The sequence below is a fragment of the Balaenoptera ricei genome, chromosome 6, assembly GCF_028023285.1.
Source record: "Balaenoptera ricei isolate mBalRic1 chromosome 6, mBalRic1.hap2, whole genome shotgun sequence".
NCBI classification, from domain to species: domain Eukaryota; kingdom Metazoa; phylum Chordata; class Mammalia; order Artiodactyla; family Balaenopteridae; genus Balaenoptera; species Balaenoptera ricei.
The window spans coordinates 115,722,962-116,193,460 of NC_082644.1; the positions used below are offsets into that span (position 1 = coordinate 115,722,962).

The 470,499-nt window shown below is 51.2% G+C and overlaps 20 protein-coding genes and 1 pseudogene across 48 annotated transcripts; 12 read left to right on the forward strand and 9 right to left on the reverse strand.

The window, feature by feature from the left end:
- The first annotated feature begins 10,579 nt into the window (after positions 1 to 10,579).
- SPTAN1 (spectrin alpha, non-erythrocytic 1) lies at positions 10,580 to 70,802 on the forward strand. Of its 7 annotated transcripts, XM_059925766.1 has the most exons (59): positions 10,580 to 10,733; positions 13,411 to 13,461; positions 21,288 to 21,527; positions 22,509 to 22,634; positions 26,735 to 26,875; positions 27,104 to 27,250; positions 28,605 to 28,738; positions 28,906 to 29,050; positions 29,126 to 29,280; positions 29,965 to 30,100; positions 31,984 to 32,085; positions 32,965 to 33,102; positions 33,606 to 33,716; positions 34,285 to 34,362; positions 34,473 to 34,628; positions 34,856 to 35,060; positions 35,604 to 35,785; positions 36,143 to 36,386; positions 36,587 to 36,709; positions 37,276 to 37,493; positions 38,689 to 38,781; positions 39,081 to 39,215; positions 40,285 to 40,433; positions 41,524 to 41,583; positions 42,700 to 42,898; positions 44,383 to 44,487; positions 44,932 to 44,955; positions 45,508 to 45,543; positions 47,681 to 47,728; positions 48,482 to 48,573; positions 48,852 to 48,996; positions 49,088 to 49,269; positions 49,836 to 49,935; positions 50,057 to 50,254; positions 50,356 to 50,502; positions 51,530 to 51,633; positions 51,739 to 51,901; positions 52,297 to 52,311; positions 53,952 to 54,083; positions 54,356 to 54,493; positions 55,313 to 55,417; positions 57,305 to 57,513; positions 58,354 to 58,474; positions 58,650 to 58,771; positions 59,371 to 59,503; positions 61,232 to 61,330; positions 62,838 to 62,997; positions 63,669 to 63,745; positions 64,384 to 64,593; positions 64,979 to 65,275; positions 65,658 to 65,770; positions 66,141 to 66,158; positions 67,334 to 67,396; positions 68,641 to 68,695; positions 69,161 to 69,357; positions 69,499 to 69,552; positions 69,638 to 69,784; positions 69,869 to 70,016; positions 70,327 to 70,802. In XM_059925766.1, exons 2-59 carry the CDS (start codon positions 13,429 to 13,431, stop codon positions 70,450 to 70,452), a joined length of 7,533 nt encoding a protein of 2,510 aa, XP_059781749.1. In that variant the 5' UTR covers positions 10,580 to 10,733; positions 13,411 to 13,428; the 3' UTR covers positions 70,453 to 70,802. The 7 variants fall into 7 exon arrangements, with proteins under 7 accessions (XP_059781749.1, XP_059781742.1, XP_059781743.1 ...); XM_059925759.1 differs by lacking the exon at positions 67,334 to 67,396 and having other exon boundaries at positions 10,581 to 10,733; XM_059925760.1 differs by lacking the exons at positions 52,297 to 52,311; positions 67,334 to 67,396 and having other exon boundaries at positions 10,581 to 10,733.
- On the reverse strand, positions 70,801 to 108,392 carry DYNC2I2 (dynein 2 intermediate chain 2). Its single transcript, XM_059926692.1, has 11 exons — positions 108,381 to 108,392; positions 105,015 to 105,073; positions 97,580 to 97,829; positions 86,235 to 86,483; positions 74,197 to 74,306; positions 73,545 to 73,702; positions 72,855 to 72,964; positions 72,270 to 72,437; positions 71,840 to 72,072; positions 71,352 to 71,509; positions 70,801 to 71,136 (listed from the first exon to the last, which is right to left on the reverse strand). The coding sequence occupies exons 1-11, from the start codon at positions 108,390 to 108,392 to the stop codon at positions 70,898 to 70,900; spliced, it is 1,746 nt and encodes a 581-aa protein (XP_059782675.1). The 3' UTR covers positions 70,801 to 70,897.
- Positions 81,885 to 82,510, forward strand: LOC132367985 (large ribosomal subunit protein uL22-like). Its single transcript, XM_059926587.1, has one exon. It carries the CDS (start codon positions 81,918 to 81,920, stop codon positions 82,470 to 82,472), a length of 555 nt encoding a protein of 184 aa, XP_059782570.1. The 5' UTR covers positions 81,885 to 81,917; the 3' UTR covers positions 82,473 to 82,510.
- Positions 108,393 to 111,265: 2,873 nt separating the features above from the next.
- On the reverse strand, positions 111,266 to 112,929 carry LOC132368114 (cold shock domain-containing protein E1-like; annotated as a pseudogene).
- Positions 112,930 to 121,387: 8,458 nt separating this feature from the next.
- On the forward strand, positions 121,388 to 129,215 carry SET (SET nuclear proto-oncogene). Its single transcript, XM_059925767.1, has 8 exons — positions 121,388 to 121,789; positions 123,345 to 123,402; positions 124,067 to 124,209; positions 124,548 to 124,651; positions 124,749 to 124,862; positions 125,704 to 125,874; positions 125,978 to 126,124; positions 127,401 to 129,215. Exons 1-8 carry the CDS (start codon positions 121,717 to 121,719, stop codon positions 127,422 to 127,424), a joined length of 834 nt encoding a protein of 277 aa, XP_059781750.1. The 5' UTR covers positions 121,388 to 121,716; the 3' UTR covers positions 127,425 to 129,215.
- A 3,052-nt stretch (positions 129,216 to 132,267) lies between these two features.
- On the forward strand, positions 132,268 to 143,959 carry PKN3 (protein kinase N3). 4 transcript variants are annotated; one of them, XM_059925771.1, is made up of 22 exons: positions 132,268 to 132,671; positions 134,664 to 134,904; positions 135,101 to 135,246; positions 135,890 to 136,001; positions 136,075 to 136,202; positions 136,408 to 136,591; positions 138,034 to 138,180; positions 138,264 to 138,373; positions 138,483 to 138,626; positions 139,043 to 139,118; positions 139,202 to 139,370; positions 139,570 to 139,672; positions 139,784 to 139,851; positions 140,181 to 140,244; positions 140,390 to 140,481; positions 141,044 to 141,220; positions 141,923 to 141,985; positions 142,125 to 142,201; positions 142,636 to 142,778; positions 142,866 to 142,973; positions 143,265 to 143,298; positions 143,452 to 143,543. In XM_059925771.1, exons 1-22 carry the CDS (start codon positions 132,648 to 132,650, stop codon positions 143,541 to 143,543), a joined length of 2,502 nt encoding a protein of 833 aa, XP_059781754.1. In that variant the 5' UTR covers positions 132,268 to 132,647. The 4 variants fall into 4 exon arrangements, with proteins under 4 accessions (XP_059781754.1, XP_059781753.1, XP_059781751.1 ...); XM_059925768.1 differs by having other exon boundaries at positions 132,273 to 132,671; positions 143,265 to 143,345; positions 143,455 to 143,959; XM_059925769.1 differs by lacking the exon at positions 132,268 to 132,671 and adding an exon at positions 133,343 to 133,824 and having other exon boundaries at positions 143,265 to 143,345; positions 143,455 to 143,959.
- On the reverse strand, positions 143,896 to 147,250 carry ZDHHC12 (zinc finger DHHC-type palmitoyltransferase 12). The gene is given in 7 exon segments (XM_059925772.1): positions 143,896 to 144,532; positions 144,724 to 144,890; positions 145,057 to 145,134; positions 145,496 to 145,660; positions 146,685 to 146,849; positions 146,852 to 146,886; positions 147,121 to 147,250. Coding segments are annotated over 7 exon segments (1,029 nt in total). The 5' UTR covers positions 147,221 to 147,250; the 3' UTR covers positions 143,896 to 144,213.
- A 2,321-nt stretch (positions 147,251 to 149,571) lies between these two features.
- Positions 149,572 to 180,078, reverse strand: ZER1 (zyg-11 related cell cycle regulator). Of its 2 annotated transcripts, none has more exons than XM_059925774.1 (16): positions 179,957 to 180,078; positions 168,565 to 168,816; positions 167,095 to 167,245; positions 166,434 to 166,870; positions 165,945 to 166,121; positions 164,001 to 164,115; positions 163,710 to 163,856; positions 163,210 to 163,377; positions 159,356 to 159,571; positions 158,402 to 158,443; positions 158,117 to 158,236; positions 157,320 to 157,435; positions 156,784 to 156,972; positions 155,519 to 155,616; positions 153,781 to 153,883; positions 149,572 to 151,270 (listed from the first exon to the last, which is right to left on the reverse strand). In XM_059925774.1, the coding sequence occupies exons 2-16, from the start codon at positions 168,720 to 168,722 to the stop codon at positions 151,213 to 151,215; spliced, it is 2,295 nt and encodes a 764-aa protein (XP_059781757.1). In that variant the 5' UTR covers positions 168,723 to 168,816; positions 179,957 to 180,078; the 3' UTR covers positions 149,572 to 151,212. The 2 variants fall into 2 exon arrangements, with proteins under 2 accessions (XP_059781757.1, XP_059781756.1); XM_059925773.1 differs by having other exon boundaries at positions 163,204 to 163,377.
- A 10,990-nt stretch (positions 180,079 to 191,068) lies between these two features.
- On the forward strand, positions 191,069 to 206,382 carry TBC1D13 (TBC1 domain family member 13). 2 transcript variants are annotated; one of them, XM_059925775.1, is made up of 12 exons: positions 191,069 to 191,227; positions 192,334 to 192,407; positions 194,041 to 194,081; positions 194,686 to 194,747; positions 194,902 to 195,001; positions 195,869 to 195,951; positions 197,713 to 197,872; positions 200,772 to 200,982; positions 201,494 to 201,657; positions 202,419 to 202,579; positions 202,775 to 202,832; positions 203,746 to 206,382. In XM_059925775.1, exons 1-12 carry the CDS (start codon positions 191,205 to 191,207, stop codon positions 203,809 to 203,811), a joined length of 1,203 nt encoding a protein of 400 aa, XP_059781758.1. In that variant the 5' UTR covers positions 191,069 to 191,204; the 3' UTR covers positions 203,812 to 206,382. The 2 variants fall into 2 exon arrangements, with proteins under 2 accessions (XP_059781758.1, XP_059781759.1); XM_059925776.1 differs by lacking the exons at positions 191,069 to 191,227; positions 194,041 to 194,081.
- A 616-nt stretch (positions 206,383 to 206,998) lies between these two features.
- ENDOG (endonuclease G) lies at positions 206,999 to 210,743 on the forward strand. The gene is made up of 3 exons (XM_059925788.1): positions 206,999 to 207,913; positions 209,071 to 209,180; positions 210,391 to 210,743. Exons 1-3 carry the CDS (start codon positions 207,398 to 207,400, stop codon positions 210,671 to 210,673), a joined length of 909 nt encoding a protein of 302 aa, XP_059781771.1. The 5' UTR covers positions 206,999 to 207,397; the 3' UTR covers positions 210,674 to 210,743.
- Positions 210,097 to 218,558, reverse strand: SPOUT1 (SPOUT domain containing methyltransferase 1). Its single transcript, XM_059925787.1, has 12 exons — positions 218,498 to 218,558; positions 217,830 to 217,875; positions 217,055 to 217,180; positions 215,624 to 215,783; positions 215,300 to 215,389; positions 215,149 to 215,198; positions 214,789 to 214,919; positions 212,912 to 212,984; positions 212,706 to 212,804; positions 212,118 to 212,220; positions 211,808 to 211,955; positions 210,097 to 210,897 (listed from the first exon to the last, which is right to left on the reverse strand). The coding sequence occupies exons 1-12, from the start codon at positions 218,531 to 218,533 to the stop codon at positions 210,829 to 210,831; spliced, it is 1,131 nt and encodes a 376-aa protein (XP_059781770.1). The 5' UTR covers positions 218,534 to 218,558; the 3' UTR covers positions 210,097 to 210,828.
- Positions 218,559 to 223,417: 4,859 nt separating this feature from the next.
- On the reverse strand, positions 223,418 to 257,461 carry KYAT1 (kynurenine aminotransferase 1). 4 transcript variants are annotated; one of them, XM_059925783.1, is made up of 15 exons: positions 257,436 to 257,461; positions 256,728 to 256,843; positions 236,413 to 236,626; positions 233,920 to 233,978; positions 231,594 to 231,741; positions 228,716 to 228,865; positions 228,549 to 228,635; positions 228,176 to 228,304; positions 225,981 to 226,101; positions 225,561 to 225,637; positions 225,343 to 225,432; positions 225,039 to 225,225; positions 224,880 to 224,959; positions 224,076 to 224,162; positions 223,418 to 223,978 (listed from the first exon to the last, which is right to left on the reverse strand). In XM_059925783.1, the coding sequence occupies exons 3-15, from the start codon at positions 236,521 to 236,523 to the stop codon at positions 223,913 to 223,915; spliced, it is 1,392 nt and encodes a 463-aa protein (XP_059781766.1). In that variant the 5' UTR covers positions 236,524 to 236,626; positions 256,728 to 256,843; positions 257,436 to 257,461; the 3' UTR covers positions 223,418 to 223,912. The 4 variants fall into 4 exon arrangements, with proteins under 4 accessions (XP_059781766.1, XP_059781765.1, XP_059781768.1 ...); XM_059925782.1 differs by lacking the exon at positions 257,436 to 257,461 and having other exon boundaries at positions 256,728 to 256,874; XM_059925785.1 differs by lacking the exons at positions 236,413 to 236,626; positions 257,436 to 257,461 and adding an exon at positions 234,182 to 234,374 and having other exon boundaries at positions 256,728 to 256,873.
- LRRC8A (leucine rich repeat containing 8 VRAC subunit A) lies at positions 257,024 to 283,221 on the forward strand. 5 transcript variants are annotated; one of them, XM_059925779.1, is made up of 4 exons: positions 260,230 to 260,315; positions 269,166 to 269,383; positions 274,150 to 276,314; positions 281,356 to 283,221. In XM_059925779.1, the coding sequence occupies exons 3-4, from the start codon at positions 274,158 to 274,160 to the stop codon at positions 281,629 to 281,631; spliced, it is 2,433 nt and encodes an 810-aa protein (XP_059781762.1). In that variant the 5' UTR covers positions 260,230 to 260,315; positions 269,166 to 269,383; positions 274,150 to 274,157; the 3' UTR covers positions 281,632 to 283,221. The 5 variants fall into 5 exon arrangements, 4 of the variants coding, with proteins under 4 accessions (XP_059781763.1, XP_059781761.1, XP_059781762.1 ...); XR_009503780.1 differs by lacking the exon at positions 260,230 to 260,315 and adding an exon at positions 278,791 to 278,957 and having other exon boundaries at positions 281,356 to 281,436; XM_059925780.1 differs by lacking the exons at positions 260,230 to 260,315; positions 269,166 to 269,383 and adding an exon at positions 257,024 to 257,070.
- Positions 283,222 to 286,043: 2,822 nt separating this feature from the next.
- Positions 286,044 to 295,998, forward strand: PHYHD1 (phytanoyl-CoA dioxygenase domain containing 1). 3 transcript variants are annotated; one of them, XM_059925789.1, is made up of 11 exons: positions 286,045 to 286,178; positions 287,595 to 287,753; positions 290,764 to 290,839; positions 290,916 to 290,963; positions 292,146 to 292,201; positions 292,286 to 292,348; positions 292,995 to 293,016; positions 294,339 to 294,467; positions 294,565 to 294,681; positions 295,366 to 295,492; positions 295,645 to 295,998. In XM_059925789.1, the coding sequence occupies exons 1-11, from the start codon at positions 286,146 to 286,148 to the stop codon at positions 295,889 to 295,891; spliced, it is 1,077 nt and encodes a 358-aa protein (XP_059781772.1). In that variant the 5' UTR covers positions 286,045 to 286,145; the 3' UTR covers positions 295,892 to 295,998. The 3 variants fall into 3 exon arrangements, with proteins under 3 accessions (XP_059781773.1, XP_059781772.1, XP_059781774.1); XM_059925791.1 differs by having other exon boundaries at positions 295,597 to 295,735; XM_059925790.1 differs by lacking the exon at positions 290,916 to 290,963 and having other exon boundaries at positions 286,044 to 286,178.
- A 2,253-nt stretch (positions 295,999 to 298,251) lies between these two features.
- Positions 298,252 to 300,322, reverse strand: DOLK (dolichol kinase). The gene has a single exon (XM_059926588.1). The coding sequence runs from the start codon at positions 300,015 to 300,017 to the stop codon at positions 298,401 to 298,403; it is 1,617 nt and encodes a 538-aa protein (XP_059782571.1). The 5' UTR covers positions 300,018 to 300,322; the 3' UTR covers positions 298,252 to 298,400.
- An 88-nt stretch (positions 300,323 to 300,410) lies between these two features.
- On the forward strand, positions 300,411 to 345,701 carry NUP188 (nucleoporin 188). The gene is made up of 44 exons (XM_059925792.1): positions 300,411 to 300,455; positions 307,037 to 307,091; positions 308,083 to 308,156; positions 310,788 to 310,872; positions 311,439 to 311,519; positions 312,316 to 312,360; positions 315,710 to 315,802; positions 315,939 to 316,058; positions 318,224 to 318,435; positions 319,818 to 319,932; positions 320,575 to 320,775; positions 321,671 to 321,760; positions 323,908 to 323,973; positions 324,955 to 325,074; positions 325,653 to 325,779; positions 327,248 to 327,400; positions 327,946 to 328,072; positions 328,282 to 328,369; positions 328,464 to 328,540; positions 329,241 to 329,355; positions 330,499 to 330,619; positions 330,742 to 330,808; positions 331,480 to 331,608; positions 331,916 to 332,055; positions 333,610 to 333,716; positions 334,739 to 334,945; positions 335,065 to 335,234; positions 335,747 to 335,816; positions 336,223 to 336,290; positions 336,722 to 336,917; positions 338,898 to 338,975; positions 339,293 to 339,378; positions 339,621 to 339,766; positions 339,984 to 340,165; positions 341,608 to 341,808; positions 341,958 to 342,050; positions 342,414 to 342,572; positions 342,921 to 343,058; positions 343,702 to 343,776; positions 343,864 to 344,088; positions 344,216 to 344,347; positions 344,590 to 344,663; positions 344,800 to 344,929; positions 345,068 to 345,701. The coding sequence occupies exons 1-44, from the start codon at positions 300,424 to 300,426 to the stop codon at positions 345,242 to 345,244; spliced, it is 5,247 nt and encodes a 1,748-aa protein (XP_059781775.1). The 5' UTR covers positions 300,411 to 300,423; the 3' UTR covers positions 345,245 to 345,701.
- A 1,126-nt stretch (positions 345,702 to 346,827) lies between these two features.
- SH3GLB2 (SH3 domain containing GRB2 like, endophilin B2) lies at positions 346,828 to 373,073 on the reverse strand. 2 transcript variants are annotated; one of them, XM_059925793.1, is made up of 12 exons: positions 372,853 to 373,073; positions 368,493 to 368,634; positions 367,525 to 367,653; positions 353,900 to 354,033; positions 353,527 to 353,619; positions 351,335 to 351,397; positions 349,680 to 349,703; positions 349,058 to 349,147; positions 348,615 to 348,715; positions 348,329 to 348,343; positions 347,962 to 348,202; positions 346,828 to 347,624 (listed from the first exon to the last, which is right to left on the reverse strand). In XM_059925793.1, exons 1-12 carry the CDS (start codon positions 372,913 to 372,915, stop codon positions 347,517 to 347,519), a joined length of 1,203 nt encoding a protein of 400 aa, XP_059781776.1. In that variant the 5' UTR covers positions 372,916 to 373,073; the 3' UTR covers positions 346,828 to 347,516. The 2 variants fall into 2 exon arrangements, with proteins under 2 accessions (XP_059781776.1, XP_059781777.1); XM_059925794.1 differs by lacking the exon at positions 348,329 to 348,343 and having other exon boundaries at positions 372,853 to 373,071.
- Positions 373,074 to 376,481: 3,408 nt separating this feature from the next.
- On the forward strand, positions 376,482 to 403,510 carry MIGA2 (mitoguardin 2). 2 transcript variants are annotated; one of them, XM_059925796.1, is made up of 16 exons: positions 376,482 to 376,557; positions 379,079 to 379,318; positions 380,191 to 380,401; positions 382,419 to 382,531; positions 383,469 to 383,586; positions 384,012 to 384,121; positions 388,315 to 388,432; positions 389,438 to 389,538; positions 390,141 to 390,256; positions 391,183 to 391,282; positions 391,436 to 391,522; positions 399,501 to 399,599; positions 399,862 to 399,996; positions 400,774 to 400,827; positions 401,795 to 401,911; positions 402,132 to 403,510. In XM_059925796.1, the coding sequence occupies exons 2-16, from the start codon at positions 379,223 to 379,225 to the stop codon at positions 402,336 to 402,338; spliced, it is 1,782 nt and encodes a 593-aa protein (XP_059781779.1). In that variant the 5' UTR covers positions 376,482 to 376,557; positions 379,079 to 379,222; the 3' UTR covers positions 402,339 to 403,510. The 2 variants fall into 2 exon arrangements, with proteins under 2 accessions (XP_059781779.1, XP_059781780.1); XM_059925797.1 differs by having other exon boundaries at positions 391,210 to 391,282.
- A 9,045-nt stretch (positions 403,511 to 412,555) lies between these two features.
- Positions 412,556 to 422,038, forward strand: DOLPP1 (dolichyldiphosphatase 1). 4 transcript variants are annotated; one of them, XM_059926589.1, is made up of 9 exons: positions 412,556 to 412,633; positions 416,197 to 416,297; positions 416,516 to 416,603; positions 416,702 to 416,801; positions 417,033 to 417,131; positions 418,014 to 418,142; positions 418,628 to 418,717; positions 420,006 to 420,105; positions 420,582 to 422,038. In XM_059926589.1, the coding sequence occupies exons 1-9, from the start codon at positions 412,558 to 412,560 to the stop codon at positions 420,789 to 420,791; spliced, it is 993 nt and encodes a 330-aa protein (XP_059782572.1). In that variant the 5' UTR covers positions 412,556 to 412,557; the 3' UTR covers positions 420,792 to 422,038. The 4 variants fall into 4 exon arrangements, with proteins under 4 accessions (XP_059782572.1, XP_059782573.1, XP_059782574.1 ...); XM_059926590.1 differs by having other exon boundaries at positions 416,519 to 416,603; XM_059926591.1 differs by lacking the exon at positions 420,006 to 420,105 and having other exon boundaries at positions 420,582 to 420,714.
- A 2,330-nt stretch (positions 422,039 to 424,368) lies between these two features.
- CRAT (carnitine O-acetyltransferase) lies at positions 424,369 to 440,042 on the reverse strand. Of its 2 annotated transcripts, XM_059925799.1 has the most exons (15): positions 439,506 to 440,042; positions 437,610 to 437,748; positions 436,647 to 436,910; positions 433,990 to 434,108; positions 432,842 to 432,895; positions 432,086 to 432,251; positions 431,554 to 431,728; positions 430,916 to 431,094; positions 430,265 to 430,365; positions 429,735 to 429,854; positions 429,449 to 429,571; positions 429,222 to 429,357; positions 428,597 to 428,659; positions 427,703 to 427,840; positions 424,369 to 427,130 (listed from the first exon to the last, which is right to left on the reverse strand). In XM_059925799.1, the coding sequence occupies exons 2-15, from the start codon at positions 437,634 to 437,636 to the stop codon at positions 426,915 to 426,917; spliced, it is 1,881 nt and encodes a 626-aa protein (XP_059781782.1). In that variant the 5' UTR covers positions 437,637 to 437,748; positions 439,506 to 440,042; the 3' UTR covers positions 424,369 to 426,914. The 2 variants fall into 2 exon arrangements, with proteins under 2 accessions (XP_059781782.1, XP_059781781.1); XM_059925798.1 differs by lacking the exon at positions 437,610 to 437,748.
- Positions 440,043 to 440,175: 133 nt separating this feature from the next.
- On the forward strand, positions 440,176 to 468,618 carry PTPA (protein phosphatase 2 phosphatase activator). 3 transcript variants are annotated; one of them, XR_009503781.1, is made up of 11 exons: positions 440,176 to 440,469; positions 444,600 to 444,697; positions 447,142 to 447,228; positions 452,029 to 452,154; positions 454,458 to 454,575; positions 456,473 to 456,572; positions 457,480 to 457,604; positions 458,501 to 458,601; positions 462,985 to 463,092; positions 464,600 to 464,847; positions 467,110 to 467,197. XR_009503781.1 is itself a non-coding variant. In XM_059925801.1 (10 exons), the coding sequence occupies exons 1-10, from the start codon at positions 440,439 to 440,441 to the stop codon at positions 464,424 to 464,426; spliced, it is 906 nt and encodes a 301-aa protein (XP_059781784.1). In that variant the 5' UTR covers positions 440,178 to 440,438; the 3' UTR covers positions 464,427 to 464,593. The 3 variants fall into 3 exon arrangements, 2 of the variants coding, with proteins under 2 accessions (XP_059781784.1, XP_059781783.1); XM_059925801.1 differs by lacking the exons at positions 464,600 to 464,847; positions 467,110 to 467,197 and adding an exon at positions 464,415 to 464,593 and having other exon boundaries at positions 440,178 to 440,469; XM_059925800.1 differs by lacking the exon at positions 464,600 to 464,847 and having other exon boundaries at positions 440,183 to 440,469; positions 467,110 to 468,618.
- The last annotated feature ends 1,881 nt before the right edge of the window (positions 468,619 to 470,499 follow it).

The following is a 470,499-nucleotide window of genomic DNA, read 5'->3' on the forward strand; positions in this document are numbered from 1 at the left end:
ACAAAGCATCGAGTTGATCTCCTTGTGCTATGCAGCAGCTTCCCACTAGCCATCCATTTTACCTTTGGTACTGTATATACGTCAGTGCTACTCTCTGACTTCATCCCAGCTTCCCCTTCCCCCCCTGCCCCCGTGCCCTCAAGTCCGTTCTCTATGTCTGCGTCTTTATTCCTGCCCTGCCACTAGGTTCATCACTTCCACTTTTTTAAATTCCATATATATGTGTTAGCATACAGTATTTGTTTTTCTCTTTCTGACTTACTTCACTCTGTATGACAGATTCTAGGTCCATCCACCTCACTACAAATAACTCAATTTTCTTCCTTTTTATGGCTGAGTAATATTGCATTGTATATATGCGCTACATCTTCTTTATCCATTCATCTGTTGGTGGACATTTAGGTTGCTTCCATGTCCTGGCTTTTGTAAATAGTGCTGCAGTGAACATTGTGGTACATGACTCTTTTTAAATTATGGTTTTCTCAGGGTATATGCCCAGTAGTGGGATTGCTGGGTCATATGGTAGTTCTATTTTAGTTTTTTAAGGAACCTCCATACTGTTCTCCATAGTGGCTGTATCAATTTACATTCCCACCAACAGTGCAGGAAGGTTCCCTTTTCTCCACACCCTCTCCAGCATTTATTGTTCCTAAATTTTTTGAGATGGCCATTCTGCCCAATGTGAGTTAATACCTCATTGTGGTTTTGATTTGCATTTCTCAGTAATTAGTGATGTTGAGCATCTTTGCATGTATTTGTTGGCCATCTGTATATCTTCTTTGGAGAAATGTCTATTTAGGTCTTCCGCCCATTTTTGGATTGGTTGTTTGTTTTTTGTTGTTGTTGACCTTTATGAGCGCTTATATATTTTGGAGATTAATCCTTTGTCTGTTGATTCGTTTGCAAATATTTTCTCCCATTCTGAGGGTTGTCTTTTCATCTTGTTTATGGTTTCCTTTGCTGTGCAAAAGCTTTTAAGTTTCATTATGTCCCATTTGTTTATTTTTGTTTTTATTTCCATTTCTCTAGGAGATGGGTCAAAAAGGATCTTGCTGTGATTTATGTCATAGAGTGTTCTTCCTATGTTTTCCTCTAAGAGTTTTATAGTGTCTGGCCTTTACATTTAGGTCTTTAATCCATTTTGAGTTTATTTTTGTGTATGGTGTTAGGGTGTGTTCTAATTTCATTCTTTTACATGTAGCTGTCCATTTTTCCCAGCACCGCTTATTGAAGAGGCTGTCTTTTCTCCATTGTATTTTCTTGCCTCCTTTGTCAAAGATAAGGTGACCGTATGTGCGTGGGTTTATCTCTGGGCTTTCTGTCCTGTTCCATTGATCTATATTTCTGTTTTTGTGCCAGTACCATACTGTCTTGATTACTGTAGCTTTGTAGTATAGTCTGAAGTCCAGGAGCCTGATTCCTCCAGCTCCATTTTTCTTTCTTAAGATTGCTTTGGCTATTCAGGGTCTTTTGTGTTTCCATACAAATTGTAAAATTTCTTGTTCTAGTTCTGTGAAAAATGCCATTGGTAATTTGATAGGGATTGCATTGAACCTGTAGATTGCCTTGGGTAGTATAGTCATATTCACAATATTGATTCTTCTAATCCAGGAGCATGGTATATGTCTCCATCTGTTCATGTTATCTTTGATTTCTTTCATCAGTGTTTTATAGTTCTCTAAGTACAGGACTTTTGCCTCCTTAGGTAGGTTTATTCCTAGATATTTTATTCTTTTTGTTGCGATGGTAAATGGAATTGTTTCCTTAATTTCTCTTTCTTATCTTTCATTGTTAGTGTATAGGAATGCCAGAGATTTCTGTGCATTAGTTTTGTATCCTGCAACCTTACCAAATTCATTGATTAGTTCTACTAGTTTTCTGGTGGCATCTTTCAGATTTTCAATTCACTTTTAGGTTTGTGACCTTGAGTGGGTCATCCACTCTCTGAACCTCAGTATCCCCACCTGCGAAACGCAAGAATTGGACCAGTCACCAGATGAGTAGTTTTCAAATTGTGCTCAGTAGCAGTGCCTTAGGGCAGAGCTTCCCTGCTGTGTGTCATAGCCCACTGATCTCTGTAGCCCATGGGGCCCGTGGCCATTTGCACTTCCTCTCTCTACCTGTGCTTTACAAATGGCATTTTCTGTGCATCATGACGGAACAACTTGGGAAGCACTGACTTCAGGGTGTTGAGTGGATGGGGCTCAGCTGTATAGTCAGTCAGCATATGGAGGCTTTGTGCAAATTTTTAAAAGGCTTCCCTTCCTACTACTGCCATCTGCTGGAAAGCTGTTCTATTAGTAATTATGAAAATGGAACCAGGAGGTGAGCACTGCCTCTTACTGGAGTTAAGCAGCTCACATTTGCACAGCCTTTAATAGGACTAATGGGCCTGCATGGAACGCTGGGATTCTCTCTGCCACAGCCTTTTTGCTTTATGTGCTGTATATATTGGAGTTCTTTGTAAGATTATATATGGGAAAGTTCTGCCAAAAATGAAATATAAAAAAATCACTGGACAAGATGATCTCTAAGGTCTCCTCCACTTTGAATTTGTACCACTCCATAGCAAACACCTCTTAGAATATTTGAATCTTCTTTCTCTAGACATGTTTAACAAGTGTTGCACATGTCATTTAATGCTTGGTATTCCTATTGGGTTCTTGATGGTAAACCAAGAAAGGAGAGCATCAGGGAGGCCAGGTTTTCGATAACTCACGGATAGCGTTGCCTCCAGAGGTAGAGATTGCTGGCCGATAGTGGTGACTCCTGGTGGTTACTAGCGTCAGATTTCTAAGAGTAGAATACCAAGGACTGCATCTGTCTTTAAATTCAAGCGCTCACTTGCCTGCTTGCCTCCTTTCAAGTTTGACCTCATTTCTTAGTCTGAGTGCCCATATTTTTGTCTTATCATTGTCCTACATCATTTATTTATTTATTTATTTATTTTTGGCTGCGTTGGGTCTTCATTGCTGCACGTGGGCTTTCTGTAGTTGCAACGAACAGGGGCTACTCTTCATTGTCATGCGTGGGCTTCTCACTGCGGTGGCTTCTCTTGTTGCAGAGCATGGGCTTCAGTAGTTGTAGCTCACGGGCTCCAGAGCGCAGGCTCAGTAGTTGTGGCGCATGGGCTTAGTTGCTCCGCGGCATGTGTGATCTTCTCAGACCAGGGCTTGAACCAGTGTCCCCTGCATTGACAGGCGGATTCTCAACCACTGCGCCACCAGGGAAATCCTGTCCTACATCATTTTAAAGCAAATTTGATGATGAATTGGAAATTCCAATGGGAGAGAAACCCAACACATCCCTTGGATAGAAGAATGGAGTTGTTCTGGAGGTTTCCCACCCACATGCTAGGAGCTTTCCCCCACTTCTCAAGCTTCCTGTGGTGATAGCAGTGACGTAATTAGGTTTGGATGTCTTCTATCTCAGTGCCAGGAAAAAAGAGCTACAGAGCTTCCCACAGGTGCCTTATCAGGCTTGGCCATTCACTTCCCTTTTCTCTGTGCCGTTAATGAATCCCTGATACTAGGTCCTGTGGACCTGCAGAAAGCAGATGAGAGCTATGGTCTCCCAGCTATGTGATGGATTTACAGAAACACCCATTATAGAGGAATTTATAATATCATCTAGTTTACAGCCAGGCTCCATTTACTGTAAATATCAGTCTACACAGATGATGTATTCAAGAAACATTTTTCTTTTAGCTCCTTCAGGATGTTTACACTAAATGTAGTACATGATGCTGGATTGGAACCTGGTCCAGGAAAAAAAAGATCTTTCTGTGTGTTTGTCTTGTAAAGGATGTTGGGACAATTAGCAAAACTTGAATAAGATCTGTATGTTAGATAGCAGTATTATGTCAACATTAATTTCCTGACTTTGATCATTGTATTGTGGTTATAAAAATAAAAGTATTTGTTCTTAAAGTACTTAGGGGTGACTGGGCATGCAACTTATTCTCAAATGATTCAGGGGGAAAATATCTACACGTGTGTGTGTATGTGTAAGTATATACCATCAGAATAATAGAGCAAACGTGGTCAATTGTTAACAAATTGGGGAATCCGGATGAAGGGTGTATGGGATTTCTTTCTATTACTCTTGTAATTTTTTACAAATTTGAAATTATTTCAAAATTAAAAGATAATCCTCTCCCCCACTTAAAAAACAAACAAACAACAGCAACAAAATCAGGCCTACAATTCTGATGAGGTGACAAATTCAAGCTCTAGAACCCACAACCCTGCAAACAGGACGGTGATGCCAAAGGTGACCTTGAAGCCATCAACCTGTAGCAGGGATGGAAAGTTGACTCTAAACAGGTTTTGCTGGGACTTCCCTGGTGGCGCAGTGGTTGGGAATCCACCTGCCAATGCAGGAGACATGGGTTCGAGCCCTGGCCCGGGAAGATCCCACATGCCGCAGAGCAACTAAGCCCATGCGCCACAACTACTGAGCCTGAGCTCTAGAGCCCGCAAGCCACAACTACTGAGCCCACATGCCACTACTACTGAAGCCTGCACGCCTAGAGCCCATGCTCCGCAACAAGAGAAGCCACCGCAATGAGAAGCCTGCACACCGCAAGGAAGAGTAGCCCCCGCTCACCGCAACTAAAGAAAAAAGCCCATGTGCAGCAACGAAGACCCAACACAGACAAAAATAAATAAATAAACATATTAAAAAAAAAAGATAATCCTCTCCCCCACTTAAAAAAACAAACAACAACAACAAAATCAGGCCTACAATTCTGATGAGGTGACAAATTCAAGCTCTAGAACCTACGACCCTGAAAACAGGACGGTGATGCCAAGGTGACCTTGAAGCCATCAACCTGTAGCAGGGATGGAAAGTTGACTCTAAACAGGTTTTGCTGGACTTCCCTGGTGGTCCAGTGGTTAAGAATCCCCCTTCAATGCAGGGGATGCAGTTTCAATCCCTGGTCGGGGAACTAAGATCGCACATGCCACAGAGCAACTAAGCCCACGTGCCGCAACTACTGAGCCTGCACACTCTGGAGCCTGCGTGCCACAACAAAAGATCCCGTGTGCTGCATCAAAGATCCTGTGTGCCGCAACTAAGACCCGATGGCAGCCAAATAAATAAATAAATATTTAAAAAAATAAACAGGTTTTGCAAAATGCTTCCTACTTAACGTAAAGTGGGTGACTGGGGGGTAGAATTTTAATTCAATGGAGAATGTGATTTACAAACTTGGAGTGCTTGATGGTTTGAACTAAAAGTTACCATAGTGCAGAAGATAGCTCCATTTCATTTAGGTCAGCTTTGTCCAGGAAGTTTTTCTGCAGGATCCTAAAAAAGAATTCAGCAAAGAAGTTTGGCAGCTACTGTGTTAAAGGTAAACTAGGTGAAGTACTATATGAAATAAGAATGGCAGGGTGTTGACAATTGTTGAAGTAATGAGCAGATGGAGGTTCATTGTACTATTCCATTTTCTAGGTTTATCTTTGAAATCTTCCATAATAAAATGTTTAGATTATAAAGAAAAGAAAAAGGACTTTTCTTGCAGGACTTTTTGGTGCCTTAACTATGATACTTTGAATTAACCTCCAAGAGTTTATATTGTTTCCCGAGCTTACCACGGAACTCTTGAGCTTCTCTTGGGACTAGTATTTCTGAGAATATACTTTTTGAAATGCTTTAGTTGGAGGTTAGGATGGTCAAGAAAGTATCTTGAGATAGTACTTGATCCAGATACTTAAAACTATCTGTAAATTTTTTAAAAGGAGATAAAAAAGTCCAAAAAGCCTTTGATTCTAGGTACCCACTGTGAACATCTCTTTAATCATCTCTGTGCATATATACATGGATATACAAATATAGCTCTTAAGTAAATAGCTCTTAAGTAACTGCCACTGTTCAGTAACATCTTAGATATTTTTCAAGTCAATCAGTATGAACTATATCACCAATATAGTCTTGAATTAATGAATCTTAACCATTTTTCAGTTGGTGACTAGCTGCTTCTAATTCTTTTTTTTACAGTTATTAACATTCTTAAATATATTTTCTACCTTCTTAGGTTATATTCCTAAATATAATGTTGTGTCAAGTGGCATGCAAATTTCATATGCTGATCCATATTGCCAAACTGCTCTTCCAGAAAGGTTCTACTTACATAAACTCAAAATGGGTGAGATTTGTCAGAAATGAGGAGTGGGTGTTAGGAAAGAAGGACATTCTAATTTAGGGGGAAAGTATGAGCAAAAGCATGATGTTGGAAGAATAAATAACCTGTTTAGGAAGTGGCTAAGCTCAGACCTAGAGAAGAGCAGTAGGAAATAATGCTGTGGAAAGTTTGTGGAGGCTTCGGAATCTCTATTAAAATAGTTTGGGTGGGGACTTCCCTGGTGGCACAGTGGTTAAGAATCCTCCTGTCAATGCAGGGGACACGGGTTCGATCCCTGGTCAGGGAAGATCCCACATGCCGAGGAGCAACTAAGCCCGTGCACTGCAACTACTGAGCTTGCACTCTAGAGCTCGCGAGCCACAACTACTGAGCCCGTGTGCCACAACTACTGAGCCCACGTGCCACAACTACTGAAGCCTGTGTGCCTAGAGCCTGTGCTCCGCAACAAGAGAAGCCACTGCAATGAGAAGCCCACGCACTGCAATGAAGTGTAGCCCCTGCTTGCCGCAACTAGAGAAAGCCCACATGCAGCAAAGGAAGACCCAATGCAGACAAAAATAAATTAATTAATTAAAATATTTATATAAAAAAATAATCAATAAAATCGTTTGGGTGATTCGGTAGGCAGTGGGAAGCTACTAGAATTTTATTTATTTATTTATGGCTGCGTTGGGTCTTCATTGCTGCACGGGCTTTCTCTAGTTGCAGTGAACGGGGGCTACTCTTGGCTGCGGTGCGTGGGCTTCTCATTGCAGTGGCTTCTCGTTGCAGAGCATGGGCTCTAGGCACGGGGGCTCCAGTAGTTGTGGCACATGGGCTTCAGTAGTTGTGGCTCGTGGGCTCAGTAGTTGTGGCTCACGGGCTCTAGAGCACAGGCTCAGTAGTTGTGGCGCACGGGCTTAGTTGCTCCGCAGCATGTGGGATCTTCCCGGACCAGGGTTCAAACCCGTGTCCCCTGCGTTGGCAGGCGGATTCTTAACCACTGCACCACCAGGGAAGTTTGCTACTAGAATTTTTTGAGAAGGTTTCACATGGTTTATGAAACTAATTCTGTGTGTTCAGGATGAATAGGAAGGAGAGAGACTGATGGGGCTTAAAAGGTGGTCCCGCGAGAGTACATACAGGAAATAAGCCAGCTGGATTAGGAAGATGTGCCAGGGGAGTGAGGGGCTCACATTTCTGCTGTCACTTACGGTCCTCTTAGGCAAACTAGCCTGTCAAGTCCATGCTCCCAGCAGCTATCAGGCCTCTTCTCTAATGTGGCCCCTGATTTCAGAGGCAGTCATTGTAAAGTAATGTAACATTTACAGTTTAAAATTTAACATAAAATTTACAGTTTAAACCATTTTTAAGTGTACAGTTAGTTGTCTGGCATCAAGCACACTCACACTGTTGTGTTAACCATCAACACCATCCATCTCCAGAACTTTCTCATCTTGCAAAACTGCCACTCTGTACCCCTTAAATACTAGCTCCCCATTTTCCCATCCCCACAGGCCCTGGCAACCCCAGCTCCACTTTCTCTCTGTGAATATGACTATTCTAGGGTTCTCCTGTAAGTGGCATCATACAATATTTGTCCTTTTGTGTCTGGTTTATTCCACTTAGCAGAATGTCTTCAAGGTTCTTCCAGTCACTGTTTTGAAGATCTGTGCTATTCCTTGCCAGCTCTGACACTGCAGAATCTCATCTGGGAAGAAGTACAGTGCACCTGCCAGGGTGACTTCCCAATCGGCTCCCTTCTTGGGAGGGGATAAAAGAGTGGTGCTTGCCTGTTAACTTTCCTGTGTGTGTGTGTGTGTGTGTGTGTGTGTGTGTGTGTGTGTGTGTGCGTGTGTGTGTTTGTGTGTGTTAGAGAAAGAGAGAGATTCTCCCAATGGTTGACCTCTCGAATGACTCGGAAAGGTATTGGGACTACCTAAATGCCTAAGCTTAGGGCACATATCAAACCTTCCTAGAACTGCAAGAATAGAAAAAGGAGCTTGGGGGAGCTCCCTGGTGGCCTAGTGATTAGGATTCCAGGCTTTCACTGCCATGGCCCAGGTTCAGTCCCTGGTCAGGGAACTGAGATGCCACAAGCCGCAAAGCACAGCCAAAAACAGAAGAAAGAAAAAGGAGCTCGGAATTCAGTCCTAACTGTGTCCCCGCCTTTGCAAGAGGATGGGATGGACATGACTAGATTGGTTACAGAGCCGCTGTGCTGCCCTTTTTTGTTTTTGTTCTGAATGAGTGGCTCTCAGAAAACAAAGAAAGCCAGTATCTGCTTTATCATCTCCTTCCCCACACCTAGCAGAGTGTCAGGCATATGGTGAAATTGGTGGGAGGTGAGGTAGGCAGACAGTAGAACACAGGAAGAAGGGCTTTCTAAATGTCTCATTTCCAGTGCCAAATGCGGATGGGGTGGGTGAGTGGGTGGGCACTACACAGGGCTGGAGGCACTGGGTTTTGGCCATGTCTCAGATCAGACAAAGGATCGACAAATAAGACTTTCATTTCTGTATCAATACAGAAGCTGTCTCTAAGATCTCAAATCTGTTTTGCGCCTGGTAAAAGCAAAACCCCCATTTCACTAGGAGGCCAGATTGATATAAAAGAAAAATACTTCCTTTTTTGCAGCTCCTGTCCACAGCCTTGAGCCCGGTTCTTTGCTGGAGCAGACGGTCTTGGAAATTTTGGAGAGCTATGATTGTGTTAGCCATTTTGTACCCAGAGCTGAGTATTTGGTTAAACATTTTGCTGCTACCCACTGGAGAAGACGCCATCAGCTGTTCCCAGAAATGCACACCCCAGGCAGGAGTTACCCGGTCCTGTTTTCTCTACATGGAGGATTGCAGGAAATGCCTCTCAGCTCCTGTGTCTTTCCTCCAGATTCTGTAAAGCCGCTTCTGGGGTGTGGCCACTCCTTTTCTTTCTCTGCACTCTGGTAGAGTAAGGGAATAGGGGAGTTTTTCCTCATTATCAGGGCTCCAGCCGGAGCAGCTCAGAAACCCGATTACAGATCCCAGGCACAGGGAAGAAGCCAAACTACTGAGGACCAAGAAGCTCAGGGCTGGGCCCGGGCCCAAGTTCTGGTGCAGTGCCTAGTGCCTTTATATTTATTTAAAGGGGAGAGTGCTTGGTAACCAGGAGGCTGAGGCCTTCCTGAGCTGCAGAGCTCCTGGTCTGCCTGACTGCACAGGAATGATCCGGATGCTACTCTCTATGGCTGTCACCCAGCTGTCATGGGGGTGGGGAAAGGGCGTCCTACTTGAGGGCTTCTAGCTACAGAGCCAGGCCCTTAAACTGCTAAGACTGTAAGGAACAGAAATTCCAGAAATCCTCTGTTTTTCTTTTCTCAGCATTCCAGCATCCACCATCACAATGCCTCCCTTTCCTACGGCAAGGCAGTATAGCACACTGTTTAAGAGAAGGTTCTGACTGCCTGGATTCAAATCCTTGCTTTTCCTCTTGCTAGCTGCCTGATCCAGGGCAAGAGACCTAGCTTCCATGTCAGGGCTCTTTTGTAAAATGAGGAAATAATACCTAAATCATAAAATTATTGCAAAAAGATTTTTTAAAAAGGTAACACACATAGCATAGTGCTTGGTACAAAAGGAAAGGTCAATTAATAATGGCGAGTAGAATCAATGTCTCATTTATAAAATACGACGAATGCATCCTATTCCACTGCTGAGCTGTCCGAAAGCTATTGATGTAAGAATATAAGAAATTATTAACTCTTCAAATCTCGGAATGACAGACATAAACACCGAATTAGTCGACTTTATTTTTTAGGATCGGATTCGGCCTTTTCTTACCACCTTCTCAAACCCGGAGTCCCAAATCATCCTCGGTTTCTTGACCCCAACTCCCACCCGAGAAGGCTGACTTGGGGCCCCGGCACCAGCCTTCTCCTAGGGAAAGGGGGAAGGAGGAAGAAAAACACACGGGTGATCTCACCCTTTGGGACTGGGCGTTTTTCCGGCTGGGACGCGCAGCATCCCCTGCCAGACTGCGGCGATGGCCCTGCCCCGCCCTTCGCTGCAGTCCTGGAAGGGCTCCCAGGGGCGGAGGGGTGGCTGGCGAAGATTCTCTGCAGGGCGGGGAGGGGCAAGATTGGAGGATGCCAGCTGCGGGGAGGGCGGTGCGGCCGGAGCATCTCTGCCCGCCTGGGCGGAGGCAGCGACTCCACTGCACCATCAACCCCCACCCCTGGCGCGCGCACTCTTCCTTCCCCACCCTCCCGCGGCCCTCCCGCGGCCCTCCCGGGGCTCGACTCTTCCGCCGCATCGCCGCTTCGGCTCTTTCCGGGAACGCTCGGCCCTTTCCGCCGGGTGATCGGGCAGCGAGCAGGCGGGAGCTCCGCCCCCTTTGGTTGGCCGGCGCTCGCCCCCGCCCCTCGCGCCGCGCTGCGGCGCTTCCCCCGAGCTCGCGACCGCCCGCCGCCGGAACGCGCGTGGCCGCCTATAAAAGAGGCGGGGCGCGCGCGCCGCCGTCACTACCCGCTGCGGAGCGAACGGGGAGGAACGGAGGCCGCTGAGCCCCGTCGGTTCCTCCAGCACCCCCGGCCCGACGCACCCACTGCCCTCACCCCCAGGAGCCGGTGAGAGGGGGAGCGGGCGAACTCAGGGCGGGAGCGAGGCCCGAGGGCGGCCGACCCCTGGGCGGGGAGCCGACGGCCCCTGGGGCAGGGCGGGGCCAGCGCGCGGACAGGTGAGCCCGGCCGGCCTCGCCGCTCCCTTCGTCGGGCGGGGAACCGGGCGAGCCGGCCGCGACCGGCTTGTGGTGCGTGGGCTGCGGAGGAGCAGCCGGGCCGAGCCTGGGCGCCGGCCGCTGGAATGTCATTGACTGGGCGGAGGGGGCGGCGAGGCCGCCGGGTCCTTCCCCGCCGCCCAGCCTGGCTCCGGCCCCGCCCTGCTCCATCCGGCTGCGGCAGGTGGGGCGGGGGCTTCCTGGTCCGGATCGTTTCTCCATCCCCCTCTCCGCAGAGCGCTCCCCCCACCGCCCCCAATCCCTTCCCTCAGTGGGGAGCGACTTGTGCAGCTCCTTTTCTCAAATCCCCATCAGCAATGCCGGCCCAGCCCTTGAAGGAGAAAAAGCCGGGAGTAAAGGGCTCTTTGACCTTAATTTCATCCTGTGTGGCGGTTCTTGGTCTTCTCTGGACGGAAAGGTCCGAGACCGGCCATCTCCGTTTCTTATCTGTAATAAACATATTTTTCTTACCCAACTGTGATTTGCTTGTAAATAGCAGGTAGGTGCGGCGCTTGCTTTGTATGAGACCCAAACCAAATAACTTAATAGCTTAGAGTTCTTTTTTTTTTTTTTTTCTTGCCCCGAGACCGGGTCTTTCGAGTCGAGGACATAATTATTATTTGTCAGAAATTCTACAGCCATGCCGGTGTTGAATGATAGAGCAGCCTTTTGTTTGAAAGCAGTCCCTGCGAATTTCATTAGATGCTTCCCAAAGAAAATTGCTTTTAAAAGTCTCTGAGGTACTGGGTTATAATGTATTTTAAACAAAGGGCTTGTCAAGGTTAAGGGTTGAATATGTTTTAAATTAAAAGCTTGAATAGCTCAGGAAGCTGGGTTGAGATGATGCTTGAACTGGCCGACACCTTGTCAAATCTCTTTTGTATAATAGATCCTAGACTATGTAGGCCCTTTGTTCTGTCTTCATCATGGTATTTTAGAAGAACTTACCATGATGGCTGTTAGGGAAGAAGAGAAGAGAGACCATATGAAATATTTTCAGAATGTGTTGAGAAATTGCGTCGTCATAGCAATTGGACTTAACTAAAACAGAATGTGTCAAAGATGGAAGGGTGGGAGTGTCTGCAGCCAGGAAACAGAAAACCTGAAGAACAGCGGTGGGAACACTCAGCTGTATGAAGCCATCCAGCCAAGGTTCCAACTCATCTGACTAGTCATGTATTTTCCCTTTTGTCTGCAGCTAATGTCAGCTTTCGAAAGGTCAAATTGAAGTCCGAGTTTTAAAAATGTGCTGCAGGAAAATAAAAACGTGCTGCAGTAAGGGCCTCTGTGCAGGAAATTAACAGTAAGCCTTTTTTAGTAACTGGGCCAGTATTACTCAAAGGGACCCTGAAAGTGTGTTAGCTGTTATCCAGGGACCTAGATGGAGAGCCGAGACTCAGAAGGTGGATTTCCTCTCTGCTGGACAGGTGTGAGGCAGACTTGCAGTAAACGGTCAGCTGGGTAACATTCTCCGATATGCTTTTGGTCTTTGGCAGGGCGTTTGTAGGAATCGAATAATTAGCAACCTGATATGTCACAGGCTCACAATATGAGCTTGTCAAGCAATCTCATGAACAGGTTTAGGTGGGGAGAGCTGTTTTTAAGTATATCTTTTGGTTCCCTGGGTTAGAATTTCCTCTGCTTTTCCTTTACCTGCCTTCTTCCATTGGGCGTGGGGGCGGCGGGGGCGGGGGGCGACTGCAGATGCTGAGACGTGGGTGTCAGGAGTAGTCCACAGTCCTGTCATTGCTGAACCTGCACTAAGGACAGTGGGCACGAATCCGGCCTTGTAATCAATCCTCCATGGGCTATGCGAGGACTCTGCTAGTCGTGCGGTGGGTCTGCTGCAGCCCATCAGCTGTGGTCGGAGTAGGTAGAAGAATGCAGCGCCCTGATGGCAAATGCCGACTCCAGGAATGCAGAGGAGGCCCACAGAACTGATCGCTTGGGGCCAGTGGGCAGGAGCAGCTGCGCTTGTACTTCCCTCCACCTCTTCTGCATACTCCTCTTGTATGGGTTTTGAACAGGAAATAGTATTTTGTGAAGGAAATGTCCCAGTAAACTAGGCCCAAATTCGATCTTTGTAGCTTGAGTTCGTTCTTGTTTCTGATGACTTCACGAAATTATGCTATTTTATTACTGAATGGAAGGGGGTACAGAAATCATCTAGTACTGGGAATCTCAGCTAATTTATCGGAACGTGGATTGGGGGAGTGCACGTCTAGTGTTAAAAGGGATATTTAGTATTATTCAGGATTATTTGAAAATTGGGAAACTGAGACCCAGAAGAGGATATGACGTGGCCAAGGCAGCACATCTGCTCAGACCAGAGAACCTTGGTTCTTTCTGCATTTTAAATTCCTGGTTTAGAAGCTCTGTAGAATGAGAAGGGCGCTGGGAAAATAGCTGAAATTTGATTTTTACCTGTATTCATATATTTTTAAAGATCTGTTTTCTTCATTGTGAAATTATTGTGTTCAGTTTGCCCTTAGAAGCTTGTTATCTTGCTCTTCCCCCTCCCTCTTCAGACGCCACATTTTTCCATCATGTTGTCATCGTTTCGTAAACGCAGAGTCCAGGTATTTGACCAGCATGCAGGAAATGTGTTACCTTTTCGGTTTTGCCTGGTTTGCAGTGAAGGCACATATGTGTCAAAGAGGTTGAATGATGCAAAGAGAGGGGGAAAAAACCCTGCCTGCATGACCTGTTAAGCAAATTGGTTAGGGTTTGGGCTTTTGTTTGTTTTCTTTGGTGTTACATGAACAAAAGTCTTAGTAGATTTATTCTAAAATTTCCAAAGCCTTTGTTTTTTTACCTTCCTCTCTTTAAGGCATGAATGTATTAATTTCTTATCACCCTACTGGTGTCTGCATGTACTGTTTGCTAATTTTTTTTATTGATGGTTACTTGGTTCTTAAAAACCAAGGGACTAAACACATTATCTTAGATATTTAGAAAAAATAATCTGAAAACATGTAAAAATAGTGTTTTTCAATTTGACAAATATTGTAAACTTGGGTTTGTTTCCTGTTTCCATTGGTTTACGTTTTTTGCCACAATCCTTATAATGAAATGGAACTTGCATTTCCTTGTTTATAAAAAAGCTCACTACCCATGTTTTTATTTGTATACAGTTTTTGAGTGTTTGCTAAATTGGACCTTTTTCAGAAAGAAAAATGCTTAAAATTAATGTCTTGATATCCCATAAGCAGAAATATAAGCTCTGCAAATTTCTAGTGATTATGGGTGATAAATCCAAGGCAAGCCCTTTTATAAATCAGACGGATTAATTGTTTAAACAAGGTTTATAAAAATGGGCACGTTATACCTTTTTCCTGTTTTGAATCTCAGTAACAATATTTTGCACTTAAACACCTCTCATCTGGATTTTACAGGTTATAAAAGGTAAGTAGCAGCAAGGTAGTGTTTGGGAGGCATTCAGAAGTAAGTTTTCTCAACCTTGCTTGGCGTTTCTGGATTTTGATGTAGTGCAGTATGAATCTTTTGCTTCTTTAAGCTAAATCCCTGCTCACCTCTGCAGAATCCTGCTAACAAGTTGAAATGAATTAATCAATTTGAAGGCTGACGTGCAGATCTACAATCCTGATTGGAATGTGGTTTAAGCAAAAATATTTCTGGTTTTTCCATGGTTAAAATTCTTAATTTATATATTATTTACCCCTTTGCTTACCCTCAGGTCTCCCACTAAAATCTGCAGCCGAGCTGGTTTTGACTTAATTCACTTAATCTGAGAATCAGTTGGCATCACATTTTATGGTGCTCACCAATTCTTTGGTGCTTTGTTCTCAGGGAGCCCTTGCGCATCCGTGGATGTAGTTCTCCTGCTTTGGAAATGTAAAATATGCTGGCTTTCTAAGCCAGGGAAAAAGGGCATTGTTGGTTCTGCACCTTTGGGCTCTGACTAAGCAACAAAAACAGAACTGATGGATGGTTCCTCTGACATTTTGCTCTGGGTGATGTTTATGAATTTTTCCATAGAGCCAAATGCACTCTTCATCCTGAAAATCCCTTTCCCTGCGAAACAATATATCTGATGTCCTGCCTGAGGTCTGAATTCATCTTGCAGTGTTCCAAACGCCCCTGTCTGCCACATTCAGCTCGCTAAGATGTCGGCACTCCCAGACCTTTGTTTCCAAATAGACACTCCTCTTGTCTTCACGACAGTTTTACTCTCTTCTGAGGTTCCAGAGGGAAGCTCTGACTAGTGAATTCTTCCAGTCTCCAAGATCTGCGTGAGGGTATCCTAAGCTACTCACTCACTGCAGGTGCCAAGTGAGCAGAGTTGGAAGCGTTTGACCTTTGGTTTGAAAGTGTGTGTCTCCACAGTCTTTTCTGTTGCTTAACAGTGTCCTTCCCACCCACTGCCTCTCCCCGCCCTCCAGAGACAGACACCTCCCCTTGCACAGTGGCCTTATAGCTTCTGTGGATGAGGGTAAGGCTTTAAAAACTTCCCTAAGTACATACCAAGAACTGCCTCGAACAGCTGTCTGTTGGCAGTTGTCAAGAAGACAAAGATATTAATTAATGGCTAGCTTCTTTTGTAGGAATCATTTTCCGTTGATAATGTGTATAAGTTGGTGTTGGTTATGAGGAGTCATTCTCATGCATGACTTTGGATTAAACCAGAACTTTCTAGCCAAGATTCATATCTTGGCTTTCTTCTCAGAGATGTAGCTGTATTGTAAGAATGCTGACAAGTTCTTTTTATTTATTACAATAGAGGACATAGTTGTAATTCCTGTTTTATCCTCTGTGCTCAATTCACATTACTTGCTGAATGATGCAGCTAACATTTTGACTGCTGCATTGCAGCAGCATTTAAAAATAGCCAGTCTTCTCTAATAATTATTTGCCAAAATATGACCTTTTTTCTTCAGTTCCCTTAAATGGGAAGCTGTCCTTAAACAGAGAGTACGTTTAGCCCTTCGTCTCCCCTCCTTCGTTAGCCGCAAACATAGACCTGATTGACAAAATCAGAGTTGAGATAAGCAGTCAGTTGATTGCTGTCCTGGAATTTGGCTCCTTTGCGGTTTTTAGGCAGTTAGTGGAATAGATAGATAGGCTGGTATAGTTGGAGATTTTTTTTTTTTTAATGGCACATTTCCCAAAGTCTTCCTTTCTAGCTCTCAAAAGGTGTTAATCCCATTATTAAGGCTGGGAACAGCCCAGGGCATTCTCTGTGGAGTCCGCCTTATCAGTCAGCTGCACATTTCTGGCCTGGGGTGGAGTTCTTGCCGTGTGCGGCAGCCTCAGGGAACACGGTGCACACAGGCAGAGTCCAGAAAATTCCACTAACTCTCACAGAGTTTTGGGTGAGAGGTCGTAGCACCTTTGGGTGGCAATAGTTCTTTAGAGATAGGAGATTTTTTCCTGTGTTTAATGTAGTCTGTGGAAATGAGCCATTTAGGAGCAAAGAGAAACTGGAACTTGCATAGAGACAGCTCCCTATCAGGAGAAGGGGTTGGGGGGGAACTGCCGTTAACCTGTCATCCTTGGCTCCTGTAATCATGCAAATGAAAACTCTGAGTGCCCACAGCAGTGGGAGAGCACTGCTGACTTTCAGATGCCCAGCTCCCTGGAAACAGCCAGTTGTGACTTGGCCAAGCTCCCACCTACTGGCGTCAGCTGATCTACTGCAGGAAAGAAAAGTCCATTATTGCCTGACCAAAGCACTTGGTATAGAATTGACTTGTTCTACTTCACTGGGGTGACAAAGAGGGCCTTTTAGGTTGGTTAATTTCAGCAGGGCCTCGCTGGACTGTCTCCCTGGATTGGTAGGGTCAGATCAGCAAGCGGAACCCAGGCCGAGGGGCTTGCTCAGGGGGAACCTTTTCAGTATTATGTTGGGAATTCTTTTTTCATCAGAAAGGGCTGCTTCCGAATGTGACCGTTTAGAGATTTCCGTGGCAGCTAAAGGAAATGCAGTGAATCCTGTCATCTGGGGAGGCAGGACAAACTCCATAGACATTAATCTAAAGACTGAGGCATCTTGTAGAAAGGCACATACAGTGGAGCTTTTGTTACATGCATAACTAGCTATACATTCTTTGGAGATTTTATAAGCAAGCAAATTAGACACACAGTTTCCTACTGTTTCTCCACCTAACTGTTTCCGGAGAGATGAGAACAAAGGAAGTATATAAATTATTCTTTTTTTTTTTTTTATTAATTTATTTTATGGCTGTGTTGGGTCTTCGTCGCTGCACGCGGGCTTTCTCTACTTGCGGCGAGCGGGGGCTACTCTTTGTTGTAGTGCGTGGGCTTCTCATTGTCATGGCTTCTCTTGTTGCGGAGCACGGGCTCTAGGCGCACGGGCTTCAGTAGTTGTGGCACGCGGGCTCAGTAGTTGCGGCTCGCGGGCTCTAGAGCACAGGCTCAGTAGTCGTGGCACACGGGCTTAGTTGCTCCGCGGCATGTGGAATCTTCCCGGATCAGGGCTCGAACCCATGTCCCCTGCATTGGCAGGTGGACTCTCAACCACTGCGCCACCAGGGAAGTCCCTATAAATTATTCTTAACACTAATTGTTTACTAACTTTAAGAAGACTCAATCTTAAAAAAATTAATTTTGATTTTTTTTAATGACTCATGTATGCTCCTTCCCCCTATTTTTCCCCCCTTAAGTGGGGATGGAAAAGATATAAGGTAGTAAAAGGAATTAATAAATAACTGAACAGCCTTTAATAAAGAGTGTGTCAGCTCCGATCATGTTAAGAATCACTGGTTCTAGCATGCTGGTCTGGGAACCGGAGCATCCTGGGTCACCCTAGCTCTACAACTTGCTTATTAGATGATCTTTTGTCTCCTGACCACTTAATAATGAAGTGACAGCAGTTTCTCTGTTTCTAAGCTCAGAGTGTAATTGACTCTCTAAATGTGTGCTGAGTTCTGTGGTCAGAGAGTAAGATAAGGTCTCCTTTATAGTCCCTTAGGAACTCTAAATTCCCTAAAGAACTTACAAAAACGCAGGGAAAAGACAGTAATCATGTGGCAGAATGTGACGTGATGGTACTCTAAGGGGGCCAGAGAGGGAGTGAGGGCTTCTGATTCAGGGCTGCAGAGAGGACAGCGTAGTTGCTTTAGACTTGGAGGGGTTTGAATGGTATTAATGGTCGAGTTGGGAGTGGGGGAGAAGAGAACATTTCGGCCAGAGGGAACTTTCTGGTTTGGGAAGTGAACCTGCCCTGGGCCTGTAACTTGGGGTTGATGAGGGAGTTTGATGTAAGGTATGCCTGGAGCAGGTCATGCAGGTGAATGAGTGAATCGTAAATGTGGCCGGACCCGGTAGTGATTCTTGTCAAGATCCCAAAGAGGCTGATGTCCTAGGGCGGCAGCGTAAACCAGAACTGCCCTGTTCCTAACAGACGTTTCCTTTGTCAAGGTTACCCTCAGTTTTTGGTTTTAAGGACTCTTCTTGAAGCCCATTTTAAGAATAGAAACTACTTTTTTCAGACGCAGCTATCTATTGATGATACAAAACTGTGCCTCCTTGAACTTGATTTCCCCAAGGTCCCACCCTGCCAGCGTGAAAAGAGCAGTTACCGGGTGTGGGCCACCCAAGCTCAGTAATTCAGGTCTGGTCATTAGGTTGACACCCCGTTGTGTAGCTTCAGTCAGCACATTCCAGCTGTTCATTCAGCCCCCAAATCTAGCTGTTACCTGGCCAGAATTCCAGTTTGACGATACAGAAATGAAACTGGGGTGGGCTACGGAGCTCTCTTCACCCTTCACAGAGGAGCTCAGGGCTGCTTCTCCAGCACTCAAACAAACATTTGTTACTGACATCTGTCTGCTAGAAATCGGGACACAATTGGGACTTCCCTGGTGGTCCAGTGGTTAAGACTCCTCCTTCCAATGTGGGGCATCAGGGAGCTAAGATCTCGTGGCCAAAAACCAAAATGGAGAACAGAAGCAACATTGTAACAAATTCAATAAAGACTTTAAAAATGGTCCACATCAAAAAAAAATCTTTACAAAAAAAAGAAAGAAAGAAACTGGGACACAACAACAAAGATTACATTGCTCAGTCTCATCATACCGTGAGAAGTATGTGCAAGTGCTTTGTAAATCTACAGAAAAATGTGATTAAATCAGAGAAGGAGGGAGGGAAGGAGCCTTCAGTACAGCTTGGTAAGGAGGCCAGATCCCTGCAGCTTCCTCATTTCAGCTCCTCTTGAGACATTAATGGGAGTTATCCGGACAGAGAAGAGACAGAACATTCTGGGCAAAGGAAGCCTGAACAACTGACTTGGAGTCTTTAGAGAGAATCATGTGTTTGGGAAGAGAATATTTCTCTGTGCCAAGAGGGTGTGGGGCATGGGTGAGACATATCAGTCAGGTGTGCTGGGTCAGATTGGAAGGTTCAACTGAAGAGGTGGATTCTTTCCTCTCTCAGAAGGGAGTGATGAACGGTTTTAAAGCATGGGAATGACGTGGCAAAGAATATGTTTCTTGTTATAGTCAAATAAGTACATTGGACTTTGTGGGAGAAAAACAATAAAGATAACTGGTTAATATGTGGAGAGTAATTTGGAAGGAATGGTGATAGGGCTAAAATCCCCTCACGTTCTCTCCCTAGGAAGCTAGGTGTCTTCATAGAAAAGATAGGCCTCAGAGTTGGTTAGGTGCAGTCGATACTTTTCTTGACACCTCTTAAAGCTGCTTTTCTCTCTGAAGAGCTGGAAACTTTGCCCCAAGCTTAGCAGTGTTGTTTATCTCACAGCTGGATGGGGGCAGGGAGTAGGGGGCACACAGGGGCCTCCAGACCTAATCCTTAGCCAGCTTATCCTTTCCCATCGGCTGGGCCAGGCGAACAGGGTAACGGGAAGAGCTGTCAAATATGTTTCCTGGGCAGCACAGTTTTTATATCTTGTATAAATTATGGAACAAGAGCTGGAAAGACCATAAAGCTTATCTGGTCTGCTTTTTTACCAGGTCACAGACTCTTCTCTGTAGAATGTAATTTTAAAGTTAGAAGAAGGGTCTTGGGACCATCTCATTTTCAACTGGTGTTTTTAGTCATTCTGGGAAATTGAGACACAGAGAGGGAAGGCAGCTCGTACAAGGTCACATGTTACTGACAAATTTACATGCTGTTTGTCATTAGTGTGTACCTGTTTCCTTCTGTGGGTCCTTCCTTGGTTAGAGGATAAAATGGCTTATTCCTGAGAGAAGAGCAGGTAGCATATTCTGGGTTTGTCCCATAAATAGGTCAGATTTTCTTTTTGACATTAAAGGCTGGTGAAACTGTCCAGATCTGAGAGTTTAAAGTTGGGGTAGATTGAGTGCTATGGGGAAGTACCACCTACTCAATTAGCCTGTGTTTGTGGTTAACTGGAGCAGGTAAGAGTCAGGTAGGATAAATCTTTCACCACACCTTTTTTTTAAAAGATGTGCTGTGATTTTCTTTTAATTTTGTGCATTCAGATGAAGCAAAGCCTGTTCATTGCCCAGCCTGAAGGAGATTGTAGGATTGACTTTTTGGGGTGACTGAGAAATCCACTACTTTAGGTAAATTCTGTTGGATTTTGATGCTAAAGACTCAGTTACTGGGCTTCCCTGGTGGTGCAGTGGTTAGGAATCCGCCCGCCAATGCAGGGGACACGGGTTCGAGCCCTGGTCTGGGAAGATCCCACATGCCGCGGAGCAGCTAAGCCCGTGCGCCACAACTACTGAGCCCGCGTTCTAGAGCCCGGGAGCCACAACTACTGAAGCTCACGTGCCGCAACTACTGAAGCCCGCGCACCTAGAGCCCGTGCTCTGCATCAAGAGAAGCTACAGCAATGAGAAGCCCGCACACCGCAACGAAGAGTAGTCCCCGCTCACTACAACTAGAGAAAGCCCTCACGCAACAGGGAAAACCCAACGCAGCCCAAAAAAATAAATTAATTAAAAAAAAAAAAAAAGACTCAAGTTACTTGATAATCATTCCCTTTTCTTCAATGAATAACAGGCTGAGATCTAGAAAGATAGAAAAGCTGAATTAACAGTAAATGTTATCTAATCTCCACACCATGAAATGCACAGACCAGATGAGAGGACTGTTGAATGGATTTCTCAGTAATTCTTTGAGCTCCAAAGTTGGTGTTTCCTTTGAATTCTCAAGGCTCTGTAGAAGTGACAGTGTAAACCATAGTTCTCCCCTTCACATTTCTCGCCTGGTCTCATTGCAGTGTTGGTGAGGCATCCTCTGAGGGGCCCACTTGGGCAGCCATTTTTTACGAGGGAATGGGGCCTGGGCTTCACTGTTAGCTCCTGAGAAGGGACCACTTTCAATTCATTTGTCTGCTCGGGCTCTCGTAATTCTTTATTTCCTTCCAAGAGGCTAATGCCATTAAGTCTATTTTGGTGTCATGTGCTTACTTCAGGACTTTCTGTCTTTTCAGAAAATGGACCCAAGCGGGGTCAAAGTGCTGGAGACAGCAGAGGACATCCAGGAGAGGAGGCAGCAGGTCCTGGACAGATACCACCGCTTCAAGGAGCTTTCGACGCTTAGGCGCCAGAAGCTTGAAGATTCGTACCGGTTCCAGTTTTTCCAAAGAGATGCTGAGGAGCTGGAGAAATGGATTCAGGAGAAACTTCAGATCGCATCTGATGAGAACTATAAAGACCCAACCAACCTGCAGGTGTGTCTGAGGTGCTGCCAGAACTCTAGAGCTCAGATGTCTTTGCCCAAAATTTATACAGACCTAATTATGACCTTGAGAGACTGAATGTAGATCAGACATAAGGAAGGACTAACTCACTATTCTGAAAAGCCCTTAGTGATTGTATTAGTGAGCATGAATGTGGAATCCTGCAGGTTTTAATTTATCTTTTGCGGATGCTCTAAGCTGATGGTTCTCAATCCACTGCCTTACAACCATCGGTGATCCTTCATCATTTTTCAGGGAAGGTCTAGTTTGATCTCTTGGAATATGTGTTTTTGAGAAAGGTATGCTAACAGTGTTGTTGCTGGTGAAAATTTGTATAGCTGTTTTTTTTTTTTTTTTAAAAAAAGCCTTTCTTCTTGTTGATTTTGGTGAAAGACTTTTTTTTAGCAAGTGGAACAGTGGTTGTACCCATGGTTCTCTTACTATGCCAAAGTCGTCTGAGAAGAGAAAATGATGAACGCTGGTTTAGGTGCAGGCCCTGCCCAGCTCAGCATGTGAGTAAAGAGAGGTATTGAGAAATGGAATGTATCAAATCAATCAAAGAGTATGGCTTCTAAAGCAAGCTAAAAAAAAGTCATATCATGAATGAATGTGAATGGATTAGTCAAAGATAAACACTACATGCTAAGAAGGCTCTCCGTGTGGTTCTGTATTTCTAAAAGGGATTGGATGTCCATAAAGGCTAATTTCCTGATACACAAGAAAATTATGATACTTTGTAGCATCTTGCTGTCTGCAAAGTTGTGGTCCTCAATGGCCAAGCTTTCAGAGGGCAAGTATAGATGCAGGCAGAGCATTTGAGTAATTGAACCAGCAGGGGGATGGTTGGGAGGCTGAGTGAGGCGTCCATAGAGAGAGGGAGTGGGATGCAGGAGGGGGGGAATAATAGGGAGCTGGGGGCAGAATGACGCGTGCCAAGGAGCACGTGTGGCTCATTTCACGGTCCACTGACAGGGCAAGCTGCAGAAGCATCAAGCCTTTGAAGCTGAGGTGCAGGCCAACTCGGGAGCCATTGTGAAGCTGGATGAAACTGGCAACCTCATGATCTCAGAAGGGCACTTTGCATCTGAAACCATCAGGGTGAGTAAGAGCAGTGCCTGGTATGGATGGCCTTCCTCTGTCTGGTTGGTAGAGGAATGTGGATTAATGCTTACATGTAAATTTGGGTTCCTAAAAAGATAGATTTTTCTAGCTTTTTAAAGGAATTTGTGAAGTATCCTGATGGAGTTACCCAACTCCTGCTTTTGTAATATGATGATTCAGTATGTCTATAAACAAGCGTTTGTGTACTCAGTGAGGAAATTAATTTTCTTTTTGTAGAACAAATTAGGATGCAATTAGACTTTAAAGAAGATTGCATATATTAAACTTTTAACATTTTCAGATGGTAATTGGATGGGAGAGCATATTAGTGAAATTGGTGAATTTAGGGATTAGGACACAAAGATAAATAGGATTAATCACAGACACTATAAAGTTCTCTGTCGGAAAGCTTGCTCTCTGGATCTTGGTGCCTTGCCCCAGGAGGGGTTTACTGAGGTCTGGTCAGCAAGCCTGTTAAAGGTCCAGCTGCGAGGAATGACGTGTGGTACCTGTTGGTCGGTGACTGTGGCGATGTAGCTTACTTTGAAGCAGGAGTCCTCAAACTTGGTCTGGCTTGTTTGGGTGCCATTTGTCGAGGCTGGGGCAATAATTGGTCTTTCTCTGTTTTGTTTAACATTTCCAATACCAAGGTATTAAGGGCTAACAAGCCTCTTCAGGATGAAGTGTGCATGCTTAGTTTCTCATAACTGGATGCTCTCATCTGTCTTTGATTTCCTTCTTATCTGTCTTTGTGTTTTGTTCTTTGTCATCCAAAGTCTCGTTCCATTGAGGGACCAGCCTTTTCAGTCCTTGACCTGTCGAGGCAGTCCCAAAGACTAAGATGAAAGCCACGTTCTTAAGCCCCAGCTAGAAATGTTTCATCCTCTGCTGTTCCCTGAGCTCCACAGTGGAACATCCACAGGGATTTCATTCCCTTAGGTTCTGGTCTAGTAAATACTTACTGTGTCTCTTTTGCTCTAATATACTCTGCAGTCTTATACTGAAGACTTGCAATTAGCCTTAAGCTTATTATTAATAATAAACTATTACTAGTAATGATTGTAAACAGGCAATAAAAGTAAATTCTAAATGCTATATGCCATTTAATTACTACATTCAACCCATGCAGGCAATATAATACGTGTCTCTGCAGTTGAATACAAAGACGTGGGACTTCCCTGGTGGTCCGGTGGTTAAGACTTCGTGCTTCCACTGCAGGGGGCGTGGGTTTGATCCCTGGTTGGGGAACTAAGATCCCGCATGCCGCGTGGCGCAGCCAAGAAAGTACAAAGATGCATCTGCTCATTTCCCCACTCTTTTGTATATAGTCTTAATGTAAATGAAATCCGCCAGAGTGCCGATTTGCTGATTCAGCTGCTCTGTATTAGTTTAACCAGGTTACAGATGGGGAATATGAGAAATAGATCAAGTGTTTGTCTTTAGTAATTAGTGTGGGAAAGGGAGACCCAAAGCTCTCTTCATTCCCCTCTTCCCTGTTTAGAGATCTTATGAAAGCAGCATTTGAGGGACTTCCCTGGTGGCGCAGTGGTTAAGAATCCACCTGCCAATGCAGGGGACACGGGTTCAAGCCCTGGTCCAGGAAGATGCCACGGAGCAACTAAGCCCGTGCGCCACAACTACTGAGCCTGCGCTCTAGAGCCCGTGAGCCACAACTACTGAAGCCCACGCGCTCTAGGGCCTGTGCTTCGCAACGAGAAGCCACTGCAATGAGAAGCCCGCACACCACAACGAACAGTAGCCCCCGCTCGCCACAACTAGAGAAAGCCCACGTGCAGCAACAAAGACCCAACGCAGCCAAAAATAAATAAATTTATTAAAAAAAAAAATTTCAAACTACTGTTAGCTACTGTTTGTTGAGAAGCTGTTAGGAGCTGTTTATGTGCGAACACTTCGCTAGGACTTTTCCATACGTTATCTCTCATCTTCACAAGAAGCTTGCGAGGTAGCCATAGTATAGAAGGGTAGAAGCTGAGGCTCAGAGAATTGTGAGCAACTTGCTCAGGTCCCCACGGCTAATAGGTGACAGAACCAGTGCTTCGGTCTACTCCTTTCTTTGGTTACAGTTATTCACTTTATTTTCCCAGCCCGAGTTTCACTCCTATCAGCTTTCCTTTCTTTTCCCGCAACTGCTTCTCTGAAAGCTGCTGCTGCTTGCTCGGGCCCCTGTTGAGAGCTCTGCCTGAGCCGGCCAGGATTCTCCTCCACCCTGCCAGCTGTCCACGCGTTCCCTAAGCACACCTGCCTCCCTGCCCTCTCACGCTCTCTCAGACACCAGCAAGCTTGTGAAACTGGCCTCTGTCAAAACTGCAGTATTGACAAGAGGAGACATACTGGGAAAGTTGTTCCAGTCCTGGAACAGGCCTGGCCCCGGTTCTTCCCTCGAGGGTATGGAAATGAGATTTGTGAGAGACTGACGGCTGACTTGTAGGTGAGGATTTTCTTGAGCCTTCTGTGGCCTCATTTTAATTTGAGCAAAAGGGGGACTTCCCTGGCGGTCCAGCGGTTAAGACTCTGCGCTTCCACTGCAGGGGGCGTGGGTTCGATCCCTGGTCAGGGAACCAAGATCCCGTATGCAGCGCGGTACGGCCAAAAAATTAAAAAAAAAAAAAAAAAAAAAAGCAAAGGGTTCTCATTTAATCCCTGCGTTCGTGCTCCCAGGTCCCACGGTCATCCTGGCTTGGCAATTGACCTGGTCCAGTAACTCAGTAGCTTAGTTTGGCAGGCAACGTTAACGTAGAGGAAGGTGGGTGGGGTGTGAAGACTGTTTGTGTCCTGGATAACCTGTCTGTCACTGGTTTAGACTTTCACACCGTACCGGACGGCGTGGCGCCCCATAGTGACCGCCACCCACATTGGCTCCCACATCCGAGTAGGTGGAGTATTGACTTGCTGTTGGTTGCCTTTTCCCCCTTGCCTGGGAATGCCTTTCACTTCCTTCTCAGTGGTGGACTCCGGTTTGAACCATCAGCGATGGAAGTGATTGTAGTGGTGGAAGTGAATTGTGTGAGCCTTTATTTTCCTCCCAGTGCTTTCTCCTTTCAAATGAACCACCAGTACTTGCTCCTAAGAGAATCCACCCATGTTGACTATCCCGTGGCTTTCAACTTTTCAGTTTGTGGGGAGTGGCATCTCAACGATGGGTGGATCCCAGGTTTCTCTTCTGGTACTGTTTGTGTTTGTGTCACTTGTTTCTGTCTGTGTTATACAGAAACTCCCAGTATCTTGGGTAGGCGTAATCAACACCTAGAGATTGGGTTAGAATGCCAGACTGCATCGCCTAAGCTTGAATTGATGAGAATCCCCCTAGTTCTTGACGAGTCCTTACTAGGACTGTGCTATGAGAACCCAAAATGCTGGGAAGTGACTGTTTGGGCCTGTGGCTGCCACCTGGGCGCAGCTTGATGTAAACCTCACTTGGGATGCACTGTATGTACCACAAGCTGCATCTTTTCACGGAAGCACCAAAACAGCTTCTGTCAGGAATCCTCTTTGATAGCTGATTGTGTTTCAGGACCCCATCTTTTTACCTTTATACTAAGGTTTTCCTCTTTACTTGTGCCTCATAGTTATTTCTTTACATGTATGATGCCTGTGGGACCTCTTGTTTTCTCCCCTTTACCTCCGTGAATTCAGAACACACGTTCCAGTGATTCCTGCTGCGGTTGCACGATCACACCTCATCTTTCCTTCCCCAATAGTCTTCTGACCTAGAAATCCCATTGTAATAATTTAACAGTTAATATAACTAAAAACATTACCTAAATACTTACCAAATAATGTGATATCAATAATAATTGATAATTATAAAATAATAGTAAATTCCTTGGCGTAAACTAGAATACATCTACCTACTAAAGGTCAGTTATTTTGTACTTTAAGACCTACCAAACCACTGTGAAGTGTATGCATTTTCCTCTTCTCAGTTAACTTTACAATTTCCCCTCAGTGTAGGGATTATCTTTTTAAAAAGACTTGTTCAGAGCTGTGCGAGGTTTCTAACCTGTTGGAACTCTGTGGAGGAGCCAGATCCCACAGAAATGATTGTAATCTGTGGGGTTGGGCTCTTTAACCTCCAGACTCGTTTGATGGAGCTGCACCGCCAATGGGAATTACTTCTGGAGAAGATGCGGGAGAAAGGAATCAAGCTCCTCCAGGCCCAGAAGCTGGTGCAGTTCCTACGAGAATGTGAGGACGTGATGGACTGGATCAACGACAAGGTGCGTTTGAGAAGGAAGGTGTGCTGGGGAGGCCTTGAGGAAAGAAGGGGACGAGACCCCTCCACGTCTGCAGCTGAGAGCCGGCAGAGCGGCAGCGCAGCACACAGAAAACTGCGTCTGCCGAGGCTGCCGCGGCCCCTTCCGGAGCCCATTTCATGATGGGGTTCTGGAAGCCATTGTTCCCAAGTGTTTTTTGGTGACTCTGGTTCCGTTGTGGTCCCTGAATAGGAAGCAATTGTGACTTCTGAGGAGCTGGGCCAGGACCTGGAGCACGTGGAGGTTTTACAGAAGAAATTTGAAGAGTTTCAAACAGACATGGCTGCCCACGAAGAAAGAGTTAATGAAGTGAACCAGTTTGCCGCCAAGCTCATTCAGGTAAATGGGGAAGTGCTGTGTGCTTCTCACAACATCGTCACGTTAACTTCCTTTACTTTAATATTAATGTAATGTACCGTCATTACATTAACTTTTCCAGAAGAGAAGTTTTGATCGGGTCCCTGATTTCTGAGTGAGCAGGTTTTGGTAAGCATGTCTAAGAGTTCTGTTTAGGTCTAAGTAAGGCGGCAATACTGATCACTCCTAAATTGGAAACTGCTTTTTAACTTGTGGCCGTGGGCAGGAAGGGCAGAGTTCCTTTGATCTATTTCCTTCACCCACTTTCAGGTAGGGCTGAAGCTTTTATTGGGCTGCTGACACTGGGTGTCGGGGTTTCTCAGACTAGGGTGTGGTGGTGAAAGCGTCGTAGGGTTGGCAGACGTCCACCACTGCCGGATTGCTCTTCCCTTCCTTTCTGAGTCGGAGCTTCCCTGGGCTCCCGGGAGCCTGGGGAGCCCCGTGATGAATGGCTCTCCACCGGGAGCTCAGGAGCCATTAAGAGGGGAGTGGGGCAGCCTCTCCCAGTTGCGTGCATGTGCGGTCCTGTCACTGCCGCTTTATTCTCACCTGCTGCCACAGGGCTCCGGAGACATCGAGTAGGATGAACTCGGGAGTTTCTGCTTTAGGGAAAACTTGATTTAGGGGGCGGGGTACACATTTTATGTATGTAGATCCTTCGGGACCGGTACTTGTTCCCTTTTGGATCCAGAGCCAGCATTCCTCAGATGTAATCTCACCCTTCCAAGTGGCGGGTGAGCTGCCCCCGGAATCCTGGGCCGTCCCAGGGTTGTGCTGAGGAGAGCAGGCGGGCCAAGCCCGAGGTCTCACAGGTGGATCCCGCAACCCGGAAGGGCTTCACCTTATTACTTTACATGTTATTTTTATTTAAACAAGACAGAATGTGGTTAGTGGGGAAGGATACTTTCAAAGGAATATCTCCAGTCTGAAGTCAGGAACAGACCTGGAAAACCATGTGTCTGGGCAGGAATGCTTATTAATAGCCTCGTGACGTTTGAAACAGTGAACTTTGGAGCAGCTGGGGCGAGCGGTGCGTTGACGAGGCCGCCAACTGAGGTGCAGCTGAAGGGCCTTAACGCAGGGGGTTTGGTGCTGATGCACAGAAAGAGACTCGCCCCACGGCTCCAGGGCGCAGAGAGTGGCTCTCGCCTTTTTATAGAGCAAGAAATGGAAGCTCCTTTTGAATGAGCTCCCCTTCATTCCACACAAAAAGCCAGTGTTTCTTTAGAACAGTAAGGTTTGCCGAGGCGGACGCGTCAGGGAGCCAAGGCCAGGCGGGCAGCTGGTGGGGCCGGAGGTGCTGGTCTGAGCGCAGTCTCTGCCCTTCCTGGCTCAGGAGCAGCACCCCGAGGAGGAGCTCATCAAGATGAAGCAGGATGAGGTGAACGCAGGCTGGCAGCGGCTGAAGGGACTGGCCCTCCAGAGGCAGGGGAAGCTGTTCGGGGCCGCCGAGGTTCAGCGCTTCAACAGGTACCGAGCTGAGTGAGGGGCTTGCGGGAAGGGGTCCCCCGGGGGGCGTGCTGAGGCCCAGGGCGAGTCTAGGAAGATGTGGGGCTGACTGGGTCTTGGCCCCGCGTGGCGTCCCAGTCCCAGATGGACGTCGTAACCGTGGATTAACAGGTGCCTCTGTGCTGTAGGGATGTGGACGAGACCATCAGCTGGATTAAGGAGAAGGAACAGTTAATGGCCTCTGATGATTTTGGCCGGGACCTGGCCAGCGTCCAGGCTCTGCTTCGGAAACACGAGGGTTTGGAGAGAGATCTCGCTGCGTTGGAGGACAAGGTGGGTTTTGAAAGCAGCTGACTATAAATGAGTTAGCCCGGTCAGGAGAGCAGCCCTGACAGAGTGTGTCTGCAGGTCAAAGCCCTGTGCGCCGAGGCCGACCGCCTGCAGCAGTCCCACCCTCTGAGCGCCACCCAGATCCAAGTGAAGCGAGAGGAGCTGATCACCAACTGGGAGCAGATCCGCACCCTGGCCGCAGAGAGACACGCACGTCTCGACGATTCCTACAGGTAGAAATGCTCCTCCACGGCCCCGCAGCCCGTACCAGGGGGCTTTTGTTTTAGAGGCGAGAGGAAGGCAGAGTTGACGGTCAGTTCTCTCTGCTGAGAAGCCTTCTGTATAGCTTGACAGCTTTCCTCTAGTAAGAAAAGGCAGATGACTTTTTCTTACTGTATTTGTTATATATTTTTATATTGTATATTTTAATACATTTCTGTGTTATATTTGGAGACTGGAAACTTTGTAGTGTTTGCATATACACACATAATATTTATAACTTTATAAATCCCATCCCATATCACTGTGTTAGAACCAATAGAAATGGAAATAATCTCTTTAGCAATCTGAGCATCATGTGAAATACTCTGTTAAAATTGAGTAAATCAAGGATTGAAAGTGAGAGAATGCTTCTTACTAATAACTAAGGATTGAACTGGGGAGTGACAAGGAAGTTGAAAATAAGGGACAAGCTTGGGGAATTATAGTGATGGACAGAACCTAAATTTTAAAGGCTTGATTTCAGCCTTCTTTTGCTTTCCTTTATAGTCTAGATTTGAAAGAGTCCCATGTTTCCAAGGGCTAGAGTTTGTATGGTTCATTAGACATCTGAGGACATGAATTCAGAGCTCTAGGGCGGTATCTTCCATCTGGGGCCTCCCCTGGAGACCTCGCCTCACTGACCTTTGGTTTCCCAGGCTTCAGCGCTTCCTTGCCGACTTCAGAGACCTTACCAGCTGGGTCACTGAGATGAAAGCCCTCATCAATGCAGATGAACTTGCCAACGATGTGGCTGGGGCCGAAGCCCTGCTGGATAGGCATCAGGAGCACAAGGTAAGGTCTCCAGGGTCTTCCAAAAGCAAAGCCATGAGCTAAACAATGCATCACTGTAGCTCTGTCACTTATAGCCGGAAGTGGCTGAAACCTTGCTCACAGGTAGCTCTCACCATAGGGATTGTGGCTGGTTTTTCCTTTGGAGACTTGCTTTACCTGCTTCTAATAGATGGTTAAGGGAGTTACATGTCAGGAGAATAACTGTGGTTCGTAAAAGCAAAGGGCCAAGCTCTGGCAAGGTGGACGTGCTACTGTTTTGCATGTGTGTCCTGTGCCACCTTAAACAATGTCTTTGTTTAAATGCTGAATTTCATAGTTGGTTTGAGTGAATTTAAATTTCATGATTTGCTGTTTGCCCAGAGAGCATCCATGGGAAGCTAGTTTTATGAGATCTTAATAGGCTTTACCTGAAGAAGAAGGGGTTTCTATGGCTAAGAAATTCTGGAAAACACTGTTAAACAAGATTTTAAAAATTATTATTACCATAGGTCTTCTGAGAGGTGCTAGATATAAAAAATTAATATACAAAAGTCAGATATGCCCCTCTGCACTAGCAGCAGTTAGAACCGTAATTTTTAAAAATACTACTTATAATCGCATCGGAAAATATAAGATACTTGGGAATAAATCTAACAAAAGTTGTATAAGACATCTGTGGAGAAAGCTGTAAAGTTTTGATGAAAGAAAAGAAACACTGCATAAAGGGATGGGCAGGGATGGAATGATCTCTTATAAAGGTACAAATCCTCCCCAAGATTTATACATTCAGTGCAATTCCAGGGGAAAGCCTTTATTTCTGGAATGAGACAAGATGATTTTAAAATTAATTTGGAAGAAAAAAAATCAAAACCAGCTGAGACAATTATGAAGAAAGGGGACGGACTCACCCTACCAGGTATTACAAAATCATAAACAAATCCATCTGGCAGGACTTCCCTGGTGGCGCAGTGGTTAAGCATCCGCCTGCCAGGCTTCCCTGGTGGCGCAGTGGTTAAGAATCTGCCTGCCAATGCAGGAGACATGGGTTCGAGCCCTGATCCGGGAAGATCCCATATGCCATGGAGCAACTAAGCCCGTGCGCCACAGCTACTGAGCCTGCGCTCTAGAGCCCGCGAGCCACAGCTACTGAGCCCGTGTGCCACAACTACTGAAGCCCACGCACCTAGAGCCCATGCTCCCAACAAGAGAAGCCACCACAATGAGAAGCCTGCGCACCACAACGAAGAGTAGCCCCCGCTCGCCACAACCAGAGAAAAGCCCATGTGCAGCAACGAAGACCCAATGCAGCCAAAAATAAAATAAAATAAATTTATTAAGAAAAAGAATCCGCCTGCCAATGCAGGGGACACGGGTTCGAGCCCTGGTCCGGGAAGATCCCACATGCTGTGGAGCTACTGAGCCCGTGCGCCACAACTACCAAGCCTGCGTACCACAACTGCTGAAGCCCGCGCGCCTACAGCCCGTGCTCCACAATAAGAGGAGCCACCATAATGAGAAGGCCGTGCGCAGCAACGAAGACCCAGTGCAGCCAAAAATAAATAAATTAATTAATTTTTTTAAATGTTAAAAAAAATCCATCCGGCGCAAGGAAGACCCGAAATAGACCAATGGAACAGAAGACAGAGAGCTCAGACCCTATAGATGTGTGGAAACTTGACAGTTTGACAGGTGGCATGAAAAGCCAGTAGGAAACAGACTTCTTAATAAATGATGCTCTCCTGTTTGATGACCTAGGCTGTTATTAGGAAACCTGGCCTTATCTTTGATTTTTTCCTCATTCTAGATGTGATATTCCTGATATGTAATGATTATGTGAAATTCAGTAACTTCCTCTTCTTTTACAAGATGCTGGGCATAAATTGTCCTTTTTTTCCCCCCATTAGGGTGAAATTGATGCTCATGAAGATAGCTTTAAATCTGCAGATGAGTCTGGACAGGCCCTGCTTGCTGCTGGTCATTATGCCTCAGATGAAGTGAGGGAGAAGGTAAGAGAGGAGAAAGGCTCTTTTACTAAGTCTCCGAAAGCTGTTATCCAGCCTTAAATATCCAGACGTTGCATTCACCCTGGTGTGTGAGAAAACTTACACAAGAGATTCCGCCTGGAAGCAGCAACTCCAGAGATTTAAAAAGAAGATGTGTGGTGATTGATCAGGGAGAGAAAGTTCCATTTGTTTGGGATACATGCAACACATTTCCTACTTAAAGGGGGCTTTGCAGGGAGCTGAGTCCTGCATTAGTAGTTGGAGCCAAGAGGAAACAAATTTGTATTAAATTATTTGTATGTGTGTGTATAATTCCAGAGTTTCAAAGTATCTTTATGAAGACGCTTGAGGAACATTAGATAATGATATATATTTTTAATATTATAGAGACCAAGAAGAGACATTTCAAAGACACACTTTATTGTCATTAACTTCAGAGCCTAAAAATTAAGCCTAGGGCATTCATGGGTCTAGTCAGCGTATTCTGGGGAGTACCCACTCAATTGACATCTCTCACCTAAGAGCCCCTACTCCATTTATGCTGCCTCACTTTTACATAGATGCCCTTTTTCTTCTACCTAGGGGTTTATTTGCCATTTTTGCCTAACATTATTTGTGATAATGTGGCAATAAATTAATTCTAGATTCATTCGAGCAGGGCCACCCCTCTTAGGTTTAACATAAACTTTCCGCAAGCCACTCAGGATCTGTGGTTTCTTGTGGCTTGGCTGACACGTGCAAGGAAATGTTCTCCTTCCCTTATGCCAATCGGAGCAGAGGCCTGAAGGTCGGCAGAGGGTTGGAAATGCCAGGGCAGCCTCTGTGTCTGCCCAGCGGCCGTGGGCACTGAGGTTCCCTCCGCCTGCCCCCTCTCCCCCGCAGCTGACCATCCTCTCCGAGGAGCGGGCCGCGCTGCTGGAGCTGTGGGAGCTGCGGCGGCAGCAGTACGAGCAGTGCATGGACCTGCAGCTCTTCTACCGTGACACTGAGCAGGTGGACAACTGGATGAGCAAACAGGAGGTGATTGGGGACGGGAACCGGCCGCCTGCGCCGTCCGCTGCTCAGCGCGTTCTGTACGGGGCCACCACTGGTTCAGTTCTGCGACAAGTGGAGGGGGTGCCAGCTTCTGTGGGCTCTGCCAGCATGGTCCTTGCTGCCGAGATTGAAAGGCCCTCAGAAAAGGCCCCAGTTTTTCCGGGGAGTGTGATGATGTGAAGTTTTTTGTTAAAGAGATTTTGTTTCTTTAGAACATAGCATTATGCGCAATTTAAATCTAACAGAAGCAACAAAAGCTATTGGAAAAAAGTTTCAGTGGAATGTGGAATAAGGATTTCATGCTCTTGTTGGATTAGTTTTAAGGGAATCTGAAGAGACTTCTGGCTTTCTGGGGGAGATCTGAAGGTTTAATAGCCATAGAACTTCTTTCCTTCTTTTTGTCCTTCTGCCAGAATAGCCTTTGCTTTCCAGCCTTAGGAGGTGAAAGGAATCAGACAATATCTCAACACTTTGTTTCCTCTTGTAAGGCGTTCCTGTTGAATGAAGACCTGGGAGATTCCTTGGATAGCGTGGAAGCACTTCTCAAGAAGCACGAGGACTTCGAGAAATCCCTCAGTGCCCAGGAGGAGAAGATTACAGTAAGATCCCTCCTTGCTGTCAGTGCCTTCAAATGATCGTTAGCGTCAGCAGAGATCTCGTCTCGTTCCAAAAGGTTTCTGAGCAGATTCAGTGAAGGCTCCTGGTGCTTAAAGTCTCACGGTGATGATTGACCACCTTGTTGGAGACACAGCACGACTTCTAGAATGAAGTCATTTTCTTGATGTAAACCTCCAAGTTGAGATTACCTTCCTCTAAAAGTCATTAAGAATTAATGTAAGAGATATTTTCCCATTGAACACAGACCTTAGAAGTAGGAATTGAAAGGCTCTTGATCCATATCTGACTCCGTCAGTTCCTGCTGTGACGTTAGCTGCAGCTAATGTCTCCAGTCCTGAGTGAAGCTAGCGTAACTCTGTGCCCTCTGACTAAGAACATCAAGCAAAAACTCAACAGTTGAGGGATAAAGGTAGTCATAGCAAACCTCAGAGTGAAAACCTTGACCTGTGTTCAGGTCTAGAGCATTCCGTGCCCTGTTCTGCACTTTCCTCTGGGGGCCAAGCTGTGGAAGAGTCGCTCACCAGTGAAGAACCTTATTCTTCTTCCTAGGCCTTAGACGAGTTTGCCACCAAGCTAATTCAGAACAACCACTATGCGATGGAAGATGTGGCTACTCGCCGAGATGCGGTGAGTGTGCAGCCTCTTTACACGCCTCCTTTCTGTCCGTGGGTGGCCCTTCTGAGCCTGATCTGCTGGGGGGTAAGAGCTGGAGATTCACAGGGGGCCTTGCCTTCCAGCTGTTGAGCCGCCGCAACGCCCTTCACGAGAGAGCCATGTATCGCCGGGCCCAGCTGGCTGATTCCTTCCACTTGCAGCAGTTTTTCCGTGACTCTGATGAGCTCAAGAGTTGGGTCAATGAGAAGATGAAAACCGCCACAGATGAAGCTTATAAAGTAATGTCCTGTTAGCATTGCCATGTAGCACTTGGTTAGTAAGCTAAACACAGCACTCACAGATAAATTGTAGCTAAAGAAAGAAGTCGGAAATTTCAAAATACACACTATTTAATGTAATCTGGCCATTTTATACGTGCCCCTATAAAGATAAATGTGAGGGTAATGCAGTGTAACTTGATGTCCTTAGGTTCAAGATAGAACCCCCTTCTTCCTTTTCTTGGCAGGACCCATCCAACCTGCAAGGGAAAGTACAGAAGCATCAGGCTTTTGAGGCTGAGCTCTCGGCAAACCAGAGCCGCATTGACGCCCTGGAGAAAGCCGGGCAAAAGCTGATTGACGTCAACCACTATGCCAAGGACGAGGTGGCAGCTCGAATGAATGAGGTCATCAGTTTGTGGAAGAAACTGCTGGAGGCCACGGAACTAAAAGGTGAGAGGAGGTGTGCACGGGGTTACAGGAGGCCGTTTAGGGAGTTAAATCTTCCTCCCTCATTCCGTGTTTTGGGGACATGTGCCACCCAGGCAAGCTGAGCTGGGTGACCTGGGCACTCGGGCTCACTTCCTGGGTAGGGGTCACCTGCCGTGGGTTCCTGATGCTTTGCTGATTTGGTGAATGTGGTTGAGCGTGCTGGTTGGGGAGGGCAGGGAGCCTGAGTGAGAAGAGGATGATTTGGTCGTTGGGCCTGACTGACTTGGGCCTCATCACTGAAAGTCAGAGCTCAGCCGTGAGCCAAGGGCACTTAACCATTCGCCAGCCCCTATCCCATGGGGGTTAGAAGGCTTCTTAAACGACTTCCAATTCAGCATCTAAAAGGTAGAGCAGAGGCTGCGGTTTTTCGTTATCCTCTTGATAGCAGTGAAGCTGTAGCTGAAACCCTGCCCCGTGGTCCTTCTGTGAGGTGCCGTCGTTTGAGAGCAGCGCTGGCAGAAGGATAGTGTTAACTAATGAAATCAAACTTGCCTCCTTGACTAGGAATAAAGCTCCGCGAGGCTAACCAGCAGCAGCAGTTTAATCGCAACGTTGAGGACATCGAGCTGTGGCTGTACGAAGTGGAGGGTCACCTGGCTTCGGACGATTACGGCAAAGACCTTACCAATGTCCAGAACCTCCAGAAGAAGCACGCCCTGCTGGAGGCCGATGTGGCAGCACACCAGGTACGGTGACCTGGGCGTGGCTTTTGGGCCAGTGAGCACAGGAGTGAGAGTGGCCAGTCAGTCAAGACCAGTTGGTGTGGGGAGGGATGAAGTGTGTTGATTTTCTTAGAGAACCATGTATGCGCCATATGTTTCAGTTCAAATTAGACTGCCTTCCCTCGGACCTTTCTGGGATCCCAGAATGAGGGGAAACAATGGCAGAAAGAATGCTCTCGGGTATGGGAAAAGAACCGTGTTATACTTTCTCGGTATGTGAGCAAACCACACCTGAAGTAATCAAGTCAGCCTAGAAATGTCCAGGACGTAGTTGCCCCACACTGGGCCAGGCTTTCAAGACTCTGTCCTACCCGTTCCCAGGATCGAATCGATGGCATCACCATCCAGGCCCGCCAGTTCCAGGATGCTGGCCACTTCGATGCTGAAAACATCAAGAAGAAGCAGGAAGCCCTGGTGGCTCGCTATGAGGCTCTCAAGGAGCCCATGATTGCCCGGAAGCAGAAGCTGGCTGACTCTCTGCGTTTGCAGCAGCTCTTCCGTGATGTCGAGGATGAGGAGACATGGATTCGAGAGAAAGAACCCATTGCTGCATCCACCAACAGAGGTCAGCCTCCCGCCATCAGATAGGAATCCAGTTGGGAAAGGGCTCTACCCTTATGGCAGGAAGGGGACCAGTGTCAGAATGAGCAAGGTCAAGTTTAAGTTGAACTGGGAGTTTAGGTAAACCGTGGTGGAAGCTACGTGACAGTAGTGCGGCCTCTTCTCTTGATGGCTTGGGTGACTTGGGAGTGGTTTCTCTTTCAGGCAAAGATTTAATTGGAGTCCAGAATCTGCTAAAGAAACACCAAGCCCTACAAGCAGAGATTGCCGGACACGAGCCCCGCATCAAAGCAGTTACACAGAAGGGGAACGCCATGGTGGATGAAGGTGAGTGTCGTCAGAAAAGTGGCTTCACTCTCATTCATCACGACGCTCTTCTTAGAAGGCTGAGTGCGTGGACCCAAGTCAGGCTGGGCTGTAGGGTTGAAGACTGTCCCCACTCTCTCCTGAGTATGACTTTGACTTGCCCATAACCTCTCTGAGCCGAACTTGTTACTTGTGAGGTGGGGATGATACCACCTGCTCCCACAGTTGTGCGGATTAAACGAGGTCAGATACTGAGGAGCCTGAGACAGTGCCCGGCAAGGGTGAGGCTCCGTGACTGAGAGTTGGGGGAGTGGGGGCTGTTATTTTTATTGTTTCTTTATGATAACATCACTGATGCCAACTAGGGATACCTGCTTCGTAGAGTCTAGGTAGACTTCATGGTTTGAGGAGGCAGAAGACAAGCAGATCTGTTGGGCTGGAACCTGGGCCTCTCATAAAAGTGAAAATATGAAGGGGCCCGGCTCCCCAGGGTGTGGTGTCGCAGGTGCACTGAGCACGCAGAGGACGTTTGTCCTGCTGCAGCGTGTCCGCGTGCTCTCGTCCTTCCTCCCCTGCCCGCCTCGCAGGCCATTTTGCTGCAGAGGACGTGAAGGCCAAGCTCCACGAGCTGAACCAGAAGTGGGAGTCGCTGAAATCCAAGGCCTCCCAGCGGCGGCAGGACCTGGAGGACTCGCTGCAGGCCCAGCAGTACTTCGCCGACGCCAACGAGGCCGAGTCGTGGATGCGGGAGAAGGAGCCCATCGTAGGCAGCACCGACTACGGGAAGGACGAGGACTCGGCTGAGGTGATGCGAGCTGGGGGCTGCGGGGCTTGGGCTGGGGGCCGGTTAGGAGAACGACCACGTGGAAGGTGCAGCCCCACGGTGGTCGCTCTTCAAAGTGTTTCAGCATCTTCTTTCCCTTTTTACTGTGGAAATTCAGTCATACTTAAGAGAGGAGACGGCCTTTCACCATCAGCCATGACCATTTCTCCATTCTTATTTCCTCTCTTCTCCCCCATCTGCGTACACATACGTACATAAACACAGTTCTTTGTTAGTCATCTTTTTTCAGTGGATCCCTTAAATTTTATTCATAAAGGTCTAGATGTAGCCGTGTGCCTACCTCTTCTCTTGCCAGTCTTCACAAAAACCACAGTGAGCTGAATATTGACACGACCTGAGATGATTTTTGGAAGTGGCGGTAGAGGAAAATGGAGAAGCACCGAGTGTGGTGGGGAACGAGGTTCCCTGGAGGAGGGAGCTGCCACTTGTTGGGAATGTTTGTTTCTTAGGATGGGGGTGGATCTGCTGTACATGTGATGTTGTTCTTTATGTCCCTTCATGTGCTTCAGGGGTTGCATAGTTAAGCATGTAAAGGCAGGCTGAAAAGATTATAATAGAAATCACAGTATTTCCTCCAAATTAAATGTTTATCAAAAAGGGGAAAGAGAAAAACAGATACAGTATGCTAACACATATATATGGAATCTAAGGGAAAATAAAGGTCATGGAGAACCTAGTGGCAAGATGGGAATAAAGACACAGACCTACTAGAGAATGGACTTGAGGATAGGGAGAGGGGGAGGGGTAAGATGTGACAGGGTGAGAGAGTGGCATAGACATACATACACTACCAAATGTAAAATAGCTAGCTAGTGGGAAGCAGCCGCATAGCACAGGGAGATCAGCTCGGTGCTTTGTGACCACCTAGAGGGGTGGGATAGGGAGGGTGGGAGGGAGGGAGATGCAAGAGGGAAGAGATATGGGAACATATGTAAATGTATAACTGATTCACTTTGTTATAAAGCAGAAACTAACACACCATTGTAAAGCAATTATACTCTAATAAAGATGTTTAAAAAACAAAAAAAAAGAGAGTGGAGGACTGATGAGGTCGCCAGGTAACTAAACAGATTTCAGAGGCAGGTGGCGTGTGGGAGAGGCAGCGGGGCGGCTCTGGCTTCTTGCTCAGGGTCGCCGTGTGTTATTTTGGTTCCAGGCTCTGCTAAAGAAACACGAGGCTTTGATGTCGGATCTCAGCGCTTACGGCAGCAGCATCCAGGCTCTGCGAGAGCAGGCCCAGTCGTGCCGGGTGAGTGTGGCTTCCATTCAGCAGCTGCGAGTTCCCTGGGGGCTGGGGGGGCCAGGGAAGATGAAGGACCCGGATGCGGTGAGCAAGTGTCACGGTCATAGGTGATGTTCTTGTGACCTTAAAGATCCCAGACAGCTGAACTTTCTGGATCAGATTTTGTTGGTAACTTCAGAGAAGAACTCTCACAAAGGTGTGTTTGGTAAATTTGGGACAGCTGTGGAAGTTGGAATCCGCCATGGGCTTAGGTGGCACACCGGGGACATCCTATAACTTTGTTTGCCCTTCCTCTGGATTTTTAGCAACAAGTGGCCCCCATGGATGACGAGACCGGGAAGGAGCTGGTCTTGGCGCTCTACGACTATCAGGAGAAGAGTCCTCGAGAGGTCACCATGAAGAAAGGAGATATCCTCACCTTACTCAACAGCACCAACAAGGCAAGCGCAGAAAGAGGCCGTGTGTTGGTCTCCATCAGCACCGCCAGTTTCGCTCAGTTGGGTGTCTTGGGAGTGTGTCTTTCCAGGATGAGGCTGGTTTCGAGTTTGAAGACTTTAGTTCCCTGGTCCACCTCCCACTTCATACAGGTTTATCCTGTTTTGCCTGTGATCAGGATGACCAGTCTTGTTTCCTTGAATACCCGGAAGCTAGTGTAATGACCCACCCTCTCAAGGGTAGCTTTTTTCACCACTGAAAAAAATTCCACGTGGAATTTTTTTCTCTCTTGAACCAAAGTCTGCTTCTCTGTAGCTTGTACCTGTTGGTTCTAGACTGTACGACTACAGCAGACAGTTGAAGACAGTGCCAACGTCACCCCATAGGCTCTGTCTTCTCAGAGTTAAATGCCGCCTGGTTCATCAACGTTTCTCGCCTGACATGTTCTGGTTTGGCAGTGTCCTTGGAGTGAGGCCATGGTCCTCCACGTGTCATAGGACTGATACCCAAAGAGCCTGCCTCCCCTCTTGATCTAGGCTGGGCAAGTGTCCCCGGCCCGGCCGTCGTCAAGAACCTCCTATTCCCACACCCTCAGCTTACCCCAGTCGTGGGAGTTTGAGAAAACCTGACTGGTGTCTTTATGTTGACTCTCACCCTCAACTAACCATCCGGGCTGACTGATTTACTCAACAGCAGCCTCATCCAGTAGAACCTTCTGCGGTGGTGGATGTTTTATGTCTGTGTTGGCCCCACAGTAGCTGCTAACCGCGGGTGGTTGGGAAGTACTTCACAGGTGGCAAGTGCAGCTGCGTTTTTATTTAATTTCACTGAACTTACTTAAGCGTGGCTCATGGCTGCAGTATCAGCACAGTTGCAGGGCGTCTACACGAAGAGAAGGCTGGCCTTCCTGCCCCGAGTCATCGGGGCTGCACTCGTGACCCTCTGCATACTTGGCACGTCACGGGATTCTCTTGACTTGATGAGAGCTTTCTTTTGTATGCACACAGGCCTCCTTGGATCCTTCCTTCCTCAGGCGAGGAATTGGCTTTCAAGTCTCTCTTTTTTTCCCCTTAGGACTGGTGGAAAGTGGAGGTGAACGATCGTCAGGGTTTCGTGCCGGCCGCGTACGTGAAGAAGCTGGACCCCGCGCAGTCGGCCTCCCGGGAGAACCTCCTGGAGGAGCAGGGCAGCATCGCGCTGCGGCAGGAGCAGATCGACAACCAGTAAGGGCCTCGCCGTCGGGCACGAAGGGCCCAGCGCCGCTTGGGGCTTAGTCTGCGTCACGCATGGGCTGAGGTTTAGGCAGCGTCCCAAGGCTCCAGAGCAAAGGCTCTTACGATGCCTGTGTGCACTCGAGAACACACTCTTCCTGCCCTTCCCAAGTCACTTCCAACCCACACAGCTCTGCTGGAACCTAAAGTCCCTGACCCGTACCTTTATTTTCCTTTGTTTTGTTGTCTTCCCCTGCATTGGCAAGTTTCTTTTCCTAGACATTTGCTAATTATTACCATCTCAGTCTTTGTCCTCCGGGTCAGGAGATGCTCTTGAAATTGGGTTTTTAGCTGTTCCACACCCCTCCTGCTCTGCCCTTTGTAAAAGGCCGCGTAGAGAGCGTCTCTGTCTATCATGACTTTGTGCTCTGAGAATGGAGTGTATTTTTTATGAAACGGCTCTGTCCTCTTTTCTGTAGCTAAGCCCCCATAAAGAGCTATGTTCTTCCTTTACGGCATATGTTACTCTGCTAATGAAATCAAAAGCTTCAGACACTTGGGAGAGATGCAGAAAATACATCCTCACTAGAGTTTAGAATAATAGAACTTTTCTGACCCTGATGATCCCCGCGAAGATCGGTTATTTGTACACTTAATTAGACGTTTTCTGTTACTGTTAAGACAAGAATGAGAGGTTTTGGCCTGGATCATAAATACGAGAGCAAAAAAGTGGACCAGATATCTGACTACAGTTGCATGTTAGCCCTCAGGAAAATCTCTTCCTCGGGGTGGTCACTGTATCCCCTGGCCTGGCTCTGCGAAGTGACCAGTGTTTCTAGCACAGGAACATTTACTGCCTTAAGCGTGGCAGACGTCAGGAAAACGAAGGTGAACTAACCCTCTAATTTAATTTGATTTTCCTGCTCTTTTCTTAACTGTGATTTTACTCCCGGCCTGGCCTGCTTCCAGGAGCTCTTGAGTGACTCCCTAATTTTCCCCACTCAAAGCATCCGCCGTCACAGCACCCATTGGAGCCGCCGCCTTCCGTCCCCGTGGATTAACCCCTAATCCATGCGTGCTTTTGCTGTGCCCCTCTGTGCAGGACGCGCGTAACTAAGGAGGCCGGCAGCGTGTCTCTGCGTATGAAACAGGTGGAAGAACTGTGAGTAGGCCGGAAGCTCTGCCGAGCACCGCCCTTGGCTCCCCGTCCATCCTCCCGCTGCCGCTTCTCTTGAAGGCGCTCGTGGGTCCAGGAAGGCGAGGTGGCGGGAGGGGCCCGTCTCTGGCAGCAGCTTTCGCTCACAAGGGAAGGGGTTTGGGTGAAGCTGTGTCAGCTGTGGCCGCTTCTCTCGTTGGTTGCTTCTGTGCAGCTGTGCGTTCAGAGTGTTGTTGGTTCCCCTGCTGGTGGCTTTTGTGCTGGGCCAGCCACTCTCAGCAGACCTGGAGGCCGGTGATGCCGTCGTCCTCCTCAGTAGGCAGGAAACCACATGCCTCGTAAAGTGCTCTGGTACTTGGTAATTCGTTCCTTTTTTATTTCACTTTTGGAAGCTTAGACTGGATTCTAGATTTTTTTTTTTTTGACTTTTAACTCAGTTGTACTAAGTTTGTCATTTTCACATCTCTAAAGATACTAGGAGTTCAGTCTTTTGTATTTTAGTTCCCAAGGGTGAGAGTGTCATTTGAGTCTTCTTCATAAGAAACGTTCAGCTAATGAAATGTGATTTATGTGATTTCTCCTTCTGAAGTGGCCAAAACTTTCTGAGAAATAAATGTATTATTTTAGAAACAGTAGAAATTTCCTACTGTTCCGGAGATAACTAAAATCCTGTATGAGGCTATTTAAGATAGCTCAGCATACCTTCCCCCGCCACCTGGGGGCTGCTGGCAGAATCATACGACAGGAGAACAAGCCCTCTGTATACATTATGCACAGCAAGTTCATCTCATCTCGCAGCTGTAGTCGCATGGAGCCTGTGGTGGTGTGCCAAACGCTTGGTTTCGGTCCTTTGTGGTTGTGATGTCAGTGTGCACGTGGCTGGGCATGAGTGTGCCGGGCCACCCAGCCACCCAGTTGTGAACAGTGCAGTGTGTGCTTGTCCCTGAGGCTGTCTGTGGGTGCTCGGGGTCTTCGTCTGCCTTCCGATACTTTGTCACCAGGGCATCATCGTTACCGACTCACAGCCTGGGACCCACATCTTGGAGACAGCTGGTAGTTTGCCACCGTCGGAAGCTAACTGTGTCCCCTGCTCCCTCTTGTCACCCTCTCGAATTACATCAGGTACCATTCTTTGCTGGAACTGGGGGAGAAGCGTAAAGGCATGTTGGAGAAGAGTTGTAAGAAGTTTATGCTGTTCCGTGAAGCGAACGAGCTACAGCAGTGGATCAACGAGAAGGAAGCGGCCCTGACGAACGAGGAGGTCGGCGCAGACTTGGAGCAGGTCGAAGTGCTGCAGAAGAAGTTCGATGACTTCCAGAAGGTACGGAAAGTTGTTCAGAGACTTGGTTCTCTTGATTTTTGACTGCGGATTACCAGAATGAAAATTCAGAGATTATATTTCTTCATCTCTGTAGCCATTTTTAAACGAGTTTAATCGAAACTTTTCTCACACCAGTTTAGTTTTGAGGAAATACATGCAGTTTTTTCTACATGTTGTTTTAAGAACTTTCCTAAACCTAACATACAAACATGTGTAAAAGTAGTTTTTCTAATTGGGGTTAAATTCACGTAACATAGAGTTAACCATTTTAAAGGGTACAATTCAGAAACATTTAGCTCATTCACAGTGTTGCACTACCATCCCCTCTGTCTAAAACATTTTTCATCACTTTAAAGGAGACCACAGACCCATTAAGCAGCCACTCCTTATCCCCCCTCCCGTCCCCCCCAGCACCTGGCAGCCACCGAGCTGCTTCTTGTCTCTGGATTTATGTATTCTGGACATTTCCTATAAATGGAATCATAGATTATGTATTTTATGACTAACAGCTTTCACAGAGCATAACGTTGTCAAGATTCATCCTTGTAGATGGATCAGTGATCTGTTAACTGTTTATGGCTAATGCTCCATGGTGTGTATATACCACATCTTGTTTATCCATTCCTCAGTTTAAAAGTATTCTTGGGACTTCCCTGGTGGTCCAGTGGTTAAGACTCTGCACTCCCAATGCAGGGGGTGTGGGTTCAATCCCCAGTCAGGGAACTAAGACCCCCGCATGTCGCACGGTATGGCCAAATAAAAAAGTATTCTTATAACCAATTCACATGGGTGGGGGGCTTTTCTCCCAGAGTGGCTAGCATTAAAATTTCATCACAGTTTGAACATGTGTCCTGTCCCCCACAAAGAAAGGTTTTTAAAAAATCTCCAACCAGAATAATGGACTTTTAAAAAATATTTATTTATTTATTAATTTATTTATGGCTGCGTTGGGTCTTCGTTGTTGCGCGTGGGCTTTTCTCTAGTTGCGGCGAACGGGGGCTACTCTTCGTTGTGGTGCGTGGGCTTCTCATTGCGGTGGCTTCTCCTGTTGCGGAGCATGGGCTCTAGGTGTGTGGGCTTCAGTAGGTGTGCCACACGGGCTCAGTAGTTACGGCTTGGGGGCTTAGTTGCTCTGTGACATGTGGGATCTTCCCGGACCAGGGCTTCAACCCGTGTCCCCTGCATTGGCAGGCGGATTCTTAACCACTGCACCATCAGGGAAGTCCCAGTAATGGATTATTATTAACTACAGGTAGTTCAGTAAACATGAGACAGACCGTCTCCAATGCCGTGCTCTTTTCTTACTTCCTTGATAGTGACAATCAGGATTTTCTGATTTAGGTGACCGTCAAGGAGTAGAAAAACTATTTATAAGATACCTATTGGACAGAAATTTATATATTCAATCCATAGTTTATGAGTATCTGTTGCTCTTCTTTGAATTGCTGTTGTGGGTTTTAGTTATTATGTCTTTTTCTTTGAAGGATCTCAAGGCCAATGAGTCACGGCTGAAGGACATTAACAAGGTGGCTGAAGACCTGGAGTCCGAAGGTCTGATGGCGGAGGAGGTGCAGGCAGTGCAGCAGCAGGTGGGGGTCTGGCCCCTGCACGGTGTCTGTTAAGGAAGCAGCTTGGCTCCCCCTTCATCCTACGTAGCCCAGCACGCGTGCTCCGTAGCACAGAGTGTGGCCAGGGCACAGGTTCTCTGTGTGACCTGCACTGTCTTGGTTACCTTTGACGGGAGGGAAAAACAGCTCTCCTCCTTATGCCCATTAAATATTGTGGAAGTTGTTGAATGTTTCTTTAGCCCTTAACTAGTAATAAATTCATGCAGTTCCATAAATAAAAAAAAAGGTATTACATAGAAACACTTGGTCTCTCTATAGACTTTAAGAAGTTCCTCTGGCCGGTCAGGCTGCCTGTCTTTTTGTAATTCTCTCCCGTGTCTCCAGGTTTGACATGACAGTGATGAGTGTAACTTAGAAGTGTGTATTTCCTCTAATAATCGAACTGGTTTTCTTCTCTGCTTGTAGGAGGTGTATGGCGCGATGCCCAGGGTAAGTGTCCAGTGCCCCATGTGGGACTTGAACTTGAGAAGGATTAGATCCTGGGAAGAGTATAAAGTCAAGAACCTCATAAGGATTGCTGTTCTTGAACCTCAAGAGATGCCTTTTGTGTGTAAAAATCTGTGGAAAAGAAATAGAAGTTGGTCTCTATTTGCCATCCTCCAAAGATCAAAAGAGTTTTTCTCTGTTCAGTGACCTAGAACTTTTTCCACAGCAGTTCTTTAGGTTTGTTTATGCCTCTTCAAAGAATCCTCTGAATATGACATAAAGAAAAGCTGGACATTTTATTAAATTTCCTCATTGTCTCCATTTCTCCTACTGCATTAAAAAAGGAAGAATTTTTCTCTGCTATTTGTTCGCTTCGTGTCCCTCGAGCAGCCTTGCAGTTCGCTGTCAGCCAGTGTTGAGTTCTGAGTCACAGAGGGAATTGCTGTTCCAGCTGATTCCTCTGTGAACTTCCTGTCGTCCAGAGGGAAGGCTGGGGCTGCTTTGTTTTGTGCACAGTTGCCTGGCTGCCTAAATGCCTCCTTTTTCTTTGAATAGGATGAAACTGATTCCAAGACGGCCTCCCCGTGGAAGGTAAGAGCTTCTTTGCAAATTATTATTTCCAAAGGTTTTCCAGGAACAGAAATACTTTACGTCCTTTTCTGGCGTGCCTGTTTTCTGAGTATTTAGGCTTGTCTGAGCCTGTGGTTGTTTCTGGACTTGTTTGGCCTGGTGTCGTTCTGACCCTGGTGTTGTATTCTTGGAATCTGTCATGCCTTGAAATGTGATGCTTAATACACAGAAGCAAAATGTCTCCCTGCAGATGCTCAGCACAAATTCAGTTAGGTCGAGTTTATCATGCACCGTCGCTGCCAGGGTATACAGTTGGCCCTCCACATCCGTGGGTCCACATCCTCGGACTCAACCAACCAACAATTGAAAATACTAGCATCCGATCCATGGTTGGTCGAATCCAAGGATGCAGAACCCGCCCATACAGGGCGCCGGCTCCAAGGGTCTTGAGCATCTGTGGATTTTAGTACCTCGGGGGGTCCTGGGATCATTCCCTCTCGGGTACCAAGGTTACAGGGGTGACTGCAGTTCACAGAGGTCACACTGCATCGTCAGGCATGGTCCCACCAATAGGACTACAGCCCAAAAGGACACATGAAGTGAGGATGAAAAGGAGCGTAAACTCCACTCATCGTCTGCCTGACCGCTTTCTCCCATGGCCTAAGAAAGGCTTGAGAGAAGGTCCACATCCTGACGAGACACATAAAGGGGGGACACCAGATGTTTACCAGCTTCAGTGGACATTATTCCAGAGAGATCCAGGGGTGGTGCTTGACCAGGGTGGGCATAACTTCCAGGAGGACAGGGGATAAGCTTTTTCATGTGAAGCGTTTATAGCCATGATTATGGAACTAGTTGACTAAATGCCAATTCTAGCATCTTTCCTCCTGACCCAGATCTTCAGGAATATGCCACTTGAGTTATAGGCAAGCTAGAAAGAGCAGATTTCTACTTTATGAAAGTACACCTTCCTAAAATCTGAAGAAAGCATGAAAATCTAAAAACAAAAAGGCTCCCCGCACCGGTCCCTAGGTTGGTACTTCTCAGCCCTGTCATGAGGTCTGACCTGTTGTGAGAACCTAGGCTGCAAGGGGTTTGTTTCTTTGGCCTCCTTATCGCTCCAGGCTCTGACCATTCTGCTTATTAAATAGGCTCCAAATTGGCAGGGAGGGTGCATTTTTCCTTGGATTCCGCTTTCTCCCCTTTTCTCAATCTTAATTTTCGTTGCGTGGCAAAAATCAGTCATTGGTGACGCGAATGAGCAGCAGCCTTACCTACCTGATCTCCTGCCAGAGTTCTTCTGGTAACAGGTGTTTTTTCAGAAATGTATTTCAGATGACTTTACAAACACCAGTCAGTACCTCCTGTTTCTGAAAAGGATTGGAAACAATGCGTGTCTGCTTTCCGAGCCCTGTACGCACCCACACTGGTTGAACATGCCATTGGGTGTGTCACAGGAACATCCTAGGAGCCTAACTTCGCTGCGTCCAAGCTCAGCTCCTCCTTCTCTTTACATACTTGAAGGTTACGAGCATCACAGTGCCTGCCAAGTAGGGTTTCTTTCTCATAAAACTAGGTGGGCTCTGAGATCCCAAAGGGCGTTTGATTTTTGGAAGTGACTACATTGATGAGAAGGAAGCGAAGTCGCCAGTGTATTTTCTTTTTCATCTAGTAAGGCTCTTGCCCTCAGTTCAAGGGGGATACTGTTAGAAGGAACCACAGTCCAGTAACCATAAACAGAAATGAAGTTAGTGATGTCCTTGACTATTTAAATAGTCCCAGCTGCCAGCATTTGTTCAACTAAGTGTGTTTTCTGGACTGTTCTCCTGTAGTAGGGACAAGAAAAAGACACCAATCAGTAGTCTTTGAGCCTTTTTTTTCCTGTCCAACCAGCCATTTTAATTGTGGTTTTCACCACTCTTTTCACTCTTCGAGTAAAATGAATCATTGAGTTGGGTGTGATTGTGCACTTGGGTTTCTGCCTGACTTTCTAGTTGTTGATACTCTCATTGCTGCTCTGCTCAGAAATTTGATGGTATCCTTTTACAATCATTTTGGTGGACATTTGGGACGTAATTAATGGCACTTGCATCTCAGATTTCTCTCTTAATCAGCAGACACTTGATTAGTTTGCTCTTCTGCTTTCCTCCCCACATAGTCTGCTCGCCTGATGGTTCACACCGTGGCCACCTTTAATTCCATCAAGGTAAGAAACCATGGCAGCTTTCCTTGTCTTCCCCGGTCTCCTTCATTGTCTCCTTCTCCTGTCTTCAGCAAGGCTCTTGTCCTAATTAGTTGTATGAACTGTAGCACTTGTCACTCTCCTGGGCCCGAGGGTGTCCTGGCCAGTATTACTCTCTTTGTGCAGCAGGAGGCTGTGCTCAGCTTGCCTGGTCCTGGCGGTGAGCCTGGTGAGCTTCTTCCCTCACCCCCAGGAGGGCCCGGAGCTGCGAGGAGCGTATTGTTGGAAGGCAGTCACTGCCTTTCTTGCCTCCTTTCTGGACCCCGAGCTGGTTTGTCTCCCCAGTACGAGGTCCTGTAGCTGTGCTGCGCTCCTTGGGCTGCTGCTGCCCGGCGATACAGCCGTGCGGGGTGTCGGGGAGCAGTAGACTTGGGGACTTGTCCACTCGGTGGTTGTTAGGAAGCAGTTGCTCTGAGGCAGGCACCAGGCTAGGCGCTGAGAGTGAAGATAAGTCAGCTGCGTCTCTCCTACTGCTTCCACGGTGATTCCAAGTCAGGTGTTGGTGGAGTGTTTGCGCCGTGGCGTCCAGCGAGCTGTGGCAGGGTCTGGCTTTCTGGACTTTTGCTGTCGTGGTGTGCTCAACGACTGAACTAGGAAGCTTGGAAACAGGAAATCATCTGTGCCCCAGCCTTTCCTTTCACGTTAAGCCACCAGTCCTCTGGTTCTGGCCCTTCTCCCAGAGCCTGGTGTGGCTGACGCTTTGCTGCCCTCCCCCAGGAGCTGAACGAACGCTGGCGGTCCCTGCAGCAGCTGGCCGAGGAGCGGAGCCAGCTCCTGGGCAGCGCCCACGAAGTGCAGAGGTTCCACAGGTGAGGGTCGGCCGGGGCTGGCAGGGGAGGAGCAGGCGACAGTTGGGTTCCCGCCGACGGTAACGGCTGGGTCTTGTCGATGGTTGTGCTCTGGCACCTGGTGGACGCTCTCAGTCAGTAATGCTAAGCGGATCAATTTGTGTTCCTTGCTGTTTAGAGCTGTTGGTGGGCCACTGACACATGTGCTGGTGCCAGTGAAATGAAGTTTCCCTACTTGACCTGAGGTTAAGGCAGCCGTACTCAGCACTCATTAACTTGAACGTGTGTCTCACCTACAGAGATGCTGACGAAACCAAAGAGTGGATCGAAGAGAAGAATCAGGCTCTAAACACAGACAATTATGGCCACGACCTGGCCAGTGTCCAAGCCCTGCAGCGCAAGCACGAGGGCTTTGAGAGGGACCTCGCGGCGCTCGGCGACAAGGTGAGAGCATGGGGATGGGGAGCCGCCTCCCCCCGATTCCGCCCGAGGCTGAGCCCCCTCCTTTCCTGCTGCTCACCGCTTTCTTCCCCAGGTGAATTCCCTTGGGGAAACAGCCGAGCGCCTGATCCAGTCCCACCCCGAGTCGGCAGAGGACCTGCAGGAGAAGTGCACCGAGTTGAACCAGGCGTGGAGCAGCCTGGGCAAGCGCGCCGACCAGCGCAAGGCCAAGCTGGGCGATTCCCACGACCTGCAGCGCTTCCTCAGCGACTTCCGGTGAGAAGCCGGCTCGCTGGCTCTGGGCCAGGGGCCTTTCTAGCTGGATTAAATGCATGCCTGGATCTAGCACTTACAAGGCTTAATCCTGGGAATTCCCTGGCGGCCCAGTGGTTAGGACTCGGTACTTTCACTGCTGGGAGTCCGGGTTCAATCACTGGTTGGGGAACTGAGATCCCACGAGCCACACAGCAAAAAAAAAAAAAAAAAAAAAACAAAAGAACTTAATCCTAAAGAAAGGCATTTGCGTTTGAAGCTGTAGAAAACTTAACCACAGCTACTGTCTGTAAGAACCTGTTATTCTATAGGGTGAGAAGATCTTAGTTATAAACCTGTTCATTTTTCCTCTGAGGAATTCTTGATTTTTTCTTTTCTTATTATTTCAATAAGACAAACAAGAAGCTTTGAAATACTTTGCCTGGAGTTCTAGCCCCATTCAATAGATTAACTAGATTAACCCTAAATAACCCTCTGAGATAAGAATTATGTAGTTCTCTCTTTTCCTGGGCAGAAGTCCTGCTTGCCAGGTAGCGTAATAGCCATTCCTCTGTGGATCTGGTTTCCAGGGACCTCATGTCTTGGATCAATGGAATCCGAGGGTTGGTGTCCTCAGACGAGCTAGCCAAGGATGTCACCGGAGCCGAGGCCCTGCTGGAACGGCACCAGGTAGGTGGGCCTGCTGAGCAGCAGAGACGTGGTGGCCCTGCCAGGCCAGGAGGACCTTTGCAGCTGACGTGAGAGTGCGCAGCTCCTGCCAGTTACCTAATCCCTTCCCTCCTCTTGGCAGGAACACCGGACGGAAATTGACGCCAGGGCTGGCACTTTCCAGGCCTTCGAGCAGTTTGGGCAGCAGCTGTTGGCTCATGGGCACTACGCCAGCCCCGAGATCAAGGAGAAACTACAGATTCTAGATCAGGAGCGTGCAGACCTGGAGAAGGCCTGGGTGCAGCGCAGGGTGATGTTGGATCAGTGCCTTGAGCTGCAGGTGCCCGTGCTGGCCAGTAACTCCCTGTTTGCCGCGGGGTTTCTGGCCGGGTGTCCGGTCGCCGCAGGCTCTGTCTCCTCACTGGCCTCTCCCCTTCTCAGCTCTTCCATCGGGACTGCGAGCAGGCCGAGAGCTGGATGGCCGCCCGGGAGGCCTTCCTGAGCACCGAGGACAGGGGCGACTCGCTGGACGGCGTGGAGGCGCTGATCAAGAAGCACGAGGACTTCGACAAAGCCATCAACGTCCAGGTGAGGCCTTGTGCCTTTCCAGGTGGACAGCTTCTGTCTCTCTGTTGGCGTATTCTCCTTTCCCTTCCCAGTGACTAGAGAAAAAAATAGTTACTGTGTGCTTAACTCAGCTGCAGAGCTCTGGTAGCGTCCTCAAATGAAAATACTTGGTGTTGACTACGGAGGAGGCAGCGTGGTCCCCACTGGGTCCAGTGTAGAGCTCTGCAGTCTAGGAAAAGTGACATGCGTTAATCGTTTTTTAAACTTTATATATAAATTCTGGCATTTCTGAGGTTTTGTTTGTTTGTTTGAGGCATGCTTTTAAAAATGTTCATATTATCCAATTTGTGTCTTTTTCTATGTTATTTATTTAATTTTGGCTGCGTTGGGTCTTCGTGGCTGCGTGCGGGCTTTCTCTAGTTGCGGAGAGTGGGGGGCTGCTCTTCGTTGCAATGCGCGGGCTTCTCACTGCGGTGGCTTCTCTTGTTGTGGCACACGGGCTTAGTTGCTCCGCAGCATGTGGGATCTTCCCGGACCAGAGTTCAAACCTGTGTCCCCTGCATTGGTAGGCGGATTCTTAACCACTGCGCCACCAGGGAAGTCCCATTTCTGAGGTTTTAATAACAGAGATGCCACAGGGAAAAAATTTTATACCGAAAGTGAAGAAAAACAAACTTATGGGTAGGTAAGTGAATCCATGAACGTAAACCCAGAAAGATGCAAAACTCTTAGGCTTATAAACCATTTTGTTGAAAATCGGACAATGTTTTCGTATGAAACCTAATTTTGTACGTGACGTCTGCTGGTGCTCAAGCCCCGACCCCACCCCAGCGTGACCTGGAATCTTCTTGAGTTAAACTCTACTCTAATAATGATTGAAATCAAGCTTTCCTCTGGCTTTTTACACTCCTGCTTCTAGAGTGTCAGTGTATTCTGATCCCGTCACCAGCTAGTCACCCAAAATAACCATTCTCTTCTCGAGACCTGCAGTCCAGGCAAGGCAGAGTCGTCTTGCCCGCCTTGACCTCACGCCTCTGTTTGCTGACAGGAGGAGAAGATCGCCGCCCTGCAGTCCTTTGCCGACCAGCTCATCGCCGGCGGCCACTACGCCAAAGGCGACATCTCCAGCCGGCGCAATGAGGTTCTGGACAGGTGGGTGGTCTGTGCAGCCGACGGGTCTTGCCGCCCTTGTGTGAGCGGCCCGGCCTGTCTAGTTCTGTGGGGTGCTCACCTTTGCTCTCGGTTTCACTTTCTCAGGTGGCGACGTCTTAAAGCCCAGATGATTGAGAAAAGGTCAAAGCTGGGAGAATCGCAGACTCTCCAGCAGTTCAGCCGGGATGTGGATGAGATTGAAGCTTGGATCAGCGAAAAATTACAGACTGCAAGTGACGAGTCATATAAGGATCCTACCAACATCCAGGTGAGCTGAACAGATTAGCTGTTTATCTCCGAAGTAGCCTGTGTTATTGAGTTGATCTTGTTAAAATAAGGTATCTTTAAAAGAGGGAGATACCTCTAAGACAACTTCCTCGTACCCCCAGTGATGCCAAGAAAAAGTATTTTAATAAGATGAACCGGTGGGAAAGCCTCACTTAAATGATGAGAGCCATTTCAGAAGCCTCTTTTTTCATTTGCCTCTGTTGAAACCATGTCTGCTATTAAAGAGTCTGCAGAAAAGGCCCCCTTGTATTTGCTGTTCCTGAATGCTCACCTTCCCAGGGGAAGTATGACAGCAAAATGAGTTTCTGTTGAATAGCTGATATGCATATTCACATAAGTGTACTGAACTCTTGTTATTTTAATCTATTTTTGTAGCTTTCCAAGCTGCTGGTAAGTTTTATGTTTTTTTTTTTAAGAGTTGTAGTTAAACGAGCTCCAGTGTTTGTGCTCTTGTGTGTAGATTCTCGTAATTGTAGATTCTGCCGGTGTCTCCTCATCCACGCTTTTCATTTCTAATCATCCATCAGCCTCCATTCAAGTGTCCCCGTGGGATGTGGCTTTCTCTGTTGTAATTAGCCTGCAACCTTTCATTCCCCCTCTCCCCTCCCAATTTATCACTTAGGCAAGTTCTGTACAGTGTTTGATTTGGGGGGCAGTAGTTGACTGCTTTCTTTTAAGAGGTGTGCTTCTTTTAAAAAATGAAATAGCTTTTTCTGTGTAAACTTGGGTTCCTCTTGCTCTGGGCTCGTGGCTCTCGGTGGACTAGGGCAGGGCCAGGTGTGAGAGTTTCGTTGCCCACGCAGTCTGGCATCCAGAAGTGCTGGTCACTGGAAAGGGACAGCTAGAGATCCACAGAGAGGCAGGTGATCTGCTTCCTAAGTCTAAGAGGAACTGGGGGTGAGAAGTTAAGATAAAAGTGAACATTACCCAAGGGGCAGTGAAAGAGACTTTCCAGTCAAAATGTAGCTTAGAAGTTGCCTAAATGGATGGAAGAAATGAAGAAATAGAATGGATGGGAATTGAGCCAAAGAACGATCAGAACAAGAAACAGAAGAAGAGGGGCTTTTGTCAGGGTGCGTGGGCATTTGAGACTCTTTTTGTTTCTGTAGTTGGGCTTGGGCACAGAGTTGGTGCAAGGACGCTTCATGTTGGTGCTGCATTTCGCCAGCCACATGGCTCCATCTTTTGACAGTTGCTGCCCCTGAAATGAAACATTTGATGCAGAATCCTTCCCCAGTTGTACTGCTTTTTTCCTTTTAGTTCTTTTTTCCCCAGATCACATTCTTGCCTGCAACCCTGCATTTTTCACCCAGAACTGCCCCACAGCTGCATCCTCCCACTTGTCTCCCGTGGTGCCCCCCAGCCTCAGATGCCCATCATCCTCCCAGCCCTCTCTTCTAGCAAAAAGAAATTCTTACCTACAGTCAAGCCTGGATTTTGACAAATCCAGCAGTTTTGATTGATTGCAGCTGCCAGATGAGAAGCCGGCAAAGCCAGGGTTTGCGGCAGCTGTAGCCTTCTCTGTCGACGGAGGGGAGGCTGGCCCTCGGATACCTTATTTCATAGTGCCTGCCACCTTAGGTGATGAGAGGGCCATATGTGTGTTATTAGTTAGAGCTGTTTTCCACTAAGGAGAAAGCCGTGGATGGAAATTGATGCGCAAGTAGATTCAAAACTACAGTTGGCCGTTACCAGCTCCTGCAAAATGTTAGAAAGTGTATAATTCTAGGATTTCACTCACAGATAGCTAGTCCAGCTGATTTAGGAGTTGACTCAATTCACCTACTCCTGAGCTGGTGCATTTCCTGTCTCCCAGCTCGGACCTTCTGCTGAACTTCCATCAGACTGACCCCTGAAGTATTTTGCACAGATTCTGTGATCACCTTCTATAAAAATGTTGACACTTGCCCCTAGTTCCTCAAGTCTGCTACCACTCCCTCCCTTCTGAGAACCCCTTCTCCCTGAAAGGACAGAGCCTAGCAGGACCTGGTTTCGAAAGGTTTGTGGCAGGGTTTCTTTGGTGTTTTCAGAGCAAGCACCAGAAGCATCAGGCCTTCGAAGCAGAACTGCACGCCAATGCGGACCGGATTCGAGGGGTTATCGACATGGGCAACTCCCTCATTGACCGCGGGGCCTGTGCCGGCAGCGAGGACGCCGTCAAGGTACGCCGTCCCCCAGCTCCCCTCCTCCTGGCCCGGGAAGAAGAGGGGGCTGGATTTGACTTTCAGCATCACCGTCAGCTTGATGATGACCCTGGAATGCAGTCTTAGGAAAATAAACAGAAGACTTCTGGCTGTGTTGCTGAGGGGATGCTAGTGAGAGTGGCTCCTGGGAGCATCTTCCATCCTCCTCTGTGAGGGGCATCAGGTCGGCTTCCAGAGAGGGCGCGGACCGTGGAGTTGGCCATCTCCAACGGCTCCCTTCTCTTGCCCAGGCCCGGCTGGCTGCCTTAGCTGACCAGTGGCAGTTCCTGGTGCAGAAGTCGGCTGAGAAGAGCCAGAAGCTGAAAGAAGCCAACAAGCAGCAGAACTTCAACACTGGGATCAAGGACTTTGACTTCTGGCTCTCTGAGGTGAGGCCACGGGGCTTCCCTTCCCCACTGGAGGGTTCCGTGGAAAGGCAGGGCTCTCCCGACGTCCCTTTTAACAGAAATCATCATCAAGTGTGAGCTGTGTACTCTGAGGGGTTTGTAGTCAGGGGGAGGGAATGTTTACAGAAGAGAGAGCTTATCTCTTGTTGGACGTGGGTCACTTGTTTCCACAGGAAAACGCAAACAGGAGTGGGTGGTGGGGTCTGTGTGCAGGCCGCTCTCACGGTACCCAGGTAGAAACCAGAAGAGCAAAGAGCCCGGAGGCCAGAGTTAGTCCTGCGGTCTCTGTAGACTGTTCAGAGAGTACAGAAAGTAAAAAGAAATAAAAAAATTTTAAAGACCACTATTCTGTATCTATCTGGTCTACACCTATTTCCGTGACTTTTTGTGTAGCTGTACTTTCATGTGTTTGAGCTCATAACGTAATTTTTCATCAGTACGTATTGGTGGTGTTATTTCAAGTCATGAAAAAGTCTTCCTGAAAATTTGAATAACTGCCTTAGACCATCACAGAGTTAGGCCATAATTTGACCATTCCCATACTGTGGGCCACGCTGATGCTCCCAGCTTTGGGGGATACGTTTTGCTGCAGTGAACATCTCTGTACATTAGTCTTTGCCCGAGCTGCCGCCTCTCTGCCCAGGGGAGGGTCCACGCCGAGCCGGCACAACAGCAGCGTGTGGTGGGGAAGTTTGCAGCTGTCCAGACAGGGGCGCCTGGGGGACGAGTGGGCATCCTGGGTTCGCCAGGACATGGAATGTGCTCCAGACAGTAGCCTTCCCGTTCATGTTTCATTGCCAGGTGGAAGCCCTGCTGGCCTCTGAGGATTACGGCAAAGACCTGGCTTCTGTGAACAACCTGCTAAAAAAACATCAACTGCTGGAGGCGGACATCTCTGCCCATGAGGTAAGCGGAGGGGGCGCCAGGCCGGGCTCTGGGACACGGCCGTGCGTGACTCTAAGGAGACCTGGCGCATTTGGGGACGGACAGTGATGTTCATCCCTTAAAGCCAAGGTGCTCAAACGTTGTGGTCTCGGGGCCATTTTGTGCTCTGAACTATTATTGAGAGCCCCTAGGAGAGTTAGTTATGTAGGTTTTATCTATTGGTATTTGCCATTATTAAAACTTAAATTTTTAGAGCTAAATTTTTTAAAAATAATTTCGAAAAAATTTAAAAATAATTTCAAAAGGTTACCTACTGTATGATTTCATTTACATGATATTCTCAAAATGACAGATTATAGAGATGGAGAACAGATTAGTGGTTGCCAGGAGTTAGGGACAGGGTAGGGGTACAACTGTAAAGACTATAAGGAAGTTCCTTTGTGCTCTCAGAACAAGGTCCATACCTTGATCTTGGCGGTAGTTGCGTAAATCTACACATATGATAAAACTGCATGGAACTACATGCACATACTCACAGAGACACACAAATGCATATAAAAACTGGTGAAATCTGAATAAGGTCTATGAATTGTAGCAATGTAAGAAAACTGAGAAAAATGTATTAATTCGTTTAAAATAATAAACCCATCACAAGTTAACGTAAGTAACATTTTTTTATGTATAATGTCTCTGTTTTTCCAAAAACAAAAATATAGCAAGAAGAGTCACACTGGTTACATTTTTTGCAAACCTCTTTGATGTCCAGCTTGATAGAAGACAGCTGGGTTCTTACAGCTGCTTCTGAATTCAGTTTTTTGTGTGTGATGAAAATAGAGCCTCACACAGGTAGAGGAGGGAGTAGTATCTTAATTCAGATAACTGTGGGTACTTTTTGATACTACATCCAACTCAGTAAGTGGTAGTTTCTAAAGGTTAGTTGGAAAGTGGACTCTGAAACACTGTCAGCTTTTCATACTGTTTATATTTAGATCCACTGGTCCATCTTGGACTTGGAATGGATCATTTACTCAGGCCTGAGGTTACAGAATCATTTGGGAAATATTGATTTGCAGAGTTTAGATCTTCTAAATGTTGACGCATGTCTGTATATGGTATCAAACATCACGTTCGTTAACATCACAGCCAGTCTCAATGGAAAAATCTACACGTATCGGGAAGCTGTCAGGCTCGCGGAGGTGGATGCCAATTTTCCAAAATTCTAACTTCCTCATGAAAGTTTGAATTTTATCATTAGCAGCAAACTCAGTTTTCCTTAAAGTGACAGGTTCACTTTATTCATTCTCGACAAAGTATTTGTCAGCTCTCAAAGTCAGAATGACCATAGTTTGTCTGTTGGCTGTTCTCCCAAGTGAAACTGACGGTCCATGGAAGAAGTGGCCAGTTCAGCTCGGAACACGTGCTTCTCCTCAGCACAGTCATTGAACTTCGGCACTTGGCGGAAGTGCTTTGTGTGGGTTCCCTGTTTTATCAGATAGGATATTAAAACGACACGTACTCAAAGATGGAGACTTAATAAAATTAACAACTTTGCTGCTTTTTTAAGGATGTTCTTAAGTGAAACAGCGATTTCTACTGGGAGTGCATGGCAGTGAAGAGCTGGAATTCTGCTCGTAGTTTGCCACTGCCTTGAGCAGCACCACCCCTACCGTGGATTTTGCACCATCAGTGCAAATGTTCACACAGTAAAAAAGGCAGATCATGTTTTTGTATTGTTATGAAAGTAGTTTTGATCTCTTAGAACTCTAGGGGTCCACATACCACACTTTGAGAGAAACCTGAATAAATCTTAAACCAACCCATCAGTGAAGAAGTCCTGAGTTCTGGTTTACAAGCAGATATTCGTGGGTGACCCAGATCTCTGACCCCTCCGTCGTGTCCCCTGCCCAGGATCGCCTGAAGGACCTGAACAGCCAGGCCGACAGCCTGATGACCAGCAGTGCCTTCGACACCTCCCAAGTGAAGGACAAGCGGGACACCATCAACGGCCGTTTCCAGAAGATCAAGAGCATGGCGGCCTCCCGGCGAGCCAGGCTGAACGAGTCCCACCGCCTGCACCAGTTCTTCCGGGACATGGACGACGAGGAGTCCTGGATCAAGTACGCGCCCCGCTCCGGGTCCCCTCGGTGCCCTCGGAGCCTTTCACGGAGGACGTTAGGAACCCCGGGCTAATCCTCTCCTGGACCGTGGTGGTGAGATGGGAAGTGGGTCAGAAATGGCACGGACTCGGCAGCTGTGCCCGGCTGGTCCCAGCCTCACCGCACAGCCGCGGTGAGACGCCCCGGCTTCCCCTCCTGGTGTCTGGGCATGCGGTGATAGTGGTCAGCCATGGCCTCCACGTGGCGGTGTGTGTGGTGGCGTCCAGGGCTTGTCTAGTCCCTGCCCTTAGGTCACTGGCGACATTAGTGAGTTCCCATCTGGGAAAGATGGTCTGATCTCCTGGGGAAGATTGCTGCTTGCAGGAAGAAAAGTCCGTCTTGTTTGTTTTTAATCTCCCCTCCCCCAGAATTTCAGTCTGCCTTTTCCAGATGATGTAGCCTATAAACAGACCATTTTTAAGGACAGGATCCTCGCAATTCACTGCCTTAAAACGCTGTTTATATTAGCATTTTCATATGTTACCGCGTGTGATACGTGTGTATTTGATCAGGTAGGATTGATAGGGTGACAGCAGTGGCACCTCCTTGTTCTCCAGTGCACCCCGACCCTTTGCAGAGTCGGACACAGGAGGTGCTCCTGGAGATGTACGTGGACCCCGTTCATTGGGGAAGTAGAGGCTTTTTTCCCCAGAAGCCTGGCTTCTGAAGGACTTTCCCGGAGAGATGGGTAGATGCAGGTGAAGGACATCACGGGGTCCGTGAGCTTCACGCTCTTTGACTGCACGTCTGCAGCTGAAGACACGCAGGTGCAGAGGCTGACCGCCCGCCTGTGCTGCCCAGGGAGAAGAAGCTGCTGGTGAGCTCAGAGGACTATGGCCGCGACCTGACGGGCGTTCAGAACCTGAGGAAGAAGCACAAACGTTTGGAGGCAGAACTGGCTGCCCACGAGCCGGCGATTCAGGTGAGGAGGGCCTCTCCTGGCCAAGCGGGCAGCGGGGCTTGAATGGGTCCAGTCTCACCGAGGTCTCTACCGTGGTTATGGCCTCTCATCCCACAGCGGGGTGGAGAAGGCCTGAATTTGATGTCGGGGCCCTCTCCTGGAAGCATCTGTTGACCCAGTCGTTCTTGCCTGTCAGGGTGTCCTGGACACCGGAAAGAAGCTGTCCGATGACAACACCATCGGGAAGGAGGAGATTGAGCAGCGCCTGGCGCAGTTCGTGGAGCACTGGAAGGAGCTGAAGCAGCTGGCGGCTGCCCGGTGAGCGGCCGGGGCACGGGCAGCGGGCGGGGCGTGGGCAGCGGGCGGGCCCGCCTCTTGGCTGTGCCAGCACCACGCCTGGGTTGCTCTGACAGGCCCACGCCGAGCTGGTCCCGTTATGTGAATCCGGACTGAGCAGATGGTTCCAGAATTGCGTGTTGGACCAGCACTCTCTGCTTTGTATTAGGAAGAGGGCTCGAATGAACCGTTTACATCCCACACTCATCATTCGTGGTTTTTTTTTTTTTAATTTATTTATTTATTTTTGCTGTGTTGGGTCTTCGTTTCTGTGCGAGGGCTTTCTCTAGTTGCGGCAAGCAGGGGCCACTCTTCATCACGGTACGCGGGCCTCCCACCGTCGCGGCCTCTCCCGCTGCGGAGCACAGGCTCCAGACACGCAGGCTCAGTAGTTGTGGCTCACGGGCCCAGCCGCTCCGCGGCATGTGGGATCCTCCCAGACCAGGGCTCGAACCCATGTCCCCTGCATTGGCAGGCAGACTCCCAACCACTGCGCCACCAGGGAAGCCCCATCATTCGTGTTTTTAAGCATCCAGGTTAGAGGAGATTATGGCTGATTTTATACTGTCCCCTGTGATTAGGGGCCAGCGGCTAGAAGAGTCCTTGGAATATCAGCAGTTTGTAGCCAACGTGGAGGAGGAGGAAGCCTGGATCAATGAGAAGATGACCCTGGTGGCCAGTGAAGATTATGGAGACACTCTTGCTGCCATCCAGGTCAGAGAAACCGGAGATGCTGCCTGCTTCTTCCCTCCTAGCCGCTGCCCGCTCCACCCTTTTCCTGCCAGCTTGCTCGGTGGCCGTGCTCTTACCAGGAGAGCCCTCGGAGCCGGCAGCCAGCGTCTCGTTGGCTGGTCTCAGTCCTCAAGATCCCACGCGAGAGACGCTGCCCCTCTGTAGACAAAATTGGGGTGACTTTGTCAGCCCCAGTTCATGGAGTCCCGCTGTCAGCCCGGCAGTGTGGCTGGTATTGTTAACCACAGCTTACTAGTACCCTGTTAGTTTCCTGTGGCTGCCTTAGCAAAGTACCGCAAACCCAGTGGCTTTGAAACAATAGAAACTTGTTTTGTCCTAGTTTGGAGAGCTAGAGGTCTGTGATCAAGGTGTCGACAGGGCCTTGCTCTCTCCGAAGCTTCTGGGAGAGGACGCTTTCTTGCCTCTTCCAGCTTCTGGTAGCTGGGCTTGTGGCAGCGTAACTCGAACCTCTGCCTGTGCTTTCACATGGCTGTCTTCCCTCTGTGTCTTTGTGTTCCCGTGGCATTCTGTCTGGGTGTGTCTGTGTCCAGATTTCCCTCTTGTTATATATGTAGGACACCAGTCATATTGGATTAGGACCCACCCTGATGACCTGTCTTAACTTGATTGCATCTGCAGAGAACTCATTTCCACATTCCTAGGTGCTGAGGTTTGAACCCATATCTTTGGGGGGGGACACAGTTCAACCCGTAACATATTTCTTAAATACATAGGTTACCTATTGCTGTGTCACAACCCTAAAAACAACAGTCTATTTCCCACGATTCTGTGCATTGATGGGCATTGCCTCTGCTGCTCTCACTGGGACCCTCTCACACAGCTGCACTGAGGCAGAAGGCAGCTGGGCTGAGAGGTGCACGGTGATGTCACTCAGGTGGCTCCAGCTGGGACGTCTCAGTCCCCTCCACGTGGCCTCTCACCATCCGGCAGCTTAGATCAGCTTCTTCAGGCAGCGTTCAAAGAGGCAAAGGCAAGGCTGCAGGGATCCTAAGGCGTAGCCTGTGGGACAGAGCAGCCCCAGGTCTCGGGGGTGAGGCGACTCCCCTCTTCATAGGAGGAACTGCACGTTGTGGTCGGGTGTTCCTCCGTCCGTGCCGCCAGCTGTGGAGGCAGAGTTAGCATTCCTGAGAGTCAGGGTAGCCCCAGAGCTGGGCTCCTCCCGCTGGAAATCCTGTTCAGCTCGTTGGGGGACGCAGGTAGGAGGCAGATGCAGTCAGTGGTTTCCTGTTCTCTGCATCGCTGTGTTCCCTGGAAGCCGACACAAGGGGTGTTGTCTCCAGCACTTCAACTGTACGGAGGAAAGGACAAGATTTGGGAGGTCCCTCAGGAGGTGTGCTCGGGTTAAACCTTCGGGTGGGTGTCGCTGTTCGGTTGGTGCTTATTTTAAGGTTGCTCGGTATCCATTCTGGGGCCTCCGACAGGGCAAGAGGGGCCTGTGCTGGTTGACGGGCAGGAGCCTCACCGCTTCAGAAAGGCCTTCCCGAGCCCCCGCACCCCTGGTTATGCGCGCGGTGTCCTCATTTTACTGTTTTAGGATTTCCTATTTATTCTGTGTCTGTCTGTTGTCTGAGCCCCAGCTGGACTGGGGTGCATGTGCGGGCACTTTCCAGCCCTGCTCCTCTGTGCCCGGGACCTGGCTCACCGCACATACCAGGCTCTCAGTAGCGAGCCTTGCTGTTTCCCCTCCAGGGCTTACTGAAGAAACATGAAGCCTTCGAGACGGACTTCACTGTCCACAAGGACCGGGTGAATGACGTCTGCACTAACGGACAAGACCTCATTAAGAAGGTGAGCCCGGCCCGCTGGTAAGACCCTCATTTCCCGCTCCGGGACACCGCGTGCTGGTACCACAACTGCCCGCAAAGCTCCTCCCCTGGGACACTCACTAAACAGAGGTCTGCGTGGAGACCAGTGGCGGCTCCATTCCTGCATTCCGTGTTTAACTGGATATTCACCCCCTTCTTGAAGCCAGTTAGTAAAGCCATTCTGCAGCAGTTGTTTTTCTCTGCTTTAATTAAGCAAAGAAGCATCCCTACTGTGACACTGGCACTCCCACGTGGTTGCTCTTCCAGTTTACTTCTCCGGGAATACAAGCTCTTCATAGAGGTGGTAGAAAATACAAGTGGGCAGATCAAAACAGTCACCCATAGAACCACCACCAGAGATGACCCCAGTGAGACCTCCGTGCCTGACCCTCCAGACTCTCCTCATGCTGAGCCATCCACCAGGTTAAACGGCAGCTGTTCAGTGGGTGCACATCGCTGTGTAAAAGCTGGCTGCTATCCAGGATGTTTTATAAATCTGTCTGTCAGAATCACAAGGTTCATTTCATTCAAACAGCTTTCTAGGGAGAAAGCAAAAAATAAGGGGTCTTGGTGCTTTCTCAGCAGCAGTGAAGTCGAGTCACTCCCCAGTTGAAATCCAGACTAGACGGGGTGCCGCCATCTGTCACAAGTTCCACAAGACATGTAGTTGCACAAGACAAATGACTTCTATCGACTCTGATTTCCTGTCACAAACACATAATGAGTAAAATTCCTCATCACAGAATTTGCACTGTTGATCAGGCCTTACTTAAGACTAGGGATTTGGTCCACAGGAGGTAACTGTAGTTAAAATCCATGTTCACTGGGGAGCTTTTCTCCTCACTCTTGTGGGCAAATAACCTTACGGAGACTAATTTCAGATACAGACCATGTCCACGTAGATGAGGCCTGTGTACGACTCAGCACACACAAGTGCGCCCCACCTGTGAGATGACGGCGTGTGACTGTCCTTCGGCCTTGTGGCAGAGAGCCTGGTGCTCTGTTTCCAGCAGCAGTCTTTGTTTCCTCCCTGAGTTTCTTTCTAAATTTTATGCGGACTTATGGTTTGTGTTTTCACGTACAGTTTTAACCAAGACTGCATCGGAGTGTTTGGGGCTTAATAATTTTTAATATCCACAGGGTGAAAATATTGTTCCAAGCCATTGATTTTATTGCATACGTATAGTAGCCATTGAGTCATAATTATTTAGGCTTTTTCTAATTTTTTGCTGTCAAAAATGACACTAATGAATACATCATTGTGACTTAACATTTTATCACATTCCTCATTATTACTTGTAGGAGTAGAATTGCCAGTGTTCATCTCTTTAAGGCTCTTAGAAAAGCCTTCCCCCATTCTCCTGGCGGTGGGCAGGGGAGCACGGCCTGTCACAGAGGTTGCAAGCCTGCCTGCGCCCTGCAGGGAGGGTGCAGATCAGGTAACCGCAGCAGGGGCGAGGCTGACACAGTGTGCCTTTTCCACGGCCTAGAACAATCACCATGAGGAGAACATCTCTTCAAAGATGAAGGGCCTGAACGGGAAAGTATCAGACTTGGAGAAAGCTGCTGCCCAGAGGAAGGCAAAGCTTGATGAGAACTCGGCCTTCCTTCAGTTCAACTGGAAGGCTGACGTGGTGGAGTCCTGGATTGGTAAGCACGGCCTCGGCGCTGCCCAAGCCTCTTACCCTCCCGGGCCGGGAAGATTGTTCCGAACCACAGCCTGTCTGCTTCCTACGCAGCTGGTTTTCTTCTGCGGAGAAGAAACTGCTGGAATGTGAGCATATCAGAGACCCCTGCCGCCGGGCAGACCACTGGTGGCAGCGGGAGACAGGGTCCTGAGGCAGAGAGCCGAGCCTCAGCGGTGCCCCTGGGCCGGCACGAGGGTTAACAAAACAAAGGTCCTGTAACGCTGAAAGAAGCAGTGGGCACCACAACACAAACAAGGGCCACACGAGCTGGACCAGCCTGCACCGGCACTGTCCCCCGAGCTACACGGGTCCAGGGTGTCATCCAGCCCCCAGGCGAGGAGGAACTGCACTGATTTCAGGACCCACGTGACCTTGGTAGTTGCTGTCGCATAAGTAGCGACTGAACAGCATCTAGGACAGGCTGGAGGGCCCTCTTCAGGACACAGACGTAGACGGGGGCCCGGGTGCAGGGAGGAGCCAGCTCACTGGGGTTCAGAGACTGCTGTCAGTAGTACTGGAATTCAAATGTAAGCAAAATAATAGATGCCTCGCTCTTCTTTTTTCTTCTTTTCTTTTTTTTAAAATTTGTTACATTGAGAAGGGATGGTTGATTTCCCATGCTTGGTTTTCTAGGTGAAAAGGAGAACAGCTTGAAGACAGATGATTATGGTCGAGATCTATCTTCTGTCCAAACTCTCCTTACCAAACAGGTCAGTCGTGGCTACTTTGTTGATTGATTGAAATATTCTCACATAGTATTTCCTGGTGGATGAATGACGGTCAGCATCTTTCATTGAGACATTTGACTATTTATATTAGGCCCTAGGGGCCAGCAGTAAACAAGATACAGTCCTGGTCCTCAGGAAGCTCTCAGACTAGGCCTCTGAGCTGTAGCCTGATGGGTGCTAACAGGGCTGAGCACAGCAGGATGTGGACTTCACTCAAGAGGTGTCTGACTCAGTTTCCAGCAGGCAGGCGTTGACGGGAAAGTCTTCCCAGAGGAGGTGACATCCAAGCTAGATCACGGAGGGTAAACTGAAAGTGGTTGGGGAAGAGCTGGGCGGGTATTCTTGGCAGAGATGGTGGGGAGAGCCCGGGTGCCTCAGCCCGAGGCTGAAAGCAGGGTCTGGGAGGAGCTGCCTCAGTGACCTGAGGCCTGGAGGAGATGCAGAAAAGTGGTGACCAAGGTGTGACCAAGCGTCAGGAGGAGGTGGGGACTCGAGGCTGACAGTCTGGCCTGGGCAGCTGGCTGGACAGATGCGGGTGCCGTCCGAGCTGAGGCACCGGAAGGTGTACGATCTCATCTCAGTGCGGTCCCTGCATGTTGCCTTCTCACTCCTTGTTCCAGGAAACCTTCGATGCTGGCCTGCAGGCCTTCCAGCAGGAGGGCATCGCCAACATCACTGCCCTCAAAGATCAGCTGCTGGCCGCCAAGCACATCCAGTCAAAGGCCATCGAGGCCCGGCACGCTGCCCTCATGAAAAGGTGGAGCCAGCTTCTGGCCAATTCAGCCACCCGGAAGAAGAAGCTGCTGGAGGCTCAGAGTCACTTCCGCAAGGTAAGCTTGGCCCCAGCCGAGCTCAACCAGCTCAACGCATAGGGAAAGCAAACCCCTCTCCCGGGACAGAGGTTCTGCACGGGGGTGTGGAGTCAACGTAAACCAAGGGAAATGGGACCCTTGCCTTCATGAGGCTGCTGCTCGGAGGCTTCCAGGAAGACTGAGCTTGCATGTCCCAGGGAAGGGGGAGCAAGGGGAGAAAGAGGGAGGACTTTGGAGCAGTGGGAGAAGGGCGGCAGAGAGCCGAGCCGAGCCAAGCCGAGCAAGCCCGACGCCCTGGGAACTACCCCTGCCTTTCTGGTGCCCACACCGCCGCCCACCCGCCCACCAAGGATGGTCCATACAGCCCCTGCAGCTGTGCTGACTCAGTCTCCTCTGCTTTCAGGTGGAGGACCTCTTCCTGACCTTTGCCAAAAAGGCTTCTGCCTTCAACAGCTGGTTTGAAAACGCAGAGGAGGACTTAACAGACCCGGTGCGCTGCAACTCCCTGGAAGAGATCAAGGCCTTGCGCGAGGCCCACGACGCCTTCCGCTCCTCGCTCAGCTCGGCCCAGGCCGACTTCAACCAGCTGGCCGAGCTGGACCGCCAGATCAAGAGCTTCCGCGTGGCCTCCAACCCCTACACCTGGTTCACCATGGAGGCCCTGGAGGAGACCTGGAGGAACCTGCAGAAGATCATCAAGGTGCCCTTCTCCGCTGGGCCGGGTGGGGCCCTGGGCAGGGAAGCCCTTCCTGGCTGAAGCGTGAGATCGGGGAGGAAGCACAGTTTCATTCATCACAAGTCACCCTGTATGGGTCCCACAGGCCCGCATGGCTGTGATTGGCCCTCCCCTGCCCCGCATCTTGCAAGGTCTCTGGGGAAGCGGGCTGGCGAATGCCTCCCAGACGCCTTCCGTGTTGTCTGTGGGTTGAGATGAACAGCTCGTCCTCCCTGACCCCCGAGTAGCTTCAGAAAACTACTCCTGTTCCTCTCAAATGTTGAGACCAGCCGGTCAGTGGCTGAGCCTCGAGCCTGTCCTTGAAGGGAGGCGGGGATGACACGCCTCGTCCTCCCTCGGTCCTTAGGAAAGGGAGCTGGAACTGCAGAAGGAGCAGCGCCGGCAGGAGGAGAACGACAAGCTGCGCCAGGAATTCGCCCAGCATGCCAACGCCTTCCACCAGTGGATCCAGGAGACCAGGTGCGGCCCCGGGAGTGCTTGGTCCTGGGGGCTGAATGCCCAGGCCTCGGGCTCCAGAGTGTGGGAAGAAGGGTTAGGAGCGCAGCCTGGTCTGGCTGGAGCCAGAGGGGTGGGCAGAGTTGGGAGGGTTCTCGAAGGAACTTCTCCAGAGATGGAGTCACCGGATGTCCTGGATTGGGTGGGACTGAGCGTGGCCCGTGGTTACCCTGCACAGCGACGGTGACAGGGGTACAGGATTGAGCGCAGCATGGGTACTGATGACCTTGGTTTTGTTTTTTTTCTTTCTTGTGTCTGCCTCTGTCCCCCACCTCGCGATGCTGCTGTCCGGACACCACCTTGTCTTGTGGCTGCTTGGATCCCATCTCCACAGAACGTATCTCCTCGATGGGTTAATATTGACTTCTTATTTCTCCGGGCTTTGTGGTGGTGTGATGGTGTCTCGTGTGCTTGTCCCTCTGCCCTTTGTCCCCTTGTGGCCTGGCTTGCAGAGGATCCCAGAATGGACCTTCCTGCCTGGGGCAGGCTGCACGTCCCCCGCCCTACCCTTGCCCCCTTCCCTGGCACCCATGGCCCACTGTCCCTGACGGCCTGCAATCTGCGGAGGGGAGCCGCTCCCACCTTCCTGTTCAGATTCCAAGGGTTCTCTTAGGGAATAAGATGGGGCCAGAAGGCCAGAGCTGGAGTCCAAAGCCTCTGAGAATCCCCATGCTTATTCAGCCATTGGGATTATACTGGACTTCTTTTCTGCCTTGTTCCCCCCACGTGTCTGTTGGGATCATGTTTAGTGCCTAGGAGGTCATGGGCATGAAATAGGATGACATTGTTGAGGGGCTCCAGCTGGTGCATTAAGTCCCCGTCTGTGCACTGACCCCCTCCTCCCCCAGCGCCCCCACGGAGGGCTGAGGCTGTCTTTTGCCTCAAGAGGAAGCCCAAGTGCTCAGGGTTTCTGGGTAATGGAGAGACACAGGACTTGGGAGGAGCCCCGAGAGGAGCAGGGCCGTCCTGCCCGGTGCCAGTGGGGCCTCCCCACGAGGCCTTGGCCTCTGCCCGGATCGGGCACCCTTGCATTCTCTCCCGGGACCATGGTGGCTTAGACTAGTGCTCCCGAGGCCCTGCAGGCAGGCACGTCAGGCGTTAAGAGGCGGCAGCGGGAGGAGCGTACCCACACTCAGGCGAGCACGTGCTGAAGGCAGAGCAGGGTGTGGGATCCAGGGATCGCAGGTTCAGCTCGAGCTCATAAGCTGCCCTGGGGTCTGTTCTCCTCCCCGGTGCCCATGGCCATGTCTGCTGGCATTGGACTTGTCTCCATGAGGTGCCATGCTCCCCTTACCACGTGGCTCCTCCCAGCCCTGTCCCGTCTTGCCCGGTCCCCGTGCGAGCCGCCCAAGGCTGCCTGCCCACCCAGGCTGGCTGTCGGCTCGGCCTCCACCACGTCCCTGCCTGGGCGCCAGGAGGCCCTGTCTGTGCACTGTCCAGCTTGGGCCTTGTGGTGTGTGTCTGTCTCGGTATGCTCTTGCCTCCCCCTCCTCTGGTGTATTCATTTGGTTTCTTTTCTTTGAATAGCATAGCGTATCGTCGGGTCATTCGTGTCTATCAGTATGAAGTTGGGGATGATCTGTCTGGAAGGTTTTTCTCCTGTTTCTTTTCTTACCTCGCTGTGGTTTTACCCATGCACTCTTGACTTCCCCAGGCGGCTCTGCTTTCTGACTAACCCACCGCCCGTGGCCGTGTGGGAAGGAGGGGTCTGTCCTCCTCCCACTGCACCAGCACCCGGCCTCCTGCCCCCAGGTCCTGGGGGTGTGCTTTTCCTGGGGGGACGTGGCGTGACTGTGAGTCTGACCTGCTGGGGTAGGAGAAAGCCTGGTGCCTTGCCTTGCTAGAGCACTTTGAACCTGGGGAGATTGCACAGCTAATGCTGGCTCGCTGGGTGTTGAAAGGGTAGGTTGGGGCAAAGGTGGGTACAGGGGAGGCCGGGCTAAAACCCCACCCAGGACACGCACACAGTGTGACTCATCCCTGCACGTAACCTCATTTGTCTTCATTCACTGGTAGCCTCTGTGACCTCACACTGTTCTGTCGGGAAGCCTCTGTCGGCTCCCCAGAGGCCCCCTGCTCCTCAGAACTTAGCCCTGGCAGGAGCCTCTGGCGCTGTGTCTGTAGATGATAGAACCTGAATCTGGGGCTTAGTCACAGCCACCTCTCCTTTGGGCAGGACCAAACCCCAATCTGGTCGTGATCTTCACACCCCAGTGCCCACGTCAAGGGGTCATCTGACTGCATCTCCTCCCACTGCTGTCACTTACCCTAGAGTGTGGCTCCCCTCCTCAGGAGCCTGCAGGAGACCCCAGGACTTCTGGGGGTGGCCGCCAGCCTCCCCTCACCTTCGGGTCTCCTGCCTGAAGGGTTGCGCAGGCGTCCTTCTCCCCCTGGTTGTGGAGGAAGCATGCTGCCAGGCCTGCAGCCCCCCTCTGTTCCCATGGAGGAACGTGAAATCAGTTCCTGAGGTACCCCTTCAAGGGCCTAGCTTGGATCAGGTACCATGCCACAGCCTGGGTGGCCCTAAGGAGCCAGCCACATGACAAGGGGTCCCAGCTGGGGAGCAGGGAGCAGGCTGGATGGGGGCTCAGCCCTGGCTTATCTGTTGGCCTTACCAGGTGGCAACCACATCAGGCAGCAGCTTCCCAGAAGTATACTGGAGAAGTATTACCTGCCCTCCCTGGCTCCCAGAGCTGCTTAAGAAAAGATAGCCAATAGCAGATAGGTTTCATACCCTAATAAGAGGAATTTGAGACTGCAGGCACTTTTATCTGAGGGAAGTTAATTTCGAGCTGGCGATCGGGCCTCTTGCCTCACTGTGCTTCTGTGTTTAGGTCCTGCATGGTGGAAGAATCCGGGACCCTCGAATCCCAGCTTGAAGCTACCAAAGTAAGTGCCCTTAGTGTTTCTGGCCCGGCTAAAACCCTTCACCCCACCACTGCCAGCAGGCCTACTTGGCTTCAGGTCGGGTACAAGGTGGGCTGGCCAGGTACCCCCTTTTCCCTTGGCTTCAAGCAGCCCAGAACCTCCGTTATTTTAAAGAGTTTTTTGTCTTTGACAATTGCTACCAGGAGCCCTACTGGGAGAGGAGGCGGCTCCTTTGGTCCTCAGTATATACTGTTTCCCTGGCAGGTCAACCCACTGATTTGTGACTGTCACACTGACGCCTCTTCCTCTGTTGAGGCTGCTGGATGTCTTCAACTTCACCCCATCCCCACTTTGCCCTTGCAGGCAGCCCTGCAGGTCTCAGGCTGGGGGTGCGGAGACCGAGGAGGGCTGTTAAGCAGGCTCTCGGGCCCGGTAACCGAGGCGAGAGCCCCTGTCCCACGCATCTTTGCTCCCTCACCCCCGCAGCGCAAGCACCAGGAGATTCGAGCCATGAGAAGTCAGCTCAAGAAGATTGAGGACCTGGGGGCGGCCATGGAGGAAGCCCTGATCCTGGACAACAAGTACACGGAGCACAGCACCGTGGGCCTGGCCCAGCAGTGGGACCAGCTCGACCAGCTGGGCATGCGCATGCAGCACAACCTGGAGCAGCAGATCCAGGCCAGGTAGCGGCAGCTTCCCCGGGTGGGCACAGCAGCAGCAGGCCCGCCCCCACGTCCAGCAGTCAGTTTACTGGGAGAGGACAGAATGTGTCACCAGCTGCATGGGGTGGAGGATCCGGTCCCTAATTCTGTTCTTTCTTCCAGGAACACGACCGGGGTGACCGAGGAGGCCCTCAAAGAATTCAGCATGATGTTTAAGTGAGTATGCGTTGCGCCCTTCCTGGCGGGGGAGGCGGGCTCAGCAGCAGGGCCTCTGTGCTGAGCCCTCGGCCTTGTGCCACAGACACTTTGACAAGGACAAGTCTGGCCGGCTGAACCACCAGGAGTTCAAGTCCTGCCTGCGCTCCCTGGGCTACGACCTGCCCATGGTGGAGGAAGGGGAGCCCGACCCCGAGTTCGAGGCCATCCTGGACACTGTGGATCCAAACAGGTGAGCATCAGGGAACGTGGTAGAAGCAGCTCTGCACGCGGCTCCTACTGCACCCTCCCTGCTCACTGCACCTTGGCCCCCCAGGGACGGCCACGTCTCCCTGCAAGAGTACATGGCCTTCATGATCAGCCGTGAGACCGAGAACGTCAAGTCTAGTGAGGAGATCGAGAGCGCCTTCCGGGCCCTGAGCTCCGAAGGGAAGCCTTACGTGACCAAGGAGGAGCTGTACCAGGTCTGGGGCTCTGCTTCCCTAGCGTGGGGTGGGGGTGAGGGGCTCCTTTGAAGAGTGAAGCCCAGGCAAGGTTGCCCCCTGGGTTAGGGGCAGAGCTGAGTCTAGAGTAACACACCCGAGTTTTGAGCGTTAGCTGCTGGGTGCAGGCATTTTATCCCCATTTTCAAATGAAACTCAGTCCAGGCTAAAGGCCGTAGCAGCAAAGGTCCTGAAGCTTGGGCATTAACGTTCTTGAAGTTGGCCTCGTCCCCCGGCCTCAGTGGGCATGGCTGGTGGGGGCTTGGCTGACAGGTGCCGCCTTGCCCTCCAGAACCTGACTCGGGAACAAGCCGACTACTGCGTCTCCCACATGAAGCCCTACGTGGACGGCAAGGGCCGCGAACTCCCCACTGCTTTTGACTACGTTGAATTTACCCGCTCGCTCTTCGTGAATTGATCCTCTGCTCCTAGGTTAGCCTGGCCCACGCCGCTTGCCCTGCCATCGCCTTGCTGCATGTCAACTCATCTCTGTGCTCTTAAGAAAGATACTCCAGACAGACAGTGTTGCTTTCCATTGTAACCTTAACTTGCTTAGCTTGGGGTAAGAATTAGTAGAAAATGGTGCTTCAGTAAACTGCTCCTGGTCCAGTCGCTGGTGCCATGTTGCTGTGGGGACCCCTTCCTGTCTTGAAGCCAGCTGCCCCATTCCGACTGCAGAAATATCTAAGCAGCTGGCTACTTCCCCTTTTGTTCTCCCTCCCAATTTTCTGTTTCCATGTAAAAGACAAATAAATGACTCCCCCCAAAGCTTGTCGTGTCTTCTTCATTCAGCTTCCATCAGAAACGTACAGCACAGACGTAGCCTCACCCCACCTGCCTCTGACCTTGGGACTCCCCCCACCTCAGGTGGCCACCTCGGCTGCCAGTTGGTCCAAGTCCTCTGTTTCCCGGGGTCCTTGTTCAGTGAACTCGCTGCTTAGCTGCCACACCTTTACCGTGCCCTTGGCATCGCCAGCAGCCAGGAGCTGAGTCTGCTGATGATTGAATTCAAGACAGTAGACTGGGCTTTCATCCTGGGTTTGCTTGATCGAAACTGTGGGTTTCTGGGAGCTTTTCTGGAGATCAAACAGCTGCACATCACCTTCAAGGAGAGATTCGTGGGGTAAGAGAGGCCCAGAGCAGCAGCCTCTTCACAGTTTCCTGTGCACAACATCAGGCCGTTACTCAGTTCAGCTCTCCACCCAACACGAGGAAAGTCATCCTCACCCCACGTACAATCTCCCCAACCCAGAGTTCCAGGTACAGGCTGGGCTCATGTCAACTTCAACGGATCCAAGCCTGGTGTCCATTTCCTACCTTCCCCAGAAGCAGCCGCAAACACCAAAGGGCGCACTGGGGACCAGCGCACAGCGAACAGGTACTTGTGGGACAGCTGCAGGGAGGTCAGGGGCTGGGCCTGCAGCATGGAGTACAGGTGGACGTGGCCGTCGGTCCCTGCGCTCAGGAAGAGATTCCTAGACAGGATGCAGGGCGGACAGCCAGGCAGGGGATGAGTGCTGGGGATTCAGGTGCGGCTGGGGGCTTCCTGCCAGACTCCTCATGGGCTGTCAGGCTCATGAGAGGCCTCCCTAGGCCCCCAAACCTGGGTCCTCCTCGAAAGTAAGGGGCCGATTCCCTGGCGCCAACCCCAGGAGCTCCGGATACTGGGGCTCAAATGGGGAAGACCTGGCCCAGGGCAGACCGCGGGTCCTTTAAGCAGTGCTAGGTGTGGCCTGGTGGGACTCCCTCACCCTCCCTGTGCCAGAGGCCCTGTGGCTGACGGAGGAGGCTCAGGCCCTCCCTACCTGTGGAAAGGGGAGCAGCTCACAGAGTAAACAGGACCGCCGTGGGGAGAGAAGGTGAACTGTGCCGGGGCCCGCAGGGGCACAGAGCTGGGCATCCGCGTGAGGGCGGGCTCCTCTGCTGCCAGGGAGCACTTAAGTGGGAAGCCGCCTTCCGTGCCCAGCACGAAAAGGCTTGGGTCAAAGCTGGAGAAAGCCACTGCTGTGGCACCCACCTCGGTCTCCCCCCGGGGAGGCTGTGGAGAAAAGAACAGCAGGGCAGAGCCGAGGGAATCCGCTCACGGTGTCCCCAAGGAGCCCAGGCACATGCGTGGACGCTGTGGCCCTCAGTGGCTCCCACCTGCCTGCCCCCAGGCTCACTGGCTCAGGGGTCCCACAGCCTGGGGCTGCCTCGGGGGCCCGTTTCCAGGGCAGCAGCCTCGCCCCTGCGTACCTTCTTCAGCTTGGTGCTCCTGGGGAGCTGCTGCACGGCCAGGGCGAAGCCCGCGCTGAGCTGCAGCCGGCCAGCCCCGACCGCCAGCCAGAGCAGCACCTTCCCATCCGCGGCCACGCTCAGCACCTGGAAGCGGTGGCCGTGCTGGGGCCCCGGGAGCCAAACCACCTGGACAACAGGGTGCGGGGCCGAGCTGAGAAAGGACGCCTGCCCCACCTCCCAGCAAGACCAGGTGTCACTCTCCCCCCTCCCCCCCCTCCCCTTCTCTTCCAGGGAGACTTCTGCGGGGAGGCCTGGGAGCCGCCTCGCCCACCAGAGGGTTCCAAGGTCCCCCCAGTCCCAGCAGAAAACCAGGACAGTGGGGACTGCAGCTCTGATGGAAGGGGCGGGTGTGACTCATGGCCTGGGAGCTCCGAGAATGCCAGAGGCAGCTGTTCAACTGCCAACTCCCTGGTGACCTTCTTCCTTGGCTGTGGCGAGCAGGCGCCCCCTCTCCTGCCCCGCGTCATGGAGCAGGCCCGCGACATCAAGGCGCAGCCCGGGAGGACGTGCTTCCCCACCCGCCAGGCAGGCCGCTGCTCTGACCTGGTACACGGGGTCCGTGTGCGTGTCGTCCGTCAGGCCCGTGCGCCAGAGGAGTGGGTCCTCAGGATGGCTCATGTCCCACACCAGCACCTCGCCATTGTACAGCCCACCTGCGGGACCAAGGGGGCCTGGGCGGGAGCCGACCCACACGCAGCAGCCCAGCTTCCTGGCCAAGCCCCCACCCCTCCCAGCCACTGAGCCAAGACGTGGGGCCACTTTCTCGAAAACAGTCCTGAGGAAGAAACGTCCTGGTCCCCAGGCCTCACACTCCAGCCCGCTGTACCCCACCCCAGGAAGCTTCTCCCACTGCCAGGCTACCATCCCCCGCCCAGCACCCCCCATTCCCTCCAGCTTCACCTGCCCCCTTTCCCCAAGGGTGGGGAGGCTCATCACCTCTGTCATCCCCAAGGGTGCCTGCTCCGTCCTGCCTCTTGTCCCGACCAGGCCGCACCTCTGCACGGCCCACACCCCCTCAAGACTCAGCTAAGGACCTGCCGCCTCTTCCAAGCTCTGCACCCAGCACGGGCACCCCCAGCATCCTCACCTGAGCCCAGGGGTCAGGGCCACCTGTGGTCTCTGCTTCCCCCACAGACCTGCCCTGGCCGTGACCAGGGGCTGAGGGCCCAAGGGAGGGCTTTGGCCACCCTCTGCAGGGTGGGAAGCAGAGGCAACTTAGGCTGGTCGGCTCACCTGCAACGTGGGATGGCTGCGTGGGGTGGAAGGCCAGGCACATGACAGCGCTGGGCGCCTCCACCACCGCCGACGGCTGCTGCGGGTTCAGGCCTCGCCGGTCCAGATTCCAGGCGCACACAAAGGACTTCAGCGTGCTCCAGTCCCCATCATCCAGCCTGCACGGACGTGCCCGAGCTAGCTCTGCCCCTCGGCTCGGGCTTCACCCCAACCCACCCTGCTCCCACCGTGCTCTTATCACCTGACCCACCTTCACCCCCTGCTCCCCCAAACAGGTGAGCCTCTATAGCCCCATCACACACAGACACTGTGCTGGGTATCAAAGCGGCAGAGGCTCCTCTGAGGCACCCCGAGGGCATGAGTTTCTCTGGAAAAGGGTCTCCAGGTGGGCAAACCTGGGCATATCAGGAGACGGCTCTTGGAGCAGGTGAGGCAGGCCCAGGGCTCACTGCCCAGTGCTGGCAGGTGGGCAAAGGGAGTCCCTTCCCTGCTCTTTTCCTGCCAACCTGATGCCCAGGCAGCCTTGAGAAGGAAGACTCCCAGAAAGGCCATGCTCTGGGCCAACCCCTTACTGCACAGACGGGGAGACAGAGGCTCAGAAGAGGGTCTGAGGGCCTTCTATTGCCCCACACCCAGCCCTGCTGCCACTCACCGGCCATAGGCACAGGCCACCACAGAGCCAGTGGTGCTCCAGGAGACACCAGTCACATGCAGACCCTGTCCTTGGGCTGGGGGGTAGCCCAGGGTGTGGAGGCAGGTCACCTGCAAGAGACAAACCATCCCCAACACTGAGCCCCAAAGCCGCCCAGCAGTGTAACGAAAAGCACACACAGCCTTGGGCCTCCCAATCCCTATAAGTGATTCAAGTCCACCGTCCAGCCCTAGGGGAAAGTGTGGAGCCTTCATCCCAACATCTCCCCTAACAGGATGCTTCCAGAAACCCAGAAGGAAGGGCCTTGGGAACTGAGACAGACGCCAGGCTCCAGGTCAGAGCTGGACCCTGTACTCACATCTGTTTCAAAAGCTTTGGCTTCTGAAGCTGGATGGTGGTGATGATTGCACAACAATGTGAATATACTCAATGCCACAGGATTGTACGGTTAAAAATGGTTTAAATGGTAAATTTTATGTTATGTGTATTTAAACACACACACACATTTTTTTTAAAACTCTGGCACCTTGTTTCTCAGCCCATAGGTGGCCCGCAGCAGCTAATGAGAAGGCCGGCGATGCTGGCCACAGCGAGGGATTTTGCACCACAGACACACTTTCCAGGAGGTATTTGCACCATAGACCAAAACTCCTGTGAATAGTTTCACACTTCTTGACCTCATAACCCCATATAAAGAAGCTATCCAATGGAAAGAATCCAAAATCTGTAAGAAGCTGCACTGTGCACTGCTAGTGAGAACGCAGAACAGTGCAGCCGCTGTGGAAAACAGTCTAGCAACTCCTCAGATGTTAGAGTTACCATATGGACCAGCAATTCCACTCCTAAGTATATACACAAGAGAACTGGAAACACACACTTGTACACAAATGCTCACAGCACGATCCGTAATAGCAGAGTGTGGTACATCCCTACGATAGAGTGTGATTCAGCCATAAAAGGAATGATGCACTGATAGACGCTACAACACAAGGACCCTTGATAACACTCTGCTAAGCAGAAGCAGCCAGTCACAAAGACCACTTGTTATATGATTCCATTTATAGGAAATGTCCAGAAGAGACAAATCTACAGAGACAGAAAGTGGAGCAGTTGCCAGGAGGTGCGGGGGAAATGGGGAGTGACTGCTAATGGATATGGAGTTTCTGTTTTGGGGAGGTGATGAAAATGTTCTAAAACTGACTGTGGCAATGGTTACATACCTCTGGAAATATATTAAAACTCACTGGGGCTTCCCTGGTGGCGCAGTGGTTGAGAATCTGCCTGCCGATGCAGGGGACACGGGTTCGAGCCCTGGTCTGGGAAGATCCCACATGCCGCGGAGCAACGAAGCCTGTGCACCACAACTACTGAGCCTGCGCTCTAGAGCCCGCAAGCCACAACTACTGAAGCCCGCGTACCACAACTACTGAGCCCACACGCCACAACTACTGAAGCCTGCGTGCTCTAGGGCCCGCATGCCACAACTACTGAGCCCGAGTGCTGCAGCTACTGAAGCTCGCGCGCCTAGAGCCCGTGCCCCGCAACAAGAGAAGCCACCGCAATGAGAAGCCCGCGCACTGCAACAAAGAGTAGCCCCCACTCGCCGCAACTAGAGAAAGCCCCTGGGCAGCAACAAAGACCCAACGCAGCCAAAAATAAATAAAAATTAAAAAAAAAAAAAAAAAAAAAGATAGACAGGCTGTTCTATACCTTCACTGATGGGTATGTGTTTGCCAAGATTCAAAATATACCGCAACAAACCTGACTCCAGAGAAAAAAGTTTATGGTGAAACATCATGTAGCATTTAAAAAGGAAATAAGTCTATAATGGAAAAGAATCTGAAAAAGAATATATATATATATATATATATATATATATATATATAGAACTGAATCACTTTGCTGTACACCTGAAGCTAACACAACATTGTAAATTATACTTCAATTTAAAAAATGGTAATAGGGAATTCCCTGGAGGTCCAGTGGTTAGGACTCCACGTTTCCACTGCTGGGGGCCGGGATTCGATCCCTGGTCAGGGAACTAAGATCCCGCAAGCCTCACGGCACGGCCAAAAATAAATAAATAAAATAAAAAATGGTAATAAAAAATAAATAAACAGGGGCTTCCCTGGTGGTCCAGTGGCTAAGACCCCGCACTCCCAATGCAGGGGGCCCAGGTTCGATCCCTGGTCAGGGAACTAGATCCCACATGCCTAAACTAAGAGTTCACATGCCACAACTAAAGATCCTGCACATGGCAACGAAGATCCTGCATGCCACAACTAAGAGCCGGTGCAGCCAAATAAATAAATAAATGGATAGAGAAATAGAGAGATAGACAGATGGATGACATCTGTAGCAACCTGACAACACAGAACGGGCTTTGCTTCTGAAGAGAGAAGACCCCAAGATTGGTCACAGTGCCTCACAGCAGTCAGCCGCACCCACATGGAAACAAGAGGCAGGACACGACACAGCAAAAAAGTCAAAGGTTTCAGGGGGCGCCCCGGTCACCTCTTCCTCATCTTTAATTCTGAAGTGTTCAGCCATGTTGTCACTGATTTTAGAATTGTGAAGTTACAGTCCTTCATTAAGAGTGGCATCTCAGGGCTTCCCTGGTGGCGCAGTGCTTAAGAATCCGCCTGCCAATGCAGGGGACACAGGTTCAAGCCCTGGTCTGGGAAGATCCCACATGGCTGTGGAGCAACTAAGCCCGTGCACCACAACTACTGAGCCTGAGCTCTAGAGCCCACGAGCCACAGCTACTGAAGCCCGCATGCCTAGAGCCCGTGCTCCGCAACAAGAGAAGCCACGGCAATGAGAAGCCCGCACACCACAATGAAGAGTAGCCCCCGCTCACCGCAACTAGAGAAAGCCCGCAGGCAGCAACAAAGACCCAACGCAGCCAAAAATGATAAATAAATAAAAGAAAAGAAAAAAAGAGTGGCATCTCAGGCTTTCCGGGGCTACTAGAGCCAAGGACGGCAGTGAAACGTCAAGGCCAACACCTAGACAGCTGGAGTAGAGACAGAACAACCAGACATGTCAGCCAAAATAGTAATTCCACCAGGAAGAACTAATCAAAATATTGATGCAAAAGAAAAACAAAGTGAGAGAGAGATTCGCTTCAGTTCTGTCATATAACAGCAAAATTTGAAAGCACTACTCCTCTGCCCAACATTCAGAAAAGCAAGAAACTTCAGGGCCATGAGGGGACCGCACGCCACACGGCCACCCAGAGGGTGCTGCCCAACCCCCCGCCCATTCACGTGTTTCCGGAGGATACGTGTCTAGAAGTGAAGCTGCTGCTGGGATGTCCAACAACAGGGGACTCAAGAAAGGCTGGTGTATCTGTGCAGTGGGACGTGAAGCAGGTTACAGGGGGACTGGGGCCCCTCTACAGGAACTGACATGGAAAGCTCTGGTGAGTGAGAAAGGTCACAAACAAAAGGTACAGTGCTTTCCATTTGTGTTTAAAATGCTCTTAATGACAACCGTAGTAGCACTCATGCTATGTGTCAGTGTAGCACGGGAAAGGCCTCGGAACCAGTGCTCCCACTCACTGTCTACGTATTACACGTTCCGTATTTCTGCGATGACTCAATTTATTATAATGAACATGTATTGCTTTTGTAATCAGAAAACAATAGTTTTTAAAGGGGGAGAAAGTAATACACAGGTGGACCAAACTAACGCACAGAAGGGTGGAAAAGCCTCAACAATTAAAAACAAAAGCTTAACCTCTCTGAATGCAACTGTAAAAGGGGGCAGGCTGAGCTGAGCTTTTTTTTTTTTTTTTTTTTAAAGTTATACAATTTTTATTTATTTATTTATTTATTTATTTATTTATGGCTGTGTTGGGTCTTCGTTTCTGTGCGAGGGCTTTCTCTAGTTGCGGCAAGTGGGGGCCACTCTTCATCGCGGTGCACGGGCCTTTCATTATTGCGGCCTCTCCTGTTGCGGACTCTCTTGTTGCGGCCTCTCTTGTTGCGGAGCACAGGCTCCAGACGCGCAGGCTCAGTAATTGTGGCTCACGGGCCTAGTTGCTCCAAGGCATGTGGGATCTTCCCAGACCAGGGCTCGAACCCGTGTCCCCTGCATTGGCAGGCAGATTCTCAACCACTGCGCCACCAGGGAAGCCCTGAGCTGAGCTTTTAACATTCATTACCTTCTTCTTGTGCTCTGCTTAAAAAGATACAATGACTCCACACTTTGGTGTGGACTTGGCAACAATTTTTCAGAGGGATTTTGAGGATTTCTCTCAAATAAACCGACTTTCCCATACCTATCAACAATTTGGTGGGAACAGGGCAGCTATGTATCTGGAAATAGATAGAAGGAAGATACAAGAAGAGGAGGGGAGGAGAGAAGGGCTTATGACCTCTGAATACAGAATTATCTCCATTTCTAAAGGAAGAAAACGTTGTATAAGAAAAGTTTTTACTGCTTGCTCAGCAGCCTGTCCACAGCCAACACCAGGGCTGAGCAAAAGCCACCAAGGGGCCCTCCTTCATTCAGAGGTTACCTGATCTCAAAGCAGAGGCTGTGTATCCAACTGGACATTTGAGTTGACAGGGTGACACCTCTGAGCTGTGCCTCGAGACCAGAAAGACTTGGCGATGCTGAAGTCACTAGAGCATGGACTCAAATTCCAGCTCAGCCACTTACAGCTGTATGACTGTGGACAAGTCCCTTAGCCTCTCTGACTCTCATCTATAAAATGGAGATCATGGGAATTCCCTGGCAGTCCAGTGGTTAGGATTCTGCCAGGGGCCCAGGTCTGATCCCTGGTCGGGGAACTAAGATCTCACAAACTGTTTGGTGCGGCCAAGAAAAAATAAAAAATAAAAATAAATATAGAGCTCTACCCACCACCAGAGCCTCCCATCAAGCCTCTTAGATAGCCTCAACCACCAGAGGGCAGACAGCAGAAGCAAGAAAAACTACAATCCTGCAGCCTGTGGAAGTAAAACCACATTCACAGAAAGATAGACAAGATGAAAAGGCAGAGGGCTATATTCCAGATGAAGCAACAAGATAAAACCCCAGAAAAACAACTAAATGAAGTGGAGATAGGCAACCTTCCAGAAAAAGAATTCAGAATAATTATAGTGAAGATAATCCAGGACCTCAGAATAAGAATGGAGGCAAAGATCGAGAAGATGCAAGAAATGCTTAACAAAGACCTAGAAGAATTAAAGAACAAACAAACAGAGATGAACAATACAATAACTGAAATGAAAACTACACTAGAAGGACTCAATAGCAGAATAACTGAGGCAGAAGAACGGATAAGTGACCTGGAAGACAGAATGGTGGAATTCACTGCTGCAGAACAGACTAAAGAAAAGAGAATGAAAAGAAATGAAGACAGCCTAAGAGACCTCTGGGACAACATTAAACACAACAACATTCGCATTATAGGGGACCCAGAAGGAGAAGAGAGAAAGAAAGGACCCGAGAAAATATTTGAAGAGATTATAGTCGAAAACTTCCTTAACATGGGAAAGGAAACAGCCACCCAAGTCCAGGAAGCGCAGAGAGTCCCATACAGGATAAACCCCAGGAGAAACACGCCAAGACACACAGTAATCAAATTGGCAAAAATTAAAGACAAAGAAAAATTATTGAAAGCAGCAAGGGAAAAATGAAAAATAACACACAAGGGAACTCCCATAAGGTTAACAGCTGATTTCTCAGCAGAAACTCTACAAGCCAGAAGGGAGTGGCATGATATACTTAAAGTGATGAAAGGGAAGAACCTACAACCAAGATTACTCTACCCAGCAAGGATCTCATTCAGATTCGATGGAGAAATCAAAAGCTTTACAGACAAGCAAAAGCTAAGAGAATTCAGCACCGCTAAACCAGCTCTACAACAAATGCTAAAGGAACTTCTCTAAGTGGGAAACACAAGAGAAGAAAAGGACCTACAAAAACAAACCCAAAACAATTAAGAAAATGGTCATAGGAACATACATATCGATAATTACCTTAAACGTGAATGGATTAAATGCTCCAACCAAAAGACACAGGCTTGCTGAATGGATTCAAAAACAAGACGCATATATATATGCTGTCTACAAGAGACCCACTTCAGACCTAGGGACACATACAGACTGAAAGTGAGGGGATGGAAAAAGATATTCCAGCAAAGGGAAATCAAAAGAAAGCTGGAGTAGCTATACTCATATCAGATAAAATAGACTTTAAAATAAAGAATGTTACAAGAGACAAGGAAGGACTCTACATAATGATCAAGGGATCAATCCAAGAAGAAGATGTAACAATTATAAATATATATGCACCCAACATAGGAGCACCTCAATACATAAGGCAACTGCTAACAGCTATAAAAGAGGAAATCGACAGTAACACAATAATAGTGGGGGACTTTAACACCTCACTTACACCAATGGACAGATCATCCAAAATGAAAATAAATAAGGAAACAGAAGCTTTAAATGACACAACAGACCAGATAGATTTAATTGATATTTATAGGACATTCCATCCAAAAACAGCAGATTACACTTTCTTCTCAAGTGCTCACAGAACATTCTCCAGGATAGATCACATCTTGGGTCACAAATCAAGCCTCAGTAAATTTAAGAAAATTGAAATCACATCAAGCATCTTTTCTGACCACAACGCTATGAGATTAGAAATGAATTACAGGGAAAAAGATGTTAAAAGCACAAACGGGCTTCTCTGGTGGCGCAGTGGTTGAGAATCTGCCTGCCAATGCAGGGGACACGGGTTCGAGCCCTGGTCTGGGAAGATCCCACACGCCACGGAGCAGCTGGGCCCGTGAGCCACAATTACTGAGCCTGCGCGTCTGGAGCCTGTGCACCACAACAAGAGAGGCCGCAGTGAGAGGCCCGCGCACCGCGATGAGGAGTGACCCCCGCTTACCGCAATTAAAGAAGGCCCTCCCTCGCACAGAAACGAAGACCCAACACAGCCATAAATAAATAAAAATAAATAAAAATAAATAAAATTAAAAAAAAAAAAAAAGCACAAACACATGGAGGCTAAACAATACGTTACTAAATAACCAAGAGATCACTGAAGAAATCAAAGAGGACATCAAAAAACACCGAGAGACAAATGACAATGAAAACACGACGATCCAAAACCTATGGGATGCAGCAAAAGCAGTTCTAAGAGGGAAGTTTATAGCTATACAAGCCTACCTCAAGAAACAAGAAAAATCTCAAGTAAACAATCTAACCTTACACCTAAAGGAACTAGAGAAAGAAGAACAAACAAAACCCAAAGTTAGCAGAAGGAAAGAAATCATAAAGATCAGAGTGGAAATAAATGAAATAGAAACAAAGAAAACAATAGCAAAGATCAATAAAACTAAAAGCTAGTTCTTTGACAAGATAAACAAAATTGATAAGCCATTAGCCAGACTCATCAAGAAAAAGAGGGAGAGGACTCAAATCAATAAAATTAGAAATGAAAAAGGAGACATTACAACAGACACCATAGAAATACAAAGCATCCTAAGAGACTACTGCAAGCAACTCTATGCCAATAAAATGGACAACCTGGAAGAAATGGACAAATTCTTAGAAAGGTATAACCTTCCAAGACTGAAACAGGAAGAAACAGAAAATATGAACAGACCAATCACAAGTAATGAAATTGAAACTGTGATTAAAAATCTTCCAACACTTCCTTTTCCGGTCAGCGGCCTGAGGTGACCTCTCAAAATGGTTCGCTATTCACTTGACCCAGAAAACCCCACAAAATCATGCAAGTCGAGAGGTTCAAATCTTCGTGTTCACTTTAAGAACACTCGTGAAACAGCCCAGGCCATTAAGGGTATGCATATCCGAAAAGCCACCAAGTATCTGAAGGATGTCACTTTAAAGAAGCAGTGTGTGCCATTCCGTCGTTACAATGGTGGAGTTGGTAGGTGTGCCCAGGCCAAACAATGGGGCTGGACGCAGGGTCGCTGGCCCAAAAAGAGTGCTGAATTTTTACTGCACATGCTCAAAAATGCAGAGAGTAATGCTGAACTTAAGGGCTTAGATGTAGATTCTCTGGTCATTGAGCATATCCAGGTGAACAAAGCCCCCAAGATGCGGCGCAGGACATACAGAGCTCATGGTCGGATCAACCCATACATGACCTCTCCCTGCCACATTGAGATGATCCTTACTGAAAAAGAACAGATTGTTCCTAAACCGGAAGAGGAGGTTGCCCAGAAGAAAAAGATATCCCAGAAGAAATTGAAGAAACAAAAACTTATGGCCCAGGAATAAATGCTGCAAAAAATAAATGCAAATAAAAGTAAAAAAAAAAAAAAAAAAATCTTCCAACAGGGCTTCCCTGGTGGCGCAGCGGTTGAGAATCTGCCTGCCAATGCAGGGGACACGGGTTCGAGCCCTGGTCTGGGAAGATCCCACATGCCATGGAGCGACTAGGCCCATGTGCCACAATTGCTGAGCCTGCGCGTCTGGAGCCTGTGCTCCGCAACAAGAGAGGCCGCGATAGTGAGAGGCCTGCGCACCGTGATGAGGAGTGGCCCCCACTCGCCGCAACTGGAGAAAGCCCTCGCACAGACATGAAGACCCAACACAGCCATAAATAAATAAATAAATTAAATTAAAAAAAAAAAAAATCTTCCAACAAACAAAAGTCCAGGACCAGATGGCTTCACAGGTGAATTCAATCAAACATTTAGAGAAGACCTAACATCCATCCTTCTCAAACTCTTCCAAAAAATTGCAGAGGAAGGAACACTCCCAAACTCACTCTATGAGGCCACCATCACCCTGATACCAAAACCAGACAAAGATACTACAAAACAAGAAAATTACAGACCAATATCACTGATGAATATTGATGCAAAAATCCTCAACAAAATACTAGCAAACAGAATCCAACAACACATTAAAAGGATCATACACCACGATCAAGTGGGATGTATCCCAGGGATGCAAGGATTCTTCAATATACACAAATCAATCAATGTGATACACCATATTAACAAATTGAAGAATAAAAAGCATATGATCATCTCAATAGATGCAGAAAAAGCTTTTGACAAAATTCAACACCCATTTATGATAAAAACTCTCCAGAAAGTGGGCATAGAGGGAACCTACCTCAACATAATAAAGGCCATATATGACAAACCCACAGCAAACATCATTCTCAATGGTGAAAAACTGAAAGCATTTCCTCTAAGATCAGGAACAAGACAAGGATGTCCACTCTCACCACTGTTGTTCAACATAGTTTTGGAAGTCCTAGCCACGGCAATCAGAGAAGAAAAAGAAATAAAAGGAATACAAATTGGAAAAGAAGAAGTAAAACTGTCACTGTTTGCAGATGACATGATACTATACATAGAGAATCCTAAAAACGCCACCAGAAAACTACTAGAGCTAATCAATGAATTTGGTAAGTTGCAGGATACAAAATTAATGCACAGAAATCTCTTGCATTCCTATACACTAATGATGAAAAATCTGAAAGAGAAATTAAGGAAACACTCCCATTTACCAATGCAACAAAAAGAATAAAATGCCTAGGAATAAACCTACCTAGGGAGACAAAAGACCTGTATGCAGAAAACTATAAGACACTGATGAAAGAAATTAAAGATGATACCAACAGATGGAGAGATATACCATGTTCTTGGATTGGAAGAATCAATATTGTGAAAATGACTACACTATCCAAAGCAATCTACAGATTCAATGCAATCCCTATCAAATTACCAATGACATTTTTTACGGAACTAGAACAAATCATCTTAAAATTTGTATGGAGACACAAAAGACCCCGAATAGCCAAAGCAATCTTGAGGGAAAAAAACGGAGCTGGAGGAATCAGACTCCCTGACTTCAGACTATACTACAAAGCTACAGTAATCAAGACAATATGGTACTGGCACAAAAACAGAAACATAGATCAATGGAACAAGATAGAAAGCCCAGAGATAAACCCACGCACCTTTGGCCAACTCATCTATGACAAAGGAGGCAAAGATATACAATGGAGAAAAGACAGTCTCTTCAATAAGTGGTGCTGGGAAAACTGGACAGCTACATGTAAAAGAATGAAATTAGAACACTCCCTAACACCATACACAAAAATAAACTCAAAATGGATTCGAGACCTAAATGTAAGACTGGACACTATAAAACTCTTAGAGGAAAACATAGGAAGAACACTCTTTGACATAAATCACAGCAAGATCTTTTTTGATCCACCTCCTAGAGTAATGGAAATAAAAACAAAAATAAACAAATGGGACCTAATGAAACTTCAAAGCTTTTGCACAGCAAAGGAAACCATAAACAAGACGAAAAGACAACCCTCAGAATGGGAGAAAATATTTGCAAACGAATCAACGGACAAAGGATTAATCTCCAAAATATATATGAACAGCTCATTCAACTCAATATTAAAGAAACAAACAACCCAATCCAAAAATGGGCAGAAGACCTAAATAGACATTTCTCCAAAGAAGACATACAGATGGCCACGAAGCACATGAAAAGATGCTCAACATCACTGATTATTAGAGAAATGCAAATCAAAACTACAATGAGGTATCACCTCACACCAGTTAGAATGGGCATCATCAGAAAATCTACAAACAACAAATGCTGGAGAGGGTGTGGAGAAAAGGGAACCCTCTTGCACTGTTGGTGGGAATGTGAATTGATACAGCCACTATGGAGAACAATATGGAGGTTCCTCAAAAAACTAAAAATAGAATTACCATATGATCCAGCAATCCCACTACTGGGCATATACCCAGAGAAAACTGTAATTCAAAAAGACACATGCACCCCAATGTTCATTGCAGCACTATTTACAATAGCCAGGTCATGGAAGCAACCTAAATGCCCATCGAAAGATGAATGGATAAAGAAGATGTGGTACATATATACAATGGAATATTACTCAGCCATAAAAAGGAACGAAATTGAGTCATTTGTTGAGAAGTGGATGGATCTAGAGACTGTCATACAGAGTGAAGTAAGTCAGAAAGAGAAAAACAAATATCGTATATTAACGCATGTATGTGGAACCTAGAAAAATGGTACAGATGAACCAGTTTGCAGGGCAGAAGTTGAGACACAGATGTAGAGAACAAACGTATGGACACCAAGGGGGGAAAACCGCGGTGGGGTGGGGATGGTGGTGTGCTGAACTGGGCGATTGGGATTGACATGTATACACTGATGTGTATAAAATTTATGACTGATTAAAAAAAAAAAGACATGGAGCTCTTCCTAGGAGCGAAACAAACAAACAAACAAATAAATAAATATATATATATATGTATATACATATATATGTATATATATATAAAATGGAGATCAGGATAGCACTACCTCATACAGTTGTCCTGAGGGATAGATGAGTTGGCACAGAGAGTGCCGGGGGAAACACAGCTGAGTGGTTAAGAAAATAAGATCCTGGGCTTCCCTGGTGGCGCAGTGGTTAAGAATCTGCCTGCCAATGCAGGGGACACGGGTTCGAGCCCTGGTCTGGGAAGATCCCACATGCCGCGGAGCAACTAGGCCCGTGAGCCACAACTACTGAGCCTGCGCGTCTGGAGCCTGTGCTCCGCAACGAGAGGCCGCAATAGTGAGAGGCCCGCGCACCGCGATGAAGAGTGGCCCCCACTCGCCGCAACTAGAGAAAGCCCTCGCACAGAAACGAAGACCCAACACAGCCAAAAATAAATAAATAAATTAAAAGGAAAAAAAAAAAGAAAAGAAAATAAGATCCAGAGTCAGACTGTCCAGGTTCAAATCCTGCCTCTACCGCTTACCAGCGGTGAAATGGAGATAACAAGGGCACCTACTTCAAGGGCAGCAGGGAAGGCCCAATGACTTCTTCTTAACTTAGCTTAGTACCTGGCAAAACGTAAGAGCTCGGTGAATGCTGTTATTATTATTGTTGGTGTTACTATTGCTTGCATGGCACAAAAGAAGGACTTAAAAATGGGGTAGAGCCTCAACCTGAGGCAGCCCAGGCCCACACCAGCCCATCCCTACCGTCTGCTGCTGCTCGGACCAGTTCACCTCGAAGCCGTCAAACGCATGGCTCTGCCAATTCTTGTTCAGCTCTCGGGTAACCATGGCCTCCACTCTCCGGAGAAAGGCCGCAAGCCGGGGGCCATCATACTGGGGCACAGATGGCAGACTGACCGGCTCAGGGGCCTCGGTCTGCACCTCAGCATCTGCATGCTTCCGGGTCTGGGCGGACGCTTCAGCAGTGGCAATGCTGGCCGTCTGGCAACTTTTCTGGAGAAGGAGATCGAAACACAGTCACCAGCCAGATGTACACCCAGCATCACCTGCCCAGGGCACTCACCCTCCCCCAAGGATAAATACCAATGGACTGCAGTTCATTCTGTCTGTCCCCTTCCTCTAGTAACTAGCCCATCTTTCTTTGTGGCGGGGGTGAAGACGACCCACTGAGAGGGATACATGACCTCCAGCTAGCCAATCGGAGCACTCGGTCCCTCCCCAGCCACAGTGATTGGTTTGGGGTGACCCAGTAAGGGCCTGACCCAGGACTTTCGGTGACACTATTTGGAGGGAACATGGGAGGGCCCTTTTTGAAAATACGGACAGCAAGAAGAATCAGGTCATCTTAGAGCCAGCAGCGGCTGTCTTAGCCAGTGCTGAAGAACCTCAGACCTGGCCACCAACAGAACACCCCTCTTCTCCCCCAACTTGGCAGCCAGCCCTCTCCAGTAGGGTACCTTCCAAGGTGCCACCGTGATCAAAGGACACATGTGTGTGCGTGATGAGCTAGTTGGGAGAAGACAGACTACTCCCCAGCTGCCACTCCTCTCCACCCTGCCACCTGTCTCCAGTTCCTTGTCCCCTGTTTATCTGGGCAGAAGGACAGACATCAGATCAGGGAAGGAGATGCAGCCTCCCTTTCTTGAAGACATGACCAATCTTTACCAAGCGAGGGCCCCTATACCACTGAGATTACTGTCATCCACAAGAGGCTCTCCTCATGTGGCCACTTACCAGGCACCTGCAGCTACAGGACAGTGACGAGGCCTGGACCCCTGTGCTCTCTGCTCAGACTTGGGCACCAGGCCAGTGTTAGTAAGCCTGAAGGAAGGGGGCTGGCCGCACACAGGCGTAGCTCTTGTTAGAATGTGGAGAACTCAGCACTTGTCTCCATGCTCCTCTTCACATTCAACTTAATCCTCTCTTTGCTTGTCCATCCCCCATTAAACTCTGAGCCCCTCCAGCATAAGAACTTCCCTGGTGGCGCAGTGGTTAAGAACGCACCTGCCAATGCAGGGGACATGGGTTCAAGCCCTGGTCTGGGAAGATCCCACATGCTGCGGAGCAACTAAGCCCGTACGCCACAACTACTGAGCCTGTGCTCCAGAGCCCATGAGCCACAACTACTGAGCCCACGTGCCACAACTACTGAAGCCCACGTGCCTAGAGCCCGTGCTCCGCAATAAGAGAAGCCACCACAATGAGAAACCCGCACACCACAGTGAAGAGTAGCCCCGGGCTCCCCTGGTGGTGCAGTGGTTGAGAATCCGCCTGCCAATGCAGGGGACATGGGTTCAAGCCCTGGTCCGGGAAGATCCCACATGCCATGGAGCAACTAAGCCCATGTGCCACAACTACTGAGCCTGTGCTCTAGAGCCTGCGAGCCACAACTACTGAGCCCGCCTGCTGCAACTACTGAAGTCCACGTGCCTAGAGCCCGTGCTCCACAAGAGAAGCCACCACAATGAGAAGCCCGTGCACCACAACAAAGAGTAGCCCCCGCTCACCGCAACTAGAGAAAGCCTGCACACAGCAACGAAGACCCAGCACAGCCAAAAATTAATTAATTAATTAATTTTAAAAAAAGAAAGAAAGAACCCTGTCTATCTTTACATCCCCAGCACTTTGCATGGGATTTGACAGATAGTACAAGTTCATTCATACTATACACACACACATTTTATTTCTCTATTTAACATCTACTTGCCAGGTGCTGTCAGGCTATTATGGACATAGCAGAAAAACAAACATGCAAGATTCCTGTGCCCGAGGAGCTTACGTAGGGGTTGGGGGCAGGCAAATAAACACACAAGAAAAACATGATGGAACACAAGTGGCGCTAGGTGGACGCAGAGGTGTGGGAGAGAAGGGAACAGCTGGGGAGGCGACTGGGATGGGATGGCGAGGAAGCCTCTGGGGAGATGGCATTTGAGCTAAGGTGTGAAGGACAAGTGGAAAGCTGCAGGAAATAGGGTCCCAGGAAGGGGTGGGGGAGAGAACAGAACAAAACCTTACGAAGAGAAGGCCCCATACTTAGAGGCTGGACGGCAGGCAGCATACCTGGGAGCAGAGGGTGAGGGAGGGCAGCCCATGGGCAAGGTCCAGGCAACAGAAAGTCTGTGAGCCAGGACAAAGGGCTAGGGATTCCTTCGCAGTATAAGCCACAGGACCATGATGAGAACCAGTGGATGGGGTGTCCCTGAACTGAAAGTGAGGGCAAATTCCAGGAGAAGAGAACACAGAAGGCTTTCTGTTAGACCCCCTTTAGACAGATGCCCCTCAGACATCCCCATGGAGGCGTCAAGGATTTCTGAGACTGGTCACGAGGCATGAGGCTCCGGAAAGCATCCAACCACAGATGTGACTTGAAGCCACAAGACGAGGAGTCCACTGAGGGAGCGTGAACACTGAGCAATCAATGGATGGGCACAGGAATCAGAAAGTAAACACGCCGATGGGATTTCCCTGGTGGCACAGTGGTTAAGACTCCGAGCTCCCAATGCAGGGGGCCCAGGTTCGATCCCTGGTCAGGGAACTAGATCCCACATGCATGTCGCAACCAAGAGTTTGCATGCCACAACTAAGGAGCCCACGTACCGCAATTAAGGAGCCAGCACAACCACATAAATAAATATTTTTTTTAAAAAAAGAAAAAAAGAAAGTAAACATGCTGAGCCAAAATGTTACAAGACTGTGGGTGAATCTCAAACTTCCTGGAAGCCTCGAAGATTGTAACAGTACCAGTTATTAAATGTTAATTGAGGCACTGTCCCCATAGCTTTACCTGTATCATCTTTTTTTTTTTTTTTTAATTTATTTATTTATTTTTGGCTGTGTTGGGTCTTCGTTGCTGCCCGTGGGCTTTCTCTAGTTGTGGTGAGCGGGGGCCACTCTTCACTGTGGTGCGCGGGGTTCTCATCGCAGTGGCTTCTCTTGTTGCGGAGCATGGGTTCTAGGAGCACGGGCTTCAGTAGTTGTGGCATGTGGGCTCAGTAGTTGTGGCTCATGGGCTCTAGAGCACAGGCTCAGTAGTTGTGGTGCACGGGCTTAGTTGTTCTGCGGCATGTGGGATCTTCCCAGACCAGGGCTCGAACCCGTTTCCCCTGCATTGGCAGGCGAATTCTTAACCACTGCGCCACCAGGGAAGCCCCTACCTGTATCATCTTATGCATGCTCACGACCACCCTATAAAGTAAATCCTATTTTTGCGTTTCTAAGGTTGGCACTGAGGCACAGAGAAGTTAAGTAACTCACCCAAGGTCACACAGCAAAGAGGCAATCACAATAGAGCTTGAATCCAGGCATTCTGACACGCGACACTAAATTATCTCTCAGTTAAGGTGTTTTCTCTCAGTCTAAAATCCTGGCCACTAATCACATCAGATGAACTCAAAACAATGTTTCTAAGAGAATGTTACATGAATGTCTTAATGTAAAAATTAATGTAAAGTCACAACCACAAACAAAAATGTCCAAAGAGACAACAAGCTCTTAACTTTTCAGGTATTGCTATTCGTGTTCCTTTGCTGTTTGCTTATTCAGGCAAATAACAGATGCCAAAACACTAAGGAAAATTTAAGGAGGGAAACTTAACTAAAACTTAATTAAAAAACTTAAAACCAATGACACTGCACCCATAATTTTTTTCTGTTAACTGGTAAGAAGCCACTGTTATTCTCTCTTCACTCTGGGACACCTAAGTCAGTTCCCATGGTTCGAGATACACATAACTCATCCGACCCTGACCCATCTAGGGATGAGGCCCGGAGGCTCCCGGGGGAAGGGCTTGCCCACGGCCGCCACACACAGGGTGGTGCCTTCCATGCCAGGCAGCACGTGGCTGTCGCCAGGGCGTGGCTCCCATAATAAGCCCTCTAAGAGGTGAGCGGAAGAATTCGGGGTGAGCAGGGTCCTTGCTCCCTGGGCAGGTGACCACAGTGGATGCTGGGCCTGCCGCCTGCCTTCTGCACCTCAGAGGCATTGCAGGGGAAAACAGGTGGGACCCAGCCAGACTTTGATCACACTGGGACATGTGGCCAAGAAACAGGAGAACCATTCCCAAACCAAGATCCTCAAACTCTGTGCAGCCTTAAGCGGAGCAGGAAGCCGGTGGGACTCAGGGAGCAGAGTCCAGGTGGCAGTCCTGCCCTCCGGTCCCTAGAGAGCCTACAGACACCCAGAATGTCAGGGCTCCTGCATCTTGCTGACGAAGGAAACTGAGGCCCAGAATGGTGAGGAAATACCTTCTAGAGAATCTGCCCTCCCCACAAGGGCCAGTTTTTCCAAAAACTTCCTACCCATGACGCAGGCTGGGCCCAAACACCAGGCCTGTAGCTACTGACTGGATGAGAAGCAGAGATTAACCAGGCCAGGCCAATTGGGTTCTCTCAGGGAAATTCAGACCTGAGACAAAGACTCAACAAGATAAACGGCACATGCCTGGAACTGAAACACAGTGCCAACAATCAGCCAGCGCCACAGTGCAGACAGGAGACGCGCAGAGATAGGCCTCAGGGGGTGCGCGGCAACAGGAGAGCTGAGAGGTGGAGGGAGGGTCCCAAAGCCGCCTAGCTTCTGGTTCCTGCCCCTTCCTCAGGACCAGCTGCATCTCCATGCCAAGCCCAGGAGATACCTCCGCATCCTAAAGAAAAGCGTCCGACGGGAGCTGGTTTGGCTGGTTTCTGTTACTTGCTGCCAGAGCCCTAACCCATACCCAGGAGGGCTCCACCTCCCAAACCACCACCCCACAAAGCCCCACTTCGGAAATAAGATGCCTCTGCTGGTCTCAAGGACTGGTCAATCAATTTCAGGAACACTTCTCATGACTGAGGAAATGGCCCTCATGAGCCAGGCGACCAGCCACTCTCCAGCAACAGGTGGCAACAGTGGCCCAGAGGGGTGTTCCGTGAGAGAACTGGACTCTTCCCCACCTTCAGCCCCAAAGGTTAAAGGAATCCCATGTCGACAGTGCCTACGCATGATTCATTCATTCAGAAACTGTCCAGCCAGGGGCTTCCCTGGTGGCGCAGTGGTTAAGAATCCTCCTGCCAATGCAGGGGACACGGGTTCGAGCCCTGGTCCGGGAAGATCCCACATGCCGCAGAGCAACTAAGCCCGTGCACCACAACTACTGAGCCTGCGCTCTAGAGCCCGCGAGCCACAACTACTGAGCCCACGTGCCACAACTACTGAAGCCCACGCGCCTAGAGCCCACGTTCCACAACAAGAGAAGCCACTGCAATGAGAAGCCCGCGCACCGCAAGGAAGAGTAGCCCCCGCTCCCCGCCAACTCGAGAAAGCCCATGTGCAGCAACGAAGACCCAACACAGCCAAAAATTTAAAAATAAATAAATAAAATAAATAAATTTTTTAAAAAAGAAACAAGAGTATTTAAAAAAGAAAAAAGAAACCCATTCACACGGTGTCAACATGAAGTGGACAAACATCAAGGTCGTAAGTAGAATACAGTCACTTTCTTATTAAAAACATACCTTCTAGATCTCCCTGACTATTGATTATAAAACACACCAATTGGGACTTCCCTGGTGGCGCAGTAGTTAAGAATCCCCCTGCCAATGCAGGGAACACGGGTTTGAGCCCTGGTCCGGGAAGATCCCACATGCCGCGGAGCAGCTAAGCTCGTGTGCCACAGCTACTGAGTCTGCACTCTAGAGCCCTCGAGCCACAACTACTGAAGCCTGCGTGCCTAGAGCCTGTGCTCCGCAACAAGAGAAGCCACCGCGATGAGAAGCCCGCGCACCCAACTAGAGAAGGCTCGTGTGCAGCAACGAAGACCCAACGCAGCCAAAAATAAAAAATATATATAAATAAATAAATTTAATAAATAAATAAATAAAACATACCAATTATTTAGTAATAGCTCTTCAGGAGGAAACTATATTAAATATACACATCAGTTGTGAGACACACTCCTTTGTAATATCTGTTAAAATGGGGGTTGGGAGGATGACGAAATACAGAAACACACAGAGAATAGGCAGAGGTCTGGGACGCTGTGCAGCTGAAGGCCGAGCCCCCTCACTCCCCTCGGCAGTAACCACCACCCGCAAATACGGAGCACACAGCCCATCATTTCACCCCCAAAACCCACCTGAGCCGCACACCTGACTCCAGAGTAGAAGAGGACCTCAGAGACCATTCTAGACTAGCGTCGTCAATGAGCAGGGCCCCAGAATCACCGGGAGGCTCCTAACAGACAAACTGCTGCTTCCTCCCTGTACAGTTTCTGGTTCAGTAGGTCTAGGATGGGGCCCTAGAATTTGCTCTGCTAACAAGCCCCCAGGTGATGCCATGGGGAGGGCACTCAGACCCCAGATGTGGGCCTAGCCCCTCAGCTGTATACTTCCCATGGCCACACCCCAGGCCCCAGAGCCCTCATCTCTGCCCTTGAGGTGCAGACAGTGCTCATATCGCCCCCCCTTCCCCTTCTCTGGGGACCCAGGTTTCACCTGGGGTAGGATGGGGTGAGACAGGGCTCCTCCCCAGGGGCTGAGAAATGCTGCCAATGTGCTCATGGCTCGGCACTGTCACTGCCACATCCATCCATTCAGGCTCACTCCTGCTCCCCCTCCCTCCCTCCCAGAATTTCCCTTTCCCTCAGGTTCTCTTCCCAGCCCTCCCTTCCATGTCCTTTCCTTTGAGTCTTATACACACAGCTGATGATACTCAGGTGTGATGGGAGCTGAGATGACTCCTGACCTAATTCAGCGGCTCTTTATCAGCATACCAACAAAATTTGACCCTGGTGTGAAATACATTTTGATGTTACCTAGCAGAAGCTGTATGATGGGACTATCTTGGATATAAAGTTGATGGGAATTCCCTGGCAATCCAGTGCTTAGGACTTGGCACTTTCACTGCTGGGGCCGGGGTTCAATCTCTGGTCAGGAAACTTAAGATCCTGCAAGCCTCACAGCACAGCCAAAAAAAAAAAAAAAAAACCAAGTTGAGCTGAGTGGATTTTGTGATGCAACATAGACAATTACACTGTCTCTTGTCTCGCTGGTGTGAGACCTCCAAGAGTGTGGGGGTAACTGAACCCAGAACCAACATCAAGGTACTTCAAGGTATGACCGCCTGTTCTTTTTGTTGTTGTTTTTGGGGGGATTTTTTTTTTAATATTTATTTATTTATTTATTTATGGCTGCGTCAGGTCTTAGTTGCAGCGTGGGCTCTTCATCGTGGCTCATGGGCTTCTTTCTAGCTGTGGCGCGTGGCCTCCAAAGCACGTGGGCTCTGTAGTTTGTGGCATGCGGGCTCTCTAGTTGAGGCGTACGGGCTCAGTAGCCCCGCGGCATGTAAGATCTTAGTTCCCTGACCAGGGATCGAACCTGCAACCCCTGCACTGGAAGGCGGATTCTTAACCACTGGACCACCAGGGAAGTCCGTGACCTCCTGTTTACTTGAACTTGCCTCTTGAGTATATCAGGGTAGCAAACAGTTACTCAAAAGATGACTTGGAGCTGAGAGTCAACCAATAAAGACAGTGATGATCAACATTTTCATAGAAGCTGGGAGACCATGTTATGCCACACCACCTTTGAGTTATAACTATTGTAGGCTACTCTGGTGTTGTCTTCGCATGTGTCTTGGAAAAAAAACACAAAAAACCCTAGTATCAAAACTATTAGCAAACTCCAAAAGGTTGAGAACCACAAATCTAATTCTTGAAAACATGTAAAAGGCCAAACCCCAGGTTAAAAACAAACACCCTCCAGCAGGGGGTTCCATATGCTACAGAACCCACCAAGGGGAGGAAGCAGCAGCAGGCCCAGAAAGAGGGAGGAGCGGACAGGTAGGCAACTAAGTTTAATTCAAACCAGGAGGGGAGAAATGCATCAGAATCATGCCCATGGATGACAGGACACAAGAAAAGTATCCAATTCAGTATTTCCTGGGGGCCTTTGGGACATGCAAAAGTACACAAGGCCCACACCCTGCCCTCTGGGAGCTCAGAGTCCAAAGGAGACAGACTGGAATGCCCAAAATGCAACTGCTGATAAAAAAGTTCTAGAACTAGATGGTAGTGATGGTTGCACATTGTGAATGTACTTCATATCACTGAATTTACACTTTAATACAGTACATTTTATAGGTATCTCACCACAAAAAACAGAAAAATGCACCCTACTTTCTGATAGGATCAGAATGGGCTTCAGAAAGGTAAATCTGCTGGAAAGTAGGGTGGATGAAATTAGTGGTTCTGAAGTTTTGCCACACATTAGAATAACCTGGGGAGCTTTTATAAAACCAGATTACTAGGTCACACCATACCGATTAAACCAGAATCACTGGAGGTAAGGACCAGACATTCATATTTTTCAAGACTTCCAGGGCATTCCAGGGTCGGCCAAGTTTGAGAAAGCAGATGAGTAAGGTCAAGGCGATCAGGAGCCCTTCATCTCAAACAGCTGACTGGTTGACTGACCATGAGACTCATGATCGCCCCCACCTGAACAGAACTGGGATCTCAAACTGTTTTCCCAGGAGCATCTCATTTAATCCCAAAGAAGTATTCTACCAAGACCTACTTTGCAAAGAGATCACATGACTGGCCCAAGGCCAAGCCCCCAAAGAGTCTGTGCACTCAAACCCACAGACTGGTCCCAAAGTCCAGGACCCTGTCCCTCTGTGAACCAATCGAAACAGGACAAGAAAAGTCAAATCAAGCCAAAGATCATTAATACTTAAAAAAAAAAAAAAAATCCATCACCGGGACGTAAAAGTACATTCCAATATTGCACCACTACGTGGGCCAAGCAAAGAACAATTTTCGGCTTTTCCAAAGTAACTTAAAAAAATTAAGAAAAAAAAATAAAAAATAAATTAAAAAAAAAATTAAGAAGCTGCATACAAATTTAGCTAAAACACTCATCACAGGGTTTATCGATAAGAGAAAAATTGGAAACAGTCCTTCAAAAGGGACTGATTAAATAAAATGAAGTTATAAAAAAAATTTTAAACACAAAGGATGTTCAGGGTGTACTGAGTGAAAAAAGTGGGTCTACAAAATATTATGTACAGTGTGATTTCATTTTTGCAAAAAAAAATGGGAGAAAACAGACAAAACAAAAAAGGAGCAGGTATAAACCAAATGCCTGGGGAATGAGACTGTGGGGTGGTTTTTATTTCCAGTTTTTGCTTATCCAGATTTTTTTCTAAATTTTGGACACAGAAACTTTTATAAAGAGAAACAAGTTAATTTGGAAAAAGCAACTTACCACTTTCCTCTGACCCCTGCAACAGTCTTACAACTTAATAAAGAATCTCCTTCAATAAGACAGGAGAGACTGATTCAAGTGAACCACCTGAGATGAAAGCCTTTACCCCTCAAGTATTAGAATCAGTTCTTAGAGCCCTACGGGTTAAAACTATAGCTACAAGAAAATCAACAAGCCTCAATCTCATTCTTTGTTTAAAAAAAAAAAAAAGTAAAAAGTTAGACTGAATCAGTGGTTCCCAACCTGGAATCTTTTAAAATCTGTATCTTGGACTTCCCCAGTGGCCCAGTGGTTAAGAATCCGCCTGTCAATACAGGGGACACAGGTTTGATCCCTGGTTCGGGAAGATCCTACATGCCGCGGAGCAACTAAGCCCGTGCACCACAACTCGTGAGCCTGCGCTCTAGAGCCTGTGTGCTGCAAGGACTGAAGCCCGCGCACCTAGAGCCCGCGCCCTGCAACGAGAAGCCCCTGCAGTGAGAAGCCTGCGCACCAGCAACAAACAGTAGCCCTGGCTCGCCGCAACTAGAAAGCCCGCGTGCAGCAACAAAGACCTAACGCAGCCAAAAAAAAAAAAAATTAAATTAAATATGAATCTCAGCAAACAAGAGCTATTTCAAGTATTTTTTCAAAGCCAGTGAATGTGAATTACACATTTACCTTCAGTAAAGATGGACAGATATAACTAAACTATCCGCTGCCTTTAACTAGAACCATTTCTATCCAGCATGGTGAAGTGTGAAGTGCTTTGAAGCCAGATGAAATCTGGCTTGAGACCTGCAGACTGCTGGCCTGAGGCAAGAAACCTGTCCTCAAGAGTACGACATCATAGAAACCTCATTGGTATTGGTGTTGTGAGGACATGGTCTCTGCAGGTTCTAACACCTGTGTGGCAAGCTAAGCCTGAGTTTCCTCTGCTGGGAAATATGCAGCCCCCTTGCAATGCTCATTTTCACCGAGGAAAAGCCAACATCCTTACAATGATGCGCAAGCCCTCTACTTGACCTGCCTCTCCTTACCCTCTCTGACCTCACCTGGAACTATTCTGCCCTTCTCTTTCCTCTCCAGCCCCACCTGCCTCCTCACACACACCAGATTGGCTCCAACCCCAGGGCCTTTGCACTTGAAGTTTGTTCTCCCTGGGCTGTTCTACCTCAGGTATCCACTTGGCGGACTCTCTCACTCCAAGTCCTTGCTCCAACATCACTCTCTCCATGAGGCCCGCGCGGCAGCCCACCCTCTCACTCCCCACCTCAGTCTTTCTAATCCCTCGCCCTTTTTCTTTTGTCCATGTCCACTGTTCACCTCTAACACACAGTATACTTATTTATTACGTACACTGTTTATTTCCTGTCCGCTGCAGACAAGCGCCCCGTGTAAGCTCCGGGAGGGAGCTCACCCACTGGTGACGGAGGAACCGCCACCGACGCAGCAGGGGCTCCAGGTCTACACACAGATCCCTCAGAAGCCCTGGCCCCCTGCAGCCCTGCCCTCATCTCAGACCACCTCGTCTGTGTGCTTTGGCTTAAACTACGTACTAGAAAACGGGTGTATCTCGACCTGAAGATGCAGTTTGGTCGTGTTTTTTAAGTGAAAGTTAGTCTGAAATGCCTAAAAACCGCAGTTCACACGAAATCCTTCAAAACGTCGGGGTTTTAGAGGTTTTAAAGAAACTTTTTGTTGCTATTCAAAGACTGGGGAAACTGAGACGAGGGTATCCCAAATGGTTAGTTTCTGCGAGTTAAAATATAAAAATAAAACGGTGGGACCTCAGAACCTGGCCCGGCAGCCGCGCGAGGCCCCTCGCCCTCCCGCCCACGTCGCCCCTCGCCAGGCCCGCGCCCTCACCGTCTCCCCGCGGATGCCCTGGACGCCCCTCCACTGCGAGGGCACGGACGCCACGCCCAGGGTCTCGTCCTGCAGCGGCCCGGGCCGCTCGGGCCGCTCGGTGCCCGCAGCCCCGCCTGAAGCCAGCGCCTCAGCACCCGCGCTTCCCGCGCGGCAGAGCTGCCCCGGCTGCGCGCGGGTTGCCGTGGAGACGGCTCCGCCCCCCCCCCCCCTCCGGCGCCGGCGCACTCCGACACAACCTTCGCCCCCGCTCGTTCAGAGCGGAAGGCTGGGAAGGTGAGGCTATCGGCGCCATTTTTGAATTTGTCAGCGCGCCCACCGCTCCAAGACGCAAGAAGAGATAAATTATTCTTTTCCGACGGTGCGACAAGCAATACCAGTCTGGATTCTCCAAACGCAGAGGGAGCCCGCTTAGGGCATGCGCGGCTACTCTGGGTGGGGAGGGAAGTGCGGAAGCGACGCACTCGTGCCAAGTTCAAAGATGGCGCTGAGCCTCCAGGCGCAGAGGCGAGGGCGGGAGGCTGTGGCCGCGGCGGGCTGGAGTTATGGGGCTTCGGGGCGCAGAGCTGGCGCAGCAGCGGAGTGCTCCAGCAGAGCTCCAATTGGCGACCACCTCGAAGCCAAGTGCTCGCCGTCTGATCCTCAGTTTTTGCCACAATAGAATGGCGATTTTAAATATCCATATGCGGATCCAGTGTGGTTGCGTAGTTGGAAGGCCCAAATGAGGTCGAATGTAGAAAAACGCTTGTTAAACCGAAGTTAAAGGCCCGAACAACTACCAATTACTGAGTATCTACCGTGTGTCAGGTAGAACCCAGAGCTTTCTGTATGTTGATCTTAATAATCCTTAAAATAACTCTATGAGGAATCAACTGTTACATGTCGCTTGGGGATGCTGACTGTATGAAAAATAACTGCCCCAGATCACCCATAAAGCCTGCAGCCCATTTGCCCAAGACCCCCCGGAAAGCTGCTTGGCCCCAAGGCCCTGTTCTGAGCCTCTTGGCAAGAATCCTCTGGCCATGTCCTCTGGGCCGCTTTCCTCCTATCCCTGAATTCTCAGAAGGATGGAAACCTGCCCAGTCAGAGACCCCTCTGTACCCACGACTGAGTCCTCATTGGGACCCTGTTCCAGCCAAGGCCATGAGGACCGATTAGATTAGCAACACTGGAAAGAATGGAATGCAATAGAAATTTCTTCCTAGAAAGTAGAACCAAACAAAATTCTCCTGGTGAGGCCCTCTTAACACTAGAAACATTTGCAAACATCACCAAGGATTCCAAAAATCACATTCAAAAAGAAGCTCAATGGGCCTTCCCTGGTGGTGCAGCGGTTAAGGCTCCACACTCCCAATGCAGGGGGCCCGGGTTTGATCCCTGGCCAGGGAACTAGATCCCACATGCATGCTGCAACTAAGAGTTCGCATGCCACAACTAAAGAGCCGGTGAGCTGCAACTAAGGAGCCTGCCTGCTGCAGCTAAGACCCAGCACAACCAAATAAATAAATAAATGAAAACATCTTCCCAGCAATCAATAAAAAACGTTAAAAAAAAAAAAAAAAGAAGAAGCTCAAGGCTGTGGGAATCAGGAGGCCTGGATATGAAGCCTGAACAGTGCTATGTCCTCTTTAATAGACTTGGTACTGCTCTGGGCCTTGGTTTCCTAGCTGAAAAAATGAGGCTAATAAGACCTGCTTCACCTGAGTAAGGAAGGAGAATATTTCAAGAAGAGAAGGGTGGGGCTTCCCTGGTGGCACAGTGGTTAAGAATCCGCCTTCCAATGCAAGGGACACGGGTTCGAGCCCTGGCCCGGGAAGATCCCACATGCTGCGGAGCAACTAAGCCCATGCACCACAACTACTGAGCCTGAGCTCTAGAGCCCATGAGCCACAACTACTGAGCCCACGTGCCACAACTACTGAAGCCTGCGTGCCTAGAGCCCATGCTCTGCAACAAGAGAAGCCACGACAATGGGAAGCCTGCACACCGCAACGAAGAGTAGCCCCGGCTCACCGCAACTAGAGAAAGCCCGCGCACAGCAACGGAAACCCAACACAGCCAAAAATAAAAAATAAAATAAAATAAATAAATAAATTTTTTAAAAAAGAAGAGGAAGAGAAGGGTGGCCCACAGTATTAAATGTCCCAAACAATTGCACAAGAGTAGTGGAAACAAAAGCCAGCCTGCAGAGGGTTTAGGAGGGAAAGGAGGAAGTAGAGAAAGTAATGGATAGTATTGGGAAGCTCAACATAGGAAGTAAGTGTTGAGTGTAAATTGGTTAAAACTAATTGGAGGGTAATTTGACCTTAAAGTGTGCCTCCTCTTTAATCCAGAAATCCTACTTCTGGGAATTTTTCCTGAATCAACATCTGATTCACACAGACACTGAGACCCAAGGATATTCAGCAACTATTCATTTACGGTAGTATTACTATGATAATAGCAAGATCCTGCAGTCAGCCTAAATTTCCAAGCAAAGTCGTGGCACACAACAGGTATTCACTAAATATTTGAGAAAGAATGGACAGTAAGCCTTTGGTTGAGTAATTATGATACATGGTATAGAATCTCAGGTGGCCATTAAGAGTGTTGTTATTTGCTATTTATTTATTTATTTATTAAAATTTATTTAATTTTATTTATTTTTGGCTGTGTTGGGTCTTCGTTGCTGCACGCGGGCTTTTCTCTGGTTGCGGCGAGTTGGGGGGCTACTCTTTGTTGTGGTACGTGGGCTTCTCATTGTGGTGGCTTCTCTTGTTGGGAGCATGGGCTCTAGGTGAGCAGGCTCAGTAGTTGTGTCTCGCAGGCTCTAGAGCGCAGGCTCAGTAGCTGTGGCGCACAGGCTTAGTTGCTCCACGGCATGTGGAATCTTCCCGGACCAGGGCTCGAACCCGTGTCTCTTGCATGGGCGGGAGGATTCTTAACCACTGTGCCACCAGGGAAGCCTGTTATTTGCTATTTAAATGTGGCAAAATGTTTGCAGGATATTAAAGTTTTTATAAAATGCAATTTATATACATTGTATCCTGTTTTTATAACAATATATGTTTCTAACAAAACCTAGGGGTATAGATCCAAATACGGATAACAGATGCCTCTGGGTAATTTAAGTTTTTCTCTCTTTGTAGGGTTCAAGTTTTATGTGGTTTATTTATGAAAAGAAAGGAGGGAATGAATGAACAGACAAATGCTTAGCGAGCTGGAGAGAGTATTATACCTTGGGTGGGCAGGACAGTTGGGGAAACATTTCCAGGGTAGGAGAGTCTTGAGCAGGCAGATGTGCCAGAAAGGAGAAGGCTGAAAGGGTGAGCAGGACTCACTAGAGGAGGAAGGGGAGGAGGAGGAGGAGCAGTTGGGCAGCAAGTGGCCCTGTGGTGTTTCTCCAGCCCTCTTTTTCCCATCCTGAAGCCTCAGGCACTCTGGCCATTCCCTGTTACCCTGACAGCAATTCAAACGCCTCCACCTGACCTCTGGCTTCCATGTACTTTCCCTCTACCTGGAGCACTCCTCCCTGCTCTCCTATTTACTACGAAACCAGATCCCAAGCCCATTGTTGGCTCTCAGGGGACTGAGTTTCTCTTCTCTAGAGCACTCCTCAAAATTGTAATTTAGTAACAAGGTAGTATTGCCTGTCTTTGCCCCAGTGAGTCAGCTCCTCCAACATGGGGAACGTAGCTGTCCCCAGAGCCCAGCACTGTGCCTGGCACACAGTAAAGACTAATTGAATGGGGCTTCCCTGGTGGCGCAGTGGTTGAGAATCTGCCTGCCAATGCAGGGGACACGGGTTCGAGCCCTGGTCTGGGAAGATCCCACATGCCGCAGAGCAACTAGGCCCGTGAGCCACAACTACTGAGCCTGCGTGTCTGGAGCCTGTGCTCCGCAACAAGAGAGGCCGCGATAGTGAGAGGCCTGCGCACCTCAATGAAGAGTGGCCCCCACTTGCCTCAACTAGAGAAAGCCCTTGCATAGAAACGAAGACCCAACACAGCTAAAAATAAATAAATAATAAAAATAAAGGAATTTAAAAAAAAAAAAAAGACTAATTGAATGAATGTCTAGCCATCAGTAAGAACAGTTTCCAGCCTTATACGTAGGACAGAGCCCCACTCACTTTTTTTTCTGGCTTCGCCATGAGCTTGTGGAATCTTAGTTCCCCAACCAGGGATCGAACCCGGGCCCTCGGCAGCAAAAACGTGGAGTCTTAACAACTGGACTGCCAGGGAATTCCTGAGGACAGAGCCCCTTTTAAATCTCAACTGGGCCTCACCCCAGGTCATTTCCAGGAAGACTCCTGCTTCCTACCTCTACTTCTTGCTGCAAAAAAGTTCAGTCAATGTGTGTTCAGAGAATGTTCAAATGCATTCAAGGAGACAAAAGAGTCAAAAAAGAAGACATCCCCATTTTAAAACCCTGGTGGCAATTCTTTCAGGAACATTCAGTTCTATTTAGTAAAACAACTCAACTTCTGAATGTCTCTACCACGCTCCAAGGACGAAACAATTATATAATAATAACACCTCCTAGAGTATGGAGTTCTCAATATGTGCTAAGCACTTTGCATGAATTCTCACAACATCCTGATAGGTCAGGTATTATTACAACTCACATTTCACTGATGTGGGAAAGAACGAAGGCTAAGAGACCTTTGTGACTTGCCCATGGTCATGCATAGCTGGTGAGGTGGAGGTTGGACTAAACCCCAGAACTGCCTGATTCCAAAGACCATTCTCCTTTCTTTAAATCATTCCATGCTTCAATTTTCTTATTTATAAAATTAGATTGCTAGGCCTATCCCATTGGGTTGAAATAGGACTGAATGAGTTAATACTTGGAAAGCAAGCCCACAAAGCAGTACATAGTATGTTATCAGTACTTATCAGTACTTCTTAATTATTAACATTATTATTACCACCAAGCCATAAGGGATCAGAGAGACCACACAAAGGGAGGCTGGGCCTTAAAGGATGGGAAAGATTAGTCCTAAATTACAGGGTAGGTTCTCAGCACACACACACACACACACACACACACACACACACACACACACACACACGACTGGCCATCTAAATAAGTGCCTTCCCCCAGGTTGACACCAATTATGAGCTAGGCATTGTGATAGGTTCTGGGAACTATGATGGTTCCCGCCCTCAACAAGCTTACAGTTGCACAAGAGAGAGTCAGTCACAAAACCCTGCCTCAGCTCTCAGTGATGGCCAGGGATGTGTGGCCAGCAGAGGGCCCTCTGCAGTTGCGGATCAGGCCTCAGGGAGGAGAGGGCTTCTAGGCTGAGGTCTGAAGAAAAAAAAGTCAGCCTGGCAAGGACAACTTGAAGATGAAAAATAGGAGTAGGAAGAGGGGGAGAGTCTTCCAAGTAGAAGGAAGAACTCTGCGAAGAAGTCCCCAAAGCAACAGAGAACCTGGTGCCTTGATGCTGCATGTGAACAGGGGCCAGATCATGAAGATGCTAAAGGGACATGGAGCTTGGACTTTATCACTAGATCACCAGGAAACCAGTGATGGGTTTTCAGCAAGGGAGTGACTTGATTGGATTTATGTATTTTAAGAAGATGCCTGGATGTAGAGTGGAGAATGGATTGTGAACAGCTAGATTCCCTTAGCCCAGGACAGCCGTGCTAATTCATTATCTCTAAGGTGGGCTCTGGGATTTCCCTGGTCATTCTTTTGTGCTCTGAGGTTTAAGAGACACTTACTCAAGAGGAATCCCAGAACTATTTAGAGTAAAGGCAGTATCAGTGAAATAAGAGAGCCGCTCAGAAGAGGAAAATCCCTTGGAGTTCTGGGCAGTAGGCATTACCTCACAGTCACATAGGCAGGCTTCCCAGCTCAGCCCTGGGAAGCCTTTACCAGCCCAGGTAAGGGCTTCAGTCATTCATTCACTCATTCATTCATTTATTCAGCAAATGATTATCCTACACCCCCTACGTGTCAGACACTGCTCAGGAGCAGCCGACACCACCAAGCAGTTCTGCTCTCTTGGAATTTACACTCTGAGCGTTGACACATAAGTAATTATAGGGTAAAAAGGGCTTGGAAGAAGCCTAGGGTCATTACTACTGGGGAGATGGAGGGTGGGGTGGGAAGGATGTGGTGATAAAAGGCCCAACCCCATGCCTCTCACATGGAAGAGCACAAATAACTATTTTATTCAACAAATACTAATGGAATGCCTACTATAAGTCAAAGACTAGAAGAAAAACAAAGCAGAGGAAGGGAACAGAGAAGGATAAGGGTACATCTGGGAAAAACTATTTTATCTAGGGCAGACAAGGAAGACCTCTAGGAGGAGGTGACATTTGAGAAGTCAGTTCAATCCCTCCAGGCCTCAAGATTCCCTCTTGGCCTGCCTGCTTTCTGCCTCTCTCGGCCTTTGCTTCCACCCAGCACAGGCCCCATCCCTCCCCCACCCGGAAAGGCCCCTGCTCAAAGGTGGACTAAGACAAAGGCTTAATAAACTTATTAAAACAGCTTTGTCAGAGCTGGAGTCTGAGAGCGGGAAGGAAGGGAAGGACAATGGGGTACAACTCCCGCCCCTTCCCCAACCGGGAGCCCAGGATGATAAATCCTCCCCGCACTCACAAGCATTGCTGTAGCTTCAGCCCCAGCCTTGAGCAGCCATCCGTCCACTCAGGGTCAAACGAGGCCTTGATTTTTCTTTGGACCTCCTGTGTGTGAGTCCCCACACTTAGCTGGGTTAACGACGGTTACTAGAATGTCATGGAGGGGAGTTTGGCATCTGGCATTAGGGTTTCAAATCTTGGCTTATTCTGTAGTCCCTGTGTGACTTTGTGCCCTTCCTGTCCCTCTCTGAGCCTCACTTTCCTTGGCCTGAAATGTTTCTCTCCCAGCCCTGCAAGGTGCTGGCTCCTTTTTTTTTTTTAATTTTTTTTTTTTAATTTCGCGGTGCCGCATGGCTTGCGGGCTCTTAGTTCCCCCACCAGGGATCAAACCCAGGCCCACGGCAGAGAAAGCACTGAGTCCTAACCACTGGACCGCCAGGGAATTCCCTCCTTTTTATTTTTTAAGTCTGAGACAAGATTTTTCTTCTTAGACCAACCTTCCCTGAAGACTTGATTGAAAGAGGCTTTCCTTGTTATTCTCCATTGCAACCCTGTTTGGCTGCCTTCTTGGCAGCCTTCTTAATTTGGTATTACACATTCACTGCTTGTTTCCTGCTGGGCAGTGTGTGTCTCCTCACTCTACCATGTGCTGGGACCACTGTCTCCTTGGCTTCAAGTTTACCTGTGCCAGGCCAGTGCTCACCCACAGTAGGTAGGTCATCAATAAATATGTGCCCACCTTGAGTGAACACATAAAGTGGGATGATTACAACACTTGCCACACCTGGTCATTGTGAAAAATTCAGTGCATCTGGCACCTGAAAGAGCTTAATAAAATGTAGCCATAATTAACGTACCTGTTCTGCGCATGCTTTTGTGTGGCCTCTGTAGGGCCACACCAGGGGCTGGTGTGGCCCTACAGAGGGAGAGCGGAGGTAAAGCAAGTGGATATTCACGATTCCAAGTGTTACAGTCCCCATTATACAGATTACGAACAAACAACTGAGGTTCAGAAAGGAAGAATGATTTGCCACACAGCTGAGTGTATATATGTCTTTTGTTTTTAGGAAGCAGACTGGCTTAATACACGAAGAGAACCTTCAATCAGTTACCTTGTAAGGTTATGACGTATATAATTATTCTGGGGCTATAGTTTATTTATTTGTATCCTTTTTAAAATAAATTTATTTATTTTGTTTATTTATTTTTGGCTGTGTTGGGTCTTCATTGCTGCGCACAGGCTTTCTCTAGTTGTGGTGAGTGGGGGCTACTCTTTGATGCAGTGTGCAGACTTCTCATTGCCGTGGCTTCTCGTTGCAGAGCACGGGCTCTAGGCATGCGGGCTTCAGCAGTTGTGGTTCGCGGGCTCAGTAGTTGTGGTGCACGGGCTTAGTTGCTCCACGGCATGTGGGATCTTCCTGGACCAGGGCTCGAACCCGTGTCCCCTGCACTGGCAGGTGGATTCTTAACCACTGTGCCACCAGGGAAGTCCCTATTTGTATTCTTTTTTTTTTTTAATTATTTTATTTATTTATTTATTTATTTATTTTTGGCTGTGTTGGGTCTTCGTTTCTGTGCGAGGGCTTTCTCTAGTTGCGGCAAGTGGGGGCCACTCTTCATCGCGGTGCGCAGGCCTCTCACTATCGCGGCCTCTCGTTGCGGAGCACAGGCTCCAGACGCACAGGCTCAGTAGTTGTGGCTCACGGGCCCATTTGCTCCGCGGCATGTGGGATCTTCCCAGACCAGGGCTTGAACCCATGTCCCCCGCATTGGCAGGCAGGTTCTCAACCACTGCGCCACCAGGGAAGCCCTATTTGTATTCTTTTTAACTTTTATTTTATTTTATTTTTTGGCCGCACTGCAAGGTATGCGGGATCTTAGTCCCCTGACCACGGATTGAACCCAGGCCCCCTACAGTGGAAGCATGGAGTCTTAACCACTGGACAGCCAGGGAAGTCCTGGGGCTATAGTTTAATTCTGTGTGATAACAACTTCTTCTGGAACAATCATTTTAGTCTGAGAAATGCCTGAGAAATTTCCTAAAATTGAAGAACAATGAAAGAAGTCAGGCTCACTAAATATTAAGAAACAGATAAAGTAAAGCCAGATATAAAAGATGACATATTGTATGATTCCATTTATATGAAATGTCCAGAAAAGAAAAATTTATAGAGACACAAAGTAGATTAGTGGTTGCCTGGGGCTGGGGGTGGGAATGAGCATAAAGTTTCTTTTTGGGGTGATGGAAATGTTCTAAAATCAGATTGTGGTGATGGTTATACAGCTTTGTAAATTTACCAAGAATCATTGAATCTTATGCTTCAAATGAGTGAAATATATGGCATGTAAATTACACCTAAATGAAGCTGTTAAAAAAAAGAGAGAGATGGGCTTCCCTGGTGGTGCAGTGGTTAAGAATCCGCCTGCCAATGCAGGGGACACGGGTTCGAGCCCTTGTCTGGGAAGATCCCACATGCCGCAGAGCTACTAAGCCCATGCGCCACAACTACTGAGCCCGCCCGCCTAGAGCCCATGCTCCGCAACAAGAGAAGCCACCGCAATGAGAAGCCTGCGCACCGCAGTGAAGAGTAGCCCCTGCTCTCCGCAACTAGAGAAAGTCCGCGTGCAGCAACAAAGACCCAATGCAGTCAAAAATAAAAATAAATAAATTAAAAAAAAAAAAGTTGAAGTCTTAAAAAAAAAGAGAAATAGTCCAAGTAAAATAATAATATAGAATGTGGAATTGACACTGGGATAATCATAGATATCAATTCAGCTGAACAGCAAGTCCAGAAACAGACTTAAGTATATATATATATTTTTAAATAAATTTATTTATTTATTTTTGGCTGAGTTGGGTCTTTCTTGCTGCGTGCGGGCTTTCTTTAGTTGCGGTGAGCGGGGGCTACTCTTCGTTGCGGTGCGTGGGCTTCTGATTGCAGTGGCCTCTCTTGTTGCGGAGCACGGGCTCTAGGCATGCCGGCTTCAGCAGCTGAGGCTCACGGGCTCTAGAGCACAGGCTCAGTAGTTGTGGCGCACAGGCTTAGTTGCTCCATGGCATGTGGTATCTTCCTGGACCAGGGCTCGAACCCGTGTCCCCTGCATTGGCAGGCGGATTCTTCACCGCTGCGCCACCAGGGAAGCCCAAGTATATATTTTAATGTTTGTCAAAGGTGACATTTCAGAGCGGAATAGAATACTTAAATTGCTCAGTAAACGGTGTTGCCCTCAAAATCCCTGCAAGCACACACACTCCATTAGTCTATGAGATTTGAATGATGGAGCCATATCGTTTTCATTTCTGCAACCATAAGACCTAGCTCAGTGCCTGACAACATATAATATCCACTCCACAAAAGGCTGAGCTGTCAATTCCTTGTAATTTTCAAAGTCTCAGACAAGGGAATTCTCATCTTTTAAAGAGAAAATTCTGGGACTTCCTTGGTGGTCCAGTGCCTAAGACTCTGTACTCCCAGTGCAGGGGGTCTGGGTTCGATCCCTGGTCAGGGAACTAGATCCCACATGCCGCAACTAAAAGGTCCTACGTGCTGCAACTAAGACCCGGCTCAGCCAAATATATAAATAAATAAATAATTTTTTTAAAACAAATTAATTAATTAATTAATTTATGGCTGTGTTGGGTCTTCGTTTCTGCGCAAGGGCTTTCTCTAGTTGCGGCAAGTGGGGGCCACTCTTCACCACAGTGCGCGGGCCTCTCACTATCGCGGCCTCTCTTGTTGCGGAGCACAGGCTCCAGACGCGCAGGCTCAGTAGTTGTGGCTCACGGGCCTAGTTGCTCCGCGGCATGTGGGATCTTCCCAGACCAGGGCTCGAACCCGTGTCCCCTGCATTGGCAGGCAGATTCTCAACCACTGCGCCACCAGGGAAGCCCTAAATTTTTTTTTAAAAAAGAAAAGATCGAGAGCCTTGCTTACATCAAAATAAAATACTTTAGTAAGTCTCAAAAAAAATTTAAAACCACTAAAAATACAATGCAAAGCAAATAACCTAGGGAAAATATTTTGTAATATGTAAAAAAGAGGCTTATATGCCTAATATATAAAATACACTTATAAATTAACGAAGAAAAGAGATACATCATAACAGGAAATTGGGCAAATTGATATGAATGGACTATTTATAAAAGAAGAAATGCCATTGTCAAGAAGCATAAGAAAAATTGTTCTGATGCAAATCAAAACTACAATGAGGTACCACCTCACTTTAATGGCCATCATTGAAGTCTACAAATAACGGGACTTCTCTGGTGGTCCAGTGGCTAAGACTCGGCGCTCCCAGTGCAGGGGGCCTGGGTTCGATCCCTGGTCAGGGAACTAGATCCCACATGCCGCAACTAAAGATCCCGCACGCCCCATATGCCGCAAATAAGACCTGCGCTGTCAACCCAACTTAAAAAAAAAAGTCTACAAATAACAAATGCTGGAGAGGGTGTGGAGAAAAAGGAACCCTCCTACACTGTTAGTGGGAATGTAGATTGGTGCAGCCACTGTGGAAAGCAGTATGGAGAGTCCTCAAAAAACTAAAAGTAGAGTTGCCATATGATCCAGCAATCCCACTCCTGGGCATGTATCTGGACAAAACTATAACTTGAAAAGATATATGCACCCCGATGTTCACAGCAGCACTGTTTACAATAGCCAAGATACAGAAGCAACTTAAATGTCCATCGATAGATGAATGGATAAAGAAGATGTGGTATATATATATACAATGGAATACTACCCAGCCATAAAAAAAGAATGGAATAATGCCATTTGTATCAACCTAGATGGATGGACCTAGAGATTATCATACTAAGTGAAGTAAGTCAGAAAGAGAAAGACAGATATCATATAATATCACTTATATGTGGAATCTAAAACATGACACAGGAAATTTCCCGGCAGTCCCAGTGGTTAGGACTTGGCGATTTCACTGCCAGGGTGTGGGGGTGCGTGTGTGCAGGGCCAGGTTCGATCCCTGGTCAGGAAAATAAGATCCTGTAAGCCATTCAGCAAGGCAAAAAGTAAAAACTAATTAATTAATAATTAAAAATAAATAAAATAAAATATGACACAAATGAACTTATTTATGAAACAGACTCACAGACATACAGAACAGACTTGTGGTTGCCAAGGGGGAGGGAGGGTGGAGGAGGAATGGAATGGGAATTTGGGATTAGAGATGCAAACTATTACATACAGAATGGATAAACAGCAGGGTCCTACTGCATAACACAGGGAACTATATTCAATATCCTGTAATAAACCATAATAAAAAAGAATATAGGACTTCCCTAGTGGGGCAGTGGTTAAGAATCCGCCTGCCAATGCAGGGGAGGGACACGGTGTCAAGCCTTGGTCCGGAAAGATCCCACATGCTGCGGAGCAACTAAGCCCGCAAGCCACAACTACTGAGCCCGTGTGCCACAACTACCAAAGCCCACAAGCCTACAGCCCGTGCTCTGCAACAAGAGCAGCCACTGCGATGAGAAGCCCGCGCACTGTAACAAAGAGTAGCCCCCACTCGCCGCAACTAGAGAAAGCCTGCGTGCAGCAACGAAGACCCAATGCAGCCAAAAATAAAATAAATAAATTTATATTAAAAAAAAAGAATATATAGGGACTTCCTTGGAGGTCCAGTGGTTAAGACTCCACGCTTCCACTGAAGGGGGCACAGGTTCGATCCTGATCCCACATGCCACGCGATGCAGCCAAAAAAATCCCCCCAAAACGAGTATATATACATACATATATATGTATGTATATATATATGTATGTATATATATATGTATGTATATATATGTATATGTATATGTATAACTGAATCACTTTGCTGTATATCAGAAATTAATACAACATTGTAAATCAACTGTACTTCAATAAAGAACAAATCAAAAAAAAAAAGAAAAGAAAAACTGTTTTTCTGAGATAAAATTTTCCACCTACTGAATATGAACTTCAGAGAATGAGGCAGGGTTCAGTGAAATATACACAAACACTGCAGGAGAGCAGCTGGACAATTGGGCAACATGTTACAAACCCTTAATATTTTACATACTTTCCCACTCAACAATTGCAGTTCTAGGAATGTATTCTAAGGAAATAATCATATGTGTCAAGATTTAGTTGCCAGGATGTTTATCACAACGTTGCTTATAATAACAAAATAGTAGGAACATCTTAAATTTCTATTGTCAAGTTTTGGTTAAATAAATTATAGCACATTTACCCAACAGAAAACAATATAGTAATGAAAAATGTTGTCACAGGAGTATATATAATGGCATGAAAAGATGTTAAAGAAAAATCGTTAATGGAAAAAATTAGACTAAAAACCAGCTTTGTACAATAATCCTGTTTAAACTGCACACAAATACATATTATAGGACATATATGTTTTGTTAGTAGTTCCTATCTCTTTTTTTTTTTTTTTCAGGCACAGCTTTTTTATTATTTTTTGTTTGTTTTGTTTTGAAATCAGTAGAAGAAACTGGGTCCTAGAAGCTGCAGTGATCTAAGCAGCAGCAAGTTTGTGCATTCATCCTCTTGTTTTTGTTTAAATACGTTTAAATTATCACACTGCTGACACACCTCATTTGCATGAAATTCTGCACCATATATACTGATTGTGATCAAGTTACCTCCCCTCATCCCGGGGCAGGGGGGAAACTACCCTGGAAGATAATTTTCACTGAAATCTAACCAAACTTCATTAAATAGACTGTGAGAAGATTATAAATGATATGAAAAATAACATTTGGCCATCAACTTAAAGAATTGGTTTACCTATACAAATTTTTGTAATTTTTAATATATTCTACCATCATATGGTCCTCAGAATTAAAGCATAATGAACAGAAAAGAAAAGGAAAAAGAATGCAACTGAGTGCTAAGGCAGAACATCTTGCCAGAAGTAATGAAGGTAGAGTATATACTAAGTATCAAGTGCAGAATTTCATAGGGCCAACAAGGTAACAGTCTATATTTTTCACTTACACAGGCAAAGTGGATTTTGCAATTACCAGTTGCCTTAAATGCACCAAATAAAGCTCCTAAAATTGATACTACAAGGCGCCACCTTAAGTTTTCCAGGCTGCAACTGTGCATAATTTTAAAATGGTTTTCTTAAATTTATTTATTTTTTTAAACATAACACGAGGAAGGTGTTAAAACTGGTGTAATAGCTCAATAGAATAAGTATTCCAGATTTTGGGAGGGATGAAGAGGGAGATATTCAGAACCCTTCACCAGAATCCCCCCAACTTGATCATAGTGGATTAATGATGTGCTTTGTGGATGTGGTTAGTCAATGACACCAGCTTGATGGACCTTTCTTTCGGCACCAAATCCCACTGAGTTATCTGGTCCCCTTGGCTGACGAAGAACCACTAGGCGAGGGGCACTGGCATCATCCAGGGTGATGTTCTTCAAGCGATTGACCAACCTATCAGGTCGTGGAGCTGCAACAGCCTTGGGGCCCTTGCAGACTCGCCAAACATTGCAAGCACTGCACTTGCCAGTGTGCTGATTAAAAATACTGAGAATTCCACCTCCTCTCCTGCCTGTAGCTCAATGCCATCCTGAACTTCTTTCACATGGAAAAAGAGCTTCTTGCTATCTCCTACTTCATAGTTAATGAAGCCAAACTGATCTTTCACACACTCCACTGTGGCCCTACGCAGGGGTGTGATGTTGTAGGCCATAGTCTGTGCATTTTGGCCCAGGACACACAATTGGAACTTGATGCTCTCCCCTTTCTGTAGGCAATCCCCTTTGTTGGCCATCCCAACTATGCCAAATGGATAGACCTCACCTTTCATATCTCCTTCGTCCATGATCGCAATCATTCCTTGGTACTCAGTCTGTGTTGGATCAACACTCCTCAAGGGGCGAAGAGTAGTTCCTATCTCTTGATGGTGGGATACTGGTGTAACTTTTTTTAAAGACTATTATTAATTTTTTTTTTGTTTTTTGGCCGTGCCACGCAGCTTGCAGGATCTTAGTTCCCTGACCAGGGATCGAACCGGCCCCCCACCTTCCCCCTCCCCCCCGCCCCCCATCCTCCCCTTCCCCTAGTCCCCGCCCCAGACAGTGAAAGTGCTGAGTCCTAACCATTGGACCACCAGGGAATTCCTTATTATTAACTTTTTAATAAGTACCAAGGAGCCAGAGAACAGTGTGAGGGCCATGAAAGAGGTACCAAATGACCCTCAGGCCCTGGCACCCATTTAAGACAAGAAATGCAGAATGTGGGATCTTAGTTCCCTGACCAGGGATCGAACCCGTGCCCCCTGCATTGGAAGCACAGTCTTAACCACTGGACAGCCAAGGAAGTCCAGAAAGACACTGGTTTGAATCCTGAGTCTTCTATTCCTATCCTTTTGATTTTTGGACAAGATTCTTTGGCTGTGAATTTTTCATTTGATTTGATTCTCTCATCTGTAAAATAAGGACATAATACTGTCCTGGAAAGGTTGATGGGAGCGTTTAAAAGGATAATGCTATTGAAATCCTCTCATACAGCTATGGGTGTTTGGGATGTTTTGGAAAATTCTGGTTCCCAGAGAGAGCCTGGCCTCAGGGTTATAGAACGTCATGATCCTGTCAACTTTTGGGTGGGGTGGAGGGAGGCCATTTGCCTTGCCTCCACCTTGTCTGCAGCCAGTTCTGGAATGGAGCAGAGTTGCACAGTTGCCTGGTAACACCTCTGGGAATCCAGGAAGTTCAAGTTTTGGAAGCTGTGGAGGAAAGGAAAGGTGGGGTCTTGCATGTTTGAATTTAAGCTGACGTGTACCAAGTGGTGCTGTTCTTATGTGATGTAAGTGATTCTAAGTACTAGAGCTCAGGTAATCTTTGTTTTGTTTTAATGTAATAGATACACAGGTTCAAAATTCAAAATGTACAACACGGCGAAGAGTGAAAGATCTCCCTGTATCCCTGTCCTTTCATTTCTCACAACCCAGTCCCCTCCCCAGGGATGGCTGAGTTATCACCTTCACAGGAGTCCTTTAATAGCTGTGTTACAAGTATACAGGCAAATAAGTGAACATGTATTTTTTTTCTACCCTCCCTTTTACACAAATGGTAACATACTACCTGCTTGGTAGGATCTTGCTTATTTCGCTTCACCATGGCTCTTGTTCCCTATTTGATTTAATGGTTGCAGCTCATTCTACTGTATAGGTTATACCCTTTAGTCACCCAAAGCCCAAAGAAGTTGTTAGGTTGTTTCCAATCTTTCACTTTTATGATGTTGCAGTGAATTGCCTTGCATAGGTGCCACCTCATTTATCTGTAGGATAAAAAATAGAAGGAGAATTTCTGGGTCAAGGGTATGTACTTTTGCACTTTTGATAGATACTCTGATGGTTAAACTGCCCTCCAAAGGGGCTGTATCCATTTCAGGTGCCTTCTCCCAGGTAGGCTGTTTTTAACTTTTGGATCTCAGGTTGGTGGGTAATAAAAGGGAATCTCAAGGTAATTGGAATTTGTATGGGTCTCATGAAGCTGCTTTTGCTACTCCTCACTGACCCCCTTGTCCTTTGTTTCTAGGAACTGAGCTGGTGCAGCATCCTGTCAGTACAATCCCTTCCGGCTGCTACAAGCAAGGGATTTGGGGTTTGCCCCTCAGCTTCCATAAGTGTCCTTTGCTGATACACCCAGAAATCTGTAGCTAGGGCATCTGTCCTCTCTTCCTGCATACATCCTGTTCCTTTTCCACTGCTTTGGCCATCCAGCCACCTATTCTGTGCTTTGGGGTTTAGCTGACTCCCAGTTTCATCAAAAGAGAGTTTTTGTTTTTGTTTTCCATGCTGTTGTTTTGGACAGTTTCTTTGGTAAAAACAGGAGAAAGATGACTCTTTGTCCTTAACTGAAAATCCTAAAACAAAGAGGCATGTATTATTATCATCCATTTTACAGGTGTAAACACTGACACTTAGGCTGGTTAGAAAGTGCATCCCTGTGATAAAATGACCCCAGAACTGGGGTTCCAGTTTTAACTGTTATTCTCCTCATGACCTTAGGTAAATCACTTCTTTCAGGTCTCAGCTTGACTAGCTGTGAAACCAAAATGTCTTAGAAGAAGCCCAAAGTCCCTCAGAAGCTGTCAGAGAACGGAGGGATGGGAGGGAGTAAGAGATGTTGGTGGTGCTCGGTCTTCCTCTGGAAAGAGCCCAGCTTTTTATCAGTATTGACATCACTGACTTATGCCTTAGATTTATTTTAAGAGGGTAATTAATGGGAAAAAAACAAACAGAAAAAAAAAAGGAAAATCATTGCACTATCTCAGAGGTTGTAAACTCATGGCTCATAGGCTGAAAGTGGCCTGATGACATGCTTTACTTCGTCCACAAAGTATGTTTTAAAATGTTTAATTAGTTGTTAACTTTCTTTTTTTTTTGGCTGCGTTGGGTCTTCATTGCTGCGCGCGGGCTTTCTCTAGTTGCAGTGAGCGGGCTTTTCATTGCGGTGGCTTCTCTTGTTGCAGAGCATGGGCTCTAGGCACACGGGCTTCAGTAAGTTGTGGCACGCAGGCTCAGTAGTTGTGGCTTGCAGGTTCTAGAGTGCAGGCTCAGTAGTTGTGGCGCACGGGCTTAGTTGCTCTGCGGCACGTGGGATCTTCCCGGCCCAGGGCTCAAACCCATGTCCCCTGCATTGCCAGGCGGATTCCTAACCACTGCGCCACCAGGGAAGCCCGAGTTGCTAACTTTTAAAAATCCAGAGATTTCATATAAAAATGTGTATCTCTGGGACTTCCCTGGTGGTCCAGTGTGTAGGACTCCACGCTCCCAATGCAGGGGCTCTGGGTTCAATCCTTGGTCGGGGAAGTAGATCCCACATGCATGTCACAACTAAGAGTTTGCATGCCGCAGCTAAGAAGTCCGCCTGCCGCAACTAGCATGCCGCAACTAAGACCTGGTGCAGCCAAAAAAAAAAAAAAAAGATTGAAAACAAAATGTATATCTCTGGCTGTTCTTTAGAAGAATCAAAGATATGGCAGCTTGGGGTTCACAAACCAAACACACTGGTGTAGCAAACCCCAGATCCAGAAACTGGGCATCACCAGAAAGGATTAAGGCCCTTAATCCCACCTCAGATGATGTCCCTCCCCAGGGCAAAGGTAACCACACTCCAGACTTCTAACAGCATAGATCAGTTTTGTCTGTTTTTGTAATTTATATAAGTGCAATCACACAGCCTGTCCTATTTTGTGTCTTGTGTCTTTCACTCAACATTATGTTTGTAGGCTGCATTCACATGATGGCACATAGCTGTAGTTCATTTGTTTTCATCGTTTTATCATGTTCCGTTGTATAAATATCTCACAACCTATTTATTCGGCTGTTGGTAGAAATCTGTATTGTTTCCAGATTTTGGCTAGTATGAATCTCACTGCTATGGACATTCTTGTACACATTTATCACACATATTGGTGCACACAGGTACGCATTTCTGTTGAGCATGTAGGCGGGAGTAGAACTGCTGGGTAAGAGTAACTCAGCCCAGGCTCTGCTTTGATAGAGCCGGCACATGTTTTCCAGAGTGGTTATACCAACCTACCTTCCTCCAGTTGTTGTGAATTCCAGTTGCTTGCCTTACTCATAGTTGTTACCTGACAGGCATTAGGTTTTGGGACCCCCAGACAACATGCCTTCTACAGGTTCTTCAAACTCTTAACCTTCTAATCGTACCTGAAATGAGAGAAGAATGAACGGCTGTCCCAAGTCCTCTCAAGGGTACCTGTTTTTCTTCTTGCTTTCTAATACTTGACTGGGATTCCTTTATTTTATTTTAAAATATTTATTTATTTATTTGGCTGCGCTGGGTCTTAGTTTCAGGATCTTCATTGCAGCACGCGGGATCTTTAGTTGCGGCATGCGGGATCTTTTAGTTGCGGCATGTGGGATCTAGTTCCCTGACCAAGGATCGAACCCAGGCCCCCTGCATTGGGAGCGCGGAATCTTAGCCCCTGGACCACCAGGGAAGTCCCAGATTCCTTTATTTTAACATTCATTTATCCCTCCAAACTGAGACGTGGAGGTTGGGAAGGAGTTAGCCAGGCAAGGCGGTGGGAGTGGGGAGACTGAAGAATGTTCCAGGCTGAGGTGAGACAAGAGCACGTTTAAATCTTCTAAGAGGCCAGAGGAAAAAAAGAAGAGTACAGTTCTCAATGTGGGCAGTGCTGCCTACAGAGAATATTTGAGACAGGACTGGGGGATGGGCCACTGGTGCTTCAAGTCAAGACCAGGAGGGTCCCGGAAAGCACAGAACAGCTCCCTGCCCAAGGAAAACACCTCCCTCCCGCACCCCCACCCCACCCCCCCCACTGCTGAGAAAGCCCTTAGAGAGAAAAGCAAAGAGAAAGTAAAAGAAGTTGATCTTGATTGGAGGGTGGGTAGGAGGTTGAGGCTGGGGGAGGGGGAATGGGGTGTGTCCCACTGTCACGTAAATATCCCCTCCAGGCGGCTCCAGAGCATATTTAAACCTCTGTCACCTGGGGCAGCCTTAGTTCTCTGAGCTCCTGGTACGAGCTTCTTCCCTTGGGTGGATTCTTGGCTTTTCTCCCAGCATGGCCCCCAAACACCAGTCTTCACTTCCACCCCAAGTAAAGAAACCGAAGAAACCAAGACGGACTCCTGCCTCCAGGCCAGAGGAAACGTCTGCTACTCCGAACTTGCCGAAGGAAGGTACGTCCGGACACTACGTTTTATTGGAGATTTAAAGGATTTGCAAGGATTGACTTCTAGGTGATTTTTTCTTTTTTTTTTTTTTTTGCCCCACACTTTTTGAGATGACTGCAAATTCCCCTGAAGGATTTTAAGCATGGGGTGCATGGATTAGGTGTATGTGAAGGAAGAACCAGAAGGGGTGAAAGTGGAAGGCCTGGAGCACGCGTGAGGCTCAGTCCTGGCTCCAACCCCACACCTACGCTCCCAGCCCCCAGACTCATTCCTTTTGTCTTGGTCAAGTGACACCAGTAGCCAGCTTGAGGCTGGGGGAAACATAGGTGACCCCTCTCCTCTCCTCCACTCCTCCACGTGCCATCAGGTCCCTGAGTCCTGGTAGTTCCTCAACACCTCATATCCGTCCACCTCTTTCCTGCTGTTGCCGCCCGCCCATAACTCTGGCCCGGATTACTGCCCCCTCCTCCTCCTCTTGCTTCCGGCTTCCTCCTCCCTTCCAGCCAGAGCAAAGCCAATCATGTGACTCCCTGGCTTAAAACCCTTCCTAGCCTTCCCATTGCCCTCGAGGTACAGACTAAGAGACTTCCGGGGCACTGCCCACCTGGTCCTTGCCGACCTCTCCAGGTTCAGGCTCCCTCTGGCACCTTTAACCTCTCTTCACCTCCTGGGGCTCCATTCTTTCACCTCGGGGCCTGGAAGCCTGTCTGTCCTCTGCCTGGATCGCTCTCCTCTCCCTACCTGTGCATGCCTAGTCGTTCTGCAGTTTCCTGCTGAAAAGTCACTCCTTGCAGGTATTCTCCTTTGAGCGACAGCTGCTGTGTGTTAGGAGCCCCCTTCTGCCCTTGCAGCACCCAGAGCCACCCCAGCCTGGCCTGTACATTCTAATTGTTGGTTTCATGTCTGCCCCACCCCCCATTAACACTTAACTTGGAGGTGAGGGCTGTGCTTTGCACACACACAGCTTGGAGTTAAGCACAAAGTGCATTGTTCTGGTGATTAGGCCTCCCGGATAGATTGCGGGTGTGGTGGGGCCTTCGCGGCAGGGGGGCAGCTGGAGGGGGTGAGGGTGAGTTTGGATAGGTCCTGGAAGGCAGGACAGCATTGCCCCAGGAAGTGACAGTGGGCTGCCTCAGCACAGAGGGGAGGGGCTTGGAGTCCACGAATCTTCCTAATTTGCTCACTTGGCTGAGGTCCACATTTGCTCATGGAAGGAGCACTGGATGAGGAGCCCTCATTGCAGAGCTCCTGTGGATCTGATGGGTGATGTGGAAAGTTTACATTTAATGGGTCTCAGTCCATCCCCTTCCAAATGAGATGCAAAGACCTCCTGCCCAGCTGATATCCCGATGTGGTAAAGCTGGACAGGGCTCGAAACCTGGCTGCATCCAGCTGTGTGACCTTGTTGGGCAAGTGACATAACCTGTGCTTCTTTCCTCTTCTGTAAAATGGGCTCAATAGTATCTGTTAGGCTTGCTGTGAGGCTTAAGTGGAAGTGAAACACAAGACAGCAATTGGCTCATAATCAGTGCTCTTGAGACGGATAGTAAACTCTTTCCCACTTGTGAGCAGCAAAATGTGGATGAGTCCTTCTGGTCGCCTCCTGTTTAGCTTCTTGGGAGAATTAACAGGACCAGAAGGGACGGCAAGGTGCAACCACAGTCCCTCCAAGGTGGTTCATCCTGGGACACTGCTGCATTTTAGGGAATGCCAGCATCTCTGTTCCAATCTTTAAGCTGTGGGATTCTCCTCCTTCAAAGGAAGCTGGGAAGGAAAAGAGAGAGGAATTCTGAGAGTGAGGTGAGAGGCCAAGGAGAGAATGCAGAGCTCCTAATGTTGGAGGGGAGAGAGACCACAGAGAATAATTCAGTGGGTGAATTCTCTCTTAGTGTGTCCATGCCACTCCCTTGTTTGCTGAAACTTGGCTTTTTGCTTTCTCTTTCTCTTCCACTTCCTAGTGTGTGCTCCTTGAATTCATCTTGAGAAGTGCTGTGGGAAAGGTCTGGAAGAACAGGATGGTCCTAAGGGCAGGGGTGGGAGCCTTGAAGCCCATTGCCTAATCAGAAGGCATTAGAAGGCTCCCTGGAGCCCCTGCAGATACATGGGAAACACTGGTAGATCAGGCACTTAGGAGATGCTCTGGGTCACTGGTACCAACCGGTGAGCAGGCTTTGTTTTGTGTATGAAAGCAGCCTTCAGCACAGTGTTTTTCAGACCGTTTCATCCCATTTGTGGGTCATGAAATCATTTTAGTGGAGGGTGACCTGCATTTAAAGAAAATAGAAGATTAATAGTCATCACACTCAGTGAGGGTAAGCATTGTTTTGTGTGTAGGTGTGTACTGGGTCCTAATATCAAATGTACCTCTTACTGTAATTCATGTCAAAAAAATGGAAAAACTCTGTCCTTAGGGCAGGAGCTTTGTTATCCATTAGCCTTGGCCCTGCCACCTGTATCAAAAAAAGTTGAGTTTATCTGTGAAATGAGGATATTAATACCTGTCTCGTATTTTGTGAGGACTGAAAGAGAAGGAAATGCGTGTATTTATCACAGCCTGTGGCCCATGCTACATGCTTCAGCAGTGCACTGGAGCCTGCTATTTTTGTTTGTTTGTTTTAATTTTTTAAAAATTTTATTTGTTTATTTTTGGCTGCACTGGATCTTCGTTGCTGCGCACAGGCTTTTCTCTAGTTGCGGCGAGTGGGAGCTACTCTTTGTTGCAGTGCACGGGCTTCTCATTGCGGTGGCTTCTCTTGTTGCGGAGCACGGGTTCTAGGCACACGGGCTTCAGTAGTTGTGGCACACAGGCTCAGTAGTTGTGGCACACAGGCCTAGTTGCTCCATAGCATGTGGGATCTTCCCGGACCAGGGCTGGAACCAGTGTCCCCTGCATTGGCAGGCGGATCCTTAACCACTGTGCCACCAGGGAAGTTGGAGCCTGGTATTTCTTTCCATCTCTGTTCAGTGACATCAAAGTGGTAGCAGGAAATTTGCCATGGTGGGAGTATTTATACACCACTGAAATCAGCAAATGCTACAAATCAAGGTTTTTGGTGTGTTTTTTTCTCTTCTGGGAGCTGGTTGTCAAACATTTCCCAGCTTCTCATTGGTGCTAATAATTCTTCCCTTAAAAATCCTGTCCAATTGGGATGGGTATGGATTGAGCTGGACTCAATTGAGAATAATAAGGTTTGGAGGAGAAAGATTAATTTCTGGGTTTTGGGGAAAGCCCCAAGAAGACATTTGTATTCTCTTCCCATGGACTGTCAGCCGCTTAACATTTATCGATCACCCACCAATGGATTATCTTGAACATGAAAGACACTGCTTGAACTTTAAGAGCTGATAGTAAAATGTGAGTCCTGGAAGGCAAATAATCCAACCCCTGGTTTTGGTTATAAACACCCAAGGAGAGATTTCAGACTTTTTGTGTCCATGTCTTGGGGCCCTGCAGGAAAGAGTAGAGCAGTGAGTGGTACATTTGCATTACCTGGAAAGCACAGTTTAAACAGAAATGCCTTGGCCTTCCTGTTTCAAGACTTGGCCTCTAAAGCAGGCCTTGTTGGTCCTCTCTGACATAGCGAAATGAAATTAACACAGCCGACTCCATCTTCGCAGTTGTGCGATGCAGGCGCAGTTGCTGGGACTGGCGCTTAGCACTCTGTACGGATTTTTGCAAGCTCCTTGAATTAGGCACTGAATTGGGTCAAAAGCACCCGCGGATGAACGTGGCACCTCCTTGCCTTCAGAGGACTTCCACTTTAGCGTGGCCCTGCTTAAACATCACCACTGACACAACGTTCCGTTTGTCAGCCTTTCTTGAATTTTGTAATTTCATAACAAATATGCCAATAGAGGGAAAATGACTTGCCCAAGTGCACACAGCCTGCTGGGCAGAGCTTGGACTAAGAGCCAGGAAAAGGCCCTCCCTGTGAGTGGACTGGGCAGCTTCGGGCTTTGCAAACAAGCCTGACTCCGAAGGCAGCTTCCCTCTCTGGGAAATAGGATGGAGGTGCCGCCTTCCTTCCCTCACGAGGAGGGGCGCCCCAGTAGTGTCCCAGAGTGCAGAACCCAGGGTGGATATATTTCTGGGCTCCAGTGTCCTGAAGCCAGGCTACTACGAGGCCTGCGCCGTCAGGGGGCTGCAGACACCCCTCTCCCCCACGCCACCCGGCCGACAGGGGAAACCGCTCCGCCACCACGTGACGCACCCGCCTGGGAGCCTGCGCGCAGCCTGGCGAGGCCCCGCCCCTCGGGCCGCCGCGCGCCCGTAGCGCGCAAAAGTCCCGGGTCGGGCTGGAGAAGGGGAAAGCGGGGGAGGGGAGCGCGGCGCGGGGGGCAGTCCCCGTACGTCGCGGCGTTCCTTCCTCCCGCCTCTTCGCCAGGTCCTGTGTCTCCTCGCCGCGGCTCCGCCCCCTGGTCCTGGCGCCCCAGCCAATGGTGAGGCGGCGCGAGCCTCTCTGGCCGGAGGCGGGGCGTGCGCGCGGGGCCTGGCGCGCCTGCGCCCTGCCGCCCGCCCCTCGCCGCGAGGAGGAGGTGGAGGAGGAGGCGGCTCGGGGAGATCGAGCAGCGAGCTGGAGCGCGGAGCGTGAGTGAGGGAGCAGAGCTGCCTGCCCGCCCGCCGCCGCCTCCCCTCCGTAAGCAGGAGCCCGGGCCGGGGCCCGGCACGCAGCCCCAGCCCCTCCGTCGTCGTCAGGCCGCGAGGGCAGCGCGCGCGAGCCAGGGGGAGGGAAAGCGAGCGAGCGAGCGCCGGGAGGAGGCGGCCGGACCGAGCGAGCGCCCGCGCGTGTGGCGTGAGGGGAAGCCGCTGCCCGCCCCCTTCGCCTTCCCTTCTCTCCCCCTCCCCGCTCCCCCCCCGACCGCGGAGCAGCACCATGTCGGCGCCGGCGGCCAAAGTCAGTAAAAAGGAGCTCAACTCCAACCACGACGGGGCCGACGAGACCTCAGGTGAGGAGCAGGCGAGGCAGGGGCCGGCCCGCGCCGCCATCTTCGCCTCCTGCCCGGCCGCAGGCCGCCGGCGGGGCCCGGGGCGCGCGGGGGGCGCGGGGCGCCGGGCGGACGGGCCGGCGCGCGCCTCGGCGCCCTTTTTTGTGCGCGCGGGGCCGGGGCCGGGTGGCGCCGCGGCGGCGGACGGCGCTGCGAGGCGGGGGCGCTGCGGCCTGCTCGGCGCGGGCGGAGGAGACCCCCCCTTCCTCTCCCCCCTCCCTCGCTCTCCTCCCCCTCCCTCCCTCCCGAGAAGCCTCTCTTTATTGTGCTCCGCCATGATGCCTCGCTCCCATCAGCCGCCGTCGCCGCCACATGGTGCGGCCGGACGCGGCCCCGCGCCCGGGCCTCCGCGCGGCTCCCCCTTCGCGCCCGGCCCGCGGGCGGCGCCCCCGCACTCCCACCCGGAGGCCGGCCCCGGCGCGGCCCTTTGCCTCGAGCTGGGGCGGGGTGGGGGCGCGGGGAAGCACGCGGCCGCGCCGCGGCCCGGGCTGCTCGGAGGATGCTCTGGCTGGCCCCGGGCAGCCCCCACGTGGGGTGGCCACCTCGTCGCGGCAGGGCGCTGAGAAACCTGGCGCGGCGATCGGGGTGTCGGAGGGTCTTTACAATGGCTCGGAGCAAACCTACTGGCCTTTTCCGTAAAGGTTTTCTCGGCAGGGGGGCTGCACCACCCGGGCTGGTTGCCGGAAATGAACCGCGCGATCCGGCCCCTTCACGCCCCTTAGCTTTGTAGGTTTTGCGGTCTTTACCGGACAAAAGGGTACCTTTCCCGTAGCACACCCCCTTTTCCTGCTTTCCGTTCTTTGGCCCATCGTTTCTGAGTGCATGCTTGCTCCCTGTAAGTGTGCTCCAAAGTCGTGTGGGGCCGCCTCTGAGATCATCCCGCCTGAAATTGGGTTGGAGGGGCGAGAAAGGTCGGATTCGAATCCGGGGGTTCATATTCTTAGAAGGTAAAGTCGAGTGTTTACGGTGGTGAGGTAGTTCCCAGGGCCTTCCCTGTCTTTGTAGGCGTGTCTGATGTCTTAAGAGTAATCGATACTGAGCAATATTTTCAATTTCGTGTAAAAGGTGATTCCACCATGGAGATAGGTGGTGTCCTAATTTTTGTTATTGTCATGGGTTAGTTTCCGTATTTTAGTTAATAGCTGGTGCTACTCTATTGCGGGCATATAATGTGGTTTTTTTTTTTTAAGAGAACTTAAGGATTTTTGAATAGCGTTTATTACTTATCTCATTATAGAAACTTTAATTGGTCTTGTAATGGAACTCGTAAAAGCGTTACAGTCAAACATTTTGACGAGTCTAACAGCATGGTTTGTGAATAGTCTTTTAATTGAAAAGTAATATGTCAACTATACACATGAACACGTGGAAAGCATGCCTTGTAGTAGGAGGCAAGTTTTTTTTTTAAACAGCTTTATTGATATAACTCACATCACAGACTGTTAACATCAGGAAGGAAAACCAGTTAAATTTATTTTCAAATTAGTATTGAGTCTCATGCACCTTTTTTTTGCAGAAAAAGAACAGCAAGAAGCAATTGAACATATTGATGAAGTACAAAATGAAATAGACAGGTAAAGTTTTTCTCAATTTGCTTTGAGGTTTTCTGACATGCATCTTATGGTTTGGTAATCATTGAAACTATGGCCAAATACATCTGTATCTACTGGCCAAGTGGAGATGATTATAACTTAGTTGGAAGTATCAATATGAGGATTCAGTGTTACTTTTCTGTGAAACATTTTACTGTCACCAAAAAGTTTCTGATTAAAGTACATTGACCTTGTAAAGACAGGGTTTGCTTTCATAGGCTACAAGTTGTCTGAGTTGCATTGTGTGGACTTGTGATAGTTTAGTATTATGGCATCAGTGTTGCTCTGACTTGCCTTATAACTCTGTTACTTGATTCGCAGCTTTTTTTTTTTCTTCTTCTTGATCTGCCTGAGGGAAACAATTGAAGTTGGCCTGGTAACTGGAGTAGATAGATATACAATGTTACCAAAATGCTGTTTGGGCACTTGAAGAACTGTCAATTATCTAGTGCCTATTGGTAAAGCTGATCAAATTGCCATCTCAATTTTGACTTGGGTCTCTGGCTACAAAAATCTAGGTGATTTGGTTATTATAAATACGTACTTTGCATTGTTCTAAAGCTAACGAGTAAATATTCTGTAATCTCAGCAATTTTTGTATTTGTTAAGTATCGTCCTTGTCAACGTGTCTTTTCATTTGCTTCAGACTTAATGAACAAGCCAGTGAGGAGATTTTGAAAGTAGAACAGAAATATAACAAACTCCGCCAACCATTTTTTCAGAAGAGGTCGGAATTGATCGCCAAAATCCCAAATTTTTGGGTCACAACATTTGTTAACCATCCACAAGGTATGTTGCGGCAAAGCATTATTAAAGGGTGTGGGATGTCCACTTGTTAAAGAGGGGAGGGACCTTGGTTGAGGACTTGGTCCACCATGTTGATTACATGCAGAGGTTGAAACAGGGAGAGGCTTGCAATTCATGCTTTCTATTTAGAAGAGATCCTATTCTAGCTTGGGATTCTGTTTAATTACTTGATAAAAGAAAGTGACAGCTTTGACACTGAGCCATTTGGTTTTCAGTTTATAATGGATTTATGAAACCAAATTTGGGAAATTTTAAAAGGGATTGCTTGAGTTGTTTGTTAATGTTTGTTTAATAATCGTTTGGCCTATTTGCTGATCTAGTGTCTGCATTGCTTGGGGAGGAGGATGAAGAGGCGCTGCATTATTTGACAAGAGTCGAAGTGACAGAATTTGAAGATATTAAATCAGGTTACAGAATAGATTTTGTAAGTATCAATAACTTGTTTGTCACTATGGAAATTAACTTGAGTATTGGTTAGAAGGGCTGTTTTGTATTGATTTCTAATTCTCTGTTTATTGTAGTATTTTGATGAAAACCCCTACTTTGAAAATAAAGTTCTCTCCAAAGAATTTCATCTGAATGAGAGTGGTGATCCATCTTCAAAGTCCACTGAAATCAAATGGAAATCCGGAAAGGTATCTGAGGGATTGTTGGGCATTGATATTTTCTATAGTTTGATCTAGTTGAACTATTAATTAAATATTTGGTGTTTTTGTGACATGTTAAACGCAGTTCCTTAAAATATAAAAATGTCTATTTTGTTAAAGCCAAATACGATAGCTTGTGGTCTTATAAATTGTAGAGCAAGTTTTTGTTGAGATGGACTAAATCATTTTGGTTTCTACATTGGTGACTTATGGTTTCCCAAAACCTATTTCTGTCTGCGTTGGGTCTTCGTTGCTGCGCGCGGGCTTTCTCTGGTTGCGACTAGTGGGGGCTACTCTTCGTTGCGGTGCGCGGGCTTCTCATTGTGGTGGCTTCTCTTGTTGCAGAGCGCGGGCTCAGTAGTTGTGGCGCATGGGCTTAGTTGCTCCGCAGCCTGTGGGATCTTCCCGGCCCAGGGCTCGAACCCGTGTCCCCTGCATTGGCAGGTGGATTCTTAACCACTGCGCCACCAGGGAAGCCCTCTTTTTATGTTTAAGTAGTAAATATATTTTAAATTATATTGTGTTAAGATAGTGGTTGTTTAAGTGGAACTAATTTTATTTAAAATAAAAAAAGAAAGCCAAGTCTAGATGGTAACTTTCAAGAAAAGCTTGACATACAAATTTGATGGCGTTCTTTGTAGACCTAAAATTCTTGGGCTTCTCTTTCTCTTTATTAGCTGTACTTTTTGTAACTTTTTTTAGATAAGAATAATAGTGTAGATAATGGAATGTCCATTTTTTGTTCTGCTTTTGGGTTAAAACCTTATTTAAATTATAGGGATTTAAGGTGTAGTGAGCCTATGTCAAAAGTTCTTCCATCTTCATTTAGGATTTGACAAAACGTTCAAGTCAAACGCAGAATAAAGCCAGCAGGAAGAGACAGCATGAGGAACCAGAAAGCTTCTTCACCTGGTTTACTGATCATTCTGATGCAGGTGCAGATGAGTTAGGAGAGGTCATCAAAGATGATATTTGGCCAAATCCATTACAGTACTACTTGGTGAGTTGAGAGTGTTCTTTTATTCAAGGTTGCACTTGTTTCATTTGTTTGAAAATGAGTTCTTAAGGTAACTCTTGGTTTTTGTGTGTGTTTTTTTCCCTAGGTTCCGGACATGGATGATGAGGAAGGGGAAGGAGAAGAAGATGATGATGATGATGAAGAGGAAGAAGGATTGGAAGATATTGATGAAGAAGGGGATGAGGATGAAGGTGAAGAAGATGAAGATGATGATGAGGGGGAGGAAGGAGAGGTAAAAAGATTTGGTTAAATCCAAAAAGAAAATCTTCAAAGAATTCACCATGTTACTTTGGAGATTATTTATATTGTATAGTGGAACTGACTCAACAAATTGTGGGAAGACTTGTAGAAAAGATAGGCTGTTTCGTCCAAGGTTGAAGAAAATTTTGATAAGCTCATTGTATTAATGATGCAATTAGTTCTGCTTTTGTGGTTAGCTCTTAAAACTGTTCAATTATGTCATTCCCTAGCCAGTACTTAATGAAAGTGCTGTGGACAGTGCAGCTGCTCAAATTCTGAGAAATCTCCCAAATAACAAAAATACGCATGTTTTGGACAAACTATAAAATTCTTACGATCATATTGGGATAGAGTGGGTTTTGGTTTGTATTACTTGGTCTGAAAGATGTCTGATTTGGTTACTTCTGAAAAGTTAATTTGTCTGAAACATCACTGGGTCTTACAGTCAAGAATCAGATTGGGATACAGATTGGGGAACTCCCTGGTGGTCCAGTGGTTAGGACTCGGGCGCTTTCCCTGCTGGGTCCCAGGTCCTGTCCTTGGTCGGGGAACTAAAATCCCATAAGCTGCGTGGCCCGGGGTAAAAAAAAAAAAAAAGGAATTGATGAAGACTGATGTATAGTTCGACCTTCGTATCTGTGGGTTCCCATTTTTCAGATTCAACCAACAGCAGATTTTTTTCTTTTAATTCCAGAAAGTTCCAAAAAGCAGAATTTGAATTTTCCAAGTGCTGGCAACTATTTACATTGTATTCACAACTATTTACATTGTATTGGTTATTATAAGTAATCTGAGACAATTTTAAAAGTATATGGGAGGAAGTGGGTAGGTTGCATGCAAGTACTGTGCTATTTTATTTAAGGGACTTGAGCATCCTGAGCATTTTTTTTAATTTTTAAAAATTTATATATCTTTATCTGTTCATTGGCCATGCTGAGCGGCATGCGGGATCTTAGTTCCCCCACCGGGGATCAAACCTGTACTCCCTACAGTGGGCATGGAGTCTTAACCACTGGACTGCCAAGGAAGTTCCTCCCCCCCACCCCCCCGAGGATTTTTGTATGTGGAGGGGGTTCTGAACCATCCCTCGCACATACCAAGGGACCACGGTGGAGATTCATAAAATTAATTTCCCTTGGCATGTCATGTTCTGTGCAGTCCGTCATGGTCCGTATGAATATTGGGGACTGACCTTAGAATTATGAATACTGGGGACTGACCTTAGAATTAACCCTAAAGATTAACTGCCTGCTTTTTTTTTCTTACAGGAAGATGAAGGAGAAGATGACTAATGGAACACTGATGGATTCCAACCTTCCTTTTTTAATTTTCTCCAGTCCCTGGGAGCAAGTTGCAGTCTTTCTTTTTTTTTTTTTCTCCTTCTCCTCTTGTGCTCAGTTGCCCTGTTTTTGAGGTCTCTTTTCTCCTTTATACCATGGCTCACAACTTATTTTGGAGGGAAATACCTTGAGCAGAATTCAGTGGGAAAAGAATCTCTACCCCTTTCTGTTCCAGATTCATTTTTATCCCTTCCTGTCTCAACAAAAACTTTATGGAATCAACACCACCATGCTCTGTGGGAAAAAAGAAAAACCTTCTGCTCCCTTAGCTCTGCTGGAAGCTGGAGGGTGCTAGGCCCCTGTGTAGTAGTGCATAGAATTCTAGCTTTTTTCCTCCTTTCTCTGTATATTGGGCTCAGAGATTACACTGTGTCTCTATGTGAATATGGACAGTTAGCATTTACCAACATGTATCTGTCTACTTTCTCTTGTTTAAAAAAAGAAAAAAAAAACTTAAAAAAATGGGGTTATAGAAGGTCAGCAAAGGGTGGGTTTGAGATGTTTGGGTGGGTTAAGTGGGCATTTTGACAACATGGCTTCTCCTTTGGCATGTTTAATTGTGATGTTTAACGGACATCCTTGCAGTTTAAGATGACACTTTTAAAATAAAATTCTCTCCTAATGATGACTTGAGCCCTGCCACTCGATGGGAGAATCAGCAGAACCTGTAGGATCTTATTTGCAATTGACATTCTCTATTGTAATTTTGTTCCTGTTTATTTTTAAATTTTTCTTTTTGTTTCACTGGAAAGGAAAGATGATGCTCAGTTTTAAACGTTAAAAGTGTACAAGTTGCTTTGTTACAATAAAACTAAATGTGTACACAAAGGATTTGATGCTTTTCTCTCAGAACAGATATACTTAATATGACTTCCCAAGTTTGACTTGTATAATGTTACTGTCAAACTTTGTCACCTTAACTTCGTATTTTTTGATATGCACTTTGCAGGGTGACCTCAGGGCTATGTTGATTGAGTAAAGGGATTTGAATCAATGTATTAATGTCTCCATAGCTGGGAACCCATCATGGGTACAGTTTGACATCAGTTTCTGAAATTTTTCACATCATTTGGGGTATCAGATTGCTGAAAACTCAGTTCTGAATATGTTGTACCCTTGATTTGTATCTCAAATTGGCATTTCAAAATATGGGCTTTTATTTACCTGGATATAATAGTGCCTGCCACCACCATCAGACAGACCTGGTGCTCTACTGCCGAGTTAATACACAGGGCGATTGTTGGCATGTCTTCACTGGCACTGTAAAATGTGGTCGAGAAGACAGGCTTTCAGAGTAAGAAGTCCGTATTGGTGGTAAGAAACTCAGGTTAGGAGTACTTTTGTCTCAAAGTACCAGCTCTTTTAGCATATAGCTCTCAAATGAGACCTGTCTGTGTGAATCTGGGGGAGATGATGGACTCTGCTCTGTCTGCTAAATGCCATTGTGCATAAATCACATTTTGAGAAGCTACCTAATGCATAAGCTTTTTAATGCTGTAAAATATAGTAGCTAACATTAAATGCCACTTAGCTTTTTCAGAGATGAATTAATGGACCGCCTGGTCAAATTCAAAGCTTTTTGATGTATAAAAACTTTATAAATGGAACTATTCCATCAATAGGCAAAGTGTAACGAAAACCTGTCTAGATGGATAGTATGTAATTTCTGCACAGGTCTCTGTAGCAAATACATCACTGTATACTGGTCAGGAATCTTGCTCCAATAAAGGAACATAAAGATTTTTTTGGCTGGGGTCATTCTCCTTGTTTTACAGAGAAATGTTACTACTTGCTTTTGGATTTAGATGATAAGCTAGTTTTTTTTGCTTTGTTTTTGTTTTTTGGTCTTGTTATTTCCGTTCGTAGTGACTGGGAAATGGGGAGAGCTGCGCTTCAGATCATAGGTACATCTACGTGGAAAGGTACGTTTGGAAGTCATGGACAAGTTACTGTTAACTTGGAATGTAGTAGATTCGTGAGGGGATTCTGTATTTTGATTTTGAACTCTCAGCATTTAAGGGACTTTTCACTACAGAAAAAAAAGTCACTTGAAGTAATACTCATGAAGTAAACCTGTGATTTTTGTTTCACACAGTGACAGCTTACCAAAACTGGTTTTTAATGTGCTGGTGAGGTCATGGCACTGTTAGGTTATTTAATCAAACTACAATGTTTATTTTGGGGAATGTGGTCAAAAAATAGGAGCCCCTAAAGGTAATTTCTTCCCAGTTATTGAGACAACCCTTTAGCTTCTGCTGTGCCCATAAGTCTGAAGGAGTGCTAGGCTGTGAGAAGGCACAAGGGGCAAACTTAGTGTACTGGAAGATGGCTACAAAGTAGTGTGCTTTGTTTCCAGCTGCAAGAGTTCTTGGGCTGGCCCTTAGGCAAGTATATTTTGGGAAGTGCCAGGTGAATGGCTCAAAGCGCCTTTGGTACAAGGACATCTAAAAAGAAAAGAGCAAATAGTGGCTGTTTAGGTCGTTTCTCTTGGGACATCCTCTTCCAAAGGTATGCCATACTCTGCTTACAAGGGGAACTTAACTGCATGAATTGGGGCAGAGAGGACAGTAGCTTGTAATGTGTCTACATTTAATTTCAAAACTTTTACGGAATGCTCTGCAATCGAGGTTGTCTCTCCAGAGATGTACTGATATTTTAAGACTTTAGTCTGTGCTCTCTGACCTCCATGACAGGCCCTTATATTTCAACCAATGCTGGATCTAAAATGTAGAGTTTAAATGACAGTGGAGTACCTGAATGTCTTGTTGGGCTGACAGATTTGCTTGACATCTGGCCTGCTTCACCTGTGTTAGCTGTTTGGGTGCTGAAAAGTAGGAGCCTTTTACTTGATGGATTCTTGGGAGTTTGGGGGCTTCAGAGGACTGTATAATTGTGTTTGTGTATTAATTTGGTAATCTTTATCATTACTGCTTTATAACACAACTGGTTTCATGGTTTCACTTGGTCCCATAAACACAAATTTGTTTTTTCTGCCTTTTTTGTTATATTTTGCTATAAACCCTTTCTGGCTATTGTAAGAATGGGATTCTGTTGCAAAAAATGAAGACTTTCAGGATTTCATTTAATGAAGACTTACAAGTTTTATTTTTAATGGGTCTGAGGGGAAAGGAACTGCAGTTTTGGGATGAGAACAAGAACAGGGAGGACTTTTAAAGTGGAGGGTGTGTTACAACTTGATTAGTTAAGTGACATCGCATACTCAGATACTACCCAAGGGAGGCAAATCTAAATGTAGATGGATTGATGTCTGCAGTACCAAGAAGGGGGAAAAAAGTACAGAAAGGGGTAAATGTTTCTTTATGTAGCCTGTTGGGACAGTTCCTTTCAGGTTGATGTTACACAACTTTAATAGCTCGTTAGCCAGAGTTCGTTTGGGCTGTCACTACCCACTGGGTGTTAAATGTGAACTTCAATTTTCCTAAGAATTACAATTTTATGAAGCACCATCACCATCAGACATGTAAGATGCAGCTATCTTGTCAGACTCATCCATCAGCCCAGGGCTATAGGTTTGTCCAGCCTGGGGTTCATTAGGAAAGGTGGATGTATTCTATTTCTGAACCCCTTTCCCTTAGTGGCCACTGAGACAGTGAAACACTTCACAGCAAACTTAAAAATTATTGTTCTTCCACATAATTCAGCTTTCTGGCTGGAGGAGTGGATAAATGAGCCTCAAGATGGGAACTAGATACCCTCCTGAAAGGCAGAGCTTTGCTCGTTTGATGTTTTTTTTCTGAAACCCATGACCTACAGTCAGAAGCTGGTAGTCTTTTTACCTCTCAATTATTTGTTAACATTAACATTCAGTTAAGGGCACCTCGATAACCCCCACTTAAAGGAGCCTACCATGTGCCTGGCTAGCTTGCTTACTAGCTGTTAAATGTCTAACCTTCAATAATTCTGATTTGTATATATGTAAAAGTGTCGCACTTGGCTCTGATTATGAAGTCGGCATGTCCCCCAGTGAACCAAGTCTCCTTTGCATATGTTCACGTCACTTGGTTGATTTCCCATTGCAGGACAATCCCAGGATTGCCCATGTTTTGCCGATTTCACTTTCCAGTCCACTGTGAAGGAGGTGATAGAGCAAAGTGGAACTGACATGGTTTCCTCCTATAAAAGCACTGGAGGGCACCTCTTCCAAGTCAGCAAATAAGCCACCTTCAGTATTTGAGCCTTACTCACTTCCGGCCCCTTGGACGAGGCTCTTTCCAGTAAAGTCCTGGCACAAAGTGCTGGTGAGCACAGGATAACAGGAATTGCCTAAACAACCCTAGACTAGGCAGTAAAGAACCAGGGTCCCCTACGTACCTAAGCCATTGCAAGAACCGCCTAGCGCAGGCTAGTTTCCTGAAATGGTGGCTTTTTCTCAAGGTTTAAATGTGTATTCTGTTTAGATGAGCCCTTTAGGGCAAAGGCTGAGCAGCTCTGGCTGAACCAGAAAGCTCCAGTCTAGTCAAGTGATGGGGCAGGGGTCCTGAGGGATTTTGGATTCGTTTGTAATTTGGTGTAATTTGGGTAAGGCTTTATTGTTTTCCCACGCATACATTCTTACAGTGATTACAGACAGGGCCAAGGCTCCTTGGCGGGCGACAGGTATGGGATTAGCCCATTTTACACCAATGACATGGGAGAGGAAGAGAGACTCCGGGCGGGAGCCAGGTCTCGGCGGGGTTCCGAGGAAGAGGCTGACCCGGCCCAGAGAGGACAGGCCACACAGGCATTGCCCCGCGGCCGGCAGGCGGCGCTGTCCCCACCCGGGCCCGCCCCTCTGGGCGCGCGACCCGACAACGAGAACGCCGGCCCGGGAAATGTCCTTTTCTGCCCTTGTATCGCGGGGCGGGGGTCAGTGTCTCAAGGAGCAGGAACCGCGGCCTCAGATGAGGGGCACTGGGCTCCAAATCCCTCGGAACATCGGATCCGGGGGAGGCTCCGGGGCCTCTGGGTCAGGAGCCAGGCTCGATCCCGCGCGGCCGAGAGGCGGCGCTGATCCCAGGTCCCGCGAGGGCCAGCGGACCTCGGGAGGGGGCGCCCGATCCCGCGACTCCGGCGCCGCTTCCCGGGAAGTTTCAAGTTTGAAAGCCCTGGCGGAGGGGCCGGGGCTTCCGGAACCGGAGTGGTCGAGAGGAGGGGCCGAGCTGCCCGAGCGGCGCCATGGAAGAGGGGGCGCCGCAGCAGGTGAACGGCGCCCGGAGGGGACGGGCCGCGGGCGCGGGCCGGGGGGTGGGGGGAGCCTCATTCACCGCCCCGGGCTCCGGCCGCATCCCCAGCCCCTCCCCGTGTCCCTTCCCAGCCCTTGCCCTGCGCCCCCCTACACCTTCGCAGGGCAGACCTGAGCACTGGGGGTAAGTCGTTCCTGCCTCCTGGAGACGTCCCCAAATCACCTCCAAGTGAATCAGAGCCTCCAGTCAGGCCTGCCCATGAGCACGTCTGAGTCCGCAGTCAGGGCCACCAGGGTGGGCCCCAAAGTTTCCTTAAATCTGTTCTTCCAGGTAGCACTCTAAGGCCGATGTGCATCCGCTGCGAAAGCAAAGGGGGGCCGTGCAGGCACCTAGGGACGGGTTCTGGGAGGGGAGAAGAACCCTCCTCCGCCTGGAGGGTGCCACTCCCTCGCGGTCGTGGGGTCCTTCCCAGAGCACACAGGCAGGCGGGGAGTGGGGACCCCAGAGGGAGGGGCCTACCCAGTTCCCGGGGGAACCCTCGGGTACACAGGGTTCCAGACCAAATGGCGAGGGGGCGGGGTTCCTGCCGGAGCTGGCAATAGGTTCGCATGGGACCGAGGCTGTGTGTCTTTTTGGGGGGTGGGGAGAGGTGGGGTACTAGCCCAGAACAAATGGGGGTGGAGACGTTTGTGTACAAGATAGCGCCCCAGCCGCGGAGCAGAAAGGGAGAGGTGTGTGCGCACTTGGCAGGATTCCAGCCCGGAGCAGGCAGGACCATGGGCTCTGGTCAAGGGTGAAGTGTTCTCCACAAGACTCCTAGAGTGCCCCCACCCCTTGGGCAACTTTCAGGGCTGCGTCTGTCCCCTCCCTCCCCCTTCCTCCGGAGGTCCCTCTGCCTGTTCCAGCCGTGGCTTGTACACATTTTCCGATTTCCTGTTAACCTCCGCCCAGCAGCGGCAGCTGGGTGACTCAGGACCCCGGTGCCGGGCCCCCAGCTCCGTGGGATCTTTGTTTGCTCAGGCCTTTGGCGCTGGCCCTCTGGCCTAGGGCCCTCAAAGGATTTCCTGAGCCCCGCCCCTGCCCTCTGACAGACGGGCCAGAGGGCCAGCGGAGGCCTGGGGTGGGGGTCCCTGAGGCTCCACTGGGCTCAGGAGATGGAGAGCCGAGAGGTAAGGTGAGGGCTCTGAGGCAGTCCTGGGTTGGGGGCGTCATGGGTTACCCTGGGCTGAGGTCAGCATCGGCACCGGTTGGTTTGAAATGGTCTCTGGGAAAGAGTTTTTCCTCTTTCTTGCTCCCACTTGGGGTGAAGCAGTGAGAGAGCCTTCTAATTCCTCCCAGGAGCTGAGCTGGGAGTGGGCCCCCGGAGACCTCCTCAACCCCTCTGTGCCTCTGCTTTGCCAGCTGGGGTGTCGGAAGGTCAGGGGAACAGCCCTAGCTTCTCCTCAGGCCACAGGCTGCCCTGTCTGCGTGACATTGGGGGGGCCCTTCTCAGTGCCGAGCCTCTTTTCTGGTCCCCAGACCTTAGCCTGGATCCCAGACTGAGAGCAGCCTGATGTAAGCATGACCGGCAGGGAGAGGCTGGGGCCCAAGAGATGATGGTGCATCTCCTTCCCTGTGTTGTGGCCTTGGGCAAATTACTTAACCTCTCTGTGTCTCAGTTTCCTCATCTATAAAATGGGGATAATAACTAAACCTACCTCATGGGGTTGCTGTCAGGATCAACAAGTGAATGTCTGCACAGCTCTTAGAACAGAACACCATGTAAACACTGACAATTTTTTTCCCCTTACTCTTCTCTCTGATGGCAGAGGACAGGAGCACGGGCTGGATAAATAGCCTTGGGATTTCCATCTGGCTTAGGGATACTAGCTCTAAGCTCATAAATGCTTCCCAAACCGCGGGTGTCAGTCCTGGGTGCCGACCACGCCTGCCTCCCTCCCCCTCCGCCTGTGATGAGCTGAGGCCGTGGAGGTGGGGTCTGAGGGGACTAATGCCTCTGCCTTTCCAGCCTGGGGCGGGCCAGTGGCCCCCAGGGGATGAGAAAGAGGCGATCCGCCGGGCCATCCAGAAGGAGCTGAAAATCAAGGAGGGTGTGGAGAACCTGCGGCGGGTAGCCACCGACCGCCGCCACCTGGGCCACGTGCAGCAGCTGCTGCGGTCCTCCAACCGCCGCCTGGAGCAGCTGCACGGGGAGCTGCGGGAGCTGCATGCCCGCATCCTGCTGCCCGGCCCCGGGCCTGGCCCGGCTGGTGAGTGAGGAGTCTGAGCAGGCCCCTCGGGACAGCAGGCGGCAGGCTGACCCAGCTCCTTGGCCTTGGCCCTGACCTCTCTCAGAGCCTCCTCATGTAGCCCCTGCCCGGGAGGGGCGGGGAGGAGAGAGCTAGGCCATGGGGGGCTCTCGGCTCTGGGGGAGGGGTTCATGAGCCCCACACTCTTTGCACACAGAACCTGCGGCCTCAGGACCTTGGCCGCTGGCAGAGCAGCCAAGGGCCCGACACCTGGAGGCTCTACAGAGGCAGCTGCAGGTAGAGCTGAAGGTCAAGCAGGGAGCCGAGAATATGACCCACACGTATGCCAGTGGCACTCCCAAGGTAAGGCCCCTGGGATCTGAGGGGAAGAGATTTGGCTCTCAGATTATTAGAGAAGGTGGTGATCCAGACCCTGTTCTTTTTTTTTTTGAATTTTTGAATTTTTTTTTATACAGCAGTTTCTTATTAGTTATCTATCTTATACATATTAGTGTGTATATGTCAATCCCAATCTCCCAATCCATCCCACCACCAGCCCCTATTCTGATAGGGAAATGCAACCCAGCCATTGACCCTGGAAAGGAGACAGTCTCACCCTTAGTCTGACAGGGGAGGCAGAACCCTAAATCTCAGCTTGGTGGGAAAGGCATGGCTCGAACCCCTCGTCTAACAGAGAAGGCAAAACACCAGTCTAATGGGGAATCTCAGCCCAACTCCCAACCTGTCCCAATTCCCAGCATGATGTGGAGGCTCACCCTGATCTAATAAGGGAGGCTTGACCTTAGCCCTCCCTTGTCTAGTCTGATGGGGGAGGTCTGCTCCAGACCTAGTCTAAAAATGGAGGCTTTGCTCTAGTATCTGGCCTACCGAGACAGGCTTAGCTTCAATCCTAGACTGATGGGGGAGGCTTGCTCCAGTCCCTGGTCTGACCAGGGAGGCTCTGGCCTAGTCCTGGCCTGAGGGGGCATATGTCACAACCCCATAGGAGAGGAAGCTTCTGGCAGCTGCCCAGCAGATGCTACAGGACAGCCAGCTGAAGGTGGCCCTTCTACGAATGAAGATCAGCAGCCTGGAGGCCAGCGGGTCCCCTGAGCCAGGTGAGGCCTTGAGAAGTGGGGATGGGCAGAGCGGAGCAGGGCGTGGGCTTGAGGGCTGACCCCCTCCTCCTAGGACCGGAGCTGCTGGTGGAGGAGCTGCGGCACCGGCTACGCATCGAGGCTGCCGTGGCCGAGGGCGCCAAGAACGTGGTGAAGCTGCTTGGTAGCCGGCGAACGCAGGACCGCAAGGTGCTAGCCGAGGTCAGATCATGGTCCCCTCCCATTGCTGCGCCTCTCTGAGTGGTACCACCCTCTGCAGTGGCGGGAGACACCGCTGGACTGGCTGTGAGGGGTGGCAATGAGGAAACAGGAGGCACATTCTTGTCTAGACCTCATCCAGGGTGTCTCCAGGTGGCCTGAGCCACTGCCCCTGCCGTTACCCCATGGCCCTGTATCCCTTCTGCAGGCTCAGGCCCAGCTCCAGGAGTCCTCCCAGAAACTGGACCTCCTGCGGCTGGCCTTGGAGCAGCTGCTGGAGGGACTGCCTCCTGCCCACCCTCTGCGTGGCAGAGTGGCCCGGGAGCTGCGGACTGCTGTGTCTGGGAACGCCCAGCCTTCAGGGACACTCGTGAAGCCCACTGCCATGACAGGTACCCGGGAGTCCCTCCTACTTCAGAGCTCTCCTTCCCTTCCAGGGAGGAGCCTGAAACACAGTGGGGAAGAATCTTGGAGAAGACTTCCAATCCTGGCTTCACCATCCCCTAGCTGTGTGACCTTGTGCAACTGACATCCCCTCTCCAGACCTCAGTTTTTCACTCTGTCAAATGGGGGTGATAACAGCACCTATTTCATAGGGTTGCTGCGAAAATTCAGTGAGTTGTTGCATGTGAAGTGCTCAGCACCGTGCGGGCGCAGAGATCGCTCAGTCGGTGAAGCTATTATTTAAGTGAGGAACCATGAGAGTGCTTAAAGTGCCAGTGTTAGGGAGCTCATAGCCCTGGAGGCCTTGATACCCAGTCCTGGGCAGTTTGGACCGTTGGAAAGTTCTTCCTTATCCCAAGCTGGATCTGCCTCCAAATAATCTACCAGCGTCAACTCTGGAAGCCCTGAGCTTCCCACCTGGGACACGGTGCCAACTAGAGAGCCCAGCCCCTGCCAACACAGAGCTGATGCAGGGTAGACAGGCCACATCTCACTGTGAGCAGAGCTGAGAAGGGGAAGTACAGCGGCTGGATGGGCCCCCTCACCTGGCCCTTAGGGAATCAAGGAATGCTTCCTGGAGGGGGTGGTGTCTGAGCTTGGCCTTGAAGGGCTTATGTGAGTTAGCCAAGTAGACAGGTTGGGGAAGGTGGGGGTAAGGGCTTGTTAAATGGCCTAAAATTCAGGTACTTGGGGCCACCCCACATCCTGTCTTCTGGCTGAATACCCATATTCCTCCAATCATTCTTCCTAAGGTGATCTTCCCACCCTGGGCACTGCCTTGGTTTATGAGGTCTCTCAGAGTGTAAACGCCAGACCCAGACTCCCTAAATGGCGCTCTTAGTCCCAGTGTATGTCCTCAAGGGCGGCCAGAGTCCCACTGCTTCCTCTACCCTTTGAGGGACAAATCTCTAATGACCCTAAGACGAATCTGCTTGGTTGGCAAAACACGCTTGTACCCATTGCAGGAGGCGGGGCTGAGCTGGCGCTCCTTTCCGCTGTACCGATGGGGAAACAGGCCCAGGGAGGAGGTGGGACAGGTCAGCCCGCCAGGCGTCCTGCTCCTCCCCGGGCTCTCATCCCTGCCATGGCGCTATTCCTAGGCCCTGAGCCCTGAGCAGTGTGTCGCCGTGCGCTGTGGTCCCGTGCAACCTGGCTGAGGTCTGAGTCTCACTCCTCTGCCTGTGTGTCCCTGCTTCTCCCAACACGTAGAGAGTGTGCAGGAGGGGAGGACCAGTTGGCCGGCCCCAAGGGTGGCAGGTGGCTGCCGAGGCCTAATGTGGGCAAGGTCTGGATTTAGCTATACCTCCAGGAGAAGGCAGCATTCCTGGGGTCCCAGGGGCCCATTGGAGGATGGCACCTGATGACGGCCCCCCACCACACTCCCTGACAGGGACGCTGCAGGTCCACCTCCTGGGCTGTGAGCAGCTGCTGACAGCTGTGCCGGGACGTTCCCCCGTGGCCGCACTGGCCGGGAGCCCCTCCCAGGGCTGGCTTCGGAGCAGGGCCAAGCAGCAGCGTGGCGGAGGCGAGCTGACCAGTGAGTAGGGGGCATGGGAAGCTGGGGAACAGCGAAGGACCCCCGCTCCCAGCCTGCCCTGAACCCCGGCTCTGACCCCACAGGTGAGGTGTTGGCCGTGCTGAAGGTGGACAATCGCATTGTGGGCCAGACGGGCTGGGGGCCTGTGGCCAAGCAGTCCTGGGACCAGACCTTTGTCGTCCCCCTGGAGCGGGTGAGGCTGCCTTGTGTGAACAGGGGTGACCGTGGGCCGTGCGGTGGAAGGCCGGCCAGGTAGTGGCTGGTGCCACGCTCCACCCCTCAACCTGGCCTCCCCACTGTAGGCCCGAGAGCTGGAGATCGGGGTGCGCTGGCGGGACTGGAGGCAGCTGTGCGGCGTGGCCTTCCTGAGGCTGGAGGACTTCCTGGACAATGCCTGTCACCAGCTCTCCCTCAGCCTGGTGCCGCAGGGGCTGCTCTTTGCCCAGGTGCCCACTGGCCCCTGCCCTCTGACCTCGTGGGCCCCTGGGTCCGTTAGAGCAAAGAAGGGCCTTTGAGACTGTGCTCCGCACCCACACGTAGGAGTGGAAATTGAGGCCCAGAGGGAGGAGATCTAGAGGAAGGAAGGATTCCCAGCCCCTCTCTGAGGACTTCATGGGGGCCTAGCGGCCTGCATCCTTGTCCTGACTGCCCTGCCGCGTGTGTGACCCTGGACCGCCTCTCTTCTCCGGGCCTCGGTTTCCCCGCTGGTACCAATGAGGATGTTGGATCCATCTCTCTGAGTCCTTCTGGCTCTTGCGTCTGTTGACATGGGCTCAGGCTGGGAGCCTGGAGGCTGAGGAGGTGCCCGTGGCAGGTGGGGTGGGAGGGGACTGGTCTTCAGCCCTGTCCCCTGCCCCCACAGGTGACCTTCTGTGACCCTGTCATTGAGAGAAGGCCCCGGCTGCAGAGGCAGAAACGCATTTTCTCAAAACGCAGAGGTGTGGAGTGGAGAAGGCTGGCTAGTAGGGGGCAGGGCTGGGACCCTTAGGACACCCCGGGACTGAGCCCCCTTTTGCCCCAGGTCAGGACTTCCTGAGGGCTTCCCAGATGAACCTCAGCATGGCGGCCTGGGGGCGCTTGGTCATGAGCCTGCTGCCCCCCTGCAGCTCCCCAAGCACCATCAGCCCCCCGAAAGGGTGCTCCCAGACCCCAGCCACACCCCGGGGGGCCGCCGCCCCTGCCTCGCCCAGGTGAGGAGCCTCGCCCCAGGCTGCCCGCTTCTCTGTGGAGTCACCTCACTACACGTGCAGACAATGCCTGTCCCCGTTGCTCGCCCTCTGACCTGTCTCTCTGTCTCTCTGTCTCACACGGCTGTGGGTCCACCGCCCCCCAGCCCCGCCACTATTCCATCCGCCTGTGCCTGGTCGTGTGTCTGCTTCCTCCCCACAGTAATTTCCCGCCCAAGAAGACCCCCTTGCGAGAAGAGATCCAATGCCCACCCAAGCCACCGCGCCTCTACCTGCCCCAGGAGCCGACCCCCGAGGAGATGCCGGTGAGCGGCGGCAGGGCTGGTCATGCTGGGGGCTGTCTGGGTGGGGACGGCAGGGCTGGAGGGAAAAGGGAGAGGAAGCCCCCTCTGCCCTGAGCCCCTCTGCCCTCACAGAGCACCAAACGCCCCCACATGGAGCCCAGGACTCGACTCGAGCCATCTCTGCCAGCCTCAGCCACCAGGTACCCCTGGCAGGCTCACCTTGGCGTTTGGGAGAGACATCTGTCCACTCACTTGGGTGTTTGCCTGTCAGGCGTTCTCACATCGCCCCGAGCTCCTTGGCTTGCTCTCAGGTTCTCACTTGCGGAGCCCACGTTAGTGAGCTCCGCCTGCGTGCCAGACCCCAGGAAATGGCAGTCCTAGGAGCCCTGACCCGGCCTCTCCAGCCCCTGCCCCTCCTGCCCCACAGGTGGGGACAGCCCAGGACCAGGCGTGGAGGGAGGGTTTGGAGCGGCCCTTGGCGGAGCCCCAGCCCTTGTCCCAGGGGCTTCCTGTACCCTCTCTCTTGCAGGAAACCTCCCCGGCTTCAGGACTTCCGCTGCTTGGCCGTGCTGGGCCGGGGCCACTTCGGGAAGGTAGTGGGCTGAGGGGGTGCAGTGGAGGGGGGTGGGCAGGCCCCGACACGTTAGCTAGGGGGACTCTGAGGTCTGCGGGGCGGTGGGTGGGGGAAGTAGACTCCTGTACTGCCCACCTGGAGCCCAATCTCTCTCTGGTCCCCAGGTTCTCCTGGTCCAGTTCAAGGGGACAGGCCAATACTATGCCATCAAAGCGCTGAAGAAGCAGGAGGTGCTGAGCCGGGACGAGATAGAGAGGTGTGTGCTGAGGCCAGGGGGTTCCCGGCATCCGGGCACGTGGAGGGTACCCAGGATGGCAGGCCTGGGCTGGTGGCCCAGGAAGGCAGCTGAATGCTACTGGGGCTTGTAAGAGGTGACCCTGTGGGGCCAGCCAGGCCTGGGCTCTCTTGTTAGCAACTGCAGTTGTTAACTGTGTGCCGTTGGGCAGGTCCCCTCTTCTATGCACCTCAGTTTCCTCATCTGTGAAATGGGAACAGGGTGGTGGTACAGGTTCAAGACCTACGTGAGGAACTTCCCTGGTGGTCCAGTGGTTAAGACTCCGCGCTTCCACTGCAGGGGGTGCTGGTTCCATCCCTGGTCGGGGAACTGAGATCCCGCATGCCACACAGCGTGGCCAAAAAAAAAAAAAAGACCTATGTGAGCTCCTGATACATATGAACCATCCCTCTAGTTGCCTGGCACTTTGACAAGAGCCAGTGACCCAGGGGTGTTGTGTGGGTGACAGGGCATAGTCAGGGGAGGTTTTCTTTCCCTTTTGGGTTCCCTCCTTCCCTCTAAAACCCACACCCTCCTCTTGCAGCCTGTACTGCGAGAAGCGAATCCTGGAGGCTGTGGGCCGCATGGGGCACCCCTTCCTACTCTCCCTCCTTGCCTGCTTCCACACCTCCAGCCACGCCTGCTTCGTGACTGAGTTCGTGCCCGGTGGCGACCTCATGATGCAGATCCATGAGGACGTCTTCCCTGAGCCCCAGGCCCGGTGGGTTCCCATCTCTCCTGTCTGCCTCTTCCAGCGAGCCTTCCCTGCTTCCCTGTACCTGGCAACGCCTTCATCCTGCTTCCTCCAGGGTGCCCATCAGCAGAAGAGCATGGAGTCAGGGAGGCCTTGGTTCAAATCCTGGTTATCAACCCTCACAGCATTTGTGACCTCAGACCTCAGTTTATATAGCTGTGAATTGGGCTAATGATAACTATTTCATAGGCTTGTTGCATGGATGAACGTAACATTTAGAAATTGCCGAGCACGGGGACTAGTGAGCAGTAAGTGACCGACAGCTGGTGTTGTTATTTCTTGCCCAGCAGAGTGTGGGCTCTGGAGCCTGGATTCACATATCAGCTCGGCCACTAGCTGTGCGACCCTGGGTGGGTCATTTACCAGGAGTCTCAGATCCTCATTTGAAAAGTAGGCATGATGGGTATCCACAGCAGGCTGCTGGGAGGATGCCAGGATAGGCGTGAGGTTACTCGGTGTCATCCCTGGCACAATCTAAGAGCCCAGGAAGGGCAGGCTGTTATCTGGAGGAGCCCCGCCCCTGCTACACATGAGGCTCCTCCCAGTCTCTCGCCCACATCTGACTCTGGCAGGGACATCTGGGGTCCCCAGGCCATGGCCATCCTGGTGCCTCCCTGCCCTGTCCCCCACAGTCCTGGGCCTGAACTCCCCCCTACACCAACCCTCCAGGTTCTATCTGGCCTGTGTGGTCCTGGGCCTGCAATTCTTACATGAGCAGAAGATCATTTACAGGTAACTTGCCCCCGAGATGCTGGGGGAGTGGGCGAGGGGGCAGATGCTACCCTTCTCCTGGGCTGCTCTGGGGTGGGGCCGCTGTTCCCTGGGCCTCAGCGCTTCTTAGCCCCTTTGATCTGCCCCGCCTTGCCCTCAGAGACCTTAAGTTGGATAATCTTCTGCTGGATGCCCAGGGTTTCCTGAAGATCGCAGACTTTGGGCTCTGTAAGGAAGGTGGGTGCCTCCTGTCCAGGATCCCGTGTCTTTCAGCCGTGCTCACTCAGCCCAGGCCAGCAGGGTGGTGGGAAAGTGGCAGCTCCCAGGAAATCTGCCTCTCAGCCCTCATTCCAGGGACTAGCTGGACACATTGGCTCGTCCTTTCAGCCCTAAAAGCTCTGAAAGAGCCCCTTGCCCTTGGCCAGAGGGAGATCCTGGGCTGGGAGAGGGCACTGGGTTCTGCTTTCTGCGTGACCCTGGCACATGAGCTTGGCTGAGACTCAGATTCCTCATCAATCAAGTGGCGTAAAAACCGTTTCCACCTCCAAGGGTATGGGGCAGGGCTCGGCACAGGTTCAGTACATGGGGTCATAAGGGTGGGTGCTTGATTCTTACAGAGGTTCTTGTGGATGACACACCATGCTGGCATCAGTGTGGATGTTGGTTTGCAGGGATCGGCTTTGGGGACCGGACGAGCACCTTCTGTGGCACCCCGGAGTTCCTGGCCCCTGAGGTGCTGACCCAGGAGGCCTATACGCGGGCTGTGGACTGGTGGGGGCTGGGCGTGCTGCTCTACGAGATGCTGGTGGGCGAGGTGAGCGCTGGATGGGGTGCTGCTGGGGCCTCCAGGTCAGGTGGGGGTGGGGTGGCCCACATACCCTGCTGAGCCCCATCCCTGCAGTGCCCGTTTCCAGGGGACACCGAGGAGGAGGTGTTTGACTGCATCGTCAATGCGGAAGCCGCATACCCGCGCTTTCTGTCGGTGCAAGGGCTTGAGCTCATTCAGAAGGTAATCGCAGGGACTTCCCCGGTGGTCCAGTGGTTAAGACTCTGCACTTCCACTGCAGGGGGCGCGGGTTCGATCCCTGGTCGGGGAAACTAAAATCCCGCAAGCTGCGTGGTGCGTCCCCCCAAAAACAAAACAAACTCTTTAAAAAAAAAAAGAAGGTAATCACCGCAGGGTCCAGGGCTGCTCGTGGCTTGGGGATCCCTACCTGAGAGGCTGGAGAGGGGGAGGCGGGCAGTGCCTGGGGCCCGAGCGCCCTGAGCGCCCTGAACGAGCACCTGTCCTCTCCCCCAGCTCCTCCAGAAGTGCCCCGAGAAGCGCCTGGGGGCGGGGGAGCGGGATGCTGAGGAGATCAAGACACAGCCTTTCTTCAGGGTGAGTGGCCAGGGCCGCAGTGGTCCAGGAGCCTGGCGCAGTGGGAGGCATCAAGGGCCCGCGGGGCTGCCGCTCCCCTCGTCTGAGGCACCTCTACCCTTGCCCCCAGACCACCGACTGGCAGGCCCTGCTCGCCCGAGCCGTCCGGCCCCCGTTTGTGCCCACCCTCTGCGGCCCCACAGACCTGCGCTACTTTGAGGGCGAGTTCACGGGGCTGCCGCCTGCCCTGACGCCGCCTGATGCCCGCAGCCCCCTCACCGCCCGCCAACAGGCTGCCTTCCGGGACTTCGACTTTGTGTCCCAGCGCTTCCTGGAGCCCTGAGGGCCCCCCGGGCTCTCTACCCCCTGCCCCTCAGACGGCTGGAGCCCCTGCTTGCCGGCCTGGGCGCCCTGGTATTGATGAGCCCTTGGGACTCAAGGTGATGGCCACGGGCTGCTGTTGTGGGCTTTGCCGAGTCACCGGGCAAAGTGCTGCCTCCCCTCCCTTCTCCCGACCACCTCTCCCCTGCCCACTGCGAGACCTGGACCCGAAAGTGTGGCACAGCGAGGAGCAGTTTGGTTTGTTTTTTGAGTACTTGACTTGCTTTATGAATTATTAAATTTACAAAACTGTGCATTGGACGCAGCCTGGCTTGGGGGGCGGGGAGGGTGGAAGTCTCCGCAGCCCAGGTCCTTTGTGCCCGAGCCCCACCATGGGTCCTCTTCCTCCTCTTCTGCCTTTGAGGCAGGGTTCTGTCCTTCAGCTCCACTCTGAGGCCTGGGAGGAGTGGGCAGGAGTGAGGAGCCCCAGGCCCTCGGAGGGCTGACGACCCCGGGTGCAGCCCCTCTGGTTTTCAGGCACAAGATGGTGGCCCGGCCTCTGGCAACCCTAAACATCCTGGCTACTGCCTTCCTCCTCCTCAGCCCAGAGGGTCTCCCAGGACCCCGAGGGCCATCCACAGAAGAAGTGGGCCAGGTTGCGGGTCAGGCCGCGGTCGAAGGGGTTGCCGGGGCGCTGGCGGAGGTAGGCGATGCGGTGTGAGGAGATGAACTCCCAGGTGGTGGTGTTGCTGGCCACCAGGTAGAGGTGCGAGGCCAAGAGCAGGCTGGCCACTAGGGAGAAGAGCGACAGCAGCAGGAAGGTGGCAAACAGGAGCCCACTGGACCGCAGCCAGAGCCCCCAAGGCCGGAAGAAGCGGAGGCCAGACCTGCAGGGAAGGAGGGCGACAGGGACCCAGAGCTGGCGGGTGTGTGTGTGGTGGCTTTGCCCCAGGGACCCCCATTGGGCCGGCCATTTGGGAGAGGGTCCGAGGCCCCTGAAGAGGGAGCCTGGCTCTCTCCACACTTGGTGGGTGCCTGCTGCCTGGCCCCCCACACCCAGGGCGCTGGGGGAACCCACCATGCCATGTACAGGCCCCACAGAAGCACCACCAGCTGCAGCGCCAGGTAGGCCACGAAGAGTGGGTGATTGCGCTCCCCCACGCAGTTCTCCATCCAGGGGCAGTGGTGGTCATATCGGCGGACACAACGACGGCACTCACGGCAGTGACGGGCCCGCAGGGGTTGCTGTGGGCACACAGGGAGTCAGGCCTCAACACCGGCTCCCTTCTGGACCCAACAATGTGGGCGGGAGGTCAGGGCTGGCATCTGGGAGGACTTCCAGGAGGAGGGATGAGGCCAAGGAGTCTCAATCTTGCCCGACCCCTCCCACGGAGGTCCCTGCATCACCCACCAGCACCATGCAGTATCTGCAGCGCCGAAGGGGGATGGCCTGAGGAACCATGGCTGTCTGCTCTTCCTTGGCCTCCTCCTGAAAATGGGGGGACACAGTATGAGATGGGGTTCCCTTGGGAGGCAGAGGGCACTGGTGGGTAGCTCCCTTGGGGGCCAGCTTAACTCTGAGTGTGCACGTTTGGGGATCCATCCCCTGTGTAATGGAGGTGGTAGAGTGGGGCAGAGTGCCCTGGACTGCGAGGCTGTGTGACCTCTGCCAGTTACTTCCCCTCTCTGGGTCTTGGCAATTTCCTCATTGTAGGATGGGGCTCTAGGTCTGGCAAGACGATTCCCTGGGATTCCCTAGAAAAGCCCTCAGCACAGGGTCTAGCATGAGATTGTTACTGGGGCCTTGAGTTCCCTGTTGGGGGGAGGAGATGTTTGGGACCCCTGGTTACCTGGGGCTGGAGCAGGACATTCACGTATCCCGGGTCCATGAGTGACACAGCCAGGTAAAGCAGCAGGGAGCCCAGTACCAAGAGCAGGAAGGTGAGGGGCAGGAGCAGCTCCCCCTGCTCTTCCCACTGCCGCAGTGCTGGAGAGGCCAGAGGGGGAGAGTGAGGCTGCGGCGATAGAATAGGAGGGTGCAGGTGAGGGGTGCAGTTGGAGGTGGGAAGTGTGTCCCTGGCTGAGGGAAGGCCTGGAGATGGAGTTTGATGAATGGTCAGGTGTGGCCACTGCATAGGGTGCAGGAGGGAGAAGTTCACGTTCAGCGAAAAAAAAAAAAAAGCAGTTCATCTACACTCTCTCTGGAGGGCAATAGGGAACCATGGAAGGTTATAGGGTCAGATATGTTTCTGAAAGCCCTCTTACTGCTGGAGTAAAGATGGATCAGAGGGGAGGCTTATTTGGGACACGGAGAGGAGTGTGTCTGGACAAGGGCACTGGCAGGAAGGGTGGAGAAGAGGGGATGGACAGAGGGGGGTAAGGGGGCTGATGGGGCCACACTTGGCTGAATGTGGGGGAGAGGGAGGAAGGGTCTGGCTGAGGGGTCTGGCTCTGAGATGAGGAGAGGCTGGCCAGGTCCAAGATGCCCAAGAGACAGAGGAGGGCAGGGTCGGCAGGCTGGCTGGCATGCTGCAGAGGGACAACAGGGGAGCCCAGGCCAGGAAGGGTCCAGCCCATGGAGGTGACTGAAGGATTTTGGGAGGCGGGGGGCTGAAGAGCGAGGGGCAGGAGACAGCCAGACAGCAGAGTGTGGCCAACTCTGGTGCCCCTTGACTGTAAAAGGGAGTGGAGAAGGAAGGGGGGTTGCACTGGGGGGGTTCTTTCTAATGGGGAGACTGAGCAGGATTTAGGCTAAGGGGCAGAGGCAGTGGAGGAGACTTGAGATCTTGGGAGGAAAGTGAGAACGCTCCCGGTCCAGGGGTTTATGCTGGAGCAAGGAGGGATGATGAGTGGGGGCTGTGATGGTGGTAGTGAGGGAGGGTGAAAACTTGTGCTGGAGGTGGCCACGGAGGTGGCCTGTGGTGGGTAAAGAGGGGGAAGGGTGGAAGGGGGTTGATGGGATGAGTAAATGCTACCAGGGCGAGAATCAAGGATGAGGACGTGAGGGACAGCCTGCTCCCCTATGCCGTGTTCTCTTGCCTGAGGCTGGGGAGCCTGGACTTGGGCAGCTAGTGGCCACAGGGCTGGGCGGGATGCCAGTCCTTCATCTAGTTGATCCTCGGAATCTTGGGAGTCAATTCCTGGGAAGGGTCGGGCGGGTCCCAGGATCAGGGGAGATGGGGGCTCGAGTCGGTCGTCGGATCTGGTGGGCACCGGGTGGGTCCTGGGACAGACAGGGTATCTGGCAGGGATCAGGAAGATTCTGGAATTAATTAGGGATCAACTGGGTATTAGGCAGAAAGCAGGTGGCTCTTGGAATGAGAGATGGGGAGGGGGCCTTAGGAGCTGGAGGAGATAGGGTGAATCCCAGGATCTCTCGGGCTTCGGCAAGGGACTCAGTGAGACCCAAACATCTAGGGAATCACGCGGGATCGGGGGGGGGGGGGGGTCCAGGGTCGCGCGGGGTCAGGCTCACCGGTATCATGCAGGAAGAGCACCAGCGTGATCCCCCAGGTCAGCACGGTGTGCCCGGTCCGCACCAGGACCCCAGGCCTGAGGAGCGCCCAGGGCGCCATCGCCTCTGCCCGGGGCCCCACCCGGAAGAAGCGCTCAGAGGGGCGGGCCCTCCGAGGGAGAGGGCCCGCCGCCACCCGGGGATTGGAGGATGCAGGCTGTGGGCGGGGCCTAATTGGGTCAGGGAGGCTGCCTATTGGACGGCAGCTGCGGCCGAGTAGGCCCTCGAGCCCACAGGTGCCTGAAGAGGCTGAGGGCGGGGCCGGCGCGCGCGCAGCCGGTAACTCCCCCAACCCCACCCCCAACCAGCCAGGTAACTTTCGAAAGCCGGGGAGCCGTCGGGAGCCTCGACCCAGCCCCAATGGGGTTCCACCACCAGCCCCAGGGCCACAGCCTCACGCATGCGTACAGCTTCCTGAACGCTTCAAAGATCCAGGTGTTGTGACTTCAGGTTGCAGAATTGTGCGCGGTTCGGAGATGTGATGCCTGAGGCCTCGAGAGGGCAGGACTCGCCCAAGGTTGCTCCATGGTGATACCCTTACCTCCTTCTATTCATTTTCAGATATTGCAGATGGGATGAGAGCAGAGTGGAGGTACGTGGTGCAGATTCTGGTTATGAGGGGCCCAACTTGGGTCAGAGTCAGAAATCCCAGCGCTGCCTCTTCCTACCTGTATGAGTTTGGGCAAGTTACTGAACCACTGCGAGCTCTGTTTTCTGTCTATGTAATGGAGATGATAATAGTACCCCCCTGCTGAGGTGGTTGGAGGACTGAATAATGGAAATAGAGTGTCTAGCACAGGACTGTCTTGTCTCCCCAGCTCTAAGCCAGCACCTACACCCTTCAGACTTGCCCAACCCAGGGCTTCAGGCCAGGAAAGTCCCAGTGCAACTTTGATTTGTATAGAGGTGACTGGGTATTTTAAAGGGAGAATGAGGGAGTTGAGATGGGGAAGGGCAGGGGCTTGAAGAGACTCAGAGAAGTGAAAAATTACAAAGAGTGGGTCAGGGTAAATGCTGATTAGGCCAGCTGTGTCTGCTATCTGGCAATAATTGAAGTTCAGCTTCTATCCTCCCACAGAGACTGGGAGACAGAGGCCTGATCCTTCCTGATGATTACATTTTAAAGGGATGGCTATCAGGTCCTTGAGAAAGACACCCCTGAGTTGTAGGAGGTACAAATACACCTCAAAGGGACAGAGAAAGCATTCACAATTGTAAGCCCTTTTTAGTAAATGCTCTAAGAAAGGGTGGTCAGGGGCCTGTGGTCAGGTGTTGGTTAAAAACAGTAAATTCTTTTGGCAGTCTGGAGCTTTCTCAGGCAGGCACTTTAAGGGGGGGGGGGCTAGGGTCATCCTAGGGATGTGACCTTGAGCTGTTAGAAGCTATGTTAGTGTTTAAGTCTTTTAACGTCAGAGGTGGGAGTGAACGAAATCACTTGCGCTGAAGTCTATAGTTTTTACAGGCCAAGGTTGAGGCCTAGCGGAGAAGAGGGCTTGGAGCCTGGCTACAGTTTGGTCTAGGAGAGAACCTTTGTCATTGGGCACTGGGGACACACCACCTGGCACGTTTGGGAATGGTTGCACGTGATATGGGACCAGCACCTAGACTGTTCTTTGGGGAAGAGCTCCCCCTCATTGGGTGCAGCCTCAGTAGTACTTCAGGGGCACGGAAGTCACTGCTGATAGTTACACTAGGACAACAGGTGTAAACCAGGACCATCCTGGGCCAAAGCAGTCATCTCAGGATTTGGCCTCGGCTCCTTCATCCCCTCCTGCTGGCTCCCTCGCCCTCCACTCTGCTGCAGCCACGTGGGCTGCTTCATGGTTCTCCCTGCGAGGTCTTCTCCTGGCAGGGCCCTCTGCCTAGGACACCCTTTCCCTGGACCCCTACAGCCAGGGCTGGCAGCCTGGTCTTTTTGCTGGATTCAGCTCGCATGTCTCCCCTTGTGAGGAGCCTCTCCTGCCCGCAGCAGGGTACCACGCTGTCCCTTATCTGCACATATGCTCTTCCCTCTCCCTGAAGGGCTGTGGCCCAGCTAACTCCAGTCTGTCCTGCGCACTCCCACCGGCCCACAGGAGGGGCCTGCTCTGTGCTCCCTTCTCCCTGCTCCTCGCACACTGGGTCATAAACTCGTATTTAATATTTGTCTCTACCATCAGATGGCCATTCTGGGCAGGGCCCCTGTTGGTCTGTTGCCAGCTGTACCCTCAGTGTCTGGGCACAGGGGTGTGGAGAGACTGCAGAGGAAAAACAGGTGCTCCAGCCCGATCTGCCACCTGTCCCCAGTCTGCAGTTGACCCTTTGGGCTGGGCACACAAACCGACCCGACGCACCCTCACTCAAGGCCCACTGCCTGAGCCAGCCCAGGGCCCTCCCCAGACCCCGTCCCTTCCACAAAAAAAGACACTCTGCTCCACTTTGCACAAAAATGTATTTCTGTGACATCCCGAAGTACAGACATTTACCCAGGCCCCAGGTGGTAAAGCAATGCAATGTGAGCTCTGCCCGGGGCCTGGCTCAGGCCACGTGAGCATGGAAGGGAGGGGCAGATGTGGCCCATCTGCTAAGCTGAGGGACACAGGGCAGCTGGCCCTTCCCACGGCTGGGAGGGAAAGACCCCAGGGGAGAAAGGCCAGGTGCCTCTCCCCTGGGCTGCTCATCCAGACTGCTCTGTCTGCAGGCAGAAACGCCAGGAGAATCCAAAAACAGGCCCAGGGAAGGAGGAGGGAAGAAAAGCCACCCCCCAAGGGCAGAGTCAGCTCTGCTCCCCAGCCCCTTGTTCCAGAGGGGCCTCCTCACCGCCGTCTGTGCCATGAGAAGCAATTCGGAGTGACATCAAGGGAGGAGCACAAGATATTTCAAGATACGTTTGTGTCTCACACTTCTCTGAAACACAGCACGGAGGTTTCCAAGGGAAAGCCTGGGGTCAGAATGGGAGGGGCGCGGGAAGGGCCCGGGAGGGCCAGGCAGGGCCGCTGCAGGACGTGCCAAATGCTGGTCTGGAGATGTCTGCCTGTTGCCACCGGGAAAGGCTGGCTTGGGGACCTCCTGCCTGTGAGAGAGGTGTGGGGTCCTCTGGGCAGCGGGGCAGGCAGGGGCGAGTGAGGCAGGCTCAGTTCTGCTGGTGGGGTGCCTGGGCACCGTGGGTGCTGCGGGCAGATGAGGGGTAGGGGGTGAGGGGGAAAAAGCCCCTGGCCCCAGGAGGTGCTGGCTTCCAGGGTGGGGGGCAGGTTCTGGATATATTTGGCAGAAGGGGCAGTGGAATCTGCCCGAATTCTGACCAGCCCTGGGCTGGGGCCTTCGACAGCCTGGGACCTGGTGGGAGACTAGGAGGCAGCCTCCATAGCAGCGTGGCCTCAGGCAGGCCTGGCCAGAGGGCAGCAGAGCCACTGTGAGCTCCACTCCTCGAGGGCCCTCTGGGGCTGGGACTGCCTGGACCTAGGCAGGTACGGCTTACTTGCTCGCCCCAGAGGCCCAAGCCGGGAGCACCAAGGCATTTGGGAGACCCAGTGGGGTTAGTTTTAAGCTCCAAACCCCATCAGCTGCACCCAGGAACCTAGAGGGCGTTCTCAGGCTTTGGTGGGTGGGTTAGGGTGCTGGAGTGGGCTATCAAAAGCCCATTGCCTCTCCTAACAGGAAGGGAGGCCAAGGTCAGAGATTACAGGGCGAGGGCCAGACACTCACAATGTTAGAGGCATTTAGTCTGGCAGGGGTAGGAGTGAGTGTGGCAGCGATGAAGGCTTTGAGTTGGGGCTTGAGAATGGCCAAGGAAGCTGCGAGGACTCAGGGAGTGTTTCTTTTGTTTTTGTACAGAAATCATACACACAAAACTTCACACTTCCTAACCAAAAAAAAATAATATATATATATATATATATAATATATATATATCTCACTAATGTTAAGGAAAAGCGTCGGTTGTGCAAAAGTCCCCCTGTGTCCCTTCATCCAGTGGGAGGCTCCCCGGTTGGGGATCTGCCAGCTGGGCTGCTTGAGAGCGCTTCCTCCCGGCCTCGTGGTCCAGAGCAGTGGCGGCCATGGGGGCAGAGGCCTCTATCTGGACGTGTCCATGTTCTCCTCTTTAAAGTTACTGCAGTGCTCAATCACCTTGCTGGAGACAATGGGAGAAAGAGGATTGGAGGGTGGGCTTGGGTTGGGGTGGGCCCAGCCCCTCCCAGCTGATCAGGCTGCTGAATTTGTTAGCCAGTGTTAACCATGATGCTGACGCTGAATGAGATGAAGTGTACAAAGTGGTGGGCAGAGTGCAGCATGTGCGGGGTACCCAGGAAACGGTACTTGTGGCCACGAATACCATCAGCCCCGCGTGCTCCCCTCCTACTTCCCCAGGCCCCCTTTCCCACCTCTCAGTGCCTGGGCATCTGCGGTTAGGGGCTTCCCTGAATCAGCTCAGGCCTAACCTCCAAAACCTTCTGGTCTTTTTTTCAGCAACATCTTCCTTCTTCACCTTTTCCCTGTACACCCAGGCCTTTTTCTTCCCAAAAGTCTACTGGTGGTCCCCAAACTGGCCGCGCATCAGATTCACCCAGAGATCCTGATCCAGCGGCAGGTCCGTGTAGGGCTAGGGCAGCTGTGCTTGCACAAGTATAAGGGCCCGACACCCTGCAGCGGCCCAGTCCCCGTGCAGCGTTTGGGAATCACCCCTCATGCTCAGATCTCCCACTCTAGTCTGGCCCTTGGGAACCACCATCAGGTGTCACCCTGAACCCTGCATGGCCTTCCCATTCACACTAAGCCTCTGGGTTGGTGGCGGGTGTGTGTGTGTGTGTGTATGTGTTCACTGCAGCCTCCATGTGCTAAAGAGGTGCCTCAATGCCTTTTAGGAAGTAAGGGATGCCTGGGGTGGGACAGGACTGGTGAACAGGCAGAGAGATTTCTTCTAAGCACCCTGCCATCAGGCTGGCCAGCATGGGTACACATCTCAGGTCTTACAGAGATGTTCAAAGTGACTGGGGTAGGTTATGGGTCAGTCTTACCCAGTGCTTCTCAAATCTCCTGGGAACCCTGTTGACAATGGACATTCCCAGGCCCACCGGCAAAGAAAATCTAGGGTGGGGCCAAACATTTTTTGTTTTTTTTTTAAGAAATGATTTTTTTTTTACTACTACTTTTAAATTTATTTATTTATTTATTTATGGCTGTGTTGGGTCTTCGTTTCTGTGTGAGGGCTTTCTCTAGTTGTGGCAAGCGGGGGCCACTCTTCGTCGCGGTGCGCGGGCCTCTCACTATCGCGGCCTCTCTTGTTGTGGAGCACAGGCTCCAGACGCGCAGGCTCAGTAGTTGTGGCTCACGGGCCTAGTTGCTCCGCGGCATGTGGGATCTTCCCAGACCAGGGCTCGAACCTGGGTCCCCTGCATTGGCAGGCAGATTCTCAACCATTGCGCTACCAGGGAAGCCCCGGGCCGAACGTCTTTAACAATCTTTTTAGGTGATTCTTTAGGGAGATTAAGTTGGAGAACCACTCATTTTACCATTCTCAAACTCAGACCAATCTGTCAATTAAATGTTTAAGCAGTGGGTTTCCCTGTTGGTGTAGTGGTTAAGAATCCGCCTGTCAATGCAGGGGACACAGGTTCGAGCCCTGATCCGGGAAGATCCCACATGCCGTGGAGCAACTAAGCCCGTGTGCCACCACTACTGAGCCTGCGCTCTAGAGCCCACGAGCCACAACGACTGAGCCTGCAAGCCACAGCTACTGAAGCCTCTGCGCCTAGAGCCCGTGCTCCGCAACAAGAGAAACCACCGCAATGAGAAGCCCGCCCACGGCAACAAAGAGTAGCCCCCGCTCGCCACAACTAGAGAAAGCCCACGCACAGCAACAAAGACCCAACTTAGCCAAAAATAAATAAATTAAAAACGAAAAAAACGTTTAAGCAGTGCCTTTTGCCGACAATAACTGCAGAAACAGCCAGTGACTAGTTGTCTGGGGAGCCTCTGAGCTCCAGGCCCCTCCCCCACGATACTCTTTATTCTGCGCTGTGTTTAGAACTGTGGTAAACTTAACTCCGTTCTCTTCTAGAATGGATCCTGGAGAAAGCAAGGTCGTTACTGCTGATTGCGACACGTAGCATCTCTGAGGGTCTCTCCTGTGCATTGATGGGTGTGAGATCCCGGTAGATGATATTTTAGACCCGGTAGTGAAAACCACACAGCAGCGGAAGGCCTTGATGGCTCTGCCGTGTCCGGGACCTTCACATTATTCAGAAACTCATATGCATTCTGCCTGATCCCTAGAATGTATTTTACCATACGTGTCCTCTCTTTAGTTGGAATGTCTTTGGCCAAAAATAATGACAAGTTCTGACCTGACTTGCTAATGCCCAGGGATGAGAGGATGGGATTTTCTGGGAATAAAAGAAAATCAAGCTTACAAATGAGGGCAATGATGCTCCGTTCGGAGCTTGATCATCCGGTTTCCAGCCACACTGTGGCCAAAATGACACTCAGGGAGGCCCCAGCTGGACGTCAGTATGCTGTCCACCTCCACACTCAGCCCCGAGTTGCCCCTGGGAATTGCAGCCATTCCTAACCACGAGAGGGCCTGGCTGTGTCCCTCGCTCCCCCAAGTCTAGGCTTCAAGCAGAAACACTGCCAGTCTCTCACCGGGCCATTTCCTTGGTCTCCTGCCGCGCAGTTGCCATCTTGATCATGTCCCTCAGGAGGGGCATCCCACCTTCTTTGATCAGCAGGGGGCAGTACTTGTCCGCTGTGGATAGGGACAGACAGCAGGTGATCAGGGTGGGATTTCTATCAGCCTGTTGCCCAGAAACCCACCCTTGCTGCAAGAACTGCCCTCCCAGAAGGCGGGATGAAGACTTGGCCCTGAGTGAGGGCACTGCTGCAACCGGCCATGAGCCATGTTTGCCCAGCCCTGGGGCCCAAGTTCCTGAGGCCACCTGGGGGAAGCAAGGGGTGAACCCCTTGGAAAAGGCTCTTCCCTTCTTTGCCGCACAGTGGCATTCCCCCCCCCCACCACAAATGTCACCCAAACCAGCACCTTCTACTCTCTGAGAAGTTTTTGTAAAAATAGAGCTTCCTAAGCACTGCCCTTGGGTATCCTGATTCAACAGATCCAGGAACCTGTTTATTTGTACTTTTAACAAAATATGTCCAGCCAGGATGGAACCACCAGGCCTACCTATTGGGTGGCTTCATGGTTCACTCCAACAAAGAACATTCTAGGGCTCGGTATCCAGGGCTATACACTCCACGGAGAACACAGGCATTTCAATGGCCCTCCAGCAGCTCTATGTCGTAGGAGCTATTTTTATCATCTCCATTTAATGATGAAAGAGCTGAGCTTCAGAGAGATGAAGTTATCCACTCAAAGTCACTCTAGAGGCTTGTCTGAGGGAGTCCGGGCTCAGGGCTCTTCCTCTGTGCTACACTGCCTCTTTGAGGTAAGGTGCTACTTTTTAGTAAGACTAACCTCAAGGAGTAATAAAAAATTGGCAAATGCTTACTGAACAGCTGGGATGTGCCAAAGCACTCTTCCAAACACTTTACATGTCTTATTTCACAGCAATCCTATGCAGAAAGTACTATTACTATCCCAGTTTAAAGATGAGGCAAATGAGGCACAGAGAGGTTGAGAAACCTGCTCAAAGTAACACAGGCAGTCTCCCCCCAGGGCCTGCACTCTTATTCACTCTGCCAGTAGCAGGACTGAGCAGTATCCAGGCACCAGGGCTCAGCACTTTCCGCTGGTTCTCTTTTCACATCAATCTTATGAGGTAAGTGTTATTATCCCCATTTTACAGAGGAGAAAACTGAGGCCCAGAGAGGTTAAATAACCTGCATGAGATCACATAACCAGTAAAAGAGAGAACTAGGGGTCAAACCTGGTCTGCAATCAAAGTCTCTTGGTGCTGCACCCTCTTTTTCCTCTCCCCCAAAGCCACTGAGCAGAGGACAGTTCAGGCTCTTCTAAGAGAGGGTGGGAGTCTCTCTGAGGAAATGAGTGAGACTTGTTTTCAAGTTCTCTCCTGTTCTCTCGGACGTCTGTTTCCTCGGGGGTTAGTTCTTGGTTTGGGTTGGTCTTACCCTGCCTTACGGAAGGCATGGAGATTTTTGACTATTCACTTGTATGGAAGCAGGAAACATTAAGAAAGCTGTCTGGGATCTCTGGATGGGCTGGCTCATCTGCCAGACCTGCTTCTGCCAATGAGGCAGGGGCCAGCCATTATGCTGGGTGTCCCACCAATGCCAGAAAGCGGAGGGCTGGGTGCTGAGGCGCAGACACTGACACCAGCTCTCATAGTACTTCCACCTGGATTATCACCTCCTGAGGGCAAGTCTGCTTTTCAGCCGATGAGTGAACAAAGGGTGAGTGGGTACTCACGGTAGACAGACACCAGGTTGTACAGGGCCCAGGTGGCCCAATGCTGGCTGACAGGTGAGATGCCCTGGGGAAGGAGGCGAAGAATTGGCTCAAATGACCTATAGGAAGAAAAATCAAGGTCACTTTTTTTTTTTTTTTGCCACTCCGTGTGGCTTGAGGGATCTCGGTTCCCTGACCAGGGACTGAAGCCAGGACATGGCAGTCAAAGCCTGGAATCCTAACCACTAGGCCACCAGGGAACTCCCCCAAGGTCACTTTTGATGCCGGGCATTGTGGGGGGAGGTGCATTGTCTCTTGTTGGGGGTTTGTCCTCACTGAAGGGTCCCGTGGACAAATGATGAGCAGGCCAGTAGGATGGAGGGGACAGGGGGGTACCTGGCCCTTCAGGCTCCACAAAGAGAGCGCCCTGGTGAGAGAGGTCATGAGCATTAGGGAGGCAGGAGGAACACAGATCAGGTGGTGCAGAAACTGGGGACCATGGCAGGGAGGGGAGCCCCAGCCTGGGAGGTGGGGGACGAAGGACCCTGGGAAGCAGAAGAGATTGGCTGCACTTCCCATAATGGCCTTCTACTACGTGTCATCTGGAGTCAAGGTCCAAAAGCCTGAAAAATGCATGTGCAACCTCCACCCCCTCCCCAGGCCAGTGATTCCACTTCAGCTCTCCTCTGAAATGACAGTAATTGGAGTGTCGGCAAAGCCACGAGCATGAGCCTGCTCCTCCCAACATGGGTTTTCAACTCCAATGTCCATCAATACAAGATGGCCCAGGTGCACATAGAAAGTGACTCAGTCATAAAACGATGAGGGAGACCCATAGCTGCGGCTGGAAATTCACTCACGAGATAGTAAGACTTGATGCCAGCTGGACTGGAGGTAATTAAATCTGTGCATAGAAAACTGCTGGGAAGGGAGATGCCAGAATGTTAGGGGGGGATGCTCTCTTAGGGAACGAATGGTTTCCGTTTTGTTTCCTGTTGCGTGTCTGTATATTCTTTTTTTTTTTTCACAACTGGACATGTATCAAATGTTTGTAAACGGTAGGCTTTGGGTACACACAGGTGTCGATGTGAGGAAACAGGCACCAAACTGTAGAGGTGAGATGTGCGCGTTTACATGCTGTGCTCTACGTGGACTACACCTCGGTTAGTAACATCTGACACAGGACTAGGAGAAGGGCAAGTAGCTCTCACCAGACCTTGTTGGGAAGGAGCATCCTGTCGTAGCACTGACCCCACATCCATGTCCCACCCCTTCCCACTCCGCACCTGTAATTGATATTTCTCCGTGAGTTGATGTCCCAGCTCTGGATGGCTGCCCACATGCGCTCCTCCACCTCCTCCCGCTGGGGTTCACAGATGCCCCAGGCCTCAGGGCCATCAAACATGATGTGGGAGAGGACGCCACAGGCATTGTAGGAAACCTCAATCCCATCGGCCTTGCTCTCCAGCAGGTTGCTGCCAAGAAGAGAGAAAAATGGAGTCCTGATCCCTAAGTCCCTCTTCAGATACCAGCTGCTGGACCCCAACTAACAGGCCAGATGCCAGAGGTACTACTGATTTCTTTATCACTTATCATCCATACCCAGATGACTTCTAAAGGGGATATAAGATCGCTTAAGATAAGATATAGCTACAACAGGACCATTTATGGAGGGTTGAAAGAATAAGAAACTGCATCATAGAGTGAAGGCGGCATTCCTAACAGAAACCTAGGCTAACAGCGATTGCTGCAACTGAGCACTGACTAGAGCTCTGAGCATCCTGGCAGCCAAGGCAAAAAGGGAAAGAAGAGAAGTACCAACCTGAAGACACTGATGAATTGGGAAGTCATTAGCTGGGGCCGTAGCTCCTTCACCTCTGCCACATTCCCCAAGAGTCCTAGCATATTCCGATGCAGCTCCTGCTTCTCTGGGAACTCCTGGAAAAATGAGAGCCATTGGGGGTCATATCAATGAGTACTTAATTAGTGTCTGATATTGGTAACCTAGAAGCTTTATGAGCATCTGTCTGGCCATTTCAACTAGACAAAGTTGGGGGGGGGGTGCAATCTGCTGCCCTCCTACCTTCCGGTACACCTAGGACAGTGCTGGGTACACACTACAAGGGATTAAAATGGTAGAGCTCCCTGCCACAAAATCAAAGGCTGAGTGGAGATCTGACCTATAAAATTATGAATGGGACAAACATGATTCTATTTACCAAAGCTCAAAATATTAGTCTAAGGGAATCCTTTTGGAAACTAGAGCAAGACAATCAAGAATGAGTTTTAGGATGAACAGACCATCTTACTGGACAGAATTCTGTCTGGCTGATATCTCAGTGGACCCCAGCCAGACCTGGAGAGTCTGAGAAATCATGCTGAGAAGGACGGGGCTGGGTTCTCCCTTGGAGGGAGGGCTCTAAGAGAGGGCCCAGCCAGGCCATCTGGGTCAGGGAAGACCTCTGGAGCTCCTGTTAGCAGCAAATCCTGGGCTGGCGGGCCTGTGAGTTGGTCCTCACTGCCCTTCCATGGGAACCATGGGGAGAGGGGTTGCTGGGGGACCTGGGGACAGAAGAGCGGCCAAGTGGGGGTCAAGGAGGCTTCTGGAGAGGGCGCTACCTTCAGGCAGTCCAGGAAGAGCTTCATGCCGTTGAAGTTAAGGAACATCTCGCAGTTGTCGGGAGTCTCGTCCGTGATGTTCCACAGGGCGCTCCAGGAGAACTCCATCACCTGATCACACTGAAGCGGGGAGAGGGCTCAGCACAGGTTCGCCTGGATGGGCCCGCAGGCTCCTGGCACCCGGTGACAGGGTCCCCTGACACAATGTGGACACCCCCCACGGGCAAGCCAGTCCCTTCTCAGGCTAGGGGAGGAGCAGGGTGGCTCCATGAAGACTCAACTTACGATCTTGTCCAGCAGCTTCTTCTGAATCAGCTTCAGCATGGTCTGTGGGCAGAGAAGAGAACTTGCCGGGGGGGCCAGGGCTTCAAGAGCTACCATGTCCCCCAAGAACCAAAATGGAGGCGAGAGTCAGCAATTCTATTCCTGTTAATACATCCTGACGAGACCAAATCTGCCTCTCTATTTGGGAGACTGTTGGGAGAAGTGCCACCCACGGACCTGATACTTGGCATCAGGATGCCTGGGTGCTAGTCGTGGCTCGACCCTGACCCCACGTGGCTGTGGGCATGGCCCTCCTGCTCTGGGTTTCAGCCTCCCCAGCGCTGAATGAAAGGAGGAGACTGGATGTGCCTTCCTTTCTTCAGCAAATACTTATTAACTTCCCACTGTGCACCAGGCCCTGTGCTAGGAAGTGCTGGGGACGGGATGATGGCAGGAACAAGCATGGCGTCTCTCCCTACGGAGCTCACACCCAGTGGGGAGGCTGATGTTAAACAGATAGGCCCTCAGATATTTATTTAATCCCAGTTGGCAAGACATAAGAGGGGCACCTGGTCTGAGGAGGCAGGAGTGACTTGTACAGTGGGACCCAACAGGAGAGTGGAGGGGCTGGGAGACGATGACAGAGTTCTCTAGGTGGTGGAGGAAATCTACGGGCCATCAGCAACTTTCACCGTTAGGAAATTCTTCCTTTGGAAGTAGTTTTTTTTTTTTTTTTTTTTTTTTTGGCCGTTCCACGCGGCACGTGGGATCTCAGTTCCCCGGACCAGGGATCGAACCCGCAGCCCCTGCATTGGAAGCTCGGAGTCTCAACCACTGGACTGCCAGGGAAGTCGCAGGAAATTCTTCCTTTGGTGCGGCCTAAATCCTCCCTTGTGGCAGTGGGGCTGCGGGAGCGAGAGGGAGGGAGGGAAGGAGGCGCAGCCCCGCCCCGCCCCGCCCCGCCCCCGCACGCACCACAACAAAGCCCATCTTGCCCACGGCCTCCTTGTGGTCGTTGTCCACCTGGCAGACCAGGGCGTTGCACAGGTGCACGGCGATGCGCTGGATCGACTCGTCCTGCCGTGTGGGGTTGAGGATGCTGAGCAGGAGCTCGTTGACTCGGCGGTACTGGAACTCCAGCTCCTCAGGGATGCTGAAGTTGCAGAGGGTCAGGCAGCAGTTCCGCTGGACCTGGGCGGGGCCGGGAGACAAGCGGAGCACAGTCAGGGTCAGACTTGGGAGCTGGACTTGAGGGGCTCTCTAGAGGTGTGAGATCATCCAGCGCTGTGGGGGTCCACGAAGGCTGTCTGGAAGAGGAGACTACGAGGCTTTTTTTTTTCTTCAATATTTTTTAAAAATGTGAACTGTAATATACAGAAGAGTGCATAAAACACAAATGTATAGTTTTGCAAATAATTATAAAGCAAGCAAGCTTTTCAACAACCATGTAAGCACCATCTGGGTCAAGAAACAGCACTGCCAGCACCCAGAAGTCCCCATATGTCCCTTCCTGATCATAAGTCCCTCTCCCTACAAGAGAGCCCCATCCCTGCCTTTCACTTGAAAGATTCTCTAGGATCTTGTGGCTCTTTGTTCAACCACAGGTTTGCAAGATCAACCATCTTGTTATAAGTAGCTGAAATGCTTTTTTTTTTTTTTCATTTGCAGTATAGAATTCTAATTTATTTATGCAGTCCACTGCTAGCGGACGTTCGGGTAGACTTAAGTGTTTGGCTACTTCAAACAATGTCCTGTATGTGCATCCTGGTGTCCATGTGTGTGGGCTCCTCTAGGGCACCCACGCGTGGGGTGGAGCTTCTAGGTCACAAGGTGTGCACGTCTTCAGCTTTACCAGGTAACACCAGACTGTTTCCAAGGTGGCTGTACCAGTTTATACTCCCACCAGAAGCACAGAAAAGTTCCAGTTGCTCCACATCCTCAATTACTCTTTGTCTTGTCTGTGGGTTTATTTATTTATTTATTTTACAGTATTCTCAGTGCATTTTCCTCATAATTTCCTTCCATCCTTTCTCATTAGATACTGGAAGTTCACCACACTTCATTACTTATATAAATTAGAGGATATCCTAATCCTCTAATTAACTTGTTAGCCCTTGTTAACTCTCTTTTTTTTCCCCCACAATATACATATATTTTGTAATTTGAGAAAAAAATTTATTTTAAGTCATAAAAGCAATACTTACTATAAAATGTTCAAAAAATACTATCTGAGCAGAAACTTAAAGTCCCCCACTTAATTCTTCAGAAGTAATTGCCGTTAGAAGTTTGATGCGGGACTTCCCTGGTGGCGCAGTGGTTAAGGATCCGCCTGCCAATGCAGGGGACACGGGTTCGAGCCCTGGTCCGGGAAGATCCCACATGCTGCGGAGCAACTAAGCCCCTGCGCCACAACTGCTGAGCCTGTGCTCTAGAGCCTGAGAGTCACAACTACTGAGCCTGTGCTCTAGAGCCCGCAAGCCACAACTGCTGACCCCACGTGCCACAACTACAGAAGCCTGCACACCTAGAGCCCGTGTTCCGCAACAAGAGAAGCCACCGCAATGAGAAGCCCACGCACCAGAATGAAGAGTCGCCCCCGCTCGCCGCAACTAGAGAAAGCCCGTGCACAGCAACGAAGACCCAACGCAGCCAAAAATATTAAAAAAAAAAAAAAGTTTGATGCACAACCTTAGATTTTTCTACCATGGAAATACAAATGTATACTTGGGGGAGGGGAGAGGCAAAAGAAGGTTTTATCCATATTGGTCCAAAACTTCTCTTCACTTATCAACATGCAGGGCCATCCATCTTTCCATGTTAGGATGTACAGATTTACCATCATATCCCATGATGTGGGCAGATCTTACGTTACTCTTTCAGGACCAGGCCCCTATTACTAAAACATTTTGGTTGCCTCTGACTTCTTATTTAATCAAAAAGGGAGGATGTACATGTATCTTTTTCCTCTAAGAACATTTCTAACTGTGGAATTTACGCCAAAAGATAAATGCATTCACAGTTTTGGCAGGTTCTGCAAGTTGCCCTGTGAAGAGGTGGTTCAGGTCACACCTCACCAGTGGAAAGTGCAAGTGTGTTCTTCCCCTGACCTTTGTCAACGGACATCATCAATCTCTCGAGTCAAAAAGTGATTATCTTGTTACCTGAATTTCTATTTCTTTGAAAGAGTTTATGAATTTGTGAGTCTTCAACTAGCATTCTTTTCTCGTTAAAAAAAAAAAGAAAAACGACACGCCTTTTACCTGATTATAAAATCAATCTCAATGCAGGAAGAACTGTTGCTCTAAAGTCTGGAGTTGGCAGGCAGTGGGAAAGGGGGCCTTCTCATCCCTGCAGAGGCTATATCCCCACCAGAGCCTTTCTGGAGGACAATGCAAGAACACGTACCAAATGCTTTTTTTTTTTTTTTTTTTTTAAGGAGATTGGGTTGCTGAGGGCAGTATTCACATTTCTTTTGTAAATTTATTTATTATTTATTTATTTTTTTGGCTGTGTTGGGTCTTCGTTTCTGTGCGAGGGCTTTCTCCAGTTGTGGCGAGTGGGGGCCACTCCTCATCGCGGTACGCGGGCCTCTCACTATCGCGGCCTCTCTTGTTGCGGAGCACAGGCTCCAGATGCGCAGGCTCAGTAGTTGTGGCTCATGGGCCCAGTTGCTCCGCGGCACGTGGGATCTTCCCAGACCAGGGCTCGAACCCGCGTCCCCTGTACTGGCAGGCAGATTCTCAACCACTGCGCCACCAGGGAAGCCCCCCAAATGCTTTAAAAATACACAAACCCACTGCTCCAGCCATTCTCCTTTTAGACGTGTCTCATGAGGAGCATCAATTACTTGTATTCTGCAAAGCCTTATTTGAAATAGCAAAACATGAAAAGCAACCTAAGTGTTCAACCGTGGGGCTGACTCAGTAAGTGCAGCCCGTGTATTCGGGGAGCCCTGTCCTGCTACCCCCTGGGGATGGGGCGTGACCACTGCCTCTGAGCCCCAGCACAGAGTCAGCACCAGGGCAGCCTCTCCTTGGATGAGAACGCTTCACACTATGCTGACACCAACAATTATGAAGCCGACTGTTCAAACCGGCTGCCCCGGGGGGAGGAGAGCTGGGATTGGAACTTTCACTTTCTAGTTAGTGCATTTTCTATTACTTGAATTTATTTTCTAAGCATTAGGTATCTCACTTTTGTAATCAGAAAAGAAACAATGCTTTTAAAATTTTGTTGTAAAATGTTGTGTTGATATGGGATATGTTCACATTTACAAGACACTGTTGAAATGAAAATCCAGGTTACACGGTATACACAGAATGGTCCCATTTACTAAATAAATATGCACAGACTAAAAGCCAGAACAATAGATATCCAGTGTTAATCTTGGCTCTCTGTGTGCTGGGATTACGGGTGTTGTTATTTTTTTTCTTTTATACCTGTAATTTTTCTCCAGTAAAAATTTTGATTACTTTTATAATAAAAGCAGTTATTGAAAAAAATACCCACCTCAGCAGAGTGTCACTGGGCAGAAGGGCTAAGGAGTTAGCACGAGCAAAGGCCCAGAGTCAGGAGGACAGGGTCCCTGGGGGAGGGTGGCAGTGGGCGATGGACTGGCCGGGTGGGGCCAGGTCCCAGAGTCTGGCAGTGATGCCGCGGGAAAGGGGGGTTGGGGGCGGGGGGCGGTACAGAGCCAGGAGAGAAAGGGTGAGAGCAAGCATGGCACTGGGAGGGCTCTGCGAGCCTGCTGGCGAGGCTGGGACACACAGGGTGAGCAGGAAGTGGGGTGGCTGGGTCAGAGCAGGCAGCGGGTAGGGGCTCACCGTCACCTCCTGGTAGGATTCCATGCCATTCAGCACCACCTGGATGACCTGCCGGCGCAGCTTGATGCTCTGCTCTGAGCGATACTCGGAATTGGTCAGGTAGAAGAGGGCAGCGCTGCCTGTCACTTGAATGTTCTTGTCATACTTGTGGCACTTGAGGGCCGTGATGACCAGCTGTATGAAGACAGAGTATGGGCTGGGGTTGGCCAGGCCTGTCGAAGTTGCGCGGGGACAGGCCTGGGGCTGTGAGAGGGGGCTCGGACGGTCCTCTGGGGCAGGGCTCAGCCTGATCCTGCTTCCTGAGGGCAGAAGTAGGGGTTGGGGAGCAGAAACTGGGGCAGGCCAAGGTGCTGGGACAAGGCCAGTGCCGGGGCAAGTTAAGCACCGCGAGGCAGGGCTGGGGTTTGGGAGGCGGGACGGCCGGTGTCCTGGGGAACAGGAGGGGTGTAGAGGAGGGAGTGGTGGGAATGGACCGGAGCCCGAGGGCCCCAAGGGTCGGGACTGACCTTCAGGGCCCGCAGAAGCTGGTTGCAGCGTTCAATGCGTGCGATGTCGAAAAGCAGGTTGATGGCCCGTGAGGTGATCTCCGGCCTGTGCTCTGTGTAGGCCTCGATGGCGTTCAGCACCTGTTCCTCATTTTTGTCACCACTCACCTGGAGACGGAACATGATCAGAACATCCCAGAAGAGGCCAAGCGGTGGGATGCCCGATCCCAGCGCCATCTCTAGGCCGGGGGCAGACCCCTCCTTCCCTTCTCCCGGGGGGCCCTGGTCCTCCCCTCCCCCTCCCCCTCTCACTTTGTAGGCCGGAATATGCGTGAGGCGGCACAGGGAGGTCTCGAAGAGCCCAAGGAACTGCAGTGGCCTTTTCAGAGCCCGGAAAGGCATGATGCTGCTCTTGGAAGGCTCGATGCTGAGGGAAGAGGGTATTGGGGTGAGTGGCCTGGGGCCCGGGGCTGCCCTGGGTCAGCATAAACGGGGGCCTCTCCCTGGGGGGTGGCGAGGCATTTCCTTGGGGCCCTCTGATAGGCCCTCCGGCCTTGTCTCTTTTTTTTTTTTTTTTTTTTTTGGCTGTGTTGGGTCTTTGTTGCTGAGCACGGGCTTTCTCCAGTTGTGGCGAGCAGGGGTTACTCTCTGTTGCGGTGCACGGGCTTCTCACTGGGGTGGCTTCTCCTGTTGTGGAGCATGGGCTCCAGGCATGTGGGCTTCAGTAGTTGCGGCACACAGGCTCAGTAGTTGTGACACGCGGGCTCTAGAGCGCAGGCCCAGCAGTTGTGGCGCACAGGCTTAGTTGCTCCGCGGCACGTGGGGTCTTCCCGGACCAGGGCTCGAACCCATGTCCCCTGCATTGGCAGGTGGATTCTTATCCACTGCGCCACCAGGGAAGCAGAGAAGTCCCATTTTTTTTTTTTTTTCTTTTTAAAGGCAGGGGATAGGGCTTCCCTGGTGGCGCAGTGGTTGAGAATCTGCCTGCTAATGCAGGGGACACGGGTTCGAGCCCTGGTCCGGGAAGATCCCACATGCCGTGGAGCAACTAGGCCCATGAGCCACAACTACTGAGCCTGCGCGTCTGGAGCCTGTGCTCCGCAACAAGAGAGGCCACGATAGTGAGAGGCCCGCGCACCGTGATGAAGAGTGGCCCCCGCTTGCCGCAACTAGAGAAAGCCCTAGCACAGAAACAAAGACCCAACATAGCAATCAATCAATCAATCAATCAATAAATCTTTAAAAAAAAGGCAGGGGATGGACATAGACCCCACCTCTTTCTTTCTTTCTTTCTTTCTTTCTTTCTTTATTTATTTATTTATTCATGACTGTGTTGGGACTTGGTTTTTGTGCGAGAGCTTTCTCTAGTTGCAGCAAGCGGGGGCCACTCTTCATCGCGGTGCGCAGGCCTCTCACTATCGCGGCTTCTCTTGTTGCGGAGCACAGGCTCCAGACGCGCAGGCTCAGTAATTGTGGCTCACGGGCCCAGTTGCTCCGTGGCATGTGGGATCTTCCCAGACCACGGCTTGAACCCGTGTCCCCTGCATTGGCAGGCAGATTCTCAACCACTGCGCCACCAGGGAAGCCCCAGACCCCACCTCTTGATGGGAGGATGACAAGGTCACACTGTAGAGAACACGTGGGACAGGAGATACTGTTGCAGCCATCTTTGGAGAATCCTATCTGCCATTCTAGTGAGGATGTGTCACCTTTAGGTTCCCCCAACAGTCATGAAGGCACATGCCCGTCAACCAAACCCCACTCCATTCCGGTCGGGGAGAGGGCTTACGGCCAGTGACAGCTGGATGGGTTTGAATCAGCTCTCTCCTCCAAACAACGAACCTGGGGACCAGCCTGTCTGCTGCAACACCTAATGAGTGGTGGGTATGCTGGCCTTACCTTAATACCACCACACCAGCTCCGGCCAGTCTGAGTGCCATAATCTCCCAGTCACTCCCCATGCGGTACCTCCAGCCTTTGCACATGCTGTTTCCTCTGCTAGAACACCCTGCCTCTGGCAAACTCAGAATGAGCTTTCTGCACAGCCTGGGTGCCATTCCTCCTCCTCCCTCCTTCCTGACCCTCAGGGCAACCCCAGAGCTCTGTGCAGCCCTAATAATGACCCGTCTGTCCCCACGAGCTCACACAGACTCGGGGGGGCCTAATTTGTTTCTTTCTGTCCAGCATCCAGGACAGCACTTGGTCAATGCCTGTTGAATGATACCCTGCTAGCAAACATGGCAGGTGGGTCCCCACCTGGTCTGTCCTGCATCCTCGTCCATCTTGGAGATGCTGCAGTTCTCCAGGATCATGTGGCCAGAGATGTCCAGGGACATCAGGTTCCCCAGCTTCTGCACAAAGAGGCTCAGCACCTTGCGAGTCAGCTTGAACTTGTAGTAGCTGGAGAGGCGGTCTCGGGAGATGTCCAGGTGTCTGGAGATTGGAGTTGGGGGCACAGGTCAGGAGCTGGACACAGACTGGGGCTGCCTCGTAGACCCCTGCTGTTTCAGTCCATGGCAGGGGAGGGCCCATCCCTGTTACAACCACTCCAGGGCGTTCTGGGAAAAAACGTGCTGGGACCCAGGTGCCCTTAACAGCCCCGATCAGACCAAAACAGTGGGTTTAAGGAATGGGACTGTCTCTTCTATCCCCACCTTCTGCCTGGCCGGGGGCTCAGGAATCTTCTGGGACTGATAATCCCCACCTCCCCACCCCCACCCGGCGAGCTCTGGGCTCGCAGCTCACCGCAGCTTGTGCAACTGGACAATGACACGGATGTGGTCGTCCGACAGGTCCATGTTGTAGAGCACGAGGGACACCAGGCTGTCTTTCCACTGGGTTAGGAAGGCCGCGTCGCTCGTCTGGATGCCCGAGAGGTCCAAGGCGGCCAGCGAGTTGAGCGGCCGCAGCAGGGACTCCACGGGGACCCCATCGATCATGCGGCCCAGGTTGAGGAAGCGCAGGCGGCTAAAGCCCTCGAAGGTGAAGTCCTTGACCAGCACCTGACAGGTGGGGTTGACGAGGCACTCGTCTTCACAGCCCCCCGGGTTCTCCTCCTCGTAGAAGATGTTCGCGCAGCCGAACAGGCTCAGGGACACCAGGGTGTGGCTGAAGCTCCTCAGCGTCTGCAGGCTCTTGGCGGACAGCTTCTCGCAGTTGGTCAGGTACAGCTCCACCAGGTCCTGGCGGCGGGCACAGCCCCGTTATCACCTCTGCACCCACACCCCAGCCTAGGCCTGGCCCTGGGCCACACGTGGGGCTTGGGGAGGGGTCTGCACAAGGGGGAGAGCCCTGGCGGCGCCTCAGGATTCCTGGGCTGGAGGTGACCGGTCCTGCCCCAACTCCGCCTGACCGTCTCAGGGTGGCCTCCCCTGGCCATCCCCGGTGCCTGGTGACCAGGTCTCACCTGCTTGCGAATGGCTTCCAGGTCCTGGTCCTGCACCAGGTCCTCGCGGAGGTGGATTCGGGTGAGGCGGGTGCTGCGGGGGTCCGAGAAGAGGCTGAAGAAGCTATCGTGCGGCTCAAAGTTGCAGGCGGCATTGACCAGCTCCACATACCTGGGAGGGAAGGAAGCCTGGCTCAGGGCAGGGACCCTCATCCTCCCTTCAAGGCCCAGCACAAGCCCTCCCCTTCCTCTGAAGCCTTCCCTGATCACCCCGGCAGCAACCTCCATCTCCTCCTCCTCCTCCTCCTCCTCTTCCTCACAGCACCTGGTTGGATCCTGACTACCCTACAGATGAGATTAAGGGTGGCCCCAGGAACCAGGAGTCCAAAGGCAGACCAAATGGTGATAAAGGGGCCTCTATCGATGGCGAATCCCAAGCTCTTACCCGCCAAACTGTAGACGCTTCTATAACAAACATACACGTCCACACTCCCCATCTTCTTTAAGCCAGCTTCTGACTCCTTGATCAGCCCTTCCCAGAACCCTGTCCAACAGGAAGACTGAGCCGAGGGGTTTGGAGTTCCCAGCTGGGTACAGAGCAAGCGCTCGGTAAAGCTCTCTTGAGATACCAGCAGATGCAAGGATCCTGGTCTGGTGGAAAAGGCTGTGGAGTCAAACACCATCCTGGCTTGGCTGTTCACTACCTGGGCAACTTCACACGAGTAACTGAAATTCCCCAGACCTCAGTTCCTTCACCTGTAAAATGGACACAACTCTGCTCTGCAGTGTCCAATCTAGTGCCTGACCCACATTAGATGCTCAGAACATTTTTACAAGTTGGGCTCTCAGGTCACACCCAGGTTCCCACTTTTATATGTGACTGTCTGGTCTAACAATTTCCCTCTGGGCATCTGGACCGAACCCCCAGCAGTCAGGCCTGTATATCATCCTTCTAGGAGCCTCTATTAGTGGGGAGTCCCTCGGAGAAGCCACATAGAGATTTTCTGAATGATCTGATCCCTGCTCAGGAGTCCATTATTCTGGCATTGGTGCATAAATATGTATGTATTCAGGTTCACACACAGACACGTGTTCACAGGCATAGGTGCATCGTGTGTGTACGCACACGCGTGTGCACACACACAAACACACACACAGGACAGCATATAACTCCTTCATTTATATTATATGAGAGGTTTCTACACCCTCTCATAGGTGTAATGCATACCTGCAGTTTCACACTCAAACCTACCCTGTGCTGCAGAAGCCCACGTGTGTGCAAACACATTCCTTCACGTGCGCCCCCCTCCACACACATACCAACATGCACAATTACAACTTTACGGTTATGGAGGGGCCAGTGTTCTCTTGCACCCACGGATACCCACGTGTGTGCACATCCCCACGGGGGGGCACACACAATGCTCCCAATCTCTCCACACACACTCATGCTGAGGCTCAGGCCCCTGCCCCAGCCCCACGCCTGCTCACTCGTTGACGAGCCGGTCACAGATCTCACTGGGCAGGAAGATGTCTGGATGGAGCCGCAGAGTCTCCTTGTCCAGCAGGTAGCCCAAGGTGCCATCCAGGTTGCGCAGGCAGAAGTCGGTGCAGAGGGCCATCAGGGACTCAGGGGTGTCTGACGCCATGCTGGGAGCAGACAGGTGGGCCACTCTGGGACAGGGGCCCCCAGGGGCAATGGTGACTCCCTGACACTCACAGGATCATTGGCTGAGCCACGGCCTGGGGAACGGGAAAGAAGCTAAGTGAGCCACGCATAAGGGCCAGAACTACCAGCTGCCCTACGTCCGCTCTCCAGCAGAAAAGCTGAGGCCCCTGGATGGCACATACAAATTAGCAGCTTAGCAGGGTCAGGGCCCAGGACTCCTGATTCCTCCCTTCCCTGCCCTGCTGTGCTACCACCTACGTGTGATTTGACCTGCAAAGAGCAGGTGGCGTTGTCTGAGCATTTCGATGACCTCCCAATGTCTGTGGGCAGATGTGTGTGTTGGGGACCCCAGTGCTTGGGTGGGGATTACAGGGGCTTTCTTTTTTTTTTTTGGCCGCACCTCACGGCTTGTGGGATCTTAGTTCCCTGACCAGGGATTGAACCCGGGCTACGGCAGTGAAAGCGCCGAGTCCTAACCACTGGACCGCCAGGGAACTCCCTACAGGGTCTTTCGTTAACAGCTAAATTGTGGTGTCCATTGCTGTGTGTGTGTGTGTGTATATATATATATAAAACCTGTATATAGCTGTCACTGTTTGAACGCTTAGTACGCTTAGTATGTGCCAGTGCTTTAAAGACATGTCATCACTGAATCTCATTGTATATGATTAAGAATGAAGGCTCCTCACGAGAGCAATGAAAATATACTTCCACATAAAAGTTGTACATAGTGGTATTATCCATAATAGTCAAAATGGAAACAATTCAAATGCCCATCAACTGATAAACGGATAGACACAAAAACATGGTATAGCCATGTAATGGAATCTTATTTAGCAATAACAGGAATGAAGTACTGACACACGCTACAACACTGCACCTTAAAAACATTATGCTAAGTGAAAGAAACCAGTCACAAAAGGCCACATATTTTATGATTCCATTTGTATGAAATGTTTAGCCAGAACAGGCAAACCTACAGAGACAGAAGTAGATTAGTGGTTGCCTGGGGCTAAGAGGTTGTGGGGGGCGGGGATGGGGAGTGACTGCTAATGGCTGTGGGTTTCTTTTTTGGGGGAAGAAAATGTTCTAAAATTGACTGTGGTGATGGTTGCACAACTCTGTGAATATCCCCGAAACCCACTGAATTGTCTACTTTAAATAGATGAACTGTATGGCATAGGAATTACAGCTCAATAAAACTGTTATTTAAAAAGTAAGGTCTTGGGACTTCCCTGGTGGTCCAGTGGTTAAGACTCCGTGCTCCCAATGCTGGGGGCCTGGGTTCGATCCCTGGTCAGGGAACTAGATCCTGCATGCTGCAACTAAAGATCCCACATGAGGCAATGAAGATCCCGTGCGCTGCAAATCAGACCCAGCACAGCCAAATAAATAAATAAATATTAAAAAAAAAAGTAAGTTCTCATCAGATAGAGAAACACAAATACTGTATGATATCACTTACATGTGGAATCTAAAAAATAGAACAAACTAGTGAATATAACAAAAAAGAAACAGACTCACAGAAATAGAGAACAAACTAGTGGTTACCAGTGGGGAGAGGGAAAGGGGAGGGGCAAGACAGGGGTAGGGGAGTAAAAGGTACAAACTATCATATATAAAATAAATAGTCTATAAGGATATATTGTACAACATAGGGAATATAGCCAATATTTTATAGTAACTATAAATGAAGTGTAACCTTTAAAATTGTGAATCAGTATGTTGTACACCTGTAACATATAATATTGTACATGAACTATACCTCAATAAAAAAAAAGTGAAGTCTCCTACTACCTTCATGACCTTGAGATAGGTAAAGCTTTCTTAAGTAGGACTCATAAGGGAAAAATGATAAACTGATATGTACTGAAGTGCAGAACCTTCGTTCATACACACACAAAAATTAATTTGACATGGACCACAGACCTGTACGTGAAAGGTAAAATGATAGGTTTCTAGAAGAAAACATAGGAGTATATCTTTATGATTTTAGAGTAGGCAATAATTTCTTAAATAGGTCACAAAAAAACCATAGAGAGAAAATGATAAATTGGACTGCCTCAAAATTTAGTATTCTTTTCATCAAAAGGTACCATTAAGAAAGAGAAAAGGCAAGGGACTTCCCCGGTGGCGCAGTGGTTAAGAATCCACCTGCCAGTGCAGGGGACACGGGTTCGAGCCCTGGTCTGGGAAGATCCCACATGCCGTGGAGCAACTAAGCCTGTGCACCACAACTACTGAGCCTGTGCTCTAGAGCCCGCGAGCCACAACTACTGAACCCACGTGCCACAACTACTGAAGCCCATGCACCTAGAGCCCAGGCTCCGCAACAAGAGAAGCCACCGCAATGAGAAGGCCACACACTGCAACGAAGAGTAGCCCCCGCTCGCCGCAACTGGGCAACAAAGACCCAACGCAGCCATAAATAAATAAATAAATAAATTTATAAAAATAGGGAAAAAAAAGAAAGAGAAAAGGCAAGCCGTTTATTATTGGAAGACGTTTCCAATAATATATCCAACAAAAGGCTTGTATTCAGAATATATAAACAACTTCTACAGATCAGGACATAGCATCCAGTTAAAAAATAGGCAAAGGACTTGAACAGGCATTTCATAAAGGATAAAGAAATGCACAATAAGCGTAAAGGAAAGGAAAACCATAATGAGATACCATTTTGCAGCCACCAGAAAGGCTCCATTGGAAACAACAGTAATACAGGCAACACCCAGCTTGTGTTATAGTGAAGCTATGGCACGAGGGGAAGTTACCCACACTGCTGGTGGGAGTGTGGATTGGTGTAAACTGGGAGTGTAACTGGAATACTGTGTGACACTATCTACTAAAGCTGTACAAACACATATGTTCAGTGTTCAGCAGCTCCACTACCAGATGTACACCCACCAGCAATGCATATAAACGTTCACGAAAAGACACAGACAAAATGTCCACAGCAGCACTATTCCTAATAGAACAGAACCTAAATGTCCACTGACGTGAGAATAAATATTACGGTCCACTCACCAATGGAACACTACACAGCAATGAGAATGTACCACCTCACAACAGCTCGGATGAACCTCACAATGTTTAGTGAAAGAAGCCAGACGCAAAAGAGTGTATACTCATATACTGAATGAATCCATTTATGTTTTACTCCCTTAAGTTAAAAAACAGGAAAATCTGGGACTTCCCAGTGGTCCAGTGGTTAGGACTGCACGCTTCCACTGCAGGGGGCATGGGTTCGATCCCTGGTTAAGGAACGAAGATCCTGTATGCCGGCTGGCACGGCAAAAAAACTAACAAACAAACAAAAACCAGGAAAATCTAATCTGTGGTGGCAGAAGTCAGGACTGTGGTTACTTTGGGGGTTTGGTTCGGAGCTAAGAAGCTTCTAGTCCCTTATCTGAGTGCTGGGCGTACAGGCATGTGCACTCTGTGTATATTCAGGGAGCTGTATATTATGACGTGTGCACTTTTTAAAATGTATATTGCGATCCAACAAAAAGTTAAGAAAATGGCCTGGACACCAAAGAGGTCCACGTTTAAAAGGAATTCGGGGTTCAGCTAAGTAACGATCTAACTGACTATGCATCCTCAGCTACAATAAGTGGCTAGGAGAGAATGAAAACTGAACCTTCACATTCAAGTTGAGTGAACAAGATAGAAAACAATCCACCATTTATAGACCTGAGGACAGTCAGGAATTAGTCCCAAACCATTTTCCTATGAGAGTTTACATCAGAAAGGGGAAAAAATAGGCAAAATGAATCTATGGTGTTAGAAGTAAGGGTGGTGATTACCTTTGCAGGGAGGCAGTAATTAGAAAGTGGCAGGGGGGCCTCTGGAAGGGCTGGGACAGGTGTGTACACCTGTGGAAATTCAACAAACTGTCTGCTCATGCTTTGTGGTCCTTTCCTTATCTATATTATCCTTCAATAGCTATTGCTTTTTTTTCTTTTAAGTGAAGGCTCTAGGTTAGACAGATCTATGTTTCAATCCAGTTCCACAATTCACAGGTATATTACTTAACCTCTCTGGACCTCAGTTTCCTCATCTGGAAAATGGGGACAACAATCCCCACTTCACAGGGCTGTTGGGAAAATGCCTCATCTCAAGCTTGAGATGACTCAGTGCACAACAAATGGTGGTTATGAGCCCAGCTTACAGATGAGGAAACTCAAGCTCAGAGAGAGGGGCTACTCTGTCCAAACCGGCATGTGAACCTCATCTCTTGGAGGGTTATGCAGGAGTTCAGTTTGCCCCTGGCTTCTTGGAGCCTCCTAGTCCACATGTGAGCCTTCCAGGCTGTTCAGGAAACCGAGTGGGCGGCCACAGAACGCTGTGCCCTTTGCAATGGCCAGTTCTAAATTCTGGCAGCACCGCTCATGGGTGACCGTGCTCTAAGAGCTCTGGAGCCCGGCCAACCCAGCTCCAAGTCTCAGCCCTGCTGCTTAAGAGCTGGTGAACTTGGGCAAGCGTCTTCACCTCTGTGCCTCAGTTTCTTCTCTAAAACAGAGAACACTGTGTGCAGATAACACGGAACAATACAGAAAGGGCTTAGCGTGGTGCCTGGCACATAGTAACTGCTCACTAAAAGGCAGCTTTCATCATCATCATCCCTTTCTCCTACCTCACCTGCCCTGGGCCCTAGAGCAAGGTCTGTTCCTGCCCAGCTCCAGGCCCTTGCTTCTCAGGCCTGGGTCTCCTGCCACGAGGCCCACTGTGCCAGCTGTCCCAGTGGTGCCGTGACACCCTCGAGGAAAAGCACAAGAAACAGGCTGCCTGGACCCTGGGCATGGCCTTCCTTTGCCTGCACTCACTTTCAGATCTTGACCCAGAAGGAGCACCGCTGGCAGGGAGACGCACCCTGCTGGAAACTGCCAAGTCCAATCTCTTCAAGCAGTCATTCAGGGCTTCCAGAAGTGGAACCAGCTCTGCGGCCTACTCACCACCCCCTGACTCCCTACTCCAGCTGAACTGGCCTCCTTCGTTGTACTGGCAATACGCCAGAGGCACAAGGTCACCTTCGGACCTTTGGTCATCCACTTTCTGTTCTAAATACTGCCCCCAACCCCCCAAACACATTCATGTCCCTCTTCCAGGAAGCATCTCCCAACCACTCCAGCCCACACTACCTTTGAACTCTCCTCTTGACTCAGCTGATGTCTATGCACCCTCAGGCCTTAGTGTCACTTCCTCCAGGAAGCCTTCCCTGACCCGCCAGGGTGCTCTTGCTGTGTGCCCCCATAGGCCCTACCATAACAACTAACATTTGGGACTGATGCTGTTTTAATTATCCAGCTTCCCTGCCAGACGGCCAGCTGCACGAGGGCAGGAACCGGGCTGTCTCCTCTGACATCATCCCTGTACTTAGCCCAGGGTTACTGTCTATTGAGCACTGTAGGTCCAAGGGTGAGCGAAACCAGACAAGGTCTTTGTCCTCGTGGAGCACACTGGCTCTGGAGCGAGACAGATCTCCACCTAAGAAGCACACAAACCCACGCCACGTAACTGGGCCCAGTGCTCTGAAGGAGAGGGTGGGACCTGCCCTGGACTGGGGAGTCAGAGCAGGAGTCCTTGGAAGTGACATTTCAGCAGCGACCCAAAAGATGAGTCATAGTTCACTCCAGTGGCGGGGAGAGAAGGGAAAGGCGTTCCAGGAAGAAGGATAAGATGCTCACAGGCTGAAAGGGCAGAGGGTGTGGGACACTGGCACCATGGGCCCAATACCACGACTATTGGCTGAACAAGGGGCTGCACACCCCATGTGGGCCTGACACGTTGTAGGGTTGCAGCACATGCAGGGAACCTGGGAGGCAAGGCACGCTCTCAGATTCCCCCTGCCCACCATGCCCAGGACAGTGCTGGGCACCCAGTGGCCACAGTGGAACCCTCACCACTCTGGATGAGAGAGCCGCCAGGGGCTTTGCCCTTTCTGCAGGATGAGCCCAGTCACCCAGGTAGCCACTCTGCCCTAACCCTGCTCCGCAGGTGGAAGAAACACCACCTTGTCAGCTGCCAAGATCACCAAAAGCCTCCAAAAGATACTGGGCAGGTGGCACAGATCTGCTAACCACGTTTTCGCGGTCCTGACCCCGTTGCAGGGGGCTGGCGTGAGCTGGAGGAGGAAGGAGCCATCTGTCTTGGCACCAAGGCTGGAGGCCTGGGGGCTGGAGCACCCTGCCACTTGGGCCCCTTCCAGCTGCAGCCTGGCACCGGCCAGAGGTGGCCATCTCTACCCACCCCATGCCCAGCCCCTAGGGTTTCTCATTCTCGTGGCAGGCACCAGCCATCTGGGATTCTGGCAACGGGAGATGGAGGGAACTCTGATTATGACAGAAGAGCACACGGTAAGAAGAACCCTGTGTCTTTCTCCATCCCGTCTCTTGCCTGGATCCACCAGGAGCTATGACATCCTGGGGGTGGGCAGCAGTGGAGAGCGAATAGCAGCAGACACCTCCAAGTTGGCTGCTTCCAGTCTGAGCTCCTTAAGGGGTTTATTTCATGTAGTCTCTAACTTAACCAACAGACGACATTCCCTAGGATCCTGTGCTTGCGGCTAATTCATCATTTATATAACAATCTGTCTAATGACCCCTCCCCCAGCCCACAAGCTCCAGGAAGACAAGAACACTTTCCGCTTCCACACTCCTGGATCCTCAGGGCCCGGCCTGTGCGTGGCATGTAACAGAATAAAGGTTTGTTCTTGCCTGAGTTATCACACTAAAAAACCGTGAGGTAGAGATTGTTACCCCGTTTTCTGACGAAGACACTGAGGATTGTCTAAAATCACACAACTAGGGACTTCCCTGGTGGCTCAGTGGTTAAGAATCCACCTGCCAACGCAGGGGACACGGGTTCGAGACCTGGTCTGGGAAGATCCCACATGCCGCGGAGCAACTAAGCCCGTGCGCCACAACTGCTGAGCCTGTGCTCTAGAGCCCACGAGCCACAACTACTGAGCCTGCGTGCCACAACTACTGAAGCCCGCGTGCCTAGAGCCCGTGCTCCGCAACAAGAGAAGCCACCGCAATGAGAAGCCTACACACCGCAACGAAAAGTAGCCCTTACTCGCCGCAACTAGAGAAAGCCCACGCTCAGCAGTGAAGACCCAACACAGCCAAAAATAAATAAATAAATAAAATCACACAACTAACAAGAGTGGGACACAATCCAAACCTAAACCAAACCCATGCTTCTCACCAAACCATCCAGTCTTCTGTCTATCCAATGTAGGGGGAAGAGAATGTGAGGTCCAGAGAAGGGAACATGGGACGCCACGAGTGTCCTGACCCCCAGCCTCTCTGTTGGCTGGGGGAGCCAGAAGCTCTGAGCCTTGGAGCGGCACCCACCCTGTGAAATATTAACCCAGGAGCTGGGGGGAAAACCCAAACAAATATCCTATTTACAGAGGCTGGAAGCTTTCCAGGAGGGAGCGGATCACAGGCCAGATATTGGGGGTGGAAGGCTGATGTGAAGGGAGCCAGGGCAAGTGCCAGGGGCCCCCTGGGGGCAGGGGTGCAGTTGAGGATCTGAGGGCATCCCAGGGGGTCACTGACCTGCACAGACTAATCTGCAGGGTGGGTTACATTAGGAAGATATGAGGGGGGAATGCGCATTGCCCCTCACTGGTGTCACTTGGAGGCAGAGGGCCTTGGGGATACCTGGGTTCCAGGCCGGCAGTCAAACAGTGATCACAGCCATACTGAGCACCGTATTCCAAGGACTCTGCTAAGTACTCCACATGCATTAACTCACTTAATTCTCCCAACAACTACACGAGGCAGGAATTATAATCGACAACTTACAGATGAGGCAGCTGAGACTCAGGGGTGACGTAACTGGCCACAGACTATGTATATGTACAAGGGTCTATATGTACATATCAGTATGTATACATGTATTCATTAGTTTGAGACCCAGGATTTTGAGCTTTCCATGCATGTTTTCATTGAAGCCACAAATAACCTATAAGGACATACTCTTTTGTTTTCCAGATGAAGAAACTATGGTTCAAAGATGTGCAATGATATGCCCAAGTCCTCCAGTAAGTGCCTGGCTCTCCACCATTATGCTATGGGCAGGAACTGTTTCTCCAAGCCTCAGGTCTCCCTTCTGCGGCATGAGCCTTTGCCTGCTTACAACCTGGAGGGTCCTGGGCACTGAGCATAGATGATCGGGCATCACCGGTAACTATTCTACAGGCATATATCATTTTTTGACCACAGGGCTAGAAGCTTCCTGAGGACAAGACCTAGTGTGACCCATGGGGTCTCCATGACACAGTGAGTGCATGACTGGTTGGTTGCAGGTGAAGGAGCCTCAGCTCCATGAGGTCCCCAGGCAATATTTACCAGCCTCAATATTCATCAGGGTCCTTATCTGTCAATGGGTTGCAAACCTACCACATGGGGTTGCTGAGCAGATGCCATGAAATAATGGCAAGAAGGTGGTAACCAATAATTATGGAGTGATTTCCTAAGAATAATGCTTGGAGAGATCCTTCTGTTCATTTCTGAAGCTGGAAAATCAGCTTCAGTGATTGAACCAGATATAGGATGTTGGTCTCAAAGTAAATGATCCAACAGGGGTCTCTGAACTCGCATTTCGGGGGTCAAGAACAGCTGAGGTACTGAAGCCCTCTGCCCAAAAATAAGTCGCAGAATCCTGGTGGTGCTAATGATAACAAGAACTGTTTTTAACCTTTGTAGAGAGCTTTAGAATGCACCGAACTCTTTCATCCTCCCAGTAGCCTTCAGTTAGTGTAGAGATAGGAAAACTGAGGCGCAGACAGGGGATAGGACTTGCCCAAGTTCACACAGTGAACCAGAGCAGAGCTGGGCTTGAACCCAGCTCCCCAGATGACTAGTCCGCGCTTCTACCCCCAACAACCGGCTCCAGCACCCTGGCTCTCAGCGTTGGTGTGCTCTGACTTTTCATTTTCAAATCCTCTGGCCCAGCTGCCCTGCTCAGCTTATGACCCAGGCCTGATGACATAGTCCAGGCTTGGGGGTTGAGGAGAGAGAGCAACCATTGTTCCACTCCCTATAAGGCAGGCTGCAAAATCTCAGCCTCTGCTGGGCACATCTAGGATCAACAGTCTCCAGCAAATCCGCCACACACAACCCAACCACACAAACAGAGCCAACATATACTGCCCTTCCCAACCCGTCTCCATGTCATATTTATTTCAACACCATCATTTAGCCTATATTATATGGCAGAATAGGGATTTGCTTGCTCTTTAAAAAAAAAAAAAAGCCCCCATAACCTTCCACTGGTGTGAAAAAAGACAGGACCAAGCCACCATGACAGTGATGTGCAACCACTGTTCCCACTGAGGGGTGACAGCAAGTTTCCACTTTGTCTCTCCACTGTTCTCCAAAATTCTACTAGTTCAGGGAGGCAGCCAACAGCTGGTGACATCATCAGCTGGTGCTAAAAAGAAAGGCTTTGAGGTAGACACATGCAAATATTTCCTCACCATTGTCATTGCCATCAGCATACCTGCAATGTCCTGAGGATTTAATATGTGCTAAATAATGCACTAAGCGCTTCAGTGCATGACCTCTCATTTAGCCCAACAATCCTATTTTTACAGATGAGGACGTTGAGGTGGGAAAAGGTGAGTTGAAAGTGAAACTGACTGCTGGCTGCTATAGCTCTGTGGGTGGTACTTGACTTGGCTGCTTGACTTGCCCAAGTTCTCACAACCAAAAAGCAAGTGGCATGACCAGATTTAACTACAGTGTTCTATGGCTGTCCTTTTAAAATTTATTCCATCAGTGGCCATTATAAAGGTGGAGAAAGGGGACTTACAATGCCAGGCCAGAGCACAATGTCCATTTATCATCTAGAACAAATCTGTATTTTCTCTGACCACCAGATACTTCAAATTAATACAGTTCTGAAAGGGTGCCCCATTAGACACCCTGTGACCCTACATCACATGAACAGCCCCTGATATCCTCCCCACCAATATCTGGCCCCTACTCTTCTCTGACTTCCTTGTCAACCACTCTTCCTCTCCTTCACTCTGCTCCAGCCCTACTGTCCTCCTGCTGTTTTTAAAAATCATCAGATATACTACCTCAGGACCTTTGCGCTTGCTGCATGGCTTGCTCCCTCCCTCCCTTCAGGGCTTTGCTCAGATATCACCTTATTAGAACCCTTCTCTGACCACCCTCTATAAAAAGGGCAACCCCACTCTCTGGCACTTACCGTGGCCCATCCTGCTCTATTTTTCTCCACCCTACGCATATTTTTCTCCACCTTACATATATTTCTGATTTGCTGAATGAACTAGTGAACTGAAACAGAGAGACCCCCTCACCACCGGCAACCACCTCCTGCCCTAAGTACACTCTCCTGTGACCCTTTTCAAAGCTGTCATCAATGCTCATTCTAACCAGTTTGAACCCTGAAGAGAAACATTCTGTGGGAAAGATCATAGGGGGTGATTTTTCCATGGGGGCATCAAGCATTCCCCCTCTAATTTAAAAATCAAATGTGCTGACAGGCACAAAGACTGGAAGTCTTGGACTCCTTGGGCCAAAAAGCAGCCAAGTCAAGTTCCACCCACAGAGCTATAGCAGCCAGCAGTCAGTTTCACTTTCAACTCACCTATCAGGCTCCCTTGGCCCTTAGGTTTGCTACCATCCCATCCCTTTGCCACCCTGTTGGATTTCCCCGCGCCTTGTCATCCCTGAGCTTTCAAGCACTGCTTTGGGGAAACTTAAGCTCATCCAACAGGTAGGAGGGGCAGAGGCTGCCTCTTTGAGCCCTGCATCTATCCCCCATTGTGTAGGGGCATGCGACAGGGCGTCATTTTCTTTCTGGAGGAAGGGTGCTCACTTTTAAAGGCATGTTTCTCAGACCTGGCAGCAGGGGTAGAGAAGGGAGTCCTCCCACCACTGGCCGAGATGGACCTTTGCAAATGGTTGCAGCGGCGATAGTGAGGCACCGGAGGCAAGAAGGGAAGGGGGGAGGACGCAGAGATATCCCTTGGCCCCGGGAGCGGACGGGATGCTTCCTCGGCGAGGAGGAGCGGAGGATGCGGCCCGGGAGATGCTGGGGAGGCATGGGATCTCATCAGGCTAGGGCCGGGGTCTGCGGAAGACGGGGGTCGGAGGGGCGGAGCTTGGGATCCCAGGGACCGGAGCCCGATGCGGGATGGGGGTCGCGCCGGGGGGACTCCGTGGCCATTACCTTGCCCTTAGGGCGGCGGGCGGGGCTGAGGGACGCCGGGTGCTGGCTCCGGGGCCCGGCCCCTCCCCCGATCCGGCTCCTACGGCTCGCAGCCTGCAGCCGCCGCCGCCTCCGCTGTCAACAAACCCGGGGCGCGTCACTTCCGGGGCCGCCCCTTAGCAACAGCTAACGGGTTCCCCCGATGGGTCCCGCGGCGAACGCGGGCGGCGGCGCCCGAAGGTTCCGGAGCCCCGCGGCGGCTCCCCTCCCGGACACCGGCTGGGTCTGCGGTTGGAGGAGGGAGCGGTTGGTCCCCACCCCAGTCCTCAGCGCGCTTCTCACGGGCTCTCGCTGGGCTGGGGGTGCTGGGGAGGATCCGCTCGGTGACACCGGCTTCCGGGCCCGTTCTGGCTTGCGGTTTCCCGGAGTCCAGGGAATGGTTAAGGGCGGACTGACTCCACCTTCCTCGTCAGCATGGACTTGCCTCCAGCGCCAGCCCCTACATCCAGCACCCTATTGAACATCTATCCCTGGCTTATCTGCAGGTAGCTCGCACCCACGCGTCCAAAAGCGGTCACCATCTTCCCCCCAAACGCGCTGCTACTTCTCCAGCTATTTAATGCGCCCTCCAGGCAACACGGCTGTCACCTGGGAAATGGGGAGTCGGCCTTGGCCCCTGCGTTTCCCTCAGCTCCTCTTCCAGTCGCCAAGTCCTAAGGATCTCTCAAACCAGCCCCTCCCCTCCTCCGCCAGTAGTGCCCGACTCTGTCCACCATCATTTCTCCTCTGGATTTCTGCAACAGCCTCCTAACAGAACTCCCTGCTCCCTCCCCTCATTCTCTCCACAGTTCGACAGTGAATTTTCCAAAACCAATAAATCTGACCAGGGCACCCCGCTGCTTATAACCCTTAAGGTAGACAAGGATGATCTGTCCCCTGTCTCTCTCCCCACCCTCTACCTTTATTTGCACCCCCCCCCACGCTTTCATTCTCCAATCCAGACAGTTTAAAGCATTTTTGGTTCTTTTAATGATCCTCTTCTCTTCCATAGGCTGAAATAATTTCTTCCCTACTAAACACTTTTCTTGCTCCCATCTATATCCAGCACACACTCCTCGTCGTTCTGGTCTAATGCTATTTTCTTGAGGAACCCTTTCTTGACACGACCCTCCTCCTAATTCTAATAACTAGTTCTGTGGATGTTTTTGTTCTGCACAGTATCTTTTAGTCTTTGACTATGTGTAAGCATGTTTGTACAATTTTGAATCCTTTAAAAAGTCTTTTGATTTTGGATTCTCAAAATAAGATGTGCTTGTTTAAATAAAAAATCCAAACAATACAGAAATATATGGTGGAAAAAATGAAAAGTCCCATTCAAACCCTAACCCAACCCCAATTTCATGCCCTTCCCCAGAGGGGACCACTCTTTAACAGTTTGGTGAATATCCATCCCCTTAGTTCTTTAAAAATATGCATGCATATGTAAGAGCTAAAACTATAAAATTCTTAGGAGAAAATAAAGGCATAAGTCTTTGTGATTTAGGGTTAGGCAATGGTTTCTTAGATATGACACCAAAAGCATAAGCACAAGAGAAAAAAATAGACAAACTGGATTTCATCAAAATTAAAAACTTTTGTGCTTCAAAGGGCACCATCAAAGAAAGTGAAAACACAACTCACAGAATGGGAGAAGATATTTGCAAATCACATATCTGGTAAAGAACTAGTAATCCAGACTATATAAAGAATTTATGACTAAATAATAAAAAGACAAGTAACCAAATGTAAAATAGGCAAAAGAGCTGACTAGACATTTCTCCAAAGAAGATATGCAAATGGCCAAGAAACACAGGAAAAGATACTCAACATCATTAGTCATCAGGGAAATGTAAATCAAAACCTCAAAGAGATACAACTTCATATCCTAGGATGGATACGATCAAAGAGATAGACAATAACAAGTATTGGCCAGGATGTGGAGAAATGGGAACCCTCCTACGTTGCCGATGGGAATTTAAAATGGTGCAGCAGCTTTGGAAAACAGTTTGGCAGTTCTTCAAAAAAGTTAAACATAGACTTATCATATAACCTTGCAATTCCACTTCTTTTTTTTTTTTTTTTTTAAACTTGGGGTTTATTTATTTATTTATGGCTGTGTTGGGTCTTCGTTTCTGTGCGAGGGCTTTCTCTAGTTGTGGCAGGTGGGGGCCACTCTTCATCGCGGTGCGCGGGCCTCTCATTATCGCGCCCTCTGTTGTTGCCGAGCACAGGCTCCAGACGCGCAGGCTCAGTAATTGTGGCTCACGGGCCTAGTTGCTCCGTGGCATGTGGGATCCTCCCAGACCAGGGCTCGAACCCGTGTCCCCTGCATTGGCAGGCAGATTCTCAACCACTGTGCCACCAGGGAAGCCCCCTGCAATTCCACTTCTAAGTATATACCCAAGAGAAAATTTTCACAGCACCATTATTCATAATAGACAAGAAGTGGAAATAACCCAAATGTCCTTCAACTGGTGAATGAATATGATATGGAATAATATAGTCATACAATGGAATATTATTTGGCGAGAAAAAGGAATGAAGTAGTGATACATGCTACAATATGCATGGAACTCGAAAACATGCTAAATGAAAGATACCAGTCACAAAAGATGATACATTTATGATTATATTCCTATGTCCAGAATACACAAATCTATAGAGACAGAAAGTAGATTAGTGGTTGCCTAGGGCTGAGGGGGTGGGGAAAAAGGAATTACTGCTAATGGGTACAGAGTTTCTTTCTGGGGTAATGAAAATGATCTAAAATTAGATGGTGATGATCATTGCATGGTTGATGGATGATAGTTGTATATGTACAGCTCTGTGGATATTCTGAGAAACAGTGAATTGTTCACTTTAAATGTATGCTCTAAATGTATTGTATGTGCGGGGCTTCCCTGGTGGCGCAGTGGTTAAGAATCCTCCTGCCAATGCAGGGGACACAGGTTTGAGCCCTGGTCCGGGAAGATCCCACATTCTGCGGAGCAACTAAGCCCGTGCGCCACAACTACTGAGCCTGCGCTCTAGAGCCTGCGAGCCACAACTACTGAGCCCACATGCCTAGAGCCCGTGCTCCCCAACAAGAGAAGCCACTGCAATGAAAAGCCCGCGCATCACAACAAAGAGTAGCCCCCGCTCGGCACAACTAGAGAAAGCCCGCACACAGCAATGAAGACCAAAAAAAAAAAAAAAAAGAAAAAAAACGGTATGTGAATTATATCCCAATAAAGGTGTTAAAAATACATTTATAGACGTGTATATGTAAACTCATAATGCAGGATGGATTTAACAACATAAATAGGATCATACTGTACAAATTGTTCTGTGACATATTTTTATCACTTTTTATGTCAGATCATATAATCCTGTTTAATTCTTTTGAATGGTTGCATTGTATTCCAGTAATTGCACAATCTTCTTATTGGTGGAATTTGGTTGACAAATTTAGGCAGAAGACCTAAATAGACATTCCTCCAAAGAAGACATACAGATGGCCAAGAAGCACATGAAAAGATGCTCAACATCACTAATTACTAGAGAAATACAAATCAAAACTACAATGAGGTATCACCTCACACCAGTTAGAATGGGCATCATCAGAAAATCTACAAGCAACAAATGCTGGAGAGGGTGTGGAGAAAAGGGAACCCTCTTGCACTGTTGGTGGGAATGTAAATTGATACAGCCTCTATGGAGAAGTGTATGGAGGTTCCCTAAAAAACTAAAAATAGAACTACCATATGACCCAGCAATCCTACTACTGGGCATATACCCAGAGAAAACGATAATTCAAAAAGACACATGCACCCCAATGTTCATTGCAGCACTATTTACAATAGCCAGGTCATGGAAGCAACCTAAGTGCCCATCGACAGACAAATGGATAAAGAAGTTGTGGTACATATATACAATGGAATATTACTCAGCCATAAAAAGGAACGAAATTGGGTCATTTGTTGAGACGTGGATGGATCTAGAGACTGTCATACAGAGTGAAGTAAGGCAGAAAGAGAAAAACAAATATCGTATATTAACGCATATATGTGGAACCTAGAAAAATGGTACAGATGAACCGGTTTGCAGGGCAGAAATTGAGGCACAGATGTAGAGGACAATCATATGGACACCAAGGGGGGAAAGCGGCGGGTGGTGGGGTGGTGGTGTGATGAACTGGGTGATTGGGATTGACATGTATACACTGATGTGTATAAAATGAATGACTAATAAGAAAAAATAAATAAAAAATAAACGTTAAAAAAAGAATATGAAAAAGAATGTATATATATATGTGTGTAACTGAATCACTTTGCTGTACAGCAGAAATTAACACAACCTTGTAAATCAACTACACCAATAAAATAAATTTATTAAAAATTAAAAAAAAATCTCTCATAAATTCTACCACTTAAGGGGTAAATATACCAAATAATACCAGTTCTACACAACTTCCATAAAATTGAAGGGGAGGGGGCTTCCCTGGTGGCGCAGTGGTTAAGAATCCACCTGCCAGTGCAGGGGACACGGGTTCGTGCCCTGGTCCGGGAAGATCCCACATGCCGCGGAGCAGCTACGCCCGTGAGCCACAACTACTGAGTCTGCGCGTCTGGAGCCTGTGCACCGCAACAAGAGAGGCCGCGACAGTGAGAGGCCCGCGCACCGCGATGAAGAGTGGCTCCCGCTCGCCGCAACTGGAGAAAGCCCTCGCACAGAAACGAAGACCCAACACAGCCAAAAATAAATTAAAAAAAAAAAAAATTGAAGGGGAGGGAAGACATTCCTACTCATTTTATGAGGCCATCACTACCCTGATACCAAAGATAGACAAAGACATGACAAGAATATAAAACTATAGACCAATATCCCTTGTGAATATAGATGCAAAAATTTTAACAATTTTCAACAGAATAAATACAGAATAAACTGAATTCTTTTTTTTTAAATAAATTTGCGGTGCGCAGGCTTCTCACTGCGGTGGCTTCTCTTTATTGCAGAGCATAGGCTCTAGGTGCACGGGCTTCAGTAGTTGTGGCCTGCGGACTCTAGAGCGCAGGCTCAGCAGTTGTGGTGCACAGGCTTAGTTGCTCCGCGGCAGGGAAGTCCTCAAACTAATGATTGAGTTTAGCAAGATTTCTGGATACGAGATCAAGAAAAGCAATTAAAAATAAATAATAGGGATTTCCCTGGTAGTCCACTGGTAAAGAATCTGCCTTCCACTGCAGGGGACACGGGTTTGATCCCTAGTCAGGGAACTAAGATCCCACATGCTGCGGGGCAACTAAGCCCACCAGCCGCAACTACTGAGCTCGCGCACCTCAACATGAGAGGCCGCGTCCCGCAAGCTACAGAGCCCATGCACCCTGGAGCCCATGTGCCACAACTAAAGAGAGAAAACCCGCACGCCACAACTAGAGAGAAGCCCACACGCCACAACGCAGAGCCCGCGCCACAATGAAAGATCCTGCATGCCGCAACTAAGCCCCGATTCACCCCCAAAAATAAAGAAAATAAATTAATAAATAAAATATGTAAAAATAAATAAATAATGTATTATTAGAAATTAATTTTATCATTATAAGTAATAACAAAAACAAATAAAAAGCAATTTTATTTCTGTATTCCAGTAATAAATAGTTAGATATTGAAATTTTTAAAAATACCGTTTACGATAGCATCAAAAAATGTGCGTTACTTGGGAATAAATATGACCAATTATGTGTAAGGCCTGTACACTGAAGACTACAAAACACAGCTAAGAGAAATTAAAGACCTAAATAAATGGAGCCATATATTATGTTCATGGGTCAGATGATTCAATAATGTTAGGATATCAATTCTTTCCAAATTGATTTGTAGTTTCAAAGCAGTCCCAACCAAAATCCCAGCAAATTTTGTTTCCTAGAAATTGAGAAGCGGATTCTGAAGTTCATATACAATGCAGATTATCAAGAGCAAAAGCCAAAGTAACCATCAAAAGAGTTGATGGACTTACACTATTTAACTTAAAGACATTATAGAGCTACAGAATTATAGAGTTACAGCATGGAGCTTCAAGGCTTACAGAGCTACTTAAGTAGTGTTGTGAGGCCAAAAGAATAGACAAGGAGATCAGTGTGATGCAACAGAGAGTCCAGAAATAGATCCTGCGTGTTTATGATTCGTTTTGCCAAAGTTGCAAAGGCAATTCAGTTGGAGAAAGGATTACTTTTTCAACAAATGGTGCTGGGACAATTAGATATTCATATGAAAATAAATGAACTTTGATACATAACTCACACTATTTATCAAAATTAACTCAAGATGGATTGTAAACATTTTAAAGTGGATCATAGATCTAAATGTAGAACCTAAAACTATAAAACATGTAGGAGAAAATCTTTGTGATATCAGAGTATGTAAAAGTTTGAGGGATATGACATCAAAGGGAGTGCAGACTTTATCAAAATTAGGAACTAATGCTCTTTGGAAAAAAAAAACTGTTAAGAGTTATAAAGGCAAACCACAAACCACAAGAAAATATCTGCAAATCACATATTTTAAAAAGACATACCACATCATACCCATTAAGATGACTATGATCATAAAAATAGAAAATAACAAGTGTTGGTGAGGATGTGGAGAAATTGAAACACTATGCACTGTTGGTGAAAATGTAAATGGGTATAGCCATTATGGAAAATAGTATGGCAGTTTCTCAAAAAATTAAGAATAGGATTACCATATGGTCCAGCAATTTACCTTCTGGATATATACCCCAAAGCATTGAAAACAGGGTCTTGAAGAGAGATATTTGTATACCCATGTTCATAGCAGCATTATTTGCAATAGCCCAAAAGTGGAAGCAACCCAAGTGTCCATTGATGGATGAATGGATAAACAAAACATTAAGTATTATTCAGTCTTAAAAAAGAAGGAAATTCTGACTCATGCAGAAACATGGATGAACCTTGAGGACATTATACTAAATGAAATAAGCCAGTCACAAAAAAAAGATAAATACTGTACTATCTCATTTATGTGAGATACCTAGAGTAGTCAAATTCATAGGGACAGAAAGTAGAATGGAGGTTGCTAGAGGCTTGGGGAGGGAGAATGGGGAGCTGTTTAGTGGGTGTAGAGTTTCAATTTTGCAGGATGAAAAGAGTTCTGGATATTAGATGCACAACAATGTGAGTGTACTTAACACTACTGAATTGTATACCTAGAAGTGGTTAGGATGGTAAATTTTGTGTTATGTTCATTTTGCCACAGTTAAAAATAAAAGAGATGTGCGTCCAGAAAATCTAAAGAATTCCCAAAACTCAATTTCAATAAGCAAATAAGCAATTCAATTAAAAAAAGGGAAATAGATTTGAACAGATAACCTCCCCAAAGAAGATATATAGATGGCAAACACATGAAAAGATGCTTAATGTGATTAGTCTTTTTGTTTGTTTGTTTTTTTTGGCTGTGTAGGGTGTCTTAGTAGCGGTGCCTGGGCTCCTCTCTAGTTGCGGTATGCGGGCTTCTTTCTAGTTGCGGCGTGTGGGCTCAGTTGCCCCATGGCATGTAGGATCCTAGTTCCGCGACCTGGTATTGAACCCGTGTCCCCTGCATTGGAAGGCGGATTCTTTACCCCTGGACCACCGGGGAAGTCCCTGTGATTAGTCTTTAAGGAAACACATATTACAACAACAATAAAATACCATTACATACCTACTAGAATGTGTAAAATAAAAAAGACCGACCACACTAAGTGTTGGTGAGGGCATAGTACAACAGAAACTTTCATACACTTCTGGTGTGGGTGTAAAATGATACAACCATTTTGGAAAATGGTTTAGCAGTTTAAAATTTTAAAATTCATCCAGCCATTCCACTCCAAGAGAGAAGAAAATATATGTACATATAAAGACTTGCGCATGAATGTTCATAGCAGCTTTAGGTGTTCAAAAAATGGAAACAACCCAAATGTTCAACTTAGATGAGTGGATAAACTATGGTTGATTCATCTAGTAATGGAATCTACGGCCATAAAAAGGAATGAAGTGCTGATACATTATACAACATGTACAAATCTCAGAATAATTATGCTTAGCGAAAGGAGCCAGATAAAAAATATCAACAATTCTAGAAAACGCAAACTAATCTATAGCAACAGAAAGCAGGCCAGTGGTTGCCTGGGTATGGAGGTGGGGCAGGATGGACAAAAAGAGGAAGAAGGGAGGAGATACAAAAGGGCAGGAGGAATTTTGGGGGCGATGGATGTGTTTATTATTTTAATTGTGGTTTCACAGCTACATACATGTCTAAACCTATAAAAGTGTACACTTTAAATATGTGTAGTCTACGGAACATCAGTTATATCCGGAAGTTGGTAAAATTGTATTAAAATGAAACCAGAGGAATTCCCTGGCGGTCCAGGGGTTAGGACTCCATGCTTCCACTGCTGAGGGCCCGAGTTCGATCCTTGATTGGGGAACTAAGATCCCGCAAGCCGCGCAGCGCAGCCAAAAAAAAAAAAAGAAAAAGAAAAAAGAAACCACTGGGGAGAACCTATAATATTTCAATATAAAAAGTTAAAAAAATTGTATTAGTGCTTGTCAAATTGCTCTGTGAAAACTCTGTACAGGTTAACTCTCTTTAAAGCTGTTTGAGAGAGGTCTGTTTCTCTACAACCAAGTGATGGTGGGTACAATAAATACTGATGACTTTTCCCAGACCAAGAGGCACAATATGGTTGTTCAATTCATATTCCTCTGAGTATTAGTCCAATTTATTGTTATTTCAGGTTCTAGTGAGACATTTTTATTTCTTCTTTGAAGTGCCTGCTTATAAGCTTTGTTGTCTTACCTCCTTCAGGTGTTTGCTTAGACATTACCTCAGAGCAGTTTTCCTGACCCCCTATGTAAAATTGCAGCCCCTCCCACTGCCCACTCCTGTTTTATTTTCCCCTGTCGGAATTTATCACCATCTGATGTACAATTTAGTTTACTTATTTACCTTATTTAGCGTCTAACTCCCCTCACTAAAACGTCAATGCTTCGAAGGCAGAGATTTTTGTCTTTTATTCACTCCTAAATTCCCAATACCTAGGACATACCTGGCACATTGTAGGCACTCAATACATTTCTTGAATGACTGAATGCTTTTTTTTTTTTCTTCTTGGGGTGTTTGTCTTTTTCTTGTTGATTTAAGAACTCTCTATACATTAGGGAGATTAACCCTTTATCATAAAGGGTACACATATTTTCCCCTGTTGATGCTTGTCTTTTCCTTTACCATTTAGAGACTGAAAATTTTAGGTAGTTATATATCTGTCTTATATTTCATGGCTTCTGGGCCTTATGTCTTCCTTCTCCAAGATTCAAAACATTTTTCTATATAGTTTTCTTCTAATCCCATAGGTTTTTTCCCTTGCAGAGCTTTAATTCATTCCGAATTTACTTTCCTGTCAGATGTGAGGTAAGAACAGACCTTTATTTTTTTCCAAATGATAGCCAACTGTCTTTTTTTCTTAACACGTTGTGTTTTTCCCTGTCTTCCTAATCAATCTTTCAAAGGGCTGGTGGTATTTTTTTTTTAACCTGGAAAAAATTCCTGTCCTGTTGTGCAATTAAGTCAACATTTATTCATTTCTTATATTTCATGCAAAGGAACATAATCTTTGTATTCTGAAGAAACATTTAGCACAGTACCTAGCACATAGTGGGAGCAGAAATTGTGGGATGAGTGAATAAAGGAACAGGTGTCCCTGTGCTTGCTCCATGGAGTAGTGAAATCCTGATGGGCAGCAGCTGAGAGCTGGAGGGGGTTTCGAGATTATACAGTCCAGTGACAAACTTTTCACTGATCTGTGGAGAAATTAAAAAAAATAAGGACAGGAGTTCCCTGGTGGTGCAGTGGTTGAGAATCCGCCTGCCACTGCAGGGGACACAGGTTCGAGCCCTGGTCCGGGAAGATCCCACGTGCTGCGGAGCAACTAAGCCCGTGCGCCACAACTACTGAGTCTGCACTCCAGAGCCCATGAACCACAACTACTGAGCCTGCGTACTGCAACTACTGAAGCCCGCACTCCTAAAGCCCGTGCTCTGCAACAAAAGAAAGCACTGCAATGAAGAGTAGCCCCCGCTTGCTGCAGCTAAAAAGCCCGTGCACAGCAACAAAGACCCAACACAGCCAAAAATAAATAAATAAATTTATTAAAAGAAAAAAAAATCTGCCTGCCAATGCAGGGGACAAGGGTTTGATCCCCGATCTAGGAAGATCCCACATGCCGCGGAGCAACTAAGCCCGTGCGCCACAACTACTGAGCCTGCACTCTAGAGCCCACGAGCAACAACTACTGAAGCCTGCACGCCACAACTACTGAGGCAGAGCACCTAGAGCATGTGCTCCACGACAGGAGAAGCCACTGCAAGGAGAAGCCTGGGCACTGCAACACAGAGCAGCCCAGCTGGCTGAGTGCAGCAATGAAGACCCAACGCAGCTAAAAATAAAATAAATAAAATAAAATTTCCCTTCTAAAAAAAAAAAAGACAATTATGCACATATAGGTGTAGAGAAAAAACATTGTGAGGCTGCCAACTGTTTTTTCTTGGGAAGGATCCTGAAATTTTGGCTTTCCTTTTCTATTGTCCTGATATTATGATAAATTTCACGTTCATGAAATCCAAAAGTCAAGGAAACCCTGAACTGTAGTCCTGCTCTTCCATCCAATGTTTACTGAACCATCTGCTCTGTGCAGTCACTGCTATAGGCGTCGAGGGTTCAGTAGTGAAAAGACCAGCCGGGAGGCCTTGTATAGTTTAGCAGGGAAGGTCTACATCCCTGAAACGATAACTCAATAGCTTATTGCAGGTGAGGAACGTGTAAGGAAGAGGACAAGGTGACAGGTATACTGCCTAGTTGGAAGCTGAGGCCCAGGAAAGGGCAAGGAATAGCCTTGGGGCGCACAGATTGCGCGGTCACCTGTGCGACCTCAAACTTTGCGCACTAGGTCCACGAGCCTCGTAGGTGGGGGAGCGGAGGCGGGGCCGTGTTCCCGGCGTTCTCTTGCCCCGCCCACCCCGCCGCGCCGCCAGACGGCAGAGCGGAGAAGCGGTGGCACGTGAACGGGGCGGGGCGGAGCAGAACGCGCGCGCCTGAGGCTGAGTTTCCGGTCGGAGGCCTTTGCCCAGCGCCCCGCGGCCCTGAGGGGCGGCGGCGCTGGCGGCGGCGGAGGCAGCGGGGGGATCCGGAAGTCAACACCATGTCGAGTCTGCACAAGAGCCGGTAAGGGGCCACTGGGGTAGACCAGCCAGGCCACTCCTGGCCAGGTTGCCTCTTCTGACCTACGGAGGGGGCGCGCGGATGCGGCCATGAACCGAGACACCCCCGCCCCCGGCAGAAGGTTTTGGGCGCCCACTTTCCAACCTCTTTGCTGTGGGCCTGAGGGGGGCACGGAGCGTGGACACCTGCCCCTCGGTGTCGCCCCTTTTCTCACTGTCTCTCTCTCTGTCTCTTCCTCACCCTGGATCCCTTCCCCTGGTGTCTTCCTCTTCCAGGGCCTCGATGCCCGATCTCACCCCCACCTCCTGTCCTTTTTTCCCTTGTTAACCCTTTGCCCCAGTACCCTAGTCTCTCCAGATGCTCCCCATCCCACGTGTCCTTTTCTTACTAGAAATGTTAGAAAACCTGGATTCTCCAGTTTGTTCTCCCCTCAGGCCAAATCCTGCAGCGTTGGCTAATTTTGCTCACTCTTTAGTTTTCCTCCAGGACTTTTTTTTTTTTTTAATTTAATTTATTTTTTATACATCAGGTTCTTATTAGTTATCTGTTTTATATATTAGTGTATATATGTCAATCCCAATTTCCCAATTCATCCCCCTCCCCCCACTTTCCCCCCTTGGTGCAGGACTTGTTTTTTAAACCTTTTGTCCTTGCCTGCGGGCAGGCCCAGAGGTCTTTTAATGGTTATATATTTGAGCTTGGAACGCCGATTACACAGGTCCTTGTCTACAGATCAAATTACTCCTGATGGCTAGGGTTTTTTGAGTTCAGATAGCAGCAGTGTGTTGGGCCTGGCCAGCAGGAAGTGCCCCATAAATGCCAGCTCACTAAATATTAGAATGTGTCTAATTTCATGGTGCTCATTTGAGAACCTCTAGACAAGAATATCTCTACATTTCTGGGCTTAGAGGAAAAAGTGATCTCTAATTCTCCAAAGCTGCCTTTGGCCAGGTTTTGCTTGAGCTTTGCCATCTTTATGTCCCGAAGGGGAGGGAGGAACAGGCTGGAGACTGGTGGTGTAAGGGAGCTGTGGGCTTTTGGAGTGGTCGCTAAGCCTGTCATCTTGGGGTTTGGTTGTGCTTCATTTGCCTCCCCCTCCCTCCTTCTAGGATTGCAGATTTCCAGGATGTCCTGAAGGAGCCCACGATTGCCTTGGAAAAGCTTCAGGAACTCAGTTTCAGTGGTAAGAGGCAACTCTCCATTTTCAGGGTTTTCCTAGAGCAACGTTGTGACTAAGATGGAGGGGAGGGTGCCCAAGGCCACACCTGGCCAGTTCTGGGGGCCAGCCTGCCTTTCGGGGCCATCTCCAGCTTCTGTGGAGCTGAACAACCAGTGACTACCCTGAGCTTGGAGGGGGTTCCTGGAGCAGTGGCGGCCACAATTAGCATGCCTGTAGGCCTTAGACAGGGTGCTTATTGGCCTATGAGTGATGCTGATTGCTTCCTGAGAGTAACTGGAGGGCAGAGGGGAGACTTCGTGAGCGGAGGTCAGGTCTTTCCTCATTCCTCAGCAAGCTTCCTGTCTTGTAGAATTTGGTTAGCTGCAGAGTGGTTCCTGGTTCTATCCCTGGCTTAGGATCAAAGCCAACTCAGGCAACAGTGAACTTTGGTTAATGGTAAAATTCCAGCCTTGAGACACCCACTTTAAGGAGCTGAACCCCAGCAGTTTTTGACTTTGCCCTCCATGGCCTAGTTAACTTTTCAGCACAGAGACTTCTGCTTGTCTTTAAAAATACCCCAAGGTGTTCTGGGTAGCTTCTTGTGACTGCACTGCCCTTGTAACTTTGTCAGCAAGTAGTGCTTGAGTTGCCCCCTTCATCCCCATGCAGATTCTGAGGTGGGGGCATTAGCTCCTGTTCACGGTACTGGGGAGACGGTAGCAACAGCTGCTTTAGCGAGGTTCATGACAGTATTTCAGGAGAAGTTTGTCTTTCTGTTCCGGAGTGATATTTAGGCCCTGAAGATCTTTTTTTTATTTTTTTTAAAATTTATTTATTTTTTAACCTCTTTATTGGAGTATAATTGCTTTACAGTGGTGTGTTAGTTTCTACTTTATAACATGGCCCTGAAGATCTTGAGGGGTTTTGGCATCTGTGCTGAGCTGAAGAATCTGCCAGGCCCCAGGGGATGCAGCCTGCTGAGTTGGGCTGTAGAGTCAGACAGACCTGTGTGTGAGTCCTTGATTTCTCTGTCTTTCCAGATGAGTTTATTTATCTGTAAGATGGAGACAATGATGCTGATCTTCCCTACTTACTAGGGCTGTAATGAGGATTAAGTGAAACATGTCCGTAAAGCCCAAAACACTCAGCATTCATAGCTTTGTTTATATTCCACAGATACTTACGGACTACCTGTTGTGGGCCATGCCCTGGACTAGGTACTGGGACTGTAAGACAAATTTGGTCCTCTGTCTTTCTGGCGCTTACTCAGTAGTAGGAGTTAAAGATGTTAAATAGATATACAAATTACATTATACGATCCCATTTGTGGTGGATGTTGTGAAGAATTGATGGAGCTATTATCATTTATGTCAAGGGACCTGACTTTGTTTGGGAAGAGGTGGTGGTTGGTAAAGGCTGCTCTGAGGAAGAAATATCAAGGGTGAGAAGGTGTTATCCTCAAAAGAACATTCCAGATGGGCCACGGAGAGAGAGTACACACAGGATTAGCATCTAGTCTAGTGATCTTTCTGGCAGAAAACGATCCTGGAAGAAGTACTTCTTGCCCACTCCATTCCCTGCCGACTGGCTCCGAGGTGGAGGACTGGGGGGTTCTGGGACTCTGCGGGGGCGTGACCTTTGCCTGCTATGTCCACAGGCATCCCCTGTGAGGGCGGACTGCGGTGCCTCTGCTGGAAGGTGGGTGTGCCTGGGGTGGAGCTTCTGCTCTGCTGAGACTCCCTGGTTTCCTGCATGGGCTGCCCCTACCCCTGGCCCCTTCTTCCTGCTCTCTGTCTTTCCTTGCTTGTCCCAGGAGGCTTTTCTGGGAAGTTCTGGGTTTTCTGTTTCTCTTGGCGTCCCCTCCAGGATCCCCTTGGGGATGGAACACTTTGTAATGCCAGCGAAGCCCTCTGCTTCCTGGTCCAGACAGCTCAGTGGAAGTGATGCTTACTGGGACAAAAAAAAAGGCTGCGCTTCACCTAAAGCCTTTCGCTGAGGTGGGAGCAGAACCCCGGTGTCCTGGTTTCCAACCCCTTTGAGCACAGAGTTTTATTATCGTTTGGAAGAGTCTGTGTGAGGAAATGCAGTAGAAAGGGCTGGTTCAGGATGAAGGTGGGGGAAGCCAGTGGGGAGAAAATGGGAGGCTGCCCCCAGCCCATGCCTGTGTTCCTGGGTTTTATTTAGCCCATCTTGCTGTCTCCGGGCTTTACCAGACATTTTCTTTGAGGCCTCTCAGCCTCCATCTACTTCCAGGGTTGGGCTGGGGGAGTCGCCAGAGCTTTGCTCTTCTCTCTCTCTGCAGATTCTCTTGAACTACCTCCCCTTGGAGAGAGCATCATGGACCTCCATCCTGGCGAAGCAGAGGTGAGACCTTGACAAAGGGGAGTGATGGGAGGCCCTTTGTATCAAACAGAGCAGGTGGTGTGAGCCCGGCCCACTTCCTATTGCTGCTGCTCTGCGCCGGGCTCCCTGGGGGAGACCTTTGGGGATCATCCCTCTCTCCTCTTCTCTCCTACAGGGAGCTGTATTCTCAGTTCCTGAGGGAAATGATCATCCAGCCTGGCATCGCCAAGGCCAACATGGGTGTATCCAGGGAGGATGTGACCTTTGAGGACCATGTGAGTAGGGGTCAGCAGTGGGGACCGAGGCTGCAGAGCGGGGAGAGGTGTGGGCTTTGGAGTGGACTAGGTCCCTCGTGCCAGAGGCCAGGTGCAGCTGGTCTTGGTCCCCTCTGGCCCTCCCAGTACCTCATTTCTGCATTTAGCTCCTCAGCCCCCGAAGGCTGTTGTCTCTCCCTGTTCTCCGCAGGCTCTGGGCCCAGTCGGGACTGTAAGCGATGACTGGGGTCATGGGAGCGTGCGTGTGCAGCGCTGAGCCAGGTCTTCCACGTGCATTGTCTCCTTTCCTCCTCAGTCCCCTTCCTCGAGGAAGGTTCTGTGATATTATAGTTGAAGGGAGTCAGAGCAGGGCTGGTGGGAGGATAAACTGCCTTCGTGCGGCCTGGAGGAAGCCTCGTTCCAGCCACAAATACCGAGCTCCTCCCTGGTGCTTTGCAGTCGGGAAGTGGAGATGGGTTGGACCCAGGCCGATCCTCCAAGGACTGGAATTGGCAACTCAAAGTAGTAATGAGTTAGATTCGAAGAGACCTAATGATACAATATTCATTCATTCAGCAGGCAAGCATTTAGTGAGCACCTGTTACATGCAGCATTCTAGAGCTACAGACAGGAAAGACAGAGTCCTTGCTGCGCAGGGAAGTACTCAGAGCGGACTGCGGGGCTCGGCCGCCGGGTGTGGAGTGTGATGGTGCTTCGGGAGGCCGTGCGAGGCCTGTGCTGCCCCCCAGCTAGCTCACAGGCTGTCTCAGCCACAGCTGGGTCTCTGGTGGGAATGCTGGTTCGGAGCCGCTGCTCAGGCGCCCAGGCTGGTATCTGTCCCTGGGCTCCTAGCCGACCGAGGACAGAGCAGCTCGTTTTCCCTGACAGCCACTCAACCCTAACCCCGACAGCCGATGGAACACGTACTTCAAGGACAACGAGGTGCTGCTGCAGATCGACAAAGATGTCCGGTGAGCAGGGCGCTGGGCGCTGGCAGCCGGCCCCTGGGGCTTCTGTGGGATTCCCAGTTCTTCTGCCCTGTCCCTTCCCAGCCCAGGCCCACAGGGGCATGTTTGAGGAACTGCTGGTGAGTTGTCCTGCTAGCTGAGTCCAGGCCCTAGTGATAGCAGGCCTGGGGTGGGGCTGGCGGTGCGGTGAGCGCCCGGCTCTCCTCTCTCCCTGCCTTAGTTTCAGTTGTAGCCCTGGCGTCTGTGGATTCATCTCTTCCTTCCTTCAGCAAATACTGAGGCCCCGCCACATGGCAGGCTCAGAGCCAGGCTGGGCGTTGAACACGGAATAGACAGACATGGCCTCTCTCCTTAAGGAACCTAGAAGCTGGCAGGGAGGACAGGAAGACGGATGTTCAACAAAACAGATCTTCCGTGTCACTAAAGTTTGTGGAGAACGCTCTGAAGGCAGAGTTCAGGGTGCTTCAGGGTGATTGGGAAGCCTGGCCGGAGGCAGCAGCTGAGATGGGAGGAGCGGGCACCTTGGGGCAGGGGGAGGGGAGCGGAGGGCCGTGTGCTGCTGGGCGAGGAGCTGCCGTGGGAGGCCCTGCGAGCCTGCAGAGCTTGGCTGTCCGAGGAGCAGCGCGAAGGCCTGTGTGCCTGCGGCCACACTGGAGGCAAGCAGGGGTCGGACCATCGCTCCATCCCAGGGATGTGGGGCAGACGCGCAAAGGTTTTAAGCACAGGAGCGACAGGGTCAGAAGTGTGTTTTTTTTTAAACTGTGAGCTACGCTGTGTGCATGTGCGTGCCGTTCCTCTTGGTAGAGAAGTGTGGAGACGCCAGCTGTGCTGTCCTGTTGGGTGGGCGAGTCTGGCAGCGGGTGACTCTCCCACAGGGCTGGGTGAGGAGCCGGCAGGCCTGTCCGCAGTGGACCCAGTGGTTAGAGCTTGGGTTCTGAGTCTGCCCGCCTGCTTTCAGTTCTGCCTTCACCGTTTGTAGCTGTGTTTCCAGCCCCTTGCCACCTGGGGCTGCTCCTCTCCTGTGCTCATTCTGCCCGCAGTGGGACCCCAACCCTGGGCGGCTCAGCCAGGGGGCAGAACGGGCTCTTGCCTCCTTCCTTCTCAGGCTGGAGCCTCTACTCACCAGGTGTTTAATAGCCCCATTTAAGTCAGGAACCACGTCTTGAACCCAGTTCTGGGGAAACAGGTTCTTGCCCTGGTAGTGATTGTAGCACGTTGTTCAGTGTTTCTAGAGGGCAAGTTTGCAATGTGCTCTGTATAAGATCTTTGGAAAATGCGCGTGTACTGCAGTACATATATTTTAAAAACTTGATCACGATCTAGAGCCTGTCTCCCAACTTGCTTTTTTCTCTTGCTCTGTCTTGAGCATCTCCCATGTCAGCTGTGTAATATTCTATTGTATAATGTGTAACTTAACTAAACTTCTTTTACCATTTTAAGCCACAATGCAGTTAATACGTTTGTACATATGAGGTATTTTTGACATGGAAAGACGTTTGTTTTAGGAGAAGAGTTAAGACCCTAAGGACACTTAAAAATATATATGCGTGTGTATGTGTCTATTTGCAAATACACGTTAAGATATGTGGGTATGTATACATATACCATGACTATATTGCTTTTGAAATAAAATGTTATTAATTAAAAAACAGACACACACATACAGAGGCTTTGGGGATGCTGGGGCATCTGGCAGCAGGGTGCTGGTGGGATGCCTAAAAATTCCACGCTGAGTAACAGTCCTCCCCTGTTCCCTCTTGACAGAAGGCTGTGCCCAGACATATCCTTCTTCCAGAGGGCCACCGAGTACCCCTGCCTCCTCATCCTGGATCCGCAGAATGAGTTCGAGACCCTTCGTAAGCGGGTGGAACAGACGACACTGAAATCCCAGACGGTGGCCCGGAACCGGAGCGGGGTCACAAATGTGAGAGGCAGCCTGGCAGCCCCAGGGACGCCCCGTGATGGCCTTTTCCTTCCTGCTTCTCTTGGACTAGTGGCCACGGGCCATCAGACCCCTGACCGTCTGCCCTGAGAGTTACCCAAAGCAGCCTTGGTCCTGCCCGGTCCCCCTCCAGGCTCTCTCTGAAAGTCAGGCATCAAAGGCTGGTGTCATGGGTGTGGGGGAGGGCCCTGCTGTGCAGTGAAGGAGCCACACTTCTGGTCTGTGGTGTAGACGGCGCTTGGAAAAGTAACTACCAGTGTGATGAGGAAGTGCGGTGGGAACAGTGATGGGGGGAGCCGACCTGGTCTGGGCATCAGGGAAGACTTCCCTGAGGAAGTGACATTTAAGCTGAGGCTCCAAGGATGAAGAGGAAAGAGACTTCAGGTGGAGCGAATGGCATGTGTGGACGTCCTCAGGCCGGAGAGAGCGGGGTGTGTTCAAGGAAGGGAGTCCAGCATGAGGTGGGGCGGGGCGGGGTCGGGGGGTGGGGGGAGGTCTGCTGGAGGATGCTGGAGAGGTGAGTGGTGGTGAGGCCACGCGGGGCCTTTATCCTGAGGGCTGGGGACCCTTGCACCATTCTAAGAGCAGGGATGTGATTTAAGTCTGCCTTTATACAAGATTTGACTGGCGGGGGCAGGAATGGAGGTGGAGAGGCCACCTGGGAGGCAGCTGAGGTGTCCAGGCAAGAGTGGGTGGGGGTGGGGGCTGGGGTGGAGTGGGGAGGGGTGTGAGAGGCCTAGGAGAAAAGAATGATAGGTCTTGTGCTGGCCAGGTGATGCTGAGTGTTTGAACCTCAGCCTTCTAGCAGATTCCTGTGATTCTGAGAAGCTGCTTATAGCTAAACAAGTATGTTGTCTTGTTTCTTAATTTACACCTACTGCTTTGGCACCTGGAGCTTTGACTTGTTCCTCAAAATTTTTCGCTGTCTTCCAACAATGGAAAAATCCTCTGTAACCTCCAACAAGCTAAGCTCGTTTCCCCCAAGTGGAGTGACCGATCAGGGCTTTGTGTTTCTAGGAGAGCAGCCGTTTTCCACCACAGGGGTGATGGGGCCGTTCTGGCTGATCCCTGGGTTCCACGTGCTCACGACAGAGCTGGGTGTGTCAGGAGGTGCCAAATGCTTGGCTAAATGGCCCCGTGGCTGGCTGGGTTGGTGGCCCTCCTGCTTGGCTGCTGATGTTCTGGCTGCGTGGCAAGATGGGGACCTGGCTTCTGTCATTCATTTTACTGCAGTAATTGGTGGCTGAGAACTGACTTTAGGTTTGGACCTGGTCCTGGTGATAGAGCTCCATCACTAGACCTCTGGACCAGTGGCTGGGCAGTTTGAGTTGAAGCGGACTGTTTGACCCTGGGCAACTAACACCAGACTCACCTTCCTGGGCCTCCGCCTCTTCTTCTGTAAACTGGGTGTAATCATTTCTGCCCTGTCTGGATTTTGAATTGCCCAGAGGGTGAAATGAGGTCATGGCTGTGCAGATTCTTGGAAAGCAGTGGGCACTCTCTGAGGCCTGGACCTCGGGTTCTAGAGTGAGCTGGTCTGGGCTCACTGTAATGCGAGATGTCTGATGAGTGGCCTAACATTTCTGAGCCTCAGTTTCCTCGTCTTGAAAATGATGTTGAGAGAGTATTCTATGCTGTTCAGGGCATTAAACAGGAAGGCTTGTGGAGCTCTGTTTTGCAGTAGAACACTCTGGGTAAACATTAGTGATGTGTGTGTCTGTGTGTGTGCACATGTACATGCATGTATATGTGTATACACGTGTATATATAGTGGAAAAGGGAGTTTCCTGTTTCCAGGACCCTGGGCTTCCAGGACAGCTTCATACTCTGTCCCTGCATGGGTGTGCCTGTGGCTCTCATACAGTTAACCACAGGCACCCGAACCTTTATGAAGCTCCCAGGGGATCCTGATGTTGGGGACCTCTGCTCTATTGCATGAGTTTTCAGTGGGGATCATCATCTCTTCATTCATCTCCCAACTTTTTCTTATAAAAATTTTGAAACATTCAGAAAAGTTGAAAGAAGAGTACAACGCACACCTGTATACTTTCCACCTAAATTCAACAGTTGTTAACCTTTGGCCATGTTTGTGTGTGTGTCATATATAGACAGACGTCCTGACCCTTCACCTCCAAGTACTTCAGCAGGCATCACGTGAGAATAAGGACATCCTCCTTACCATTGTCTCATCTACGGAGATTAACCATAGTCCGTAATAAGACCTCACATCCAGTCCGGGATCGGGTGTCCTCAGTCGGGATCGGGTGTCCTCAGTCGTACTAAGAATGTTTTTGTTGTTTTAAATCCAGACCAGCACCTCTTCAGGGTTTATGCGTTGCATTAGGATGTTATGTTTCTTTAGTGTCTTCATCTGGAGCACGCCTCCACTTCCCCCTCCTCAACATCTGACTTTTTGAAGAGTCTTAACCAGTTGTCTGTTTTTGATATATTTTTATATTTTTAAGTTTTTTTTTTAATTGAAGTATAACTTACACACAATAAATGCACAAATCTTAGGTATACAACTAGATGACCTTTTTCTTATGTATACACCCGTGTAACTGCCGACCAGATCAAGACACGGAACATTCCCATCATCCAGAAAGTCCCCTCATGCCCCTTCCTGGTCAGTACGCCTTCCCTCAGAGGTAAGCACTATCCTGACCTTTATCACCATAAATTAGATTGCAGTCCAGCTGGCTTGTAGAATGTCATACATTCTGGATTTGTCCACTTGTTCCCGGTGGTGCTGGACTCGTTCCTCTGTGCCCTGGGCTGCCCATGAGATGGAAGTTAGGTTTCGGCTTGTGGGTGAACATACCCAGTGAGAACATACTGTCGGTAGTGCCACCCACCTTAACGAGCTCCTCTTCTCCCCCAGATGAGTTCCCCGCAGAAGAATGCGGCGCCCTCATCCCTGAACGAGTATGAGGTGCTGCCCAACGGCTGCGAGGCCCACTGGGAGGTCGTGGAGCGGATTCTGTTCATCTACGCCAAGCTCAACCCTGGCATCGCTTACGTGCAGGGCATGAATGAGATCGTGGGGCCCCTGTACTACACCTTTGCCACCGACCCCAACAGCGAGTGGAAAGGTAGATACACGGGCTCCAGGCTAATGGGCTTTATTTTATCAAGCTGTGCAGCTCACTTCCCTCTTTTGGGCCTCCATTTTCTGTCGGATAAGCGGGTTGGCCTGGATCATCTCTGAGATCTTTTCTGGCTTGAACTTTCTAGAATGTTAGGTGTTTACTGATTTCTTGCTATCTGTAACTGAATTTCTGATAGAGGAGATGAGCTGTATATATAGGAAGCTGAACGATAGAAAGGATTTAAGTAAATAATGATTTGAAAAAGTGTCAGCAGAAGAGCATGTAGTCAGTCGCTGAGCTGGTGTACAGCATTGTCAGAGGTGCGAGAAGAAAGAAGTGATGTCCTTAGTCTGGGGGTGGAGAGTGGCCACGGACAGAGGAGGGGCGCAGCCTGACCAAGGCGGGGTGACTTGGTGAGGCTCAGGGGAGGGGGTCTCACATAGCTGAGCGGTGGGGTGGGACATGGGAGGGCGCCAGTTCTCTCATGGCTGCCCTCACCCTGCCCGTCTCCCAGAGCACGCCGAGGCGGACACCTTTTTCTGCTTCACCAACCTCATGGCTGAGATCCGGGACAACTTCATCAAGAGCCTTGACGACTCACAGTGTGGCATCACCTACAAGATGGAAAAGGTGTATTCCACCCTGAAGGATAAGGACATGGAACTCTACCTGAAACTGGTGAGGACCCCCAGCACCACACGGGCCAGGGCAGACAGAAGCGGGCGGAGGACGGCAGGCTCCTGAGCACCCCAGGCCCAGGATGAGGACTGGCTTGCGTCTGGGGATTGGAAGTGGCTGCTGCTGCCAGGGAGTGCTGAGCCGGGTGCCGAGGCGGGGCTGGGGGACCTGGGCAGCAGGTGGTGGGAGCCTGGCGGGCTGGGGGTGGGGGAGGTGGATACAGTGCCCCGTGTGCCAGGCGTGGCGCAGGGCGTTTACTGTGTGCTCTTAGTTCAGCCTGTTAGTCCTCCAAGAAAGGAAGTATGAACTTCATTTTTAAAAATTAGTGGAGTGGCATTCCATGTTTATTTCAGGAAACAGTTCAGTAAAAAGGATATTTATTTACAAACAAAACAAGTTTCGTGAACAAGAAGATATATATAAACATATCTTTTTAAACAAATATGGAATCATGTCTTGCTGTTTTGTAACACGCTTTTTCGGTCAATAGTATTCACTGTGGCTGACCAGAGGGCTCGTCTCCGTTGGGAATAATTGAAAACATCAGACGATCTGACAGCATTGGCTGGCAGCAAGCAGGAGCTTCCCCTTTCACTGAGCGAGGCTCCCTAGGCAGCCCCGTGCCACCCGCGCCTCAGCGTGCCTGGCGCTCACGCCTGGCCTGCTGCTTATATGAATTCATGTCTAATAGGTTGCATGGTGTTCCGTGGCAACCAGCCAACACGGATTCTTGCACCCACCCTGCACCTCTGTCTCCCCAGCAAGAGCAGAATATCAAGCCCCAGTTCTTCGCCTTCCGCTGGCTGACACTGCTGCTGTCCCAGGAGTTCTTGCTGCCTGATGTCATCCGGATCTGGGACTCCCTGTTTGCCGACAACAGCCGCTTTGATTTCCTCCTTCTGGTCTGCTGCGCCATGCTCATGTGAGTGTGGCCGCGAGCAGGGGGCGGGCAGGGCCTGCTCTCGAGAGGCTGGTGAGAGCTTCTGGGATTCTCAGGCGAGCATCAAACCAGACTTGCTGCGGGTGCGGTGGGGCCGGCAGGAGCGGGAAGGGGCCTGGTGGGCCTGCACTCAGAGTGGCCCAGGGGCCCAGTGCTTTTGTTGCTCGTTTTTCTTAGACTGATCCGGGAGCAGTTGCTGGAAGGGGACTTTACCGTAAACATGCGGCTCCTGCAGGTAATGGAATTCGGAGGGGCAGGCTCAGTCTTTAGCCATGAGACAGACACTTAGCAGGCGGCCGCCCCATGCCAGCTGCTGTGATAGTCTGCGTCAGGATCAGGAGAGGGTAGCAGGGCTTAAGAGTCCAGACCCCTGAGGCAGATCTGTGTTTGGATCTGGGTTGAATCTGGCTTTGCCACTGACCTTGAGTGTGGTGTGGCCTTGAGTGAATGACTTGGCTTCTCTAAACCAAGCTGGTTCAGAGAAGCCAAGTCATTCACTCAAGGCTGTGACTTATTACCCAGTACGTGCTAATAATGTCCGTTGGTAATCGTGCTCAGACCGGGGGAAGGAAAGTGTGGGCCTTAGTGGTTAAGAACATGGACTTGAGAGTCAGACGATTTTGGGTTCACATCTTTGTTCTCCCATGCTAGTCATGTGACCTAAGCTAAGTGGCAACCTCTCTAGGCCTTAATTTCTTTGCCAACGCCTGGCCTGCGGTTGGTTTTCAATAACTTCATTGACTAGATGTGTAAAATGGGCAGGTTCACAGTAAGCCCTCATCGGGCTGTTGAGGTGACCCAGTGAGCTAGTACATGGACAGCATCCGGCCCTGTTCCAGGCTCATTGTCAGTGGAGGTCAGGGTCCGACGGCAGGAGTGGGGAGAGGTGAAGCAGGTGGTCCTTGTCCTAGGGAAGGGGCTGTGAGACCTTTTGGGTGGTGACTGGTTGGGTTGGTTAAGTTACTGCTGCAGTGGGTGTAGTATAGCTCCGTGCAAGGTCTGGGCAGAGTGGGGGTATCCTGTGCTCCCTATCCCTTAGGCCCGGGGTCCAGCATGGTGACAGGTCTACTGGAGAGGGCCGGGAGCAGCAGAGGTGGTGAAGGGTGAGCTGACTTCTCAAGCATACTGTTGGCCTTTCCCCTGCCCAGGATTACCCCATCACAGACATCTGCCAGATCCTACAGAAAGCCAAGGAACTCCAAGACTCACAGTAGCCTGGCGGCAAGAGGCCCAGGTTTGGGAGAGAAGCCACCGCCGACCGCTGTGCCCTGGCTTCTGGGACGTGCAGGAGCCCGTGGGGTCCCAGCCAGAGGGGCCGCTGCAGGATCAGCCTGCTCCAGGCCTCTCACCCTGGCCGCTCCCACTGGAGGCCCGCTGTGCCGTGCTCCTTCCTAACCACCGAGCCCTGGCTCCTCCCCCCACTCCACCCCTTCCACCCTGGACCCTTCGCCCAGGCTGCTGAGCGAGGCAGGAGCTTGTGAGGTGGTTTCCTGGGGCTGGGGCAGATTGCGGGCCCTGGGGGCAGGCAAGGGCCCCTCCCTGCCTCTGCTCTGCTGCTCTCTTCCTGCTCTCTTGCTCCATCTTCTGGGCGCTGGTCGGGGAGGTGCTTGGCAGATGAGCCAGAAACCACTTCTGGAGGTTGGTGCTTGGGCTTCTCCACAGGGAAGGTGACACCGTGAAGGAGCTAAGAGGCTGCCAGGCCCAGGTCTCACCCTCTGTCTCTTTCCCACGGAGTGTGTGTGTGAGTGTGTGTGTGTGTGTGTGTGTGTGTGTGTGTGTGTAGTTGTGGGTTGCTGTGTCTGTTTTTTAATCCCCCTCGCGTGTGCTTCTGTCTGTGTGTTTCCATGTGTCTGGAGGGAGGTGACTCCCTCTTGGTCTTTGCTTCTCCTTGTCTGTCTCTGCCTCCGTCTCCCTCTCTCTCCTTCCGCCTCTTTCACTGCGGGGGTGTGGCTCTCACTCTGTCCGCCCCTCTCTCCGTTGCTCGCTCTCTCCCCTCTCTTTGGATTGCCTTATCCCCAGCCTCTCCCCCACCCTCCTCTCTATGCCCAAGAACCCTGGAGACAGGATGAAGGGTCTGGCTCAGCCAGGCTCCTGGAGGTCAGCCTTGACCTCTGCAGCCTGTTCCCATCTCCCAGCTCTAGGCTCCCAGGGCTCCCAGTCCACAGTGCCTCACTCGAGGGCCCTGAACCCTTGCCCCACTGCAGGATTCTTGGAAACCCAGAGTTGCTGAGAATTAATAGCCCATGAAGCTTTGCGCCTCACCCACCTGCCCAGGGAGGGAGGGGGGAGGAGAGGGAGAGCTGGGTCTTCCAGAGGTTCCCCCAAAGGTCCTTCTCTCCCAAAAGAAAAAGGACATTAAGGTTGGGATCCAGGTGCCTCTGAGGTGTAGTCGTTCCCATGGCTTCCAGGTGCCGGCCCAGGGCAGGCGAACCCCATAATGGGCAGTGGGACCGAAGGGAGCCTCTCTGGGTCAGGCGTGGCCGAGCTCAAAGGCCTGGGTCCTGTCAGGGCCAGAAGAGCCATGTCTCCCTCAGGCAGGGGAGCTGAAGGAGGTTGCAGGCCCTTCTCCAGTCACCTGCTCGGGCTGCTCCCATGATGTGGGGCACATGCGTACCGAGTAGGAGCAGCCGGCTCCTCCCACGCTGGGCTGTGGGAGTTGTGGGCCTATTCTGACCAAGGCCCTCCCTCCTTTTGTGAGGAGGCAGCTGGTTTGCATCTGGAAGGCTGGGTGACGTAGCATGGGCCCTCTTCATCTCCCCAGACTGGCCAGCAGGGACCCTCAGGCCCCCCGGAAACTTCCTTAGCCTGACAGCCAGGACTTATGGCTATGGGCCGGGAACAGCTTCCCCAAGGAGGCGCCTTTCTAGGCTGTCCCTTGGATGCTTCTAGGACTCCATGCACTTGCCTTTTTCCTCCTCCTCTCCCAACACAGTATTTGGGAGATTTTTACTATTTATTCAGACTCCTGGTTATTTATTGCAGATTGGCAAGTGCTTGATTTGGGGATGAAGGGTAGGGCTGGAATGGTGGAAACCAGCTGGATCCATGGTCTTCCTGACCTTCCAAGGTCAGTCAACATCCTCTCCCCCTGCCTCTAGGACCTTTCTGGTTTTCCAGCAGGTCCTGGCTGGGAGGGCCCTGAGCTCTGTAATAGAACTGGGTGTAAGGGAGACGAGAGAGTTGGTATCCTTGCCAGCCTCCAAGACCCCGGCACGGGGTAGAAACGCTGCTTCCCAGCAGCCTGGCTCACCCTCTTCCCAGAACTTGTCAGCTGGTGGTTCAGTCACAACTTGATCCCTTCACAGCCTGTCGCTTGGACCACAGCCTGGGTCCCAGCAGGCACTGCCCAGGACACCTGATGCATTGCCTCTTGCCTGTCCCTCTGCCTTCCCTCCTGGTACCATACTACTTGAATCACTGCATCTCATTTGCCTCAGTGGCAGACCTGGGTCCAGTGCCCTCTCCTTGACCTTGTGATGAAGGTCAAAAGAGCACAGGAACCACGTCCAGGTTAGACTGAGCTTGCCAATGGGAGGACCTGCCCTTGGCAATTCTCCCTCCCCAGACTCTCAAGGGAGGTCCCCAGAGAGCTAGAGACCCCGAGGCTTCCTGCTTGGGAAGCTGCCCCCAGGACTTTGGACACTTAGAGAATGGGCTGTATGAATTCAGCAGGTCTCATTCCAAGGGTCAGAATGTTAGTCTGCTTTTGTTTTTTCGTCTGTTTTGTTCTTTGAATCAATGCTGTTGATGATAAGTTGTCTTTAATAAATCATGTGTTCTTTGCAGTGGGCATTGGTTCTGTGATGGGCTGAAACCTTCAAGACCTCGGAGCAGGAAGCTCTTAGAATGGTCAAAGGAAAAGGTTAGGAAATTGTTGGAAGGGCCTATTCAACTCTTCTTTAACAACTGCAATTTGCAGTTGTAGGGAGGAGAGAGTGTACACTGGGCCAGAAGGTATTATTACATTATGATTTCATAGCAAGTTATTTTTTAGATTGAAAAAATTTTGAAATTCAACAAGTCGTTCACAGCCCACAATCTGGAGAAAATCACCGGTAACATGTTGGTCTTTTCTTCGTCGATGTAATTACTATTATATAATTGTCATTTTCTTGATACGGAGTTTTGTGTATTGTCTCTCCCTTCACGTTAGGTGGTGAGCAAGTTGCTGTATGATTTAAAAATATTTTTATGGTCTAGATACTATTCTATCTAATGTGCTAAAAATGTCCGGAACCAGTGCCTATTTCCGAATATTTTGCTTATTCCCCGGCCTCTATTATAAGTAATACGGTGGGGAATCCTTGCATTCCTGATTTATTTCCCCAGCTCATTCCTCTAAGTGATTTAGAAGGTATGAACCTTTTTAAGGCTTTTTTTTTTGGCCGCTGTGGGGCTTGCGGGATCTTAGTTGGCAGAGCGGGAAGATCCCTCGGTGGAGACCAAGGCGACCTGGCGGGGCGGAGCCGGTTCTGGGGGCAGCCAATCATAAACCGCGGCGGCGATGCCACGCCCTCGGCGCCCAGTCTTACAAGGGCGAAGAAAGGGCGTCGGGAGGTCCAGTTGGGCCGGTCCTGACCCCTGTTGTTGGCCTCCTGAGTATAATATTAATACTTTGGAGCGTTCGGGAGTGGAAGGGACCCGCGCTCCGCTGTCTTACGCCTCCACTCGGCGCTATCCTCGCGGTGGGTCCCGCAGGCCTGTGCGGCCCCTTTCAGAGCCTCCCGGGTCGCACGCGTGAGGGCGAGGCTTTCCTTCGTCTCCGCAGACCGCTCTCCATCCGCACTCCGGCCACAATCCATGGCCAAGCAGTTGCTTCGGGCCGGCTTGACCCTGGCGCTGGGCGCAGGGCTGGGTGCAGCCGCCGAGGGCTGGCGGTGGCGGCGGCGGGCGGACGCATGGGCGGCGCCGGGGCTGCTGAGCCGGCTGCCCGTGCTGCCTGTGGCGGCGGCGGCCGGGCTTCCCGCCGTGCCCGGGGCTCCGACGGGCGGCAGCACCGGCGAGTTGGCGAAGTACGGGCTGCCCGGGGTGGCGCAGCTCAAGAGCCGCGAGTCGTACATGCTGTGTTACGACCCGCGCACCCGCGGCGCGCTCTGGGTGGTCGAGCAGCTGCGGCCTGAGAGTCTCCGCGGCGACGGCGACCGCCGCTCCTGCGACTTCCACGAGGACGACTCGGTGCATGCGTATCACCGTGCCACCAACGCCGACTACGGGGGCAGCGGCTTCGACCGCGGCCATCTCGCCGCCGCCGCCAACCACCGCTGGAGCCAGAAGGCCATGGACGACACCTTCTACCTGAGCAACATCGCACCCCAGGTATCGCCTGCGTCCCCTGCCCCGGCGGCGGAAGGCGAGGCCACCGCTCGCCTCTGAGCCTCGATTTGCTCCCCTGCAGATGGGAAAGCTGCCGAGTGCGCACTCTATGCCAGAGGCCTGGCTAAACACACCGCGCGCCGCAGGCGGAAGGGACGGAGCGGTGGAGCGCTGAGCACCCACTCTGCACTCTGATCTTAACCGAGGGCCCCCGGGCGCCTCTCTGATCTTCAGTTTCCTTGTCTGTAAAATGGGGATAAAACTGTTATTCACCTACCTCGTGCAGAGGCGCTGAGGAACTCGGGATACCATGCACGTAAAAGTACTGAGCACGCTTTCTGGCCCACGGCAAGCATTCAATACATACCAGCTATAATGAGGGAAGTGATTCTCGGAGAGACAAAGTGACTGGCACAGTGTCAGTGGGTGGAGACCCAGGCAGTCTGCCTAGAGGACCCTGAGCTTTCAGCCATTGTCCTACCCTGCCTTCCTTCCGGGAGTAAAAGGAAAGATAGCTGCACGCAGTGGGTGTTAGTAGCAGTCGCTATGCGCCTGGACTAGCCTCTAGCCCTGTTCCCACCAGGGCCTGACACCCACGTGGAGACGGATGTCAGGCTCTGAGTGAGGCTTGTGAGGTCCCAGCCTCTCTGACCTGACTGTGCTACCCATTTGACTAGACGCTGTGCTGAGGACTGGAGAGCTCAAGTGGTGGAGTCAGGAGCAGATTCCTGACCTTCCCCGCTTAGCTCTGCATGCGGTTCAGACTAGGAAAAGGAAAGGAGAGATGGTTGGGAGAGCTGGTCTTCCCATGAGCCCCTGGGGGCAGGGGGCAGGCCTGTTTCTCTCTGGGAGATTTGCTCCTTTCCTTCATATGGCTCTTTGGAGCTGAGAAACAGCTTTGAGACCTGGGATGCTAGTTCTCCCAGTCTAGCTGGACGAAAGTAGCACCTCCTTGAGCTCTATCTGGGCCCCACCCTCGTGACTATGTGCGCTAAGTGACTCTCCTTCCATGAATCTGTTTCCTCCGCATGCTTGTTCCCACCCCCCACCCCCGCTGGAACCTTCTGGCTCCATGCCAGTGCCAGCCCCTCAGGGCCTGGGGCAGCCCTCTGACTGCAAGTGTCCCAGCCAGCCTCACTGAAGCCCACTTCTCCTGCCAGGTGCCCCACCTCAACCAGAATGCCTGGAACAACCTGGAAAAGTACAGCCGCAGCCTGACCCGCACCTACCAAAATGTCTATGTCTGCACGGGGCCTCTCTTCCTGCCCAGGTAAGGCTAGAGCTGGGGGGCACCTCCCAGTCATCCCGTCCAGTCTCCCCCTAGGCTCTGTGTCAACACCGCCAGGTCCCCACTCATCTGGTTTCTTGGCGAGTCTGTCCATTCCCTGTCTCGGGCCCCCCAGTTCTACTCCACAGAGACCTTTGGGGTACCCACCTAGACATCTCCTCTGCCCGTGGGCACCAGGCCCTGAATCTGCCCTGTTCCTCTCTCCTGTGTCATCTCTTTTCACATCCACCTAACTCTGTGTTCTGCACGGGTAGAAACCCTTGCACTAGGCTCTCGTCTTCGGTCTCCCCTGCTTGGAGCAGCCTTCCCCTATGCTTCCCCTGGAGCCAGGTTTGAACTCCATCTCCCTGACCCTGAGCCTTTACTCTTGTCCCTCTGCAGCCTGGCCTCCCAGGTAGAAGGGACTGAGCTCTTCTGAGCTTGCTTGGTGATTTTTCTAGCCTGCTGAGGACTGGGATGAGTGAGGCTAGAGGTTGTGGCCAAACAGCTGGCTCTGCCTGGGATGGAATCCAGGCCCTGTCACCTCGTTTCTGGGTGCCGTGGGCAAATGAACTCAACATCCTCTCCTGTAAAATGGGGATAATACCCATTAGCTACCACGTGGTTGTTTAAGGGACAAAGCAGGATGGTGGATGTCACCGTAGTAAGGGCTCAGCACGGGCCTGCTGAGGCGGTGGCTGGGACACTGATGTACTTTAATTAGCAAGTGCCTCCTCTGGCCTGCTGAAATGGAGCGGACGCCGTGGAGGCTTAGCCTGAAGTCACCCATCCAGTGCTCTGGGCACCTGCTCTGCCCTAGGCCCTGTGCTGGTGCTGGGAATTCTGCTGCCACAGCCCTGCCCATTTGGTGCCCACCCTCCACAGGAAGAGACAGACAATAATCAAGGGTCCACACGGATGAATGTGAATGAAGGCCTGATTCTTTCTGCAGCGTTTATTGCCACCACCCACTCTGCCTGACCCAGTGTTGGACATGGAGAAAACAGGGGAAGAGTGAGTCTCTACCCTGCAGGGAGCTCCCAGCCTCCTGGGGGAGCCGAGCAGGGCAAAGAAGCTCACGCTGAGGGGTGGTCCTGCAGGTTGACACAAGCTGGAGGTCGGGTCAAGGAAGGCTTCCTGGAGGCGGTGGCCTTGGGTCTGACCAAGCCCCCAGGAGCCCTAAAGGGCCATGTGTGCCTGGGTCTGCCCACAGGACGGAGGCTGATGGGAAGTCCTATGTGAAGTACCAGGTAATTGGCAAGAACCACGTGGCGGTGCCCACCCACTTCTTCAAAGTGCTGATCCTGGAGGCAGCAGGCGGGCAGATCGAACTCCGCTCCTATGTGATGCCCAACGCGCCTGTGGATGAGACAGTCCCACTGGAGCGCTTCCTGGTGCCCATCGAGAGCATTGAGCGGGCCTCGGGGCTGCTCTTTGTGCCAAATATCCTGGCACGGACAGGCAGCCTTAAGGCCATCACTGCAGGCAGCAAGTAAAGGCAGCCCCAGCCAGACTGTGGGGTCGGGGGGACTGGGTCGAATTAAAGGTGTTTATTTTTGGAGACAAGTCTTAGGTGTGTCTGTCCCAGGTGACCCATGGAAACCTCTGGCTTCACCAGCGCTTCTGTGCCATCTTGGGCCCGACAGAACCTTCAGCTGGGCCGGGCACCCGCCTGGGTGAGGCCAGGCTGCAGGGCAGCCAGGGAGATCAGGACGGCTTCCTGGAAGAGAAGCGCAGCAACAGGCTGGGGCCTGGGAGGCTAGCGGGTGCCCCACTGCCCAGGGCCCAGCCCCTTGGGGTATGCTGCCCTCAGCAGGGCCTGGGGTAGGGGGGCGTGAAGCACAGGCCCAGCCTCATCCTGCAGATCTGTCACTGGCCAGGAAAGGGCCTCACCTCTCTGCTTCTCAGTATCCTCCTCTGTAAAATGGGGGTGATCGTAATAGCTGCTTCCCAGGGTGGGGGAGGGGGAGGTGATGGGCAGCAGGGCCCTCTGTGCAGGTGTCAGAAGGGTGCGAGCAGGGATTCCTGCTGGGACGCTGTGGCTGGCAAGCGTGTGACACCTGGCCCTGGCAGGGCTCTCAGGGATAGGTAGACTGAGGCTGTCCACCTGTTTGGTCACCACCCTTTGAGACCAGTGGAAGCAGTGGCACCTTCCCCCAGGAAGTGCCCACAGGTACAGCGTTCTGTGCTGCCCTCAGAAGTGGCTGCCCAGGTGGAAAGCTCTCAGAGCTGGTCGCATCCTGTCCCCCGTGGGACAGAGGTGCCAGAGAGGAGGGCTGCCCTGCCCACCAGGGTCAGACACGGGGAAGTGGAACACGGAGCGTATAGCTAAGGGAACAGGCCTAGAGCAGGGATGGGTGGGGTCTCCTGGGTCAGCCAGCCTGGGAGCAGCTGGATGGGCACCAGCACCCAGGATTCCCAACTCCCAGCTCACTCTTAACTTGTCCCTGTTGCAGTTCTGCTGTGGTGAGAGGCCAAAGGGGGCGAGGAGGCCTAGAGGAGGCTGGCTCAGGGCAGCCCTGGGCGGGGTGGGGGACGGGGAGAGGGTTGCAACGCCCCCCTCTGGATGGACCCCAAGGCTCCGTCCAAAGCAGGCTGGGCCTGGAGGTCGGGGAGGAGGGCGGGCTCACCTCGGTGCGGATGGTGCGGCTGCCCTGGTTGGGGCAGGTGTTGACGTACCGATCGAAGAGGACACTGGGCTCAGCCACCTCCAGGTTGGGGTCAGCATCCACTCCAGCTTCCAGCCCTTGGAGGCCCCCAAACACCACGAGAGCGTGCCTGGTGCCCACAGGAGGGGGGTCACTGACTGCCCATCAAGGCCCACTGAGTGCAGCCCCCAGGGCTCTCAGCCCCCCCATACGTGCAGGGGCCCGGTCCGTACAGCTCTGACCCCACCAGTCCTGTCCCCTGCTCCATTCCTCCTCCCCTGGCTGGACCCACCTGAAGTTGGGAAGCTGGGCGGAGGCCACGTCTGAGCCTCGCTCTGATGTCCCAATGGTCAGGTCATAGCCATCCTGGAAGGGGGCCTCAGCAAACACAGCACCTGGTGGGGAGGCCAGCTCACTGGGGGCTCTGTTCTCCACAAGCCACTGCCACTTGGCTGCGCGTGCGCGTTGGGGGGCGTGGTTTAGGTAAGAGAGCCACAGCCAGGACCCTCACTCTTGCTGGGAAGTCAGCGATGGAACAGGCAGAGACCGTGCGTGTACCGGCTTGGGGAGACAAAGCAGAGGGTGGGCAGCAAGGAGCCTCAGAAGCAAGTAGTGGACCCCTGACTTATCTGGCCCTTTTGCCCCCATTCCGGACCCCGTGGCAGACATCGTTAAAGACGCTTTTCCTCAGAAGTCCTTAAAAGCATTCCAGGCAGTGCACTCAAGGAGACCAAGGCCCAGAGAAGGAAAGGCACTTGCCCAAGTCGCACGGCAAGTGAGTAGGGTTAGGACCCCGGTCTGACTTTTGGGTCAAGCAAGGCTCTCTGTGGCCTCCCAGAGAGAGAGGATGGATATTCACAGGAGGAAGCTCTGTCCTTACTAAGGCAGGAGGCCAGGCGGACCGTGTAGCCCCAGTAGAGACCAGCTTTGGTGCGAGGGTCCTGTGACGACACGACTTTTCCACGGTAGGTCTTGCTTTCTGGAGGGGAAGCAGACAGGCTGTGAAGACGGGGCGAGGGGACAAGGAAGTGGAAGGAGGTGGCTCCGAGCCCGCAGGCTAGCCAGGCTGGGGACGCTTTAGGGTACCTGGGAGCTGCTGCTGGTTCAGCCGCACTGTCACCCGGAGTCCAGGCTCCAAGTGCTTGTCGATCTTCACCTCCTGGGAAGAAGCCAGAAGAAACTGGTGCTGTTCCCCACAGGAGAGCGGGGGTCACTGCTCTCCCAGGCACGGGGGCACCTCAGGGGTCCAGGTCACCCTTCGAGCCCTGCTCCCCGGCACCTGGGCCAGATCTGCTCACAGAGACCATTCTTTTTAAAAAATTATTAATTAATTAATTAATTTTGGCTGCCTTGGGTCTTCGTTGCTGCGCACGGGCTTTCTCTAATTGCAGCGAGCAGGGGCTACTCTTCATTGAGGTGCGCGGGCTTCTCATTGCAGTGGCTTCTTTTGTTGCAGAGCACAGGCTCTAGGCGCATGGGCTTCAGTAGTTGTGGCGCTCAGGCTCAGTAGCTGTGGCTCTTGGGCGTCTAGAGCTCAGGCTCAGCAGTTGTGGCACACAGGCTTAGTTGCTCCGCGGCATGTAGGATCTTCCTGGAGCAGGGCTCGAACCCGTGTCTCCTGCATTGACAGGCAGATTCTTAACCAGTGCGCCACCAGGGAAGTCCAAGAGACCATTCTTGCAAAACGACTACTGCAAGGCACTGGTCCATGGACTTCCCTGGTGGCGCAGTGGTTAAGAATCCGCCTGCCAATGCAGGGGACACGGGTTCGATCCCTGGTCTGGGAAGATCCCACGTGCCGCAGAGCAATTAAGCCCGTGCGCCACAACTACTGAGCCCGTGAGCCACAACTACTGAAGCCCGTGCACCACAACTACTGAAGCCTGTGTGCCTAGAGCCCGTGCTCCACAAAAAGAGAAGCCACCACAATGAGAAGCCCGTGCACCGCAATGAAGAGTAGGCCCTGCTCACCGCAACTAGAGAAAGCCCATGCACAGCAACGAAGACCCAACGCAGCCAAAAATAAATTAAATAAATCAATAGATAAATTTATAAAAAAAAAAAAGACACTGGTCCAGGCCTGGCACAGAGTAGGAAGTATTTCATGAGTAGATGAAATCCCAGTTTCCTACATTTTGGTGGCTATGCCACTTACTAGCTATAGCGGTTTGAGTAGTCACTTAACCCCTCTGAGCCTTAGTGTCCTAATCTGTCAAACAGAAGATGTTCCATAAACAATAGCTATTGTTACACTGCACAGGGCCTGGCATGAAGTAAATGCTGACTACGTGGGAGCCTGTGAGGAAGGACACTTGATGTTTGTGTTTTGTCCCAATTTTAGTTTTTTTTTTTTTCCCCTGTGCTGCATGGCTTGTGGAATCTCAGTTCCCTGACCAGGGATTGAACCCACGCCCTCGGCAGTGAAAGCGCGGAGTCCTAATCACTGGACTGCGAGGGAATTCCCTTGTACCAGTTTTGAATTCAGGATGGGACACTTTCTCTTTTGAGGGTTGCACATTCATTTCTCTCTTCATCTGGGTCTGGGTCATCCTGGTCTGTTTTTAGCCAGTTATCTCAGATCTGTGATCCTCATCCATTTAAATGTTTCTGCCTCCTTCTCTAGGAGACTTAGGATTAACAGGCAGCAAATGAATGCTCCGATCCCTGGCTTGGCAGCGCCCTGGAGCAGCCCCAGAGGCATTGTGAACTTGATTTTCCCAGGTTTTGTCTTGGTTTGTTTTTCGTATAAGGACTATCTTCTGTTGATTTGATTTTTCTAAAACAGTAAATTTTGCTCCTGGCTTTATCTGTTGAGCCCCATTTTAGGCACTTCTCTGGCCCAAATCTGCATCAATGGGGGACTGGCAGGCAGAGATGCCTGGGGCCAGGGCTCCCCACCCATGTGCCCTCCGTAGCCAGGGTGTGTCTGGGAAACGTGTCTCGACCCACCCTCCAATTCCTACCTTCTTCATGCCACAGTTGACAAAGGAGCCCTGGCCCGGCCGGGTGGGCCGGTCCACCACGATGCCCTCTCGGAACTCAGATTCCTCATCCTGACGCATGTGGTGAGGGCTGTCCAAGGGGTTCAGGAGCCCTGTGGTTGGGGAGGGCCAGGAAGATTCTGGGAGGTGCAGAGGCACCACGGAGGCGTGGAAGGTAAGGCTGGGAACCCTGGTTCAGGTTCCAGCTCTGCCACAGATCTGCTGCTTACCACCAGCCACAGGCCTTGCCCTGCCTGGTCTTGCTTTCCCAACTGTATCATGATTTCTCAGGGTCTGGGGGATGATCCATGGGAAATGGGGGTCAGACCCTCCCAGCCTTACCTGCAAACTGTAGATCCTGATGCTTGGGAAAGAATGCTTTTCTTAGGTACCTAGGAAAGGACGCAGATCTCAGGGAGGCCACCTCCCATCCGACCTGCACTGTGCCCACCCCTCCCACATGCTCTGGCAAGTCTGTCCTTCATGCCCTTACTGTGGACACTCCAGGTACTGCAGGATCCGGGCCAGCTGCACGCACGCCTGCCCCTTCTTGCCGACTCCCCTGAATTCCCCCTCCACAGTCCTGGAGAGAGAAAGATAGGGCTCAAGCCCACCGGGTTTCCTTCAAGAGCTCCTCCCCTCAGTATGACCTCTGCAGTGCCCCTGCTTTGCAACTCGACCCACCAGGGTTACAATGTAGGCATTCAGACAGGATTCTCAGCCCAAGCAAGTAGGCAGGGAAAAAAGGGAAGCCCAGCCAATCCTGGCAGCCCCTCCCTTCTCCCTAAGCCCTGGGACCCGCTGGATGGCCCCTCACTTGGCATCTTGGCCCTCTTCATCAAACACCACAATCTCATCCACGCAGAAGATGGTGCAGGCTCTAGCAATCTGGCCGGCCAGGTAGGTGCGAAGCTCGGGCGACTGGGCGTTGTCCAGGATGGAGCCCGGAAGGGCCACGCTCAGGGTGTAGTGCCGCCCTGGGCAGGACAGGGGTGTTCATGGTCAGCCAGAGAGGCCAGGGCCATCCCTCCCCTCCCTTGCTCTAATCCCAGGGCCCAGAGTTAGAGAATTTTCCTACTGTGAGGAATTTTGAGCTAAGCAGCATAGATCCAACTCCCCTCTCTGGGCCTCAATCTCCCCAGGAAGAAAATGGACTCAGAGGTCTCCAGGACTCCCATAAGAAGGGCATACCACTGGGCAAGGCAAGGGAGCGGTTAGAAGAACTGACCTATATTCACATCCTCTGCCCCCTACTGCCTCAGTTCTCCAGGCGTCAAATAGGGATGATAATGAGTTAATATTTATTCTTAGTGCCTTTTATAGGTGCACATTTAACCAATAACCCTAGGAAGTAGGTACTACCATGATCCTGATTGAGAGGTGGGGAACCTTCAGCCCACAGAGGTCAAATATGTGACCCAAGGTCACACAAAAGGCAGGACAGCTGGCTTCAGAGGGACCACCACACTTTCCCTCCCAGAGTTGTCCAAAGGGAGCCACAGGAGATAAAGGGCTTTCCCGGTGTCTGAGACAGCTGACATGCTCAGTTTCTGTCCCCACTGTCACCATCATCACTGGTAACCACTGGGCTTACAGGGTACAATATGGCCCCCTGACCCTCCAGACCTTTGGGTCTGGCCGAGGAGGAAAGATACAACTTGTTAGGGTAGATCCAGATGTACGAACACGGAAGGACATCCAGGACACAATGTGGGATGAGAAAAAACAGCTCCAGAAGTGCGTGGATAAAGCAGTCTCACTTTTGTAAAACTGTATCTATATACCTCTCTACCTGTATATAAGTGGGTGTTAACATAGCTGGAGAAACGTTAACTGCAATGTTTGCTGGGATTTTTCCTTTCTTTATCGTTTTCTGTACTGTTTGGGGAGTTTTGTTTTGAGCATGTATTATTTAATGAGAAAAAAGAGACATTCTTATTATGAAATCAAAATAATTAAATGAAAAGTGAAAGTACAGTTAAAGTACACAAAGTGATCAATAAAAAAGTAAAAAATTAACTATCATTACAATGATGAGGTTCTAGAGGCATAAAGTGATGATATATGATGCGTACCCTCCACAGAATCGAAATCTACCTAGGTAGGAAGTTAGGACTCAGTCTTCTGGGTCCCTCCCATTCTCTGAGCCTCATTTTCTCCATCAGGACAAGATGTCTGGACCCACTGGCCCCTAAGGGCCCTTCCAGCTATAACATTCTCTGCCCTGCGCAGGACCCAGCTTGCTCACCCCGATCCTCCCTCTGGGCAGCTGCCTCCTCCTCCTGCTGTCGCTTTGCCTGTTCCTCCTGCACTCGCTGCCGCTCCAGTTTTTTCATCATCTTGAGATCCTTCCACTTCTTTTTCTCCTCTTTTTCTAGAAATTTATTTATTTATTTATTTATTTATTTATTTATTTATTTATTTATTTATTTCTGGCTGTGTTGGGTCTTCGTTTCTGTGCGAGGGCCCCCTCCAGCTGTGGCGAGCGTGGGCCACTCCCCATCGCGGTGCGCGGGCCTCTCACTGCTGCGGCCTCTCCCGTTGCGGAGCACAGGCTCCAGACGTGCAGGCTCAGCAGTTGTGGCGCACGGGCTTAGCTGCTCCGTGGCATGTGGGATCCTCCCAGACCAGGGCCCGAACCCGTGTCCCCTGCATTGGCAGGCAGATTCCCAACCACTGCGCCACCAGGGAAGCCCTCTCCTCTTTTTCTGGATGAGAGGACATCCCGATTGGTGGAGGGAAGAGGGACTTGGAGGGGAGGAGGACTTGGAGCAGTCCAGGAGGTGATGTCCTCTTAGTAGGGTCAGCCTGGGCTCTCCAATGCTGCTGAGAGAGCAGCCAAAGGAGCCTCCCAGGGCTTCTGGCCCCTTCTTCTCCATTTTGGGTACTGTGGGACCTAGAGGGGACAAATCTGGTGGCTTTTCCCCAAGATTCAGCTGTGCACTGATGGAGTGGCCTCAGGGAGAGGTAAGCACAGACGCTCAGCTCCCCATCTGAGCCCACTGCCCCGGTCCCTTACTTACTCTGTTGCTTCCATTTTCGCCATTCCACCCTCTGGCCATGTTCACCCTGGAGTAGGAGTGGGAGGAGATATAGGAGTGAGGCTGAATGGTCACACCTGAGAGGAGGTCCCACTTGCTGCTCCACAGCTGTCCCCTCTCTTTAAATGCGGGTGGTGAGGAAACGAGGGAATCCTCCCCCCAACACACACACTCCTGCTGCCCAGAGACAGCATCAGGAGGGCAGGGACCTGTCGTACCCCCAGTGCCTGAGACCACACCTGGCACACAGTAAGCGTTCAATAAATTGTTTAATGCGTTCCCACTGGAGAGAAGAGGAAACAGGTTCAGGGGAACAGGACCTGCCCACTGTCGCCTTGGTGTCAGAAGAGATACGCCACGAAAGGGCTCGGGATTCCGAGCCGGGTCCGGTCTTCTGAATCCGGGCCCCGGGCAATGAGTTACCCAACGCAATCTCGGCTCTGACTCGAACCCCGGCTCCCACCTCCGGTTCTCACCCGGACAGGGGTGCTTGAGGCCATGAGCATGCGGCACCTCGGGGACTCGGGCCGCGGAGCAGCGACGAGCAGGGAGCTAGAGGTTCGGCCAGGCCCCGCCACGGGCCCCCAAGCGGCTCTTTCTCTTGCCTCCACCCCGCGCCCTGCCGCGGGATCCCACATCCCTCCACCTACCGGGCCGCAGGGCCGCTTCCTCCCGCGTTCCGCCATGTTCGTCGCACACCGTCGGCCCCGCCCAGCCAATCAGACTCACCCCTTCCGCCAACACCTCCTCCGAGCCGTCCAATCGGAGAGCCAATGGCGTGCGGGGGCGCGGCCTATGAGCCGGGCTGCGGGAGCGTGTGGGCCTGGGACTGGCTCCCGGGGGCGGGCTCCCGGGGGCGGGCGGGGCTCATCGCAGGCCTGGGTGTCCAAATGCGCACGGTATCGGGTTCTCTCCTGAACCCTTGCACAATAGGAGAGCTACCCTCTCCTCCCGTCGGGCGCGAAACTCAAACCTCAGCTTGGTTTTACACATGGGGACCCTGAGGCACAGAGCTGGAGTGTGATTCAGAGGTGGCAATAATTTAATCCAATTATTTTATAGATTCGCTCATCTACTCTCTCTTTTAATTATCAGACTTTACTTTTTTAGAGCAGATTTAGGTTTACCGAAAATTGAACAGATAGTACAGAGTTTCCACATAACCCCCACTCAGTTTCTGTTGTTAACATGTGTTAATGTGTACATTTGTTATAGTTGATGAACCAATATTGATGCATTGTTCACAGTTTACATTAGGGTTCACTCTTTGTGTTGTACATTCTAAGAGTTTTGACAAATGCATAATGTCATATATCTACCATTACAGTATCATACAAAATTGATTCACTGCCCTAAAAATCCTCTGTGCTCCACCTACCTCCCCCACCCCTCGAGCCCCTGGTAACCACAGGGACTCTGATCTTTTTTACTGTCCCTAAAGTTTTGCCTTTTCCAGAATGTCATATAGTTGGAATCAGACAGCATGCAGCCTTTTCAGACTCCCTTCTTTCACTAAGCAACATGCATTTAAAGTTCCTCTATAGTAGGAGATAGATGGGCCCCTGGGCTGGACAGCTGGGGTTTGTCAAGTGGAGTAACACTGAAGCTCTGTTCTCACCCAGACGCTCCAAGGACAGAGCTAGTGGCAGAAGCTGAGCTCTGCTGAAGTAAAGAGATAAGATGACCACTCCTGAGGTCAAGGAAAACTTCCCTGTCTGGACATGTGCAGGAAGGCTCCTTGGGGGTCAAAAAGGGAGGGGGCACCACCCCATAATAAGTGTGGACATATACCCACAGGCCTCTGCGGTGGAATCCATCTTAGCAAAAAGTTGCACACACAGCTTGGGGAGGGTCCTAGGACCAGTCATGTGTGAAAAAAGAAAAGAGATAATTGGCCAAAGGTAAACAAAGACCAGGAAGAACTGTCCTATATAAGTGATTTAAATCACCTCTTTACTCCCCTCCTCATTATAAAGGATGCCTACACCCTTTCTCTCTGAGTGTGTATTTCTGCCTAGCTTCGACTTAAATAAATAAACTGTTTCTCTGTGTGCTCTCCCATACTGCTGTGTCTCTAATAATAAAGTTTGTACCAGTTTTTTACAGTTTTTGCCTCCTTGAAACATTCTTGCTCTCAAATGGGGGAAAGAGGGCTTCCCCAGTGGCGCAGTGGTTGAGAATCTGCCTGCTAATGCAGGGGACATGGGTTCGAGCCCTAGTCTGGGAAGATCCCACATGCCGCAGAGCAGCTGGGCCCGTGAGCCACAATTACTGAGCCTGCGCGTCTGGAGCCTGTGCTCCGCAACAAGAGAGGCCGCGATAGTGAGAGGCCCGCGCACCGCGATGAAGAGTGGCCCCCGCTTGCCACAACTAGAGAAAGCCCTCGCACAGAAACGAAGACACAACACAGCCATAAATAAATAAATAAATAAATAAATTTTAAAAATGGGGGAAAGAGCCAGGGCCACTTTGCTTCTAGCCTCTAGCCCCTGGTGCTCTAGCGGCTAGGACTCCTGGTTTTCATCTGGGCTACCCAGGTTCAATTCCTGGGCAGGGAACTAAGACCTCACTGCTGTCACTCCAAGATCACCTCCATATCTTCTAATGGCTTGATAGCTCATTTCTTTTTCTTTTTCTCTTTTTTTTTATAGTAGATTGAAGATATAATTTTTTAAAATTTATTTATGTTTATTCATTTATTTGGTTGCGCCAGGTCTAGTTGCGGCTCGCCGGCTCCTTAGCTGTGGCATGCGAACTCTTAGTTGCAACATGCATGTGGGATCTAGTTCCCTGAGGAGGGATTGAATCCCCACCCCCTGCATTGGGAGTACGGAGTCTTAACCACTCCACCACCAGGGAAGTCCCCGATAGCTCATTTCTTTTTACTGCCGGATACTATTCGTTGTATGGATATGCCACTGTGTGTCTATCCATTCACCTTTTGAAGGACATTTGGTTGCTTCCAGTATTTGGCAATTATGAATAAAACTGCTGTAAATATTCATGTGTAGGTTTTTGTGTGGACATGAATTTTCAGCTCATTTGGGTAAATAGCTGGAAGTCTGATTGCTGGATCCAACAGCAAGACTATGTTTAGCTTTGTAAGAAATTGCCAAACTGGGAATTCCCTGGTGGTCCAGTGGCTAAGACTCCTCGCTCCCAATGCAGGGGGCCCGGGTTCAATTCCTGGTCAGGGAACTAGATCCCACATGCTGCAACTAAGAGTTCGCATGCCGCAACTAAAAGATCCCACACGTGGCAACGAAGATCCTGTGTGCTGTGACTAACACCCGGCGCATCCAAATAAATAAATAAATAAATAAAAAAGAAGTTGCCAAACTGTCTTCCAAAGTGGTTATACCATTTTGCATTCCTACCAGCAAGGAATGAGATACACTTTCTTTTTTAAATAATAAATTTGAGTCAATATTCATTCAACCAACGAATATTTATCAAGCAGATCCTATTTTGAGGCTGGAACTCCCTGTGCTAACTGCCAGGGACACAATGGTAGGGAAAGCAGATACTGATCTGGAGTTTACAACCTAGTAGAGGAGAGATTAATTTCTAATTCAAAGTGTGTGTTAACATTACAGGGGTTGTGTTTATTTCACCATTCCCTGCTCTCCCCTATCTGAATGAAAGGCAAAGTCATTTATGCATCTCAGGTTGGCTGAGGTTACTCAGTCTAAGATCTGGAACCTCTGTAGAGTCACAGGTTTGAGTTAGGGGCAGATTCTGGATTGATTCATGAGACATGAAACCTTTGGTCAGGGTGGTTCTATCCAAGAAATCTGTGGGTTTACCCCATTGAGGACTTTCTTATCATCAGGCTATGTGTAGTATGGTAAAGGGGCTCCAACCCTGAGCCTCTGAGTTGTTATTTTGTTTCACACAATCTTGACTTTGGAACAGTGATAGTATTACAAAGTCATAGTTTGGAAAGGAAGAAAGTAAAGTGTCCTGGGACTTCCCTGGTGGTCCAGTGGTTAAGACTCTGCACTTCCAATGCAGGGGGCACAGGTTTGATCCCTGGTCTGGGAACTAAGATCCCATATGCCGCCTGGCCAAAAAATAAATAAATAAATAAGTTTAAAAATTAGAAAAAAAAAAAAAAAAGGAAAGTGTCCTGTCATAACACAAGTATGTTCCAAACAGCAATTCTCTGACACCAAGTGGGTGTCCTACACTTCAGTTAAATTCTGACAAGTTGGCACAGACCTCATAGGTTAAGGGATCAGTCCCACAAGACTGTCTCCCACTTCAGGTGTCAGCAGCAAGTGGGGTCACCAGCCACCCACACTTCTGCCTGGCTGACTACGAATTCCGGCATTTCCGTGACCACCCCCCAGATTCAATAATTTGCTGAAACAATTCACAGCCCTCAGGAAAGTGCTATACTTACAATTACAGTTTCATTATAGAAGATGACAACCCAGGAACAGCCAAATGGAAGAGGTACATAGACTAAGGTCTTGGGAGAGGGGGGCGCAGAGATTCCATGCCCTCTCCGGATGGGCACCCTACCAGCTCATTGATGTGTTCACCAACCCAGAAGGTCCTTGAGCCTCAGTGATTCAGGGTTTTTATGTGGGATTTTATTACATATGCACATCTGATTAAATCATTAGCCATGTGACTGAACTCAATGTCCAGTCCCTTTTCCCTCCCTGAGGTCTGGGTTTGGGGCTGAAAGTTCCGACCCTCTAATCACATGGTTGAAGGGGTTCATTTTGAATAACAAAAGACACTACTATCACTCATGAAATTACAAAGGTTTTAGGAGCTCTGTGCCAGGAACCATGGACAAAGACCAAATATATTTTATTATACTATATGTTCCCATCAGCTTCCCCAATTCAATATGTGATATGAGCAAAACCCATGAGCTTGCTATGCAAATGCAACTTCAAGACAATTCCCCAGCACCACCTTCCAAATGATTTCAGGAGTTGCGTTGCTTTCCAGCGGGAGGCCCACCCCTGGGATCAAATCTCACTTCTACCTTTTACCAGCTGGATGGCCTCAGGTAAGTCCCCTCACCTCCAAAGCGGTTTCCTCACCTGTAAAATGGAGGCAGTAACTCCTGTCTCAGAGGGTCCTTTAATGAGATGGTGCGCATCCAAGTGCCCGGCATGCAGGAGTGAGCAATAAATGTTAGGGGAAACATTCCTTTCCCCTTCTGTCTAATTAGGTAATCCCTGGCAATCCTGGCCTGGACTCTGATCCCTGTGGGGTGTGACTGTCCGCGTCTTCCCTGTCAGACACTCAACTGAGGCCCCCATCACACACACACACACACACACACACACACACACACACACACACACACACAGACACACAACAACGGTAACACATACCATCTGAGCCCCTAGGCCTGGTTTTACCGTTAACTAACTGGGTGGCCTCAGACAAGGTGCAAGTCCCTGCCCTTCTTTGGGCCTCAAAACACATTTGTACAAAGAGAGTCTGGGATCCGAGGTTCAGGGAGGTGGGAGGTGCCTTCCATTCTAAGCCCCCATCTGCAATCAGCACCAGGGTGTGAAGCAGAGAGAAGCAGCCAATAACAGTTTGAATAACTTAAAACTTTATTATGGGCAAAAGTACTGGCTTGAAGAGTCAAGCCTAAGGGCAACTTTCCAAAATCAAGCTTGGATAAGGAAAGGGAGGGATGCTTGAGGCCTGGCTGGGGCCAGTGCATGGCTGGGGCCAGGGCTGAGACCCAAGGCCAATACACTATTGAACTCTGCCCTCTGAGTCCCAGCTGAGTCTGGGGAGGCCAGAGGGGACTCAAGACCATATAGCCCAGCACAGGTAGGACCAGGGAGAGGCCCTGGTCAGGCCTCCTTCACCTCTGCAATAGGAACATAGCTATGCACCATGGGGAAGTGCTCCTGACTCCCCCAAGACCAAAAGGGGGGCTCTTCCCTGAGGTCATTCTGTGTTACAGAGAAGAGATCCTCCAGTACCATCTACCCCCAAGCTGGGAATGGCTGAAACCTGGACAAAGACAGAGCCCTGCAGAGTGCGCAGGGACCAGGCAGGGCCGGGCCCAGGGGGTGACGTCAGGGCCTGAGCTCGTCCTTCCACTTCTGTAGCCTCTTGTCCATGGCCTGGAGCGTGGATTCATCCTGCACCAACACAGATCGGTCCTACCCCTCTCCCCACACCCGCAGGAGGCCTGGGGAGGCTTGGGGAGGTCTTCCCTCCCCCAGGCCTGTCCTTTACCTTCGTGAAACAGAAGCGGATATAGTGGTCAAAGAGCTTCTGATGTGGCACGCTGTAGAAGATGGAGACCGGGATGGCCATCAAGCCCTGTGGAGGAGGAAGCCCATGTCTCAGCGGCCCCACAGCCCAGCAGGCCTCTGGGGGGCTCCAGGGGGTCAGAGACGTTCCGTGATGAGACAGGAGAAGGAAAATTAGCTTCAATGCAGCATCTCCCAGTGCTGCATCAAGGTCAGAGGAAAAGCATCCCAAATCATCATTCCAAGTCCCTCCTTATGTACAGAAGGGAGAGGGAGGCTGAGAGCAGGGAAGATCATGCGGCAGGTCAGCGCAGAGCCATAGAATAAATAAGTCTTAGGGAATTCCCTGGCGGTCCAGTGGTTAGGACTCTGCGCTTTCACTGCTGAGGGCGCGGGTTCAATCCCTGGTCGGGGAACTAAGATCCTGTAAACCACGTGGCATGTCCAAAACAAAAAACAAAAAAAAACCCACAAACAAACAAAAAAAGAAAGAAGTCTTAGAATCGTAGCTCTGAGCTGGATGGACCTCAGAGTTAATGGGCCAACTCCTCACTGTACAGATGGGAAGACTGAGGCCCTGAGAGGGCAAGAATTCCTGCCAGCCCACAAGGCATATTTGAGCAAATTAAAAACAGGCTCCCCATTCCCTGAAGTGGATGCAACCCTGTACCACGGCTCACGGCAGAGGATTGTCTGGATTTTGGCACATCAGCCCCCTGGTCAGGCACCCTTAGCAGTGCACAGTCTGTAAAACATACAAAGCGGCCCTGGCAGAGGCCCAGCCCACCTTGTTCTTGATCATCCACTTGACGAAGCGTCTGTCATAAGGCTCATCTGCAGCTCCAGGCAAGTTGGGCATCTTGCTCTCTGGGGGACAGAGGCCAGGCTGAGCCCTGGGCAGCCTCCAGGGCCCTGTACCTGGCCCAGCCCGGCCAGTCCCACTCACTGAATTCTGAGATGTCTGTGATGAGGAAGTAGCTGCCCTGGGGGATCACGGGCCTCAGGCCTACAGACTGCAGGCTTTGTATCATGTGGTCACGGCAGCGCTGCATGGCCCGTGGGAGCTGCACAAAGTAGCTGCTGGCTTGGCCGAAGTGCAGCTGCTCCCGCTCAAAGCTCTGGGCTACTGCAGCCTGGGGAGGGCGGAGGGACAAGCAGGTCAGGTGTGACCTGACCTTGGAGCCAGCCCAAACTCCTTTCTTGCCCCCCCCCCTCCCCCGGTGGGGCGGGTCCTGCCCCCCCCCCCTCACCTGGCCCTGTGTGGGACAGTGGAAGACGGAGTTCTGGTGCACAGTGCGCAGGTGCTTCAGGAGACTGTCCGGGCCTAGGACCCAGCCCACCTGGACCAGGAACATAGGTAGGGGGTGAGGCCCTTCGGGGCCCGACCAAACCCTTTGTGGATTCCCAGGCCAGCCTCGCCTACCAAGGATTGTAGAGGTAGGGGTCACCCCCGCCCTCGTTGACTCACCTTCCAGCCTGTGGCACTAAAAGTCTTGCCAGCGCTGCCAATGGTCAGGGTGCGTTCCCACATGCCAGGGAGGTTGGCTGCCCAAGGCCAAAGAAAGCAGCTGCTGAGATGGGGGTGGGGGCAGGGGAGGGGTGGCTGGACCCCAGCAGGCACTCAGGCTCTCAACGCTCCGGACTCCAGCACGTGCTGAGCTACTCCCAGGACTTATCTGAGCTCACCCTCACGACAACCCTGGGAGGCCGGTGCCATCGCGTTCCCCTGTCCTCAGAGAGATGAAGTCACTGCCCCAGCTCACCTGACCTGTGTGGGTCTAGACCCCCTCGGTCCTAATCACCAGGCCTGCGCTGACACCCAGATTGGGCTCAAGGCCCTGCCACAAACGTCCAGGGGAACGGGGGCACCCTGGCCGGCTCGGCTCACCGATGCTGACGTGCTGCCACCCGTCGTAGACCAGCCACTGGTAGACCTCGTCGGTGATACACACCACGTCATGCTGCTGGCACAGGCTGGCCACCAGCTCCAGTTCTGCCCTGGAGAACACCTGCAGGGACCATCCCCAAACAGAGAGGCCTGCTTAGAGAGATGAAAAGACAGGGCCAGAGCCGGTGCTGAGGGCTTTTCTGCCCCATCCTATCCCTGCAACAGTGACCCTGTGAAGTTGGTTGTGAGATAACAGAAAATACACACACACACACACACACACACACATATATATATATATATATATACACACACACACACACATACATATATATATATGTCTGTGCCCCGATTCCTGGCACAGAACTCCTAAAACCCTTGGAAATTACTAAGTGGTAATAGCACTAGTAGCATCTCTTGTTCTAATATTTGCTCTTTGATCCTGACCTTGACAGGGCTCTGGAAACTCTTGTAAATTCCTAAGTGATAAGAGCACTAGAAGGGGACTTCCCTGGTGGCACAGTGGTTAAGAAGCCTCCTGCCTTCAGTCCCTGGTCTGGGAAGATCCCACATGCCGCGGAGCAACTAAGCCCGTGCACCACAACTACTGAGCCTGTGCTCTAGGGCCTGTGAGCCACAACTACTGAGCCCTCGTGCCACAACTACTGAAGCCCACACGCCTAGAACCTGTGCTCCACAACCACAACAAGAGAAGCCACCGCAATGAGACGCCCGCGCACTGCAACAAAGAGTAGCCACCGCTCGCCGCAACTAGAGAAAGCCCGCGCGCAGCAACGAAGACCCAACACAGCCAAAAATAAATAAATAAATAAATTTATAACAAGAAAAGAATCCGCCTGCCAATGCAGGGAACACGGGTTCGAGCCCTGCTCCGGGAAGATCCCACATGCCGCGGAGCAACTAAGCCCGTGTGCCGCAACTACTGAGCCTTTGAGCCACAACTACTGAAGCCCGCACGCCTACAGCCCATGCTCCACAACAAGAGAAGCCACCGCAATGAGAAGCCCACGCACCGCAACAAAGAGTAGCCCCCGCTCGCTGCAACTAGAGAAAGCCTGCACACAGCAATGAAGACCCAATGCAGCCAAAAATAAAAAAATTTAAAAAAAATTAAAAAAAAAAAAGAGCACTAGAAGCATGTTTGTTCTAATGAGGCAACTCTGAGTGGGCTCTTGGATCGGGGTTGATCATCAGAAAGACGAAGCCACATTGGAAGTTTGGAATTTTCTCCAGAGAGGGCAGAGGGGCTGGAAATGGAGTTGATAATTGAAGCCTCCATAAAAATCCCACTAGGACAGGGTTCAGAGAGCTTGCAGGTGGGTGAGCACATCCAGGTACCAGGAGGTTGACACACCCCAGCTCCACAGGGACAGAAGCACCTGTGCTCGGGAACCTCCCAGACCTCGCCCTACGTGTCTCTTCATCAGGTTGTTCAGCTGTATCCTTTATCATATCCTTTAATAAACTGGTAGCTGTAAGTAGGTGTCTCCCTGAGTCCTGTGAGCCACTCTAGCAAATTAATTGAACCGAGGAGGGGGTTGTGGGCACCTCAGATTTACAACCATAGGTCAGAAGCACAGGTGACAACCTGGACTTGTGATTGGTGTCTGGAGTGGGGTGGGCGGCAGCCTTGTGAGACTGAGCCCTTAACCTGTGGGATCTGACGCCATCTCCAGGGTAGACAGTGTCAGAATTGAATTAAATTGAGTTGACTTGTGGGACACCCAGCTGGTCTCACAGAATTGCTTAGTGTGGGAAAAAACCCCACATATCTGGTGTCAGAAGCGTTGTGAGTGTGATAATGGTGTGACAGTAAAGTAAATGGTGTGACAGATAATGGTGAGACACAGGTGGAAGCCTGGGTCTTCCTTCATATCAGTTCTGTCATGTTCCCATTTTCCAGATGAGAAACTGGAGAGGTGAAGTCACTGGCCCGGGTTCACGGGGAAGTCATGGAGGTGTGCAGCCCACTCCACCACCCGAGGCCTGATACTTTCTCTGGGGATCCCTGCCCCAGGCCCTGGGACCCCTGGGAGCTTCGGTCCTCAGAGCTCATCGCAGGTAGTCCTCCCACTTCACAGACAAAGAAACTGAGGCCCCATGGCAGCTCAAGAGCAACAGAGCAGGGATGTGAGCCAATCTGGAGGGGTCCCCGGAGGAGGTATCTCAGGTACCTTTCCCAGGGGGTTGTTGGGTGTGTTGAGAATAAGGGCTTTGGTGCGAGACGTGAACTTGCTGGCCAGCTCTGTGGGGTCCAGCTGCCAGTTGCTGCTGGAATCCAGTTCCCCATCCTGGTTGCGGCTCTGCAAGAGGAGGTGGGAGGGGGTGGCAATACTTAGCCACCTGACTTTCATCTCTAGAAGTTCGGCCTTCCTCCCCCCAGGTATCTCTTCCCACTGTCTCTCCTCTCGGGCTCTGGACACCCCTCTCCCCAACCTGGAGAAACTGCCCTCCTTCACTTCCTTCCTTCTTTCCCACCTCCCAGGGTTCAACCCAGCACACTCCTTGGACCCCTCTGCCCACCCACACCCCAACCAGCATCCTTACCGGCTTCAGGGACACAAACACAGGGCGACCCCCTGCCATCAATGTCATGGGCTCATAACAGTCAAAAAAGGGCTCGATGATGATGACCTGGTACAAGGATCAGATTGGCTGGGGTCGGCACCGCCCTGACCCTTCACCCCCACCCAGACCTGGCCTTGCCCACTCACCTCGTCTCCTTCGTCCACCAGGGCCTGGAAGGCTGTGAACAGGGCCCCATAGGCACCCACAGTCACCAGCACGTTCTTGAGCGGGTCTATGTCCTGTCCCAGCAACTTCCCGAAGAAACTGGCCAGGATCTTCGTCAGGGGTGGGTAACCCTGCCGGGACAGCAGGGGTCAGCGGCCTGGTTCAGCCTGGGCCCACCCTCCCACTCAGATGCATCCAGGCAATTCTAGCATCTTCCAGAAGCAAGCCTGGGGGCAGAGTCAGTTCCTATGGGGTGAGTTCTTTCATCTCCATCGCCAGCACGTGCCATAAAGCCTGCTCTGTGCCAGGCCCAGCATCCAGGGCTGGGATCAGTGGAAACCAGACAGAGCACATGCCTTCATGGAGCACAGTGCAACGGAGCCCTCAAAATAGCAGCAACTCCACACTTTAAACACCTCCCTCTAAGTTTAAGAAGCACTTTTGTGCCATCTAATCCTCTTGGCAGCCTGGCAAAAGAGGTATTATTTGATCCCCACCATTTGACTGGTAGAAAAACAGTGACCCAGAGAAAGAAAATGACTTGCCCAAGGTCATGCCAGTTCAAGTGCAGGAACAGGACTTTATGTTGCAGCTTTGAAAGCACCCCACTTTGAGAGGAAGATTGTATCTGTACGCTTGTTTGATGAGGACACTTATAAAACACACCAGGTTAAGCCAAGGGACTGAAACCTAAGGTCTAGAACTTAACTAAATAATTCACTAAACCAGAATTGACTGCAGAAAAATGAAAAATTTCAGTACACCAAAATATCCCATGAGCAAAGTTAAAAGACAAAGAGAGGAACACTGCAACATAAGAGAAAGAAATAAGATATTTAATATGTAAAGAGCTCTTTCAAAGCAATAAGACAAAGATATATACCCAAATGAAAAAAATGAGGTCAGGCATGAAAGAAAAAGTGCTGAGGCCCAGTATGTACCTGAAAAGAATGAACATTCCTGCCAGCTCTGAGACCAGCCTGTTGGTGGGTATGTGAGTAAACCTTACTAGAGGGCAATTTGACAATATCCAGCACAGGCTGAAATGCTTACACCCTTTGATTCTCTAGTTTTACTTCTTGGGATATATCTGAGAGAAATATTCACATATGTGTACAAAGGGATACACAAAGAGATATTCACTGTGGCATTGCTTAATAGTGAGATAACCAAACCAGATCATCACTGTAGGGCTGGGTAAATAGATTATGGCACATCTAGGCAATCGGATACTATGCAGCCATCAAAAAGAATGAGGCTAGGGGCTTCCCTGGTGGCGCAGTGGTTGAGAATCTGCCTGCCAATGCAGGGGACACGGGTTCGAGCCCTGGTCTGGGAAGATCCCACATGCCGCGGAGCAACTAGGCCCGTGAGCCACAATTACTGAGCCTGCGCGTCTGGAGCCTGTGCTCCGCAATAAGAGAGGCCACAATAATGAAAGGCCCGCGCACCGCGATGAAGAGTGGCCCCCACTTGCCGCAACTAGAGAAAGCCCTCGCACAGAAACGAAGACCCAACACAGCCATAAATAAATAAATAAATAAATAAAAATTGTATAACTTAAAAAAAAAAAAGAATGAGGCTAATGGGGTACATATACACAATGGAATACTACTCAGCTATGAAAAAGAATGAAATAATGCCATTTGCAGCAACATGGATGCAACTAGAGGTTATCATACTAAGTGAAGTAAGTCAGAAAGAGAAAGACAAATACCATATATCACTTATATGTGGAATATAAAATATGACACAAATGAACGTATCTATGAAACAGAAACAGAATCAGGGATATGGAGAACAGACTGGTGGTTGCCAAGGGGGAGGGGGATGGGAGAGGGTTGGATGGGGAGTTTGGAATTAGCAGATGCAAACTGGTGTATATAGAATGGATAGACAACAAGGTCCTACTGTATAGCACAGGGAACTATATTCAATATCCTATGATAAACCATAATGGAAAAGAATATGAAAAAGAATGTATGTATATGTATGGCTGAGTCACTTTGCTGTACAGCAGTAATTAACACAACATTGTAATTCAACTATACTTCAATAAAAAGTAAATTAAAAAAAAAGAATGAGGCTGTTTTGACATGGAAAGATGCCTATGTCATACTATTTAGTGAAATAAGTTATAGAAGCATTACGTACAGTATGAGTCCATTTGTGTTAAGAAACACAAATCTCACGTGTGGGCATGTGAATGTGTGTGTGTTTATACAAGCATTTTTAAAAGTTAAAAGTTCAAAAGTCTAAACACTCAGCAAAGTAGCAAACTGTTAGCAGTGGTTATCTCTGGGTGGTGGCACTGGAGGGAACTTTCCCCCGGGGCGATGAGATGCACACCAAAGTTTAAGAAACTACTCGAAGGGGACAAACATTTACTCTGTGGTTCTTTACAGAAAGACTTCGGATTTAGAGTCAAAACAATCAGCAGCTTGTCTTTCAGGGTTAAGCTTAGGTGTCACCTCCTTCAGAAAGCCTTCCCTGATCTCCCAGGTCTCATTCCCTCCTTCCTGCTCTCAAGTACCCCATTCTCCTCCATCACAGCATATCAGCTACCTTTGTTTTCTGCTTCTGTTTTGGTTTTTGGTCTGCTTTTCCCACTAGACCATGAGCTCCTGGCTCATGCTTTTTTATCTGTCTTTCCCCCAGACCATGAACTGTCCCAGGGCCTGGAACAAAGGAGACAGTCCGTGAACACTGAACCATGGCCAAACTGAATCCCCGGGGCTCTGTCCCATGAACCCTGACATCCAGATGGGCCTGCTGCCCAAAAAGATCTGCCCCGTCCTCCCCCAGGACCTCCTCAGAGGCCCGTGTCCAGGGACCCCGCAGAGGGGCTGGTAGACTCACAAACGCCTTCGTGTACTGGTTGAGCATGAAGTCCCCACTGACGGCGTGCTGAAAGGCTTCCACGGCAAAGTCTGGGGGTGGGAAGTCTGGGAAGCCTTGGCCCAAGTTCACGACATCAGCCTCACTGGCCAGTTTGACAAACTCCACCCTGGGCAACAAACAGAGAGTGGGTACCAGCCCAACCCTCCTGGGGTTCTGTTTGCTTCCAGGGCAGGGTGAGCAAGGCATTGGGCTCCTTCTAGAAAACTGGATAATCAGCATCCACCCTGGTCCGGAGATCTGTTTGTGGTCATAACTGATTCCATGCTGATCACATGTCTTAGCCCAGGGGCTTTCCAACTTTCCACCATGATCCATAGTAAGAAATCACTTTTACATCCCAAACTCTGTAGAGCACAAACATGGACTCAACTTTCTCCTTCCGGTGTGATCCACTGCAGTATCTCCCATCCTATCCTACTCGAGTCTTTAGAAATACTTGTTGAGCGCCCCAAAATGGATTTCATGACCCGTTCATGCGTCTCTCAGGACCACACTTTGAAATGCTTGCTCACGTCATCTCTGATAGTCTATGAGGCATGTTGCTCCTTGGTCACAGTGGGGACGGAGAAGCTGGGGTTCGGGCGACTTGCCCAACGTCTCCCAGTTAGCACTGCCAGCCTTTGAGTCCATATCTATCTGAAGCAACAGTTCTGCTCTTGCCGATTACCCTGGACAGACTGGGGCCTGACATCTGCCATCTCTGGCCCCTGACCACCTTTCTTCTGGCCCTGCCTAGTGGCTACCTGTTCAGGGAAACTGGAAGAGAGGCTGAGAGGCCGAAGAGGCTGGTATGTGGTTCCAGGTTGGTTGGGAGCAGAGGGGTCAGGCTGGGTGGAGCTGAATTTGCATAAAAATAAATATCATTATGTCTAAAATTGGTCATTTTCTCTCCAGAGTGCCACAATGTCTCTGAAGACACAGAGTTGCTGGAGCTCAGAGAGGCCAGTGACCTGCCCAGAGTCACACAGCCGCTAAGGCAGAGCTGAGATGCAAAATCAGGTGGTGGATGTTCCCTGGTGGCTGGGACAGGGGAGCCAGGCTCAAATACCCTACGGAGACCAGCTGCCCTGTAGGTTGGGCCTCTAGGGTCCTGATCCTCAGGGCACGACCCTGGGGTCAGCAGGAACCTGGGGCCTTTCATGGCCCTCATCCCTCCTGGCACTCCTCCCCTGTCCTGTGCATTCCACCCAGGCCAGCTCCTGCTCTGCCCTGCCTTCGTATGAGACTTAGCCTCTCCTGGCCTCAGTCCTTCCTTCTGTACAATGGGTGTGACGGGTTCAAGAGTCTGCTGGGTCTGTGAGTCAGGAAAGATTCTTCCTGTCTCTCCCAGCCAGTCATTTCCTCCTTCAGAGTTGGACTTTACCTTATCTGCAAAATGGGCCACAAGCCTGCCCACCTGCCTCACAGAGAGGACAGAGCGTGGCAGCCTGGGGAGCAGGACCCTGGAGGCCCAACCTAGAGGGCAGCCGGACCCTATAGGGCCTTTGGGCCCAGCTCCCCAATCCCAAACACCATGGAGCATCAGAGGAGAAGATGGAGGTGGAAGATTTTTGCAAAACACAAAGTGTTGTACAGCAGGGGAGTTTGAAAGAAAAAATGGTTCTCTTTTTGGTAAAAACAGCAGCCAATGATTTTTTTTTTTTAACGTATAGAGGTGGCTCAATGCCCTTGGCCAAAGGTAGAGCGGGCCAGGAGCGGGGGTTGGGGGGAAGCGGGAAGGTCATTAAATCTTTCTCACACATCTTCCATTGCATCCATCAAATCACGAGTGACGAGGGGCACATATACCTCTCATATTTAGAATAGGTCAATAAAGAAAAGATGTTAACCTCTGCAAGTGTTGGTGAGGAGCTGCCTGTGTCTTACCTTCTTATATTCCTTACCTTAGCTTGTTCTGTACTAAGTGTGAAATGAAAGAATCCCTGGAAAGCCCTCAGCCTGGTGCTGGGTAATGGCCATCGCTCACACAGTATGTCACCTCATCCTCCCAGGCCCTTCAAGGGAAACGGAATTACCTCCATTTCCCAGATGGGAAACTGAGGCTCAGAGCAGGCGAGTCACCGGCCCCAAATGCCACAGCCAAGCACGGCGAGGCTGAGATCCGAACCTAAGCCGGCTGCTGGGGGTCTCACCTCTCAGGAGCTGCGGCTACAAATCTCCCCCCGTCCGAGTGCGTGGCCGTCCTGGGTACCATTGAGTTACTGCCAATCCAGGGACCGCCAGCCCTGCCCTGCCCTTGAGCCCAAGGGACCCCCACACCCCTCCCCAGCCCCACCCAGCTCACCATGGGTTGTGGTCGATCCCGTCCAGCCTTCGAGCCTGCAGCTGTTTGGTCATGACGAGCTGAAGACAGAGCAAACGGACGGTCAGCGGTGGAGGCCCAGCAGCCTGGGCCTGCCCGGGAGGCAGCTTCTCTGGGGCCACAGCCTTGGTGCCCACTCCTCCAGGAGGGAGGCGGAGAGCAGGGCTCCCAGACAAGACAGCGGGGCGGGGTCTCCCGCCTCCCCGCCCGGCTCCTCCCGCTCCACCAGCCTGGACTTGCCCACCTGCCAGCCCAGGGTCCACGTGTCCTGGGACACAGCCTGGATTCCATCAGGTTAAAGTTTGACCCAGGAGGGGCTGAGGCCGAGGAGGAGGAGCAGGAGGAAGGGGGAGAGCAGAGCAGGGGAAGGATCATGGCGATAGTGACTGCAGCGGCTTCTCGCTAAGCTCTTCCTTTGACTTCTCAGCATCACCTGGCTGGTCCCGTTTTACAGATGAGAAGATGGAGGAGGGGGAGCGGGGAGAGGGATGTGTTCAAGGTCATACAACAGATACACTCAGACTCAGGCCTGTTTGAGACGAGGCCACGTTCTGACTCAGGCAAATAGGACACTTGCTCGGTCCTGGGGGGCTCAGGGGACCTCCTTTCCCCTTCCCTATGTTCCTTCCAGGCCATCTTCCACCTCACCCGCAGGTGTGCAGACAATGGCCAGGCCTGAGAACCACCAAACTCAGGTCCTAAGCCCGCCTTGGCTGGGTGACATTGCACAGCTGCTTTAACTCCCCTGGCCTCAGTCTCTCCATCAGTATAATAGGGGCATAGGCTCCGTGGTCCCTCCCAGCCTCCTGGTCCTGTGGCTTGGAGTCTCAGACCCGCGCAGGCAGGTGGTGGAGCCACAGCTGTATCTAACAGTGAGCCCCTGCTGTTCCTCAGGGTCTTAGTGCCCACAGCACGCCTATCAGAGGGACCAGGATGATCCCATCTAAAGATGCGGACACTGAGGCTCAAAGAGGTTCAGGGACTTCCCCAAGGTTGGAGGAGGGGCTGGACAGGACCCTGGTCAGGGTGGTGGCAACAGCGGGGCTCCTAGCGTCTGGCCCCTGCTCTGGAGAAGGGCATGGGGACTGTCTGTATACGGGCCAGGCTTTTCCATCACCTGGGAGTCTTGCTGATGGGAATGATTTGCAGAGAGCCCAGCATGGGGCTGACACCTAGTAGGTGCTTTGCTAACATTGGCAGCCCTGTCCCTTCACTGAATCCCTGACACCTCTCACCAGGCCTGGCACTCAGAACATGTCAAAATAGTAAAAAATGAGAGCGTGATCCCTGCCAGGGACAATCATGTTATCACCAAAATGTTAGTCAGCAGTGATTATCTTTGGTTGGTTAGTTAACAGATATTTTTCTTCTCTTTCTTATAATTTTCTTATTTTCCAAATTTTCTAAAATAAATGTTTAATTTTTATGATTAAAAAATGTGGGAGAAAATTACATTTTAGAGGAATGTTTGTAAAGGTGATATACCAATATCAATAAAACAGGCTACAAAATAGCATGTACAGGATGATTATATTTTAAAAAATATACCCAAATATATATTTGTATGTATATAATTTTTTCTATGACCATATGTGAATAGAAAAAAAATTTAGAAGGAAACATATCAAAATGTTAACAAAGGTTCTCTCTGAGTGGTGGAATTACAGGTGATTTAATTATAAGTGTACTTTTCTATGTTTCTAAGTTTCTTGTATGGAGAGCATACCATATTTGATTCTGATATGTGTATTTTTTGCACATTGCACTTTCAGATGTGTCTTAGAATCTATAGCACGAGTTTAACTGGCAATTTCCTCACTTACTAGTCCATAAAATAACAGTGCATCTTAATATTGATGGCATTATAGGTTCAATGATATAAGGAATTACGTTTGAATCGGGTATGCATCATATTTAAAAAAATAAAGTGAAGATGAATCGGGGCAGTGGTGGGGGTGGGTAGAGGTTGGAGTGAGGGAGTTTGAGGAGGGCTGGGGTGGGCGAAGGAGTAGAGGGGTACAGGGGCACAGAGAGAGAGCAAAGGGGGTGGATGGAGTTGAATGAGTTTAGGAAGAAGATAAAAAAGGGGGGACTCCAGAAACTTGGGGTGCCCAATGGAGTGACCTTTGAGTATGTCACACACTACTTGGATAACTGAGGAACGAGTGCCTGTTCTTGAGCTTATGCATAATGTATTTATTCAGCTAACATTTATAAAGCACCTACTGTGTACCAAACACTGGGCTGGGCACAGGGGGTGATGGGGAGGCAGCAGCTCCAAGGAGACCATTCAGATGCATAGCTACAAGTTCTAGATTAGAAGCAAGGGCAAGGGAGAGGCCCACACCCAGGCTGCAGTCAGAGAAGGCCTCCTGAAAGAGGAGGCTCATGCAGAGCTTTGAAGCCAGAACCAAGCCAGATCCCAGGAGCCCTGGGGCATGCAAGCAGCAGAGCACGAGGGGCTAGAGCACTTACAGTCTGATGCAAACACCGGGCCAGCGAAGCTCCAGACTTCTTTCCCCGGAAGGGCCCCACCAGGTGCAAATAGATGGCCGCCGCATTCCTGAACATGCCTCCCAGAGCCATGGGGCACTGACGACGTCTCCTCCAAGGGCAGAGGAGAAGGGAGGAGAATGCCCTGGCCAGAAAATGGCTCCGAGCTCAGGACTTGGGTCCCCCACACACAGCTCTAATAACAACAACAACAGTAAGTGCTAATATTTATTGAGTAGTCACTGTGTGCCAGGCATGGCAGCAAGTGCTTTGTTGCACGGCTATCCTTCAGTCCTTGAAACCCTGGGACCCCTTCCCCCTCAGCAACCAGAGTGACCCTTTCAAAATGTAAATCACCTCTAATTAAAAAGTGATCCAGGAACTTCCCTGGTGGCGCAGTGGTTAAGAATCCGTCCGCCAATGCAGGGGACACGGGTTTGAGCCCTGGTCCGGGAAGATCCCATGTGCCACAGAGCAGCTAAGCCCGTGCATCACAACTACTGAACCTGCAAACCATAACTACTGAGTCCGTGTGCCACAACTACTGAAGCTCATGCGCCTAGAGCCCATGCTCCTCAACAAGAGAAGCCACCGCAATGAAAGGCCCGCACACTGCCATGAAGAGTAGCCTCTGCTCGCTGCAAATAGAGAAAGCCCGCGTGCAGCAACGAAGACCCAACACAGCCAAAAAAAAAAAGATCCAGGGATTTCCCTGGTGGTCCAGTGGTTGAGACTCTGCGCTCCCAATACAGAGTGCAAGAGTTCGATCCCTGTTCAGGGAACTAAGATCCTGCATACCATGTGGCACAGCCAAAAAAAAAAGAAAAAAAAAATCCAGTTGAAGATTATGGATGGCTCCTAACATTGCAGACAGAGTCAACCCTACACGTTCTGACTCTGGAAACACACATATCACTTGCAAATTATTGCTGTGCTAAAACCAAATCTAAAGCAGATCATGCTGCTGGATTACTAAAATACAAGGGACAAAAGAACATGTTAAATTACACCATGGAGATGCAATTAACAAATTCAGACTGATGGAAACCCTATAGAACAAATGACCCTGTTTCTTCAACAAATAAAATGCAAGAGGAAAAAAAAGCCTGGGACTTCCCTGGTGGCGCAGTGGTTAAGAATCCACCTGCCAGTGCAGGGGACACGGGTTTGATCCTTGGTCTGGGAAGATCCCATATGCCGTGGAGCAATTAAGCCCGTGCAGCGCAACTACTGAGCCTGTACTCTAGAGCCCGTGAGCCACAACTATTGAGCCCGACTTCCACAACTACTGAAGCCCGTGTGCCTAGAGCCCGTGCTCTGCAACAAGAGAAGCCACCGCAAGGAGAAGCCCGCGCACTGCAACAAAGAGTAGCCCCTGCTCGCCACAACTAGAGAAAGCCCCCACGCAGCAACAAAGACACAACGCAGCCAAAAAAAAAAAAAGCCTGGAGCATTATAGATTAAAAGAGACTCAACAGACATAAATTAAAAGGTGAATGCCTTGAAAAAGAAGAAAAATGTTGAAGGACACACTGCACAATTTCAAAACTTACCAAAAAGCTAAAGGAACCAAAAAAGTGTGGTACTGGCATAAGGATAGACATATAAATTAAAGGAATAGAATTGAGAGTCCAGAAGTAAACTGCTATTTGGTCAACTGCTATTTGACAAGGGTGCCAAGAAAATTCAATGAGGAAAGAACAGTCTTTTCAGCAAATGGTGCTGGAACAACTGGATATCCCCATGCAAAAGAATGAATTTGGACCTCTACCTCATACACAAATATTAACTCAAAGTGGATCATAGACCTAAATGTAAGAGTTAAAACTATAAAACTTCTTGAAGAAAACAGGAGTAAATCTTTGTGACTTTTCATTAGAAGATGGTTTCTTATATACAACACCAAGAGCACAAGCAACGAAAGAAAAATTAAATTGGACTTTATCAAAATTAAACACTTTTGTGTCTCAAAGGATACCGTTAAGAACGTGAAAAGAAAACACACAGTATGGGAGAAAATATTTGCAAATCATAAATCTGAATCTCTCCAAAGAGATATAAATGGCTAGTAAGCACATGAAAAGATGTTCAACATCATTAGTCATTAGGTAAATGCCACATTAAGATACCACTTCACATCCACTAGAATGGCTATAACAAATAAGACAGATAATTACAAGTGTTTCGAGGATGGTGAGAAATTGGAACCCTTGTATATTGTTTCTGGGAATGTAAAATGGTGCAGCTGCTGTGGAAAACAGTCTAGAAGTTCCTCAAAATGTTAAACATAGAGTTACCATATGATCCAGCAATTCCGCTCCTAGGTATACACCCAAGAGAAATGAAAAAAAATATGTCCACACAAAATCCTGTACATGAATATTCATAAGCAGCATTACTCCTAAGAGTCAAAAAAGTGGAAACAACCTAAATGTCCACCAACTGATGAACAAAATGTGGTAAATCCGTATGATTTAAGAATATCATTTGACAATAAGAGAGAATGAAGCACTGAATCACGCTACAACATGGATGAACCTTGCAACATTATGCTAAGTAAAAGGAGCCCATTACCAAAGGCCACAAATTGTACAATTCCATTGATACGCAACAGGCAAATCTAGAGAGACAGAGAGTAGATTAGTGGTTGCCTTGGGCTGGAAGTGGCATGGGGGGTGAGGGTAGGGAATGACTGCTAATGGGTACTAATGGGTACGGTTTTTTTTTTTTTTTTAAGGTTTATTTATTATTTATTTATTTAATTTATTTTTGGCTGTGTCAGGTCTTAGATGCGGTGTGCGGGTTTTCTCTTCTCTAGTTGTGGCGCGCAGGTTCCAGGGCACGTGGGCTCTAGTTGAGGCATGAGAGCTCAGTAGTTGTGGGGCGCAGGTTTAGTTGCCCCATGGCATGTGGGATCTCAGTTCCCTGACCAGGGATTGAACCCGCATCCCCTGCACTGGAAGGCGGATTCTTTACCACTGGACCACCAGGGAAGTCCCGGGTTTTTGCTGTGATGAAAATGTTCTAAAATTAGATTGTGATCATGGTTTCACAAGTGTGAATATACCAAAAACCACTGAATGGTACACTTTAAGGGTGAATGGTGCATGTGCTATATTTCAATAAAGCTATTTTAAAAAATTGCCAAGGTTTAAAAAAAAAGGCAGTGCCCTGGTAGTGGCCACGGGGATGTGTCTCTGCACTGCCAGGAGCCTAAGTGACAGAGGGGACAGCTGTGGTCAGAAATCCATCCCCACCTTTAGCCCAGAGCCCATGCTTCCAAGGGCTGCTCCCAGCCAGTGCCCAAAGGACAGTGAGGCAGGCTGTTGCCGGGAGATGTGGCCCTCTCAAGGACTCCCACTGGCTTTCCTGGAACTTTCTGAGAATTGCACTGCATCTGAGACTTTTCCTTCCTTCCTCCCTCCCTCCCTCCCTCCTTTCCCTCCTTCCTTCTTTCCTTCTCTCTCTCCTCCAAGTGGGTCAGAATACAGCCCTAAAAAAGAAGTGGGTGTCTGGGCATGAGGGGGACTGTTCTAGATTAAAAGACTAAAGAGACACTACTCGGCCATAAAAAAGAATGAAATAATGCCATTTGCAGCAACATGGGTGTAACTAGAGATTATCATATTGCAATACAAGTGAAGTAAGCCAGAAAGAGAAAGACAAATACCATATGTCACTTATTTGTGGAATCTAAAATATGGCACAAATGAACCTACCTATGGAACAGAAACAGACTCACAGACATAGAAATCAGACTTGTGGTTGCCAAGGGGGAGGGGATAGGGAGAGGGATGGACTGGGAATTTGGGGTTGGCAGATGCAAACTATTATATAGAGAATGGATAAACAACAAGGTCCTACTGTATAGCACAGGGAACTATATCCAATCTCCTGGGATAAACCATAATGGAAAGGAATATTAAAAAAGAATGTATAGGGACTTCCCTGGTTGTCCAGGAAGGGAAAATGCACACCAGGGAACCATGGAGTGTCTCAGTAAAAGGGTCTTAGAACTTATAATAGAACCTATATGGGATAAGAATCTAAAAAAGAGTGGATACATATGTATATGTATAACTGAGTCACTTTGCTGCACAGCAGAAACTAACACAACATTGTAAATCAACTGTATGCCAATAAAAATTTAAAACAAACAATTCGCTCCTCAAAAAAAAAAAAAGAACTAGTTTAGGATTTGGACTTTGGTGGGGTGATTTGGGTGAGGGTCCAAGGAAGTGGGACTTTGCTCTGGATTGGTGCTTTCAGAAGCAGGGATAATTTTATGGTTGGAGAGCTCAATAATTTTATTTATAGGGAGGGCAGGCTAGAGTGAGACTAGTTATCATTGGTAAGGAAGCTGCAGTCCCTCGGATTAGCCAGGAGAGGGGTGTGCTTGGTATTGTGTGGCTTCAATAATATTCGGGTTTGTCTGTGTTTAGACATGATTACGGAGGGGTCTTGTTTTTGTCTTAATTCCTCAAGGTCACAGAGTGGCTTTGTCTGATGTCGATGTTCTGCGAAATTGTTCAAGTGCAACACAAGACCAAATCTTATCTGTAGGTGCCAGACAGCTCCTGGATTCCGGATTCTGCTTTTCTTTTTCTAAATCCTCATACTGAGAATAAAATCCAAAGTCTTTACCATGTACCATGAGGCCGTATTAGATCAGACGTGAGGCCTCCTGTGCCAGGGCATTTCCTGCCACTGTCCCTTTTGCTTGCTGTCCCCTAGCCACACTCACCATTCCTGTCTGTTAGTTGTTCTCCTCCTTATTCACTCTCCTTATCCTATAGCAGCGCCAGCAAACGTTTTCTGCATTGGGCCAGTGCAAATATTTTAGGCTTGGCAGGACAGTCTTTGTCGAAGCTTCTCAAGTCTGCTGCTGTAGTGGGAAAGCAGCCTTAGACAACACATACACAAACAGGCGGCAGCGGTTTGCCCTGTGGCCTCACTTCTCCGATGGATCTAAGGAGAGGTGTTGATATTTCACTTTGCTCAGCTTTTTACTCATAAGGACAGAGTAACAACTTCTAAGCTCCTTATGTGCAGGACTGGAAACCAGAAGTCCAATATAACCTACCTGTTCACATCATTTCATAACTATCAGTATAACGCTCTAATTTTATTAGAGAGGGGAAATAAAAGGAGAGTAATTTATAAACCAGTGATGGATATTTTAATATGTAAATGCTCAGGCTTGTCCACACTAGAAGATTCTAGGAAGTAGAGAGCTGTTGGCACCTGCTTATAGAAATAAGTCTGGCCTAAACTAGGCAACTCCCTAGCCTAGTCCCTTCTAAACCCCTCCCAACCTAGCCTCTTCCTCTAAGGTCTTTCAAAGCATCTCAGAGCCCTGAAAACTAGCCATCTGCCCAAAGGTGGGGCAATTCCTCCTCTGTTCCTCACTCCATCCTCAGCTTCTCCCAAGCATGTTCTCTGGCCAGGCCCTGGCATAGCGCTGAGACTACAGTGTGGACCAGGCCTGGTGAGAGATGCCCATAAACACTGTCTCCTTCATTATCCAGCAAGTATTTCCTGACAAGTGCAAAAATGTGTGTTATGGCTCGAATTGTGTCCTCCAAAAGGATACGTCCAAGTCCTAACCTCTGGTACCTGTGAATATGGCCTTATTTGGAAATAAGATATTTGAAGATGTAATCAATTTAAGACAAGGTCATACTGGATAAGAGTGGACCTTAATCCAATATAATTTGTGTCCTTATAAGAAGAGGAGAGGGGCTTCCCTGGTGGCGCAGTGGTTGAGAATCTGCCTGCCAATGCAGGGGACATGGGTTCAAGCCCTGGTCTGGGAGGATCCCACATGCCGCGGAGCAACTAGGCCTGTGAGCCACAATTACTGAGCCTGTGCGTCTGGAGCCTGTGCTCCGCAACAAGAGAGGCCGCGATAATGAGAGGTCCGCGCACTGCGATGAAGAGTGGCCCCCACTTGCCGCAACTAGAGAAAGCCCTTGCACAGAAACGAAGACCCAACACAGCCATAAATAAATAAATAAATAAATAAATAAATAAACAACTTAAAAAAAAAAAGAAGAGGAGAAGAGACACAGACATACAGGGAGAAGGTCATGTGAAGATGAAGGCAGAGATTAGAGTAGAGCACCTACAAGCCAAGGAACACCAAGGATTGCTGGCAGTACCGAAGCTAAGAGAAAAACGTGGGCCAGATTCTCCTCTGGAGCCTTCAGAGAAAGCATGGCCCCAATGACACCTTGATTTTGGACTTCTGGTCTCCAGAACTGTGAGATAATAAATTTCTGTTGTTTAAACCGCCCAGTTTGCGGTACTTTACTGCAGACGACCAGGAAACATACAGTGGGACACTAGGGGGCGCTGGGGACACAGCCACCCGCATGCGGGAGCTAGGGAGGGCTCCTTGGAGGATGTGGCCTTCCACCTGAGTCTCAAAGGAGGGAAAAGGGTGCCAGGTGGTGTAAAGGCCCGTGGAACAGAACTGAGAGATTCCAGGAGCTGGGAAGTCAGTCTGGCCAGAGTTCACCCTCTAATTTCTCAGAATCCAGAGTTGTCCCTGGAAACCAGAAGTACTCCCTGATCCCTGTGGATCCAGAACCAGAGCTTGGAGCAACAAAGGGCAGTGTGATTATTATCTGAGGAGGGACATTCCACCATGTGTCGTGTCAGGGGGTGGTTGTCGGCGTGCTTCAGCTTCCCTCAGCCAGAGGACAAGAGGCCCACGGCCGGGTCTGAGCCCAGTGCCGGTCATAGTGGGCGCCTTGTGACCACTGCGTGTTCTAGGGGGACCAACCATCCTGCTTGCCTGGGATTGAGGGGTTTCTCGGGATGCAGAACTTTCAGTGCTAAAACCAGGACCATCCTGAGCAAACGGGGACGGGTGGTCCCCTTAGATCGGCCAAATGTAGGGTTGGCTGCTCCCGTCCTGTGCCTGATGTCCTGCTGACTCCTCCAGATGGACTTAATCCTATGGGACCCCCTTGACCATCTCCTGACCAGTTGGTTCAAAATCTGCGGGTGCCTGGTAGGCTGATCCTCTCTCTGACACGGTCGCCCACATCACTCCATGTCTATCATTTCTGTCCTTTCTCCTAAGGTGGCTACACCTCCTCTGCCCCAAATCATGCTTTCATCATCTCACCGGATTACAGCGGTAGGAATAATATTAACACAACCAGCTCTAATTTGCTCACTTGGCACCAGGCACTGCAATAAAGACTATACTTATGTCATTGGACCCTTTCAACGGTCCTGGAAAGCAGGTGCTATCCTCACCTCCATTAATAGGCAAGGAAATTCGTAATAATGAAAAAATAATAACAAACACTCAAATGGAGCTCCTGAAGGTCGGGGGAGGGTCTGCATCCCTGGATACCCAGCAAATGGTAGAAACTCACACGGGAAAAGATCCCAGCTTGTGGCCCTTTCCTCTCCTCTGCCCCAGTCTCAGCCCTTCACCCTCACTGCCAGCTCTCGGGAAAGGTGGTACCTTGGGGCTGGAGGTGGCCTGGGACACCTGGCTCCATGGAGGGCGAGGAGAGCCTGTGCTGGATGAGGACACGCTTAACCAGCCTCGCTGCCTCGGGGCTGGGGCTGGAAACCAGGATGGGGCTTTCACTGCAGAGCACTGCCAGGGCAGGGGGTGGTGTGTGTGTCCGGGTGAGTCTGTGGGCATGGGAGTGAGCATTACACTGCACCCTCTGTGGGGCAGATTTGTCCTGCCAAACCTTTGGTGCTCCCCTGGGATCAGGCACCAAGCAGACCCCTGAGGAGAGGATTAGAACACAGGCTTTGGGGTCACACAGACCTTGGCTGTGTGACCCAGGGCAAATCACTTCGCCTCTCTGAATGTCAGTTTCCCTGTCTGTAAAATAAATAAAAATAAGATAATTCATGGAGGAACTTCTCTGGTGGTCCAGCAGTTACGACTCCGTGCTCCCAATGCAGGGGACCCAGGTTCAATCCCTGGTTAGGGAACTAGATCCCGCATGCCGCAACTAAAGATCCCACACGCCACAACTAAAAGATCCTGCACGGCACAACGAAATCCCATGTGCCGCAACGAAGATATGGTGCAGCCAAGTAAATAAAAATAAAATAAATAATTATTACAAAAAAGAGATAATTCATGGAAAGCACTTCACTTAGTGCCTGGCACATAAAAGGTGACCATAAATGACAGATGTTTTTCTATGTTTGTTTTGGCCACACCACACAGCATGTGGGATCCTAGTTTCCCAACCAGGGATTGAACCTGTGCCCCCTGCAGTGGAAGTGTGGACTCTTAACCTGGTTACTGGACCACCAGGGAAGCCCCAGTGACAGATATTAATAATAGAGTGGGCACTTTTTGGAGCTAGATGTGTGTGAACTCACACATGCTCACTGGTGGGACTGACTTCTCTGTCAGATCTCCTCAGGAGGCTTAGTGCTAAGGGCCTGCAATAGTTTCAGGAGCCTATGAAAATGTTTTCATTTTAATTTATTTTAAAATAAGAAAAAAAGAGAATATAATAACAATGAATGTATAATAATGAATCCAGCCTGGATGATATCTGTTCTTTATACCAACATAGTTGTAAAATATAATTTTTTTTTTGTAAAATATAATTTTTATTATTTTTTTTAATGGAGAAAGGGGCCCATGAAGTAAAAGTGAATAGGGTCCCTGAAAGTTTTAATGTGACTTTGAACATGGGTATATCCGTGTGTGGTTGTGAAGTCATGTGCAAATAAGAGTGTTTGAGGGAAGCGGGGGTGGGATGAATTGGGAGATTGGGACTGACATATATACACTACTATGTATAAAATAGATAACTATAGCACAGGGAACTCTACTCAATGTTCTGTGGTGACCTAAATGCGAAGGAAATCTAAAAAAGAGGGGATATATGTATACGTATAACTGATTCACTTTGCTGTACAGCAGAAACTAATACAACATTGTAAAGCAACTATGCTCCAATAAAAATCAATTAAAAAAAAAAAGAGTGTTTGCCCTTGAGCACTTGCACACGTCTCTGTCTGTGCTTGTGAGCATGTGGGCGTCGTGGGGACAGTTTCCAGGAACTTGAAGGGGAGGGAGAAGCCACTGGGGGTCTGAGCCGAGGGCAGGAAGGGCACAGGTGGCCACGTGGGCTGCCCTCACCAGCAACACTGCCTGAGGTCAAGGCAGGAGGGGAAGCGGGTGCTTGTTGTTCTTGAAGCCGCCAGCAGGGGGCATGAAAAGCCAGCCCGGTCTAGACTTCCGGCTAGCTGGCCCTGGGGCTCCACACATCAGGACACAGGACAACTTTCGTGCCTCAAGAGGGGGCTGTGGCCTCACTTCATAGAGGAGGTCCACCGTGGGGAGCTTGCTGGTCCAGGCCCACCTCGAGGCAGGACTGCTGGCCTCCCAGTCCAGAATTCTCCCACTGACTGGGCTGACCTAGAGACCTCCACAGGGACTCATTCCTAAGCACCTGGGGGCTCTCACCGGGGACCCATTCAACTCATTCAAGGGCAGCCTTTCCCAGGCCACACCCATCTCCAACTCCCCATGTGCCTCATCCCTCATCTTCCAGGAAGCAGGTCTTCCCTGGACAACTCCTCTGTAACCCTGAAGTCTGTGCTAAGGGTAAGGACAATGGCCTTTTATTTACTGCACACTTTCTCTGTGCCAGGCTGCCTGCCGAGCACCTCACAGGGTCCATCACTTATTTATTTATTTATTTTTGAATTTTATTTAATTTATTTTTTTATACAGCAGTTCTTATCAGTCATCCATTTTATACACATTAGTGTATACATGTCAATCCCAATCGCCCAATTCAGCACACCCCCACCCCCACCCCCGCCGCTTTCCCCGCTTGGTGTCCATACGTTTGTTCTCTACATCCCTGTCTCGATTTCTGCCCTGCAAACCGGCTCATCTGTACCATTTTTCTAGGTTCCACATATATGTGTTAATATATGATATTTGTTTTTCTCTTTCTGACTTACTTCACTCTGTATGACAGTCTCTAGATCCATCCATGTCTCAACAAATGACCCAATTTCGTTCCTTTTTATGGCTGAGTAATATTCCATTGTATATATGTACCACATCTTCTTTATCCATTCGTCTGCCGATGGACATTTAGGTTGCTTCCATGACCTGGCTATTGTAAATAGTGCTGCAATGAACACTGGGGTGCATGTGTCTTTTTGAATTATGGTTTCCTCTGGGTATATGCCCAGTAGTGGGATTGCTGGATCACATGGTACTTCTATTTTTAGTTTTTTAAGGAACCTCCATACTGTTCTCCATATTGGCTGTATCAATTTACATTCCCACCAACAGTGCAAGAAGGTTCCCTTTTCTCCACACAGGGTCCATCACTTTTAACCCCACCAGAAAGGTTCCATCAAGAGGCTAAGTCACACACCCAAGGCCACAGCTAGCATGTAGCAGAGCCGGAATTTGAACTCAGGACACTGACTTCAAAGCCTGTATTCACTGCCACTGTGGAGCAAGGGGAGGCTCTGAGCAGTGACACGATGGCCCCTTGGGCCACTGACTCTTACTTCCAGAAAGAGCCAAAGAAGCACAGACTGATAGATGTTCAAGGGGAAATGAGAGAATTTGGTCCAGTCACTCACATTTTACGGATGGGGATACTGATGACCAGGGAGGGGAACTCACCAGCCCAGATTCCAGTAGAATCATGTCACCTGAGTCACAATCCTGGCATTTTTCTCATCCTAGCAGGCTGCCTAGGACATTATGCACATGGTCCAGAGGAAGCTGCTCAATAAACTTTTGTTGAATGAGAGAATTAATGTCCACTCTCCAACCAGACTGTGAGCTCCATTAGAACAAGGACTCTCCTCAGTTCATCTTTTTACTGTCAACATCTGGTTCAGGGACTTAGGTGCACACCTTTTTATCGCTTCAGCAAATATTTATCGAACTTCTGTTATGTGCTATGCCCTAGGCTAGCCGCCAAGCACACAAGGGTAAATAGGATACCTTCCTTTCCTTCAAGGTGTGCACACAGAATGAAGGAGACAAACAAGTAACCAGACCATTCTAATATAGTGTGAGCCTTAATATGCAAAGGATTCTTATAAATCAGTAACAAAAGCCCAACATCTCAATAGAAAAAAAAAGTGTGCAAAAGGTATAAATTCACACAAAAAAGAAAATAGCCAATAAACTTGAAAAGATGCTGAACCTTGTCATAATTAACAAAATGCAAACTAAAATGAAACACTATTTTCTGCCTCTCAGGCAGAGAATAAGAAGATTGAGATCCACCGAGTCAACACTATGGTGCACTAAAAGTCATTGGTATAACTTTTGGAGGGCAACTTAATAATAGTGACTTATATTACTCTTTTTTTTTTTTTTTTTTTTTAAATTTATTTATATATTTATTTATTTTTTGGCTGTGTTGAGTCTTCATTTCTGTGCGAGGGCTTTCTCCAGTTGTGGCGAGTGGGGGCCACTCTTCATTGCGTTGCGCAGGCCTCTCACTGTCGCGGCCTCTGGTTGCGGAGCACGGCTCCAGACGCGCAGGCTCAGTAGTTGTGGCTCATGGGCTCAGTTGCTCCTCGGCATGTGGGATCCTCCCAGACCAGGGCTCGAACCCGTGTCCCCTGCATTGGCAGGCAGACTCTCAACCACTGCGCCACCAGGGAAGCCCCTTATATTACTCTTTGACTTAACACTTCATCTTCTAGAAGTTTCTTACAGGAATATTCATACATATACATAAAGAGGTATCCACCTGGATGATTAGTGCAGCATTGTGTGTGAGAGAGAAAAACCTGGAGACAATCTGATGTCCATCAGTTGCAGGCTGGTTCAATTTGTTATGATTTATCCATACAATGGAATATTGTTTAGTCACCAAAAGGAAGGAGATCACCCCTAGCATTCTGACATAAAAAGATATTCAGGTTACATGAAATATGCGTGTTGATTTCAAAACTTACTACAAAGCTACAGTAATCAAAACAGTGCCAGGCACTGGCATAAGGATAGAAATACAGACCAATGGAACAGAATTGAGAGCCCAGAAATAAACTCAAACATCTATGGCCAATTGATTTTTGACAAGGATGCCAAGACCATTCAATGGGGGAAAAATAATCTCTTCAACAAATGGTGGTAGGTGGACTTCCCTGGCAGTCCAGTGGTTAAGACTTCGCCTTCCAATACAGGAGGTGTGGGTTCGATCCCTGGTTGGGGAGCTAAGATCCCACATGCCTCGCGGCCAAAAAACCAAACAGAAGCAAATTGTAACAAATTCAATAAAGAATTTAAAAATGGTCCACATCAAAAAAAAAAATCTTTAAAAGCAAAACAAAACAAATGGTGCTAGGACAACTGGATAGCTCCTCGCAAAAGAATAAAGTTGGACCTCTATCTCACTCCATCTACAAATATTAACTCAAAATGAAACGACCTTGATCACATTCTTGATAGTGTCCTTTGATGCACAAAAGTTTTACATTTTTATGAAGTCCAAACATAGAATTACCTTATGACCCAGCAATTCCACTCCTAGGTATATACTGGAAAAAAATAAAAACATATGTCCACACAGAAACTTGTACATGAATGTTAATACCAGCATTATTCATAATAGTCAAAACGTGGAAACAACCCAAATGTCCTTCAACAGAAGAATGGGTAAATTAGGGTATATTCATACAATGGAATATTATTTAACCATAAAAAGGAACAACAGACATATTGATACATGGTACAATACAACTTGGATGAACCTCGAAAACATTATCCTAAGAAGTCAAGCACAAAATATCACCTATTGTATGATTGCTTTTATAGGATATATCCAGAATAGGCAAATCCATAGAGTCAGAAAGCAGATTAGTAGTTACCAGGGCCTGGGAGGGGGAAATGTGGAGTGATTATTCAATGGGTGTTTTTCTGAGATAATGAAAACATTTTGAAACTAGAGGGAAGGGGTGGTTGCACAACACTGTGAATACACTAAATGCCACTGACCTGAACACTTTAAATGGTTAATTGTATGTTATGTGCATTTTACCTCAATTTTAAAAACGTATGGTAGGCAAAAAAGGCAGGTTGAAGACAATATACTCCATTTGCATTTTAAAATTATACAGATAGATACATATGTGGTGGTGCATGCATACACATACACGTACACAGTCCACTGTACTGTGGGACTGTAAAAATGACCATGCAAGCTGAAATCATGCAAAGAGAACTTAATAATTAATGGGAAAAATTATGATTGTTCTGTGACCTTTCAAAGTTGTTGTTGAAGCATTAAAAACTCTTGATGGTCTGTTACACATGTAGAGACAAATGAAAGAGTAGTAAAACTAATAATAAATTTAATACTTATTAAATTACTAGTGTAATTTAAATTAAAAACATTGGAATTCAAGAGTTTTCTTTCTTTATCAAAATGTATCAAGGACGATCCAGCAATCCCACTTCTGGGTATACATCCAAAGGAAGCAAAAACCCTATCTCAAAAGATATCTATACTCCCATGTTCATTGCAGCATTATTCATGAGAGTTAACATTTGGAAACAACCTAAGGGTCCGTTGATGGATGGATGGATAAAGAAAGTGTGGTATTTATGTATATACAATGGAGTATTATTCAGTCTTTAAAAAGAAGGAAATCCTGCCATTTGTGATGACATGGATGAAACTGGAATACATTATGCTAAATGAAATAAGCCCGAAAGAAAAAAGACAAATACTGCATGGTATCACTCATATGTGGAATCTGGAAAAAAAGAAAAAAGTCGATCTCAAAGAAACAGAGTGTAGAATAATGGTTGCCAGGTGCTTGGGGATGGGGGAAAATAGGGAGGGGTTGATAAAAGGGTACGAACTTTCAGTTATAAGATGAATGAGTCTGAGGATCTAACGTATGGCCTGGTGACTATAGTAGATAATACTGTATTGTATAATTGAAATTTGCTGAGAGAGTAGATCTTCTCCCTAAAAAAAGGGTAACTATGTGAGGTAATGGATGTGTCAATTAACTTGATTGTGGGAAACATTTCACAATGTATACATATATCAAATCATCACATTGTACACTTTAAGTATATTACAGTTTTATCTGTCAATTATGTCTCAATAAATCTGGGGAAAATTATCAAGAGTAGTTTGACAGTGCTTGCCTTCTTCCTGTAGCGTAGCTTGAGATACAGAACGAGCATCTTTTCTATGCATTGGTGAGTCATCATACTCCTTTCTAAGTTTAGATCAACTTAAAACATTTTATCCTTTGTACTTTCAATGTTATGAAATATATCTGGCAGTTCCTTTAATGTGATGTTTTTGCTGGCGTTACTTCCTCGGGACAACTTCATCCTTTTTGTCAGAACCACTCCCATTCATATGTCGATAGGTGTACCTTCACTAAGTTTCCCTGGCTGCATACCTAGAGTTTCTGGAATAGCAAATAGCTGTGGTGTCAACATTCCCAGAGCCAGCTATTTTTTAAATCACTCCATTTATCTTCAGTTCAAATTGCTCTTTCAGTGTTATCACTCTGCATTTCTGTGCTGCACTTTCATGTGTGTTGGCCAATTCCCTTTTTTGCTGATACATTTCTGTAAAATGTCACATGGGTTTATCACAGGGAGATGGGAGGCAACACAAGGACATGCTTTGCTGTCTGTGTAGGAACCAAATAACATGCATGGTGACCAATCAACGACAGGCTTTGAAAGAAGTGATGTAATTGGTCACTGGCCATTATGCATCTATCATTTCCACAGCGATTTGTGGATGGAAGAGCTAGCAGCAAAGTCCATACTTAATGCAATTACTCACAGTTAACATAACATGGCAACTGAAGTTTGAACCGTGTTATTGAGGGACTGGTGTTATTTAACTAAACCGTGGTATCTGAAAATCATACAAAGCAAGTACTGCCTAATTATATACGGTATATGTTTGTGCATGAATTATTAACAGTGGCTCTCCCTGGGATTGGCTTGGGGGGGTCTTATAAACTTCCATGCAGTTTTTTTGTTTTTTTTTAATGAGGCTGTGAAGTTCTGGAATCAGACTGTGGACTGAAGTCATTTACTAGCTGTGTGACTTCTGGAAAATTACTAACCCTTTCTGAGAATCATTTTTGAAGTGAGAATAATGATAGTTCCTGCCCCATGAGTTGCAGTGAGAAGTCAATGAGATAACACATGAAAACCACTTAGCCTGGTGCTGGGCAAGGAGTCAGTGTTCCACAAATGTCATCATTGTTATTGTTATTACTAAAATTTAGTCTGAGAAGTGCTGCAATGCAGGCACCTCTCGGGAGGCCAACCCTGCCTGGAGAAGGGAGCAGAGATGCACCAGGTGACCTTTAGGACACCTTCCTGTGCAGCCTCCCGGGCATCTAAGGTCACAGGTTTCCTTGCTGCCAGGTGAGGGGCTGGCGCCCAGCGGTCAGTGCCCTGCCTAACACACGCCTCCATCAATCCGGGCAGCTATTGGCCACCTTCTCAGCCAGAAGGCACCACGACTAGTGAACAGCAGGTGGGTGACCCCTCGGGACACGCCTCAGCGACCAGTACTCTGGCGGCTAATGTAAGCTACACCTCCCGCTGGGTACAGCCTGCATTGAGACGGGATAAAGTCCAAAGCCTCCCTAGTCTGGCCTCTGGAGCTGGCCTGAATCCAGACTCTGCAGCTTCCATGTTCTCTCCTCTTCCAGATGTACGAATCCTTTGCTCTTGAATAGACGTTGCCCATCTTTGCTCAAGCTGTGCCCTGCCTGACATGACCTTTAATCTGATCCCCCTGGCAGGGCTGAGCCCCAGCTCCGCCTCCTCTCTGAAGCCTTCTGGGTCGGCCTGGGCCTTCCTCTGAACTCAGAGCACCTACTATGCACCTGCTCCCCTGTGCTAAACTCTCATCTTCACAGCAGCCTATAGGAAGGCATCATTGTCCCTATTTTGCTCAAGAGGAGAATGAACAAAGCTTACTCAGCTGAGAGAGCCTGAGCCGGGATTCAAACCCTGGTTCGTCTATTTCCAAAGTCTAAACTCTTCCCCCCCAAATCCTTCTTTCAGGAGGTGGGTGCTGCTGCCTCTATCAGCTCAGGAGCCCATCAATCCCTGGGGACGGGAGCCACGCCTACAGGAGCCCATCAGTCCCTGGGGACAGGAGCCACGCCTTTTCCAGCTTCCACCCTGCATGGCAGCTTGCAAGGACAGGCAAGGTGATTTTGGCTTTGCAGCCTAGCCCCACATCACCTAAGCCAATTCTGTGCAGTGAGGATATTTGGTTTTATTTATTTATTTATTAAAAAAATTTTTTTTTCAATTTTTTGGCCGTGCACGCAGCCTGTAGGCTCTTAGTTCCCTGACCAGGGATTGAATCCGGGCCCCGTGCAGCGGAAGGGCAGAGTCTTAACCACTGGACGGCCGGGGAAGTCCCAAGGATATTTGGTTTTAGTGTTTCTCAATAGCGGCACACTTGGTATTTGGGCTGAGTCAGTTCTTTACCGGGCAGATTTACACAGTGCCTAGAAGGATGTTTAGCACAACTGGCCTCAAAATGTCAGAAGCCCCCTCCCCCTTCAGTTACTGAGAAAACACAAACCATGGCACGTCTGGAGAAGAGGCCTGGGAGGGGGTACCATGCCCAGGCAAGACCAGTCTGTTACATGAAAAACCACAGAAGATGAAAGCTTGGAGTTGGAACTTGGACTTGGATAAAATGGTCCCAGCTCCACTCCACTAGCTACAGGATCTTAGTCGTGCCATACCAGGGTCAGCTTCCTCATCTGTACAGTGGGGACAATAATAATGCAATCACCCCCAGAAAGCATGTAGCACAGGTTCTGGCCTACTTAACCTGTCAATGACAATAAGCTAGTAACATTTAAACCTATAAGACTTTCCATAAGGGCTTCCCTGGTGGCACAGTGGTTAAGAATCTGCCTGCCAATGCAGGGGACACGGGTTCGAGCCCTGTTCAGGGAAGATCCCACATGCCACGGAGCACCTAAGCTTGTGTGCCACAACTACTGAGCCTGCGCTCTAGTGCCCGAAAGCCACAACTACTGAGTCCACGTGCCACAACTACTGAGCCTGCGTGCCACAACTACTGAAGCCCACGCGCCTAGAGCCCATGCTCCACAACAAAAGAAGCCATGGCAATGAGAAGCCTGCGCACCGCAAGGAAGAGTAGCTCCCGCTCGCCGCAACTAGAGAAAGCCCGCGCGCAGCAATGGAGACCCAATACAGCCAAAAATAAATAAATTAAATAAATAAATTTATTTTAAAAAAAAAGGAATGCAAGAAACAAAAGAAGCAAAACTAAAAAAAAAAAAAAAAAAAGACTTTCCATAAAAATTAGTTAACCAAAGAGGACAACAAAATCTCTTGCAGATAACGAATCCTGATTTTTCTGTTTGTTTGTTTTGGATCTAAAAACACAGAGTCCCTCCCTACAAGACAAGTGTTTGGTGAAAACTTGTCAAGTCAATGGTTCTGCCCCAAGGGAGGTGACAGCCTGTCTGGGGAGCCCTAACAAGTACACTGACTTAGACACAGTTCCCCTTGGCTTTGGAATTGGCAAAAGAGAGAGAAATGGCTTCTGGAGCCCAGATTGCAGGTTCTGGGCCAGAGGGGTTGGCGGGTGGGGATCCTAAATTACATACACAGTAGGAAGGCCACTCCTTTTTCCTCCTGGCACAGGATCCAGATCCAGAATCGGAATCTTACTCTTTAGGGCAGTTTTACACATGCAAGACAAAACAATATATGTATATATATTTAGTGCCTGGCAGGAAGATTAGAGAGAGTCATATCAGTTTTACAGATGGAAAAACTCTCAGAGTGGGGAAATGACTTACCCAAAGTGAAAGTCTTAGAAAAGCACAGAAGGACCCCAGCTGTGAATCCAAAGCTTGTATCACTGTCCAAGAATGAGGAAGTGAGATGAGGGTTTGGGAAATATTTCAGGGAGCTGGCAGTGCCATCTGAGAGTGGGATGTGGCCCCAGGTCTGTTAGGGCAGGAGCGACGGTGATTCCTCGCCTGCTGCAGCTGGAGTGACTTTGGCCTGCTGGCTACAGAAGCGGGGGCGGACATGCCCAGCTAGATGTCCCAGCACACAGGTAACCTGATAACCCCAGTGGGCACAGATGGCCAGGGAGACAGGAGGGACATTCCTGTGTTGACACACCTTTGTTCACAAGGGCAGAGTTTCTACGTCAGTTAGCAAGTGGGCTGCCACTCTGGGGGCCGAATGAATGGGGGGAGGGGCATCAGTGTGAAGGACTTCCTCACTGCTAACTCTCCTGTGTTCCTTTGTTGCCTCCATCTGGATTATGAAATCAGGGAGTCCTACCCTTTGGGGATGCAGAAGGTTAAGTGTGGCCTGGAGGGTGGGAAGCCACAGATGTTGCCATGAGGAGACATTCTCTAGGAGGAAAGAGCAATTCAGGCAGAAGCCAGACTGATCATTTCTAACCTGCATAGTCTCTGATCATGTCCGTTATCTTCAGGCATGAGGGCGTCTCTGCTCCAGTCTCCAGCTTCATCATCTCTCCTCCCAGATATCTTATGCATCTTTCAGTCACAGATTAAAAGTTGCCTCCTCTGAGAAGCCCTCTGTGACTCCACCCGGGCTGGACTAGGGGCTGGACTAGGTGCTACCTCCTCTGTGCTCCCAAGGCCTGAGCTCCTGCTCACCCACCACAGTGCTCATCACAGGTGCTAACTGCTGGGTTGTCTGTTGCCCTGACCAGACTCCAAGGACAGGAACTGTGTGTCTGTCCTGTTTTCCATCAGCTCCTCAGCCTCTGGCAGCTCAACTAGCCCATCTGAGGCGTCTCAAAGAATTAGTGCTGATGATCCCAGGAGGCTGAGGGAGAGACCAAGGAGCTCAACAACCCTGGTCACTTGAGGAAGTGACCTTGGTCACTTGAGGGAGTGAGGACTTGTGGGGACCCCCTTTGGGCAACTTTTTAAAAATTGAAGTACAGTTGATTTACAATGTTGTGATGGGCAACTTTCTTAACTTCTCTGTACTTCACCTACGGACCTGTAAAATGGAGCTAGTCTGCATGTAAAGCACAAAGTAGGACACGAGGGAGCGCTCAGTGTCAGTGACTGTAGTTAGTTCTACAGGAGGGGACATGGAGGCTCAGGGAAGTACATGCCAGGTCCAGAGTCTCAAGGCTGGAAAGGGTTCTGGCCTCCAATGTGTGCCTCTCTTCATTTTGCACTGCTGGTTGTCTCCTGTCTGTTCCACTTGCTCAGTCAATAAACAGCCAATAAATAGCTGCTGGATGCCTGCTGGGTGCCAGGTCCCAAGCGGAGTGTTGCATGGTTGATAACAAAAAAGCTTCTCAGGAGGGAGTGGGACGAGCAAGAATGGTGGGCATTAGCATAACATCCTCCCTGGCTCAAATTCCAGCTTTTCCACTGCCTGGCTATGAGATATTACTAAGGTCCCTAATCTCTGAGACTGTTTCCTCCTCTAATAATGGGGAAGTACAAGACCTCCCAGCAGGAGAGCTGAAACCAGGCACTGGTCAGCTAGATAAATGGGAGCCAGTTATTATCTGCAGCATCCCACTTTATTTTTAACCAACCTGTGTGCTTGGTAGTACATTCTTCCCCCTTGTCCGGGTACCCACGACTCCGGTTCTCCTGTCGGAGGCCACCACAGTTAACAACTCGTGCATCTCACCAGCCGGCTGGTGCACACACCGGCAGACACCCATGCCCCACACACGTTCTTTCACACAAACGGTAGCACCGATCAGCGCTGTTCTTATCGCCCCTTCCCTTTTCCATCTACGGTATCTTGGAAGTGGTCCCGTATTAGTGCATATTGAACATTTTTCTTTTTAGCGGCTGCATAGTATTCCATTGTGTGGATTCTCTTTTGGCGTGCTTGCCGTTACTATTATCAATCTGGGAACTCCGAGGACTCGGGATCCCTAGAGCTGTCGAGCTGGAGTCCGGCACCCGGTTCCAGCCCCGGCTCTGCTCAGAATTCGCCCAGTCGCCTTGGGCTCCCTCTTCCCCACCGGTACCGTAACATTGCGGGGGTGGGGGTGGGGCGGGGGATGGGGGTGCAGAGAGGACCAGCCTGGCGGGTCCCACTGTCCGAGTGCGGGTCGGCGAGTAGCGCCCGCAACAGCTCCCGGCTGGGTCAACCTTTCAGCGTAGCCACTCCGCTATTTCAGAAGCACCAAACGCAGCGAGTAGTCTCGACCTCGGAACCGGTTTCCAGGCCCTCCCGCCTCGGCACCAGACCTCGGGGCAGCAACGCTCAGGCACCAGCTACTCACCCCTGCCTCGGCCGCTTCACCCTTCGTCCCCAGGCGCCGAAGGTTACAGCCGTCCCTGTCCCTTTAAGGGAGACGAGCGCGGGCTCCGCTATTTCCGCCCCAAAGCAACATGGCGCCTGCAGGGAGAGGGTGCAGGCTTGAAGAGAGCTCCCCTCGAAAAGATGGCAACGCCCTGGTAGCCCGTTCGCGCCCGAAGGTGACGTCACTTCCGGGGCGGAGGAGGCTGAGTGGTGCAGTGAGGGACAAACAAAAGGAGGCGCCGGAGGGGCGCAGCGGCTGGCGGCGGGGCAGAGCAGCAGGCGCTCGGGGCGGCCGGCTGGGCGGCCGCGCGCGGCGGGCCCAGGTGAGTGGGTGGGGTGGGGAAGGGGGTGCGAGCTGTCACCTCTCGAAATCCACTCCTGTACGTCCCCGGCCAGCTGCCCGGCCCCGGGCACCCTGGGTAGCTTGGGCTCTGCCCGCCGGGGCCGGCTCCCTGGGGGCCTCCCGCGGCAGCTCAGTTCGGCCTACCTCCGGGTTCCCCATCCGCCGGGTCACCGGGGCCCCCCCGCCTCTCCCTGGTGCCGCGGCGCGCGAGCCCCCTCCCAGGCACCCCAGTGCCTCCCTGCGCTCTACATAACCGGGAGTTTCCGCCTCGGCTCCCCAGGTCCCCTTGTCGTCCCTTGGGTTCCCCCAGATCCTCACCCCTCCGCACACACACGCCCCCCTTACTAGAGGTTCCACCTCTGGGCTTCCTCCTTGGCAGCTTTTTTTTCTGTTTTCAAAGGTTCCCCTTGCTCTCTTCTCCTGTGTTCCTGGCCCCCTCCTCTTCCCTTACACCCCTCCCTCCTCTTGACTGGGCTGGAACTGTGCCCTGACTTGGGGGCAGATCCCCGGCTAGGCTCGTGGGGCCTGTCTGGGCTGGGGTTGCTGGGAAGCCCAGTCCAGGGTCTGAGGCTCCGGACCCTGCCGGTGTCCTGTGCATCCAGATGGGCCTGAGAGCCAGGTCTGATGCGGTCTGGGCTGGAGACCCAGCAAAGTTGGCTCCCCTGCTGAAGCAGCATAGCCGCTGGTTCTTGAGGTTCATGATGATTCTGCTCCTTTTGTTGACTGCTTCTCTCCCCTGGTCTGGACTGGACTGAACCAAGATTGGGCTGGTTCTTAGCTGATGCATGTGCTGCCTTTTTTGGAAAGGAGGAGAGACGGGTGGGGGGTGGCTGGCAACCTCCTCCTGGTGGGGACTTGGCTGGAAGGGTGGGGCCGCCCCTTGGTGACCATGCTCCCCGGAGGGCTCTTCTCCTGCCCTACCCCCGGAAGCCTTTTGAGGATGAGGTATGAGGATGAGGAGGGAGAGAGCTTGGTGCGGGAAAGGGAATTTGGGCCTAAATTGTGGAGGAAGGATTTGGGGGAGCTGAAAGGCTCCCAGGGGTCTCTCCCACCTTTTCCATTAGGGGTACCTTTTACCCCTGACGAACTGTATCCTGCCCTTTGAGCAGACAGAGTGGCAGACAGACAGACTGGAGGCAGGAGGAGGAGGTCTGATGTTGGTGATCCCTCCTGTGGAGGGGATGGGGGAGTGAGAGTTTTGTTCAGAGGGACTGGGCAGTGCCCACGGCTCAGTCACACTGGCATTGCCTTCGTGAAGGTCAAGTTTTCCTCTGGCTCAGGAGGGGAGGCAAGGACAGATGACAGTGCTGGAGGACTGGCTTTTGGAGAGGTGCTGGGGCATGAATGACTGGCCCCTGCCTCCCTGTCTTCCCAGTTTTAGAGATTCTTTGGGGTTAGCTCTAATGCCCCTCTGCCTTCCGGGGGCTGTGAGGCACAGAGCAAGAGCCCAAGAAATATTTGTGACTTTCCCCTGGAACTCAACCAAATACTCCATCCCTTGGGCACACCCACTAGGAAGCTGTTTCCTCTGCAAACTTCGAATGGCCTTTCTGGACAGTGGAAGCTCCTGAGGATTGTCCCAGTAGGTCAGAACTCAGGGAGCTGGCTTGGCCTGGACCTCGCCTGCAGGAGTTGGAGCGAAGGGATCGGCCTGGTTCCTGACTCTCCTGAGAGTGGAGGTGAATCTGGGTTTTCACAGGCTTTCACGAGGAGTCCGGTGGGTTGGATGTGGGGCCCTGGAGCCCAGCACACCATCTCTCCATCCCTTGACTCATTCATTCATTCATTCATTCATTCAACCATCCTTTGGTAAGTGCCTGGTCTGGGCCAGGAATGGTGCTACGAGAACACAGTCCCTGGCTACAGTCTGGGAGGAGAGGCAGACAGGAATACGTTGATACAGTGGCCAGCATAATACTAGAAATATTACAGAGGCAGCCCAGAGGAAAGAGGCATTAGCTGTGGGTGAATGTGTAGGGGGCGGTCAGCGTGTGTTTCCTGGAAGAGGAAGGGTTAGAAGAATCAGTGCCAGTGAGTCCAGAGGCCTGAGTTCTGGGCCTGCCTCTGTCATGGGCAAGTGACTGGCTTTCCCAGCCTCAGTGGGTGTCCCTCTCTTTGCCAAGGAGGGTAGAGGCTGGCTCCCCATGGCTTCTGTGCCTTTATAGACCCAGGTGCTTCACTGTCTAGCTGCCATCACTCTGTGTGGGATTGCCGGGTTATTGACTGTCTCCCTGTGAGGCTGGAGACTATCTCCTGCTTCTTTCCTCCTAGCACAGTGCCTAGAACTGAGTAGGTGTGATAAATGTTCAGTGGTGTAAACAGCTGAAAGGCTCCACGATCCCTTTGTCTGTGTAACCACGCCTCCCCGCCCCCCTTCCTGCTAACTCCTCCTTGTCCTTTGGCCTTCCTTGATGGCTGGGCCACACTCCCAGCGCCTGGCTGGTTTAAATACTCCCCCTACCCTGCTGTAGCCTGACCACACTTCTCTCCCCACCCTCCTAACTTGTCTTGTTGGCTCCTGTGAACAGTTCTGAGCAGAGTGCCTGGCATGTAGTAGATGCTCACTAAATGCTTCTTGACTATAGGTGATGGTTGGGTTTTGTGTTTGAGTCGAACTCATGTGTCTGGGTTGAGGGTGTGTCTCTGCCTGGATCCAGCTCACCCTGCTGTAGCTCACCTCTCGCCACTTCCCGCCTCCAGTCCTAGATCCAGCCAGGACCACTCAGCAGGCTCTAGATGTCATGTTCTCTCCCCTTGAGGCAAATGTGCTGGTCCTTCTCCCTGGAATGCTCTCTCTCCAACTCCCACTCTTCCCCAGCAGTCAGCTCAGGCAACACCCTCTCTGGGAAGCCTTCCCTGACCCTACTAGTCTAGGTCTAGTGCTTCTTCCATGTTCCCATAGGACCCGGGCTCCCCCCAGCAGAGCCCGGGGCTCTCAAGAGCCAGTTGTAATTGTTGCCTTGGCATATCCCCTGCAGACTATCTGACTCTCTGTCATCACCCCAGAGCCCAGCCCAGGCCCTGCACCGAGCAGGGGCTCCGAAACTGTCAGCAGCACAGCAGGTAACGCTGATAGTCACACACGTCCCTGCTGACTGTAGCTCTTGCTTCCTTGTAGGGAGGCAGCTTCCATGGAGCAAAAGGAATGCCAGGACCCTGCCCAGACAGACGTGGGCCAGCCTCAGCACCGACAGCCAACTCGCAGATAGCAGAGCCATCCGCAGGGTAAGGACTGGACCCCCACCCTCCAGGCCAGCCACTGGCCCGAGCAGGTGCCTGGAGGGCAAAGGGTGGTGTCTCTGTCCCTGCGGCCCTTTGCTTTTCTCGCTGGAAGGCCTGGGCTTCTAGGGCAGAGGTGCCAGAAAACAGAATTCTTCCTCCTTCTCCTGACTCAGTGGCCAGCTGAGTAGCACGTGGCTGCCATAGTTAGGCTGGCGTGAACTTGTATGGCGAACCCCTGGTTTTTGTCACTCTGGGTGGTTGTTCATGCCATCTCGTGACCACGTTTCCTGAGGTGTGTTCTGCGGAACACCAGTTTCTTTGGTCACAGTGGTCAGGTGACTCCGGGAACAATACCTTGTCGTAGTCTGTGCTGCAGGACTTCTCAGAGCCTTGAAGGATGTCTCAGAGCTCACTGAGAGCATGGCGAGTCTCTGAGAGGGAGCTAGCAAGTTGTGTTTCCCCACACTTATTTGATCATGTGGACGTCTTTGGGGACGGGGGTTCCTCGGCCTGTGCTTTGGAAAACAGTTCCCAAAGGCAGGAGCGTGCACTGGTTAGGACCCAGACTTTGTAGTCAGACCTGGGTTTGAGTCCCAGCTGTCACATGCTCGACAAGTGATTGTGGGCCACTCACTGTACCTCTCTGAGCCTCAGTTTCCTCATCTATGGAAAGAGGATAATATTAGCACCTTGCCTCCCTTTAGGGTATTTTGAAGATTAAATATGTTGATATAGGGAAGGTGGCACAGGGTGTCCTAGAACGTGTTCCCTAATCATAGCAGGTGTATGTATAAGCTGCTTAATAATTTGTAAAACAAACCTTATCAGTGATCTCTTTGGTCATTTGTGGAAGCTCAGGGAGTGGCTTTGATCCCCCGTTTGCAGACGTGGAAACTGGGGCTCAGAGGGAGGAAGCAACTTGCCCAAACTCATCAGGAAGAAGGCAGGGATGTGGGACCTGAGCCAGGTCCTGGAATCCTGGGCTGGGGTCCTTTGTTCTGTGTCCGAGGGCTCCCTGCCTCCACCTCTCCCATCTAGGCTTTTTTTTTTCGGCGGCTGCATTGGGTCTTCGTTGCTGTGTGTGGGCTTTCTCTAGTTGTGGCGAGCGGGGGCTACTCTTCGTTGCGGTGCGTGGGCTTCTCATTGCGATGGCTTCTCTTGTTGCAGAGCATGGCCTCTAGGCGCACGGGCTTCAGTAGTTGTGGTGCGTGGGCTCAGTAGTTGTGGCTTGCGGCCTCTAGAGCACAGGCTCAGTAGTTGTGGTGCGTGGGCTTAGTTGCTCCGAGGCATGTGGGATCTTCCCGGACCAGGGATCAAACCCGTGTCCCCTGCATTGGCAGGTGGATTCTTAACCACTGCACCACCAGGGAAGTCCCTATAATGTGTTGATTTTAATGTCATGTAGAAAGTGAGAGTCTCTCTTGATCTCTATCTCCAGAGATTTGAGTGAGGAGGGGTTGGTTCTCCTACGTGTATTTTTACCACTTGCTTATTTTCCTAAAACCAAGTCCTGTTAGAGCTGCTGGTTTGCGGCTTGCTCTTGTTTCATTTAATGGTCCACCCTGGACCTCTTTCCCAGGCGAGGGTAGAGCTGTGGGTGAGTCCTGTCAGAAGGTCCCGACATGCTCCCGTTCCTCCCACCCCCACTGCTCCCCTGTCTTCCCATTCTGAGGTTTTTGAGCTGTTTGTCAGGGCATTTTCAGCAGCAGAGGGGGGTGGGAAGTGCCTGATGTGTGATTTTGTTGACTATCCTGTTTACTGGGACAAGGTCAGCAAACCCCAGCCCTGCCCTGTAGGAGTTTCCTGTTGGTTTTGAGGAGCTCTTGCCTTCCCCCACGAGAGGGGAAGCCTGAGCCGAGCTCTCTGGCCAGTGATGAGCAGGAAGCAGCAGGTCCTACTTATCTGAGATCAGAATTCCTCCTCTGTGCCAGGGAGGAATGGCGTGGGCCAGCCTGAGAGGTTTTGGCCTCCAGGTTTTGGCCCTCCTCTGTCTGCCTGAGGCAGGGGCTGCTGTGTTGCGTTGGCCTGAGCCTGGCCCTGAGTCCGTTCACCTGGCTGTCCTGGTGGACGGCCCGATCTTGGTCCCCCTGGACGCTCCTCTCAGATTTTAGCCTTGAGGGCGATGGGGTGGGGGGACAGGGGGGTGCTGCCCTGGGACCTGGGTCTAAAGATGCTCTGCTGGGGCGTAGACACCTCAGGTCGGGTTTCGGCAGGAAGAACCCCCGGCCTGGCAGCCTGGCTCGGCAGGGACCACCCTGGGAGTGAGGTCTGTGCAGAGATGCGTCCCTCGGCTGGCGGTGTTCAGCTCTCCGTCCGGACCCTCTCCCCCTCCCCTGTTTCTTTCTCCCAGTCTTTCTTGGAGTCTTTTTCCTTCCGGCACAGGCCACTTCGGGCCGCTTCCTGTGGGAGCCGGGGAGCTGGCCTCTCGGTGGACGATGCTCTGCTTGCCCTCTTTCCAGCAGCAGAGCCTTCACGTCCACGGTGGCCGCGGTCCGAGCCCAGGCGGCGCGCCGGTCACTGTGAAGTTTGCCATCTTACCCGCCACCGCCTCCTGGGTGAGGTTGTGTCACTTTTACAGGCGAGGAGACCAGGGCTCGAGGCACGAGGGCTCCCGCCCAAAGTCGTACAGTTCAGGTGGCAGAGCCGGGACGCGAACCCGGGTCTGTTTGCCTTGGCGGCCTGTGCTCTTTCTACCCCACCTTCCGTTTGTCTCTTTCTCTAGGTTCTCGGGCTTCAGGGTGCTTCAGAGTCGCCCGAGAGCTTGTTCAAAATGCTGGTTCCCCTGGACCCATCACCACAGGCCTCCAGAGTCCGAGTTGGGGGGTGGGCCCAGGAACCTGCACTCTGAAGACACTCCGCAGGCCGTCGTGAGGCTGGGGGTCTGCCGACTGTGCCGGCCAACACTGACCAGGGCGACTGTCGGCGCCGGTCCCCACCAGCTGCCGCCAGAAGGCTCGCCCTTGGTGTGGAGGCGGGGCTGGGCTCCCTCAGGCCCTGGATTTCAGTGTGTATGTGCGAGCGGATGAGGTCTCTAGAACAGCTTTTACACCCAGCCACAAACATCTCCCTGTGCGCTTTCCCAACGCGTTTCTACTGCATCTCACATCTCGTAAAAAGTTCTTTGTTTAACTGTCTCTTGAGGACTTAAAACCTCAAAATTAAATAGACACTGCGATACAGCCTCATGCCGGGAGCCGTGTTCCACTGGAGTAGAAGTGGCTGTAAAATTCCATGGCTCTCACATGGCACCTGGGCACCCTCAGAGGCGCCACTGCCAACCTCATGCCCCCGGCAGAGTTGCCTGTTGGCAAACGTGCCGACCGGGTGGGGTGGCATAGGAATCCTTCTGTCACATCTCCCGGCTGGTGCCCTGGGTCAGGATCCCCGGGAGCAGCCCCCCACCAGCCCAGAGAGCCAGGCAACAGACGGCTTACCTTCGGCCAGGCCCCCTTGGTCCCAATCCCCTTGGATCTCAGCAGATGAGTCTGCGGCCTCCCTTGGGTGCTCCTGCCCACTTTTCGTATGCTGTCTAGGAAAGCGGCGCTGGTGTTCAAAGCAGATCAAGGCCTGTCTTCAAGGCCCTTCTGCCCCCCATGGGCCCAGACCCAGCACCTGGCTTCCGGGCTCAAACCCAGAGCTGGGCTCCCTCCCAAAGTTTCCTGAGTATGGCCTGCTAGAGTTCCCTGCAGAGACCTTGATTCCATGTACCCCTCTGGAAATGGGGGTCTTGTCCCAGGAAGCATTTCCAGGGTCTGGGTGCCCAGGTAGGTCCAGGAGACCTGCTGGCCTTTGTGACAGGTGGCCACAATGGAAAGGCAGACCTGGGTGATCTTCCCCACCATCTTCTTCTAGCTGTGTGGCCTTGGGCAGGTCAGTTAACCTCTCTGGGCCTCAGATTTCACACCCCTAAAGGGACTGATAAAACCTCCCATGATGGTAACAGCAGCTGACGTTACAGAGTCTTACTACGTGGCAGGCCCCTAGCCAAACGCTTTCTATGGACCGCCTCGTTCAGTCCTCACCACTGCCCTACCAGGAATAGACTCAGCGGCCACTTCATGGATGAGGAAACCAGAGCCCTGGGAGGGAAGTGACTTTCCCAAGGTCACATGCTGGTGAAGTGGGGAGCCGCCTTACCTGTGTTCCTGGAAATTGCGGGCCAAGGCCCAGGAAGTGCCAGGCGCAATGCTGGCCCGCAGTCCGCGTCAGTGACCCGGAGCTCATGTCAGTAACACGCCAGCCTGGTGGGGTGAGGGGACGGCCTGAGCCTCAGGCCTGGCCTGCTGCCTCTGAGCGCTTGCCTCGGGGAGCCATTGCGGGAAGCCCCAGGTGGGTGTCCTTCACCTGTCACCCTTCGCCCCCCCCCACCGGAGGCCGCCGGTACCCTTGCAGGTGTGCACTAGGAGCATGAGGACCAACCTGTTTGGGAGGCCCAGCCCACACGGAGAGTTCGGAACTGAAACTTGTTCCCTCCCCCCTCCCACCCTGGGCGGCTCCCCTCTTCTTTCCCCGGAAAGTGAAGGTGTGCCCTTCTACGCAGGGTGCGTGGAGCCAGGTGGTGCCCCCAGCCCGCAGCTGCCGACTCTCCCCAGCTGGGTGTGGGGACCTCCAGGGCAGTGCCTGTGCTGGGGCGGGTGTGGGCCGTGTGCACCAGAGCGGGCCCTCTCCTCCCCTCCTGCTCTGGGAGCAGAGGAGGCCCCAGGGTGCTGACCGAGGAGCAGATTCACAGGCCCAGAGCACTCCCAGGACAAGACCCGTGACCCAGTGTCTTCCTCCAGCCTCTTGGGGGTGGCCCTTCCCCCTTCCCTGGGAGAGCCTTGGAGGGACAGCCTCCCCAAGGTACGAGGAGGGGCGAGAGGAGGGGTGAGGGGCGCAAGCCTCCTGCCTCCCCTCCCTCCCCCCCTGGGAAGTTTTCCCAGCCTCTCTATTTGGGCTATAACAAAAGGCTCTCTGTGCCCTGTTTACCCACAGCCTGGCCTGCCTGCCGGTGCTCAGGTGTGAAAGCCAAATCTCTGCAGGCCAGCATGGGGGTGGAGCGTGCTTGGGTGGTCACCCAAAGGGGCAGCGAGTCATTTCTCTGACTTCTTTCCCCATCTGTGAGAAGCTTCAGGAGGAAATCAACAACATGGACCAGGCTGGACACCTAAGGGGTGGTTCTGCGAACCGCTCGCCAGCTCTCTGTCCTGTCCTGTCCTGTCCTGGGGTCCTGAGCCTGGGCTCCAGAAGTTCAAGGCCATTGAGTGTGGTGTCTGAGTCCTGGGAGGTGCTGGGGACCTTGGGGAAGCTTGGAGGTATTTGTGCTTGTGGCTCAGCGCTCTCCTGGGTGTCTTCCCCCACTAAATTCTGGGTGGGTTTCTGCAATGGCATGTGGGTTGGGATAAGTATAGTGCACCTTCCTCTGTGCCAGGCCTTGGGTTGTCCCATAATATGTGCATTATGTTATTTTTAATTCTCACAATAAGCCTCTGAGGTACTGTAATATTCCCATTTTACAGGTGAAGAAACTGTGGCTTAGAGAGGAAAAGTCATTCGTCCCGGGGTCTGAGCTCACCCACCCTGAGGCGTTGCTTCCCTGCGCCCTGTCGAAGAGTGTTTGTTACCTGGGTAGGGCAGGCAGGGGCAAGCTAACCTTTTTCTTACATGATAGATGGCAGGTACTTCTCGTAAACTCTTCTACAATATTTAGAAACCACATGGTGAGGGAGGTCTTTTGTTTTTTTCCCAAGTATTTTTTTCTACTCACAAAAGTAGCAAATTTAAGTACCACATACTGGAATCATGAAGTATTTGTTGTTTTGTGACATTTTATATTGTTTTATCATACATGATAGATCATATATTTTTTTTTTAGATCATATATTTTATATGCTGGTCAACATCTTTTATTTTATTATTACTTAATATCCCTTGGACATCTTTTGGGTCACTGTATACAGATCTATGAGGTAGGTAGCACTGTTCTTATTTTAAAGTTGCAAAAACAGAGGCTTGGGCTAAATAATTTGCCTGGAGTCATGGAATTATTTCATGCTTGAGCTGGATTTGAACCCATGTCTCCCCAGTTCTAAAGCTATTGCTCTTCACACTCCCCGAGATCTGCCTGCCGCCATGGGGAGGAGAGGGGCTCTCTGGGTTGCCCTAGTTCTGCCGTAGGAACCTGGTCCCGCTTCTCTACACCTGCGTGTGCTGCACAGTGGGAAGGGTCTAGCTGCATCCTACGCACTTCTGCATCTCCCTGGGGCGGGGCAGGACCGGGCAGGGCTGATGCTGCATGCTGCAGTGTCCTCAAAGGCCGCAGGTGCCACTGCGCCCGCCAGGAGCAGGCCAGCTGGAAGGAGGAGCTGAATCTGCTGCCCTGGCGATCATCTAGGAGAGGCTGCCTCCGGCTGAGCCCAGCAGGTGTGAGGACCAGAGAGAGGAGCGGCCAGGAGGGGTAGAAACAGATGCTTCTTCCAGTAAATTTTGTATGAAATAGTTTAAGCACACACGAACGTTATAAAGCTAGAGCAGATATCTTTGTACCCAGGACTCAGCTCTGTTCGACTTTTATGTTTGGCAATAATTGCTTCAGATGCACACACACACACACACACCCCTTCTCTCTCTCCCTGTCTCAAATCATTTCAGGCACAATTGAAGCCTCTTCCCCAATCCCATTTTCTTCCCTCTCTAGATGAAATTAGCATCTTGGTTTTGGGGCTCTCCATGCATGTGTTTATTTATTTTTGGCTGTGTTGGGTCCTCGTTGCTGTGCACGGGCTTTCTCTAGTTGCGGCGAGCGGGGGCTACTCTTCGTTGTGGTGCAGGGGCTTCTCATTGCGGTTGGCTTCTCTGGTTGCGGAGCACGGGCTCTAGGCGCGCGGGCTTAGTTGCTCCACGACATGTGGGATCTTCCCGGACCAGAGCTCAAACCCGTGTCCCCTGCATTGGCAGGCGGATTCTTAACCACTGCGCCACCAGGGAAGCCCCCATGCATGTGTTTATACCTTCACTACACTTAGATATGTACATTACAGAAAACCTTATATAAGGTGTGTATTATTCTATAGCTTGTTTTTGGGTTCAGCATTGTTTTGGGGTCTGTCCATATTGATACGTGTAGCTGAAGTTCACTAACTTTAGTGCTTTAGCATTTCACCGGATGCTTAGAGCGATTTATACTTTCTCCTGTTGATGGACATCTAGGTTGTTGATTTTTTGCTATTAGGAACAACTCCGGAGTGATCATTCTTGTCTGTGGCTTCACGCGTATGTGTAAAGTGACTCTCTAAGATCTTTACCTAGGAGCGAAATTGCTCCGTTGGAGGATGCATACATACATTCTATCTCCTCATTTAAGAGTTCAACATTTTTGCCAATCGCAAGGGAGCGAAATGGCACGTGACTGTCTTAATTTGCATTCCCCGATTAGTAAAGATTAAGAATTGTTTCATCCATGAATTCCCTTTTGTATTTTTTTCCCGTGAATTGTCTAGCCGTATGTTTTGCCTTTTTTTGCCTGTGGGATTGTCTTTTTCATATATTTGTAGCAGTTCTATATTTGTTCTGGATATTAATCCTTTGGTAGTTATATCTATTGCAAATATCTCCTCCAGGTCTGTGGGTTCTTTTCATTTGTTTATTATTATGTCCTTCGATGTGCATGCATTTTAACTTTAATGTGATCAATAGATCAATCTCTTCCTGTAAGGATTTGTATTCTTTGTGATAAGAAATCCTTCCCTGTCTTAAAGACATCGAGATGGTCTCTTAGATTTTTCTTTAAACATTTTCAAGTTTTACTTTAGGTCTTTAACTCATTGGAATTTATTTTCCTGTAAGGAGGTAGATGGGGCTATGCTTTTTTCATGTGAGTAACTAAGCCCGCTCCTTTCATGGACACTGTCATGTCTAAGTTTCCAGAAATTTCGGGGTCTGTTTCTAGGCTCACTCTTCCAGTCCTCTGGTGCATCCATCCATCCCCATATCAGCACCACACTGGCTGAATTCCTAGAGCTTTATGGTAAGTCTCCTCCCACGTTATTCTTCCGAATTGTTTTAGCTATTCTTGATCCTTTGGAATCTTGATTTTTTTAAATCTTTTTTCTTAATTACTTGAGTAACATATGCTTATACTAGAAAATAGAGGTAAGTTTGGGGTGAAAAAGATTATAAACAGCAGGCTAATCTCACCGCCAATATTTTTCAAATATACGTCTAAGTTATTGCAGGAGGCTTATTACTCTATCACAGTTTTGTTACCTACTTTTTGCATTTGACATATTTTGTCATGTCATCAAGTGTTTTGCTCTAACTTGTTTCCATTATTTCATAGTAGTCCATCATCTGATCATTTAATAGGTATTTAACCAATCACCTAGTAACAGGCATCTGGATTGTTTCCAGTTTTCCTGGGGTATAAATAACACCGTGATGAACGTTCCTGTGACTAAACCTTTGTCCTAGAGTCTTTCCCTGACAATTGCCAACCTCCCTCCTACTTCCTCTCCCTGCTGGCTCAGCCCAGTTCAGCAAACCTTTACTCCACTTTCGGTATTCCAGGCTCTACACAGAGACTGGGATGAATCTGGAGTGGTCCCCATCCTGTAGGGCTCCCCGTCTGCCCCCATCCCCACCCCTTGGTGGTCTCTTGCCCATGAGGTTTGCCTGGTACAGCCAGGGTGAACCCCACCTCACTGGTGGGTGTCAAGCCCTGACCTCCAGGCGGGCACAGTCTGTAGCTTTAAACATTGCATCTGTTCTGGAAGAAGGAGGGTTAGCTGGACGGGAGCTCAGAGGACAGCAGGGCACGGGGCCTTTTTGTCTTTCTCAGTCACCTCGATTTCAACCCTTTAATCTTTGCCCTCTATTCAGGATCCTCTCCAGATTCTCCATCTCTTGGGGCAGAGACCTGATCTGACCCGACTCCACCCGACTCCCCATCACCCTCGACTCCCCATCACCCTCCGGAGACTGCCCTCTGAGAGCCACAAAAGAACACCTGAACTCTCCACCTGAGAGCTTATTTTTTTTCTTTCGTTTCTTCTAGGCTCTATTTATTTTAAATTCTGTACTACTTTTCAATCACAAAGGTAAGGCATGCTGGTAAAATTCCAGTTTCCTTTCATCCTGCCTCCTATTCCCACTTTAAGAGGGAGCCGTTCCCCAAGTTGGTCAGGGTTTATCAGCATGGGACTGTATTTATTTATTATTCTGGATCTCGCTTTTTTTCCAAAATGGCATTACATACAGAGCTCCTTTATTCTGCTGAAAGGGCCCTGTTGTATTCTAGAGGCTTCTTTAAGGGACCAGGATCTGCTTCCTGCCCGCCTCCTTTGTGCCTGGCCCCACCTAACTCTGCCCCTTTGCCAGGTGTCAGGGCAGGCGTCTTGGGTGCTTTTCCTTCTTCCGTTTCCTTCCTTCGTGCTCAGCTTCTGCGCTCTTTTCATCTACCCATCGACTGTCTGTTGAAGTCAGGATTGCTGTCGGGGGCCAGGTCTGCATCTGTCTTAGCCTCATTCCACAGATGGGGGAACTAAGGCTTAGAGAGGTGAAGTCATCTGCCCAGCGTCACTCCACTGCTGAGTGGCAGAGCCCAGGCTGGCCCGGCTGGCCCTCTCCCTCCAAGCTCCCATCACCCTTCTTCCTTGCTCTCCACCTGCCTGAGATCCCCCCCCACAGGCTGTCGGGGAAACCTCACCCCTGTGACTTCCTGAAAGTCCTGAGAGCTTGGCAGGGCATCTGTTACCATGTGCATTTTATGGATGGGTAACCAAGTCTTGGCTGCTGGAGGCGCCTCTCCCTCCCTGCTGGCTGTAGGCAGGGACTGCCAGGACCAGGGAGTGTCTGTGGTGGTGCCAGTGGGAAGGGAGGTGTCAGGGTGGGGGGAGGCCTGGATCACGTGCCCCTTGGTACCTTGACCACCTTATACAAAATGTGGGCACATCCATGACAGATTCTCTGTTCCCTTCCTGACGGGGAAACTGAGGCCCCGGGAGAGAAGCTGTTGCACACCTCTGCTAGGGGCAGTCCTGGCTGCGGAGGGCCGGAGGCCTCAGTGCAGGGAAGGGATGAATGCACTGCCTACAGGAAACTTCCTGAAAAGGGAACTTTCCGTAACTAGGAAAAAAGGCCCCTTTTCCCTTATGGTGCTTACCTGACCACCCCCAGGTGTGCCCTGGGGCAGCTGTCAGCTGGGATCTGCTCCATCTGAATGGCTTCCTGGAAGTGCTGCTTGTCAGCGCTCCACCCCAGAACTGGGTTTGAAGGTGGCCTCTCATCCCTGACAGGCAGTGTGAAGTTGGGCACGTGACTTCTCTCCCCAAGCCTCAGTTTCCGTATCTATAAAATGGGCATGAGGAATATTATTCAGCCTAGAAAAGGAAGGAAATTCTGGTACCTGCTAAGACATAGATGAACCTTGAGGACATTATATTAAGTGAGAGAAGCCAGTCACAAAAAGACAAATATTGTACAATTCTACTTATATGAGATACCTAGAGTAGTCAAATTCATAGAGATAGAAAGGAAAATGGTGGTTGCCAGGGGCTGGGGAGGTGGGAATGGGGAGTCATGTTCAGTGGGGACATAGTTTCAGTTTTGCAAGATGAAAAGAATTCTGGAGATGGATGGTTGGTGATGGTTGCGCAACAAAGTGAACGTACTGAATGCCACTGAACTGTTACGGTTAAAACACTAAAAATGGTTAAAATTGTAAATTTTACATTTTGTGTATTTTACCACAATAAAACTGTTGTGAGAAAAAAAGAAAGGGTGCCAAAACAGTGTGCACCTCTTGGGCTCCTGAGGATTCTGGGCTGGGCCCTCATTCTCAGAACAGGAGCTATTCCCCCCAGGGCCCTCCGGGTTGGGCAGGAACTGGGAGGGGGCCCAAAGCTGCCTCAGCTTCCTCCCTTGCCCCGCCCATCTGAAGCTGTGGCCCTGCCCACCACCCAGGCCCCGCCCTTCCCCGCCCCACTTCTTGCCCATCCCTCCTCAGGCGCTCTCTTGATACCTTTATTGAGCACCTGCTGTGTGCGGTAGACCCTTGTCCTCCAGCAGCATCTGGAGGAAAGGTTGAAGACTGATGACGCCAGTGCAGACTGCCTGCTGCCCTACTCTGTCCTAAGCGCTTTGGAAGCATGGAGTCCCCTGGGCTCTTCCGGGCAGCCCTGCGAGGAATCTGCCCCTGGCATCTGTGAAGAACCTGAGGCTGAGAGCCAGAGAGGACCCTGCCCGAGGCCAAGGCAGCAGCAGAGCCCCGGCCTGCACACAGGTCACATGCTTCCGGCTGCTGGCTCCCCCCTGCCCCCTGTCACCTCCACTCCAGAGGGGCTGCCCCGATCACCTGGCCGTCTCCTCTTGGGGGCCAGACGTGGGGAAGGCGCAGTCCCTGGCACCCTGGGGACTAAAGCCTGGGCTTTGGCGCCTGCACCTTCTTTCCTGATTTCCCCCAAAACGCCATCAGAGAGGGGCAGTGACTTGTCCAGAGTCCCACAGTGAGTTGGTGGCAGAGGTGAGGCAGAAACACGGTGCAGCTAAAGGGTGACCCCTCCCAGACAGGTCCCCCACACGAGGCCGGGCCTGCCCTTCTAAGCTGTGTGACCTAGGTCCCTGGCTCTGCCCCTCTGAACCTCTGAGGCCTCCTCGGCACAGTGGCATGGGCGCAGGCCTGGGCTGAGGAGGCACCGGCAGCCTCGGGGACCAGCACAGGACCGTCCCCTGCACGAAGCCCTTCTCAGCAGGGAGGTGGCACCCATCTCTCCTGCCATAGCCACGGCTGCCCCCTGCCCTGACTCGAGTCTAGTTATTTGGACACTCCTCCGTCTCTCCCACCCCTCCCCACATGCTCACACTGGCCCGAGAGCCCCCTGGGGCAGGGGCCTTTTAGCGGTCACATTTATTACCCACAGAGGAACGGGCCAAGGGCTGAACGGAGAGCTTAGAACGTGCTTCGGGACAGGTGTTTGGGGGCCAGGGGGCGGGAGGAGCCAGCCACGCTCGGTGGATGGGACTGTCTCCCACCTCTTGGAGCCTCAGGGTCCCTCACCTGTGACGGAGCTGTGCACAGTTCCCACCTCAGACCCAGAAGGAGTTAGGAAGGCGACATAAGCAAAGCCCCGGGACAGCAGGGCCCGGAGACAGCTCCCCACCGTGAGAGGCTGAGCGCTCTCCAGTACGTGACACGCCCACTCCCCCGGAGCGGTGAGGTTGCCACCACATCCTGCCTGGCCATCCGCCGCCCCCACTCCCCGCGTCTGGCATCCTGCCCTGGCAGTCTCATCCCGGACTCTCCAGGGGCAGGCTGTTGCACATTCTTGGGCCCTCTGTCCTGGCCCCTCCTACCTTCCGGTCCCCGATCTTTGGGCGCCTGCCTGGATGTGGACTTGGGGAGCCAGGAAGGGAGGGAGGGGTGTCGGGGTGTCTTTCAGCTGGGGGCCGGCTGCGTGGTTCAGCAGGCCCTCCCCTGGACGGCTGCTTGCCCAGGAGTGTGGGTGGTGTGAGGAGCCAGCTGGTCATTAGGGGGCCCGGGCCTTCCTGTGGGGCAGGCTCTCACCCTGGCCTGTGAGTCCCGGCCTCACCAGGAGGGCTGACCCCTGGGCTGGAGCCGCCGGCTCAGGGCAGGTGGTGGTGTCTGCTGGCCCTGCGGTGACCTGAGCTCTGGGAACCCCGGGGGGGCAGGGAAGCTGGACTCCTGGGCTCCGTCTCTCGGCCCTGCCCTGCGTGGGGCCTTGGGCAGGTGGGCAGCGAGCCTATGCAGTGGTGAGGACCCGAGTGGGGAGGTGGAGGGACAGGCCTGGGTTGGATCTCGGCTCTGGCCCTGAGTAGTAGAGTGACGTTGGGCAGGTGACTCCCCTGAGCCTCAGTCGTCCCATCTGCGAAATGGGGCCAAAGATAGACCCTGCATCTGGATGTCAAAGGGACCCCACGAGGAGGATTCCATGGTAAGGGCCAGCCCGGTGCCTGGCACACGTTCTCTGTTGAGCACCCCTATTCCCTCAAGGGGTCTAGGTCTGCTTTCCTCCTGTCCTCACCCGTCCCGGCGTGCCCGAGGAAGATGAGATGGGAAGCATCTGGTGTTTGCAGGGAGGCCCTGTTTTATGAAGTATTTGTTACTGTTGTCACTATTAATATTATAGGTAATCAAAATAATGTGACCCCGTCCCATAACCTGGGCACCCTTGTGCCTCTCCCAACAGAAACAGACCCATTTGTCAAAACACAGGTATTTAGGGACTTCCCCAGCCGCCCAGTGTGTAGGAATCTGGGCTTCCACTGCAGGGGGCACGGGTTTGGTCCCTGGACAGGGAACTGAGATCCCACATACTGCGCGGCGCAGCCAAAAAAAAAAAGTGAGTTCACACTAAGCCCCCTCTTCTGCATTTGGCTTTTCTCACACTTTGAATAAATCTCTTCGGACCAGTGGCGCAGCTTCGTGGCAGCTGGTTCCGAGTGAACTGGAAGTTTTCAACTAGCCCCTCTGGTTGGTCTGATCATTAACAGGATGGAGTCTAGACAGGAATTCGGGAATGCTCCTGCTGAAACGTGGGGGTCCCTGGGAGGCTGCTTTCGCGGTCTGTCAGCGTGGCCTGGATCTCAGTGCTCAGCCTTCCTGTCTGTGGAATGGGGAGGCTGCCTGCCTTCCCTCTGGTGGTTTCCCAGCCACCTGGTGACCATATGGTTCCCGGACAGAGGCCGATCCGTGGGCTGGCCCATGAGTGTTGCCCAGCTAGTGTGACTCAGAGCTAGACTTGAGGTAGAATTTTGGACAGTGGGTCCACTGTCTCCTGCCTCAGACCCCCGGGTCTCAGAAAGCCAGGCCACCCTGCAGTAACCCCCTCCCGTGGGTCCCTTTCAGGTTGAACCATGATTCCGGTGACAGAGCTCCGCTACTTTGCGGACACGCAGCCAGCGTACCGGATCCTGAAGCCGTGGTGGGACGTGTTCACTGACTACATCTCCATCGTCATGCTGATGATCGCGGTTTTTGGTGGCACGTTGCAGGTCACCCAGGACAAGATGATCTGCCTGCCGTGTAAGTGGGTCACCAAGGACTCCTGCAACGACTCGTTCCGGGGCTGGGCGGCCCCCGGCCCAGAGCCCCGCTACCCCAACTCCACCATCTTGCCGACCCCCGACGCTGGCCCCACGGGCATCAAGTATGACCTGGACAGGCACCAGTACAACTATGTGGACGCCGTGTGCTACGAGAACCGCCTGCACTGGTTCGCCAAGTACTTCCCCTACCTGGTGCTTCTGCACACACTCATCTTCCTGGCCTGCAGCAACTTCTGGTTCAAGTTCCCTCGCACCAGCTCGAAGCTGGAGCATTTTGTGTCCATCCTGCTCAAGTGCTTCGACTCGCCCTGGACCACGCGAGCCCTGTCGGAGACGGTGGTGGAGGAGAGCGACCCCAAGCCGGCCTTCAGCAAGATGAACGGCTCCACGGACAAGAAGTCGTCGACGGTCAGCGAGGACGTGGAGGCCACCGTGCCCATGCTGCAGCGAACCAAGTCTCGGATCGAGCAGGGCATCGTGGACCGCTCGGAGACGGGCGTGCTGGACAAGAAGGAGGGGGAGCAGGCCAAGGCGCTGTTCGAGAAGGTGAAGAAGTTCCGGACCCACGTGGAGGAGGGGGACATCGTGTACCGTCTCTACATGCGGCAGACCATCATCAAGGTGATCAAATTCATCCTCATCATCTGCTACACCGTCTACTACGTGCACAACATCAAGTTCGACGTGGACTGTACCGTGGACATCGAGAGCCTGACGGGCTACCGCACGTACCGGTGCGCCCACCCCCTGGCCACGCTCTTCAAGATCCTGGCATCCTTCTACATCAGCCTGGTCATCTTCTATGGCCTCATCTGCATGTACACGCTCTGGTGGATGCTCCGGCGCTCCCTCAAGAAGTACTCATTCGAGTCCATCCGCGAGGAGAGCAGCTACAGCGACATCCCCGATGTCAAGAACGACTTCGCCTTCATGCTGCACCTCATCGACCAGTACGACCCGCTCTACTCCAAGCGCTTTGCCGTCTTCCTGTCGGAGGTGAGTGAGAACAAACTGCGGCAGCTGAACCTCAACAACGAGTGGACGCTGGACAAACTGCGGCAGCGGCTCACCAAGAACGCGCAGGACAAGCTGGAGCTGCACCTGTTCATGCTCAGCGGCATCCCCGACACCGTGTTCGACCTGGTGGAGCTGGAGGTGCTGAAGCTGGAGCTGATCCCCGACGTGACCATCCCGCCCAGCATCGCGCAGCTCACGGGCCTCAAGGAGCTGTGGCTGTACCACACGGCCGCCAAGATCGAGGCACCCGCCCTGGCCTTCCTGCGCGAGAACCTGCGGGCGCTGCACATCAAGTTCACGGACATCAAGGAGATCCCGCTGTGGATCTACAGCCTGAAGACGCTGGAGGAGCTGCACCTGACAGGCAACCTGAGCGCGGAGAACAACCGCTACATCGTCATCGACGGGCTGCGCGAGCTCAAGCGGCTCAAGGTGCTGCGGCTCAAGAGCAACCTGAGCAAGCTGCCGCAGGTGGTCACGGACGTGGGCGTGCACCTGCAGAAGCTGTCCATCAACAACGAGGGCACCAAGCTCATCGTCCTCAACAGCCTCAAGAAGATGGCCAACCTGACGGAGCTGGAGCTGATCCGCTGCGACCTGGAGCGGATCCCCCACTCCATCTTCAGCCTCCACAACCTGCAGGAGATCGACCTCAAGGACAACAACCTCAAGACCATCGAGGAGATCATCAGCTTCCAGCACCTGCACCGCCTCACCTGCCTTAAGCTGTGGTACAACCACATCGCCTACATCCCCATCCAGATCGGCAACCTCACCAACCTCGAGCGCCTCTACCTGAACCGCAACAAGATCGAGAAGATCCCCACCCAGCTCTTCTACTGCCGCAAGCTGCGCTACCTGGACCTCAGCCACAACAACCTGACCTTCCTCCCCGCTGACATCGGCCTCCTGCAGAACCTCCAGAACCTGGCCGTCACGGCCAACCGGGTGAGTGGCCCGTGGCGGGGGTGCTCCTGAGTGTGGAGTCTTCAGCTGTGGTTCCCAGGACCCCCTGGGAGGAGCTGGGTGAAAATACAGATTCCCAGGCCCCGGACCAGACCTGCTGAATCAGAATCTGTGGGGTTGGGAGGCCGTCTCTGCCGCAGAACATGGCAGAGTTCACCTGCCAGGAGGGATGGTGTGGTCAGGCAGGACCTGTCCCCGAGGTGGCCTTGGGCGGGTTCCTCGAAGGCAGTGATGTGCACGGGCAGGAGGTCCACGGCCTGCCCTGCTCTCTCGGAGCTCGGTCGTGGGAGGTGGGACTTAGCCTGGAGCTTGCAGTGTCTTTCTCAGCTTGTCCTGGACCAGATTTGGAGCCCAGGATGGGCCCACAGGGACAGAAACTTTGTGGGTGACTGGTGCAACTCCCAGCGCCACTCACACCCTTTCCCCTCTGCGTTTTGAGGGTGGCAGAGGGCAGAGTTGGGCTTAGGTAGGGCTGGTTTGTTACCAGTTGCCTTTCTGGAGAGGAAATTGTGCAAACCGTTGTGAGCCCGCGGTACTGGAGGCCACGCCCGGGAGACGATCGAGACCTCTGGCGGCTCCTGTGCACCAGCCCCTTGCCTGTCTGGACAAGCCCCCCACCCAAGGGCCCCTCCGCGGAAGCAGGCAGGTGGGGGTTGAGGGCAGGTGGTCCTGTGGCTTTGTGGCCTGGCCTCTGCCGTGGAAACAAAGCCACAGCTGCTGGGGGGACCTCCCCCTGCCCTGCCCTGCCCACCCCTGCTGGGGCCCTGCAGGGAGGTTGATATTGGAAAGAACGTCTTCCCGGTTTGTTCCTACTCCGAGTGGAAACCCTCTTGCAGTGAGGAGGGTGGTATCAGGGTGGACACTCTCGCAGTGAGGCTGGGGGTGATGGAAGCCCGTGGCCGGGGGCTGGGACGCTGAGGGAGATCCAATCCAGCCAGCACCTCTGCGCCTCTGTTGCCGGCAGCAGCATGAAGCCGCCCCGTGGGTTTAAGGAGCTCCTGCTCTGTGTCCACCCTGCGCTGGGCACCCTGCTCCCGGCATCCTGTGAGTCCTCCCGGCAGGAGCTCTCTCCAGCAGCCTGAAGGCAGGCAGCCCCTGAAATGCCCCGTTCCAGGAAAGGACGTGCCTTCTCCAGCATCACCCAGATTGGAGGGTCCAGGAGCCCCAGACCTCTGACCACCAGAACCCCTCCCGTCTTCCCTAAGCCTCTCTCCCTGTAAACCACAGAGATTTTGACAAATCCTTTCTCCCTCCCTCAAATTATACCTGTGTGCATGTGTGAGAATGTACAGGGGTGAAGGTCAGATCCCAGGCTGCTTCGCTCTGGAGAATCCGCCTCCAGGGCCTGGGACAGGCCCACCGGTCAGGAAAATTGGCCTCCTGGGGAGAAGCCCCATTTGGGGAGCATAGGACAAACACACACCTCCTTTAGCATGTTGAGGGGCACCAAGTGGCTCCCCCAGAGCACAGTGTGGGGCCAGATTGCCCCTGGAGTCGGGGCTGACTTGGGCATCCCCAGGACCCCTCATGGTGCCCGCTCTGTCCCGGGAGCTGTGTGGGCACCAGGTCTTGATGGGCCTTCCCAGCCAGTGGAGGGTGAAGGGTGCGATTCCCGACCTGTCCCCACCCCCAGCTCCTCACCCCAGGCCTGGCTGCCAGGTCATGCCTGTTGGCTGAGGTCACCCCTCAGGAAGAGCTGGGGGCAGGCACGCTGTCCCGAGGCAGGAGACCCTCTGACACCCAGTTCAGCACAGTGCTTAATCATGTCCTGTCCCCGCCCGCTGGAATGCCAGAGGCCTTTGTAGGGAAAGAAGTTCACTTGGGCCAGTCCTAGTCAGGCTCCTCCTTTTAGGCAGGAGCCCCGCCCCCCCTTCCTCCCTCTGGGCCTGGCGGTTCCTTGTGAGCCACCCTGGGCTATGGGCTATGTGTGAGTGGACAGGCAGGGGCGAGTGTGGCCCGGCTCAGGCCCTCGGCCTCTGTTTTCTTAGGTTTAAACTCATGTTAACGAATACCTCGATAAGTGGGCGTCCACTTGTTTGGTTATTCATTGGTTCATTGATTTGGTGAATGTTTTTTGAGCGCTCCTAGTGTGGAGCAGGGAGCTGGGGACCTAGGAACAAACAAGCCCCCCGGCTGCCCATCCTGAGCTCACCTCTCAGGGAAAGACAGGCAACCAGCAGTTAGCACAGTGGACGAGACTAGGCTGGGGCACAGAGGAGTGGCCTCAACCCGGACTTAACCCAGGGCAGGCGGGCCTCCTGGAGGAGGGGACATCTCACCTGGCCCTGCAGGACAAGTAGGAGTTAGCCAGGTGAAGAGGAAAGGGAGAGTCTAGGAGGCTCTGTCCACAGGGAACTGAGAGCCCAGGGGGAGGAGCGGTGAGCTGAGCCCCTGGAATTTGGACTTTCCCCTGAGGCCAGGGCTTGAGGAACATCCTGTTCTTCCCACTTGGTTTCAGATAATCTGTCTCACGTCCCTTCCCTCGACCCTCTGACAACAAGGACCTTGGCTCTTTCGTCCAGTGCCTGACGTGGAGCAAAGCGTTCACCGAATTCCCATTGACTGAGCGACGAAGGAATATGCTGCCTTGGAATTTAGAGAGCTCGCTCCTGCTGCAACTCGAGGGTATTGGGGGTGGGGCAAGATGAGAGGTCAAGAGCCGATAGAAAGCCCGTGGGCAGCTGTCAGGCGGGGGCGAGGCCTGGACTGGCAAAGGCTGCCAGGGATGGCGGGACAGACGGATGTGGGGGAGACTTTGGGGGTGGAATCCACAGGACGTGGGCGGGATTGGATGTGGGGAGAGAGAGGTCTGACGTGACTCGAGTTTTCTCACATGGCTGCCTGGGTAGCTGGAGGGTCATTTAGGCCAGGTCTGGGACAAGGCACAGGTTTTCAGAGAGGAGAGCGTAGGTCCCATGTTGGGACATGCAAGGGACCAGGTTGAGTCAGCCTGAAGCTCAAGGAGTCATCCCCCCAGGCTCCTGGGTGAAGACGGGTCTTCGATGAGGTCACGGGGGAAAGGATGGAAGGAAGGGGAGTCTGGCTCGAGCCTTTGGGATGGACGGCGAAGAGCAGGGCCAGGCAGGAGCGGGTGGGCACACGGCCCACGGGGGAGTCAGGTGAAAGGAGAACAGATGCATGTCCAGTGGATTAGGAGTGACCGTTGGTGGCTCTGGCCAGGTAGTTTCCAGGGTGGGCAGCGGCAGAAGCCAGATCACGGCGGGCCAAGGAGAGAGACGGCGTCTTTCCAAACGGTTTGTTGGGAAGCCTGGAGAGGCTCCTGGGAAGGTTGTCTTTTTTTCAAAGACCAGGTGGACTTGAGGGGGAGCCAGTGCTGACGGGGGAGCCGTTGAGGTCCCTGAGGAGGTGGGAGAGGGCGGGATTGGGGTGACGGGAAACGACTTCACACCTTCAGCGCACGAGCACACCTCACGAGGAAGGACAGGAGTGGCCCGGGTGGGGCACTGAGCCACCGAAGGCACCTTCTTTTCTCTCTGTGCGCCTGGAAAGAGCTCGCTGCTGGGCTGGGGGGTGCTCCGGGGAGGGGACGTGTCGTGGGGAGAGCTCCGATGTGAGCCCCAGCTCTGCCACCTGCTGGTCCAGCCTCTCCCGCTCCCTGGCCACTGTCTGTGTCACCAGAGGAGGCCAGTGTCGGGCGCAGTGGGGTCTCTGGGAGGCTCTGGCCCCTCCGTCCTGCCAGAGCCCGCTTCCCATCTGCCCTCTCACCTTCATGTCCCTGCTGACCTGGAAGCCACCTCTGCCCCATTCCTGACCACTGGGCCACGTTGGAGCCCCAGGTCAGGAGTCCCCTTTAAAACGGTCACAGTGTCCCTCATGGCATGGCCTCTGCCTTCTCAGCGGGAAAATGGGGACGGTGACAGAGCAAGCTCCCCGTCACCCTCACATGGGCTCGGGCCCAAGTCCCTTGGCTCCTGCCCTGCTGGAAGGGTCCCTCCTGCCCACCATATCTGAAGGAGGTGGTTGTAGGAAAATAGGCTCAGTAAGAGCTCGTGTTTGTAGCTGATTGCTCACAGGAGGGCGGGGAGGAAGCTGGCTTTTATGGGGTTCTTCCCGTGTGGCAGGAGACACGGCAGGTCCCCACCCAGTCTGCACCGTCAACAGTGTGGACAGTTGGAGCACGGACTGTTGAGCCAGGTTCGAATCTTGGCTCCACCACTTTCCAGCTATGAACCTCTAGGCAGGCTGGCTCCTTCAGGGCCTCAGTTATCCCATCTGTAAAATGGAAAGAGTGTTTACAAAGTACTTACAGGTAGTTCTGAGGGTTCAGTGAGTTAATAGCATCAGCGCTCAGAGCGAACCTGCCCTGTAGTAAGTGGCATGTGGGTGTTGCCCATTATTCAAATTTTGCAAAATCAGAAGGAGGGGGCTCTGAAGGGCCAACACTGGGTTCCCTGCACCCACCATCAGCCTGTGACTTGACAGGTAAGGAAACTGAGGCCCAGGAAGGGGAAGTGATTGGTGAGCTCTCCCCAGTTCTCAGCAACAATTAAGGGTATGGAATTTTCTCAGCAGGCTGCTCTGCTTTCATAAATTGTTCTTAAACCAGGCAGGACCAACAGCCTGGCTCCTGGTGAGCCCTGGGCGGTGGAGGAGGGGGTGCAATTGGGAGTAGCTGGCTACTGTGATTTGCTTCTGGGGTGCCAGGCGCTGGGAGACAGCGGGGAGCACAGCACACCCAGCCCTGCCCTCTCAGAGCCCCCTGTCTGGGGGCGACAGGAGATCAAGCAGTTTCACCACGGAAGGGATCAGTGCTCTCCAGGGGACATGGGTGCCATAGGTTACCAGGAGGTCAGGGAGGCTTCTTGGAGGAAGTGACTGCAGAGCTGAGACCTAAAGAACAGGGGAAAGTTAGCCAGACTTGGGCCCAGATCGTGTTGGTCTCTGGGGTCTGGGGTAGCTGAAATGGGCATCAGAGAAGGTGCTGGTGCCCAGGGCAGGGAAGCCCAGAGGCCCAGGTCCAAGGTGCGCCCGCCTCACTTCGCCCTCTGCTCCTTCCCTGTAGATCGAGGCGCTGCCCCCGGAGCTCTTCCAGTGCCGGAAGCTGCGGGCCCTGCACCTGGGCAACAACGTCCTGCAGTCGCTGCCCTCACGGGTGGGCGAGCTGACCAGCCTGACTCAGATCGAGCTGCGGGGCAACCGGCTGGAGTGCCTGCCTGTGGAGCTGGGCGAGTGCCCCCTGCTCAAGCGCAGTGGCCTGGTGGTGGAGGAGGACCTGTTCAACACTCTGCCCCCCGAGGTGAAGGAGCGGCTCTGGAGGGCTGACAAGGAGCAGGCCTGAGCGCCCACGGGCGCTGAGCACGGGCTGTCCAGAACAGCCAGCAGCGGTGTCTCTGGGGAGGCCTCAGGCCCAGGAGCCCCTGACTGCCGACCAGCCCAGCCTCTCAGTGGGGGCGGGGCAGGAGCTGGGCCACAGGACCGAACCTGAGGGGCTGGCCCCTTTCTCCTCGAGACTCATGCCCCCTGCCCCAGGGCAGGCGCCTGAGGGGGAGATCAGAGGCCTGTAGTCCATCTCTGAGCACAGTATTTGGACAATCAGGGCCTCCTCCCTGGAGGCCATCTCTGCCCCAGAGGCCTAGCGACACCAGAGGTCCAGGGACACCTACTTAGTTCTTGGTATTTATTTTCTCCGCCTCCCACCCCCTCCCTCCAGATAACTTATACATTCCCAAGAAAGTTCAGTTCCAATGGCGGGTGTCTGAGGAAGGGTGGGCTGTGTTTCCCTTTTCCTTTTTTTGGTGGTTTCAAAACCATTTAGGGCCCACCCAGCCTTGAGCCGAGCGGTCCAGGGTGAACCAGCTGTGGGACGGTCACCCCAGAGGCGCCAGGCTGGGCTGTGGTGGCACGGCCCATGGGAAAGCAGGCCACCAGGTGGAGAGGCCAGGCCTGGGGTTTGCCGCAGCAGTTTAGATTTCTTTTTAAGTAAAAAAAAAAAAAAAAAAAAAATTTTTTTTTAAGCTTTGAAAATTGATGGTTTGGGTATTAAAAAGAAAAAACTAAAAAAAAAAAAAAAAAAAAAAAGGACACTAAAGGCCAGTGAGTTGAGGTCTCAGGGTGGGACAGCAGTTCCCCTTGAGGAGAGCAGCAAGACACTGAATTGTGTTTCCTTCCCCCGGGGTGGCAGGCTGCAGGATGTCTTCCAAATCTGCTGTGACCTTGGTCCAGGAGTCTGTAGTTCCTCTCCCCGCCTGGGGCGGGGATTGTTTTGTCTTGTTTTTGGTGTCTTGTTTTCTTTCTCCTCCATGTATCTTGGCAGGCTCTCATTTCTGTGACTGTTGGCCAAAGGGAATGTTCTGGAGCTTCCAAGAAGGGAGGGGACTCGGGTTGGCTAATCCCCGGATGAACGGTGCTCCATCCCCACCCCCATCCCTTGTCGCCGTGTTAAGGAGCCCAGAGGAGCCCCCTCACCCGGACTCTGCTTTCCCACCTCGCGCTCAGCCGCTGACGTCAGTCCTGTCACCACCTGGTCCTTCACAACGGACACTTGGAGGCGGGGCCGCGTGAGGAGGTTGCCGCCGGGGAGGGCAGGGTCCCCAGGTTCTGGTTCCAGTTTCTGTCCCAGGCGCCTGGCATGTGCAGCCCACTCAGCGCCTGGTGGCGGGAAGCCAGCTCACTTTAGATCAGTCACCGGGGTCCCCGCTTTAGAAGGATCCCCACCTTAGATCGATCACTTGGACATTAAGGCACGTTTTAGCGTCTCGTCTTAATGATTATGTGCACTCGTCCATTTGTGTTTTCTGCGTCGTGTCATTGGATGTAATCCTCAGAAATAATGCACACTAGCCTCTGACAACCATGAAGCAATCTGTTACATGTGGGTCTGAACTTGTAGACTCGGTTCAAATATCAAATAAATCTATAACAGAAAGTAGCCTTTGGAGGTCTCCATGTCATGGGGGGACCCTTCCCTCAGCTCTCTGAGGCCCGCTCAGCCCCGTGGACTGGTTTGTGGAGTGACCATTTATCGGGCACCTATAAGATAATGAACTCTGCTCCTCTGCCTGCCCCGTGAAACCGGAAGCTCCTCGGAGGCAGCTACCGGACATGAGCTGGACGCAGCCCCTGTTACACATCCGGTGTGGGCCCCACCAGGATCCCACAGCCAGCACGTTCTCTGCTGGCTGAGGCCTAAGGTTCGGGCCCTCCTGAGCTTCGATGGGAGGGAGGGAAGGGCGCTGGAATGGGAGCCAGTAGTCGCGGGTCCTTTTCCCGGCTCAGTCATCCCCTTCGTCAAACCGGGCAAGCCCCTTTCCTCCCGTGCCCACCACATCCCCATCTGTGCAGTGGGCACTTCCACTCTGCTTTCATCCGTCCCTTATAATTCCAACAGCCAGTCTCCAGGGCTCTGCAGAGGCAGGACTGAGAGTCACCGTGGGCAGGCCTGACCCAGCTTCTAGCCCCTTTGGGCTGGAGGTGCTGAAGGTGTTGGGGTCAAGGGCAGAGGCTGGGGGAGATGGGCAGAGTTGTCTTCAGATTCTAGCTCTGCCATTTATTTGATGTGGGCCCTCGGTTTCCTCATTTAGAAAATCAGGATGGTGTTGGCGACCTCACAGGATTGTTCTGGGGCTTACTCAGCTTCGTGATAATTTTGCTGGTAGGTGGAGTTTTTAGCAGAGGGCCTGGCTCCTGGAAATCAATAAATGATCTGTCTTCCTCCTGGCCCAGCAAGGCTTGTGCTGGGCCAACGTGGGCCCTGGGGCAGGGGTCATTTGGTGAAGAAAAAAGGCCATTGTGTCCAACCTTGGCCTTAACAATGAGTCCTTACCTGCTGCTTGGGCACCTCCTCTGGGACACGCCAGAGTCTGTCCTTCCTCCCTACATGGGACTTTGACCCCCCAGGTGACCTCAGGAGTGAGTCAAGAGTCCCTCCCTCTTCTGCCTCTGTCGTGGGATTTTTGACGGGGAGGCCGAGCAGCTGGGCTTGGCAACCCCCTAGAACACCCTCCTTTATCTCGAGAGTAGAGGTCTTCCTCTCCTGTGTGGTCTGGTACCTCCCCACCAGTGCCCACTGCCCCACCTCAGGCTTGGGGTGGCCCAAGCGCTGGATCTGGAGCTGGTTAGCTTTTGGGAAAAAACAGCAATGTGGAAACACCGCCCACCCACTTCCCAAAGCCTGAGTGGAATGAATGAACAAATCGTGGGAGGCCCAGCCGTCCCCCCGCCTCCCCCCAACTCAGAGCTCTTCACTCCATTTAAAACCACACTGGTGGCCTTTTCTCTGATGATAACAGCAGTTTGGAAAACTTGGGGAAGTTCAAAAAGTAAAGTAAAAATACCCTCACATTCCACTGAGAACAGCTCCTGCTAACATACGGTGAACAGCCAGTGGGCACTTTCCAAGTGCCCAGGAGGTACTTCTGTTATCCCCAAACCACAGATGAGGAAAGTAAGGCCCGGGTGTGGATGTAAGCCTTGGATGGGGGTTCCCCGAGGAGTTGCTAGCCCAGCACTACTGGACCCTCACTGTGTTCCTGGCACATGGCAGGTGTCTCTCTGGATCTGTTGGGAAGGGGCCAGGACAGCTGGGAACGCTCCCTGCCTCGAGTGAGCGGAACCTTGGCTGTATTTCCCCAAAGGGTTGTGTCTTCCACCTGTCTTCCTCACCCGCCCTGTCCCCTGGGAACCTCTTCACCCTCCAGCCTCAGGAGCCTGCCGGGGCTCTCCCCTCCCCTGGCTCTCGGCTCTTGGGAAGCAGGGGCCAAGCAGCTATACTTCCAGTGCGGTGGCCCAGAAAACACAACTTGACTTAGGGCCAAGGCTCCTGAGGGCTGAGCAGTGTCCCCACGCTCGCTCCCGAGACACTCTGTCCCTTCGCCATTCAGAAAGCGTCATTTCAGGGAAGGCCAGTGGCTGGGTTTCAGAAGCAGCAGCCAGAAAGGCCCCGTCAGCTGCTGAGCAGGGCTGGCTGGAAGGGTGGGTGTGCTGACCGCCGGCCTCCGCTGTGCCAGCCGGCCTCAGACACCAACATCTTGGGCCTGGGGGTGGGGATCAGGAACCATGGCTTCCCTCTCCCTCATTCTGAAGATCCAGGCCCCCGCTCTAGCCCCTTCCCCTTTCTAAGATCCCCCTTATCTTCTCCCTTCCTCTGAGCTGCAGACAGATCTGTAATCCTTTCAGGACCTAGAGAGTCTCAGGGGATCAGAGCTTGGGGGGCAGGGGCCCAGGCAATCCTCGGAAGCCCTCTTCCACCTTTGGATTGCAGAGCTGCTCAGAGTCTGTCTGACGTGCGTGCCCCCAGACCCACCTTGCATCCCATCCCACCCAGATGCTGCTGCTGGTGGCCTGGGCACTTTCTAACCCTGCCTCGACCCAGGGGCAGATGTGGGTTGGAGGTTACAGTTAGTTGTGGCACCTGGGCAGGGACTCGGGTGTCCTCCTGCCTGCCCAGACACTCCTAGGACACAACTTCTGGGCACCTTGGAAACAGCCAGCCGGGAGTGGTTTCTGGAAAGAAACTGGAAGGAGGCAGTTAAAGATCTTGCAGGAGATCAGAAATGGCTAATCCTGGATTAGCTGGGGGGATGGACCCAGGGTGTGGGGCAGAGACAAGGGGGGCCCCACCCAAGGACAGAAGTGAGAGGGGGTGGGGTGGGGTGGGTGTGTTGGGGGCCGGGAATGGGTTTTCTCTGGATGGGGGCGGGGAGGAGCTGAAGGCCAGGATTCAGTTTTCTCTGGGCAGGGAAGGGTTAAATCCTCCTGGGCCTCCCAGGCTCTGGCCACTCTCCCCTCCTGACCTTTCTCCTCTCCAGCCTCAGGCACAGCCGCAGAGCCACCCGTGCGCCCTGCCTGGTCCTCATGGCCTACCTGCGCCCCTCACAGCTCCAGAAGGTAGGGCCCTGATGGGTGGGCACCCCGAGGGTCAGGTAAATGTGGGGGGCCCCTCCAGACTTGGAGTAGTCCCGGGGAACTCGACCCACCCCCTTACGTTTTTCAGAAGAGGAAACTGAAGCCCAGAGTGGTCAGTTCACAGCCATGACCCTAACTTCTACACACACAGCCAGGGGCCATCCAGGCCAACGCACCGCGGCTGGGGTGGGAATGCTTGCGTGAAGAAACCAGAAGAAAACACAGGATCCTGTGAACTGGGGGTGGGGGTGGGGGTGGGGGGTCTGGGAAGGGGCGGGGCCGATGAGGGGGCGGGGCCGACGAGGGGCGGATCCACCCATCCCACCCCACCCACAACCCACCTCCAGCGCGGGGCGGGTGGCCCGGCAACCACCCGGCGGGCGCGTTCAGACCCGAAAAGGCTAACCCGTGGGAATCAGAGCAACGGAGACTTTTTAAAAACATGACCCTTGTTGTTTGTTCCTGATGGCAAGAGGAAAATGCAAAAAAATACAGAAAAGCTCAAAAAAGAAAATTTAAACCCACCTATAGATTCCTGTGCTGAGACAATATTTTGGCATACAGCCCTTGAATCTCTAAAAGTTTCAGGGGACTTCCCTGGCGGTCCAGTGGTTAGGACTCCGCGCTTCCACTGCAGAGGGCACGGGTTCAATCCCTGGTTGGGGAACTTAGATTCCACAAGCTGCACTGGGGGGCTAAATAAATAAAATAAAAGGTCCATCACAATATCACAAAAGCTGTCGCCGATTGCTTGCTTGCTTGCTATATGTTTCATAAAGGAGGCACTACTGTGCTCCCCATCTGATAGATAACCTGAGAGCCAGAGAGGGGAAAGCACTTGCCCAGGTTCTCACAAATTAGGATACTAATTTGTAGTTGGCTTTTTTTTTTTAAACTCACAATATGTGTGGAACACATTCCCATGCCAATAAATATTTTTCTATCAGCTGTGTTGTATTTCAGGTAGATAAACCACACTTTGTGTGATAAGTTCACCTGTGTGCTGGTTTGTTTGATGATATCCGTCTCCTTCCCTAGACTAAGTTCTGAGAGACAAGCATCATGGCTGCCTTGCTCATGACTGAATCTCCAGCTCCTAAAACCATGTCTGGTGCACGGTAGATGCTCAGCCAATATTAGCCGGATAAACGAAGGAGGTCGTATTCCCTGGAGGGTTAGGGCGAGGACACCTCCCCTTCCACTCGCCTTCATGCAAGCAGCCAACACTGATTGCTCTTCACTGGGCGCTAGACACCACCGCCAGGGAGGGAGGCAGAGCAATGAATAGGATGTCTTGTCCTGCCTCCACACGGCTTCCGGTTTGGGGAAGGGTCAAATCAGTCCTCATCAAGAGCGTTTGAGGGCAGGGAGAAGCCTGAGTCTCCTTCCTGCCTGCAGTTTCAGGAGGATGGATTTCTGGTGCTGGAAGGATTCTGGTCTGCAGACGAGTGTGTGGCCATGCAACGGAGGATTGGCGAGATAGTGGCTGAGATGGATGTCCCTCTCCACTGTCGCACGGAATTTTCCACCCAGGAGGAGGAGCAGCTGAGAGCCCAGGTAGGTGCCTGGAGCAGGTGAGAATGAGATTTGGTCTTTGATGGGTGGCTCAGTTCCCAGCCAGAGCAGCAGCCTGGAAAGGTAGGACCCCAAGGCCCATGGGCTCATGCTGATAACGAATCAGGCCCCGAGCTTTCTGTGGGCCGGGCTCCAGGCTAAGTGTCTTATATGCATATTTCCTTCACTCCCTACTACGAATTCATGAGGTCAGCATTATTGCCCCCATTAGACAGGTGGGGTAAATGAGGCTCAGCTCACTTGCCCCAAACTACACAATTAGTAACTGATAGGGCCAGAATTTGAACCCAGATCTGCCTGATACCAAGTGCATGCTGTCACTGCTCTGCTGTACTTCCTTAGAAGTTTTCCTGCCACAAAGGACCTCTTTGTGGCCAGCAACCCAGCATGAGCCAAGTGATTCTGATGGGCCCACCTGGGTAAGTCATCCCCCAATGAGACAAGGAACTCTGCTTGTTTCCCCCAGTGACCTACTAGGACTCAGTACAGCTTGAGATGGGTAAGTTGAGACCCAAGGGTTCTCCCACACAGTTCTCTTAACCCTTCATAGACTGAATTTATGAGCCTGCCTGCGGCTGGGCCCCCAAGCCAAAGCTGTGGTCCAGGCTCAGTAATGGGGCTCACCCTTACTCATGGCAAGGAGCTTCTGCCATCTGGTGGGCATAAAGGGAATTACAATGACTAGAAGGCTTGCAACCCATAGAATGGGGACTTCAGAAAGAAAAAGGGTTACAGAATGACACTTTCCTCCAAACAGTCGGTTTCATTTGGCTGCACTGGTATTCAGTAAACCCTCAATATTCACAACTGATATTGTGAAAGACGTTGAAACGGGTTTTTTAAAAAAATAATTAATTAATTAATTTTTGGCTGCGTTGGGTCTTCGTTGCCGCACGCCGGCTTTCTCTAGTTGCGGCAAGCGGGGGCTACTCTTTGTTGAGGTGCACAGGCTTCTCATTGCTGTGGCTTCTCTTGTTGTGGAGCACGGGCTCTAGGCACGCGGGCTCTAGAGCGCAGGCTCAGTAGTTGTGGCTCACGGGCTTAGTTGCTCCGTGGCATGTGGGATCTTCCTGGACCAGGGCTCGAACCCGTGTCCCCTGCATTGGCAGGCAGATTCTTAACCACCGCACCACCAGGGAAGTCCCTGAAATGGGTATTAAAAGAAAAAAATATTGGCAGTGTCCTGTCTAGTAGTGCTCCGTTCCAGCTTACCAGCACCTTTCATTGTTTTTGAGTTATTATACAACTCTGTAAGTTATATAGAACTGATAATAACTCGCATGATACTCGTCCATGGAAATGGGTATGAACTGGGCCCGGCAGGGTGCAATTATTGCCCTTGTGGCTAGATTCAGTTTTGCATTGATTTGTAAATTCATTTCAGCGTTTCTTATTGCCTATATTTGTGCATTTCTCGGAATTCTCCTTTCAACAGGTTGCTGGTTCCCTTGTGAATTACTGAGTTAAGTAAAAATCTTTGACACGCGTGTAGCGTCACCGTCTTTATTATTATGATCAGTTATGCTTCCCAGACTTGTTTCCCTGCTAGTGCAGAGGAGTTAAGAATGTTGAAAAAAAACTTTTAGTTTTCAGTGGGAAGGGCGTGGAAAGGGCCCGACGGGTCACTGAGTTGAGCCACGCAAGGCACTGTGACAGCAGATGTGCGCAGTTGAGGGAGTGCTGGGGCTGTGTCATGTGGGAACCCAGGTAGGGGCATCGGTGACACTCAAACTGTACTTATGTCGCCATGAAGGAAGATATATATGGTGATCACGGGTGGCTAAAGCCACAAGGAAAACATGGGGCATCTCCCTGGAGCATCATTTTCTTCTTTTTTTTAAATTAAATATTTATTTATTTATGTGTTTGGCTGCGTCGGGTCTTAGTTGTGGCACTTGAGCTCTAGAGCCTGTGGGCTTTGTTGCCTTGCAGCATGTGGGATCTTAGTTCCCCAACCAGGGATCGAACCCGCGTCCCCTGCCCTGGAAGGCGGATTCTCAACCACTGGACCACCAGGGAAGTCCCTGAAGCATCATTTTCATATGCTGCTAAGAAATTTAAAACATGACATTAAAATTAACAAGAAGGGAGTTCCCTGGTAGCCTAGCGGTTAGGATTTGGCACTGTCATTGCTGTGGCCCGGGTTTGATCCCTGGTCAGGGAACTGAGATCCCAGAAGCCACAGGGTGTGGTCAAAAAAAAAAAATCAATAAAATTAACAAGGAGATGTTATTAAGAAAAAAGAAAAAGATTAGTAATAGCTTATATTTATCGAGCATTTAGCCATGTCCTTGCTGGGTGTTTTCTATTTAGCAGCAGTAGTAATAATAATAATAAAAGCAGATATTCACATGACACCACATTCCAAGGACTGTTCTTATATACCTTATATATACTGACTCATAATCCCTACAACACCCTATGAGATAGGTGCCATTAATAGCCTCCATATTTTATGAGGAAACTAAGCCTGGAGAGGTTCAGTAATGTGGTTGTGATTACAGCTAGTTAGTGGCAGAGCTGGGATTTGAACCCAGGTATTCTAGCTCCAGGGTCTGTGTTCTCAACTTCTATAAGATTCAGCCTCTACCTGAACCTGAAGCCTCCAACAATCCAGGGAGGTCAGTTCTATTATTATTCCCCTTTTACAGATGAGGAAACTGAGGCATTGAGAGGCAAAACAAGTGGCCCAAGGCTCCCTGGGAACCAGGCGTGTTTGATCTAGTACCTGTGTTTCATGCCATTATGGAGTATGAGTCATGTGATTTATTTAGAGGTTTCTAAGAAATTCCATGCTTGTAGCTTCCGGCTGTGCTTCCAGGTCCTTGGGGTTCCTGTTCACCGGCTGTGCCACAGTGGACGAGTTTGAGAAGCACCAGAGGCGTCTGCAGCTCTGTGGGGTGGGAAGCATCTGAATCATCTTCCCTCTCTGCCAGGCCCACCTGTGACCCCGTGATGATCTCTCAGCCCCTCTGATGTCCCCTCTCCACAGGGCAGCACAGACTATTTCTTAAGCAGCGGCGACAAGATTCGATTCTTCTTTGAGAAAGGCGTCTTTGATGAGAAAGGTTTGGAACTGGGGCCCTAGAGGTGGGGGTGGCTGGACTCCAGTCCTTCCAGCTTGACCTGTCCCTTGTGCCACAGGAAATTTCCTGGTCCCTCCGGAGAAATCCATCAACAAAATTGGCCATGGTAAGCAGGGGCTGGAGAGAAACTGAGGTCTGAAGAGTTTGGGGGCCTTCCCCCAAAGCACACGTTAAGGTAGTAGCCCAACAAATGGCATTTCTGGGTGCAGGGTCCTTCTTGGGCCCTGCTCTCCTGCATCTTATGATGCTAATCACATGACACTGCCACTGCAGCACTGGGAAGAGGGGTCCATTTGAGCCCCTCCCCCATGCAGATGGGTGTGTGCGGGCTCCTCAACTCTCTACTGCCTGGCCTGGGGATGATTCAGGCGCCAGGCATGTGGGGATTCTGGGTCCCATTGCTCCCTGAAGGCTTCTTAAGGAACACCAAACATGTTGACAAGGTCCCTGTTCCAAGACCCCTAAACCAAGCTAGGAAACCCTCTTTTTTTTTTTTTTTTCAGGATCATGCATTATAGTTATTTTGTAGGGAGTTCCCTGGCAGTCCAGTGGTTAAGACCCCGTGCTCTCACTGCCGAGGGCCCGAGTTCGATCCCTGGTCAGGAAACTAAAATCCCACAAGCCGCGTGATGTGGCAAGAAAAAAAACCAAAAAAAACCCTTACAATTTATCTTGTAGACTGATTTTTAAACATGAAGTTATATCATGGTAGCTTTGGGTTTTTTTTACAAATTGTGGTAAAATACATATAATAGAAAATTTACCATCGTAACCATTTTGAAGTATACAATTCAGTGGCATTAAATACGTTCAACCCTCACTTTTTGTAATAACAACAGTAGTAAATAATGAGAAGAGTGACTGTTCTGTGCCTGGTCCTGGGCTGTGCTTGCACACGCGTTAGCCCATGGAGTCCTATGGCAGCCCAGGAGGCAGGGCTGATCCCATTGTACACAGGAGGAAACTAAGGCTTAAAGGAGAGAAATCGGTGCTCAGAGTCCGACAGAGCAAGCGGCAGTACCAAAATTGCTACCAAGTGATGGGTCCCTTGGAGTCTTTGGTCCTCTGAAGGGCGGCCAGTCAGGGCTAGAAGGTCAAGAATAAGGTCATAGGTCAGGTGAAGGCATCTGTGGGGCCCATTTCTCGGTTATAAACAAGCAGAAAACTTAATACACAGAAAATAGGTGAGAATATCAAAGTGAGGCCTGACCCTGGGTGCCCAGGCCTAGGCGTGGGAGGGACGCATGGGGACTGGGGACTGGCTCTTCAGCCCACCTCTGTCCCGCAGCTCTGCACGCCCATGACCCTGTCTTCAGGTGTGTCACACACTCCCCCAAGGTGCAGGTGAGCAGAGGTGTTGGTGAGGGTGGGCCGGTGGGCCATATGTGAATGTGGGTGGGCTGGCCATGTGACCTCTGCCCCTTCCAGGCTTTGGCCAGAAGTCTGGGCCTCCAGATGCCCGTGGTGGTGCAGAGCATGTATATCTTTAAGGTGAGCTCCCCGTCCTCCCCAGGCCTCCGTTTACCCTCTGCAAAATGGGCACAGTGCTCATACCAAGCCCTTCCTTTCAAGGGCCGCAAGCTGCCTCCCTGAGGAAGTATTATTAAGTTGGCGGGAGAACGTGAAAACCGGTCTCCTCTGGTTAGGGTGCCTGGCACTGAGTTGGGGCTCAGTTAGGGTGCCGTGGAAGGAAAGGGGATCCCGGGGCTGCCTTCTCCCTTTGTTGGCTATTGAAATGCTCTGCTCCCAGCTTTCAAGGCCCAGCCCAGTGCCACCTCCTCCAAGAAGCCTTCCAACGCCCTTGGGAAGAGAGGACACATCTCTGATCCTGGAGCCCAGAGGCTTAATCGCTGGCCTGGGCGCCAGCCTCTCCCGCTTCCCCTCACTTCTGCCTTGTGTTCTTGTTAGGGACGTGTGTGCTCAGACTGGGAGCTCCCTGCCAGGCAGGGTGGCTTTTCTCTTTGCAGCCCTCCTGGGCCTGGCACATAGTAGGTGCTCGATAGCTGGGTGCTGACGTGGGAGCCTTGCAGATAAACACCTGTGGCGGGGGGAAGAGCATCCCACTCGGAGGACTCAGAGCAGCCCCCGCCCCTCCCCGCTCTCCCTGGCCTCACCCAGCCCCTCCTCTCTCCTGCAGCAACCTCACTTGGGCGGCGAAGGTGAGCCAAGAGCAGGCTGGGGGGCCAGCGAAGGCCCCGGCGGGAGATCTGGGACTTTAGTGGTTGTCAGGTCTCCAGAGGGAGGGAAGGCGCCTGCCAAGACGTCCATAGACAAGAGCCTGGGCCAGCGGAGGAGAAGCCATCTTCTGCTGCTTCCTGAAAGAGTGGATGCCGGGGGGTGGGGTGGGGTGGAGGGGTGGAGGGGGGTGTCCTGGAGCCCTTGACCCAGTGGTTCCCAAACCTGGCAGCGACTCCTTGCTGGTTAAAAATACAGATTCCTGGGCCCCATTCCCTGAGATCTTGAGTCAGGAGGGTGGCAAGGGCCTGGGAATCTGTATTTTACCAAGTTCGCTGGAGTACTGATTAAGCATAGAAACTGCTGATCTGATTACAAAACCCCTGGATACACAGATACCCCTTCCAGCCTCCCTCATGGGTGATGATCCACTTCTCTCAAATACCTCCAGTGACAGAGGGCTCACCACCCCTACAGGCAGCTCTTCCTTTCCTGACATGAGCTCAAGTCATTCCCCTTGTGAGGCTCCCTCCTCCCCACCATCCAGCCTGAGGACAGTTTCCTGAAGGGATGACCATCCTCTCCCTGAGCCTTCTCTGCTCAGTCCAGCACCCCCAGCTCCTTCAGCCATTCCTCCTCCAAATGTTTTGGGGCCCCCACCATTAGGACACCTTCATCTGGACACTGTCTGCATTGTCAAAGTCTGACTTAAACTTTGGTGTTCAGAAAGCACACAGTTCCCCAGGAAGGGATGAGGCAAGACTAGGACCCTCTTGTTGTTAACAGACTAAGGTCCTCTGTTCAGCGGTTCTCCATCCTGCCTGGGCCCCAGCATCACGCAGGGGATGTTTACAATGTGGATGCTGGGTCCGTTTCCTGCTTCACACCCAACTTCCAAGTCTTAGACCACTGGTGGCTTACACTGGACCATCTGGTGGCTGGAGGTGCTCTCGCTGGTTAAGGACGGCAGCTTGAGTTACCTGGCTGGAATTAAACAATAGCAGCTGCTTTTCAGGCAGCGATTACAACGTCAGGCTCTGTACTAAGCACTTTTCATACACTGTCTCAGAATCCTCCAGCAACCTCGTGAGGTTAGGTTATCGTTGTGGCTGCTTTATGGTTTAGGAAATTGAAGCTTGAGAGGTGAAATCTCTTGCCCAGAGTCTCCGGGCCAGGAAGCAGTGAGATTCTAACTGCTCATGGGAAGGCTGGGCGTGGAGGGCCCTGGGAGGACCACGGAGTGAGTAGAAACGAGGCCAAGGTGAGGTGAGGCCAGGCTCCTCATGCCCAGGCGGGCCTGCTGCAGTCTCCCCTCACCAGGACGCCTCCTTCCTGTATACGGAGCCCCTGGGCCGGGTGCTGGGCGTGTGGATTGCTCTGGAAGACGCCATGCTGGAGAATGGCTGCCTCTGGTTCATCCCTGGCTCCCACACAGGTGAGGCCACCTGCCTCTCCCTGCCCACTCGTCCCCACCCCCCACAGGGGAGGGATCCCGAATAAAGAGAGACTAAAGGCCCCACCTTGGCCCGCAGGTGGAGTGTCGAGAAGGATGGTCCGGGCCCCTGCTGGCTCGGCGCCTGGCACCAGCTTCCTTGGGACTGAGCCAGCCCGGGATAACAGCCTCTTTGTGTCCACACCGGTGCGGAGAGGTAGGGGGTGTGCAGAAGGCGGGGAGGAGGGCATGGAGGCCATGCCTGGGGGGTCTGTGCTTGCTCTGACCACCCAGCTCACCTGAGGGCTGGGAAGTCACAGCATGAGGGAAGGTAGGGCTGGGTGGGCACTGGGAGGTCTGAAAGCTGTGTGGTTGACAGCAGGGTCTCCCAGATCAGGCTGGAATCCAGACCCTGCTACTTCCCGGCTGTCTCTGTGAGCAAATGACTGAACCTCTCTGAGCCTCAGTTTCCCCAAACATAAAGTAGGGAAGCCAGTGAGATGCCATATGTAAGATGGTGCACCACAAGTGCTCACAAATCCTGGCTGTCAGCACACCCTTCCTTTTAGAACAGGGAAACTGAGCCCCAACTCTGCGTTCCTGGCTGAGGCCCCAGCTGGCTGGCACGGGACAGAGAGCTTCTGTCTGGTTCTGCAAATGCCATAAAGGTGGATGCCCTTGCTGAGGCTTGCCAAGGGCACGGGCCACAGCGGCAGGGACTTGACCCCAGGGGAACCCCTGTCCAACAGCACAGCCTCCGACGCTGGGGCAGACTCCAGGCCCCTGAGCGTCCAGGGATGGGAATGGGGATGAATAGCCCACGACACCGCTTGAGGGAGGGGGCGCCCACCATGTCCCTTCCTGCCTCGAGGGCGCTCTTGACCCGCTGTGTCCCTGCCAGGGGCCCTCATCCTAATCCATGGAGAAGTGGTGCACAAAAGTGAGCAGAATCTCTCCAACTGCTCACGCCAGGCCTATACTTTCCACCTCATGGAGGCTGCTGGCACCGTCTGGAGCCCAGATAACTGGTAGGTGGCAGGGTGTGTGTGGGCCCCAGACAGCTCCCGAAGAGGTCCTGGAGGCTGGGAGCAGTGCTACTGGCACCTCGAGGTCCTCTCCCCATCCTCTGCAGGCTCCAGCCGACAGCTGAGCTGCCCTTTCCCCCACTGTACACCTAAAGGCCCTCTGAGGGCAGGGACGCCACCCCCTCTCGGGAGAAGCTGTGGGCCACCAACGCCAGCGCCTCACCCCACCGCCCAGCTGCAACGGGGAATTCGCATCTCTCCTCCAGGGCTTTCCTTCTGCTGGTGTCTGTGCAGACAGGCAGGCAGGAGCAGGAGGCTGGGCTGGGTGCCTTCCCTGAGATCTGTCTCTGTCTGTCCCTACCCCAACACAACCTCCCCCAAGAGGCAGCCTCACAGCCATGAAAGGGTTCTGGCTGCTTCTCTGCCGGCTTCTCACTCGTCTCCCCTCTCACATGGAACTCTTGGTCATTACGGTGGGAGACACTGAATAAAAAAGACTTCCAAATGCAGCATCTTGATCCTTCTTTCCCAAGCAGCCTTCCTCTCAAGATGAGAACCCTGCTGAAAATCATCCCAGGTAGCCCAGCCCTGCCTGGTGAGGTATGCACGATGTTAATAACAGTAAGTGACATTTAGTGGGCATTCATGGTGCCAAGAGCTTCCTGTGCTTTATCACTGGATCCTCACCCCTTTCAGGTAGGTGCTGTTTACAGACGATGGAGCTGACACATGGGAAGGTTAAGTGACCTGCCCAAGTCCCACAGCTGTTCAGGTGTTTGGCGAGGTCAGCTGGATCCAGAGCCTATGCTTCTAACCTCTATGCTCCCAGTTCTCCTTTCCTGGGGAGGACATACGGTGGCGGCCACGTAGAGCAGTCTGAGATTTTGGTCCTGGCTCTGTGACCAACTCGATTTCCGGCCTCAGGCCAGGCCCTTCTCTCTGGGCCCATTTGGCCACCTGCACCATCAAGGGGCCGGACGAGGGCCTCCACAGGTCCCTCCTGTTTGGACATGCTTGGCAGGCACCCAGAGCTGCAGGAACAAATACCAAATCTGAAACCTGCCTGGCGGGGGTCTGCTCAGAGGTTGTAAACTGGGGGCCACCAGCCGATTTCACAATGCAGAATTGTTTTGCCTCGGCATTTTAAAAACAAACAAACAAAAAACCCAAAACATTTTAAAATTGGGAGATTTCACATAACAATTCAGGCTTCTAAGCTTCTTTGAATGAGCAGGTCAACAGCCCGGGGCCTGTGGTCTAGCCTACGTGACCGCTGGCTGGAGCTGCCTTCTTACAGGCGCGTGTGCTCTCCGCTTCCCTTCCCTGTCCTCCTTCGTTGCATTACCTGCCTGGCCTCAGCGGCCTTATGATTTTATGACCTTGATTTCCAGCCCCCACTCTGTATGGGAACAAACCACCCAGGGAGTCAGTGGGGCAAAGCCAGCACTCATATACGCTACACCCTAACATGGTGTTGCCTCCTTCAGCGAGCAGTCGTGGGGAGCCTGAGCCAAGGGAAGGGTTTGTTAAGGCTCCTTTGAGCCCAAAAGGAATGTCTGAATACTCTCCTCTGAGTGAAAGGGCTTGGCAGTGATGCTCAGGCAGAAGCAAGCTCCCAGAGCTGGGCTCCTGGCTTCCGGCCTTGGTGGGCCAAAGTTCTCACCTCTTCCTGCCTAGGCCCCTCCCTGTCAGGCTGGTGGGAAGTGGGGAGAACCTGGTCCAGCCTTGAGAAACCTGCTGTGCTATCTTCTCACTGACGGGAAATGTTCATCCATTCAGCGAAGGTCTGCCGAGGTCCTGCTATGTGCCAGGCTGTGCTGGCACTGGGGGATGCGGTGGGGAACCAGGGAGAGCTGGACTCCGCCCTCACAGAGAGCAAGGCTGGAGCAGGCACCGCCCCCTCCCCCCGCCCTGGAAGAGCGATTCTGAACTCTCAGTAAACTTCACCAGACCTTGCCTCTAATTGCTCGCCAAGAGAAGAGACCAACACAGGTGTGGACATGACTGGAGGGTGAGAGGTCTCAGGAGGGACCCCTTGACAAGGACCCTGTGCTGTCCAGCCTGTCCTTCATCAGCGCCACTCAGCCAGGCAGCAGAGGCCTTGAGGCAGGGTGGGGTTGGCTGAAACAGGTAGTCAGCCCAGGACGGATCTTCTTCCTCCAGCCCTTCCAGGGATGCAACAAACAGATCCCATCTCTCCCCCTCAGCTCTTCCTAGCCCAAATGGGAGAAACCACATGCCCTTGGCTATTTTCCTCTTGTACTCTCCTCTGAATGAAGCCAGGGGAGTAGGGTCACTCTGGTCTCCAAGGACAACCTATATAACCCTTTGGTTTGCCTGGCTTTTTGCTGAGATGAGGACTGGCCTTGGGTAACAATGACACTTTCCCTCACTTATGTGACACTTTCGCACTTAAGTGCGGGCTCTGGGCTGGTCATCTCACACACGTCACTTTGCCAGAACCTCACGACACCCTGTGAGGTGCAGGCTCTTATTATTCCCATCTTGCAGACATGAGAATTGAGGCCCAGTGATTAAGCAACTCACACAGTTAAGAAGTGGTTCAGCCAAGGATTCTGACCAGATGAGTCTGACACCAGAACCTGAAGTGTTAACCACTCTGCCCTATGGCCTCCAGTATCCACTCCGGCCCCCCCGAGGACTGCAAGGTGAGGGGGGGCCCTATGGCCCACTCAAGCTTCTTGAGCTGCTGCACTACACTTTAAGCCTTTTTGCTTTTTAAAATATCAGCAAAACTAAAACCGGGAGTGCTTTGATTTTTATTTTAAATCTGAATCAACTGAAAAATCTGCTTCTCCCCCCCTGGCTCTTCAAGCCCAAGTGGCTGGCTGCTGTGGGGACCATTTGTCTTCCCCACGTCCCCGTTTCCTTCATCGCTGCTGCACAGCAGCTAGGCCATCAGCAGTATCAGCAGGTAGAGAGGCAAAAGGAGATTGTCTATCTGCGTAGTGTATGCTTCTAGGAGGGACACGGTGCTGATGCACCCCAAAATCCAAGCATAACTGTAGTTTAAGTCCACTCCACTGTCGAAGATTAAGATCAGAGCTACAGAAATGATCTGGGCAAATATAGATGTCATGGTCCCCTCAAAAGTCTTTTTAGTTCCAGGCCAGCGAATCTCCCCCATGGTGCTGCCGAATATGGAGGCCACAGTGTCGCCCACACCGACGGCCAGGACTCCTGCATAGGGGACTAGGGCCCTGGCTCCCCCTAGGCTACCCTTCTGTGTGCAGGGTCTGGGGACTAACCAAATGGGAAGAGACATGCCTAGGAGCAGGTAGATGTGGGTCAGGATGAGCGGTCCACTGTCTCGTTCATCCAGGAAGAGGGACAGGAGGCTTCGTAGAGTGTGGCCCAGGGGCTTGATGCGGAAGTAGCGCACATACTCTAGGAAGATGAAGACCGCCAGACAAACGGTGGCAGCCACGTAGAGCAGTGGCCGGTCCAAGATGATACCTGGGGTGTAGGTGGCTACCACAATGAAGTGGAAATACTTCCGAGCAATGGTGGGGGCCTGGTGCTTCTTGGACTCGGAAGATGACCGCTTGGCATTCTGGTATAGCACCACCAGGCAGGCTAAGGTGGCCAGCAGAGACCAGTAGGCTAGGAGGTAGATTCGGGTCTCTGTCTGGAAGAGGAATTGAAAAAGCCACAGCAGGGGGTTCCTGCGGATGAGCCGGTGCAGCCAGGGCAGGACCACGCCAAGCCCCAGTACACAGGTCATGAGGTGGAAGAAGATGGAAGAGGCCCAGGTGCCTGAGTCCATGAAAACAAAGAGGGTGCTGAAGAAGATGCCCATGAGCACCATCCCTACCACCACTACCAGCAGGAAGAAGTCCAAGGGGTCCCCCTGGCTTTCCACCACAGTCAGAGAGCGCTTGATGAGCTGGTTGAGCATGAAGCTGATGCCACCCAATACCAGCAGAGCCTCTCCAGGGGTGAAGCAGCGGGGCAGCAGATACAGCAGGATCATGTTGAGGTAGACGAAGATCAGCAGGACCTCCAGGACCTCGATCACCTCGCCTACACTCAGCGAGTGCTTCATGATGTAAATGATGACACCTCCAGCCAAGCCCGAGATGACACAGGTGTTGGTGGGCACCGGGCGAGTGATGCCCAGTGCCAATACTGATGAGAAGAGGGCCACTGCCATGCCAGTGGCCGCCACCACAATTCCAAACCGCTCGAAGTATGGGTTCCCCGCAGCCTGGCAGCGCTCCTTCATAACCAGCCCGAGCAAAGGCATGACCACCGAGGCGGGCAGTAGGCCACTGTTGGCGGACATTCGAAACTGGAAGACAGCGCTTCCCTGCTGTAGCAGCCGGTCCCACTTGTATTGGACGTAGAAGGCCTGCACCGCGAGGGCCACGGCGCACCACGAGTATCGATCCCACACGGCTGCGTGGATGCTCAGCACCACTACGAACACCACTGCCGCCTCCGCCAGCACCGAACCGCTCAGCGGAGCCCCAGGCCCGGGGGCCGGGGAAGCGCACTCTCGGGTCATGTCTTTGGATCTGAGACTCCGGGGAAACTGGGGTGACTAGGAACGCCCTGGACTCTGGGCCCTTTAATCCCCGCCTGGCAGAGAGCGGTAGCTTCGCCCAGCCAGCACCTCCTCTCTCCGTTCTCCAGCTGCGAGAAAGGAAGCTCCACTGTAGGCCACTCTCTGACGCCTGGGAGCTGGCGTCGGGCTACCCTCCACCGCCTCACACCTATGGCGTAGACGTCGCCCCTCGGCCGCCTCCCTCACAGCCTCGGCCGCCCTCGCCCGGAGTTCCTCACCTCTCTGGGAATCGCCATGTTGGCCCCGCCCCGCCGTCACGTGACGAAAAGCCCCGTCCACGCCCTGGAGGCGAGTGATCACGTGGGCGTGGCGTCTGGGGGCGGGGCTGGGGCGCGCGCGCGCGAAGATGGCGGCGGCCGCCGGCGGTCCGTGTGTGAGGTGCGGAGCGGGCCGAGTCGGCGGGCGTGACTGTGAGGCGCGGGGTCGAAGCCGAGCGGAAGCGGGGCGGCAGTTGGGGGCTAGATGTGGCAGCAGTGGCTGGGCGAAGGCCGGCTAGGTGGACGGGCTCCGGGACGGGAGGCGGTTACAGCCAAACGGTCCCCGCGCGCGGGGGTCTGAGGTGACTTCTCCAAGAGGGGGGCCGGTGCCTCACGACTCTCCTGGACTCCGGCCTCCTGTCTCCCTACCCGGTCCCTTTCCCTTCCTCCCCTCTCCCCTCGGAGAGTCCCTCGGCGCCCCCCTCCCCCCTACCGCGCTTCCTGTGCGGCGTGACGCTCCCTCGAGGCGAGACTCTGCGCTTCGCGGTCGCCCGGGGGAGCCCCTACCCGGGCCCCGCTGCAGCCTCCTGTGCCCGGCCCGGCGGCGCTCTCCAGGTTACCCCCTGTGCTCTCGTTGGGAGGTCTGTTTCGGGCGTCGCCGAGCCACCTCCTGGCAGTTTCTGCCCTCTTTCGTCGCTCAGCCTTTCATTCATCCGTCTAGTCGTTTTCTCATGCATTGATTCCGTCAGCGGACATCCCAGGCACTGTACTGGGTTTTGGGGACGGGAAGAGAAAATATTAAAAAGAAAGAGACAGTTCTTGCTAGCGTACAGGCGCACTAGCGCCAGACACTGGCGACGCGCTTTCTTTTCTCCGTGTTATCTTCTTGAACTCCCACAACTCCGGGAGGCACCTTTTAATTTACAGATGACTCACAAACCCGGCTCCGAACGGGCTGCGTGTCCGACTCCGAAGCTTTAACCGGATCGCCACACTTCCATCTCGCACTTAACAGCTTGAAGTGTTTTTCCTTTCCACCCTCCCGCCTAACCGTCCCTGTCACTTCTTGTTCCCTGTGCCAGCAGTGGTTCCTCGCTTTTTTGTCTTGTTCACTGCTGTAGCCTCAACACCCAGAAGAGCATGTAATAGGCTCTCAGTAAATGTTTATTCCGTTTGCCACTTCCTTCATCTCTCTGCTCTCGTGAGGTTTTCTTCTTCGGAATTTCCATGGAACTACTTCCGAACCTTGTGAGGACCTTTTTGCTTTTTCTTCCTCTGCTGTTTCGTGTCAGCTCTTCTGTCGGGCAGCACTGTGGTCGCTGTGCTCTCCTTTTCTTAGGCTTATCTTACAGCCATTGTGGAGCTTGGGTAAAGTTTAGCTCCTGCAGGGCAAGGCGCGTTCTTAATGAAAGAGGACGAGGGAAGGAAAGCTGTTAGTTTGCCTGAAAGATGCTCTCTGCATCCTGGAGAACCTACCAAACTCATACCTGAAGGTGGAAGAAATGACAGTAGGATTTCTAGGCACTGCTTTGCTCATAGCTTGTTTTAGGAGCGATCTTTTTTTCTTTTCTTTTTTTTCCCCTTTCCTTTCTATTTGTGTTGGAAGGCATGCTATAATGATTGGGATTATACTGAACAGCAGCCTTCTGTTTGAAACGCCTAGAGGTCTGAACTAAGAAGAAACTTAAATTCTATTCCTGGTGCCTGCTGATTTGCAGATGACCACAGACAGGCCACCTTACCATATGCGTCTGTTTCTCCGAATGAGAATCGTTTTCAGAGCAGTATTGAGGTGGCTGTGAAGCATGTATGTTAATGTGAGTTGGCACTAGTCAAAAATGCAGTAATACTCTTAAATCACTCAGGGTTTGGGGAGGATCACTGAGGGTTTGACGGGAAGTCAGTTTGAATTTTGGCATTTTGGGGTATCTGTTGTGTTCTTCAGTTAATGTGTGCTTAAAAAACAAAGAAACAAAAACCCCGTGGTTTGAAAAGCTTGCTGCTTAGCTTAAACCTCAGTTCATGCAGGAGAGATGTGCCTCATCTGTGGAGTCAGAGCGTCCACGAGCAGTGGCTGCTTATATTCATTATTTCCGTGTGGAATATTATAACTGTGTTTCTTAAAAGAACTATCTCAGAGTAGTTTGACTGTGTCTCGGGCTTTCTATCGAAAGGACTCAATTGTAGAGACTGTTAATTCTAATCTCCTAGTTGCTTTCATCCAAAGGTTTCCAACCACATGGATCTCTCTAAGGAAGATAATTTCCAGTTTCATTAACTTCAGCTCTTTTAGGAATGGAATTCCGTGTTGTCTGCTAGACCATTGGACTGCAAGTCAATAAATTTTTTTAACCTCACCTTTGAGGCAAGTTATTGAATTTCTTTGCCTTAGTTTCTTCCCAAAACACTTAGCTCAAATTTATTTATTTACAGTGTCTGCAAACAAATGACAGACACTGTAGCACTTATTTCATTTCTTGGAAGTACATATGGAAGATGTTACTCTGAGGCTTGAATTAGACATCACAATTCCAACCATGTCTGTTGGGTCTTGAAAATCACCTGCTCAAACCTCCAGATCTCAATTTGAGGTGAAGTCTTTCATTGATCCCTGGATCAGTACCCAGTGATCTCTCTCTTTTCTGACTCTTTTCTGTCCTCTATGGTTATTTTCCTTTGTAGTGTCTAATTATTAGGATCATGCCCTTTGGTACTTTCTACTTTTTTGCTGATTGCATAAGGTATGTTTAACATCCTTTATCATTCCCAACACTAAGCTTATGAGTATTGTGAAGGTCTTAGATTTATTTGGATCCCCATTATTCCTAGACCATAAATGTGTAGGAATTGAGGATTCAGTAACATTCATTTCCACAAGGATTCCCTTCCTGATAAACCACTGTTTTCTCCTTTATTCTGCCTTCTCTTGGCACTTCTACGTATAAACATTTGTTATTTCTAGCTTTTCTGTTTCAGGTAGGTTGCAGGTCTAAAAGGGACTCATATCATTCTTATTCTTTAATATTTGCTCATTAGCATGTATATTTTGAGCCTCTCCTGTGTGCCAGCCGCTGTGTTAGGGAATGGTCTGCCACTGTAGGACAGAAGGCTTCGCCTCAGTCTTTGCCTGCTTGCAGCATGAAATTCTTGGGTGCAGCTTGAGGCAGTGTAATGTAATGATTAAACTCTGGAGTCCTGCAAACCTGGGTTCAAGCCCTGGCTCTATTATAAATTAGCTTTGTGGTCTAACAGAAGTTACTTAACCACTCTGAAACCTTAGTTTCCTGATGAGATAATGGGGATAATAATAGTATTTGCTTCATAAGTAAGTTGAAATATTCAGTAAGACAAAGCATTAAAGACTTACTTAGCACAGTGCCTTACATAACTGCTCAATAAATGTTGGCTAATCTTGTTATCAAACTCATTCTCAATAAACATTGTTTTTGACACCTTATAACAAAAAGACCATAATATAACTTAGTTTTGCAAATGAGAGTCTTAATTTCTAAAGAAATAGCTAACGTCTTTTAAGTAGTAAGTGTAAAAATTACTGTATTTCTCTAGGGCAGTGATCTATCTCCAGTTTTGTTCTGTAGCAGAATCTTTTTCTCCCCACTCCTCCCCGCCAAAAAAAAAAAAAAAAAACAAGCCACTATATCAAACGTAAAAGGCAAAGAAGATCGGGACTTCCCTGGTGGCGCAGTGGTTAAGAATCCACCTGCCAATGCAGGGGACACGAGTTCGAGCCCTGGTCTGGGAAGATCTCATATGCCGCAGAGCAACTAAGCCCATGCGCCACAGCTACTGAGCCTGCGCGCCACAACTACTGAGCCTGCGCTCTAGGGCCCGCGTGCCTCAACTACTGAGCCCACGTGCTGCAACTACTGAAGCCCACGTGCCTAGAGTCCATGCTCCGCAACAAGAGAAGCCACAGCAATGAGAAGCCCGCTTTCCACAACTGGAGAAAGCCTACGTGCAGCAGCAAAGACCCAAAGCAGCCAAAAAAAAAAAAAAAAGCAAAGAAGATCTATACTGACCAGGTCTTTTACCTGCTCCTCTGAGACAAGCTGATGCCCTAGAGCAGTGGTAATTTAGGAATTCATTTGAGTACTCATTTTAAAATGTAGATTTCCCATGCCCAACCTCTGAGAAATAGTAGCTCTGGGTGATGACCAGGATTCTGCAGTGTTGCTATGTTGTTTCCAGCTGATTTTGCTGTTTGGGCTGAGGACCAACTACATTTTGAGAAACACTCTTAGAACATTTTTTCTTTTTTTTTTTAATAAATAAATAAATTTATTAAAAAAAAATCCTTGACCTACAAGGGAACACTTGTACACTGTTGGTAGAACGTAAATTTGAACAGCCACTATGGGAAATAGAATGGAGGTCCTCAGATATCAAAATTAGAACTACATATGATGCAGCAATCTCACTTCTTTTTTTCTTTTTTTTTTAAAGATTTATTTATTGATTCATTCATTGATTGATTGCTATGTTAGGTCTTCGTTTCTGTGCGAGGGCCTTCTCTAGTTGCGGCAAGTGGGGGCCACTCTTCATCGCGGTGCGCGGGCCTCTCATTATCGCGGCCTCTCTTGTTGCGGAGCACAGGCTCCAGACGCGCAGGCTCAGTAATTGTGGCTCACGGGCCTAGTTGCTCCGCGGCATGTGGGATCTTCCCAGACCATGGCTTGAACCCGTGTCCCCTGCATTAGCAGGCAGATTCTCAACCGCTGCGCCACCAGGGAAGCCCCGAAGTTGTTTTCTTAAAAGCATTAACCTTTGGGAAAGATTTATAATTTTTAGGTGTCTTTAATCCTCTTTTGATGGGAAAATCCTGAACATTTTTAAATAGATAGGGCTAGTGCTTTGTGTTACTGTCTTAATGGGGAAAAGATTTTTCAATTTATCCTCATAGTTAATATAACTTGCATTCTTCTTGTTAACTGTCTAGTATATTTTTTTAGGACCTTTTCATCGTCTCTGAAAATAGGCTTTCTAAGCAGTGTTATTTCAGGTTACTATTCTAGGGCTTATTTAGGATCTCCCAAAATATAATCCCTATGCTTTTTATAATCATTTCTTTTTTTTATGACTTAAAAAAAAAATTGTTACTTTTATTTATTTATTTATGGCTGCATTGGGTCTTTGTTGCTGCACATGGGCTTTCTCTAGTTGTGGCGAGAGGGGGCTACTCTTCATTGCGGTGCGTGGGCTTCTCATTACGATGGCTTCTCTTTGTTGCGGAGCACGGGCTCTAGGCGCACAGGCTTCAGTAGTTGTGGCACGCGGGCTCAGTAGTTGTGGCTCACGGGCTCTAGAGTGCAGGCTCAGTAGTTATGGCGCACGGGCTTAGTTGCTCTGCGGCATGTGGGATCTTCCTGGCCCGGGGCTCAAACCCGTGTCTCCTGCATTGGCAGGCGGATTTTTAACCACTGCGCCACCAGGGAATTCCCCATAATCCTTTCTTGAGAGAATTTCTTAATGGTTACATTTTGAAATTTAATTCTAGATTAAAAAAAACCCCACAAAACATGTTTCCATGGATGAGGGAAGGAACTGGGGTTAGCACATGGTTGGGAGTATATTTGAAGAGCTCACTGAGGGCAGGGACTATATCTCATGTGTGTGTGGGTTTTTTTTTTGGTATCAATGTTAAATTTCTTGATTTCCGTTGTTGTACTATGTATGAAGTTGTCCTTGCTTTTAGGAAAGACACACTGAAGTGTCTAGGGATAAAGGAATATGATATCTCTAATACAATTTTGTATAGTTTTGGAAAAATATGTGTGTGTACAGGTACACAAATATGAGCATTTTTGTGTGGTATATATAATACAGTTATACACACACACACAAAGAGGGAGAAAGAAAATAATAAAACAAATAATAATTGGTGAATCTGTGCAAAGGATATATGAAAATTCTTTGTAATGTCGGAAGCAGAAGTTGCTTCCATGGCTCCATGGCTAGAGAGAAGACAAAGCCTGTTCTGGGAGATGGATTCACCAGTTCACTCTGTTCCTTCTTTTTTCCTTTTTTGCTTCCTCTTGCTGTGATGTACATTCATTAAAGGACTCACTTTTGGAATCTTGCTGGAATTAAGTTAATATAAATCTGAAGTAGGTTCTGATAAGATGTATATGATAAGCCCTTGAACAGCCACTGTTTTTTCCATCTCTCTATCCGTATTCCCCAGAGATGCCTGTTGTTGAGTGATGAGTTGATGGTCTTGGAGGGCCTTCTGGGGAGGCGCGGTGTGGGGGGCAGCTTCGGCTCACTGTGGGGTCAAGGACACTGGTGGTGGAGGTACTGGGGATACTCATCGGTGTGTGCTGTCCTGGAGGCCGCCATTTTGACACCAAGACCTGGTCCCACTCCTCACGTGTGTTTTTTAATCTCCTGTATTTAGCACTGCATGTGGTACCTAGTGGGACTTCATTAATGATTGAATGAACGTAGTGCCATTCATAATGACTGTTAGTACTGGATTGAGAAAGTGCATTATGTCATGTATTTAGAAAATTTTCTGAAGGTGATGGGGGTCCTGAAATAGATTAGTCTTTTTCTGGATTTTTGTTCCTTATTGGTCACTACATTTTAATGAGAAGGGAGGAGCTAGAAATACTAAATTGAGGCATCTTCTTAGCATAGAAGATGTACTGTAATTCATTAATTACTGTGTTTCATTAATTCTAAAATATATATATATTTTTTTCCGAAAGAGCAAGATTACCTCTGCTTTCTGTCATTTTTTAGGAGTAGTAGAGAACTGTGGACAATTTTGCTTGGAAGGTCAGCTCTGAGAGAACTGGTAAGTGGTGTGCTCTTGAATGGATTCTGTGGTTCTTTGTGTAGTTTACATTACCAAAAATACCCTTCTCTTTGAAATAGGAAGTAAACACCTTTTATTATTCCTAAAATTAATTCCTATTTTATTCCTAAAATAGGCATTATGCATTCCCCACTTCTCTTTGCTGAAATGCAGTGTGTCTTATAGCCTAGCTGTTGAAGTTTTCTAAATCTCCACTTTTCTTGGTACCTCAGTGATTCCTTTTCTGAAAAGATACCAATGCTGCTTGACTGGCTGCCGAGAGTAGGGGTACAAACACCATTTTACTACCATAGGCTAACAAAGATTCTCAGGCCTTTTCTCTGTCTCATATTGACTTGCCTTTTCTTCCTTTTCTGTTTAGCTAGCTGCTTAGGTCACAGAGGCTGAGGTTTTTAGGACATTTCCAAGTATATAATCAATAAAGAACAGTTCTTCATTTGGATCCCTGAGTGTTCTGACTCTGTGAGGCTAAAGTGTTAAGATGACGTATAATTATTACTAGTGTTGTTATTGTAATTAACATAATGAATGTTAATATCATTTTTAGAGTCTTAACATTTTTTGATATGCCTTCATCTGATAATTCCACGTCTGAGAATATATTTTAAAAGAAAGAAATTGTTTTGGGCACAAAGCTGTTTACCATAGTGTTATTCATATAAATAAAGAATTATAGCCAGCTTAAATGTATCTAACATTAGAAGAGTGGTAAATAAATTATGATCTAGCCACTTGATAAAATATTATGCAACCACTAGAAAGGATGTTTATCAAGATTTTCATAATAAGGTTAAATCATTATGTTAGAATGTTAAGCAAAGAAAAGCAGGCTACAGAATTCTATATTCAAAATTATTTCAACTGTGGGGAAAAATGCATATTAGAAAGACTCAAAGGAATATGTTATCCTCAGTGTGATCCTGGAATCTGATTAAAATTGCATTTGTATAATTTCCTTCTTCTTTTCCAGAATCAGATTGAGGCAGAGCTGAATAAACATTGGCAGCGGCTGTTAGAAGGGCTTTCTTACTATAAACCTCCCAGGTATGGCTATTCTGTGGGTCTCATTTGAGTAATTCCCCTGAGGAAACTGACATAGATGAAACCACCCTCATGTAGGAGTCTGTGATATTACTGGGTTAGTTAGATCAGAGGGTATATAATTTGGCTAACCAGGGAAAAAGAGTAGGGCGCATTTTTTTCTCTCTCTTGAAGAAAAGGAAATTCCTTCTGGAAATACAGTATTGTTGAATCCATTGTATAACCCTAGTATCCAGGGATGAGGATTTATTAAATACTCAATTAAGATTCCTAATACTTATTTCAGTCCATCATGTTTGTATGAGAGACTGTCAGCACCAAATGCTAGGATATAGCAGTGAACAATGCTGACACAAAATAGCAGCTGACACTCACGTATTTTTTGCTATGTACCAGTTACTGCTCTAAGCAGTAGACTTATGGTAAGTTATTTAATCCTCACAACAGCCCTTTGAGATAGGTACTATGTTTGTTCTTTGTTTGAATATATAGATTGTTTTTGCTCGGCAGTGGAAAAGAACAATAATAAAATAGAAAGTGGTTAAAAAAGAAGACTCTTTTATCTTAATTCCTAGTCCAGCTCTCATTCTGTTATGCATCATAGTTCTCAAGCTGCCCTCATTTCCCTTCTACTTCTGAACACCTGTTGATTTTATTACATCTTCGCCTTCCATCTTCATTCTCTTAGTTTAGTGAAGAACTTTCTTTTTTTGATCATCTATTAACCCTTCCCCCATAATTATTTTGAAGTAACTCCCAGACATCATGTTATTTTATCTGTAAATACTTTACTATGTATCCAGAATATATGGACTTGAAAAAAGAAGATAAACACTGTGTTGTCACATGTAGGTATTTTTATTATTATTGTTTCCATTTTACAGATGGGGAAACTGAGGCACAAAGAGGTTAAGTAACTTGCCCAAGGTCACACAGCTAGTAAGTGGTAGAACCAGGATTCGAACCTGGCAGTCTTACTCCAGTGTCTGTGTTCTTAATCATCATTCTGTGTTGCCTCTTTCAGACCTTATTGTTTAACTTTATACTAGCCTTTGTGTTGTGGATTTTCTGTGAAATGTGAGAGTCTCTCTAAAAAAAAAAAAAATCCAACAACAGTATGCTTTAGTTCACAGAATGGGCATTTGTGGTTATGAATTTCTTTTTTTAAAGACAAAAGTTCCCTTTGTAGTAGCATGGGATTTAAAGTCTGACAGACTTTTTTTTTTTTTAAACTGCAGGCTTAATTTGAATTTAACACAGATTTTTAAACATTTTAAACTTTTTTTTAATGTCCTCTTTCTGTTCCAGGATTCAGCCGAGGGTATCATATTGCATTTAGTTGTCATGTCTCCTTAGCTGTTAGCTGTGACAGTATCTCAGTCTTTCCTCGGTTTTCATGACCTTGAATAGTTTTGAGGAAGACTGGTCAAGTATTTTGTAGTAGAATACCCTCAATTTGGAAGTCTGATTTTTGGTTTTTTTTTTTCATTATTAGATTGAGGTTGTGGGTTTTTGGAAAGAATACACTGAGGTGAAGTACCATTCTTATCACATCATGGCAGAGGATACATGTTATCCACATGAAGTCACTGGTGATGTTAACCTTGCTCACTTGTGTAAGGTAGCATTTGCCAAGTATCTCTTCTGTAAAGTCACTCTTTTCTCTTTCCCTACTCTATTTTTTGGAAGTGAGTCACTCAGTATAGCCCGCTTGCAGTGTGTGGGCGTAGTGAAATTAAACTACCTCCTGAAGGGGGTAGCATATATGTGTGTTACTGGGACTCCTTCTGTAATGAAGATTTTTCCCTTCTTCCCCATTTATTTATATATATATATATATTTATTCATTCATTCATTTATTTAGATCATTATGGACTCATGTATTTCATACTTTGTTTATACTTTGTTCCAGCTTTGGCCGTTGGGCGTTCTTTGAGGTTTTGACGTGTCCCCATGCTTTTGTTTTCTGAGTATTTTCTTACTTTCTGGCATTACAAGATGCTCCAGGCTCATCTAGTATTTTCCCCACCCCAGCTCTAGAATCAGCCATTTCTCCAAGGAGTCCTGATACTTTTTGTTAGAGAATGGTATTAGAAATACAGATCTGGGTGCTGGGTGTGCTCGCTGCTACTGGAATGTCATAGCTTCTAGGCCTTCTCAGTGGATATAGATAATATATGTATGTATACTAACAGACCTGGTTTTAAAATCACCTCAACTTTTTATTAGCTGTGGGATTTTTGGTAAGTTATTTATTCTTTCTAAGTGTTGGTAATTCCATTTGTAAAATGGGGATAGTAATGTTTACCTTCCAGGATAGTTATAAGGATCAAAAATAATTAATGTAACTAAGTAGATCTACAAATAATATAGTTATAACTATAGTTTGTAACATATACTGTATTTATTACTTAGACATAGTTTTGTGTTATAAAGTCTGTAGAGATGAACTTGTGTGTGTGTGTGTGTGTGTGTGTGTGTGTGTGTGTGCGCGCGCGCGCGCGCATGTGTGTGTATTTTATAGGCACCTAAAAGGCAGAAAAAGGTCTGTGGTAAAAATATCTTTAATATTTTTGTTTTCAACCCCTAGAGGGTCATTGAGAATGAGGAAATGATTCACTGTTCTTTTCATAGTCCAAATTCAGCTGAAAAAGTGAAAGCTAATAAAGATGTAGCTTCACCACTGAAGGAACTGGGTTTAAGAATCAGCAAGTTTTTGGTGAGTAAAAGTTAGCACTGGCTCTGTTTATTACCTGCAGGGTGGATATGCGTGGTTTTGTTGTTAGTGATTGTTAGTGAAAATTCAGTTTATTTCAGTTTTAAAGATTAAATTGAGCATATTATATTTCAAAAATGCCCAAGTTGCACCTCTTCTTGCTACAAGCCACAAGTCAAGTTGCCTGACCCTGTTTACTGCATATCATAGAGTTTTCTTCAGCATACTTGGGGTGTTAGTTAAGTCGCCTAGATTGTATTTAATTATGTAGCTGTTTCCTTTTCATTTTGGAAACCAAGATCATGCCTGCTGCTATATTAATGTTCTTGGTGAATAAGCACAGTTGTTTCTGACATGTAAGTTTAACTGGCATGTAAATTACATGTCAGTGGCTGCTCCTTTTTTCTCCTATTTGGGTTAAAATTATGTTGTGTGAAATCTTTTAAAATAATTTTTGTTTATTCAAGTTCTGTGTTCATTCTAGAGAACAAATCTTTAGATTGCTTTGCGTGCTCTCTGTGGTTTCTGACCTGAGGTGGCTGTTCCTCCCTTGTAACCTCTGTTTTCAGGGTCTTGATGAAGAACAGAGTGTGCAGTTACTCCAGTGTTACCTTCAAGAGGATTACAGAGGTACTCGGGACTCACTAAAGGTTTGTAGTTACGTCCAGCTCCCTTCTCCTGCCTTTATCCTTTTCCTTGTTGGTTTTAGATAATTCAGGATTTTGGTACCAGTTCTCTGCAACAGAGGTAGGTGATCAGATACAGCCATTCTCAGGAAAGACTTTGTAAAGCTTTAAAAAACATATGCTTAAGTCGAGGTCTGTGCTCAGACTTGGAGGGGCCGAGAGGTCAAAGACTGACATGTTAATCATAGAATCTCAGGATGTCAGAGCTGAAAAGGACCTGAGACAACATCTAGCCTTTCCAGCCCCTGATTTTTTTTTTTTTTTTTTTAAATTAATTAATTTATTTATTTTTGGCTGTGTTGGGTCTTCGTTTCTGCGCGAGGGCTTTCTCTAGTTGTGGCAAGCAGGGACCACTCTTCATAGCGGTGCGCGGGCCTCTCACTATCACGGCCTCTCTTGTTGCGGAGCACCGGCTCCAGACGCGCAGGCTCAGTAGTTGTGGCTCACGGGCCTAGTTGCTCCGCGGCATGTGGGATCTTCCCAGACCAGGGCTCGAACCCGTGTCCCCTGCATTAGCAGGCAGATTCTCAACCACTGCGCCACCAGGGAAGCCCCAGCCCCTGATTTTATATATGAGAAACTTGAGGCCAGAGGAGAGGGGCAGGGATTTGAGCACAGACTTGGATACACTTAGGTAAAAAAATGTATCCAGAAATGAACGGGCAGTTATAATCTTGAAGGGTAAGGTAAAGATGTTTACCGTTTTTCTTTGTTAATTGATTTTGCTAATAAGATGGCTCTTTGTTCTTGTTTCTTTCAGAAGGTACTGCAAGATGAGAGGCAGAGCCAGGCCTTAATCCTGAAGGTCAGTGCTAGTCACCATTTCCATTCTTTGATGTAAAATTGGGCAACAGATTCTTGACCTTGTTCTGAGCATTGCTGGCTTTTTTAAATGCAGTAGGATTAATTTGAAGTTTTAAATTTCTTTATCTTTCTTTATCTTTCTTTCTTTATCTCCCCCCACCCCCAAAGTTGTATTTTTGTTTTGTGATTTTCTTTGCTGTGCAAAAGCTTGTAAGTTTAATTAGGTCCCATTTGTTTATTTTTGCTTTTATTTCTGTTGCCTTGGGAGACTGACCTAAGAAAACATTGCTATGATTTATGTCAGAGAATGTTTTGCCTTTGTTCTCTTCTAGGAGTTTTATGGTATCATGTTTTATATTCAAGTCTTTAAGGCATTTTGAGTTTATTTTTGTGTATGGTGTGAGGAAATGTTGTATCTTCGACCTTGATTTACATGCGGCTGTTCAGCTTTCCCAGCACTACTTACTGAAGAGACTATCTTTTTCATTGTGTATTCTTGCCTCCTTTTTCAAAGATTAATTGACTGTAGCTGTGTGTGGGTTTATTTCTGGGCTCTCTGTTCTGTTCCATTGATCCATATGTCTGTTTTTTTTTTGGCCGCACCATATGGCATGCGGAACTTCCCTGACCAGGGGTCGAACCCACGCCCCCTGCAAGTGTGGAGTCTTAACCACTGGATCATCAGAGAAGTCCCCATATGTCTATTTTTGTGCTAATACTACGCTGTTTTGATTACTGTAGCTTTGTAGTATTGTCTGAAGTCTGGGAGGGTTATGCCTCCAGCTTTGGTTTTTTTCCTCAGGATTGCTTTGGCAATTCTGGGTCTTTCATGGTTCCATATAAATTTTAGGATTATTTGTTCTAGTTCTGTGAAAAATGTCATGGGTAATTTGATAGGGATCACATTAAATCTGTAGATTGCTTTGGGTAGTCTGGCTATTTTAACAATATTAATTCTTCCAGTTCAGGAGCATGGGATATCTTTCCATTTCTTTGAATCATCTTCAGTTTCCTTTATCAGTGTTTTATATTTTATAGTTCTCAGCATATAAGTTTTTCACCTCTTTGGTCAGGTTTGTTCCTAAGTTTTTTGGTGAGATTTTCTTTTTTTTTTTTTTTTTTTTTTTTTCTTTCTAAAAAATTTTTATTTTATTTTGGAGTATAGTTGACTTACAATGTTGTGTTAATTTCAGGTGTACAGCAAAGTGATTCAGTTTTACATATACGTGTGTCCATTCTTTTTCAGATTCTTTTCCCATATAGGTTATTACAGAATATTGAATAGAATTCCTTGTGCTATACAGTAGGTCCTTGTTGATTATCTAGATGTGATTTTAAAAGGGATTGTTTTTTTACTTTCCCTTTATGATATTTTATTGTTATTGTAAAGAAACACAGCAGATTTCTGTATGTTAATCTTGTATCCTGCTACCTTGCTGAATTTGTTTATCAGTTCTAGTAGGTTTTGTGTGGAATCTTTAGGGTTTTCTTTTTTTTTATTATTATTATTTTTTAAAAATTTTATTTATTTATTTATGGCTATGTTGGGTCTTCGTTTCTGTGCGAGGGCTTTCTGTAGTTGCAGCAAGTGGGGGCCACTCTTCATCACGGTGCGCGGGCCTCTCACTATTGCGGCCTCTCTTGTGGCGGAGCACAGGCTTCAGACGCGCAGGCTCAGCAATTGTGGCTCACGGGCCCAGTTGCTCTGCGGCATGTGGGATCTTCCCAGACCTGGGCTCGAACCCATGTCCTCTGCATTGGCAGGCAGATTCTCAACCACTGTGCCACCAGGGAAGCCCTAGGGTTTTCTATGTATAGTATCATGTTATCTGCATGTAATGGCAATTTCACCTCTTTTCTTCCAATTTGGATACCTTTTCTTTTTCTTCTCTGATTGCTGTGGCTAGGACTTCTAATACTGTGTTGAATAGAACTGGTGAGAGTGGGCATAGGATCTCATTTTAACATGGAATTTGACCATACTTCTGAAGTAGTTTCCTATTTGGTATTTAGTGAGAACTGGGTACATCAGTTACAAGCAATTAGGACATATACTAATGGTATTTTTATATTTGCTTTCATGTATTTGGCCTGTCTATTTATTTATTTTAAATTATTTATTTATTTATTTATTTATTGGCTGCCTTGGGTCTTTTTTTTTTTTAAATAAACTTATTTATTTATTTATTTATTTTTGGCTGAGTTGGATCTTTGTTGCTTCACGCAGGCTTTCTCTAGTTGCAGCGAGCGGGGGCTACTCTTCATTGCGGTGCGCGGGCTTCTCATTGCAGTGGCCTCTCTTGTTGTGGAGCATGGCTCTAGGCACGCAGGCTTCAGTAGTCGTGGCTTGTGGGCTCTAGAGTGCAGGCTCAGTAGTTGTGGCGCACAGGCTTAGTTGCTCCGTGGCATGTGGGATCTTCCAGGACCAGGGTTCAAACCTGTGTCCCCTGCATTGGCAGGCGGATCCTTAACCACTGCGCCACCAGGGAAGCCTTGCATTGGGTCTTAGTTGTGGCACGTGGGCTCTCTACTGGCTTGTGGGCTTCAGAGCGTGTGGGCTCTGTAGTTGCAGCACGCGGGCTTAGTTGCCCCGTGGCATGTGGGATCTTAGTTCCCTGACCAGGGATCGAACTGGCATCCCCTACATTGCAAGACGGATTCTTAACCACTGGACCACCAGGGAAGTCCCTGGCCTGTCAGTTTATAGCATTGGGTATTACTTGAACGCCCAACTGAGAAATCATGCTAGAAAACTTGTTTATATCATTAAATAATTCCTTTTATCTTATATAACTTTACTTGTATCCTAGTTCATGAAGGTCTTTTGCTTTCTTTTGGCCTAACACTGTTTCCATTTCTGTGATTGTTTATACAGATCTAACTTTTCCATTCACATCTTTTTTTTTTTTTTTTAATTTATTTTTGTCTGCATTAGGTCTTCATTGTTGTGCGTGGGCTTTCTCTAGTTGCCGCGAGCAGGGGCTACTCTGTTGCAGTGCGTGGGCTTCTCATTGCAGTGGCTTCTCTTTGTTGTTGCGGAGCACGGGCTCTCTGCGTGTGGGCTTCAGTAGTTGTGGCGCGTGGGCTTCAGTAGTTTGCGCTCGCGGGCTCTAGAGCGCAGGCTCAGTAGTTGTAGCACACTGGCTTAGTTGCTCCGCAGCATGTGGGATCTTCCCAGACCAGGGCTCGAACCCGTGTCCCCGGCATCGGCAGGTGGATTCTTAACCACTGCGCCACCAGGGAAGTCCCCCATTCACATCTTTAAGTGATTTTTTAATCAATAAATTTAAAATTGAATATCTTCTATGCAAAGGTGAGTAACTGATTTTGAATCTTTGGGTTCTTCCCAGATTGCAGATTATTACTATGAAGAAAGAACCTGTATTCTTCGTTGTGTCTTACACCTTCTCACTTATTTCCAAGATGAAAGACACCCCTATAGGGTAAGCCCATTTAGTCCTCTTGTTTCTCTTTACCCTGTAAAATTCAGTCCTTTTTATAATTTATTCATATTTCTGTTCATTTGAATATTTACCTTTTACTCAAGATATAAGTTACTGTTTTGGATTTTTTTTTAAGGTTGAATATGCAGACTGTGTTGATAAATTGGAAAAGGAACTAGTTACAAAATATAGACAGCAATTTGAAGAGCTTTATAAAACTGAAGCACCAACATGGGAGACACATGGAAACCTCATGGTATGTGGTTATTGGGCCTTCCTGTAACGCTCAGGAGAATTGTATATCTGCTCATAGAGCTCTAGGTTAAATTACTTATTCACCTATGAACTTAAAACATTTATAAATTATCATTCTTTAGAACAGTTTAAACATGTGATATGAATCAAAACATTGACTTTAACTAATGGTATTTAATTTGGACCTTCCCCTTGACTTTGTCTCTCAAGTTAATTTATTTTTTTTCTTACCTGAAGTATTCTCTTAGTGGTTAATAAAACTCTAAACCCAAGATTTCACCTTCTTTATTATCATTATCTATTAAGTGTGTGACACTAGTCTAATTGTTTTATCCTAAATCTTAAACCAATGTGCATTTATAGATTTATAGATTAGAACATGACCTTTTTTGTTTTGAAATAATTATTATTATTACGTTTATTAAAACAATTCAACCAAAATACAGACAGTAGCTATTTAAAATATTTAGTAGAAGAAAAGAGCTCACTTGTAATAGCAACAAAAGCATAAATTTCTCAGGAATAAGCTTACTATAATCCAAAATCTAAATGAAGGGAACTTTAAAATGCTAAAAGGATATAAACAGTCATAATCAAATGGAAAGACATGGTGCCTTCTTGAAAATAAAGACTCAGCACCAAGTGTCAGTCCTTCTTATTTTAACCTATAAATTTACTGTGATCCTAGAAAAAATACTAACAAGTATTTGCTTTGCCTTTTATTTTGAAACTAGACAAGCTAGTTCTAAAATTCATTTGGAAAATAAATAAGAATAGCCAGGAAGTTTTTCAGAAAGGAAGATAAGCTTTATTAGATAATAAGACTAAAATAATTTAAAGCATGGCATTGGTACATGAATAAATAGAGTGATGAATAGCACATAGTAGAAAGTCTAGTGTAGACCAAATGCTGATAGGGAATTAGTGTATGATAAAGGTGGCATTTTGAATTAATGGGGAAATGTTGGGTTATTCAATAAATGGTGTTGGAACTACTGGGTAGCCATCTGGAGAAAAATCAAACTGTATCTCTATCTCACTCCTTCTACCAGAAGAAAATCAGAGAGATATCAATGATACAAATTTTTAAAATTCAACTATAAAAATACTAGAAGACACATGGGAGGTAGTTTTGTTTTTATTTTTTTGGATTGGAGAAGACTTTTTAAAGTAAAACACAGGACTTCCCTGGCGGTCCAGTGGTTAAGACTCCGCGCTTCCACTGCATGGGGCACAGGTTCCATCCCTGGTCAGGGAACTAAGATCCCTGGTCGGAGCACTAAGTGCCGTGTGGCCAAAATAGGTAAATAAATAAAACTAAAGTAAAACTCAGAAGCCATAAAAGAAAAAAGAAAAGATAAACCTGGCAACATCAAATCAAAAACTTTTACAAGGCAAAAAAACAAAAAAAGTGCTATAAGCAAAGTCAAAAGACAAACTCATAGCATAAAGGGTTCTTGAAACAGAACGCCTGTAAGTCAATAAGCAAAACCGAACAGAAAAACAGGCAAATGAAATACATATTTACATGACAACACTCACATCCAAGGGATGGGATAATGGGCACTCATACTTTGCTGTTTGAATTTGTATACTTTTTAATGGAAAACATTATGACAATATCTAAAAATTGAAAAGCACATATTTCTTGACCTAGTAGTTCCACTTTAAGAGTTTATCCTATAGATACATTCACACTTACATGAAATGACTGTGTAAATGACAAATCTGTAGCATCCCTCAGCTTTATTCAGGTATAATTTACATCCAGTAAAATTCATTTATTTTAAGTGTACAGTTTGAATTTGGCAGTTGTATATAGTTATATGCAGTAACCACCTTCATGATCAATATATATTGATAGAACATTTCTGTCTATCCAGTAGGTTTGCAGTTAGTCTGTGACCCCTGGCCCCCAGCAAACTACTAGTCGGAATGAATGAATGTGTGTGGCATATTATTGGAAGGAAAGACAAAAACCTCTAACAGTGGTTGCCTCTGGGGATAGATTTGGATGACTGGGCAATAGGAATTGTAGGGAGGGTTACTTTTTTTTTTAATCTTATTTTTATACATGTTTTACCTAATAAAAATAACTCGAAGGATTTAAATGTGTTTTAAAATCTGACTTTATTTCTCTCCCATTTTTCTTCATTGGTTGTGCAGACTGAGCGCCAGGTGTCTCGCTGGTTTGTTCAGTGCCTTCGGGAGCAATCCATGCTGCTAGAAATTATTTTCCTTTATTATGCATACTTTGAGATGGCACCTACGGACCTATTGGTATTAACCAAGATGTTTAAAGAGCAAGGATTTGGTAGTAGGCAGACTAACAGGCACCTGGTAGATGAAACCATGGATCCTTTTGTGGATCGGATTGGGTAAGTCTGAATTGAGACTGAACTTGTACAATGTTTAGAGTTTAGAGCATTGATATTAGTGTGGTCCTGTGAATGGGTGAAGGGAGGGGCTAGGTGTACTTTTCACTTAATGGGTGGGGAAATAGATGGGTGTACTACCATGTTCTAGGTCATTCAGGGAGTGAAGACTTGGATTGAGAGGGATATCTTTTCTCAAAATAAGTATCACATTCTATTCTTTTACTTACTGTTTTCATCTAAGAGTTCATCCTTTCATTCTACAAAAAATTCGTTGAGCAACTGTTGTAGACCAGGCACTGTGCAAATGCTAAGCAAACAGTGATAAATAGGGGAGATGTATTTATTCCCTGCCCTCTTTGACGTGATAGTCTATGTACTTTGAATTTTATGGAAATGGGTATATCCACATTTTGAGGCCTGTTTCCTCTGTGAACAAAAGTACACACTTGATGGACTTCCCTCATGGCGCAGTGGTTAAGAATCCACCTGCCAATAGAGGGGACACGGGTTCAAGCCGTGCTCCAGGAAGATCCCACATGCCCATGGAGCAACTAAACCCATGCACCACAACTACTGAGCCTGCACGCCACAACTACTGAAGCCCACGCGCCTAGAGCCCGTGCCCTGCAATAAGAGAAGCCACCGCAATGAGAAGCCCGCGCACCACAACGAAGAGTAGCCCTAGCCCCCGCTTGCCGCAACTAGAGAAAGCCCGTGAGCAGCAACGAAGACCCAACACAGCCAAAAATAAATAAATAAATAAATAATATGTTTTAAAAAAAATACACACTTGACCATTGAGACATTTGATCTGGCCTAGATGTAATTGGTGGCTGTAGAAACCTTTAGTACTAGATCTGTGCTTTGAAGGCAGAAACCACATGAGCCTACCAAGCATTTAAAATATGGCTGGTGGACTTCCCTGATGGTCCAGTGGTTAAGATTTTGCGCTTCCACTTCAGAGGGTGCGGGTTTGATCCCTGGTCGGGGAGCGAAGATCCCACATGCTGCGCGATGTGGCCAAAATAAATAAATAATAAATAAAAACTAAAAAATAAAATAAGACTGGTCATGGGAATTCCCTGGTGGTCCAGTGGTTAGGACTCTGCGCTTTCACTGCTGAGGGCCTGGGTTTAATCCCTGGTCGGGGAACTAAGATTCCGCAAGCCGAGTGGTGCAGCCAAAAAATAAAAAATAAAATATGGCTGGTCAAATTGAGATGTGCTGGAAGTGTAAAATACATATTGGATTTAGAAGTCTTAGTATGAAAAAAGAATGTAAAATAACTCAACCTTTTTGACATTAAAGTGTCTTACATTTCACCTTAGTCTCCATTGAGGTTCAGAGTAGCATGTATGACACCATGATATTTTTCTTTCCAGCTACTTTAGTGCCCTTATCCTGGTGGAAGGCATGGATATTGAATCCTTGCATAAGTGTGCTTTGGATGACAGAAGAGAACTGCACCAGTTTGCCCAGGACGGGCTTATTTGTCAGGTGAACTTGGAGCAGCCTCTTAATTTTTTCAGATGGTTTGTAGTTAGTAGTAAGTTTTTAACCACTCAACTATACTGCCACATAAAATTTTCCTTATTGTGGAATTTGTGGTTCTACATTGTTAAGAAGTTAATTGGATCTGGAAGAAGTCTCAGATTTGTTAGTTATTTTCACAGAGGTGAGAGTTGGATCTGTGAGACCAAGTAGAGTGACTCAGGGAGATGATATAAGGACAAAAGAGGCCCAAGGACAGAACCTTGGCCATTGTCTGCGTTTATGGAGCCTGTGAAAGAAGAGGAAAGGGGAAGAACATGAGGTGGGATGGTCAGAAAGATAGAAAAAGAGGAGAGATCTGAGAAAGTTCTAGAAGGATCAGGGAAATTTTCTAAGGAGTCTCTATTTGAACATGTATTTTATAATCTTAATAGTACTTAAAATCAGAGAAAACTGGGGGTAAAGGGAAGAGTAATTGAGGGGTCTAGTAACGAAGTGGCTGTGGCTTGGGAAGAGTAAAATGTCAGAATGGGAGAGAGGGGCCACTGAGGATGAATGGAAGACTTATTAAGCATGGTGAAGGATCCTCTGGAAGGGTCTTGACCCTTTCTGTTAAGTGACACAGATGTTGTTTTCTCTTTTCATTAGGATATGGACCGTTTGATGTTGACCTTCGGGGACATTCCACATCACACCCCAGTGCTTTTGGCTTGGGCTCTCCTCCGTCACACCCTGAATCCAGAAGAGACAAGCAGTGTTGTCCGGAAGATAGGTGGCACAGCCATCCAGCTGAATGTATTTCAGTATTTGACCCGACTACTCCGCTCACTGGCCAGTGGGGGAAATGATGTGAGGCTCGGGCTATTGGTGTTTGAGCATGAGAGTGGGCAAAGAGCGGGGCAGAAGCTCATTAATGAGTCATGATAATAATAATAGTAATTGGCAAGGACATGGATAATGATAATAGTTTTGTAACTAACCTTTATAGAGCATTTACTGTGACAGACGTGCTCGGCACTTTCTGTACAATATCTTGTTTCATCCTTAAAATACTTCTGTGCACTAGGGCTTATAATCCTATTTTACACATTAGGAAATTGAGACTGAGGGAGATGGAATTTGCCCACAGAAACAATAAATTGGCAGTAAATGGTGGATACAGTTTGAACTATGTCTGACTCTTTGCCAGTATGTTATGCTGCGCCATTTAGTATCTCTTAGAAGATAGCTTTGGTCATAATGACTGGAGAAATCTTTTTGGGGGGCTTATTCATTCAACTGTACAGGATGAATTAGAAATTCTCTTGAGTCTTGTGTTGGGACTTAATTTGAGTGACACAGTTTAATCAGCTTGTTTTGACATGCTAAAGGAAACCTCAGCCAACTTGTTGTCACTGGTTGATTTATCTCGGTGACAGTTCAGGCAGCTGCATCATTCATACCAGCACATAGAGACTCTATCCTTTTTGTAGGCTGGAGGTGGTTTTCTTCCCCACAAAAACTTTGATCATTTTGAAAATGGTTCCTTTTTGATGTTATTCTTGACTATGTTGTAATATTTATGGTTCCTGCTTTCTCTTTTCTCCCTTTGTCTTCCTGATCTTGGGACCAAATTAGGAATTATGAAGCCTCAGGTTCTCTTCCCATTTGTTTACAGAGACTATATTAATGTGATGGGATTGTGCTGAGTCTAGAAAAGAGTGGTGTCACTCAGAATTACCCACTGACTCCTTTGTCATTACAGTGTACCACTAGCACCGCGTGCATGTGTGTCTATGGACTCCTTTCTTTTGTTCTGACCTCGCTGGAGCTGCACACATTGGGCAATCAGCAGGTCAGTTTCTGGCTTTCATGAGACTGTCTACACTGCCCCGCTTTGCAATCATCTTCCTAAGATACCCCTTTGAAGCTGATATAACACAGACCCATTTACTTCAAGTATGATTTGTTTATTGTTGTTTTCCACTTATTATATTATAAAAATGATGCATATTAATGATTAAAAAATTAGAAAGTGCTGATAAAAAGAAAAAACTATAATCCCACCTTGCAGGATAACATATGTTAACATCTTGATGTGTTCCCTTCCAAATATAAAAATATAATAATTCCCTAGAAATGGAATCACAATGTATATACTGTTTTGTAACCTATTTTTTTTACTCTGTAGTGCATGTGTCCCAAACAGCTGTGGATGCTAATACTCTTGTGCAATATTTTTTTTAAATGAAATATTTCAAAGTTATTCCAAAGGAGACAAAAATTGTCTAACGATCCCATCACCAGCTTCCAAATTATCAATGCACAGCTGATCTTATTCATTTCTGCCCCTTTCCTCCTTGGTTATTTTGAAGCAAATCCCAGACATCATTTAGTAAATATGAATATTTTAGTAAAATTTCACAACCATTCTCATATCTAAAAAAAAAAACTTCAAATAATCAAGGCAGGGTTCAAATTTCTAATTATAAATGTCATAAGTTTATCATAAGTTTGTATCAGGATCTAAATAAATAAGATCTGTACATTATTGGTTGATAAGTCTGTCAAATTTCTTTTAGTCTGTAGTTGTGCTGTCCACTATGGTAACCACAAGACATATCATTGTCTAGATCCATTAGTTCCTTAGGAGTTACGGAATGGCACTATTCTGACTCTATTATCTTTCCTCTTTTGTTTACTGGTTGGAACATTGCTATAAAAAAGAAATTTGTTTCACCATATATACAAATATCAAATCATTATCTTGTGCACCTGAAACTAATATAATGTTATATTTCAATTATTTCTCAATTAAAAAAAAGAAATTCTCTCTCGTTAACTATTTGATACTCTGGTATAGAGTACTGTACACGCTTCTTTTCCTGTATTCACCACTTTTCCCTAGCATCCTTAGTAGCATCCCAAGTTGGCTACTGAGGTTTTTTTATTTTTTACATGGCATTGTGAACTCATGGATTTAAACATATTAGCTGTGTTTTAATTCATTGCAGTCATTATTCTTTTTTCATTTTTTGTTTGTTTGTTGTTTTTCTGCAGTTAGTATTCTTAGGCTCAGGTTGCCCCATATTTGGCCAGTAAGAGCTTTTTCAGATTAGCTTCTGAATCTGTTTGACATTTCCCTTACACATTTTGATAGCTCTGTTGCTTTCTGATATGACAAAATCTTGCAGGATTATCTTCGAAGATTCTTGCCCCAGACCTGGAATCTGCCATTTCTCCAAGGAGCCCTGGTTCCTTTCAGTGGGAAATGATATTTGGGGAGTTCTTTATAACTAAGTCATTGTATTCATTTATGATGAGTGACTTATTCTGGAAATTGAAGAAATTGATTAAGTTGATGAAAATGAATATTTCTTATCATTGGAGAGAAAAGAAATTGGTGTTAATTGAAAGACTCAATTTCCAAAGCTCTAGGAGCATAGAACAAGCTTTGCATCCTTTGCCAAAATTCTGGTCACATTTGGACCCTACTATATGCCTGGAGTATTGGTGTTAACATTTTGGGGTTACAGGTGTCCTAGTACTTGGAATTTTTTCAATAAATCATTTCATAAGCCTTCACTAGATTCCCAGTGTGTGCCAAACTCTGTGCCAGGTGCTGGGGATGAAAAATTTAAAAAGGCGTTATTCTTGACCTCTAGGAGGATAGTTTAGCTGAATCTAGTAGTACCTCACATTAACATGGCATTTTAAACTTCACAGTTCATTTTCTCGTACATTATCTCATTTAATCCTTATGACAACACTGTGAAGCAGATAATAGTTTCACCATTTTAGAATTTGAAGTTCAGAAAGGTTAATTTGCCTAACATCATACAACAGATTAAGATTACATCCCTTACTTTTTAATCCCAGAATTCTTTCTGACATACTATATGAAGGTATTATTCATGTTTTTATTTTAACAGAATACAGTTAAAAAAAGATGGACTGGTTCAACTAGGGAAAATAAGCATTTTCTTCTTCCCTCCCCAACAGGATGTAATCGACACAGCATGTGAAGTCCTGGCAGACCCTTCTCTTCCAGAACTGTTCTGGGGAACAGTAAGTATGTCAGAGGGAGCCATGCTATGGTATTCTCTGTAGCAGAAGAATTTATTAAACACTTACGTTGTGGTAGGTCTTATACTAAGCTTTTAAGTCTATTTTCTCATATAATCTATACAAAAATCTATGGATTGGGTAGTATTATTATCATCACCATTTTGCGTGTGAGGAAATGTGATGCTCGGAGATGTGAAGTGATTTGCCCAAGCTAGTCACAACTAGACAATCAAGATCAAGATCTAGTTCTGTCTGACTTGAGTCCCTAGTCCACATTATTAACCAGTGTGTTGTCTCTCCTACCCATCAACTCTTTTTTTACATTGAGAGTCTCAGGCACCAGTAGTGCTATAACTCCTAAACGTACCACTGGGCGATTGTAATTGTGTCTTAAGAAATTTCAGAATATTGTAACAGGTTTAGAGTAAGAATATGGCTTTGGAGAGAACAGTTTCTCACCAGTACTTAGTCTTACCATTAACGGCCTCAAGCCTCAAGGTCCAGCTGATGAATAAATGTTTTCCCTTAAACTGTGGCCTGACTGATTTGCCTGTATATCTTATCCTCTTTTTCTTGAGATGCTATCCAGTCTTACAGAATCAGTGTTCCAGGGAGAAGCCGGTGGGAAACAAAATTCAGATTGAGGATATGTTGCTCGTGTGTGTGGTGCTATCTGCTGACATGTTGTGGGTGCTTTTCACGTTAGTGGAAACAGGTCATGCACAGGTGAATGGTGTTTTCCTATGGAGAGGACGGCAGAGGTCACTGGAGGCAGCAATAGTCTCTCCTCAGGTCCTGACTCAATCAGTTGTTGATAGCCTTTTTCAGTGGAAACGTGGAAGTCTTAAATTATTAGAGAGGAATGATGTCTACCTAAAGGAAAGGATTAATTTTACTTTCCCTTATGATTGCTGGGCAGTTCAGAGATGTGTTAATCCATGGATAATGTGAAGGTCGGTGACTTCTACCCTTCCATCATAGGAGCCAACCTCTGGTCTTGGGATCATTCTGGACAGTGTATGTGGAATGTTTCCCCATCTCCTCTCCCCACTCCTGCAATTGCTACAAGCCCTCGTATCAGGGAAGTCTACTGCCAAGAAGGTAGGTTGTTCAGTTAGATGCCTAAATAGAGTAGATGTTTTTTAGGATCCTTTTTGCTTTCCACATTGAAATTTCATTGCCATGGCAAGAATTAGTCTGAGGTTGAATGAAAAATGCCAAAGATGGTGCATCAGTTCTATAAAATTAAATTTAAATCTTTTTATTAAGTACCTGTTGTAGGTATTGTGGGAGTGAGACAAAATGTGAAGTCCCTTAGTATCTAGATGGAAGAGAGTAAGGGGTCTAAGAAATAAGTAATAAAGCCAGGTGGTATGTAACTAATGTCATCTGAGTGGTAAAGACCATACTGTTCAGGAGAGGCAACTCTCTGTGGAGTGAGGGGGCCTTGACTTGGGTGTTAAAGAATAATAAGGATTTGACAAGGAGTGCAGGGGCAAGTCTAAGAAAAGTCACAGGGATGGGTTTGTAAGAAGTTTGAGAGTCAGCACAGTCTGGCTGGCCACACAGTCTGGCTGGCCACACAGTCTGGCTAAAAGAGCAGAAAAGCAGATGGGAAAGACCCCTTAAATGTCCCCCTGGTAAATGTGTGGCTGAGTTTTTTTTCTGTGTGTTGGCAGGTGTATAGTTTCTTGGATAAGATGTCTTTCTACAATGAACTTTATAAGCACAAGCCCCATGATGTGATCTCCCATGAAGATGGAACTCTCTGGCGGAGGCAAACACCCAAACTTCTTTACCCTCTTGGTAAGATAGGCAGACCCTGGTTCAGTTGTCTCTTTTCCATGGCCTCTGTGTGGACCTTACTGCTGTTTTAATATTTCACATGGGTGCCTTTAAAGCAGGTCCTTCTCCTCTCCACTGTGCTTGTTGATTTGCTGATAAATTATTAGTTAGTTTCTCACTTTTTTCCATCATTAGATTGTTTTACTTCAAAAATAATGCATGTTCATTATAACAAGGGAAACAATGCAGAGATACATTTTAAAAAGCTAATCTCTCTTCAGACCTGTCTCCATCAGATGATTAACGTTAAGAGTTTGGTGTGTGTCCTTTTGCACATTTCTGTGTTCTCTCACAAATTCATTCTGCGAACTGATTTTATTACATGTGGATCTGACTCATTCTTTTTAGTAACTATGTAATTATTCTTGATGTCCCATATTTTTTTATCTTTTCCCTTCCAGAGGACATTTAGGCTGTGTCAGGTTTTTGCCACTATAAACAATGCTGCTTTGGGGACATATACCTTTATATACTAGTGCTTTTATTTTTAGTATATAGAATCCCCAAAGTGGGATTGTGGGTAAAAGGGTATATACAATAAAATTTTTAAATGCATGTCCACTGACGGATGAAATGGATTTTAAAAAATGTGGTATATATAAGTGAGACATCAAGTCTTCCTAAGAGCCAAAATGTGGAATATTATTCAGCCTGAAAGAGAACAGGAATTCTGACACATGCTATAACACAGGTGAACCTTGAAGGCATGATGCTAAATGAAATAAGACTGTCCCAAAAGAACAAACACTGTTCCACTCATATGAGGTACTTAGAGTAGTCAGATTTACAGAGACAGAAAGTAGAATGGTGGTCACAGGGGCTGAGGGATGGGGCAATGGAGAATTATTGGTTAATGGGTATAGAATTTCAGTCTTGCAAGATGAAAACAGTTCTTTGGGTGGATGGTAGTGATGGTCGCATTACCATGTGAATGTACTTAACGCCACTGGACTGAACACTTAAAAATGGTTAAAATGGTATATTTTATGTATTTTTTTACCACAATTTTAAAAAAAATAATAAAAAGTTTTGAATGGTAATGTCAAATTAAGTTGTAGAAAAATGTTGTAGCAATTTCCTTTCCTACTGGCAGTGTCTAAGAGTAACAGCCTTACTGTCCTAATCTCGGCATCATTACCGACTTACCCAGTCACCCAGGCACCTACTGTCCCATAAGGTGGTCTTCTTATAGTCATCATTTGAGTGGAGAACCACTCTGCACTCAGCTGTTTTTCAGACACATGGAAAGAGTCACTTCCCCAATGACAAGAGAGGGGTTTTGTTTTTCTTTTTCTTTTTAATGGAAAAAGCTGTAGCAGTGTTGGATACTAGGAATAGAAACTATGCATCTCTGTGTGATTAAATATTGCTGTCTGTAATAGGAATCACCTCTTCCTATTAGACTAATTTCTCTCTCTCCGTTCCTTAGGGGGTCAGACCAACCTTCGCATACCTCAAGGCACTGTGGGCCAAGTAATGTTGGACGATAGGGCCTACCTGGTACGCTGGGAATACTCTTATAGCAGCTGGACCCTCTTCACCTGTGAGATTGAAATGCTGCTTCATGTTGTTTCCACTGCAGGTGAGGTCAGCTTTGGGAGACATCTCTGTGGGAAGAAAAATGGACATGCTTAGAGGATTTGGAAGATAGAGAATTTCAAGATAAGATTCAGAACCTTCCAGATTGTGATTAGCATAATTTGTTCATCTGGGTCTCAGAGACTGTTCAGTGATCTTTTTTTTTTTGGCTGCGTTGGGTCTTCGCTGCTGTGCGCGGGCCCTCTCCAGCTGCGGCGAGCGGGGGCCACTCCTCGCTGCGGTGCGCAGGCTTCTCATTGCGGTGGCCTCTCCCGCTGCGGAGCACGGGCTCCAGGCACGCAGGCTTCAGCAGTTGCAGCACTCAGGCTTAGTAGTTGTGGCTTGCGGGCTCCAGAGCACAAGCTCAGCAGCTGTGGCGCATGGGCCCAGTCGCTCCACGGCATGTGGGATCCTTCTGGACCAGGGCTTGAACCCGCGTCCCCTGCATTGGCAGGTGGACTCCCAACCACTGCGCCACCAGGGAAGTCCCTGTTCAGTGATCTTAAAGGAATTGTTTTCATTGAGATCACAAGCTTCCTTCCCCCTCAGATGTGATTCAGCACTGCCAGCGGGTCAGACCCATCATTGATCTGGTCCATAAGGTCATCAGTACAGACCTGTCGATAGCAGACTGTCTCCTGCCCATCACGTCCCGCATCTACATGCTGCTGCAGCGGTCAGTATCTGGTAACTCCACTGGGCTAAAGTCCGCACATGTTCCACTGTGGACAGCCCTGGTATGGTATCTATCCCCAGCTGAGGGCTTTCCTGTTTTCACATCCCTGCTGCCAGGAGGGATTTGGGAAGAGAGAACTGGAAAATATTTGTGATGGAACAAGTCGTATTATTCATTTTACTGAGTACAGTGCACTGTTCTCCAACCAGGTTAACGACCGTGATCTCCCGGCCTGTGGATGTCATTGCTTCTTGTGTCAATTGCTTGACCGTTCTGGCTGCCCGGAACCCAGCAAAGGTGAGACACCAAGTCTTCCTAACAGCCGGAAAATGTCACGCTTGGTGTATACCTGAAGACACATGGACATTTGACTCTTCTTTTCCCTTCTCAGGTCTGGACTGATCTTCGTCACACAGGCTTTTTACCTTTCGTGGCCCACCAGGTCTCCAACATGAGTCAGATGATTAGGTGAGCCAGGTCTTAGGGATTAGAGTATATTCCCTGGGAGTACCATATACATTTCAGATCTAAACTAGCTTCGTTAGTTTTAAAGATGCTTCTCTGCCCGTTTGCTCCTTGTCTGTTCAGCCCTCTCACCGGAAATGAGTGAGGGCAAGGCAAAAGAGGTGATGGGACTTGGGGCACAGAGGCTGCTTTCCTCTTAGGCCAGCACTGATGGTTCACAGTCTTCAAAGCCTGAGAGAGAGAGACAGAGAGAGAAAGAGGTATTTCTCATTCACCTTAGGTACGTGGGAGTTAACTTTCCAGTCTAGAGAGTCCAGAGGTTTCTGGATCCAGAGGCTCAACTTCCCCTTTTTAAGCCATAGTCACTCTGTACTTTTCCTTGATTCATGGCCACTCGAGCTTGCCTGGTAGACCAGTTATTAATACACAGGCTCCATCTTACTACCTGAACATTCTCTCCTTGCTTTCTTTTGCTTACAAGACGAGGATGTTTTCCTCATGTTTATTTGATTTTTCACTTTTGAGGTTGTATATCAATAAAGTCTTGAATGCTCACCCTGGGTATTAAATAGCCTAGATTTGATTAATTCCTTTGCAGAGCTTTCCTATTTTATGCCCAAGCCATCTAAATAATAAGAAGAATGCTCTGTGATTATAATTTTTTGAAACCTTTTTTTCCCTCTGCCTCTCTGTCTTTTCCCAGTGCCGAGGGGATGAATGCTGGAGGGTATGGAAACCTCTTGATGAATAGTGAACAGCCCCAGGGCGAGTATGGAGTCACTGTTGCCTTTCTGCGCTTGATCACCACTCTTGTCAAGGTAAAATCTAATCAGATAGAAGCATCTGAAATAGTTTCCCTGCCCCCAGCTACCGGAGTCATTTTGTTTGCAGCTAGACCAGTTGTCCTGAGGTTATGGTGATGACAGTTTCTGTGTATTGAGTATTTATTGTGTGCCAGATTCTATAGTAGATGCTTTTATCTATGTTAACTTATTTAATACTCAGAGGCTGTATGGTATAATGCAGCAACTCTCAAGCTATTTTGACAGAGCCCAGGGTAATATGTACACATTACATCATATCCCAGGATACACATTGTATGTTTACTTCTAAAGCAGAGTTTCACAGTACAACACTACTCTTACTATGCAAGATGCACTCAGATGTTTTCTAATAAGTTATCTCACAATCCACTAATGGGTCACAGCTCTCTTTGAAAAATACTTGTGTAGCATAGATTTTGGAGTCAGAATTAGGTTTACATTTCAGGTTGACCACTTACTAGCTGCATGACCTTGGGCAAGTACTGAATTTCTTAGAACCTCTCTAAACTGGGATGATAAATATCTCTGCCTCATGGAGTTGTTGAGAGGGCCACACATGAAAAATACTCAGCACACTTCCTGCCTGCAGGAGTCAGTCAATCAGTGAATGCTTAAAAAGATAGAAACAATCCTATGTACAGGTAGGGATATAGATATTGATGTTTATATAAGGAAGCCCCGTTTTTAAGATAAGGAAGCTGTTGGTAACAAGTAATATTAGGACAAAGAATTTGGAGTGTCAGATCTCGTTTCTGATAGCCGAGTGATGGGGTAGAGGTTGGGAGTGGTTGGTGATCATGGCAGTGAAACTGGCATTCTCCATCATCAACAGTCCTATATCCTCTGTGTTTAAGATAGACCTCTCTTCTACTCAGATTTAGCCTTCATCCCTCTCTTTCTTGTAGGTGCCTTTTGTGACATTGTCAAATTGTCTTTTTAGTCCCTTTCTCTGTTCTAGAGAAACCTACAACTTGGGTTCAGTTGAACTAGAGTATTCTGATGTTTCTTTTTTCTTTTCTACTGATGGCTAAGGTTTGCCCAGATTTCCTCTGGACCTATGGTTTTGGAATTAAATCTCTAGTGACAAAATGACTTATCTTTAAGTGGCATAAACCCTTACAGCATGGTTTCTTGTAGGGGCAGCTTGGTAGTACCCAGAGCCAAGGGCTGGTGCCCTGTGTCATGTTTGTGCTGAAGGAGATGCTGCCAAGTTACCACAAGTGGCGGTACAACTCCCATGGAGTGAGAGAACAGATTGGTAAGGAAAGCATGGGCAGGGAGGATGGGAGGAATTGCTGGTTCCCTGGATTTTTCTCTCGTTCTTGGGATAAGGTTCATCACACAAGGCCGCGTCATTCCTCTGTCTTTTCTGGAGTCCAGGTTGCCTGATCCTGGAGCTGATTCATGCAATACTGAACCTGTGTCATGAAACAGACCTGCACAGCAGGTAGGAGGCGGGTGATTGCTAGCGCTCGGTACTCTCGGATGCTGCCAGTCCGCAAGGGAAGACACAGGCTTCTGCTGTGCAGAGCTAGCTCATTCTTCCAGAGTACTCAACTTGGTTAGGCTCAGAGCTCAGTGCTCCTGGGTTCTGACTTGCTTTCCACCAGGCTGTTTCTCCTTTCTCCCTATGAAGAGAGAAGAGCAAATGAAATGGGAACAAGGTTGTTCCCAGTGAAATTGTACACACACACACACACACACACACACACACACAGAGACCTTTTTTATGACCTTTACAAAAATTATGCATGTTCATAGGGAAACAGGACTATTAACAAGTTAATGTGTATCTTCTAGGTTTTTTCCTCTGCTTGTACTAACTCTGTACCTTTTATTTCCATGCCACTACATATAGATCTGTCTTGTTTTAATGGTTCCATGCATTCCATTGTATGGATTAATTATGATTCATTTCAGTAAGCATATCCATTAATTGATGGACATTTAGGTTGTTTCTCAGGGTCTATTTAAGGAAAGGAATCAGAGTGGCTTCCTCTGGCAGCGAGAGCTGATCTGTATCACTAATGTCCAATTGTTTAGGTTTGGACAATACCCTTTCCTTCCAGTAGTAAATTTGGCAGCTCCCCGGTAACTCAGAACACGTCTGTCTTCCAGTCATACCCCGAGTCTGCAGTCTCTCTGCATCTGCAGCCTGGCCTATACAGAAGCAGGACAGACTGTGGTCAATGTCATGGGCATCGGCGTGGACACCATCGACATGGTGATGGCTGCTCAGCCCCGCAGGTAGGCCTCCCTTGCCGCCTTCCACCGTTTATCTTTATTGTGCCTGCATGTTGTAAGAACTTCAGCATAAGAAAGACAACCTTGTTCTTCCTAGGGCATAGCCTTTGTATAACCTAGTGGCTGCTCTGTAGACTGGCACATAGCAAAGGGAGTTGATTGCTCCTCCTCTCTCCTAGTTTGGACTGGGGCCTCTAAAAGAAGCTGTTGAACTCTGGGATTATTGTTGGAATCTAATTCATGAGAGCACATATATTGCGAATGAAGTCATGTTGTCTGAATCAACTTTGGTTTCCATTTGGCACCCTAGTGATGGGGCAGAGGGCCAAGGGCAGGGCCAGCTGCTGATCAAGACGGTGAAACTGGCATTCTCTGTCACCAACAATGTTATTCGGCTGAAACCTCCTTCTAATGTGGTGTCCCCCCTGGAACAGGCTCTCACACAACATGGTATGTAATTTTCTTCCACTCAGCAGCATTTCTGCCCATAAGTACATACTTCAGGCTGTGTTTTTAGAGGTCAACAATATTTTCTGATGAACTCTTTGAGGAAATTTGGGGATGATCACCAGTTCCCATCCTGGACTTAGAAATAAGAAGACTGTATCATACTTCATCTCTGCCTCCTATTGATGACAGAATAATAGTAAAGAACACATGTTCAAGTTAGACTGTCTAGGTTCAAATTCTGACTTCAACCAGCTTTGACCTTGGGCACATAATTAAACAACTCTGCTTCAGATTTCTCATCTGTGAAGTGGGGATAATAGCAGTATCTACCTTATGAGATTATAATGAAGATTAAATTACTACTTGTAAAACCTGGTACCTGTTTAGTATTGACTGTTATTACTCTTTGACCTTAAACTACTCATTTAATCTCTTTGGGACCCAGTTTCCTCATTTTCAAGTAGACGTTTGGGTAACGTCGACGACCTTTTTCGAGCTGTATCATTTTGGGATTTTTAGCATTTCAGTGCCATGCTTTAATGTGATGGTACTTTAATGTGATGTGGTTAGGTTTTCCTAACCTATTTGTTAAAAGGCTGTTTTCTTTTTTTTTTTTTTTTTTTTTTTTAATTAATTAATTTATTTGTTTATTTTTGGCTGTGTTGGGTCTTCGTCTCTGTGCGAGGGCTTTCTCTAGTTGCGGCAAGCGGGGGCCACTCCTCATTGCGGTGCGCGGGCCTCTCACCACCGCGGCCTCTCTTGTTGCGGAGCACAGGCTCCAGACGCGCAGGCTCAGTAGTTGTGGCTCACGGGCCCAGCTGGTCCGCGGCATGTGGGATCTTCCCAGACCAGGGCTCGAACCCGTGTCCCCTGCATTGGCAGGCAGACCCTCAACCACTGCGCCACCAGGGAAGCCCCTAAAAGGCTGTTTTCTTAAAAACGTATCTTTTTCTGCTCTTTTTTTTTTTTTTTTGATTTATTTAATCTATTTTTTTTTAATTTTTGGCTGCGTTGGGTCTTCGTTGCTGTGCGCGGGCTTTCTCTCTTTGCGGCGAGTGGGGGCTACTCTTCGTTGCAGTGCGCGGGCTTCTCACTGAGGTGGCTTCTCTTGTTGCAAAGCACCGGCTCTAGGCGCGTGGGCTTCAGTAGTTGTGGCTCGCGGGCTTCAGTAGTTGTGGCTCACAGACTCTAGAGCGCAGGCTCAGTAGTTGTGACACACGGGCTTAGTTGCTCCACGGCATGTAGGATCTTCCTGGACCAGGGCTCGAACGCGTGTCCCCTGCATTGGCAGGCAGATTCTTAACCACTGCGCCACCAGGGAAGTCCCTCTTTTTCTGCTCTTAATGAATTGGATTGAGCTGTTTACCCCCAATCCTGCCTGTCCCCTTGGCTACTGAAAAACGAGAATGATACAGCCACCTAGATTTGCTCTGGCCCTCCAAGTACTTGAGAGTAAATTCCCTCACATATATGAGCCTTTTTGAACAGAAGGCTCTCTTAAGAGCTTGAATCAGGCATGCTTTGGTGTCTAAACTGTTTCCTGTACTTCTTCAGGTGCCCATGGGAACAACCTTATTGCTGTTCTTGCCAAATACATCTACCACAAACACGACCCTGCTTTGCCACGTCTTGCCATCCAGCTACTGAAACGTCTGGCCACGGTAAGATCCCACCTAACGAGTCAAAGCCCCAGAAAACTGACTTTGTGCTTGAGACCACTCTTGCTTTCTCCCAAGAGAAGTAGCTAACTTGGACTTTTAAAGTGATGTAGCCATAAAGACACACATGCACACAAATTGTCTTATGAGAGGTTTTTTTTTTCCCTGTTTATAAAAGACATACAAATTCATTTAAACATGTTTATTTAAATGTTACAGATAAATGTAACATAGAAAGTTAAGGTAGCCTATGATCTCCTCATTCCAAGAATTCCTATGAGCAGGTTGGTACGCATTGCTCCAGATTTCTTTTTATCTGTGCTTATATATTAAGGGATGTTTGGTGTGAGCTTTTGTTCTTTCCAAAAGTAGAATTCCACGATACATACTGTTTTGTGTCTAGCTTTCTTCACTTAACACGATATCCTGCAGTCTTGCCGTGTGGGCACATTTGGAGCTACTTCATTCTCTAATGCTTGCACGGCATGCCATAGAATGGATGCATCCTAATTTATTTGGGCTATTTTTTGTCTTAGTGTTAAACAGTGCTGTAGTGAACATTCTTATCCATAGAACTCTGTAAACTTTTGTTTACAGTTCCTAAGAATTAGATAGATATCAATGGACATTTTAATTTTTATTAGAAATTTTGGAATTACCCTCCAAAAAGGATTGTAACAGTTTATGCTCCTAAAACCCAAGTCTTGTATCCTTGCCACAGTGGCTTCATCAGTTTTTTAATCTTTGCTAATCTAATAGACAAATCAATATCTTTTTTTTAACTTTGTATTTATTTAACCATGAGAGAGGTTATGCATCTTTTTATGTTGATTACTATCTCTTCTGGGAATCGTTGGGCATCTTTTGCTGTAGTTTGGAATGATGTCTCTTTTGACCCAGAGCTATCCATCTGAATGTTTCCCTTTCTGGCATTTTCCAAGAGTTGTTCAGCACCTTTCTTCAGGAGTCTGTTGAGGTTTCTTTGGAGGTAGAGCTCTAAGCCTGTGTGTCCCGGTCTCCACCAGGTGGCCCCAATGTCAGTATACGCCTGCCTGGGCAATGATGCGGCTGCCATCCGTGATGCCTTCCTGACCCGACTGCAGAGCAAGATTGAGGACATGCGCATCAAAGTCATGATTCTGGAGTTCCTCACAGTTGCCGTAGAGACGCAGCCAGGCCTCATTGAACTGTTTCTGAATCTGGAGGTGAAGGATGGTAGTGATGGCTCCAAGGTGAGCCTGCACCCGGGATGAAGCTGGGAGACAGCTCCCTGGGAGGTGGGTGCTGGACTCTGTGGGTCCAGTTGATGGCAGAAGCTGTGGGGCTGAACTCTCGCCTGCCCCTCTTGCAGGAATTCAGCCTTGGGGTGTGGAGCTGTCTCCATGTGGTGCTGGAGCTGATTGATTCCCAGCAGCAGGATCGCTACTGGTGCCCACCACTGCTGCACCGTGCAGCCATTGCCTTTCTGCATGCCCTGTGGCAGGACCGTCGGGACAGTGCCATGCTGGTCCTCAGAACCAAGTGAGTCTGTCTCCAGGAGTTACTTAACCTCCAGAGCTCATGTCCTTGTCTGTAAGGTGGGGTAACAATAATTCTGAGAGATTTGTTGTGACAGGTCCCTGGGCACATGCATAAAAGTGCTTAGTGCCTGGGTCAGTGTGTGGGAGTTTATTCTCTTTTTAAAGCTGCCACCAGCAGGCGTAACCTTTACTCTGATGTGTTTACCTTAGAGTTTCCACCTTTTGCATTTCTGCCTTTTGCCAACCCCCCAAAACCATCGTTCGTGAGAAACGGTAGATTCAGATGAGAGTGGGTCACTCAAGCCATTGGACTGAGTGGAGCACCCTCTTCTCTTGGAGCCTGTTTTGTCCATGGAGCCCTTGATGTTTATGTAGGAGCAAGCGGCCCACGCAGCAGATGTTAGGGTTGTGGGAGCGATAAAATGTGGAGAAGTAACCACCAAGGGGAGGTGGAGAGAGGAGAAGGGACCGGGTAAGAGAACATGTGATTGCCAACATGTATTTTCTTTTTAGACCCAAGTTCTGGGAGAATTTAACCAGTCCACTGTTTGGAACCCTTTCTCCTCCCTCAGAAACATCCGAGGTGAGCAGTGGTGGAGGGAGGGACGGTGACTGAAAGTCCCTGGGAGTCAAGGCTGGGCTGTGAGACTGAGCTGTGGAAAGTGACTCCTCCCCTAATTAAACAACCAGAATGTTTTCTTCACTAGAAACTTCTCTCTCAGAGAAGTGCTTGCCTCCTCTCCCTTTGCTGTCTTGCTCTGGGAAGGAGAGTGGCATGCCCTGCTCTGTGTTGCTGGCTCTGTGGTCTCCACTCACTTGGAGACACTGTGGACCTGACGCTTCTGCTCTTGCAAGTTAGATGCCCACTCACATTCGACAGGGAATGTGCTTTCTCGTTTTCTAGTGTCGGGTCCCTGCTCTGTTCCCTTGTGGGAGGGCGGAGCACCAGGGGAGAGGTTCTCATGATTCTCTGCTCTCCCCCTCCACAGCCCAGCATCCTGGAAACCTGTGCCCTAATCATGAAGATAATTTGCTTGGAGATATACTATGTAGTTAAGTGAGTCCTTTCCCCTTTTGAGATTTTAATTAGAGGTTTGTGGCGGGGGGACCATGGTAGTCTATGGCTGAGGGCACGGCTTTATGAGCCAAGGCAGAGGAGAGAGCTAGTTTGGAGCCATTTATGGAGGGCCACTGGTCTGTGTCCCTGGCCAGTCCATTGATGGCATTTATGATTATCGGAAAGAGTTACTGTGAAGCCAACTCCATGTGCTCGGGATTTTATGGAGGAGGAATCCTAGAAAAGGCCTCAGCCTAACCCATTATATTGAGCAAGAAGTGTGAGCCCCACACATCAGAGCTGATCGGGAGCCGTCTGCTTTTAAGCCCATGTGAGGTGGTTTTCTCTGCCTCAGCAACAGTCTGTGCCCATCACATTCCCATCTGCTTTTAAAACCTAACTGTAGGTTTTGTTTTTTCTTGACACCATAGGGGCTCATTAGACCAATCTTTAAAAGATACACTCGAGAAATTTTCCAGTGAGAAACGCTTTGCCTACTGGTCAGGGTATGTCAAGTCCTTGGCAGTTCACACGGCTGACACAGGGGGCAGCAGCTGCACCTCCCTGGTAGAGTATCAGATGCTGGTCTCCGCCTGGAGGATGTTTCTCATCATCGCCACCAGTCACGTAAGAACCTCCTGGGGTGCGGTTTTCACTTTGGTATCCTAGCAACGATATGCTGGGATGCCTAGCAGATAGAGCCCCTTGGGATGAAGAATGAATCAGGGTTTTTCTCTGAGAGCTGAAATGTAACAGGTTCTGTGCCAAATATGGGGTGTTTGAGGGCTTTGGGGCAAACAAGAGACCCTTAAAGAGAGTGCAGAGAAGTCATTTTAACTCCCTTCAGACATTCATAAAACCCTCCTATAGCCACCTTTGCGGCCCTGGATAGGTCCAGGGGCTCCCTTCGTTCATCCACCTCTTGTGCACATGGATAGTTGGCCTTCTCACGCTGTGTGCCCTGTGGACGCTAGGTATATATTTGTTGACTAGTCAGCAGGTAGCTGCAACGACTGCAGCAGCACCCTCTCTAGGGAACAGTTGGTTTTCATTGGTTCTAGAAACGGCATTTCCTGGTCTTCTTAGAAAAAGAACAGAGACCGTTGTGTCTGCAACGTGTGTCTACAGAGCATTGGTTTTTAGAGAGAGAGTTAACGTTTGGGAAGAATTTGCATTTTTCCTTGGCTTTTGTGTGTGCGCGCGTGCGCGCACGCGCTTTGACAACACCATGCTATGGAGTAAGGACTTGATATTGACCTATTTTGCCTTAGGGAATCCAGATTACTATCTTGATTTCATTACTAACTTCAGCTTAATAGATGCCCTTTGTTCCAGGCACACTCTTACATCTTCCATGACTTGTTCCCTAGTGCCAGACTGCCCACAGCCTTGGAGCTTGGCTGTGACAGAGTGGTTTTGGACCCCTGAGACTACAGACACAACAAAAGGCTCAACCATCTTGGGGGAATGATTGATTCCCCAGGCAGTAATTTGTGTGTCACCTGCCTTTTAGGTCCTACCTGGGCAGCAGTTCTTGAATTGCAGCTCTGAAAATCCCACCATCCTCTTTTCCCCTAGGGAACCTATCTGGTTTAGTCCAGGACATTGATCATTCATTCATTTAATGGATAGTAATGGAATGCTTACTGTGTGCCAGGCGCTGGGATGCAGCAGTGAATAAGGCAAATACGGTCTTTGATCTCATGGAAGGTGGCCCATGAGAGAGGCAAATTGTGAACAAAGAAATATAGTTTGGGATTGTGGTAGTTCACTAGGAAGGAAATAACCAAGATGCTCTGGTAGGGCTTCCCTGGTGGTGCAGTGGTTAAGAATCCACCTGCCAATGCAGGGGACACAGGTTCGAGCCACGGTCCGGGAAGGTCCCACATGCTGCGGAGCAACTAAGGCCATGTGCCATAACTACTGAGACTGCGCTCTAGAGCCCGCGAGCCACAACTACTGAGCCCACATGCCACAACTACTAAAGCCCAGGCACCTAGAGTCTGTGCACCTAGAGCCCGTGCTCCGCATCGAGAGAAGCCACCTCAATGAGAAGCCCGCACACCGCAACAAAGAGTAGCCCCCACTCACCGCAACTAGAGAAAGACCCCACAGAGCAACGAAGACCCAATGCAGCCAAAAAAAAAAAATATATATATATATATATATATATACATATATATAAAAAAGATGCTATGATAGCGACTGCTAAACGAGGATAGGAGTGGTCGGGAGGCCCTCTCTGAGGAGGTGCTGTCCACAATGAGGCCTGAGTGTGTGAGAAACCTTCCAGAGGGTGCTCTAGGCAGTCAGAGTCACAGATGCAGGGGTCCAGAAGTGGGAAGAGCTCGGCCTATTCACGGAGGAGGAAGGAGGCCTGTAGGGCTGGAGTCGAGTGAGCAGAACGGGGATGATACCAAAATCAGGCGGACCAGATCCTAAGGGGCTCCCAGGCCTTGTAGAGGAGTTTGTGTTTCTAGATGGGTTCCACTGGGAAGCCTGGAAGGCTTGGTTCTGACCATGGCTAAGGTAGACAAACAGCAGGGCCCTCAAGCCCCATTTTAATCAGGGAAATTTTCCTGACGTTTTTTTCCTGTTCCTTTGCAGGCGGAGATAATGCACCTGACCGACTCTGCAGTGCGTCACCAGCTCTTTCTTGACGTGCTCGATGGGACCAAGGCGTTAGTAAGTGTGTCTGGGAGATTTCCCATTCCTCCCAGGGAGAAGGTCTCCGAGGTCAAATAGCTGCTCACAAGCCTGCAGCCGCAAGAGTGGTCAGGTCAAAGGGCTCAAGTGGCCTGGGAGGCCCGAGGCTGCAGTGGGAGGCAGAGGCCTGCTGCCTCCGTGCCAACCCCTGGCCTATTCCCCGTGACCCACCCCTGTGAGCTCGCTGCTGGGAAAGAAAGGCCTGAGGCTGAAGGTGCCTGTGGATGGAGCTCACGTCTTCCCACCTCGTCAGCTCATAGGAAGCCTGATGTTAACTGTGTGCCGTCTCCCCTCAGCTCCTAGTCCCCGCCTCCGTGAACTGCCTCCGCCTGGGCTCCATGATGTGCACGCTGCTGCTTATTCTTCTCCGGCAGTGGAAGAGGTGAGCCCTGTGCCAGGAGGGGCGGCCTGTCCCATCCTCTTCACTGCCGCTTGCCTTACCCTTCCCGAAGGGGAGGAAGTGGGTGTGAAATGGGCTGGCCTCCCCTCGTGGGGAGCGGGACTCAGGCAGACGCCTGACGTGAGGCTCACTGCTCTGCGGGCATCCTGAGGGGGCGCAGGGCAGTGTGTGGCCTTTCTCTGAGGTGTGTTCTCCCCACCCTCTCCTCTCCATGTTGCTTCTAGTGAGTTAGGTTCTGTGGATGAAATCCTCAGACCCTTGACGGAGATCCTGGAGGGAGTGTTGCAGGCAGACCAGCAACTCATGGAGAAGACGAAGGCCAAGGTGTTCTCAGCGTTTATCACGGTGCTGCAGATGAAGGAGATGAGAGGTGAGGGGCAGACAGGAGCCAGTGGAGCGGTCTCCCGGCCCCTGTGCCAGCCAGCCTGGACAGGGCTTCCTCCACTTCAGAGCCAGACGTTTCTCCTGTGAGGCTTGAGTTTTTGGTCTCGGAACTCTTATCTTCAGGAAAACTCTTTTTCTCCTCCCCTCCCGTGGGACAGATGCCTTGGTGAGCATGACAGTGTCCCCTCCCATCTGCTTTGCAGTGAGTGACATCCCCCAGTACTCCCAGCTGGTGCTGAACGTCTGTGAGACCCTCCAAGAAGAGGTGATTGCACTCTTCGACCAGACCCGCCACAGTCTGGCATCAGGCAGTGCCACAGAGGACAAGGACAGCATGGAAACTGACGACTGCTCCCGGCCCCGGCACAAGGACCAGCGGGATGGGGTGAGGGGGCACCCTGTCTGTCCTTCCCACACGCATCCACAGATATGAACTGCTGCCTTCTCTGTGCCAGGCCCCGAGGGTGATTAGTGACCAAGACAGCCACAGCCTGATGGGGAAAGTTAATAAATCAGACTGTGCAGAGATGTGTCAGAATTCCATCGTGGCAAGTCCTGTAGGGGTGAAACAGGGAGAATGTGCAGCATGGAGTTCTCACATCATCTAGGGATTCAGAGAGAAAGCGCCCTTTCAGCAGTGACTTAAAGAACTGGTAGAGCCGCGCAGGCCACAGGAGCAGGGGAGCTTCGGGCAGCGAGGACAGCGTGTAGTGAGCTGTGGGTAACAGTCATCTGGTGTGAGCCAAGATGAAGTGAGGCCTGGAGAGCTGGGGGCTAGATGACCAGCAACCTTGTCAGGGTCTTTGGTCTGGGTCCTAAGTGAAATAGGAAACGATTTAAGGATTTTTTTTTTTTTTTTTTAATAGCTACTTTTATTTTTATTTATTTATTTATTTTTGGCTGTGCTGGGTCTTCGGTTCGTGCGAGGGATTTCTCTAGTTGCGGCAAGTGGGGGCCACTCTTCATCGCGGTGCGGGGACCGCTCTTCATCGCGGTGCGCAGGCCTTTCACTATCGCGGCCCCTCCCGTTGCGGGGCACAGGCTCCAGACGCGCAGGCTCAGTAGTTGAGGCTCACGGGCCCAGCCGCTCCGTGGCATGTGGGATCTTCCCAGACCAGGGCTCGAACCCGTGTCCCCTGCATTAGCAGGCAGATTCTCAACCACTGCGCCACCAGGGAAGCCCCGATTTAAGGATTTTAAGCAAGGGAGAGAAAAGATGAGATTTGTACTTTAGAAAGTGTGCTGGATGTAGTACAGAACAATATTTCAAACTGTGGGTCAGGACCTATAAATGGGTCTTGAGCTCATTTGGTTACAACCAGCATTTTAAAAATGAAGTAGGATAAAACGTAAACGAAAATATCAGTGTGCTTTGCAGGAGGTAAGGGTAGGTTTAATGCAAACATGTAAGTATGCCTATACTGGAGCGCAGTGTAAAACGTATTATTACTTTGGGTGGCTTGTGGTCAACAGTAAGTGTGAAAAGCCACTGGGATGAAGAATGGAGCAGCGAGGATCCAGAGAGAGTGAAGGGCCATTTAGTAGGCGACTGCAATAGTGCAGCTAGAGGGGAGGCCACTTTGACTCCATGCAGCAGCGGGCTCGGGTGGTGGAATTGGGAAGGTGCGCTGACACGGCTTGATGGCAGTTTGGGGTCGGCGGGGAGGGCAGAGTCAGAGCTGCGGGACACGGGCGCTGGAGTCCTGTCTCAGCCGGCTCACTCGGAGGCGGGGGTGACCGGGGGAGGTCCGTCCTCTTCCTCCCTTTCCTCCTCCCCCTGCACTGCCTCCTTCCCTTTCACCCATCTTTGCCCCTGGGCCCCAGCAGGTGTGTGTCCTGGGCCTGCATCTGGCCAAGGAGCTGTGTGAGGTGGACGAGGATGGCGACTCGTGGCTGCAGGTGACCCGCAGGCTCCCCCTCCTGCCGACCCTCTTCACCACCCTGGAGGTGAGCCTTCGCATGAAGCAGAACCTGCATTTCACCGAGGCCGCGCTGCACCTGCTCCTCACCCTGGCTCGCACCCAGCAGGTAGGCGGCAAGCCCGAGGGAGCCTCTTTGTTTGTGCTGGGTGGGTTCTGACGCTGCCTGTGAGTCTCCCAGCCCAAGACCTCCACCTGCCCTTGGGTGGAGCGGCTGTAGTGACAGCTTCCATCTCATTCTGCATCTTTCCCTCCCAGGGGGCCACAGCAGTGGCTGGAGCCGGCATCACCCAGAGCATTTGTTTGCCCCTCCTGAGTGTGTACCAGCTCAGCACCAATGGGACAGTGCAGGTGAGTGCCAGTGGCCTGCTACTGCCTCCCCAGCCCCCCTTGGGGCTTTCACTTGCCCCGGAAGTTGCTTTCTTCAGTGGCCTAGTTCATGCACTGATGGTGCAGAATCCTCCCCGCCCCCAACACCGACCTCTAGCAAGAGAAGCTCACACAGCTAGTTAGTGCCGGACGCGGGTCTAGAACCTAGGATTCTTGTAACTGCTGGCTTCGGACCGCGTCTGGCCCTGCTGGTGCCCATTCCAGGAGCTTTTCTACTCGGACCAGCCAGGCTGCCTTAGCTGCTGGGCTGCAAGGAGGCCCTGCTCGACCTGTCAGCTGGGTTCCTCGGCGCTGTCGTGATCGTGTCTGCTGTTTCTGTCTCAGACGCCCGGCACCTCTCGGAAGTCCCTGGATGCCCCGTCTTGGCCGGGTGTCTACCGCCTGTCCATGTCCCTGATGGAGCGGCTCCTCAAAACCCTGCGCTACAACTTCCTGACCGAGGCCCTGGACTTCGTGGGGGTTCACCAGGAGCGGGCCTTACAGGTGAGGGGCTGCTGGCATCTTTGGGGTCGGGGCTTGGGGTTCAAGGTCATCTGGGCTGTTCGGGGCTGAGGCTTGGCAGTTGAGCGGTGCCAGTGCTCCCGCTTCTGAGATGCCGTAAGGACTGTTGGCTGACAGGCCGAGCAGTGTGGCTGCCCTGCTGAGGGAGGGGAACCGTCTGGGATCCGCTCAGACAGAACCCGCTTAGTCAGAAACCGCTTCGTCCTGCCACCTGTTAACGCTGCCACCTCAGCGTATGTGGGCCGAGGACCTCTCCTCCCCGCGGGAGGGCGGGAGCAGGTGTGGCAGGTCCCTGAGTCACCCCATCCTTCCCCGTGTCCCCCCTCCCAGTGCCTCAATGCGGTGAGGACGGTGCAGAGTCTGGCGTGCCTGGAGGAGGCGGACCACACCGTGGGCTTCCTCCTGCAGCTCTCCAGCTTCAGGAAGGAGTGGCACTTCCACCTGCCTCAGCTTATGCGGGACGTCCAGGTGGGGCCTCAGACCTGCTTCTTGAAGGGTCTGGGGAAATGCTCGGAGGGGATGGGGCGGGGAGTGAATCGCAGGCCTGTTGCTGGAATGTGAGCTTTTTCTTTAGGTAGCACAGGGTTTGGTTTCACATTGCTCCCTCTGGAGCTGAATTTTCCCGCCACAGGATAGGGCAGCCTCATAGGTTGAGAACCTGGGCTCTGTGGGATCGACCTTGGTTCGCATCCCTTAGAACAGGACTTGGGAGCCAGCCGAAGAGGGGGGCAGGGAAAGAACACAGGCTCCGGAGTCGGACAGGCCTGTCATTTGCTGGTTGTGTGAACTTGGCGAAGTTACTTCACCTCTCTCTAAGCCTTTTTCTTCTTCTGTAAGATGGGAAAATTATCCCCATCTTACTTATTTACTTAGGACCTCATACTGTGCCTGGCATCTAGCTGGGTCCCAGGGAAACCGTCCAGGCATCTGTTGACCCACAGTTTGCAGCTGAGTGTGCTTGGTGGCTGTGAGATTTTGATCTAGAGAATGTAGGGAGGGGCTCAGGGGGCCGGAGAAGTGCGTTGTTACCATAGAGACCTGCATGGTCGGTCTAGTTGGTTGGGCTGCTGCCTCGAGGCTCCCCCTCACCGCTCCCATGGGTTTGCTGCAGGTAAACCTGGGCTACCTGTGCCAGGCCTGTACCTCCCTCCTGCACAGCCGCAAGATGCTGCAGCACTACCTGCAGGTAACTGAGCCCTTGTCCGCCGCGGCTGCCTGGACCGCCTCACCCCTGGCTTCCGTGGGCTCCAGCCATCTCTTGTCTCCCCCCCAGAACAAAAACGGGGAGGGCATCCCCTCGGCTGTCGCCCCCCGAGCTCAGCGGCCACCCACAGCTGCCCCCTCCTGCTCCTCCTCCAAGCAGCCCACTCCTGACACAGAGGCCTCGGAGCAGCGGGCCTTGCACACCGTCCAGTACGGGCTCCTCAAGATCCTCAGCAGGACCCTGGCGGCCCTGCGCCACTTCACCCCTGACGTGTGCCAGATCCTGCTGGATCAGGTACCAGCCACACTGTGCCACCAGCCTCCAGTGGAGCCGTGAAGGCTCTGCCGTGCCCTGCTCTGCACCAAGAGCTGCCTGGGTCCTGTGGGGCCCTATATCGCTCTCATCTTGCCTTGCCTTGCAGTCCCTGGACCTCGCTGAATACGACTTCCTGTTTGCCCTGAGCTTCACCACTCCCACCTTTGACTCCGAAGTGGCCCCCTCTTTTGGGACCCTTCTGGCCACAGTGAACGTGGCCCTAAACATGCTTGGAGAGGTAAGTTGGCCCCTCAACCCAAGTCTTCCCAGTTTTCCTAACTGTGACCTTGGGCACGTTTATCTAGCTAGCCTTCCCTTCATAAAGTGAGTGTGATAGAGCCGACCTGTAAGAATTAGCGTGAGACTTAAATGAATAACTGATAAAATAGCTTAGCATAGGCTCTGCAAAATGGAAGCTCTCAGTGAGTTGGAGCTGTTACTGTTACCTTATTTTTTTAACCCCCGTTTCTTTTTCTCCAGCTGGACAAGAAAAAGGAGCCTCTTACCCAGGCAGTGGGGCTCAGCACACAAGCGGAAGGGACCAGAACACTGAAGTAAGAAAGCCCTCCTTCTGGGATTTGGTTTGGGGTTGGGGCAGTCTTGGGCTGGCTCTCCTCTTGGCTCAGTGGCCCACCGCACATTGCCGGCTTGGCCCTCTCTGCAGCAGCGCCCAAACCTGCCCTTCTCCAGGTCCCTCCTGATGTTTACCATGGAGAACTGCTTCTACCTGCTCATCTCCCAGGCAACGCGTTACCTTAGGGACCCGGCTGTGCACCCCCGGGACAAGCAGCGGATGAAGCAGGAGCTCAGCTCAGAGTTGGTAGGATGGGTAGGGGGCCCTGCCTGGTGGGGCGGGGCCACTGGGGAGCGGCCGCAGGAGGTCCCAGCCCCCCACTTCCCGTGGCCAGCCCTGAGGGTGGGGGGCGCGGGGCCTCATCAGGTGCTTTTTCCCTTGCAGAGCACTCTGCTCTCCAGCCTCTCACGCTACTTCCGCCGGGGAGCCCCCAGCTCCCCTGCTGCTGGCATCCTTCCCTCGCCTCAGGGCAAGGCCACCTCCCTCTCCAAGGTCAGCCCTGAGAGTCAGGAGCCTCTGATCCAGCTCGTGCAGGCCTTTGTCCGACACGTGCAGAGATAGGGCGTCGGCCCGCCGCCCGCCTTCCACCCTCCACCAGCCTGCATGGCAGCCCTGGGCAGCAGGGGTGCTGCTGGCCTGAGGGGCCTGTCTGGGGCTGAGAGCCGCTCCTGTCACCCTCCCCAGAGTAGCCACGACTCCAGCCACCGGCCACCAGCCCCCAGCGTTATTTTTGTAATAGATCAAGAGGTCAACAGCGGGGAGCCACGAGTCTGCTGCGCTCAGTCTCATGTTCAGAATGCCCGTTCAGAATGCCCCCAAGAGGTGTATTCCTTTCCTTCAAGCATTCCCCACAGCACTTGACCCTGGCCCAGGGGAGAGATGGGGGAGCCAGTGTCACGTGCAGCCAGGAGAGGCTGTACGCACGGGTTTGAGAATCTGTTTTCCATGCTCTGTTCTTGCAGTTTTGGGTAATATTGTGGTCTATTTATACAAATATTAAAATACTGTTTATATACAACCGTGTGGGGTGTACCTTCAAAGCCCAAGGACTAGCCAGCTCTCAGAGCATCGAACCGCCTCCCTCGGCCAAGGGCCCAGAGTGGAGTGGAGGTTTGGGGAAGGTGAGATAGCCACCGTTGACCTGACTAGACAAATGTTCCTCCATTCACGTCTCGGCGTTGGGGGTGCTGGGTGGGCGCTCAGATTCCTCCACCTTGGCCCCTGCCCAGGTCTTGTCCCACACCCCTACCATGCGCCTCCAATTATAGCTGGCTGAACTCACCACCGGGTAAAGCCTTCCTTGAAGCTCTGCTTCTATTTATAGCTCTGTGCCTCCCCCTCCCTTCAGAAGGCCCGGCGGTGGGGCCCACCAGCCTCTAGCCTCTAGCCTCCTTGGGACCTAATCACAGAGTTCTGGGCCCGGCCACAAGCCTTAATCTAAAACCTGGCTTGTAGCCCAGAGGTACCACTTGAAGTTTCTGGAACCAGACTGACCTGGGCTAGAGTCCCTGCGTGGCCACTTGCCAGTTATGGAACCTTGCGGAGGTGACTTTGATCTCTTCTTCCCTCATCTGCGAGGACGACACGAGAATACACGTGAACGTGTTTGGCTCAATGCCGGGCCCCTGGGAAGCACTGTCACCTGTCAATTACTCAAGCTTAAACTATCAGGCAAATTTTACAGTCCACTCCACTCTGCCCGATTTTAGGCCAAGTTTTTCTTAGGAACAAAACATCTATTATGCAGCTTCATGGGACTTCCCTGGTGGTCCAGTGGTTAGGACCCTGCGCTTCCACTGCAGGGGCCTGGGTTCAACCCCTGGCTGGGGAACTAAGATCCTGCAAGCTGCACGGCGTGGCCCAAACAAACCCCCACCCAAAAAAAAAACGTAGATTACACAGCTGCAGTAGAACAGCACTCCCTCCTGAGCAGCACAGGCAGCGTGGGGGGAAGGGAGGCGCTGGCTTTGCCCGTAGAGCTCTCCCTCCCTTTGCCCTAGTGCTCTGGGAGGGGCCCACAGCAGGCGCATTGCTCTCTCTGTACCTCACGCCCTCCCCCCAGAAGGAGGGGTGGTGCAGATGTGAAGTCTCCTCGTCCCTTTCCCACCTGTGAGGCCCGCAACCCGACCGGAGCTCAGGCAACGTGCACACGAAGGATGGTTTATTATTTGTCACTGGCTAGAGAGCAAGCACACGGGCAGAGTAAAAAGCTCAGTTAAAAAGTGAGTGTGGAGAGGTGCAGGCTGCAGCCACCATACTTGGCTTGAGCTGTATGGGAGGCGAAGGGTAGCACCGGGGAGATGCCACTCCATGGCCCAGGCCCGCCTCTCCTGCCAGGCTCCCCTCTGCTCCAGCTCATCCAGAGGGGACGACAACCAGTGCCCAGGCCTGCCACAGACCTGCCTGCCTTTCCCCCTTTGCTGCTTTTGGCAACTAAAAGGCAGGAGCTCCCTCGCCCAGGGTGCGCCCCAGGGCTTCCTCAGGCCATCTGCTCTGACCCCCACGGGCCTAGGCGCTGAGTGCAGCTGCTGCAGCCAGGCCCACCCTCCTTAGCAGGAGCCGGGAGGGCTGGGGCGCTCAGGGATGCAGGCGGCGGTGGGTGGGGGGGTGCGGGTGGGATCTCCAGAACCAGGTCAGAAGCAGGGCTGGGGGAGGGGCCGGGAGCGTTCAGCCTCTGGGGCCCCTCGCAGCTGGAGGACCGGGGGCGGGATGGGATGGGGTTAGTTTCCCCACCCTGAGCAGCTGGGTCACCAACAGACAAGACAAGTGGCAGGGCTGCACCCATCCTCTCCTGCCCAGGCCAGAATGGGCAGGGGCCTGGGAGGGGGCCTGCTTAGCTAAGCAGTTCCAAGTAGGTGACAGGGACCTTGCCCTTCTTGTTGCCTCTCTCGCCAATGAGCCAGTCAGGGTCCATGCCAGGCAGGCTGTAGACAGTGATGAGCTGAAGAGGAGGGCGGAGAAGGAGGGTCACGCCCCGGCCAGGCAGAACTGGCCCAGCCCTAGGAGGGGACAGACTTGTGGTCTCCCGAAACCCGGGAAACTACACCTCCTGAGGCGGGCGCTCACCTCCTCAGCTGCTCTACAGAGACAGACCAGAGAGGCTGCTTCCTCAGAGCTGGCGCCGTCTCCGCCTACCCGACTGGTCCCAGCTCTGCCCCCAGGGCCACTCAGAGGCTGGAAGCCCGCGGTGCAGGGTCTGCAGGCCCCACGCTCCCAGCTCCAGTTTCCCGGCGCGCGTGAGCCGGCCCCTCCCCCGTCCTCATGGCACCCAGGCCCACCTCGTCAGCCAGCAGGGCCAGCTCGCTGCTGTCGGCTGCCTCGTAGTCGTAGAGGACCCGGGCCTTCCGGGTCCCGCTGGCGGGAGGCGCCACCTCCTCCAGGCAGAGAGCGGCCTCCCCCGGAGGGGCCAGGCCGGCCACAGAGGGCCCCACAGGCATAGTGGCCGCGGCGGTGGTGGGTGAGGTGCTGCTGAGGGGCGGGGCAGCGGGCTCTGTGGTGCCCACGAAGGTGCCCGGAAATCTGGAGAGGAGAGAGGGGGGCACACCTCAGCAGCCGGGAGCCACACCCCCCCCCGGGAGTCCCGTGTGCCCCGCCAAACGCCAGCTGGGTCCATGGCCGCGGAGGCGAGGAGATGTCGCTACTTACATGGCTCCCTGGGAGCTGGCGGCATGAAGGGAAGAGGGAAACGGGGAACGTGAGATGCTCCCGCCGTCCCCGCCACCCCCCACCCCCCACCCCCCACAGTCTCGAGAAACCGCACCAGAGCTCCCCAAGGCCAGCCACCTCACTGCCATTGTGATAGGGTGCCCAGGCCCAGAGAGCGGTGTGATGTCCCCCCGCAGTCGGCAGCCCTCCACCCCACCCTGGGTGTCACGGGGCTTTCCGAGTTTGGGGCGGTCGGGGCTGGGAGCCAGGGGACCCCGGTGGGCACCTGCCCAGCTGCTTCTGTAGGTCCAGCATGTGGCGGTAGCACTGGGCATAGTAAGTGGTCTGAGACTCAACGAACTCATGGAGGCAGCGAAGGTGGTTCACCTGCGGGGAAGACGCCCATGGCTGACGGGGGGATGCCAGGGGCCAAAACATCCCATTCCCCATCCTGTCCTCTGCAGACCCTGGCCCAGCATTCCGATATCTTCTGCCCAGGCCACTTGCTCCCTGGGGTTGGAGGGAGGTACCCACCCTTTGGGACCTGCTCTGCCGAGGCTAAATCCCATCCTTACAGACTGCGGGCTCAAGCTCCCCCTTCCCCACCTGCCTTCGAGATCCAGGTTCACTCGCTGCCTCAATATGGCCTAGTTTCACGGGGACACGAGGGGCGAGGGGCGGCGAGAAGACGGTGGACGACAGAAGGAGGAAACAGGGGGCAGGACTCACGTGAGTGCTACTGATTCCCTCCAGCAGGAGCCGGGTCACTTCTGCCTGCCGGTCAAACTCTGTCTGGGCCACTCGGAGCTCCTGCTCAGCCTGGGAAGGGCAGGGCATGAGCGCGAGAACAAGAACCGCCCCCAGCTTCCCTCCCACCAGCCTTCTCCCGCGCCTCTGAAGCCGCCCAGGAGCGGCCTCCTCTTCCCTTCTGTGGCAGCTGTCACTCCCCCCGGGGATGCAGACATCGGTGGCAGGAGTGCACTTCCCACCCCTGACTTCAGGCCTGAAGCCCTGACCCCTGGAGGAGCGACAGCCCCGCCTGGACCCCACCCCCTCCTAAGGCCAGTTCCTGGACAAGCAGACAGAGCCTCGGGCACCCTGCCTTGGCCTTTCATACTCATTCATTTGCCCATCTGACGCCACCGCCCATCAGGGACAAATCCAACCAACAGTCGCCTCCAGAGGGCCCACTGTGTGCAACAGGGCAGAGAGGAAGTGACAACCCCTACCGTGGCCCCAGCGAGTGAGGGCAGAGCCCAGAACTAGAAACAGACCTGCCCCCGACGGCAGCAGGTGAGCCTGGTCTCCCGCTGCCCACCCCCTGCAGCCTCTTCCCTGAGCCCCGACTTACCTTGTCCGCCTCATCATTCCAGAGCTGCGGAGACCACAACAGGACCGGTCAGCGGGGGAGGGAGGGGGGCACCGGTCAGCAGGGGAGGGGAGGACGGCTGGACCCCAGAGCCCAGGCCCTGCCCCAGCTCCCTGAGACCCCAACCTCTCCCCGACTCCCTCCCCACAGCCCAACGAGGAGCTGAGGCTGGGGTGAGGCCTGGTGTGAAGGGGGGGCTCCGACATCATAATCCATCCAGTTCCACATGCCACATGCGGGGAGGGGGACAGCCAGCTGGGGAGTCCTACTTGGGTCTCTCCTATAGTGCCAGCCCCCAGGCTCTGACTGGGGTCTCGAGGGAGACCGAGCGTCCCGCACCCCACCCTGACACTTGGCTAAGGCTGGTGGGCTGGGAGGCAGGACTGTGTGACCCTGGACCAGTCACTGAACCTTTCTGTCCTTCGGCAGAGAAAGGCAGCCTCGTGCCCGAGTCACACTGGGGTTCAAAGGCACAAGGAAAAAACAGGGCCGTCTCCACCCTCCTGGATAGTCCTCTTTCCACTCGGCCCAGGAAGGGGGGCGGGAAGTGTCATCCAGAGTCTAAAGAAGAAAGACCCCCCTCCCCCCACCACGGCTTAGGAGACCCATTTCTCCTGCCCGCTGCTACCCTAAGATGTGACCTGAAATGCGGAAAGCAAAACAAGGCCAGCCCTTGGACAGAGGTGTCCCACCTCAGTGCCGTTTAGCAAATTGCAACACGGGAAGCAACCTCCACGTGGACACACGTCGGAGACCCAGCCACAGGGGACCGGTGGACTACACTGTGGTTCACGCCCCCGAGGACAAATGACTGCACACGGCAACATGCTTATGACAGATGGAGAAGAGCCAGAGGGTCTTTGCAGAAGGTTGTCACCCGTGGGGGGTAGGTGGGGAGGAGGGACAGAGAGAGAGAGGCAGAGAAAGGCACAGCGGTGGTTTCGACAGGCATGATGGGATAGGTGTGATCTGCCTATTTCCCAAACTAAACAGTAAATACCACAAATCTCAACAGAGCTGTAGGAAGAAAAGACACCAAGACATTCAACGTCTTCCTGATCCAGCCCCGCCCATCCCACCTCCAGAGTCCCAGCCCCTGCCAGCTCAGGACACACTGTTCTCCACCTCTGGGCCTCAGGGCCAGGCGGCTCCTTTCCCCCACCCCGCTGTGCCCTCCCACCCTCCCGTTCAGTCGCAAGCACTTCCAGGACACCTAGCGGATGTGCTACGGAGGCAGCTGGATGGACAGCGCCGTCCCTGTCCCCCGTGACCCCGTGGCAGGCCAGGCCCAGACCTCCTCCCTCTCCTCCAGGCTGCACGGCTGGGCGCTCCAGGACGGTGAGTGTGGGAGGGGGCGGTGCCTGCTTTGGGGGGGTCGGGGCTGGGCAGACTCTCAGGTGCCCTGGAGGTGGGGCCGCTGCCGCCCCAAGTGCACCGGGCTGTGCCGCGCAGCGGGCCAGGCTCACCTTCAGCGCTGGGCAGGGAGAAGCAAGGCCGGCAACACGGGCACAGGGCACAGGGCAGAGGCGGGTGGACAGGACTTGCCTGACGAGGGGCGCGGCCCCTGCCTCCCCCTCTGGCTCCAGTTCGCTGAGTGTGGGAGGGGATGGGGGGCGGGGCGGGGCGGGGGCGCTTACCGCGGAGGCGCTGGCCGAGAGAATGTAATTACGAGGTCTAGTCTCCTGAAAGTCAGGCACCGTCTGGCGGGGAACAGAGTTCATGGGGAGAGGGGGTCACGCGGGGCCGGGCCGGGAGGCCGCCCTAGACTCTCCCATGAGAGATGCCAAGAGCCCCCGACCCCACGGACAGGAGGGTACAGACAAATACAACACAGAGCCCCCCGCTTCTCCCCAAGCCAACCACCTGCAGAGGAGGCGGGCCGAGGCGAGTCCAGACCAAGATTAAGTGGGTGGACACGCCTGCCGTCAGGGCCCTTACCTGGGGCAAGCCACAGACGGGTCCAGCCCCTGGCCCGGCGGCCACGGCCCCTCCTCCCGGAGCCCCGGCCTCACTCAGATGCCCCAGCTAGACCCACCGTCCTCCAAACAAAGCCCGCCCTGCCCAGCTCTGTCCGTCCAGAACCTCCGCACACCACGTCTCTCGCTCCTGCAGCAAGGACCAGGCCCCTCCCCACAACGAGGATGGACAGATGGATGCATGGATAGACACAGTGACAAGCTTTCAACATTTGCAAAAAGCTGACTCACAGGCTCCAATGCCTGGCGTCCCCCCGAAGCAGAGGCTACACATGGTAGAGCCTCCGGTGGGGAGACCAGCTGCTTGCAAAACGCCCTGAGGACGTCCCCGGCCGACCCGGCACTGTGGGCCCGAGGCCGAGATGGGCAAACCAGAAGCAGCACAGCACGTGGGACAGGTATACTCACATCTCCCTCACACTGAGCCAAGTTACCCAAAGCAGAACGGAAAGGAACAAAAACAAAGAGTTAGTGAGTCCACAGCGCAGGCGGGAGCAGGCCCCCGGGGTCCCGGCGGGAGGGACACACAACCCTGCCCTCTGGAAGGAGTCCTGGTGTGTGTGTGTGTGTGTGTGTGTGTGTGTGTGTGTGTGTGTGTGTGTGTGTGTGTGTGTGTGTGTGTGTGTTGAGAGGCATAGGAAGGACGGGGTGCACTGCTGGGCTGGAGTCCTCTGGGATGCTGTATCTGGGCTGCCAGGGCCCAGCTCGGGACGGGGTGTCCTGCCCAAGCCAAAGACTCTGGGCCAACCAACTGGAGGGGAGATCGTGCCGTCCCAGTAACTAAGGAAGGGCTGCCCGCCTGGCTGATGTAGGAAGAGCTTGTGCTGGCCAAGTTACTCGAGAGGTGGTCCACCCCTGCATGGCGGGGAGACTGTCCTGTCCAGGTGACTTAGACAGTCATAGGTCATCCTGCCCAAGCCAACAAGACTCCAGTGGCTGAGCCCCTGCCTCCAGTCTGGACCCCACACAATTGGATGAGCCGGGACCTTGCCCACGGCTCTCGCCAGACGCATTGCCCAGGCTCCGCGGCCCCAGGTGGCCACACTGAGGGAGGGGAACGCAAGGAGGGTTGGAGGCTGGAACTCTCAGGGGAGTGGGGAGCCCGGGCTGGGGGATTCCACCGCGTGCCCTGGACCTGACCTTGGGATTCCCTCCCCAGGGCGTGAGGTGGCCTTTCGGTCCCTGCACCCCAAGCAGCCTGGCCACCCTCAGGCCCAGCTCTCCCAACCCTGGCCTAGCCCTGGTCAAAGTGTCCCGCACTGCGTCCCATCGGCCTGGCTGGACGGGCCCCCGTGAGCCGAGAGTGAAGGGGGAGCCAAGACAGCCCAGGCCCTATCCAGCGCCGTGGGGCTCCCAGAGGGCCCCTCAGACATGCCCCTGGGCAGGTAGGCAGTCCAGCTCCGGGGCCCTCCACACCACCACAGGGGAGCCTGAGCGCAGGGCACCCTGGGACCAGCGCTGCAGCAGCAGGTGGGGGAGTTAGTAGGGGGAGCCACGTCCGGGCAGAGCCGGGAACAGAGCCGAGCACCCGGGGAGGGCAGGGCAGGGGCATGCAAGAAGCCAGCTGGCTGTGTGTCTGGGGAGGCTGCGGGCCGCCCTGAGCCCAGGTCGGGGCACTGCTGGTCCGCCCGCCCCATCAACGTCTGCCCTGGGTCCCAGGGCTCTGGGCCGCCAGGGGTCCGTTGCAGGTGGGGCAGAGAGGCGTGACCTGAAGTGGTCAGCAGAGCAGCAGCCCCCAGCCAGGCCTCTCCAGGCAGGGACAGGGGAGAGAAGTCATGCCGAACACCAGGTCCCTTCACCCCCTCCTTGGCTCCAACCAGGGCCGGGGGGCAGGAGGCCAGCAGGACACGTACCGTGGCTTTGGCTTCTGCGGCCTTGGCCTTCTTCAGCCGCGCTTTGCAGGCATCCAGGTCCAGACGCCGGTTATGCAGGAGCCGCCTCTCCTTCTGAGGGGGTGGGAACAGGGAACAGTGAGACCTGGGGCAGCCCTGGGAGACCCCCGGCCCTGGCAGGACCAGCCCCGCCCCCAGGACCATCTAGTCAAGACGGGGAAACTGAGGCCTGGACGGGGGGAGTCATCCACTCCAGGCCATCAGTCCACAGGAGCCATGTCTGGGGAGGTCCCAGGAGTGCTGGGTCCCAGCACGGGAGAAGAGCCTGGGCTCAGCAGCTATGAGGACAGGGCTGCCACTGCTACCAGGAAGCAAGTGGCCCCAGGCCCCTCACCGAGATCGTCTTCCAGTCCCCTTCCAGGAAGGTGCGCAGGGGTGTAAGGAAGTTGATGGAGGCAGTGTGGATAAAATCCCTCTCTGCGGCTCCCAGGCGCTTTTCTGCTTCTGCCACCTTGATCAGTGTCTTCCCTGAGAAACAAAGTGGAGGGGTGAGGAAGAGGGTTGGTTCAGGCCGCTCTGACCCCCAGGAAGTAGGGGAGAGCTCAGAGAGGGATGTTCTGAGAGGCAAGAGCAGAATGGCTGGCCTGGGAAAATGTGGAAAATCTACATATCCATATACCTATCGACAAATAAATAGCGGGATGCCCGAAGAACGGAACGCTACACAGCCATTAAAAAGATGTGTGGGGGCTTCCCTGGTGGCGCACTGGTTGAGAATCTGCCTGCCAATGCAGGGGACACGGGTTCGAGCCCTGGTCCGGGAAGATCCCACATGCCGCGGAGCAACTAGGCCCGTGAGCCACAACTACTGAGCCTGCGCGTCTGGAGCCTGTGCTCCGCAACAAGAGAGCCCGCGATAGTGAGAGGCCTGCGCACCGCGATGAAGAGTGGCCCCCGCTTGCCACAACTAGGGAAAGCCCTCGTACAGAAACGAAGACCCAACGCAGCCATAAATAAATTAAAAAAAAAAAAAAAAAAAAAAGATGTGTGTGTGTGGGGCGACTTTCAGAATGACAGAGGAAGGAGCTCAGCAAATCCTCTCCCCAAAAAGCAATAATAAAACTGGACACAGGGACTTCCCTGGTGATCCAAATGGTTAAGACTCCACACTTCAACTGCAGGGGGCGCAGGTTCAATCCCTGGTCGGGGAACTAGATCCTGTATGCTGTGCAGTGCGGCCCAAAAAAAAAAAAAGAATATCCTTTTAAAAAAAACACAACTGGACACAGTTCTCAAAAACAATGATTTCTGTACTTTGGAAATTAACCTAAGGCAAATAACAAATTGAGAAGCATTTATTCCAGAACTTTTGGACCTTGGTAAAAACAATGGAGTCTGTGGCTTTTTAGCCTGGGGGTACTCCCATCTCCTCAAGCTTTGTGGTGCTGTAGCTCTAGCAGGGTGTGGCAAGCCCTGAGGGGGCTGACTTGATTTGCGCTGGAACACAGAAAAACCCACGGGACAGGGTCACAAACAATAGTGATCTCAATGGCAAATAATCAGGAAAGGCCAACATCACAGCTAACATGAAGCTGGAATACTGGCTGGAACAAGCAACAGACCTGCCAGAAATTTAACAGGAGATCTGGGGAATGAGATAGTCATAGTGGGCCTTGATAAAATCCAGATATCTCTGGTGGTCTGGAAGGCTATGCATGTGTATAGCACACTTGGGAGAGATGGGAGAGAACCCCAGCTATCAACTCATTCTTGGCTAGCGGGAGGCTTTGCACATTCACAAACTAAAAGCTGGGCAGACATGTAAACTGCTTGAACTTTGAGTGTGTTTCCCCAGCCCACTCATAAATTCATCAGTAAAGCCTTAATGGTGCAAGATGTTTAAGCACAACCTCTGATTAATCATTGGCTGACCACTAACATATGCTGACCTGGAAGAAACCCCTAGGAAGCCAGGCTTAAAAATAAAAAGGATAATTTAAAAAGAAAAACAAGTAGAGACATCAGTAGCTGCATACTGCAGAGAACACAGACTCTAAACAATTAGCTCAGGCAAGTCTCTAAAGAAACAAACAAACAGCAGTAATAATTCAACAAAAATTATAAGACATGCAAAGAAATAGGTAAGTACGGACAGTACACAGGGAAAGAAAAGCAATCAACAGACACTATCTCCAAGGAGGCCCAGATATTAGACCTAGCAGACAAAGACTTCTAAGCAGCTATTACAAATAAGTAAAAAAACAAAAACAAAACAAAACCCTGACGGTGGGGAGGGACAAATTAGGGTTATGGGATTAAACTACTATATATGTAACAGATAAGCAACAAGGATATAGGGACTTCCCTGGTGGCGCAGTGGTTAAGAATCCTCCTGACAATTCAGGGGACACAGGTTCAATCCCTGGTCCGGAAAGATCCCACCTGCTGTGGAGCAACTAGGCCCATGTGCCACAACTACTGAGCCTGCGCTCTAGAGCCTGCAAGCCACAACTACTGAGCCCACGTGCCACAACTACTGAAGCCCACGCGCCTAGAACCCGTGCTCCGCAACAAGAGAAGCAACCTCGATAAGAAGCCGGTGCACTGCAACAAAGACCCTCTCCGCAACTAGGGAAAGCCCGCGTGCAGCAACGAAGACCCAACACAGCCAAAAATAAATAAATGAAGAATAAATTTATTAAAAAAAAAAAAAAAAAAAAAAGAATCCACCTGCCAACGCAGGGGACACAGGTTCGAACCCTGGTCTGGGAAGATCCCACATGCCACAGAACAACTAAGCCCGTGCGCTACAACTACTGAGCCTGCGCTCTAGAGCCTGCGAGCCACAACTACTGAAGCCCACATGCCACAACTACTGAAGCCCGCACACCTAGAGCCAGTGCTCTGCAACAAAGAGAAGCCACTGCAATAAGAAGCCCACACACCGCAACGAAGAGTAGCCCCCACTCGCTGCAACTAGAGAAAGCCCGTGCACAGCAATGAAGACCCAACACAGCCAAAAATAAATTAAAAAAAAAAAGGATATACTGTATAGCACAGGGAATTATAGCCATTATCTTGTAATAACCTATAATGGAATATAATCTGCAAAAATACTGAATCACTATGCTGTACACCAGAAACTAACACATAAATCAACTATACTTTAATTAAAAAATAAAAAACCTAATAGAAACGATGTTTAAAGATTTAAGGAAAGTATGATGAAAATGACGTCTCAAATAAGGAATGTCAATTAAGAGATTAAAATTATAAAAAAGAAATGAAAATTCTAGAGTTGAAAAGTATAATAACTGATAAGTAAAAATCACTAGAAGGGTTCAACAGCAGATTTGAACTGGCTTCTTATCAGTAACAAGGGAGGCCAGATAGTGAGAGGATATATTCAAAGTGATGAAAGGAAAAAACTCTCATCCAAGAATTTTATATACAGCAAAACTGTCTTCCAAAAGTGAACACAAAATAAAGACATTCCCAGATAAACAAAGGCTAAAAGAATTCATTGCTGGCAGACCTGCCATAGAAGAAATACTTCAGGTTCAAGTGAAATGACACTAGATGGTAACCTGAATCTACATAAGGAAATACAGAGCACCAGTAAAGGTAATTATATAGGCACATATAAAAGAGAATATAAATTTTTTTCTCTCTTTTTTTTTTAAAATTTATTTATTATTTATTTTTGGCTGTGTTGGGTCTTCGTTTCTGTGCGAGGGCTTTCTCTAGTTGTGGTGAGCGGGGGCCACTCTTCATTGCGATGTGCGGGCCTCTCACCATCGCGGCCTCCCTTGTTGCGCAGCACAGGCTCCAGACGCGCAGGCTCAGTAGCTGTGGCTCACGGGCCTAGCCGCTCCGCAGCACGTGGGATCCTCCCAGACCAGGGCTCGAACCTGTGTCCCCTGCATTGGCAGGCAGATTCCCAACCACTGCGCCACCAGGGAAGCCCCCTTTTCTCTTTTCTTAATTGATTTAAAAGACAACTACATAAAATAATTATAAAACTGTTGTTGAGATATAATATGTATGACAATAATAGCACAAAGGAAGAGGACGAGAAGGGAGTTATACTGGAGCAAAGTTTCTATATTTTACTGGAATTCAGTTAGTATTACTCCAAAGTAGATTGTGTTAAGTTAAAATGCATATTGTAATTTAAATTGTAAAACCACTAAGAGGGACTTCCCTGGTGGTCCAGTGGGTAAGACTCCACGCTCCCAATGCAGGGGACATATGGGTTTGATCCTCGGTTGAGGAACTAGATCCCACATGCATGTAGCAACTAAGAAACCCACATACCGCAACTAAAGATCCTACATGCCGCAATGAAGATCCTGAATGCTGCAACTAAGACCTGGCACAGCCAAAATAAATATAAATAAATATTAAAAAAAAAAAAAAAACACTAAGAAAGATTTTTAAAGTAAAAAAAAAAAAAAAGCAACAAAGAAATTAGAATATTACACTAGAAAATATCTATTTAACTCAAAAGAAGGCAGTAACAGAGGATCAAACAAAAAACACCTGAGATACAGGGAGACAATAACGGAATGGCAATCTGACCACATCAACAATTAGATTAAATGTAAATGGATTAAACACTCCAATCGAAAGGCAAAGACTGTCAGATTGGATTTTTTTAAAAAGATTCAAATATATGCTCTCTATAAGAGACATACCTTAGATTTAAAGACATAAGTATGGTGAAAATAAAAGGACAGAAAAAGATACATGCCCCTGTTTGCATATAACAATATGAGAACAGGAGTGGCCATACTACTATCAGATAAGCAGACTTTAAGACCAAAAAATGTTAACTAGAGACAAAGAGTAGTATTTTACAATGATAGAAGGGTCAATTCAGCAGGGAGATATACAATTATAAACATACAGACCTAACAACACAGCTCCAAAATACATGAAGCAAACACTGACAGAATAAAGACAGAAATAGACAGTTCAACAGAAATAATTGGAGACTTTAATACTCTCAATAAAGGATGGGACAATAAGACAAAATCAACAAGGATACAGAGGATAAACAACACTATCAACCAAGATGGCCTGACAACACTACCCTACAACATAAAGTACAATTTCTAAGGGAGCATGAAACATCCTCCAGTAGAGACCATACACTATAGGCCATAAACAAGTCTTAATACATTTAAAAGTATTAAAATCATGAAAAGTATGTTTTCTGACCACAGCGACATTAAATTAGAAATCAACAACAGAAGGAAACTTGGAAAATCCATAAATATCAGGAAATTAAACACCACCCTGCTGGTGGGATGTAAAATCACACAGCCACTTTGGAAAACAGTATGGCAATTTCTTAAAAGGTTAAACACAGGGAATTCCCTGGTGGTCCAGTGGTTAGGACTCTGCACTTTCACTGCCAAGGGCCAGGGTTCAATCCCTGGTTGCGGAACTAAGATCCTGAAAGCCACACAGCACAGCCAAAAATAAAATTAAATTAAAAAAAATGTTAAACATAAATTTACCATATGACTCAGCAATTCCACTCCTAGGTATATACCCAGTAGAAGTGAAGACATATATCCTCACAAAAGTTCATATGCAACTGTTCAAAGCAAAACAACCCAAATGTCTCTCAAATGGTATGTGGACAAAGAAAATGCGATCAGCCCATACAGTGGAACACTCTTCAACAGTAAGAAGGAATAAAATCCTAAAACACATTATAACATGGATGAACCTCAAAGACAAAGAAGCCACGTGCAAAAAGCAATGTATCACTTGATTCCATTTATATGAAATATTCAGAAAAGGCAAATTTGTAGAGACAAAACCACATTGGGATTTCCCTGGTGGTCCAGTGGTTAAGAATCCACCTTCCAATGCAGGGGACTTGGGTTCGATCCCTGGTTGGGGAACTAAGATCCCACATGCCGTGGGGCTACTAAGCCCATGTGCCGCAACCACTGAGCCTGTGCACTCTAGAGCCCACGTGCCACAACTAGAGAGCTCACATGCTGCAACTACTGAGCCCACGTGCTCTGGAGCCTGTATGCCACGCAAGTAGAGAGAAGCCTGTGTGCCGCAATGAAAGATCCCGCATGCAGCCAAATAAATAAATAAATTTATAAAAAACGACAAAAACAACAATGAAAAATAACAAAGCCACATTAGTTGTCTGGCGGTGGGAGTGGGACTGACTATAAGTAGACACAAGTTACTTTTTTGCAGGTGATGGAAATGTTCTTTAAACTGGATTGGGGGAGACACCCAAGTCCAGGAAGCGCAGAAAGTCCCATACAGGATAAACCCAAGGAGAAACACGCCAAGACACATAGTAGTCAAACTGACAAAAATAAAGACAAAGAGAAATATTAAAAGCAACAAGGGAAAAGCAACAAATAACATACAAGGGAATCCCCGTAAAACTATCAGCTGATTTTTCAGCAGAAACTCTGCAGGCCAGAAGGGAGTGGCACAGTATATTTAAAGTGATGAAAGGGAAAAACCTACAAACAAGAATACTCTACCCAGTAAGGCTCTCGTTCAGATTTGATGAAGAAATCAAAAGCTTTACAGACAAGCAAAAGCTAAAAGAATTCAGCACCACCAAACCAGCTTTACAATAAATGCTGAAGTAACTTCCCTAAGCGAAAAAGAAAAGGTCACAACTAGAAACAAGAAAATTATGAAATGGGAAAGCTCACCAGTAAAGGTGAACATACAGTAAAGGTAGGAAATCATCCACACACAAACGTGATATCAAAACCAGTAATTGTGAGAGAAGGAGAGTACAAGTGCAGGATATCTGAAATGCATTTGAAATTAAGAGATCAGAAACTTAAAACAATCATGTAGATATAGACTGCTACATCAAAACTTCATGGTAACTGCAAATGAAAAATTTATAAGATACACACATGAAAAAAAGGATTCCAAACACAACACTAAAGATAGCCATCAGCGACTTCCCCAGTGGTCCAGTGGTAAAGAATCCACCTTCCAATGCAGGGGACACAGGTTCAATCAATCCCTGGTCGGGGAACTAAGATCCCACATGCCGTGGGGCAACTAAGCCTGCACGCCACAACTACTGAGCTCACGCACCTCAAGGACAGAGCCTGCCTGCCACAAACTACAGAGCCCACGCACTCTGGAGCCCGCGCGCCACAACTAGAGAGAAGCCCACGTGCCGCAACGAAGAGCCCGCGTGCCACACTGAAAGATCCTTCATGCCGCAACTAAGACCTGACGCAACCAAATAAATAAATAAATATTTTTAAAAACGTTTAATCCATCTATCCTAAACCCTTAAAAAATAGTCATCAAATCACAAGAAAAGAGGAAAGAAAAGAGGAAAGGAAGAAAAAAGACCTACAAAAACAAATCCAAAATAATTAACAAAATGGCAATAAGGGACTTCCCTGGTGGCACAGTGGTTAAGAATCCGCCTGCCAATGCAGGGGACATGGGTTTGAGCCCTGGTCTGGGAAGATCCCACATGCCGCGGAGCAACTAAGCCCGTGCACCACAACTACTGAGCCTGTGCTCTAGAGCCTGCGAGCCACAACTACTGAGCCTGAGAGCCACAACGACTGAAGCCCGCATGCCTAGAGCCCGTGCTCCACAAGAGAAGCCACTGCAACGAGAAGCCTGCGCACCGCAACAAAGAGTAGCTGCCTCTCGCTGCAACTAGAGAAAGCCCGCACACTGCAACAAAGACCCAACACAGCCAATAAATAAATAAATTAAAATAAATAAATAAGTGTATAAAAAAATGGCAATAAGAACATACACATCGATGATTACCTTAAATGTAAACAGATTAAATGCTCCAACCAAAAGACACAGATTGGCTGAATGGATACAAAAACAAGACCCATATATATGTTGTCTACAAGAGACCCATTTCATTGCTTTTTTTTTTTTTTTCGGTTGTGCCGTGCAGCATGTGCGATCTTAGTTCCCCGACCAGGGATCGAACCTGCGCCCCCTGCATTGGAAGCACACAGTCTTAAACACTGGACAGCCAGGGAAGTCCCAGACAAAACAGCCTTTAAAATAAAGACTGTTACAAGAGACAAAGAAGGACACTACATAATGATCAAGGGATCAATCCAAGAAGAAGACATAGCAATTATAAATATATATGCACCCAACACAGGAGCACCTCAATATATAAGGCAAATGTTCACAGATGTAAAAAGAGAAATAGACAGTAAACAATAATATGGGTCTACTTTAACACCCCACTTACATCAATGAACAGTTCATCCAGACAGAAAATCAATAAGGAAACACAGGCCTCAAATGACACATTAGACCAGATGGACTTAACTGTTATTTATAGAGCTTTCCATCCGAAAGCAGCAGAAGACACATTCTTTTCAAGTGTACATGGAACATTCTCCAGGATAGATCACATGCTGGACCACAAAGCAAGTTTTGGTAAATTTAAGAAAACTGAAATCATATCAAGTATCTTTTTTGACCACAATGCTATGAGATTAGTAATCAAGTCCAAGAAAAAAAACTGCAAAAAACACAAACACGTGGAGGGTAAACAATGTGCTACTAAACAACCAATGGCTCACCAAAGAAATCAAAGATGAGGGACTTCCCTGGTGGTCCAGTGATTAAGACTCTGCACTCCCAATGCAGGGGGCCCAGGTTCAATACCTGGTCAGGGAACTAGATCCGGCATGCTGCAACTAAAGGAGCCCACATGTTGCAACTAAAAGATCCCGCATGCCGCAACTAGGACCTAGCGCAGACAAATAAATAAATTAATTAATTAATTAATAAAAAAGGAAATCAAAGATGAAATTAAAAAATACCTAGAGGGAAATGAAAATGAAAACACTATGCCAAAACCTATGGGACACAGCAAAAGCAGTTCTAAGAGGGAAGTTTATAGTGATACAAGCTTACCTCAGGAAACAAGAAAAATCTCAAATAAACAACCAAACCTTACACCTAAAGCAACGAGAAAATGAAGAACAAACAAACCTAAAGTTAGTAGGAAAGAAATCATAAAGAACAGAGCATAAATAAATAAATTAGAGACTAAGAAAACAACAGAAAAGATCAATGAAACTAAAAGCTAGTTCTTTGAAAAGATAAACAAAATTGATAAATCTTTAGCCAGGCTCATCAAGAAAAAAAGGGAGAGGACCCAAATCAGTAATATTAGAAATGAAAAGGAAGAAGCTGCAACCAACACCACAGAAGTACAAAGGACTGTAAGAAACTACTACAAGCAACTATATGCTACTAAAATGGACAACCTAGAAGAAATGTACAAATTCTTAAAAAGGTACAATCTCCCAAGACTGAACCAGGAAGGAAGAGGAAATATGAACAGACCAATTACAAGTACTGAAGTTGAATTTCTGATTTAAAAACTTCCAACAAACAAAGGTCCAGGACCAGATGGCTTCACAGGAAAATTCTATCAAATGTTTAAAGAAGAGTTAACAACTATCCTTCTGAAACTATTCCAAAAATTGCAGAGGCAGGAACCAAACTCATTCTACGAGACCACCATCACCCTGATACCAAATACAGACAGACACCACACAAAAAATAAAATTACAGGCCAATATCACTGAAGAACATAGACGCAAAAATCCTCAACAAAATACTAGCAAATTGAATCCAACAATACATTAAAAGGATCATACACCATTACCAACGTGTGACGTGTGGGCTCCTTAGTTGTGGTGTACGGACTTCTTAGTTGCAGCATGCAGACTCTTAGTTGCGGCATGCATGCAGGATCTTGACCAGGGATCGAACCTGGGCACCCTGCATTGGGAGCATGGAGTCTTACCCACTGGACCACCAGGGAAGTCCCTGTAAGGATTTTTCAATGTCCGCAGAACAATCAGTGTGATATATACCACATTAACAAATTGAAGATAAAAACCATATGATCATCTCAATGGATGCAGAAAAAGCTTTTGATAAAATTCAACATCCGTTTATGATAAAACACTCCAGAAAGTGGGGGTAGAGGGAACCTACCTCAACATAATAAAGGCCATATATGACAAACCCACAGCTAACATCATACTCAATGGTGACAAACTGAAAGCATTTCCTCTAAGATCAGGAACAAAACAAAAGATGTCCACTCGTGCCGCTTTTATTTAACATAGTTTTGGAAGTCCTAGCCACAGCAATCAGAGAAGAAAAAGAAATACAAGGAATCCAAATTGGAAAAGAAGAAGTAAAACTCTCACTGTTTGCAGATGACATGATACTGTACATAGAAAATCCTAAAGATGCCACCAGAAAACTACTAGAGCTCATCAGTGAATCTGATAAAGCTGCAAGATACAAAATTAATACACAGAAATCTGTTGCATTTCTATACACTAACAATGGAAGACCAGAGAGAGAAATTAAAAAGAATAAAAATACCTAGGAATAAAACTACCTAAGGAGGACTTCCCTGGTGGCACAGTGGTTAGGAATCTGCCTGCTAATGCAGGGGACATGGGTTCGAGCTCTGGTCCGGGAAGATCCCACATGTCGCAGAACAACTAAGTCTGTGCGCCATAACTGCTGAGGCTGTGCTCTGGAGCCCGCAAGCCACAACTACTGAGCCCACGTGCCACAACTAACGAAGCCTGTGCACCTGGAGCCCGTGCTCTGCAACAAGAGAAGCCATCACAATGAAGAGCAGCCACAACTAGAGAAAGCCTATGCACAACAGCGAAGACCCAATGCAGCCAAAAAAAAAAAAAAAAGATAAATAAATAAATATATTTAAAAAAAAAAAACTACCTAAGGAAGCAAAAGAACTGTACTCTGAAAATTATAAGATGCTGATGAAAGAAACGGAAGATGAGGGAATTCCCTGGTGGTCCAGTGGTTAGGAACTAAGATCCCACAAGCCGTGCAGCACAGCCAAAAAAAAAAACCCAAAGATGACACAAACAGATGGAAAGATATACTGTGTTCTTGGATTGGAAGAATCAGTATTCTCAAAATGACTATACTATCTAAGGCAATCTACAGATTCAGTGCAGTCCTTATTAAATTACCAATGGCATTTTTCACAGAACTAGAACAAAAAATTTTTAAATTTGTATGGAAACACAAAAGACCCTGAATAGCCAAAGCAGTCTTGAGAAAGAAAAATGAAGCTGGAGGAATCAGGTTCCCTGACTCCAGACTATACTACAAAGCTACAGTAATCAAAACAATATGGTACTGGCACAAAAAACAGAAATATAGATCAATGGAACAGGACAGAAAGCCTAGAAATAAACCCATGCACCTATGGTCAATTACTCTACGACAATGGAGGCAAGAATATACAATGGAGAAAAGACAATCTCTTCCATAAGTGGTGCTGAGCAAACTGGACAGCTAAATTAAAAGAATGAAATTAGAAATTCTCTAACACCATGCACAAAAATAAACTCAAAATGGATTAAAGACCTAAATGTAAGATGAGATACTATAAAACTCCTAGAGGGGGACTTCCCTGGTGGCACAGTGGTTAAGAATCTGCCTGCCAATGCAGGAGACACGGGTTCGAGCCCTGGTCTGGGATGATCCCACATGCCGCAGAGCAACTAAACCCACGTGCCACAGCTACTGAGCCTGCGCTCTAGAGCCCACGAGCCACAACTACTGAGCCTGTGTGCCACAACTACTGAAGCCTGCGCGCCTAGAGCCCGTGCTCCGCAACAAGAGAAGCCACTGCAATGACAAGCCTGCGCACCGGAAGGAAGAGTGGCCCCCGCTCACCACAACTGGAGAAAGCCTACGCACAACAACGAAGACCCAACGCAGCCAAAAATAAATATAAAAAACAAACAAACAAAAACTCCTAGAGGAAAACATAGGCAGGACACTCTTTGACATAAATTGCAGCAGTATCTTTTTGGATCCGTCTCTTAGTGTAATGGAAACAAGAACAAAAATAAACAAATGGGAATTAAACTTAAAAGTTTTTGCATAGCAAAGGAAACCAAACCAAAGGAAACAAAACGAAAAGACAACCTACAAGACGGAAGAAAATATTTGCAAACAATGCAACTGACAAGGGATTAATCTCCAAAATATGCAAACAGCTCATACAGCTCAATATCAAAAAACAAGCAACCCAATCAAAAAATGGGCAGAAGATCTAAATAGACACTTCTCCAAAGAAGACATTTAGATGGCCAAAAGGCATGTGAAAAGATGCTCAACATCGCTAATTTTTACAGAAATGCAAATCAAAACTACAGTGAGGTTATCTCCTCACACCAGTCAGAATGACCATCATCAAAAAGTCTACATATAGGGGCTTCCCTGGTGGCGCAGTGGTTGAGAATCTGCCTGCCAATGCAGGGTACACGGGTTCGAGCCCTGGTCTGGGAAGATCCCGCATGCCACGGAGCGGCTGGGCCCGTGAGCCACAATTGCTGAGCCTGCGCGTCTGGAGCCTGTGCTCTGCAACGGGAGAGGCCGCGATGGTGAGAGGCCCGCGCACCGCGATGAAGAGTGGCCCCCGCTTGCCGCAACTAGCGAGGGCCCTCGCACAGAAACGAAGACCCAACACAGCCATAAATAAATAAATAAATTAATTAATTAATTAAAAAAAATACCATTAAAAAAAAAAAAAGTCTACATATAATAAATGCTGGAGAGGGTGTGGAGAAAAGGGAACCCTCCTACATGGTTGGTGGGAATGTAAACTGGTGCAGCCAAAATGGAGAACAGTATGGAGGTTCCTTTAAAAAGTAAAAACAGAGCTACCATATGATCCTGCAATCTCACTCCTGGTCATATATCCAGAGAAAACCATAATTGGAAAAGCTATATGCACCCCAATGTTCATTGCAGCACTATTCACAATAGCCAAGACATTGAAGCAACCTAAATGTCGATCAACAGGTGAATGGATAAAGAAGATGTGGTATATAAATACAATGGAATATTACTCAGCCATAAAAAAGAATGAAATAATGCCATTTACAGCAACATGGACACAACTAGAGATTATCATACTAAGTGAAGTTAAGCCAGACAGAGAAACACAAATATCATACGATACCACATATATGTGGAATCTTAAAAAATGATACAAATGAACTAATTTACAAGACAGAAACAGACTCACAGACACAGAAAACAAACTTATGGTTATCAAAGGGGAAAGGGGGGGTGGGAGGAGGGATAAATTAGGAGGTTGGGATTAACATATACACACTACTGTATATAAAATAGATAACCAACAAGACCCACTGTATAGCACTGGGAACTACACTCAATATTTTGTAATACCTAAAAGTGAAAAGAACTTGAAAAGGAATATATATATGTTGTGTGTGCGTGTATATAACTGAATCACTGTGCTGTACACTTGAATCTAACACTATATTGTAAATCAACTGTACTTCAATTAAAAAAATAATTAAATAAAATTTTAAAAAATACATAAATTGGATTGGGGGATGTTTGTTCAATTCTGTAAATTCACTAAAAATCATCAAATTACACACTTAAAACAGGTGTACTTTATAGTGTATAAATTGTACCTAAATAAAACTTAAAAAATAAAAAATAAAGATTGAGATGACTCTGTAAGTGCTGTGAACAGATTATCTGTAGTGCAATGCCAAGTTTAAAAATCAGGTTGCAGAAAAGTACACATAATATGATCCCATTAAAAAATGCACACAAACCAAAACTGGGTAAGGGAGGTTTGTATTTTTTTTGTTTGTTTTTTGGCTGCACTGTGCGGCATGCAGGATCTTAGTTCCCCGACCGGGGATCAAACCCGTGCCCCCTGCACTGGGAGCACAGAGTCTTAACCACTGGACCACCAGGGAAGTCCCGGGAGGCTTCTATTTTTTACTCTATTTTCATCTCCATTGACTGAGGTGTTTACAAGCAGAATGAATCCAGGTATCATGTGTGCAAATTAAAAAACAGAGAAAGGAAGGAGAGAAGGGAGGGAAGGAGATTCGCGCCAGAGACCGTAACCCCCGACCCTGGCTGTGGGGACTGGCTCACCGTAGGGCGTGGTGGGCCCCAGCTCACTGGCCGCCTCTGCCATGTACTGAGCCAGCAGTTCCCCGTTGGTGACCCTCGAGGGCACCTTCCTGTCCAGCTTCTCATACAGGAACTCCTCCACTCGGGCACCTGCGGGGAGACAGCAGCCAAAGCCACAGGGCTCTTAGGTAGGAGCCCAAGGATGAAAGCCGTGGTGACAGAAACAGACCCAGACCAGGGCCTGCCCACAGGGGCGCCCAGCCTGGTGACTTCCAGAATACTCTCTTGCTGATTCTCAACTGTGTGAGACTGGCACTCGACCCCGCGAAGCCCTCACTCTAGAGAGGAAGAAGCCATGGCTCAGACACGTGAAATGCATGCCCGAGGTCACACAGCTGCGGGTGACGGGCCTGAAGGCAACCGCCGCCCCTTCCCGCCCCCCAACTTCTCCCTCATTACAGTATGGATTTACAGGGCATAACACACACGTGAGCAATGCCCTGGCTTGGCCCCAGAAAGCTCTCAGCACACTCACTCAGCTAACAGCAGACATACAGGCATACAAGCCTCACGACCCCAGGCCAGCCCTCTCTTCCCACAGGTTCTCCTGCACCTGCGTCTGCCTGCACCACGCTGCGTGTGACTCTCGGCGAGTCCTCTTTCATCCCTGAGCCTCGCTGCCTTCCCTCCAGTGACCTGGCTCCCGTTTCTCCTGCCTCTTCTCCCAACTGTGTTTTAGTTTCCAGGCATTTCTTCAACTCCTCTGTGCGAAACTTAGCATTTCCACTGTCCCAGAGAGCACATCCTGGAGCCCAACACTGAGTCTGCTGTTTTCTTTAAGTGGGACCCCCCCAAAACAGCAGCCTTAAGCCCCAAGAGTCTCACCCAAATCCCACCTGCCGCCCAGGCCCACCTGCACAGTCTCAGCAGCTGGGGCTCCTGCCCGCAGCTTCCCGCCCCGAGCCCGGGGCCGGCCCGTGTCCACTCACTGGGGTTGGGTTGCAGCAACACCTCTGTCTGCCTCAGGATTTTCTCCGTCCAGTTCTTGGTGCTGTCTGCCCGGGCCAGAAGGTTCTCAAACTGGGCATCAAGCTCGGTCTTCTCGGCCTGGCCGAATTTCTCCTCTGTGAACTGTTGGGGGAGGACCCGGGATGGAGGGCTCAGAAAGGGGGACGGGAGGACCACCCCTGCCCCACCCATCTACCCCTCCCACCTGGCTGGAACTCAGGCCCCAAGGTCAAGAAACTTGCTCTGCCCCTGACCTGCTCTGTGACCTTGATCAAGGTGCAACCCTGCCCTGGGCCTCAGTTTGTTCCTCTGTGAAATGAGGTGGTTGGACCAGAGTTTGGGGATCATGGCTCCTTTTGGAAATCCAATGAAAGATACAGACTCCCTCTCCCCAGAAAAGCACATTTGTACAAAATCAGACATACAACTTAGGGTGTAAGGAACCCTTGGGAGCCTATCACTAAGGGTCCTCCCAGCCTGACTCTGAAGGAAAGCACTTGGTAACAAGTGCTCAGGGAACAAAAGGGGCACAGAGCAAGGTCTGGGGTTATCAGGATGTTCCAGGGGCAGCTGGGAGCCACGGGAAGGGGATACCAAGGGAGGGTGTCAGAGGAACCCAGGTTCCAGAATCAGAGGGACTTGATTCAAGTCTCAGTCTGATGAGCTGTGTGACCTTGGGCAAGTGGCTTTGCCTCTCTGAGCATCAGTTTCCTAAGCTGAAAATGGTAATAATAAGTAATAGCATCTCCCTCATAGGTTGTAAGAATGAAATAAAAAAGATGTGGATAAGACATAAAGGCTAGGATCTGGCAGGCAGTCAGTGTTCAGTGTAAGTGCTGATGCTGTTAAGAGCTGATGCGCAGAGAGATGGCTGGGAGGGAAGGGGAATGTGGGGGGGAGGATGGCCACATGGCTGGCCTCCGGTTGCCTGGAGTGGTAGATGGGGAGCAGCGCCAGCTCATCAGAGCCAACTGCTGGGCACGCCCAGGGCCCAGAAAGCTCGGCAGCCCCGCCCCAAGGCCAGAAAAGGACCAGGATGTCACAAGGGTCCCCCTTCAGAGCTGGCAGAAACCATGGGGGCCACCTAAGAAAAACCAGAAACCTGCCCAAGTCCTGGCCTCTCTGATCTCAAAGGCCCTGTCCAGCCAAGGGGAGGTCACAGGCAAACAGCAAAGGGGTGAAGACGGGCGGGAGTAAGATCAGCCCTGACAACACCAGACACTGCCCTCAGGCCGGCCAAGTTTCCCATTTCACAGAAGATGCCGCGAGACTGAGCAAGAGGCAGGTTGTGCTGGAGTCACATAGGCTGGGGGTCTGGAGGCCCTTCCCAGACGACTAGGCAGCGGTGAGTCATCCAGAGGCCAAGAACAGGCCCAGCTGCAAGGGGCAGGAGGCACCAGCGGTGGTCAGGCTGCTCTGTTCGGCTGCTCCAGCTCGGCAGCCATCAATTATGCATGGGGGCTTGGGTTTCCCTCTGCAGAGCTGGGTGGGCCAGGGTTAGAGCCTGCGGCTCCTCACCTGGGAACCAGCTGCTCCTGGCCTCCTCCCGGTCTCCCGACTCCTCTTCTTCCTCACATTCCCCAAGCTGGGGCCTCCCGGAGCCAGGCCCTGAACAGGCCTCACCTCACCCAGACCCTTCAGGGGTTAACATTACCCCATTTTGCAGATGAGAGAATCGAGGGTCAGAGGCAAAGTCACCTCTCTGGTCCTCAGTTTCCCCCCGGAGGATGGGGATAACAGGACCTATCTCACAGAATATTTGGAAGGTGCTTAGTTTCACGGTCAGCACACAGTATAGGCCTGATAAACGTTAGCTGGCGTCATCATCATCATTAATAAAAGGTCTCCCTCAGGTCCCTCCTCGGCTCTCAGGAGCCACCTAGGGACGTCCTTACCCTGATGGCACCAGCCAGTCTGATTCAGGTGACTGTGTCACCCTCAGTGTGCACCTCAGCATCTCCCCTTCTTACCAAGGTTAATGGCAGCACTCCCCGCCGTGCCACCTCGCCACCCGTCCCTCACACCACACACCCACCCAGGTTCAAAGTCCTACCGGGCTTTCCCAACATCTTGGGCATCCCTCCCACGTTCACCGCTGCCTGCCTGGCTCGGATGAGAACGATGCCACAGCCTCCCTGGCTTTTATTATCATTACTCCTACTATGCTATTAGTAATACTGCAATTACTACCAACAGCATTAGTACTAGCACTTCCACTGCCCACTCCCACCCCCACTGGCATCTTACCCAAACATGCCTTAGGTTTTCCTGTCTGGGTGCCCTTAGCTGGGCTGTTCCCATCACCTGGACCAACTCGGCAAACCCCTCCTGACCTTCAAGGCACAGTTCGGGGACTGAGAAGCCATCCTAGAATCTCCCATGCAAAAGGGATCTGGCCTCCGGATTCTCATCCCAGGGCCAAGGTCCAGTTCCCTACCGGATGGGGATGAGGTGAGGCTCCTAAAAGTGTCCTCGGCACATGGAGGGGCTGAGCACTTACCCAGCATGTCGTGCGTAGGTAGGTGGCACCTACACAGAGGAGCTGCCCACACATTAATAATAAACCACCCCCTGTCCCTGCTGGCTGACTCCTACCCCAGGGCAGATTGGCCTCAGGAGGGTCCCCTGAGTGTGCTCTCCTGCCCAGGTCACATTTCAAGCCCTTCTCTCTTCTGGCTGCCACCCTGCCCCATCCCTGCCAAGAGGAAGGGCCCAGGCTTCAGAGGCTGCTCCCTGCAAGATGGCAGCAGCAGGGGGTGGGCGTGCAGGGCCAGAGAAAGCCTCTATTTATAAAGCTCCCAGCTCCCTCCTCCACTCTGGAGGCGGGGGCCTGGGCGCTGGCTCCCACTCCAGTATGGGCGAACCAGTGGGCCTGCCCCCCCCAGGAGAAAAAAGGCCACAGGGACCAAGCTTCCCCGTACCCCAGGCTCTGCAGGCCTGGCCAGGTCAGGTGCTAGGGCCCCAAAGTAGCAGGAAACTGGCAGATCAGGTTCTTCCCAGATGTGGGAGATAAAGTGGTTGCCATACCAACACTGGGGAGAATTCCCTACCTTCTGGATGAACAGGGGCTGGCCAATGAACTCCAGGCTGCTAGCGTCCCCACTAGGGCTGGGGTCCCCGGCAGGGCTTGGAACACGGAGCAGCAAACCCTCTCTGGGGCACAAGTCCTCAACGGGACACTGTGCTTTCTAGTAAACATGGGCATGTGGGCTTCCAAGAGACTGTCTGGGGCTGGGCTCCTCCAGAGAACCAACAACCAGGGCAAGGACAAACAACAGAATCTGTTCCCAGAGCGCTGTGACGGGCCAAGCCCCAAGGCTGCAGCCACCCTTGGAGGCAGACTGGTGCGACCCCTGATTGACAGAAGGGAACACGGAGGCTCCGAGACTTGCCTAATGTCACATGCTGCACAGCTCCAATACTAAGCACGTTACACCAAGAATGACTTGCCTTTAGTGAGCACGTTCACGTGGAGTGCCCGGGACACTCACATCCATGCTGGGAGGGAGGGATTGCTAAGGCCATTTTTCAGACTGAAACACTGTGGCCCAGAGAGGTGAAGCCCCCATCTTCAAAGTCACAAGAGGGGGGATCCACACCCACAGCTGACTCCCGGTCTTCACCATTACACTCAGCTGCTTCTGTTTTTTCCCTTGTCCCCAAATGGACAGGACTTGTTCTAATCCCAGCATCACCCACTGTACAGCTTCCCAGGGAGGGCACCCAGCCAGCCTCCGGGGCCTGGGGAAATAAGAGAAACAGGCCTCCCACGGAGCAGAAAGGAAATAACCCCAGCCCTCCTGGCTTCCGGACTGACTATCCAAGCGTGTAAAAGGGACCTGAGGGAATCAGTACCACCAGTCCATTGCACAGGTGCGGAGATTGAGGCTCAGAGAAGGGGTCAGGGCGGGTGCCCGAGTCCTTAGGCCTGGAACTCAGGCCTCCAAACGCCTGCCGGGAGTGAAGAGTCACTGCTGGGCAAGGGCAAGGAGACAGGAACCGCCTGGGGCCCTCTGCCCTCCTCAGCAGAGCCCCCCACGGGGGCGGGGCGGGCGCCAGGACGGCGGGACTACCCGGCCGGCGGGTCGAAATGGTGGAGGCTGACACCTCCCCCGCGGCAGCAGGGCCGAGGCAGGCCCGGCTCACTCCCCGGGCCTGGGCCACGCTGAGGGTGCGGCCAGTGTGGCCGGCCGCCCCGGGCTCTTTCTCTCTACTGGGCACCGCAGAAGGAGGAGGGGCGGAGGGGGGCGGCTAGGGCGACTCCGCAGCGGGGAAGGAGCGGCGGCCGCGAGGGCCTTCTCCCGCGGCCCCGGGCTCTGCTGCAGGGGTGCCCGGCCTCACCTGTACGGCCCGGGTGAAGAAGATGCCCGCGTCCGACGCCAGCTTCTTCATGTTGAAGTCCATGGCGCTCCGCACGGCCGGCCGCGTCCGGCCCGAGCGCCGCCCGGCAGCCCCCGGCCCGCCGCCGCCAGCCCGCACCGCGCCCACCTGCTGCCGGTGCTCTGGCCCTTAGCGCGCCCGCCTGGCCCAGCGGCAGCCGTCTCCGTCGAGCTTGCCCGAGCGCGCAGGGAGGGGCGCCGGCCGCGGGGGAGGAGCCGCCGGGGGGCGGGGCGGGGCGGAGAGGGCCCGGCTTGAGGCTGCTCGTGGCTGCCCCCTGCGGCCGCCACCGGGCCGGCCTCTCTCGCTTCCTCGTCCTGTGGCCCCCGCCCATTTGTGCCTCTTCCCTTTGTCGATTCGCGTCCTCCTGGCCTGCTGGGCCCTCTGGCTCCCTATTTCTCGGCCTCTTTTGACCTGGATCTTTCTGCGCCGACCATCACCACCACCTTGACCTCTCTAGCCCCCGCTCCTCTTCTGCCCCGACCTTGGTGACACTAAGGACAATTGAGCCAGGGGATAGGCCAGCTGGGGACTGGTCCTCCACTGCTGGGGAATGGCTGTTTGGCCCCCGGAAACCCTCTGGTTCCCCAAAGTTGGGGGAAGGTGTGTGGAGGAGTTAAGGGGAAGGAAGAAGAAGAGAAAGAGGGGCTTCCGTTCAGCCCAGGTGGAGGAACGCACTACCCTCCAGGCCTGGACATGTGCTGACCTTGAACCAGCTTCTCACAGCCCCAAACAGGCAAAAGGATGGGCTGCACATACATTTTCCCCCCTCCCATGGGGCTTGGAAGGGGCTTATTACCTGTTTCCACTGCTCCCCGCTCTCTACCTCTAGACTTCATCTTCTTACCCAGTGGAGAGCTCTGTTCCTGAACTGGTACCCTTTCCTCTCTGGCTCTGTCCCCTGGATTCCTGGCTTCGATTATCTCCCTGCACTTATACCAGTTCCCCATCTTCTACCCCAGCCTGTCTGTCCAGAGTGAGCTTCAAGTCATCTGGAGGTTTATTAAAAATCCCTGGGCACACTCCCAGCCCTGGTTCTCTCGGTTCAGGTGGAGCCCGGCAGGTGGAGTCTTGAAAAGCTTCCAGGTGACTTAAATGTGCACCACAGGTTCAGAACTACTGATCTGCATTATTATCTACATGGAGCCATCATCAACTTTCGTGTCACTCACACACCTGCAGTTCATCATCTCTATGTGTTTCTTTGTGTGTTTCTATGTGTTCACTACATATTTCTATTTGTATTGACCACTGACTTATTTACCAGTGTCTGTCTGTAGCTGACTATATCATTCATTTAGCCAGCATACAATCATATCATCTTTCAACAGCCATAAATCAATGTAGTTACATGTTCATTCATTCAATAACCACATTGAGCAAGGTTAAAGAAAAAAATATTCATGATACTTGTTAAAGACTGTAAGGAAGACTTTATTCAAGAGAGCCTAGTGCCCGGGGCGTTTTGCAGTAGGGGAGAGAGATTGGTCTCAACTCCAAATACAACAAGGACAAGTGGAGATTTATAGACAATGAGCAGAGTGGGGATGTCAGTGGATGGAAAATGACTAAGTGGGAACATCAAGGCTAGTGAGATTCTTGCTGAAGGCAGGCTAGGGAGATAAGATATTGAGGATGGAGGATGAAGAATTTGATCAAATATGGAGGGTGATCAGATACCCAGGGCTGGGGATTTTAGTAAACTGACCCTGCAGAATTCTTGCTAAAACTAGACTCTATAAGATGGAAGCTCAAGGTTGCACCTAGTCAAGCAGAGGGCTGGCTTACAGGAGCCTGACTCTGGTTTGGTCAAGGAGAAAGACCTTATCGGCACCAACTATGTGCCAGGGGCTGTTCTAGGTGCCATGGATGCAGCACTGAACAAAACAAGGCTCTTCCCCTCTTGGATAAACAGATATATAACAGGTCAGATCCTGGGAAGAAAAACAACAGGGTAAAGGAGAGAGAGAGAGAGAGTAAGACAGTAGGTGCTAGTTACTCCTGATCTTGTAGCTGTCCCAGTCTGTATGTTGCATCTATTTATCTAGTTTTCTACTTGGCTATTGCAGTTTTTCTAATAGCAATGGCCAAAACGTCCTAAGACCATGCCAGGCCCAGCACTGAGCACTTTTAAGTGAATAATCACTTAAGGTCCTTGTGAAAGCTCAGAAACCATCATTCTCCTCGTTTTAGGAAGCTAAGGTTTAGAGAAGTTAAGTGATTTGCCCAAGGACACAGGGGAGGAAGCAGTGGATTTGGCCCCAGACGCAGGCAGTTCAGTGGTGGAGCCTGCTCTCCTTTGCTCTGGCTGCCACTTCCTTGGCTCATTAGCTACCACTCTCCCCTCTCTCTGCCACCTTGAGTCAAAGATGCCAGGTTTGGGGACTTCCCTGGTGGTCCAGTGGTTAAGATTCTGTGCTTCCACTGCAGGGGGCACGGGTTCGATCCCTGGTCGGGGAATCAAGATCCCGCATGATGCGGGGTATGACCAAAAAAAACCCCAAACAACATGCCAGGTTCGCTCTTGCCTCTGGATCACAGCCCATGCTGTTCCTGAACACTCTTTCCTCTTCTCTCTGCCCAGCTAACTCTTAGTCATCCTTAGGTTTCTGTTTGGACGTCACTTTCTTTCGGGAGTCTCTCACCTCCACATGGGAGCGCAGGTGTCCCTGGGAATCCCCATATTCCTGAGTTTCCACCATTAGAGCAATATCACATAAGATTGTAATTAAGTATCTTAATTATATGTATCTTGTCCACCACTGCGCTCCCAAGTCCAGCCAAAGGGCTGGCACACAGAAATATTAGTTGTTGATGAATGAAAGAATGTGACCTTACTGATAATTACATTAAAAAAACTTAGATGTGTCCAGTTCTTTGGTTATGAAAGGGCTGCCACACTGTTTTCTTATGATCAGCACCAAAGCCCTGTTACTCAGGCAAGGCAAGAATTCCATTCCCATTTTACAGAGGGGTAAACTGAGTAAACCCCAGAAAGCTGATGTGGCAGAACTTGATTCCAACTCAGGTCGGCCTGATTCCAAACCCAGTGTTTAGTGCAAGGCACAGTGAACCGAATCACTTGACGCCAACTCTTAGGGAGACAACGTCTCGTAGGGGAGGCCTGGCACTTCTGCAAACAACCCCAGAAAGTGGAGAGTGGCAAGTGCTTAGGAGGATGCTGTAGGAAGTTAGAGGCGGTGGCGTTGGAAAGTGGGCGCTCGAAGGGCGGGAAGAACTTGTCCGTGTGGGCACCAGTGGAGGCAGAGGAACCAAATGTAAGAGCTCAGACCATCGGCGATTCCTTCCACAAAGTGCCTTCGAAACCTGTTTGCTCCGCCTCATCCCTTTAAGAGTAGCTCCGCCTCACTCAGCCACCCGGGTCAATCTAATCTCGATGGCCAATCACAGGAGAGAAAAAAAAAAAATCACTTCCGCGCCTCAACCGCACTTAGGGGGCGGAACAGAGGGAGAAGGGAGGGTGAGACAATATTGGTCACGTGACCCACCCAATTGCCCAGAGGCCGGGGCGGTGCAGAGGAGTTCGGCGATACTCATTGGCCAAAGAAAGGTTGGCCCTGCGTGAGGCCACGCCCCCCGTGGCCCCGAGGTTGGTTGCGCGGGCGCCGGGGAAGGAGACGCTGTCCTTCCGCAGCGATGGGATCCAGGGTGAGTGGCGGCGTTCCGGGCTGAGCCCGCGTAGCAGGCGGGCGGCGCGGCAAGGTCCGGGACTGAGGTTTGCAGCGGGCGGGAGCCGTGCCTGAGCGGGGAACTGGGTAGGGTTGCAGGTGTCCCACCTCAGCCGGACTAGAAGGGCCAGCGTTGGAAAGAGCAGGTACTCGGGCCGTGGGCGGCGCGAGAGGTGGAGCGGAAGGTACCCGGTCAGTGGGAAGATGCCCGGGCCTGGAACATTGCAGAGATCGGAGCAGGGGCGCAGGTACTGGACCCGCGCTGGGCAAGTACCGGGATGGAAGGAGCGGGTGCGCGGGCTGTGGAAGGCGGTGGCAGTGGGCACCTGGACGACCCTCAAGGATATTCCGGGGGTCGGGGCAAGAGAGGAGGAGGCCTGACCAGGGGATGCGCAAGGAATTGTCCGGGATGGAAAGAGCAGATTCTGAAGAAGGGGGTATTGCTGAGGTCCAGCGTGGGAGTGCTCAGTGCCGGTCCGGGTCAGACTGCTGAGGTGTCCCACCGGTGTGGAATGAACGGAGACTGGGCAGAGGGAACATTGCTGGGGTCAAGGCGGAATGAAGGGTGCTCAGGCTAGAGTCATTTACGGGGTGGTTCAGGGCAGGGGAGGAGGTGTCCGGGATGGAAAGCGTGGGCATCCAAGCTGAGAGGTTGTGAGTGCCCTGGTGGGGGTGGAATGAGGAGGTTACCAGCAAGGTTACAGGGCAGGAGAGGTGACTTTCCCAGGTGGGGACGACATTAGGAGTGTCCACGTGGTGGGGGACATTGCCATGGCCTTGTCATCACAGGGAAGAGGTGGAGGCTTCTCTCTTTCAGCCCTGGGTTGTGCCAGGAGGAAGGATGGGGTATGGTTGGGCTGGGTCTGGATCCATCCCTGGAGTGAAGCTGTCTTGGGATGGGTGTCATTACCTGGCACCTGCCACTCTTCCTCAGTCGGGGCAGCAGAGGCTGCTCTTGACTTTCCTGCAGGTAAATGCCAAGCCTTGGGGTCCCCCAGAGCTGAGGTCATATCCCAGCTTGGCCATTTACTCAGTGACCTCGGTAGGGTTGATTACCTTTTGGAGCCCCAGTTTCCTCATCATTGAGATAAGCAGTGCTTGCCTTAAGGGTTCTGTGAGTGACTAGACTTAAAACCCTCCATGGAGAGCCTGTTCCAAGCCTGGCCTGTTAAGTAAGTGCTTGGGAAATAGTAGCTGCTGAGCCTCTGATGTTCTTGTCTTCCCTCGTTCGTTCTGAGGCTTGGGCCAAGTTGGGGGTGGTGCTGAAAGAGCTGGCTTGTGACCACTGGAGGTCACATCGCTCAATTTGTAGCCTCCTGGCAGGATGTCCCCTACCCTTGACAACATGAGTTTCTTCAGCCCTAGAACATTTGTCTGCCTGCCGCTCTTACACACACACACACACACACACACACACACACACACCCCTAGAGCTACCTGATAGGATCATTCATCCTTCCCACTCACTGAGGATAAGCCGTTTCTTGTGCCAGTCCAGTGACTTTGGCCGCCGTCCCAGGTAGACAGGGTCCATCTGGCCTTCGTGTTCATTTCGTTTGAAGTCCCAGGAGACCTTGAAGGCATCCTTGGCCTTGGTGGTGGTGGTCGGGGAGCTCTCTGCAGGATCTTGGGGACTGGGTTATATGTGCTCAAGCCACTTATTCACTGGCCTTGGAATGGGCCGTGGGGTACTCTGGGGGTCTCAGAAGGCCCCAGGGGAAAGTTGCCCTTGTAGTCTGTAGTTCTGCTGAGGCTCCCACTTCCTGCTCCATGTCAGATTTGGCGAAAGGGTTGTGTTGAGCACAGAGTCAAAAGTCCGTTAGATCTTGGTCCAAGTCCTGACTCCACCTGGTACCAGCTGTGTGACTTTGGACTCCTGACTTAGCTTTTCTGAGCCTCAGTTTCCTCGTTGGAAATTGGCAGGGGTGTGGGAGGTAGATCGCATCTACTTCATAGAATTGTAATGATTCAATGAAATAATGTATGTAAGGAACTCTGCACAGAATACCCACATAAAGTGTAGTAGCTGTTATTATTTGAGGAAATACCCTGCTGTTTTTGTAATACGTCCACAGGAAGTACAACATTCTTGGTTTTGTGGGAGGTGGAAAAGATGCAATGATTCTCACTCAGGGGCCTGACCCTTTAGAGGCCTAAGGTTTTTGCTTAGCACGTGGGCCATGGGTTTAAAAAGATTGAGAAAGTGTGGTAGAAAGCCCCAAGTTTGAGAGCGACCTCTCCATCTCCCAGGCTCTGGGTCCGCACTTGGGCCAGTGTGCCAGACACTGCCCTCTGCTCCTAGGGCTCAAGGTGGGCAGAAAGTCTGTGGGGCATTTGGCTACCTTCCTGCTGGCAGGTGCAGAAGGCGGGGGCCTGGTTCCAGGCCTCGCATTCCACGCGTGGGCTTTGCTCCCACCTCATCCCCCAGAGCACTCTTGTGTGTGTTCCTTTATGCTCACATGCACACACCCTTGTGGCTGACTTGGTCGTCTGTCTCTCAGCTCTGTGGAGGGACCTTCTGGTATGTGTGTCCCTGTCCTTTCGGGGCGTGGATGGTGCCCGGGACCCAGCCAGCAACCAGTTGAAGACGTTCTCCTTGGAAGCTCTCGGCCCCGAGGGCTCTCGCCTGGGGTGCCGATCCTGCCATGGCATTCCGGAGGACTGAAGGTGTGTCCATGATCCAGGCCCTGGCCATGACGGTGGCAGAGATCCCTGTGTTCCTTTACACGACGTTCGGGCAGGTAAAGACCGGGGCGGGTTGTGGTCCTGCCCTTTACCCCTCTGGTCCCTGAAGCACTGAGCCACTCCTCCCAGGGTCCCTCAGCATCCAGGAAAGTTGGGCCCTCGTGATTGCTGTCCCAGGCAATCCTCTTTGAGCAGAGTAAGGAGGACTGGGTTAGGAGTCTGGGGTCCCAAGCCCGGTCTCCACCCGAGGCCTATGTGGACTCTTGACCTCAGTTTCTCAGTTTATGAAAGAGGTCAGTAATGCCTGCGAACTTTAAATGTTTGTGGCTGACCAGTCCTCTTGACACTTCCTGAAGCTCTGCCCTGTGGGATGCAGCCTCACTCGAGGGGCTCCCAGTCCAGCAGGCAGAGTGAGGGTGGAGCAGGGGCGTGTACAGATGGACCATCGGGTAAAGTGAACGTCATCGTCTTTGAAGAGTGGAGAAGTGGGGTGGGCAGACCTGAGTTCCGTTTCTGCCTCTCTGTCACCTTAAGCATGTGTCCTAACCTGTGTGAGCTTCAGATGCCTCACCTGGAAAATGATGGGCATTCACACAGGTAACACAGGTGAAATCCTGGTGCAGTAGCTGGCATAGGTGCTCAGTCACTGCAGCTGGTAGAATCCTGACCGATGGCGTTGGGGACACCTGCTGGACCCCAAGATAGGATCTCCTGGCCTTGTCATTTTGCCATCCCCCGTCCCCCTCTTTTACATCTCTGTGATCCAGGTTTCAGAGGCCAGGGCCCCCAACTCCCAGGGGGCTGCCTCTCGGTCATTCCTGGTCAGGAGGTATCCCCTGGGGGCCTGGTGCGTTCCCTGCGCCTCACGTGTTCCTCAGGGCAGCTCTCCCAGGGAGATGTAACTGGCTGCCTCCCTCTTTTCTCGCAGTCTGCCTTCTCCCAGCTGCGGTTGACACCAGGTCTGCGGAAGGTCCTCTTCGCCACGGCCCTGGGGACTGTGGCCTTGGCCCTGGCTGCCCAGCAGCTGAAGAGGCGACGGCGGAAGAAGAAGCAGGTCGGCCCCGAGATGGGCGGTGAGCATCTGGGCACGGTGCCCCTCCCCATCCTCATGGCCAGGAAGGTCCCGTCACTGAAGAAAGGTAGGTGTGAGGTGGTGGGGAAGGGCCTGACCTGGAGTCGAGTCTCAGCTGGACCCCTATTAGCTGAGATCTTGGGCTAGTGACATCCTGTCTCCACGCTGAGTCCCTTTCACCTGGGAAGCAAGTCATTGTAAGGATTTGCTGGGTGATGTGGTGGCCGGATGCACATGTCATTGGAAGCGATGGTTCTCATTATCTGAGGACCCTTTGAGAGCACCGGGTCAGGGTGGGCTGGTGGGGTGCAGCTCCTCCGTCCAGCGGTGGAAGTCCCCTGGCTCAGGAGCAGGAAGGGCCAGATGGTTCCTGAGCCTTTTGGTATTCTCACCATCCCCCTCTTTTTCTCTTTGCATACAGTCAGATTCACCCTTTTTTGAGTTTTGACAAACACTTACAGTCATACAGTCACTACCACAATCAAGAACTGTTGCTCTAAATCCCCCCAGGGCCCTTGGTCGTCAGCCCCTTTCCCCTTCCCCCAGCTCCTGGCAGCCACTGACCTGTTTTGTGTCTGCTGGTGTGGCTTTTTTTTTTTTTTTTTTTTTTTTTTTTTAAATTTATTTATTTATTTATTTATTTTTGGCTGTGTTGGGTCTTCGTTTCTGTGCGAGGGCTTTCTCTGGTTGCGGCAAGCAGGGGCCACTCTTCATCGCGGTGCACGGGCCTCTCACTGTCGCGGCCTCTCTTGTTGCGGGGCGCAGGCTCCAGACGCGCAGGCTCAGTAGTTGTGGCTCACGGGCCTAGTCGCTCCGCGAGCATGTGGGATCTTCCCAGACCAGGGCTCGAACCCGTGTCCCCTGCATTGGCAGGCAGATCCTTAACCACTGCGCCACCAGGGAAGCCCATGGTGTGGCTTTAAAAGCCTCTTATGGTCCCGTTAATCGTGTAACCCAGTAACCCAGTGTTTGCCATGTACAGATCGCTTTCCAAGGCAAGGAGTCCTCAAAGGCTCTCATGTTGGAAGAAACTTGTTTTAAGAAGCAAAATCTCCTTCTGTGACAATGACTTTTTTAAAAAATTTTATTTATTTAATTTATTTATTTTTGGCGGCGTTGGGTCTTTGTTGCTGCGCGCAGGCTTTCTCTAGTTGCGGCGAGCGGGGGCTACTCTTCGTTGCGGTGCACGGGCTTCTTATTGCGGTGGCTTCTCTTGTTGCGGAGCACAGGTTCTAGGCACGCGGGCTTCAGTAGTTTTGGCACGTGGGCTCCGTAGTTGTGGCTCGTGGGCTCTAGAGCGCAGGCTCAGTAGTTGTGGCACACCGGCTTAGTTGCTCCGCGGCATGTGGGATCTTCCTGGACCAGGGCTCGAACCCATGTCCCCTGCGTTGGCAAGAGGATTCTTAACCACTGCATCACCAGGGAAGCCCGACAATGACTTTTAATTATGAATTATTGCAAAAGGGAAGTTTTTGTCTTTTCAATTGGACAGAGAAGTTTGTAGACTAGTCTAGAACAAGACCACGAGACATGCTGGCACAGCTGTCTTCCCATTCTGCATTGGCCCCCCTGGAATCCTGGAGTCGTTTCTGGACTAACCTCTTGCTTGCCTACCCTGTACCAGCACCATCTCTGGTTCCACCTTATTTTGCCTTCCCTACTTTTCTCACTTAAAAAAACCAAACCAAAACAAAACTATGTATTTTGAAAAGTTGGTACCTCAAATCCTTTTTAGACGGAGGAGAATTCCAGATCAGTCAGTCAATCAACAACACAGGGGAAGCTGAGTCGGGAGGTAGAAGTGGCTGGGCCTCATTCTCAGGCTTAACCCAGCAGATCCAGGCCCCTCCGGGCCAGGCCCTGCGCCGCGTAACAGGGATGCGGAAGTGAGCAGGACAAGGGGCAAGGGCCCAGCCCTCTGCTGCGAGGTGCACGCCCTGGGGCTGCTCTGCTGTCACCCTGACTTAGAAGGTCAGGACAGACTCCCAGATGAGGAGGACGGGGAGAGGGGTCCGGAGCGGGCAACAGCCGTGCAAAGGCTGGGTGGGAAGCTGGCATGACCCCTCTCCTCCTGTTCCTCACAGGCTACTCCAGCCGGAGGGTCCAGAGCCCCAGTAGCAAGAGCAACGACACTCTGAGCGGCATCTCCTCCATCGAGCCCAGCAAGCACTCAGGCTCCTCCCACAGCTTGGCCTCGGTGAGGGTAGCAGGGTGCCCGTCACGGCCTTGGGGCTCCGGTCTCTGCCCTCGGGGGCTTATGGGCTGGTAGGAAGATGGGAGAAGAGGTTCCATCCATTCATTCGTTGGTTCATTCACTCATCCACCCGTGCAGACTTTCAGAGATTGTCCGTGATCGGGGTGTGCCGGGCATTGGTGAGGGAAAGGTGGATAAATGCGGAAGAGAAGCTTTGATCTCTTGGGGAAGATACTTACCCATGAAAGTGCATTCATTCATTCATTCATTCATTCATCAGACACTGAGCAAGCACCAGCTTTATGTCAGGGACTACTAGGTGCTGAAGATATAGAGATAAATAAGAAAAAGACAAGTTTATTTTCTCTTGGGGAACGGCTTTTGGCTCATTCACTCGTCTAGTTATTCATTCATCCAGCAAGCACTGAGCCCCAGCTCTGAGCCGGCCACTGCCCTGGGGACCCAGGCACGAGCAAGAGCTGGCTCTGCTCCCGCCTGGCAGGCGGGTGGCCGCTCGTGTGGGAGAGACGCGTGGGTGAGAGCCGGGCCCTGCCGGCCCGTATGTAATGGGTGCTCCTTGAGTCCTCCCTATCCCACTCGTAGTGGAGCCCCGGAGCAGGGAGGGGGTCATGCCTTTCGGGAGTGGGGCTCAGGGTGGGTTTCGTAGGAGGCTGCAGCTTCCTGGGCTGGGCATTGGCCTCAGTGTTTCCTCCTGCTTTGGCCATTTCTGTGACCCGTCCTCAGGCACTTGGAGTTGGCGGAAGCAGGCTGTGCCGAGGGCTTGGCCACTGCAGCCAGGGGCTGGTTTCAGGGATGGTATTGCAGAGGGCACGTGGCGTGTGGTGAGGGGCGGGGGGTGGGGGGAGGCTCAGGGGTCCTGCAAAGGGTCTGGGAAGGCCTCATCCCTTATTCTCGGGTTCTTGTGCTACTTGGCACCCAGATGGTAGTGGTGAACTCATCCAGCCCCGTGGCTGCATGCTCGGGGCCGTGGGACACCAGAGGGATGGAGGAGTCTGTGACCACCAGCAGCGGCAATGCTGAGAGCCTCTACATGCAAGGTACGGGCCAGGAGGCTGGCCTTGGGCACCCCCTGCCCACTGCCAGCCCCACCCCCGTGGCCGGGGCAGGGGAGCGGGGAGCGTGGCCTCCTCCCGGGAGCCTAGGCTGGGTTTTCTGGGTGCTGCTTGCAACCAGTTCCAAAACCACCCACCCCAGATCCCGGCTCAACGGATTCCAGCCATTTCTGGACTGGGGAGAGTCTCCAGGAACAGATCTGGTCTGAATGAAGACCTGCAAGCTGGCCAGCCCTGAAAAAGGGGTCGGGACCTGGTCCACACGGTCCTGGCTGTTCCCATCCTTCCGGGCTCTCCTGCCTCCTCGCTCTTCTGAGCCCCCTCTTGAGCGACGTGGTGGGGGGCACGGCTGCTCTCCCTCCGCTGGGGGCCTGACACCCTTCTCTCCCGTCTCCCCCGCCCACACTCAGGCATGGAGCTATTTGAGGAAGCCCTGCAGAAGTGGGAGCAGGCGCTGAGCGTGGGGCAGAGGGGGGACGGCCTCCGGAACCCCGAGACCGCTTCAGAGGCGCCGTCCGAGGTAGGCAGTCCTCCCCCGGGTCTTTCCTACCCCCGGCCACCGAGAAGGCTGGTGGTGTGGCTGGTGGGCGGCCACGCTTGGGAGGCGTCTAGCAGCGCCGCCTTCTGCCAGCCCATCATGTCCTCCTGGGTGGGAGTTTCCCCTTGACCAGGATGTTGACCCAGCTAAGTAAGAAAGTTCACGTAAGGTGCATTAGCCCATGCCTGGTACTTGGTAATTACTCAATAAACCACACTGGTGATTACAGCCCGATCCTGACTACATAAAGAAAATATGAGGGGCTTCCCTGGTGACGCAGTGGTTAAGAATCCGCCTGCCAATGCAGGGGACACGGGTTCAAGTCCTGGTCCGGGAAGACCCCACATGCCGCGGAGCAACTAAGCCCATGTGCCGCAACTACTGAGCCTGCGCTCTAGAGCCCGTGCGCCACAACTACTGAGCCCGCGCGCCACAACTACTGAGCCTGCGCTCTAGAGCCCACGTTGCCGCAACTACTGAAGCCCGCGTGCCTAGAGCCTGCGCTCCGCAACAAGAGAAACCCCCACTCACCGCAGCTAGAGAAAGCCCGTGTGCAACAACGAAGACCCAACACAGACCAAAAAAAAAAAGAGGGGGACTTCCCTGGTGGTCCAGTGGGTAAGACCCTACACTTCCACCGCAGGGGGCGTGGGTTTGATCATTGGTCGGGGAACTAAGATCCCGCATGCCCCTTGGCCAAAAAAAAAACAAAAAAAAATACATTCTTGCAGGGCTGGAGGGAAATAGCCTGTGTTCATAGTTGAGTGGGTCACACAGCTTTTGTCTTGTCTTTTCTTTATATGGTTTTTTTTTTTTTTTTTTGGCAAGTCCAAGCTTTCTATAAGTGAATATTTATCTCAATATCAGAAAAGAGAAATAAAGTGGAAAAGCCAAAATAAAATTTTTTTTGTGCAAAGCACACCTATGTCCTAGGATGAATTGTTTTGTAATAGTTAAAAAAGATGAAAAACTGGAGACTGTTAAGTGCCCATCAGTAGGGGTCTGGAATACTAGGCAGCCTTTATGGTGGCGCAGTGGTTAAGAATCTGCCTGGTGGCGCAGTGGTTAAGAATACACCTGCCAACACAGGGGATACGGGTTCATGCCCTGGTCCAGGAAGATCCCACATGCCGCAGAGCAGCTAAGCCCGTGCGCCACAACTACTGAGCCTGCGCTCTAGAGCCCACAAGCCACAACTACTGAGCCCGTGTGCTGCAACTACTGAAGCCCGCAGGCCTAGAGCCCGTGCACTGCAACGAAGAGTAGCCCCCACTCGCTGCAACTAGAGAAAGCCCGTGTGCAGCAACAAAGACCCAATGCAGCCCCCCACCCCCACAAAAAAAATAAATAAAATAAATAGAAAAAAAGGAGGGACTTCCCTGGCGGTCCAGTGGTTAAGACTCCGTGCTTCCAATGCAAGGGGTGGGGGTTCGATCCCTGGTCGGGGAACTAAGATCCCACAAGCCGTGCGGCGAGGCAAAGAAAAAAAAAGGCTGAAGGAAAACTGTATGGGCTGTTAGGTTGCTCTCTCCACTATATTAAGTGAAAAAAGCAAGATATACAATGTGTATAGTGACCCATGTGTACATTTTTTTCTGTTGAGATGTAGTTGATGTGTAGCATTATGTAAGTTACAGGTGTATAACATAGTGATTCATGACCCATGTGTACATTTTATTTATTTATTTTATTGAAGTATAGTTGGTTTACAATGTTGTGCTAATTTCTGCTGATGTGTACATTTTTAAAAAGACATCCATCCTTGCCTACATATGCCTGTTGGTAACTGCTGGTGTGTATGTGCACTTTTATTTCCCTCTGGACAGGTAACACAAGAGATTTTTTAAAAATATTTATTTATTTATTTATTTTTATATTTTTGGCTGCATCGGGTCTTAGTTGTGGCACGTGGGATCTTTTGTTGTGGCACTCGGGCTTCTCTCTAGTTGTGGCTCGAGGGCTCAGTAGTTGTGGCGTCGTGGGTTTAGTTGCCCCGCAGCATGTGGGATCTTAGTTCCCTGACCAGGGATTGAACCCGTGTCCCCTGCATTGGAAGGTGGATTCTTAACCACTGGACCACCAGGGAAGTCCCCACAGGAGATTGTTAACAGTGATCTATGAGGAGAGGGTCTGCAGGGAAAGGAGGAGAAGGCTTTTCTTGTACTTTTTTTGACTTTTTTTGTCGATCTTTTTTCTCATTCTGGGGGTTGTCTTTACACTTTCCTTTTTTTTTGGCCGCACCACATGGCTTGCAGGATCTTAGTTCCCCAACCAGGGATCGAACCCGTGCCCCCTGCAGTGGAAGCACAGAGTCCTAACCACTGGATGGCTATGGAATTTCCAGTCTTTTCACTTTCTTGAGGGTGTCCTTTGAAGGACAAAGGTTTTTAATTTTGATGAAGTTCAGTGTATCTAATTTTTCTTTTGTCACTTGTGTCGTATGTAAGAAACCATTCTCTAACCCAAGGTGGCTTCCCAGAGAAAGAGCTGGCAGATCTGCCAAAGCTACAAGGCTCTGCTGGCCACACTGAGTTGGGTTACTGAGCAAGATGGCCAGCAGGTCTGGGGTCCCATGGGCTCTGCCAGGCTCTAGCTGGGTGCGCTGGGCCCATAACCTCCTTGAGTTTCCTCTGTGAAGTGGGGTCATGGCAGTCCCTGCCTCAAGGAAGCCCTGAGGCTGAACAGCGAGTTGCTGGTCCAGGGCTGGCGCTCAGTGAAAGGCAGCCGTTACAATCTTACTGTCCCCCTCTGAGTGCTTCTGCCTCTTTCTCCCAGTGGCCTGAGGCCCGAGTTGGCCCTTGTTTCCTCCCCAGGGTCTGGTTACGTGTACTTGCAGGATCTGGCAGCCTCTGTGGAAAACAGAGTCAGGCCTGCCTGTGCCTGGCCCCTTGGCCCAGAAGCTCCTGGGTTCAAAGGAGCAGTGCCCCCGTCTTCCCACACCCTGGTCTGGAGGCCAAGGGCAGCGAGGAGGTCACTGAGGCCACAGGCTGTGGTGCCAGGGGTGCGATGCCTTCCCAAGTGCACATGGTTAATAGGAACAGTGGGGTTGAACCCAGCTTCTTTCTGGGCTCCTAACTGCCCTCTGATTATAATAGCCAACACTTACTGGCCATCACCATGGGCCAGTCTTGTAGGAAGTACTTTATATGCCTTATTTCATTCACGTTTTCCCGAAAATCCTAGGAAGTAGGTTCTCTTACCTCAGTTGACAGATAAGAAAATCGAGGCTCAGAATGAGGGAGTTATTTACTCAAGGTCACGCAGCTCGGAACTGGTGGTGCCAAGGTCTGGACCAGGTCTGCTCGGGTCTAGAGCAGCGCTGTTCAGTAGGAGACCATGTATCTTATTTAAAATTTTCTGGAGACCACGTTAAAAAGCAAAAGGAAATGGGTGAAATGACTTTTTAAATTTTATTTATTTATTTTTGGCTGCGTTGGTTCTTCATTGCTGTGCGCGGGCTTTCTCTAGTTGCAGCGAGCAGGGGCTAATCTTCGTTGTGGTGCACAGGCTTCTTATTGCGGTGGCTTCTCTTGTTGCAGAGCACGGGCTCTAGGCGCGCGGGCTTCAGTAGTTGTGGCACGTGGGCTCAGTAGTTGTGGCTCACAGGCTCTAGAGCGCAGGCTCAGTAGTTGTGGCTCGCGGGCTCTAGAGCGCAGGCTCAGTAGTTGTGGCGCACGGGCTTCGTTGCTCTGCGGCATGTGGGATCTTCCTGGACCAGGGTTCGAACACGTGTCCCCTGCATTGGCAGGTGAATTCTCAACCACTGCGCCACCAGGGAAGCCCTGAAATGACTTTTAATAATATATTTTCTATAATCTAGTATATCCAAAATATTATCATTTCAACATGTAATCAAGATGAAAACTCACTGGGGTATTTCACGTTCTTGTAGTCTTGGGGTTTTTTTTGCGGGGGGATACTAAGTGTTTGAAATTGGTGTGTATTTATGCTTATGGCCCATGTCAGGTGGGACTGGCCGAGTTTCAGGTGTGCACGGGCCGTGCGTTGCTGGCGGCTCCTGTGTGGGGCAGCTCAGTCCAGACCTACGCTTGCTGCTGGGCCTCAGAGCTGTCCCCTGTTTCCCCGGGGGCTGGGGCCCCATCATGGAGAAGGAAGGGGCCGTTGGCGTGGGGAGCTTGGGAGGCCTGCGTTGACCGTCATTGTTTTACCCACAGCCAGAGTCACAGCGAAAGGAGTTTGCGGAGAAGCTGGAGTCCCTGCTGCACCGGGCCTACCACCTGCAGGAGGAGTTCGGGTCCACCTTCCCGGCCGACAACATGCTGCTGGACCTCGGTGAGCGGGGCCGGGGCGCAGGATCCCCAGGGCCCACGACCTCATCCGATCAGTGCCTCCCTGCACAGACGAGGAAACTGAGGCCCCACAGGCAGGAACCGAGTTGGACTGAGGCCCCGGGAGTCCCTGGCCGGTGTGCCTTGCCCCATCCCCTTGGGAGCAGGCCTTGGGGCTGTATGTCAACATCTCCCCTGCCAGCTGTTCCAGGTGTTTAGGTGTTTGGTTTGAGCCCTATTCTGCGGGTGGGCGGAGGGGTGGCTCACGTGGAGATTAGCCTGAAGCCAGCCACGGGGCTGAGAACACACATGCCGTTGCCCTCCCCATTGAGGTCAAGGGGCGTGACATCACTGAGATGGAGTGAAGTTATTCAGCCAAGCAGCCAATGTTCTCCTAGTGCCTGCTGCGTGCCAGACCCTGTGTGGTGACTGTGACCCCCCAGGGCCCTTCCCTGGGTGCTGTCAGCCCCCGGGGGGGAACATCAGACTCCTGAGTGTCGGGCTCCCTGGCTCTACCAGTGGTGAAACGGGCCCAGTGAGGGCTGGCCAGGGTGACACATCTTCCACTTCTGTCCCCGCCAGAGGAGTCCCACTTCCTCTGGCCTCCCCGTGTGACAGAGAAGGCTGGTGGGGCATTCAGGGCTGTGAACCTTTCCTAAGTCCCCTTGAGTGTCCAGACCCCCTCGCCCTTGAGCGGGTGGGGATGGAAGTGCTGAGTGAGTGGCCCTTTGGCATCAGAGGCTGTTTCAGCTTGTCAGAGAGGGGGAGCAACTTGCCCAGGGCCACACAGCATAGCACAGCCTGCCCTCAGAGCTCAGGGCCCACAGGCCTCAGGGTCAGGCGGTGTGGACGTGGCAGGTCCCCTGACGTGAGCACAGAAAATAGGAGCTTTGCCACCATCAGCGTCATTCGTCCAGAATCGGGTGTTGGGAGGCTTGGTGTACATTTAGCTCGAAGCTCGGTGATTTCAGGAGTCTCGGCTCAGCCCCTCCCTTCCCTCTCTGCCCAGAGCGGACCCTCATGCTGCCCCTGACCGAGGGCTCGCTGCATCTGCGGGCGGACCATGAGAACAGCCTGACCTCGGAGGATTCCTTCTTCTCCGCCACTGAGGTGACGCGGGTCGGGGGATGGCTGCGGGGAGAGGGGTGAAGGCCAGGGCTCCTGCGCGGCTCCTTGGCGGGCGAGCTCTGGGTTGTGGGAAAGTGAAGGCATTTCCTCTGATGGGAGCAGAATCTGGAGGTCGCCGAGAGCTGCTCCCCGGGGGACTCTTCAGTGTTGCTGGAATGGGGAAGCCTGAGAAACCAGGGGTCGTATGTCCTATGAGTGAGGGCAGGGGTCCCCATCCCCAGCGGCTCCAGCCCACGCTGGCCTCTCCCTTCTCCAGACCCGAGTGCTCATTGCTTCGTTAGTTTCCTGCCATGGCCACGTGTGCCAGGCGGCTGTCCTTTCCTGGGATGGGAGGACACGGGTGTGTGTGTCCAGTAGATGGTCCCTTTGGGAAGTGCACCCGGTGATGGGGATGCTGAGAGCCAGAGTCGGAGTCAAACCCTGGCCTCTGCCCTCGGCCAGCATTCCCACTGACGTTCCCTCTGAAGCGTTGGCCCCTAGGGCGTACTCTGCCGGAAGTCCCCTGGGCAGGTGCCCTTGACCCACCCCAAGGCTCCGCCCCCGCCCACCAATGCTGCTGACACGGGCTTCCACCCTCCCCCCAGCTCTTTGAGCCCCTGCAGGTCGGAGATTACCCGAGCCCACTCTCCAGGCCTGCCGCCGCCTACGAGGAGGCCCTGCAGCTGGTGAAGGAGGGCAGAGTGCCCTGCCGGACCCTCAGGTGAGCATGGGGGGAAGGAGGCAGGTGCGGGGGGGCTGCCCCCTTGGAGGAGGCTGGGGCAGCCAGCAGGGCTTGGTGGGGACCCAGCTGAGCCAGGCTGAGGGTGGGGTGGTCTGGCCGTGGCTCCTGCTCCAGCTTCGGAGACCCTAGGATGGCCCCGGTACAAGACAGGCAGGTCTAGGGTTGACGATCACAGTAATTAATATAAGTAATTAAAATAACAATCATTCGTACCTGTTCTAAGTTCTCAGAGGGGTCCACTCACGGAAGCACGGTGGGCGCTGTCCCTAAGCCCTGTGTTCTGACACATGCCTTTAAGGAGCCGTCCAGAAGCCAGGCTTTGGAGACAGACAGACCCGGGTTCTCTCCAGGTCTTGCTACTTTGTAGCGTGTGGCCCTGGACAAGTCTCCTGACTTCTCTTAGCCTCAGTCTTCTCCTGTGTGGTATATTTAGGGCTCTTATCCACCTTAAATTAATTGTTCTGTATGATGGTCATGACTCCCAGATTTAAGTATGTGTGTTTAAAGTTCACTGACTGAAAATGGTCAAAAGCCCCAGCTGAAGCCTTGGAGATTTGGATAAAGTGCCCAGATCAGGGCACCCCTAGCTGCCCCAGAAAGCCCTGCCCTGGCCTTGGGAGCAATTTGGCCGTTTTGGTCCTGTGCTAGAGAGGGTCCTTTGCTGGTTGGGGCCTAAAGGAGGCCGAGGTCAGCCCGACCCCCAGTGACCACACCTGCCAGGGGCGCCCAGTGCCATCAAGGCAGCCTGTCCTCAGGGAGCATCCTGTCAGCCCCTTCCTTGGGTTTGGGGGAAACTGAGGCCTAGAGGGGGGCAGCCACCTGCCCGAGGTCACACTACCAGGTGGAGGCAGGGCCACCCAGGGCTCCACCCTGACCCCACGGGGGTGTCGCTGGCTGGGACCCAGGTGCTGTGACTCTGCGCTTCCCCTCAGGACAGAACTGCTGGGCTGCTACAGTGACCAGGACTTTCTGGCCAAGCTGCATTGTGTGCGGCAAGCCTTTGAGGTGGGTGCGGTCCGGGGCGCGTTGCGGGGATGGGGGCAGTCAAGCGGGCTCCTCTGCGCGGATGGCCACCCGCCCAGCCCACGGCGCTGCCCTGTCCACGGCTTTGGGGGGCCGCCAGCCTGTCAGCTCACCCCCTCCCTCCTCACTCCCTAGGGCCTCCTGGAGGACAAGAGTCACCAGTTTTTCTTCGGGCAGGTTGGCCGGCAGATGGTGACGGGCCTGATGACCAAGGCTGAGAAGGTAGCAGGGTGTGGGGGCTCTCTTTTCGGCTCTTCTTCCCCCTGCGTTGTTTGTTTTTCTGTTTTTTTTAATCTTTCTAACTTTTATTTAGTTCTGTTAAAAAAAAGAAAAAAAAAAAGAAAAAACCCAATCTAAAATCGAGCTGACGAGCTCTGACTTCATCCTGCAGGCCGTAGGAGAGCAGGGAAGAGTTGGGTTTTTTTTGCTCCCTGTGTTAATTCTGAAAAATCTGGATCTGTCTTGCCTCTTATTTCTGATTACATGACACAGTTTTACAAAGTTCACCGATTATGAGATGCAAACCATACAAGGTCTCCGGGAACCCCACTTGCCAGGGGGAACCACTGCGCACGATCTGATATATGTTCCTCCTACTCGGTTCCATAGACTAATCTTTGAATATTGTAATTTAACTTCCAAAGCTTGGTTTGTGTTCTACGGGCTGTTCTGCAGCTTTATTTTGTTCCGTAAGAGTCCATCTCGTCCATCTTTCCTTGTCAGTAGATGGACCAGTTGTGTCGTATTCTCTCGGGCGGGTCGGCTCTGGTTAATCTGGTGCTCCCAGGGACGGACATTTGGGTAGTGTCTGACTTTTCCAGTATCACAGACACCGCTATTATACTCAGTCTGTTTATAATCAGATCTCTTTAGGAACCTGTGGGATTTTCTGTGGGGCAAAGCCCAGCTGTGGCAAGGCCGCGTCTTGGGCACAGACGTTTCGAAGGCTGGCAGATCTTGCCAGTTTACCCTCCGAAATGCCTTAACAACTTGAGCCCCTGCCAGCAGTATAAGGCTGTGTCCTCTTACATCTTGGCTGATACTGGATGTCAGTACAGGCATACCTCGTTTCATTGTGTGTGTTTTGGCTTTATTGTGCTTTGCAGTTTTTTACAAATTGAAGGTTTGTGGCAACCCTGTGTCGAGTAGGTCTGTTGGTGCCATTTTTCCAACAGCATTGGCTCACTTCATGTCTCTGTCACATTCGGGTAATTCTCGCCATTTTTCAAACTTTTTTATCATTATTGTATTTGTTATGGTGATCAGTGATCTTTGATGTTACCGTTGTAATTTTTTTTTTAATTTATTTTTATTGGAGTATGGTTGCTTTACAGTGTTGTGTTAGCCTCCACTGCACAACAAAATGAATCAGCCATACACATACAGATAACCCCTCCCTTTTGGACTTCCCTCCCATTTAGGTCACCACAGTGCCTTAGGTAGAGTTCCCTGTGCTATACAGTATGTTCCCATCAGTTGTCTATTTTATACATAGTATCAATAATGTATATGTGTCAATCCCAGTCTCCCAATTCCTCCCACCCCACCCCTTTCCCCCTTGGTATCCGTACATTTGTTCTCTACATCTGTGTCTCTATTTCTGCTTTGCAAATAAGATCATCTATACCATTTTTCTAGATTCCACATATTTGCATTATTGTATGATATTTGCTTTTCTCTTTCTGACTTACTTCACTCTGTATGACACTCTCTAGGTCCATCCACGTCCATTGTAATTGTTTTGGGGTGCCACAAACCGCACCCATATAAGACAGCGAACTTAATCAATAAATGTTGGGTGTGTTCTGACTGCTCCACCGACTGGCTCTCCCCTGTCTCTCTCCCTCTCCTTGGCCTCCTATTCCCTGAGACACCACAGTATTGAAATTATGCCAATTCATAACACTACAATGACCTCTAAGTTTTCAAATAAAAGGAAGAGTCGCATGTCTCTCACTTTAAATCAAAAGCTAGAAATGGTTAAGCTTAGTGAGGAGGGCATGTTGAAAGCTGAGACAGGCCAAAAGCTAGGCCTCTTGTGCCAAACAGTTAGCCAAGCTGTGAACGCAGAGGAAAAGTTTTGAAGGGGATTAAGTGAACACATGACAGTGAACATGAATGATAAGAAGGCAAAACAGCCTTATTGCTGATACAGAGAAAGTTCTAGTGGTCTGGATAGAAGATCAAACCAGCCACAACATTCCCTTAAACCAAAGCCTAATCCAGAGCAAGGCCCTAACTCTCTTCAATTCTGGGAAGGCTGAGAGAGACGAGGAAACTGCAGAAGGAAAGTTTGAAGCTGACAGAGGTTGGCTCGTGAGGTTTAAGGAAAGAAGCCATCTCATAACATAAAAGTACAAGGTGAAACAGTTAAGTGTGGATGAATTAATGAAGGTACTACACTAAACACATCTTCAATGTAGACGAAATAGCCTTCTATTGGAAGAAGATGTCATCTAGGACTTTCATTACTCGAGTGGAGAAGTCAATGCCTGGCTTCAAAAGACAGCCTGACTCTCTTGTTAGGGGCTAATGCAGATAGCGACTTGAAATTGAAGCCAGTGCTCATTGGCCATTCCCAAAATCCTAGGGCCCTTAAGAATTATGCTAAATCAACCCTGACTGTGCTCTATAAATGGAACAGCAAAACCTGGATGAGAGCACATCTGTTTACAACATGGTTCACTGTTGAGACCTACTGCTCAGAAAAAAAGATTCCTTTTAAAATATTACTGCTCGTTGACAATGCACCTGGTCACCCAAGGTGGATGGAGATGTACAACGAGATTCATGCTTTCATGCCTGCTAACACAACATCCGTTCTGCAGCCCATGGATCAAAGAATCATTTTCGACTTTCAAGTCTTATTATTTAAGAAATACCTTTTGTAAGGTTATAGCTGCCATAGATAGTGATTCTTGTGGTGGATCTGGGCAGAGTAAATTGAAAACTTTCTGGAAAGGATTCACCATTTCAGATGCCATTAAGAACACTTGTGACTAGTGGGAAGAAGTCAAAATATCGACATTAGCGAGAGTTTGGAAGAAGTTGATTTCAGCCCTCCTGGATGACTTTGAGGGGTTCAGGACTTCAGTGGAGGAAGTAACTGCATGTGTGGTGGAAATAGCAGGAGAACTAGAATGAGAAGTGGAGCCTGAAGATGTGACTGAATTGCTGCAACCTCATGATAAAACTTGAATGGATGAGGAGTTGCTTCTTATGGATGAGCAAAGAAAGTGGTTTTCTCAAGATGGAATCTACTCCTGGTGAAGATGCTGTGAAGATTGTTGAAATGACAACAAAGGGTTTAGAATATTACGTACACATAGTTGATGAAGCAGCAACAGGGTTTGAGAGGATTGACTCCAATTTTGAAAGAAGTTCTGTGGGTAAAATGCTATCAAACAGCATTGCATGCTACAGAGAAATCGTTTGTGAAAGGAAGAGTCAGTAGATGCGGCAAACGTCATTGTTGTCTTTTTCTTTTTTTTTAATTAATTAATTAATTAATTAATTTTTGGGTTTGCATTGGGTGTTCATTGCTGTGCACGGGCTTTTCTCTAGTTGTGAGCGGGGGCTACTCTTCATTGCAGTGTGCCGGCTTCTCATTGCGGTGGCTTCTCTCGTTGCAGAGCATGGGCTCTAGGTGCGCGGGCTTCAGTAGTTGTGGCACACGGGCTCAGTAGTTGTGCCTTGCGGGCTCTAGATCGGAGGCTCAGTAGTTGTGGCGCACGGGCTTAGTTGCTCCGCGGCATGTGGGATCCTCCCGCACCAGGGCTCGAACCCGTGTCCCCTGCATTGGCAGGCGGATTCTTTTTTTTTTTTTTTTTAATAAATTTATTTATTTTATTTATTTATTTTTGGCTGCGTTGGGTCTTTGTTGCTGCGTGCAGGCTTTTCTCTAGTTGCGTTGAGCGGGGGCTACTCTTCGTTGCGGTGCACGGGCTTCTCATGGCAGTGGCTGCTCTTGTTGCAGAGCACGGGCTCTAGGTGCGCAGGCTTCAGTAGTTGTGGCTCATGGGCTTAGTTGCTCCGCGGCATGTGGGATCTTCCCGGCCCAGGGCTCAAACCCGTGTCCCCTGCATCGGCAGGCGGATTCTTAACCACTGCGCCAGCAGGGAAGCCCCACTGTTGTCTTATTTTAAGAAATTGCCGCAGCCATCCCAGCCTTCAGCAACTACCACCCTGATCAGTCAGCAGCCATAAACATTGAGGCAGGACGTTCCACCAACACAAAGGTTATGACTCACCAATGGCTCAGATGATGGTTAGTGTTTTTTGGCAATAAAACATTTTGGAATTAAGGTATGTACATTGTCTTATTAGACATAATGCTATTGCGCACTTAATACACTACAGTATAGTATAAACATAACGTTTATACACACTGGGAAACCAAAAAAATTCATGCATCTCGCTTTATTGAGATATTCACTGTGTTGGGGTGGTCTGGAACCAGACCTGCAGTATCAGCGAGGTCTGCTTGTAATTTTTTTTTTTTAATATTTATTTATATATTTATTTATTTATTTGGTTGTGCCGGGTCTTAGTTGCGGCAGGCGAGCTCCTTAGTTGCGGCTCCAGGGCTCCTTAGTTGCAGCTCCAGGGCTCCTTAGTTGTGGCATGTGAATTCTTAGTTGCAGCATGCGAATTCTTAGTTGCGGCATGCACGTGGGATCTAGTTCCCTGATCGGGGATTGAACCTGGACCCCCTGCATTGGGAGCGTGGAGTCTTAACCACTGCACCACCAGGGAAGTCCCTGTAATCTTTTTAATCTTTGTTTCATCCATTGCTTTATGTTTCTTGGATTATTAACAAGGTTGCATACATTCTCATGTTTATTTGGCTGCTTATGTTTCTTTGGTTTTTTTGATGGGTTTGAGCAAAGCTCTTGAACCCGCCTCTCTCCTCTGAGTCCTTCCTCCTCATGGCTGGGGGTAATGTGAGGTAATGGTTCTGAAGTGTCACCTCTGACACGTCACCCAACTGTTTAAAACCCTCCCTCGCTCCCACTGCCCTTGGTGTAAAGACCAAGCTCTGCTCTGTGGCCTCAGGGCTTCTGGTGCTCACAGACTTCCTCCCTGATCTGGCCTCTGCAGATGCTGGTCGCTCGGCACCTGGAACACTGCTCCTCAACTCTTTTTGTTGTCGTTAGTTACTTTGTTGTAAAATAAACACATAAGAGTATCAAAATATAGGATTTGGACTTCCCTGGTGGCGCAGTGGTTAAGAATCTGCCTGCCAACGCAGGGCACACGGGTTTGAGCCCTGGTCTGAGAAGATCCCACATGCCGCAGAGCAACTAAACCTGTGCTCCACAACTACTGAAGCCTGTGCGCCTAGAGCCCATGCTCCGCGACAAGAGAAGCCACCGCCATGAGAAGCCTGCACACCGCAACGAAGAGCAGCCCTCGCTTGCTGCAACTAGAGAAAGCCCGTGCGCAGCAACGAGGACCCAACGCAGCCAAAAATAAATAAATTTTTTTAAAAAAGTAGGATTTAATGAATGGAAAGATGAACCCCTGTGTACCATACCCAAGGGTAGAAGGTGGAACACATACCAGTATCCTGAAGTCCCTGTCCCACTCCCTCCTTCTCTTCCTTGGTCACCTGCCTTCTGAGTCCCAGCTCTTTCCCCAGGAGAACTTCACCTGACTTGTCCCCTGGGTCCCGAGAGCCCTTGGGCTCATCCTGCCCAGTATGGCCCCATCACCCTGCATCCTCCTCATTGCTACGAGGGCCAGAAGCCCCGCTCTCCTGGCACAGGTGTGTGCCCAGCCCAGGGCCTGGCACAGGGCAGCTGCTCCATAAACGTGAATACTGTTGGCTCTCCGTACCCATGGGTTCCACATCCACAGGTTCTGCATCTGTGGGTCCAACCAACCTCATTGAAAATACTAAAAAAAAAAAAAAAATCCAGAAAATTCCAAAAAGCAAAACTTGGATTTGCCATGCACCAGCAAATTATTTATTTAGCATTTACATTGTACTAGGTGTTATAAGTAATCTAGAGATGATTTAAGGTGCAGAGGAGGATGTGCTTAGGTTATATGCAAATACTGTGCCCTTTTATATAAGGGACTTGAGTGTCTAGATTTTGGTATGTGCAGGGGTCCTGGACCTAATCTTTTGCAGATTCTGAGGGACAACTCATTATCCTCCCAGCAGCTGCCATTTACCGAGCAGCACAGCGAACCTGGTGCTTCACTCACATTTCTTCACCTCCGGTAGCTCATTTGATCCTGATGTCTCCATCTGCTCGGCCGAAAAGGAAACTGAGCCTGGGGAGGTAGAGGGGCTTGCCCCGGTCACTAAGCAAGGTTAGGGTGGAGCCGGGATTTGAACCCCAGTCAGCCTGAGCCCAGCCATGCCCTTAGCCTGTTCTTTGTGGCCTCCCCAGGAGGGTGAAAGGACGAACAAGTGAAGAAGGGCAAGTGAGGCTACAGCATGGGCTTTAGGTACGCAGGCTTCAGTAGTTGTGGCGTGTGGGCTCAGTCATTGTGGCTCGAAGCCTCAGTAGTTGTGGCTCAGGGGCTCTAGAGCGCAGGCTCAGTAGTTGTGGCACACAGGCGTAGTTGCTCTGTGGCATGTCATGTGGGATCTTCCCGGACCAGGGATTGAACCCCTGTCCTCTGCATTGGCAGGCGGATTCTTAACTGCTGCGCCACCAGGGAAGTCCTTGGCTTGATTTTGATTAAGAAATCAAGAAGAGGCTCGGCTTGAGCGCCAGACCCCACTCCCAGCCCTGGACTGAGCGGTAACTGACAGCCCTGTCAGGTTTTTCCAGGCAGCAGAGCTGGGGTGGCCTCTGTCTGGGAAGACGCCAGCCCCTGCACACACCCAGGCTCTGGAATTGTGGAATCAGGCCGCCTCCTTGCTATGCCTGGGGCCAGACGTGAAGCCTCTCCAAGCCTCAGTCCCCTACTGTGTCAATGGGCGTGTCCTGGGGACATCATGAACTGATGCCAGCGGCCATCAAAAGTGTCAGCAAGGGCCAGCCCTCATCTTCAGCTTCGTTGTCAACTTTTACATATGAGGAAACTGAAGCTTGGGGAGGTTAAGGCACAGCCCAGGATCATCCTAGCAAATTCTCTTTAAGACTTAATGAAAATAGTTTAAAAAAAGATTGTAAAAATGGGAGTTCCCTGGCGGCCTAGTGGTTAGGATTCCAGCCTTTCAGTGCCATGGCCCGGGTTCAATGCCCGGTCGGGGAACTAAGATCCTGCAAGCCGTGTGGCATGGCAAAAAAAAAAAAAAAAGAAAGAAAAGATTATAAAAATGACTCATGCTAATTGTAGAAAAAACTAAGATGATGCAAAAAGAAAGAAAAATTGTCCCCAACGCCACCCTGTTCACATTTTGGTGAACATCCATCCAATGCCCCCTCTGCCTGTGGTTCTTATAAATGGCATCAACCTGCCCCTGCTGCTCTGTGTCCGTTCCACTCTGCCAGGCTCTTGGGCACATCACTGATCTGAAGCCTCAGGATTCATATCTGTAAAGTGGGCACAATACTGGACCATCCCTCATAGGACTGTATGAATAAAAGAGTTAGATCACGTTAGATCAGCCCTGGCATGTACTAGCTTTCCACGTCTGTGAATTACATCTGTGTCTGCAAACTGTGTCATAAGCCCCAGCTAAGCCTCGCAGTCCCAGAGAGTGAAGAATTCCTCCTGTGTGCTGACCATCTCCGTTCTTGGCAGCATTAGTCCTATACACTATTTATTGCCTGATTGTGTTACATGAACGAGCTCATTGACTCCCCCAGAGTAGCCCCAAGTGTGGGGCTGTAGCTTCTCCCGTTTCACCAGTGAGGCCGATGATTGCGGAGATCTGAATCTTTGGCGGCTGGCTCGACCTCACACCCTAGCGCATCCTTCCAAAGTGAGCTCCTTCTGTGGCATGTGCACATCTTCTGGAAGGCGGTCGGCGCTCAGTAACGAGCTGGTGTGAGACATCGCTGGGCGCCCCTGGTGTTGCATCCCTCCGGGACCTGCCCTGGGCGCTGCAGAGGTGTGTGGAGGCGGGCACAGGACACTTCCTGCCCCATTCTCTCCATGACTGCTACTCAGGGATTGGCCTTGGCCCAGCCTTGGTGTGTCCCTCATGCACAGGCCAGCTTGCCCCTGTGGGTCTAGTCCAGCTGCGTCTTGGGGCCTCTCCCACGGCCAAAACAGGCTCTGCTTGTCCCCCCAGAGCCCCAAAGGCTTCCTGGAGAGCTACGAGGAGATGCTGAGCTACGCCCTGCGGCCGGAGACCTGGGCCACCACGCGGCTGGAGCTGGAGGGCCGAGGGGTGAGTTGTTTGCACTGAGCCTCGGTGTCCTGGGGTCCCCCGCACCTGAGATCCTTGAGCCAGGTGGAGGCGCCTGTAGGAGCTCTGCTTTGATTCCGAGGCTCTGAGATGGCCCCATGGCTGCTAGAAGCCCCCATTCCTGCCCTGCCTGCCCCAGGCCCCTCCTCACACCGCCTGGTGTGCCTGCTCAGCCCCGGTGTTCCCACCCAGCCCCTACACACCCTTCCCCGCTCTGCCCTCAGAGCACTGCTGCCCCCCGCAGGTGGTGTGCATGAGCTTCTTCGACATCGTGCTGGACTTCATCCTCATGGACGCCTTCGAGGACCTGGAAAACCCCCCGTCCTCGGTGCTCGCCGTCCTGAGGAACCGCTGGCTGTCGGACAGCTTCAAGGAGACGGTGGGTGGCCGCCCCGCTCCCAGACCCCACGCGTGCGCCTGGACCCCACGTCCCTCCGTCCCTGGCTTTGGGCACCAAGGCTGGCTCTGCACCCATCACGGGGCGGTCACGCCCCTGGGATGCTGCCCGCCGCTGTGACCCAGGGCTGCTGGGCACGCCAGTCTCCTGCCCTGGAGAACTTCCCCCAGATCCCCTTGCTCTCCTCTGGCCAGTGTAGCGCGGAGGGACGTGCACTTCCCTCCTGCACTGTGGTCTCACTTAGGCAGTCTACTCATTTCTGGGCTGCCATTCACTCTGTTCCATTTGAATGCATTAAATAAGTTAAAATACGGGGGGGAAAAAAGAAAAAAGAGGTACAGCAGGAGAGCATTGAGCACAGGGCCCCTGCAGGGCGGCCGTGCTGTGTGCCGTGGGGGTGGTCTGGAGAGGGGTGGGGCTGGTCTTTTATAGGCGGTAACCATGGATCCCCACAATCACTGAGTGAGGTGGGGCTGCTGAGTCATGGCCATTTTACAGGGGAGGAACCTGAGGCCCAGAGAAGACTGCTGGCCAGTCCAGGGAGCTGCCCAGAAAGGGTGAGAGTCAGGATTCAGATTTAGGTGCGCCTGACTCCTAATTGAGGGCAGGGAGACGACAGAGCTCAGACAGCCGTCCCCACCTCCCTGCTTGGGGTGGGATGAGCTGGGGGTAAGGGCCTGGTCCTGGACTGGGGGTGGCTACTGGCTGCCGGCCCGGCCTGTTAGTCTGACCCCCCGGGGGTTCCCATCTTTGATTTAGGCCCTGGCCACTGCTTGCTGGTCTGTCCTGAAAGCCAAGAGGAGGCTGCTGATGGTAAGTGAGCTGACAGGGTCCCTGGGGAGCGCCACGCGGGGGCCTTGGGTGTGGTGCCCAGCTCAGTTGACTCCATTTGGCGTGTGCTGGACCCTGGTCTAGGGGCAGGACGTGTGGGGTGGGCAGAGGAATGGGGCTCGTGCAGGGAGGTCTTACTGAGCCCCCAGGCCCTGCTGCACCTTTTGGCCTTGGTCACAGCACCGGCCACCTGTCCTGCCATTACCACTCCCTTGACCAGGAGGGCCTCAAAGGCACACGTAGATCTGTTTCATCTTCCCACCCAGGGCCCAGCGCAGAGCAGGCCACTGTGAAATGTCAAAGGAATCAAAAGCGGGGAAAGGGCGTCTTCAGAGGGAGGAAGGGCACGTGTAGAGCAGTGGTGGTTGGCTTGGTGGAGGCACCCAGGCGGGGCAGGTTGCTGCCGGGGGCAGGCAGAGCCTCCCTCCCGCCCATCGCCCATCGGGCTGCATTATCTGCTCTCCCAGGCGGCGACTGGCTGCACTATCCGGGCTGCTGCGATCCATTGTTCCCCTCTGCCAGCCCGGCTCTGCTGCCCAGCTGATACCAGCTGCCACTGCCACGTGCTCTGGGCACTTCCTGTGCTGAGCGCACCCCGGGCCCCTCGTGCAGCCCTCACCACAGCCCCGAGGTTGCCCCTATTCTGCAGAGGTGAAAACCAGGGCTTCGAAAGCCCCAGTCATGGGAATTCCCTGGTGGTCCAGTGGTTAGGACTCGGCACTTTCACTGCTGGGGCCTGGGTTCAATCCCTAGTCGGGGAACTAAGATCCTGCAAGCTGCATGGCGTGGCCAAAAAAACCAAAAAGCCCCAGTCACTTGCCCGGCACCACCTAGCAAGGACAGTAATGAGCCGGGCCTCCCTCTGAAGCCCCGGCTCTTAGTACGACCCCAGGGCCTGGCTGCCTCACCCTGCCTGGGTCCCGGCCCTCAGCCTTGCCACCCTCCACAGGTGCCTGATGGCTTCATCTCCCATTTCTACTCCGTATCGGAGCACGTTAGCCCCGTCCTAGCCTTCGGCTTCCTCGGACCCAAGCCTCAGCTCTCTGAAGTCTGTGCTTTCTTTAAGGTAAACAGGGAGCTCGCTGTCTGAGAGCTTGTGCTTCTCCTTCCACTGGGAGCCTGACCCGGGTGGGTCCAGAGGAAGCCCCGGGAAGGCAGGAGCCGAGGACAGAAGGGGCTGGGTCAGGGCTCCAGTGGTGAAGGAGGAGGCTTTGGGTGGCCCGGAGGACCTCAGCGCCGGGGAGCAGGGGCCCCGGCCCAGGTCCAACACCCGCCCTCTCCCCCAGCACCAGATCGTGCAGTACCTGAGGGACATGTTTGACCTGGACAACGTGCGCTACACATCGGTGCCGGCGCTGGCGGACGACATCCTCCAGCTGTCCCGGCGCCGCAGCGAGATCCTGCTCGGCTACCTGGGGGTGCCGGTGGCCAGCAGCATTGGCCTGAACGGTGTGCTGCCCCGAGAGAACGGGCCCCCAGAGGAGCTGCAGTAGTGGTGGGTGTGGACCTGGGAGGGGTGGCTGGCTGGTCCTCATTCACGTGGGTGATGGCAGAGAGAAGGCCTTGGGGGTGGCATTGGAGGCCTGGGTGTCTAGCCGTCAGCAGTGGCAGAGCCCAGGCCATGGTGGCCAAGGGTGCTCGCCCCTGACCTCGCCCCCACCCCAACCTCCATCACCTGGGAATTCCCGAGGCCCAGGGGATAAACTTCCTCGGAGCGGCGTGGAGCCCCGAGGGGCCCGCCTCAGCTGTTCATGGGAAAGCAGAGGCTGGACCAGTGGCCAGTGGGGCCTGAGGCGTTGTGAGGAGAATCAGGACAGGCAGAGATGATGCCCCGGGGGTGGGTGCCCAAAACCTCCCGCCACCCCGGGGCTGCTGAGTGGGGCTGGGAGGGTGGAGATGAAAGAGGGGGTGGCCGGGCTCTGCGGCAAAGGAACCTGGGCTGGACAGTCTCAGATCCAGGCATCTGCCCGGCCAGTCCTGACGGCCCGCTGCCACCCGAGAGAATGTGCTGCTCCAGAGATGGAGGGTAGGAGCCACAGAGTGTGGCCGGGGGGCACCTTGGTGGGCGGCGGGCCTGGGCCATCCAGAGGCGGGCCCGCTTTCCTTGCGCTCACGTCAGGGCGGGGACCAGGCCCTTGGACAAACCCAAGCACTGAACCGGGACACCATCCTTAGGCATACCCTGCCTAAGACTGTCATTTCTCCTCCCACCTACCTCTGCCACCACCAAAGATGGAGGAGGTGGGGCTGGTCCCCTCGCCCCTGCCCCGCCTTCTGTGAGCCCGGAACTCCCTGGCTGGTGCTAGGCACTGAGCTGGAGGCACTGACCCGGGGTGCCCAGGGGCCACATCAGGGGAGGTTAGAGGATGTAGGCGGCTGGACCAGCATCAGGACAAGAAACTTGCCCGGCACTTTGCCTTCAACTCGATGACAAACGCTCTCAAGCCGTGTAGCGGTGCACAGCCCGCCTCCCCGCTGGTCCTGCAGAGGAAGGCCGGCCGGCATTTGTAGACGCACTTCTCTTACAGTGTTTTCACCTGAGGTGGGCTGTTTTATTTATTGCCTTAACACTTTATTTTGAGGTCTGCCCCTTTCCAGGTGGAGAGGCCTACAAGACAAACAGACTCCTGGTTCTCCACACTCTGGAGTTGGGACTGGCTCAGACGGGGCGGGGGGGTGGGGCACCCTCCCCTGAATGGCAAAGGGGGGCGGGGGGTGGTCTGGCCCTTGGGGGCGGGAAGGAGGGGGGATGGGAGAGGGCCCACTATCTCTGAGCCCAGTCCCTCCCCCACGTGGTCCCTCCTGCCCCCCAGACTGTAAGACCGCTGTGCACTAACCGTGCTTCTGGCTCCAAACCCACTTCTCTGGAGTCGCTGCCCTGGACAGAGCAGCCACCTGGGTGGGAAGGACCTGGGCAGCCCCCTCATCCTGACATTCCGTTCATTTGCACTTCCCCGCGCTGTGAATGTAATCTTGGGCCTGGGCCCCCCCGGCTGCTCTGATTTGCTCCCGAATCACAGAGAAGTGGCATTTTCATTTTGTCTTTGTTTACACGTCCATGCACTGCCTCTGGCACTTGATTTGTTGCAGCTTCCCACTTTTGTATGGTAGGGCGTGTGCACATCGACTCTGAGTCAAATAAATGATTTAATGATTTCCTTCCACACTGCCGTGCACGTGTGGCTGTTGCTTCCTGGGGGCCTGCTCTTCGGGGTGCAGTTTGAGGGATGCTCCAGGAGGGCAAAGGTGGAAGGCAGCCTGGTGGGAGCTATGAGCCTCTCGCCAGCCTGGCAGGGCCACGTGTCCCTCGGGTGAAGGTGGGGAGGGTGCCACTGCAGCGCTTAAGGGCATAAATGTGGGCGGGGCAGCCTGGGAGTGGATCCTGCTCGGGCAGCATCTAGGTAAGGTCGCTTAGCTCAGGGGCCTCCTTGTCCACAACTCTTAAGATACAGGCAGGGGACCTGGCAGGGGTGCAGACTCAGCCTTTCAGTCACTGTAAATGGCTGAGTGGGTTAGAGCCAGCGGGGAGGGCTGGAGCAGGAATGGAGCAGATCTGAGCTTACCAGGTGTTCAGAAGTTTTCATGGGCAGTCAGACATCACAAAGTTTATTTGAAAGGTGCAGTAATCCCCTCTATGGGCGGGGGATACATTCCAAAACCCCCAGTGGAGGCCTGAAACCACGGATAGTACTGAACCCTATATATTCTACGTTTTTTCCTATATATACATACCTATGATAAAGTTTATTTATTTATTTATTTATTTATTTTTTGGCCACACTGTGTGGCTTGCAGGATCTCAGTTCCCCCAACCAGGGACTGAACCCACACCCTCGGCAGTGAAAGCATGGAGTCCTAACCACTGGACCGCCAGGGAATTCCTAAAGTTTAATTTATATAAATCAGGCACAGTAAGAGATTAATGACAAGAATAATGGAACAGTTTTAACAATATACTGTAATAAAAGTTATGTGAATATGGTCTGTCTCAAAATATTGTACAGATTTAATGCCTTTTCCATCTCAGCTAATCACTTACCACACACTGGCTGTAACTTTTGCAGCTTGAGGTGCAACAGCAAAACTAGCACAAATTTCTTTTTCCTTCTTCATAATTTCATGGATAAAAGATTTGTTCTTACTGTAGATCTCAGCAACCTCAGTACATGATTTTTTTCCTCTCCTAACCAAGTTGAAAACTTTCACTTAAAGGAAGCGCCTGACAGCTTCTCTTTGTCATACCTGGACTGCCAGCCTCACTACTCTTGTGCTGGGTGACCATTATTTAATAAAGTAAGGATTGCTCACACACAAGCACTGTGATACTGTGGTAGTCATTCTGACGACTCAGATGGCTATTAAGTGACTAAAGGGCAGGTAGTGTATACAGCATGGGTACGCCGGACAGAGGGATGATTCGCATCCCAGGGGACAGAGCAGGATGGCTCGAGATTTCATCATGCTACTCAGAACGGTGCACAATTTAAAATTTATGAAGGGCTTCCCTGGTGGCACAGTGGTTGAGAATCTGCCTGCCAATGCAGGGGACACGGGTTCAAGCCCTGGTCTGGGAAGATCCCACATGCCACGGAGCAACTGGGCCCGTGAGCCACAGTTACTGAGCCTGCACGTCTGGAGCCTGTGCTCCGCAACAAGAGAGGCCGCGATAGTGAGAGGCCCGCGCACCGCGATGAAGAGTGGCCCCCACTTGCCACAACTAGAGAAAGCCCTCGCACAGAAACGAAGACCCAACACAGCCATAAATAAAATAAATAAAATTTGAAAAAAAAAATTTATGAATTGTTTAATTCTGGAATTTTCCATGTAATATTTTCGGACCATGGTTGACTGAGGGTAAGTGCAGTCTCAGAAAGCAAAACTGGATAAGCAGGGACCACTGTACGTTTTAAAAATTTTCTGTGCTTTTGAAGATTTTTAATGTATAGAAAAGTTTCTCTAGTTGCAGCGAGCAGGGGCTACTCTTCATTGCGGTGTGCGGGCTTCTCGTTGCGGTGGCTTCTCGTTGCGGAGCATGGGCTCTAGGTGCGCGGGCTCAGTAGTTGTGGCTCGTGGGCTCTAGAGCACAGGCTCAGTAGTTGTGGTGTGCGGGCTTAGTTGCTCCGCGGCATGTGGGATCTTCCCGGACCAGGGCTCGAACCCGTGTCCCCTGCATTGGCAGGCGGATTCTCAACCACTGTGCCACCAGGGAAGCCCACTGATAGGGTTTTGACATGAGTCTGCAAGCAATTGATTTATTACAGTCTCTGTGCAGTCAAACCTCTCTGCTAATCTGTATTTGCAGCCGCTCCCCAGCGCTTGCATCACCGCCTCAGCTCCACCTCAGATCATCAGGCGTTAGATTCTCATAAGGAGCATGCAACACAGATCCCTCGCATGCGCAGTTCACAGTAGGGTTCGTGCTCCTATGAGAATCTAATTCCGCCACTGATGTGACAGGCGGTGGAGCTCAGGTGGTAATGCAAGCGATGGGGAGCAGCTGTAAATACAGATGAAGCTTCACGCACTCACCCACTGCTCACCTCCCGCTGTGCAGCCCGGTTCCTAACAGGCCACGGACCGCTACCGGTCCATCACCCAAGGGTTGGGGACTCCTGTTTTAGAGTATTTCCATCACCCCAAAAGACCCCTTGTGCTCAACTGCAGTGAATCCCCCAGCCCCAAGGCCGCCACCAATTTACTTTCTCTCATGACTTGGCTTTTCCAGACATTTCCTGTAAATGGAGTCATACAACATGTGATCTTTTGTGCTTGGCTTCTTTACATAGAATAATGTTGTTGAGATTCATCCCTTTTATGGCATGTATCAGTATTTTATTTCTCTGTTGCTGAATAGCATTCCGCAAAGAGTTTTACCTCTTCTTTTTTGAATACCACTATGGACTCGTGGGTTATTATTTATTTGATATTTACAATCAGTTACAATCATTTTTCTGATGTTCAAACGGTCACAAATTTTCCCAGTGGGAGCCCCTTTGAGCTGGCTCCTGGGTCCTTTTGCCATCCCCCCACCACACCCTGAATCAGTCTTCGAGAACTTCCTTTCTAGCCTAACAAGTCCCAGGAAGCTCAGAATACCAGACACCAGGTCTGGGAAGGCCCTCAGGGGAATCCTGGCCCACTTATTTCTGTGGCGGCCAGTGGACTGTTACAGTCACGGCCCCCACGAATCGTGCCTCTTGGAATCCATATCCTTGTATAGGCCTCTCCCATATTAGCTCTTACCTTGGCCATGTGACCTGCTTTGGCCAGTGGAACAAGAGTGACGTGATGCAAGCAGAGGCTTGGTGACCTCTGGCGCATTGGGACTTGCCCTCTTGGAGAGTATTTGCGGCCATGAAAACCTTGGCTCTTCTGCTGGAGGCCACATGAAGGAGAACGTGGCACCCGGACCAGCAGCCCCAGCTAAGTGTCAGATTTGACGGAGGCCCCTTGGACCACACAGGCCCAGTCGAGTCACCAGCTGCATGAGTGACCCAGCAGAATTGAGCCAGCCAAGTTGCAGATCTTGAACAATAAAATGGTGATGGTCTTAAGGCACTAGGTTTGGGACTGGCTTGTTACACAGCAGTAGGTAACTGATGCCAGCCCCCTTGTTGATGAAAGGGGAAACTGAGAGTGGAGGATGACCACCCCAGTGCATACAGCAAATACACAGCAGCCCCAGCGTGGACTCCCATATCTCCTGAACCCGTAGGGCTTCTGCTGCATCGCCTGTGAGACTGATTCTCGTGCAGCCTGAGGTGGGTGTGGAGGGTAAGATCTCTCTCGTAGTGTCGTCTTTGGCCCAATTTGTGGTTCACATCAAGTGCTCAGTAAACAGTGGTTTCGATTACAATATAAATGGCTCCCAGGGCGTGTATGCAAATGGGACAGGACACGTGAAGAAGGATCATCTGTCCACCAAGTGTTTCCTGTGTGCCTACTGTGTGCCAAGCACTGCACCAGGTGCTGCACAGGCAGCGGTGGAGGCTCTGGAGCCCCCTTGCACCCCATCTGCTAGCGAGAGCTGACTGTGCATCTCTTCCCAACTCCTTGTTCCGTACCATCACGATGGTGGCTGGCAAGTGGCCACAGGAGAGAGTATTTACACCATGGAAATCAGCACATGCCACAAACCAGGGGAGCTTGTGGCTTGGGAGACTGAGCCAGACAATGTGTCTCGAGGACTTGGCTCCGCGGTGTTTGGAACACTAGGCCCTGACTTCTAGAAGCCTCTATTCTAAGACACAGACAGTGAATGGCTCCTCTCAGAGGTTTTGAAGCCAAAACTGTCACTTCTACTTTGAGACCATTTGTCTTTTTTACTGGCATCTTCAGGATCCAGGAGTCCCACATCCTCCATGGGAAGGACAGTTTCTCGATGGCGGCGCCCTTGCTCCTCTCCATCCTTCTCCCTTCATCCTTGATGCCCAGACGTGGTCTGGCACCGCCTAGGAGCTCAAATAGTCCTGGAAGTGCATGAACGAACCTCTAATCTAGAGGGCGGCAGCTGACACATTTCGGGGAAACAGGCCCAGAGAGGGGAAGAGTTCTTTCCTAGGGACTTTGAGCGCATGCCAGGGTGGCTGGGGTGTGGTGCACAGAGTAAGACGTTGTGCCTCTGATCCAGGGGCCGCACTGTCTGTGAACTCCCTTCCAGAGGAGAGGCCAAAGTGAAAGGCCAGCCCTGCCCGGGACAGCTGCGGCTTGTCTGAGGACTCCTCTGGGCAGTGGGAGGAGGCAGCCTGCAGTTTGGGTGATGGGATGCAGGGTGGTTCAGAACCTGGGCCTGCCCATCAGGCAGACCTGGCTTCAAATCGTTGCTCTGTCACACACTAGCCAGCTGACTTGGCAAACGGTGGGACACACAGAGCCTTACTGTCCTCAGCTATAAACTGGGTGCATTAAGAACTGCCTCCCAGAGCTACGTGTCTAAGACCTATTGCAGTGGTCCTCACTCTCAGAGCATGTTTGTAAAGATGCAGCACCCTACCCCCAGAGATTCTGACGTAATTGGTATGGGTTGGGGCTCAGGCATCAGTATCTTTGTTAATTCTTGAGGTGAGTCACATGCAGCCAGGGTTGAAAACCACCTATCCAGTGGAAAAACATGAGTCCTGGGATGGCATCCTGGCTCTGCCACACCCCAGTTGGGTGGGTGATCGGGGGACTCCTCCATCGCCTATGCCAGTTCAAGTCAAGTGAGATAGCGCTATGTGGAAACATCTTGCTTAGTGCCACATAACAAGAGTTGCCCAGGCTGAAATACTGTATGTTATCACTTATATGTGGAATCTAAAAAATGCAACAAACTAGGGAATATGACAAGAAAGAAGCAGAATCACAGATATAGAGAACAAACTAGTGGTTACCAGTGGGAAGAGGAGAGAGTCAATATAGGGGTAGGAGATTAAGAGGGACAAACTATTAGGTATAAAATAAGCTACAAGGATATATTGTACATCTGGGGAATATAGACAATATTTTATAATAACTATAAATGGAGTATAACCTTTAAATGTTGTGAATCACTATATTGTATACCTGTAATTTATATGATATTGTACAGCAACTTACTTCAATAAAAACATGAAAGAAAGAAAGAAAGAGAAAGAAAAAGGAAGAAAGAAAGAAAGAAGGAAAATAGACTTAAAAAAAAAAAAAAAAAAAAAAAAGAACTGCCTCCCAGGCTGTAGTGGAGATAAGATGAGTGACTAAGGATGGAGCACCTCCCAGGATGCTCAGAGAGATACCGGGGCATCACTGGTCCACCCCTCAGCTCAGGGAGGAGGCAGGTGGCTCCTGCAGCTTCCCATGGTTCCCCTCACAGCATTCATGCCTGCACCGCCCAGCTCCTCATCCACACGGCAGGTCTGTCCTGTCATCTCTGCCATCTCATGGGACCCCGCACTGGCTCCTAGGCACATCGCCATCAGAAAAGCATCCACATGTACACCAAAGATCTGCACAAGGCTGTTCCTAGCAGCACCATTCCTAACACCCCAGACCTGGAAACACCCCAAAGTCCAGCAAGAGTTGGATGGAAGGACTTCCCTGGTGGCACAGTGGTTAAGACTCCACGCTCCCAATGCAGGGGGCACGGGTTTGACCCCTGGTCGGGGAAGATCCCACAGGCCGTGTGGTGCGGCCAAAAAAAAAAAAGAGTCGAGTTGAATGGAAAAGAAACCAATAAACATGGTGTGTTCACACCGTGGAACACTACACAGGGAGAGTAGACGAATTACAACTAGAGGCCGTAGCATGGATCTCACAAACACAATGCCGGGAAAGGAGCCACGCCCCAAAAGTACGTACTGTAGCATTCGGCTTATAGAAAGTACACAGATCAGACTAACCTAATGTATGGTGCTAGCAGATGGGATGGTGGTCACCCTGGGGTGACGAGATGGGGTGTCAGGAGCTTCTGGGGCTCTGGTTCTCGATCTGGGGGCTGCTAACACAGGTGTGTTTAGTTTGTGAAACTTCATCAAGCTATACACATTCGATTTCTGGATTTTCCTGTATGAGGGTTATATTTTAATTTTTTTCAAAGGCAAAACCAAACCAAACGACAAAGGCACCTTTCAAGATCCCCTCTGTAGTCACCAAGGGTGGCCCTCCAAGTTTTGGGAGGCCAGGCCCCTCACCCCCAGCACCTCACCTCTCCCTCTCTCTTGCGCATTTCATCCTGTGCTGTTCCTTCTGCCCGGAAAACCCCACCCCAGCTAACTCCCTCACATTTTATAGTTCCTCACCCAGACACTTCTTCCAGAACACTCTCCCTGAGGTGAGAGGATCCTGTAGTCAGATAGGCCTGGGTTTCAGGGACTTGGCTTCTCAAGCCTAACTGCTCATCCATGAAATGCCATCTAACCAGGGAGGGGCCATGCACCCAGACGGGATGGCAGAACTATTCTGGGAAACTCACAGCCCACTCCTCACACCTCCTGCCTCTCAGCGGCTAATAATGGCAGTGCCTGAGGTAGCTGAGGGCAGGTGACAGGGAAATGGGGCCAGCTGACCCACACGAGCCCAGGCTGGGCCGGGTGGGAAGCTGAGCAGAGTTGAGGGGTCCTGGGGGCCCTCCTGGCTCGCTGGTGGGTTCTGAGTCACCATCATCCCCCCAGTCCTTTCAGCCCCACCCATGGTACTGACTCCAGCTGCCTGGCTGGCTCACAGAGTCAGCGGAATCCTCCGCTGTGTTCTCACTTCTCCTCATAAACACTTAGGCTATTTATCAGGCACTTGTTCTAGCATCGGCCTGGGCCAGTCTCCAATACATAACAGGCCCTGTCTTCATGCTGCCCAGGTCTTCTCCAGTTGTGGCTGCAACGACTTATATCAGAGCCCCAGGGGACATAAGAATGTAGACTCCACGGCTGCAACCCAAGCTCTACTGGATCAATCCAGGGCCCATTTTCTACAAGCTGATCTTGGCACTGCATGAATTCAGAGAACCATTGTTTACTGTGAGAGACAGACAAGGAGCCAATTACAGTCCAGTGTGGTCAGTGCTGGGGTAGGAGAGGGGATGCAACTGGGATGCAACTGTGGGAGCCCAGTGGAGGCCTCTCTCCTGGCCATGGAAACCTCTAAGTGAGGACAGACACCTGAGCCAGACTTGGCCAGGCTGATGGGGGCAGAAGAGGTGATGCATTCCAGGCAGCTGGAACAGCATGTGAAAAGGCTCAACGACAGGAGGAGCCGGGCACTTTACCTGGACTGTAATAAGCACTGCAATCTAGCCGGAGAGACAGTGAGGGTGGGAGAGGGAGAGGTGGGTGGTAAGGTGTGGCTATTTATGCAAGGCCTGTAGGACAATGAGAGGAATGTTTTGGGAAAACTGAGGTATAGGTGGAAAACCGGCCTCTTGTTTAAAATGCCCCCAAGATGCCTCATTAAGCAGCATAAATGAGATTGAATCAATAAATCTGTGTTAATTGAATGAAATGAGGGACGGAGTCTTTTAATTTCAATTACGCTTCCACTGGACATCAGTTAAGCTTCCATAAAGCATTTAGCGGGCCGACCGTGCGGCCCGCCCCGGGAGTTCCTTCCCCCATCCCACCCCCTACCTTTAATGGAAAGGTCGTCAGTTTTGTGTGACTTGCCCTGTTGCCAGTCAGTAAAGGGCAAAGGAAAATAAGTCCTCTCTGGGTCTCTGGCCTCAGTTTACTCATAACTAAAAGTAGGTGAGTTCAGACTCCATAGTGCCGAGGTTGCCTCCCCGCTTCGAGCCTGCGCTCTGACGGGCGCTCAAGTCCTGCCGACCCCAGGCTGGCTCCGGGTACCGAGGAAGCCTTCACTCGGAGCAGGTCCCCACCAAACCAAAGCTCCCACCAAAGCTCAACACGCCCCCCAAGCTAGCGGGTGATTGGCCCGCCCTGCCCACACCGCGAGCCGGCCTCACCTTCTGATTGGCTGTTCTACTCTTTGTTGTGTGCCGAAACCCTCCTTTTCTCTGATTGGTTAGCCACCTACCTGCGCTCGTCCCGGATTGGGCGCCGTCTTAGCCGGCTCGCAGGCTCCTAGGGGCCCTGCTTCCTGATTCGCCGCTCGGGCCTGCCCCACGGCCTGCACGGTGAATGGCTGCGCCGCTACCTGTATCGGCCTCCGATTGGGTGCGCGGCACCTCCCCCGGCGTGATAGGTCAGGACCACCGCCCCCCTGGCTCCCCATTGGCTGCTCGGCGAAGCCCGGTCTCCGGGTAAGATGGCAGCGGACGGACAGTGCTCGCTCCCCGCTTCATGGCGGCCGGTGACCCTCACCCACGTCGAATATCCTGCAGGTAAAAGACAACCCCGGCTCCGAGGACGCCTTCCCGGGGCCGGCCTGTCAGTGCCGGGCGCTTCGGCCGGCGCAAGCCCGCAGAGGGGGCGCCGGGGGACCGGGGTGGGAACTGTCAAATAGTGAGCCACGGAGGGTTCGGCCGGCGCGCGCGCCGCGCAGGCGCAGTGGTGTGGCGATGAGCTGGGCGAAATTGTGAGCCGCTCGCTCGCGCACTCTGCGGCTGCGCGGCCGGGGTGCTCCACTGGGTCCCGGGGCTCCGGTGGGCTGTAATGGGGTGGTGGTCTGCGTGAGGCGGGAACGGATCACTGGCCTGGACCTGGGCCCTTTTTCCCCGCCCTTCCCGGAGCCGGAGAGACTGAACTCTCTCCTCGGCGTGTAGGGAGTGCCTTTTTCCTTCAAACAGTGCTTTTGGGCTGCCTGGAAGAAAGAGCTCCCCATTGCTGGGAGTGTGCAAGTCGAGGCCGGGCAGCTCTTCGTTGTTTGAGTACTTCTGATGCCACGCCCTGGGTAGGGCACTGCTCTACAACTCAGGGGACCCGGTGAGGGGTCAGGCAGCCTCTGGGATGTTGACTTCTGGAGCTTCCCATCAGACACAGCTCCAGAAGCTCAGCGTTTTCCATCTGTGAGGTCCTTTAGTGACCGTTCTGGAGGCGGTTTAGTAGAGTGGTGCAGAGCTTGGACCTTGGGGTCAGAGTTCAGGCCGAGGCCTTGTGCGAGTGACTTCACCTCTCTGTGCCTCTCTAAAGTGGAACTAATTACAGTGCTTCCCTTCTAGTGGTGATGTGAGAATCAGAAATAGGAGATGTGAGAAAGGCTGAGTGCAGTGCCTGGCATACAGTAAACATTCAGGAAATAACTGCAGTTAACATGATCCCACCTTCCCAGGACCCTCTCAAGCCCACACTGCCATCTATGTGTAGGATGGTTGGGTGTTGGGTGAGGCTGGGGGCCCCCTCATTGAGCCCTGGTTGCCCCAGGAAAGGCCTATTCATGCAGAGACATGAGAACCTGGCCCTGCCGAGGGCCCCAGGCCTGGATGCCAGGAAACTTTGACCCTAGGTGTTCTGGGTTATACTGGGGGTGGGGCGGCCCTGCAGCTGTTGGGCCCTACTGTCTGCCTGCCTGCCCGCCATTCACCCATCATTCATTCAGCTGGTATCCACTGAGCACCTCCTGAATGCCAGGCCCTGGGCTTGCTCTGCATTTTGAACGGTGAACAAACCAATATGTCCCTGAACTCCCGAACTGTGAAAAAAAAACCCCACTTTACAGGACGGAAACCAAGGCCTGGAATGGGGAAGGGACCTGCTTAAGGCCTCAGCACCTTCATGATTTCCCCTCCCTGGCCTGGGAGTACTTCTCTGGGTGCTCACGGCGAGAAGAAGGAACCTGGCAGATGTGAGCAGCATGATTCAGGCTGTGATGAGGGACCCTTTGCAGGGACTGTGGGTGCCTGGAGGAGAGACCTGGCTGAACTTGGGGGTCTCTCTCAAGGTCTAGTCCCCCTGCTAACTCTTCTGTGACCCCCTGCACTTCTCCTTCGCGCCCCTCATCACACTGACCCTGCTTCCTTCATCCATTCTCCATTCATTTAACATCATTTTAGAGCCCAGTTAAGTGCCAGGCGCTGTGCTGGGCTTGGGGGGTTGAGTGGGGTGTAGAGACCCCATCCCTGCACTCATGGCACCTACCTTCTAGAGGGAGAGACAGACGCAGGCCAGATAGTTCCACTAATGAGTGGTGTCATGAACGATGCCCTGGTTACAGATTCTGCGAGCTCTGCAATGGCAGGAGTGTGATTTTTTTTTTTTTCCACTGTGGTGGGTACTTAATTTATGTTGAGTTAACCCAGACAGCATCCCAGGTGGGGGAAACAGTGTGTGCAAAGGTCCAGAAGTAGGACAGAACATGGTGCGTTCAGGGAACTAGAATTTGGTTCCTGGAACTGGAGCAGAAGGTGGGAGGGAAGCAGGGCCAGGACTGCAGGGCTGGATGAGCTGGATTGAGGTGGGACTTATCCTAGGGGCTGAGAGAGCCACCGGGGGGCTTAGACCGGAGAATGGTGAGGCCAGAGTTGCTGACAGCATCTGCAGGAAGGCCCAAAGGTAGTGCTTGCTGTGAGACAGGCCATGGAGATGGCCAAAGGTTTGGGGGCCATTTCCTGTCCTCCTGATGACCCAGTGTCCTGGGCATCAGCTGGACAGCTGAGAGACCCAGAATCTCAGGGCTGGAGGGGGCCAGGCCACTGTGTGGATGAGGAGACAGAACCCCAGAAAAAGGAAGGGCCTCACCCAGTGTCATCCAGGGGGCCTATGGCAGTACTAGCATTTGGACCTATGTTGCTGGCCTGTTCTCCCAGGCTAGTTCAAAGCCAGCCCTATCCTGGGTAGGTGTGGGGGAGGCCAGGTGTGTGCCCATCCCTTCAGCCTGGAATCTGGGCTCGGCCCTGGGTGGGTACCTTCCTGCTGCCTGTGTGAGGCCAGGCTGGTGGTGGGGCCATTTCCCACACTGAGTTCTCCAAACGTGGAAGTGTCCTGGGTGCCAGGGACCGAGCTGGGCGTCTCACAGGCCTGGTCACATCAGAGCTCCCATGGCTGTAGGAGGCGGCTACTGATATCCCCATTTCACGGGTGAGAGAGCTGAGGCTCAGGGAGGTGAAGTCCTTGGCCTGAGGTCATGTAGCCAGCGAGTGCTGGCACGGGAACTAAACCACACTCTCTGACCCCAGAGCTGCTACATAGCTGCCCTGTCTCAAATGGTGAGGGTGGCCTTTGGACTCGGTGTTAGCCCTGCCCTTGGGCAAGCAGGAAAGTGGCTCTTGTCTGTTGGCTTCAGGATCCTCCCGCCGAGACCTTTTAGGGGGTAAAAAGCAGGTAGTCAATAGGTAGCCAATTTTTTGCCAGTAGAGAGGCAGTGAGAAGCTCTTACTGCAACAGGTGGCCGTAGTGGGCAACGTAGCCTCCTCCCCACCCCCAGCCTTGGTCCCTGTCAGAGTCCACAGTGTAGACCCAAGTCTGTGCAGTGTTCGGAGAATACCAGGTTCCCCTGGAGGCCCAGGGCTTGGCTGGGTCGGTCTCCGCACAGCACTGCGTTCCGGAGGCATCCATGTGCCCGCCAGACTGCCTCCTGGGACAGGGCCCAGCCTCTGGGGTCAGACCAAGCCAGGTTCAAATTCCCGCTTTGGTGGGATAATGGGTATAGCACCTGGACCAGGCTAGAGACTTGGATTTTAGTCAGATCCTACCTCTTTCTGGCTGTGTGACTTTGGACAAATCATGCAACCCCTGTGGGACTCGGTGTCTTCATCTGTAGGACAGGGAGAGTGAAGGCACCTGCTTTAAACTCACGATCTGTGAACCTGAGTGCTCAGTAAACACCCTGTGCCCGTGACTGAGGTGGTGTGGTGAGCTGGTGCGCTGAGGCATCCCCAGCCGCCTGGCCCTGCGCTCCGGACCCTGCTGGGACCACCTCTCCGACTGAGGCCCTACTGGGCTTGCTGGGGGCCAGGCCCTCTTCGATGGCTGTGCTCTGTCCTCATCCTGTTCTCCCTGTCTTGCCCAGGTGATCTCTCTGGCCACCTCCTTGCCTACCTGAGCCTCAGCCCCATATTTGTCATCGTTGGTTTTGTGACCCTCATCATATTCAAGCGGGAGCTGCACACGGTGAGTGAGTCACTCCCACCCCAGGGAGGAGGGGCCTCACCATTCCTTCCCAGGTGCTTTGCCTTCCCTTCCCCGCTTCCACCTTTCCTGAGGTGTGTGGAGCCTCCTGGCTGGTGCCAGGTTGTCCACTGGGCTGGAGGTTCAGCGGGAGGCCGCGGTCTTTGGGCTAGGCGGCGGCCAGCAAGCACACAGAGGCCCTGCTGACCCTATCTTCCCAGCAGATCTCGTTCCTTGGGGGCTTGGCACTGAACGAGGGGGTCAACTGGCTGATCAAACACGTCATCCAGGAGCCACGGCCCTGTGGAGGTAGGGCCCAGGCCATGGGGGTCTGCGGGTCCCCCAGGTTAGGGCATTACTGGGAGGCGTGCATCCTCCCATCATGCCCTGTTCTCTGTCTCCACCAGGTCCCCACACGGCAGTGGGCACCAAGTACGGGATGCCCTCCAGCCATTCCCAGTTTATGTGGTTCTTCTCCGTCTATTCCTTCCTTTTTCTGTATTTAAGGTGAGCTTCTGCCCTGGCTGGGGTGGCCCTGAACTGGCCCAGGCTGGCCTCTGCCAGGGACTTGCTGCAAGCCCTTTGGATGCCATTTAGGGCTTGGCCTCTACTGGGGGTGGGAGGAGCTGCAGCCAAGGCAGAAGGTGCCCAGGGAGCATGTGGATGGGGCCGGGGCTGTGTGGGAGGCCTGGGCCCCAGGCTGTGGGCTGAGGCCAGCTAACAGGCTTGTTTTCCCAGAATGCACCAAACGAACAACGCCAGGTTCCTGGACTTGCTGTGGAGGCATGTACTCTCCCTGGGTCTCCTCACTGTGGCGTTTCTAGTCTCCTATAGCAGGTACAGCGGGAGGGAGAGCCCCTGCCCCACGCCCTGCCCACTGGGGTCTAGCTGGATTCTTGGTCCCTATTGGACCTCGCTGTGGACCCGAGTCCCAGAGCCTGTAGGGCAGGGCTGCGAAGAGGGGCCCAGGCCTCTCATTTTATTTTATTTATTTATTTTTATTTTTTTATTTTTGGCTGCGTTGGGTCTTCATTGCTGCACGCGGGCTTTCTCAAGTTGCGGCGAGCGGGGGCTACTCTTCGTTGCGGTGGGCGGGCTTCTCCTTGCGGTGGCTTCTCTTGCTGCGGAGCACGGGCCCTAGGCATGTGGGCTCAGTAGTTGTGGCTCATGGGCTCTAGAGCGCAGGCTCAGTAGTTGTGGTGCACAGGCTTCGTTGCTCCGCGGCATGTGGGATCTTCCCGGACCAGGGCTCGAACCCGTGTCCCCTGCATTGGCAGGCAGATTCTTAACCACTGCACCACCAGGAAAGCTCCAGGCCTCTCATTTTAAAGGGCCAGGGCTCCAGCTGCCCCTTGCAACCCAGTCCTTGCTCTCTCCTCTTGGTTGAGCCCAAGATTCTAGGGTTAGCCATTGTTCCCAGTGTCCTGGAGGAGCCCCTTGCAGACAAACTCCAAGTTCAAGGGCTGGACAGAAGGGAGGCAAATCCTAGCTGAGCCATCCCTTCACTTCTAGAGTCAGAGGAGCAGCTGTTGGGGTCCAACCCCTTGCCTCCTTCTAGAAGTAGCTCTGAGTCCGTGTGGTCATAGGAGTCTGTCCTGTCTGTGTATGTCTCCCGTGTGTGTGCAGAGGTCCAGGGAAGCTGGCACTCAGGCGTGCGGGGAGGCTGTGCAGGATGGTCTCTGGCTGGCTCTCATGAACTTCCCTCTGTCCTTGGCCCAGGGTCTACCTGCTGTACCACACCTGGAGCCAGGTGCTCTATGGGGCCATCGCTGGAGGCCTCATGGCCGTCGCCTGGTTCGTCTTCACCCAGGAGGTCCTCACCCCCCTGTTCCCTAGGATAGCAGCCTGGTAACTGCCTCCTGCCCCTGCTGCTGTCCCCCGCTCCCCCCACCTTCCCAGGCACTATGGCCCGTGCCCCCTCTTGCGAAGGGGCCATCAGTGGGAGGACCCAGGCGTCCTGACCCCAGCCTCAGTCTCCCTGGGAGGGCCCTAGTGCCCAGGCCTCTGGTGGACATAGGGCTGCAGGCCCCACTCGCCTGGCTTCCACCTCCCCCAGGGGTTTTCTCAGCCCAGAAGCCAAGGTGCCAGCCTCTGTCCTTGCCTGGCCTCTCAGGGACTTGGAAAGCAGCATGTGTCTTTCTGGGCTGTGTGTACCTTGAGGCAGTGTCCCTGCCTGAGTGTCACACAGGTGACACATCTGGGTCTTGCACAGGCCAGGCAAAGTGGTGGGGAGAGGGTGCATCGCCGGCCCCAGGCACTGGTGGGAGAGTCTGGCTTGGTGACAGACTCGTGTCCTGATACGGTCCTGGATTTCCGGGTGTCTGTCTCTCCAGGCCTATCTCTGAGTTCTTCCTAATCCGAGACACGAGCCTCATTCCCAACGTACTCTGGTTTGAGTACACGGTAACCCGGGCAGAAGCCAGGTGAGTCAAGGGGATAGCAATCACTGGGTCCTGGCTCCGTGGGGCACAGCCCTCGGTCAGTGCCGCCCCCAGTTTTGGAAGGCTCCCCGAGAGCCGGGCACTTGCCCAAGCACTTTTCTTCTACTGCCTCATTGAATCCTCCCCTGGACCCTATTTTACAGACGAGAAAACTGAGGCTCAGAGAGGGGAGGAGAGGAATCACTTGACCAAGGGTTTGCAGATCACAGGTGTGGGAGCTGGGCTGGGAACCTAGGCTGTTGGGCCCAGGGCCATGCTTTTAACCTCTGTGGCCTGGAACCAGAGAGCTGGGCAGCCAGGATTCTCTGGGGGCCTGTGTGTCAACCCCCCTCGGGACTGTTTAGTCCAGACACTTTCCTGTGGAGGGGTAAACTGAGGTGCGGTGAGTTAGGGGCACCCGTGGTTGCACAGCCAGTCAGGGCAAAGCCGGCTTTGGAGCCTTCTTCTGACTCAGCTCTCCACGCACCCCAAATCCTGGGTGGGGTGCCAGCTGGGGTCGGGAAGGCCTGGCTCCTTCCCAGGTTCAGAGGGGAGCCGAGGCGAGGTTGGGCTCCAGCACAAGCCTGGGAGGTTTCCTGAGGAGCCCTGGGCTCCTGGTGAGAGGAACCGCAGGGCGGGGTCACAGCAGCCGGGAAATGTGTCTAGGGCATCATGGTCCAAATTATCCTAACGAACTTAAGGGTAAAGCCCTGGATCTGTGAGGAAAGGGGATTTGAGGGGTTAGGGCAGGCAATCCCATTATTGGCGGAAGGCCCCAGCTGGCCCAGGCTCTCCACCTGGCTCCCAGAGCGGCCCCGCCCCCCAGCCCCGCCCCTCCCGGCTGGCCGCCACCTGCCTCGATGTACCAAAACTTCCACGTGCACCTGCTCTGTGCCAGGCCGTGGGCTGGGGATAGGCCCAGAGTGAGACAGCAGTGGCCGGCAGGGGGGACACGAGGAATGAGGCACCTACCTGTGCGACAAGTGCCTCGGGCTTGAGAGCTCGTGACAGCAGCGTGACGTGAGGGTGTGTGGTTGGGCTGGCTGGCCGGCTGTGACAGATCTGAGCAGAGAGAAATCGGGACTGTCCAAGTTGGGGTTTGGCAGGGAGAGTGCTCTTAGCATAGGGAACAGCTTGTGCAAAGCTTCTGAGAACAGGAAGCTTGGGGAGTCCACTGAACAGACAGAGGCAGGTGTGGCTGGAGGCCAGGGAACAAGGGGGCTGGCCGTGGCACGAGGCTGGGGCTGCATCACACAGGACCTGTGGGGACAGTTAGGTTTCTGAATTTCAGTGGGGTCTCTCGAGGAACCAGGCCCTCCACGGAACGGGGCTGTCCCTGCTTCCCTCAGGCTCCTGAGCCCGTCGTAGGTGTCGCTACACCCCCAAGTCAGGTACTCAGATCCACTCGATAACTTCTATCAGCAGTGCTCCTACCTTTGCTTATGTACATCCCAAATGGAGAACTCACTACCTTCTTGTCTGTTTTGGTTGATGGTAACAGAACCCCACTTATGCTGGCTTATCTATAAGTGGGAACTGCCCATAATTACTGGAATCCAGCCAGGTCCCTCTTGCCTCTGTTCTCCCATCCTGGCCCCCGCCCCTGCCCCGGCCTCCTGGCTGCACTTGGACTCCAGAGCTGAGCACCTGTGTTACAGGCCCAGCAGAGACATTGACCCTCTCTAGGCCCCAAGTCCCAGGTCCCAGGGCAGGAGCTCTGATTGGCCCAGCTTGAGCCAACCACTGGGGCTACTGGGAGTGGGCACTCACTCATTCTGATGGGATTGTGGGGAGGAAGGAGACAGCTGAGGGGCGAGTCACTGGACACCAGGAGTCCCCTGATCTGACCCCCACCCCCATTTTGCAGGAACAGACAGCGCAAGCTGGGGACGAAATTGCAGTGACCGGTGAGTGTGGCTGGCTCCAGCCTCCAGATCTGGCCTGCACGATGCCTTGCAGGGTGGATGGAATGACAGACAGAGGGACGAAGCAGAGACCTCTACAGACCCAAGTCACCGAGCGGAGCCTTTTTTTTTCTTATTTTAATTTTAATGAACAAGGTGGACCAAAGGGCTGAGCCAGCCCCTCAACCAGGACCCTGGAGGGCCTGTTGCCGGGGGGCCTCACAGCCAGAGACCCTCACAGTGCCGCTGCCAGCCCCCAGTTGGGCGGAAAGTGCCCCTGGCATGGGCACTGGGGCGTGGGGTAGAGAAGGAGGGCTTGAACCTCTGGCCACAGGGCCAGGAAATCTAGGTGGCGTGGAAAATGCACACTATTTATTTTTTGGTTTTGTCAAAGGCAGATGGGATTTTGGAGAGGGAGTGGAAGAGCCAGCTCTGCGGGGGCTGTCCTGCGTACCGAGGAGCCCAGGTCAGCTTCCAGGCCCTTTGCCCTGGGCCCGAGAGACGGCCTGGGGGCCCAGGAGGAGGGGGCACCCCCATGCCCGCCCTGCCGCCAACGCCATTCCAGAACCTCGGTCAGTGTTTCCCGTGTGGGGGCCAGGCCCAGAGAGAGCAAGCGTCTGCGCTGCAATCGCTGTGTCCTACCCTCATCGACCGTGCTCCGCAAGGGCTTTCTCTGGTTCCCTGTCCCCAAGACAGCGGTCCCTTTCTGATGGAAGAGCCTGCACATGCGGGTGAGCAAACCCAAGCTGTTTACAGCTCTTTCCTGTCCTGCCGTCCGCTAGTGGTTCGTCTTCATCTCCACCCGAACAAAACGCAGAGGAAGCAGGAGCTGGTGAGAGGAGTGGGGCAGCGGTGCCCACTGTCCCCACCCTTCCCTCCCCTCTGTGTGCTCTGAGCATTCCTTGTCCTTCCCGACCCCCCTCCGAGAGGCTGGGAGCCTGCTTGGGTCACCCCAAGCCTGTGTCCGGCGTGTGGCTCACAGATCCCCACTGCCCAGCTCGGAGGACGACTCCTCCCAATCTTGAAGTCGCTTTGAAACGGAGCTGTGGAGAGGAGATGCGTCCAGACTCGGAAGCTTCTAGAACTGAACCAGGCTGCTCGGGACCTGTGTTCAGGGCCCGACCCCCTCCCTCCCCCGGCCGCCTTTTCTTTGTGGAGGTTCCTAATCTGCTGCTGAAGCACAATATTTTGGTGCTTTCTTTTCTCATTTGTTAAAGACAGTGTCCAAAGCCATTCCAGATGCCAGGACCAGGGGCCTATTTCTGGGGAAGGTTGGTCAGTCCCCACATTTTCCTTTCCTTCCCTTCTCATTTTTATTTTTTACTTTTTGCCTGAGATAAGCCAAGTGTGAGGTGGTTTGACTTAAGAAAAATCAATGAAAATTGTTTACTATTGTTTTAAAATAAAATCTTGAACTCTGGCAGCTTGAACATGTTGACTGAGCTGATGGGAGGAGGCGGGGACGTGGCTGTGCGGACACACGACCCGAGGGGCAAGGGCCTGGTTAAGACCAGAAGATCGTACGCGTCTCCAAGACACCTAGTCCCCTCCAGCCCCCAAAGCCAGGGTTGGAATGGCCTCTGTGACATATCCCACTGGAGTCTGAGGACAGCTCCCTTCCACTGAGTTTTTTTAGTCCCTGTCTACCTCCCCCTGTGGCGCTGGCTGGCTCTGCTCTCAGTAAGCCTAGCTTCTCCTTCATGTGACAGCCCTTGAAGACTGGGGACAACCAGCATGTCCTTCCTAAGCCTCTGCCAGGATAAACACCTCCACTCCTTGTTGAATTCAGTGCTTCTTTAGTGTGCGGACGGGTGAGTATCGTGCTTTGGAAGAAATAACTGCAAACTGACCTGGGTTTTGGATGCCTTGTAGGAGTGAAAAGACCACAAGTCATTTCAGGGGTCCAAAGTGGGGGTTCTAACCCTTCTTTAATTCATTAACCTGAGGTTCATAACAGCTTCACCCTCAGGCGAATCAGAAGTAATCCCATCCTCACGTGAGCTCGAAGGCTGGGTCTCGGTTCCCCACCACGGTCCACACAAGCTGGACATTTAGTTAAGGTGACCTCATCCCACACGTGTGGCAGAAGCAAACAAATCTCTGGAAGAAGGAACCTTCATGCTAGACTTCAATTATTTATACAGTTTTAAGAAATTACCATGAACAAAATATAGACGAAGGTGACCAGGTAGAAAAGGAATCACCACCATCCTTGAGAACCAGCTGGAAACAAGTATTAGAAACAAACCCACACATACTTCAGGTGCTGGAATGATCGGGCACAGATTTTAAGTTGTTTTACTTTTTTTTTTTTTTTAATTTAATTAATTTATTTATTTATTTATGGCTGTGTTGGGTCTTCGTTTCTGTGCGAGGGCTTTCTCTAATTGCAGCAAGCGGGGGCCTCTCACTATCGCGGCCCCTCTTGTTGCGGAGCACAGGCTCCAGACGCACAGGCTCAGTAATTGTGGCTCACGGGCCCAGTTGCTCCGCGGCATGTGGGATCTTCCCAGACCAGGGCTCGAACCCGTGTCCCTTGCATTGGCAGGCAGATTCTCAACCACTGCGCCACCAGGGAAGCCCTGTTTTACTTTTTTAAAGAAGTAAGGGACAAACTTGAAAATATCTGCAGGACTTCGCTGGTTGCGCACTGGTTAAGAATCCACCTGCCAATGCAGGGGACACAGGTTTGATCCCTGGTCCGGGAAGATCTCACATGTCATGGAGCAACTAAGCCCGTGTGCTACAACCACTGAGCCTGCCCTCTAGAACCTGCGAGCCACAACTACTGAGCCCACGCACCACAACTACCGAAGCCCATGAACTCTAGGGCCTGCGTGCTGCAACTACTGAAGCCCATATGCCTAGAGCCTGTGCTCCACGAGAAGCCACTTCAATGAGAAGCCCACGCACCACAACGAAGTATAGCCCCCGCTTACCACAAATAGAGAAAGCCCGCACGCAGCAACGAAGACCCAAGGCAGCCAAAAATAAATAAACATACATATATATATGTATGTGTGTGTGTGTGTGTGCATATATATATATATATATCTGCAGAGAACAGGAAACTATAACGTGAACCCTGGCAGATTTTTAAATGAATACTGGAAAATACAATAGCTAAAAAACAAGAACTCAGTAGGTAGATTTAACAGCAGACTAGATATAGTTAAAGAGAAAAACTGGAGGTCAGAGGAAATCCAGGATGCAGCAAGAGAGAGGACAGGGCCGTCTCATGAGCCCTGAGGTTTCCCTGAGTCCTGGGTAAACGCTGCTTTTTACCCCAGTTGGCACTCACCCACACGTTCACCCTGGTTGGGCTCTCAGAGAGCTGCCCAGCACCCCACCTGCGGGTTGCCCAACTCCTTTTCCCATTCAGTTGGTCACCAAGCCCCGCTCACTCCACCTTGTAAGCGTCTTTTGAAATAGCCACTTTCTCTGCCTTCCAGGCCAGTCTGGGTCCCAGCCCACTACCCCCTGCTAAGCAGCAGCAAAGCCTCCTGGCAGGTTGCCCTCATCCCCACCCATCAGGGCCCTTTAATCCATTCCTCAGCATCTTCCTAAAACATCGTCCTCAGTGTCTTGGGATAAAGCCCAAGTCTTTAACTTGGCCCATGGCGTCCAGCCCTCACTCGACCTTGGGGCTCTGCTCCAGGCCTGCCCTTGATTCCAGCCACTGCACTTTCCCAATGGAGAGAGCCAAAATCAAGTTCTTGCCAACCCGGAGAGACAAACTTTTAGAGGATCTAGGTAAAAGCCAAGTAATCTTTATTATTAATTTTATTATTCTCAAATTTCAAATGCTGTATTACACAAAATACATAAATTGAGGACAGTTCTTTTTCACTCATTTTGAAAAAAAAAAAAAAAAAAATCAAGTTCTTCATCTGCATCATTGGCATCAGGGTCTGGTTGTCCCTGGGCAACCTCTGGGTCTGCTGACCTAGTTCTCCTGGGTCCACTAGACAGGCAGTTTGTGATACAGCAGCACCTTCTGGATTTCATGCATGACACTGTACTTGAAATTTTATTCCAAACATACTGGTGTAACATTCAGACAGCTGGATTTAAAAAATCGATCCTGTAGGAGTACGTGACCTCCCCAAAACTTACCTCCCCTCATGTCCAGAGACCCGTAAGACACTTGCTTGTCCTGCATCCAACACTTGCAAAGTGTGAGGTCACAGGTCACACCCTCAGGAATAATTACTACATCTTCATCGTTCTTTTGACTTTTTTCCCCTAGAAGTTCCACCAGGGGACCTCTAAGCATTCCATCTAACAGTGATTGGGGTTGTTTTAGGTGCTGAATGTGTCTTCCCCAAACAGTACTTTGCTGTCCTAAAGAACTAAGTGAGCCTCTGTGTTATGAGACCTATAACAACTCAAATGCAACGGAATGACCTCACTTCTGAAGGATAACGTTTTGGGAAAAAATCCTGCCTTACAGTCAGACCCATACAGTTCTGAGAACTTGAGTTTCAGGAGTCCTGGGTGTGTGTCACTGCAGTGTCCTTGGCCTGCATCACTGTCTCCCCTCCCTGCCTGCCCCCCGCTGGGTCGGTGCAGCTCCGCCCTAGCGCTGCTCACACAGGGCACACTCAGCTCCTGCTGCGGGCCCTGCTTCCTGAGACCCAGCCTGAGGACACCAGGGGCCAGCCCTGCTCCCCAGCTGCAGGGCAAGGCCTCTGTGCTGTCAAGGTGGGATTCTCTTCAGGTCCTCCTGCTCGAGGTCCCTGAAGGGACACTCGTGCACTCCTGCCCTGGCAACACCCCACCCTGCTGGCCTTGCTGGGGTCCCAAGGAGCAGCCAGGCCTCAGGTAACACCCACTCCCCACGTGGGCTGGGCTCCACTCCTTGCTCCCTGAGGCTTTGCCCAAAAGCGTGGCATGCGCTCCCTGAGCCTGTTCCGTCATCTGAAACATGGAGACCACCTCAGGACACACCTCCCTCAGTGACCATCACAGGTCAGCCAGGCCATGAAGCACCTCACCCACAGGCTGGGTGGCCTCTCCCGCCCTTGGCATCTTCCTCTGGGGCTTCACATGTGTCTTCCTCAGGGCCAGAGTCCCTCCGCACTCCACAAGCAGCCCAGCTGACTTTGGCAGGACACCCTGCCCGTACCAGGTGCATGGGGTTGGGGACAGATATAATGTTCGGACTGGGTGGCCACATGATCTGGTGGCTGGTGGTCCCAGGCAGTGGCTAGGGCGGGGGTTAGCACGGCTGCTCAGCCAGCACTCCTGCTGCGCCCAGTGCAAGGCAGCAGGTGAGGCCTTGGGCCCTGGGTGTCAGCCACACTGCCCAGACAACCAGGCCCGAGGGTACAGGGCCCCACAGTCCCCTGGGAGGGCTGTCCCCGCACACAGCCCATGGGACTGGAGAGGCCCAGGTCATGGGTAGGTGGGAGGTATCTGTGAAGAACGCAGGCCTGGGTCTGGTGCCGTCCTGGCCCAGAGCCCTGAGGTCCGAGCTGGCCCTTGGCTTCCTGACCCAAGCCTGAGAGCTCCGCTCCTCTGGGAGCCCTACCCTTGGGCCCACTGGCTGCTTGGACACCAGCTCCCAGATGCGGGGAAAGCTGCAGGAAGGCAAAGCCAGGCATCTGCCGCAACCTGCCTGCCTTCTCTGCTGAAACAACTCTTTCCCAGCAAATTTCCCCTTTATTAACTGCCTCGCGTGAGACTATTATACAACCAGGACATGGTTCAGGAATCAAGCTGTGTGGAAGCAACCGAGCTGGGGCCTGTGAGCCACATCATCCAGAAGAGCACGGAGCCACGGGGGACGGTGCTGTGACACAGCGTGGGCTTCCCCTCCACCAGCACACCTCGCGCCCTGGCCCCTCAGCCTTGGGGAGGCCTGGAGGCCCCCAGCTCCAGGTAACCCTGTCTCTAGGTCCTTGGGAGCTTAGGGATCAGGGTACAGACCCCAGCCTGGCCACACACATGGCAGGAACTGGGCAGAGCTGAGCTAGTAAGAAAGGGACTTCCCAGTCCCCACCCTGACGAGGGATGAGCTCGGCTGGTTCCTCTCCCAGGAGGAGGCCGCAGCGGGTGAGATGCTAGGCACCTGGCCCGACCTCCTGCTCAGCTTCTGGACTCAGCCCGGGTGCTGGCGAGGACCCACAGAAGGTACTCAGCTCGGCGCCGCGGGCCCCGCTAGGGGATGCCGTCCCAGACTCGGTCAGATCTGCGGGGGGCCCAGGGGGAAAAGGAGCGAAGGAGTAGGGCCCGGTGGGTGGCCCAGCCCAAGGCAGCTTGGCTGTGGCACCGGCAGGCCTGAGCAGCAGGGCTCAGAGCTTGGCCTGGGGGTGGCCCTGCAGCAGGGCGCGCATGTCCAGGAGCGCCTTCTCCAGGTAGTGCACCAGGCGGACCGCATTGGTCTCTGCGCAGCTGTTGTAGGCCGACACGGAGAAGTTGATGTGCGCCTCCATGGGGTTATAGCAGACACCATAGCCATCTGGGACCACGGGCCCAAAGAACATGACACAGTCTGTCTTGGCAGGGACCTGAGAATGGCACAGGACCAAGGCTCTCATCCCAGCCCCATGGTGGCACCAGCCTGCCTTTCCACGTCAGCTCCCACCGTGCTCTGCCCGAGATGCCCTCTCCTCGTCTCCAGCGGACAGCGTACTCCCTCTCATCCTTTGGGGTGCAGTTCCGGTGTCCCCTCTCTACAGAGACTTCCCTGACATTCCCGAGTGGGGGCTGTCTCCTCCCCTGGGCTTCCTGCCTGGAATGTGAGCCCCCGGGGGCAGGGACAGTGGTTGTCCCTGCTCTACCCCAGTGCCCGGCGCAGGCTGGCATGGATCAGACGTTAACATCTCATCAGTGACTGAATGAAAGCAGGCGGTGGGGGGGATCCTGACTCCTTCTCAGCCTGCCTGAGCTGCAGCAAAACCCCCTGACCCCAGCTCCTCCTCCAGAGCTCAGCTGCTTCGGCAGTGCGCCTGTGTGGGTCACATCACCACCAAGTGACCGTGTTCTGGACCTCGGCTCCACTCGGTGCAGCCTTTGTCCGGCTCCAGTTTCTAGAGGCTTCTGTCCCCTACCCCCCAGGGTGCCTAGGGCAGTGGCCCACCTGGCTGGTGGACAGGTTGAAGTGCATGGCGATGGCGTAGGAGGTGTCCATGAAGATGTCGGGCATGCTCACCAGGTCTTCGATGGCCTGCAGCTTCAGGCCCAGGAGGTGCCGGTCGAAGGCCTCCCCACGGATGGCCTGCAGGAAGGGGAGCCGTCAGGAACAGGGGCTTCAGGCCCACGAGGCACCGCTGCCCTCCTCAGGAGCCTGTGGCGGCAATGCCTCTTCCATTCACCGGCCCCCTCAGACCCGGGAGACCAGAGCAGCCAAGCAGAAGAGCCCTCACTTCACAGATGGGGAAACTGAGGCCCAGGGACCCACCCAGGGAGGCAGGAAAGTGCAGCCTAAGAGCACAGGACTGCAGCTGGGCGGCCTGGCCTCATCCTGGCAGGGACCTTGGCAGGTCACTTATATCTTGGAGCCTCAGTGTCTTCATCTGTGAAGTAGGGACAGTCACTAAACTCCCTTTGCGGGGCGGCAGTGAGATCTAAATAGACCTCTGCATGTGACATGGGCAAAGCCTGGCACGTACAGGCGCTCAGGGCCAGGATGGGAACCAGACCTCTACCCCTTGACTGCAGCCCAAGCTGTCAGAGGGCAGGAACCCTGCTGTCTGCCAGCCCGTGCACACCCTCAGCATCCTGGGCTCCAGGGGCATCAGGGAGAGCATGACGCAAGATCCAGAGGCCAACCCGGGCAGTTACTGGACCTTGCCTTGGTCTCTCTCACTGTAAAATGGGGATGTTCAGCTTTGCTCCAAGTGCCCCAAGCCTTAGGGGAGGGGTGTCTGATGCTAAGGGGAGCAGCCATTTGCTGCAGGGATGGACAGGCAGGTGGACAGGCCGGTGGGAAGTGCCCGGGTCAAGCGAGCAAGGACAGGAGGCGCCGGCTCACCTGGTCGGTGTGGGCTCGGTGGGCCCGCACGGCCTTCCGCAGCAGCTCCACCTTCTGGTGCTCCTAGGCAGGGCGAGGGGACAGGGAGCTGAAGCCTCCTGTTCTTGCCACCCTCCTCGGGGGCCCACTCCCCACTCTAGATTCTGAGCTCCCTGAGAGCAGGAACTGGAGCTGCCATCTCTCTGGCCAGTCCCCAGCCAAGGCCTGACACAGGGCAAGTGCTCACTGCTGATGACTGACCCTTGAACAACTCGGGTTTGAACTGTGCGGGTCCACTTACACGTGGATTTTTTTCAATAAATTCGACAGTATGACACGACCCGTGGTGGGTTGAACTGGCGGATGCAGAATCATGGATACAGAGAGCTGACTATAAGTTACATGTGGATTTTTGACTGTGCGGTGCCCTTATCCCCTACGTTGTTCAAGGGTCCACTGCAGTTTCCTTTTCTCTTTGGCTGAGAGAAAGCTCCACGCTGATAAATTCATGGCTCCATCTTCCCCTAGGTGCCCAGTATCCACCATAGGACTGGAATACAATAGGTGCTCACTGCGTGTTGACAGAATGAGCAGGAAAGGAGAAGGCTCAAACTCAGCTCTCCCACCCTTGCCCCGGACCTCTCACCGTCACATTAGGGTCGTCCATGGCCTTGACGAAGGTCAGTGAGTCCATGGAGGCCGAGCGGATGGTGTCGGTACGGCCCAGGTGAAACATGCGCAGAGAGGCGCTTTCATAGGTGGCGCAGGCCTGCCCATAGATCCTGCGTGGGAGGTGGGCTGAGCACACCCCTGGCAGGTCCCCCCGCCTCTGCCCCCAGGCTTCATCCCTCCTTCATGGGGGGCGGGGCACACCTGTAGTAGGCCAGCTGTAGTGCCATCTGGATGAAGGAGTCTGGGCTCAGCTTCTCAGACTTGGGGAAGTCCTTTCCAAAGTGGTGGAACACCAACATCGTGATGTCCAGGTCCTGGATCATGCTGGGGGTCAGAGGAGGTGGGTGAGGAGCAGACACCTGGCAGCCTCTGCCAACCCCAGGGAGGGGCCGAGGGCAGTCTCAGAACCAGCCAGGCACGATGACAGAGCTGACTCTCGTTCTGGCTAGAGGGGCCCGGCCCCGCCCGCCTGGCACCCAGCACTCACATGCTGAGATTCTGCTTGGCCTTCTCAATGTCGCTCTTGATCTCGGGGGTGATGTTGAACCGCAGCTTCTTGGGCATGGGCAGGGGCACCATGGGAGACCGCACGAGCTCGGGCTTCTTCCTGCATAGGACGTGGGGGTCTCAGGCTCCTGCTGGGCGTCTCGGGAGCCTGGGTCCATCCCCAGGATTAGGATGGGGAGGATGGGTGCCCAAAGCTGGAGGGGACCAGCCCAGGGATACTCTTGGGTTTGTTCTTCTGAAAACTGCTTTCATTTCAGCTTTTAAATGGTGAAACGGAGGAGGGGCAGGGACTTGTCCAAGGTCACAAGGCTGAGAAGTGGCAGAGCCAGAATTCAAACCCAGGTTTGATTGACTCTAAAACCCATGCCCTCTTCTGGCTTCCTCTGAAGAAACAGATTCCCAGGTATAAGGGAGAATGCCGTTGCTCCTTTGAAGGCTACTCTGTCGCCTCTGTGTCACCTGTCATCAGGAGCTGGAGAACTGGCTGGAGGATGGGGGAACCACACTCACGTGAACTCAATGACGTGGTCCACAAGGGTGATGATGGGAGGTCCCTCTGCTGCTGCATGCTCATAAACGAGCCCACAGGAGCCGTCTTCTGCCACGATGAACTGCAGAGGAGAATGGGGACCCCGACAGCCCCAGGTTCCTGGAGCCACTCTCTGGTTGGGTCCCATGGGTAGGGCATCCCTGAACCATCTCAAGGGGTTCTGCTGACTTATTACTGTTATTCCTAATCGCTAACACTCACTGGGGGCCTTGGAACACCTGTCCCAGGTCACGCTAAGCACATCCCGTGCTAAACAGACCTTTCCGAGTCCTCACAACGACCCCTGTGAGTCCTACCACCCCATTTTACAGGTACAGAGGGAAAGTCATGACCAAGGTTACGCCACTCTGCCTGGCCCCACATCCCAGGCTCTCTCTGATCTGCTGATGGATATGTTGGAGGGGTGACGCGGGTTACCGGGCCAGGCCCAGTAATGACAGGCTGACTGCTGCTAATTATAGCCGCGTCCACCTGCTGGCTTCCCCCCTGCTTCACAAGCTGGGAAGCCAGGGACTCTGGGCTCCAGGGGAGGGGCAGGAAGTCCCGGGGCAGTAGTGGGCCAAGCCTGGGTGCGTGCCTGGGCGGGAGTCCTGGCCCTGCCAGGTCCTCACCTGCAGCGTTTTGTCGAACCAGCGGTTGCCGCTGTTGAGCTTGCTGCCACCCCCGTGCAGCATCTGGCCAGCCACCTGGCTGCGGTACACGTCTTCCGAGACCCGAGGCATGGGTGCGTCCAGGCACACGGTGAAGATGCTCTTCTGGATGGAGTGCACTGACTCCCGGTTCACCTTGTCTGTGGAGATGTGCGTGCGCGTGTGTGTGTGGTGGCACGGGGGCCAGGCCTGGGGAGGCCTCCGGAGCTTCACTTAGCAGGGGCCTGCAGCCCCACGGCACCCCGTGAGGTAGGGCTAACACCTGACCCACTTCAGAAAGGAGGAAACAGAAGCCCAGGTCATGCAGAGAGCCGGTGAGGCAGTCTGAGATCCGACCCAGGGGCTGACTCTGGGGACAATGCCCCTGACCAACACGGGATTTGGAGGGATGGTGGAGGTGGGCTCCTCAGCCAGAGGACTTGCATTCTCACTGCAACTTGCTACTTAATAGAAAGAATAAACTAACTGAACCCAACCGCACTGCAGTTTCCTCTTCTGTGGAATGGGGCCAACAGCACCCGCTCCGAGTTGAGAGGATTCAGTGAGACACGTGGCTGCCCAGGGCCTGGTGTGGGCCTCCCCTCCCCTCCCAGGGGTACCTTTGATGAGGGTGCTGTATGCCTTGGCCCAGGAGTTACGGTGGTTGGAGGTGAGGATGCCCACGGGCTCTTTGTTGGTTTGCAGTGATGAGTTCCAGATCTTCTCCAGCTGCATGAAGATCTGATCCGAGGTCAGGGGCGTCCCATCGCTGTGGTACACATCCAACTCAAAAAACTGTCCGGGCACAGGCAGGTGGAGAGAAGGGGGTTCGTGGGAGCCTCAGATGGGCAGCCGTCACCTCCCAGCATAGCTTCCTGCTGGCCTTGGCAGCCCAGCTGAGAGGATGGCGTCAGGCCGAGGGCAAGGAGATGGGCGGAGGTCCCTGCACTGCTCTCCCCAGGCTGGCCAAGCCCACAGCCCTTCCTGGCCTCCCCCAGGCCGGGGCCTGGCTGGACACCCAGGGCGGAGAGAGGCCCAGGGCCTGCCTGTTCCAGGGGCACATGGGCAGGTGTGTTGGGGAAGCTGACTCTCGGCCCCGCCCGTCTCCTCCTGGCAACCGCGCGGGGGCTAAGACTGCGGGGGCCCACCCACTTGGTAGTTGTGCACCACGGTGACGTGCATGGGTGGCTTCTTGGTCTTGCTGAAGCTGGTGACTGAATCCTGCTTGGGGCCCGGCACGCGGCAGGAGGACAGGATCTGATAGTACTGGTTCATGCACAGCGGCTTTCCCCCCAGGTACTCCACGGGCAGGGTCTCGCTGCAGGGCAGAGGGACAGGGAGGAGGGCGGGACCCACAGGGAGCTTCTGGGTATGGCTGCGGGCTTGGTCAGGCAGTGGGGCTCACACAAGCAATGTTGGGCCCCTTCGTGTCCCCCCTCCCCCTCAGTGTGAGGTTGGGGACAGGGGGGCCTGTTGGAGCCCAACTGGGTCAGGAGGCCTGAAATCCACCCTGCTCGTGAGTCACCCTGGAAACTCCCTTCTCTCTGGGCTTCAGTTTGCCACAGGGAAGATGAAGTGGCAAGTCAACCCCAGGGGGGCGGGGTCCTCTTTGGCTGGGATGCCAATTCCAGGGGTCTCCTGGAATAGGATCACCAGGAGGAGGTCACGGCAGCTGGAGCAGAGGACCCAGGTGTCCCAATCCCCATGCTCTGTCTCCCCAACCCCAAAAGAGGCTGCGTCAACAGGAAGTGAAAGCGACTGAGCTCTGGGCCAGCTCAGCACCCAGGCACGGGGTGCGGGGTGCGGGGAGGGGGGCTCCGGCTTGGGGTAGGGCGGGGCCGGCTGGAGTGGCTGTGGCGATCAGGCAATCAAGGTGGGAGGAGACAGGGTGGGGGCGGGGCCACTCACTTGTCAATCCTGGCCTTGAAATCCAACACGCCCTCGATTAATTTGGCAGCGAACCTGGAGGGACCAGTTAGAGATCAGAAGGCTGTGTGGACACCCAGAAGGAGGTCCCTGGGCCAGAGACACCAGAGAGATGGGAGCAGCCTAGTCCAGGGAAGCGACCTACTGCCTTCCTCCTCTCTCACTGCTTACAGAGAGCCTGAAGGAGTTCAAGTGCAGAGAGGGATTAGGGAGATGCGCTGGCCAAGCGCCTGGCAGGAACAGCAGCATGATTATGGCTGGGTTATGAGTCAGTGCCCTCTGACTCCACCTGCAGAGGGCCTGAGGCCCTGATCCACAGCCTGGAGTCTGGAAGGCCGTCACCTTGCTCTGAAGCATCGGTTATGGAGGGACCTAGGACTGTGAGGGTAGGGGAAGGGTGAACGGGAGGGCAGTGGCGTGAGGTGTTCCCCTCTCCTAGATCCCTTCCTGTTTCTGGGCCTCTGTGTCCCCCAGGCCACCTTGCTCAACCTGCCATTCATCCCTGGACTGTCTGGGCCATATCAACCATGCCCGAAGCCTGGGGGTGCTCCTGGCCCCCAACATGGGGCCCACTGGCTGGAGTTCCTGGGCCTGAACCCCTGGCCCTTCCTGGGGTGCCCTGATCCCTTTAAGAGAAGCAGTGATAGCCGTCAGTGTCTAGCCCTTGGGCAGGAGATCCTTGTCACTGGTATTTTTACCCCTGGTAGGACTGGAACAGAGGCCAAGGCAAAGTGACATGGCCAAATGTGGAAAGGGGACTGTGTACAAAGGTCACCCCTGTGGCCAGCTGAGGAGAGCAGGAAGGAGGGGTGAAGTGCCAGAACTGGGGTGAGGGGTAGCCTCAGGTTTAGGGGGAGGGAGGGGACCTAGTCTGCAGTTTGGTGGTTAACAGCTATGAAGCTTTGGAGCCAGGAAGATCCTGCTTCCTGTCTGGGTCAGCCAATCCCGAAAGGTGATCTTGGGCAGGTGCCTTCACTGCTCTGCTCCTCAGTTTCCGTACCTGTACAATAGGGATGATGCTCCCTACTTCCTAAGGCTGTTTGTGGGGATGAAAGATAACGAACAGGGCTGGGGCCCTTCCGACCTCCCGGCAGAAAGCCCAGAGCCCCACGCCCACCTTGGGCACTCACCTGAGCTGGCCCTGCTGATCCACAAAGTCTTGCCTGGGCAGCAACAAACCCGGGCTGGAGTAGATGACTAGGGGCTGGCGGTACTGGAGATAGGCTGTTTTAAGCCACCAGTCGGACAGCTGGGGGAAGGACCAGAGCCTGTGAGGAGGGGTGGGCGGGGACCAGGTTGCCCCTTCCCCACCAGGGCCAGTGGACCTGGCTGGGCACCCTCTGTCCCCTCTAGGGAGCACAGATTCTCAACGTGAATGTTCAGATCCAGACCCCGCCCAATCCCTTAAACCCAGCAGCATCCCATCATCTTCCCTTTAGATGGAGCCAATCAGCATTAGCGAGGGAAATCAGGCAACACTGCCAAGAAAAAAAGACTGGCAGGAAACCTGGGGTGGGGGGAAGAACAGAGGCAGAAATATCAACCATTTTTCCTTATCTTACACATTTCAGGTCAATGAGTTTAATACTTTTAGAAATAAAAACGTCTGTCTGACAGACAGAAAGGAAAACAGAGAAAGCTATATAAAAAGAAAGTCTGATGAATGAGTTTTTGCCCATCTCAGGTAGGCACTGTCCAGGTAGGCAGGAGCCTGGGGTTCAGAGGAGCCCTCAGGAATCCTGGTCCTCTGTGGCCTCAGTTTTGTTGCTGTCAGACAAGGGAATGGACACCCACTTGGATCTCAAGGTCAGGGTAATCTGGGGAGCTCACTGTAAAGACAAATCATTGCACTAGTGACAAGGTGTAGGTGACACATGCTGCATCTCTACTGGGCTGGCCGTCCTCTGCCCAGGGCAGGGTATCTCTGGGGACTAGCCATGGACATGCTGCTGAAAGCGCCTGTCTCGGGACAACCAGGTGACTGTCACCCTTGTACCTTAGGTGCTGATGGCAACATTGCCCCCACTACACACTCCCCCAAGCACAGGCCCAATGTGCCTCTTTGTGGCAGGTTCCTCAATCCCTGGAGACCCAGGCCCCACTGTGCTTCCGCACCCCATCTTAAATAGCACTGGGACATGCCTCTTCACCACAGACTCCCCTTGGGAAACTGCTGGCCTTGGGCCCCTGGCAAGGGGTGAAGGAGGGCAACGTGCCCGGGTGGCACAGCAGGCCAGTGGGCGACTGCTGTCTGCTGATTTGTGACCTGGAGATACGGCCCCTGATCAGCCAGACCCTCCTGTCTAACTTGGAGCCTCCTGGAGAGCTGCTGTGTGGCTCTGGGATTTCCATCTACCTCTCTGGGCCTCAGTTTCCTCATCTGTAGATCAGGGAGGGGCAGACAGGAACTCCCTCTCCTTGGGGACAGCCGGGCTGGGCTGCCCTTTAGCCAGGAGCCCTCACGCCACAAAGGACCTCAGAGCCTCTGACCTGAGCTCAGGAGTCAAGGGGAGACCCTGTAGATGTGGGCATTCCCTCAGTGAGAATCTGCTGGGCAGTGGTAGAGCCCCTTAAGAGCCCTGTGAGTGGAGAGGGGGTGGTGGCCCCAGCCCTTTAGCCAGCAGATTCTGTCTGAAGCAGTAGTTCTGGGCTAAACAAAGTTGGAAAACTGCCAGGCCTCAGACCTGCTGAGACCCTGATTCCAGGGTCCAAGGCCCTGACCCGCCAAGGCTCACCTGTGCCCTCCGCCAGCTGATGACTGCCACCTCCTCTGTGCAGCCCCTACCTTTCCACCCGCTCCCTCACAGCGCCCCTCACGTTGTAGGGCCAGACCTGGCTCTGGTCCTCTCCTGCACACCCGCTTCTCCCTCATTCACTCCTCTCTCAACACATCCCCCTTCGCTTCCCCCACACGGTTGCTTTAGGACAGGACTGTCCACCCCCCACCCCCATCGGCAAGTGCCATGACACCGAAATATACCCTGGACCAAATGACTTCCCACACTCTCCCCGCCGGCCTCCCCACCGGGCTCCTTGCCCCACCCTCGCTTCCCTCCCAGCAGCAGGGCAGTCCTCTCTAACTTCATGCTGAGGGTGTAAGACGCGCACAGACCAGTGCCCGGGGCATCAGCGCAGACACATCTGCACATGCTTTGTGACAGACTGAGACACAGAACCAGGACAATGAGTCACTGTCAATATAATCACCCTGCAGCCCCCTCCCACTGAGCTCAAGTCCAAGTGCCGAATTCTCCCGGGGGCCCCGCCCCGCGCTGCCCTTGCACTCCACTCTAGCCTCTGTCCCCGAACGCGCCAGCTGTTGCCACCTTTGCCCGTGCTGTTGCCTCTGTCTGTCTCAGACCCAACACCGCCCCCTCCCTGCCCTCCCTGCCCCTTCAGAATGAAGATGCTACTGGTCTCCACTCTCACTCTCGCATCGTCCTTTTTATTTCTATAGAACTTCACTGCCTGAGATGACCTCGTCCACTCGCGTGTGTCCTCTTCCTGCCCTACTTGAATGTCAGCTCCAGCAGGCCGCTGACGGTGCCCTTCTTGCTCACCCAGCACCCTGCCTGGTGCCAGGCACAGAGTAAGTGCTCAGGAAACTCCGTGGTGCAAATGGATGCACCAGAGCAGCCCGTATTGGAAAATCTGGGGTATGCAGCCAGCAACAGGCCACGGGAGGGACGCTCACGACGACCCAGGGTCTCTGGGTGGGGGGTGCCCTGATTCCCTAAACCTCCGCACGAGCCAAGGGGACTGGTGTGCCCCCTGACTTCCCACTCACCCAGTTCTCCATCTTCCTGGCCCTGCGCTCCAGCCCCTTCTGCAGGCGCTCCCCTACGCCCCCCGCGGTCTGAAACTCTTCCACCAGCTGCTTGGTTTGGGCCCACTCCTCCTCGCTCACGATGGGCTGCAGCGCCTTGAGATAACGGTCCAGGGTCTGCTGGAGTGGGGGCACGGGCAGCCGGGGTAGCGAGTCCTGGTGTGTCTTAAAGCGACTGGAAACCTTCATCAAGGAGGAGGGCTTGAGGAAGTCCAGGGGCTTCACCTGCAGGCAGCAGAACATCCTGCTCATTCTCTCACAGGCTCTGGGAGGCCCTGGCAATCCCAAAGCCGAAGTCCTGGGCACTCATGTGCCCACTCCGGGGGTCAGAGACGGCCTCTTGGGTGGTGCCTGCCCTGGTTTCCCAGCTCTCCAGCTGTAGGTGTCCCCGCCTCTTAGGGGCCAGGAGATGTAAGTAGGGATGGAGAAGGGTGGGGAGTGGTCACTGATCTTGGCAGCACTCAGAGGAACCGAGTCAGGATGAATGGCACCTACTGGGGGTGGCAGAGCTCAGAGGGACCTCTCACCTATTGGATGCACAGGGCCCCACCTTTCTCACCCTGGGACGATGAGCCAGCCAGCAGTGAGGTGACCACTCCCTCCCGGAGGTCCCCACCTCCTTTTCTCCCATCCTTACCAGGTGGAGACATAGGAGGGAAGAAGAGAAAATCAGATAGGGCCAGACGACGACAGTACCTCTGGGTGAGGGCGAGGTCTTGGGCTTTTTCCTGTCTGTGGGGTGGGGACAGGGGTGGCATGGGGGCAGCGCTGTGCCAAGAGAGAGCTGAGTGGCCTGGCAAGGAGGGTGAGAGCTGACAGAGAGGGAGAGTCTGGAGACTCTGGAGGCGGACAGAAAGAGAGACAGGAGGGTCCGAGGCTGCTGGCAGCAGTGGGCAGGCAAGCGGCAGAGGCTCCGTTTCATACCTTCTCTTTCTGCTGCCCGTCCTCCATGGCAGGACTGAGGTTCTGAGCCCTGTCTGTCTGCCTTGGGCTGGATCTCTAAGCCTAACTGTGCTACCAAGTGGGTGAGCAGAACCTAGCAAGAGGCAGCCACTTGCCCGGGCTGGAAAGAAAAGACAAGAGCCAAGATTCAGGGGGAGGCAGAGGTGGCAGTGGCGATGGCTACAGCAGCTGTGGTGGCATCTGGGCTTATGGCTGTCACAGGAGCAGCTGTTCCACCCTCCTGAGCTTCCAGAAGTAGAGGAATGGGGAGCAGGTGAGAGGACTGGTGGTGTGCACTGGAGTAGAAGGAAACCTGGAAAACTTTTCCCTTTCTTCCCTGGATGGGCCCAATGCTAAGGAGGCAGGCCAAAAGGTTTTAAAAATGCACCTGTCAGAATCTGCATAGGTGTGTTTGATGGGGGACAACTTGGCTGGAGGACAGAAACTGCTTGGCCGCTGAGGTTAAACCACAACCCTGAATATAGTCCTGAAAACTGGGGTTGGTGCAAAGGCGCAGACACTGGGAAGGGAGTATAAATGGACATTTCCCTCCAAGACTCTTGGGGCCCTTCTGGGCCACCCTTCCACCAAAGCCTGGTTCTCTTGAGTTGTGGCTCATTCAGCTGGGGGTTACCAGACCTTTGGGCATTAAAAATAAACCAGGGACTTCCCTGGTGGTGCAGTGGATAAGACCCTGAGTTCCCAATGCAGGGGACCCGAGCTTGATCCCTGGTCCAGGAACTAGATCCCACGTGCATGCTGCAACTAAAGAGTCCGAGTGCCGCAACTAAGACTCAGTGCAGATAAATAAATTAATTTAAAAAAAAATTTAAAAAAAACCCCAAAAACAAAGAATGCTGGCTTTGGGACTGGACTAGATTTGAGTCCAGGGGATGCTGGCCAAGTCTCCCCTTGCCTCAGTTTTCCTGGCAGTAAAGTGATCAGGCCATTTAGCAGGTCCTAGAAGATGACCTAGAGGCCATCTGTGGGATGCGAACAGAGCTCAGCTGGCACTGGCAAGGATGAGCTGGAGCTCTGAGGTCCTGGAAAATCTGGAAAAGCCTCTGGGTAGGTGGATGGGTACCTCAGCCCTCTGGGCCTGGCAGTGTCTGAATACCCTTCTTGGCCCAGACAGAAGGAGATACAAACAGAGATACGCTTGGGGTAGAGAGAAAAGGAATCCAAGTCAGGATAGCAGCACTATCTGCTCCAAGCTGCCCCCGGGGAAGATTGGGGGTAGGGGTGGAGGCATGGGGGTGGGTAGCTGTTAATCAAGTTGGGGAAGTGACTGGTGGAGAGGGAGGGCATGGGGCTATCACCTGCTGCCTTCTGCCAACTCTGAGGACTTTCTGAGCAGCCCAGCTTGATGCCCTCACTGGAGTGTCTCTGGCCACACACAATCCCCCAGGGGCCATTTGATAAGCCCGGGGAAGGTGACCAACTGGATGGGGTTGGAGACGTGGCTCTGGCCGGGGAAGAAATGGCTCAGGCTGAGCGTGCGACAGGTGTGTGAGGCAGAGAATAACCGTGAGGAGACACTCTTGGTCTCTCCGCTCCTTGGCTCCGGGCCTAAGGGTGGAGGTGCTGCCCGAAGCCAGGGTCCTTACTGTGTCTGCCGGGTCTTTGGAATTTGGCGCCACAGAGTGTGGCTCCGATCTAGCCTCTGACCTTAAGCCTCAGTCTCCCCCTCTGCCAAGCGGGGTTAGCCCACCTGCCGACCCCGGCCCAGCAGCTGCTGGTGAGGCTGGACTGCAGGCACCGGGCCGCGGCGCCTTGACGGCCGGTTTTCCCACTCGGGCGTAGCTGCGCCGCTGGCCCGGTCTGCGGCCCGCCCGCCCGGTCGAGGGCCCGCTAGGCCGGCTTCCCGGCCGCACTCACCACGGTCCTGGCAGCGAAGGCCAACATCTCTGCGGCCCGCCCGCGGACACACGGTCCGCTCCGTCCCCCGCGCTGGGCAAAGTCCGCGCCGCCGCCGTGGGTGGGTTCCCGCTAAAGCCTCCGGGCCAAGGTCGTCGAGTCACGGCCGCCAGCCGGTAGAAGCGGCCCCGCGCCCACCCACCGGGCCGCCCACCCAACTGGCTCGGGGCAGGCGGACTCCTGGGGCGCGGCCTCGGGCCAGTTGCAGGCCCCGGCGGCTAGCCGAGAGCGCGGGGCGGGGTCGGGGGCGGGAGCAGGGCGCAGTTAGCGGTTGGGGACCCCGCGAGGTGGTGGAACCCCGGAAGGGGAGCAAGGCGGAGGCCACCGTCCAGCTCGCCCTCTCCCACCTCCATAAGCCGTCCAAACTGTTGGAGGCAGTGGTGTGCACCCTTCTCAGTCCTTTTGGTGCCCTTGAGCGCTGCTCTCAGAGTGGTGGCAAAACACAACCATGCTGACAAGGGAATGTCTTCTACTAGTCCTAGGGATAGCGTCAGAGCCACGCAACAAGATGACAGGTGGGGACCGCCCCGCAAAAGCATGGCCGCCGCGCTCCCAGGGCCCTCCCCGCAGGCGGTTGGCGAGCCGCGCGGCGAGCCGGCCGTTGGTGCGCATGCTCTCCGGCGCCCCGCACCAACATGGCCACCGCCTCCGGGTGAGCGGGGCCGCCGCGAGTCGGCCGTTGCTGGGCATGCTCCCTGAGTGCCCCGCACCAATATGGCGGGCGTCCTCGCTGGGGTGACTTTAATTCTCGGTTTTCGGTTCTAGCCGGCCGGTGCTCACTTCTCTTCGGAAAGCTCTGGGCGCGTGGTGGGGCCGGGGAAAGGCAGGGCGGGTGCGGGGGTGAAAGGTGAGAGGGGACTGCAGGCATCCAGGCCGGCTCCTGGCGGCAGGAAGATGGCTGAGAGCGAGCGGCGGTCGCCGCCAGGTAGGGCGGAGGGGCCGCGGTGGAGTGGGGGGTCGGGGGCGGTGCCAGGCGTGGGGGCGGGGACGGGGTGTGGTGTGTGGGGTGCTCAGCGAGGGGAGGAGGGTCGGGAGGTGGAGGAACTCGAGGGGCAAACGCTCTTGGGCCCCGAAGTGCTGGGGGATCTGGAGGGAGGGCAGGATCTCGGGACTGCAAAAGGGCGATGGGTGGGGCGTAACGCCAGGACTTGGGGAGCCTGAGTTGCCCGAGGGTCGGGTGGGCAGCCCCGTGGCCCGAAGGGGAGGCCTTTTCCACACCTGGGCTGCTCCTGCTGAAGTCAGCTCTTGACCTGGCGGGGAAGCAGCCAGGCATGGGGGCTGCTGTCTTCATTAGACCCTGCACTGGGGCTGGGGGCTGGTGCTCCGTGGGGCCTGCCTCGACCCCTCGGCCCTGACCACCCCTCCTCACCTGCTCTCTTTTCCCCTTGGAGACGGGGCTCCGGAGTTTCAGTGGCTAAGAAGTTATCGAGGGGAACTGCCCTTGGTCGTCTAAACCACTGATTTAAAAACGCTGGTTGGGCAAAGAGACGACTTTCTTTCTGGCATCACCATCTGTAACTTTTATTTACACTGTTCATCTCAAATAACTGGGATGGAGGTGCGAGAGAAAGGATCCTCTTAGACCGGTAACGTGGGGAAATGGAAGGGTGTTTGCTGACCCCTCCTCCTCCCCTCCCTTGAGCTAAGAAGGACTTCTAAAATTCTGTCAGAGGTGCAAATAGGTTGGCTAAACAGCTGTTTCAAAACAGCTAATGTTTTGAAACCATTCACTGTTCCTTCTACCTTGTCTCCCCTTTTATGACCTCTGGGAAGGTCTCAGGAGGGAGAAATTTTGAAGATCAAAAGAGGCATCCCCTCCACTCCCCACCCCGCCTCAAAAACAAAAAACAAAAAAACCCCCAAAGAGCTGGGTATGGTCTGTTAAGGCATTTGAAACCAGACATTTATTTTGTTTGGTACAAAACTTCTGTGCATGTGCCCTTAGGAGTTCCAGTAATGACATCAGGATATATAAGGCAACCAGAATTATCAGTGAGATGAATGTGTCTGTGAAGATGGGCGGTGGGAGGTGTGGGGGGAGAACCTGTGCCCTGAGATCGAGGAAGGCTCAGGGAGGTTATCTATGGCTGAGAAGATTCAGGTTCCCAGGAGGTGTTCCTTCTTTGAAGTTTGAAACAAAGGGTGTTTAGGAGCAGTGGAAAGAATTGCTTAACTCAGACAGTGTAGTGATGAAAACCTTGGATTCTGGAGTTACATAGACCTGGCTCTACCTGGCACACTGCAGCCTCTGTGAGCCTGTTTTCTTATCTCTCAAAATGGGTCTACTGTAGCTTCCTCACCGAGCTGGTAGTGTGTGTTCCGTAGATGGTGTGGGCGAATCATGGGACGTGGGGGTTATCAGGAAATCTGGATTACTGTTATCCTTTTCAAAGGTGGTACAGGTTAAACATGTAGACAGGTTCCCAAATCGTAGGTGATAACATATTATACTCTCTGGGATTTTTTAGGAACACCTCTAAAACTCTGGATGTTTCCATCTTATACTGAGGGGTTGTAGGGGATCCAGCTGTCCCGTGGCACCTTTGTCAGAGGCGGAATAATCTGAGGCTAGAGAGGCTGTGGGCCTGACCTCATTGATCACAGTCTCGAGTTTGAAGTCTTGTCTTTTTGATTTGGGATTGCATGTTCTGGCAAATTGTGTGTGTGTGTGTTTCATCAGTGATTGGTCGCAAAACTTCCAGGTAGCCTTTCTTCTGGGAACAGGGCCCGGCCCTGTGAAATAATATCAGGAGGGCTAGTCCCTTGCAGGGAACAGTTCTCGCAAATTTAGAAAAGGGCTCTGTTCCCAAAGATCATTTGCAAATGGATAATTTGGAATGTAGAACACATTTTCCCATAAAAACAATGCGGTTAGGTCACCAGCCTGACCTACAAAGCTTTTAATTTAGCATCTTACTTGAAGTAGCAATTTATTAATAGTATGGTCGTCAATTTAAGGTTCTGGGAACAGGACTTGCAGAACAGGTGGGAGGAGGAAGAGAGTTTCTGGTCTGATTTTTGGGCCCTGGGTTGAATTTGAATCTGAATTTGAATTTGAATTTGAATTTGAATTTGGGCCCTGGGTTGAAGGCAGAGGTTTGCCTTGGTCGTATCCCAGATTCTCTGTCTCCTTAGGTCTCCAGGTCTCCTGGCACTTTTCCTTTGCTCAGGGCCTCTCGAGGCAGGCTCTGGTCCCCCAAAGGTCACATGTTCTAGAACCTACTTAGGTCTTTGTTCCCTTTTCTCCATGCAGCTGATGTGAGCTAGGTTTTAGGAGGACAGCAATGGAACAGATTTATACTACATTGTGAGTGACTGATAGTCCTTTACATTTCTTGGAGAGTTTTCACTTTCATTTTTATTTATTTACTTATTTTTTTATAAATTTATTTTTGGCAGCGTTGGGTCTTTGTTGCTGCGCACGGGCTTTCTCTAGTTGCAGCGAGCGGGGGGCTACTCTTCGTTGTGGTGCGTGGGCTTCTCATTGCGGTGGCTTCTTTTTGTTGTGGAGCACGGACTCTAGGCACGTGGGCTCAGTAGTTGTGGCTCTCGGGCGCTAGAGCACAGGCTCAGTAGTTGTGGCGCACGGGCTTAGTTGCTCCGTGGCATGTGGGATCTTCCCGGACCAGGGCTTGAACCCGTGTGCCCCTCACTGGCAGGCGGATCCTTAACCCCAGCGCCACCAGGGAAGTCCTATTTATTTTTTAAAAAATTATTTTTATTTTTTGAGAGTTTTCAATTTTAAAGGAAGGGGCTTACTAATCTGACAAATCTCCAAGAGTAGATTCAGGCCCACAACTCCCAACCCGTAACCTTTGGGACTAGGTGTATTTTGGAATTCAGAGTTTTTCAGATTTCAGAAAGCAGTGTCCCATAATCAAACAAAAAGATTTATGCAGCAAAACATAAATTTCAGCTAAATGGGATACACAGACTACCCTGTGTTTTCCTTTCCTTCAGCTTCTGAAAATACAGAAACTCTATTTAAAATAGTTTATTTCTGATTACAAAAGTACTACAATGCCAGTTTTTAATAGTAATATGTAGCTTAGAAAGTGGAAGTCCTTTATAAATCTTACCTCCTAGAGATGACAGCTATTAACTTTGGTGTTTAATCCTTTAGATTTTTCCAATGCATAAGCTAATAGGTATATGTGTTATTTATATTAGTATGTAAATTTTTTTTACAAAAATAAGATTATATTGTATATAATATGCTGCAGTTTTGTTTCTTCACTTATTAATATTTAGGCTGTTTTTCTCATGTCAGTAATTTAGATTTTGTTCTTTTCAAAAGCTAGGAAGATTTCCATCATACGGGCATATCGTTATTAATCCATCACCTTATTGATTGATATTTGGGTTGTTTCTAATTTTTTTCGATGCAGTAAGCACTTTTATATACATCTTTGTCTATTTCTGTGGGCACATCTGTAGGGTTGATTCCTACTGTTGGCTCAGTGGGTGTAGTATGCAGTTTTTACTTCAAAAGACCGTGCTGAGTTGCCCCCTCAGCAGATTCTACCATCTAAGACTCTCACCAACAGTGCAGGAGAGTTCCTGTTTCCCCTTCCCCAATCAGTGCCAGATGTTTTTAATCTGCCAACCTGATTTAGAAAAGCAGTCTCATCTAATTTACATTTCTGTGCTTATTCGGGATGTTGGTAATTTTTTTCAAATGTTTATTGGCCATTTTTTTTTCCTTCTTCTTCTTTGAGTTGCCTGTTTATGTCTAAAAGGTCAACTTGGCTTTATTTTTCTAACCTTTCTGCCTGCCTGGGGAGCAGGAGGAGAGGGCATGGCAGATCCACTGGACGTATCAGTTGTTGAGGGGGTTGCCAGGATTGCCCAGCTCCTTGCAGAGTGAGGAAAGGCAGGAAGCCAGTGGGTTTGGCTTAACAAGCCGATACTTTATCCTGGGAGTGCGTGTCTGGTTTATGCTAGGGCTTGCGCGTTAGAGTCTTGGTTTAAAAGTGTGTGTGTGTGTGTGTGTGTGTGTGTGTTGGGGGGGAAGGATTCTGTTTATCTGATTGCTTTTTCATTTTCTTTGTCAAGACTCTTCGGAGGATATCCTTCCAGCCACTCAGAACTTCATCATTCCAAAAAAAGAGATCCACACTGTTCCAGACATGGGCAAATGGAAGCGTTCTCAGGTACCACTGGTGTCTGCACTGCAGGGTCAGAACTGGATGAGAAACTTGGGCTTTTTCAAAGACAGTGGTTTTCTAGGCCTGAGTGGGGCTGTGAGCTCCTGACCCTTCTTGCTTTTGGAGCCAGAGCTGTTTAGAAGCTATGGAGAGAGGTGACAGGGGAGCTGGCTGTCTCTTCCCCCTCAGGGGCAGCACTCAGGGCGCTGGAGTGGGAAGGTCTCTGGGGGCTGGGGCGAGGATAACCATGGAGGGTTCTGCTCCTGATTCTCGGAAGCCATCGCCCCTTGGGTGTTACTGTATTGGCTGAACATCCTACATGATGGAGCGGGTCACTCTGATGCTTGGTTGCAAGTAATAGCAAGTCTGGGAGCCAGTGTATCACAGGGAGAGGAGGTTACCCCCTGGAAACCTAGGCCAGGGAGGTGGCTGAGCCCAAAACACCAGGGAACTGGGGTCCCAGTTCTCTGCGCTTCTCAGTCTTCATGGTAGGCAGAAGATAACAGCTTGTACCTTCCCAGCTTCTGGGACAGGCTGTGGAGAGACTGGGACTAAGAAAAAGAAAGCCGATTTCAAGTTCTCAGGGAAGGCCTCGCGTCCAGCTCCATCCACTTGCCTACACCTGGTGTGGGCAGCTGGAGTGGGGAGTGTCACTTGTATAGAAGGGTGGCCTGGGGTCCTGGCAAGCTTGGCAGGTTCTCTGTGTGGAGTCTCCTATGCTTACATTGAGCCCAAGCCCTACCGCAGCCATGTCTTGGCCTTGCTGGGGCCGGGGCCATGCTAGCCTGTCTGGCTCCTCTTTGACAAGCCTGCCCTTTAAATATTTGGAGATGGTTATCGTGTCTTTTCTGAGTTGTTTTCTCCCCCACGTCTTCACCAGGATAAACGCCTTAGTTCTTTAGCTGCTCAAAGGATGTGGTTCGAGTCCTTTCATCATCTTGGTTGCTCTGCCTCAGGGTTTCTCAAGCTCAGCACTATTGACATTTGGGGCAGATAATCCTTTGTTGTAGGGGGCTGTCCCGTGCACTGTAGGATGTTTAGTAACACCCCTGGCCGCTACCCACTCCATGCCAGTAGCAGCCCTCCTCCCAGTTATCACAACCAAGAATGTCTCCAGACTGTTGGAAGTCTCCTGGGAGCCGTCTCACCCGGGTTGAGAAGCACCACTTTTCTCTTCCCTGAACCTGCAGGACTGTCTGAATCCAAACGTGGCTTTAGTTCCTTGCTTTCCCCTAGATGTTTTCCAGAGAACATTGGGTATTTATGATGCGCCAGGTACTTTAGCTGATTTAATCCTCACAAAAACCCTGGGACTCTGAGGTCATCTCCATTTTGAAATTGAGAAAACTGAGGCCAGGAGGTGAAGACATTTAGACATTTAGCAAGGCACAGTTAGTGGTTGAGATGAGAGTTCAAAGAGTTATGTCCAGGTTGCCTGGCTCTGGAGCCCCAGGGGTTGAGCTGCTGTGCTCTAGGCTATAGGTGGGCAGCCTAATCTGGCCCTCTGCATGTTTTTTTTTTTTTAATTTCTTTTTATTTTGGCTGCACTGGGTCTTGTGGCATGCATGAGGGATCTAGTTCCCCTACCAGGGATCGAACCCGTGTCCCCTGCATTGGAAGGCAGGTTCTTAACCACTGGACCACCAGGGAAGTCTCCCCCCTGCCCCCCACCCGCCCCCCTTAAGTGTTGGATAAAGAGGAAGCAAGAAAGTGAGAGGCAAAAGGGATGAAGAAGAAACAAGACCACACAGAAGTTGCTTGCTGCCAGGAACTGCCTCTACAGGGGCCTGCACCTCAGTGCTTTCTTAGCCCTGTGCTGGCTGTAACCTGCAGCCCCATAGGGAAGAGGGTGCCCAGTTGGAAGCTGGGGATGGGTGTGTTGGGAGACCTGGCCATGGGCAGAAAACAGCTTCATCTCCTGGGAGCAGGGCATCTGCAATGCAGGTACACAGCCTGGCCTGCCTGGTGGGGGAAACATCTGGAAAGTTACCAGGGGCTGGACCCTTGGTGGTATAGTATAATGGTGGAGTACTCGCCGCTCTACTTTGGAGTTTGGCTGGCTGGGTCCTAGCTCCACGTCTAAGGACATCTTGGTCTTAGGAGTCACTTCCCCTGAAGCCTTGGTTTCCTCATCTGTAAAATGGGGACAATGACAGTGTCTGCCTTGTGGGGTTGTTGTATAAAGAAACTGCTGGCAGCAGTGGTGAGTGCACAGTAGACTCTGGCTGGAGGTCCAGGTGTCATTGTGGTCACTGGCCTGCCAGTGGTTTTGGATGGAGGATCAGGGTTGGGTGTTTGGCATTATCTTTCTGCTGCTCCTGCTATCGGGTTGGGAGCCGGGGGCAGCTTGGAGCTCTTGGGTAACTGGGTGGAGTGGGGGCTGGCAAGGGTGTAGAGCGCGGGGGTCTGACACCCTTCTCCACGTCCCCGCTCCTCCCTCTGTTTGGCAGGCGTACGCTGACTACATCGGATTCATCCTCACCCTCAACGAAGGTGTGAAGGGGAAGAAGCTGAGCGTCGAGTACAGAGTCTCTGAGGTAGGCAAAGGCAGGAGCCTGCTGGGCAGGGTCTTTCCAAAAATAGCTCCCAAGAGCCCACAATAGGACCAGTGCAGAAAATAAGATCACCCAGACACATGTGCAGCTGACATTTTAGTGTCTACATTTCTAATGAAAAAAAAAAATCTGTGAATAGATGTGTATTTATAAAATTGAGATCAAGGTATATAAGCTGTTTTATAGCCTGCATTTTTGTTTTGTTTCGTTCTGTTGTGTTTTTGTTTGGGGCCGCACCGTGTGGCTTGTGGGATCGTAGTTCCCCGACCAGGGATTGAACCCGGGCCCCAGTATTGGAAGCAGGGTGTCCTAACCACTGGACCGCCAGGGAATTCCCTAGCCTGCATTTTTGTCAACTGGTGTCTGTATGTAACTTTTTAAATGAAAAATGATCACAAAAGAGGTAAATATGCTCACTGAAGAGATTACTGTTAGAGGGGACTTCCCTGGTGGTCCAGTGGTCGGGACTTCACCTTCTAGCGCAGGGAGTGTGGGTTCGATCCCTGGTCGGGGAGCTAAGATCCCACACGCCGCCTCGCGGCCAAAAAACCAGAACATAAAACAGAAACAATATTGTGACAAATTCAATAAAGACTTAAAAAAAAAAAGGTCCACATCAAAAAAATCTTTAAGAAAAAAAAAGAGATTACTGTTAGAAACGTGTGTAACACTAACAAAAAAGCTGGCCCCGCCCTGTATTCCTCCCCATAACCGCCTCCCAGGGGCAGCCTCCGCTCACAGCGTGGGGACTGTCGCCCAGACCTGCCCCGGGGGCTCCTCTGCCCCCTTGAGCCATGCCCTCACTGGTTTAAACAGTCCCCCGCCTAGACTTTGAGGTTATTCCCCTAAACACTGCTGCTCCGCACACCCTCGCACACCCTCGCACACCCTCGCACATAGGCCTGTGGGCGTTCTTTCCTAAGGGCGCGTTCCCAGAGGTGCAAGTGCTGAGTTGCAGGGCGTGCACTGCTTGGTGCTCTTTGGCTGTGTTTCAAAGGCCGGCTTGTTTGTAGAGGGAGGGTGAGAGCTGTGGGGAGGCTGATAGGCACGGGAAGGTGTGGTCTCGCAAGCTCTTGGCTCTTGCTGGATGCCGTCCCAGCCCCGGTGCCAGGCCTCCAGCGGCCTCCTGCGTTCCTGTCCCAGGCAGCCAGAGCCCCCTTGAGCTTCATCTTATCTCAGACCCCAGGCCCGAGCAGCCTCTCAGTGCCTTGTCCGCCCAGCTCTCTAGCCGTAGCTTCGGTCTGTCGGGTAAGGCCTGGCCCTGCCCTGGCCCAGTCCCTCCACCTTTCGCGAGGCTGGCATAGCCCGCGTGCTCCTGGGCCCTAACTGGCTGCCGGGTGGCCAAGGTCCTGTTCTGTCGCTGCGGGGAGCCAGGCCTGTGCTGGGGATTGACAGCCTTCTCTTGGGAGCTGGCCCACCAGTGACTCCTTGGGTTCCTCTTGGGCCTGCTCAGTGCTCTGGGGCTTTGGCTGTGGGCGCAGACGGCGGTGGGGGAGAGAGGGCCACTCCTTGAGCCTGTGATAAGGAACGCTGGGCTGTGCTCAGTGGGCTGGGGAATGTGGGGGAAGCCTACTTAAAGGGCAGTGTTGTAATTACCCCAGCAGATCCTGAGCTGCCAAACCCCTCTCAGGTCCCTTCATTACCCCTGAGGCTTTGATGGTAGATGTCCGTACCACCCAGGTGTTGGCTCAGCTCAGGAGCCATGCTTTTGGCAGGATTGCAGCCTGGTTAAGTGCTTGGGTTCTGGAGTCAGGCTGATCGGGTTTTGATAACCTCTCACCTCTGAGCTGAGTGGCCTTGTCGCCTCTGACGCTCCATCTCCTCATCTGTAGAGTGGGAAGAGCCGCAGACCTGCTCATGGCCCCCGGGGAGATCCCGCATGTAGGTTTTTTTGTTTTTTTTTAAGCACAGAGCCTGGTACATACTAGATGGCGTTGTCATTATTAGCTCTTGTTATCGTTAGCTGGTGTTCAGTTTTAATTTCCAGTAACACTGACGTTGTTTCCCTTGGGGCTCTTCCTGAGCTGGGTTCGTTCTCACTCAGGGGACAGGGGTGGCTCGTGTGGTCTCCAGAGGTCTCCCGGCTTCTGCCCGCGGCTGGCAGTGGCGGCAGAGGGCACCGCACACGGCACGCGGCCTCCCTTCCTGCCCGGCGCAGCTGCTGTGGCTTCCCTGCCGCCTCTCGCTCCTGCCTCTCGAGGCAGGGGCGGCGGCTGCGGCTGGGGAGAGGGCAGAGTGGCCTGGGGGGCCGCTTCCAGACCACCCGCAGCAAGCGGAACCGGCGAGGGCGATGTATGAGATTTGTCTAGACCCATGTTTAGAATGCTCTCCTTCCTTTTGAAATTATGTCTGTCCTATTCTTTGGGGGTTAAAATGTTTTATTTTTGTAAAGTAAAGGTGATAGTAGATAGGAGGCTTATGTTTTGTTGTTGTTCCGTTTGATTTTTTTACATGAGGCAGAATTTAAAATTGGCAAGTGAGATTTTGGAGAAGATTTTACTGGTCCATGAAATCTGAAAAGGAAGCTTTGGTCCAAGGAGGAGGAGGGTGGCTCAAATTATTCTTCATGCTTCCTAGGGGCTTCAGCCCACAGCTCCCTCCCCTCCAACCCTCTCCCCTCAACAAGCCAAACAACAGAGGCAGCCCCTGCCTTCAAAAACCCTCTCCAGAAAGAGGAGCTAGGAGCCTTTTAATTATTCATTGGCTCAGCTGAGCTAGCAGCTGGGGCCTGGCTCCCGCTGGCTTCAAGCACCTTCTTTATGTCCCGTTCAGTGCCTCACCGAAGACAGTTCTCTGGGGAATCTGTTCTGGTGCTTCTGGGGCCAGGATTACTGCACCATCCCTTACAAGTCCCAGCTGCTGCATGGGGTTAGGTTTGCTCTGTCCTTATGAGCTCTTCCTGGTGACCTGGTTCTTCACAAAGCCAGGCTCTGGCAGTGCGTTTGGTCACATTTCAGCAACGCAGCTTTTTGTCACCCTGGCCCTTGGCCACAGCCAGGTATAAAGGGAACTTTCTCCTCTTACAGGTAACTTTCCTCTTCTCCCAGGCCCCAAGCGTAGGGAAAGGGGAGGTGAGGGAGGGCAGCATCAGGGCCACTGTCACGTTGCTATTTGTGTGGACCGCGTGGACTGCAGTGTGGTTTGTGCCTCCCGGTGTGGGGGGCACTGGCTACCACATACCCCGTTAGCTCAAGGCCGCCTTTTCCCTCCCCACAAATACACACTCAGCACTCGGGACCACTTCTCTGCAGAGTCTCAGCAGGGGCAGACCTGACCGTGCCTTGCCCTCTGTGTCACAGCTTTTCCCGTGGGCACCCCTTGCTAGTTCCTACCAGCGCCAGGAGCGCCTGGAGGTGTCTCCTTATACCATTTGTATCCGGCAGACACAGGCGAGATCTGCTTCTGGGCAAGGCCCCTCCTCCCGGCCCACCTGTCCCCTGTGTCACGTGCTCCCCGAGCCTTTTGTTACCTTTGTTTTAGATAGACAGCATCACCTGATGTCCTCGATGAGTAACGTCTGGTGTGCTAACGCTGCCTGGCCTGTCACACCGATTCCACTCCTTAGTCCCTGCCGTCTGTAGGAAGGACAGAGGTGAGAGACGAGAGATGGGTCTCAGACACTGCTGGCCTTACAAAGCGTTACCCACGTTCGCACCTCTGACCCAGCATTTCTACGAAGCGTATTGTTCACGGAGTGAACAATTGGAAGTAACCCAAACATTTAACAGTGAGGGATTTGGGAAGTAAATCACAGTACATTGGTACAGTGAAATACTATTCACTTGTTAGAGGCTTTTGCAAAATTATGTTTCCGTGTTGCTGTGGAACGAGGGTCATGGGGAAACTGATCAGGCTACAAAGCAGCGTGTGCCCTGTGACCCCCGTTTCAGAGTCTGCGTGTGGATGTGTACCATCACCCCGTGCCAGGCACCGCGCTAGCATGCTTCATGGATTGTCGCTTAGTCCTCGTGACGGCCCTTGGAGTTATTTACCATCATGCCCATTTTTGAGATGAGGAAACAGGCTCGGAGAGTTAAAGTCACTTGCTCAAGGTCTTGCAGCAACCAAATGGTGTTTTAGCTGAGATCTGAAGGCAGGTCCAGCTGCCTTCAAAATTCTCACCATGATAAGCAATGGGAAATACTATTAAAAAGATGCAATAGAAGAGTACGTTAAAATGTTAATACGGGTTCCCCCGTTATCTGAAAGTAGAGCGTTTCTATGAAACCTTCTGTAAACCGAAGTGGTGTAAAGTGAAAATCCTCTTTAGATTTCTTTCGGTTAGCAAAAACAGCTACTAACGTAGGTCTTCCGTAAAAGTAAAGTGGCGAAAAGCGAACTTTCGAAAAGCGGGGGATACCTATGGTGTTGATTTCTGGGTGGCAGGATTATTGGTCATTTTTGTTTTCTTCCTTTTTGCATCTCTGTGTTCAGTGATGAGCAGGTATTGTGCATTAAACGGAAGACCCCAGTAAGATGTAGTAAAGCAGGTCAGGGCTGCAGCTCGTGCTTGTGCAGCAGCTGCCCCTGGATGAGCTGGCTAGAGAGGCCGGCTGCAGAAGCCACGCTGGTCCTTCAGCCTAGCGCTGGGCCCCTTCTGTGAGGCTCACTGTGTTCACCTGTCCCCTCCTTCGTATTCAGGGTGGTTGGGAGGAAAGGGGGACAGCAGGGAGATGCCAGTAGTGCCAGGCCTTGCGGTCCCTGTCCAGCAGCCGTTGGGACTTCCCTCTAGCTTGGGGACACTAGTCATCGTGGCTTGGCCCCCTCTGTTTGCCTCCACAGGCCATTGAGAAACTGGTCGCTCTTCTCAACACGCTGGACAGGTGGATTGATGAGACTCCTCCGGTGGACCAGCCCTCTCGATTCGGGAACAAGGCCTACAGGACCTGGTATGCCAAACTTGACGAGGTGAGGCTGCCGCAGGACAGGCTTGGGGGCTGGGCTGGGGAGAAAGCTGTCAGATATCAGAATCACTGGGGAGTTTGTTAAAATGGCGGTTCCGTTTCCCAAAGTACAACTGCGTTTACCCTCTCCCCCGCCGTCCTCCGGGAATCACCACTGTGGACGCGCAGTCCTCTGCACAGGGCTGTTTATTAGGTGATTGTAGCAACGGATTGAAACATCCCACGTGTCCATCTGCAGTTTATTATCCGTTAAATAAACTGGAAAGTCCACCCAGGGAGTACCGTGCAGCTCTGAGAAAGAAGAGGGAGGCCGACTAGGGAACTCAGGGGAAGGGACCGCAACTTCCAGCCGTCCCTCGGTATCGGTGGGGGATTGGTTCCGGGACCCCCCACGGATGCTCAAGTCCCTTGTATAAAATGGCGAGGTTCGGTCAGCCCTCTGTATCCACGGGTTCTCCATCTATGGATACAAAGGGCCGACTATACTGTTAGGTTACAGGGGAGCCGGGGCGTTATGCACACGGCAAGCTGCCTTTTTTTTTTTAATTTTTTGTTGCCCTTCTTTTTTTTTTTTTTTTTTTAATTTTATAGCTACTTTATTTATTTATTTATTTATTTTTGGCTGTGTTGGGTCTTCGGTTCGTGCGAGGGCTTTCTCTAGTTGCGGCAAGTGGGGACCACTGTTCATCGCGGTGCGCGGGCCTTTCACTATCGCGGCCCCTCCCGTTGCGGGGCACAGGCTCCAGATGCGCATGCTCAGTAGTTGTGGCTCACGGGCCCAGCTGCTCCGTGGCATGTGGGATCTTCCCAGACCAGGGCTCGAACCCGTGTCCCCTGCATTAGCAGGCAGATTCTCAACCACTGCGCCACCAGGGAAGCCCCCCGAGCTGCCTTTTGGTAAGAAAGAGGGGAAACAAAAAAGGTATGTTTGTATTGCTCAGTTTGCACTGGAAGGATATGTAAGAGGCAAATAAGGCTGGGTTTTTTTTTTTTTGAGGGTGGGGTGAGGGGGTGGATGGGAATGGGTGGAGTAAGACTTCTCAATGCATCCCTTTTATAATGTGTTTATTTTTGAGTCATGCAAAGGTAATAATACCTGTTAGAAGCAAACAAAAAATAAAAATGCAGGATAGCCACCCCTGGGAGTCCAGATTCTCACCAGGTCTCCAGGAGATTCTCATGCCAGGTGATTTTTTGTTGTTTTTGTTTTTTTGTTGTTTGGCCACGCCACGCAACATGTGGGATTTTAGTCCCCCCAACAGGGATTGAACCCTGCACCCCCTGCATTGGAAGTGCAGAGTCTTAACCACTGGACCACCAGGGAAGTCCCTCATGCCAGGTGTTTATAGACTGAACTTAGAGAAACTTGCGTCCTAGTTTCTTTGGCCCAGTGTTTTCACATGGAGCAGAGGGGAGTCCTAAGGACCCAGCAAAACACTGTCCCTGCGTAAGAGTGGCCTGGGGCTGCTTCTGGTCTCTGAGATGGCACATGGGCATTTTTTTTTTTTTATTAAGTTATAACTTAAAGCTGACAAATCATAGTTATCAATCATGTACAGCTTGATAGATCTTAACATGTTTTTACCCTTGCATCCATCCATATCACGCCAGGGAACATTCCAGCACTTCAGCAGGGCCTTTGTGCCCCTTTCTAGTCGATATCCCCCAGACTCTTCTGACTGCTATCCTATAGGTCGATTTTGCCTGGTTTTGAACTTCACGTAAATGTCCGGCTTCTTTTGCTCAACATTGTGCGATTCACCTGTGTTGTGCGGAGCAGTGGACCTTCCTCAGTGCTACGCAGTGTTCCAGGGTATGACCATAGCACAAGTTATCCATTCTATGGATTGTTCAGCTGATGGACAGTTGATGGACAGTTCAGGTGTGGGTTGTTTCCACGTTTTGGCTGCTGTAAATAATGCTGCCGTGAACGTCCTTGCATACGTCTTTGGTGGACGTCGGGCACAAACTCCCTAGCTGGGAGTATGAAGAAAGAGGACATCTCTGGAGATGTCAGTGAGTTACTAGCTGGGAAAGTCGAATGGCTTCTTTTTAGATCCCTCCTGTCTTGCCCCCAGAACTGTGTCCCCCGGAGGGAGGGTCAGCAGATGAAGAGCCACCCCAGGGTGGTCTCTGTTGTGTGAAAATAAATGCTCTCCCTCCTCTTCCTTCTGTGGGCAGTCAGAGCGGGGAGCCGGGACTGCTCGCCGTGGCAGCCTGGCTGCAGCCAAGATGCTGCCTCTGGGCACCTGGCCACTGAGTGCTGCCTAATCTGCTGCCACCACTTTGTGTCTCTTGTGTTATCAGGAAGCAGAAAACTTGGTGGCCACAGTGGTCCCCACCCATCTGGCAGCCGCTGTGCCCGAGGTGGCTGTTTACCTAAAGGAGTCAGTAGGGAACTCCACGCGCATCGACTACGGCACAGGTACCCATTACTGTGGCGGCGCCTGCTTGGCTTCGCAGTGGCCCTTTCTCGGGTGGCCTCCTCTTCGCTCTGGGTCGTGTTGGTGGGGTGAGGGAGCCAGCTGGGGTGCCGCGCGGCAGGTGCAGGTCCACGCCTGCTGCTCTGGCTTGGTCCACCAGGGGGAGCTGGTGCCACGTGCATGGTGGCTGTAGGCGCAGAGCTGACCTCTGTTCCTTGTAAAGGTGGCCCCGCTGTGCGCTCATCGTCATCACCAAACTGATAATTTGTTGAGCACTTACTGTATCCCAAGACAACCGCTTACGGAAGCCTTGAGGACTGAAAGAGCCTGGTAGCCGCTGGCAGCGCTGTGGCGCGTTGCTGTTAGCCACTCGGTGCCCTTCAGAGGGAGCGCTGTGGGCATCTTAAAAGGGAAGGGGGCTGTTCTCTATCTAGGTCAGGCGTGGCTGAGGAGGGTCGCTGCTTTGAGAGGCCCGCCTTTCTTTTCCTTTCCACACTGAAGCAGGCAAATGCAAGAGCTGCTGCTCTCTCGGGCCCTTCCCTTGCCTCTGGAGGAGCCCAGGCCACAGGGGGAGGCCTGGAGAAGGGCCCCCTTGGACCTGGGTCATGGGAAGGTTTTGTCATCTGCTCCCCTGATGCTGAGGAACAGGCTTATTATCAAGTGAGACTTTTAGGGGCGGCGCTTTGACTGAGACCAGCCAACCAGAAAGACCTGGAGGCGAGAGTGGCCAGGTCAGCAGGGGCTGGGTTTTTCCTCCACTCTCAGATGCTCTTAGTTGTGCAAGGGTGATGACTGCCCCTGAGTGATGGTGGCTTGGACTCTGGCTGGTCATGATCAAAAACTGTGCAGGTGAAAGTAACAGCTCATAAGCTTTCCAGGCCCTTGGAGGGACCCTTATTCTGCAGAAATAGGACAGGAAGTCACTGAAATATTCTCTCCTCCCCTCCCTCCAGATATGTTTATTATGACACCGTGAACCATGGGATTCGGCCCAGAGTCCAGCCAGTGGTTTCTGTAGCGCTGACCATTTCTATTTGACATGACTGGGAAGGAAGGGGGGTGCCTTTTGACCCTGCAGTGTGGCCATGCTTAGAATGTGATCATGCTTAGAAGCCTTCAGTGGCTCCTATTGCTCTTAGGATAAAGTCTGAACTTTTTTACTGTGGCTGTAAATGCCTGTCTGATCTCCAGCCTCATTGCATTACACTTTCTCCCTTGCTCTCTCTGCTTTAGCCAGACTGGCCTTCCTAGGGTTCTTCAGACATATCAGGGTTGGTTTTTTTTTTTTGCCTCAGGGCCTTTCCATATGCTGTTTCTCCTGGCTAGAGTGCTCTTCTGGCTTCCCTCACGCCCTGTGCCTTGCCAGCTCTTACTCATCTTTCAAATTAAATATTATTTCTGAAGGGAAACCTTCCTGAACCCTAATGTCAGGATCCCCCTGTGATATCCGCCAAGTATCACCCTATCCTTCTCCTTCAGAGGTAGGTTCATAGAAGTGATTGTATATTTAATGTCTGTCATCCTGATAGGTCATAGACTATCAAACAAGGGCAGGGACTTTTGGCCTCTGTCCTTCTAGTGCCTGACACGGACAGTGATTGCCACCTGTAGTAGGTGCTGAATAAATAGAGTAGAATTGATGAGTGAGCTAAACCTCCAAAATAAAATGTGAATGCCTATTTAAGAATCACCAGCCTGGGCCTTTTTAGGAGTAGTATTATAGTACTAGTGGTTCTTAAAAGGACCTAGTTCTTTCTGGATGGGGAAGAGGCCCCGTTACCTCTGTGTTGACCTCCCTCCTTAGAGGGGAAGTTAACAGTGACTTGGACTCTGGTGAGACCAAGAACAGTCCCACGCCTTCTGGAAGACTGTCAACCTCGGCTGTTTTTTCTCCCCCAGGACATGAAGCTGCCTTTGCTGCTTTCCTCTGCTGTCTCTGCAAGATAGGGGTGCTGCGAGTGGACGACCAAATAGCCATTGTCTTCAAGGTGTTCAATCGGTGAGTGAGCCAGGCGGGAGGGGTGGCTGCCAGTGGGAGGAGGAGCCAGGGGTCTCCTTCCTCCTTGTTACCATCAGACTGGGGACAGGGTGCTAGAGGGGGCTCCCGAGTGGCTGTTGGTTCTCTTGTCCTGTCCTAATCAAGCTGTGACTGTGAACAGGGTGTCCAAGACTCCTCCTTCCGGCAGGTTCAAATTCAAGTAAAAATAAGTGAAGGGAATGTTACATAATGACTGCTAATGCTTCTGTGGCATATATCACGTAGAGGTAACTTCTAAGCGCTTTACATACAACTCTTATCACGAAGACCCTCATTTCCATTTTATAGATGAGGAAACTGAGGCATAGAGAAATCAGGTCCCTTCACTGAGGTCACAGCCAGCTGAACCCAGGCAGTCAGGCTCTGACCTGCTCCCCTCACCACCCAGACCACCTCCCGGCACATGGGAGTGTCTCCATCACCAGAGGGCGCTGGCACATCTGTTCTGGGCCCCACTCTGGTGCTGCTGATGCCGCAGTGCCAAGGGCGGTTCCCGGAGGGATCTAGGGGATGATCTCCTTGGACTCCCATCAGCTTTCCTATGGGCAACCCGAAGCGAGAGAAGCTGCAGCTCCTGCCCAGGCTCTCAAGTTGTCAGGAGGTGATGGCACTAACTCCCTTTCCCAGTTGGTGTTTTGCCCCTTTCCTGGGCCAAAAGGAGGCTGAGTGTGAGAGAAGAAAATGAAGTTCTGTAATTTTGAGCGTATCAGCTGATGCATAACATAGGCAGGTAGTTTTGAGTTGAAAAGGAGATCTGTTACACTCTTAGATGGTTATTTCTGGCCTCCTTTGCTCCCAGTGGCCGAAGGGTTGAGACTGTCTTTCTACTTTTTGCCACCTCCCCTCCCTTCCCTGCCCTCCCGTGCAGGTACCTTGAGGTTATGCGGAAGCTCCAGAAGACGTACAGGATGGAGCCGGCCGGCAGCCAGGGCGTGTGGGGCCTGGATGACTTCCAGTTTCTGCCCTTCATCTGGGGCAGTTCACAGCTGATAGGTACTGAGGTACCCTGGCCCTCCTCCCTTCCCTCCTTCCCTCCCCTCCTGCCCAGGGCACACAGTGACAGCTTGTAAAGCAGGCATTAGACCGGCTATTGACGGAGGCTGCTTGCTGCCGACCTTCTGCTGCAGCTGGCGTGGCAGGCTGGGGAGGCTGAGGCAGATAATGGAAAGTGACACGGGCTGGGGCGAGGGCGCCTGGCGCATAATGGACTGGTGTGAAATGCGCCCCGGCTCCTGGCAGCAGCTGCGGGGTTTTATGTAGAAAACGAGGGGTTCTTCTGACTCAGTGACCAGCATCATCCACTGTTATTATCGAGCCGTGCACAGGGGGGCCCATGGAGGAGCTGCTGCTTGCTCCGGGCCTGCTCTGGGGGTTCCCCCCACTTTCCCACGGGCAAGCCAGAGCGGGTGAAGGGTCCACGTCTATTTCCACGTAGGATTAACCGCCTACGAAATCATATTAATAAACGACCCTTTGTTGAGTACTTCCCTGTACCAGGCACTGCTCTCTGTGCTTCAGGTAGATCATCGCAAGGACCCTGGGAAGGGTCTTTGCCGGCAAACCGCTGACCAGCACTTACCTGTGCAGGCACCATGCCGAGTGCTTTACGGTGGTCCTGACGTTCAGGTGGCACTCCACAGCCCCACTGCACAGATGAGGAAACTGAGTTGCATGGCTGGAAAGAAGCAGAACCGGAGCTTATTACACTAGAGTACAAACCTGCACAGGGCCATTGATTGCTCCAGCGAGATCCGGCGTTGAGGGCGGTGGGCAGGACCGCAGTCCTGGGGTGGGTGCAGCCCTGGGGTGGGTGCAGATGGCACTGGGCTGCGGTGCCCCGGCGGTGCGAACGCCCAGTTCTGAACCCCGGGCCGCTTTGCTGTTTCCAGACCACCCGAATCTGGAGCCCAGGCACTTTGTCGATGAGAAGGCCGTGAACGAGAACCACAAGGACTACATGTTCCTGGAGTGTATCCTGTTTATCACCGAGGTGAGGGGAAGGGAGTGAGGGAGGAGCCCGCGGCAGCCTCCGGGCTGAAAGGGACTGAGGCTGGTGGCTTTGGACACAGGAGCCAGAGCTGCTGTCTGAAGATGGCAGGGCCAACCCCTGAAGTGGGTTGTTGAAAAGGAAGCCCAGCCAGGCCTCTCGGAAAGGTTAGGCCACCTTCTGACTGTCCAGGCTCTCTTCCTCTAAATCAGTACTCTGGGGTTTCTACTGGAGCTGACGGATTAAGACCTGGTCATTAGGTGGACTTGGTGACCGATGCAGCAGGTCTGAAGGGTGGGTGGGTATTGTTGGGGGGGGGGTGGGGGGGTGTCAGCATCTTGCGGGTGGGGGCCACAGGGTCCGCAGAGCTATGTGCGTGTGGATGTGTGTGACGAAGCCATTGCAAGAGTTGGAGAGACTGGAGTGGACGGCGGGACAGATCCCTGCTGAAGGGACACACCTTTGCCGGACCTGGGCCAGGGGAGGTGCTGGAAGCGCAAGTGAGCGGGCCTGGACCCCCAGCCCACCCAGCGGGGGTCGTTTAACTGGGTGTCGTTGTCCTGCTAAAGTAGGGCCTCCCGCCCGTGCAGCCTGGGACCGCTTCCTCAGGGTCACCTGGGGAGCTTGTGAAAATGCACGTTCTTGGGCCCCACCCCAGCTTTCTGAATCAGAAGCTTGGGGGAGGAGTGCTAGGAACCTGAATTTAAACACATATGCCGGGTGATCGTGCATGAAAGCTGGGGACCCACTGCGCTCGGGCCTCTCTTTCAGGAGGTGTGGGGACCTTTCATCCTCCCTGCCTGGTACCCACCCCACAGACTTCCAAAGGGCACCCTGGCTCTGCCACCTGGAGAGGGTCTCGCCCCCGTTCTCTTTCCTGACGCCCACAGGCATTCCTGCTGGCCCGGTGATGTCCCTCGCACACCCGTGGACGCCCCTGCCTGTGTGGGCTTGCTTCTCTCTTGGCTGCCCGTTCTGAGCCCCCTGAAGAGGGGGAGACGCCTGGCTAAGCAGCCATAGCTCCAGACTCTCCTGGTCAGCATTCGGCTCAGGCCTCCGCCAAACTCCAGAGGCCAGAGGGGAATGCCACGTTTTTCCAAGTCAGCAAACGAAGGCCGTCCTGACGGCTGGGCGGCCACCACTTGACTCTCAGAGATCTGCTGCCTTCAGCACCGTAGGCAGCCCAAGGTCGGAGGGACTCTGGGGCAGCCTGGCTCACTGCCTTGAGAGCCAGTCACAGGCTGCCCTCCCCAGAGCAGAATGGGAGGCTCTGCGGAGCTGGGGGGGGGGGCCCAGGAGGAGCTGGGCGAGGAGAGGGGTGGCTTCGCCCGCTCCTGGGGGTGAGAGGCTAAGCTGTTTTGGCTGGCCAGGCCCCTGGGTCCCTGTCAGTAACTAACAAGGAGAAGGCCAGGCTGGGCCTCAGGGAGTATGGGAATTGACTCCAGGTTAAAACTTTGTTTCCTTGTTTGTTTGTTTGGTTATTCCGGTTATGAAAACCCCAAAGCTTTCCTAAAGTTTGGGACCCAGGTCCTCTGCTAGAGGAAATCCTACAGTGGCCACTGGGTGGCACTAAAGACACATTGAACTCGGAGGAGGTTTTCGGAACAGTTGAGGGAGAGGCATGAACCGGGAGGAGGCCGGCAGGCCCTAGAGTTCCTTGGTTGTTCCACACGCTCTCTGCGAGGCCTGGTTTTCACCCTGGGCCTCAGTGCTTGGGCCTGGTGGTGGACGTTGGACACTAGCAGGGGACATGCCCCAGAGCTGAGGTGACCGGCAAGAGCCCCTCTCACCCACTCGGCCAGCCTAGAGCAGGCTGGCGCGGTTCCTGATGGTGGCACACATTGTGCTAGTTCTCCGGAGTCTGGGCTCACCACCCAGACCAGGGTTTTTTTCCTCAGCCCCCCCAGTGGTGGTGAGGGAGGCCCGAGGCCTGACGCTGGGACCTGGGGACCTGGCGGCCTGCGTGGAGCTCTGTGTGCTGTGGTCAGGAAGGGGGCAGTGTTGCCTCTGGAGACCCCAGGGATCGCTAGAGCTGGTGCAGCTGGGAGATTTCACAAACAAGAAGTTGGAAATGAGACTGCGCTTTTCCTCCTGCCGGGACCAGCCTGGGACCTGCCCCGTGGCCCCGAGCATCCCGGATGAGGGACCTCACCTTGCAGGGCTCCTGCCGCCTCAGGAAATGCAGCCCTGGCGCCTTTAAGAGCCCAGGGCAGGCAGGAAAAGAATTTCAGTTTCAATCTGGCTTCTAAATTTGGAGTTTTGGGAAGGGAGGGATCAGATTTCAGCTGGAAGGGAAGGAGCTGACAGGAAGGCGCTGTGCAGAGCCTCCCCCCACCCCACCCCACCCCCCTCAGTTACTGACAGAGGAACCATTTACAAAAGGCCGATTCTCTTGGGAGTGGAGAGGCAGGAACGCAGCGTCTGTGAGTAATTTCCTGCTCAATATGGCTGCTCTGACTCATACGATTCCCCTGGGGTCACTGCGGGACTGCAGCTTGCTAGCTCGTTCTCGCTCTTTCTCTTCTCCCTTTGTGGCTAGAATGAGCGAATTTTTTTTGTCTTCTCGACCCCATTCCTTTTTCCCCCTTATCTGCTTTCCTTTCCAGAGTTGCAGAGGCTCCTTCTGAAGGACCTATGAAGACCTTGGGACCCTGAAGGCTAGGGGTGTGGGCCGGCAGCCCCTCTAAATAGCATCTCTGGCCTTTCCATGGAGGCGGCCCAGGCCACTGGGGCTCCGGAGCTTGGGCCTTCCCCCGGCTCTGCCAGCAGGCCAGAGAGACCTTTTGGGTCCCCCACCCCGTGTCCCTAGTGGGGGAGGCTGGCCCACAGGCAGAACCCCTGGTTTCCCCACGTCCCTGGGCCAGCCTTGGCCATGGAGCCCTCGCTGAGCAGACCCCTGGAGCTGCGGCTGTGACAGAGCCAGCAGGGTGCCTCCTGGGTGGTTTGCTCACGGGGGGCCTAGTCCAGAGTGAAACTGGTTCCCCAGCTCGTGATCCCTGAGCTTCTCGGGGCCTGGAAGTATGCAAGAGAGGGCTGGAGCCTAGCGCTCCTCCCGTGGGGCAGAGAGCCTGGGGAAGGGGCGGGGCGAGGGGAGGGCGGGGTGGAGCCTGACGGAGTGGGACTTTGGGAACAAAGCGCCCTGAAGGCCAAGCCCCTGCAGGCTGGGGGCTCCTGGCTGCCTTCCTGGAGGAGGGAGCCTTACAGAGAGGAGGGGAAAGATTCTGGGTGAAGGGACTGGCCCAGGAGAAGCCCTGTGGGGGCCATGGGCCGTGGCCTCACTGCTCGAGGAAGGAGCCTGTTGTCCTTGCTACTGAACCCGGGGGTTGAGACAGGCTTTGGGGGGCTTGGGCCAGGGGAGGGAGATGGCAAGGGTAAAATGGCAGCTTTTTCGACTTAGATCTTACAGTTTTGTAAGAGTTGCCTTACTGCAGGGGTGAGAGGCCTGCGAGAGTGGGTCCCCAGGCGAGTCCACAGCTGAAGGGTGGGGGGTTTGTGTTCCTGGGACCTTATGCTTATGATGCCCAGTATAGAGACCCATCCCTTCTCTCTGGAACCGCTCTCCACCAGCCCCGCCTCCACACACAGCCTCTTCTGGAACCTTCCCCCTACTCAAGGTCCAAGTCTGCTTTACTTGCCAGCTCAGCCTCTTTGCTTTTCAAACTCTTTCTTCTGAAACCTGGGGCTCCGGGTGCTGAGCCCCGTTCCCCCAGCATCAGTGTTGCTTATCAGCCCGGGGTAGGGGGGGACTGTGTGGTGGGGGATTGTGAACTGCTTGTTGATAAATACAGACGTGCTGGCCTTGTGCTGGCCTTGTGCTGGCCGAGGGGTGCACTCAGGTGCACGAGCTTCCTCGTCTCAGCGCGGTGGTTGCTGATATCACGGGGGCTCCACTGGGCTTGCCGCAGAATTTCTTCCAAGAGGAGGGACCGGGAACGGAACTGTCCTTGCTCCTGCCTGTCCCTCGCCGCTGCCGCTGCCGCTGCCCTCCCTTCCCCGCTCCCCTGCCAGCTCAGGCTGGCTTTCTAAACAGACCTTCCTCCCGCATCTGTTGCAGGTGCCCTGTGGCTCATGTCTGCCCCCTCTTTTCCTTCCCCTTCTGCCTGCCATGCAGAGGGCAGTCAGATGCCTGGGTTTAGTCTGGGCCCTCCCCCAAACCGACCCCTCCCTCGGCTCTTCCAGCTCTGCCTGTGGCAGGCCAAGAGGGACCCTGTCTCTGGCACTTGTGTGTGTGTGTGCACGTGTGTGTCCACGTATACGTACGGGTCTGCAACTTGCGCGTGTGTGTACATGTGTATGCTCCGGCAACCTTGCTGCGGGGGAGCAGGGGAGCAGGGGACGGGCTCCCGGGCGACCCATCTCTCCAGCTTGTGGACTCTTTTCTTCCAGATGAAGACAGGCCCCTTTGCAGAGCACTCCAACCAGCTGTGGAACATCAGCGCCGTCCCCTCCTGGTCCAAAGTGAACCAGGGTCTCATCCGCATGTATAAGGCCGAGGTGAGTGGGGACCGCCCCGCACTCTTGGTCCTGGGCTGCTGCTTCCTCACCCCCACCCTGCTGTTTTGCTCTGAATCCAGCTCTGAATTGCCGGCCAGCCCCTCTGACGCTTGAGGCCTCAGAATCTCTTGTCTGTGGGATGGGCAGTCGGAAAAGCACTGGACTGAGGCCCAGCTCTGCCCTGTGACTGAGCCAAGGCCCCGCTGCTCGGGGGTCTCTGTTCCCACTTGTCAAATGGCTGGAGGCCCTTCTCAGCTCTGTCTCCTGTGGGGACACGAAAGTGAAAACAGGCTTGGGAAAGGATTTTATCCTTTGGAGGCATCATCCAAAGTGATGTCTCTCCAACTTTGGTGGGTCTGATCGCTGGGCAGGTGGGAGGGCTTGTGGGGAGGCCGGGAGCTGGCATTTTTGATGACCACTTCAGGTGGTCCTCTCTGCTCTCCAGTCAGAGAGGCAGGGAGAGGTCTGGATGTCCAGAGCTCCCCGTGCTGGGAGGCGGCTGCCCTCTCTCCTGCCCTCTCTGCTCGTCCTCTTTGTCACCCTTTTCCCAGCCAAGGAGGTGGCTTCTTTTCTGGCAAATAGGCAGAAGACATTTCTTCCCACCCCGTGCTTTCCTCTGGCTCCTTCCACATCTTATGCAGACCACTCCTGGAACTGCTTGACCTTGGCCAGGGGAGGGCTTGGGTGTGAAGTCCCTCACCTGGAGTAGTGGGTCCCAAAGTCCCTCCCCTCTTTTTCACCCTCAGGCTGGTGGTCTCAGGCGTTGCCCTGCAGGTGCGCCTCTCTTGACCCTTGGTCATCCCTCTCCTGGGGACGGGGGGTTCTTCGGGTGGCCTCCTGACACCCAGAGCTCACTCAGGCCCGTCAGCAGAGGCAGAGGAGCAGGGAGGGCAGGGTGTGGGGGGTTGGGTGCATGTGGTAGTAGCAGTGCTTCCAATGGGCCTGGATCCCTCTGCGTGGCCCTGAAGGGGTTAAAGGCTCTGGAACTGACCGGGCCTGGCCCTCTCTCTCCCTTCCGCCCTCTCCGCCTCCGGTCCCCTTCCTCTGCACTTCACATCCTGTGTTTAGGTTCCAGCCCACATACCACTCTAATCTGAGAGGAGCCTTTGCTGGGGCTGTGCAGGCTCCTTCCGGCCACAGCCCGGCCCTCCATGCTGGCCCTCCTGCTGGAGAGCACCCGGGGTCCTGCCCTCCGCGTGTTCCGTTGTTCTTGACACCCCTGCCCGCCCCAGTCCCACAGTGGGTGCTGAGGGGGACTGCCTGCAGGCGGGACTCTTTGGTGTCCTTCCTGCTTGGGATCTTAAATGCCGTCCTTTCTGCAGGCTCTTACTTGAGTGACTGAACTTATCTTGACCTGGGCCCCTAAGGGCGGAAGAGACCCTGCCTCCCTTCCCTACCTGCCCTGTCCAGAGGCAAAAGAACTCTGGCTGACAGGTTGAGGGAGGAGCAGATTAAGATGAGAGATGGTGATGGGGCCACACAAACAAAACGGTCCACGGTGTAACAGTTGCCGGTGTTTCTCTGGATGTTGAGCGCGAGGAGGTCAGCCACTGAAGACCGCCCGCGGCTCAGGACCAGACAGAGGGAGCCCGAGCACACAGCCCAGCGCCCTTCCTGAAACCGGGAAGTTCCAGCCCTGGGTGCACGCAGCCTGCCGGGCGCTGCGCGGCGGCCACACGGCTTTGTAGGACAGCGCTGGAACTCACTGACTTTAGTTTAGGGACACCAAGTCTCTGTGACATGCGACACTCATTTGTAAGTTGCTAGCAGGTTGCCCTTAGTCTTTGGTCCCTGTGAGTCACGTGGTCATATGCTCTTTGCTCGGAGAAAAGCAAGGAAAGGACTTGCTTTTCCAGACCAGTTCTTGGTCCTTGGGGAAGACCTTTGAGGCTCACCATTCTTGAAGTCCAGATGGGGGTTAGCAAAGGCCAGAGCCCCTGGCCAGAGACGGCTGCTGGAGGGGAGCGGGTCCCCTGAGCTGCCATAGAGGCCTGACCGGGCCTGGCATCAGGATCTGGGACCAGCTGTCTGCATCTCCAAACTGCCTGTCAGTTCAGCCTTTCTGAACTGAAGAACCAGATGCTTTCCGGGACCCTTGTGGCTGGTGGGGCCTGTCTTTCCTGAGGGCTGTCACCGTGCTGTGCTCCCTTCAGGAGCGCCTCTCAGGACCTGGGGAGCCCCTTCTCCCCCCGAGTCGCTGGGACCTGGGAGGGCCTCCAGCTGGAAGGTCTGCACATGGGCAGGCGGAAGCTGCTGCTCTGTCCAGGACACGGGGAGCGCCGGGGCACAGGTCACTGGAGGAAGGCCTGGCCGGAGGCTCCCTCTGCTGTGACCCTGGAGCCCCCGACTTCCTTTGCCCCAAGCAGCCTTTTGCTTTTAGCCCAGCTCCTCGCCCCCCCACCCCCCAGCCCCAGGCCTTGGGGAAGCTTGTTCTGGGTCCCTGAGGGCGGAGTGGAGAGAACCTCTGCCCCTGCGCCCTCCCCCTAAGCCTCTTGCCTTTGCAGCTTCTCAGGCCTGAAAGCTAGAAGCAGGTTGACCTTTGACCCTTTGTGGAATTCCAGGACCCTGGGGGGGGGGCCCCCCTTTGACAAACTCCCACCACTTCCTCCATGACATAAGCACAATGGCAGCTGCCTTTTCTTCTGGCCTGGATCTGCTGCTCTTCCCTCCCCCCGACCCCCAGCTGCCTGCTCCCCACTTTCTGTGCCCCAGGCCCAGGGGCCTGGCTGTGGCCTGGAGCTCTGCTCCCACACACAGCTTGGTTCCCCATCCTTCCATCGTAGATTTCCCTCCTTCCTGCTCACCCCCTGGTCCCCCTTCAGGCCTTGTGGCCCACCCCCCACTCTGACACACACACGCACGCACACACACACACACTCCCCCCCCCCCCCCCCACAGCTGGGCAGAGACCTCCTCACCTCTGCGGCTGCTTGTTGAGGTGAGGGAACCCGGGCCAGCGCTGGCGTGCCTTTATTCCTCCGAGTTAGTGGGAGGAGTGCACAGTCACAGGATGGAACTCTTCACCCTCTCGGAGGCCGTAAGTCTTGTTCCACCCCAGCCAGGAGGTGCACATTCTGCCCGTTTCTGTGGCCAGAGGTCTGAGAGGAGGCAGATCCTTCTTCACATGTGCGGGGCTGCTGCCTGTGTGGTGGGCAGGCGTGGCAGGGCTGGTGCAGGGGGCTGGGAGCTGGGGCCCCCTCACCTTCCCGGTCCTGTGCCGTGTGGGCCTGGGGTCCGGCTGCCTCGGGGCCAGGCCAGCTTCTTGGTCGGCCCTGCTTCTCTCTGTCTTGCCTCCTCTGCCAGAGCCCTGGGGCTGAGGCCCTGGCTGGGCTGGGTTCAGGGAGCAGCGCCATCCCCTGCTCGGCCATCCCCCTGCACAGTGCTCTTGTTCTCTGCCCCACGCACGGGGCTGCTGGGAATTGCCCTGGGGGTGGGGCGGCTGTCAGCTGGTTCTTATTGTCTCACTCTGAAGTGCCAAGATGCCTTTTTCAGTCTAGAGAACTGAACATTGGGAAAATGGGCCTTGGACCCTTCTCAGGCTTGGGTCCCAGTATCCCCACACCTCTTCTCCAGGGCTGGGAGAACCCTCATGATCTGGAGGGTTCTTTTCACCTCTGGTCCCCAGCTTGTCCCCCTGGGCCAAGTGATGTCACTTGGCTGCCTCTCTTCTTGGCTCCTGCCTCGTGGGGTTAGGCTGCCTTCTCTCCCTCCCCCTCTCCCTCGGTCCCTCTCACTCACTCTCATTCTCGTTATTTGCTGGACCTGACCTGATTGTCGTGGAGTGGGGAGGTCTTTGGATGGGAGGGGGTGATCAGGAGTGGGTCGGAAGCTCTGCCCTCCCCCAAAGGCCTGGCCGCTTCCTGGGCCCTGGGTGGACACCTGCTGGAACTGCGCTGCTCCGGGCCTCCGGAGTCGTCCAGGGGTCCCTCGTCCCTCGGAGGCCCGAGAGGCTGAGCAGGCCTTGGCAGGGGTGCAGTGCGGCCCTCACCTCTCTTCTCTGCTCCCTCCTCCTCGCAGTGTCTGGAGAAGTTCCCGGTGATCCAGCACTTCAAGTTCGGGAGCCTGTTGCCCATCCACCCGGTCACATCGTGCTAGTGCCTGCCCTCCCCCACCCCAGCTGTGGCCCCTCTCCACCCCCTCCCTCTGTTCTTTGTGCCTGCCCTCCCCCACCCCAGCTGTGGCCCCCTCCCCACCCCCTCCCTCTGTTCTTTCTGTTTGATGAGAGGCTGTTTACTGGGGTGGGTGGTGAGCGCGGGGTTGAGGGAGGCTCAGGGCATAAAGCTGAAGGACCCAAGTTGGGAGAAGTGACCAAAGTGTGGCCAGTTTCCTGACTTCCCCTGTGGCGGACAGGCAAGGAGAGAGGGGCTGGCGCAGGGTCCCTGGGCCCCACTCCCGCCCTGGGCTCCCTCTCCTCCTCCCTGTTCAGTCCCATTTGAGACCAGGCTGTTCTGGGCCGCTGTGGGGAGGGGAGGCACTCTGCTGCTGCGTTGCTTTCCCTTCCCAGGTTGTCTTTCTAGGGGTTGGAGCAGCTGCTCCCCAGGGCGTGGGTCAATTTCCCGAGCCCTGTTTGGGTGGGCGTCTGGGTGTCCTGAGGGCTGGAGGCTGAGGCTGGCGGCCAGCCTGTGGGGGGGGGGGTGGTCGGGAAGGGAGAAGCCTTGGCTGTTGTGGCCGGTGACCCTCCCAGCTCCTCCTCACGGCTGCCCCCTGGGCCTGTGGGCACCTGTGTCCAGTGCCTCATCCTTGCTTTTCTGCTCTTTGGCTTTTGGTTCAAGGGTAGCCTCTGGAGGGCGCCGGCAGGGCTTGCTCACCAGCGGATTGGGTGAGGCCTGCCTTTCCAAAGCTCTCCCTGGCTGGGAGGGGGTTGAAGGAAGGGGGGCGGGCTCGGGGCCAGTGTGGCCGTGGACAACCTGGGCTCCTCTCCTCATTCTCACGTCCCTCACTGCCGCTGCTTCTGCCCCTCTAGCTGGGCGGTGGGTGAGTGGGCCGCGGGAGGGCTCCGGAAACAGCAGCCCACCCCCTTCGTCCTCCCACCTCCCCGGGCTTGCCTGCTGGAGTTCCAGAATGAGCTCTGAGGACGGGCAGGGGCTGGGCCGGGCAGGCCCACCTGGGGGGTGAGGGGGTGCTGGGAGCAGCAGGCCAGTTCCAGAATTTTCTTCGGGGGGTTGCTTCCAGGCCTGGGTCTCGCAGACTCTCCCCTGCCCAAGCCCAGGTCGGCCCATCTCCACTGCCCCCTCCCCGTATCTGGGTCCATACAGCCTTTGGGAAGGGGGAGCACCCGAGAAGCACAATTCAGGGGCTTGGCCTTCAGGTCTAGGCCGAAGGCCTGGGCAGAGGCTGGGACAGGAGCTGCAAGAGTCACAGAAATAGTTTTCCTAGGAAAGGCTCAGTCCCTCCCTCCCTCCCTCCTTCTCTCCCTCCCAGGGTCCAGACCGCAGCTTCCTGGCCCCTCCTTCCCTGGGCCCCCTGGGGCCCCCAGCCCTTGGCGCCTTCATTGCTCTTCAGATTAAAGCCTCTGTTTACACCTGTCACCTGTGTGAGGTGTGTCTTTTCATGCCACATGATTGTTCCTTCTCCACGTGACAGTTTGTCCCCCATTAAGTCCCCTTCCCTTGGGCCACGGAATCTGGGGCTTGAGCTGGTCCAGCTGGGGTCTGGGTTGCCTGGGCGGGCTCGAAGTGGAGACCCGGGTTCAAATCCTGGTTGTCTCCACCCTCAGCTGCAGGGTCTTAGGTAAGTTCCTGAATCTCTCTGAGCCTCAGCTTCCTCATCTATAAAATGGGGATACTCACAGGGTGATTGCCAGGAGAAGATGAGGGGTATGACGTCCTCAGCGCAGGGCCTGGCACATAGCAAATGCTCCGCGGTCGCTGTGGCTGTTTCCTGATCAAGGCAGCCTTTCTGAACCCCTGGGTCGGCCCCGAACTGGCCTGGGGAGCCCATTGGACTGGGCCTGGCTGTGAACTGTGCCCCTGCAGTTTTTAAGGGGGTGCCCTGTGCTCTCTCTCCTCCACGCCTCATGTCCCTGTCCTGCTGGAGTTGGGAGTCTCTGAGGGGCTGCTGTGCCTGAGACTTGGCTTCTGTCTTCAGACGAGCCTCCTCCTCTGAGAACAAGAGCCTTGGCCTTTCTCCCAGCCTCGGAGGGGAGGGCTTGCACAGGGCACAGAGAGCCTGGTGGCCAGGAGCCAGGCTGACGTGAGATCAACCCAAAGCCCACTGCTTGGTAGCTAGGAGACCCTGATAGTTGACTTCATGTCTGAGCCTCAGCTTCCTGATCTGAAAAATGGGCATAATAATACTTAGATCACGGATAGTGAGATTCATTCATTTCACAAAGGGTGGCTACATATTTCTCATTCTAGTGTTGATGGCAGTAAATCCCCAAATACCAGAATGTTAGGTAGTGGCATGTTACTACAAAGAAGAAAATGAGAGCAGTCAATTAGATAGGGTCAGCGAGGGAGTTTGCTTGAGCTACAAGGGTCAGGAAAGACATGAGGAGAGCTGCAGGCCAGGGCAGGGGAGCAGCAGGGGTGGAAGGGCCTGGCTCCAGTCAGTTGGGGAGGGCTGGGAGGAGGGGCGGGGGAGGGCTGGGAGGAGGGGGGAGGGCTGGGAGGAGGGGCGGGGGAGGACTGAGGAGGGGCTGGGGAGGCCAGACTCTGAGGCAGCAGCCGGGGTGGGGGGGCCCTCATGAGCTCTGCTGAGGGGTTTGGGGTCCAGGCTGGGAGCTGTCTGTGGGAAGCTGCCGGAGGGTTTTGCACAGAAGGGCCTGGGAGGGTGGGGGGAGGCGGCCCCATCTGCGAGGCTGGTGGCCTAGATTAGGGTTCAGCGCAGGAAGAAGGGTGAGAGGGAGAAGAGTAGCCAAGGACACCCCCAGGTCCTGGCACGAGTGGCTGGATGCCGCTTCCTGAGGTGGGGCCGGGTGGGGAGGGGATTTGCCGCTGGGCGTGGGGATGCTGTTAGCTGCCAAGCGGGGGTGTGGGGTGGGCAGCTGGCCGCGGGGCAGCCGGGCTGCTGCGGTGGGTGAGGGACTGGGCAGCAAGTGACGGGCCCCAGGCTCCCCGCTCACTGAGGGGTGGGAGGTGAAGGAGAGAAGGGACTGACTCTGGGCACACTAGCAGGGGAGCCTGCGGGGCAGGGCCGTGAGGGGCCCTGGAGGTGGTGGCGACACACTGGACGTGTGACTAAGGACAGAGGCAGGGCCCTGGGTCTTTGTGTCCTTGCGAAGGGCTGCTCCAGTTGGGTGGGAGCGCGGGAGGGAGTGGGGACGGAACACGGAGGTGCAGGTGAGCCTGGCGCCCGTGGTGACGCTTGGTGAGGGGCTTGTGGAAGCACAGAGGTCCCTCATCCAAGCCCCCACCGTCCGGGCAGTGTGGTTGCTCTTTACCGACACCTCACTTCCCCCTGTAG

Bases quoted from the DNA above. Each gene is read 5' to 3' on its own strand.
- LOC132367985 (XM_059926587.1), top strand. From the start codon at position 81,918: ATGGTTCGCTATTCACTTGACCCAGAAAACCCCACAAAATCATGCAAG.
- NUP188 (XM_059925792.1), top strand. From the start codon at position 300,424: ATGGCGGCGGCCGCCGGCGGTCCGTGTGTGAG. The intron at 323,974-324,954 runs GTAAGTATGTCA...CTTCCATCATAG, and splicing joins CAGAACTGTTCTGGGGAACA to GAGCCAACCTCTGGTCTTGG. The intron at 328,073-328,281 runs GTCAGTATCTGG...TTCTCCAACCAG, and splicing joins ATCTACATGCTGCTGCAGCG to GTTAACGACCGTGATCTCCC.
- KYAT1 (XM_059925783.1), bottom strand. From the start codon at position 236,523: ATGGCTCTGGGAGGCATGTTCAGGAATGCGGCGGCCATCTATTTGCAC. The intron at 228,636-228,715 runs GTGAGTGGGCAA...TCCTTGTACCAG, and splicing joins TGGTGGACGAAGGAGACGAG to GTCATCATCATCGAGCCCTT. The intron at 228,305-228,548 runs GTAAGGATGCTG...CTCCTCTTGCAG, and splicing joins TGTTTGTGTCCCTGAAGCCG to AGCCGCAACCAGGATGGGGA.
- LRRC8A (XM_059925780.1), top strand. From the start codon at position 274,158: ATGATTCCGGTGACAGAGCTCCGCTACTTTGCGGACACGCAGCCAGCG. The intron at 276,315-281,355 runs GTGAGTGGCCCG...CCTTCCCTGTAG, and splicing joins TGGCCGTCACGGCCAACCGG to ATCGAGGCGCTGCCCCCGGA.
- MIGA2 (XM_059925796.1), top strand. From the start codon at position 379,223: ATGGCATTCCGGAGGACTGAAGGTGTGTCCATGATCCAGGCCCTGGCC. The intron at 379,319-380,190 runs GTAAAGACCGGG...CTTTTCTCGCAG, and splicing joins TTTACACGACGTTCGGGCAG to TCTGCCTTCTCCCAGCTGCG. The intron at 391,283-391,435 runs GTGGGTGCGGTC...CTCACTCCCTAG, and splicing joins GTGTGCGGCAAGCCTTTGAG to GGCCTCCTGGAGGACAAGAG.
- SPTAN1 (XM_059925766.1), top strand. From the start codon at position 13,429: ATGTTGTCATCGTTTCGTAAACGCAGAGTCCAG. The intron at 21,528-22,508 runs GTGTGTCTGAGG...GTCCACTGACAG, and splicing joins AAGACCCAACCAACCTGCAG to GGCAAGCTGCAGAAGCATCA. The intron at 29,051-29,125 runs GTGGGTTTTGAA...GTGTGTCTGCAG, and splicing joins TCGCTGCGTTGGAGGACAAG to GTCAAAGCCCTGTGCGCCGA.
- ZER1 (XM_059925773.1), bottom strand. From the start codon at position 168,722: ATGGCGTCAGACACCCCTGAGTCCCTGATGGCCCTCTGCACCGACTTC. The intron at 167,246-168,564 runs GTGAGCAGGCGT...CTTCCCTCCCAG, and splicing joins TGTGACCGGCTCGTCAACGA to GTATGTGGAGCTGGTCAATG. The intron at 151,271-153,780 runs GTGAGAGACTGG...CATTGTCTCCAG, and splicing joins GAGACCAAGGAAATGGCCCG to CAAGGTGATTGAGCACTGCA.
- DOLK (XM_059926588.1), bottom strand. From the start codon at position 300,017: ATGACCCGAGAGTGCGCTTCCCCGGCCCCCGGGCCTGGGGCTCCGCTG.
- PTPA (XM_059925800.1), top strand. From the start codon at position 440,439: ATGGCTGAGAGCGAGCGGCGGTCGCCGCCAG. The intron at 447,229-452,028 runs GTAGGCAAAGGC...TTGCCTCCACAG, and splicing joins TCGAGTACAGAGTCTCTGAG to GCCATTGAGAAACTGGTCGC. The intron at 458,602-462,984 runs GTGAGGGGAAGG...CTTTTCTTCCAG, and splicing joins GTATCCTGTTTATCACCGAG to ATGAAGACAGGCCCCTTTGC.
- PHYHD1 (XM_059925789.1), top strand. From the start codon at position 286,146: ATGGCCTACCTGCGCCCCTCACAGCTCCAGAAG. The intron at 287,754-290,763 runs GTAGGTGCCTGG...CCCTCTCCACAG, and splicing joins AGGAGCAGCTGAGAGCCCAG to GGCAGCACAGACTATTTCTT. The intron at 293,017-294,338 runs GTGAGCCAAGAG...GGCCTGCTGCAG, and splicing joins ACCTCACTTGGGCGGCGAAG to TCTCCCCTCACCAGGACGCC.
- SH3GLB2 (XM_059925793.1), bottom strand. From the start codon at position 372,915: ATGGACTTCAACATGAAGAAGCTGGCGTCGGACGCGGGCATCTTCTTC. The intron at 353,620-353,899 runs GTGAGGGGCCTG...CCACCCCCTCAG, and splicing joins GGGACTGGAAGACGATCTCG to AAGGAGAGGCGGCTCCTGCA. The intron at 348,716-349,057 runs GTGAGTCCTGCC...TCTTCCCCGCAG, and splicing joins AGGGAATCAGTAGCACTCAC to GTGAACCACCTTCGCTGCCT.
- DOLPP1 (XM_059926589.1), top strand. From the start codon at position 412,558: ATGGCAGCGGACGGACAGTGCTCGCTCCCCGCTTCATGGCGGCCGGTG. The intron at 416,298-416,515 runs GTGAGTGAGTCA...CTATCTTCCCAG, and splicing joins TCAAGCGGGAGCTGCACACG to CAGATCTCGTTCCTTGGGGG. The intron at 416,604-416,701 runs GTAGGGCCCAGG...TGTCTCCACCAG, and splicing joins GGAGCCACGGCCCTGTGGAG to GTCCCCACACGGCAGTGGGC.
- DYNC2I2 (XM_059926692.1), bottom strand. The intron at 97,830-105,014 runs GTACGTTAATTA...GCTCTGAACGAG, and splicing joins CAAAAGCATGCGCAGAACAG to CGGGGGCGAAGGTTGTGTCG. The intron at 72,073-72,269 runs GTACGCAGGGGC...TTTTCTCCACAG, and splicing joins GGAGCACCAAGCTGAAGAAG to CCTCCCCGGGGGGAGACCGA.
- ENDOG (XM_059925788.1), top strand. From the start codon at position 207,398: ATGGCCAAGCAGTTGCTTCGGGCCGGCTTGACCCTGGCGCTGGGCGCA. The intron at 207,914-209,070 runs GTATCGCCTGCG...TTCTCCTGCCAG, and splicing joins TGAGCAACATCGCACCCCAG to GTGCCCCACCTCAACCAGAA. The intron at 209,181-210,390 runs GTAAGGCTAGAG...GTCTGCCCACAG, and splicing joins GGGCCTCTCTTCCTGCCCAG to GACGGAGGCTGATGGGAAGT.
- SPOUT1 (XM_059925787.1), bottom strand. From the start codon at position 218,533: ATGGCGGAACGCGGGAGGAAGCGGCCCTGCGGCCCG. The intron at 215,390-215,623 runs GTGAGGGGCCAT...TTCTCTCTCCAG, and splicing joins GAAGAGGGCCAAGATGCCAA to GACTGTGGAGGGGGAATTCA. The intron at 211,956-212,117 runs GTGGGTCCAGCC...TGTGGGCACCAG, and splicing joins GCCCAGCTTCCCAACTTCAG to GCACGCTCTCGTGGTGTTTG.
- TBC1D13 (XM_059925775.1), top strand. From the start codon at position 191,205: ATGTCGAGTCTGCACAAGAGCCG. The intron at 191,228-192,333 runs GTAAGGGGCCAC...CCCTCCTTCTAG, and splicing joins TCGAGTCTGCACAAGAGCCG to GATTGCAGATTTCCAGGATG. The intron at 195,952-197,712 runs GTGAGCAGGGCG...CCCTCTTGACAG, and splicing joins CAGATCGACAAAGATGTCCG to AAGGCTGTGCCCAGACATAT.
- PKN3 (XM_059925768.1), top strand. From the start codon at position 132,648: ATGGAAGAGGGGGCGCCGCAGCAG. The intron at 138,627-139,042 runs GTGCCCACTGGC...CTGCCCCCACAG, and splicing joins AGGGGCTGCTCTTTGCCCAG to GTGACCTTCTGTGACCCTGT. The intron at 139,673-139,783 runs GTGAGCGGCGGC...CTGCCCTCACAG, and splicing joins CGACCCCCGAGGAGATGCCG to AGCACCAAACGCCCCCACAT.
- SET (XM_059925767.1), top strand. From the start codon at position 121,717: ATGTCGGCGCCGGCGGCCAAAGTCAGTAAAAAGGAGCTCAACTCCAAC. The intron at 121,790-123,344 runs GTGAGGAGCAGG...TTTTTTTTGCAG, and splicing joins CGGGGCCGACGAGACCTCAG to AAAAAGAACAGCAAGAAGCA. The intron at 124,863-125,703 runs GTATCTGAGGGA...ATCTTCATTTAG, and splicing joins TCAAATGGAAATCCGGAAAG to GATTTGACAAAACGTTCAAG.
- CRAT (XM_059925798.1), bottom strand. From the start codon at position 439,532: ATGTTGGCCTTCGCTGCCAGGACCGTG. The intron at 434,109-436,646 runs GTGAGTGGGAAG...TCCTTCCCCCAG, and splicing joins CCAGGAAGATGGAGAACTGG to CTGTCCGACTGGTGGCTTAA. The intron at 428,660-429,221 runs GTGAGAGGTCCG...CGCCCTGCCTAG, and splicing joins TGGACGACCCTAATGTGACG to GAGCACCAGAAGGTGGAGCT.